General features: G+C 38.3%; 28 protein-coding genes, 2 long non-coding RNA genes and 2 other non-coding genes across 55 annotated transcripts; 20 read left to right on the top strand and 12 right to left on the bottom strand.

Moving 5' to 3' along the window:
• Positions 1–100,267: 100,267 nt before the first annotated feature.
• On the top strand, positions 100,268–126,962 carry spred1 (sprouty related EVH1 domain containing 1). The gene is made up of 6 exons (XM_026933918.3): positions 100,268–101,504; positions 114,873–115,053; positions 116,791–116,959; positions 118,719–118,765; positions 122,776–122,931; positions 123,093–126,962. Exons 1-6 carry the CDS (start codon positions 101,473–101,475, stop codon positions 123,744–123,746), a joined length of 1,239 nt encoding a protein of 412 aa, XP_026789719.1. The 5' UTR covers positions 100,268–101,472; the 3' UTR covers positions 123,747–126,962.
• Positions 126,963–129,500: 2,538 nt separating this feature from the next.
• fam98b (family with sequence similarity 98 member B) lies at positions 129,501–135,684 on the top strand. Of its 2 annotated transcripts, none has more exons than XM_026933748.3 (8): positions 129,501–129,808; positions 130,305–130,450; positions 130,596–130,706; positions 130,787–130,965; positions 131,205–131,285; positions 131,876–131,992; positions 133,201–133,368; positions 134,220–135,684. In XM_026933748.3, the coding sequence occupies exons 1-8, from the start codon at positions 129,771–129,773 to the stop codon at positions 134,598–134,600; spliced, it is 1,221 nt and encodes a 406-aa protein (XP_026789549.3). In that variant the 5' UTR covers positions 129,501–129,770; the 3' UTR covers positions 134,601–135,684. The 2 variants fall into 2 exon arrangements, with proteins under 2 accessions (XP_026789549.3, XP_026789548.3); XM_026933747.3 differs by having other exon boundaries at positions 129,509–129,808; positions 130,593–130,706.
• A 1,433-nt stretch (positions 135,685–137,117) lies between these two features.
• Positions 137,118–149,598, bottom strand: LOC113538873 (gamma-aminobutyric acid receptor subunit rho-1). Its single transcript, XM_026934293.3, has 10 exons — positions 149,386–149,598; positions 146,516–146,566; positions 145,983–146,089; positions 144,796–144,863; positions 143,420–143,643; positions 142,457–142,539; positions 141,014–141,154; positions 140,784–140,936; positions 140,006–140,202; positions 137,118–139,646 (listed from the first exon to the last, which is right to left on the bottom strand). Exons 1-10 carry the CDS (start codon positions 149,499–149,501, stop codon positions 139,350–139,352), a joined length of 1,437 nt encoding a protein of 478 aa, XP_026790094.2. The 5' UTR covers positions 149,502–149,598; the 3' UTR covers positions 137,118–139,349.
• A 1,249-nt stretch (positions 149,599–150,847) lies between these two features.
• Positions 150,848–159,143, top strand: atxn3 (ataxin 3). The gene is made up of 11 exons (XM_026933813.3): positions 150,848–150,952; positions 151,513–151,677; positions 152,187–152,231; positions 153,468–153,553; positions 153,656–153,722; positions 153,967–154,054; positions 154,151–154,283; positions 154,605–154,768; positions 155,927–156,071; positions 156,173–156,231; positions 157,143–159,143. The coding sequence occupies exons 1-11, from the start codon at positions 150,929–150,931 to the stop codon at positions 157,178–157,180; spliced, it is 1,014 nt and encodes a 337-aa protein (XP_026789614.1). The 5' UTR covers positions 150,848–150,928; the 3' UTR covers positions 157,181–159,143.
• A 194-nt stretch (positions 159,144–159,337) lies between these two features.
• Positions 159,338–163,462, top strand: serpina10b (serpin peptidase inhibitor, clade A (alpha-1 antiproteinase, antitrypsin), member 10b). Its single transcript, XM_026933811.3, has 5 exons — positions 159,338–159,496; positions 159,837–160,453; positions 160,551–160,824; positions 161,004–161,151; positions 162,515–163,462. Exons 2-5 carry the CDS (start codon positions 159,862–159,864, stop codon positions 162,704–162,706), a joined length of 1,206 nt encoding a protein of 401 aa, XP_026789612.1. The 5' UTR covers positions 159,338–159,496; positions 159,837–159,861; the 3' UTR covers positions 162,707–163,462.
• Positions 163,463–164,578: 1,116 nt separating this feature from the next.
• ddx24 (DEAD (Asp-Glu-Ala-Asp) box helicase 24) lies at positions 164,579–169,997 on the top strand. Of its 4 annotated transcripts, none has more exons than XM_053237397.1 (9): positions 164,579–164,599; positions 165,717–166,522; positions 166,951–167,532; positions 167,624–167,777; positions 168,000–168,512; positions 168,740–168,815; positions 168,903–169,091; positions 169,299–169,428; positions 169,527–169,997. In XM_053237397.1, exons 2-9 carry the CDS (start codon positions 165,727–165,729, stop codon positions 169,772–169,774), a joined length of 2,688 nt encoding a protein of 895 aa, XP_053093372.1. In that variant the 5' UTR covers positions 164,579–164,599; positions 165,717–165,726; the 3' UTR covers positions 169,775–169,997. The 4 variants fall into 4 exon arrangements, with proteins under 4 accessions (XP_053093372.1, XP_053093370.1, XP_026789609.3 ...); XM_053237395.1 differs by lacking the exon at positions 164,579–164,599 and adding an exon at positions 165,097–165,236; XM_026933808.3 differs by lacking the exon at positions 164,579–164,599 and adding an exon at positions 165,103–165,247.
• LOC113538616 (ubiquitin thioesterase OTUB2) lies at positions 169,760–171,631 on the bottom strand. Its single transcript, XM_026933814.3, has 6 exons — positions 171,286–171,631; positions 171,035–171,115; positions 170,826–170,944; positions 170,654–170,738; positions 170,346–170,537; positions 169,760–170,267 (listed from the first exon to the last, which is right to left on the bottom strand). Exons 2-6 carry the CDS (start codon positions 171,113–171,115, stop codon positions 170,055–170,057), a joined length of 690 nt encoding a protein of 229 aa, XP_026789615.1. The 5' UTR covers positions 171,286–171,631; the 3' UTR covers positions 169,760–170,054.
• Positions 171,632–172,286: 655 nt separating this feature from the next.
• On the bottom strand, positions 172,287–176,480 carry si:ch1073-416d2.4 (coiled-coil domain-containing protein 42 homolog). The gene is given in 10 exon segments (XM_026934019.3): positions 172,287–172,520; positions 172,523–172,582; positions 172,734–172,850; positions 173,010–173,120; positions 173,252–173,424; positions 173,561–173,643; positions 173,751–173,908; positions 174,144–174,320; positions 175,670–175,727; positions 175,909–176,480. Coding segments are annotated over 10 exon segments (1,113 nt in total). The 5' UTR covers positions 176,016–176,480; the 3' UTR covers positions 172,287–172,451.
• A 335-nt stretch (positions 176,481–176,815) lies between these two features.
• On the top strand, positions 176,816–185,467 carry asb2b (ankyrin repeat and SOCS box containing 2b). Of its 2 annotated transcripts, XM_026934016.3 has the most exons (10): positions 176,816–176,914; positions 177,228–177,364; positions 178,564–178,644; positions 178,920–179,083; positions 179,663–179,818; positions 180,574–180,819; positions 182,219–182,390; positions 182,887–183,487; positions 184,264–184,411; positions 184,614–185,467. In XM_026934016.3, the coding sequence occupies exons 2-10, from the start codon at positions 177,348–177,350 to the stop codon at positions 184,790–184,792; spliced, it is 1,764 nt and encodes a 587-aa protein (XP_026789817.1). In that variant the 5' UTR covers positions 176,816–176,914; positions 177,228–177,347; the 3' UTR covers positions 184,793–185,467. The 2 variants fall into 2 exon arrangements, with proteins under 2 accessions (XP_026789817.1, XP_026789816.1); XM_026934015.3 differs by lacking the exons at positions 176,816–176,914; positions 177,228–177,364 and having other exon boundaries at positions 177,376–178,644.
• A 137-nt stretch (positions 185,468–185,604) lies between these two features.
• Positions 185,605–187,493, bottom strand: LOC113538720 (protein FAM181A). Its single transcript, XM_026934021.3, has 2 exons — positions 187,253–187,493; positions 185,605–186,860 (listed from the first exon to the last, which is right to left on the bottom strand). Exon 2 carries the CDS (start codon positions 186,844–186,846, stop codon positions 185,980–185,982), a length of 867 nt encoding a protein of 288 aa, XP_026789822.1. The 5' UTR covers positions 186,847–186,860; positions 187,253–187,493; the 3' UTR covers positions 185,605–185,979.
• A 5,786-nt stretch (positions 187,494–193,279) lies between these two features.
• Positions 193,280–204,566, top strand: LOC113538721 (proline-rich membrane anchor 1). Of its 2 annotated transcripts, XR_008302493.1 has the most exons (5): positions 193,280–194,316; positions 195,346–195,487; positions 197,259–197,385; positions 199,671–199,824; positions 202,993–204,566. XR_008302493.1 is itself a non-coding variant. In XM_026934023.3 (4 exons), the coding sequence occupies exons 1-4, from the start codon at positions 194,224–194,226 to the stop codon at positions 203,084–203,086; spliced, it is 456 nt and encodes a 151-aa protein (XP_026789824.1). In that variant the 5' UTR covers positions 193,295–194,223; the 3' UTR covers positions 203,087–204,566. The 2 variants fall into 2 exon arrangements, 1 of the variants encoding a protein (XP_026789824.1); XM_026934023.3 differs by lacking the exon at positions 199,671–199,824 and having other exon boundaries at positions 193,295–194,316.
• A 3,629-nt stretch (positions 204,567–208,195) lies between these two features.
• Positions 208,196–243,771, bottom strand: LOC113538935 (protein unc-79 homolog). 4 transcript variants are annotated; one of them, XM_053237717.1, is made up of 51 exons: positions 243,258–243,771; positions 241,243–241,363; positions 237,818–238,131; positions 236,966–237,136; positions 235,974–236,069; positions 235,816–235,871; positions 235,598–235,727; positions 234,971–235,035; positions 234,173–234,261; positions 233,758–233,798; positions 233,363–233,391; positions 231,216–231,445; positions 230,618–230,789; positions 230,006–230,236; positions 229,709–229,899; positions 228,671–228,794; positions 227,946–228,086; positions 227,361–227,576; positions 227,037–227,264; positions 226,802–226,925; positions 226,536–226,615; positions 226,299–226,447; positions 225,930–226,087; positions 224,034–224,215; positions 223,682–223,883; positions 223,295–223,474; positions 222,874–222,942; positions 222,210–222,511; positions 221,849–222,031; positions 219,504–219,669; positions 219,244–219,393; positions 217,833–219,083; positions 217,169–217,270; positions 215,827–215,943; positions 215,572–215,674; positions 214,498–214,638; positions 214,259–214,297; positions 214,032–214,144; positions 213,828–213,913; positions 212,791–212,964; positions 212,629–212,697; positions 212,357–212,467; positions 211,031–211,135; positions 210,866–210,943; positions 210,705–210,794; positions 210,344–210,519; positions 210,045–210,228; positions 209,748–209,948; positions 209,230–209,307; positions 209,021–209,062; positions 208,196–208,920 (listed from the first exon to the last, which is right to left on the bottom strand). In XM_053237717.1, exons 1-51 carry the CDS (start codon positions 243,277–243,279, stop codon positions 208,732–208,734), a joined length of 8,061 nt encoding a protein of 2,686 aa, XP_053093692.1. In that variant the 5' UTR covers positions 243,280–243,771; the 3' UTR covers positions 208,196–208,731. The 4 variants fall into 4 exon arrangements, with proteins under 4 accessions (XP_053093692.1, XP_026790209.2, XP_026790211.2 ...); XM_026934408.3 differs by having other exon boundaries at positions 209,745–209,948; positions 243,258–243,765; XM_026934410.3 differs by having other exon boundaries at positions 209,745–209,948; positions 237,818–237,972; positions 243,258–243,763.
• Positions 243,772–245,535: 1,764 nt separating this feature from the next.
• On the bottom strand, positions 245,536–248,109 carry LOC113538961 (uncharacterized). The gene is made up of 2 exons (XR_003403887.3): positions 247,842–248,109; positions 245,536–245,853 (listed from the first exon to the last, which is right to left on the bottom strand). It is a non-coding gene; the product is annotated as an uncharacterized LOC113538961 (long non-coding RNA).
• Positions 248,110–249,945: 1,836 nt separating this feature from the next.
• On the top strand, positions 249,946–278,477 carry LOC113538709 (BTB/POZ domain-containing protein 7). 5 transcript variants are annotated; one of them, XM_034307936.2, is made up of 11 exons: positions 249,946–250,029; positions 262,607–262,841; positions 264,243–265,424; positions 271,311–271,519; positions 272,827–272,902; positions 273,109–273,269; positions 273,465–273,608; positions 274,552–274,741; positions 275,065–275,243; positions 275,349–275,735; positions 276,985–278,477. In XM_034307936.2, exons 2-11 carry the CDS (start codon positions 262,760–262,762, stop codon positions 277,711–277,713), a joined length of 3,339 nt encoding a protein of 1,112 aa, XP_034163827.2. In that variant the 5' UTR covers positions 249,946–250,029; positions 262,607–262,759; the 3' UTR covers positions 277,714–278,477. The 5 variants fall into 5 exon arrangements, with proteins under 5 accessions (XP_034163827.2, XP_034163828.2, XP_026789797.3 ...); XM_034307937.2 differs by having other exon boundaries at positions 249,950–250,029; positions 262,610–262,841; XM_026933996.3 differs by having other exon boundaries at positions 249,952–250,303; positions 262,610–262,841.
• Positions 278,478–278,624: 147 nt separating this feature from the next.
• On the bottom strand, positions 278,625–286,220 carry LOC113538564 (putative E3 ubiquitin-protein ligase UBR7). The gene is made up of 11 exons (XM_026933713.3): positions 285,905–286,220; positions 285,166–285,299; positions 284,965–285,025; positions 284,433–284,528; positions 284,209–284,262; positions 284,006–284,111; positions 283,778–283,926; positions 283,276–283,476; positions 282,534–282,687; positions 281,621–281,682; positions 278,625–281,505 (listed from the first exon to the last, which is right to left on the bottom strand). Exons 1-11 carry the CDS (start codon positions 286,022–286,024, stop codon positions 281,413–281,415), a joined length of 1,230 nt encoding a protein of 409 aa, XP_026789514.3. The 5' UTR covers positions 286,025–286,220; the 3' UTR covers positions 278,625–281,412.
• A 1,545-nt stretch (positions 286,221–287,765) lies between these two features.
• ttc8 (tetratricopeptide repeat domain 8) lies at positions 287,766–296,661 on the top strand. Of its 2 annotated transcripts, none has more exons than XM_026933726.3 (14): positions 287,766–288,023; positions 289,779–289,899; positions 290,010–290,073; positions 290,490–290,649; positions 290,824–290,913; positions 291,036–291,080; positions 291,360–291,445; positions 291,623–291,710; positions 291,808–291,918; positions 292,050–292,189; positions 292,299–292,473; positions 292,604–292,726; positions 295,365–295,448; positions 296,256–296,661. In XM_026933726.3, exons 1-14 carry the CDS (start codon positions 287,904–287,906, stop codon positions 296,370–296,372), a joined length of 1,524 nt encoding a protein of 507 aa, XP_026789527.1. In that variant the 5' UTR covers positions 287,766–287,903; the 3' UTR covers positions 296,373–296,661. The 2 variants fall into 2 exon arrangements, with proteins under 2 accessions (XP_026789527.1, XP_053093751.1); XM_053237776.1 differs by having other exon boundaries at positions 287,769–288,023; positions 289,783–289,899.
• A 230-nt stretch (positions 296,662–296,891) lies between these two features.
• LOC113538571 (asialoglycoprotein receptor 1) lies at positions 296,892–301,434 on the bottom strand. Its single transcript, XM_026933728.3, has 6 exons — positions 301,241–301,434; positions 300,635–300,751; positions 300,283–300,546; positions 299,969–300,132; positions 297,987–298,123; positions 296,892–297,794 (listed from the first exon to the last, which is right to left on the bottom strand). Exons 1-6 carry the CDS (start codon positions 301,332–301,334, stop codon positions 297,641–297,643), a joined length of 930 nt encoding a protein of 309 aa, XP_026789529.3. The 5' UTR covers positions 301,335–301,434; the 3' UTR covers positions 296,892–297,640.
• A 2,461-nt stretch (positions 301,435–303,895) lies between these two features.
• LOC113538572 (C-type lectin domain family 10 member A-like) lies at positions 303,896–308,648 on the bottom strand. 3 transcript variants are annotated; one of them, XM_034308224.2, is made up of 6 exons: positions 308,475–308,647; positions 305,965–306,081; positions 305,566–305,829; positions 305,245–305,408; positions 304,682–304,812; positions 303,896–304,512 (listed from the first exon to the last, which is right to left on the bottom strand). In XM_034308224.2, the coding sequence occupies exons 1-6, from the start codon at positions 308,560–308,562 to the stop codon at positions 304,359–304,361; spliced, it is 918 nt and encodes a 305-aa protein (XP_034164115.1). In that variant the 5' UTR covers positions 308,563–308,647; the 3' UTR covers positions 303,896–304,358. The 3 variants fall into 3 exon arrangements, with proteins under 3 accessions (XP_034164115.1, XP_026789530.1, XP_053093608.1); XM_026933729.3 differs by having other exon boundaries at positions 303,898–304,512; positions 305,245–305,411; XM_053237633.1 differs by lacking the exon at positions 304,682–304,812 and having other exon boundaries at positions 304,375–304,512; positions 305,245–305,411; positions 308,475–308,648.
• Positions 308,649–315,203: 6,555 nt separating this feature from the next.
• LOC117598311 (uncharacterized) lies at positions 315,204–319,373 on the top strand. Its single transcript, XR_008302517.1, has 2 exons — positions 315,204–317,023; positions 317,163–319,373. It is a non-coding gene; the product is annotated as an uncharacterized LOC117598311 (long non-coding RNA).
• Positions 319,374–319,757: 384 nt separating this feature from the next.
• On the top strand, positions 319,758–328,616 carry ndc80 (NDC80 kinetochore complex component). Its single transcript, XM_026933741.3, has 17 exons — positions 319,758–320,622; positions 322,098–322,191; positions 322,383–322,460; positions 322,875–323,007; positions 323,221–323,393; positions 323,528–323,630; positions 323,929–324,018; positions 324,246–324,339; positions 324,533–324,633; positions 324,722–324,866; positions 325,806–326,011; positions 326,740–326,892; positions 326,980–327,069; positions 327,262–327,354; positions 327,739–327,869; positions 327,982–328,084; positions 328,310–328,616. The coding sequence occupies exons 2-17, from the start codon at positions 322,103–322,105 to the stop codon at positions 328,433–328,435; spliced, it is 1,908 nt and encodes a 635-aa protein (XP_026789542.1). The 5' UTR covers positions 319,758–320,622; positions 322,098–322,102; the 3' UTR covers positions 328,436–328,616.
• A 1,631-nt stretch (positions 328,617–330,247) lies between these two features.
• Positions 330,248–344,177, top strand: LOC113538853 (serine/threonine-protein kinase Nek9). Of its 2 annotated transcripts, XR_008302516.1 has the most exons (24): positions 330,248–331,092; positions 332,219–332,396; positions 332,519–332,574; positions 332,660–332,730; positions 332,867–332,972; positions 333,168–333,299; positions 333,404–333,514; positions 333,759–333,823; positions 334,764–334,814; positions 334,952–335,144; positions 335,676–335,820; positions 335,980–336,180; positions 336,282–336,328; positions 336,798–336,959; positions 337,070–337,178; positions 337,327–337,488; positions 337,587–337,754; positions 337,889–337,948; positions 339,514–339,701; positions 339,796–339,957; positions 340,102–340,224; positions 340,984–341,037; positions 341,468–342,429; positions 342,530–344,177. XR_008302516.1 is itself a non-coding variant. In XM_034308007.2 (23 exons), exons 1-23 carry the CDS (start codon positions 330,913–330,915, stop codon positions 341,585–341,587), a joined length of 2,844 nt encoding a protein of 947 aa, XP_034163898.1. In that variant the 5' UTR covers positions 330,248–330,912; the 3' UTR covers positions 341,588–344,177. The 2 variants fall into 2 exon arrangements, 1 of the variants encoding a protein (XP_034163898.1); XM_034308007.2 differs by having other exon boundaries at positions 341,468–344,177.
• Positions 344,178–344,319: 142 nt separating this feature from the next.
• zc2hc1c (zinc finger, C2HC-type containing 1C) lies at positions 344,320–347,009 on the bottom strand. Of its 2 annotated transcripts, none has more exons than XM_026933928.3 (3): positions 346,727–347,009; positions 344,887–346,491; positions 344,320–344,655 (listed from the first exon to the last, which is right to left on the bottom strand). In XM_026933928.3, exons 1-3 carry the CDS (start codon positions 346,727–346,729, stop codon positions 344,431–344,433), a joined length of 1,833 nt encoding a protein of 610 aa, XP_026789729.2. In that variant the 5' UTR covers positions 346,730–347,009; the 3' UTR covers positions 344,320–344,430. The 2 variants fall into 2 exon arrangements, with proteins under 2 accessions (XP_026789729.2, XP_053093448.1); XM_053237473.1 differs by having other exon boundaries at positions 344,887–346,487.
• A 340-nt stretch (positions 347,010–347,349) lies between these two features.
• acyp1 (acylphosphatase 1, erythrocyte (common) type) lies at positions 347,350–349,286 on the top strand. Of its 2 annotated transcripts, XM_026933931.3 has the most exons (3): positions 347,350–347,712; positions 347,902–347,991; positions 348,911–349,286. In XM_026933931.3, the coding sequence occupies exons 1-3, from the start codon at positions 347,659–347,661 to the stop codon at positions 349,124–349,126; spliced, it is 360 nt and encodes a 119-aa protein (XP_026789732.1). In that variant the 5' UTR covers positions 347,350–347,658; the 3' UTR covers positions 349,127–349,286. The 2 variants fall into 2 exon arrangements, with proteins under 2 accessions (XP_026789732.1, XP_026789733.1); XM_026933932.3 differs by having other exon boundaries at positions 347,350–347,991.
• Positions 349,287–357,641: 8,355 nt separating this feature from the next.
• On the top strand, positions 357,642–361,500 carry fosaa (v-fos FBJ murine osteosarcoma viral oncogene homolog Aa). Its single transcript, XM_026934310.3, has 4 exons — positions 357,642–358,108; positions 358,837–359,046; positions 359,358–359,465; positions 359,566–361,500. The coding sequence occupies exons 1-4, from the start codon at positions 358,025–358,027 to the stop codon at positions 360,235–360,237; spliced, it is 1,074 nt and encodes a 357-aa protein (XP_026790111.2). The 5' UTR covers positions 357,642–358,024; the 3' UTR covers positions 360,238–361,500.
• An 86-nt stretch (positions 361,501–361,586) lies between these two features.
• jdp2a (Jun dimerization protein 2a) lies at positions 361,587–374,767 on the top strand. Of its 2 annotated transcripts, none has more exons than XM_026933715.3 (4): positions 361,587–361,815; positions 372,739–372,956; positions 373,565–373,669; positions 373,794–374,767. In XM_026933715.3, exons 1-4 carry the CDS (start codon positions 361,728–361,730, stop codon positions 373,977–373,979), a joined length of 597 nt encoding a protein of 198 aa, XP_026789516.1. In that variant the 5' UTR covers positions 361,587–361,727; the 3' UTR covers positions 373,980–374,767. The 2 variants fall into 2 exon arrangements, with proteins under 2 accessions (XP_026789516.1, XP_026789515.1); XM_026933714.3 differs by lacking the exon at positions 361,587–361,815 and adding an exon at positions 366,384–372,301.
• A 3,269-nt stretch (positions 374,768–378,036) lies between these two features.
• Positions 378,037–393,522, top strand: flvcr2a (FLVCR heme transporter 2a). The gene is made up of 10 exons (XM_026933709.3): positions 378,037–378,699; positions 382,320–382,461; positions 385,227–385,367; positions 386,365–386,432; positions 386,807–386,910; positions 388,362–388,472; positions 389,408–389,513; positions 390,072–390,183; positions 390,887–390,951; positions 392,350–393,522. Exons 1-10 carry the CDS (start codon positions 378,166–378,168, stop codon positions 392,404–392,406), a joined length of 1,440 nt encoding a protein of 479 aa, XP_026789510.1. The 5' UTR covers positions 378,037–378,165; the 3' UTR covers positions 392,407–393,522.
• Positions 393,523–395,849: 2,327 nt separating this feature from the next.
• On the bottom strand, positions 395,850–398,442 carry erg28 (ergosterol biosynthesis 28 homolog). Its single transcript, XM_026934321.3, has 5 exons — positions 398,237–398,442; positions 396,928–397,104; positions 396,761–396,851; positions 396,539–396,657; positions 395,850–396,333 (listed from the first exon to the last, which is right to left on the bottom strand). Exons 2-5 carry the CDS (start codon positions 397,058–397,060, stop codon positions 396,245–396,247), a joined length of 432 nt encoding a protein of 143 aa, XP_026790122.1. The 5' UTR covers positions 397,061–397,104; positions 398,237–398,442; the 3' UTR covers positions 395,850–396,244.
• Positions 398,443–399,047: 605 nt separating this feature from the next.
• Positions 399,048–399,129, top strand: trnal-aag (transfer RNA leucine (anticodon AAG)). Its single transcript has one exon. It is a non-coding gene; the product is annotated as a tRNA-Leu (tRNA).
• A 1,340-nt stretch (positions 399,130–400,469) lies between these two features.
• On the top strand, positions 400,470–400,551 carry trnal-aag (transfer RNA leucine (anticodon AAG)). The gene has a single exon. It is a non-coding gene; the product is annotated as a tRNA-Leu (tRNA).
• A 303-nt stretch (positions 400,552–400,854) lies between these two features.
• On the top strand, positions 400,855–482,547 carry ttll5 (tubulin tyrosine ligase-like family, member 5). 3 transcript variants are annotated; one of them, XM_026934367.3, is made up of 33 exons: positions 400,855–401,039; positions 402,063–402,202; positions 404,036–404,142; positions 404,383–404,465; positions 405,323–405,429; positions 406,929–407,059; positions 407,211–407,293; positions 412,250–412,319; positions 412,405–412,489; positions 413,869–413,970; positions 414,543–414,634; positions 414,927–415,034; positions 428,874–428,955; positions 431,351–431,412; positions 434,870–434,955; positions 435,762–435,785; positions 437,324–437,410; positions 437,599–437,690; positions 437,983–438,045; positions 438,903–438,935; positions 439,181–439,332; positions 439,438–439,663; positions 442,110–442,227; positions 444,858–445,004; positions 445,083–445,177; positions 445,313–445,455; positions 446,162–446,986; positions 447,134–447,315; positions 453,872–453,993; positions 463,861–464,035; positions 468,817–469,061; positions 474,479–474,561; positions 479,276–482,547. In XM_026934367.3, exons 2-33 carry the CDS (start codon positions 402,144–402,146, stop codon positions 479,326–479,328), a joined length of 4,122 nt encoding a protein of 1,373 aa, XP_026790168.3. In that variant the 5' UTR covers positions 400,855–401,039; positions 402,063–402,143; the 3' UTR covers positions 479,329–482,547. The 3 variants fall into 3 exon arrangements, with proteins under 3 accessions (XP_026790168.3, XP_026790167.3, XP_026790166.3); XM_026934366.3 differs by having other exon boundaries at positions 435,744–435,785; positions 463,864–464,035; XM_026934365.3 differs by having other exon boundaries at positions 400,856–401,039; positions 435,744–435,785.
• A 155-nt stretch (positions 482,548–482,702) lies between these two features.
• tgfb3 (transforming growth factor, beta 3) lies at positions 482,703–500,388 on the bottom strand. Its single transcript, XM_026934369.3, has 7 exons — positions 499,579–500,388; positions 491,528–491,691; positions 488,733–488,862; positions 487,857–487,964; positions 486,861–487,029; positions 485,956–486,109; positions 482,703–484,211 (listed from the first exon to the last, which is right to left on the bottom strand). Exons 1-7 carry the CDS (start codon positions 499,922–499,924, stop codon positions 484,053–484,055), a joined length of 1,230 nt encoding a protein of 409 aa, XP_026790170.1. The 5' UTR covers positions 499,925–500,388; the 3' UTR covers positions 482,703–484,052.
• Positions 500,389–503,605: 3,217 nt separating this feature from the next.
• Positions 503,606–523,798, top strand: LOC113538921 (intraflagellar transport protein 43 homolog A). Of its 2 annotated transcripts, XM_026934370.3 has the most exons (10): positions 503,606–503,776; positions 504,198–504,305; positions 504,427–504,441; positions 510,063–510,133; positions 514,614–514,649; positions 515,134–515,180; positions 519,935–520,007; positions 522,808–522,883; positions 523,097–523,159; positions 523,491–523,798. In XM_026934370.3, exons 1-10 carry the CDS (start codon positions 503,723–503,725, stop codon positions 523,599–523,601), a joined length of 654 nt encoding a protein of 217 aa, XP_026790171.1. In that variant the 5' UTR covers positions 503,606–503,722; the 3' UTR covers positions 523,602–523,798. The 2 variants fall into 2 exon arrangements, with proteins under 2 accessions (XP_026790171.1, XP_026790173.1); XM_026934372.3 differs by lacking the exon at positions 504,427–504,441 and having other exon boundaries at positions 503,617–503,776.
• The last annotated feature ends 13,513 nt before the right edge of the window (positions 523,799–537,311 follow it).

The following is a 537,311-nucleotide window of genomic DNA, read 5'->3' as shown; positions in this document are numbered from 1 at the left end:
TGAAATTTATTACATGTTCGACTAACTTTTCCCCTTTACAATTGCCAACTCAAAAAAAATAGTTTTTTTGGTGTTGGCAGTTGTCGAGGAAAGAAAGAAACAAAGAGGTAAAAAAAAAAAAAGTAAAACTTGGGGTCTTGGAAAGGTGTTTAATGAATTAGAATAGTATAACTGAAACCTATGTTCTTATTAGCAGTTAACACAAAGGAAAAAAAACATATTATAAAAAAAGTGATCAAGAAACAGACAAGCTGCAATGTACATTATCACACTTCTGTATTCATTTTACAAATATTACTACATGCCCTCACTTCTTGGATGAAGGAATGGATGTAAATTTCATTTGCAACATCCAGGGCTGGACAGTCAATAGAGAGACTGACTCCCATTATCTCCCATTATGTTTCCTGACCTCCCTATTTATTAAACAAACAGCCCTTAGTGCAAGATTTCAAACCACACTTTAACATCTGAACAACATGTGATTGTCTTTGTTTCATACAGATCAAAATAAAGGCTCGAGTCCCACATGCTCATTTGAAATTTATCCAAACAAATGCTGTTGCTATGTTTGTCTGTGTTTTGTTTTCCATGTTTCTTCCTGTCTCAGCATTTCCCCCTCGGTTCTGGAAGTATTCGCACGATCAAGCAAAGTACCCAGGTAATTACCGTACATTGTCAAATAAAGGCACAATAAAGGGACTACTGATTCAAATGAGGAGTGAAATATCAAAGAAAAGGGTTCCCTTTGCAGCCAGGCACTTATCCACACAGGAGACAGCAATGAGACGACTGCCACAGGGACACTCACACAGCCTCTGATAACAACATGCTCAGACTCCTTACTACATATATTACACACCACAATATTTTGCACACAGAAGCATTGCACCGCACTTACAGAGGCTCAGAGTCTCACCTTAGCTTGTATACAGCATTGTGAATATCACTGATGACTGAAATGTATTTTAATATCATTAAAGCCATTGCACATAAAGCAGTTAAAGAAAAGACATAATCTGTGTACCAGTTTAAAAGCGATGTGTCGTAATTCTTAAAATTGGTCACACTATCAGACAAAGATGTCTACAGAAAAACACCAGTGTGTAAAACCTATTATGCTGCAATTAAACTGAGTATATAGCACTGAGTATAATGTTCAGGATCATGCACCCTTCAAGAATGCTTTTTTTTTTCTCCTTTAATAGTTTTCTCTCTGATATCTGATGATGTAACATAAAATGTACTCTTGAAAAAATTGGAAATTTAGAATTAACTAAAACTAAAGTTCTGCTTCTTTGGAGAAAAATTGAACATACATCATTATTTCCCCTATTTTAATTTGGAATATTTACTTAGATGCAGATGTATGAGCTATAACTGGTTTGATCTTGTTGATCTTATTGTAAGATGTAAGATAATGATGCAATGAAAGAAACACGCTTGTGGTTGGTGTGTGAAATGGTTGGAGGCAAAATCTGGCCTCCAAGAATGTGTGAGGGTTTAACATTATAAATACACTTTCCCTCCCTCTAGCTTACAGACAGCTCCAAGGACTATTTTACATGTAAATATTCACTCAGAAAAAAAGCCAGATCATTAATTATTGAAAGCCATAAAGAAGTGTAATACTTCACTGTTAAACACATGCATCTGATATCTCATTAGATGAGGCTGAGGATGAACTCGAAGGAGGAAATCTATTCTTCACATAGTCTGGGAATTAGCTAGGAGGAAACAAAATGGTGGATATTCAGTGTAATATCATTGCGTTTCTGGTTTTCAGATCACAGATCAGTGTTAGTGCTAGACTAAAGATAATTTTTAATCAGGAACACACTTTAACAGTAGTCTAACAGCAGTTTCTCTTATATATATATATATAATCAAGTAAGTTTACTTTTTTGTTAGACCCTTTAGGAATTGTTAATAATTTTTCCTGAAAGCATCACAGTACAAAAATCATTGTTAAAACAAACATTACAACAAACCCTTTCTTTCTCTTTACCAGCTAACTACTATGCATTTAGAAAACTGGGTCTTGACTGATTAAAGGAAATGAAAACAAATATTTATTAATGTTTAATGTTGACTTGAGATACCTGTTAATGTTGGTGTTAAAGATATGACAAGAACTAACAAGAATAAAACAATAAAACAGTGGATGAGCTGACTGAGATGACATTGAGTATTCAGAGACAAAAGCCTGGCACTGACATCTATATGAATCTATGGGCTATATAAATCTATATGGCCAAAAGACTTGATAATCTTTCATACTTGTCAAAAGTTTAGAGTTGAACTTTCCCCATGTATGGCCAGCCAGGCTACATTCTGGCACCCATCGTCTTTGTTACATTATGGCCTGTGGCTGAGCTCTTGACAGGTTGTCACAAGGTGATAGGACTCAAGTGGAGACACTAGAAAGGTGGCACTTAAGAGCACAAGGAGTTTGACTTCCGGGTGTGCCGTGGAGCCTGACAGTGGATCAGTCCTTGAAGGAGTGCACTCACACACCGGTGTGATTGGAATGTCCCGTAAATGAGAGCTGTGCTTTAGATGTAACAATGCCAACAAATGAAAGAACTGGCAAGAACTAAGAAATGTGAAATCTCATGCAAAAAAAATTCCCTTGAAGTGTTTGCTTCCCTCCTCCTATCCCCCTTTTTTTAACCAAGTTATTGAATGCAAAGTTTCCGAGAGTCTTGTTACAGTAGGCTCACGATCTAAGTGCAAATTAAATGATTGTTCTGGACAACAGTGCATATGTGTTCACAATAAAATTATTTTTTTGCATGAAATGTGTCTTTGTATTCACTTTATGAATGATATTGTATTGATTAATTTATCTTTATATATACATACATAAAGTGGGAGACTTTCTGGCCTATCCTGAGAAAAATAAAGAAATGCCACATCTCAGAATGAGATGCAAAACTAAACTAAAACATGGAAAATAAATGTGGTATCTGACTGTATCTATGAACAAACAATTACAGTGATTTATCTTGTGGATTAATAGCATGAGCTACATCAGAAAGGATGATCTTGTCATGTAGCCTATACAGAAAACTTTGCTTTTTATTAAGCATATGAAAATTGATGCAGTCTGAAATCATTTGAACATGTAAAATGAATTTTGTAATGAAGATTCTGGAGTTTGTAGTATCATCTTGGGACCTTTCTTAAAAAGCCTTTTTAAAATCAGAGGCTTCCACACACACTTAAAAGTCCAGTCCTATACTAAGCAAATGAAAACATACTGTAGAGCCCAGGCCCAATTTTTCCATATCACAGGTTTAGAAATAAAATATCGGGCATCCGGCTTAATAATTTGAATTTTATTTTACTGTGAAAAGTGATCTGGAAATATAAGATATATCTAAAGGTGTGATTACCTGCTTTACATGTCAACAGAACCAGTATCAGGTAAGATTTGGTCATTGGTTTTGAATGAATAAGTAAACATGATCTATATGATTCCTTCTTACAGGTAAACATATCAGTGTCTGCACTTTGGTCTCACTGCGTGCTCAGCATTTTACTGTCTTTTCAATTCAATTTCATTTGCAAAACCCACAGGAAACACAGTGGGATCGGTGAGAATTAGCAATCCTAAACCACTGATGTCTGACAGCTAGGCTCAGTGTAGGCTGCATTAGATTATGTCCTAGTAAGATCATTCAAAATATCAGCAAAAGTCTATTACTGAAATAATACTACCATTCTCACTGAAATCACACTTTATTGCCACCACTGTCACTTTGATAAACTTTACCCTTTATCTGAGTAAAACATAGAATAAAAGTCATGCTTTGAAAAATGTTTAGAATTACTCTGACTTTGTTTAGTAAAGTGTTACCTGTCTGGAAAGCATACACTCAGTTATCATTCATTCATCACTAACTTTCATATCTTATGAACGTTCAAAGGTCATGAACCTAGTGTAGAGCAGGCTTCTTGGTAAGCAATGAACACTGGGAAATTTATTTAACAAAAAAAAACCCAGATATGGTGTTGCTTCCACTGAAACTGCACATATTTATCCACTTGAGTCACAAGAAAACACATACACAAACAACCCAAAAAGAAAATCGAACCAACAAACACTGATTATCTTTTTGTGTGTAGTGTAGATTTGTTGCTTATCTATTGTGTAGCAAGCTAAGCTCAAGCATACATCTTATCAGAAATACAGTGTCCAGTGAATGCTAATAGCACCATAAAAATGGTGCAAAATTAAACAAGCATGTCAGTGTGCTGTCATATCGCATAGTGCCATGATAGTGAATCCTCATTTTAAATGGCATAGCTCAGAATAATTGTAGGCCATATGATTTTCTGCTTGTCTGTCCTGCCTGAGAGTGTAAAATTGGCAAAAACAGTTGTCAACTTTTGCGCCCTGTTATCTCTTTGTTCCTTCATGCAGTCCGAATTTAAATTTAATGCATTCTCTCCCAACTATGTCTCTTCGTGATATCTTGTATTCTCCTTTAATATTCAATAGTTTGTTAATTATTAAAGGTATGTATTTGAATTATAAATATACTAGTTATACAGAAGTAGGCAAAGCAGGCATATAGCCTCAGGCTAAATTCTTCCATTACCCATTATTTTGCAGCCTCCCGCCACCATTTCCCTGCCTTCCTATCTTTATGTCATCTCCAAAAAACAGCCAGGCATTCCTTTGTACTCCCCTACCCCTCCCTGCTATGACCACAAAAAATCATCCCCTTTCGATACGTATGGGTGCTGTTTCCTTGAAGAAGGATGTCATACCTGTCTTAAATATAATGAATTTCTATCTTCAAGGCGTTGCAGAATCCTAGACACTCCCCTCAGAAAGCTGCCTGGTGCTCCCCTATTCAGCCATCCTGCTTGTCACCAATCATCTGGCATGGCATGCTGTACAGTGAATCATTAACTGTGTCAGAAATGACTGTGCTTAGAGAGGAGGCCCATGGATTGTGTCGTATACTGTATATATATATATATATATATATATATATATATATATATATATATATATATATATATATATATATATGCGTGTGTGTGTGTGTGTGTGTGAGAGAGAGAGAGAGAGAGAGAGAGAGAGACAGAGATAGAAGAAGTGCAGAAAATCGTAAACAAAGAATTTAGGCTTAGCCTTTCTCACTCCATCACTTCATGGTTTCCTCCTTCTCACTCCTCTTACTGTGCCTCGCTCCCTCCTAGGAATTGATGAATAAAATACTAGAGTTGCTGGATAAAGAGAGGACACTACAGTAACTGTCAAACACTGAGACAAAAAAGTTGAGATGAAATATTAAATTCAAGTCTCTATCCCTGTCTTGTTGTGGATTTAAAGAGAAGAAAACTTTGTGCTCTTGCAAGCTGGCATTCCTTTCAGGTTTGAATGAAATTCTAGCTTTAGAAAAAAAAAGTTTTTGCTTTTGTGGTCTGCTCTTGGAAAGGTACGATGCTATGTATGACGTATATTCAACTACACGGTATTGAACATTCATACTCTAATTGACATTTGCTGACACTGAATGAAAATATGAAGATTGTCTGGTTATTCCAAATACACTTTTTCACATGTGGTAGGGTTTAAAATGGCCATTGTACATTGGTAATCTCTTACTGACCTGCAGTTACAAGCTCCATGCTCTGCAAAAAAGCTGCTTATTGGCTTAATCCATGGTAAAACCCAAGGATATTCTCCCTCTATCTACAGGATATTCACCCACCTACCTCTATCAAGGAGCTGACTAATTTTCTTTCAATTTCCGCTGCTCTTTTCCTTTGAAGAAGCTAAAGAATGATTGATAATGGATGGAGGAAAAGCAGAGTGGTTCTGTTTTTAACCTTGCTCAAGCCATTAATCCAGTTTATGCCCATGAAGGTAATAAAGGAGACAATGAATTAGTCATTAAAGCACAGGTCAGTTTATTAGAAAGCCTGATTGAACTGCAAAATGACTTCTTGTGGGTGAGCAGGTTGGGGAAATCTGCTGAGAGAAGATGGCAAAAAAAAAAAAGGATCATGCACATGTAGTCAGTTTCTCAATTCCTCCACAGAGACATGGATTTCGCTTTGAGCAAACACTGTAAACCTACAGGGATGTGTGGAGATCAAAATTAGCCAGTGACCTTGATTCTTCCTCTGTGGTCATGGAACTGCTTTCAGAGGCAGGGCCTGTTGTTCATTGTGCTACATTTCTTCACGCTGAAGGTGTAAAATGTTTTGTTTGTGACCCTCTGCTGGCCTGCACCTCTCTTCAGCAAGGGCACAGCCAGCGGCAGAATAAATGACTTCAAAGGCCTAGGTGATCTAACGAGTCCCTCAGAGTAACCCCAACACATGCCTGGCATTTATAAGAAACCACCGAGCCTGCTGACCTCCTGCTCAGGTTATACAGTCATGGCAGATGGAAGAACTTTGAGCTTCTTACTGTTTGATAAGACAGATTTATTTATGTGATTTCTGGTATTGTTTTAAATAAGGAAAAATGTTTGTTTTGATTTTGGATAAATAGATCCAGTATACTCAAAAAATACAGTATAAAATCCTGAAATACTTTTTTTTTTTATCAGAAATCTGGAAAATAACTTTAATATACTCATATACAGACATAATATACATAATAAACCTAGTGCTGTGAATATGAAAATGTAAGATATTTCATGCAAAAATTCAGTTTCATTTATTTGCTATTAACTGGGAATATAGGTATAGTTACCAAATACATATCTACATTTAAGATAAAATTGATAAAATAATAATTTTAAAAATTATAAAAATGAATGAATTATTATAAAAGCATATTGTAATTACTATAAATTATTACAGAAAATTGGCATCATTTATTGTATATTATTGTCATCATTTAACCAGAAGTCACAGATAGTATGTGTGTTAAACATGTTTAGTTTCAAAATAGTATTTTCTTAAACTGTTACAACAGTTTAAATATATTAATATATATAAATGTAGTAAAAATATATTTTGAAGAAAGTACACTTTAAAAAGTATATTTTATATTACACTTAATTGATGCAGCAGTATTTCAACCTGTCGGTGAAAGAGAATAACTTATCCTGTAGGCTATTTAGACTAAATGAAGAAGATACTGTATTCTTCATTTAGAATCAGCTAGCAAGCGTGACAAATTCATTACGAACATAAAATAAATTATAAATATATGATATATTATAATATGTAATCTAATGTGATATAATCTACAGGTGATATAAACACTCACTTGGGTGCAGTAGGATGGAGGTATCTGTCTTTAATCTACTATGAACTTTGAATATTTTCACCTTGTTAATTTGTGGTTGCCTCTCTGTGTGCACACTCTCCCTAATGAGTGAAATTGCTTATGAAAGGAAACTCTATTAGATGGTGGAAAGATTAATGCACTCTGACAACATGTCTTTCCTCAAGGTGCTTTAGTGGCGTGACGCAACTCACTCGAGCCTCAAGGATCTCTCTCTCTCTCTCTCTCTCTCTTTGCTCTGTCTTGCCATCTATAGAAAGATAACAAATTTAGTAATTTAGGTCAGGTGACACTGCAAAGGTTTCTTGAAATAAGCAAAATGCAAGTATGTAAATAGGCTAATGTTGAGGTGCCAGAATAAAGCGTCCTGTTCACACACCGAGGATCCCTTTCATAGGCCGCCATTTTAATTGCTGCTGAGGGTGAGTAATGGGCAATGCTTCTAATGGCCATCTACTAATACATATAAATATTTATATAGGCATTATTAGCATCAAGATAAGTGACAGCAATATTAACAAGTCATACCCTCACTGTCTCTAACAGCAGGATAGTAAACAAACAAGCAAATAAATACATTTCCTATACATGTTTCTGAAAAAAAAATACTTCTACTCCTACACTCCTGCATTCATGCACTAATGTTAAGGATCACTGTTTAGTTTGGTCCCAAGTGAAGTGGTCTCTTAAACACTGAACTTATCTGAATCAATAAAATATTTCGCTAGTCGCTAGTTTGGAAGATGCTGACCAAATCATTGAAGTCCATAGATTATGTATTGTTTTAACACAGGTTTCAATAGGACATCTTGTTATGTATGTAATGATTTTTAAGTGTGTTTCAGGTGAAGTCTTCAGCTTTGAGAAAAAAGGAAAAAAGAAATTATGTAATAGTTGATATTTAGGAGAGAGGTCACATGTGAAGCGCCTACTTTAACATCCTACTCTCAACTCCATGATTTCCATATCACATTTTTTTTCTCACGATCACCTTGCCATCTTTCTCATGTTCCTTTTTGACTTTCATCTTCCATACATTAATTTCCTAGTCCTTCCCAGAACCCCAGCCCAAATTCCCCCATAGTCCCACAGCCATTCTTCATATAATAACCATCAACTAAAGATGTGCTGCGCACTTGCAAATTAATTTTCTGTTGTAGCAGCCAAGTAACAGAGCAATGCATTTTTCCACTTTTATTCATGTATTTCCCCCCGAAATCAACACAGCGTAAAATCACTGCTGTTCGGGAGTCAAAGGATCATCCAGCACCTTCTATTTTCAATGAGGCGTAGAGTGAATTTCCCCATTCAATTTTCTAACTTCTATGAGCCCTGTGTTTAAAAAGCCCAGAATGTTATTGAGACAAATCCACTAATGACTCATTTCTCCATAAGGTGTCCATAATTATCATTACTTTGTTATAGTTCCTGGTTGTGATCAGAGAGGATATGAAAGCATATTGAGAGCAAATGAGCTTTAGCCAAAGCTGATGATTTCATTGCGAAGGCCTGCATGCAAATGATCCCAGAATAACAATGAACATATTGTGCCTTCACTCAAAATCAGGACAGAATACCTCTTCCATGCAGCTGGACACAGCACAGGTGGATCAGGAGTTTTAATGACTGACTGCAGAGGTGGAGGATATATTGCAATTGGGGACTGTGTGTGCATAAGAACCAGTGATCTCATAAAACTAACAAAGATGGTACAATTTTATATACATTAGTTTTTAAATTAGTCTATGTCTGAAAAATATAAATAATGCAAGAGAGGAGAAAGTTAGAGCTGAACTGTCTTTGTGTTTTTTTTGTCTTTCTGGTCGTTGAAGGCTCGTCCATCTTGAGTGTGTTTCAAATGTGTACTTTTATAGAGAATTCAAATCCTGTCTCATTTCCGTTTCAAAGATGACTGCTCATCCTGTTCTTGCCATATGCCAGGCTGTGAGAGGAAGAGAGAAAAAGAAAAAAAATCTGTTTAAAATGCTTCATTGCATTATGAAGATATAATTGTTCCCCCTTAGCTCCAAAACAAAGAGCAATCAAACTATGTGTTTATTTTTAATTTCCCATGCATGTTTTTATCTCGGCATATGCTTTCATAAGAGTGGAATTATAAGAGAGGATGAGGGGAAGAAAGGGATGCTGTGGCTGGGAGAGTGAGACAGAGAGGGAGAGACCAAGAACATTATCATAGTCTTACATTTCTGCCTGCCTATTATCGTCATTCATAAGCTTAGCCCTGGTGCAAAACGACTCAGGAGCACAGATAATGTTCCTGCTTCACTGAGGCCAGGTTGGAGGCTGTCAAATCCCCAGACAGAATAAATGACAGGGTTCTGCGGCACAGCCTCAGAGGCATATTACTGCTCCCAAACACGCAATGAAATATCATTTTGTCAGAGGCACGTGGTTTTCAGCCACCGCTGTCTAATACATGCATTGATTAATTGTACGAATGGATCAACATTATGTCCTTCCATGGTGCCTCTTAATTGTCTGTGCCCCTCCACCCAGCTCATCGTTCTTATAGTAATGATGGGCCGTCTGGTGAGCAGGGAACATGTGCGTGCCCTCCCCAGGTTAAGGGAGAATACCCCCCCACACACATACACACATACACACACACACACACACACACGACACCCTCAACCTCATCCCTTAGCATATCTGAAATCAGCCCCCTCCCTTCCTCCGACATGCTAGAACACCCCCCTCCCCATACACACACCCGCTACATTAGACTCACCTCTCGTGTTTATGACCACACCAGGCTGGCTGTTAGTGTTAATGTATGTAGATTTCATTTCTGATGAGTGATCATTTGACTGCTCATTTTAGCCAAGATTTATGGCATGCTTTCTATCTCCTGACTGCAGTCCCACTCTTATCTGTAATGAAAGGGAGAAAGACATTAATCAGGTTTTGTCAGCGGCCCTGACTGAGACATTAAATGTATTGTACAGGGTAAGTAAACACGCTCCATGACCCTTTCTACTTCAGCAGATCATCCAGGAAGAATGGAAAAAATCTCTCATTATACTTATCATAATTTCACATCTGCTGTTTTTGAAGCGATGTACCACAAGGCCATAGTCTACGTTACAACTGCATAAATTCAGCTGATTTGTGGCTGGACTAACTAATTCCTTGAGTACATTTTAGAAAAACAAGCACTGAGCCCTGAAATTGCAATTCCATAAAGGCTTTAAATTACTGAGTACAGAATCAAGAACTCGCCTGATGTGCAGCCGCAGTGACTGCATTATAGAGAGCGACAGTGCTCCCTGAGATTGAGTCAATAAAACCCAAGATGACTGAGCCATATACTCAAACAAAATTAAAGGGAGCGGAGATAGAGACAGGGCTGGAGATGTGACGAGGGGAACAAGAAGCTGCACACATCTCATTTCACCCTTTTAACCATTAAGATGCCTGAGAGGAATTGCCAAAGCCTGGCTGCCTGAAGGGGGGCTGTGATAATGTTCTATGCCAAGCTTTTCATTCACACCTCTCTAAAGTCATGTCCTGGTTATGCTACCAATGTGTGCCAAAACCGACTTTTCAGTAAAAATCAGTTGAACAGATTCTTTCTAAGCTTTTTAATATACCTGTAAAAAACTGAAACCTTGAAGAATCTTGAAGAATGCTCTCACTGATGCTGGTGGGTAATTGGATTTCTACAATGACTTAATATGAATGCCTAGACCTATTACAGTCAAATATCAATGACATAATTTCAACTTTGCTAGATATAAAGTACTGAAATAATATCAGCCACATATTGCTGGTCATAACCATGATAATGTCAGCTGATCTATTTTAGCAGGTTGTCCACTAGCAGCTAGTTGTTATTGAATTAAAGTGAATGACTGAGTAAAGCAGTGCTCATGTTTGCTTAAATTTGTTAGCTGTTCATGACAGACTCATGCCAGTAAGCTGTTATAATAACATAGCTCAGTTATTCCACTGCAATCTTCAGAGGCAGTTAAGGTAGCCAGCTAACATGTCAGGATTTTAAAGAGGACTTTAAGCAAATAAATACATTTAGTGCACTATAAATGACAATTTAATTATTGATTTCAAACCATCATGATTGGTGCCAATGGGCCGATTTTAATATTGCACTGGTTTGCTAAGTTTCGGGTGGCAGTTAATTATAATGTAATTTCTATAATGACACTTAGCCAACTATGTCGTATATGAGAACATACAACAACATGCTAAAATATTGCCAAATATTCCTCATTTAGATAAATAATTAATACTACAGTGATAAACCAAAAGAGTGACAGACTACAAAAAAGTGTGTAATTCCACTTACACCACAGCAAAAATTCACAAATCACCGTTGCTGTTGCAATGTGCCGATGCCCATGGCTCCTTCCATAAATGTTAAATAAATGTCTCCTAACAAAAACATTTCACCACATCAACAATTACATGTCCTTCTTTGCTAATCAACAGAATCTATTTATAGAATCCAGAATTTATTATTAGTCTTAGATTATGTTGAGTGTCTGCCATACACATCCCTGTGTATGAGCTGTTACTATAGAAACAATAACAAGCACATTAATATAAAATCATCATTCATATATAGCTGGAATTACTGTCCAAGCCATGTAGTTATACAAAAAAAATTATGCACACATTCTGACCAATCAGATTCAAGATTTCAGCAGTGATTGGGTATAATATATCTGTTAGTTGCCCATTCTTTCTGTTCACCTTCCCACTTTCTGCAGGAAATCACTAGAAACCAAGTTAAGCAAGACTGCCATATTTGTATACAGAATAAATGAATGTGTTTATAGTGTGATGAGGACTGTTGGGCTGCTGGAAGAGCTGGGAAATGACTGGGTAATACATATGGATCTGAAACATCTAGATAGAGGTTCTTTAATAATGACCTCTCACTTTCCCAGTCACAGTGTTAAGCAGTATATACATATAACTCCAGCATGGAGATCAGCAGCAGGGATACAGAAGAAATGCCACTTGAATACCAGTAATGGTTTGATATCAGTTAGCTTAAACTGGCTGCTGACCTGGAGGAGTCATTTTTGATACAATCATCTGTCAAAACATGTTATTAGAGCATGATGATATGTCATGGTTTGTAATATTATGATTATACATTCATGTTCATGCTCTGCCTTGGTAAAGGAAATATCAAGAGCTTCATAAATTATTTTGTAATTACACTAAATTAACACAGGCTGGTACAGACCGCTGAAAATGAGTTTTGAGAGAACCTGAAAGGTACATTAACCTCAGTGACTCACAGGTGTTAAAATGAATCAGTGATTGTATATCATTTTCATATTAAGATCTGATTGCAATGTGACACTTTAATGATGACACTCAAGTGTAGATTCAATTTACTGGATACACATGTGAATTTACTGTGTACTGTATATGCTGAAATATCCCTAAGCAAAAGAAAATATTAATATTCACTTTCTTTACACAGTTTACTTTGAGTGCCATAGTAAATGCTACTCTAGTTGCATCACGGAAAGTACAGACTATGCCAACTCTTCATGAGAGAGTAGTTTTCTGTGAATATGAAATGAGTGAAAGCACAAAATATTAATAAATTCTATTGCAGTATGTAAAGCAAAGGCTTGTGCTAAAAATCCAATAATAATTGATTTAAAGGCTATAAACTTTGTTCATTAGAAGGTTATACTTAAAAATATTGGAAGTATACCTAAATGTGTCACTTTTATGGAGACTGAACTGGAAAGATGTCATTTGAAAAGGGTGTGATTATATTTGAAATTTGTCCTGCGGCATTTTTCTGGGAGCTCGTAAAAAGAGCTAAAATTTAATATGATGCTTTCAGTCAGTTTAATTGAATTTTAATTGCCACTTTGGGCAGAAGGCTTAGTTCGGATCAATAAAATATTAAAGCTTGGGTACTTCAGTGTGGAATGGGCTCTGGTAGCCTGCTGCATGGCAAACTTGTGTGTTTTTGAGGCGTTTTTGACTAACAGCATGTCTGTCACCCCGTCTAATAGTAGTGAGTGGGTAAATAAGGCAGGAAGAGCAAGCAGTGGATTCCATTAATTAAGGAGCCAAGGAAGAGGAGCCGGTCACCTTCAGAGTCAGGCCTTTAATGTTCCAGAGCTATAAATATTTTGAAATGTCACACCTCGACAAGACAGTACCAGGCCAAAAAACGAGCTATAAATCAGCAGTAGAGAAAGACCAAGAAAGAAAAGATGGCTCTTTGGTATTTTAGAAATAATTACTAATACAAAAAGGCTAATGCAAGAGCCTATAAATTACACTAAAAGGGACTATTAGGAGATTATTAGTTTATAAAGCTATGTGCTGGCCCTTGAAAATTACTCTTAGTGAATATTGCAGATCTTTCTACAACCATAAATTATGGACATCTAAATGATTTCGCATAATATTTCTGAAGCGTATGATTAAGTTCAGGTTAATTGATTGAGCTAACTTTTTGTTATTCGTGATGACATTCATGAGGATGGTGTTTATGAGTTCTGCACTAAACACACTGTAACCTGTGCTATGTTTCAGGACTAGTTGTTAAATGCCTCTCTCAAAGAAGAAATGCTTTTTAAATCAAATTTCATTATATGCCAAATTCAAGATGATATTTTAATGACAATGGAGGTGTCAACACAGGCCAACAATCAAAGCCACTGTCCAGCATGATCTCTAGATCTAGATTAGTCCTGCACTACAATCAGAGAGAATTTATGCTTCCTCCCTATGGACTGATGGGAGACTGAGAAACGGTATCAGTCACACCAAGGCCCATAAAAGTCTAAATTAAATATCAAATTGAGCCACTGATGGATGACGCCCAACATTAAATCCCAAGATTCCACACAGACAAATGCTGCCCACATGACTGCAAATCAGACAACTCTGTCAGTGGTGGTTCTATCTGTTCAACACAGTTTTACTATCACAAAACCACATGCACACACAAAGAAACCCCGAGTAAGAAGAACTCCAGGTACAGTCAGCCAAGTTACCCTACATGCACAGCAATTTCAAGCAATATGTTAGCAAAATGGAAATTTAGTCAAATATGTAATTCATGGCATGAAAACTACTTCCGAAATCCTGATGTAAGTGTTTGAACATAAGGCGTCTCAAAGTCATTGTGCGTTTATTTATAACCTGAGGATAGCTCTCCTCTGAGACTCAGTGTGACAATGGCTGCTGTCATGTCCCTGTGCTGCGGTATGGGATTGCTCTAATACCCTCCATCTTACAAGAGCTAAAATTGCTTGGCTAAAACTGTACATTATGAATCATCCATTGTCCCTTGCTTGCATTATTCCCCAAGAAAATCCCAATCTGCATCTGGGCTCCTGCCTGATGGACACACCATTATTCACAGGGCACCACTTATTCACAAGGCGCGAGGACGACAGCAGCACTGAGCGGCAGTAAAAAGAATGCCTTAAGATTAATCCCCTTGCCCTCCATGCACTGCTTTCGTATGTGCAAGAAATAGAACATCCCTCGCCTTAATCAAAAACTTTTTTTTTATCATTCACCAACTTGCAAAATGGGATATTCATATTCTCTGCTTGCATGTCAAAATGAGATGGAGGGGTATGCTTTTGCTTTTGTTCTGGAAAAAGCCAGAACAATTTAGCAAAGTCAGCTCATCTCTGCCGTTACAAGCATTATCCTCTTCTCCAGAAACGAACAAAGCCCCCATCTTGATGTGTTACACAAGCACAGTAATGAGCTCCTGACTCCTTACCAATGTCCTTACACTCCAGTCAATTTTCTCAGCATACTGTGAGAAATTGGGCTAATGGAAGAAACATGCTAAGGAAAATTAAACAAAACTTCTTAGCTGGGTAAAGAGATGGCAAGTTCAATGAAGGTCCCTTTTACAACTGTTAAAGAATATATTGCAAGCTGACCCTAGTGGTTTGAATGTCTCCTCCAACTTTATCAGTTAACTGCTTTAAGAGTTTCTGTGCCTAGTACTAATATAAGATCTAGTCTAAGATATTTTTCGATCTGAGATTGTTGTCATCTGATTTTCAGTGAACATGAAGGCAGCGTTGCACTACAGGCGGATGCTTATGGATTCAGCATACCATGTTAAGGCAGCTAACTGACTATCACTGGGGTGTGAATTTATTTCCATCAAGGTGTTAATGAATCGATGGCAGTGAGTGCAGAGCTCAACTCAATGCAAAGACTGTTGTTGAGTTGACTGTCTCAGTACAGTCAGACTGTATGAGCCACGCTGTCTTTTTATTCTGTCAAACATGGCATCATTTACACTGATTGCGTTAATTTGTGACTTTGGCCTTTTTTACTGCTATTAATTGCATTGAATCCGTTTGTATTTCTGACTAATATTGAGGTACCATAGAAAATAACAGAACATCAGGACCATACTAAGAAGTGTGCTAGTTGAAATCCCTGGAAAAAAGGGATATGAGTTTGGATGTTCTTCAAACTTCAAAAAAAAAAAAAAAAACTTCTCAGTGACTTTACTATTTTTGAATAAAGATTATAAGCAGTTCCACACATAAAACCCGCTAGACATCGAGACTAATAAGGCATGTGCTGAAACAGAAACACTGTATAGGTCACATATTTTCCAGTATTTAATCTATATTAGCTTTTATATGTGGTATATAAGCTATTATTGAATTAGATTCATGATTGCAGGTTATTTTAACCTGGCAAAGACAGTTGGTGAACTTTTGGTCCCCTCTGTATTTACTGTGACATGAGTTGTGCAGTGCGAAGACTGCAGCGTTCACTGGGATTTTCAGCGACATGCCGAAGGAGCGGCTGGGAAGTCGCCGTGTGCTCTGTCTAAATTGGCAGCTGGCAGGCAAATGAATTCAGTGTGAAGTGAACCCACAGAAGTGCAGGTTCCTGCTGCTCAGGCAACAAAGGGCCTCCGTGCAAGACATCTGCTGCTCTGTTATCAGAATACATTTAGTCACGTGCCCCTCGGCTCGGCCCCTGCTCCTCTATTATGTCAGCTGGGAGCCCGCTCCTCTCTCTTTTACTCTCGCTTTCTCCTCTCTTCCTCCAAGGGCATTTTAAAATCTCTTGTTCTCACTCATTTACTGCTGTAATCCGTCCCCTTTTTGCCTCCTCCATTTAGAGAGTTTAGAGCAGGCAGATAACCCACTGACTGCTTGCTATCTATGGATCCTTAAGCTTGAACTTAGTGTGAATGATCACAAGTGGGCCTGAGGAAATGCCGTGCAGAATCTTAATGAGTTAGTCTCACAGAGGCAAAAGTAAATTGAGCTTACCACCATGATAAATTAACCTAATGAATGCAATTGTTCTGTGGCACGCTAGCTTGGGTTGGTGCCAGATGGTTGATACTTAGCACCCACAATTTTTTTTTCCTCATAACAGATAATAACCATTAATGTATGATAGAGACCAATTCCAGAGCATTGGTTTTGCCTTCGTGTTGAATAAATTCAGATTAGACATTTGCATTTCCTGATTGTTCTTCGTTGATTTGTTGTTAATTGTTTTTTAATGCTAAACGTCAGCAAGAAATAAAATTATACTATGCATCCGGCAATCAAAATCCTCAGCCCCTAAATGTAGCCCTTTGCATTAGTTCTGAGTTCATGTCGTGCTTCAGTTATTCCACTATTTTTTTCACATCACATGGAGAAGCTTTAAGAAACCAAAAAAAAAAAATTCCTTAAATAACCTCTGACACAGAAAGGGTGGCACGCTAGTGATTTTGTTTGTCTTTGCTAAGTTGCATGAAATCCTCCAATTTTTTCACTGTTCAGTAAATCCGGCAACTGTGAGGCAATGATAGGGAGAATGAAGACGAGCCATGTGCATTTAGCAGCCTCTGTTTTAACTCTGCATATTCACTGTTTACTTAAGCACTTAATCCTACAGAGAGTATAATTTAGAGAGCATGCCTTATCCCTCTTTATCCTCCTCAACAGTGCAGAATGGAGTGTGCAGAAGCTAGTTAGTTAAAAGAGAAGCCCAGCTTGGGTGGGTTGTTGTCAGGGAAGAGAGTGGCACATATCCAGATGTTCTCTGCTTTTTTTTTTCAGGATATCAGTGACACCCCAGCATAAGGACCCCTCTCCCTACATATCCACTGGAGCAATTTGCCCAGTAATGACTCTTTTCGCCTGGGGCTCAGCCACATCTGTGCCTCTCTCCTTCTCTCTTCTCTCAGTATCTCTTCATGCCAATATCCATTCGGTCCTCCAGTCTGGGCATCACTCAGATGAAACATTGCTGCCACATATCTTCCTGCCATAACTGGCTTAACACTTTTGTTATATTCAGCAACAATCTTCCAGGTCAATTTAACCTGATTTACATCTAGAGCTGTATTTTTGCAATCACACAAACATGAAAATAAGATTGTAGGCATTGTAGTGTGTGGACTTATTTTAGTAAAATATTTTGATATTTCTGTGACCATCAGCATAGACGGTAATTTAGCAAAAAAAAAAAAAAATGTATAAAGGGTACGGTTGAGACTGAATACAAAATATGTTCTGGTGGCTAATTTTTATATAACCACTTCTCGGTTGGCCTGCAACACTTCTAATCTTTTTTGAATTTGTTAATAAGTTTGGCAACAGTGTCGTGTGTGATGTGCTTGCCACATTCCTGTTACAGTCTATCACAGCCTTGTGACAGCTTCCCGCTCCAGCCATGAGAATGATTTCAATACGTTCTTCTTTTATCAAAGGCATTCTTAAAGGGTGTCTAATATATATATATATATATATATATATATATATATATATATATATATATATATATATATATATATATATATATATAATATAAACTAAGTATGGAAAATTTTGGAAGACATTTAGCTAAAAAGTGCTAATTTTCCCTATGTATGGAGACTTTTGGGACACTCTGTATATACCAATCAACCATAACAGTAAAACCACCTTCCTAATATTGTGTAGGTCCCCTTTGTGCCATCAAAACAGCTCTGACCTGTCAAGGCATGGACTCAACAAGACCTCTGAACGTGTGCTGTGGTATGTGGCACCAAGACTTTAGCAGCAGATCCTTTAAGTTGGGTAAGTGAGGCCTCCGTCGACTAGACTTGTTTGTCCAGAACATCCCACACATGCTCGATCGGATTGACATCTGGGGAATTTGGAGGCCAAGTCAACACCTTGAACTCTTTATCATGTTCCTCAAACCATTTCTGAACAATTTTTGCAGTGTGGGCACATTATCCTGCCGAAAGAGGCCACTGCCATTAGGGAATACTATTGCCATGAAGGTGTGTACTTGGTCTGCTAAAATTTTTAGGTAGGTATGTGCCAAAGTAACATTCACATGAATACCAGGACCCAAGGTTTCCCAGCAGAACATTGCCCAGAGCATCATACTGCTTCCACTGGCTTGCCTTCTTCCCATAGTGCATCAGACCAGGCCAACTTCTTCCATTGCTCCACGATTTGATGCTCTGATGATCATGAGACCATTGTAGGCACTTTCAGCAGTGGGCAGGAGTCAGTAAGGGCACTCTGACCACTCTGTGGCTACACAGCCCCATATGCAACAAGCTGCAATGCACTGTGTGTTCTGACACCTTTGTGCAGCATTTTCTTGTTGTACAGGCTAGTTCTTTCTGATGTGTGGATTTATTTAAAGCTTAGTTAGTGCTGTATACTTATTGCACTTTTTTAAGTTGTAACAGGACTTATAAGCCTTTGCTTGCAGTCAGGAAAATACAATTTTGGCATTATGTTTGTGCACAAAGGGGGTCTCATCTGATCGTCTGACATCACCTGTTGAGTCATGTCCTCACATGTCAGCAGAGATGAGTTAATTACTGACAATGCAACAGTTACAAAGGGAAACTAAACTTAAAATAAATATTAAATAAACCCAACTAAGTTAGCAATACTTCAGCATGCTTATGCCAGGACAAAAACAGAGGTCATAAAAAGAAGTTTGGAAAAAAACATAAATTGTCTAACCAAAGGGAAACTTTATTTTAATATTCATTCAAAATAACTTTTTAAAAAAGTCAAGTTTGTATTTGGCTTAGTTAAAAGTTAGGCTTAGCTGTATTTGGCTTAGTTAAAAGTGAGTGAGTGTTGCATGTTCTTTAAGTGTTTGGTAAGTTTGGAGTGATGGTGTTAGTGTTTTTGGGGAGTATGTGATCCGTAATTTGCCCAGTAAGGTGTTACTGTTTGTTTGTTTAAGAAAGAAAGACAGACAGCTTGAGAGAGAATGTATTTGTATTTGTGTGTATTTGTATTTGAATATGTGTGTGTATGTGTGTGTGTTATATATCACAAGTAGATATCTGAAACAATTGATGGATGGGGTGAGTATGTTTAACCCCAATTTCTGAGGATAGTATTTCTAGATAGTATTTTTGTTAACATTAACTTTTACTTTATATTATTACTACTTTATATAATTACTACTACTAAATTTACTAAATTAGTACTAATTTACTACTAAATTTCCACAGACCCCATAGTTACATATTTAACCCTTTCTTTTTTCAAGCTATACAAATCAGTGAGGTTAAAACCATTATTTATTTTTGTTATTTTTCTTGTCTAATGAGCAAGTTCATTTCTGGTGGATTGTAAAGATGATGAAATTAGCTTCAATTTGATATTTTTTAGTGTGTTTATGCTGAAATTCTTTTTAAATGTATGTATCTACACATATGCAGTCAAGCAATAATTTAATGCAATTTTTCGGTTCTGGCTTGTAATCAGTGACTGAAATATTATTCTTTTTGCACTAAAATTGATTGTGTATGCTTTATATGGCTTAAATATCCTTTTGAGAAATCCCATCAAATTGGCTAGCTAGCAAGTGTAAGCTTCCTTCATAGATTGAAGTGCAATTGAATCTTTGTAACTGTTATACAAGTCAATATAAGAGCACAGTCTCCAGCAGAACCAACAAATAGGCCTTAAAACAAATACAACCCTTCACTCAGTGATTCATTCAGCTAAATAACAATAGTAGCTAGACACTAACACCCTTCCGACTGAACTAGATAACTAATCTAATGTTAGGATGGTTATAATAAACTATAATAAGCACCTTGTCATTTAAGGCCTTTATACATGGTGAAACCATTTTAAAAAGGTTCATATGAAGAGTAGCTTGTGAAAAATCGATGAGTAGCAATGAGTAGCATGTGAAAAATCGATGACCAGCATCCATCCTGATACAAACAAGCAGGGGTGGAAAAATTACTGAGAAATGATACTTAAGTTAAAGTATAGATAATATGTCAAAATCTTATGTAGTTAAACAAGGAAGTGTCTAGCCAAAAATGTACTAAAGCAAAATTAAAATAGTTGCTACTTTTAAATGGAGCTTTAAAAACTAAACTTACTGAAACTTTTGAAAAGCAATTTTGCCTGACAATATCAATCAGTCTTTCTAAGTTTGCTGGTCATATGCATGACTAACACGATGTATTTTGCTAATGAATTAATTAGAAGTAAAATATTCTGTAAATAACCAATATTTACTATTAGCTAGAATTTGGGGGGTTGGAATCTCGCTTCTGCCCTGTGTGCGTGGAGTTCACATATTCTCCCTCTGCTTCGGGGTTTCCTCCAGGTACTCAGGTTTCCTCCCCAGTCCAAAGACATGTGTTGCAGGCGGACTGGCATTTCCAAATTTTCCGTAGTGTGTGAATGGGTTTGTTAATGTGTGTGATTGAGCCTTGTGATGGGTAGGTACCCCATCCAGGGTGTCCCCTGCCTTGTTCCCTGGGATGGGCTCCAGATACCCCGCTACCCTGTATAGGATAAGCAGTACAGAAAATGGATGGTTGGATGGATGAATGGAAAGATGGATGGAGTTCATGCCTTCTAGGGAGGCAAAGGTGACACCTCATTTTATATGAGTCTTTGCTTACTCCAGCATATTGAAACATTTTACTGAGGTGGGTTCCACACTGCAGTCCAGTGGATTATCCATATTCAGGCACACATGGATAACTACTGAGCTAACTACATTATGTAGCATGAGAAAGTCACGGCAGATGATGAAGTGACATGATTCTTGATATTTTTTATATTGATTAACTTGATTACATGCTAAACCAAAATGTAAAAAATGCCGTAATCAGACACCGGGTTAATGAAGGTTTCTGAAGTTTTTCAGTCATCTACATTTCAAACACTTCCAGCAATTACTGAATGATTTTGGTTTACGTCACCTACATAGTGTGTTATGGAACCCAAAGGAAAGGAAAGTAAACCAATGGGCGCCATCTCACATCCTGATTAAATTATAATTCCATTATAATGACTGCTACAGCTGGTTTGAAGTCTTATATTTTAAATTGTTTAAGTCTTATGTTTATAAAAGCCTATCCCAGGAGCACTGGCCATGAGAAGGGAATACACCCTAGGTAGGACACCAGTCCATCAGTCACACACACACACAAACACACACACATTGATTCACAGCTAAGGGCAATTTAGAGTAGACAATCCACCTACCTGCATGTTTTTGTGAGGTGAGAGGAAACTGGAGAATTCATAGGAAACCCACATGGACATGTGGAGAACATGAGAATCTCCACACAAACAGTAACCCAAGCTAAGGATCAAACCAGGGACCCTGGAGCTGTGATACAGCAAAAACTACCCACTGCACCACCATGCTACCCATAATGATTGTAGTTTTCATTAAATAAATATATGATATGTAATCATATCACCATGTCACTCAAATGTCTGGATTTCACTTGTGCTGTGTTCACTTAGTCATCCAGATGCAAAAGTGTTATAGAATAGACGTTTCAATGCTGAGTCCACCCAGAGAAACTAAAACCATGAGTACAAATATTTGGATAAGATTTTGACATGAACTGTAAGACATATGTATAACTGTATGAAGACATGAAGTTTATGGTTAGCAATGGAGTTAATGTTTTTTATTTTATTTTTTTACCAACATACTTTAAGATTTTTACTTGACCGACCACTTTACCATGCACTTAAATTAGCACTTTGCTATTAAAAAAATTGTCTTGTATTTTTTCATACTGTGCTAACCTCCACCTCGTTTTTTTAATCTGATAGTACTCTTAGTGCCTGACCTAGTGAACTAGCATGAGGATGAGTTTTTGATAGAGACTGGAAAGCACTGCTGTAAGTCACTCTGGATAAGGGTGTCTGCCAAATGCCATAAATGTAAATGTACTTGAGCAGCTATTTAATAAGGTACTTTTTCTTTAAATATTTCAAAGAAAGTTATCTTTACTTTTATTCAAGTATGATTATTCAAGTATGACTATTTTATACAACATATACCAATGTAAACATGTACATGTAAACATATGAATTTAAATATACATCACATGTTTATCCTAGGAAATGACACAATTACTGTAGCTGAGATTTCAGAATGAAAAGGTACTTGAAACATTTTTAATATAACATTTAAACAATAAAATGAGTGAAGAGAAGTTCAGTAAAACCTTGGAAATATGGGGCCTTGTGTTTTAAATCTGTATGCTAGACTCTTTTGCTACTGTATCTTTTCAAACCTGATTGCTGAGTTTTCATTTTATATTACAATCTTTTATGCTGTTTGATCCAGCTGTGCACACACATGGAGTTCGATTAAGAGAGAGGAACACACACACACACACACACACACACACACACACTCACACACACACACACACACACACACATGTATGCATCCACGCAGACAGCCCTCACACTCTTAGCACACACACGCGCACGCACACACACACACACACACACACACAGGGCTGGCTGGTGTGCTCACCCCCAGTCTTGTTTTCAGGTTCATTAAGCCCCAGTGCTCCACAGTTTGGCTGACAGGATGAGGAACAGTGGTGAGATCTCACCCTGCAGGTATCCATGGCGATTATTATTGGGAAAAAGGCACTCTCGTTAGGGTCCTTGTTACAACTTGAGGGGGCTAATTAGGGGGACAAGCACTGCTTGAAAATAAGTCGCTTACACCTGTGGACGTTTGGTTTAAAATATCTTCTGAATTTTTGCAAACTATCTCCATCTCATTTTTCTATCCACAGAGTCCATTTTTAAGAGACAGAGAGAGAGGGAGAGGGAAGTGAAGGACAGACACTGTCAGCCATTTGAAAGGCTTTATGAAAATGATCATCCAATTAGCAGCTATGATCAAATCAGGCGTGAGCCCTCTCTGGAAGACTGGGTAATTTCCTCTCTCGCATGTGGTGTAATTTCACTGAGCTCAAATGAACTCACGAGAGAAAATTCAGTTAGTTTTCTCATCACTGGTAATTAAACTAATACATAGGAAATGCCTCTTCGAAAATGCATGAGCCCTAGAAGCCACCTCATTAACATGATATAATTTTTTTGGCAGAAAATGTATCAAACCTATTATCACTGTGGCTCTTCGACTCTTGCTCCTTTCGCTGTGGAAAACTCTGATCAGATGGTAGAAAAAAAATTTCACTATTTGCCCTTCTTATAATGAAGCACAGCTCATCAGCTGTCTCTTCCTCACACACATCATTTCTTTATCACTACTCTTTCACTTCTCTCTAAATGTATCTGTCAGAGGTTTTTACAGCTCGATCCTCCCAGATATGCATTTAGCACATTATTTAAAACAAATATTGATTCTTTTTGCTGTAGCATACAGTGGATGAGCTGAGCTGGGATAGTGCTGAAAAGCAAATAAAACAAAGTGACAGAAAAAGAAAAAAAGCAGCATGCTGAAGGAGGCTTCGCCGGATTTGAGAGCCGTAAAATCGAGACAGATCTGATAGTATTTATGCCACTTAATGTAACTGCTGGGTAGGGGCTTTTGTTGAAACATGAGTTAGTTCCAGTGTTTAACCCTACAAAATTAATTTCTGCACCATGGCCAGGACCACTCCATCATCAGCCTCTTTAGGGAGAGTCACTAATGTCATTAGCTGGGAGTTAATGAAATGCAAGGATACACTGCTTAGTTTTACAGATTACAAAATGGCAAGTGTAAATTTCAGTCTGTGTGACAGAAAGGTGAATCCAGAGAGGATGTGGAATGATATAAGTGCGAGAGCAACACCAAAAAAATTTGGATCATCTATACTTAGCTCAGCCAATGCATTTTACACTGCATACAAAATAGTTTAACATATTTGCCATTGCAGTATGACCCAAAGCATAAAATTATTACAGTACTTGTAATAAAAGTTAAATTGTAATGCATTTAGAAATTACTGCTGTTCACAGCTGCATGGATAAAGCCCAAGTTAAAGTTACTAGTGAACTGAGCTGTTAACATGCCACGAACTACAGTAATATCCTGCTTCAGCCTGGCACTATGAGGGCTCACATTATTGTGACTATGCATCTTAAATCCCCTCCTTCTATTGTATTCCCCCACAACAGCTAGCCCCGAGCCAAACAGTCTGAGTGGGTGAATACTTATTAGCATGTTGAGAGGAGGAGAAAAGGAAAGAAAAGCGGAATAGATTTTAGTCTAGTCTCTTAAAATGTACATGTTCATTACAGATGGTGACTGCTAGGATGCAGACAAGGAAGCACCAGAAGAGAGAGAGAGAGAAAAAAAAACAGCCCATCGCCGGCAGCAGGGCGATGCAGAACATTAACACTATAATTTACATAAAATTACTTACATACTGCTGCAGTAATTGAATTTGTTTGACCAGTACTGTGCAACTGTGAGGAATAGATTCAGAAAGGCTCACGGGGGAGAGCTGCTTACTCTTCCAGATGGGTGACTTTCCCTCTAAATATTACCATGAGAAAATGAACAATAGTGACACTATAAAAATCCTGATTTTATTTATGAACGTTTGCTCATACACACCTGCCGTACACACTCACATCCGCAGTCTCGACTGGTGCATATGACAAACATTTCCAACACAGGATTTAAATAGGTGGTCATATTATTTTGTGTGTTTTATTTGCACTTGGGGTCTTGCTGCTTTTCTTCTGCTAATAGGACATGGCATTGGCATTTGGCTTACCAAAATAATGCAACATTTAATATAAAATATGTACTTTATGCTTTAATTATACTGAATTTTCAGTGTTACATTTTCTTGAGTCAGTCTAAATAACAACTTAAAGTCAGTCCATTGTTTCTTCCATTTTTGATTTATTTACTGTATTGTCTTGACAACACCATTTCTGATATACACCTTAGGTATGCATGAAATTGTTTAACAAGGTTCATGTCCCTCTCAGCGATCAGCATTCTGTCAGGCACTTGCCTCTGTCAACAAGCTTCTCTTTCTCCCTGTCTATCTCTGTCTATCTGTCCTTCACTCTTCCTCTGTCTCTCCTCTGTTGAACCCTTCTGTCTTTCCCACCCCCTTTCTCAGTCACTCCTTGCCTTACCAAGTAAATATGGGAATGCTGTACTCTTACACAGAGGTTTTACCCATGTAGCCAGATTTCTGCCCTTGTCTCCTCTCATGACTTGGATCTTCAGAATTTAGCAGAATTAAATAGATCTTATTTTAAAAGGCTGGAGCACTCTTGACAGGTGAGCTGTCATTCTGGTATCTCTCTGAGCCGGCCTTTAGATTCCACCTGCTCACAGCTAACCCTGTCAACTGACAGATAAAAATACCCACCACCACCAGAGAAAAGAACTTAATGTCCTATTCACCCCTGTCACCATTCGAAAATTGCTCAATCTTTTTTTTTTTTCCCTCGGTGACATATTATTATATATTGTTTCCTTGGAAAAAGCATTCCCGTGTTATTACCATTAAAAATATGAAAGTTTGAAAAAAGCCACGTAACAGGACATTTAGGCGAGAAGGTTGAGAAGGGAACGATTGTAAGGATGTAATTATTTAAAATAGTCCGCTAATGTGTATTATCATGTCATTAGATGTAAATGAGATGGAGCTAAAAGGCCTGAAGTTGAAGACTTGTGACTTGTCTGAAAAGAGACACAGAAAATTAGAGCAGTAAAAAGGCGGAGGGCCATTTTGATAGCCCTTAAGACACATTTCTTACTGTGCAGCATATGTAATAGCGTATACTAGCCTTTTGAAGTAGAATAGTTTTATTTTTTAATGTCACCTCTCTACATCACTAGAAACACATTTTTAAATATATTAAGGCACAACAAAATTGAGCATAAAATAATGACCTAGTGAAAATCCCAATATGCTGATATGCTGAAACACTCCAAGCTGGAAAACGTGGTACAGTAGTATTTGATGGCTGAGCCTGATGTGTGAGGTAGCCGTGAAAAGAAAGCAGCTTGTGTATTCTAGCATTTGATCCCCAACATGAGCGAGCATCATTCCACTCCAGCAGCTTAATAAGGCTGTCTGGCCTGCCAGCTCTTTATGGCCTGAAGCCCTGTTATCAGAAACATTAGGCTGAATATTAATGTCCCACAGCGAGACGAATACCATTAAGCCTGACTGGTCATTTCTCTCTGTCCTTTCTCACCACTGTACAAGAATTAATGAAATGTGGGTAACACACAGGGGAAAAAAGCTAGTGGACATGAGAGATTTTTAGTGATTTTTTAAATTTAGCTTGAAGAATAAATAAATGACCAAATGTCATGTTTCTTGGTAGCGAAAAGAGTCGTTGTGGTGACATAGAACAAATACACTGCTGTTCTCATTTATTATTCCATCAGATTTCCTAAATTAATTCTTTCCCACAAGACCTTTGTATGAGGTTAGCTGGTAGAAAAGTGCTAAAAATGACAGTTTGATTACGACCTTCCTTTTTTCTCACTGCCTCAGAAGAGGTTTATATTTGAAGCAAGTCTTGAGCTGGAAAGCACTTATTACTCCCTAAGTGCTATGGGGTTGCATCCTGGGCAAAGTGAGCTGTTAAGGGATATAATTTGTGCCGAATAGCCAGAGGAGGGCTTTTGATATGCAGAGAAGTCGACCCCTGCACAGCTCCTTTAATTGGGTTTTTAATTTTCCAGGCCATCTGACAATATCAAACATGATCCCTGAGCTTTGCCACAGTGATTGCAGGCACAGTGACAAGACAGCCTCTGTGTGTGTGTGTGTGTGTGTGTGTGTGTCTCCAAGGCTTGTGAAGGAAATACAGAAATTAGAGAAGAGAGTATACATTGGAAAGCTCTGAATGGAAATTTGTTCAAAATGGTTGTGAAGCCCTCCTGTGGTTGAACTCACTCCCTCTTTCTAATTCTCTCTCTCTTTCTCCTGGGCATGGAGCCTGAGGAACAGTACCTCTGGAGTTTTTCTGTTCCCTGTTTGTCCAATCAGCAAGACCACACAAAGAGTTTCAGCCTCCTAATCTCTTAACCAAACAAGACAGCAATTACACTCCTCGATAAAGCAGGAACATTTCCATCCCGTCTGACAGTGGAGTGGGTGTGAGAGTGCCTCTATCTCACCGCCAGCCTCGGGTTTGTTTAGATGGGGTTTAGAAAGGGAGAAAGAATTTTTTTCTCTTTCTCTGTTTCTCTACGCGAGCCCATTCTACAGCATCTGCCAGTCAAATGTGTTTTAGTACTGACACCTGGTCTTCTCATAATAACCGGCTTAGCTCAGCATGCAATGTGCAGAAACTGTGTCAATGAGTGGTAAATATGGCCACAATGAGATAATGCCACACTATCATAATGAGATTAAGCAGTTTTTGAACCAATAATATTTCCCTGTGCCCTCAAGTCTGGGGTTGACCATTTAAACCATTTTGTTACACTTTGTTTTTTTTTTTCAGTTGTCACCTCCTTCATTTTACTACATCACAATTTTACTATGAGGCATAACAGAAAAGATTTAAGGAAAATATTTTTTGTGAAGCACCATCCATACCCAACTTATTTTGTCCTGGGAACAAACCCATATCTCAGTGATAGCTCTAACCCCTACCCTACTAAACTTTCCTCAAGATGCAGTACGTAGTAATAGCATAGTCTCTGAAATGCACTTTTTGTATATTTTATACCTCCTTGCTTTTTCTTTCTCTTTGTCTGTGTCATTCACACACACCCACATACACACCCAGGAATCTCATTAAAGAAATTGTTAATTGCAGCAGACAAATGTTAATGGTTTTAGCAACAAAAGCAACTGCATGTATGAAAAATTAGAATCCACCAAGTAATTATTACATCCAGTATTAATTTAATTATACCATTTGTGTGATACAGTAATCTAGGAGGGTTTTTCTAATCACACATGCTCTTGTAATAAATTAGCAGCAGTGCGGGCACAGAGAAGTCACTAGGGGAAACAAGGGATTATCCACTTCCAGTGGAAAAGCAGTGTTGCATTTGAATGGTAATGCAACTTCTGTTTTCTGCAGACACAGAAAGTTTAAGCATTAAAGACTCTGAGTACTTTCTTAAGAAACAGACATATTATGTGTGCTATTTTTTAAAACTTTGATAGCTTTCAGTGTTAGCGTTTGTGTATTCTGAACTAAAAAATATATGAATAATCTGTTCAGGGTCTTATTTGCTGCATCTTATTTGCTTACTTCTTACAGGAGTTCAGTGTAATTGCAGTGTTTGTGAAGATGTAGGCAGAAAGCGGTGGACGAGAGAGCCTTTGTTTTAATCTATTGATTCCAAACTCAGTTCTCTCCCTCTTCAGCAATACAGGCCTTTTGATTGACAAGACCATTTTTGTCTTTCTTTATTTTTTTGCATGCATTGAAAGTGTTGTTATTGTCTTTTAACTCTAATTGTTTTGGAAGGTTGTCAGATGAATTGCTCTGTGCAGAATTTCTTTGTGAATTTATTTTCTTCTTGTGGTATGAGGAGGTATAATTTAAACCAACACATGTAAGAACAAACTAGTTAAGTGCTGTATCTTTTCATGTGCAACTGCTGCGTTGCCTGAATTATTACACTTTTGTGGCGGATTTTTTTTTATGGAGCAGGAATAATGATACTTTTCATTGGAAGGGAACATCTCGTGATAGCAGGGACAGCTGTGCCTGTGGCCGAGGTGTAAATCAGCCTTGAAACATGTCAAGGAGTGAGATATCCGACCTAAAATTAGAGAAGGAACCGTGTGTATGCATGGCAGGGATGGAGGCGAGGAAAGGAAGAGAAGGAGGGGGAAATGTGTGAGAGGCATGTCCACCCATCCCATTTACTGTAAATTAGACCTCTCTGTGACTCAGGCCCACTTCTCAGGAAGCCGCTTCCTGGAGTCAAAAGTGCAGGGGTATTTATATGATAACACTGTTTCACCATGGCCCAGCCACCCACGTGGCTCTCCACAACTCACCTCCATGTTCTTCCACCGTAATTAAAAAGCACAGTAGGAGAATGTGGGCACATAAATCAGCAGCGACGCACTCCCTTATTCAATACTGTACAGATAGCGGCTTCCTCCTGAATTGTCTGGAATTGTCTATAAACCAATAAGCAGTTTTTTTGGATGAATGATTTGTTTATATATGGATTGTATTTGCGAGGCATCTGTTATTTACTTAAGAGTAAAATTTTAAGTAAAATTCTATTATTGACATTGGATCATATTCATATTTGGCGACTTAAATACAAAACACACCATATTCAGAGTCCGTTTACGCAAGTGCTTAAGATGATTTTCTGGGCAGCCCAATCAGATTACTTGGGTAATTAATTAAATATACTTGGGTGTAGTTCATAGGTCTGAGTTTGCCAGAATTTTCAATAATTCTGACTGGGAAAAAGACTGCGTCTTTCAATAGCATCTAGAGAAGTCCCTTTAAACACAAGCATTTGCCTTGAAGCCCAAAAAAATTTGGGCATAGATAATGCAGGCTGATTGTATTTAAAGCCCAAAACATTTCAGAGGGACATATTATAGTTAAATAAAACTGGACCACTGGTCTTCATATGAGTCAATATTGCATAAGAAAAATCAACTTAATGTCAAAGAATTGCTCGTAACATAGCCACACCTTTGTTTTTGGAAAATGTTTTAGTCCCATAACCGTCTGAATAGTGCTTAAGTTTGTAGTTACAGCTGAGGTCTTGGCTACTAACTATGAAAATCAATTCTAACTACTACATTAGTACAATACACCTTACTCAACAACTCATTAATACTGCTGAAAAGTCCACTCTTGCCTTTGATATTGTATTACAGATGACTGCAACTATGTTGATGTGATCATGTTAATTGTGTGGAGACAATTCAGCTAATAAATTTAGACGGCTTCTGCTTGGCTTGAGGCTCTGTCCCTCCTGAGACAATCACCACACAGATATAGGTCACCACAGGTGTTCAAGCTCTATTTATACGCACATGCAAAGGAAGAAAAGAACGAAGTATATAAATAGATCTGTTTTTGGGCACATAAATAGTAGCTGGGCATGTAAATGTAGCTGACATGGCTGGAGTATTTATTATTACAACATCTATGCATGCAGGAATGAAAAACTCATCTATATCAGGGGTCATCTAAAGGCATAATTTTCTTGGCAATTGTAGATCTAGTATTCATCAAATTGCAATTGCACATTTTTCAGCGAACAAAAGTACAATATTTTATATTATTTCATATTATCAGGTGAGAAAATGTTATTTAATGGCATGTCACAAAGAGTTCTGAATATGGAGTCAAGGTATTTTTAACCTTAATAGAAATAAGAATGCTTTTTTTCACCTAGCTGCACAGATTCCTTGTTGAAAGAACAGGCATTTAAGAAGGCGATTAAGGACATGTTTGAGTGTTTAATGCTCGCCTGGTTTGCTCATTGGGGGGTAAAAGGGCGCGTGGGGAACACGGACTTCTGGGTCACTGACAGAGATTGGACAGGCTTAGTCGATTAGGCAGTCCTCTCTGTCAGTGTGTCTCTAACCCACCCACCCAGCTTTTTGTTGTCCCATTATTCCACTCAATGATTGTGATAATAGCTCTAGCTTTCTTCTCTTCTTTTTTCCCCTAACATTATACTTTAAAAGTTCTCTGCTCTACAGCATAGATCACACTGTCCTACCCTTAATAGTTTATGCATCTTTTTGAGAAAAGACAGGGTTGTATCTTTTTTTCATTGCAACTCCCTTTTTTTTGACTGTCACTTCTGTGGAGTTTATTTCAAGATACTTTCAGTAGCATTTGTTTTTGTCTGGTTTTTAAGATGAAAGATATTTATCTGTCATTTCAAAGGCTTCACAAGCAAGGTTTATTTTCCACAGCTGTGAATGGCTTATGTCCTGTTAAAAAATCCATACCACTTGGAAATCTCCTTCTGGAGTTCTCACACTGTCCAAATGGCCTCTGTTTATCGTGTGACCTCAGTCAGCCTGTACTTATAGATAGGTGTGGACAGGCTGTGACACAGTTTTGATGTAATATCAGGATGTCAGAGTTGTAGAGCTTTACAGCTGACTCTAATGGCCCCTGAGACTGCGGAGACAATCTCACAGGGCAGGAAGTCAATCCTATCAGCTCCCCACCATGCCGCAGCTAACACAGACAGCCTGAAATCTCTTCATATACACACCGAGACAAGTTCTCCAAATTTATCCCAAAAGGCACTCATAGACATGTACAGGTACATATATTTACCACAAAACATACACAGTGGATTCTTCTTCTTCCACTAAGGATGGATGAGAGCTTGAGAGGTGTCCTGGTATTGATTTATGAAGTTAGGTGGGTTAAAGGGAAGGTGATTGGAACATCATGACCTGGGCAACTGTAGTCTAAGTGCCTTTTTTTTTTTTATTTCTACTCTTTATTTACTTCAAGGTGTTGCTCATTTTTCTAAGTAGGCTGCCCGTGTAGTGTAATCTACAAGATTTGTAGTGTAATCTTAAGGCTTCTCAATTAAAAAGTAATCTATTCTTCTTCTTCTACCTCATTTATCATTAGTCATTTTGCTAATGTGATTTAACTCCAAATTACTGTGTCTGGAAAGCACACTCTATCAGGGAGTCCAAACAGCTTTACTATAAGACTGAGCCAGTAATGCCTGGATAACAACATTACTAAGCAATTCTTACCTTTATTATTGGCAACATATTTGCAACACCGTCGAAAATAGATTGTAAGGCCAGACTATGTGTGTTTGTCTGTTTAAATTAAAGGGCACACACACACACACACACACACACACACACACAGTTAAGACCACTTGCTTTTGTATTAAACCAAATAACAAGATTGAGGGAGATAAAGGAGAATTAAAACACAAGCCACACAAAGCTACCACACATGTGTGGTTGCTTTGCAGAAGGAAATCAGATTAAGGAATTCTTCTCTGTGTGAGTCCACTTCAAGAGAGAGATGCAATTCAGGTTAGGTGGTGGATTGCTGATAAAAGTACTTTTCACTTCCTTCTAAGCCATTTGACAGTATTTGCTTTGAGATACGGGTACAACTCTGTGTTAGAATTGTGGTGCTATGCTCACTGCAAGATTTAAGCTCATTTCAGGTTTTTGTTGCATGCCCATATCACAGTTTTATACAGTATCTGTGTCGGTAATGAATGTGTCTATATGAGTGTGTGTTTGCTTTCCTTCCTAAAACAGTCTCAGGTTCATCCTTAGGTCAGGAGGTGACTTGCGTCTGGTGTTAAATAGGTGGTAAGCCCAGCGATGGCCACTGATAGTATCTGATGCCTTCTGCTGACCTTTCCTTCCATTTAGATCCCAGCTTACACACACAGCTGCCCTTATCTCCTTCTGCAGCTCATGCAAGAGCTCCAGACACACTATCATGCCTGCGCTCTGTCCATCAGCACTGCCTCTACGAACCACGTCTCACTCTCATTCTATCTATCCTATCAGTGTAAGGGAAGGGAGAGTGGCAACACAGCAGACTGACAAATCACTTCATCACAGAACTGGCTTTCTTTACATACCTTTTTTTATTTAAGACACGGTTTTAGATCAGTTTGGGGGGTAATGTAGATTTTTAACAAAATTACAGCAAGACTTGAAGAGACTCTTTGTAAACATCCAAAAAAGTAAAGGTTTATAATTTTTTACTTGTCTGCATGAGCCACTTTATTAAGAACACCATTACTGCTGCTCATTCAAGCCAATCATATGGCAGCAGAGCAATGCATAAAATAATGTAGATACAGGTCAAGAGCTTCAGTCAGTTTTTACATCAAACATCAGACTGAGGAAAACTGTGATCTCAGTGACTTTGACTGTGGCATAGTTGTTGATGCCAGACGGGCTGGTTTGAATATTTCAGAAACTGTTGATCTCCTGGGATTTTCATGCACAACAGTCTCTAGAGTTTACACAGAATGGTGCAAAAAAAGCAAAACAAAACAAAACAATAAAAAAAGTAAGCTGCAGTTCTATGGGAGGAAATGCTTTGTTGATGAGAGAGGTCAGAAGAGAATGGCCAGACTGGTTCAAGCTGACAGGAAGGCTATGGTAACTCAAACAACTATTCTTTACAACCATGCTGATCAGAAATGCATCTCAGAACACACAACACATCACATGTTGAAACAGATGGGCTACAACTACAGAAGACCACATCAAGTTCCAGTCTTTTCAGTCAATAACCTGAATGTGAGGCTATGGTAGGCACAGGCTCACTGAAACTGGACAGTTGGCTGCCATGAGTGGAACCCAAGTGAGCAGGTATTCCTATTTAAGTGGCTGGTGAGTGTCTAATATTTCTTATAATAATATATTTTTTTCTATTTTTGTAGGATAAAATAGTTCCTTTGTAGCTTGTGTGTAGACTTGATGATGTAGAACACCTTAGAAAATCTAAGGTTTATATCTATAACTTTTTCTCTAACTTACATGAGGTCCAGAACTACTTCACTTGTGTACCTTCCTGTCTGCAAGGTTGCTTTGCTTTTTTTAAGTCGAACAAGTTCTGCTTCCTTTCAGAAGAGAAAGTAATAGCTAAGATTACATGTAAGAAAAGGAAGTGAGTGTCCATGAGCATTAGAAGCTTCAGAAGTGAGAGCTTTTGCTCTGATTGCTGCACGAACTGTTAATCAGCATAAGAACAGATGAGCCAGCAGTGCTGATGGACTCTGCTCAGGACTGCTTGGATCCTAGCTACACATTGGGAAAAAGGAGTGAGTGAGTGAATAAGACAGAAAAAGAGATCCAAGGGGAGCGGGAGGGTGTTAATAAAGAATGGAGTAAAGCTCTGTGCTATCATGGCACATTCCTATGCATTTGCTTTACAGATATTTATTCAATTTCTGAACACCAGGGACAGCGTATGATAATCCGTTAAATGTCTGCATATACCTTCCCTGTAACACCCGGCTTATTAAAATATGCAGATTAATTTGTGACCAGCGCTGCATGTGATTATGGTTGGTGGATTGGGTGCTCGAGATTCAGCTCATATTTGTAATCTTCTAAATTTAACAGCAGACTGAGAGCTTGTCAATTAAATGGAATGAAATGATGTGAGAATAAGACTCGTCTTCATCTTCTTGTTTTATGCTTGAGTGACTGCAGAGTTATCATTTACAAGGAGCCAAATAATTGGTTGGAAAGTTTTGTTGGAGGGCTTCAGATATGGAATGAATTTGTATTCTTCGCTGCGACAGCAGCTCAATGCGCTATGCCCAAGTGCGCCTGGGCTTTGTCAATTACAGCGAGCACCAGAATATGAGATCTTGTCGTCTTAGATAAAGCAAGGTCTCGTGAGAAGATTGCTATGGAGTAAGAACTGAGTGGTAGTTAATGTTTGAAACTGTGCCTAAAACTTTGGTTTTTAATAGGACGGTACCTATCTAAAGCACATTCAGTGTGATCTGAAGCTGCACTAATCATTAAGCCAAAAGAAACTCAAAGGTGCTGCCGATGCCTTAGTTTTAATGTAGCTACACATTTGGATCTGTGACCTGACAGACAGGAATTTCATTTTCAGGTGCTTGTAAAGTGCTGTCATTGCAAGTCAGACATTTACTTCTCTATCCTCAATTGACAGTTCAGCTCAGACGTTGACTGAGCTGTACAGAATGAGCTCACAGAACAATGACCCATGAATGATTCATTCTCAGACCTCTTTGTCGTCAGCTACAATGAGATGATTTAGGTTAATTAAATCCAGTACGATTGTCAAGGCCTGAATGACGTTTGAAATCCCCCTCTTTCACATTTTGCTAAAATTGAATTAATGTCTTTTGTCTGGCCATAATGGAGACTCATGGTTGTGAGACTGTGTTCTATGGCTCTCAAAGTGCACAGAAAGATACCCATACTGATTAAATCTCTTCAGCACCATGGAAGCTTCCCTGTTTTAGTATCTTGTTGTTATTTTAGAGTTTCGATCTTACTGCCAGAATGAGCGCAGAAGTCGTGAATGAACTGGAGTCAGGGGCCTGGGGAGCGGCTCAGTGTGTCTTTTCTCCCTCTCAACTTCCAATGTCTATAGCGGAAGATTATTCTATCTGTAATTCTAGAAGATTATAAAAAGATTATAATTCTGCCGCTAGATGAAGCTCTACTTTGATTGATTTATTTATTACAATAAAACTATGCACAGAATGTAGAGACATATACTGCAAAAATAACTGAGTTTGCAAACAAGTGAGCCTCTCTATGTATTTATCTATGTGTGTGAGTGTATGTGATATTGAGAGAAAAACAATAAGATAGATAGAAAGCCATAAATGAGTAGAGAGGTTGCCATGCTATGGCTCTCCAGTCCTTCAGTCACTTCCTCTTGCTTGACTGGGCTGCTTACCCAGGCTGAAAGCTCAGCGGTTGTCATGTTGGAGTGTGCTAATTAGGCTCCAGCCTAATTTTCCAAGATGCTCCGCTGCCCTTTAAATGGCCATTTAAAATTCAAAGTGATGGTAATTGTACAAAGCCATGCTGATCTAGTAATCACCGCAGGGTTTGGGCCATGCATTTTTCTCCCTCTCGTCTGTTTTTATTGTCTGGACCTTTAGCATGTATGAGGAGGTCTTAAGTGGCCTCACAAACAATGCCCCCTGTGTTTGCATCGCGCTGTCTCTAATCCTGCCCTCGATGCGCACACTCACTGCAGGTCAGCCATCCAGGGGCTTCACAAGCAGCGGGGCCAAATTAGATGTCAAAATAAGTGTGTACTTCAGGAGTGAAAGCAGTGGGGGTATTGTTTAAAATAAGGGCCATCAAGTGTAGAGTGGATACGTGGAGAGAAAAAAGAGGCTAAATCAATCAAAAGGGGCTACCAGATTTGAAGTGTCGGTTCATTCTTACTTTGCGAATAGTGTCACTTGATGATATGTCTTTAAATACAATTTTTTATTTGATTTTTTTATTTGGCTTACAGGTTTCACTACAAGAAAAGCTGACTAAAAAGAACACCACAGTGCTCTTGTCAGCAATCCTTGCAGTTGATTTATGGATAATATTAAATCACACACATCCAGCTACAAAAGAATCAAAAAAAATTTTCCTAAAGATAAAAAAATGTCCACAGCTTCAGATTTTCACCCATACAGTGGAATTTTTTTATTCAAAGGGGGAATACCCGCAGTGTTTGATGCTATTTACTTTTGCCGTGCCATAGCTTTGCTTTGTCAGCTGGGGTTTGACTTGTTCTTGAAAGGGATTCCTTGAAGTGACGGTGGTGTCAGGCTTGTGACGCTCGTCTTTCCAATTGTCTGTGCACTTGAAGGAGACGTATGGGAGGATGACTCCTCAACCATCACAATATTGATACTGTACGAAGGCTGTCTCTGTGCAGCCTTGCTGTCTAATCTGACCTGACAGTCAGCGCAGAACTGCACCCTGGAATATTCCTCTTCAAATCTAGAGAAATAACACACAATCTAGAGAAAACCAGGCTGTTGAAAATTTCTGAAAAGAGAGGAATGCACTGGAACTGGAGCTTTATGTATAGTTTTTATTATTTCCCTGGAGTTTTTCAGAAAAAAATGAAATATGATAAACAACTGTGTGTGTGTGTGTTTTTTAATATAAAACACGAGTCTGTGCATGGCTGTAGGATTTCACTTTTTGCATGCTGGTGCATGTAGTTATTGAGTATTCTACCTGCAAATCTGCTTGCTTTGATGCAAAACACTCAAAAATATGAAAAGCAGCCACATTTAAGGTTCGTTGCAAATGTAACCAATCCTATACAATGCTTTTTTGCTTCATTTCAATTTTGGGTCAAAAGTCATCCAGCTGTTCTAGTTCTAATCTATATTTTGCTTCATCAACATCGAGCTGTGGCTGTGTGCTAGCTCATTGCTGTCATTTCATGGTGGTTTCTGGGCTACAGTAAAGTGATAAAAGTATACTAAAACTGCCCCATTATTCATTTACTGGCTGGGCAAATTGGTTATTGGTAAATTGGTTGTCAAAACATTTTCTGAAATAAGTTTCTTTAAACCCACATTTTGTGTCCCCAGGCTATTGGCAGAACAAGAAAATCCTGATACTGAATAGCTGGACTTTATTTGACTAAAATACTGTTAATTTTGTATTCAAATTGGTTGAATTAGTAGCGTAAGGTAGAATAAAATTATTTCACATGATTTCACTCCACACTAGACATGACATGTAATTGCAAAGTAAATGACACTTGAGTGTTCATCTATTCCATTCTTTCTGCAGGTGAAAAAAAAAAAAGCTCTTTTCCTCTGGTGAGTCCCGTTTATTTAATTAACAACAGCTCTAATTTTCATCATTAAATATTTTGTCTTGAATCTTTAAAATTTGTTCAGATAGTTGTTTTTTTGTAGGTGAACAGAGATGAGGACTTGAGTCAACTTTTTCTGATCAGGGACTTGACATCCCGGGAACACTTGGTGCATGGTGAGAGAATTAGCCCTGGACGGAACGCCAGTCTCTTTCTACCCATTGCAGCACAGTGCTGCCCACTTAGTCATTAGTGTAATACAAATAAAAACAATTTCATAACTACAATATTTGAAACATCATTCAGTGAAAACTGTTGTATTGATAGCATTTGTCACCATTTGACTATTAAGTGTTAATTGATGTGTCAAATTACTTAATGACTCTTTAACTCTTTAATGACTCTTTAGTATAGACTTAATACTCTATACTATAGAGTATAGAGTATTTCAGTGCCATATGTCTCCATATGCTGTACTTCTATGTTCTTTAATGTGTTTTACCCATGCCAATGAATGCCAAGCAAAAAACATGTAGGCACTTTGTGTTTCTAGTGGTGAATTTGTACATGTAATTGATATACATGAACATGTCAGTGCATTAAGGTTGTGAAGAACCTTGCCTCACAGACTTGGGACTTACTTGGATACATAATACTTGGCACTTGAGTGATACGTGAGGTTAAAAGAACTGGTTTTGCTTATACATCCAAAGTGATGACTTGTTGACAAATCTGCAGGTAACTGGCAATATTATTCTCAGTTCCAGCCCTGGAGGGCAGGGTTGATACAGTTTGATGGGCTACCACAATGACTAAACCCAGGGATTAACTGATGAGTTAAACAAAGCCTTTCAGTAGAGAAATTACCAAATTGTTCTGGACTCTGGTTCTCCATGTTTGAAATTGTGCACCCTGTTGTAAAATATTACCAGTTTAAAGTAGTAATAAGTAATGGATGGCTTACTATTTGAGCTCAAATTATGGTTGTTGAAGTTGTTGCATTGTTACAGATAAGTGTATGGTATACATACTTGAATATTTTGGTCTATTGAGCTGCGTTATTGAGCATTAAAATAAGGAAGTCATATGTGTTACTCTGAATAATACTGAATTGTGCTATTTACAGGAGAAAATCACATGCTTGCTTTCTAACTGATCATAACATTTTAGTATATTGTGATGCTAAATATAGTTCACAACACTAAAGTAGTTGGAAATTTGTGATTTGAAAGGAAATTGAGTGTCAATCAAGCATGTAAATGCAAAAAATAGACAAAATGAGTTGTATCTCAGTTTGATGTGGAATTAATCATTGATTAAAAGAGTAGCATATTTCTTTCGGATGTAATATGGATGATAAAAAACTTTAGTGTGGATTGGCTTAAATACTATCATTTGAGTGTAAAATAAGCCTAAAACAGGTGGCGATATTAGCACTGCTTGGAGTCTTGCACATATTTCACTATTAATGTTGTGAATTTTAGCCCTCAATTATCACTCAGCAGCATCTTTCACACTCCATTTATTGAGTCTTTAGAAATGTGTTTGTTTGTTTCTGGAGATAAACACTGGGTGGCTCTTTGAGAGCAAGCTGTCAAACAGTGATTTGACAATAAGAGGCTTGCTTGGTCACATTGTTCATCGCGAGGCTAACAGTACGAGGGCTGATCGAGCGAGTGAGTGTGAGAGTGACAAGGTGAGAATGAGTAACCGTTCTCCATCTGTGAGTATGCACTAGACTCATCTTACTTTAGACAAATCAGACACTTTTTTCCACATCTTGAAATACAACATGTCTGTTTTTAGTGTCTGTATGGGTCAGTGGGTGCTTTCTTATGACCAGAAAAAAAATGACTTGTCCAACCCTTAAATCATACCAGACCTCTCAAATGTTCTGTAATAAATTGTAGCAAATTGCTACATTAAATATAATACATATAATTTTATGTATGTATGTATGTATGTATGTATGTGTGTACTGTATGTATACAGTATATTAGTATGAATGTACTAATATACATACAGACAGGTGACAAATTCAACCAGAAATGGTGGCTCTGTTAGCATTGCATGTATACAGTATATTAGTATGAATGTACTAATATACATAGACAGGTGACAAATTCAACCAGAAATGGTGGCTCTGTTAGCATGGTTTATTCTGTCTGATCACTGTTATCCAGTGATGAAACATCTATTGGGATGGGTGTGGTCTCTTCCAGGATGACCCTGCCCCCATCCACAGGTTTGATGGGTATGAAAATTATGTAAATCATATGCTATGGCCTACAAAGTCATGAGATCTCAACCAATTAAACAGCTATGGGAGATTTGGGACCAAAATCATTCCTCTAGTACAGTTCATGAGACATGTAGAATCTCTGCCAAGGCTCACTGATGCTGTTCTGGCAGCTTGTAGTGGGCCAACACATTACTAAGACAATTTATGTGTTTTATCATTTAATCTATCATCCATCTGCATAGAATGCCTTGTGGAATGAGGTTTTCTCAAGTTTTAGTGCCTTTTTTTCCATTTGTTCTATTCATTATGATTATATGAATTTGCAATAGTAATTAATGTTTAATTGGACCCAGTTCAGGTTGAGTATGCATCTTTAGAAGAAGGACAAAATGTCACACAACTGCCTGCCATTAGCAGCTGGCTCAAAGCCTGATCTTTTTTTGCCAACATTTTTCATCCTCCTTTTTTGTTGCTTCCAGTTCAAGGTTTCCTTCTTTCCCACTCCTCTACCACAGGAAAAAAAATGGACTTTTGAGTTTGTTCATTTACTGAGAGGAAAAGTTGAAGGCCAGGACATTCTTTTCTTCTGTCAGATTTGCAAAGATTACCTCTATCATGATCCTATTAGCTAAAGAGAAAATGTGACTGCTTAAAATGGATTTATGGAAAATAGCCTTCCTAAAGAATGCCATTTGGACAATTTTAAGCTCTTGACAGAAGGTTTCTCCTTCATTTATTCATTTCAAGAGGTCTGTATTTGTCTGCAAGTCTGAAAGTCATAATGCCAGAGGAATTCTCAAGTTCCCAGCATGCAAGTTGTTGAGACTCATTTGATTTCTTTGGGGATTACTTCATCAAGGACCTGCAGGTTCCCAGAAAATTAACCAGTCTAGCCTCTTAGATCTCTATGAAAAATAATTCCATGGGAAAAAATCTAGTGCAAAAAATATTTGTTATGGAGATTTATATTTGTAAATGTAGTACAACTACAAGTTGGTAAATTAAAATCCTCACAAAGTCATTCAATGTCCATGGCTGTGTTATGCAGGTCATGGCCCTCCTCATGGCTCAAGGCTGGCACCATATGTGATGAGTTCTAGGGTTGGTCAGGCATGGCACAAAGCTCAGGTAGGTTCCCAGTGGCGGATGTGCTCTCTCAGAGGAGAGGAGGTGTTAAAACCTGAAGGGCTCAGCCTGGCTCTCAGCCCCTGAGCACGCTACCATCTGCTGCCCTTCCCATCCCCAGCTGGGCTCTCTTTCATCCCTCGCCCAGGCTGCCCAAACAGGCCTGATGACTGAGCTTTCCCAGTTCTCAAAACTCACCATGCCACACTGCAGCATGGCCTCTGGAGGATACACTGCCTGAGTGAAAGAGATGGCATGGTGCTTCTCACTGAGGTAATACCACACACAACGAAAAAAGAATAGCTTTTTGGATATAAACAACCTTGGAAACCATTTTAAAGTATAAGCTTAGTATTAAATATTGCACATTACTGAGTATAGGATGCATTTGAGGATTACAGCCATGATGTAATGCATATTGTCATCAGAGAATTACAGCAAACGGAGTTCATTTAAAAAGGCAACTGAGGTCAATTTAGATAAATCAAAATTGAATGAAATATAGAGGTATGAAACAATCAGTGGGGCTGTGCAAATTTGTTTCATATTCTCACAGATTAAAAAAGGATTTGAACTAAATGACTGATTCAACTATGAATCAACCGGCAAGAACATGTTCAGCTTTTTACTTCTCTACACGGGGGCAAATTGATTTCCTGGAAAATATCATGTGAATAATTAAAAGCATTGATTAAGCAATGAGATAATATTTAATTAAGGTGCCTCATTAAAATTCCTCAAACACAGCCATTAATGGGTCGTTAACACAAGTAATTAATTAACCAGTCTCTGAGTACAAAAAGAAATCCAGTCTATAATGAGTAAATAGTTTGAGGAAGTTAATTAGATAATCCTTTCTCCCAATCATAAGCAAATTATAGGTAGGTGGCTTAGGACAAATATGTGCAAAATATTACTAATGTGTTGTCCTACTCATTAGGGGTTTTGCTGTTGTTTAAGGATTAAATGTTTAGTGACTTCTTCTGATCTTTAATTAATATACGTGCATTTGACATTTAAAGAATGGAGGATTGTATACATCCTAGCTGACTCATTTAAGTATTTAGACTCACTTTTTCTTATTAGCCCTGAGAGAGAGAGAGAGAAAGAGAGAGAGAAGAGGGGTGGAAGATAAAGCTACTATGTCTGTGAGATCAGGGGTGCATCCCCCAATGGGATTCCTTGCCCCTGTAGCGTGAACAATCCCCACCCGTGATCCAGAGACTAACCAACGTGCATAAATAATATTAGTTATCTCCCATAGCTGTGCCTGACTGTCTGCTCTGTGTATGTTTAATCATGCGGGTGCTGACAGGATGGAGTCATTTTTCTGCTGGAATAATCGGAGTCGTTGTTGCCCTGGTCATATGTATTAATCCTGCTTTCCTATGGCTGAGTCTTATCAGCACCAAAGCCTCCCTCTCATGGGATCTGCTCAGGCTTCTCACCACTGCCTAATCTGCCCTGAGAAATGGTTAACAGAATGTAAATGGTTACAGAGTTTAAATATGGTGCCATGTAGAACATATGCATTATTGTTAAGCTTTGCATGCAAGTTATAGATTACAGAGGCAGTGTGTTGATGCTATTGATTGATGGAATAACAAATATGCTTATCACTTTAGATGCAAATGATCAGAGGTTTTGTATCAAAGAATATGCTCAAGCTGCTGCCTCTGGTGCTGGTGAATGATTGAAGAAAGCCTGTTTGATCTTGATCTTGTCCTATCACTCCCCTCAATGTTTCCTGTCTCTTTTCTGTACCAGAGCTCAGTTTGCTCAGCTGAAGTCTGCAGAAGTGTGCCATTAAATTAGATATGTTTGAATTTCGTTCTTGGCTGGTATGTGGATAATCTTGAAATTCAAATGTTATTCCAAAGAGAAAGGAAATACCTTTTTAAAAAAAAAAAAAAAAAAAAAAAATTATTTGGGAAGAACTATTTGATTAAACAATGCTGTAATTTTTATTTAAATTTTATTTAAAATGAGTTGCCATTAAAATGGAGTCTTGCATATTTTTGCATCTTTTTGTCAGGCGATTTTGATAGAGAACAACTTTCATCTGTCACTTGTTTCAGTCCACACTCCAATCTCTACAATAAAGAACAGTGTTTAAATATTCATGACATGTTCGTTATATTTACGTTAACAAATCAAGGTGCATCATTAAGTAGCTTCCAAGGAGAGGTGTGTTTATTCTCTTCTTTTGTTGTACGTTTGTCACTATTATCTGTCAGATTCGAGGCATGCGTTCACGTGTCACTACCTGACAGAATGGTTTAGCAGTGGTCTTCAGTTCCCACAGACAGGAAGTGTTGGGATTCAGCAGCTCTGGAGCCATAATTAGAGCTTTCCTTTTCTTCTGCATATCAGATGCAAAGCAGCTCAACCAGAGTGGGCTGTGTGATTAAAGTACACTTGTTATTTCAGACATGTCTCTGTGTGATGTCTACACACAACCGAATGAGACATGGTAGCAGATAGAAACACATAGAAACACACCAGCAGTGGTAACTTGATTGGTGCCAGGCTTTAGAGACATGCCATTTGTAATATTCTACAACAAAGACATATAGGTTATTAAGTGCTTTTTTCTCAATTTTCATCCTTAACCAGGCAGTTTAATTAATTATATTTAATCCATTTTTAAATAATTGTATACAGTGCATAGAGATTAAAGCAGATGCAAAGATAAGGACCTCACTTGATTCACAGCATGTATTGAAAGTTTGCACAGGAATTACTTGTTACAACTTTGAATACTTGTCCACTTGACATTAAATTAGGTGCTGAGCACATCTGCATGGTGGCCATTTTTAAAGGAACTGTAACAAACCAAGCCCTTAGATGAGGCCTCATTTTCGAGCATACTCAGCAGAGATGCTCAGTGTGAGAGCGCCAAAGCTGGTGAAGTGCTCCAGCTGTGGGTTGATTAGGCCGAGGATGGGGCGCGGCTGGAGGACGGACATCTCTGCGCTTCCTGGGAGAATAAATTTGCACCTGCCCCATCCCGAACAATGGCATGGAGCAATGCACATAATTAAAAAACATGGTTAATTTGCACGCTTCTCTCTGGTTCTAAATTGGAATCCAGTTCACCACTGAGCGTGTTAATTTGCGCAGGAAACAGCCGGCTGAGAGGGGACAGCACAGTGTCAGTCTGACAGGCGCTGGACAGTAATGTCTGAGAGGACTGGGAGATCAGATACTTATTTCTGCATAATGTAACTCATTTTTTATGGACTTATATGGAATAAAGCATAGGCAAGCAGAGAAGTAATGAAAGCCTCAGTGTTGGATAATCTGCCTAACATAAGCACAGAGATTTTCAGAGGTTTACGGACTTGATTGATGAGACTTCTGTCATGTGTATATCTGAAATGTGGATGAATTATGACAGTTTTCATATTAAACAGATTTATCTGGAGCAAAAGAGCATTTCGTGTGCTGAGTACATTGATAGCATCACAAATTGATGTGCCAATCAGTCTGCCCTGGATTCAAAGGTGCAGATAAGGTACTGAAGGTCATTTAAAGCTGACATCTCTGTGGGTCTTTTCTCCGTTATTGATAGCGTGTTATCCTCTGAATCCGGTCTTCTGGTACATGAGAAAAGATCATTTGGACTCTAGCTATTTACGAAAGATTTACCAGATAGAAGATCACACTGTCCACATTTTACAAACATTCTCAAATGCTAAGCTTAAAAAGTTCCATTTTAAAAAGTAAAAGTCATTTGCTGGTAAAATAAAGAATATGTTTCTAGGGTTTAGAAGTAATCTCAGTGATATTTGTTCTCTTAATGAATACAATGTCTTCACTGAGCCTTTATTAGTCAAGTAAAGAAACTAGAGGATCTCAAAAGATTCTACTTGCAGTAAAATTGGCATGAGGCAATTCAAATAATCCTTGCTAGGCATTGAAGTGGACAAATTTTAAGTAATGGTATTAGATTAACTTAGGCTTTGTATTAGAGAAAGCTTACTTATTGTAGTTTGAATAAAAGCTCTTGTGACTATAGATGTAGGGCTTAGATTACCTAATGACAGCATTATGGAACAGAATTCATTATAAATCTGAATTTGGTATTCAGTGCTCTTAATTTTCACAGGAATCGACTCACTTGTGCACGTCAAGTAGCCTAGAATCTCAGGAGTGGAGGAGAAGTGAAGAGTGGTACATTTGGGTAAGATCAATCCTCACATTAGGCCAAGCTGTCGTACCTGTGGGCAGGGCGTTGACAGGCGGTTTGTTTGGAGAGGAGGTCAGGCAAGGCGCAGAGGAAGTGCAGGAATGCTGGGTACTCTCCGTGTCATTGGCAACGGGACGCAGCAGTGCCAGAGGTGACATCTTGATTTATTGACCCATCAAGGGTCATCTGGACCAGAGCTCAGGGTCGCAGTATTGGCCCATACAAGCCATTTCTCTGGTATTCCATAATGAAATGTGTTTGTAGTGTGAGAGCAAATGTGTGTGTGTGTGTGTGTGTGTGTGTGTTTTGATTGAGTGCCTTAGACAGACTAGAAATATGGAAAAGAGAGGAAATTGCCATGTCAGTGTAAGGAATCAGTTTAGATAAATGTACTCCAGATCAGACCCCAGAGCACTCCCAGTCGCTATCAGCATGGGCTTTTCTGTGGCACTTCACCACCATTTTTAGGAAGTATTTGCACAGTTGCCTGCACACATTAGCATGCTCAGAAGAAGATGTCGTTATATAAGCTAGTTTCTGTACTGTTTTTTCATTGGCCACCTTTTACTGAACCTTCACTGAATAAGAAATCTTCAAATACACATCTCATTGCACATTAGATTGGCATTGTTAATACCAATTGTCCTCTGTTTTGTTATTATTGTTATATTAACAATCAGGAATGATGAAACAGTTGAGAGAGTTTCTTTCAGACATGTGTCCATTAAATTCTTTTTGCCTGACCTATTTGTCCTGTTTGTTTGGCACTGTTCATCATCTCTTCTGCTTTCAGCACCTCTGTAATGATGGCATTCAGGTATACACAGTACTAATGAGTAAGCACACAAACACGCCTCCTTACCCTCAGTTGCTTTTATGCCGGCACACACCACCGGCCAATCACAAAGCCTGTTTGCTGCTTTGGTCCCGTGCGGCCAGCTGTTGTGTTTGTTTGGTGTTGGTAGTGCTGGTGGGGGGATGTTGACACTGTTGCTGCTGTGTTTCCTGCCCTGGCTGCCAGCTGCCAGGTCTCTATTCTTCCATTCACTCCTTTTCTGTGTGTCCCTGCTGACAGACGCCTCCTTCATGCCGGCCTAATGTTACAGTATCACCCTGTTTTAACTGCAACAAAGAGGAGTCCACAATGGGACCTCACCTCTCAAAGCCACTGTATATCAACACTGTGAGTGCGCTGCACGATCAGAGCCTTCTCTGTGTGTTTACACACACACAGTCGACAGTAGCAGAGTGCCAGGTGATGCAGTGAGTGGCAGCGGGTGTGTGGACGTGGGTTGGTGTGCATGTGTGTGTGTGTGTGTGTGTGTGAAAGACAGAAGACCTCTCTGATTTTATTTTCAAATGAGTTGAGATAGTTTATGTTGTGCTATATAGAACATCTGCTTGATAGAATGAAATTATTTCACAAGTGCTATTATTTTACTGAACCAGATGGATAAAGTTTGTTTACTCTTATTTGGGGTGAAATGTTAACTCTGAGTAACACAAAGGTGATTTTGATTTGACTATTTCATCAAATTGTTTAGTGTTTTATTTAGTGTTTATCCACACATATCATAGTAAAGAACTATAGATTATGAAAGGAATAAAACACAATGGGGCATGCTGTTATACGAAAATAATCAAAGACTGTTTGGTGTAATGTGGCTCAATGCAAATTTGATTATTACACATGATTGATTATTTTCCTATAAGTGTACCTCCCCAGGTGTTTTATTCCTCTTTTATTTTATTGTACTTTTTATCCATTTATAGTTATATTTAATCATGTGGGATAGTTAAGCAGCTTTTTACTATCTTTTAAAGTTAATAAGAAAAGAATTAAAAATTCATCTTACCCAGAAAGCACCCAGAAACCAGAAAGCACAAAGTCAGAAGTCCTGAAGACTCTCCTTTGGTGAAAATCTTACTGACTGTTACAAAGTGCTGACACTGGAGACTCCTTCCATAAATGTTAAATAAATCTCTCCTTACAGAAAGCTGCACCAGAACAACATATGCTTTTTTTGATTATTAAATTTGCTTATTATTAATCTTAGATCAATTAGATGATACTATAAATATTATAACCTATAAATATAGACCCGTGATTTGCCTTACATACAACATTGCTGTCAGAGCTGCTGTTATAGAAAATTAATCAACACCTTCTGATCAGTCAGATTCAAGAATTCATCAGTGCTTTGATATAAATATTTATGACTCATGGCACAAGATTTGTACTTGATTTTACGAATAACCTCCACCCAGTTCACTCCAACCAATTTATACTCGTTCTTATTTTTATTTTACAATATGTACACATCATCTACCATGTATCCTTTCTGCAGCATTCATGTTCTTCAATGAAAAGGGCTTTTTTGCGTGAATTCTATATAAAGTGATTGCAGTTACAGTGTAAATGTCAATGCAAAAGGCTGCCGTGTGTTGTTATAATTGTTGGTGTTTGTATATGTGAGGTGGCAATGGAATATTTGGATGTCACCTGAATAGAAAAGGAAGCTGGTGATGGCAGGATGAGGAAACTATGCTAGAGATAAGAGATGATCAGTGTGACTAAAGAGTTCTCTGACCATCAGTGCCCTCAGTGAGATCACTGACATGTTAAATACACCAATGAAAACACACATGCAATGAACTCTAAAATGAGATACAGAAAGGTATCTTTAAAAAAAAGGTATCCAAAAGTATCTAGAGACTTGAGACAGAGGAGAAGGCAATAAGGCATTTTTTTTGGTTAGTCTGAACAAAATATTGGAAAAAATCACACTGTAGCTCATGTGTTGTGTGATGCGAATGTTTCCACTCAAAGAAGCACACACAGTAATTTCATGAAGTTGGAAATCTATAGAAGGAGATCATGCCTTAATGCACACAATAAAAGCTCCTTGAAAACAAATTGTGAAGTGAAGTGTTTAATTTTTCAGGGTTCCTTTGGCCATCTATTTCCATATTAGTTGTGAGAGGCAGGCCTGGCCGAGCTGGATGGATGACACTATCAGGGATTGAAGCTAATGGAGGAGCTGTATGAGTGATCTCTACCAGGGAAAGCCTATTAGACCTGACAGGGGGATGATGATATTAGACCATCATCATTCAGAAGACACCAACCCCCACACCTTCATCCATCTCTCCCTCTCTCTATCTCTATCTCTCTACCTCCTTCACTTTTCTGAGTCTGTCCCTTTTCCTTCGCTTCATTCATCTCTTCCTCTATCAGTCTCCTCTCCCTTTCTTCCCGTCTCTCCCATCATCACCAAGCCTTGATCTCTGCTTTCTCTCACTCTCTCTATCACTTTCTCTCCTGTGGCCAAAGACAAATTTTGCCCTTTTCTTGGCCCATAAAACATTTAACATTTCATTTCAGATCATGGCAGATGCAAGTAAAAAATGGCCAAATGAATCTTACTTATTGTCTACCCTGAGTGTGATCATGAGCTAAATATGAGATGTCCCCCACACTGTAGCTATTGTGTTCCTGACCGCTTTGCTACCTGTATATCTACCATCACACCCCTCATGTTCTCATCATGAAGGACATGATGATTCTTCACTCAAATTATTTCAGTGTCGTGCTCCTCCTTAGTGGGGTTAAAAGCATGTTTTTATCCTCAAGAGGGCTTTCTAGTGAATAAATATATACCTAAGAAAAAAAGCACAGCATGTCACTTTATTGGGCTCTCTGTATTTTAACTCTGCAGCTGTCAGTGTGCGTGCAGCCATGTTTTCCTAAAGGATTAGAGGCTAGAGCTGGTGTGCATTTGTGGACCCAGTGAGTCATCCCTCTCATTTAAAGAGCCCGTGAACCTGAGACGCTCCCCCTGACCCCGGAACTGACCCAGTGGCCCGGTGACCTCCGAGCTCCTTACTGCTGGGCTGTGTCTGTTTCACTGCACATTGTAAAGAGCAGGCATCAGAGACAGTGGCGGTCACAAGGAGTTGAGAGTATATGTGTGTGTGTGTGTGTATATATACATATATATATATATATATATATTACCCCCTTAAACTCCCTACTGGCAGCTGGTCTAGTGCACTCTACTGTCACCTTTTCTATTTGCTTTCATATTAGTTGGTATTTACTGAATAATAAAGTAAAATGCTGCTTCTACAAACATAAGAGGACAGTTAATTTTAATTCTGAAAGTACCTTCGTAAAAATATGAATATAAAGAATGTTCAATATAATTTTATTTGTATAACCCTTTTAGCAATAGTCGTTGTCACAAAACAGCTTCACAGAAATCCAGATATAGATTTAGATCCCCAGTGAAGAAATTAGAAGCAACAGTTGCAAGAAAAACTCCCTGAGATGACATGGGGAATCCTCTACTCCATTACACTATAAAGTCATATAGATCATTCATCAGGAGTACACGAATAGCTCGACAGCTCATATGCTCACATCTTACAGTGGTTTAAAAGGGTGTATATTGTGATCAGAGTGTTGCATGAACCAAATCTTCATAAATAACTCTTATTAAAAATATTCCATTTTTACAGTCTATTAAGTCTACATCCTTACAGCTGGCTCTGGGTGTTGTTGGTTTTAAATTACTGATGCCATCCACTTCATTTCATATAAATAGTATGGGTGTTTTTTTAATATTAGAAATGTTGGTCAGGCACACATTCTTAAATTCAAACTGCAAATGACATGCATACATAAGCAGCTGTGTATTAAATAAATTCACTTCACATGCATCGTATTGCATTTGTTAATTGGAAGGGTTATATGATGTATCAGCTCATTTCCAGTGAAAATTAGACTAAAAAGCAAGCTCTGGATTTTATGGTGACATTTCATTTTGATATCATGCAGCTCAGGACAGAAAAAGTGAATACGAGATTGTTTATATGCCATAAAAACACTTTAATTGGACCTCATTATGCACACTCATGCATGCATATGAAAATCAGGCAACTCCAAAAGCATCCTTAGCAATTTATATGCTTCATGGATTTGTCAAGGAGGTATGTCTCAAACACAGCACAGTTACAGCCATCTCCAGGAAAACATGCTCTCCTGGTTTCCATAATCCAGCCTTTTGAATATTATCAAAACTTGATAATTGACATGTTGGGCCTGTGGAAAAGACATAGGTTAGTGTTTGTTCTGCAGTGCATCACATGCAAAGCACACGTTTTATTCACGCACACACACCCCCTTCCAGACACTAGCCCTTTCTCTAAGCCCCAGGTCAGTGTCTTCTGTCTTCTAGCTGTCATTCCTCTATGTGTGCTTTTATTGAGTTCAGGAATACATTATCCTTTTATGCAATGCAAATTCAGATAAGGGCGTGGACATCACTCCAGCCATCCACTCCATTGTGCTTTATTCTGTCTTCTAGTGTATCACCATCCCAAGGCGAATTGCAATATTAAAGGGCACTGCATGTGATTGCCTTTACAGAGGCCAGTGTCTGGGAAATCTCCTTGAAATGTATGGAGGATTATTTCTGGAAAGTGAATGCGATCAAAATGAGAGGAGTTCTCATTGCGAGGAGCGGGCTAAAAGCTTTATGCAAAGCATGATATCTCTCCGCCTTTCCATTAGCCTGCCACTCTGAATTAATGTGTTATAGACATTTTGCCATGAAGTAATTAAAGGATTACTCTAATACAAATCACATTGACTGTTTGCTGTTGCGCAGCACTGTCTGGCAGGTTCAAAGCCCAGGCTGGGACCAGCATGTGAATTACACACTCTTTGCCCTGTGCCCACAGACATTGACAGAGGAGATATGCCAGAACACACACCACGTACCTGATGGTACACCCATTCCCTCCCTGTCATACTGAGCAGACGGCAAATTTGCTACAAGAGAGCCAATGGATTGTAAACCTTCCAGTCAGAGTGACAACACCGTAGTGCAGCAAACAACTTAATTTGATCAGCTTTATGTAAAACAGCTGTTTCTCCGGTGGGCCAGATTAATTGTAAATGTTTACAATGGATTTTAGGATGTGTGTTAAACACGATAATCCAACCGACTACCCAAGGGGAAACTAACAAATTAATAGCCACGGATGCATCTGCTTAGCATAGACTAGTGTCTGTTCAGAGTGAGTGTAGTGTGTATTTTATGAACACACATGACAGTGATAGAGACTCCATGTAATGCAGCATAAACTATAGGACTGCTTCTTCTTTTTTTCTTTTAAGACTCCCTCTCATCCATCGCTTGCACTGAACCTATCTATTTGTTTCTTTGTTTTCTTCAATTTCATTTCCCCGATAGGGTCAGTGTCATTAATTGGCTAAGGCTTGCGCCCAAGCAATTTCTTTAACACATGACACACAATTATACCAAGGAAGAGTCAGACAAAGGGAGAGGGCTTTCACACATTCCCCCACTCGCCTTGGATGTTAATGATGAGAGCAGAGGAGTAGCTCACCACATCGTAATCAGCTCTGCCTTCAATCAGGAGGACTTAATTAGCTCCTGTTATGAAGGTAAACGCAGCTCAGCAAAGCGTTCAACAAACAATCAACCGGCTCACTCACCCAATCCGCCACTGTACACAACGCACCAACCATCACAGAGCTGTATCCCTTATCAGCCTTTTAGCATGTTTACCTGACACACTGCATAAGATATAACTTTATTTTTTAGTTATGTATTAATGATAGCATATGAAATAATATAGAGAAATAGAAATATTCTGATGCATGAATAGGTATGAATAATAGAAAAGGTTTGGTACTGTCTCTTCTGTGCTCTGTGTAATGTGTTTAATCTATCTCGTAAATGTTAGGATTTACAGATGTTCCTTTCCTTCATTCCTTCAGCCTGAAAACCTGGCTGATGCTCACTGAACTGAGCTATTGCTTAATAAAGGCATCTAGTATTTGGTTCTTTACGAGCCTTTTTTGCTCTCTGAGGGACCAGTAGGACTGGAAGTAACATTTACATGCATAAAATAATGTAAAAACACATGATACTGAGCATACTTGTCATTTTAAGTGTAGAACTTTATCATATGTCTATTCACAGTTGCACAAGGCACCAATGGCGGTAGCTTACATGAAAAAAAAAAACATAAAAGTAAAAGTGAGAAATGAAAAGTAGAAAGCCGAAAATGCATCACTATGGGCTTTTGTCAAATGGAACCTGTGAAAAACTGGAGTGAGGTCACGTATTAAAGCAGGAAAATGAGTAGTCAGCAGAAGCCCTGTGGAGCAGCGCGAGCCTGGCCTGAATGTGCAGAATGGATGTGGTGAGCTTCTGATTTATTGCGCCCAAGCGCAGCAGCAGCGTGCTGGCCCGCTGAGCCCTGACAGAGCCAGCCTTTATGTAAAACAAACCCTGGCTTTTTAATCTACTACCTCGCTCCTACACTATCTACTAGATTTCCCCAAGTGCACTGAATGACAAGGGTTGCACTTAATTGAGGGCAGTTTGAATATGATAAGATGAGCCCAGGTAGGTTATTACAGAATGAAGACTGTCTGTTGGTGCTGTGCGGGGGATAATGAAGACTCAGTGCTCATATCGAGTGAACCCTGGGAAGAGCTGAGTTGATGGAATAGAGGGCAGTGAATGTGTGATCCTTTATGGCTGTGATAGAACATCGACTACATGCAGGTGTGTTCACTATCTCATGAGATATGTATGCAATTTCACCTGAAGGCTTACAACACAGTGTAACTGGACAGATTCCTAGACCTGGTTGATTTCTGACATAATGGACATTATTGATGTATTTTAATCTAATCCTTAATTTACATCTATATGATATGTATAATGATAAACATGACAGGGAGTGTAATACTAAACACTGCGTATATAGATTTTAAGTGGGAAAAAATGCCTTCTCTCATCATTGTCGTCACTTTATGTGTCCTCGCTCAGCTTGACGCTGTTTGGTAGATTGACAAGTGAGCAAGATGAAAGCATTCGGTCAACAAGCCTCATGCCATCCATTATTATGGCGTGAACATTGTGTCCACAGGCTGGTAAACACATCTTCATTAATCCAAAAGAAAAAAAAATGCTCTCTTCACATCAAGAATCTCTCACAAAAGCTAAAAGCAAACAATATCATGGAAAAAGCAAAAGAACAGGCCTGATGCTCTAGTGGAAGGGTAAATAATGATGCGAGCTAGCTGGGCCATCCATAAGCAGTCAAACTGATGTCTGCTGAGATAAGATGTGAGACCTGTTTCTCCCAATTCCTCCAAAGATAAGGCCTGCTGATGTGGTTTTATTCCCCTTAATGTCACTGCAGGTCTCCTCTGAAAAGGCAACACAGAGTGAACGCTAATGAACACAACACACTCAATTGGATTCCACAAGGCTGGAAGTCTTTTCCGGTCTGCTGTGTTTTTGTGAGTGGTTAAAAAACTCTTTATCTCTTGACCTTTTTATTCATGCATAAATGACTTGGACTAATTGAGATGCATGTAATTTGCTATTTGTATATTAAGTAAGGAATAACACACGTCCAGCCATACTGTTATACTAAAATAATCCACACTGTGATACGGTTCAGTGCAAAGCAGAAACTCACTGACTGTGTCGGGAAAATTACTGATTGTTACAAAGCACTGACACCAAAGACTCCTTCCATAACTGTTATATAAAAATATCTCATAACAGAAAACCTCACCATAGCAAACATTATTCCTTTTCTTTGATTAATAACATCTTCTTTTCCCATTTATTATTAGCCTTAGATTATGGAGTGTCTGCCGTACAAGTCCCTGTATATGAGCTGTTACTATAGGAACAGTAATGTATTAGAACTAGCGCATTAACACACAGAGGTCACTGAGCAGGCCTGTGTGATTAAGTTGCATCTTTATTTACATCAACATCGCAAAAAAATTTATGGCATTCTAAGCTATACATCCAATTTCTGTCGAAAGCATTGGCTTGAAACTTCAGTGTGTTTTTGTTTGGTGTTATGATGATGTAGAAACAGAGATATGTAAGAGAAATTTGATTAAAAAAATTCTCATGTTTTTTTGATTGTCATAGGACAGTCATTGCCTTTAAAATAATATCTTTGCCATTTTTTGCATGAACAAACAGAAAAAATGGTGGACTCTGTGGATTCAAAACTCATAAGTGCTAAGTGTGTTAATATGTTTAAGGGAAAAACGAATTATCAGGTCATGGTGGCTAGGCTGTGCTTAAAAAAAATCAATCAATTAATTAATTAATAATAATAATAATAATAATAATAATAATAATAATTTAATTGCCTATAATCTTTACAACAACCAAAATAGCCCCAGACCCCCAGTAATTCTGGTTCGAGACTTCAACCATGCAGTAGTATAACAATAGTTAACAGAGTATCATTACTATTTATTAAAATGTGATGTGCAAGAGATCAATACAGTAAAGCAGTGTATTAAATAACTTGAACATATTAGAGGTAGTTAAAAGCTGAGTTGATGAATAAGGCAGTGAAAGTTGGTTGTATTGTAATGTCTAAATTGCAGCTCTGAGTGATTTGGGAGGTTTTGGCTTCTCAGCAGGAGCAGGATCACTTTCTCTTCCATAATGGTACATAAGCACTACACTGTCACCCCAAACCTGCAGGATCCATTCACTCAGCTCTCTGACATGCCCATTACACTGGAGATAATGTCAGGAAGCCACTCACATTTACTGCTGTTTTTTCTCTTTTGTTTTATACAATCTTCTAGGTCTGGTGTGTTTTTTGAAACTCTTGTTTCTCTCTCTCTCTCTCTCTCTCTCTCTCTCGCTCTCTCTTCCCACCCCAGGTTATTCCTGATTTCTATCCTGTAACGGGTGGTACAAACATGCACGGCAGGTAATTCACACTATATTAAAAACTGTTGGTACAACAAAGGAGTCTAATCACCAGAGCAAATTATCATCTGTAAATTAAAACCTGATGCAGAGCCACATGGTAATAATGTTCCAAGCCTCTCCTCTTACAGCGTAATCACTGTCTGGCTGAGTTTAATATGCTCCTTCAATCTTTATGACTAATGCATTTGTTTTGAGAAACTCAAATATAAAATACAGAAATCAGGTATCAGTGTGAGTGAGTGGGAGAGCGTTTCTGTGCTCCTCTGCTTTACAAAGCTGGAAACACAGGTGTCATTCAGATAATGCCCCAGAGCATACCAAGATAAGCCTCAAGTGTATCTCACTATCCTGTCCCATTGTATACTTCATTTAATGCCTCTTCTGCTGCATCAAAATACCATTATGGCATGTCATTTTGAATCACTGTAAAAGATTCTAAATCAGCCCTTTGCTCTTCCATCTGTTGATTTATGTTTGAGGTATCCCCTGCAATTTCATAATACTTTCAGGAAAGCCTTGAAATTATGATGCCTATCGCGGAGCTCTTATGGTTGTCTACTTTCATCCTCTAACATCACTGCCTAATGCAATAGCATTAGGCTTATTTCTTGTTTAAACTTGTGTTATCGTGAACACACAGAACCCAAGCATTTGCATAAGCATCTGCTAACTCCTTAAGTGGCATATCGCAGTGTGGCAAATATCATATTATATCATACCCCATAACCTCTCCACCAGCTTACATCTGACTGTATAGTGTGTGTGTGTGTGTGTGTGTGTATGCGTGTATGTGTCTGCTTGGGTGGTAGTGTTAGGTGGCAGAAAGCCCTTAAATTGGCCCATAGTCTTTCTTAGCTTTAGGGGGTGGCCGAGTGTGAGGGTGAGGAGGGGGCTGCTGCATTTTTATGCACCATAGGCCATGCTAGTGCTGTACCTTTCACTCACAGCAGCCTCTTGAATGCAAGCCGATTATGGATAACAACCACATTACAGCACGATACATCAAAGAACTAGCTTACAGCACAGTAGGGAGCCACTCTGTCACATTTCAAAATTCAGGCCATTCTAACAGCTTTCGCCGAAAACATGTTATGCGCTAAATGTGTCACATTGAAAAGTGTTTTCAGATCCATTTGACTCTAGACCTCAGCAGGGCCATGTTTTTGCCATGGTTTTATTCAAGGGCCAAGTGATGCTTGAGGAAGCAAAAGGAAAGGGGGAGAGGAGGACAGGGATGAGGGAGAAGTGGCTACTCTTTCATTCTCTAAATAGCCTCACATAATTATCAAAGCAGTACTGGGCCAGAGTGTTGTAGTGCAATATTATAAATTATTACATATTTCTGTGAATTTACTGCTTTTTTGTCATGGGATTCAAAATTCTTTCTTCATATTTAACTATTAACGTTTGTTCTTACACTTAATGTAATATGGATATTTATTAGAATTGTATATATTGCATTTATTTAAGCTGATTAGACTTAGTTTGTGAGTTGGTATATATAATATATATATATATATAGAAAGAGAGAGATTGTATGTGGCAGCTTGGACACAACAATGCACTTGAGTGTCATACAATGATGTTTTTTATTAAACTTGAAACTACAGATGCATTTTTGCACATTATTTGTTGTAGTTTTACCATATAAATGAAACCCTTGTTCCCCAGGCTACAGAGATCTCTCGTCAGGTCTGGAAGGTCACAGAGTTAGCCCGTTCAGGCATGGACATAAATAAGTTTCTGGTTGTTGCTATTATTATTTTTCATTGTACTTAACTCAAAGTTGTTGAATGACTTAAGAATGGGTTCAGATTAGATATCTAGCTCTACAACACACAATTACCAGTAACATTTGTAATTTAAAAGAAGAAAAACATTATTTCTAGTTTCTTCAAAGAAGATAAAATTTTGAATTAGAGTTATTTTTACATGTATATTAGCCTGTATAGTATAAACCATGGAATTGTTACATGGGATAATACTGCACCATTGCACCATAATTTTAGTTGACACACATTTTGGTATTTCTTAGGTTATAATAAGCACCTTTTACTAAAGTTCTGCAATGCCTACAATGTAAAAATGGCATCATACACCACTGTGCTACAGATTCCCTTTGTTAAGCCTGTGGCTTTCAGATCCCTCCCACCACTTTATCCAGAAACATTTGTTTTCTAATGAAACATAAGCCCCAGGCTTCTTTCTTAATAAGCACCTTGATTTCCTCACAGGTATTATAATGACTGTTATCACACCATAGTGCAACAGCCAAATCAAAAAATGATAATAATCATGAGCTAGTAGCACCATGTGACGCAGATGCATGGATAGGTGTTATGAAAATCAGCTCTATTTAAACCAGCTACAGCAGGATTAAGACCATCAAATGCACATGGAAAGTTCAGCTGCTTCTAAAGAATGATATTTTTTATATGAAACAGGGTATAACCCTAGCCATATACTCATATGTGATATTATTCTTTGAATGAAATAATGGGTTTACCATGATAATAGTTTATGCATTAATTAAATAATGAGAGAAGAAAAGCTTTCTCGCATATTTATGCAAGTAAAATGTATTGTAAATTAAAATGTAAAATGTAGCATAGCCCCATGTTGCCTCACCATTTTAGCCTATGGCACATAGATGAGGAAATTACAGGCAAAATATATAATGTTACTCCAGTATGTAATTTCAACAAAATGTGTAATGATGATTGTAAACAAAGGTAGAATAAAGGACGTGAAAAAAGCTGATGTGGCAGTATGAGTCAATTAGGCACCTCTATAAAATGTAATGGCCATGAATTTAGGTAAATTCATTTAAAGATTAATTTTTCTGATAAACTCCTTTGAATAATCTTAGAATAATGTAGAACACTGCAGAGTAAAATTGAATTATATTTGGTTAACATTTATTTAAGATAATTAAATATATTATATTTAAATATATAGCACATTGAATTTGAGAACGTTACAGTTAGGTAGACCACGCATGTAAATAATTTAATGTATGCTTTATCTATATGCATAATCCACCTTAATATTTATTTCCTGTTTGTGAGTTGGTTGCTGGTAACTTCTGGGATTTTTCTGGGAGTTTTGTTCACTCTGGGCTACTACGGAAATGAGGTGTTCAACATTTTGCTTACCAGCATCTGCCATTTCAGACACTGAAAAGTTGCCAACTCTCTGCCGGATAACAAGGTAACAGTGAGCTTTTCCTCTGGGCAGGGTGGCAACTGAAAAACAGTGCAGGAAATCATTTGGAAACATTGGGTCCTGCTCATAAATTCCCACTTACAATTCTAGAGGCTTTCCATGGCAGAGATGGCAGGGCAATTTCCAGGGCACTTGTCCATTACTTTGAGCTTAATTAACACTATTTAAGTGTCTATTAAAACACCAATGCTTGGTTGCGTTTTGCTGACCTCTCATCTCCACTCTCTTCCCTCATCCACTGCAGCTCATTACAGTGCTATAATTACAGGTAGGCATCCTACATGCTACATTATCAAACAGCTTAATTAACAATGTTAGTGGGGTTCACCAAGCTAAATAGCCCAAAATAAACCTTGGCCAACACAGGGATAAATAACAGTTATTGTTAATAAAGCTGGTGCGTCATATTGCAAAGGTTAGTTCTGCTGCAATATTGCTTCACATAAAGGGGCGAAAATGCTCTTTCTATACAGGAAACGCCTATTAAATATAGAGTCAGTGTTTTTTTAAGAGCTAAATTATGTGTAATTAACAAGGACATCCCTGCTGAATTTTCATTAAAAAAATGTATAGTGCACACCAGTTATTTATTATATATCTATTCATCTCTTTAGGACAAAATACAGTGCAACACATGCAGAGAATATGGTTTATATGGTTTTATGCTCTAGTATTCATCTGTATCTCTCCTTGTAGTCATGGAAGCTTTTCATGAATATGCCTCCTGCTGCTCATGTACAACTCTCTGGCATACACAGTATCCCCCACTCCTTTACTCTGTGTGTGCATGTGTGCATCTATCCATCCCACACTCTTTTCTTCCTAGGTTTCTTTAAACCCTGCTCACTATTAGGAGCTGGTTTGCTTCCAGGGGCCCATGTTAGCAGCATGCTTTAGAGGACCTGTTTTCTTTGTGTATACCCTGTGGACAGACGCATGCAAATAAACGCAGGCTTATAGAAGCTCGTGTAGAGAGATGAAGCTGTTTCTTGCACTTGTGTGAGGGGTTAAACATGCTACTAATCTGCTTTTATATTCATTTTTTTTCAGTCATCCCCAGGCAGCTGATGTGTGCTAACCGGCTGTACATTGTGCAGGATTGCTCTTACTTTCCGATGTATAACCTGCCTCTGAACCGTCAAATTTCTCATGCATTTGATCCCTGCTTTTTTAAACATTTTAGGTCTTTTAAAAGCCCTTAAAGCTACTTAGCAACAGTCGGCTGATCAAAGCCACACAGTCTTCAAGTCTCCCCTGAATTAGTGCACAAGTTTTGGATTGCCCTAAAGGAGACTTGGACACAATAAAATGGTATTGTTTGTTTCTGGCTGGACTCAATAAACCAACCAATTTAATCTTAAACTGAAGCAAAGAACATTAAATGCAGGATGGAGCTCTTCAGCTCCTTGAACTATTGTAGGATTTCTTTTACCATTTCAAAGGCATGGGGCAGATTTAAGCCGCTTTGTGTAATTTGCTGCTACTGGCCACAGTAGGAAAAGGAGTGCACTCAGTGTGACCTCAGTCTTGCTCCAAAACTCAGTGACTTCCTGACAACTTCTCAGCCACCTGACTATAAACTTTGCCCTCAAACTTTTCTCACTCTCCCAACACTATGCTCTATGCACTTTTTAACTAAAGTCACAGCAGCTATTATTACAAATATGTTTATGTCTTATATTATTACACCTGGTATAGCATATGTTTTTGTGTTTAAAAAAATGACTGTAATAACACAATTCCTTGTTTTCAATAAAGTTGGATTTATGGCTATGTGTGTGCATGTGTGTGTGTGAGCTTGTGTGCTTGTGTGCAGGCATGAGTACAGTATATGTATGTGCTTGTGTACGGTGGGGAGACTGGGAGAGGGGAGGGTAAGGTATCAAAGATCGCAAAAAAGTCTGTGACAGCTGACAATTGCAGGCTTTTGATTAGGATTTGTTGATATGACCAGTGCTGGGGTCTATCCAAACTCACTCTGGGGATTCTGGGCCAGCTTCCTGTGCTTGCGACAGAACAACCCGTCAGTTGACAGAATCGTGAGGCACCAGGCGTGTTCGCCCCAACGTCTTTTTTTTCCTCCTACCTCCCTGCTGAAAACCTAGTAATTAGAGTCGCTAGGCAGCATGCAGAAACAGCAGCCACAGTGTGTTCCTTGTGTCATGGATGGCTCCAATTATGCAGCCATTTTGCTTGAGAATACTATTTCCTGAGCTCTTATTGGAAATTACAGCCACTCATTCTCATTCAGCCCTGCGCTCTAACATAATCATTAATGCTGGTCAATTAATGATACAGTCTCATGTAGGTAGGAATCATAATATATAATATATATCAAATATATTGTAGTATACAGTATGCAACAGTTTAAATACATAATCAATTTTTGAGAAAATATATAACATGTAAAAAGAATTACTACTTTACCAGAACCTGATCTAATGAAAAATGTGTAGAAATTGAAATGAACAATAGTTCATATGAATGAAGTAGTTTAAAAAACATTTAAAAAAGAGGAATCCTGTCAACATCAAATAAGATAAGAATAATGGGGACAGCTGGATGTTCAAAGTTAAGGAAAGGGGTTTTGTGTGTGTGTGTGTGTGTGTGTGTGTCTGTGTGAATGAGTTGACTGTGGCTCTATGAATTTGTTCAGAAACATAAATGTTCAAATCGCTTATTAAGCATACTCTTAAACGTCTGGCACATGTCAGTGCCAAAGGGAAAAAGGGAGCGAAATTGTTATTGTCATTTTGAAATACTGTTTTCTTTTGTAATTATGTAATTAGGGACATCTGGAAATATCATCTTTAAGACAATAAGTGTGCCAGTTGAGAATCCACATTTTAATTTTGTTTTGTGAAGTAGTAAAAAAAAGCTACACATGCCATTCCTGCCTCTAACCCTAAGCTTAAGCTTTGTAACCTTTATAGTATATGAGTAATATGAATAAATTTGTACATATAAAACCATGTGGGTATTACTGAAATATTATATTAATTATACCCAGTTACCATTTACGTAATAAATATTCACTGACTGACCGCTGATAGCCTAGTAGTTTAGAGCTCTGCAGTGGTAACTAACTTTTTTTTCACTTTTAATATAATACTTTTACTATAATACAACATACTCTAATTTCTACCAAAGTATATTCAGTGAACCCAACTATGCAAAGTACACAATGTCAATGTGAAACTTTAATTCCTCTTAAAGCATCTCTTCTTCATGGAACAGGCTGATATATCTCCATATCTCTACAGCTTTGCAACCTTCATAGCTTTTTAACTTTTAACTTGCATGTCTTGTATTTGAGTTCGGTCACTGCAGATGATCTTTGTGTCTTTGCTGTAATGGAGTCAGAGCCATTAACATAATAATTGCCAGGGACTACAATTTCTACATCTGTGCTAGTGTGAGGTTAATGATTAAAAGCACTATGTATTCATCGTTTAAGATGTCTGTCCATGCATAATGACTGTTTCATCAGAGAAAGTTTTGCTTAATCATGCTGAAATAATTTCACTTAAGTGTACTGCTATTGTCTTCTGTTATATCAGCTACATTAAAATGGACAAATTGTCCTCTTCCATTTAGTGAAGCAGAACAAAAGCTCTTAGGTCATGGTTGTATCCTTAAAAACACCTTTTGTAAAACAATAACCCCAACTGCATCATTTGCTCACTTGCTACCCCCAAAAACTACTGTCATGAGTCATAGTTAAAATCTGAGATTAGACTGATTTAGCTTATAGCATTCATTCTACTTCAAAAGTTACTTTGAACATTAAGCACAATTAAATAGCACGAAATCCATTGCTTTCTGAGGCAGGTCTTTTCATTCAACTAAAACATTCATAATAATAGTCAATTTTGCAAGACATCAGATTGTGAATGTGTTGTGTTCTTACAGTAAGTGAAGTTTTAGACAAAATAAAATCCTTGTACTGTCTTTAATGATATACTGTAATTGAAATGCAATGCGTATGCAAAGCTAAACATGGTTGTCAGTCAAGTAGTGTATAGGATATGAAGAGTACCCTTGTCATTTCTCATATAAAATATTCATAAAAAACAGAGACATCGTATAAGATAAGCATAATGGGGACAGCAGGACGGACAAAGTTAAAGAAAGGTTTTTTTTGTGAGTGTGAGTTTGTTGATTGTGGTTCTATGTATTGGTTCAGAAAAATCCACTTTATAAAGCTTACTTTTTAATACAATATGTCTGACACGTGTTGTCAAAGAAAAAAGGGAGAAAAAATCTGTTATTGTCATTTTCCTGTAAAATCTGTTTTCTTTTATATTTCATAATTAGGGACATCTGGAAATATTTTCTACTGCTGATCTATTCATTTATCATTTCACAAGTGTATACCAATTTCTAAAGTTTTTTTTTCCAATACCAAACGAGCACTTTATGCCTCAGAGGTAGTCTAATCCACATGTTGTACAGCCCAGAGAGCTAGCAGAGATATTATTCCACCTCTGAAGATTGTAACATTACCTGTCTAATACCTTCCTCTTCTATTTGCACAAAAATTCACTTTAAGACGATAAGTGTGCAGGATGAAAATCTGAACACTAGCATGTACCACTACACCAATGTTTATTACAAGCACAAATTATATTAGGTTGGCTGTGAAGGAGATAGAACCCTTGGAGGCTTACTCAATGGGGCTTATGCTTTAATATTTCTAAAGCATTACAAAGCGGAACCAGCAGAACCAAGTGGAATCTCATTTCAATGTTAAATCTGGAGGAGATTAGTGCTATACTTATAAATTGCTTAATGCATTGTAGAATTTCCACTGAACCTTTGACAGCAATATCAAGCAATTTCTCATAAGCAGAATGTGAGAGGGAAACGATTATGTTGCTGTAGGGCTACTTTTTATCATTTGGCAATGCTATAATACATAATGTAGATGCCCTGTTTTATTTTCTATGTATGTTAATAAGGGGTCCCTCTCTATTCATTTTCTGGGTCTAGAAGGGAATGAAACAAGCTTTTAGTTCCAGTGATTCTTCTTCATTTTTACATGACACTGTGAATGTAATCCTGTAAAATTCTCCTGATATTAAATTCAAGAGAAATTGCCAATACTTATATAGCGTATACATGCGCGTTCTGTTTCATGTATTGTTAAATGGGAAAACAGGAATACAAGAATAGTTACATCAGAATACCATGGGAACAGTTACACTGTACTTGTAATAAGTCTCTGTAATATACAATCCAATATAATTCAAAAGCAAATCTCAGTGCAAATTTTAAAATTAGATGTAATTTCAGAATTTATCAACAGTCATTAAACTCACTTGGAGGAATATTTCCAACTGGCAATGTTGAATCAAGAGTGGGACGGTTTCAGAAAAACATTTCTGAATTCCCCATTTAAAAAAAAAAACAGTGCACAGTGCATAGCTGATTTTGATGCTCTATGCTGCTGCATACATATTCTCCTCAAAACAAAAGCTGCCCTCTGTCTTCCCATCTATGAGCTCTGAGCCCAGAAACACAGCCCTGTCAAACCATGTAACAGAGCCACATTAAGAGCGACGAGATGCAATTAGCCAAGAAATTACTCTGATCTTGGTGACATTTGAGAAAAATTGTAGCACGGTATAGGCAGAGGCTGTGTGATTGACAGCCTAATCCACATTTGATGGGCTCCGGTCCACATTGCATGAGCAGAGCGGGTCTCCAGCAGATAACGAGCACAGCTGCACACCCCTGATATGTCGGCCACGAGGTGTCACCGGGCAAATTCTTCTGCTTTAAATGATGATGAAAGTATCGACCATTAATGACAGGATCATCTCCCTGCATGAAATAAATGCTCTAATCCCTTTTTCCAGGTCCATGAATTCCTAATATGAGTTATATAAACTGTGCTAATAAATCTATGTTAGCTCAGTTAGTTGTATTTGGGAAATTGTAAGGCAATCTTACTCTTTTTCCTGCTTTGGATGCAGAGGGGTAAAGGACATATTCTTTTAAGCTAGAGCTTCTACTGATTTATTGCTTTAGATAGATTAAAAAAACTTTAATTTTAATATGAATTGGATTTGCAAATGAACAAGGAACTGGGACAGAATTTCAGTCATTGTGCAATGTGCATGGAGGCCTAGGCTTAAATAATATTAATTATTGGGTTGTCTGAAGATGTTCTATATAGATATTTCAATATTTAAAGATAATACAATTTATTCATAACTTTTTTTTATCTTTCGTATATCTGAATATGAATGCATTTGATAATGAAAAATGAGCTTATTTTGTTCTTGGATGCTAAAGTTGTACAATTAGTACAACAGTACAATCTGAACACTGTACACTAGGCTGACCCTGAAAGTTTCTTAATTCCCATTAGACCAAATCAATTTCAAACTCATATTCATATTAGTTGTCACAATGATTATTCTGTGACTATTGTCGCGATAATAATATCTGGAATTGTGTTTAGGGGCATTGGTTTTTCCAAAAAACTCAAATAAAAATTTTACCATAAGCTTTATCATTTGCATGCCTTGACACCGCAAGACATGTTAACTATGGTGGAGAGAGATGTCTGAATGCATTTTTGGTTGCAAGATATGGAAACATCACGCATAGGGTGGAAGACCTTTGATGGTTGCTTGTGCTTTTTCTATTAGAACAAAATGGTCCACCTACAGGAGGCCAACCACACAAAGAAGGGACATATCCTGTAATTCTCCTCCCCTCTGCGAGATGATTGTAGCTTTTTCAGGGGTGGAGGGGTTTCTAAAAGTGATGATTAGGGCAGGGGAAAGCAGAAGTGAATGCTTTATGAATATTTCATGTAAATGTAAGCGCCACTTACTGGACACAGGGCCTGATTGATGGGAAAGTGGCTCTAAATGCCTCGACTTTGAAGGGTTTCAGACTCCCTCCCTCTTCAGTGCCTACTTCAAGCACCACAGTTAATAGCAGAATAAAGACGTATTTAGCTGGAGAGCTCTTCATTAATGGCCTACGTTAAACAAAAGTAGTGGCATAAGATTTGTGTCAGTAGAGTGAGATGAAAAGAAGTGGTGAGAAGAGAGAGAGAGAGAAAAAAGGGGGAAAAAGCCTTTAAGAGAAGATGTCTGAGGGGAAAATGCAGCTTTTAGCTGCACCAATCTGCCATTTTCTTTCTCTGGCTTTTATAAGACTCCCATTTTATTTTCAAGCTTGAGCAGCAAGCCTACAGGAGGCCCTCCTTAAAAATGTCAAAAACGAGACAGCAGCAACAGTAGGGCTGGCCAGACGCACTGAATCTGAGCTTAAGTGGAAAACCGGCTGACGTTAGTCTGCTCTCATTGCTGTAGATGGATCATACACCTGCATGGCTGTCATGCAGCTCTGTTCTCAGACACACAAACACACAAACGCATATCAAACTGATGAACATGCTACTTGGCCTTAGTCACTTGTTCCTCTGAAAATTTGATTGAGCTGTGTAAACTTTCACCATGGCTAAATTGAGATCTCTATATTCTTTATTTTATGTGCAATAATTTGAATATTTTCAACAGTCTATTGTCTATAAAATTTGTTTTATTTTAATGAAAAGTAAAATAAAATTGTAATTCCTGCCCATTTTTAAAACACGAATATGCCGTAACTGCCTATGTTAACATTAAGACTATCCCCATTTCTTTTCTCGTGCCTTATATGCATTTTTCTAATCGTGACAAGCCCATTTACAGGCAATCATCCATTTCACATCTGCCCCCCTTTTGTGAAAGTACTGTATGTAATGAATTGAGCTAATTCCTTTGAGAAATTGAAGAGTTCATATTACATATAATTCACTCACCCCCCATTTTTCTTTCCTATAGATATCCCCTGATGGGCATTCAGTAACATATAGATGGCAGCAGTCATTACGATGAGTTAGGTTTGTTCCGTTATCTTACATTCCTTAAAATGAAAGCTACATTATTATTTTTTTCATTAGTTAACTATGAAGTGCCATTCCTTTACGTCTTTCTGTCCATGTGAAGTTTTTATCATTCTTGTCTCAGACAGCACATCTTAAAAGCCATTCTTCCCATCAAATATAATACCTACAGGACACTCTTATTTTATTATAATTATTTTCTGCCTTTTTCTGGTACCATTGTCTCCTATACATTGTTATCATGCTGTTTTTTAGATGGATACAGTGTATGCCATTAAATAAAATAAGAATAGTTTTTAATGTTGCCGTATATCTACTGAAAACTGAACTGTTTCCAAGGAAAGTGTAGCACAACATGGATTTTCTTTCCTTCGTTCAGTTTAGAATCATTAAATCAAGTCAAATGTGCTGTTGCCATTCCTTATATACATTGGAACAAAATGTCATTTCTTCAGGACCATGGTACAACACACAATATTGTAGAATGTTACACAGGACTACACGAAGTGCAAATACATGACAGTATGAGACAAGTGCAAGATATATAATAAATACAGAGGACAAGAAATACACAGGACAGTGCGTGCTGTACTATATACCTGAGAGCTTGTTTGTTGAGTTCAGATTTGTAAAAGATATCTAAAGTAGGCCTTGGGATAAAATGTCCATTACTGATTGCCTTAAAGGATTTTTTTTTGCCTTCTATAATAGATGTTAGAGATGCTCTGTTAGTTTTGTCATCCTCTGAAGCATAAGCAGTATAAGGTATAGATTAGGATTCACAGTAAGTCATTATATCATTACATATTTTTGTCAACTGTTTTTGTAAACATGACAGATGTACGCACTATTTTAAATACATTTTCATCTTTTTTGTTTATTCTCCTTTATATTTCACCAGGGACTCCTATTGTTGTTGCAGTTACATTGCCGTCTCGACATATCTGGTGCGTGACGGGGACAAAAAAATTCTCTGGAACTTACTCTATCAGATGGCCACACTGCTCCTCTGTGATTTCACCTTCACCTTAGTTTCTCTGGAGGTGGGGTTCACTTCCCTTTCTGATTCATCTCATCTCATCTCTCTTTCTCTCTCTCTCTCTCTCTCTCACACTTGCTCGCTATGTGCATGCAAGTCTGCTGACACTCCGTTCCTGAGACTGAGCTTCCTCGTGTATGCATCTAACCACAGAACAAGAACCAATTTGATGTGCTTCAGTGGTGTGTGAAGTCAGAGCACAAGGCAGAGCCTCTCTTTATTTCTATAATGGTTTCTGTTCCTCTTGCCACCAGTTATGCTTGCCCATGTAAATATGCACATTTTTGCTGGGGCAAAGAAAAGGGTGAACCCCCTATTTTGGAAAACACATTAGTCCTGGCATGCTGGTGTGGCTTGGCAGGTTATTGTTATTGCTCTTTAATTCAGACTGGCTCAAGGAACACAAGGATGCTTTCTGATAATGCTAAAGGCATCCAGACCTGCCTATCAAACCACAAGCAAATACCATGAGAGCAGTCCATTTGCAATCACAGCGCCTGACTGAGGCTTGTCATGGTGTCTTGTCAGCGAGGATGCTGGTCCAGGTCAGCAGGGTGCTATTTTTCCACCACAGTCTCCAAAGTCAGCCTTGCTTTTAGAAGCACTTTTTCCTGCATCTCTCTCTGAAATAAATGAGTGTGAAATAAAACAGAAAGGTATGGTTGATCCAGAGAAACATAAATTGTCTCTAGTCAGGTTTATTTGTGCATTTGAGGTAGCACAGCATGTGATCCAGGACACGATACATATAAAAACTCTGTGCTGAGCTTGGACAGTGAAAAGTAACAAGGCAACATCCTGAATGAATTTGAAGGAAGAACACCTTTTTCTTGGAAGCATAAATTTAGCCAGTATATTTTAAGTTAAACTAAGCCTCTGAGATTTCACAGGGAGGAGAGGGGCTGTGGTTACAAACTGAGTGACCTCTTTTGCCTTGATCGGTCTGTAATTACCTACCTTTATCCCTCTAATCAAATGCACATCATGATCCACAAGCTCTGGGATTTATCTTTTTTTGGCATGGTTTGATCTTAGGAATTTGTCTTAATGAATGTTACATGATTATAAAAGAGGTACAAAAAATAAATGAGGGACCTAAAGTCAATAGTACTTGCTATGGAGGAAGTATAATGGAAAAGAGGTATAAAAAAATACTTAACTGAACTTACTTAATTTAATTGAAGTTTACCTACATAGGGTCTTCATAGCACATTTATAAGCACTGAATTACTCTTTTATAAAGTAATGCTGAAAAATTTGTGAAAGATTTATGTTAAAATGTGAGATGTCATGTTGGTCATGATTGTTACTTTAATTTTAGTTCACCTTTACCAACAAGACATTCATATTACTTTGAAAAGCTGAAGAAGGTAAGCATAATTTTTTAATAGTGTTATAAATGCAACTTTGATTACTATTTTAGTTTGAGGGTTTTAAAATCCTTCACTTTGCTGGCACCATGTAAAGACATAATGATAACTTCAAAGATGATATTAAAAAGTAGCTTCTTTTCTCTATTTCTTGTAATGACAAAGCAATGTACTTCATAAAAACTTCATGGGATTTAACATAAGCCTTACATAAATTCAACAGCACTGCTTTATAAAAGATTTATGCAATGCTCATGAATGTCTTATGAAGGGCCAATGTAGATACCATTTAAATAATATGTTACCAAATATTGCATATGTACACATGAGCAAGATAGTGCAATGTGGTACTGGCATTGTGGAATGATGCAGTAATTTGTACATTATTGTACATTATTATACATTTATGAGCACTGCATAAATCTGCTGTTGCATGTTGTCTGAATTTTAGGAAGAAAAAAATAGAATTAGATGAAAAAAACATAAACAGAACAGCAGTGTTGTAGAAAGCTATTAACGTGTATGTAGTCTCAAAAGAGCAATGAATCATCAAAGCATATGTGTGTCTGTTTTTCTGTTTTGGCAAAAGCAGCTTTGAAATATCTGGTGTGTTTCCACTCATCTGATGACTGATCTGTTTCACTGTGAGGTAAAAGGTAATGTAAGTTGAAAAAAGTGCATCTGTGTACCTGAAATCCCAGAATCACTCACAGAACCATTATTGTCTGCCCATCTGCTCAAAACTGTACATTATCAACCCACTCTTTTCCTAAATGGGTTTAGGCATTTTCACAGCATTTTAAGGCTGGTTTCATCATCTGTAGCATAATTTTATTTACACTACAGCTCTACTGAATGCTCAATTCTGATTGGACAGAAGCTCTTGATTAATTTTCAATAAAAGCAGATCGGACAGTAGTTCTGGCTGCAAGGTATATAATATTGCATTCATTCTAATACAGTGTTTCCATAGTAACAACAACCACACTTTGGTCAAATTCATTCAGTCTTCTAGTACATGCAGTCTATGCAGTATGTCCTTAGCATTCAACTTGTCACTGCTGAATATCAGGCTATTCTGGAAAAGGGAAATATATATATGTAAATCTTATTACAGCTCGTACTAATATGTTCACTTCTATAATAACAAGGTACACATGGACTTGTTTGAGTGGCATATAACAGATTAAAATTACAGGTAATGCAGGGGATATAATGCAGGGGAAACATTATTTAGCATTTTTGGAAGAAGTCTCCAGTGTCAACACTTTGTGAGTTTTCTGACAAAGGAAAGTCTACAGACCAGAGGAAACTTTGTGCTTTTGTGTTTCTTGGTAACATGTCAAGCTGTGGCTTTTTGTCTTGTCAACTTCAAAAGGAAACAATTTATAGCTGCTATAACGTAAGTGAAAACATGAACTAACTTGTCTTGCAGATGTTTCACAACATTAAATGTAACTATAAATGGTTAAAAAGTATGAAAATTGTAATTATTGCCAAATTGTTGTGGTACAAGAGAAATAAAACACTTGCTGTTTTAAAAACAAAAATAATCACACCACCCACATTGATTATTGATTATTATTGATTACTGTCATGTTTTCTTCCTTACTTATTGTGCAAATTTCATTGCAGGCATAGTAAAAAAAACCTCACCACACCTCTGTGAAGATGCTAGGCTCTGAATTAAAAGAAAACCAGCACTGATTATTATTATTATTATTATTATTATTATTATTATTATTATTATGACAATCAGTGTTGTGAATCTGAATCTCCACATCTCTTGTTTATTATCCACCCTGACTGAATGGCTCAGCAATTTGTTTTGCTATTCTGCACCAATCAGACCACTGATTCCATAACTAGAGTTAGCAGTTCAATCCCAGACCATGCGGCTTTCTTCTCACGGGATTTAGAGAGCACAAAAAAGTCCTGGGCAGCCGGGGAAAATGGAGACCCCCTTGCACTGCCTCTTGATGCAACAGTCCTCTTAATGCAAGTGGCATGGTGTGTCCATGAGTAAATGATTTGCATGACAATCTCCCATATTGTCCTTCTTTAGATGTGCTTCTTATCCTCCACTCCCTGACCCATGCAGAATTCAGTTTCCCGTTTTTGCTCCCCATATGTCCAGGCATTTCACTTTCATTTCCTTCAGACATGTTAAAATCTGAGTTGGCAATGAACCTAGACATAGTCTTGTCTACTTGTGGCTTTTTTCTCTTTTGTTTTGAATGGTAGTTCATTTTTAAATATTTATTCTAATAAAATTTTCTCTGGAGAGCAAAAGGGAGACCTGAGAAATATATAATAATCTTTGTTATATATGGAAGGTGTTGAAAAAAAATGTTCAAAGAATTACAGCAGACTGTAACAAATTACCCATGACAAATGACAAACAAGACAGGCTAAAATGCAACAAAAATGTCAATATAATTATAGAGGAATACAGATATTTACTTATTATTTATCATTTACTTATTAAAGCTGACTTGCATATTAATGGAATAAATGCTAAAGGATGAATGACATTCATCCTTCATGAAAAACATGGGGACATTCATGAAAAACATGGGATAAATGATAAACAAGGCTCATATTTGTACCAGAGCACACACTAAACTCCACTGCCTCGGTAATCACAACTTTTTTAGTAAAAGTATTTGAAATTTGAATTATTGGAATAAAATTAGACTTATTTTACTGTATTTGAATTAATTTATCAGATAGTTATTTGATAAATTAATTAGTTATTTCCAAATATAGTTACATTTAATGTTATCTGACTTCCTTACATTAACTCACCTCACAGCAGCACAAGCCCATCTTTTTTCTCTCTCATGAAAACTTAAAGTTACAGCTTTAACTCTGACTGTTACAAAGCCCTTACACTGGAAACTCCTTCCAAAAATGTTAAATAGACATCTCCTCCCAGAAAACTTCATCATATAAACAGCTGCAAGTTTTTAAAATCTGTTCATATGAAGTGTCCAACATGCAAGTCCCTGTGTACATTGTTACTATAGAAATGAACACAATAGTATGAGCACATTAATGTAAACCACCTGAGATATATGTATATATATATATATATATATATATATATATATATATATATATATATATATATATATATATATATGTGTGTGTGTGTGTGTGTGTATGTATGTATGTATGTGTGTATATATATATATATATATATATAATTTTTTTTTCTGTCCCTGGTTGAAGTAATTCTGGCTCATATAGTTTCCTTTTCTTTCATAACCTCATAACTATCTGTTGTATTAAGATATACATAATCCTCTTTGTGAGAATAGCATTTATTGACACTGAGAATAGCATTTATTGATACTGAGACCCCCACACTGCATCACTGCATCAACTGCATGCATTAGTAGACCCACTGGATTTGACCAAAGCATGGGCAGGGCTGAAACACTTATTTTAATCACATATTTGAAATAGAAAACTTGCTATGTAATTTATATAAAAATGTTTTTGATATACATAATTTTTTTAAAATTTATTTACTGTCACCTTCGTAACATACATATGTTACTTTTGTAACATTACATAATTTTTTTGTAAACATTGAGACATCATGTAAATTGATCCTCATGTGGTTCAGTTGCATTTTAGTGCAGGGGCTCACCCCACTCCATGGCTATATGGCTAGAAATTCTCAGCATCACCAAAGATATATAAAAGGCGCCACTTCTGTTTATGAACAGAAGTGTATAAACAGTGAAATAGTGCAAACGGGTAGCTGAATCGTCAGTAAGGAAATGGAGACTTAGTAATGTGTTGGCTGATTTGTTTCTATCCACCATGTGAAAAATGTGACTGTTATACTATAGTTGTACCTTTTTGCTAATTGGCAAGCTGGATGCTAGCAGACGAAGCTGCTATAATTTTGTAACTATAGTAGGCTCTAGACAACACACTGGAGAAAAATATAACAGCGGATAATAGATTACAATCCAAAGAGACAGCATAATTGATTGACCCTTCAGGATTTATTGCAGAACACCAGTGTGGTTTCTGAAGGGCACCTATCATTAGCATTATCATCCATCAGTACAAATTATTCTGGTGATGTTAAACTGCCACTACTGATCTTATTTTCCTTCATATTTCAGTATTTATAAAATGCAGAATATTGTTCAATATACTTTTCAGCAAAGCACATTGCTCCTTTACATACAGTGGGGTCCAAATGTCTGACAGTGCTAGTGAAAATGCTTCTTTTGCATTCTTTTCTAATTTAATACGACAAATTTCTTTGCAAATTATATCACTTACAACAACTTGAGTGAAAAGTAGAATACTTCTTTGAAATGTTTACATGAATTTAAGAGTTTATTGGTATTTGGTATGTCCCCTTTTTGCTTTAATGACAGCGTGCACTTGAGCTGGCATGGACTCCACAAGTTTGTGCAAAACCTTGTGATCCATTTTAGATCAAATCAATCAGTGTGTATCTGAACACATGCATCAATAGAAGAGATTTGGCATGAGGAAAATCTGACCTTCTATACAAAGCAGTTAACATGTTCAATATTACAAATTTGCTTACATTTAAATGGAGATCTAGAAATTGTGCAGAATCCTGACTATTAAATATTCAAGACATTGAACATTTACTTTCTTTGTTTTAAATATTTCAAAATTGTAAAACCTTCTGTTTATTTCCAACTTTATAACTTTATATTAAAAAAAAATCCCAGATTTTCAACATGGTCTCAGACTTTTGGACCCCACCGTATATATACCAGTTTTTCAATATACTGAATATTTAATGAATTATTATTAATTGGTTATTTCATATTTATAAATTTTTATACAAATTCATTTCACACAATAATCCTTTCATTTGTTGTTGTTGTTTTTTGTGTACATTCTACATGTAAATCAATGTTTGTCCATATGGTTAAAATATAGTACACAAAGTTCCAGTTCAGATTTCAAGGAATATTATAATTTTTCTGAAAGAGGGAAGATGTGTAGCACATGGCTATAGAATATCAAGTGATAATTATCAATAAAAATGGCCTGTTTGTCTAATTAGGCTCATTTACCCTGGCTTGGAGGTTCCTAACACAATCATTTCCTCACAGAAAACTGAAAGCGAATGTTGTAAGAGAACACTAACCACATTCCCTTTGATGATTTTCACAATGAGCTCCTCTCTAATCACGCATCGCATTGGGTTCCTGTGTTGAAAACTCATTTTTCCCCCTCTTTTCCGGGGGTTGTCACTGGCTCTCAGTGAATTCCATGGATTATGCTTTCCCGTTGAAACCCTATAACTCTGTAATCCAAGATGAGGCCATTTATCAGAATACTAATAGATAAACAGAAACACCTTTCAGCTATTTGAGCTAATGAAATATTCGCAGCTTATGTTTTAGTTTTGCCATTTGTTTAGGCTTGTATTTGTAAGAAAGTTCTGTATTGTAGGTGTTTAATCCTAGAATAAATAAACATTTGGATGCTTTGTGGATTAATGAAACATTGCCTTTTTCCCAAACATCAAACAGAGGCACATGAAAAATGATTAAAAAAAAAAAGGTTTTGTTGTTTATTCCCCATGCCATGGCAGTTCATACAATGTATTCTGGTTTTCTTTTTTTGGTACTTTAATATTGTACGGATGTGGTTGAGACAAATTTAAGCCTGGAAATCAAAATCCTGGCTTATATGAATAATGGATAAAAAACAATGACAGAGCATTGAGCAGAAGCAAAGGCACCACATATTTGTGCTGTTGTTAACAATGAAGCGGTGTGTTCCTGCCTGCAGCTGATACCGCTCATAGGAAACAAGGACCTGGACCAGATCTGAATAGTTAATAGGCACCGTCCCACAGTCACATCACATTCATTCCTTATCTGCTCTCATTCCTATGCTGCTCCACAACAGTAATTAGTATTCCCTTCCTTCTCTTCCCTGGAACTCAGGAAGGCTGGCAGAGTGACCAGCAGAGAGGCCACTTCTCCCAGGAGGAAACCGGACCATAGTCTGAGTGCAGGAAAGAGATTGTAACAGAGGAAGGTGTCTGGGTTATGGTGCGTGCATGGCCAGGTTCTAGCTTGTGAATTAAATGTGCATATCATTGAGTGAATTCGGTCCCCGGAGGACTAGTGGTTAGGCCACAGTGCTCTCACTGCTACCGCCCGAGTTTGATTCCCGGCCAGGGAACCAACCCCAGCCACGGGGGTTGCGTGCAACAGTGCGCTCTTATTGCCGGTCCCAAGCTCGGATAAAATTGGGGAGGGTTGCGTCAGGAAGGGCATCTGGCGTAAAAACTGTGCCAAATCAAATATGCGGACCAAAGATCTGTGGTGGCGACCCCTAACGGGAGCAGCCGAAAGAGGAATAACAACATTGAGTGAATTTATATTGTCTATTGAGAAAATAGCCGAGTCCACTGAAATACCCCTTTCAATATAGGTATAGATATTAGACCTGGCTGTGAGTTGTGCATGCCCAATACACAAACGCTTGGGCACGCTTGCTTGCCCTTTCTGAGCCTGCTAGCTGAAGAAATATGCTACCTGTATACACACTGCAAAGGTCAAAAGACAAAATAAGTGAACCATAAGCAGAATATATAGACTTTTTAAACTCATTTTAAACTCAACCTTAAAAAGGCTACATTATATGGCCAAAGTTTGTAATGTTTAGATGTAATATATCTGTTATGCTGTAATGTATATATGTTTGTTTAAAATGCACTGTAATTTCTGCTGCAGTCATTCCTTCCCTATTTTAGTGGAATCTTTTTTCTCCATGTTGCTGCCTCGGCTGCTCACAGTGCTGCCCACCTCAGTGGAAGCGCCCATCCTAGTCCTGCCTGCAAATTAGGGCTAGATCTCTACTGCTTTCGCGCGTGTGTGTGTGTGTGTACGTGGATGCACGTGTGAGTGTGTGTGAGTATGTGTGTGCCCTGACTTGTCTAAAAACTGCCAAGTGAGAACATTGTGACACTCTGACAGTCAAGGCAAGCATCCCCCAGCAGGACCCATGGGCATTTTAATTGGCCTACTTCCGAACTGTAATTTTTTTTAATTGCTTTGAGACGCTGGGCTCTCCTAAAAAAAATCAATGCAGATGTAATAATATCTGTAATTGTCTGCCACACTCTGGGGACACCACAAAAGCCTCGGATCAATGGTGGAGAGCAGGGAAGCTGTTAGGGTTAATTTTTCCTTTTCTCTCAGTAATGACAGGGAGACGAACGCTGCTGCCGCTTCGCCGGCCCAACTTCTACATTTTCTATTGTCTTTGTGCGTCTTAATTGAGCCAAATGCAGTTACTTCTGTACTGGAGGCAGCAGAGCCTATGATTAATGAGGCAGCCAGTCACGGCACTGTGATAAAAACCAGACAGAGATTAAAAAAAATATCAATCTGTTTTGCCTCTCTTTGTCCTCTCTTTTCATCTCTTTTAACTTAAAGTGGCTTCCAAGGAAATAAGCATTTGGCTGACTGCTGAAGCCTTGAGCTGTAGAGTTACTAATGACCCAACAGGCCACTGCAGAACAGTGGGTATTATCGAATGCCAGGGGGGTGACTGTCCAGTGAATGCTACCTGTGATCAGGATGTCACACTTGCATGTAAAGGTTGTGACAGTTGGTGGCTCAGCCCTCGGGTGTGTGCAGGGAGCGTCCCTTCCTCCGCCATCTCTGGAGACATGTGTCAGGAGTCGAAGGTAAAAAGTTCACAGGTATTAGCCTCCCAGGGTCAGTCTGGCCTTTTGACTAATTACCTCATTAAGTCTCACTCCAATACACCCTGCCTGTACGCCAGGACTTTGGCCTGTTGCATTGTGGGGAAGTGGGGAGAGGGGGGGCTCAGAATGACCCTGTAATGCAGCACTGGACACAGAGCACAAAGGTCAATCTTAAAACGGTTAAACACAGTCCTAAGATTACACATGGCTTTGATTTTGATTCCCACATTGTCTGAAGCACTCTGTAAAGTAACTATAAGTACCACATAATGAATGGTAATTGGAAAAAATGTTTAGATGCAGTTCTCTAAAATAAGATATAAGAATTGTATTGTATGTTTTTAAGTTAATACAACATAATTCACAATGTCTCATTTGGGATGTCGAATATATAATCCTAGCTATAATTATGTACAGTATATGATCAGTGCACACAACCTTGTAGTGGTGAGTATAATTGTTTCACAGTCCTTATTATTTATTAGAATGTTAACTTTGAACACAATTATGGTCTATATGTGCTGGTCTTTTCACCTTATATGTGAGATCCACCTCACTGTTAGCTGTATTGTCTTTTCTGTGCCTTATTATGAGTGTGATGGATTTTCTCTCATTACTGATTCAGTTCATTAAGAGAAGAAAAACATTAACGTTGTTTACAGCCCTTGTTTGAGTCAGTTATTTTCTGGTGCCACACCAATGATCTATCCCCTTCCTCATTTTCTTTAGAAATTAATTAATGTTTATATTTGAGCATGTTGATATGACTTGGTATTTCCAAGACATTGTAATTCCTCTGTGAAAAATTCAACAATTACCATAAAATGTATGAATGATAATTAAGGAACAATGTAATGTCAATAGTTCCATGATTAATCCCTAAGAACACAGCCAAATGGTGTACGCTGTAACTTACTAATTGATAAGCAATTTCATTTATTCTTAATTACTGAAAGACCCATTTTCTTGCAGTCATGATTAGACTTCCAAACCTACTTAACCAGTCAGGGCTAATGCATTTACTGTATGAAGCCATCTCCCTCCCATCTCTCCTCTCCTTCTGGTTTTGGAAGGTGTTCAAGTCCCATTAGCCCTGAACAGACATGTGTGCTTAAAGTAGCACAACTAAAGCTTGCTCAACAAAGTTTTATGTTCAAAACCCAACATGAATTATGAACCGTAATACTTTATTTAAGGTGGCGGAACATCATTTATTACTCAAGGCCAGAACTGTTGAATTTGTATGATTTTTCCCTTATTGCTTCCTCTGCCATCTATAACAGAGGAGTCGAGTAAGCCAATTTTCCAAAATTGCCACATTAGCACAGAGGTGTGCGTTCAGAGATGTGTCCAAGAGTCAATGTCAAAGTTCTTCTTGCATTTTCCTATAGAGAGATCTGCCCTACTCCAAACAATGAGATTTCTCTCAAAGCTCCGAGATACTCTAAGATGATTTTTCTCCACCTTCTTCATTTGGTCACACCTCCTGCTCCTGAATAGTCACCTTTGAGAAGATTAACCCTTTCATTAAAAATGCTTGACCAGGACCCATTATCTCCTGGCTTGCCTTTGATCGATCAGCTATGGAGAAATTATTAGCTATTTCTAAGCCTTGCCATGTGATTTGTTTTTGTAAATTTGCAGAAAATATTCCTAATCCTATTATGTGGCCTGGGGGTGGGGGGAACCTGTATCAAATATATAAGGCTTTTGTTGGGTAAGAGAGGGTCAGTAGGGGGGACTACTGAATGCAGGTTCATTTGGAAACATGGGAATGGAGACACCTCAGCAGAAGGGCTCTAATCTCTTGACCTGGTCATACACCTTTGAAGAATGTCTTTCCCCTACATTGTAAATGCCACTCTGATCACTTGAACCAGGAGTAAGCTAAATAAACTATTGTCTTAACTGAATATGAATAAAAAGAGTTTACTGGCAAACAAGGAATAATTGTAACAATACAACTTGGCCATCATTATAAAACACATATGTAGCACAACTAGGAAAAGAGGAAAAAAGTCCCAATTCTTCCAGCTCCTATCTCCCTTTCAGAGCCCGACACTTTGTAGAACAAAAGTCAGCGTCTAAGTCCAAATCTCATTTGACAATGCGTAGCAGCCTGTGCTATTTTAGGTCCTTTGTGGTGCCAATCTCCTATCTCTCCTGTGACATTTTTTCAAAGAAAGAGTAGATTTCCTAGAGACTCTGCCCTTTGCAACTTCCACAGTGTATTCTCGCCTATAGAATCAGGACTCTCCTTCGCTGTAATGCAGCAGCACCCCGCTTCTATTCCACCACTGACCAGAGAAAGGGAAATTAAGACAGCGTATCACGCTAAGGTCAATTCAGAAAGGAGCCTTTTTACAGATGCCTAATTCCCGACTGTTTTCATGCATTTAAAAGTGTTTTAGTGTTGGAATGTTCATACTGTTTTTTTATTTCTTAGAAAGGAATAAGCCTACATTTTTTGGCTCATGGCTATTGACACATTATGCTGAAGTATACAAATAGTCAATAGTTCAAAAGTTTTTGAATACCCTATATTCTTTATATTGGGTTTAACTTAATACAGCAGGCTATAAAAGTGTTATGTGAGTGTAATGATTAAACTGAGAAATTTTGTGACTTCTATTGTGAAACAGTGTAATTGGATAACTCTAATTAGGCTTATAATTAATACTAGCATTGTATATATATGAGTCTATATATAGGCTTAACTGGTTTACCCACTAAGCTCCAAAAACATCTGCCTTTAATAAAGCACTCATTTAGAGTCCAATTAGGCTCTAAGTGGCCAGTTAATCAGTTCTTAAATACAAAATATAGGTCTTTTGTGTAAAGTCTGTTTAATAATTTTCCTTCATTGCCATTTTGTACATGTTCAGTTATTTCAGAGGCACTATTGCTTAACCTGCAATAAAAGACAATAAAGGAGTTTAAAAACTTCTGTCAGTTTATCTAAAGTCAGTATCATTCAGGGACAAGTTCTCTGGATCTTTATCTTCCAGGTAAAATTATGAATAACTCTAACACTGTTGCTTGTATTTTTATACACCTGAGTGTGCCTTTTTAATTGGTTACAATATTTTAAAGCACTAAAAGCTCTTTTATTTTTGGTGATTTATCAGAGTCGATGTTGTATTTTCCCCTGGCTTTTCTTGACTGTATATATACTGCCTGTACTCTGGTTGTCAGGCTGCCACAGAGCAATGAATGTGTATAACTTTCCCCATCAGTTAACAGAGCTCTTAGAGTTGGCAAAGGTCCAACACCATATTAATTTGCCATAGAGGTATTAGCTATCATGCCATGTTATTTTTCAGATGGGGAAAAAAGAGGGACAAGTCGCTCTAAATAACATACTTCTAATTAGTCGTGTTTTGCAGTTAATTTCCATAAAGAGGCTGAGGAGATTGTACATTCTCTCTGGCAGGGTTGGAAGCTGTGGCTCTCCTCACCGTTAATCAGGGAACACACTTTTTGCCTGTGACTCAAAGGGCAAAGGGGAACTCTGTTAAATAGGAAGGGCTGACACTATATCTTCACTAGAACTTTGTAATTATGTGAGTGTAAATTGCAGTAAAAATGGCTTGTCTTCAAGTGCTCAAAAATGTCCAGGAGGAGAGAAATAACAAGAAATAATGACTGTAGAAAAAACAGTGTCACATATGACAAATAATAACATGGTGTAAAAACTAGTTAGATATTTAAATTTATACTTCAAATTAGTAATTGTACTACTGAGTGGGTTTATCACCAGGATTAAAATAAAGATTAAAAAGAATTGAACAGAGAGAATTAAAAAAATCTTTTTCTCGACTTGAGCAAATTCTTTTTCTGAACTAGAGCAAAAGAAGAACATTTTGAAAAATTTGATGCATATTTTTCAAAAAATTCTGTGAAAATTATTTCACTCACTAATAACTTACGTTACAGAATTATATCTGAATTCCTGTGCATTGTGTCATGTTTCTGATCGGTCATAGGATGTTTAGCCATTATAAAGAAGAACAGAGTGGTGCTGAGAGGAACTGGCTTTTGTGTGAGTTTTGTGCGCTCTAGGCCAGGTCGCTTCTGTAGGATGAGCCGGAGCAGAGAAGCTAATGCACCATGCGTGATCCTGCTGCCGTGATTTTCCGGCTGCCATTTACCACTGGGGGCTGAGGGCTGCTGAATAGAGGTGGTCTGAACAGAGACGGCCTCCTCACTCAGGTCCTGCACCTTCTCAGCTTTACCGGATTACTGAGGACCCCAACCTCATCATTAGCATCTTACCCCTGGGATTTCAATAAATACTAAACTCCAAAAAGTTGTTATGGTTGTGAATTTCAGTTGTAGTACCATACTCTATCACATTAGTCCCTTATAACTCCAATGAAACTATATGAAGATCCTTGCTGTCTGTCTGAGTTTTTACTTAAACAGCGAAAGAAGTCATATTCAGTTTATTTTCAGTTCAAGCACTCTAGATGACAGACACGTCTTTGTGAGAAAAGTTGGCGATATACAAGCTGACACAATTTGCTCTGCATTTTCAACCACCCATGGCAGGTGAGAATGCACATGGCAGGAAAGCTGTTGAAATCATGTTGTTTAAAGTGTCAATACTACACCACATCTTTGGCTTTCCTCCTGCTAACACCATACACAAATCGTGTGCAACAGTGAAAACTTCATCCCACTCCACAAGGCAAGCTAGGTCAGACCTAGATGAGAATTATTTGAAAAGTAAAGCAGGCATATTGAGACTGTTGAATACACAAGTCCCCTCTGGTCCACTTAAGTGCTTCACAGAGAGAGGCAGGAGAGATGGAGGTGCCAAGTGGAGCTTTATGGGGACAATTTAACATAATGGTCAAATAAATGCTGGTGTTAAAAAACACCCATGAGCAGCTGCTGCAACACTAAGACCATTATCATTTTTTTGAGTGACATTTTTGCAATGTACTATAGATTTCACTGCATTTCTTTTAAATGCATGTACAAGCTGTTTCATCTGGCATAATCTGTGTGTTTTGTATACATATACATTAAAACTGTAGAGAATTTGTTTACAATTCCATTCCACTCATATTGCACTGCATTCTGAGAAACCGGTAAATATATCATGATGGTTAATAAAGTCAGTGAAATGCATTATACCTCAATACAGCCTTTGCCCCTACAAGGACCCCTTGTACGTAACTGTATCCTAAATGAGCCCTTGCAGTGACATAGTTCAGATTTACATTCTCCATTCCACACTATCTGTGATATTTAGCAGGTTAAGGTAAAGTACATAAGGATGTTGCTCTACCTTATGTACATAAAGGGGTGTTTTGTTCCTCCACTGACTCAACTCAAGAAAGAAAGGTGACTCCTGGAGTGCTTCAAAAGAGGCCTTTATAAAGAAAAGGCCACCTTAACACTTGGATAAATGTGGGTAAACAAAATTGTTTCAGGTAACCACATACCAAACTTTGTTTAGCACTCAGCACAAATCTCATTCAGGTCAAGAGCTGGAAGGTGTTTGCTGAAGGAATGGTGTGCTTGCTTTGTTTGGCCCTTGGGCATTCTGTCAGGGGTTTGTCCTCAGGGTCAGGAGGCTGTCTCGTTGTTAGCAAGCTGTCACACTGCTCTGCCAAGACTTTAAAACAGGTGTCACTGATTTAGCATTCATACCACAAACCAATTTATTAATTGGACCGATAAAAGAGTGAGGTTAATCTTACTCCTTTGAATTAGCCTCTTTGACAGAGGTAATAATTTCCAAATCCAAATAAGTCTCTGAAATAAATTATGTTGTCCCAGAGATGTTATTAGTAAACATGTTTTTTTTTTTTATTCGGGTAAATCACTGCAATCAGCACGCCTTATTTCAACTTTTTAATTACAGCTCAGACTTTATTAGTCAGTTTTCCTCAAGTCAAAGGAATCCTGCGTATGCACAATGTGTGGGTGTAACTGAATTCTTTAGGATTCATATTTCATTTTCATAGCTGTTAAACTCTACTATTTATGTTACTCCCTTTCCTTTTTTTCATGCTTACCCTAAAGTGACCTGTCCACTGAATGTCTTTTGACAGGTGGTTGTTTGTGAACCTCCTCTGCCATGTTTGTTCCCCTTTGGATGCTTGTCTCCTGCTTCCACACTGGCTCAAGTCTTTGCTCTGCATGCTTCACTGGGATCATTGTATGTAGAGCTGCAGGCTTATCTAGATGCTCTTATTTTCTCATCTACTCTCTCCAAGCTGAGAGCACTGAGCACTTTTTTAGTCCTTGTTTAAATGGAACCTTTATGTAAAATGTGTTGTGGAGGTCATTAAAAAGTCTCTTGTTCAAAAAGCTGGTTAACACTTTCTTTGGCTAGTCCACTGGATATAACAGACTCCCTATAAACTATCTACAACTAAGTGAGCACCTGATCATTGACTAACCTATCGTTTCATTCGTTCATCATTTTCTGGAGGGATTCAGAGCCTACCACAGGGCACAATGCACACACATTCACACACACCTAGTGGCAATTTAGTGTAGTTAATACACCTACCAGCATGTTTGGGAACAGTGCGAGGAAACCAGAGAACCCAGAGGAAACATAGATAGGGACATGACACTCTAAACAGACAGTAAACTGAGCTCAGGATCGAACCAGGGACCTAATTCTAAACAGTATGTCAAATATTTAAGGTTGTTAATCTTTAGTAGATAATTTATAAACACTCTACAGAACAATTTATTTCAATTTTTTCTTTCAGTTTATTTAGATGGTCCAGTTTATCAGTTTATTGGTTGATAATCCAAAGACTATCAACTCTGTCATGCTATCACAATTCCCTATTCAGTTCATGTGGACTTTATTGATACATTGATATATGAATCAGTTGATAGGTTGGTTCATGCCAGTCGATGGATGGTATGTTGATTGTTTCAAGCAAACTATCCAAATAAAATGTTATCAAAAGCTGTAATATTATATGTCTTCTTTGTGTAAATTCTGATGAAGCGATAGCAGAATAGTTTGAGGAAAATCCATGAAAAAGCTACTAATACTATTGATACTAGTAGTAATAGTAAAAATAGAAAAGGAGTACAAAATGTTTACTATACCTACGTTTCTATGTATTTGAACTAATATACTCCTGTCAGAGCCTGAGCGTGGCAAATCCATGATCATTTCTACTCAACATGCCTAATCATTCATAAGATCCAAACCACTGTGATGACCTCCTACAGGAGGTGTTTAAACAACACAGCGTTGCGTCAGCTTAATGCCACTCCAGGGTTCAGGTGTGCATATTGGACTGTTTTGGTTTGCAATAAAAAAAAAAAAGACATCAGAGAGTCCACCCATGCTTCAAATCCACCTAACGCCCCCCTTTTCCCCTTTCAATCCCACCCCTATTCCTAGCAGTGGGAGTGTATGGCTAATTTACGAGCACGAGTGATGCCAACTTGCTCTCTGAGGAGGGCAGATTTTAACACCTCCAAATGCTTTAATGCATCCCAGCTGACCTTAATTATAAAAGTATGGCACCCGCGAACCCCTGCTCCCCTTGAGAGGAGATGGGGTGTGAGCATGGCTACCTGCCGCAAGCTCCTCTGGAACACAGCTCAATGTTAATAGTTGCATCCTGAGAAGAAATCAATAAACCTATAAAAGGTGATATCACAGTGGCTAGAAGCCCTCCACCCTCTCTGCTTACCCTCTCTCTTTCTCACTGTTTCTCTTTCTCTCGCATCCTTTTTTCTTTTTCCCTGGGGGAAGGTGTTTTTATAAAAGAACCTGTGAGGTTTTTTTTATGGTGGATGCTTAGGTTGTTGAGAGGGTCAGTCTGATGATAGCACATGTTCTGGTCTTCAATCCAATATTATACAATAGAGAGTCCATTTAGGCGAAGCCTTTGATGAAGATAATCAAGTATCTTGCTGGAAAAAGCAAAAAGCAAGGCTAGAAGGATGCCCATGACTAGATGTACCTGGATAGGACATGTAATATACTCTACCTACTGACAATGTATGTAAAACCGACATCACTGCCCCAGTTGCAAATTGGCCCATAACATTGAATTATGAGTGAGCACGAGGCCCATGCATGGCAAGGAACATCGAGACATCGTTGTGCTGATAAACTGCCCAGACAATAGATAACTTTTTATGTACCTCCTCATGCAGAGCACAAATATTATGACTTCTAGTACATGAATTAACTCTCTAGCCTGGGGGCTTCCTCTCAGCTGAGGTTAAGAGCTTCTTTAATTAAAGATCAATACTGTTTTGCCATATATTTTGCCTGTGCTGAAGGAGACGGGGGTGCTCATCTTCACAGGCAGGCAAGCAGGCAGGCATGAGTGATGGACTGGGACTGGCAGAGAGGAAGTGCTGTGATGGTCTGCTGCAGACTCGTACTTGGAAGACAATTTCTTGGACCGAAAGTAAGGAAGCTGGAATAAAGCAGCTGAACTTGGTTTTGCTGACTGCACCGGTTTCAACAAGATGCTTAGCTGAAGAAAACTCCAACATCTGTTGGACTTTTGTTGCTTAATCTGAATGACATTATTTTGCGTAATAAGATAACTGACATGAGATTCAGCTAAGGACAGGAGTTTGTTGGGCAGTTCCTTATGTTAAGCTGTGCTTCACCAAGTACAGCTGTTCTAAAGTCTCTGCCTTATGGCATCCCTACTTCCTGAACAGACATATTGGGTATCTGTGCACTAGGGAGAGCCAGGTAGAGCATCACGGCTTGATCAAAGAACCCAGGCCATTCTGTGGAAACATACCTTGGGCCCTTGTTTTTAGTACAGTAGATAGCAGGCACAAAACACACCTTCAGACTCCAGGCTGTTAAATTCCCCTTAGATCTCACTAATCCACTCAGATTGTGTTTGACAGGATGGGGATTCTCCTTCTGTTTCCAAAGCCTCATTTATTCCAGAGCACGGCTTACAAAGGGTGCTTGTATCCTAGCCTTGGCGCTATGTAGCTTTCCAAAATGAACGACTCATTTGGCCTGGCAAATGAAGTCTGTTAATTGTGTTTAGTAATGTTTGACCACTCAGTCACGTGATGAAGAATCACCACCACTGAAGTGGGAGTTTGTCATCCAGTATGAAATGTTTTAGTGAGTGCATATGCATATTGTAGTGCTCAAAATTGAATATTGTGTGCTTGCTCTATTGTAGTACTGTGCAAAAATTCAGCACTTCCATTGCAATATTAAAATATAACACAGGGGTCTCAAGGGTGAGGTACTGTTTATAGACATGCACAAACTCTTAAAACACAGAGAGAGGTGTGAGGTGGGAATGCAGCAGCGTTGATCTGAGGGCCCAGGCGGCCGGCTCTTATTGACACCGGGCCGGCTCTGGTTTAGCCTGGCTGGGTCTCCTAGGGCCCGTTGACCAGCCCCTCTCTCCCCCCTGCCACACAAGAATAAGCCAGGTTAAACAGTTAAACGCCAGCAAATCCTGCACTGCCCTGTGGGAAATTTGCCTCTAATCCCAAAGTTATAGGCACACAATCAAAGCCAAAAAGCCCGAGCAACAAATCTCATCTTTCCCCTCCGCACAATCTGTGGCCTCCTGGGAGAGCAGGGAGAGCGCGGCGGACAAGGCTGAGATGGATAAATACCTAAATGATGAGACAGTCTGGGGACGTGGGAGCAGTGTCTGGCTATGGCCGTTCACCTCCAATTTGGCAGGCGCACGAAGAAAGGCAATTGGACGGCAGCCCCCACACAGCAGCCAGTCCTTATTATTATAAGTTGAAGTGCAGCTTCAGGAATGATTAATGACAGTGTCAGGGCAAAAACAAAGCGTGGCGCAAGTTATCTCGCATCCACCTGCTCCAGCCGGCCGATTGGATGGGAATGGAAAAGGACCCGTGTGCAAGCCTTGATAATAGGACTGAGAGAGGTAGAAAGAATAGGAAGGATAGGACAGTAGGGACTGATCAGGGAAGAAATAAATGCAAATGTGAATCTCAACCACCATGAATAGAAATTTATTTATATATTTGTGTCACATATTTTTAAAGACTGTCCTGGCAATACATTTAGGAACAATATAATGGAACATGGTATATTTGTGGTCCAGTTTATGTTGTAAAACAGACAATATTTCCATATCATTGTGAATATTCATCCGCAAGCCACTATGCTGGTGTGTGTACATGTCCAAGTGCAGAAGAGTGGACGTAATTCTCATCCGAGGTGTGAAACTTTGCAAGGCCCAGTGTGTGATTGATTTGACACACAGAGTGGACTTTCATGGCGTCTGTGTTTGTTACATGCAGGCGGACTGTCCCCTGCTGTATTGGTGTTGACATTTATAGGATGGTGTTGGAGGAGCCCCGAACGAGGCTCTAATTAGATAGAGAAGCAAGGAGGAGAAGAGCAACCAGACAGTGCCATCCAATGGTCTGTTCAGAAACTGCTGCAAGAAAAATCATCTCATTTAGAAAGCGTGTAGTCTGCTATTCAAATAAGAATAGATCCACTGCAAAACTAAGTGTTTCCTTTAGCATTCTAAAGAAGTCTTTTGGACTTGATTTTTTTTTTTTTTATTTTGTAGATATTTTGATCAATACAGGCTATACTAGAGAAATATTCCTGTAACATAAGTGAATTTATTAAAATACCAAGATGAGTTTGAAATAAATACATACATAAACTAAAAAATTTCTTCAGTACTACAACTTTAGATGTGAATGAAACCTGAATCATATTCTGATATTCTCAATAGTTCACCATGGTGGACAGAATATTCAATTCAATATTCAATATTTCAAATAATTGCTACTATAGTCAGTAATTCTTTGTGAATTTTTACTACCAAAAGTCATTATTTTTGTGAATTTTTCTACTGGATTCAGTGATCTTTGTGAAATTTACCACCATAGGCTGAGTTCCCGAAAAATATCTCACAGTTAAGAGCACCTTGACTGGGGGAGAGAGTGTTCAATGTGATGCTCACACTACCATTTAATGATGATCTCTGTGTTTGGGGAAACTTGATCATAGTCAGTAATCTTTGTGAATTTTATTACCATAGTCAGCAGTATTTGTGAATTGTACTACTATCTTCAGTAATCTTTGTCAATTTTATTACTATAGTCAGTAGTATTTGTCAAATTTACTGCTGTGGTCAGTAGTCTCTGTGAATTTTACTATCACTGTCTGTAGTTTTTGGAATTTTACTACCACTGTCAGTAGTTTTTGTGAATTTTACTACCAAAAGTTACTCACCTTGTGAATTTTACTCCCATAGCCAATGGTCTTTGTGAATATTAGTACTATAGTCAGCAGTCTTTGTGGGTTTTATTACCATAGTCTTCGTCTGGTGTGTGTGTGTGTGTGTGTGTATGTGTGTGTGGACAGGGCTTTTCACAGAAGACTCTCTGAATCAGGTCAGCTGGTGGCAGAGTTGCAGCAGTACTGTGACTAGCGGAGGCACAGCTGACCTAGATAATGACGTGTACAGTGTTTTATTTATGCACACCGTCCTTTGTGTGTGTGTGTGTGTGCATGTGTGTTTGAGTGAGTGTGCTGCTGTTTGGATACAATCACACTGCTGCATCAGCAGTTACGCAGTTATCCTTCTAAATTTCAAAGATAATATATAACAATATAATACATAATATAATAATATAATAATATATTGCTGTTATATATTGATGTTTTCCACTCATTGTGTATCTTCTGTGGAATCTTGCATCAAAACCTATGGAATGGAAAGTGAGCATGTATACACCTAGTGTGTCTACTTTGGAGATCTGCAACTTGTCCAAGCACAGCCTCCACAAAACACTAGGAAATGAAATTTCCCCACTGCTGCCTCTGCTAACAATCCTTAACAGCTTCGGAAAATGTCTCCCATTGGGAGACGGTCATCAAATAGTGCAACACAAGCCTCATCTTTTTAAAGTTCCTCTCAGAATTCACAGATTCTTTCTGAGAATTTGAGAAAAGGAGGATAACAAGAGAGCAGGAGTGCAGGCCTGGGGCCATTGTAACAGCCTGCACATTTGTGACTGTGGGCCTATTGCAGCAAAGAAGCACTGATAGAAAGGTCAAAGGTCAGCATGGTGTGGTTTTAGCCCTCAGCAACGCATCCCACTGAGACAGGCTCAAGTGTGACCAAGTCGGAATCTGTCCGCTTGTCATTTCAGCTTGCTCCTGAGCTCTTGAGACGATCAACAGAGGATTCCAAAACAGCACGGTTTCATTCTTAAGCTTAGTAAAGAAGCCATCCATTTCCTCTCTTCAGATAGTCAGAGACAGTGCACACTACAAACTGTCAAACTGATGTATGATGTGATGCTGGTATGCAGTGCCAACATGTATGTGTGTTAGGTGGATGTGTCTGTGCACTGCTCTGTTTTTGAATCTCCCTCTGTTTGTTAAAATGTTAGTTAAAATGCTACCTACTCAAACAGTTCTAAATTGCCTGAAGCGTAAATTTAGCATATTTTAAAACGGCAATATCAAATGCAAAATCAATATCATTGTAATTGTTCCTCAATTAAATTGAACTCCTGCTGATATTAAAAGTAAGTCATCTTGTAGAATATTACTTCACTTCTTATTTAATCAAAGTGAGACTCACCTCCTGTTGTCCTCTGTAGTTAATGATATTCTTGAGAGGGATTTAGTTTTTTTTTTATTAAGGTAGATAAAGTGTGAAGAGATTACTGGGGCGATAATAAGAAGATAAAGCAAGTCTTGAGGAAGCAGTGTTCTGCCAATAGTTTCTCAGAAATGGGGTTTGTCTATGTGGGATTGCAAAAGCCTTTGAAAGGCTTTGTCTTTTGTCTGAAAAATTCCAAAAACAAAATGAAAACACCCAAAAGAATATGCATGAAAGGGAACAATATCTGGTGCCATATGTATATGTTGCTTTACACATCCTTTCTGTTTTCATTCCCTGCAATGATTTGTGTGCCTTCTGTGAAGCCAAGCATTGTGTCTTGAGAGTCTTTTAATGAAAACAGCAAAGGTACAAGAAAGCTCTAAAATCTCTTATGCACTCAAACGCACAACCTAGGGACAAAACATGAATTGAGCATGGTGTCTTCCCTTGTAGTCTCATGCTCAGACAAGTGCGCATTTTAGCAGTGCAGTTCACACGTGGAGTCCAGTGGGATGTGCAGCTATGTGTTTATCATAAGAGCGACACTTTTCTGCGCTTTTCTTCTGCTGCTGCTTTGGGTGAGCCTGAGAGTTCACAGAGCTGTAGAGCAGGAGGAATGGTGGCACTCAGCAGTTCCTTGACAGAGCATCTTTCAGTCCCCCAGCATGGTTTTTAATGAGGGCTCAGGGGGTCAATGGCGTCTGGCTCTATGGTTGATCACCTTTCATCTTTTTAGAGAGAAGAAGATTAAGCATGTGGAATGACAGTGGCCCATTCCCTTTTGGCTTTCCTGGGAACATATTCTCAGCCTTAAATATGCTGTAAACACTGACAAAGCAGACCTATCGATTGTCATAGCTGAACAGCAATTGTGTACAATTCAAATAAATTTTAAACTCATTTAAATAGTTCATGGAAAGAAACCTATTTCATAGACGCATAGCTATTCTGCCTCTTTTATACAAGACTAACTTGCTTTTTATGGTTTAGCATACAAAACTTGTATACTGGCATACAAACTTTTTGAGGTCTCTGCAGGACCAACAAGTGAGACTCAATTTGTAGATTTTTATATCTCAGTATGAACTAAGGAATCTCATTTCTCTCTGACTAACTATGGAAGTTGCTGTAAAAAGACAATGGTGCCGCTTTGTGGTTCTAAGACAATATTACCGTGTAAAACCCAAAATATTGCAGACCAGAAAAAGAGAACATACTACAGTTGTATGGAGAGCACAAAAATTCAGGATTTTGGTTGCAATCCTTTCAGAAAACCACCTGTACCACCTGTAACAATACAATTATTAACACTTTTCAAATTCAAACAGCTGTCAAGAAGAAAAAAAAAGAAGGAAGAGGAAGGAAATTAATAAAACACATGAACAAGGAGATTTAAAAGAGGACTTAAAGGTGCAATAGTATTTTTATTATTTCTTACTAGTACAAATAACCTGGAAAAATACGTAGAGCATAATCAAAAATAATGGTTTAAGCCATGGCCTCAGCACAAGTGTATTAAGCAGCTGAGAAAACCCTTTTGGAAAACTGACTTCTGGTCTGGAGTGCATGTCTGTGGATGGGCCTTGGATGGGCCTCGTGTCATTCATTTTATAGAAATTCCCCAATGCCCCTTCACTGTGCCACCACCCAGTCTGAAATTGGCAAGCACCCAGCACAGCCAGATAATTCTTCTCTAAGCAAAAAAAATCACACTGTTCCTTTTTGAAAAACTTAACGACAAGAAATGCAGTAAAACCAGAACAAACAGTAGCAATGGTTTTCCAGGATGGATTAATTTATTATTGGTGAAGGGGATGAAATTGGATGAAGAATTACCGACTTTGCTCCTGGACAGGTATATAAATGCAATCTGTATAAAGTTTTGAATTGTTTGACTGGCCAGCTGTACATAACAAATCAAATAGATATGTTATTTATCACAAAAAATACAAGGACAGCAACAGCACTCATGAACATCATCATAAATCATTATGAGTCAAAGTTTGCATGTTTAAAGTGTTGGCTTTCAACTTGGCTTTCAAGCAGTTGAACGGCCTATTATTTAGCTAGTGATGCTAATGTTGCTAACATGCCAAAACTGACTCTTAAAGTTCATAACAACTTATTACAAAGAAAAAGGACAGCAACAGCTTCATAAATCATGATGAGCCTCATGTTTATAGTGTTGTAACTTGGCTTTCCAGCAGATGAATGTCTGAGTTCGCTTGAAAATGATATCATGACGGTCCTTGCCAAAGCTAACTCTTGTTAGCATGCTAAACTTAGCTGAACCATCATAGGCTCTGGAGCAGAGCTTTGTGCACATGGGCATTGGGCTCAAAAAAAAAAAATTCAAATCTTATTCAACTCCCCCTATTTAGCCCTTAGAAATTTGCCAAATTTTGACAAATCATGCCTAGTGCACCATTTAAAAAAATGCCTGTTTAATTAATCTGACCCAGTTTGTACAAATCTAATAATAGATTTACACTGAAATACATTGAGGGTTAATGCGTTCCACATCTTTCACCACTTTAGAGCATAAAATATCTATCTATCTTGTAACTATTCAGAAATAAACAGCACTATATACAGTAAGTAACATAAAAATCCAACAATTAGTCAAACACCTGAAATAGTCTACTTCTACTCAAACACCTGAAAGCTCCTACAACTAATCAAACACCTGAAATGACCAACAACTAATCAAACACCTGAAATCTCCTACAAATATCCAAACACCTGAAATGTCCAACAATGTCCAAGTAATCAAACCTACATTCTCCTCCGAAAGTATTGGAACAGCAAGGCCAATTCTTTTGTTTTTTCTATACACAGAAAACATTTGCGTTTGAGATGAAACGTTGAATATAAGACGATAGATGTATTGAACAACTTGGCACCTTTGGTGGCAGACCCCACAATGTTTAGGTGAGCAAAAGTATAGGAACAGATAGACTTTAAGTAAATTAGAGAAAATAACACTTAATATTTAGTTGCATATCCCTTGCTTGCAATAACTGCTTCAAGCCTGTGACCCACTGACATCACAAAATTGTTGCATTCTTCTTTTGTGTGGCTTTTCCAGGCTTGTACCGCAGCTTCTTTCAGTTGTTGTTTGTTTTGGGGGGTTTCTCTCTTCAGTCTCCTCTTCAGGAGGTGAAATGCATGCTCACTTGGGTTAAGGTCCAGTGATTGACTTGGCCAGTCTAAAAGCTTCCACTTTTGAACCTGATGAAATCTTTTGTTGTTTTGGCAGTGTGATTTGGTTCATTGTCTTACTGCATGATGACGTTCCTCCCAATTACATCGGATTAGATTGACAAGCCATGACAGTACTTCCACTGTGTTTGACCAATGAGTTTGTATGTTTTGGAACATGAGCAGATCCTTTCTTTCTCCACACTTTGGCATTTCCTTCACTTTGGTAGAGGTTAATCTTGGTTCCAGAACTTTTGTGGCTCTCTGTATTTCTTTACAAATTCCAGTCTGGTCTTCTGATTCTTACTGCTGATGAATGGTTTGAATCTTGCGGTATGGCCTCTATATTTCTGCTCTCGAAGCCTTCAAATGGTGGATTGTGATACCTTGTATATGAACTGAATATATATTGTATATATGTGTGTTACAGTGGTTTTATAGTTATTATATGTATTGTTGCCTGTTGATCACTTGAATTAAAGGGGTTTAATTCAAATCTCAATAACTTAAAATCAAGTAGGCCTACAAATAATGCCAACTAGGACCTGATGTCGTCTGTCAGTGGAAAGTTCAGGACTAAAAAGTTTAATTAATCAGGACTAATCAGTCTTTATTTAGAATTGGTTGCGTTGTACTAGAATCCTACAGTTGTCCCTTACAGAAGATCACATACATGATCATAAGTTTTTAACAAGTGATTATGTGAATAACATGTAAAATATTGACAGTCATGGGTTCAAAGATCAAAGATCACATGTGGGGGGAAAAAACACATGCACTATATGTGAAAATTCCACATGTGAAAATGTGTGAAACAGCATGTGACAACATGAGAATCTTGTGATTATTCGTATGTAAATATTTAAAGTAAAGATGACTTTTCTGTAAGGGGTCTCTCAGAAAATTTATTATGTTCTTAAAGGGTAATGTCATCTAACTAGAGATAACTGGCTAGGGAAATTAGTCCTTCAATGTAAAGAGTGATTATTTGAGTTTGTGTAGCCTTCCTGTCAGCACTAACCAGTCTGGCCATTCTCCTCTGACATCTCTTATCAAACAGTAAGTGCTGCTCACTAGATGTGTTTTTTTTTTTTTTTTTTGCACCAAGTTAACTCAGAGACTGTTGTGCGAAAATGTCAGCAGATCATCTGACATCAAATCTGGCACTGCATCTGACACCAACAAACATGCCACAGTCAAAGTGACTGAGATCACATTTTCCCCCATTCTGATGTTTGATTTGAGGCATTAACTGAAGCTCTTGACCTGTAGCTGCATGATCGTAAGCATTGTGCTGTTGCCACATAAGTGACCGATTAGGTACTCGCAAGGTGCTGTTGTACAGGTGTTCCTAACAAAGTGGACATTTAGTGTACATACACTGTATGTAAGTATTTTGCAGTGTAATGTTGTTGACACTGAATTAACATAGATGGGCCAGTAGAGGGCGGTTTAACCATAACAAGATGGATATATACACTTAAATTTATTAAAGAGCCTAATAAGAGAGATGCTATCATAAGTCAAGTGCTAAATTGATTCAACTTTTACTTGGTTCTAATTTCATGAAATGCTGAGTTGCATATTGTTGATCTGACAACATATCACAAACTCTAATCTGCACATTCACAATTATGAACTATCTTTAACTATCTTTTGGGCAGTGGTGTCTCAAAGGTTATGGCTCTGGGTTACTGATCAGGAGGTCGGGGTTCAAGCTACCACTGTTGGGGCCCTTAGAGCAAGTCCCTTAACCCTCTCTGCTCTAGGGGTGATGTATCATGGCTGACCCTGCACTCTGACCCCAGCTTCAAGCTGGGATATGCAAAGAAAAGAAATTCACTGTGCTGTAATGTATATGTGACAAATAAAAAGGGTTCTTCTTAAATACCTCAATATATAAATCTTCCATAAGAAGGAGTAACTGCCTCAGGATCTTCTTCTTCTTCAGTTTTGAAGAAAGGCCCTCAGATGGGTGATGGAACATTTTCCAGACTAAAACACAGGAGCAGTTGTCCTGGTTTACCACACATCACTCACTTACTATTTCTTGATGTTGTGCATCAGTTCACTCACTCAGCCAGCAGGTGGAGCAATACACCACCATATCAAATTTCTCAAACTCCTAGGCTCTTTTTTATGTATAAATGACTGACACATTAAGTACAGATATAAAATGAATAGTTAATTACACATGATATACTTTAAGTTTACTATATATATAAAACATAATATAGCAGACATCATTTTAAGGTGTTTTCATAGAAATAGACTGACACTGTCAGGTTTTCTGAGGTTGGAAGAGCTATGCATAAAACAATTTCTATTAAATAATCCAAAAAAAAAATACCACATAAGTGAGGTTAAAAAAGAGTTTACTCTTTTTCAAACTTAAAGCTATACTTTTTAAATATATGACTTATTGTCATTCTTACAGATTTATTACTGAACTTGAAAAATCAGTTTCTTATAACATAATTTCGCTGTGAAATCGCAAATGTTCCCCCTGACATAAGTCGACATCAGTGTTGAAAACAGTTGTCCCAGTCCTCAAGACTTATGCTTTCGTTGCTCTAATACTTACCTGAGCTCTCAAAGTGCACAGTCAATATCTAATGAGTCAAGATCCAAGTGTGTGTGCTAGAGAAGGGAAGAAACAAAAAGGGGTAGCATGTGGGGTTCCTAGGATAGGCAGTAAAGCCCATGGGCCTGTTCTGGTGTGGTCCTGTATGCAGCCATCCGTTCAAGTGCCGGTTAGTTTCGCTCTCAAACTAAACAAACTGACAGGCTGTGTTTATTTGCACGATTGAGAAAACAAATTCTAAAATCCCGGTACAGTTCTGGAGATCAAACCCCCAATGCAAAAATCAATTAGTTCTACAAAGTCTCAAGATTGGCATTGAGCAAATTGCCCCTGAAATACAGTTGCATACAAAGCTTATTTTTGTTTTATGTAGAAGAAAGGCTGAATTAAGTTTTAATAAATTACACATGTCCTGTGTTTTGTAATTTAGAACAGAGCCCAGAACTTCTTTTTGACCCTGTTTTACATAGTACAATTTGGCTGAAGAGGGAAAGGGATCCATCCAGACCTCCAGCCATATCATTCACAGGTTGTGTCTAAGAGACTTGATTACTGAGATATGTTTTTTTTTTTTCTTAAATATGAGGAAGGAAATGTGAAAGTGCTCTAAATAAGCTTTCCTGGCCTTAGTCATCATAAAGCAAACTCTAACACCAGCAAGATTTGACTTTAAATACAGAACAGTAATATTCTGTCCAAAATCACCAGCAAAGGTACACCAACCTCTATTCCAGATAGAGTTTCCTACAACACCCTCAAGGACCCTGGTGTTATTTCAGCTAATGAAATGTTTAATATGATGACTGGTTAACCAAAGAGATTTTTTTTAAAAAATCTCTTTAAAAAATAAATAAACCTTGAATGTGATATAAAGAGAAACTTCTGGGAATTTGAAAAATGGGATGACCAAATGATGTCAAAACTATCTTAAAAATTATAGTCCTATTTTTCCTAGGTTGGAATGCATAGCATTATGAAATGACTTAATAACAATTCATGAATCAATAAAAAAAAATTTAGCCTCTGGGCCAAGGGAAAAATGAATTGCTTTCAGGATGTACTTTAGAACTTTATGCACTCTTTATATTCATTGAGAAAGAAGCAGAAAACTGCATCTGGAGAGGAAGAAGAAAGACAAGTAAAGCCAGGCCACATTCCATCTTGCCTTCTTGGGCGGCCAACAGACCTGCAGCATTCCTCTACCTGCCCGTCAGACCAGGTGCATACTGCACTCAGTGTGCTCTCTTAGACACACACACACACACTCAGTGCAGTGAGACACACACTCATGGGGAGATGGAGGGCAAGGAGGGAGCAGTGGGTGGAACATCCGGGTCTTTGGAGTGGCTCATCACTCACAAAGCACAGCAAATCCAGAAAAGCCTTCATATTGTGGCTTGGTACCTGCCTCAGCTCCAAACACACACACACACACACACACACACACACACACACAAACACAAACATGCAAGCAGCACTTGGAGGGGATAAGTGACTCTCAAATGGGAGGAGGAGAGCTGGGGACTGGGGAGAGGTGAGAAAGGGGAGGAGGGTGGAGGAAACTCATTTCAATGCTCCTCTCATGCGGAGGCAGTTGTATCTGCAGGGTTTGCCGAATGTAAAAAAGCCACAGCCGCTCCCAGAACAAAAGCACCATTCAGCGTGTGGAGCTGCTTCCCCTCCACACTACTCCAGTATCGTGCTTGTGCACACTCAGCCCCAGCAACACACACACAGTCTACTTGTACATGCTATTTGACAGGCATGGGACTATATGCTTGAAAGGCTTGAATCAGACCCATTATTTCCAGCGTGCTGGACTGTTCCTTCCCTTCACGCTCCGGCTGCCTCCAAGTTCTCCCACAGCCCCCCAACCTCGCTCATGTGTGCAAGAAGAGCAGGCGAAACCCTCCCTCCCTCCCTCTCTCCCCTTTTCCATATGGCCTTTCAGCACTTAACTTCCAGCCATTTCCCCCTTTAAAATCGATGTAAAAGGGAAGCACGGATGGTCCTTAACACCCCTCTAGCTGGCTCGCAAGTGGTTTATTCCAAGGCTGCAGAAGTTGAGAGAGCACATTGTTCATAATCTAGCACTGGAGGGGTGACTGCATGAGCTGCATATCCTTTTTCCCCAGTGCCTTGCTAGATCTATTTTTCTTTCCCATACAACATAGCCTTGATAATCTGAACCATCCTGTGCCATCCTATTTTGTGCAGGATGTTCCAACATCTGATCACAATCAAATAATCTGGACACAATGCTGCTCTTTATGAAGGACTGCCGGTTGCTCCCAGAAGAATCTTGGGAGATTAAGGGGGGAGTGGGGTGTTGCACAGCTGAGTGTGTGGAGAGGGAATAACATATTGTATAACACCAGAGTTGTTATTTTTTTTAGTGGAACACAGAATCAAACAGGAAGTCTCGAAGTATTGGGAAACTACCCAACATCTTTTAAAGACCATATCTTTAAGGAATCACGTGTATTTTCCTTCCAGTGTCACTGAGGTCAATTTCACTTCCTCTTACACTGTTAATGTCCTCTTAGTTTTCAGTGCTTAAGCTCCCCACCCATTTCACTGTCTTGCAAAAATTATTATTATATGGGAGTTTCCAACTTTTTAATCCTCAAATAAAAAAATATATTGATTTAGCCCTAAACCATTCATATTTACAAATGATAAATGTATCATCATATGTATATTCTTCTCATTCACTTAAATTACAGATGATTTCACATGCACCCACCCATCCCAAACACTAATTATTTCTTCCATAGTAATAACCTATTTCCTTCAAATACCCTTAAAATGACAGCCCTGAGGCGATTTCTATATTTCTACATTTCTCTGATAATTCCTATCTGATATGCAGGTCTTGGGACTGTGCATTATCTAAAAATAAGTGTTAGTATCATTATAGACATTTGCTGCTTTTGCAGGTAAATAACAGTTTGTATAAATATAACATACCAAAGACCGCACCCCCTACTTCCAGGCTTCAACACCTTTTTCTTGCCAGCCTGCAATTAGCATACCTGACAAACGGCGTTCCTCATGAACCAGACTCACACTAATAGCAGGTATGTTGTGATCAGGTGACTGAGCTATTAAAACCCTACACTTCTGATGAATGGGACTTGCCTGTAGGCTGCCTCGTTGCACTTAATAAGATAAGCTGATTGGCTTTCTTCCTGTTGTTAAATGAGACCTGTCACCTCTAAAAACAAAAGGTCAAACGCAGAACATTTCTATTTAATGCTTTTGGTAGCAAATAAACATATGACAGTGGAAAAAGCAGACAGTGTCATAGTGCCCTGTGACTGAAATGATTCAAATAGATAGATTTGTGTAGAAAACTGAGATAGGAAAGAATACAACTTAAGTAACATGCATCCTGTTTTAAAAACAGATAATGTATGTTAAAAGTGCAAAGAATGTCAAAGCAGCAGCATCTCTTCTGTACATCTCTGAGCTAAACAGACCACTGCTTTGCTGTTTGGTACATGGTGCTATGTGACCAACACAGGAAATGCATAAACATCCATATTTGTGGGATGAGAAAGCAGACCAACTTCCTGAACTCTGAATACTCCTAAGGATAGAAGCATGCTGTTTAGATATGTCAAAGATGGTCATTGTAGTTCTGTTAAGGAGAGACAAGAGCTACTTCATTTCGGATCATGATGGGAAATGGAATTCTGAAAAAAGCAATGTTCTGTATTTTAACATAATGGCATTTTCCCCATTTATTTACCAAGATAAAGATATTGTAAGGCAACTTGCCTCTTCAAATAACATGACAACTAAATACTGTAGTACCCTAACACCCTAAAACTACAGTACAAGCTGTCACATATCTTAGAAAGAATATAATAAAGCATATTTTTCTCTATGATGTGGACATGGACATAGTATTACCAAATATACAAATCGGGGTTTGTGGCTTAAACTGTCGCACATTTAGCCAGATAACTGGCTCTCACTATAACAACAAGGAAGAAACTTTTAGCTTGATTTCCTACAGAAAAGAACTGCAAAAGCATATAAACCTACATAACTGGTCATAATTGTCTTGCTTATTGCAAGCTACCGGTCATATATTGGGTTTTAAGCATCACTGTAGCTATCATCCATATCCATATATAATATATATATATATATATATATATATATATATATATATATATATATACACAGTACATACATACACACACACTCAGTGATTTGATAAGCCATAAGATTAAAACCACTTGCCTAATATTGTGTAGGTCCCCCTTGTGTCGCCAGCTCTGAAAATAGTTCTGACCCGTCGAGGCATGGACTCCACAAGACCTCTGAAGGTGTGCTGTGGTATCTGGCACCAAGATGTTATGAGCAGAAGTTGTGAGTTGGGGCCGCCATGGATCAGACTTGTTTGTCCAGCACATCCCACAGATGCTCAATCGAATTGAGATCTGGGGAATTTGGAGGCCAAGTCAACACTTTGAACTCTGTAATGCCACTGCCATTAAGGAATATTGTTGACATGAAGGGCTGTACTTGGTCTGCAACAATGTTTAGGTAGGTGGTACGTGTCAAAGTAGCATCCAAATGAATGCCAGAACCCAAGGTTTCCCAGAAGAACATTGCTCAGAGCATCACACTGCCTCCATTGGCTTGCTTTCTTCCCATAGTGCATCCTGGTGCCATCATTCCCCCAGGTAAATGATGCACATGCACCCGGCCATCCGCATGATGTAAAAGAAAACATGATTAATCAGACCAGGCCACCTTCTTCCATCGCACCATAATCCAGTTCTGATGCTCATGTGCCTATTGTAGGAGCTTTCGGAGGTGGACAGGGGTCAGCATGGGCGCTCTAACCAATCTACAGCTACGCAGCCCCATACGAAGCACGCTGCGATGCATTGTGTTCTGACACCTTTCTATTATAGCCTGCATTAACTTTTTCAGCAATCTGTGCTACAGTAGCTCTTCTGTGGGATCAGACCAGACAGCCTAGCCTTCGCTCCCCATGTGCATCAATGAGCCTTGGGCGCCCATGACCCTGTCACCGGTTCACCAATTCTCCTTCCTTGGACTACTTTTGGTAGGTACTAACCACTGCATACAGGGAACACCCCACAAGACCTGCTGTTTTGGAGATGCTCTGACCCAGTCGTCTAACCATCACAACTTGGCCCTTGTCAAAGTCATTCAGATTCTTATGCTTACCCATTTTTCCTGCTTCCAACATATCAACCTTGAGAACTGACTGTTTACTTGCTGCCTAATATATTCCACCCCTTGACAGGTGATACTGGAAGGAGATAATCAATGTTATTCACTTCACCTGTCAGTGGTTTTAATGTTATGGCTGCTCAGTGTATATATACACAGTATATCCACTATCAGTATATGCAAATGTGGATACAGACTAAACAGTCCCAGTAAGACAGTAAGACAGGTTACTTAATGCTTCCTTTGGAACTTGCATATTTCTGCCATTCCTCTGCAGCTGTAGGACGGCTTCCGGTCCATAATTATTATTACAACAGCACATCCATTTGGACTGTCTAAAGACTGTTTTTTCTATCTAAAAGAAAATGCAATGACCAGATTTTACACTCTAGCACTGATGACCTGTTTACTTAATGATTAAGAGGTAACGATGGAGGATGAAAGCTGAAAAGTAAGAGTGTGCTGTGGAGTCGCCATGCCTGTGTGCATGATGGAAGTGAGAGCTCCTCATGCACTTTCCTCCTCGCGCCTGCCTGCCTGCCTGCACGCCTCAACTTCTTTTTGGGAACTGAGGGGACTATTTGCAACAAATTTTCAAAAAGAAATCCTATCATTCCCTGCGACAAAATAAGCACGACAGCAAACACATTGACAAAATATGTGTTTACGGTTTAAATCACAAACGATAGCAGCTACTCAAAAACAGTTTGCTGTTTGGTTAATTATGTCTTATTCATACTTTGAGGCGGAAGGATTTCAGAGGCGCAGTGCGGCCAAAGCTTCCGCCCAGTTTTCCGATGCGCGTCGGCCGAGTTGAAAATGGAGTTCGTGCAGAGAAAGCAGATCCTCTGAACTTCCACAGCGCTCTTCGTTCTCCTATTCTTTCGCGTGTATTTTTAAATAGTCCGCCTCAAATACATGTATTAATCTTTGCGTCGGAGCTTTTCTCGGGTTTGTCCATGCTGTAGGGAGCTGCACAGAGAGGCGCTTGTGTTTGGGTTTGTGTTTTCCCGGAGTGTTGGCTGAAAGTTGCCGAGAGGGAGTAGCTCGGTCGCTAGCTGCCCGGTCACAAAATCCAACCAAACAGAGCGATTTTTTGTGCACTTACTAGTTTGAGACACTGGTGGAAATTGTAAGAGAACGCAGAAGAGGATGTTGAGGATGATCAGTCGGTTGCAGATGGATTTTATTCATTGGGAAGATCCGAATCAGCGGCCGCGGCTCCTGTCCGTCTTCTGAACTGGCTTGAGGGAGCTGCGGAGCTCAGCAATGCGCCGCCGTCACAGCGGACTGTCGCTCTTCTGTCAATAACTGCGTTTCAATGCGAACCAAAATGGTGATTTTTGCGATTTATTTCCCCGCCTTGACTGCGTCGTCGATGCTGTTTGCAGGATTTGGATCCCCGTGAGGAAAAAAATGAGCGAAGAACCGGCAAATCCAAATAACGAGTGAGTTATCCTTAAGCATTTCTTCAGCTCCTGGACCCACTGAGTATCTAATGCAGATCTCATGATTACACATGTCTCATATAGGGCATTTTGTGTTATATATTTCTGAAGTGTAGATTACTGCGACACGTTTAATTTATAGTCTATAAGGTGGTCTATTTCACTGTGATGACTGTGCTGTGGCTTAAAGGCTTCACAAGTCGTGTAGTAAATGATATTTTGACTTGTATTTGTTTGTGATGTTGTTGTGAAGGCCCTTTTCATGTCAGCAGCAGGGCTCTGTGTTCAGCTGGCTCTTCTGTCTCATCGTTTACATTACTGTGCCTGGAAGAAGCTTCTCACAAACCCAGTAAATTAGTTCACTTAAACCAGTAGGAAATAGGATTGTATTTAGGATAATGTTGGTTTAGCTGTGAGTCGTGCCAGTATAATGGTTTATGGGATAAATATTAGCATTACATAGCAGCTCAGAAAAATGTAAACATGATAGCGGTTAAAGAACTCGTCCTTCTGCGCGGTGTAACATGGAGCCCACTGCTCTCTGCTAGTCAAGACTGTAAACCATTTTTATTTTATAGCATGCCTACGAATTGGTGTTGCCAAGTCGAAAATATGTACTTGTATAATTATCAAGCTTTGAAACGAAGTCATTTGTGGAGTGCGAGGTGTTTAATTCAGTGTGCGGGGTTATTACCGCAATGTCGCGCTCAGCCAGGCTGTGGACGCCATATTTTTCTCAATCACACTCATTTGCATATCGCAGTCCTCATTCATAAAAAACGCCAAAATGACAGTTTTTCACCCTCAAACCGATCTTTATTAAAACTACAGATGACTGTATTTGTAACAGAGTGTACAGCGAGCTGGTATTATATGAGTATTTGCGCTTTTTCTCTCTATATATTCGGTGTTTTTTTAAATGGGCTGATCGCTTGTTGACAGTCAGTGAGGAAAAGCTGGTCGGGAGGCGCTGCGGTCACGTGACCGCCTCCATTCATAAACTACCTGGCTGCTCATTCACACTCCGCTCTACTGTAAAGACCGGAGGCTCACACAAAGATCACAGCTAGCATGCTGCTGAGCTGATTATTTCCTTGGCACATCTCGTACATTTCTAATGGCCTTTGCTGTTCAGCTGAAGCTTTGATGGTCGCACTACATGCACACTGCAGAGGGTTGTTTTTTTTTGTTTTGTTTTGTTTTGTTTTTTTTCTTCTTCAGTGGAGCGCCCATGTTCTCTCGCCATTTTTCCCCATGTATCAGATCCATGTATCAGACTCTGTCCTTGAAACTACTCATGTCCTACCACATGTAATATTAAAATGACTGGATTTTCTGTTTTATTTCCAACTGATAATGTATAGCTCATCTTGTGACAGTGATTTAAAAAAAAAAAAATAATATATATATATAGATGTACATATTAGAGTCAAAATTTTGCACAATTTTCTTAGATGTTTTTATTTTCGTCCCTGGACGAGGCAGTGTTTTTGCGCAATGCTGAGGATTAGCAGATGCTGCTGGTGTGGTCAGGAAAAAGACAGCACAATAAACAAAACAATGTGACCGTTTAGCAGAAAATCTCTCATCTTTCTTCTAAACAACATGATTCTTTTCCAACTTCTGTGCAGTTTGAATGGTGTTGACAAATGGATGCGGATACATCTGTGTGTTTTGCATGTGTAAGGACATGTCTCATCTGTGACGCAGTGTTAATTTCCACTCCAAACCTAGTGTACATATGCGATATAGTTTACAAAACCTTACCCTCCTGTGTTTTTGTCTTTATTACAGTGCAGTTTTGTCTATGCATCGTCTTTTGGGGTGCGTTACTGAAGTAACGTGTAATAAACTGTTAGGTAACAGCAATAATAATCTGCACTGATTGTGATTTTTAAAAATCATATTTTATTTTGATATTCAGAAGTTGATTTACCCTGTGTTTGTGTATGAGATGCTTGGAGACCCATGACGTTTCATGAGCTCTACTGACACAGGAGGCTAATCTAAACTGTGGGCCAAAGGCTACAAAATGAACACAGGAAATGAATAGGTAACATGATAAAACATCATTTTTATTACTCATATCACTGTATTGAAAGTATTCCATGGGCCACATATCAATAACCATTATCATCAACAAATGAAAATGTCATGCCTGGCATCCTGTAGGCTCTGTTTTATTGTTTTTCCAAATTAAATTTTGGTTTTTTTTTTCTATTTTCAGATTAATTTATGATTCAAATCACACTTTCCACATTTCGTAATTTAAAATCATAATTTAATACAGAGTGCCATTTGTGTGGCATACAAAGTGTTTGTACAGTCGTTAAAATCATTACACCCACACGGAGAACCAGGATAAACATGCTGTTTATTCACTTTTCCACTGTCTCCTGTCATGTTTTTTAAGTGCACTGTGTTGTAAATACATTTGGCCCAAATTTGACTGCACCCATCTCTCATGTTCCATTGACGCTGTTGTATATATTGGCATTTGTTCTCCTGATAAAAGCCAAACGTGCTGTTGTACCAGTAGCGTGGTGTGGATTGAACGGAAAGCCAGTTGCGCTACGCAGGCGTGTCGCTTACTTGGCGAATCTGTTGTGAGTTCTAGGTCAGACTTACCTTACTCGCTGTACGTGTCCTGGCAGCTCCATTTTATGATGGTTTAATAGTCCTTATTGAGTGACTGGCTATCTAATTCATGTAGGGTGTAGCTCAGCCCTAAATGAAGGTAACACCAATGAGTTTCTTTGATGGGGTTGTTAAAGGCTTTCTAAGCTAACAGAAAAGAAACAGAGCTGTCGCATCTGCGTGTGTAGCTCTGACTGGACTGCTGCTGCAGAAGTTAACACTAGGTGTTAGAGTACAACTCGGGCGATAATAAAATATTGTTGCAGCTGCAAATATAGCTACTTAGCCCCATGAAAGAACTAAATACTTGTTTATTTAATAAATAATCTGGAGCTCAGTTGAAATTTGTTTGTTGATATTTGTGATTTTTGCACTCGTGTCCATCTGGCCTAAAGAAGGTAACCAATACAGAAGAGTATGTGGTGCTATAATACTAACAGGAAGCCTAAGCTACATTCTAGCTATCGCAAGAAAAATGATCCACGGTGTGTTTACACTGAGCTATCTTAGCTAATGATGCATAAACACATAAACAATGCATTACTTCCTGTTTACAGCTTTGATGTCTGATTAGCAGCTTTGGCTGATCCAGTTTACATACTAGCTACTAAATCTGAGCTTTGTATCAAAACATACTGCTATCTTTGCTGTTCCATGCAAATTTACAGGGAAATTCTATGAAGATGGGATCCATAGTGCCCCACATGCAGATCAACCAAATTACACACACACACACACACACACACACACACACACACACACGTACATGAATGGCTAGGTTTTGTTCATGGGCACAAATATCATTATTGCCTCGGCATTCTTTGTGGAAGGTGCCTTTTATGGTGCCTTACTTTTTTCCAAATTTGAAGATTACATACATATTAACTTGTCGAGGACAATCCCGGTATTCTGTTCACTGCACAAGATCTACAAGAAGATTTTAAAAACACTGAACCCAGACCTGTATCCTGATTCACTCTGTGTAATTACTTAGTATTCATGTAGTGTGTGTATATATGTATGTATATATGTGTGTGTGTGTGGTGTGTGTATGTATGTATGTATGTGTGTAATATATATATATATATATATATATATATATATATATATATATATATATATATATATATATATAATTAATTTATAGTATCTTACAACAATATTATAAACCAAAGTTACTCAATATTTTTGTATGTTTTAGAAACCAACATTTTGTTGGATCAAAATTATAAAGCTGCTTCTTAGAGATACCTTAAGTAGATACCTTGAAAGTTGTGAAAATACTAATATGTATATAACTTAAATAAACAGTTAGGGTCTGTAAGCTTGGTAATGACTGATGACATGTCATTTAGGTTGTCAGTCTGTGGTCAAGCCAAAAACAGCCTTTCATTCATATTGCTGATGAGTGATGGAAACTTTGCTTTTTTTTTTTTTTTTTAACATGCTCATAGCGATAGTACAGACTTTGGTTAGTTGGTTTTGGTTAGGCTAAAATGTGAATTCAGAGCAAAACTACTATTGATGATTTAGTGTGACAAAAACCTGCTAAGCAAAAACAAGGCTTCATTCCTACCTTATACACACAGATCAGATAGCCAAATGATTGTGCCTGAGCTCTATAGATATTTATGTTCTCTTATGTGGGCTTTAGGGTCTAAAAGAAATTTGATTAGTATTGATGAATTCCACGCAATGTTCTTATAAGTAGTGCCTTTTTTTTTTTTCTTTTTTTTTTTTTCAGAACACGTTTACAAATTATGCATAGTCATCTGAATATGACTTACGTCTAATGATGACTTGGCCAAAGTACATAAGGCTAATTATTTAGGCCGGGCTATTAACTATTCAAAGCCTCACTGCCTCGGTCTTGTGTCGACATGAAAATTGTGAAACTGTGCCCGAAATCTACAAAAGAACTGATAGTGAAAGTGTATAATGTTACCAGTTTTTGATTCCCCTCCTCCACAGTCATCCAGCTTCTGTGACTTTGCTCTTAATTCTGTCTTTTCAGCTAGGTTTTGTTTAATTTTTAAGTTCAGTGACATTCTCATCATGATCTAGACGAGACAGTGAGGCATGTCTCGGGACACAAGTCTTTCCTGAGGGCACATTTCACTGCTCAACTTTCTTGATGTCACAGTTTAAATTGGTAACTTGTATACTTCCTGTGACTTTGGTTTTGTCAGTTGTGTGGCCAGAGTAAAATGAGAAGGATCCAGTTTTGCTTTGGCAAATCTCCTACCATTTGACGATTTTAGTAGTTGTATTAGAGTCAAACCTAAATTGAACACACACACACAGTTAAATAAGTGGAACTGGTGAAGAAGTGTTGTTTATAAGAAATCCCATGGGAGAAGGGTTGCTTTTGGGGCTGACATATCTCCATGCTGTCTGTGTAGGAAGTGAATGATTAGCAGCATTTTTCCTGAAGCTTGATAATGCTGCATGACTGGTGGTTCTGTATATAGAAGCGACATGAACTTTCAGGGTTTATAAACAATAAAAGCAGATACGTTTGTTAGTTTTATTCCTGAAAAAATATTATTGTGAGACTCAAAACTTGTTGTTTTGTTTTAATCCTGGGTTTTGACTGAGGTTGCTTCCTGGTTTGTAGACATGCTGTTTGCTTCCATGGTCAAACTCAAATACTGAGTAAGACCTGAACCAGTTCCCTCAAGTTGTTCTCATTTCCTTTTTGTATTTAAGGAACAGAGCAAGCAAAGAGCATGAATGTCACATGCCTATAATATCATTTTGTAAAATGACGTGGCTTGGTTCTGATTTGATTTAGCCATACGCTGTTTTCCCCCTTTTTTATGAAGGGGATAAACAACTGAGTGTCTACTTGAGTATTGATTGCACTCATATTTACTTACGTACAAGAAGCCCTGTTTTGTTGTCTCTCATAGTGGCTTCCAGCTTTCTGAACTGTGTGTAAATTCCTTGAGGTGTGTGTGTGTTGAGCTTGATTAGGCTGCAGCTGCGCAAAGCCTGTGTTCTTGTCTAGGAGGCCACAGGCATAACGGGCTACAGATGTAAATCTAAAGCCTTGTGCTGTTCATCAGCTCCCCAAACTCTTTGAAAATACGGAGGGTAAATCTGTGCGCCTGCCTGGGTATGTAATGCCTCTATGTATTTGCGTGCATGTACATACTTGGCATATTCTATCGAACAACTATAACAGGAGTTATTTCACATTTTACCCTTACTCTCATAATAATATGTGTATGTTTTTTTTATAGAACAAACTACATTATGATGTTTTCAGTGGATGTTCAAAGAAGCTCAGTGGGAAATATGTAGATACAGCTGTCCTGTAATTAATCATCCTGTGTATCATTAGCATCATCATTCTTCTTAGACTGTAGCATTTATGTCGTGAGATCAGTGCCAGTGAGAGCTTGCTGCCAGTCCGGCCTGCATAAATGTGCTACAGCGTGTTGCACGTAACAGTGTTAGTCTTGAGTTTTTTGGAGGATCGTGAATTGTGTATCGCTGCCAAGTTGTTTCATGAGCATTTAATTACTCCAAGTCTTTCAGAAGCCTAGCATGTAATTAATCATCTGAGGCTATGCTCTTTACCTAAGGCACTCCTGGTATGTAGTTGCATGTACAAAATCTGCTTGCCTAGTGAATATAGTACCTATTAGGGATGTAACCGAATATGAATACATTATTCGGAATGACGAGATAATGTGTTCTAGACAGACATGAATAGGAGGCGTACAGTTTCTCAGAAAAGTTCACAGGGCATCTGGTTGAGACTGGAGATGTGCGTCAAGAGTGGGATCCTGTGGGAAGCACCAAAAAAGGTCACACGAGTGGGAGCAGTCAAATATGAAGCTTGTAGGACAAAAAGTCACACGACTGGGAGCAGTCAGATATGAAGCTTGCAGGACAAACAAAGACCATGAACATGCGGCGCTGCTCTAAGGATTTACATTGTTCCTTCGTTCATCCTTAGTAACTGCCTGGTCAGGGTAGCGGCGATTTAAATTAGGTTACTAGTTTATTAATATTTTGAGAAATAGAACCAACTAAATTTGTTAGAAACTATCGTTAGCAGGTTCAAACCAATATAATAACTGCGGGGTTAAAAAAAAGTTTTGCAGATTGTGAACTCGAGTGATACAGCTAAAGAAAAGGAACTGTCAGAGCCAGAATTCGCAGATCACACTGATGGTGCTCATGTTTGTACCTCTACACTTTATTCTCCACAATTGTTTTCCTGTGTTTCCAGGGGACATAGTGGTATGGTTCATTTAAAAAAAAAAAAAACCTTCTGGTTTAGGCCATGTCCACTTTGAGTTTAAGTCTAAATACAGATATTTCAGTACCAAACAGAGACAGATACAGATAGTGGAATTGTGTTACACCCCTATTACATATATAGATATATCGACTCTGGTTTGTGGCTTTGGAAGATCTATCTGGTTCATTCACAGTAAAGCTATTATAAACATGATGTGATGATACAGGAGCTTACAAATTATTGACATTAGTAACAGGAAAATGCAATAGAAAAAGTTTGCAGTTTGCTGAGTCATGCTAATTAAATCCGCAAACTGAGTAAGAGGGATTTTGAGGGAAGTTTTGTCTCATGTGTGCGATGGTGGAAGAACCCGGTTCCTCATTGCTCGCAATGCATTTTGTGCATTTACTCTGTCGATTAGAGCTGCATCCCCGGAGATCGCTTTAACATCAAAGCTCACAGCCATGCTGCTGCAGTCCAAACTCGCGGTTCTGCTTTTTCTGTAAACGTAGTGCAAGGTTTTAATTTTCCAAATGTTTGCGGTTTAAATTAAGATCATCTCAATATGTGGCTTGATTGATGTTGAGAAGAGGTTTCTGCTTTCGATACACAAACCCTGGGCCTTGATTTATTGCGATACCACAGCGTTTGGGCACTAAAGCATTGTTGTCATTGTTGTGTTCCCAAAATATGGGATGGTATCAGAGTGAGGCAGAAAATCGATGGCGCCAAATCCGGTGCACCCCCTGGGTATACTGTCCTTTTGGCAGTTGTTTCGTTGTTTGTTATAGCCTCATATGGAAAGCCTTGTTGTAATCCATGTAGCCATCTTAACCTTGTGGTCATTATTTCAGCTTTTTAATGCATTTTAGCTGCATCATAAGCCCAAATTAGCTAGTTAGTCAACATTTCATAAGGTACAGTGGGCCAAGATGAATAATGTATTTTATCAGACATTTAATACTAATATAATACAGATGTGACGATAGGGTTGTAATAGTTTCTGTAGTTTTCCCAAAACTTAAGACCTGCTCCATAAGAGAATAGAGAGAATCGGCTTTACTTCAGGAGAATTACTGAAGAATTAAATGATTTGCTTGGATGATTTATGGTCTGGTTACTGATCATTAGGGAATATGTGGGCTTTTTCTTTTTACTTTGCACTCTTCGTATGCAGATTCCTTAAGAAAGAGATCTGATATTGACATGTGCCACAAAATACTAAAAAAAGAAGAAATGGTATTAATGGAGTGATATATAAAGAAATACAGTCCTGTTTGAGAAACCTACAACACTTTAAATACATAAAACAGCTTAGTGTGTGTATGTATGAAAATATATATGAATGAAGATGAGAGATAAGAAGAGATTAAGGTTGTGTCTATGCTGAATGGGATCATGGACAAAAGACCAAAGTTCGCTTGTGTTTACTTAACTTACTCTTTGAGTATATTATAAAACCGTACATACACAAACATTAAACTGATACAGTCCAACATACAATCCAATATTGTGCTTGAACCTTTTGCTAAGATTCTTTTTTTTATTATTTATGTATGTTAAACTGTATTTGTATGTTAAAATACAGTTTACATTGTTAGTACATTTTTTAAACATCACTTGTTCCTGTCATCTGATTAACAAGTTATTCTTAGCTTACTAGAAGTAAAATAAGATACAGTTGAAGATGCAGTTATATGACATATTTGTTTCAGTCAAAGCTAAAAGTAGTTGCATATGTTCATGGAACATTTATAATCTTCCAGCACATGCAATTATTACTTTAATAAATTCAATAAACAACTTTGTTTTGCTTCATGGCATTTGTTTTTGTTGGCATTGAGAAGTTAAGTTACTGTGAATTAAAGACTGCTTTAACATGATTATTAGAGTAAAGGACAGGGTCTACAGAAGCAATATGATCATGCCAGATGGTAAAAAAAGTACACTGGATAGCAGCTCATGACTTGCGCCTTGTTTATACTTCTGCGTCCATGTATTTGTGAACATGTGAGGGCGCCATGCACGGGTGGGTGCATTCATATACATACATAACGTGAATGTGTCCACTAGGGAGAATGAATACGAATCAATGTTGAAGACGCGAAGTAGTGGATGTGTTAATATTGAAGATTACTACTTGCATGTTAAAATCAAGTATGAATTTTGCATATTTAAAGAAAGTATTTAATAAATCGGTACTGCATAATGTCTCTAAAATACACAATTTATTTATTTATTTATTTTATAAACTAACAAACTCGGCAAAAGTTCGTTATCTACCGCATCACTTTAGCTAGCTAACTAACCTGAGGTGAAACAGTCTTTTAGATCTTTGTAGTTATAGAACTTATATATGCACTACATTGGAGGCAGGTTGGCAGTCAGGTTAAAGAATTATATTGGCAGTATTACTTCGAAACCCTTCATAAAACCCACACAATGTTACACACTTCCCATTTGCACCAGTCAGTGTTCACCTGAAGGCTTGTTGATGCGCAACACACTATTAGGATTTTGGAGGACTGCATATCAGCCCATTAGTGCACGTCTGTTTACCGCACTTACACATAAACCATGTCTCTCATTGTGTCACAATGCAAATATGCAGATGCGCTTCTACACAGAAGAATAAACCAGCATTTAGAGGGAGACCGGATGTGCGCCATGACTCGTCTATGTGTCACAGTCCAGTCTGATTGCTCACTATTAAAGTAGTTTATGAAACTTTTTGTGGTTGTGGGTCACAAGACCCTGTGTCATGTGATAAATATGCTGTACCTTAGCTGTATGTCCAACTTACTATTTGTTTTTACTAAGTACCAACAGTATACTATGAAGATATTTTTCACATTCTGAAACTTCCCTGAAGCACACATGTGTAATGCAGTTGACAAATGGAGGCTACAGGTTCAATGAGAAGCAGCACAAGTCCTTTTATAAAAGTACCTGAGCTTAAAGAATTGTGGGAAATAAGCTCACCCTGAGAAACCATGGAAAAAACACTGCCACTGCCATTTGTATTGTGTTTGAAACTGGTCAGTCAGACCACAGTGTATATGTACGGGTTTCACCTTAACCAGCTCTAATGCACGGGTTTTTCGATGTTCATCTTTAATACCTAGAACTTACAGAACAAAACCACCCCACCACTGCGTGGGCGGCTTGTGTGACGCACCAGCGCTTTATAATCCCAGGTATTGGTGTACGAGTTCCCCACCAGAAGGAAGAAAATGGTACCTCCGGGGGTTTTCTGATGGTTAATGGTTCTAGCTTTCTAAAAGGGTTCAGCTTGGACCCTTCTGTAAAAGGTTGAGTGTAAAGTCTTTTTTTTTTTTTTTTTTTTTTAAAAGCAAAGTCTATGCTTAAATAGACATTTTTAAATAGACGTCCTCTACTGAGAATCTTCCTAATCCTCACCTTCAATAACGGCTCTTTAGTGATAGTTTATAAACTACCAGTTATGTCATTTAAAAATTGAAATCTTTGATTAGCATCTCATCATACGCAGTCTAAAGAGCAGTGTACGTTTAGTTTGCTCTTCGGAAATCAAGTGCACGAGTATTGGTGATGAGTTTGAAAATACCTTTTATTTACTCTCATGGTGATTTATTCAATGTGTTTTCTTATTCTACCCTTTTTTCCATAAAGGAAATAGGCCAGCGGAGCTGAACAGGCCTTCTTTGGTTTGGTGCAGGAAAGAGGGGTGACATTTTTTTCCCCTTTCTGATGCTAATGAAAAGAGGAGCTTTTCCAGCTTTAGCTTGCAGAGCGTGTCTCTCCTGCAGCATGCTCCACTGCCTGGACATTGTGCGAGCACAAAAATCCAGGCCTGGTATCCAATAACGTGAAATTTCAGCAGAGAAGCGGCCATTGTGCGATGTGGAGTGGGAGGGGGAGAGGCTGGGGTTGACTTGGCAGGAGCCCAGGGCTCAGGCCACATCCTACTGCTCTCCTCCTCCTCCTCCTCCTCTTTAAATCAGGCCAGGAAACGGCTGGCCCTGGATCCCCCTGCCTCCCGGGTCAGGCCTCACACACATGCACTCAAGCAGTGCTTCACACACTGGGAGATGTTGCACATGATTGCAAATCCTGAGACTGAGTGCTCTCTGCGTCTAGGTAAACTGAAAATATCGTTGCAGCTTTTCTTTATTTATTTAATTTGCTGTATAAAGAATGAGAAAGTAATTTCTCACTCATTTGGTAGGGAACACGCACACCAACGCCTGGGTGCGTCACACAAGCCGCCCACGCAGTGGTGGTGTGATTTTTGCCCTGTAAGTTCTAGGTGTTAAAGATGAACATGTACCTCGCCAAAGCTGTGTGTTAGAGCTGGTTAAAGCGGAAATCGCACCAACACACTGTGTTTCGATCAATCTGTTTCAAACCCAGTGAAAATGGCAGTGATGGAGCGCATGAAACCTCTGGCATATTTCCTTTAGGGTTGTTTTTATAGAAGGCTTGTGCCACTTCTTGCTGAGTCTGTAGCCTCCCTTTTTCAACTGCATTACACATGTGCTCTTTAGGGAAGTCGAAACTATCAGAATGTGAAAAATATCTTCTTAGGGTATGACAGGGCAAAACAGGGTAGTGTGTGACCTTTAAAGTTACTCGGCACACAAAAGGCTCTTTTCAGAGCATGTACTCTTTATTTGAATGTTATGAGCTATATTCATTGGGGTTTTTTTTCATACTGCTTCTTCAGCATTTGCTTCTTTTTTGTCTTCTTAAAAAAAATGCATTGTCATAGTTTGATGATTTTAAATATATTACACAAAACTTAAACATATTTTAATGATCCCTGTGGCCATTTTAAGTATATGGGCCTGGAGCGAGAGTGTAAAATATTTTCAGCCTTCTCAGAAGCCCATATTCCAGCTCATAATAGTCGCTTCCTTTTTTCTCGGAAATGTAGTCATTCTTCCAGCAGACTAACTTGGAATCTTTGGGAATTTGGGTCTTGGCTTGATCCTCTTCCGTCTGAACTCTGCCCCCTCAAGATGGAGGAAAAAACCCAACCTTTGTGTTCATCATTGTGTGCAGATGATTTTGATTGTGTGTGTGTGTGTGTGTGTGTGTGTGTGTGTGTGTGTGTGTGTGTGTGTGTGTGGTGCAATGCAAAGAGATTGCTCTCAGGAGATAGGTGGGGTGAGGGTGGGTGGATTTGAAAGGAAGTGTGTCCCATTAGGTTAAGTCAGGCTTTTTTTTTTTTTTTTTGGCTTCTGCTCTTTGTGTCCAATCAAGCTTGACATCTTTTCCTTGAGTGCTTTAAAAACACTGTAGTAGGATTTTTTTAATACAGATATGCTTCTGAAACATTGTAGTTCATAGTTACCTCTGTATGCGTGCAAATAAAGTGTTGTCTGAGTGGAAATGTTTTAAAATGAAAACCATGCGCAATGCTGAAACTACCATTTCTTCCTCTTATACAGATTTTTTTCTTTTTTCCGTCTTTTTCCACAGCTGTTATTCGTCTACCGACTCGCTTTAGATACAGAGTGTTTTAAGGAAATTTCTGATATCAGTGTGTATATAGCTTTATCTTTATTTAACCTCTTTTTTTTTTTCTAGAATTGAACCTGATAAATGATAACCACTTCGACATTAATATGTTTAACTTTGAACCACTGCTTATGTGTGGAGGATTACACCAACTAACCAACTAGCTTGTTAAGCAGAAAACAGGGATAAATACAGGACACTGCAAGTTCAGTTGATATTAGTAACTAAACTTCCAACTAGTTCTTATCAGGATTGGGTGGTGTGAGTGTATTTTATACTGATGATTTGTATGACCTTGTGTATTTTGTTCTGTGGACAGGTTTCTCAAAATGCTGATCAGAGGTTTCATTCAGTTGTTAAAACATGCGTTCTGTTACCAGGAAAGGGGAAGTAGTAATAATAATAATAATAATAATAATAATAATAAACTTTATTTGTATAGAAATGGCAAATTTAGTGTCCAAAATGGCAAAGAGACAGATTTTAGGATGTGTTTTAAATAATTTGAATACCCCACCAGAGAACTGACTTTAACTGGTGAAAATATAAATGTTACAGAGCTATTTAAAAAAAAAATGTGGCTGATGTCTTTTAATACATTACTAGGATCCATAAAGAGCTGCGGTTGTCAAACCGTGACCTTTGTCATTTCCGGACTCACAATGTTATTATCTAATCGAAGGAGCAATAGACAAGCGAGAGAACAACTGCTTCCCACATATAATAGGAGAAAGTTGAAGAAAAAAAAAAACAGTTGATCTGTGGATAATTTACCAGGTTTTCATGGAACACATGTAAACATTTAACCGTCTCACTGTTTTTTTAGTCATAAATTGTATTTGAAAGCAGAAACAGTGATTATCATGATTACAAACCTGGTCCATGCATTAAACAGCCATTTTCTTCTCCATCTTGATTCTAGAGCAGTCTGAAAGTTTCACTAATGTTGTGTTGGTGTGTGTTTGCCTTTGCAGTGACAGTTATGCGCGTGTGAGAGCAGTGGTCATGACTCGCGATGACTCCAGCGGCGGATGGCTGCCTCTGGGAGGCGGAGGCCTCAGCTGCGTGTCGGTCCACAAAGTTAGCCGGCCGGACTCGGACAGCCCCAACGGCGTGGATTATCTCATCCAGGGGGAGCGACTCAAAGACAAGTTGGTAAGCATCCGCTTTGGAACGCAGCCTGGTCCATTACATGGGCTTATATGTCTGAGTGACGCACATCCTCCTGAAAAGGGGCTGTGAGATGAGAGCATCATGCTCAGTGCTCACAGGAAGTGGCTGCTTGGCACTCATCCACAGGGCAGGTAGCTCAAAATAGGAGCGCACTGCATGACGCCGGCTGATGTCATCAGTAATAGAGACAAGCTGTTTAGAGAAAGAAAATGTAGGAGTTCTGTGTATTCACACAGAGTTGATTAGAGAAGTCTGTTTTTGTCTACACATTGTAGGCTTTTGGTCTGTAAAATCAGTAAGAGCAACTAGGCATAATCCTTTAGTCAATACACAAAATATATTTTCACAAATATCAGATAAACAAATGTTTATTAAATAGTGGGCTGTGATAAAGTAGTATTGTTTATTAAGCAGTTATTATTTTATCAGTTTTAATTTACCTGCCTGTTATTTGGATGTGCTCAGGTCCGTGCTGTAGTGAGAGGCTTTGCATGTTCTAGCTGAACAAGGAGGAGAGAGTAGGGTGGGGGGATTGGGGCTTTAGATTTGATCTGCATTTTGTCTGAAATGTACTGAGAGAGATGGCAGTAACTGTGATGTTGGAGAGAATCAGCCTACAAGTGTAGCGATGCGGCACAGAGTGTCCTGATGAGTCAGCACAGGCCGAATATAGCCCACCAATGGGCTTCTGCGCTCTCTATTCAGACAAGCTTTAATCTGCCACTGAATTATACCACCATTCGGAAAGTAGGGGGAAAATGGATCAGGATTCATGTAGGGTACAGATCTAGTTTTAGGATTGGTTTGATTGTGTGTGTGTGTGTGTGTGTGTGTGTGTGTGTGTGTGTGTGTGTGTGTGTGTGTCATCATCATCTGCCTCTTCACTCACCATGTCAATCAAGCAAAGAGACTGATATCGGTGTCTCGGCAGTGGCTCTAAAACGAGATCTCCACGCACCAACTGGAATTCCATTCATATCTGTTTTAACCGCTCTTCCTTTCATCTCTTTCTGCCTTTCATCCTTTTCTGTCTGCTGTTCTTCCGCTGACCCTCCCCCACTGTTTGTTTATCTGCATTTGCTCACCTTGCTGTCTTCTCGTGCCATGCTTTGCCTGCTGGAATGCACTGTTTGAATGGAGGCTTCTCCTGTAACAGCGATACTTCCTTCTCTGCTCGTTTTGCATGCCTTTAACTCGCATTGGTTATGCTCAGTCTCACCTTGACACTCAGGCCCGGTCCTGCAATAGCCAAATTTGAACAAAAAACTACATAGCATGACATACGAAAAGCTTTTTTTGTTTGTTTTTGGTACAGACCATAAGATCATAAAATGAGAAGTAAGAAAAGAATTGAATTACAGATGCTACTGCTTGTTTTCTCATGTCTTTTCTGTTGCTCTTGTATGAAGTCTCTCTCTCTCTCTTTCTCTCTGACTCCCCCACTGGCACTCAAACCCTAGAGACTAATGGGCGTTTCTCATTTCATTTAATCTGCTCAGGGGAAGGGCTGGAGTTCGTTCAAAAGCCCTTATTATTAATACTCTTTTGTGCACTCACACTTTGTGACTGCATGTGTACTGTCTCTGGTTTGACACTGTCGATATGCTTGGAGCCACTAGTAACTTTCATACTAATGAGGAGTGCTTATATAACATTAATCCAATATATTACTTACAGTATGTAACAAGTTTTTCTGCCCGTGTTTGTTTCTCTCATTAGGTTGTGCTGGAGTGCATAATAAAGAGGGACCTGGTCTACAACAAAGTCAACCCTATCTTCCACCATTGGAGAATCGACAACAAGAAGTTTGGCCTGACTTTCCAGAGTCCAGCCGATGCCAGAGCTTTTGATCGAGGGATACGGCGAGCCCTGGAGGACATAAAGCAAGGTTTGGCCTCGCTCCTTTATAATCTCTTAGCAACCCCAAAACGTGTATAGACTTACATTTAGCAATGTTTCCTTCCTGTTTCTGAACTACTACCTGTCTCTTCACCTCAAACTCTCGTTGTTGTATAGGATTTCAGAATCAGTGAGCTCAAATGAGAGCAGGTATGATGAACGAGTGTTTCATCTGATCGAAATATCGATGTCCTCCTGTTATGAAAAGCTTTGTAAACTATCTTTTCTCTTCCCCCTGGAATCAGCTAGATTGTTTATTATTTTGGCCAGGCTCATTCCTGCAGCTGTTTTGCTTCAACCCAGACAATTACCTGCAAATAAAACAGTGTTTTGTGTGTGTGTGTGCTCACTGTATGTGTGTGTCACAGTCCAGTGGCAGGGTGGGAGACGTCACTGACCAGATCGGAACCCTAGATAGCAGAATTTGCCTAATTAACTTTAAAACGCCTTCAGAGCATGACGCAACTTTCGGGAACCTGATTAGTGCAGTGTTATCTTAAATCAGATATAAGCAAGCCAAGAGCAGGTAACCATGAAGGGAAGGGTAGCTGGCAGGTAAAGAAGGCGTGGTCACCTGGGGGATGAACAGAATCTGTGGAGCGGAGAGGGGAACACCAGTTTGACTGGGGGAGGGGTTCATTTGATCTAGCAGCTTTTGATGCTGAGTGTATTCCTTACCAAATGTCAGAGATAGCAGTTATAGCTAGCAGGGTAGCGGTAGGAATAATTAATTTAATTTATATAATGCTTCTTAGTAACTGAAAGACACTTGCTATGAGTAAACACACTACATATATAAATAAGTGTTGAATTGGATATGATAGCGGGAGAAGCAAGATCCTGTAAACGTCACTGCTTTACACACGTCTATCCTGTTTATATTTTGGCAGGAAAGGGTCTTGGTAGGCCCAAAGTAGCCTGTGCTAAAGAATCTCCTCTGTTTTGGCAGACAACACTGAACTAACCTAAGCATTAATCCAGACTGTCCTCTTGTTCTCGTAATTTCTATGAGCTGTTCTTCGGTTCTGGTGGAATATTCTGGAGGCTGCGGTTCGGAGCACACTCAGCAGATGGGGTGGGCTGCTCTCGTGTATTTCAGGCCCGGTTGTGTTGTGTAATGCTTCGCTCAGGTTCCTCTGTATTCCTGTTGCATCGCTCCACTGCCCGCACCGCAGCGTGGCAGCTTTGCAGGGCGCTGTTGCTATAGTAACCAGGCACATGGCTCATCCAGCACAGTGGCCTGGCACCGGCAGAGTCGTGCTGCAGGAAACTCAAAGCCGTTCCCATCCAAGCTGCTCTCCATCTCTCTGTCTTTCCTTCACTTGCCCTCATCATTTTCTCCTCTATATCCCTGGGTGCTGGTGCAGAAAAAGGCAGGCCACGATACCCATAATTCATCTGATAATCACAATAAAGGTTTAGGGTGATTCTGTGTAGTTATGTAGGGAGACATTTGTTTTTACTCACTGGAGCTGCAAAAGTCTTTTTCCCTGAATTTCATACCCCCTTCTTCCTGTTTGCTTTCTCTCCATTTTAAAGGCACAATCCTCAACGGACTGATTTTAGATATCATTTTGATAAGCCATATTCCAAACATTACCTTACTCAATAAAGTGCATGTATCGATTAATTTACAGTAGTACAACTCGCATTTACCCTATACAAAATAATAGAATTGCAGAATGTGTGTTACCAGTACTGCCTTGTCCAAGAGCACCTCACTCATTTTTTCTCTTTTCATTTTACAGGCTGTCCGGTGTACAGTGACTCAGAGGTTCCTGAAGATGGATTACAGGTGAGTCGAGCACAAGGTTATTGCGAAGTGACCAGGGCTTAGCAGACTGAGATGTGGTGAACATGCCTGCCTAATGCCCCTTAGTCATTTGGCACCCTTTTTGAGTGGTCGGTATCTGAAAAAAAATCAGAACGCTCCAGCCTCCGTTAGCAAATGTTGTGTGAAATGAAATCGGCACCTGGTATAGCAGAAGCGTGTAGCAGTCAACAGATACGTGACTCATTTTCGCAAACGGGTGGTGATGAAATTTTTCCCCGTGGACAGGCCTAATCTTCTGTCTCAAGTGCATTGCTCCTTATGGACTAGATAGCTATGGGTCAGTACAATGTGTTGAAGAAAACTGTTTTTGTTCTCTTGTATCTGCACAATTCAGTTCCATAAACGACTGCATATAACTGCTTTTCAACTACATATAAATGCTTCTTGGAGGAGTCCAGAAGTCTGCCATGTAGATTTATTATTTTTAAATTAAATTGGATAGTCCTGATTATTTTTTTCGTCTTTCAGTTTTTGCACATTTCAGTTTTCATAACTATCACAAATGCAATGCTGACTGTTCAGAGTAGTTTTGTTATGGAAATAGGGGGATTTGAATTTTTCAGAAGAACTTTTCATCTTTTTTGACACATTTGTTACTATTTTCCCCAAATATTAATTCCTAAATATTGCTATTTTTCCACTTCCGGAAAGGTGTGACTGTCTTTCATGTCAAGGTATACTTCAAAAAAATCACAAATTCCTTTTATATTATTTTCTGTACAAAACAGTTCTGTTTCCAGCGAAGAGAGAACTGATCTTCTGAAATGTGCCATGATGATATTTCCTCATTTTGAGTGGAAAGCAGCTTTTTCACTGCAGCCTATTTACCACAAAGCTGTAAATCCTGTATTCTGTCAACGTGTAGGTTTATCACGTTGTTACAGTGTTTAAACATTTTCAAGCAGACATAATGCGTTTAGGCAGGTCTTTTTTAGTGTCCCAATCCTCAACCATGCTGGAATTTGACTTCATTCATACAGAAAAGGGCTGTGGAGATTACCTGGGATCAGTGATGCGTCGGCTCCAATGGCGCTGCTGTTGCTAGGCGGCAAGAGAGTGGAGGAGGGATGCGGGGAGCCACTGAGGATGTAGCCATGGTGATTCACCAGCACAGCGCTGGGGTTACAGAGCCAGGACGCAGCACAACACTTAGTCATTCACACGCCGCCTCAGCCTCCAGAACGGCACGGACAAAACAATTACACATTCGCCAAAGCACCAACCTGCACTGATCCACTGTGACTAGCAAAAATGGGCTTCTGACTAAAGGGATGTTATGTGGTATTCCTGAAAACGAGAATGTTCTTAAGCCATTCTTTAGGCTTATTAGCTGAAATTTTTTTGCCTCCAAGTTGTGAATCATGATCTGTCCATTGACTGCAGACTTCTCGAAGAGGGTTCTTAGAAGAAATAGGATAAATAAATGCAAAATCTTGGTGTGCTCTTTCAGTAGAAAGAGTGCACAGATAAGATGAATTGCTCCCTTGTCTTGAATAGATAGAAATGCCTGAAGATTTGGCCTCTGGGAGCCGAGTGTGTGCTTTCCTGGTGTGATTGCAGCCATCTTAGTCTGAGCCAAGAATTTGTTTGCCGTCTCCTCTCCCTCCCTAAGTAAGGAAGTTGTGTACAGGAAAATCATCTTGTGGGGAGGCAGTAAACTAGGAAAAGGAGAACAAGTCTTGCCAAATCTGTCATTAAGCAGACTTTCCCATCCATAAAAGTTGTCTTTTATGTTAATTGGCAATGTTGTTAAGTATATTTTTGTAGAGTGGCACATTTAAGATTTCTTGGGTATGTAACGGGTTTTAATCTTTTCCTTAAAGTGGTTTGATCCTAAAGTCAAAAGACTACGTTCAGTGTAAAAACCTTCAGACTGTTGCAAGTCCTTGAGAGCACGTGAAAGAGCTATTACGTGTGACTTTGTATTTGATAAGCAGACCTGTGCACACATGCCATGAATAGAGAGCAAGTCTGCAAAGCAGAGGAAAAAGAAAGGGAGAGAGAGCAAGCGAATGTGCATTCTACTCCTGCTGGTGCGCTGCCAGGCCTCAGTTCTTATCTCCCACAGTGCTCTGTGGGTAGATCACAACCAGATTTGCCCCTGCATATGCTCGGGCTCAGGCCACTCTGCAGCAAGGGCTTTAAAAGGAACTCCAAGTCTGGTTCTCATTTCAACTGCCTAACTCTCCTCCCTTCCTCCCACCGCACACACACACGCGCGCACACACAGCTGTCATCTGGCTTTTTAAGTTCTGGACTGCGTTTCTCCAGCTGGAGCTGGTTTATGACATTCCCCCGGCAGACCCATTGGCCGTGCATTCACTCCCTCTCTCTCTTTTTCTCTCTCTCGCTCTCTTTCAAACATACACATGCATGCACCATTTTCTCCACTCCATTTTTCACTTCACTCCCTTTTTGCCCTTCTTCTTAGTGTGTGTATGTGTGTGCTGTGCTTGTGTGTTAAAAGAAAAGGGGGGGCTGGGGAGGGGGGGGGGGGGGGGGTCAAAGGAAGCATCTCTTAGCAACCACAGGACAGTAATTACTGTAGCAGCAGCTGGGAGCAAACCAGATTTCCGCTGTGTGTTAAAACACTGGCGTGGGCTACTTTACACACGGCACTGACTAACCAGTGCCAGCAGCCTCCCCCACATGCAGAAAGCAGAAAAACCTGGATGTAGGTGGGTGTGTGCGCATGTGGGCGTGTGTGTGTTTGTGTGTGTGTGTGTGTGTGTGTGTGTTTGAGAAAGAGAAAGAGAGATGCCTGCCCTAAAAGCGGCAAGCTCATGCGGCTTCAGCGATGTGCACGCTGTAATTTCGATATCAATTTTCCAGCCTCATGATAGCTCCCCACTTCCATGAGCTTTTTGGGAACTTCCTCCTCCTGTGTTGCGGTGGAGGTGGTCGGGTTTAACTCGCACCAGACTCTCAGAGCTGCTCGCCTCTTTGTTGCCTGTGCCATGTTTACATGCTGCATCTCAGCAACATTCCAGGAGTATCCGGAGGATGAATGACCTTCTGTTAGACAGCATACATTTCTGAGTTGTATACAATCCATTTCCTGTTTATGAGGTACACCTACTTTCTAGTTGCACCCATTTTATCTGCTACACCTACCAAATAGTTTCCTTTTGTAGGTATATAATTACTCACTGTAGCACATCTGTTGCTATGCACAATTTGTCAGCTCCCCTGACCCCATCCATCAGTGGAAAGGGACCACCCCAGAACCACTGCTGATCAGATGTTAGTACAGCAGAGACATGGACATGGCAGAGGCTGTGTGTGTGTGTGTGTGTGTGTGTGTGTGGTGTTGGAAGGAGTGTATCAGGTGCAGCAGCATTGCTGGGATTTTAAAGACCTTTAAAGAGGGTTAAAAACAGTCCAGCAACTAAAAATGTCCAGCCAACAGCAGCAGTAATGCAGTTGGAAACTGACACTGATGATGAAAGGTTGAAGAACAATAATCACAAACTGTGTACTAAAAAAAAAAAAAAAAAAAATCTGTAGTCTCCAACTATACACCTACAAGGTGGAATAACACAGTAGATGTACACTGCCAGTAAATATTATATCTATTTTTTGTTTGTCCTTTTATCTTGAAAACACTGGATCCATATATTTACAATGAAATCACTGGGTTAGGGTTTTGGAGATGAAGGATCCATTCCTGTTCTCTGAGCTCCTTTATCTGGCACATTCGAGGTGTCTGTGTTTGATAAGGGCATACTTGCAGAATCTGCACCTATAAAAATGTGTCTGGGAACGCTTGCAAGGACAACAGAAACTAAGTACTCATGAAAATGTTCCCATGCTAATGTTGTTGCTGGATGTCAGGCTCCACCTGGTGGAAGGAAAGAGAACACTTCATAGCTTTTTTTTTTTTTTTTAATCAGCTACTGCACTCAGAGTTGATCTTTGTGAGGGGAGGTGCATATAATCAGAGGCTGTAATTATCGATTCTTCACTTGCAGGTTAATCAGGAGCCTCCCTCTATCTGCACGCCCATTAGAGAGCCGTTCTCTCCGCATGGCCGAGTGGTGTCCACCGAGCCTTTCCGTGGCTGTTATGTGCGTGCTCAGCCGTTCGAGGAGTTCCCAAGCCCCAGCCACCGCTATCTGCCCCCGCAGGTCAGCTCAAGCCTTAGACACACTGTATTTGTTGACTTTGGTGTTAAGTCACTGAAAATCTTCATTTTCCAACATTTGCTTCTGATTATATCTATCACATTTGTCTTCCATGATGTACCTGACACAATCCTGCTAATTTTCTCTGCTCCCTATTGTTTTAGGTCTCTTTCTCCACGACACGCCACGTGAGCTTTCAAATGGACGAAGAAGAGGTTGTTCGGATCAACCCCCGCAAGGACGTCCTCATCCGCGGGTATGAGGATTACCGGCACCCAGTCATGTGGAAGCAGGACACAGAGCGCGACGATGCTGATTTCTCTACCACATTCACCAAACTGGACAGCAAGAAAAGTGAGTACTCATTTCTGGAAGGCTCTGAGCATCGCACGGGCACCAAGGACTCGATCAAAACTCAGCAGCCTTCACCTCTACTAAAGTCCAAGAAGTCTCGGAGGAGGCGGGAGGACGGCGAGCGTTCGCGCTGCATATATTGCCGTGAGATGTTCAACCACGAGGAGAACCGACGCGGGGAATGCCAGGACGCGCCTGACCCCATCAAGCAGTGCATCTACAAGGTGAGCTGCATGCTGTGTGCAGAGAGCATGCTCTACCACTGCATGTCCGACTCGGAGGGCGACTTCTCGGACCCGTGCTCGTGCGATTCCAGCGAAGAGCAGTTCTGTGTGCGCTGGCTGGCGCTGCTCGGCCTCTCCATAATTGCGCCCTGCATGTGCTGCTACCCACCACTGCGGGCCTGTCACCACTGCGGAGAGGCCTGCCACTGCTGCGGCGGCAAACACAAGGCCGCCGGCTGAGCCGAGCCGACGGGGGAGAAACACACGGCCACGTGAAGAAACAACCGCCGCCGTCGCTTTTCTTTTTTCATTCACCCCTTGAGGCGGGTGTGGTGCTCCACCCGCCACCTTGGAGGCTTTGGAGATTTGATTTGGCCGAGAGCAGCAGAAGCCAATGACCGGATCTTCTTGGGCTCTCGAGCTCACGTCACGGAGCTCGTTACGGAAGGGAAGGCGTTTACGGAATGAACTCGAATCACAAAATGAGCAAAAATAAAAAATAAAAAAAGAGACAAAAAAAGTCACTTGACATACAGATGTCAGACTTTCATTACAAATAGCGTGTAACCTTTGTGAAGGAATGTTGTCTTTTGTACAGAGATCAAAACTATAACAAAGAAAACAAAACTGGTTGTGCATACAGAGGATCTGCTGTATGGGTATGCTAAAAGGGATATTTTCTTGCTTTTTGTGAATTTGCAGTAGGGTTAAAGTGGCCTTCTCTTTCGACTGGAGCATTCGCTGACTGTGTAATTATTAGACAAAAGAAAACATGCACTAGTTAAGTGTTCTCCCATGAAAGGTAACCCTCATGAATAATGGTACATACACTAAAAACACTTTGGGCAAGTTTTAGCAGTACAAATTTAAATTTCTGTAATGGGTGTGTTTTTCCTGCTTTTCTTTTCGTTGTTTTGTAAGAGACAGTAACGTCATTTCTTTTGAAATGGTAGTATGACATATAGCCTTTGTTATTAATCGTGCTAATGTTTAAAATGCATCCTTCTCTAATTGGCAAGACTATTTGGACCACACAGGTGCATTCCAGATTGAGAGATTGATGACATAATACAGCTGTCCACATTTATCCCTGGATCATTTCCATGTCAAGGTCAGCAAGAGATTGAGAGACCAATTAGTCAGGAAGTCTAGGAAACTTACATTTCACTTTCAATTTCATCTCATGTTTATCAGAGTGAAACTGGGTTCTTTTCAGCTTTTTACTTGTTTTCAAGCTGAAATTGTGCTCAACCAGCAAGTTTTTTTCTTAGATGACATGACACATTTTGCTATTTTAATGTTCGTGGTTAAAAGGGTGTCCAATTCCTATTATCGAACAAGGCACTTGTATTCATTTTAAATAGGATATCCCTGTATTTGAGTTTCTCCATTCAAATGCCCCTTATAAAAGCACTCACTTCCAAGCTTTGGTTACAGCTTCATGTCCACGTTTTTATATTCCATCCAGTATGTAGTCTTTGTCATAGTTTAGAGAGTTTATGCATTACTTTTCTGTTTTTCAATGCACACAAAACAAAAAACACACAAACTGACCTGATTTACTATCATTTGAGACTTGCTGTAAGATGCAAGATTTTTTTCAACACTATAAATCACTTCCTGTTTCAAGGAAGGTCTGCAGATTCACAAACCCAATGTCGAGCATGTCATTATCAATAATTATTAGACAAAATTATTAGACACTGCATTTCTGACAATTTTCTAAAAAATTATATATATATATATATCTGCCAAATGAAGGTTTTTTTTTTCCTGTTAGCAGGAAAGTTGCTCCCAATTTCTAAAAGGCCAGTACGAGGCGTTCCATACTCCAGTTCCCTGAGCTCCCTGTGCATTTTACATCAACACACTTTATTTTCTATGCAAATATTTCCATGAGAAACACTTAGATCTCTTCATAAAAGTCAGTCATGTGACACTTTAATATTATAGATGTTAATCTTGGTACCAAACTCAAACCTTATGTAAATATGTAACACTATATTTAAGCAACAATAATAATCCCATTCAAATTTTTAAAGAGAGAGTTGTATTTATCACTGCTGTCGGTATATACTATAGCTTGAGTTGACAGCATTATGTACATAGGTCACCTTTTAGTATTATTTCACATTGAAAGTAGAGGGCGTACATGATGAAAATGATCGAGCTTTTACTAGAGATTCTCTCTAGTTTTGTATTGCAGAAAGAAGGCTAGAGAAGGTACAGTAGTGGCAGTCCACTTCTCAAAGGTTTCGTCATATGAAGCTGCTAGAAACAATCACTAATTATGCGCTGAGAGGAATAAAATTCAGCTATGGATGACTGTTAAAACTAAAATCGTTCTTTGGATTTGTTGATCACAAATGTTTTCTTGTGTTTGTCTTTTCGTTAAGCACACCCATTTTTATGTTTCCAGGTTTTTTAAGTCTGTCCTTCCCATATTGTGTGGGATTAAGTTTTTTTTTTTTTTTTTTTTTTTTTTTTTTTAATTAAATGTCGCAAGCTGAACCAAGGTTTGAGGAACCTTAACAAAACTTGCTGGCTGAGAAGACATGTAGAATAGGCCACATCCATACAATTATATTGTAGACAGATACTGTAATGCCTAGTTTCATTCTGCATTAAGCAGCACGGTGAAGCCACATGTAATGTGCTGTGTTTAATATGCAACCTGTCTGCTTTCTTTGCTTCCTTTCCACTTTGCCGTTAACTTAGCATTTATCCGTCTTCAGTTTTTAACCACTTGCTGCTAGTCTCTTATTTTTGAACTCTTGGACTTTGTGTATAACTCTGGAATGCATAAAAGATGAACATTCTTTACTGTTTAGAGAAATGCTTATGTAAATCTGTCATTTCAGTGTGATGTAAAAAAAAAAAAACAACAGCTATGTTCACAGCAGTTTAGTGGTTTCTTTGGAATTCTTCGACGCTTTGGTGCACTGACATGTAGCTAGGCTTTTTTTCCCCCTTTTCATAGCGCTTGATGATGTAAAGCTCACGTGATAAGTTTGAAGTTGTGAAGACATTTGTGTTATGGTAATTGCAGTATAAATGGTACTCTGATGATTCCACTATGAACACTGCCTGGTTCTTTATCTGCATCTCTGAGTTTTAGTGCCATCTGCTTCACCCACTGACAACCTCGAAAAAGTGCCTCACGTCCATCAGAAGTTCCATCCAAAACTTAACCGCTCTTGCTATGGTTGTATTGGTTTATACACGTCTAGGTATTTGTATCATGGTTTGAAAAATACCAAGTATATGATGTAATATTTATAGTTCAGTAACTCATGTCATAGTTGTATTTTCTTTATACAGATGTAGCTTGTTACGTTTCATAAATATATAATGTAAATATGCATACAAATGTTTGTAACTGTTTTTGTTACATCATACACTTGTAATTTGACATATAAAATAACATTACCATAATAAAAGGTGAGTTTTAATGTATTCTCGGCTGCATGTGTATGTGTGTGTTCAAGTGAGAAAGTACATTTTGACCTGCGTACATGCTGAGAAGTGATTGATGAAGGACTGATTTTCACGAATGGGAAACATATAGGTATAGGCCATCTATGTTATTACCGACTAAATTGTTTATTGAATAAAAATTCAGTGTTAAAGAATGGTTATAAAATGTAAGTGTAATATGAAGTCACTGATAATAAGCATGCTGATATTTAAAATAGTTTAGTGTACTCTAAAAATACACACCAAAGCAAAATGAATATAAACTCACCAACTCACCATTTTATCAGGAACACCTGCTCATTCATGTAATTAATCCAATCAGCCAGTTATGTAGCAGTGGTGCAATGCATAAAATCGTGCAGATACAGGTAGAGAACTTCACATAATGTTCACATAGGGATGGGGCAAAATATGTGATCTCAGACTTTGGTCATGGCATAATTGTTAGTGCTAGATGGGCTGATTTGAGTATTTCAGAAACTGCTGATCTGGAATTTTCTCACACTGCATTCTCTAGAGTTCACACAGAATGGTGCAAAAAACATCCACTGTGCGGCAGTTCTATGGATGGAAACACCTTGCTGATGAGAGAGGTCAGAGGAGTTCAACTAGTTCAACTCTTTACAACTGTGGTGAGCAGAAAAGCATCTCAGAATGCACAACAAACCTTGTTGCCGAATGGACTACAACAACAGAAAAACCACATTAGGTTCCACTCCTGTCAGGTAAGAACAGGAATCTGAGGCTACAGCTGGCCCAGCAAACTGGACATTTGAAGATTGGAAAAAGACCAGGTGGTGGATCCTGATGTGCTCTTCTGCTGTTGTAGCCCATCTGCCTTAAGGTCTTAAGGCGTTGTGCTTTCTGAGATGCTTTTCTGCTCAACATGGTTGTAAAGAGTGCTTATTTACAACCATAGCCTTTCTGTCAGCTTGAATCAGTCTGGCCATTCTCCTCTGACCTCTCTTATCGTTCTCATGGTTTTTTTTTCACCATTCTGTGTAATTTTTAGACAGTGTTGTATGTGAAAACTCACAAGATCAGCAATTGGTAAAATACTCAAACCAGACCATCTGGCACCAACAACCATGCCACGGTTAAAGTTTTCCCTGTTCTGATGCTTGATGTGAACATTAACTGAAGCTCTTGGCCTGTATCTGCATGGCTTTATGCATTGAACAGTTGACACTTAATTGGCTGATTAGATAATTGTATGAATGAGCAGGTCTACAGGTGTTCCTAATAAAGTGGTTGATGAGTGTCGTTAGTAGCAGAACCTAGCTACTGATCTGAACATTTTACCTGTGTGTGTGCACTGATGTCCCATCCAGAGTGTATTCAGGACTCACACCCACTTTTCCTGGGATAGGCTCCAGATCCACTGCAGCCCTGACCAGGATAAAGCCGTTACTAAAAATTAATCAGTGAATAATTCTAAGTGATATTCATTCACTATCATTTAATGGTCTTTATGATTTTATGTTTCTGGGAGACATTACATAAATGTAATAATCTTTCTCAAATGAATAGGTATAATGAATAGGGTCACTCATTTTGCCTTCTATGGCCTATGAATAAAATTAAATTTGCTGAGTTTTTGAGTTTCCACATTGTCTACACTTTCTTGCCATAAAACAAAATACACCAACACATAATACATTTCTGAAATCTTTACAGTGTTGACTATCTACAGGTTAAGGAAAAAAATTCTATCATATATCTATCATAATATTTCTAAAGAAGCATGGCTTTTAACTAACTTTATGCTTATTTTGTTACAGTACTGCATTTTATGTATGTGCCATAAGTATGTGGAATATATTAGTCATGACAATTTTATAACCTTATGGTGGGAAAAACCTTTTCAAAGCATATTTCAGTTTTCATATATCAAGATCTTTGGGGTCAGCTTCCTGTTTGGTGCTTACCACATCCCGTTTATGATGTTACATGAAGTAAGTCATGTTACTGTCACTTATCAGACAAGAAAATAAGTGTCTCCAAGTTAAACGATCCCATTTACCTGATATAATATAATAAAAATATAATACTCTATATTATTTAATGAGCTCTCTCCCTCCCCCACCCTCCCCCCCTCTCTCTCTCTCTCTCTCTCTCTCTCTCTCTCTCTCTCTCTCACACACACACACACACATACACACTCTCTCTCCCCCACTTCTTCTCCCTCTCCCTCTCTCTGTCTCTCTCTCTCTCACACACACACTCTCTCTACCCCACTTCTTCTCCCTCTTGCTCTCGCTCTCTCTCTCTTACACACACACACAAACACACACACTCTCTCCCCCACTTCTCCCTCTTGCTCTCTCTCTCTCACACACTCTCTCTCACACACTTCTTCTCTCTCTCTCTATCTCTCTCTCTCTCACACACACACACTCTCTCCCCCACTTCTTCTCTCTCTCTCTCTCTCTCTCTCTCTCTCTCACACACACACACTCTCTCTCCCCCACTTCTTCTCTCTCTCTCTCTCTCTCTCTCTCACACACACACACACATACACAACCCCCCCCCCCCCCCCGAATCATTTGATTCAGCTTGATAGATAAATGTGAGAGTGAACCCAAAAAAGAGAGAACAAAATGCTGATATTAAACTGAACAAAGCTCATAGTAACTAGCGGCTTGCGGAACTGTGGTTCGTGGTTCGTGTTGCATTACGGAAGTATTATCGATGCACACGTGTGCTGCGCGCTTGAATCTGAACTGCGCTCTTTCGCACCTACCTTTATGGTTGTTTAAGTACATTAATTGGTTTTAATTGTGTGCAATGGAAAGCGACATACTTGATGGACTTGATCAAGTCGGGTAAGTAAGATAAATACATTGATAAACCTTTACTGTAGAGTAGCTGGCACGGTAGCTTAGCACCGCTAGCTAGGAGCATTAGTCTGTGCTGTGTGAGGAGCTCATGAGCAGGAGGAACGGACAATGATAACAAAAACAGGTGATAATAGCGTTTAAGACCAGCAAAATACTGTTTAAAGAGTTAAAATATGGAGTCGAGAAATACAAATCCTATGAGAAAAACACCTAGTGATCAGCTACTTTGGCTTAGGACTCCTCAAACTATTTGAAAAGAAACCTATAAGGACAGTATTTGGTAGTGATATTGCCTTGGCTTATACATGACTGATTACCCAGAATGCACATGGAAGTGTCATCTGCTTTACTGTAGCTAGAACATGGAACACTGCTGAGGGAAATCAGGTTTCTAAAGAGTGAAACAGCACTGTCTTTTTGAACTTTTGAGTCTTAGTTATTGCTGTTGTTGAGTTTATTGTCCATACTGTTTATTTCCCAGCTACAATGGTTCCCTTGATGAAAAGGCGCTTTCAGTGGCATGCGAGCAAGGGTTTAACTCTCAGGAGTTTGCACATGTGTGTACATGGTTATCATCAAAACTTCACCAACACTGTGAAGCCAAGGATCAGATGCCAGAAATATCAGGTAATTATTACTGTTTTTATTATATAATGCTTTCAACAGGCATTTAGTGTAGTAAGATATAAGCCATAGCTCTTGTCTTTTGCCTTTGTTCTAACTGTATAACCTTAAGGCCTTTAATTTTATCCATGCTGTGTTTTTACAGAAGATCCTGAAAAAGCAAAGCTTCAGTTAAGCAAACTGTTGAAAGAGCTGTCCTGTCCATACAAAGGGCTTGATGGGGAACTGAAGACCAAAAAGGAGCATCTGAAAATCCTTTGTAAGTTTTATCACTGTAATACTGTGATTCTTAAATCTTAAATGAGTTACGATTGTTACTGAACAGTGTTGTGTTTGCAGTGTTTTTAGTATCAGAACTTCAGGCCATGCAGATTATAACAAGCAAAACGGTTAAAGACAGAAAGGTTGAGAAAAAGATCTCGCCTCTTCAAGACCTCCAAGCAGTTTGTAAAGTGCTGAAAATCCCAGAGCCAGACCAACAGCAAACAAGAGACTTATTTTCATCTATAGAAAATGAGGTCGGTTTACTGCAGATGTCTCGCGTTAAAGAATAATGTATTTTTATCTCATAAAATGTAACAATGTCACAATTTTTTAATCCAATAAAACAATTTAGAGCTTCAAAGTATGCACAGAGGTGGCAGCATCTATGTTTTGAATGTGAAAACAGTGAAACCTTGCATTTTGCAGTTTTAATCATTTTTTTTTAATTTGCAGTTTGTTAACTGTTCCTGACTTGCCTTAAATGTTGCTTCAGGTAAAGGTTTTGCTGAAGAAAGTTCCAGAGAAGCACATTGGAAAACCAGTGTTAAAGGAGTCCCTTAACAGTGAGCAATGGGTAAGTATCTCACACGGAAGGTATTTGCCCTGGGTGAATGACTTGCATACTACAACAAGCAGATTAATTCAGAATAATACACCAGTGAGATGTATATTTCAAGATGGACATTGTATTGTCTTAGAGAGAAATTATATGTATGAATAGTGGATATTTTGCAGAATCCTAATGGTGTAACTTAGAGGTGTGCATTGGGACTAGGATCCTGTGTGACCCAACAAAAAAGTTGCAGTAGCAGGTGGTCAGATATGAAGCTTGCAGGACCAAGAAAGACCATATTGATTAACATGGGAGTATATTGAACAGGTGATTACTGCATTCACTCATCTTCAGTAACGCTTTATCCTGGTTAGAATGGCTGTTGTTTAAATTACTGTAAATCTGTATATTGTTTGGAGATGAGAGTGAACTAAATTAATTAGAAAGTAACATATGCAGATGTAATTAAAACTAATAAACTGAGGGAATGGGTGAGATTACTCAGAAATTTTGCAGAAACAGTGGGTTTCAGTCATGTGCACACCTCTAGTGTAAGTGGTTGCATTTTATGGATTGTTATTTCTCATAATTGCCTTGTTTTTTATCCTCAGAGACAGCTGGAGAAGATAAATGGTGTTCTTTTGGCAGACTATGAGTGTCGTCGGCGCATGCTGATCAAACGGTTGGATGTTACTGTGCAGTCTTTCAGCTGGTCAGACAGAGCCAAGGCACGTGGAGCTGCAGCTTTCTGCCATTCTGTGTCACGTTTCAATGTGTAATGATTTGAGTGTTTTGGCACCACTCAGTCATGTAGTACAAAACTGTTAAAGTTTTACCCTGACAATTTAAGAGTCATTGGAAATGCACATCAGGTATACACTCACCAGGCCACTTTATTAGGAACACCATACTAATACTGAGTGGGATGCCCCTTTGCTCAAAGTACAGCCTCGGTTCTTTGTGGCATGGATTCCACATAGTATTGAAAACATTCCTTTGCATCACATAATTGCTGCAGATTTGTCAGCTGCACATTCATGCTGTGTTTCTCCCATTTTACCACATCCCAGAAATGTTCAGTGGGCCATTGTACTACACTGAACTCATTGTCATGTTCATGGAACCAGTTTGAGACAACATGTGTCTTTGTGACTCGATGCGCTATCATGCTGGAATAGCCATTATAAGATGTCAGCAACAACACTCAGATAGCCTGTGGCACTCAGATAATGCCTGATTGGTTTTACGGGCCCAGTGTTTGCCAACAAAACACTCCCCACGCCGTGACACCACAACTACCAACCTGAAATGTCGACACAAGGCGGGTTGGGTTCGTGGATTCATGCCATTGATGCCAAATTCTGAACCTACCATCTGCATGTCCCAGCAGAAATCCAAATTCATTAGACCAGGTGATGTTTTTTCCCAATTGCCAACTGTCCAGTTTTGGTGAGCCTCTCCCCACTGCAGCCTCAGAGTCCTGTTCTTGGCTGACATGAGTGAAACCTTGTACAACCACAGTTGCTCAAACTAGTCTGGCCATTCTCCTCTGACCTCTCTCATCAAGGCATTTCAGCGCACTGAACTTTTGCTCACAGGAAGTTTTTTTCACCATTCTGTGTAAACTCTAGAGACGGTTAAGCATGAAAATCCCAGGAGATCAGCAGTTTCAAAAATATTCAACCTAGCCTTTCTGGAGCTAAAAACCTCTCAGTAGTGAAAGTCACTGAGATTGCATTTTGTCCCATTCTGATGTTCAATCTGAACATTAACTGAAGCTCTATGCCTGTATCTGCATGATTTTATGCATGGTGCTGCTGCCACGTGATTGGCAGATTGGATAATTGCGTAAATGTACAGGTGAACAGGTGTTCTTAATAAAGTGATCAGAGATTATATATCAAGGAAGTAAATTCCGTTCATTCTTTTTCATCAGGCAAAAACTGACATGATGGCCAGGGCCTATCAGCCAAAGAGGCACTCACTGACATTAAAGTCATCAATAAGCCTTGCTCACCTCCTGGCAGCACGAGAAGATATCTGCAATGTGGTGAAAACCAGCAGTGAGTCCTGCAGGGAGAGGACTGCCTGCGCTGTGAACAAGGTGAGTGCAAATTAGATAATGGCAGCTCCAGCTCCTAGTTATATTTGTGCAAATATAATATATTGTAGGTTCAGATGGAAGTGTGGAAACAGGAGGCAGGCTTGCGGTTGCTCTTACTTTATTCAGCGTCACTGTCTTTTCAGTGTTGTTATTCTTTCAGCTGCTCCCATTAAGGGTCGCTACAGCGGATCTTTGGTCCGTATGTTTGATTTGGCACAAGTTTTATGTCGGATGCCCTTCCTGATGCAACCCTCCCATTTTATCCGAGCTTGAGACTGAGAGTACATTCCCAGTGGCTGGGTTGGTTCCCTTCCTGGTGTGAGCGCAGGAGCCTTAGCATGGGATCCTTAGCTGCTAGACCACCAGAGACCCATCATCACTGTCTTTTCAATGTTTTCTTTTATTTTTACACATGCAAACAGATCAGCTTTCGCAGTGTGGCTCTCATCTCCCCCCTTTATCTCCTCCGCCGCTCACTAAAACACAAATCACTTGATAGTAAATGGTGACCCAGAGTCACCCAGAGGTGCAGGCTCATTCCATTCACAAACTAGCGCTTGACCAAGCCCTTGCTGCCACACAGTTTTATATATGCTTTTATATACAGTTTTATATACTGTTCAGTTCTTACAGTCTGAATAAACTCTTATGCGAATGTTATAAACATTCAGTAATGTTTTGTAATGTTAATGTTAATATTAACTAACATAAATGAATTGTAGTTGGCGTTTACTATTTGTAAGAACCATTATTTTGTTAGATGAAATTCACATTTCCCATTTTAGCAGTAAATAGTATAAACCTAACCATTCCTTAGCTCAGGAATTTTTTGTTTGCCCATTAATCCCCAGGTGCTGATGGGAAGGGTTCCTGATCGAGGTGGAAGACCCTCAGAGATTGAAGCTCCTCCCCCTGAGATGCCGCCTTGGCAGAAGCGACAGGACGGAGGCGGAAGAGGAGGAGGCGGATACAGAGGAGGTGGAGGACGTGGGGGTGGTGGCTACGGAGGTGGTGGATATGGAGGAGGTGGTTACGGAGGAGGTGGACATAGAGGTGGATATGGAGGAGGTGGACATGGTGGTGGATATGGAAGAGATGGACATGGGAGTGGAGGATATGGAGGAGGCGGACATAGAGGTGGTGGATACGGAAGCGGTGGATGGGGCCGAGATAGAGGTGGAGGACGAAACCAGGGAGGAAGGGGTGGTAAGGGGGGTTATTATCAGCGTTAACAGTATTTCCTTTGTGATAGAATCTAAGCACAGAATTGAAATGAAAGTGCATATGATTAAATGTGTTAAGTTGCTTTTGTGTGGCCACCACAGATTTTCTGTTGTTTTTATAATTATCTTGAAAATGTGCTCAGAGACAGAAATAGGAATCAACATATTTATATCACTCAGATGTGATGCATTGACTTGGATGAATGGGCAAGGAACAATGAGAAACATGTCTGTAATACTATAGTGTTTAGTTTTCGGGTGCACATTCACTTTTCAAATCACCTTTTGTATTATTTATGTGCACTTTTTATTTTGTTTGGTAACCAGATTTGTGCGATTGGTCCTAGGGATTAGCATTCTGTTATATTAGATTAGGATCATGAAGACATGACAGCAGTAAAAGTGCAACATTACTTCTAAATAAAGCTGCTATAATCTAGCACCTCTGCAAATGACATTTTTTGCAGAATGGTGCTGATGCCTTTATATATATATATATATATATATAATTTCTCTTAAGTTTATTCAGTAGAATGGGTTATTTCTGATGTATCCTAAATACACTACTGGCAAAGAAAAATGTGACGTGATTAAAAGTGAGGATATGAACTCATGCATAACAGATACTGGGGTGTCAAGAAACAACTTTGGCAGTAGATCAAACTAATAAACTTTTGTGTGTTTTCCTTTGCTTTGGATGGTTTTGGTTGATTTTTTTAAAAATTAAAAAAATGGAAATGTGGCCTGACTTCTGCTAGTTTTGGTAGAAGATTTGTGTGGGCAAGCAATCAAAATAATTTATAGTTTTTATCTTATTTCATACACACAGGGGCTCCAACAAAACCATCTCTAGTAGGTCGAAGTATTATGCCATGGACTTCTCTCAATTAGTTAAAATAAAACTGTTAATACTGTCTGAAAGAACCCTGTTTTTATGATTATAGCATTTAAAATAGTTTGTTCTAATGGCATCAAGCATCGGGCCTGAAGAGTGTAGTCACCAGCAAAACTATACCTGCATTTATGTTAGGTGTCAAGAAAAGCTTCTTTAGGTACATGGACATGTAAAGAGTTGGTCCTAACTTCTGTTTGGCGGTAAGAGTTTTGGAAGCTGACCTATGGCTGAAGCCCAAATGGCTCCCTACTCAATATAAATAATACTAGATATGAAATGACGAATTCTGTACCCTTTATTTCATACCACTCATGTAGTGCAGTGTACGTTTAATAATAAAGGATACTTATCAGATCTGTTGTTCTGCCAAAGCTAAAGCCTTTAATTGTCGCATGGCCATAACATTCATCTTCAGTATCTGTTTTACCTTGGTCAGGGTCGCGGTTGATCCAGAGCCTATCCCAGGAATATTAGGCAATAATGGGACACCAGTCCATTGCAGGGCACAATGCGTACACACATACACCCACTCGTTCACACCTAGGGACAATGTAATGTAGCTAGTACACCTCTTAAATGACACCACTTAAATGACAGACTGGACTGGAGGACCTACACTGATGCTGTGTACAAGAAGGGAATGAGCAATCTCTACTTTCTGAGGAAGCTCAGATCTTTCAATGTATGTAACAAGGTGCTGGAGATTCTACCAGTCTGTGGTGGCGAGTGCCATTTACTGTGCTGTGGTCTGCTGGGGGGCAGCGTCAGTGCCAGGGATACCAGCAGGATTAACAAGCTTATTCGCAAGGCTGGATCTATCATTGGACACAAACTGGAGATGTTTGAGTCAGTGAGGAACAGGAGGTCACTGAACAAACTGCTCTCCATCATGGACCATCCGTCTCACCTACTCTACGACACTACATAGTCAGCGGAGCTCATTCTCCAAAAGACTCATTCTAATTCGTTGTCACAGAACGTTACAGGAGTTCATTCTTACCATTCACAATACCATTGTACAACAGATCACCTGTGTGTGACAGATGATTACACTTTCACATTACACTACTACAAGAACGCTCTCATTTAGACTGCTGTCATTATATTCTACATTCTCAAGGTTCTTCATATTCATTATTCACTGCCAGTTTTTCACAAGTGTACTTATGTAAATACTGATGTAAATCTGGTCAAATCTACAACTGTGTTCCATATCTGCACTACTACATTTAATTTAACTATTTTTATATTTTATATTTTGTATTTGTGCATGTTGTATCTATCTATCTATCTATCCATCCATCCATTGGTCTGTTTTTGGGACATGGTAGCAAGCCAGAGAATCCAGTTGAAGCCCATGTGGACACGGGGAGAACGTGAGAGACTCTGCACATTAAACTTCCAATATAATACCATCAAAGTCATTACTGCTGATATCCACGATGCCTAAAGCATGGGCAGAATAAAGCATAATATTCTTCCACTAATCTGAGACCTTTATCTCGAACATGAAGCAGAGAAAACAGATCAGCTGCTAAGTCAGCTAAAATAAAGACAACAGGCAATAAATTCATGTTTTCAGCAATTCTTCATAATTGTTCAGAGTAAAAGTTTTTTTTTTTTTTGTCTTATTTCATGTTTGTAATGGTCTTTACACATTGTGAAAATCATAGCCTACAGTATGAGATATGATTAATGGGATGAATAAATAATGATGTGTATAATGTAAACCCCAGCTCAGATTAAATTTTTTCTTTTTAAATTGAGGCATAACACTGCTGCCAGTAACAAATTAATTCTACAATTTCAATGATAAAATTACCATTTCAATCATTTGCACAAAAGTTGTGTTTGTCTTTTCTCTATTTTTGCAAAACAGGTTTATCATTACTTTTAGTAAACCTAAAAGACTAGTTTGTTATCTTAAAGTAGAATGTTTTGGTATTGTATGCATACACTCAAATTATAAAGTGGACATTTTGAGGAATAGCCCAGATTTGCTGACAGTTGTTCACTGTGACCGTCCACTGTTACAGTAATGTCCATATCTCCAGCAGGCTTACTGAGTCATCTCCATGCGGACAGCAGTGGCTCAGTGGTTAATGTGTTCAAAGTGTTGTGTTCAAATTCAAATTCTTGCTATACACTTTGTCTAAGTTGCTACCAAATGAATAACAGCATGTTGCAGGTCACTTCTGTGTGGAGGAAGTCCCACATTAAAGCATCCTCAGATTCACAGCTTAATGGTTTAATCTGCAGTATGTACAAGTTTATTGCATTTCTCATAAATCATGTCAATATTCACAATTGGTGTAAATGTCACAGCAAATTGAGTCAGTTCATTTTTTGTGAGAGCAACAATTTTAACCAAGAAATAAAAAAAAAAAAAAAAAGATTAAAAGACAACACACAAGAAATACATCTGTCCTAAATTTGCAATAGTAAACTGTTCTCAAGTGGAAAAATTTTGGTTATATTATGCCACCTGACCAACCTCTGACATTTTGCTTGGTATAGAATAATAATAAAATGGCTAGATACATAAATAACAAGCTACTTTTTCATATTTATATGCAGTACAAAAATCATGCAAACTACTTCATTCAATTTAGAAACAGTTATGCTAGACCTCACAAAACGGTATTTCAACAAAATAAAGTCTCGTAATTTATTTTCTCTGGATTTACAGTTGTCAAGACCACCATGTTATTTACACAAACATTAACTGAGCATATTTCCTTCCAGCACCAGCTATTTAAAGAATTTACAGTGGTGCATACGTCAAAACATGCTGAAGTGTTGCAGACATTAAAATGTATTATTGACAACCTCATGGCGTTATTTCAGGTTTCAGGCTTCCAGGTTTCTTTCTGTTTCTGAACACTCTGGCAATCCAAATAAACCATAAAGCCTTAACCTTTGTGGTACATGGTGTTCATAGTGTTCGAATTGGAAGATAAATCTAAGCTGCAGTGGATTAAGAATCCAAAGCATTCAGAAGAATATTAGAAGAAATATATAATTAAGTACAAGGAACATGATGTCTGCATGAGTGTATTGTTTTCTAAACCCAGTCCATTGTCTTCAGATTGTCTACAGCAGTGGTTCTCAAAATGGGCTCCAAGGACACCCAGGGGAATCCAGTTTTTTTTATATATAATTTAGTTACAGTGGAGAAAATCACAATTAATCGTTATCAAAGTTACCATTAATTATTGAGTTCTTATAGTTATTAGCCTGTTTGAATGGTAATTATAATTGAATGGGTTTAATCAAACCTCAATAACTCAAAAACGAGAAGCCTATAAATATACATGAATGTAATGTGTTTTGTTAGTGTAAAGTTCAGGTATGGAAAACTCTACGAATCTATTTATATTAATGCAATTAATGCATTAATATTTTGTCTATTTATTAATGTTCATAAAATCAATATGGAATGATGAAGTCTGTGGAATTAATTTTATAGTTAAAGGGGTCCCTGGCTACAAAATATTTAAGAACCCTGATCTTCGTTATCTGAAATCCTATAATGCATACAGGTTTGGGTGTTTTCAACAATCTTCTTGATATTCTCATCCAAAGGTTGCCTACAGCACCAGAAACCAAATGAAGTAAAGAACTAAGATACTTTCTGTCAAAATGTTGTCTGTCAACATAATTATTTGAAAGGTTTCGAAACTGTTGTAAAAATTCCAAGACAAAAACTGCATTTTGAAAAAAGTGCAAATGGATCAAGCGATACCTTTTTCATCCCTGTTGTTAACTTCTTGTTCTTCTGGTGAATATTTATTGCACCTCTACAAAGTCTATCCCAGCCTTTGATAGTTCAGACCACTCGGGTCCTGTAGCTTGGTGGTTTGTTAGGAGTAGATGGACCAGTAGATGATGTTGAAGAGGGTGTACGCTCCAGGAAAAATCACCCTTGAGTACTTGTCTATGGCGTGAGTATCTATCCAGATGTTGACGTAGCTTCTTATGCTCCTCACCTGACTGGTGGTCTGATTGTCTGCTAACGCAAACTGAGCAAAGATCCTCTCCTGTCTCACTTCGCTCACTGGCATCCCATAGTTCCCTGTGGTGCTTTGGTCCACATCACTATAGGCAGCAGTCACCATCATGTCCTCATCTGGGTGAGCTATACCACATGTGCAGGGTAACTAAAGAGTCAGAGCATTAACAGGATGAATAGTAATTGGTGAATGGAGCTGACTCATACCTTTTTAATTATAGGAATATCTCTGTGAAACATTTCTGAAATGCAACATTGCATAATGGGACCTATGAGTTAAATAATAATTTTTATAGAGTAAAATCACTCAGTCAATAAGAGCGCTAATGTTTTACAATGGACTGAGCATGCTATCATTTGTATCATTCCTGTATGTGCAAAATGGATTTAGTCAAGGGGTTGATATTCTGCCTGTCATTAAAAAGCTAATGTATCAAAAATGAATTAATATTGCTGGTTTAAAATTTTTTTTTGTGCCATAAAGTGTGTTACTGTGTGTACACTCACTTGCTCTCGGAGCTTCCTCTCTGTGCGCTCCTGCACGGTGGTCAGGTAGTTGACAGCTGCATACTCAATAACAGAGAGGAACACAAACACAAAGCTGACCCACAGGTAGATGTCCACTGCTTTGATGTAGGACACACGTGGCATGGAGGCATTGACGCCAGTGATGATGGTGGACATTGTAAGAACCGTAGTGATACCTGAGTAACAGTAAACAGCTGTATGAGGACAGTGTGATCTTAGGGAGGTATGAGCTGTATGATTTTACAAGAAGCTTCTTTTTGTATCCTATAGTAGAGATGTGAGATTTCTTACAGAAAAAAAATGTAAACAGCCTCAAATGAAGTGACTAACTCGATCCGCTTAATGGTAATACTATGAATTTCAAATAACTCTGAAATTGTATTATTACTGTATGTCTGGAAGCAAAACAATTTGCACCATTAAAGCAGCAGTACATAACTTTTAGAGAGCTGAAAAGTCTGTACTGAGCTGGATGATTCCAAGCGACAAGTCAATATACATGCATGTTGAATGTGACTGTCCAAGTAAAGATTCAACATTGTGAGTCAGGAATATTTTTTGGCTGTTCAGTGCAAGAACATATTGTTGTAGTGTATTTTTTCCCAATTGATTCAATAATGCTACTTCTTTTTTACATTAAAAAAAGTTACCTAATGCAGCATTAATAAGTACTCCAAATGAAAACCGTTTTTGGAAATGTGAGCTGTTTTACTGTACTCTGTTAGGTTTAGGTAGGAACGTGTCCTTGTGAACTAACCTAAAGGTACTCTAGCAGGCACAGCCCTGCGATCGATCCAGAAGGACACCCAGGACAACATGACCATAAGCGTGGCAGGGAAATACGTCTGCAGCAGAAAGAAGAAGATGTGGCGCCGGAGGGTGAAGTGGATGTACAGCCTATTGTACCAGCCTGTAAAACAGTTTAGTAACATAATGGGTACCAGCTTTTAAGTAGTGTTGTAATAGTAACAAAATATGATGGATTACCCGTGCTGCTGTAGAAAGCCAGCTTTGTAGTTGTGTGAAACTTTTGGATGAGAAACTGGGACAGCGAGATCCTGTCATCTGTGTTCAAAGACTCATTTCCTTTCTTCCAGTACAACATGAGGTCATCATCAGTGTATGCATCTACAATGGTAATACAATATATTATATTTTGCAGTACATGTCAGTCATTCTATAGAGGATTCCTTGCTCACTACTTTTCTTGGCATTTTTGCTTTGCTTGTCCAGTGAGTTGCCAGTTTATTAGGTACACCTATCTAGAAGCATATTGTTCCTCCTTTGGCCTTCAGAACAGCACAAGTTTCTGGATTCTTTGCGTAGATAACCATATAGCATGAAGAATAGACTTGCTGCAAGCCACTCTTTCCACCTCATCCCAAAGGTATTTGATAAGGTTGAGATTCAGGGACTGTGCAGGCTATTAAAGCAATGACAACATGTTGAGTTGTTCCTGTAACCTTTCATTAATGGTACATACAGTACCATGCTGGAAATGTAGATGATCTATAGTCATGAAGAGATGTACTTGATCAGCAATGATGTTTCAATACACTATATCATTTCGATGTTCTTCAGTGTGTATCACAGGAACTGATGTGTGGCAGTAAAATATTCTGCACTCCTCACCTCACACATGGATGACCCCATGGACTCATTTTGCACAAAATGTCTAATGAGTCCTTCGTCAGCATGATTAAAGTGTAAACTGGATTCATCCCTCCAGGCAACTGTTTTCCAGTTTCCTTTGGTCAGTGCTAGCAACAGTGGGACCCAACATGGTCTTCAGCCTATTCTTAAGGTGACATTCTGCAGATGAGTGTTGAATTTAGATGTGGTTTCCCTGGTTGTGGCCAGTATGTGAGATGCCAGAATAGGCAATCCTGCTGAAAAATCCATCTTAGTCTGTCCAGCCACCAGCTGCCAAAATACAGACCAAACTAGTCAAGCTGATAAACTGTCTTTGACAGGTGGTAAGTTATTTTCCTGCTTCCTTATTACAAGACTAAACTGATCAATAAATGATTGAGATTTTCTAATTGCCTTACTGTTGTGTTATTACAATGTAGCATTACTAACAATAATTCAGAAACTCTTTTCTTTCTACCAACTTACCAGCCAAGATATTCTACCAGGTTGATGGTCACACTAATCTGGATTTTTCAGCCACACCTAATGCCACATCCAAAGTCACTAAGGTCACTGATTCAGCCCATTCCAGTGCTCAATCAGGTGATGTATTAGTTGTTTGAATGTATAGTTTATGGCAAGGAAGGAGCTGTACCTAATCAACTGGCAACACAGAGTATAGTATGTTCACCAGCCAGTGAATAATAAGAGAAATAATAAGAGAAAGCTATAAGTTTTCTATACATTATTTCACAATAATGATTCAATAAATAGATTTTTTTTTTCACATGTACATACAGCTCTCTATCTCAAGTGAGCAGGTCTGTGTGTCCAGGGGGAAACGACTGAGGTCCATATTGCACATGGCAGTGACTGTTACTCTGCAAAACACAATGACATAATAATTTAATCCCATTACCTTGACAGTTTCATCCAATTAAAATGGCACAGTCTTGCAAAAGTATTCTTGATGTTAAATTCATAGGTAATATTCACTGTCACCCACAATGTAATCTTAGGATTAGTCAACAATTTACAATGCTTTTTGAAAATATGCTGTTGAATGCAACACACCAAATGTTTCTCAGTATTTGCTGATAAATATATAATTTTTTTAATTGGGTTCACATTTTCACCCTATAAATGGGGTACTACATGTTAATATGAAATTAATTACATCTATTTCATGTAATGTCAATTAGATTGTGCCTATTTATTTTAATGAGGTTTATTAGTTTAATAATCCATGAGAGAGGCATATGGAAGACATAAATGGTTAGTGTTTCTCTTCATGCATGCCATGTGTCCCTTTTGCTGCAGGCTTTAAGAAACTAACTCAAATCCCTAAACATCACATAAGTGTAGTGTAGCCCGTAGGTTACACTAAACTGAGTGTGAGCATGAGGAGAGGAGAGGCGATTGCTCAGTGATGCTGTCCCTTGCGGCACGATCCGAGGTCCATGAGTTCAGTATTGAGTGGAATGTTCTAAATTTAACTAAAAGTGGTGTATTGTGGACAGCAGTGGCCTGAAGGCAGGAACATTTGGACATAGTTGTTTGCTCTCCAGCTGATCCCTTCCTCCTGCTGCTCTGCCCTGAGCAAGGCAAAAAACCTCAAAACTGCCATAGCGACTCTCTTTGCTTGCTAATATAAATCTAAACAAACTATGTCAACAAAATGACATTCGTTATGATATTAATAATAACAATAATCCCAAAAATCCACTTGTCTTAGATATGTTTTGGTTGAAGCAATTGTACCGTAAACTGTAGAGCACATTTCCGTCAGGATAAACCCGCAGCATCACATTGTCCGTGGTAGTGTCATGGATGAAAGATCTTTTCGAGTGAACAAAGAACATGTCAGGCACCCAAATCTTCTTCACCAGCCTACTGTCAAAGGTCATGCTCTGGTTGTTGGTGCTTGGAAAGGCCAGGCGCTCGTCCTTCCAATAATGTCTCAGATACAGTGTCATAGTGAAGTCCTGGGACATAAAAATACAGCTTTCTGCACCACAGTTTGGTGATATGGGATTGATAACTTACATGTATGACTGGTAATTACGTTCATCACATTTACACACAATAAGTTATGCTTTTTTATGCTAAGATATTCAAGAAGTGATAACTTTTACATTATGCCACTCTGGCAAATGGGTTGACTAGTCACACTACTAATCAAGACGGATTTTTAAATGCTTATTCCATTTTCTGTTAATCTTCTCTTCCATACTGCACCCTTATTACATCTGTCCAATTTTTCCCGTTGACTAGTCTCATGAAAATAGAGACCATTCTATAGGTCTGCATGTTTGTATGAGCATCTACTGAGAAATTACTGCAGGTTTGTCAAACATCTGTTTACTATCTGCCTTTGGTGGAGCTTTTCATAACAGCTACACAATAAATTCAGTTAAAGAAGTTTAGTACATTGTAAGGATTGTACCCCTGAACCCAAAAACATGATTTTTACATGGTTCCTGTTGGACAGATGATTCCAATTGTATAGACTGGTGTATATCAACTTTTCTAACAAAACACCCAAGTCCCATTTCTATTTAAAATGAATACTGTCTCCAGACCTAGAGATTAGAGGATTAGAGGATGGTGAGAGAATGATGTAGCTCAACACTACCACCCCCCATCCCCTCCAAAAAAAATAATTTAGCCACAGAACATGCATGCTAAGCTAGCTAGCTAGCTAACTTGTGAGATATTTTGACAGGTTTAGCTGAGAACATGATTTACAGCCTCAAGAATTGAGACTCAAGATATAAACCAACACTGAATTTTTCAACTCTATCTGACTAGTTTACTAGCATATTCATGTATATTCATAGGTCCTGGCATTTATATGAATGCTAAAGTGTGGAGATGCTCCTATGTTATTTTGATTTTTGTACATTAGAATCAACAAAAAAAATGTATAAGTCTATTTTATGGTTGAGTATTTTAGGATTTTGAGACTATTTTAAGCAGCACTTCGGAAGTCATGTTTTATTGTCCATGCCTTATGTCCATATATGCAGGTATGTCTCCAGACAATGTACACCAAACAAAATCTTACCATGCATTTGTCATGTCATTTACACGTACTCATATATTATAACTAATTTAATTTATAGATAAGTACTCACCATATCAACCTCAGAGATAGTGTCAAGGCTCTCAACCTGAACATCTACCCCTACTGGTATAGGAGGTCCTGTAAGTGCATAATTATAGTGAATAAGCACAGCAAGAATTACATTCTCTCTTTCAGAGGATCCATTATTATATTCATTATAATATATTTTGATATATTTGTATTCACTCTAGGCTTACAAATGTTCGGCACTTGACTACATGTGTTCTTTACAATTGTGTAAAGAAAAGCGTTTCATCAATCCATCAGGATTTGATGGTGTTCATGGTGCACAGGAATTTGCCCTATTTTAGTTTTAGCCTCAAAATAATTTCCCATAATAGACAAACTACATTTAGGTCACAGTGGATCAAAGTTCTCACATCTGGCTTGTGACCAGGTCTCTGTTTTGCCTTCACTAGGTCATTTTAAAGCCGTCATCAGATGACGTGATATAGCAGTAGCTAAACCCGGCAAAGGAGATCATTTACAGTGTGATGACAATGACAGTGTAGTCACTGTCCTCATCACATTAAGTACATGTATCTTGTATTTTTTGAACATCAGTAATGTCACTGCCATTTATAATCATTGTTGTGTTGATCCTTGTATGATAACCTTTTTTTAGGTTATGCTAATATCTTACAGTTTCTGCTTTCATTGCAAAATACTGAGAGTTTCTATGCATACAAAGGTTTTATAATCCTGTTCACCAGGAAATCACATTAAATCCCTGTAAACTGACCATTCAACCACAAACAAATCATGCAGTCATGTTCAGCCTGAGCATATTCAAATATTACCACAGGATATTGGCCTTGTGTCAGTATATTCATTCTGTCAGAGTCTGGTCATGTGACCTAATACAGTGGCTCTCCTTGAGGATTAAGGAGGTTAGCATGAACATTTCACATTCTCAGGCAATAGTCATGGCTATGACTTCTTCAGATACATCTTGTTGAATTTTCATTTGTAATTTGCTTGCATGTTTGCAGCTATTTCACATGACTGCATAGTAGTTTCATTCTATATATGTACCCGGGATTTGAAATTTAGTCCCCTTAGTAGGCCTTAGCCTACTGAGTCCCCCTGGTAGGCCTCTATTTTTATTTATTTGTATTACCAACTTACACGAATCATGATGCATCTGACCTAGAATTCAGAAAAATATTTTAGCTGATAAGAATATTGGAGACTTACCTCCAAATGCTGGCCTCATTGTAAAGTCGTGGTCTTCTATCCTTAATAATTGTTCCGATTTTGTCACAGGAGACTTTGTTAGATCTGGACTTCTTCTGAAGATTGGACTGTTTCAGTGATTAAAAGTAATTTAACCATTTTTAATTTAACAAAATTATTCAGCAATTTACAATTATATCAGTAACTAAAATAATCTACAGTACATTTAATCTTGTTTAGTATTAAAAGTAATCCTCTGAAATGGGCTCATCACAGCTTAACAGTTAACACATTAAACATACCAGTTCTTCCCTTAAACATTTAGTGATTTTGGTGGGGAACTAATAGCAATCAATGTGTCAGATGTGAAACTCTCCCCAGATATTTATATACAGATAAATTTAATGACTCACTATGCAAACATGTAAAGCAAAACTGTAAAGTTCTAATACCGATCATGTTTGCTTTAAACAATAATTGAGGCAGCTCTGTTTCCAGCTCGACTTATTCACTAGAAGTTCAACTTCAAATAAAATGGAGCAAAATCTTCAGACCTGCCAGACTTGTGAGTTCCTCCATCTACCACTTCTAGTTCCCTCCGGGACCTACACGAGAAGGAATCAGGTCACAGGTCATATTTCAATAACACTTTGTAAAATATGGTTGGGCACACTAATCATTTGTTAGGAAAACAATAAATAATGAAGTTTATTTTCCAATAACAGCACTGAAAAGTTTAATTCCTCTTATACCACAGCAATTTTTTTATTAATTAAAGAACCGCCCCTCATAATTTTTATTCATTTTTAATTACATATAATGTAATTAAATATAATGTGGTATGTCCGTGAAACACGTTCCTGTTATCACATAAGTTATAAACAGTCATTCTCTCAGCAGCCTCCCTTTGATTCTTTCTCTTGAACATAATAAATCAAATCACAAGTAGCTTGTCATGTTACAGAGAAACCACAAAGATCTTTGTCATGAAAACTTTCCCATGTCAGAAAACTTAAAGGATCAGCTCTACCTCTGATTGTTACAAAGTGCTGACACTGGAGACTTCTTCCAAAAATTCTAAATAAACATCCTCACAGAAAACTTTACCATATCAATGAATACACATGATTTTTATATCTGTTTATATGAAGCATCCACTTTACAGGTCCCTGTGTAATTTATTAACTATATAAATGATCATGTATTAGTATGAGCACAATATTATAAACCTGTGATTTGCTGTGTAGCCTGAAGTACCATCTGAGCTGCTGTTATAGAAAATTAAATAACACCTTCTGACCAATTATAATCAAGAATTCATTAGCACTGTGGTATAAGTACTAATAAACCACAGCAGAATGAACTGCAGTGCCTTCTTGACAATTTGTTAGGCTAACTACTTGTGCACAGGGATTTTCCAGTATTGGGAAGAATTTATATATATATTTTTTATGCATTTTAGCTTTTTGTTCTTTTTCCATCTCTATGACAGAAGTTATTGCACTGTTATTTGAGCATCACATATGAATTTGCTGTTTATGCACAGTAAGCCTTGCATGCATAATATTAAATAGGTCACAGTAAATGAATTTGAATGCCTTAAATGGATTACTGAAGGAACAAAAGCAAAATATGTACTGACTGATAGATTATCAGGCAGCGGACTGCCAAGGTGTAAAGCGATATTTGATATAATCTGCCATGACAAAGGCAGGGTGTTGCTGTTTGGGAGAAAGGGAGAGTGCTGTGGTAACGGCTGCTTTTCCCTTCTGTCCAACTCAGCAGCTGGTTACTAATCCTCTTGGCTCGGAGGTCTGTCCAATCCACTCCTGACTTGCACTGACTTATATACACAAATTCACAAGGGTGCATGTTTTTAATTATGTCTTTATCTGGAATACTCAGTTTGAAATAAATACTTTTTTTTTTAAAGCTGTAGTGTGTGCGTGTGTGTGTGTGTATAATAAACCATAAACCATTCTCAACAAGCTGAGTCGAAGTGAACCATATATCTATATAACCATATATAGCCACATTGGGAGGCTGTGTGTCTCTGAGTATTACTCTTGTGATGGAAGATTTCTCATATACTATTAAGAAATCTACCACATATAACACCTTATATAACAATATATACAGCATATAACAAATTCCGATGTTAAAATGACATAAAGGTGAAGTAAGTGATACTGCATATCAGGTTAAATATTGTTGCCATCATGTATATAATGTGTTACTAATGAATGGAAATTTGAGTGGAACATTTGAGTGTTTCTGGTTATTGCAATTTACAGCCCTTTCAGAATTTTGTTGTCTTGGTCATATGCCAGGACTTTAGTATGCCATTATATTGTATATACACTGAAAAATCTTAACAAGTGAAAGTATTTTGAAAATAGGTAAATTGATCTAATATTTCTCATTAGGAGATTAAGATAAAGCAAATATAAGATTATTAAGCCTGTTTCTAGACTTTTTTCACTCCTTTCAAGCTTGAAAATTAATCCTCTAATCGTAAACTCACAATGAGAAGTATTAGATAAGTTGAACAATATTCAGTTGTTGTTTTTTTTCAGTGTAGAAGGTGTTTTAGTCAAGTGTCTTATTACATTACATTGTACACCCTATGTATCAGGTTTCTGAATGCTTTCCAAAGACACAAACTCCCACTTCAAGTCAACTTAATTAACTTGGTTGTTTGGAGCAATTTAACCTGTGACAGTTCATGAACACTCATTCATCTTCAGTAACCACATGAACTGGGTTGCAGTAGTTCTGGAGCATATCCCAGGGCACTTTTAGCATAGGCCCTCCATCTACCTGAATATTTTAGGAGGTAGGAGGAAAACAGAGAACCCATAGGAAATCCATGCAAAATATAGGGAGAACACTAAATGACAGCAACCTGGGCCTGAGCTCAGGATCAAATCAGGGACCATGGACCTGAGGTGGAAATACTACCCACTGTGATGTCCTATCAAACGTATTTCTATCAAACTTGCTTTGTAAAAACAAACAAACAAAAAATGTATTAGCAATATTGCTTTCCATATTTTTCCCTTGAATTGTTTCAGTTTAACATCAAATTTAAGCAAACTAATTCTAGCCAATTGGGAGAAAATAATATTTTTATAAAACCTTTACTACCATTAAGAAATGTATTTCATAATGTATAGCATGGAGAAGGCTAAAGTTCAGACTATCAGACTATCTATCAGCTAAATCTGAATTATGTGTCAGACATCAGTACAGTTGCCAATTTCAAAACTATAAAATCTCACTTTTACACTTAACACATAGAGGAAAAGTACAGGAAAAATTGTACATTTGAAACAAATGACACTAAACCACTCACTAAAGTTACTGCAAACGAAGAAGACTTTTGCATGCACGCAGAATTTTACTGAGCAAACGGCATCTTTACCTGCTTTGCTTGTAGGCCTCGGGTTTATAACCCCTCTGGTGGACTGACTTCCCAGCAGCACCCATTAAACAGATATAGATCAGCACAATTACAGCATCTATCTGCATAGTGCACATAGTCCTCCAGTCACATCCAGTCAGATTCTACACACTGGTCCTGAACACACAGCCAAGGACATTCTCTTTTAGCACAGGAGCCAAGGAAGAACACACAGCTCAGCCCTCACTGTAAACACCACTCAGTTCTTAATCTCCCCACCGGGAAAAGCAATTTTCACTAACCCATAAATCCCTGAGCGTCAGATGGCACAGATTTGATCCCTCCAGTGGTGGATGTGTTGCGCTCACTCCGCACCACCCAGAACCAATTCTCCTAATGATCCAGTGTTCTGCATTTTACTGTGAGGTCAGTCATGAGGATGGAAAAGATCCTGCACAGATGTACAGACCCGGAGATGTTAACACCCCCCCCCCCCCCCCTTTTTTTTCTTCTCTTGAATTTCTCTTGAATTTTATAATCAGGATATTTTTTGTGTATGCTATGCTGGGATTTGTGACTTTGGTGACCTGATTTTAATAAGTGGAAAGATCATAATGGCATTTTTCATAGAAATGAATTCTGACAGTGGTTATGAGTTTATTTTTATTGATCCAATTTTATTGGTGATTTAGATTGTCATCTTGGCCAAGATCTTTCCATCATGTTGAATGAAACGCTATGCTTCATTAGCTGGGCATGGTTGAAGCTCACTCCGATTTCCAGTCCACTATCAGACTTGAAGGCTAGAGTAATGCAAATAAATTAATAGATATATTAATAGATGTATATTTAAAAAAAAAAAAAAAAAGTCAGAATGAATGAAGAAACAAACATCAACATGCTGAACAACAACAGCTGTGATTCCAGAAACCAACAACAAAAATGATTTCAGAAGCTAAAAACACTTCTTGCATTTAAATTTGCAACATAGGCTATATTGTTAGATTTTTTATACTTTGATACAACAAAGAACCTGCTTGAGAACCATTGTTTGGCCTGAAGGGTTCAAATCACATTACTGCTGTAAATAAGAGAACAAACTCTTGAGAATTTCTGGACATTTGCTGGTGCAAAATATTGAGTGCAAATGTGAACACTGATTAATACTATCAAAATACAAACAAGGCAGGACACAAATAAATGAACAAAAATAATGTACACGCATATACACATACATACTCACATACATACATACACACATACATACATACATGAGTATAGAAATAAATAATATATTTTTTTCACAATAAGCAAGCATAAAAACCTAACAATAGAAAGAGTATACATTAATACATATTAAGTAGCCCCAGTTATTTAATAAAGACAGGAATTTTCTTATTGTTAACAGATTTAAGTAATTATAAACAACAACAACAACAACAACAACAAATAAAACCCTAATATGGCGTATCTTTGAGGTGAGTGACTGTCCGTTTATGATAGGCTGACAGCGTCAGGGGTCAAAGGTCGGCGGTAGCTATGATTCTCCACAGACCAGTCAAACATGGAGTCTATCTTCCACGAAAAAGTGAGTTCTGTTCGTTGTTTTCTTTGTTGTATGAAACTAATGTCCACTCTTTTCAGCTGACTGCGCGGTGTAGTTGTAAAGAACGGTGTGTTACCAAAAAGACGCGTCTCGGAGGTTTGTGCTTGTAGCTCGCCAGGTTTCTAACTTGCTAGTTAGCTTAGCTTGCTAACTGGCTACCTGGCTACAAACACAACCGACAGTCTCGAGGGAGTGACGTTTACTTTTGTCGCTCTTGTTTGTTGTTTGCATATATATGTTTATGTTCTGCGTATTTTAATTGCGATGTAGACGAGATTTAATAGATAGTGGATAGATAGATTAGCTAGAGGAACTAGCAGCTTTTACGGACTGGCTAGCGTTAGCTCGTTGTTTAGCTAGCTCAAGAGAGAAATCTTTTACAGTTTGCATTTAGAGTAAACTGGTGATATTTTCAGTCTGAAGATGTTCGTTGATAAACAGAGGTCCTGCTTTTTTCTGTCAGCTGTTTTAAAAATGATCTGTGTAGTTATACTTTGTGCAGTGTCATTAAAGTGTGGTGTGAAAATGTGCTTCTGTTACAGCAAGAAGGCTCTCTGTGTGCGCAGCACTGCCTGAACAACCTGCTGCAGGGAGAATACTTCACTCCTGTTGATCTCTCCTCTATCGCACAGCAGCTGGATGAAGAGGAGAGGATGAGGATGGCTGAAGGGGGTTTGCTGAGTGAGGAGTACAGGACTTTTCTACAGGTAGGGAAAAGAGTTGATCTGTCTGTGGGTATTCTTTAGTGCTGCTGGATTCAAGTCAAGTCAAGATTGAGTTATAAAGCACATTTACAAACAATTATAGTGCTGTCCATGACATCATATAGCATTACCTTAGATAGCATCATAAGACAAAGAATAAAACTAGTATACTAGTAAACTAAATCTTGTCTTAAAACTAAAACTAAAGTTTTAAGACAAGATTTAAAAGTGGCTAAAGATGGAGCCGACCTCATGTGGTAGAGGAGACTGTTCCAGAGTTCGGGACCAACCACGGAAAAAGCATGATCAGCCTTTTGTGTTAGTACAAAGTTGAGAGAAGTTGATTACAAGATCTTAGCATTCTGGTAGGAGAGTAAAGATGAAGAAGGTCAATAATGTACTGTGGAGCAAGACCAGAAAGAGGTTTATATACATAAATCAGAACTGTAAAATCGATTGTGTGAAGTAACTTAACAATATCTTTTTTTTTTTTTGTCCTGTGTTTATTTTAGCAACCTTCCGGAAACATGGACGACAGCGGCTTCTTTTCTATTCAAGTGAGAAATTTGTCAAGCCACTGGGGCTTATCTAGTACATAAAGTGTGTGTGTGTGTGTGTGTGTCCATGTTTGTGTGAGTCTGTACACGTGTGCATGTCCATCGGTATGCATGTACACTTTATATCACTTTATTAAGCACACCTGTATTCCTGTACCTGTGCATGCAATTACACAATCAGCAAATCATTTGGCCACAGTACAATCCATAAATTCATGCATAACTCACTCAGCCAGGGAAAAGACTGGATATGTGAATATTGGAAAAAGACAAGGTGATGTTTTTGCAGTCTTCAGCTGTGTAGTTTAGGCAAACCTGAGATTGCTGTTCATAACTGACAGGTGTGGAACCTGTTGTGATCTTCCACTGTTGTAGCACATCTGCCTTAGGTTTTGGCATATTTTGCATTCTCAGACATTTTTCTGCTCTGCATGGTTGTAAAGAGTGGTTAAGGCATGATTTTGTGTGCTGCTGCCACGCGATTGGCTGGTTGGATAATTGCATGAATGAACAGAGCTACAGGTGTTCCTATTAAAGTGTCAGGTTTGTATGTGTGTCGTCATGTCTGATAAGCCGTGCTGCTTCCAAGGTGTTTGTTTTGTGTACCATTAAAAATGTCCAACCACCAAGAAGCACTTGGGAGTAAAATTCCAGTCCCAAAGTGTAAACACTGAGACTTCTCTCTATGTTTATTCCTGTGCAGAATGGGAGGACCTGTTACTTTATGCTGTGCAACAGACGAAATCATTTTTTTAAATTAATTAGCATTATATTATGCTTAGCTGGTTGTGCAGTGCTACTGTTTGTTTTTTTTTTTTGTTTGTTTTACTAATTGTGTAGTAATATGTTGTATGTCTTGTGATATGATGAATGTTTACTGTAGTATGAGGTATGTTTCATTTTCTGAAATACAGCACTTAAACACGATAGATGGATTATGGTAGAAATGTGAGATGATTAATTTTGAATATATAAAGATATTTGAACAGTGATGTGGTTTTTGCCTGATAGCAAGGCTTAACACTGCCCTCACCTGGATCCAGGTGGTATCACAATATCACAATTAAAGCTATTGACAAATTAAACTAAATCATTGAGATGAAAATCTTTTGATAATGACAAGAATCCATAAACTTTCTGGTGTTTGAAATGCTGTGGTTGTTTAGTGATTAGCCTGTTTACTATTGGAATAGACTGCAAGAAACTGACTGTTTTGGTATTCTTTCACCGTGGCAGGTGATAAGTAACGCTCTAAGTGTTTGGGGTTTGGAGCTGATCCTCTTCAACAGCCGCGAGTACCAGCGACTAATGATAGACCCAGTGTAAGTCTCCCTGCGCCCTTCCATGGCTCAGATTTCTCCTACTAATATTCTTCCTGTGATTAATATAATTCATATTAACTAGACTGTCGTCTGTGGTTTCAGAAATGAAAAAGCCTTTATATGTAACTACAAAGAGCATTGGTTTACAGTACGAAAACTTGGACATCAGGTATGATGTCTGAACAATAATACATTTTATCAAGACAAATCACAAAGACAAATTTTCCAAACTAATTCTAAAAATAGAGGGAAAAAAAATTAATTGGTATTAAGTGCAGTACCCGAAAGTGTCACTGATGTGATTTCCAAAATTTGGGTGAATATAAAACAAAATCTTCATCCTACATGTCCTACATGTCTTTGCAAAGCAGTGATATTTTATACTATATTGTCTGTTTTTGCACTTTTTGCAGTGGTTTAATTTGAACTCATTGTTAACGGGACCAGAGCTGATATCAGATACGTACCTTGCACTTTTCCTAGCACAATTACAGCAAGAAGGTAAACATGGTTTACGCTTCCCCTGTTTAAAGACGTTCAATGTCTGTGGTTAAAGAAGACCCTCAGTATATGTGTATTATCCTTTCCTGGTTTTAGGCTATTCCATTTTTGTGATTCGAGGGAATTTGCCTGAATGTGAAGCAGACCAACTTTTGCAGATAATGAGGGTGGAACAACAGCATCGACCAAAACTCATAGGAGAGGACGAGGCCCAGACAAGCGGGCAGAGGTGGGGAGTCAAACACCTGGCATTGTCCATACTGTGTTCCTGACAGAAACCTACCTAATACAGCTAATACAGCTGTTGACAGCACCAGGCTGCAATATCAACAACTGATTTAAATCTCTTTGGAAGAGGAAATGTGTTTATTATTATTATTAGTAGTAGTAGTAGTAGTAGTATTATAGTTTATTTATAGTATGATATGTCTGAGTGTTGATTTTGAAACCTGTAGAGTGTACTGTAGCATTGCACATGCTTTGATCACCAAATGGAAACCCCAGATTGTTGATGTACTTTAGTTGAAATGAGTAATTTCTCATTCTTCAGGACCACTGCGCAGCATGGAGTGGAGACGCAACATGGTATGGAACAGGGTGTAGTAGATGAGGATGATGAGGAGCTGAGAAAAGCATTGGCTCTTAGCAGACAGGACATTGAAGTGGAGGATGAGGAAGCTGATCTGCGCAGAGCCATACAGCTCAGTATGCAGGGTAAGAGAGCACTTAAACCAGTGGAATTTTAACTTTTATCCTATTCATATTTAAACTGCCACATGCATACTCCATTCTGTACGCATACACATACTTTTGCCGCTTTAATCAGTTATATTTTTCTCCTTTTTTAGTGTTATGTTCAGACTCTTGGAAATAAGTTCTTAGCAGATATTTTTTGTAATATTCCTTAGCTTTTAACAACGTTCAGCATAGGCACTGACCTATTTCAAGGCTGTATTGATTCACAGCTGTTTGTTTTGGCTTTAATAATGATCAAAATGTGGACATTTGTCAATGATCATTAAACTCCAGCAGCAGTGCAGTGGATGTTGCCTCTCTGAGGCAGACACACAAATCATGAACCCTTTTGGAACCTCACCAGACTTTGGACATGTGCAATAGACAGGCTTATTCCCTGATGTGATCAGCAAGGTTTGGCATGTAACTTTCTTAAGGAGAGTGATGTAAAGCTTTACTGAATTCTCTGCAGAGCATTTAAATCTACATTTGTTTTAGTGAAGGCCTGTACTAATTTACAAGATCATTAAGTGAAGTGAAGTGAAGTGAAGTGGAAAAACCCACAAACAAACAAGGACAATTCAAAAGCTTTAGATACCTTTGGCAGTGAACGACCATTTTGTCAAGTGATCAGGACATAATTCTCAGCCTCAGACACTCCACCCATAACTCTCAAAGCGTCTGATATCTTAGACTTGGCTAACCACAAGCTTTTTACATGTGAAGGTTGATCGGTGATCTGTATATAAGTGTGTACACACTTGTGTTCCAACAGGAAAATAAACATTTGAACACTGCAACACAATGCTTTTTGCCAAACATTGTAGTCACTAGATTGAAGCAAAGTGTACAGAAGCACTTACTTAAAAATAATTGCAGTTTTTTTTTTTTTAGTTTTCTGTAAAATTATTAGTTTTAAACTCTTAGATGAGTAAATGTAGTTGGCTATTACAGTGTCAGTTCTGTAAAAGTAACAGTTCTTGGCCACATTTGTCAACACACTTTAGCGAAAGCTAGTAGTCTGTGTACATGTAGTATATGTGCATGTTGGAAATGTGCTTAGACCATCCATATGCAAGCAGTATTAGAATTTTGTGCTTTTGCCATACTCACATGGATCTTTTCCTCATCCTGCAGGTGCTTCAGGGAGCAACAACCCTATAGTTCCCAAAGAGGGTAGTGCTGCAGTAGCTCCAGTTTCCACAGAAAGCACTACAGGCGGCCAGACAGAAAACTTAACAGCAGAGGAGCTCCGCAGGAGAAGACAAGCTTACTTTGACAGGCAAGAAAATTCTGGGAGTTCTTTCCTCCCATGCTACCTAAAGCATATGCACATAATGTGTTAGAATTCAGTGGTTTCCTGTGTTTTGCTCAACCATGTAGGCAGTCCCTGCAACAAGCTCAATCCACCTCTCCACATCAGCAGGACACAAAAACAGCTGGTAAGGACTACTGCAAATGCTGATTAGAAATTGGGGTAATAAAACATAATGAGTATTTCTAATCTGAGAATCCGTTTACTTCACAGCATGTATTGGCTGCTAAATGAAAAGACAAAAGTTTATAAAGCTTTAGGTTAGGCAGAGTAACAGAACTTTTGGTACTGGAACTGGTTTTTTTTTTTTTTTTTTTTTTAACCCCCCCACTGATCACAGTAGGTGGGTATTTTTTTGTAACTGATCAAGATTGGTACCAGCAGGAACTAATGGTACCTGGATGGGTGCTGGGGTGATTATTCACATGTACCACATCAGACAACATTACACATAGACAAACACTTAATTAAGTACATCTGGGTTTGTGATTTTAAAAGCAGCATTATGCCATTTTATTTTTAATTCTGCACAAAAATGTTAATTTCTCAAACTTAGCATAGTAATTTTTATTGTACAGACCAACCTAACAGAAAAACTTTATGATGTGCTGATGTGCTGAGGTCTATACTCTGGTGGTAGTAGTGTTAGAATGCTCTTTTCCTTTCATTTCATATTTTTGTCTAGAATCAAAATTTGGCACTGATTTCTCATCTAGTTGAAATGTGTCAAAATGTAAAAACTGTGCACAGGGAGTGAGACCTTGTCAGTTTTTTCTTCCTGGCCAGTGTAAGATGATTAACCAAATGATGGTCCATCAGACAAAGGAACAATGTTAATCCTTCCTCCATTTTGGGTTTAACAGTGCCGTTGTTTCACGCCGTAATGATCTTGTAGCACTCTAGCCGTTCCTCATATTGGTGGAAAATGAACTAGAATCCCAAGCCACATTAGCAACTGTCTGAACCAGTTCTTGTTTTTTGAATGTACGTTAGCAAATGCTGTAATATTTTTTTTGCCCTTTGCATTTCCATCCTCAGGTGGAGAACAGGACACTGGTAGTAAACGCAGCCAGTGAACACAGTGGCTATGGGGATCTATTTCCAGAGCTCTCTCGCAACCAACTACAAGCTGCCCGTCCATCTGTTTTAAAGCGCAGCCTTTTCCCTCTATAAATGGCTTCAGATTATGAATGACAAGAAGAAGCAGATGGCCATTCACCATTAACACACCGCTCTGTGGGTCCACTCATCGAAAGTATCACATGGACATAACTAACATTCACATGGAAAAATAAGCCCGTTCATTCTTTACAGTTGTTACTTTACAATTATGATAGGGGAAAAGGGAGGGCTTAGCAGCCCAGTATAGTTCTTTCATGCTTAAGTATGGTATGGCATTTTTATCACAGCATCTCTAAATGTAGTCATATAATTTAGTATAACTCAAATGTTATTTGAATTCTCAAATAATATCGATCCATCATAGTTTTTCAGACTCATGGAAGAGCACGTGTGGCCAATGTATTAATCTGGTGAATGAAAAGACATAATGTGAACCTGGGGGGAAAATAGAAAGGAAACTAAAACCTTTCTTTAGGGTCCAGGAGCTACACAGGACCACTAGACCTGTTTGTGTACTGGATGGACTACATCTGGTCTTAGCTTTTTTTGCCAGGCATAACTTGAGGGACCTTTTCTGTATAAATTCCGATGCACTACCTGTCTTTGGTGGGGTAGTGTTCAAGGGCTGTTGAAGGTGGTTGAAGCTCTTTTCTCAATACACATTTCTTTGTTTTGGGTTCAGTGAAAGGTGTAGTTTGACCTTTTCAGTTATATCTGAACTTAGGAAAAAGTTAACAAGTCAGATTATGTGTACACCTGAAGTTGAACTCTGGCCTTCCAAAATAATGCTTCATGTCTATAGGAGGCTCCAGGAAGGGACAGTGTTTGTACTGTATGGACATGCAACGCTCAGTAATGTAACGGATACTGCTGTTCTTTCTTCAACAGCTTTTTGTTAGTCTTGTGTGTTTGCTTGTGTGTGTTTGTGTATGCACCAAGCTCCCATAGAGAGCACACATGTTAAAGGATAATCTGCATTAATCACTGGAATGTAAGTATACAATGTATTGGGTCATCCAGTATGCTCTGGTGTAATGTTTTCAAATGGAATTTTTTTCTCTCTCAAATTCAAGATCACAAAAGGCAAGAATTTATTTTCCCTGATTATCAATGACCTTTCTTGTCTTTCCAACATTTTTTTTATTCCATGCATGAGGAAATTGGCCAGCTTAGCATTGAAGAAATTAGCATGCCATTGATTGAGCTCATAATCATTGAAGGAAACTTTCTTGAGTTGGTTCTCAAAGGAGAGGAGTAAGAGATCATCCAGGGGCACAAGATTAAGGTTGGAATGGTGGATGTGTATCAGAACTTCTCAACCAAACTTTTTGAGTCACCAGTTTAACAAGATATGCAGCTTGACCTTTCATCTATTTCGTTTGGGTTTCAAATTTCCAGAACATCCTTAGAGATACAGAAAAATGCTACACGTAGTGTAATATAAATCAAAGAATATAGCATTATCTTGTCAGGACAAATTCTCTTTTCCAATGTGTATTCCAGGACTTATTGGAAGACCCACCATTACCGGGGCCGTTATGCTAAGACGCTACTTATTATTCACTGCACTTCCAATGCAGTAAAGTAATGAAGCTTTACTGAGAGTGTTTACAGGTACCTCACACTGGATTGTCCAGTGGTGCAACTATCTAGAGATGATGAGTGTTGAGCAAGCAGTCACATAAAATGTGTGATGCTAATGTGTGTATGGTGGTAGTGTATATAAATAGGCTACTACATGATTTTTTTTTTTTTTTGGCCTTTAAAAAGGTAGTAGACATTCAAGGCTTCTGTCTTAGAACATACTCTTGCTCTCAGTCTGTGTTCTTTGTACTCATGTACCAGTACTGTCAGATTCATTTATCACTATTCATTTTTTTTAACCTTGTTAAAATTAAATGTTCTTTTTCCCATGAATGCTCTCTTATTAATCTTTTGAAGAATTTCATTGCAGTTGTTTCAGCTCTCTGACATGAGCCTGTTGTGACTACAGTGTCGTGTTATTAGTGGATTAAGAGATACGAATCTTATTTAAAGAAAAGACATTGTATGGTCTATAACAAAGTGTAATATAAAAGGTTGACAGCACCATCACACTCAGACACACAAATGGTGATTTTTATTGGCCACAACTCCTTCATGGATTACATTTATTTTCTGGAGTCCACATTTTTTGAACACCCAATTGTTAATAGATAATCCTCAGTGTACACTTGCACTTTGCTTCCCCAAACACAAGGAACAGACAAGCCGGAGACTGACGTTTGTCGGTAAGTTAAAAAATGAGAATCCTGTCTATGATAGTTTTTATATTCTGATAATATAAATATAATATAAGTTTTAATGTTTTTGAGCTGTCAATATATTTTAATTAATATTTTAATTCAGTACTCTGTTGAAAAAAAATCTATTTCTATATAGATTTATATTTCCGTACCTCGGAATAGCTATATTTATAATTTAAAAGAATTGTGAAATGGTAACAAAATTCAGTTCAGTGTATCTAATCTAAATATTAATGTTGACATGAAAGCAACCCTACAATCAGATGACTAAAGTGAGAAAGTAGTTTATGCTGATTTATAGAACTTTGCTATTTTATCTCTTAAGATCAAACATCAACCAAGACAACATCATGGAGCTTGCTGTGTTGTCCCTTCTGATCTGTGCTTCCTCATTCATGCCTTCCCTCCAATCTCCAGAACTTCACGCTCCTAACGTCACTGATCTCACATTTAAAAACATTGACTTTGCTATGAACCTTTATCTTAAGATTGCCAGCCGCCATGATAACAACATTTTCATCTCACCACTGAGCGTTTCTACAGCATTCGCTGCACTTTCTTTGGCAGCCAGGAACGCCACTCGCAGTGAAATCCTGTCAGGACTAAATCTGGACACATTGGAACAGGCCGGGCAGCTGGAACTCATCCCACAACTCTTCCAGCACCTGCAGGGGAACATCAGTCAAGCTGGTGCACTGAAGCTAGAACAGGGAACTGCACTCTTTGTGGACCTGCATTTTCAAATAGAGAAGGCTTTTGGTGATCAGATCAAGTTATTCTTCAATGCTGATGTTGAGAATGTGGACTTTAAAAAATCCGAAATCACCAAGGAGATCATTAATAAGCACGTGAGGGATAAAACCGGTGGTAAAGTGAAGGAGCTGTTGACTACCATTGATCCCTTCACTCGAATGATGCTGATAAATACTATTTTCTTTCAGGGTGGGTGTCCTCTAGTAAATATCTTTGGTGCTAATTATTCTGCCATATATATTCTGAATGCATATATCTAAATAATACAACTCTTGTGTATATCCAGGTTCCTGGAAGCTTCCTTTCAATCCAAACAGCACTGAAAGTGGTCGCTTTTATGTAGACAAATACAACATTGTCCAAGTTCCCATGATGTTGAATGTGGACAAGTTCTCTGTTGCCAGTGATGATGAGCTTAGGGCAAAGGTGTTGCGTCTCCCTTATTTGGGTGGTGCAGCTATGCTCATTGTCCTGCCTGACCTCCATGTTGATTACACTACTATAGATGATGAGATAAATGCAGACAGATTTCTTAGCTGGATCAAGAATATGAAGCAGAAGTAAGTTTCATGGCAAACCTTACGTGTTTGTTGTAATTTGTGCTTCAGAAATACAACTGCTCAAGAGCTTTTCTGTTACATATACTGAGATGTATGAGATGTTTAGAGAAGAATATGAGAAGTATATGTTTAAGTCGGAACACTTACTGTAGTTTAATATCCCATGGTTTCATTCCAAGGAAACTGGAGGTCTCTCTGCCAAAATTTACAATGGAACAGTCCTATGCTCTACACACCATTCTACCATCCATGGGCATTCAAGATGTCTTCAAGGATACTGCTAACTTCAAAGGCATGAGCCAAGAGCCTGGTCTGAAAGTCTCCCAGGTCAGTGAGCAGTTCTCATTTAAATATAGCATCTTTCTGTAACTGCTAAGCTTAATAAAATATTAACATTTTATTTTTGCAATCAGATTGAAATTGAAAACTACAACCAGAATATGAAATGCATACAAAGAAGTTCTTACAGAACAAGTCCCTAAACCTGTAAATATATTTATATTTAAATATTTGTGTCATGCACAGCATTGCTGGTACTATTTTGATGGTTGGTGTTGTATTTTCATTTTTCCCATGAAAAGTTAGTAGTTGTCACAGGGGACATCACTTGCGCAGTTACAATGGAGAAAAAAATTTCAACAGATTCAAGCATAAGGGATAACATCAGGTTCTACTGTCGGTTCCAAAAAAAGGAAAAAAAAAGGGGGGGGGGAGCAAGATCTTCTTTTCTCACTCACCATTTCCCAGTGACTTTCAGGTTCATATTAATAAGAAATTGAACATAGAAATAGTAGAAACTGCATAGGTTGGGCTCCAGAATGCAATACAACTATATGGTGCAGTTGCATTGAGTTACAGCAGAGACTTGGCTTGGCTAGGTAGCAATCTACGAGATGACAAGCACAGTGGTATTGGCATGAAAGTTGAAGCTTTGGAACCTTATCTGTTTGAGCACGGAGGGAGCCAGACAGAAAAAAAGGACTAAAGCACTGCTGCAATGCTCTCTTTTGGTAGAGTGATGCTGCGTTCGACTAAAGCTCATAACTCAGTCTTTCTGACCTCTGACTAGGAAAAAGCAAAGTAAATGCCCCCTCAAATTGGAATTCCTACTTGGAAAGTCAGGAGGGTCTCCTCAACCCCAAGTTTAGCATGTCAAAATGTCTGCTCACACCATCAGTAGTAAATAAAATATTACTACACTATACTTTAGATGAGTTCATAATAGTATTTACTTTTGCTTGATCAACATAGACACATAAGTTATTTAAATCTAAAACAGACCATATAGTTCACTCTTTTGAGAATAAACTGGTGATCACTAACGTTAGCTAGCTAGCTTGCTGCTCACAAAATCCATGCTTTCAAATGCACTGAGATAAACAAAAAAACGTAATTCTGAGTTCAGCCTTCCCACTTCGAGTTGACCCAAAAGTTTAGTCCAATGCAGCAATAATCTCACTGCAGCCAGCAGGTAGTCAAATGGCGAAAATGTTCACCACAATGAACGAAATGAACACGTGTTGATAAAAGGATGTTAATAAAGAAGTCAACTCAGAATTTTATTATAAAACAAATCTTGGATGCCGTGTAAGATCACGTTAATTGTAAAGCTTAATATGCAAGCTGTTCAGGGAAGATGTTTCCTTCAAGTTAGGCATCACTCCCATGTTTCCTCTTAATCTGTGTTCAGGTTCTGCACAAAGCTGTGATTGAGGTGGATGAGGAAGGCACCAGAGCAGCAGCAGCCACAAGTGTGGGCATCACACCATACTCCATGCCAGAACCTTTCACCGTGAACAGGCCTTTCATCTTTTTTATTTACCATGAAGCAACCAACAGTCTGTTGTTTATGGGCAGGGTAATTGACCCCACTAAGAAATAAACCATATGTACTGTCAGACAAATGAAGTGCTTTTTTTTCGGCTATGCTCATGAAATCTTCTGTCTTGTAACCAGATGATTGTTCTGTATTATAACAGAATGTTGTTTTCTGTATATCACTGTTTCTTTCATGAAACCAGGACTAGCATATTCATTCTTTTACATGTAATAACTGGCGAATTTAGGTAGGCCCTGATTATGTAGGCATGTGCAGATGAGGTGATCAGTCAGTCATCTAGAACTTTGTCATCTAGTGTTGTAGACAGTCATCTAGAACTCTACCTGAATGATAAAATAACCTTTGCTTTCATGTCAAAATTTTTTTTTTTTTTTTTTTTTTGAAATATTATAAGCCAAGTTTGCATAAATTTATGTGACAATGAAGCTGTATTTAGGTTAATATACATTCTGTAACACGATTATACTAACTGAAGTATGGATAGTGGCACAGTGGGTAGCAGAGCCACTGCAAAGTTCAAAGGTCCAGGGTTTTATCCTAAACTCGGGTTACTGTCTCTGCACATTTCCCCGTGTTTGGGTGAGTTTCCTCTGGGGTTCTCTGTTTTCCTCCCGCTAGCTCCAGACTCACTGTGACCATGACCAGGATAAAGTGGTTACTGAAAATGAATGAGAGTATGGATAGACTGTTAATATTGACCAAGTTCTAGTTCTTGACCACATTTCTCATTGTCTGTATGATGTCATAATATGTGTGGCAAAAGAAACCATCTGTCATCAATGAATACTTTGTAGTCCATTTATAGCAGTTATAGTCTATTTATTTGGTAACAGAGTTTTTCAACAAAACAAAAACAAAAACAACAAAAAATCTCTCTCATGCTAACATTTTTTGTAATATTTGGAAATTATATTTTACATATCATGCTGCATGGACCCCAACCTTGAGACATGTACACTATATGGCCAAAAGTTTGTGGACACCTGCCCTTCATACCCGTAGGTGCTGTTTGAACATCCCATTCCAGATTTATTCTTTGCTGTTATAATAACCTTCACTCTTCTGGGAAGACATTTCACTAGATTTTGGAGTGTGGCTGTGGGGATTTGCCCATTTAGCTACAAGAGCATTAGTGATGTCAGGCACTGATGACAGGCCTGGTGCACAGTCATTGTGTCAGTTCATCCCAAAGGTGTTCCTTGGGGTTGAGGTCATGGCTCTGTGCAGGCCACTGGAGTTCTTCCACTCCAACTGTGGCAAACCATGTCTTCATGGATCTCACTTTGTGTACAGGGACATTAGAACACGTTCCAGTAAAGAGAAATCTTAATGCTACAGCTTACAAAGACATTCTAGACAATTGTGTGCTTTCAACTTTGTTTCAACAGTTTGGGAAAGGCTGACACATGGGTGTGATGGTCAGGTGTCCACAAACATTTGGCTGTGTAGTGCATCTCCGCAGCCCGGCACCAGCTCCAAAGAATTAGTAGCCGTAAGACATTTCAGGTTGGTTAAACTTAGAAACGAAAGTTCACCTGCTGCCTTAAAAACGTGAATAAACTCAACTTGAAGATAACCTTTGTTTTAACTCAAAGTCAAGTCAAGACAATGGATTACTTTGGACTGAGTTCACATAACTTAATAGGGCTATCATATTTTACTGTGTACAGCTCCAAATGGGTGGTGCAGCTCGATTCTATTGGCTATCTTCTCTAACCCTTACCCTAACCCTACCACTTGCTGGTATCCACCCACTTGCTGGTATAAGTGCCTCCCATTAGCTGGTCTCTGGTTTGCAGAGAAACACACTTGGGCACCTCGACAATGTCACCAAAGTGTGGACTTGTAGGAGGACTGCAGGACTCAGTGCGCCATTTGGGACAGAACTATAACTCAGTGGTGATGACGTTCTCCGGCTAGCTCCGCCTACTGAAGGTTAGTTATTAATAGACTTTAATTAAAAAAAAAGTATTAATATTACTATAATAATAATAAAATTCTTTATATTATTAATATGCGTGATAATTATAGTAATATGCAAAAAAAATGCATATTATATTGTCATGAAACTATTTACAGAAGAAATTACATATTAAGGGGAAAATACATTTCTAAAGTGCACAAGTCTTAAAGAATAAATGTCTGTAGAGAGACTAATTTATTCTCCTTAACTGCAAAACCTCGCCCTTATTATTTCGATTTTTTTTTTCAATTACAGCTATGAACCATGGGTAAGTCGACATGCACGTAGGAGGGATTTTTGTTTATTTTCTCCCGATGGTAGAGAAATAAAGGTATGAATGATGTCAGGTGTTGTAAGAGCGTATGTTTGACTGGCAAAAAGCCAACGTAAGCTCTGCAGCACACAGCGCGTATTTTTATTTATTTATTTAATTTTAAATATACATGTATATGTAATATCTACATAAATCTGCGCGAAAGTCGGGAAGGTGGAGTTTAGTAGAAGGATCTGGCAACCCTGTCCGTCGCCAGCGCTACAGTAATGGCAGCGCCCTCGTGTAGTGCATGCGCATGAGGAACAGTTTTTACACAGTTACAGCTTCTTACAAAGGTGAAAATTCAGTGAGTGTTATTTATCTTTCTGTAAGTCATAAGTAATTTAGGAATCTTGTCTTGTGTAAAGCATTTAGCTGGCGTTCACTAGCACGTGATTAGATACTGTATAATAACTGCGTTAGCATTAGGGCTAATGATTTGGACACCATCTGGAAATGAGTCTGTTGTGTTCAGTAACTTATATATGACAGTGGTACAGATAATGTGTTGTAGCTAATTATTATCATTATTATTATTTTCCTGGATGGAGGTGCAGGAGAATTTAGGTAGCTAGCAAGCTAAGACTATTTCAGAGGAAACTAGCTAAGAGCTATCAGGCTGAGAGTTAATCCTCAAAAGCAAAACACAGCAGTGTAGTGTTGTAGACTAGAGTTTAATTCTGTGGTTATCACTGAAGAACAAACATCAACGCCAGCAGTAGTTAGGTTTAGTAAGTTATTTTTGATCTAACTGTTAGTTCTTTTCCTTTCTTCAGATAAAGAAAGATGAAGACCAAAACTATGAAGGCGAAGAAGCGCTTTGGACCTTCCAAAAAAGGGATCCTTGTAAAGGGCAAATGGAAGGCTGTGGGGCTCGATCCCAGCATTTTTGCTAATGAAGCCATGGGAGAAGTGGTGTGTTTTGAAGAACTCACAGATTATTCCCTGGTTGACTCTGAAAAGACCGCAGCCATGACTGGGCTGTTACAGGACACAGCTGCCAGAAAGAAGCGAAAAAATAAGAGAAAAGCCAGTGAAATTGAGGCTGAAGAACATAACTTGGAGGAAGATCCGGATGAAGTCGTACAGCTGTCATCTGAAGAGAGTCCAGCTAAGAAGCGGAAGAAGAAAAAGAAGAAACACGAGAGTGATGATGTGCTCTCAGGTGATGATCATGATGGCATAAAGAATTTGGTTGAAGAAGGAGAGGACCAGACACTACAAGACTCTGATGATTACACTGAGTTTGCAGCAGAGACAACACAAAAGACCAAGAAAAAAAAGAAGAAGAAGAAAAAGAAACAGAAAAGTGCAGAACAAACAGAGACTGATGCCCAAGTAGACCCTGCTAATGAGGTCCAGGTTCCATCTAAAAGAAAAGCCAAGAACTGGGCAGATGCAGCTCTCTCAAAAACAGCAGGGCAGGACACCGACGTATCGGCATGGAAAGAGCTGTTTGTACCTGAACCTGTGCTAAAGGCACTGAGCAAACTTGGATTTTCTGCACCTACACCGATTCAAGCTCTTGCTCTTCCTCCTGCCATTCGAGATCACCTGGATATTCTGGGTGCAGCAGAGACAGGTAACGTGACAAGTGCATGTGAGAAACTCTGAGCTTTCTAGCCTTCATTCTCTTTTTAGTGTTAACAGAAAAGACACGTGAGAGTTTGATAAATGGAGCTTTTTCTGGTGTTGAGGAGCATCACACACTATACTTTTCTATTTGAAACAATGTTTAGGCTCTGTTCTTTGTCTCTGATGTATAGTGCATTTGCATCTACATTGAGTGAAGCACTTTTTATAAAGTCGTACTATTTTAGGGAAACAATAATTACAATTGAACAGAGCAGCTGAAGGTTATTAGGCTCAGGTACCCTACAGTGATTGTGGTCCTTAACAGCCCTGGGATTTGAACTTGGAACCTTATATGACTGAGCCAGCATTAAAAATGTCACCTTTACTGCTGTCCATCATGAACTTACACTGTAATCTTCTTTCATTACTCTGCAGGAAGTGGAAAGACTTTGTCTTTTGGAATTCCGATGATCCACAGTATATTAGAGTGGAAGAAAACCATTGACAGTAAAGATGCAGGTGCAGACGGGAAATCTGACGCTGTGGCAGAAGTGGAGAGCATTTACTTACCTTCAGTCAGAGACTCAAAAGACGACTCTGAGAAAGATCTGTCCACAAAGAAGAGCACTAAGTCTGGAGAGGCTGAGGGGCAGCAGTCAAACAAGACAGGTGGAGACCTGACTGACAATGCAGCAACAAGCACAGACAAAGCCTCTAGTGCACAGAGTGACGATACAGACGATGAACACGAGGAAGAGAATCCTACCGAGGATGATGGTAGCCTGGACGGTCAAGATGAGGATGAAGACTGTGGTTCTGTTGATGAGCATCAAAGTCAAGATGATGATGGTGTAGCAGGTGATGAGGAAGGTGCATTCCAGAGCATGAGCGTTAATATAAAGAGAGAAGAAAAAGATGATGATGGGAAACAGCCTTTACTTGGACTTGTTCTTACACCGACCAGAGAACTAGCAGTGCAAGTCAAGCATCATATTGATGCTGTAGCACAGTTTACAGGTCTGTGATATGAAAGTGCAAGTTGTTACAATGGTTTACTTCATGTGTACTGATCTGACAATGGTGTACTGATTGTGTTATCTTTACACAGGTATTAGAACTGCTCTTCTGGTGGGCGGAATGGCACCACAGAAACAAGATAGGATGTTGAAGCGTAGGCCGGAGATTGTTATTGCAACACCAGGGCGCCTGTGGGAGATGATTCAGGATAAACATCCTCATCTGCGCAACCTAAGGCAGCTCAGGTAATGCTGTGAGGTGCTAATGCATTTCACCCTTAACATAGTGATTTGCCTCAGTTACATCACCATGTAGTGTATTATTCTATTATTGTTACTATCTTACTAATAGTTATTACAGCTTTCTAACTGCTATTTAAAATGGTCATGCCAGTGATGCTCATTAAACTATGAAACTATTACGTTCAAGTGGATAGAAGTATAACATGCACGAATCGATCTCGTCAGGTGCCTGGTCATTGACGAAGCTGACCGCATGGTTGAAAAAGGTCATTTTGTTGAGCTTGAGAACTTGCTGGAGATGCTCAACACGTCCCAGTTCAACCCGAAGAGACAGACCTTTGTGTTCTCCGCTACACTAACCATGATCCACAGCCTCCCTGCCCGAGTGCTGCGCAAGAAAGGAAAGAAGCTGGAGCAGCGCAGCAAGCTGGAGGTGCTCATGGAGAAAGTAGGGATCAAAGGCAAGCCTAAAGTGATCGACCTCACGCGGAAAGAAGCCACAGTAGAGACGCTGACTGAAACCAGGATCCACTGTGACAAGGAGGAGAAAGATTATTATCTCTACTACTTTGTGCTGCAGTACCCTGGGCGCACTATGGTGTTCGCCAACAGCATTGACTGCATCAAAAGGCTTAATTCACTACTAACTATTTTGGACTGCACCCCACTGCCGCTGCATGCTAATATGCACCAGAAACAGAGGCTGAAAAACCTGGAGAGATTTGCAGAGAGGGAGAGGTGAGAGACAGTCACTTCTCTGTGTTCTATTTTCAATAGTTTCAGCTGACAGCATTGTGTAGGATGCCCTGGGTTTTTGATTATCACTTGACCTTTTTTAATATCTGTTTAAATGTTCTGTACTTTCTTACAGTGCCCTGGGCAAGTAAATAAAATGATTATTATGATTAAGATTCCAAGATGAACCTTTTAATTATGGAATTATAATTCTTCATTTTTAAAAATAGCTGCGTCCTTCTCACGACGGATGTTGCTGCTCGAGGGCTTGACATTCCAAATGTCCAGCATGTCATCCACTATCAGGTAACCCATCACTTGCAACAGATATTTCTTATCATTTGAAAATTTACATTTGTGGACTACTTAACCATTTGTGTCATTCTGGAAAAGGTCCCACGAACTTCTGAGACATATGTCCATCGGAGTGGACGTACAGCTCGTGCTGCAAAAGAAGGTCTCAGTTTGCTCCTGATTGGTCCAGACGATCTGATGAATTATAAGAAAATCTATAGGACGCTGGGCAAGGATGAGGATCTTCCAATGTTTCCTGTTCAGAACAAATGCATGACTGCCATTAAGGTATTAAGACTAACTTCAAAGGACTCTTAAAAGGGAAAGTGGTATCTTCAGTCTCAGTTTGCTTGTGTATCTGTGAAGTGAGTAATCACATGTACTGAGAAATTATCAGGATGCTATTTCAGGATACAGCTTTTAGAATTTGACTAGGAAATTTCTGTGGCAATAAAAATGACTTAATTGGTAGGTAATCACTGATCATTTCTACAGGAACGTGTCGATGTGGCAAGACAAATAGAAAAGATTGAATACTACAACAGCCGAAAGAAGCAGCACAATTCTTGGTTCAGGCAGGCGGCAGAGGAAATGGACATAGACCTTGATGACGACTTGCTTTTGGGTTAGTATTGTTGAGCTGTACAAGTATTGCAGTGTAGCGTTGAATGTGCTTTAAGGAGGTCCCTGTTGCCAGGCAATAATATGATTTATGTCTTGCAGGAGGAGGCAGGGAAGAAGAGAATGAAAGAGAGCAACAGAAACATGTGAAAGGTTTAAAGAAACACCTGAAGCACCTGCTCTCCCAGCCAGTCTTCAAAGCCCACATGAAGACTAAATACCCTACTCAGATGGGCAAACTTCAGCTGCCCGAGCTACCTTTAGCCAATGAAACAGCTCTCATCAGTGTGACCAATCAAAAACAGAAACAAAAACAAAAGAAGCGGAAAGGGAAACAGCAGCAAATGTAATGATGTTTATACCAGAAGTTGATATATTTAACTTTTATACAAAATAGTAAGACATTTTGCTCCAGTTGTGATGCATGAACTGTCTTTATGCATTTTTGTATTAGGACATTGTCACCATAACAGAAGTTTCTTTTTTTATGGTCAGTGGCGGAAAAAATTGTATAAAAATGTTTGAAGATTGTTATTGGCCGTTTGCATAAAATGTTTCAAATTTTAAGGAAAATTGCTTGTGGAAGATTTTTGTCCAAAAAAATTGGTTCCAGACTGTTTGGTCCAAGCCTTATTTCCAGTGTTCTCTGTGCTTGTAAAGAATGTCATAGTGAGATGTCTTGTAGAGAAGATACAGGGAAGGTTGAGATCCCTCTGGAATGGTGTGGTATGTAAGGTGGCCATCACTGCCCTCCATGGATATAATACACAGACTAATGTCCAGCTCCTTAGATAAAGCCAGGATCTCCACATGATCACATTCTGTCGCCATGGCTTCTACTTCCTAAGACACCACAAGTGCATTAAAACATGGGAAATCTCATCTGATAACTGTAGGAGATGTGATAGTAAAAGAGCTCACCTGAGTACAGTAAACCTTTAAATTCGGAGCCTCCACAAAGTGCTGGAAGAAATCGGCATGGCTCTGTAGGTGTGCTGAAGTGAGCAGCCGCAGGTACTGCACCATGCTGTCTGAGGTAGCCTGGTCATTAAAAAGGCTTAACAGAGTCTCTTCACAGGCATCTGTTTCAAGTCGCTCCAGTACACTGTTAAACTTTAAAAAAAAAACAAAAAAAAAACACTCTGACAGTTTTATTTTTGGTTTGTACCAGGGTGTGTTGGTGATCATCCAGAATGACAGTGTAGATGATCAGGTGTTCTTGTACTTACAGTGTTCAGTAAATCTTTAAAAGCACTTTCATCAAAGCCAGATGTTAGCAGCACCTGGTGACTTCTTATCAGCTTGTCCCTAAATCTGACAAATGAAACAATTCATAGACCATCTGAGTTTTTGGTTAAGCATAGTTCCAGAAAATTAACTGTAGTGATTAAGTGAATGTACCTTTGCATAGCGCTTTCACTGTGTAGCAAGCTTTCTACAAGTGTAAAGCAGAGAGCCCTGTAAAAACAATTCCCATCTCCTTTTACTCTGCGGATAAACCCAAACTGCTGGCAGATGTCCTACACAAAACAAGAAAAAGTGTGACATGACTGGCTGAGTGCTATACAGAATCATAATTTTAAGATCATAACTTTAAGAATATATTACACCTGGTATTTTTGAGCTTCTGACTCTTCCAGTGTCTGAGCTGAAGTTGCCTCCTTGATGGAGACTAATTTGGGCGTGTCCATCTGAAACAGCAGGGGGTTGCTGGTAATTTACGTCATACATGGCGCGAGATACTTACAGAAATTCTGACTGTTCTATTGCTGAATCCCACATCGGATTTGTCGATGAGCGCGAATCGTTCCTCGATTTCATTTCTCTGTAATCTACCATGCACTCGCGTTTAAACACTTACATTATACAGTCGTCAGTCCTAGGTGTGATGACAGCTAATTCCCAAAAGCACAGGATGAAGGTGTCTTATCTGAAGCTCCACAGAAGACAAATGGTAGCGTCCATGATGACGCAACGCAGGACACCTGCACGCGCTCTGCCGAACACTTCTTCGAACTGGACGCGAGCGACGTTCTAGAATAGTTTGCAGTTTTGCCACTGCCGGATGCACGAGCGCGTGTCTTTCTTAAAGGGCCAGAACGATTTTAAAAGGGAAGGTGATTCAACATTAGGACACAAGTGATTGTTTTACGAGTCGGCTGTCGGAAAAGAACTCACAGTACGATCCAGCTGAGCACAGCCTTCTCTTTCTGTTTCTTTTTTCGCTTTCGTGTCTTTTGATGTTGCTTTACTCTGTTGAACGACAGGGGGCGCCATAACTCAGTCAGCTACTTGAACACAAAGTGAATATAGACACCGAACATGTCGATTCAACTTATATTTTAAGTTTGTATTGGAAGAATATTACCCCTGAAAGAAAAAAAAAAAAAACCCTGATTAGGACATTCATTAATATTTTTTTTGCCTCTTCATTTGAGATAAATAAAATGCTGCACACACTTCTATTTGCAACTAGTTTAATCTGGGTTTTTTTTTGTCTTTTTAAAAAATTTTTTTTTTTTAAATTTAAACTAGCAACAAACACAATTTACAATATAGTTGGCAGTGTTTTGGGTTAAGGCCAACATAAGGCCAGCATTTTTGCCATTGCTCTAGTCCTGTCCCTTCAAAGGAAGGCATGCACGCTAGCATCGATAACATGTTTGTTAGAAAAATGCCAACTGTATTCTTTGAACACGAAAGAATGTCCATTTGGAACATATAATCATTTTTCTGATCTCTGTGTAATATGTGTGTAATGTGTTTACTGTCCAGAAAAATCCAATGTTATGGTGCTGCATTTGTGTACCATCTTGCAATAGATTTTGTGAATTGTGTGATAAATAGTGCACACAAGCGGGAAATGGTAAATATTGCTTTATTTTTTGACCTCAAGTTTGGGTTAAGAATAGCTGATTCTTTGATTAAAGTCTCTTATTATCAGTCACAAATGTGTTTTATGACATCGTCTTGGAGGAGCTCAGCAGTTCACTTTCACTGTTTTTGCTATTGCGCTTTAGGTTAACTTTACTGGAACTGTTTACAGTCAGTGCTGGTCCTTTTCTTCCTCTGTGTCTGCTCCTCTTCATCAGTTCTGAACTGGAGTCTGTCATCTGCAGTGCTCTCCTCTCTGTATCCACCATCTCCAGAATGAACTCCTGCAGAAGTAATTATGAGCAGACTTAATTTTGGGTTTTCCCATAACTAAAATAACATTTCATTGTTCAGGTGAATAATGGACTGAGACTGATGTGCTCATTATGTTCTAAGTGACATAAATAATCTGACTATTTGTGGCACTTTTGATACCTTTATCATGTCCATCATGGTCAGCGAGTCCATTTCTTGTAAAGGTCCATAGTGTTGCAGGTGGCATTGCTGTGCAAGATTCTTCACCGCTAGCAAAAGACACCCAGTCTCCTCAATCTACCCACACCCAAGAAACAAAGCTTTAAACTAGCTAGGTAAGATGTTATTTGGGGGAAACATAAAAATTTTGATCTGCATTTTTATAAGCCTACAATCCACTAACAAGCTTTAATACAGTACTGCAGAAATTATGACATTATACATCAGATATCAGACCTGGTCTCGGGACTGGTCATGTTGAATATACAGGTTCATCTTCAGTTGTTTATTCTTCTCTCTAATTTGATCCCACTGGGTCTGCAGTTCTGACAACTCCTTATTGGACATCTACCTCCAGAAATAAAATATATAGTTTAATTATGGCTAAGACCATCAAACTGTCTGGTATACTACACTAAACAAAGTAACCATTATCGTAAATTACAGTTGTGTTACTTTGATAAGTGCATGCCACATACAAATCTGCTCGTACTGTGCTCCAGTTTGAGTGAGTCCAGTTTGCTTCGGCCTCGGTCTAGTTCCTCTGCCAGACTGGTGAGACGTTGCAACAAGTCCTGCTGAGTGATGGACAAGGTCTCGTAGCGTCTGATGATGGGCATCGCCAAAGAATCTGAACCATATTCTGAATAAGCTGCACATAATGACATGCAATGCAAATCCTCATGAGCAAAAAGGGCTACAGCAGCTTCAATGTTCTATACAAATCACATTTGGATATAAATCTGATAAATGTTGGTTATGTATTATAGACTATATACATTTATTACCCTCTGGTAGTAAATCTAGAATCTTCATCATATACTCTTCATAAATCTTATATTTAACAACCCGTTCTTTTAGTTGTTGATGTCTGTGGATAAAAAGTTAAAGCACATTTAATAATATGTTGCATAAATAAGTAGTGAAATGAGACAATAGCAGCCAGACATGATTTCTGTCTTTTCACCAATTCCTTACCTGATCTGAAGCTGCTCAAGTTCTTTATATAGTTTGGATTTCTCCTCCTCCCTCAGCTCATTCTCTTTTTTCTCTAGCTGGTATTTCTTCAGGGCACGCCGTCGCTTTACCTCGTTTTCCTCCACAAACCTTTCAAACCTCATTGCACTCTCTTTTGTCTGTGGAAGAGACACATTTCCTGATCTAATTATTCCTTTTCCATCCAGCTGATGTAATTTTGAAGATGTTTTCGACTACTGATCTTTTAAAAACTCAAGTACCATTGACAAATTACTGATTTGCATTCATAAACTTCATGTGACATCAGAAATATTATCAGATGAACCAAACAATTAGGTGCATCAAAGTATGAAAGCCTGAATTTCCTTGCCACCTTGCTTTAATCCAACTTACTTCTTCCTGTTTTTCCAGAAGTGCTGCCCTTCTCTGTTCCAGAGCCTGCATACGATCTTTGAACTCGAGCCGTTTCTGCATTAACTGCCTGTTTACCTCATCCAGCTGCACCTGCGTCTTCAGCACCAGCGTCCTCTGAAGAGTGTTGACACCCGTTTTCAGGATTCTGTTAGATGACTGAACATTAGCATGCAAGGTTAGAGTCTGTAGAAGTATGTTACCAATATTTACTGTCATGAGGGTGCTGTAAATGTTGGTGCTAACTTGAAATTGCCATGCAGAAACTGGAACATTCAAGTAAGAGGTCAAGAAGATCAATGAAGTCATTATACTCATATTATTTGTATGATAGGGTGAACTCAGGTAATCTGGGACCATCTTTGCAGTCTTGACTTCTCCAACAGTTTCTGTCATTTACTGAATACTACTGAAGAACGTATTAGAGATTTCTGATATCTCAAAGACGCTCTCTAATCACATCAGTAGAAAAATCTAGATGCATTCTCACAGGAGACATGATACCAAAATATTTTTGCCCACATCTGGTAATCTAAAAAATCTGCAGGATTTTCCTCCCAAAAAGGAATTAGTTCATTCATTCTTCAGTAACTGTGTTCACCTTTCACTATCATAACAGATCCAGGGTCTATCCCAGGAACACTGGGTGCAAGGCAGGAATACACCCTGGATGGGACTCCGTTCCATTGCAGGCCAAAACTCAATGCAAATATGATACTGTATGTTTTCCTATTAATCAGATAGGACACTGTATGTATGTATTTTTGTATTTAAGCATTCTACCTCATTTAACACTTAATTCAACTTATCAGCTTATAACCAAGGTCTTGATGCCATAGAAGTAATTTCCATTTAAGGATTTAAGCTTGATATTCCTGCTTAGTAGACTTACATTTTTATATGCAACTTATACTGTATGTCATGGTTAAGACTTGTCTTGGCTTCTAAAGATCAAATACATTGGAACATAAACAAGTCACAGTGTACAGTGTTGTATTAATATAGATAATAAAAATAAAGAAAAACATAATGCAACTGCAGTCTCAATATTAACTTAACATTGGCATATTAGCAGTTCATCAGTCAGTGTTTTTATTACATTTTGTTTAATATGTTTCAGTATTTTCTCAAACACCTGAATAAAAAAATTCTAAAATAATTTTAATAATAATTTAACACTTATTTTACTGGATGAAGTTTATGCTTCACAGATTTATAGGTTTAAGATGAAGGATAGGAAAAAACCTGTCATTCACTTCACCTGACTCTCGGTCTGGGGCACTTCTTGTTTGCCCCGTTCTGTAACATCATATCCATAAGCTCATGAAATTTTGATCACGTGGTGTCACTCCTCAGGCTTAGTAATAGTAATAACGTCACAAGTAATAGTAGACCTAAAAGCACTATTGTTACAGCGTGACATAAACACAGCACAGTGCCTTACTACTTCAAGTGGCCCACATTACCAGAGCTCAGCCTCTGCTGAAGAGGCGTGTGAACATGCATACCTCTGTTATGACAGGGATGTGGTTGACATTCTCTCCCTCTGCTCTGCTATGAGGAACACTGCCAAAGAAACAAACTATTATGCAAATTAGCTACATGCATTTCTGTGTGCATTCTGTTACTCGTATTTCCTGCGGCTGTAGCACCATGTTTCCAATTCACTTAATAACAATTCAGTTATTGTTGCCTTTATTCATCTGACCTTTAGTTTAAGGTAGTTTATAGGCACATAAAGTCATACCCGTGGTCCTCTAACTGCGTTACAAAAATATTTTCCAGCCTGTTTTCCACTTTCAGCTGAAAACGCGGGTCGTCCTTATGCAACAAACGGAGAGAGAGTGTATCCATTGTTGGTGAGGTATAGCCAGTCTGCTTTTTGTTAATTGCTAAATTAGGCGACGAAAAATAATCCAGGATCTTTACATTTAAATTTGTTTGCGGTGTCGCGAGCCGTTCGGTTCCTTCCGGGTTCTGTGTCGGTCTGAGCTTGTGTTGCGCTGTTGCCAGGAGACCGTGGAACAGAAGGACGGGGAGCGTTTTCCCGTTGTCATAGCAACTGCCCTGGGGGCCTTCTCCCTACAGCGTTATCCTGCATTCTGCTCTGAGGAGCATCAGACATCCACACACTCATGCAGTGCACTCATGTGTTTTCCCGAGTACACTGACCATGTAAGTCACTGAGTTTCTCATTGTTACCCACTGCAGTTCTACTATCCATTACTATTGCCACTCACCTACCATTTACCCCATGCACAAGTTTAAATGGTCCACCACTGGCAGGATATGGTTTGGATTGTGGACCATTCTCAATACAACAGTGGCACCGACATTCATTCATTCATCTTCAGGAACCACTTTGTCCAGAGCCCTATAGGAACACTGGGTGTGAGGAGGGAATACACCCTGAATGGCAGGATATCTTCACACTCAACCAGTCCAGCTACTGGCATGTTTTAGCTTGATTCTTGATTGATCATATGCTGCTTCAAACAAATGGCCCACCAGCAGCCGTGCCTTTTTCTCTTCATCTAATAGTAACCACATTGTTTAGCTTTGCCTCTCTATTTAGTTTTACACAGTTAAGTGCACGGGTGGTAGTGCAGAAGCAAATGAGCCTAAGCAACGTTGAGCATGTCCTTAAAAGGTATTTGTAGCTCAGGCAGGGCAGCTTGGCCTTTCAGCTCAAATAGGGAGTGAAACTGGTTTCTCAGATACACACTCAGACAGATGCACTGGATGAGGCCAATGTGAGTATGGACATTGTTAAAGTTTTCTTTCTTATGCTAAAGTATTGTGCTTCAGGCTTTAAGTGCTATATAAGTGGTGTTACTTCTTTCATGCTCTAACACACACACACACACACACACACACACACACACACATATATCCGTGTGCATGGGTTTGCTATTATTTCTATGACGTCTATTATTTCTATCAGCTCCAGTGTTGGCTACATACTGTCTTGCATGCATGCAGTATAATAGAAGTGATTGACTAAACCAAACCACAAGCACTACAAATGATTTATGAGAGATAATATGATAAGATCTTGCATTACAGGAAATCCTGATTGAGATGTGAGTGCATTCATTTATCTACATGAACAGCCATCAGAAGTGTTCGTAAGAAGGTGTGTGGCATTTCTAAATAGCCCTGCTTCCCCAACAGATCAACTTGGAAATGCTATTAATGGCACGGTAAGATTTTGAGAATGACATTGCTTTTTTTCTGCAAGAAGATCCTAGTTTTCTCAATATCACAGTTAAGTTACTTTCATTGCGCATAAAATATAAATATTCTGTGTTATGCTTTCAGGCAGTATTTCTGAATACAAACCAGCTACATTGTATATGGAAAATTGCCAGAACTTTGTCTCTTGACATTTATGTTCTATCTTCAGGAGTCTAATTATGGGAAGGCCAATCTGTTATCAGTCCTATCACAGCCTGCTGGCCTACTTCCTAAAATGACATTCAGCTTGCTTTTAAAGGAGTAGACTGGGGAAATGTCCAATTACACAGATTTCCTACTTTCTTCCAATGTAATTCAGTGGCTACAAATGTTTGTTGTGCAATGCTATTTTTTTTATTTATTTATGCATGCATGCATGCATATGAGGCTTTGTGCTAGTGCTAAGAGCAGTTCAGTAATCTCAAACAGGTTATATTTATCATAATAGAAAAATGAGCAAAAAATACAAGCTTCTCTAATTTATTAAAGAATTTTGAAATATCAGATGTTGCACAGCAAACCTGCTGTATTTAAGGTAACCTAAACAGCAAATGCACCTTTGTTTGTGTAAATTTAATCTTGTCATTGTGTTTAAAAAAAAGGCATTGTGGGATTACTGCAGATCTTTATTTTATTTTCATTTCTTCGGTAGAAGAAACAAATGCTTTGGGTGATCATGTTTACCTTCGACTATTGTAGTGAATTCTCTGGAAGCCTGAGTGGAAGGTGCATGCCATTAATGCCATTCTCTCACTACACTGCTGAATGTCTGCAGAGGTAATGGAAGTCAAGCTGGAGCAGGAACACACTGAGGATCTCTTTTGTAGTATCTGAAAGCTTGATCACTCGCACCGTGGTGATCGCAGGATCAGTAAGCCTGCGCCGGCACAACACGAAAACCAAAACAGAAGTACAAACACGCCCACTTCATGATGTCATTTTGATAGTGCGAGCTGCTCGTACATGGTAAACCTCAGTGGCCTCCCCCACATGTCAATGCCTAAAATTACCTCCGGCAACAGCTGAGCCCCAGCTCTCTCTCTCTCTCTCTCTCTCTCTCCGTCTGCTTCTCTTCTCTCCCTCGCACTCTCTGGCCCTGTCGCTTGCTTTATGTGAACATGACGCGCTTTAGTTACGCGGAATATCTCTCGTTGTTCCGTTCCAGTGGAGTGACCAGTCACCGGAGGGGCTCTGACAGCGGAGCGCGGTGCGAGGAGCCCGGTGACGTCACGCCAGCCCCATCACAGTGAGTCCTTTGTTTCTGGTTATTGTCTAATACAGATCATTAAACTAGTTGGCCTCATCTACATAAATAATATGCAATATCCGATTTCCAGTATATTCTTGTGGTGCCAGTTGGGTTAAATCTCAGCAACTTACTTCTGATCATTCCAATGACTCCTAGTTAGATTTCTTAATGATAATTTAAAAAAAAAAAACAAACATTGGTAACACTTCCTGTGTAATCTGCATGTGTAATGTCATGATGCCATACAAGGTCAAACTACATACCTTTTCCAGGGAGCCCATAATGCTGGCAATTAGGAGAGGTGATGTGCAGACAGTGACTGAACTATCAACATCCATATCATGCATCCAGACCCATAGTGCAGTGGAAGACTGGACAGCCCTCCATGAAGCAGCGTATTATGGGCAAGCAGCCTGTGTAAAAGCTCTACTTAAAGGTAAACCTGTGTTCACAATGTTTTAAAATTGTACAGCATGTACAGAAATATTAAGTTTCTCTTTCTTTGCCTCTCAGATGTAGCTTAAGAAAGCAAAGGCAGCCTGAGATTGCAGCGGAACAGAGATTATTGCTATAATTGTTTCTGATGAATTTTACATGGAAAGATAAACTTGCTCAGCAAGTTGAACGACTGTTGTGTCTTTGGCTTTATCATCTACTACACAAAATAGATAAGTTTAAGCCAAGAATAGTGTTCTGTCATTTGGGGGGTTGGTGGGCATGTTTTATGCATGTCCTCACATGGATAGGAATATGTTACAGTTTTTTGGGGCTTTTTGGGGACATTTGACTGGTCCCCATGAGAAAAACTGCTTTAAAAACTGCAGTTTTTTAAAGCAACAACAAAACTAGAGCTTTCCTTTTGGTTAATGAGGTTAAAGTTAGGGTTAGACGTAGGTGTAGCATCGCATTAGTTAGCTGCATTAATAATTATATCAGTGGGAGGTCCTCACAAAGATAGCATGACAAGTGTGTGTGTGTGTGTGTGTGTGTGTGTGTGTGTGTGTGGTTAACACAGTTAAACCCACTTCAGTAGATAAGCGCACTCTCCAGGAGCAGACTGCTCTTCTAATTGCAACTGATGGGAAGCACCTGGAGTGTGTGAAGTGTCTTCTGGAGGCAGGTGCAGACCCAGATATCAGCAATAAAAACAAAGAGACACCACTTTATAAAGGTACAGGCTGCTTTATTTTATAAACAACATCAACATATTGTGTTCTTGTGTGTGTATTACATGTGTATATGTGTGTGTGAGCACTGTTAAATTATGTGAGAAATAATATACAAATGGGTGACAAGGAGAATTGTCTTAGTGTCTTAGTAAGACGTTGGGCCACCATGAGTCACCAGAACCACTTCAGTGTCACTTAGCATAGATTCTACCAAGTATATGGAACTGTACTGGAAGGATGAACACCAGTCTTCCAAAAGATATTTCGTCAGTTGGTGTTTTGATGATGGTGGAGAGCACTGTCTAAGACTTCAGTCCAAAATCACTAATAGGAAGGCCACAGTATATGATTTACATCATTTTTATACTCATTAAACCGTTTAGTGAGCCCGCTAGAAGATTCCACCCACAACAGAAAAAAACATTCATCATCTACTTCCTTTTCATACTGTACCGTATTTGTATACTTATGGTATTTTTAGCCCCAACCTAGTAAACTAACATGAGGGTGTGGTTTTGATAGAGAATACAAAGCACTTCTGTTAGTCGCTCTGGATAAGGATGTCTCCTAAATAATGTACATGTAGAAATGTTTCATCATAAGATAAATGTGATCAGTCAGAATATATTTATTGATATGCAGGAACCCTTCCCTCTAAGGAGAAAAAATGATCCAAACCACACCAGCAAAAAAGTCACCCACAGCATAACAAAGCCACCAGTTTTTCCTTTAATTTGTTTCCTGTCTGTACTTTCAGCTTGTGAAAAAGAGAGCATTGACATAGTGAAGGTGATCCTGGCATTTGGAGGTTCAGTAAACCAGCGCTGCCATCGCGGCTGGACAGCTCTCCATGAAGCAGTGAGACAGGGGAACACACAGCTCTGTGAGGCTCTCCTTCAGGCCGGAGCTGCCATTGATGCCACCAACGCTTACGGTATCACTCCACTCATAGAGGCAGCTCGGCATGGCAGGACAACGATTGTGAACTACCTCATTAGTAAAGGTAGGCCAACATAAACTCTAGACCTAAAATGTTTATACCATCATCACTGGTAGGCTGACAGGAGGTCTAGTGGCAGAGATGACAAACTCTGATATTTCAGTAGCTTTGAAGTGTAGGTGTAATATGCCATCAGTTTGGCAGTTCTTATTTACAATGTTTAATTAGCTGAGGTGGGTGAAAATGACACTGCAAGATTCCTAGCCTTCTCTATAAATACAGCACACATCAGCTAATCATAAATAGACATGGATACAGCAGATTAACTGATTAGTTCCTAATTATTTATTGTCTTCTCAGTACATTTCACATCAGGTGACATCAAGTGACTCATAGTGGATGGTTATAACTCTGACGTTACGGTTCTGAGGTAGTCAAAAGACTTGCCAGATATACACTCTTGTGCCCTTGAGCAAGACTTTTAACCTTTAGCTACTTGGATTGTAAGTTGCTTTGTATAACAGTGTTTGCAAAATTATTACATGTAATATAAAGATGATAGGACTCCTTTTGGAACACTGTCAACAACTTTGTACTTGCTCTGGATCTAATCAGAAATAAAAAGCTTGTAATCTACAGATAAAAACGTGTAAATTATGTAAATTGCAAGAAAAATTAAATGTGGAATATTAGGAAAAGGTCTATAAATAGTATCAATAGCATTGTATCAATAGTTATTTTTTATATTATAATATATTGTATTGATAATGACATTAATAATAACAATAATAATAATAAGAAGAATACAGTTTGATATTATTACTCAATAATTATTTAGATTTCAGATTAGGTTAGAATGTTGGCAAAATACCAACATTAAACAGCATGTCTTTACTTTTAACACATTTTACAAAATGGAGCACTTTCATTTAGAGGACTTGTGCCATTTGATAAGTGAGTGCCCAAAAAAAGTGCCCTACCTTAAGCGAAATCACTGTTCCAATTTTCCTCTTACCTGGGAAGTCATTTACTACCCTATTACTTGTGGGACACCTTGTTTAAAATATGTATTACACAGTTAGTCACTATATTATAAGCATAATATTATATTAGTCACATACGTACATAAGCAGTAACTATTTAAGAGTGATTAGGTTTATCAGATTGCCATGGCCTGCCTATCTACTCCTTGGCTGAGTGTAAGGATATGTAATACAGTAATGGATGTAATGTCTGTTGTAGTCTAATAACTAAAGACAGAGGGATCATAGCAGCATAAACTGACATTGTAGATCATTATAACTCAAAGAGCCAAGTGAACATGTCATTTACATTTGTTTCACAAATACCATTTTTTCTGTATTTTAGGTGTTTTGTTACCTTGTTTGGCATGTGTTCTTCTAAATAAAGTTGATTGGAACATTAAAGTCCATGACAACTTAGCTGTTTTATATCTTCAAAGGTGCTGGTGTGAACCTACAGTCATGTGAAGGGACTACGGCTCTAAGTGAAGCATGTAAACATGGTCACAGAGACACGGTAGACTTTTTGCTCAGACACCATGCAGATGCCAACAAATGCTCAAAAACTGGACTGCTGCCTTTGCACATTGCTGCTCAGCATGGCCATGAAGAGTAAGCACAACCATCTGCCAAATACAGATATCTTTGTATTGTCCATAAGTTATTTTAAACATTAATAATAATGTGCAGGTTCCTGGCTTTTAAAATAGCAGCTTCTAGACAGCTGTTGTAGAAGCTGTTGTCAGTGACAGGTGTATGTCAACAGTATGATGTAACCCAACAGTGACTCCATGTCATGGCCCCCTTTTAGGGGGAACAAGACATTTGGGTGATGGGGGTGGGGTGGGAGAGCAGGTGGTGTGACAAAGTGCATTATATGGACAGTGCCTGCCTTGACAGGTGATGCAAACAAAACATTTTCGTTAGGTTGCAGCTGCCAAGAATGACCCTACAGCTCAAGTGTGCTAAAGTTGTACAGAGTATAATTTGTTAAACTGATCTTTAAAATCAAGCCTTTAATTAGGTCTGTATGTCAACACATAGGATAAGTAAGTAGTAATTCAGTGTATGCTAACTATTTCTTTGTTTTCTTGTTTTATTTTCCTAGGATTGTGTCTTTATTGCTGCCTGTCACTAGTCGTGCAAAAATACGACAAAGTGGCATCACTCCCCTTCATCTGGCAGCTGAGTTCAATCAGGAAAATGTTGTCAAATTCTTGATCAAGTCAGGCTGTGATGTGAACGCAAGGCTGTCCCACGAGCGCTCATCCATGTTTCATGACCACCGCAGCACAGCTCTGTATTGCGCTGTTCTAGCCGGTAATGGAGGAGTTGTGGACTTGTTGCTCAGGGCTGGTGCAAACCCCAACCTGGACCCCCTCAGCCCACTGCTAGTTGCATTACGCCAGGGATGTTTTAGGATTATATCCACACTGGTGGAACATGGAGCAAATGTTAATGCTCATGTACCAGCCCATCCCACTGATTTCCCAGGAGTGCTGTTGTATACCCATAGCATGGGAATTTTACAATATCTGTTGAACAACGGATGTGAGGCTCAGGAGTGTTTCAGGTGTGACCATACAGACAGCAGGCAACCTGCTAGCCAAAGCAGAAGGGAGGATACAGAACAGAGGACTCCCTCAGTGACAGGAAATGCATTTCCATCACAAACAATCTGTACAGAATCAACCACCAGAAATCTGCAGGTACAAGAACTGTAACTTAGCCTTCACAGTTATTATTTTTGATTCTATAATATAATTATAGGTACTTTTATTATTTAACCTTCAGTCATAACTCAACTGCAAAGGAGGCAAACCTGCAAAAGCAGTGCAACTTGGAAATGTATTATTCCTGATAATTTATTAGCTGTAGATTAGCCAAGTTGCAAACAATTCTCCTTGCAGGACTACCCTCTACTTCTTCTACTTAACATTAAGTAGAAACTATTTCATTTAAAAAATGTTTCCTTAAATTTTCTACATAATGAATCTTCAAAACAGTTTTGTATCATATGTTTAACATATTTTACCATGAATTGTTTGGTTTTTAAAAGAAGTTTAGCAGTTATTAGAAGTTATTTTAGAAGTTATTTTAAAGAAGTTTAGCATCAAATAGACAAAGCTCTGATTTTGTGAACATTATAGCTTACCCAAGCAGATGCCTTAGGTTTCTTAGTATTCTTAATGTTGTATTACTGTTATATTTAAACAATAACATTTTTATATTACTGAAATGAACAGAGAACAGTATTTTACAAAAGCAAGTTTATTTCTAAGTAAACCTGTGATTTTAAATTAAGCAAGCATGCCTGGAAATTTGCATGCTACAAATTACCAAAATGAAAATTGCAATTTAGTAATATACCTAATCATCATTTGAAGTAGTCCTACATGGTGGCCTGTGGTGGCAATATGTTACAACATTTACATATTTCATGCTTCTGAAACAGCTCTAAACACTTGTACTTCTCCATCTCCAGTTTTGTGAGTGGATTTCCTCTGTGAGTCATATGGCTGCACCTCTGATCACTTTGCTACTGGATTATGTTGGAAATGTCCAACTGTGTTGTCGAGTCGTTGAACAATTAAAAAGCAAAAAAGAGTGGGCTGCCATTAAGGAAAAAGCATGTAAGTAGTGGTGTCTGATTTCTCTTCTCTTCTATAGTTTTTTTAATAATTCTTTTTCATTTATAGTCAATTTCAAGGACCTGCCTTTTTAAACATGTAGCCTAACTTCCCTTACCAGTGTAATTACCTATATATGTGGTGTACATATTAAATCATTGCATTAAAGTAATTGTGCTTTGTCCTGTGTAAACCTTCTTCATAGCTTCTCCTCGTCCACTGATGCATCTGTGCAGGCTGAAGGTTCGTGAGCAAGTCGGTGCCCAGAGACTGGCATCTCTAAATACTCTTCCACTACCAGGCAGACTGCTCCACTATCTGTGCTGTTCACAGGACAGCGCTACAGATTATACAGTCCTAAAGCTTGGGTCCACTCACAGATAAATTGCAAGTTACGTGAGATTTCTTTCCTACCATTGTTGGACAGTTTGTATCAGTTGTGCTTTTTTGTGGTTGTCTACACAGTTTTATCTATTTATAAGAAAAGATGAGAGATCACATTTGAGGTACTTCTAATTTATGATGAATACTTGTAATAGGTATACAACTGCAATTAACCATTATCCACAGCATAGCCAAAGCAATGATTATCTACATACTACTGTAGTAATTGTACTTATTACACTGGAGCACAGAGACTGAACAAGCTTCATGTGTGTTGTGACTGAAAACAATATTTACACACAATGTAAAGTCTCCTCACTCAAAATGATATCATTTTAATCATGTGATGTGTTTGTGTGTTTTTGGTTTGGTAGTCTCCACCATATCATAGGCCCTACATCAAGCCAAAATGTGCATTCTTAGTGAAGTGCATCAGTTATACAGGTAAAACATGAAAAACCTGCTTGCACTGAAATGTTAATGTGAATATCATTGTTCAGGCGTTCATGTGATGTTTAGACGAGGTTTAGCATATTGAGGATGTGTGGATTTATGCATTGACAGGCATAAGTTGAATATAATATAAGATGTGTGAGGAGGACATACATGGAGCCAAACAGTGAAACAATGAACTGTGAAAAAGAACACATGTTGGTATTAAAGTAATATTTTTAAGCTGTTTTGTTGAAACTGAATCATTTGAGGTAGCTGGTAACACATTCTAATATCAGTGTTTACATGTATTATCCAATTTTATCCGAACTCTGTAAAGAATTAGCCTGTGTTATGAAATGTCTCATTCCCTGTACAGAAGACAACATTAGCACCTATAAATCCATAATGATGTATACTTTAACCCCAGTATTCCAACTGACTATTCCAACGAGGTTAATAGCCTATGAAGTGTTAATTAAAGTTTCTAAAACAGTCTTGGTAGACACTAGACTAAAGCCAGCCTCAGTAATATGAGATTATAGCTTATTTTCTTCTGAGCATGCTACATGTTTATTGGCCCTTTAAGTGCTTCATTAAGACATTGGCAGGCCTAAGGGCTTCTAACTGCCTTCAATATTTACACATCAAGCCAATGAATACAGACTTAACTCTTGAAATGGCCAAGTATTTACAGTTTGTAGTCATCGTTATTTGCACTAATGACAGTAATGTTCAGGCATGTCCGCAGACGCCTAAATAAAACCAAACACGCTGAAAATGGAGGAGGAAACGGGTTTGGTGGGAATAGGCTTGACCACGACGTGCGTTGAACGGTATTTCAGTCCATCTCTGATTTTGTGCATGTCCAGTTCAGTCGCGGGTGTTTTGGCCCTGAGCCCCGGCTCGGTAAATGCACTATGAGGCGTTATAAGGTGGCTGTGGAGGAGCCGGTGTCCATGGCACTGAAGCGGACAGTACGCGCACACGGCCACGTTGCTGGAAGTCAGATCCACCTTCAGAGGCTCCAGGTCAGAAGATCCCCGCCGAACGCGCAGCCACGAGTTCGCTTTCAGTTCATCTTCAATCGTGGTCCTTTTCTCTCCATCAGTCTCTGAAGATCCGTAGCCTGCAGTCCCGCTCGAGTGGCTTTTCCACGCATATTCAAAACTGATGTGAGAGGAGCGCGGTTCTTCCCAGAAGGAAGCCGGGAGCTGGCGTTTGCGCATGGGAATGTGACCCGCTGCGCTCCGGTTCTCACTGTTCGGGTTTCCATGCACGTTCTCTTCTCCACGTGTGTGTGTGGCTTGCTTTTCGATCAGAAGGTTTTTTTCACGTTCATGCGTAAACACAACGCGCTTGTCCTCGGTCAGTTTAGCAGCAGCGGACTCGCTGATTCTGTGTGTGTGGCAGCGAGGCGTCCTCGGGCACTTCTGCGAGAAACGCTTCAGCTGCTTCTGAAGGTACTTCCTGTGGTCCACGGAGCGTCTACAGGGGGCCGATTTGTCCAGGGCCGCCTTGATGTCGCTCGAAGCCAAATTCACGAAGTTAAGTAAGGTTTTCACTTCGCTGTCAGAGCTTGCCATTTTTAACCAGAGCTTGTGTTTTAAGCCATTCCGCATCCACAGATGTCACTCTGTATGGAAAAAAAGTAATACAAATGAATTTCGCTCCATCTGAAAACAAACCGTTCCTGGATCATCTTTCAGGAGTTCTCTGGGCTGCAAGTGTCTTGAGGAACCTTTTCGCAAAGAAATTGAAACATAAATGGTTCCTGAAAAGAACATTGATTAATAAATATCCTAACAGCTCCTAGTGGAAGCTTTTAAGGTGCAGGTAAAATGCATTTTGGGCAGATGATGCCCAGTATATGGCATATGATTGCTCCCTTAGGACATCATCAGAAATTAAGCAAACGTCGTCCAGTATTCATTGAAGATGTTTGCTCTTATAGCTCTTATATGTCAATTTATTGATCCAAATTTTATCCAAAAAAAAAAATCTCAAACTAGCTCTATGAGAACTCACTGTTTTTGTGCAGAAACGCTGTCCAGCTTGGCTGCCCTCTCACTGCAGTAGTTTAACCACTTGAACAAGTTGAATGAATATAAACTTCGTGTAGTTATGGTGCTTCCTTTGAGCCAATCAGCGACCTCAATCCCCCTCAATGCCCCCCAATGAGCTCGCGCGCTCCCCGCCAGCGCATTCTTTCCCCGCGCATATTGTTGCCATGGTAATCCCCAGAGATGAAGCGACTAATAGTTGCGATATTTCTTTGTTGTTTTCTAGGATACTTCTGAGACACAGTGTGGTAAAGTGCTCTCTTAAAAAAAAAAAAAAAAAAAAAAAAAAAAAAAAAGTTGCCCGGTGCGCAGTGCCTTATGGGTAGCTTAAAACCATCAAACGCTTGGTGCCCGTGCTGGCATGCTTCAGGGCAAAAGCACAAAGCGCGCTTTTTAGGATTTCAGGGCCACTTTTAACTGTTCCGATCTAACCCTCTCTCCTCTCCACCTAAAAGTGATGTCAGAAGCAGTTGGATTTTGAAGGGGGGGGGGGGGGGGGGGCGGGTCCTAAAAAGGTGGGCATAACCATGGAAAGGGGGCTTGAGCGCTCAAGAATCTTGTCTTTCTGTTTGCCCCCTCAATCGAGCCGCACAAAAGCTGAATTACTCATTCAAACCTCGCCGGACAAAGGCGGAGGAGCTTGGATAGCACTCCCCGCATTTGTAGGCAAACATTTAGAGACCTAAATCGAGTCGTCGTGAAGGAGAAAGAGTTAGACAAAGCCCATAGAATTGCCATCAGCAAACATTTTCCCGTGTCATATTAGCGGGGTCTCCATGACTCCTTCTGGCCCGCGGACAATAGCGCAAGTTTGCACACTCGAATACTGTCACCCTGCCAACGGCGCCGAGGGCCGCAAACAGGACAATCCCCGCGCGCAAAAAAAGCACGGGCTCTGCGGGGAAGGTCGCGGCAGAAAAGAGGAAAAAGGGACTTGTGAAATGCTAATTGAGCTCCGTCCCACATTGAGAAGGGGAAAAGAGAGAAGGCTACCTATCCACCTCCTTCTCCAGAGGCCTATTAGTGCTGTGAGGAAGCAGCTGTCTGGACAGCACTCTTCAAAGCATGCCCCAAAACCTTAACTTCACATGGTGGTCCCTAGAGCACAAAGCATGAGAAACTGTATAACATAATTATTTATACATATTTTTATCTCTGTGTAACATACCTTACCACTGCTTATTAATAAAATATAAGAATCAGTTGAACTTAATAGTTTAAGTGTTAAGACTCAGACTTTTAAGGTTCATTACTGTTTACTTGGCTGTAAGATAATAATCTCCTTACAAGGGCACACATGACTCCAGACCACCATAAAGCATGATGAGATCAAACTATTAATGGAGTGAATGATGGAGTATAAGGGTGTGTAAGCTATACTCTGTGCACCCAAAAGTGAGAAATGTATTTTATAAGAAACTACTTGCTAATTTATGGCTAGAACATTAAATTATCGACAGATATTTAGGACATATTCAAAACTTTTTTTAATCACATACCAGCATCCGCTGCACTACAGCTCATTCACAAGACTGCATTGCTATTTTCTCTTTTTGTTCTCACCATCTCAAAAGGCCAATTAAACAATAGCACACTCGTCTCAATGCTGTATGGTTCATTCCTGCTCTTTTGAAGTGACAAAGAAAAGGGACGAAAGGAGAAAGTAAGATGGGAAGATGGGCTATTACACCCTCCTGGTTACTCTGATAGCCTGAGGAAGATGGATGGATGATCTATAAGACAGATGATTGATTTATCTTTAAATTAAAGTCAGGATGTAAGAGTGGATTCAACTAAAATATGCTCTATGTAATGTTTATTTATTTATTTATTTATTTATTGATTGATTACCTCAAGCTAGTCACTGTCAATAGGTACAAAGACTTATTTATAATCTAATATAGACCTCTGCAACAACAATTAAATTCATCGAGTCATGTCTACAACCATAGCCCAGACACTCCACAAAGCTGGGCTTTACAGGAGTGCCAAGAAGAAGCCATTATTGGGGGGAAAAAAAGGCCATAAGAAATCAAGTTCATGCTTGCCAAATGCAAGTTTGGAGACTCAGCATACATGAAAAAAATGAAACATTTTGGCCTTGTCACAAAGCACTATGTTTGCTCAGTACTTGTTGTTGTTCAATACTGATGCAGCCAGTAAATGTATGTATTTTTCTTAAATTTGTGTCACAAAAAATGTCTTTAGTTTGTTTAATCAAATGATTAAAATCCCAAGTAAGTTATTTTCTATTCCAGGTTGTAACACTATTCAATTCAATTCAATTCATTTTTATTTGTATAGCGCTTTTTACAAAGGTCATTGTCTCAAAGCAGCTTTACACAAACAAAAGTAAAGTGAAGTGTGTGTGTGTGCCGTCTCTGATGAGCAAGCAGGGCGACGGTGGCAAGGAAAAACTCCCTGAGATGGTGATGGGAAGAAACCTTGAGAGGAACCAGACTCAACAGAGAACCCATCCTCATATGGGTTTACACTGTAGTGTGCGTGTGTGTGAGCACAATGTGTGTTGGTGTAGTCCATGGAAAACAGCTGAAGCGTTTTCGTGGCAGTATGAAGCATTGCCGGTGGACAGGTCCAGAGTGAAGGGGGGGAGGTCTGGATCACCGGCAGCTCAGGAGTGTAGCTCGGCAGAAGGAGAAGGAAAGTGGTTAGGTAGAAGGAAAGTGGTTAGGTAAACACTACAATATGTGGAAAAGTTCAAGGGGGTCAATACTTATGCAAGACACTGTACCTCTATAGCTACAAAGAAGTTCAAAGAAACTGCTTTTGCATGTGTTGAATCATGACTAATTGTTTTCAGGTCAGCTCATCAGGACATGTCTACATGGCTCTTGTCATCTGCAGACAAACTTATTTCAGATATCTTTATTCTGAAGCTTGGGGAAATCTGTAGCAGTTTGTCTCCAGGTGCTCTGCCAGCATCTGGAATTAGGTGCAACATCAATAAAAAACTGATGAAACGGGTCTCCTCGAAACACAAATAAATGCTAATAGGACATTGTGTGTATGCATTCAAAAAGGACCGTATTACCAATGTGTCCCACTAGAGGACAGCGTTGCTTTGACAAAAATAATACTGCCATCATTAATACAGCACCAAAACATAAAGCATGTCTGTGTAAATGTGTTCTATATGCTTCATACATTTCAGAACAACACAGACAATTTCTAACAAAGAAGTTCTCTCAAATAATATAGTCTTATGATAAAGCAATCTTTTTTTTTTGGTTTTCATGACCTTGGGTAAAAATATATCACACTAGTAAAATGTGTACTAGTAATTTTTTCCCTTTTCTGCCAAAGAACAGGTCTCTCTGTTTGACTGCTTGATATGAGTGCTTGCATGGGAGTGGGAAGGCTGACACATATCTCCTCCAACACTAATAGTATTTTCGGAGACCTTCAGTTACGCATAGTACCTGCAGACCTCTGCATTGCTAAGCAGTGCTTTTATTGGGTCCATCCTCTGGGGCGAAATAAGATTAGGCTGATGCAAGGCTAGGAGTTCTAAATGTCAGTTCTACCTCTCTCTTTATCACTAATAACATAAAGGCCTTGCAGCTCTGTTATTCTCCTTGCACATTTTAAACATTGGCTAAAAAGCCACTTGTACCCTGGAGCTGCCTTTCTACAGTGAACATTTCTGCATGCCACTACATTTAGGTTAAATCTGTCCCATTACCAGAGTGGGAGCATTATGAGATTATTTGTATTAAACCAAAGATTTTTCAAGTTAATGTAAACTAAGTAGGGCCCATAGTAGTAATTTCCCCTTAAAATAAATAAATAATAAATAAATAAAGGCATACAATATAATTGCTACTGCTATTATAAGTTTCAGTGGCTTACAATCATGTACAAGTGATATATATTTGATTAAAAGCTAATTTCAGATCAAAACCAATTAAGTACATCATAAAAAGTAGACATTTTGTGTTATTTTATGATGATTGTGTTTTATCCTCTCCACAAAGAACTGTAAATGTGACTGTTTTACTTAAACCCAAACCAATACTCTCTTTTATAATGAATTAAAATGAATTGGATTCATTAAACCATTAACATTAGTCCAAATGTAACATATATGACTGTAATAATTTTTAGGATTGTGTTTTTCATTTCAGTTTTGGATGTGTCTGATCTGTCTATCTAGAAGGTGAAGGGGAAGAGTGGAGAATGGCATATGGTGTGGAGCAGCTGGAACCCCCTGTACTGAACAGAAGCCAGCATGTCTCTAAACATGCAAGCTGGTTATGGAATACGAATATGCCTTGCAGCCTTATGATGTAAGCTGAAGCACAGCTTCCCTTTTTTATAATGGTTCTAATATGTGGCAGTTCTGTTGAATCCACACATGGGAAATGGCAGTGAAGCTTAGTATACTGCACAGACTAAAATGCAAGGTAAAATAATCTAGCCAAGACTTGTGCAAAAAGCTTTCCTTATTACTTTTGCCCTTAAAATGTTTTTAAAGGGCAGTCAATGACATTTTGGCCTTCTGGAAGTAATTATTACTCATGTGGCATATGTGTTTTTTTATATAAAGAGATTTACAAATGAGGCAAACGACAAGGATTTCTATTAAGTCCTGTTATAGGATTACCTGCAAATGTAATACATATTTATATATATATATATATATATATATATATATATATATGCAGGTAATCATTATAAAGCATATTGCATTATACTATTGTTTTTACTCTCATTATTTTATTGTCATTACCAATAATCAGCATCATCTTCTTAAATCATCTGGAAGATAAAATATTTTCAGGAGAATTCATCTGTACACCAGAATACAGATAGGGTTCTCCTTATTCATGACAATGAAGTACAAAAAAATAAAGTGTGATCTTTAGTATAGCTCATTATGACTGCTCAGATTAGAGTCACGAATAAAAGAGTGTCTAATATGCATTAGCAGGGCACATATCTGACCACATGCTGCAAAACACCTCCATTAATACTCAGTAACAGCTAGCAACCAGTCAGATAGCATGTCATTCCCCATTAGCATTATCCACAAGCATCAAAAGGGTGATAATGGATTGAAGGCAAAGAATACAAAAGTATACTCATGAAAATATAAATGAGATCTGAATGATATAAGTGTGGGTGTTTATGTGAAAGTGTAATGGACTTAAGAGATGGAGTGTAATGGGAAGGGAAGAGTGACGGTTATTATATTTATTTCCATATGCTCTTGTTGCTTCTTGATGGTGTGAAACACCCCAGAAACTGGAGAGTTCCAATATACTGAACAAGATCCTGTTCTCTGACATTAGTTTGCATTCTTTCACAATGAACATATGTGTGAGGAGATCTAGTGTATGCTGCAGATCAAGTACTGTGTTATTGAACAAACTGCTTATGACCCCTCATGTCTCCATTCATTTCACAGTTCATGGTGGAATGTCATCCTCTTGTTTACAATGCAGGCCTTAAGGGTTTATTGTAAGCATTAGTCAGTTGTCCCTGCAATCCATACAGTGAATATGTTTAGATGAAGAAGCAAACACCATGTTGGGTCTCTGGAATTATCAGACTATGTAGGGTGTACATAGAGTTTGGTGATCCTGCTGCTCCACACCATCTAAGCCTAATGAGTATTTGAAACCCAAAATCCAAACAGCTCATCCTTTGAGTGCTCCCTCTAAAGCCACAGCTCCAAAACACAAACCAAGACTAGAACACCTGAATGTTGGTCCAAGTGGGACCTTCTGAACTGACAGAAAAGGAAGGCGGGAAAGCAGAGATCCCCCTCCTTGATTGGTTGTATCCTGGTGGTCCACATCATTTGTTTTTCTCTTTTTTTTTACAGAGCTCTGGAGAACACAGAGACCAGATGGTTGATTGATATGAACATTGAGCAAAATATAACAAAGTTTTCTGACTTCAAATCTTTCTTCCACCATGGGTTTACTGGATTTTACCTTCAGTACCTGTCTATTTTATGATTAACTGTACCTTCTCTTGGGTTATTCTTATCTTTTAGCAGGATATTTTTTACACCAGACACACATTAGGTCATTACACTGTCTAGTTGTAGTAGGTCATGGTAATGAGACCTGTGGTAGAATCTACAAATCCTGGGGAATAAGACTTAGTGTTCAGATACAAGTGAAAAGTATTTTGCCTTGTTGCTTACTTTGCCTGGTTTACTGAACTGTTATTGGCGCAACCACATCCTTTCCTGGGCTTCCTTTCCAGCAGCACAGATCTCTGGCCAGTGTGTGTGTGTGTGTGTGTGTGTGTGTTTGTGCGCGCGTGTGTGTGTGCGTGCGTGCGTGCGTGTGCGCGCGCGCGTGATCAAAAAGGCTCTTGTGCGCACGAGCCGCGCCTCATGAACTTTACGCGAGCATCTCCCTGATTTCCAACTTATTTTCGTCGGTCATCAGGGCACTTAACCCGGAATGGCCTTTTTTCAGGATTTGGGACGTGAAACGTGATTTAGAAAAGACCAATGCGTAGCTCGTGCGGATTGCGCGGAGGGGAATACATCCACCTAGTGCATCTGACCACTCGCCTCGACTGCCTCATGCACATTTACTCACACTACACATGCAAGAAAGAAATCGCGAAGATGCTGAGGAGCGACACGCGCTTCGACCAGCAAGCAGACGCACATGAAGCGGAGATGAACCTGCGACTTGCATGGATAGGATGATTGACGTTCAACTCCGGAAAGTTTCTAGGGAAGACATTGCCAAATTGTAAAAAAAAAAAAAAAAAAAAAAGTATTATGTCTTTCTTGAATCCTGCATTCGTGTGGATGCCCTTGGCATGAAGTGCTCAGGTGTCCTCTGGTTCCTGTAACGTTACTCCACCAGGCGCATCGCCATCAGTCCAGTTCTATGCGCCCTCCGCCTGCTCACACACCGATCTGTTTATGAGCCGAGAGAAGGAGGGATGCATAGTCGAGACAGAACACCTTTCAGATCAAGGCTTCGGCCATTTCTATTAGGCCACTGCTTTTTCTCGTCGTTTCTTCTTTTATGCCAGGTAGGTTGACTTCTGGGCTGATTTTTGACCATCACATGGAGTTTTGCGCGTCGTCCGCTCTGCGAAGGGGTTAAAGCGAGTCAGCTTCGTTGCTGTAGTGTGGTTTGTCTCATTTCTGAGAAGCTAGAAGGTTTGCCAGTGGGTGCAGAGTTAACTTCACTGTAGCAGGGCTTCCCAAACCTGCACAGGTTCAAGTTTTCCCTATTCCTAACCCACCTGATCCTTTTATAAACAGGTAATTCCTCAAAATGTGCAGGGCAGTAGAGTTACAGGACTGAAGCTGTAAAGCAAAAGCCTGCCCTGACATGTGCTATGTGCAAAGTTGCAGATATATCCTTCATGAGATATTTCAAAGTTTTCCATAAATCAAATAGGCATTCTCTCAGAAATACATTTCACATATTTAAAATGAATCTGGTTCATTTCATGTACGGCAGAAAATAAGTTGAGTAGACTTTTTTTTTTGAAAGACTGCTTTTAAAACCATGTATCAAAGTCGACATATGCACACCGATGCCCACACAGATACTAGTGAGAACCTGCAGGCTAGTAAAGGGTCAAGTGTAATGTATTCTACTCATATCCCAAAGGCCTCCCACTAGCACTCCTGAAAGCATAGAAAAGCCCACTTTATGGGTGGGAGGTTCTTTTAGAAAGCAGTTCACAGTGCTGAATGTGTGCTGTGTTGAGTTTGACTGTAGCTGTAAACAAAGCTCTCTTACTTTTATTTCAACTATGGGTTCTAATCAGATGTGATTGTGCGAAAATAAATGCTCATATTCAACAATCTACACATCTCTCAGCTTTGATATTTCGACATATTATCAACTGTGGCAGTGTGTATTCACAGTCATGCAGGCAATTTCACTATCATAGTAGATCTACTCTGCCTGCCTCCCCGCCCACACAACTTATCACGCTGTACGTGCATGGTCTGTGGAGGCATATATCTCTCTTCATCTTCCTCTCATCCATTTTTCTCCTACTGCCACCTACTCAATCTCCTTCTCTGTTGTCTCTGCCTCTTAGGCTGAGCTTCAGAGGTCATGCTCACAGCTTGGCTCTCAGAGACGAGGTGGACACTGCCAGTCACTGTGCCACTGCAGATACTACCCACCTCTACCTCCTCCACCTCCACCTCCACCCCCTCCTCGGCTTCTCATCCCCAAAGGTAGGGACTCTTAAAAAATCTGCTCTGGTATGCTTTCTCTGGTTACCCCACAGATTTTGACAATAGATGGAATCAGCAGGGATGCAAGGCCAACTGTGCTGCAATCTATTCATTTCAAATACATTTTTTTTTTTTACATTTTCTGGTGACTGCACTGCAAGAAGTGAATAGTGCGGGCAGGCAGTTTGAATTCAGTGTTTGTATGGCTTATCATGTGTTAGGAAACTAATAGAGAGCCTTGCTTAAGTGTTTATAGAGTTTGCTCCGCTGAGAGCTCTAGCTGTGATAGAACATGATTTGGAGAGTATTGCTTCTATTGCAGAAATAAAAGTCTTTCTACTCTTGTGCAGTGATTGTACAAACAGAGGAATAATCACGTCCTGGTTACCCTTAGGGAGTTCCCCATATGCCTGGAGCAGCTTGTGAGATGTGTGCATGCTGTTCTGCCAGGCTCTGTAGTCAGCTTTCCCTGGAGGAGCCTCTGATTAAAACTCAGATGAGTTAATTATATTAGCGTTTTAATACAGATAAGGAGAAAATGAATTGAGCCAACATTCCAGTCTAATTTTTGAACTTGAACAGAGAGCAAGAGGCATTTTAAAATGAATATACATTTGTTTTTTTTTTCTACATGGTATTCAGAACCTATGGGGAAAAAATCTGTAGGTTGTGTATTTGTACAGGTTATAAAGTGCAAAGAAGCAACCATTTACGCTGAATATAGTAATGCAGTATCACATTACTCTTAGTCATTTATCTGTTCAGGTAATATGGAAATCCTTTTAAATTGTGGGCCTTCCTAATTCATACACAAGAAAATGGTCTTAAGTCTTAAATCTTATGCACTGGATATACAGTCACAACTCACTTTAATAGGAACACCAGTACACCTACTTATTTGTGTAATTATCCAGTCAGCCAATCATGTGGCAGCAGCACAATGCATAACATTGCATGCAGATACAGGTGAAGAGCTTCGGTTAATGTTCACATCAAAATCAGAATCAGGGAAAATGTGCTGTCAGTGACTTTGACCATGGCATGGTTGTTGGTGCCAGACAGGCTGGTTATATCTTAAAAACTGCTGATCTCCTGAGATATCACGCACAACAGTTTCTTATGAGAGAGGTCAGAGGAGAATGGTCAGACTGGTTCAAGCTGACAGGGATAACCACTCTTTACACCTGGAGTAAGCTGAAAAGCATCTCAGAACACAAAACATGTTGAAGCTTGAGGCAGTTGGGATACAACTGCAGAAGACCACATCAGGTTCCACCCCTATCGGCCAAAAACAGGAATCTGAGGCTACCATGCCACAAGTTAACCTATACTGGACAGTTCAAGATTTTTTTTTTTTACCCATTCTGATGTTTAAGATTTTGACTTACTTTCCTTTTTCCCTTTCTTTGCATTTACCAATTCTTTCTAACTTGCCATTTCCTCTTGCTAAATTAACATCAGTAAAACTGTATTTTGTGCTAGCTGTGTACAATGTTGTGCTCTGCGGTGGGGTGTGGATCTAAGTGATCCATTACTTATTGCTCTGAAATAAACCAACAGAATAAGAATAATTGATTTCTGTTTTAGTAATGTGCATGCAAATGTTTGTGATCTTAGGTGTGAGTGAGAGAATGAATGCACACACAGAGAGGGCAGTTGTAAATTTTTATTGAAATTCTTGGTAAGAATGACTGACAGACTGAATGGAATTTCACTCTTGTATCATCCACTTATGCCATTCATAGAGACTCACACATTGTTGTGCTTTCAGTGGTTGAGCCTCCAGTTCCTCTGCTAAGGCCGTGGTGGATGGACTTCATTGTGGTTGTGACAGTAGGATGCACTTCGGCTTTCTTTCTACTCTTAATTCTTCTCATCTACTACAAGGCCATTAAACGGTATTCACTTCACTCATTGGTTTTCTTTATGAAATGTATGTGTAGGTACATTGAGTACAGTTGTGTGTGGAAAATATTTCACATCTGTCGTTCATTGTAACAAACTGTTATTTAATGTGTATTTTTTATTAGGGCAAATTAAAATGCATCAAAGGTCTTCCAACCATTTCGAGCATCTCAATGTACTACTGCACTCAGTGAATATCAGCTTCAGAAATATTAAATGTTCACTTAGTTTATGATAGTAACCTTGAGTCTTAATGGTTGATTATTTTGCAGCTCTATATAGTGCTGTCAGTTTAGCTGCAGTAGAACCCATTGTCTGTCCGTCTGCTCTTTGGGAGTCCTGTTAGCTAGTTTGCTGGCTAGTTTACCCCAAGTTTCTGACCAATTTCTTAACTTCAGTGAATTTTGGATAAAGTTGACTCTGTAGGTCTATCTCATATTACTGTGATTTGCTAGAAAAAGTGAGGACCTCAAGAAAAAGGCCTGACCCACAGTAGTGATAGTTAAATAGACAGGACAAACAGACAGATACACAAGTTAAGTCCATAAAGAGCTTTCACCACTGCATGCCTAGATACTGGTGGCTAACAACAGAGAAAGCTTTCCACTGCCTTCATGCCTGCTACACTAGATATTCTTTGATGTTTTACTAAGGAAATGGTCATTAGTTCATTAACGGCGGTCCAGTCAATTATCTCAATGAGACAGCTTTCTAGCAGATGATAATTTCACTGGTATTACATAGAATGACCAGCCAGAAAATGAACATGTGCTGTACTTTTAACACTTCTCATGTAATTATGCTATGAAATCTGCTGACTACTTACACAGAGGTAAAACATGTACTACATTAAGGCTTGGTGACAAAAAAATATGGGTAACTCACATTATAACCAGATGACTTGCGAAAACACCTAAGGTATTATCATTGCCATTTCTCAACAAGGACATGTTCCCTGTGTTCTCAGAAAGGCAGGGGCAAATGCAAGAGGCAGAAATAATGTGTGTCTGGCCTTGAAATTCATCATGGCAATTCTCCAGCCTTCTGTAGCCTTGGGGCATCCTCAGTTTAACACTGCACTCCAATTCCAGAGACATGGCTGCTGTAATCCTGACCTCAAATGATCATTTATGAATTAATATTTTTTGGTTGCAGGTAAACTTTTTATATACATGCATGTTGGAAATGTCCAAAATATGGAACTGACTTTGTGCCAAAAAAAAAAAATTGTTACAAATGCAAATAACAGTTGAAGAATTGAAGTCCAATTGCCTCCATTTACCAGACTTTTTTTTTTTTTACCTAACATGGCAGAAAAATAGGAACCTAGTGCTCAATATCTGTCCTGGAATTCTTCTACTTGTGTAGTTACATACGTAAACGTAAGTCAGTCATTAACACAAAGCAAACCACAACAGGGCTATCAAGATGCTGGCATGAAGCAGACAGCTGGCTCCTACTTATTACACAGCTGTGAACCAAATAAATCATTTAATGTTGAATATTTATTAGAAATGACTTGTTTCTAATAAATTACTCATTACATGATTTCACTTAAAAATAGCCAGAATTACAGAACTATCAGAACTACATAGCAACATAGAGAACTGCTTAGCAACATAATCACAATAAACACAGTGATGTTCAACTTGTGAGCGAATCATTCTTTTAAAGAATTCCTTTACCACAACCCCCTCACCACCCCCCACATACACACACACACACACACACACACACACATACACACACACACACACACATATTTTTCTCCCCAATTTGGTCACCTGCCAATTCCCATGTACCAGCCAGCTCTCCTCTATCATACAACAATACTACCAGACATGTGAAGCCAGCCAACCACAGCTACTGTTCATACTGTGTCGCAGGGCAGTGTGACACTCGGAGGAAAGCACTATCTGCCTTCTTCCAAAAACATGAGCTCACATATGCCCACAGATAGCTAAACAGCTAAATAGCTTGCTAAATTTCACTGAAGAAGGTAGTGATAGCTGGTGGCTAGTCCTATAAACAGACAAAAAATTTCTGAAACAAATGCAAATAATCAAACTTATATTAAATCTTATATTTACAAGTTATTTACAAATTTATTTACAAGATTTACCAAATACAAATATTATAGTAAGTAGTTGTACTGGTTGCGTAATACTGTTTTGAATTCGGCTACTCGACTGACTACTGCAGCTCGAAGCACTCTTGAGTCTGACTGGTGCCGATATGTTTACATTTGAGATGTCAGTCACATTCATTTCTGTTTCAGTGATTGGCAGTTTGATACAAGGTACAGCCCCTTTGAGAGGTCTCCCAATCATCATACGGAGATGGACCAGACAAGCAAAGAGCTCATTGTCCAATAAACATTGAGATTTTTTTTTTCCTGAATGAATGAATAAGCAGCACGATATTACAGTGAGGTATTTGATATTTTGAATTTCACCATGAGTGATTAATAATATAGACACATTTCTACATTTGATTTCATAACTGCATTTTATTGAAATTTTGGGAAAGACCAGGCTTCCCATGTAGTCTGAAAGCAAGCACCTTTGGTTTATACTAAAAACCACTGTAATGTTATACTGGTCCAAGAGGTTGTTGTAAAGGTGTTAGCTGATAGGCTATAGTAAACGACTCCAAACCTAAAAATAGTCATGTTTATCACATTTCATGAACTTTGTGATGATTTTTTGTTGTCATTGTTGGTTTTGTTTATCTCATGAGCTGGTGTATTAATTCATACACATGATCCATAGTGGGAAAGTTTGTTCCAGTTGAAACATGGAAACATGGTTAGAATGTATCTTAAAATAGTGTCAGGTGTTGTTAAGCTATGTGGATTGTTTAAAGATAGGCCTTGGCAAATTCTTAAACAAATGCCTTAAAACTTGGTATTATTAGGTATTAACTGAATACAAGTAAGCTATGCACAGGTTAATGTATGAGCTTATGTTATTTGTTAGAATATATATATCTCCAGGGAGGAAACTCAGAATTTGAGTTTTGAGAACATGGGCTCCAGACTTCAGGCAGTCACTGACTGCAAAAGATTTTCATCCAAGTATTAAAATTATGGTTATATTTACAATTATGTCACTTTGTCAAAATACCTTTGAGCCCCTGAAAATGGAGGTACTTTGCTGAAAATGGCTGTAATTCCTAAATGGTAAATGCCATATTTTTGTGGAGCCTCTTTTGTAACAGCAGTCTGTAGCAGCAGTAGCTAATTTAGTGTTACACTGAACATTTCACTTATGGTAAAGTGAGATTATGGTGTTAAGTTAAAGTCTGAAATTGAAAAGAACTTGGAATGTTGATGCCATGTAACAGTAAAATAACAGAGAAAGCTACAGTATGTGATGGTTGAAACCAAAGATGGCCATATATATATATCCAAGGCTAGACAGAGCTGGTTAAGTGACTACTTGTTAGTTTGAGCTGCTACCCAACTGGATGGAGTGAAGACACCTGTATAATCTGTGTAATCACCTGTAACGGCTGTATAATCATTTTTATTGTCTTTATTTAATACTCTGGGCATGAGATTTACCCCATCTCTAAATTGTAAACTCAAATAGTTTCTTTAGAAACATTTCTGAATACTTAGAGAAGCTGGCATTTAGTCCTTAAGTCTGGGCTCTTGGTTCAGGTGAAGGCCATATCACAATTTTAAGCCTGTTTGCCTTCCCCTCTCTGTTGAGTTGAAAAATAAATAAGCTGCAGAGGGTTGATGGCACTGGTCTCAGTCTGACCTGACAGCAATCCCATTTCCAATTACAGAAAACACTTCACATCCAATCTAGTAACAGGCTAAGGTAAGGTATATGACAGGTACAGGGTAGGAAAGCTAACCATTTCATTAGATGCACAGAATAAAAGTTAAAATGGGATCGAAAGTGCAATGTGAACTTAAATTAGAGAGAGATGGCAAATCTGTGCTTTGGTGATGCACTATATCTTTTTTATTAGAACATAGTCACACATTTCTGATAGCTTTGATACTACAAGGAAAACTCAAGATGATGCAGACAAGAACACTTAAGTGCAAGAATACTTAAAATTTAGAATAGGTATCTAGTTAATTTCAAAATATTATTCTCAGGGGGAGTGAGGAAGGCCAGAGTGCTGGAGATCTCAATGGAAGACAAATAGGGCAATAAAAAAGGGAAAACTAGAAAGATTAAATTCTCTCTGACTCAATAGCATATAGGAAAAAGTTTTATAGTCTCTACAGCCACTGGGTCTCCCCAGTAAATCTGACCTGGCCAAGGGCCAATCCTCTCAAGTGCTACTGTCAGAGGAAGCCCTGCTTTAGAAATTCTGCTGACTAAGACTGCAAACTTTGTAGATTTCTTGGGCCAGTGATCCATCACTGACAAAGTACAGAAATTTTCTTCACATCACCATGGAGTAAATCCTGGAAAGGCTGAATCAGTATTTCATAAATAAAGGGTCCAGCTGCTATCAAATTCACATATATAAATCATCATATGCAAACTTTAGAGGAACATGAACATGTGTGAAAAGTAAGTAACTAGTAAGAAACCAGCTTAGAGCTTAATTATTGAAAACAAAGACTATGACATTAGAGTCAGGCCCAGACAAGTATATATAACAAAGATAACTATAACATTTCAGCAGAATCATCCAACCACCTAGTTAACATTGTTCCAGTGTGTTTTAAACAGTACAGCACTTGTACGGGCATCAGAGTTCTCCTCAAAACTTCAAACAGGGATGTGAACTGCACTTGAACAGCTTTGGCATGAAATATTTATCAATTCTATGAAGTGTTATGTCACCACATGGTGTCTGTCAACTCATGGCATCTATTATTGAGGCGCCTGGGTGGTACAAGGACCATGGGATGCCCAAACGGACAATAGACTACAGTATAAATGCAGTTAAACACTCAGTTGAACAATCCATACTACTTTTTTGATTCAGTGTCATTAATAAAAACATTGATCTTCTGTGAAATGTCTGTACAAATTATTTATTGAACCAGTGTTTCAGTTGATATCCAAAAGCCAAAAAAAAAATCAAGTTTGGACTAGAAAAAAAAACCCTGGATGTTCTTATGTAGCTTTAGGGAGCTTAGCACCAGTAGAGCAAACTGTACAGTAGTATGAGAAACAATGCCTGCACTAACTGTATTCAGCTCAGTTCTGTGTTACATAAGGCAAAAAAGACTACTGGCTGATGTGACATATAAGGCATAGTGCAGTGGAGAAATATAATAACCACTGAGGTAATGAAAGGGAGACGAAGGGATGGATGAATAGTCCATGTTGAATAATACTGTCTTACACAGACCAAGAGACATCCAGCATCATGTGGGCGTAGCAAACTCCATTCCTTGTTCGTGTTAGAGAGCTAGAGAGACCGTAGGAGGACTATAAGATTGATCATTTCGTTATTGTGCTGCAATAAAATTGTTGTACCAGCTTGGCTCTGTGCAACAAATTATTTCCATCCTTTGTGTGTGCGTGTGAGTGTGTGTGTGTGTGTGCATGTGTGCATGCTTGTGCCACAGATATGTAGAACAAGAAATAAACTGAATCAGCACCTTGTTTCTTTTGCAGGAAACCTCTTAAAAAAGAGGAAAATGGCACTAGTCGTGGAGAATATGCCATGAGCTGCCGCAAGAAAAAGACCACTAATAACATTGTACTGTAAAACAGACACACATAAAGAGCTAATGATGTCTCTGCATTGCTGCATCCTCAGCACTTACTGACCCAATGTGCAGCAGAAGTGCTAACCCAAATGTACGTCCGATGTCAAAGCAGAGAATGGAGAACAAGAACAAGATTAACTTGTTGGAAGACTGCAGCCTGGGCTGTTACACTACTGCTCTGCACTCTCAGAGTGCACTCTCCCACTCCCATGCACTAGCAAACTGTGGCATAGAGACTATGACGTATATATTTGCATGATTTTTTTTAATTTTAGTGCCATTATATCAATATATAATACCAGATGCTTTATTTTACATTTGATGTAAATAATCTAATTTCTCAATCTCAAAGCTAATTTCTAAGCATAGCATTTTCTATTTATTTAATAAATTATGATTATTTATTTTGTCAACATTGCTGTGGGACACTGCATGTCTTCTGATGAGGAGATGTTTAAAAAAAAAGACATGGCTGTGTTGTTCAGCTGTGTCTTAGGGAAATTTAACAAATGAGTTTGCATGGTATATTGTGCACACCTAACTGAAATACACCTTGTAGAAATTTTGTACTCAAACTATCATATGTTCAAAAGATTGGTTACCTTGCACCGTCAAGGCTGTGGCTTCATATTTGTGCTGTATTTCTAAATGTTAATGTGATATAACATTGAGACAAGCCTATGCACAGATACTTACACAACATGTTACATCATTCTAGGATGAACCCTGGAGGTCTTTCCTGGTGTTCTGCATTATTTCTGTGGTATAGCGTGGTTTCATATTTGCAAAGAGACTAAGATGCTGGTCTTGTATCCTCCTTAAGGCTAGATTTCTAAACACTCCCTTGTCTTTACAAAATTCTAGTGATTACAAGGACAGTGGACAATCATGCAGGAGGCACTTTGTCATGTTCAGATGTAATTACGTGCTAATTGTTCCCTTCACAATCCACCACACAAGGGCCTTTCCACAAAAGTCTACAGAGATGTCTGATGAACATTAGCACTTCACTGATGAAGGATCGTAAGAAAGACGGCGGTATTTCCCGTGCCGTAAACTTCATGTAGGCTGTCATCAGAAAGATAATGAATGTCTGTAATGTTGCTGATGTTATAATGACAGTATAATAAGTATCATGTTATATATTAATGAAAAATACATTAACATAGAGCGTCAAACGTTGGGATATGCATTACAGTTGGTTCGTTTCAGTGGTTGAAACATCATGTTCTGTGTCTGAGTGCTGTCTCTGTCTGTCTAACTACAATTGTGAAGTTTGGTCTCATCTGAATTGTATCCTAGAAAATCTCAAACAACTATATGTAAGATATATAAAATGTATTATATGTACAAATGAGAGGGAATGATGCATGAATGTAAACAATGATTTCAAGTTACTGTACCTTCTGGACTGTTATTCACTCATCCAGAGTGACTAAATATGTTTATACATAGTAGAAATAAAACCATGCAAACAGATAGTTCTGTTTCTAATTCAGTGATGTGTCATGAAGGGTAAATAATGCATAGACATCTGTTGTTTGATCCAAGTATGCTAAATACAGTTGGAAGATGAGTTATGCTATGTCTCAAATGACATACTATTGCCAAATAACTAAATGTAGGACACTTTGTATAGAGAAATGAAAAATTCTTCATGGTTTTTGGGACTGATTAGCAGCCATGGAACTTTCACTGATGTCAATCTCAATAAAAGCATATATAAATGTAATTTCCCCCATCAGATTTATTTAAAACTTTTTAATTCAATCATGATTTATTGCTTTTTGCTTAAATTTTGACTTTGGGATAATTATGACAATGGGTGTTTTTACATTTAGCAGACTTGCTTATCAAAAGGATTTACATGTAAGGTGGCATGCAATCCCAGTGTTCAGCAGTGGTCTTCCAGTCAGGAGCACAGAACGTCCACCATTTTCCCTGTTTAGATCAGCATGTGTTGGCTAAAAAATGGCTAAATAAAAATGTGATCTAACATGTGGCACTTTAATATGTTACATGACTACATCTGATTCAGGGGTGGCGTGATACATGGATGGCTCAAAGTCCCAGAGCTCTGGGTTTAATCTTAAGATTCGATTGCTACCTGTGTGGAGCTTCCTCCAGGTTCTTCCGTTTCCTCCCACTGTCAAAAAATATGTAGACAGTCCTACATATGGACTGGTGATGTTAAATTGCATCTCCAGTCCATGAAAGTGAATGTGTGTGTGTGTGTGTGTGTGTGTGTGCGCGCACTTTGATGGACCAGTGTCCCATCCAAGGCGTATCTCTGTCTTGCACTCGGTGTTCCTGTGATGGGATCTGGATTCACTGTGACCCTGACCAGGATAAAGCAGTTATTGAAATTGAATGAACGAACAAATGAATGAATCTGATCGAGGAAAGTACATGACAGCAGAGAAATTACTGGTCTAACATTATTGTGTGTGCCTGAATAACATTCGTAATTGTCTTGCAGAGTGTATATTTAAATAAGCAAAATAGTTTTCCTGCACTGTCAAATAACCAAAAAATCATTACATAACCTTAAGAATCACTGATAGCTGTAGTCTCAGTGGAAGCCACACACAGTTAATCAGTGTCTCACACTCTCAGAAATAAAGGTACTGAGGGGTCCCAAAAAGTCTCCATGCCTAGGGGACTATGTCTGCAAGCACCACGTTGGTTGTGCCTTCGTCCATGGATGTTCGTGGCTGTCCATTTCTCGGTTAGTTCGCAACACTTCCAGTCTTTTTGAATTTGTTAATAAGTTTGGCTACAGTGTCGTGTGTGATCCGCTTGCCATGTTTCCTGTTAAAGTCCATCGCAACGTTGCCATGGCGTCCTGATCCAGCCATGAGAATGATTTCAATATGTTCTTCTTTTGTGAAAAAAAGTAGTTCTTATTTACGTTCTTCTATCTGAAAAAAATATATAATATAAACTAAGTATGAAAAATTTTGGAAGACATTTTGCTAAAAAGTGTTAATTTCCCCTATTTATGGAGACTTTTGGGACACTCTGTATAATCCAGTGCTGACTGTGTCATGTTGAGTATTTTGGGTCAGGAAGTCAAACTATTGATTGAGTAGTACTTTACGATCATGCTTAATCCACTGCACAGTCAGTATTGCTGTCCTTATTTAAACCAAATTGTAATCATAATATACATTAAACAGTCATTAAAATGTTAGTCTTTTTTTTGACGACATGTTGTCACTGATCCTTAAATCCCTGGTGCTGAGTGTTCAGTCTTAAGCCCAGAAACTGTACAGAATCAGACACTGGGGCCAGGTGAAGGTGACCTTCATCAACCCAAGACACTCAGATCTTTTCAGTGCCACCTTCCCTGAGGGTTCTCAGAATCTTGTGGCCATCTTTAATTACTGACCTCCAGCTGGTTGCTCATCATCTCAGCTCTCCACACATATGGTTCAGACTGTGGAGGCAAGGCCGGATCAGGCAGGAGCGGAGCCAGTATCTGCGAGAATGATTATATAAGCAGCTCTTAATGAGTGAGATATTTGAAAGGGCTCTGAGTTCAAACGACCATGGCAGGCGTCTGGCATATGCTGCCTCTGAGCATGGGGAGTTGATTACACACACACATACACACACACAGACACAGGGTCTCTTTGATGAGCGGGGTTTAGAGGTCGATGGGAAGGGTGCCTAACCCCTCTGATTTGCTTGAGGGCAGGGCAAGTTACAAGAGATGCTGTGTGCTTATGTGAGTGAGAACATTTGCAACACATTATCAATACTTTTCTAGATATTAGAGATTGTACATTAGAGATCATAAATTTTTTTATCATTTCAAATTGTTTTAATGGCACTGAGAAAGTGGAATAAAGGCCACATAATAGAAGCATTGTCATTCCGTATATGCAAAGGTGAAAAATAAAACACACTAAACTTCAGGATGGAAATAAAATTAGAAAAGGGCAAAGCTGCTAATGTGTAACTTAATGAGACCTGGCCAGAATCACTTTAAGCATGTTTTAGGGCAGATGTAATTGTGTTTGCTGCATTTCTAAAAAAAAAAAAAAAAAAAAAACAAGGCAAATTAATGAGTGAAAACACATGCTATTCTCCTCCTTCAGCTGGCTTGTTTACCTCCATTGTCTATTTGGGAGGCTTTATTGAGTTACCCAGCTGCCTGGGCCTGGTTTGTGGTCTGATTGATTTGTGCTGGGATAGATGGACCTGATGTTAGAACCTGGAAAGGAGGAGGATGATACTGGTCCACAAGGCTAATTAGATCTGCATGGGATATGCTATTAGTCTTGCTACATCCTCTATTAACAGACATGTATTTTATATTTTATAAAGGAGCAGTTTGAGATATATATTGTAAAAAGTCATCTACGTACTGGCTGTCGACATACAAAGTAGGAAGAAAATTAAGTTTGTTTGATTAAGGACATATTCCATGTTTGTCTTTTGTTAGCAAAAAGCTAGCCAGCTAACTGTGATGAGTGATGTATAATGTCCTACTCAAACAGTGATCTATATAGTCAATGTTATAGATTTAACAAGTGAATATGTTTGTATCATGATTGATCTAAAGCAAATATTTAGAATACAACATAACTCATTTAAAGGTGTGAAGTGCTCCTTTGTTTACTTCTGAGGCTGTGTGCAGCCATGTTGATTTGACGCCACTCCGTAAAAAACTGGGAAGGAACTCATAGTTAAGAAGACTACCCCAAATTGCTGAGTAGGAATTTCAAGTTGAGGGGGACATTTTTTTGGCTTTTCCTGGTTGGAGGTTGGCAATTAGAAGTTGCAACCTCGAGTCGAACGCAGCATTTGTTCTGGTGGTGGAGCCAATTTCTGCGCCAGAAAAATGAACAGAATGTATAAAGAAATTAGCCAGATCCATTGCATGGCAGTATTGCGATAGTTGACAGTTAATGATCATTTTTGTTTATTTAGGTTTATTTAAAACTATGATTACTATGATTACTATTACATGAAACTACGAACTATGAAACTGTGATTATAATAAATCTAGAAATATTTTAGGACATTACAATTAGCTCCTGAGTCAACATATATTGTCACATTAAATTTTAAGGTATAAATACTGACAGGATGACTACAAATTAAAAACATATGTATTTTATTTATTTGTTTTACATGAAATAAACATACTATATTATAAACAAACTGAATAGAATATAAGCCCTATACGTCAATCACCATTCTCATGATTACCTTTTTCACATATTCTGATGGCACATTAAAGGTGTGTACTCTACAGTGAGTGTGACTTTCACACCATTTAAACAGTCTCACTGAAATACACACACACATATGCATACACACAGTAGGAAGACTCCTGCATCTGTATGCACCACATGTACTGCTGTTCTGGCACCTTATAATTCAGTGTCTCTCCCCTTATGCATGATCATGATAATTACATGCAGACAGAAAGAGCTCGATGAATGTATTTACAGTCACACTTTTTTAGTGTTGCTACTGTAGAGTTGCTGTTGCCAAAATCCAAAGACTGCAGTATAATTCTGTTCATACAAAAGCACTGCTGCAAAATACTACATTTGAGTTTAAAGAAAAAAAGTTAGCTGGTTGGTGCAGATTGTTGCTGGTCTTGCAGAAGCTTCTATAGGACCGCACATCACATGGGGTAGAACTGCGAGGCAGCCTCAGACGACTGGATCTCAACCTGAGCCATTTTAAACTGAGTACACTGCAGCCATTTGCGCAAGGCAAAGGGAAAAGTGCTGGAAGCAGGACCCTGGAGACACTGGTTATTCACTCGGTTCTGGATGGCCTGGAGACGCAGCTGGAGACCCGCAGATAGGTGCTGCAAATAAACACACCAAGTTAATCGGCTCACAGGGAAACAGCTGCTGTCTGGGTTATACATGAAACTATTGGCATAACGCTATATGACAGTTACTTACATTTAGACTGGACTGAATCATTGGTAGCCACATGGGAATTAACTGAAGCAATAGGCAAAAAAGAAGATAACATTTTAAGCATCAAAGATGGGAACAAGAAAGATCCATCAAAGAAAACTGACCATTATGTTCTGCTCAATCAACATGAATAATTTCTTCATTTATTTTTCAATGAGACATTAGCAGATGTTTAAGAAATCCAAACTTACTTTCACAAAAATGGTTGAATTACATTCTTGCAAAGCTTCCATCAGACTGATGACATGCAAACAAACCATCTCTACCATCTGAAAGGAAAGAAAAGATGCAGTCTCAGAACAGGATTCTAAGGATTTGCAAAATAGCATTATGCTTCTAATCATGCACAAGCGCAACTCTTCTGGAGAGGATCCTGTGTAAATGCTGTAAAATTGAAATTAAATTATGCAGTAATAATCAGATTACAAAGGCAGGAATTTGTCCAGGTCATTTTTCTCAGGTGTTCTTTTATGCTCCTCAAACCAAATAAACCAATTCGTTTTTCCGATGACTCAGGCTCAGCCTTCATTGATGATAAAGGCACTAATAACTCTCATAATATAATATAAATCTATATTAGTTCATAAAAAAGCTAAACATGGTGTTTATGGCAATAAAGAAAATTCAAAAAAGAGCTTTAACAATACATATGGGATATTGTTAATTAGTTTTAACAATACATATGGTGGAATGTCAATTATCTTACTACTTTGTTGTGGGCCATGAGCTGGAGGATGCTGGGTGTGACTCGGCTCCAGAACTCCAGGCCTGTAAGAATAGCGCTTGAGGAGAACTCATTCTGGTTTTGGTTCTGCCCAGCTGGCGCTGCAGCTGCTTGCTCACAGTAGATGGTCCACAACTGAGCAAACATGAAGGCATGGAACAGGGAGCACATGTGCAGCACGGACGTCTGGTGAAAGAAGAGCAGAAATATCAATGCTGCATTCTCTTGGTTCAGACTGCCTATGGATGAACAAATCCGGATTGAGCTGATCTGCTGCTGTACCTTGGATTGCTCTGGAAAACCAATGAGGATTACAATAAGGTGGTCTGCAATGTGAGAGCCAGCGTCCAGCGGAATGGGCATACACGACGTGGAACCCTGATGCAAAGCACAGTGGGTAAGAGAGCCCAGGAGAAGCCAGGAAAGCTGGCGAATGTGGGATACACACTCAATGAACTCTTTGGGCCTGAAGAAGAAAGAATATGACAATTTGCAACCTGTTAAAAAGGTTACTTATTTTGTGGTTGTATGGCCTTAAAAATAGCATGAAGGTAGCCATGATGAGCTGAGAACACTCTTACCCTTGTTGCATAGCAGAGGGTGGATGGTAGAGCCATGGCAGGTAGCGAATCACAGCCTTGTTATCACGATGGTTACCTTTACTAATTTCCATGGCAGCTACCTGAGCCAAACCCACTTTTAGATTCCCACCAAAAGTGTCCTCATGAAGGGGTTGACAGCAAGCTTTCATATGACTCTAAAGGAGGGATATATGGGGCATTTTCAGTTACAGTGAACAATAAACAAATTTCAAAAGTTATTCATACATTTGGCACAGTTTCAGAATTTGGTACTCTGTCTGCTCTAGTTTCCAAGAAATGAAAGTAACAGGTAATAAATCTTATATCTAGTTATGGCTTCCTGTTTTAGCATATACTGAACCTTTAATTTTGTCAACGTGTGCATGTCTGCAATAAAGTCCAGCAGCTCACTGAGGTACTGCCTCAAACACTCCATGGCAGCTGTCGTGCACTGAAAAAAAAAAAAACAATTAGTATCAATAACAGGACATGAAATAATTATATATATAGTGTGCTGCTCACCCCAGGTAATGATGAGATCATGTGTTTTTGGAGGATGGTAGACTCAGATAGCCGGGTTCCAATGTCGACACATACAAACTTATTAAAATCAGAAAAAAGAGAGGTAGGTTTAGTATATTTCTGCTTCTCAGTGTCGTCTCTTAAATAGAGTAGAGAACAAAGTACCTGGACCAGTAGAAGTAGGTTAGTGTCAGGAATTGGAGATTTGAACTTCAGTGCTTGTAGCAACTCCAGAACTACTACACGGGACATGTAGAACTTATCCCTTTCCTGCAGAAATAGAAAAGAATAGAAAGAGAAACTGAATGCTGAAATGTAGAAAAAAGCTCTTTATTTTTATCTTTTTATCTGAATTTTTATCTGAATTTTGTCTTCTGCATTTCACAGTTCTAGTCTGAGATTACACAACCTTTTTTGCCTATCTCTGCTTCTTTATCCAATATGATTATTTGTCTCCTGTGTCTTAATGATCTTTTCTTTGCTCCGTCCCTTTCAGTATAACGTTCTCAATCCATATTCCATGCTGAAGACTAGCAGATTAAAATGGCAGTCAGCCCAGCTCTACTTATACAGCCCCAGCCCAGATAAAAAGCCATTTTAACCACTCCATCTCACTTTCTCTCAGCACTAGGATCTGTGTCAGCATATTTAATCCTTCTGGGTATGAGGAGAAGCACAGACAACACAGCTGTAACAATATAACTATTTCTGTTGTGTTTATGGAGGTCATTTTAGGATGCCACTCTGCAAAGCCTAATTATTCAGGTTTATTCAAATGGCTTATTCAAATCAGTATCTTCAATACTGTCCATTAAAGAATATTCTTAAAAATAAATACTGAGAGAACCTGCCTAAGAAAAATCAATATAACTGTGAGCATAAAACACAATGCTGATGGATGGGATGTTATGGAGATCCATGTTGAAGGACAATCCCCCACACTGAGTAATAATTTCTGCAGGGATTCACTTATGATATTATCAGCATAATCTCTGGAGTGGATGTATATCCTCCTCCTCTGGACCGGCTTTCTAAAACCTGAAAATCAATAGACACTGATGGAATTCTTCAAATGGTAGGTAGGAAGAGAGAGTGTGAGAGGGAGACCATATTTCACAACAAAGGAAGAGTACATTTATATCCAGTGTGCTCAGTAAAAGTATGCAGCATTTTTATGATAGTTATTTTATCATAATGATATGTACATGACAACAGTTTGCAGAGAATTGTTTCCATGATCTAAGCACAGCTGAGCCATCGTTGAGTTAGCTCTCCTTAGACAATGTAGTGACTGTTTCACAATCACTGATAAAATGTAGCTCTATATTCAGCACACCGAATATAATCACAGATGGTGGTCAAGGATATAACACGGCAAGAAGTGCTTCTAAGCTGTCCATTACAACATACTCCATAAATAAATAACTATTTCCATTTTCCACAGTACTGTAAGAAACCCATGCACTATAAGCCTATTGATTTTACTCTTACCTTACTGAAGGTTTTGTAGCAGAGGCCACAGAGTTCAACAAGGTACGAGAGGCTGAAGACACCATACTGAATAACAAAACTCAGCAGTTTAGAGGACGGCTCCAGCAAACTCTGGCAGAAAAATTCAGACAAAAGTCTTAGTCTTGCGCTAAGTGAACCCCAAGCCTCCAGCACTCACTTCAAATGTAATTTACATCATTCTGATTTAAAACATTTTTTCTCAAATAAGTGTGAATTATCTCTTTTTCAAGTGCACATTCAAATGAGTTTACTCTGGTTGCACTAGTAGTTGGAATCTTCAGTAAGCAGATGATGATTCTCAAGCTGGAGTCCAGTGGATACTTAACAAAAGAATCAGATTGAGAAAAAAAAAATGTTAAGTCGTACACAGTGTATTCAAATCTAAAAGCTAAATAGGCAAGAAGCTTAAATACCTTCAGAGGCAGCACAGCAGGAATTTTGGTCAGAAAGGTTTGGAACTGGTTACAAATGGTTGTCCAAAGATTACTAGGGGAGTCCATAGGAAGAGCCTCCATGAAGGTGGCAATGTTGTCCAAGCAGTGGAGCATTGTGCCCCCTGCAGGCAAACTCTTCTTATTGTTCAAACCCTACAAGCAGGGTACATCTCATTATACTATTTCAAGGAATATTGAAATCAAATGAGGAATATTCATGTGTTAAAAGACATTGTGCTCTGTTTATCAAACAACCAAACTGTATAGTTGCATAGCATTTTAAAATAGAAATAGAATAGCCTCAGGTGCAAGACTGTTTATGAGTGTTTAAGGAGGAGAATAACATTTAAAGACATTTTTATGCTATAATCACAAAACTTCACATTCAAGATAAATACAATGCAAATCCCATTTTCACAGACTGCCCTGAAAGCAGATGATGGAAAATAAATTTGACTCTTTGACAAGAGTGCCATCTGCTGGTACATTGTATGTAATTTTTATTGTCAGAGGTCCAATCGAACAGCTCATAGGACCAAGAATGGCTTTGTGTCAAAATCTTGCACATCAACATTTCCAGTGTTAACACCTACAGTGTTGTAATTAACTCCTACAGTGTGCATTTGGGTCCATCTGGACTTCACATGTGCCAGCGTAGATTAGTGGTATAAGGCTGGCGTATTACTAATTTGGTTGGACATAAGCCATTTTGTCTTCTTCTCACGCAGTTACTATTTTCATGGCCAGAAATGAGCGAGCTTATGCTAGCGTGGACAGAGTGAAGCAATAGGAGGTGTGACATTAGAAATCTGTTGGTGCAGTGATATTTTCAAATTCACTTCTGCTAAAGTTACACACTGCAAACAAAGGCTTAGAAGCCCTGTCCCATTTCTTACAACCTGGTTTGGTGGAAGTACCCTATAAATGTCATATATCTGCCAGAGCTGTGATCTTGTGCCTCATTTTTGCGCTTCTATTACAATCACAAAAAAAAACACGATTATTTTAGGACCTACCTCAAGAAGCTGGCTTAATGCTGCCACAGAACTCAATTCATTGAAATCAATGAGAGATGTGGCCAGTGTGCGGAGGAAGCTTCCATCTGAAAACCAAAAAATAATATAAGTGAGTGTTTTGTCAGTGTTTTTTTTTTCATGTAAGTGTGTTCTGTGTGTATTAGGAGTGTTTTTATGAGTATGCATCAGCAGATGTTTGGTTACCTTTGATGTTGCTCTGGAATAGCTGTGGCAGGATGCCATTGGGGGCAAGCTGATGGAGCACACAGCGCAGGAACTGCTTAGCTACACCAGCAGCATTACCAGGGATCAACATGCTTGAATGATCAACACACACATATAATTTGTGGAGTACACAGGCATAATAATGTACACACTTATGACATATAGCTTAGACACATGAACGCAACAACAAATACACAAACACCTACCTTTCAGCTTGGCCTGAGTAACTGGCACTGGATGCCAACCTATAACACAAACACATTTGGAGAACATACTGAAGTGTCTAATTTATTTCACAGCCAAGTACTATGTTTTTATCAGCTAGTATTTTTAATTTCACACCATGTAGTTTTATGTCCAGCAGACAACAGCAGCAGATTGTTGTAGTGTGTGCTTTGAGCTGTGCAGTGTAGGCTGTGGGTTGATTTGTGCTGTTGAACTTTACCTGCCCACTGACTGCATAATGTCAAGGAGCAGTGGAGCCGCCAGGTCCGGACTCAGATGAGTAAACATTGAGAGAACGACTACAGCCAAAGCCAGGGTTTCTTCATCATACTCTTCTAATACAGCCCCGCAGTCTCGACACCTATCCATATGAAGACACATACACAAATGAAACGGATATTAAATTGTAGTATCATTGTAGTTTTTATGTTTTTTTTTTAAACATGTTTTTTTTTTTTATTTCATTAGGGATGCACTTGTACCATATTTTCAGACTGAGCACAAGTACAAGTACATGTTGTTTGGTAATCATTGATACCAGTACTGATACTGATACCTAAATTACTAACTTACTTAGTATTAAGTAATCAGGGGTGACATGGAACATTTGTTTAGCTCTGTTTATGCTGGCTGCTGCCATGTGCTGCTAGCATTGAACACCTCGAGCTGAGTTTGTTTAAGATAGCCTGGCATTTAAACAGTATCTGTAATAGAGAGTGCGAGGGCGGCTGACCTGAGCTTGCAGAGCAGTAACAGTGAGCGTGGTCATTAAAAATGGGCACAAGGTGCCATGAATTGCACCTGGACTCGTGATGGAAAAGGAAGTGCCTGTGTCTCAGTGTGCACAGAAATGAAATGCTCTCACACACGACAGTGCACACTCACTTGACCGCTCCACACTCGCAAATAGCTTCGTGTGTGAACAATTCACAGCACCTTGTGCTTGTTTTTAATAACCATGCTTACTGATACTGATTAACATGCTCAGGTTCTCTATTCTTTAGCACATGGTATTAGATGTTGGTATTGGAGCAATTTTTAGACCTAAAATTAAATGAGCATGGTATCAGACCCATGCCCTATACCAGTAACGGTATCAATGCACCCCAACATTTAATGTTAGAACTGTAATGCAGACCACCTTTCCGAGACATGACAGAAGTTTCAGAAAAAAAGACTGAAATTATTTTTAGAAAATATTTATTAATAATAACAGTTAATCATAATAAAGTACACAAAAAATATATTTATAGCCATAAACAAATATGCATGCATACAAATGAAATAAATCTACCTGTCAGCCATATTGGTTGGTTGCTCATCACTAAAGTCCTCTGGTGCAGGCACAAACATGCTGACTGTGCTAGGAGCTGACAGCAGGCTGGTTTTAGTGAGACCTGGCGGAACAAAATCATTAACCTTCAGAATTAGGACTTCCTAAAACTTTGTGTGTCCGGTTTGTATATACTGCATCATTGGCAACTGTTGTGCAAGATCTGAATGTGAACACTTTTTTTAAATGTTTTTTTTCTACAATGTGAGTAAGAACCTGTTTCCCAAGTGCTGATATTGTGTGGAGCACTGGACTGATGTTCCAGCTGTCTCTTCATCAGCTGACTCATTGTCACAGCTCCCAGAGAGCCTCGCTTCGCCTGACGATACTGAGCTGTCAGACATAAACAGAGATGCAGAAAGGTTTGTAAGGAAAGAAAAACAAATATTTAAATACACTTACATTCTACAGACAAGTGAGACAGCACAATGTGACTTGTTAATGGATACAAACAAATAATTAATTTAATAGAGCTAAAGCACATATTTCCCGAAGGAAAAATATTATGGCATTTATTATGTGTATAGGTATACCAGAAGTTGTTTTTTGTACTGTGAAAATTTAAAAACTAAATTAATACTGGAAAAATTTATATTGTATGTTTTAGCAAATCAATAATTTTACTAATGATGAGATTTATTATTTATGAGGAAATTTAGATTTAACACATAATTAACACTTTATTGTCCCTTCTACTGACATGAACAGATGTTTTGAAATGGTACTTAGTTTCAGCATGTGGTCACTGTTTTGAAAATCATTTAATTTCCATTCTATCTATTTGATATGTGTAAATGTACAGTACTGTGCAAAAGTCTTAGGCACATGCAAAGAAATGCTGTAGAGTAAAGATGCCTTCAAAAACAATTAAATTAAATGTTTCTACATTTAAAAAAACTACTATAAAAAGCAGTAAACAGTAATAAATGAAACAAAGTCAATATTTGGTGTGACAACCCTTTGCTTTAAAAAAAATTATTAGTCTGAGGTACAATATATGTAGTTTTGTATGGAAGTTTACTGGTAGGTGTTACTGAGCATCTTGCAGACGCAGCCACAGTTCTTCTGGAGACTTTGACTGTCACATGTGCTTCTAATTTTTCAGCAAAACCCAGCAGCCTTCATTATGTTTGTCTGAAAAGTGTCTCTTATGTAATATGCTGCTTTCTTTACTGACATACAAACATCTTTCTGTAACATTTAATTTTGTGCTGGAAAACTAATGTTAGGGAATCTAAAATGGTTTTTGTACTGACTCGATAATGTAGAAGTCATAAAATAAAAATCTATAACAAAGTTTTTACTAAAAAAATATAGGCAAAAGTACTTTTGCACAGTACTGTATGTGCATCTAATAAAATCACTGTGTAAAATCCTACGTCACTGTAGAGACTATAGTTTTAGCAAACGCATTAATGACGGGTGAAAAACATCATTATTTTTATATGTGAGGATGAGTGGATCCAGTCAGATATATGGCTGGTTTTATGAATCAAAGACAGCTTTATGAGCCAGAAGTAATGGTTATGTAATGGCTGAAAAGATATTTAGCTCCTACTTGTTATTGAGGAGCGATTGCTTGTTTCTGGGATTGTGGCTTCAAGTGCTGGGGCTGACGCAGACTCTCGGGGCTTTTCCAGTTTGGACAGAGCTTTGTGATCTGCAAGGCAATTCAGGAGGTTGATAGGAAAGATTTATTGCTCACTAATATGTTGAGCCCATATTATATTATTGACTATTATATATTATTGACTGGTAATATATTGCATGTGTTGTATCCAATGGTTAATATTCAAATGCTAATTAATTTATGTGCGATCTCTAATTATGTAAGTCATAACTAGCAAATCTATGACATCTGAAAATCAACAAACATCCCATATTTCAAGGGGTGACAATAAGGAAAGACCAACTTATGACTCTTTGTTATAATTATACATACAACACTGACACTCTCTTACAAATGCATATTGTCATATAAGAGATTTAATTTATAAATAAAGTTTTTGTTTTGTACTATACATTTTGAACCAGGTTGAAATCAGTTGAAGCTAATTTTCTCCTTTCTCTGATTAGCAGACTTATTGCTGAAAGCAACATCCTAGGATGGTTTATACACATAAAAATATGGACACAAAGACAAAGTGCACTTCTGTACTTACATATAAATGAAAATATGCAGATAAAAGGGAAATACACAGCAATGTCACAAAATTGTTTACCAGAGTCTGTGGTCTGCTCTCCCATCTTGTCCATAGTGTTGAAGGAAATGTCCAGGTATTCCCTCTGGATAGCACTGACCGCAATCTTCCTCTGTTTACGCTGACGGGGTACGATCTGGATCTTAAACTCGGCCTCGTCGCTTTCATCTTCTGGCTTTGGCTCGCTCTCTCTCTCATCACCAGTATCCTCATCATCTTCAGCATCATTCTCATCCTCATTGTGCACTCCTCCTTCCTCCTCTTTCTTGGCTTTCAGTGGGTCCAGGCTTTCCAGTGTATCCTCAGGGATGTTGAGGTACACAGATTTACCAGAGGGGCTTCCTCCGGCTTTGTCTTCAGAATGTGGATAGCTGTCATCTACAGATGAGTCCGGTACATGCGGCGACTTTCTTAACAGGTCTCTTTTCTGCTTCAGGGTCATGGGACTCTCTAAACCAGGATGATATATGGGATCTGGGAGCTCCAGCGAGGCAGTAGGGGTTATAGAGGGATTTCTACTCTCAGCTGCCTGCACAGGACTCCCTTTGGCAGGGCTGGTAGATTTGCTTGTTTTTTCTTTAGAACAATCCTCCACACTCACATGGACAACAGGAGATAGACGCAGAATAGTGCTGGCAGATGATGGTGACGGATGCTCAGATTTAATCTGCATTCCGACTGGTGGTTTTGAAAGTGCCTCAAACAAGTCTTCATCACTTTCAACAATGCGCAGTGGTGGAAGGGGTTCGAAGACCAGTGAGTCACTGTCAGACAGTGAAAGAATGGAGCGCTTCTCAGGTATAGAAGTGCAGTCTGAGGAGAGATCAATCAGGTCGCCATCTTCTTTGCCATGAGCGGGCTGAGAAGAAATGACCAGGGGAGAGTCGAGCCCTGCAGATTTATCCTCAAAAGTCTCCATACAGCTCAGACGCACCTCTGGAATAACAGGCCTGATGTTATCAAAATGGAGATTGGATCCTTCTGAGGATTCCTTGGCACGTCGATCTGCCCTGCGTGACTGTCTAGTCGTTGAGCTAGAACATGAGGGTGGTGGAGGAGGAGGCCCTTGCAAGTCACAGCGGTCAATGCAGGATTTACGCCGGTGTTCATCGAGGTTGAAGAGGATGGAGTCTGTGTTGGCAATGTCAAGAGATTTCTGTTTGTGCATGGCCTGTAGTCTCTTCTTCTTGCTGCTGCTCTCCTCTCGTGCTGGGTGCTGCAGACTGTCCTGTAGTGTTCCTGCCTCCCTGTACTCCGCCAACTCAATCTCACCTGGAACAGATTGTAAAGCTTAGACAATTGCTTTGCTAAGACTACATTGGAAGTATGGCTTGCCCTAAAATTTCATAAACAATTCAATGAAATCTTTAACAACATGGCTATGTTACTCATCTGTGTGAATGCATATTATGCATATTATGCAGGCACTTGCTTCTTTGAGCATTGAGGTCCACAGGCTGATACTTGACGGACTTGCTGCCTCCAATCCTCTTAAGCCGAGCAAAGAAGGTCTGTGATTCCTTGCTGCCTGCTCCAGTGGGAGTGTCATGGATGTCTGATTCATCAAATACACTATCCTCTTCTGCAAAACAAGCCATAACAACAAATCATGATCATTACAAACCAAGAGCTACTGCTCCTTATACTGCACCTTGTGCTTTGTGATGCTCACAGTGTTAATTATAATTTTACCTTTTTCTTTCTCACTATAGCGGCTAATGTTGGAGTTGTCACTGTAGAGTGGGCCAGCTGAGGCATGAGGTCTGCAGCTGTGGTACTGTGCGTTTAGGGTGTTGATGGTGATGTGGATCAGGTGCAGCACAACCTCTTTACTTACATCCATGTCTCTGTATGGGTACTGCAACAGACAAATATTCAGAGAGGTTGAAGATAAATATTAAAATGTTACAGTTATTACAGTCACAGCATGTACTTAATTTTTTTCCTTTGGTTTTTAACCCCTTAAACTCCCAGGACCAGTAGATGGTTCCAGATTTGCATTCCTCACTCTCCTAACTGCATACCAGGGGTGGAAAAAATAATCAGAACCACAGAACATGTAACAATATATTAATATCACATACCTAATAAGGAGTAGGGCAACCCTTTGCCTACGGAACAGCTTTATGACCTCTAGGAATGCTGTTATACAAGTTCTGAATGGTTTGTGGTGTGATGTTGGACTATTATTCAGGAAGAAAATCTTCCAATTCCATTTCTTCCAAATGGATGTCTACTCTATTTTGTGCTCCAGGACTTCCCATAAAGGTATAATGGCATTTAAATCTGATTTCAGGGAGGCCATAGAAGATACTTGACTGCAGCCATGTGTTCATTAAACACTTGAATAATTTTAGAAATATGTTTAGGGGTATTATCAACCTTGAATATGGGAACGTCATCTGGAAAAAAAGCATGTTTGCACCACAGGATGCACCTGATCCTGTAAATTTGCCTCAGATTTGTTGGCTGCTCTGCAACCATTCATAGTAATTATTTGGACCTAATGATTTCCACAAATCATTATGAATCTACTATTGTACTTAACCGTTGGCAACAGACTTAGGTAAGTATTGAAGGCATCCTTCAACTTCCTCCAAACATAAATCCTTCTAGGTGTCGGAAATATTGTGAAATACTGCTTTGTTCCGTTGCTCAGTGGTCCAGGGTTTGTGCTCCTTACACCACACCATGCATCTTTGTGCACTGGCCTTTGATGAAATGGCTTTGGAATGGCGACTCTGCCTTGAATTTTAGCTTTGTGAAGCTGACAACGTGTCTTTGTTGAGATTGGGTCATGGAGGTGCTCATTCACTGGTTGTTTTGGTGGCTATAATATGGGACATTTAGCAGCTATCCTGTAAAATGTCTGTTTATCCCTGTCACTGAGTTTTCTTTGCTGTCCACTTACACTGCCATGACGTTAGAGACTGTTTGTGACATTAAATAATTTTCCAGTTTTTGTGACTGATGCAATTTGGGCACCCACTATTAGGTCTTTTTGTTAGTGGTCTCATGAAATCTCTAATCGTCAGACCTCTTTTATAGCTGATACATGCTGTTATTTGGCAAAGAACCTAATATAACTTGCTTGTGCATCGGTGTTTGTGTGATTCAGTCACTTCAAAGTCAAGGTCCTTTTTCATGTAGTCTTTCTGATTTTGAAGTGACTGAATTAAAAAAATTTTTCAACCTAATCCTATTAGGTTTACTGTCAGTTTTTCAAATTTATCATAATAGCTGTCACAAAAATCACACTTTATGATTTTGTAGGCATTCTATTATTATTTATAATTATACTAAATAGAACAGGCTTCATATGCCATTCACTGAGAAAATGTTCCGTAAATTGGGGTTGCTTAACAACACCAATCTAAACTCAAAGTCACATTTGTTTCATCCCTTAAAAAAATACATGTCAGCATATCTGTACATATTCATATTCAAAATAATATACTGTATAGCACTGTGCAAAAGCCTTGCAATAGAAATGTACATGCAAAGAAATGCCGTAAGGCAAAGATGCCTTCAAAAATGACATTAAATATTTCTACCTAAAAAAAAACTACTATAAAGAGCAGTAAACATTAATAAATTAATGTCAATATGTCAATATTTGGTGTGGCAACCCTTTGCTTTTTAAAACGCATCAGCAGTTTCAGGTACAGTTTGTGCAGTTTTATACAGAAATTCACTGGTAGGTTTTACTGAGCATCTTGGAGAATCTGCCACAGTTCCTCTGGAGACACTGACTTTCACACTTGCTTCTTTTTTTGCAGGTAAAACCTGAAATTCTTCATTATGGTTTTTGTCTGAAAAAGTGGTCTGTTATGTAACATGTTGCTTTCTTTACTGACAAGCAAACATTTTTCTGTAACATTTAATTTTTGGTTGGAAAAGTAGTGTTTGGGAATTTAAAATGCTTTTGTACTGACTCAATAATGAACAGGTCATAAAATAAACATCTATAACAAAATTTGTATATGAAAAAAACCCAGTGTGCCTAAGATGTAAATAAGGACAAGTAAATTCTATACCTTGTAGAGAATGACAAGTAAGGCTTTGAGCCACATCTGCCTGATGTGTGGCCTCAGAGCCCAAAGTGAGCAGCGTGGTGCCTCCTGGAAGTTGGGTCTAAGCTGAGGGCATGTGCAGTACTTCAGCACCTGGACCACAAGGGGCAGCATCTGTTTCCCCAAACTGATGTTATAATCCATCACCTTATAGAAGCATTAACACAAACAGATATCAGTACTGAATGTTTGCATTTATTTGAATATAGAATTTTTATTATTTTGCTGATCTGTGAACATGACTTAATATGACTTAATATGAATTGTTTGATTTTAGTCATTTCAATGTAATTAAATAAATTAACATATCCAGTTAACATCTCACCTGTGCAATGCCAGCAATAAATGCATTGAAGCAGGTAGAGGAACGCATCTTCTGTGGTGCGATCATAAAACAACCGATCTGCTGATCATAGCCTAGCAATACATACAGGTGCCTCTTGACTGTATTAAAGGCTTTGGCACTGCCTATGTCAGTCTCTGCACTACTCTTATCCTTTGCCATGAACTTCATCAGCACCATGATAAGCTGGTGAACTGTCTGGTGGTCTATGCCAGTGTCCTCTGGGAGGAGGTCCTTGATGACTGAGTCATCATCAGGAGGAGAGCTTTGACCTGGCAGATGGGCTGCAGAAAGTGGAGGTTTACATATTCAGCATCTGATTGGAGGGCTTCAGAATATAAACTGAGTCATAAGACATGAGTGCTAAACTTAGCCCAGTGATTCATCTAAAGGTTGAGGTGGATGAAAGAACTGGTTCATTTAATTTTAAGGCTATCACTATAAATGTCTCCGAAATCTTCAAAATAACAGGTGGTATGTGGGTAAGCAAAGCAAAATTAATGAAAAACAAACCTACATCTATACAGTGATGAGCTGATTATCTGCTTAACAAATAAACTGTGAATAATTAGTCTCATATTACTGCATCATTAAGAAGGGTTTAAATTATTCATGCAAACCACTATTAGTTGCCAAAATTAATTACCTGGCAAGACTTTCTCAAGCATATCACCAAGTGTGGGTGCAGAGTGCTCTTGTCTTGTAAGCCTTAGAGCTAAGAAATCACACATGGAAAAATAATTACACACAATTTAGCACACTGTTCAACCACAATTCCACCAGTGACTCAGACATTTACATCAAAACGTTGCCTGTTTTTTTTTTTATTTTGTGGTTGATAAAAAATGCACAGCTTAAAGATAGCTTTACAGTAGAACTTATACTCTCTATGTAATGATTTATAGCTAATTGTCTGTGAGCTTTTTTCTGGAAACACACAAAGTGACACAGTAATAAATTATTAACACATTCTAACACTGTGGTGAGTGAGGCAGCAGAAAGATGAAGGTACAAGAGAAAAAAAGAGAAACAGACAGGTTCAGGGACAGATAAGTGAGACAACTCACGCAGCTTGGCACAAAATGTCTCAGGCAAGGAAAAGGCACGTTTAGAGTCGGATGTCCCCTTTACACTGTCTCTGAGTGAGCGGACACTCTTCTGCCGATTCCTTGCAAAACGAGCTCGTCTGATCTTCCACATAGCTGCATCGCTCAGATTGGCTGTATTAGTCCGCACTGCAGTGATGGCTTAGGTTATAAAGGCGGAAAACAGGCAGTTACTAAAGCACTACAATGCAACAATTCTAACTGAATTGAAGAAAATTTATGTGTGTTATTTACAGGGCACAGGTAGTAAACATCTTGTGAGACCAAATATGTGTCTATGCAACAGGCAAATGTCTTGAAGCTGTGATTATTAAACACACAAGTATACACAGATATAAACATGCTTACTGGTAGGGAAAGGAAATTCCTTGTTGCAGTCCAGGTGTAGCTGAGCCTCAAGGGACAGTGTCTCAAAACGATTAACAAAGAATTCCCAGCTCAGTGCAGGGATATCCTGCTTTAGAGAGTGCAGCAAAAGCAGTTTGCTCAGGATTATGGGACGGTCTCTCACAACCGTGTCAAACTGGAAGTCCAAGCACAGACACAGGGCCTGATGGGAATTAAACACACAGTCAAGAACAATATCACAGAGCATAGCAGAGATAATATTTAACATTACCCCATGTTTGCTCACTATTTTAGTTATGGTTTCAGTTAGATAATTATTATGTTGTGTTTTTGTGTGTGTGTGTGTGTGTACCTGCAGTGATGGTCGTTTAATGGTGTCTAGCAGTAGCCTGGCTCTGGTGGCCACAGCAGGGTTGACATCCTCAATACTGGCCAGAAAGCAGCAGAAAGCATGAGCCAGTGAATACTTCAGCAGGTGGCTCTTAGTTACTGAGCCAATGTCCAGAAAGCGACAGAGCACTGCAACTCGCTCCACTGAAAGCACACATACAGTTCAGTTACTAGTTTAATAAAAGGCCCGTTTCTTTAATTATTCTAAAATATCACCATATAGTGGATACTAACATGCTACTGATGCTACAGCTACGAGGATAAAGAAAAACCCCAATCATTAAGTCAATACATGAATTACATGTGATCTAATGCATCAATAGATGGCGCACTATAGTCAGCCATATGTGACTGGCTTCTGAGGCCAGTCACCAGAGTGCATTCCTTTTCATTTCTTATTATAATATGGGCTGGAATATACACTATATACACTGAAATATAGTACAGATTTTTTCCAATCTAAGATGTTCATTTTTAGATGTTCATCAAAATTTACCTAAGTAAAGTTCCTACTGTTTAAAGAATAAGCTGATCAAGCACTAATCTGCTATGCTTATAGCTCACTTCAAGTTAATTCATAATTTTAGATAAGCAATGTCTCTGGGAAAAAACTTTTCTTGGACTTTAAAGGGAAGACACTATTAATTAAGTAATAGTGACACTTTTAATATTGGCCTCAAATGGCATTCCATTGTTTTTTTAGTGTATTAACAGTCCAAAACATAAATTTCAGTGTGAAATACTGAGGTTACGTCAAACTGGTGCTTGACTGCTGAGATCTGAATACTGCTATACTGATGCATGATTTCTGTATTAACTCATCACTAGGCATGCATAACCTAATTCTGAATACTGTCTGCTTATGAAAAAATCTAATATCACCTTGTGTCTGAATAGTGTGCCCTGCTCCCTATTCCTTCAACCTGCAAAGTGCGGGTCCTCTAATCCCTAAGATAGAGGATAGAGGGATTTTTTGGGTTCTAGCCAATCCAATCTAAACGAGTGAACGTAGTGAATAGGATGTGGTATCAGACAAACAGGAGTCTTATCCACACCTGAGTAACAGACATGATTCAATTCATCAAGAAATAATAGCCTTTAACCAGTCCTGTACTTACTTTTCTCAGCTAGGATACCATGAGTCTAAAGGCCCTCTTCGGCCCAAACAGTAGAAAACAATATGAACTGAGCTGCAGAAATGTCATCTCCACATATGTCTTAATACATCTTAAAATATTTTTACAAGCCTTAGTTACTTCAGTCACACATTTAAAAAGTAAAGCTTTTAGCCCTGTAGTACTCTACATCTCTGAGTGGCTTAAATGAAAGATTAAATTTATACAAGCCCCTGAGGATAATACAGAGGAATGTATTTACTGAGTGTGATGCATATTGCATATTGCTGTAGACTGTATACTCTGTTTCAAGTTCATTAATTCTATCTAAAGCATACTCTCACTCTGTAATGTTCGAGTCAAACATCCTATCACTTCCCGTACAAGGTCATAGCTTCTGTCTGCCAATCATCATAAGAGGCCCCTTTAATCCCACAATTCCTCAATGCTGTAGGAGCCATCCCAGTAACCATAGCAACCAATAGAGAATAAGCTCGCACAAACACACACATACACACACACACACACTTAGATTAGCAAGATGGTGATCTGTGAGGCAGGGTGCTAAGCAGTGTGAAAGGGAACATCAAAGCATGGTTTTGCACACCTATTTCTAGCACACCTATTTCTAGTATATTGACATATTAATCATATTTTTTCATACTAGGATCAATGCCACAATACCATTGCTTCAATTCAGCCAACATGAAAAGAGCAAGACCAGACTTGCACATGCATCTGACCTGCTTCAAAGCGAATCTTCCAGTCCTTGTTGTTGAAACTGTTGTCCACTAATTTCCAGAAAATATCAGCGCCATGGGACAGCGAGAGAGCGTGGAGCAGCTGAGGCACTGCTAGGGAGGCCAGCTGGCAGAACTCAGACTTCAGCACAGACCACAGGCTGGGCACCAGAGCAGATATTGCAGCACACACATACACAATGACTGGAACAGATCTTTGTTTTCTATCATTTTCCTATTTTTCACAGTGCAGATTTAGGGTTAGAGCTGTTATATAAAACAATGTATATAGAAATGGGGTAAACATAATACTCATTACATATAAGGTAAAATGTTATTTAGGCTATTACGTAGCTCCTCTCTAATTAATACCTTGGAATAAGCATCTTCTCTTGGATGTAGGCCAGGAACTGAGGGTGGTCTTTGCGGGCGTGATACAGACACTCCCCATGCAGACACAGGATCCTTACACAGTTCAACATGTTGTAGAGGATGTCTGGCTCCTCAAACTTAGCCATCTCCTACAGTGGGAAAGCAGTACTTACCAGAATTCAAAAAGTAAACAAAAAGCCTTATGTGCAGTGTGGAGAAGGAGAATATGATGTTTACCTGAAGTATGGTATAAATAAGCCTGAGAGAAGCTGGAAGTTGCTGATAGGAGAATTTCCTTTCAGTATTATTCTTTAAAGCTGTGGTAAAGAGGAAAAATGAATACAACATTACAATATTCAAAATAACTAAGAATCAAACAACATGAGTCTCAGGGTACATACATGGCAGGGTTGCTGTCTGCAAAACATCACAGCAGATGTAATCTAATTTTGCTGATTGCTCCACATTTTCTAATTTTTCTGATAGCCATAATGTACACATACGTTGATTATCAAGGGAATCAGTCTGGATCTCAGGGTTGTCCTGGTTGGCCCGCTCTTCTTCTGGTTTGAGGCAATGTTCAGACATGGGAAAGACCAAACTTTCCTCAAGACCGTCTGCAGGCTCCTGTTAGAAAAAGCAAAAATAAGTACTTTATTTACTATTAACTACTATTTACTACTTCCATTTTTTCTCCTATGATGTTCATTTGTGTGTCTGTATATGTGTGTGTCTCACCACCAGGCATATCTCCTCAGGAGGTGTGAGTCTCTGGAGGAGTTCACAGCCCAGTTGGTAGCAAAGGATGCTGGACTGACACAGGCTGCATTCCATAGCCTTCTCGTCCTTTTGGCAGGTGTGTGAGCCACCCCAAGGAGCCTGGAACACACTGTTAATGATCCCTACAATGTCTCTTCCCAGGCTGCCTTCCAATCCCAGAGTTACTCCATCATCCTGAAGCTCCATCTACACAAACATAGAAATATTGGAATCATCTAGATTTCCTTAGAAGATAGATTATGTGAAAAGCAGTGATGTTTATGGTCCTGTGGCATTGGTCACCTGTTTGAGAATGAGGTCAAACATGAGGATGAAGCAGCCCAGGTTCATGTCATCATCATCACAGTCTAGGTCTAGAGCACAGTTACCTGTGGCATGACCCAGGTTCTTAAAGGGACTGCAGCGCAAGGGGCTACGGAATGGGCTTCGGAACGGACTGGGAAAAGGACTAAGGGTGTTGTTATGCCCCCTTCTACCAGGGTCTGACACCACACTCACCTACACACAGACAAGCACATCAAGATCATTGCAAATTATAGAGGCCTTATTTACAAAAAAAATAAATAAATAAATAATCTTATGCATCTAAGCTGAGCTTTTCCCTATTCCACTACTCCCTTTTCTATCAGTAATCCAGTGGTGTTTGGATGTATCACTCGCTTGCCAATAATCAAGCCTTTTTAAAGAGACTATATTTAGTCTTTGCCTTGTTGTCATGACAACCAGCCTCCCTTTAATATTGCACCCAATAATTGAGCAGTCTCTGCACATTGCACAAGCACCTGCATATTGCACAATGTTTATTATTATTTAATGTATTATTCGGATTATACAGAACCCAATCGAGTTGATAAATGTCAGTTATACCCTTCTGGCCCCAGCATTTCCTGTTAGGTCTGTGCCTCGAGTCTTCCTCTGATTGGCCAGCTCCTTCACAGAGTTCACACCATCTGAGAACATGCCAATCAAGAGCTGCAGGGGCACAACAATGTCCAGCTCGGACAGCACCTGCACACATTTGAGTCATAATATATACTATGACAATATTATCTGCAAGACATACGTCAAGCATCAGGTTTAGTGCAAGCACACAGATATATGCACAAATGGTTTAGTCTAAAAATGAAGCATCATGATGCAACACTTTTTAAAAGCTGTGGCAATGAATGTCAATATAATGTTCCAGGTTTAGGGATGATATGGATGTCTGCAAATGTTTAAATGCTCAAATGAAATGACAGTGAAGTTTCATGGACCTAAAGATAAGGCTCTCTGCTGACTGCACTTAGGATGCACCAAGAACAGTCAGTTGCTAAAAATGTGACATCAAAGACTCAAATCTGGGAGCTTTGGCTCACTGTGTTTGTCTCACGATACCACTGACCCAGATCCATACTCAGCATGTGCCATGTCTTTATATATTTTTCCCATAATCCTCCCAAAATAGACACATGGTATGAACAAACTTAGTTCTTAAAGTTGACAAGAAAAGAGAATCAAGGTCAGGGAATTGTTACTGTGACTATTTCAGCGACTTTGTATGATTGTTCCGGGTATATGTAGTATTCTCACATACATGTACATATACTCACATGTAGCCATAGTAAGGCTTGTTCCTGTACAGATGCAGGGTATCCAGTAAATCTGCAACTTATGAAACCGAACATCTCCTCCATGGAGAAGGGCAGTGGACATAATTCTATATCAAACATCTTGCTGTAGGAGGAAGTAGAGAGAAAGAGGTGAGAGGAAACAATATGACCACACCTGCTTCACAATAAAACCCAAAGCAATAAAAGAAACATTGCGTCTTATCAGGTCAAATGAAGAGACTTAATTAATCCAGAATATAAAATCATGGAGGATTTTTCGTAGAGGAGACAAATGAGGACAGGAGACTTAGCTAAAAGGCACACAAACTGCTGTCTTCTCATTAATAGTGACCTCTAAAAGGCTGCTCACTACAGAAATAATTCCACAGAGCCAAAGGGGGTTCCACGTTTGACCTTATTTGTGATGAAGGTCATGGCACCTAGTTGGTGAGTGTGTTGCCATGGTAACCAAGACAGGCTAAGTGAGAGCACGTCTGGGGTTTCTTTAAGCTATGTGTCACAACACCTGAGTGTTAATCACACTTGAAAATAGATTACTTCATATGCATATATTACAGAAATTTTCCCCTTTTTGCCATCTGTTCTATCCTATGGAGAGTTTTCAAATTGTTTTCAAATTGTTTCTTAGTCCAGTACAGGAGTCACCCAGCTCCCAATATCCCTGAACCAGATCCTCAATGCTCTTTTATGGCTGGGTTCAAGTGTTTTTGGAGCAAAAAGAAAGTCTAAAATGCTGTGTGACTGACCTATTTTTATGTCCTTTAATTTGTCTTATGCATGTTTTATGGCTTTTTTCAGCAAATAAGTTTATTGTTATCAACTCAAAAAGCATCATGTGCAGTGGCAGCTTTGTTGCTGAAACAGGGCCAAAACCATGCTACAAAACCACGTGTTCAATGCCATTTTTAACAAAAGTCAGTAAAGATGGAAGTTTAACTGCAACTGCAAAAATGCTATAATATTGAGTGTTCTATTATGAATAAACCATATAATCCATATAGGCAGTCACCGCTATACCTAAGGACTTCCCGGAACTCCTTCAGCTGGTTGTCTGGCACTTCAGTTCGTATGGCCTCCAGCCATTCAGGCATAAAACACTCCCAAAGTGGCTGGCTGATCACGTTATAGGGGATTAAACACAGGATACGGTTCAGGCCCTCCTTCAGCTGTGAAACTGTAGTGCAGGATTTATCCCAGTAGCCGCCCACCTGCAAGCACACACATCCACACACAAACACACACAATCATACAGTCTGAAGGGAGCCTAAATCCATATGAGCAATTTAGTATGCGAAGGTCAGATCCTCTTCTTACCCTGGCAAACTCCACCGGCTTGGGCAACAGGCACATGACCATGACATCGAAACGTACATCACAGACAGTCTTGAGCCATTTTGTTACAAACTGCGGCTTGAGCTTCTCCACTAGACTGCCCACTTCATCGTCCATCATGTAGGCAGTGGAGTGGAACCACTGGAAGACCATGCTAACCAGACGGGCAAGGCTTTCCGTGGGCGTGTTCTCACTGGGGGTACACAGGCTCACCTGGTGCAGAATTAAGGGAATGGAAGAATGGAAAGGTGGATGGAAATGGAGGTTAAAAGGATGAGCTTGTAATTTGTTAGTACAGCTGTAGTAATGCATTAGCTGTATTAGTATGGTATTTGTCAAGTGACTGCTTTAGTAAAGGAAATAATGATAATATGGGTGTGTATTTTAGAAGTCTAGTATTTTGGTAATCAGTACTTATAGCCTTAGTTGTGTAGTATTGGTAATGATGGTGTTATTATATAAAGAAAATAATTTTTCAGTCTGAAACCTAATTCAAGTATATTACAATTTTTTTCCACATAGAATCCAACAGAAAAAACACACACATGCATACTCACGTACATATACACATATCAACATGGATATACTCCTTACCAAGAGCCAGATGCCAAACTGACTGAGAAGCCTCTGATCATGCTGGTCATCCTCTTTGTTGTCAAATTCCAGGTTGTCCAGAGAGTGGTGGGAGGTGGAGAGGCCCATCTGACGCCGGCGGTTCATCTCAAACTCCCGCTGTTCTGCATGGATCTCTGCCTCTTTCAGCAGGCTAACACAATGTGAGACAAATGACAGACAACACCTAATGACACAATGAATGATACATCTAATAATACAGCAAAATACCGTCAATATGTCAATATTTTTACTATCCTGGAATATGAAATGCCCTGCTTCAGTAACTGGGGGTATGAGGCCTCAATGTTGTGCTTGAACTGATTAAAAAAAATGATAAACTGCAGAAATATTTTATAACTCTGTATATACTATTGGTTTGGATAAGAACAATATATCAGACATGAAAAATATCTATGATTTATTACATTACCTTGTAACAATTAAAACATTAACATTTTTTGAAAAGTACTTTAAACTGTAGTAATGCTGGGACACATGAAAGTGTGTTACTGTGTAAATCCTATATGCGTCATACAGTTTCAGGCTCAGTACTGGTCAGTGCAGACAGTGTGGGTACCTGATGACAGACTCCACAGTGCAGACGAGCTCCTCGGCTCCGCACTCACGCGTGTTGATGGGGGGAGGAGATGTCTGGTACAGATGAGTCTCTGCTGAAGCACCCACCTCACTGCTGTGGTGGTTGACATGGCAACGCTTGCAGTAGCGCACGGGCCGGTTGCCATGCCGACCGCAGCAGCCGGCCGAGAAGCAGGTGACAACAGCCCGTCTCACATGAGAGCTGCAGTTCTGTTGGACAGAATCAGGAAGAGAGACAGACGGACAGAGAGAGTAAGTAAATCAAAGCCAAGCAGAGACAGAGGAACAGAAGGAGATGGCAAGAGGAAGAGAAATCAATAACATCCATCCATATCACAGAACAGAAACACAGTTATTACAAGCAACGCATATGCAGGGACCCAAGGAATACAGGGAGATTTATACCCACAGTGTCTCATTTGGCTAAAAATAAAAAAATCATGGTCAAGGACAGGACAGGCTTAATCTGATCATTCCCTAATAGCCGCACTCCTGATATACAGTGTTACTATGCTATATTAACATTAAGTATTATAAGTATTATTAGTATTAAATATTATATTATTCTGATATGCTCCTTTACTGGGTCCATCTGTCACAGCAGAACAGAAATGGCAGTGCAAATGGTAAGAGCAAGTGACTGCAGCAAACTGCCATGCAGACACCCTTAAAAATAAGGTTTTGGCACATCTGTTTGGGGATTGAATTGATTATTTATACGTGATATGGTCTTGTTATAAGGACACATGACCTCCTGCTTCTCTAGGATGGAGAGAACCCAAATCCAGCATTATAGTATATTAATGCCAAGGACACCTATTAAATAAATTATTTTGATTACTGGTATTGATATAAAGGGCATTATTATTATTATTATTATTATTATTATTATTATTATTATTATCATTATTTCTGGTTCTTAAAAGGTGTACAAGGAATCAAGTACGCATAAATAAGATGCATTCTAAGCAACACACTTATCTAAATTAGAAACCTGGCCCAGTACACATAATAGTCAAAAGAACATTTTGCATTATACAATGACAAAGCCTATTTAAAAGATTGTGGATTAAAAATGAGCAAAGCACTGTAAGCTTCAGGACAGCTGCCTCATATGAAAACGTTGTGTGACTGTTTCAGGCAGTGTACCTGAGATTACCACCCACTGCTTTCTGGCTTACTGTGAAAACACAGCAAGGAGGTTTTCCAGGACACACATCATCATGGCCTTCTAGTTCCATTATGAACAAGAAAAGCATGTTGTCTGTCAGTAGGGACACTTGACTATGAATGAATTTTTCAAGGGTGTATTGTGTTGAGACGTAGACTTTTAATCAGCAGAATATGACACTGACGATACACAGACTATATCATATATACTTTCATATAATTTCATTGTGATTTGATAAATATACTTTAAAATCACCAGCACTGAATTAGCATTAATATATTTGAGCCTCAAGGACTTGTCGGTGGATCCACACTTGTATTCATCACTCTTGTAACTACATTTCTCTCCTATTACTTTCATTGTACTAACTGAATAATTCATAGATATTACTGAATAGTATGCTTTAAAATGAATAAATGAATAATAAGAAAAATAATTATAAGAGTTTAAGGGATTCAATTCACACTGGTAGGGTATATTCAGTTCTAATCACTTTACTATCTAAAAGGATCGAACAGTAATGGTTAGACATTATTGTTCAACCATTTAAATGTAATGTTGCTACAGATCTACAGGCTGATGCAGCATATTAGACTTCACGAGAGGCAACAACATGCATGCAGATGTAAGAACGTGAGCTGATTATATCTATTACAGATGAGATCCTGACTACCATGGCAACCACCATGCAAGACACAAGAATAGTCACAGACACAATGAGAGCCAGTCTAAATACAGCTTGTGTAACCTGAATATAAATGTCAGGGTGCGTTCTGTGTAAAAGTACACAAGCGAAAAGGCAGAAATAAGACAAAATTTTGTAATTCTATTTGACATATGCACAATGAATGACCCATTCCCATGCTGAAAGACATGATGTCTCATTGACATGACTACCCCCCCCCCCCCAATACAAGAAAAGAACAGACATCAAATACTATTGATGAAGATCTTACCTTCTTCTGACATATAGCAGATATTTCAGCTGTTTGAGTGAAACAATATAGGATATTGTTATTAAAATATCACTCTTCTGTCAAAATAAAAATTTGTGAATTTTTACATCACATCCTAAATATCTGGAATGTAGGTCCACTGTAGCTCAATCCAGATGTGTAACACACTTGACTGCCTGGTAAAAGCTTTATATTTGGATTATTTATATAGAAGAATGAGCAGGAGGTTCATAAATAAATGTTTTTATAGTCTATCATCTCACTTGCAAGGCTAAAATTATTCATGTGTAACCAGAATCTCTGTGTGTGGTTTGACTGTGTGTATGAGTGTGTCTATGTGTGGGGTATGTTATTATTCAACATGAAATATCTACAAGATGAACAATAATGCTGACCTTGAGGTAAGAGCACATCAACCAGCCACTCTGCATGGTCTCTACAGATGCAAAACATAAGAAGAAGAACACACATGAAACATTCATGTCTCATACAAGATTGGTTTAAAAACCAATATTGACAACTGACAGCACTCTGCCAACCCTGCTTACACTGACTCAATTCTTTTCTCTTTCAACATCTCTTCACACAATGCTACAGGTCATTTACAAGATGAGGCCACATGAAAGGCAAGATTAATGAACAGGGTAAAACCCACAGCTGTTTAATTAACAATGATAATGTTACAGACTCTTGGCAAAGAGGGGATAATATAACCATGGTAACTACTGATGTGAGCAAACACCATGACCAGTGAGACACTCATTCACAGACCACTGTGTACCTAGAGTGTACCTAATAAATAAAGCCTACCCTGCAATCCTCTGACTACATTCTTCACAGATATACAGAGGAGGAGGCTTGTCTCCCAGAGCAACCGAGAGAGTCGGGTCGATGCACATCTGAGTGGAAAAATACAACAGGCATGTTACTGGACTCCAGGTCCACATTATCACAATAACTGTCACACAAATTAGACAATATTAGCAATAGCAAAAGACCGTCAGTAAGATTCACACTGGTTGTTTACCATGTAACTTATTTTCAGATATGCACCTAAAAGTAGGATTTGTTGACATTATCGGAATCATTTGAGATTTAATGTCACAAGCACATACACCCTGCAATACGTCAGATTAAATTCATTGCCATATTGAAGCCCTGAAGTACTTATTCTGTTTAATGACAAGGGTCAGTAGTTGGGCTGCAGCTCTTAATACAATGGCCAGTAATTTACAGAGCTCTTCTACTCATGCGATCACCCCATCCTCCGGCAGCACCGGGTCATCTCTTCCAATTAAGCTCCTCCACCTCCTGCCCAGAATGCACTGCCCCCTCTCAGGCCTGCAATAATTGAAATGCGGGGCATGTCTATTCCTGTTTCATTCTCACTTCAGTGTGCAAGCCCAGACAATATTGATGGAGAAGGATAAATGGCTACAGACATTATCAGCGACGTGTGCATGTTTGTGTGTGTTTGTGCACTTGCTTGCAAAGGTGTGCGCGTCTTAGGCCTTATATAGTGGAAAATGCGACTGAAAGAAAATAGATACATATGAATGCATGCATATTTAAATGAGATCAACTTTAGTAAACCAGTTTGTACTGTACCTTCACTGCAGGCTTATTAATTGAATTCTGACACTCAATATGTTGGCAGTGAATGGGATTCCAGGCTGCAGAAGTGGGAGAGAGGAGCAAAGGAGAAAGAAAAGAACATTTTAATGCATGATTTTAAATAAGTAACAAAAAAGATTATGAAAAACAGCATAAAATCAGATATTTTGGTGATTTAAAGCTCTTAGAGTGCCAGTCAAGTGTTTGGGCTCACCTACTCATAGAAAGATTTCCTCTGTTTTTACGATTTTACACATTTTAGAAAAATATTGATGACATCATAGCTATGAAATAACACTTAATGCACAAATTCTCTTCACTAGCTCTATGAGAAATGCTTTTTCCAGTAGTTTGAAAAAAAAAAATCCACATATCCTAAGCACTTGTGGGCTGCTTTTACTACATAAAAACTGCTTAATAAATTTAGATTTAAAAACATATTTTGGACAGAATTTCGTGCGGCATTAGCTTCATTTTTTTTTGTCTTAGAAACAAATTTTAGCACAAGCCATTAGATCAAAATGCCCTTAAGATCAAGAAAAGCATACATTCAGTCAGGTTTGTACAAACCTGTGAGTATATACATAAGCAGAACTCAATGGACCAACAATATTGACTCACCTGTGTACTGGAGCCCCCTGTACTCACTAATTGCACCTGGAGGCTTGAGATTAGGCCAGTAATGGAAGAGCATTTGAACAGCAGGAGGCTTTACTTGGGATGGTCCATAAGATATTACATACAGAAGGTCCTAAAAACAGTAAAAGAATCTTTTTTTTTTTGAGGCAATGCCCAACATTGAAATACTCTCAAGAGATAACAGGGTCTAAAAACACTACCTTCCACACTTCCTGCTTATACTTCATCAGGCACTCCAAAAGCTGACAGTGGTACACTAATATCAGCATAAAAACAACTGATCAGCTAATGTTTATTTTCTTGTCATTATTCATTGAATATATTCTCCAGAACACTGGAACACGTAAAATGTATCTACCTGGGTTTGAGGTATACTGCATAGCAATCATTAGCATAGAGGAAGCAGATAGATTGACGTATGCAGGGACCCCTCCTTCTCTCCGAGTTGAACCCACTTTAAAAAAATCACAAGGCATCAGTTTATAGAAATAAATGGCAATGTTTACATAAAGGTTCCTTAGCTAACAATATTTTCTGCATGAGTTAACATTAAAAACCACGAACTACAGCAAATAACAAAATGAGTAACAATATAAGCAAGAAAGTAATGTAATTGATATTTAATTGTTGACAAAATATATCTGCATTCACTAATGTTTATGCAAATCATGATTAAAAGTAAGCCACATAAATTAGCAAAAATTAATACAAGTGGTAGTTATTTTGTTAAAGTCACTTATGGTCCAGTAATGCTGAAGTAAACGGTTTGCTCATGCTAACTAATTAAATAATGTCACTCAGTGGAACCTTAATGTAAAGCACTTCTGAAAAAAATATACTGTATGTATAAATGAAAAACCTTTGCATGGATGCAAGACTGAATAACATTCACCGCCCATTAAAATGATTTCAGATAACAAACAGATGTGTACAGTTTGATTCTCACTGTCACTGTCAGTATCTTGGGAATTCAAGCTGTGAGAACATCATGTCATCATGATCTTTGGGACAGAGTGTTCCATTTTACTTGGCTCTAGATGTGAAATCTACTCTATTGAAGATAGCCCTTGGTCTTTGCAAGCCCCCAATCTGTCATCTCTTGCTCCATTTTACATTTTACAGAGATAAAGAACAAAATGTATATGTCTATATACTATACACTCATAGAAAAGACAGCGGCCATTTAACCTCTGATGATTAAATACAATTAAATGAATCACATTATTATTATTATTATTATTATTATTATTATTATTATTATTATTATTATCAGAAATTTCTTTAATCAAAATTTTATTTAAAGGATGATAGCAGTGCCCTTTTTATAAATAATAACAGGATAATACTCACATATAGCCATAGGGAGGAAGGATGTGCTCAGGTATTCTATGATGTCTTTGTGTAGGAAGGGAGGGAAGGTGGCTAAGGTGGAGATCATAGTATAGGGCAAAGTGCTGAGAATATCATCGCTGAGAAAGGGTAGAAGGCAAGTTGTTGTGTAAAATATGGCCTGCCCCAGATCTGATGAGGGGAAGAGGAGAAAAGTAAAGAGACAAAAAAGAGAAACTAATGTAACAGGCTCCTGCTCTACATGTGGATTTAGATTCACACAATTTCAGGTACTGTTAAAGGTAGTATAAAATTATTTACACTGTTTGTATTAAACATTCCTGGAAGAAAGAGTATTGTATATGTGGGTATGACACCAGACAGTCAGCAAATCTCTGAAATTCAAGGCAAAGAAAGAAAAGGAAACTTTACAGCTATTTTAATAAAAGCCTTAGAAAGTGTGGATCACTCTCTGCTCAGTGAAAGAGTTTATCTTCAGTGGGGTGTAGAGCACTTGAGTGGTAATATGGGCTCTAAAGAGTGATAAACTATTCATGCCATACAAAGACCCAGTATGCTGGCAAAGATACTAGCGCAGGTCAGAAGCTTTTAAAATGGCTACCTCTGCATGTTGAGTATATGAATTAAGTTCAGTAAGTCATGGCTATCAGGTGAGTGATTATTTAATTGTGAATCTGAAACATGAAGAGATTTCCAATATTTATTGATCAGAATATAATACAATTCTGATATACTGTATGTATTTATACATGTATATCAGAAGTGTACAGCTTTGGTCCTTCACCTTTTTTAGGTATCACTGGACGAAATGACATGTTATAGTGTTGAGAACCCTGGCTACGGATCACTCACCGTGCTGACCGTGCTGCAGCAGGGGCACCAGGTCAAGCAAGGTGACGAGGGTGGCATAAAGCCCCTGATAGTCCAGAGAGGGGTACTCTGAGAGCTGAGCGTCCCGACTCTGCTGGGCGGCCCCCCCCCGGTCGGCCGGGGCGTCCCGCAGAACGCTGTAAAGGAGGGAGCGAGTAACTGTAGGGTTGATGGAACTGACTTGTGGTCTTAGAGATGGGGTGAGTGGGAATGGCACAGGAAAAAGACACATGGTCATGGGCACGGCCAAATTGGAAGCTTCCTGGCTCTCCTTCCTGCCTGTACGGGACAGGATGCTGCTCCGGGGGGAAAGGGGAACAGGGGAAAAAAAGAGACAACAAAGACACAAAGAAACAGCACATTACATTGAAATGGCTCTACAGAGACAGTGTAAGTAGAAAAGAACCAAACCCAGATAAACCCCACATAGGATGCAGTGTCTCCACTCTTACATCACTGAGCATGTGTGTTTTTTCTTTTTGATTTTTTTAAAATTATTTTTGACTTATGAAAGTGGCATTATTCCTTAAAATTATTATTTTTTAATTTTATTGAAAAACAAAAAGGTGCCAACAGAAGCTTGCAAAGAACTGCAATGATCACTGCATCTCATGCGTATCTGGTGACAAGGAGCAAAAATATAAAAAAATGGCATGTTTTCAGTGGCAGCCCCGTACTTCTCCAGAGGAAAAGCGTTAAAGAAACACTGACCTCTCTGATTAAATCAATTGCGAGGCAGCCGTGCAAGTCAAATCAGTTAGGAGGCCAAATAACCATGCTTTGTTCAAGAAACAAAAAAGAAAGAATGGCAGGGGCTGTCAAAGATGAGAGCAATTTCAAATTGGTTCGGGCACAAATACAGAGATGACACTTCTGAAACATGCTTCAGCCAGTAATAAACATGTATGTGAGGTTAGACTAAAAGTTCCCTGATCACAACACATGTTTATTGCATCATAAAAAATAATGTCAGTATGTAAGTACATTATGATACTTGCTCAGTATCATTGGGGAAGAGAACTAATGAGATCCAACAGGCATATGGATTTCAGTTCTAAAATAAATGTAGCTAGTCTACGGTTAGGGAAGAAACTGTAATGGAAAAGGAATAAGGTTGCTTCAAACGGGATGGCTGGTAGCATTATGCTTGTGGACTAATGGGGGATGGACATTTGTGTTTGCTGTCTCCTGGGAGTATTTTTCCCTAATTCTCTGAAGGAAAATGGCAGCAAAATTTTATTGATCTATGATGGGCTTGAGAGCGTTGGGAAGAGAAAAAATTTTGTCTTTTGATGCACATTACATAAAAACAGTGTGATGTGTCATTGGTCAAACTGCAAACTCTATAAACATTTATCTATAAACATATGCATGTCATTGATAGAATTCAGTTCAACATTTCTATTACTTGTTAACAGTGATGGTAATACACAAAGAGAATAGCACAGAATAGCATAAAATTATACTCTATAAGATTTCAGTCCTGCTGTTTCTATATAAATCTTTTTGCAAATGTATAATGGACAATACATATGTTAATTAAACATAATAAACTGAATCATAAAGAGTATAATTTTAAGTCCTAACTAAGCTTTTAACTAATCATTTATGTTCATCATCAGTATAATTTCAATAACAGTAAATGCACAAAAGACAATCACAGACACACACACACACACACACACACACACACACACACACACTGATGCTATTCTGCATGTCCAAACATGTAATTCAAGACTCCATGGACAAGCGAGCAATTAAAGAATTCTGTCTTATATAAACAGTAAAGCAATGTATAATTAGTTACATGTTTTATTTGCTATAAATATTTTTATAAATAATATAATGTAATATAATATATTTCAACCCTATTACCTAAATAATTATCATGACAGTAAGTGTAGACTCATTCGAAGTGCTTGATCTTGACTACTATTTATGTCTCATATCAAATGAGAGTTTACTAGCTTTTTTTGGCCCCTTACTCAGACAACATAAACTTTCCCACAAGACTTCTTGCCCTTTTCAGTTACATGTCATTAGCCCCCTGCAGCAGTCCTGCTGAAACACTACTATGGCCTTGTATCAAATATCCATTTGGCTGCTCGATCCTCTCTCTGTCTGGCTTATTCTCTCTAAGACTGTGACATATGCTGTGTCCCTGCCATCCTGCTCTCAAGCTTCACTGCTCGTCTTTTTTTTTAACCCCGGGCACTCTGTAAAACAGGTGTCTGCAAAAACCTAAGCATAAAAAGTGTTTTAAACTGGTTACTTTTTTCTTTTTGGAAAATGACTTATGGTCCTTGCATATAGAGGCTGTCATCACTGCTGTTCTTCCTGTAACCTTAATTTATACTAGGCATTTCTGCAAAAAAATTTGAAATAATCATGAAATAAACAACTTTTATCTTATACAAGGTTACTAGATCATGCTCTATTAAGTAAGCAATAAAACACAATGGGGTGTGCTGTTATAGGAAAATAATCAATGACAGGGTAGTGTGATGAATTATCACCCTGAAGTTGATTATTTTCCAACAGCAGCAAATCCTGAAGTGTTTTATTCTTCTTATACCATAATTTCCCAATGACTGCAGTTCATTTATTTAAGAAAGAAATATTAAGAAAAACACCTCATCCATTTATAATTACATTTATGTAAGACAAAAAAAAAATGCAGCTTGCCTTAACGAGAAACTGCAAATCCCTCTTTCCTGAAGACTTTCTCACACCAGAAAACTTAAAGTTACAGCTTTACCTTTTTCTGTCACAAAGTGCTGACACTGAAGACTCCTTCCAAAAACCCTAAATAAATGACTCCTCAGAGGAAGCTGCACCATATCAACAGTTATATGTTTTTAATCCTTTTATGTGGAACGTCCACCAAGTCCCTGTGTAAGTTGTTACTATAGAAACGATAAAATATTAGAACGAATGCACTAATATAAACCTTGAACTATTGGCAGAGCTGTGCTGTCATAGAAAATCAATCAACAGCTTCTGACTAATCAGAATCAAGCATTCAACAGCAGTGTGGTATAAATAAATTTAAGTACTGAAAGATATTTTTAATTCCGTTGATGCTGTATAGTTATGGTTGAAATGTTTTTTAAAGTATGGATCACAGACAGAGTATTGAGCAAGCCAAATGTAAAAAAAAACCAACATTTTGACTACTTCAGCACAATAGAGTACTGGGCAGAATTCTAAACATACTAACAATCTGTACTGTACCATTGCCACTATAGTCTCTACACTACATTACAAATAATAAGATACTAAAGATACTAATTGTGCCTAAATACCCTAAAACTACTTATAGCTGAACACTAAAACTCACATAACACAAATATCTGTAGTGTATATCTTTACATCACCTGTTGGTCCAAGCGTAGTACACTTACCTGAGCAGGGTTTGAGAAAAGTATTTCAGTGTGTTTGCAATGTCTGTCCCAGATGGCACAGGGTAAATATTGTGTAGCACACGGTTGTGATACTCTTGCAAGTATCGAATCTTAGAGGCAACTAAACAAAGAGCAAAGTGATACAGAATCAACAGAAAGCAAGGCCTCAGTGCCTTCATTGAGGATTAAAGAACATAAATGGGCCTATAGTTCAGCCAAATCTGCTGCTTTTAACTGCATTGTACACCATGACTGAACACACACACACACACACACACACACACAGTGATGGACAGAAAATACTGAGATTGTAAAGGCAGCTTTCCCAGCATTCCCATTCAAAAGCCATTCAAAAGCCACAGAATTTCAAAGTGTATATGACTTTCAGATTTGACACAGAAAATAGGAGACAAACACAAAAAAGGTAGTGAACAGTTTCAGCAGACGTTAACTAAAGCTGTTTTTTGAAACTCAAATTTCAAACAATTTATGCCCAACATTGTACCACATGCACAGTGTAGAACATCTGAATGCTAGTGCAGGAAAGATGTTTTCTGAAGTTTTGGAAAGTAGACACACCTCTTTGCCCTGATTGGTTAAATGTTGGTGGTCCACATAATGTGTTTTTTCCACTCGTTTACAGAGTCAGAAACAACAGAGACCAGAGTTTTATATCTCAAGCTGTCAGAACATGAGAATGTTTTACACATATCACAAAATTTATTCCGGTTTAAAAATCGTTGAATCCACCTTTAAACCAAGTTCTAACTGTTTATTCCTGTTCACCAAGTGCTATTGTGAGGGGAAATGCAAGACTTTGGGCCTTTCTTCTGTTTCGTCCCTTTCTATAAAAGTCTATAAAGGTGCATGCCACTGAGAAGGTATTAACTGATAAAATATTAACTTTATTAGAGATGTTATAGCATTAGAACAGGTAATGTGAAGAATTGAACAGGTAATGTGCCGAAAAAAAAAGTGACAATACTTCTGTTATATTTTCTTTTTTAGTTTGCTTTTGAGTTGAATCAGGTTTAATGTACTCTGTATGAAATATAGATATTGTACTATCTTGATAAGCAAACCAGCACAAATTATATATTTTATGGCACAATTATATACAGTATACTACTGATTTCATAAAGGAGTCATCTAAGTGTTTTTTTTTTTTTTTTTTTTAAATGTTAGGGCTGTTTTGGGCATCATGATCTTGTAGTTATGGTCAGTAAATATTCAGTTTGCTCTGAGCATCTATCTAACCTGCACTATGTGACCTTTAGGAGTGACCTGTAGATAGTTGTTGCTATCCCACTTTTCCAGTGAGTCACTGGAGCACTAATGTGTATTCAGTGCAATCTCTCCTACCACTCATGATCTAGCTGCTCATAGATCATGCTATCCAGCAAAATATAGCATGCAAACCCCTAAGAAAGAGACAGTGAGAAAGAGAGAGAGAGCTGTTCATTGTTTGTATAAAGCTTACATTTTATTTTATAGTATTTACATTTTATTTACAATTAGTTCTTCATGTTTGCTGATGTGCCATAATACCCAGTTGTGCTACACTTGTTAATTCTGATACGATAATAATAATAATAATAATAATAATAATAATAATAATAATAAACAAGCTAGTCTATAGACCCCCTCTCTGCAACATGCAGAAGGTTTACATGAAGCTTTCTAGGCATAATTAGAAGTCCATTTTCCAGCTCGACCTTGAGAAATGTCTGTCTTGCCCAAATCTTTCACATTTAATTCATAAGCCATCAGCTGATTTTTCCTTCGTTTAGAATTCACCTAGACAGAAAACATCTCCTCCTTCCTGTCCTGCAGCCTGGAGGACGTGTTGCAGCCTTCTGCGCCTTAGCAACATCTCTCTCTCTCTCTCTCCCTCTCTCTCTCTCTCTCAGGGTCTCTCTCTCTCTCTCTCATCACGAAGGGCAGCTATCCTATATTCAACAATGACCACCACGGCGGCGTGAAATAAAACCCAAACGTGTGCCAGATGTACTTACACTGCTCTGCTTTCGTGGACATGCTGAACCCTCGGTGAGAATCCTGGAGGAGTCAGAGTGGAGATGTGATTTAACCCTGCGGTGTTTGCGGTCTTTCCCCCCCTCAGTGTTGGAAAAGTGAGCGGAGCCCCCCTCGCGCTCCGGCTCGCGCAGGTTATACCACTATTGCCACAGCATCTCCAAACGGCATTCGCCAACCGAAATAAGCTTAAATACTCCCTCTTTATCCGAGGTAGTCTGTCGTTTCCCAGTGTCTCCTTATCTCTGAGGTAGCCTGAATGTTTATTTCGTGTTCCTGGTATTCTCGGTAAAAATCTACAAAAGGTAGGTTAGTCTACCCGACTCACCTTTGTACCGCGAATGGACTATTCCGTGTCGAACATTTTCCATTGATGATATTAATTTCTGGCGACCATGACGTTGCTGGTGAAGGATTTCACGTCTTTTAGATTTTTTAATTAAAGTGATGCATGGGTCAAGCTGCTGGTTGCCTCTTATAACATGTGTGCTGTAGGGTGAGCTGAAGGTGCAACAGTTGGTTTGAAATAAATTACTTTAAGCTGTAGAATAGCCCTAGTCCTAATATATTGTATTGTAATATATTGTACTAGAACCATGGGTAGATTCATATTCTGATTTTTTTTCCTAAATATAATTTTAACCAAGGTTACACTCATAAATAATGTTATCTGAACTTTTTCTTGTTGCAGATGTACACTCAAAGGTACTTTGTCCTTTTCATGGACTGTGTATGTAGTTTGCCTTTAAATCTTCATCCTAAGCTCAATTATTAATTAAGCTCATTATCTGCCTTGAATCACTTCTGAAAAGAACACTAATGTATTAATGTTTTCATGTGAAATATAGCCTACATAATAATGGTACAAGGTGTAGCTACATGTAACTTCAGGTGACAAAAATAAATAGATAAATAGATAGATAGATAGATAAAAAAAAACCAAACAATAAAAACAGATTTTAAACCAACATTCAGAAACTGTGTGGGAAAAAAATAAGTACACCCTTCCTAGTTCCACAACTGCTAAGAGAGTAATTATCAGCCAGGTGTTACTAAAGAAATGCACAAGATTAGTTAATCAACAAGAAGTGTGACTACCTCTATAAAAGGAGAACGTTTGGGGTTTGGTGTTCTGGAGCACTCAGGTGTGTGTCTGCATCATGCCAAGAAGAAAGGACATCAGACATGACTTCAGAGAGGCAATTGTTGCTGCTCATCAACCTGGAGAGGGTTATAAAGCCGTCTCCAAACAATTCGAAATTCACCATTCTACAGTGAGAAGGACTGTTTACAAATGGAGAGACTTCAAGTCAGTTGCCAATCTTCCCAGAAGAGGGTGTCCCAGTACATTTAGTACAAGGTCAGACTGTTTAGTGCTTAGAGATATAAAGAAAACTCCAAGAGTCATGTGACCTACAGGCCTCTGTAAGCACAGTAAATGTTTATGTTCATAATAGCACAATCAGAAAAAGACAGAACAAGTATGGCTTTCGTGGAAGGGTGGCTAGGAAAAAGCACTTCTCTTCAAAAAGAATATTGCAGCAAGACTTAGGTTTGCAAAATTGCATCTGAAGGAACCACAAAAGTTCTGGAACAATATCCTTTGCACTGATGAGACCAAGGAGGAGATGTTTGGTCATCATGCACAGCACCATAGCATAAGTGCCATAACCAGTGCCATAACACAGCGTATCACCACAACACCTCATACCAACTGTTAAGCATGGTGATGGAGGGGTGATGATTTGGGCTTGTTTCGCCACCACAGCACCTGGGAAGCTTGCAGTCATTGAAACAACGATGAACTCCCCTTTATACCAGAATGTTCTTGAGACAAATGTGAGTCCATCTGTCCAGTAGCTTAAGTGGGGCCGAAATTGGGTCATGCAACAAGACTGTGATCCCAAGCGCACCACCAACCTGAATGGCTAAAGAAGACAAAAATGAAGGTGTTGGAATGGCCAAGTCAAAGTCCAGACCTCAACCCGCTGATATGCTGTGGCGGGATCTTAAGAAAGCAGTGCATAAACACATGCCCTCAAACATCAATGAACTGGAGCAATGTCATAAAGAAGAATGTGTACTTATTTTTTCCTACCTGATTTCTGAATGTTGCTTTACTTTTTGGGAAAACTGAAATTGAAATATTGAAATCTGTTGTGGCTTTTTTGTTGTCACCTGAGGTTATTTGATTATAGAAGTTGGTGAGGACCACACAATTGTTATTTAGGCTCTAATAAATAAAAACATAGAATCGAATGAGGGTGTACTTTCTTTTTCCCATGACCGTACATATTTGCATTTGCTTTACTCTTTAATTAAGTGTGACAATTACATGATGCAATAGTAATTGTACGACTGCAGAACTATTGCATTTAGATTTTGACATGTAACAAATTGCATTTTATTTCAGCAAACAAAAAGCTATGTGATGTGGCAGAGGGTGGGTGATGTAGGTGGTCCATAAGGTCAGACTCGTGAAGGTGGTGTTTGCCGGTATACTGGGATGTGGTACATGATCCAACCAGCAGGGACCAGGAGACCAAGGGCAAAGATGGACATGGTAAACACCGTCTGCTGTGGAGATATAAGTGGGAAGTAAGAGATTAAATACTTTTCACATTTTGCTGGATATTGCATGTACTAAGTTTTGAGTTCCACCCCTCACACACATACAAATACCACGTGAGTCTTTCAACCTTGGTCACAAGATTGAATCGTATATGAGTTTTGATCATCCCATGTTTTTCAGCATTTAGGTCTATGAAGTTATTTGAGATGCATATTAACTGAAAAGTATACCCATAGATAAATATTTCTAGCACACAAATTATGAATGAACTAAAAAGTCTTTTTGCACTGACAACCTGATATAAGTATCAATCAATTTTGAATGCATCAATACCACTATATGTTCATATGTTTTGGGGAAAACTTACAAGCAGAGAAGCTTACTAGTGTTTTCACACCCATTTCACCACTATCAAAGAAAGGCAAGGCACTTTCAAAATTACTACAATCAAGTTTCATTTTCATTTTCATTTCATTTTCATTTTCATTTCATTTTTATTTTTATTTTCATTTTCATTTTCATTTTCATTTTCATTTTCATTTTCATTTTCATTTCATTTTCATTTTCATTTCATTTCATTTCATTTCATTTCATTTTCATTTCATTTCATTTCATTTCATTTCATTTTCAATTCCTAATAGCTTAGACTTCATATCACTTCTTTTATGCTAAATCTTCAAATGAAATTACTACTAAAGCTTTAACCAAATAAAATATTACATTTTTTAAAACTTGGGACTGAGAGGGAAAAAAAATCAAAAGAGATAGTACTGGATAGTGGGAGATCCACTGCTGACTAGTACACAGAAAATAAAGAAACTAAGCTTGAGACTGAAAAACCACCACAAAATATTGTCTAACAAGTATAAAAAATAGAGTTTACATCTTGCGAGCAGAAGCCACAAGTGGTTCCTATGACTGCAGATCAGAGAACTGGATCCCACTGTCAACTCCTTCCTACTTCCAATGTAATCAGTAATTACATTGCATTCATTCTGATCAAACTTTTCCTGCTGCTTGTCTTGCTGTAACATTTTTCATTTTAAAAAAATTTAAGTGTCTTAGGTTTGCAGTGATAAACACAGTGATAAACATTATATGTAGGTGTTAGGTGTGAGGCAGATAGTGGACATTGTTGAGTATTCTCAACAACAGGTAAGGACCTGTCTAATATTATTTATTAATATTATTGTTGCTATAATTAGTAAAATTATTAACGACTGCCAAATAAACAAGACATTATAACATCTGCTAGTGACATACTGAGAGAACTATAGCATATGCATGTCCTGTTGTATTGCTACAGAGGTGGTAAGAAATAAAACTTGCATAAATACATAACAACCAAACAGAATACATACAACACTGAAGGTATACAAGATAAGATAAGATAATCTTTTATTCCTCCGCCAATGGGGAAATTTGCATTGTTACAGCAGCAGATATGAAGATATAAAAAATAAAAAATATATAAGTATAAAAAATACAAAAGAAAGACACACACCAAGAATGCACAAAAACACAAACACACAACAGTATTAAAGTGACCAAACTGCACTGTTCCCATGAGATGGGGGGTTACCATAGATTTATTGTTCCAAGGCTTATATAATATAGCCTAAATAATAAACTCCTATAAATTCCATTAAATAATCCACACTTAGAATAAATGTAAAACCCTAATGGGGTATTTGGCTTGTTTCTTTTGGGGAACTATTAAATGTTCTATATAGAACTACAAGAAGCATTTTCTGGGAAAGAGGGTCCATTAGGAAGTGAAGGATCCTTAACTAACCAAAGAGGTTCCTTGAGAAACCTTTTTTTCGTTTGTTTTTTTTTAAAGAATATTAGGTTATTTAGCCATTATAATACATATACTGCAAATTTCATATTTCTATTGTGAATTTTTTCCAACCAACTAGGAGAAAAAAGATTCTTTAATCTTAATCATACAGAAACATTAAAACACGGCAATGATAATATAAATATTTACCCCAGGTCCGATCTTTTCCTTGGGTGGCTTGCTGTAGATATTTGATCTGTGATCTTGTTTGGCCAGCTTCACTCGCAACACAGCCCTGACTTGTCCTCGTAGGCCTGAAAACATTTCTGATGATAATTCTATGGTGTAATGTGTGCACCCAGTAAAATCCTGAATGATTTATGTGTGTGAACCACAAGAGTGACTTGGAAAATACACATCCTGTTTAGAAACTACAGCAAAATCAGCCTTTATCCTAGCATCAGGGAGGAGTCTTCACTCCTGGGCTGTGGTCATGATCCAAAATTCTGCTTTAACCACTGTCTCAAGAGAATGGCTGCAAATAGATTTTCTCTCATACTCATGTTTTACATAGGAAAAGACATCACATGAATGAATTTACATACGTATGGAGACAGGCTGGGTCACTAAGTGGTCAGCAGATCATGAGGGTTAAACACTAGGGTTAGTCTGAGTTTGCAGAAAAACAAAATACTGCCATCATGTAGCAACAGCTGGATTTTGTGTCCCTCAAGAGGAAGCCAGAAGTCATTAAGTTACCACAACAGATGGCCCTTTAGAAGGGTATATAAACTCTGTGGACACTGCAAACACATAAATAATAACACAATGGTTACTTATGCATTATGGAACAGTTTTCTATAATGCATTATAGAAAGAGATGAAGCATGTTCTCTGACTAAACCATCATTGAGAATAATACATTGAACATTGATTTTAGTCTAGGCCTACTGTGAGCAACACAGTGTTAAACAATTCATTATTTTAAAATTGTCATTTATCACAGGTAAAGCGTAAATGAAAACCTTAACATAGGGAACAAATGGAAATGTGTGGGTTTTTTTTTTTTTGGCTATATCTGGTTATTTACACTTCTTTGCTCACTTGGCTTCAAGCAAATGAGAAAGCAGCCTACAGTCGCCCCCATCTGAGTGACTGTGTTATTGTAACTTCTCCACTTACAGTTTGGGTGAATTCAGGTATACTGGGACATCACGTTAATTGGAACAGTCTTAAAAGGGTCTTTCAAGAAAGTAAAACACACTAGCATTAATCTAATCTACCCTTGCCCTCGTAGAACGTTACTTAGGCCACTAATTAGTGTACAGATATTTTTTTTACTAGTGATAATAAATATTAGTGTACTGTGTTCATATAATTTTAGAGATTCATTTTTATTTTTATCCTGTGTTATGCTGCTACTACAAGAAATGAATTCTAAATTAATTTCCATGTGTTCATATTGAATTTTAGAAAAGATCGATTATGAAATTGGAAAAATTAAAGTATTGAAAATATTGTTTTGTAAACCTTGTTATTGTTGTAAGAAATATATTATAGAATGTTACTCAGGCCAAGATCTTAATATGTAGTCAATTTTACTTAGTCTGGTGTGTTCATATAATATTAAAACATACTGCTGATGAATTTGGAGAATATTTTTTCAACTCATGTCATTGAAATTTGATTTAATGATGGTTTTAAACATGTAATTGAGGGTGAAAGTAAAGGTCTAAACCAGTCAAAGTGTGTGTCCTAAATTTCCAAACAGGCCATTAAAAATGAAATGAAAAAAGTGTAAGCCTGAACATTTAGCTTCACATGTAGATGTAGTCAACACCATGTAATGCATCATGTGTTGAGGTATTTTGTTTTATTAATGGAAAACGCTTGAAATTCAAAAAAATGTCCCAGTAGATATGAATTCACTTCATAGCATGTGCCTGCCATAAATCAACATGTTCTGTTAATTTTTTTTTTTTTTTTTTTTTTTTTGTAATTTAATGGAGGATATGATATGAAGATAATCCTTTTTTAAAGAAGAGAAAAAATAAAGGAAGTCTGTTTTAAGTGTTATATTTCCACGGAATCCCAAATGACTCACTTCTTTCTATATAAATGCACTATGTAGGGTATAAAATAATGGCATCTACACGCTTTCTAGTGCACTATATTATCCAGTAGGGAGCCATTCTGGATTTGGGCTTTTTCATTTTTGTCAATGGGGCGTGAGGGATTGTGCGTTACTGCCGTTGGCCGCTAGGTGGCGACAGAAGCCATATAAAACAGAGCTCCATTGAGAGCTCGGTGGAGTCGCTGAAACGCAGCTCGGTAACGTCATTCGCCACCGCAGGCCACAACAACACAGAGCTGAGCTGAGCTGAGCAGGCGGAGGAAGGTTTGCTATATAAAAAAAAATCACTTCCACATCAACGTGTTTACTTTGGACAGGCGAGCATGTAGGAAAGTCAGGTTTTGAGTAGCCTTGGGAACTGTTTCGAGCGATATCCGGGCCGGAAAGAAGACGCGAAGTATTTTGTGGTTTTGTGTTTTGTTGAAAGGAGGAATCTCTAAACTTAATAAGCGACAGAGAGAGAGAGAGAGAGAGAGAGAGAGGGTGTTGCAGCTCCACAAAGCGTTCAGCTGGAGGAAATGTGATTCAGCAGTGAAAGGTAAAGGTTTCTGCTTCTGCTTCGAGCATGTGCTGAACTTTCAGTCTCAACTCATTCTCTCTGCGGTCCGTGTGAACGCGGGGGAAAATCGCTTTATCGGCGGATTTGGTGCTGGCTTTATTGCACGCAGATATCCTGTAGTGTAGACTGTCATTTTGTCTATGGGTTGCATCTTAAATCATTTGCACTTGAGCGGGTAAATCTCACTCCGAATCAATCGGGTGGAATAGAAAGGAAAGGATTTTGCTTGGCATGGAACATGTAACATGAGCTCGCGCTCGTGCAGACAAAGCCATCCCGTTTACTGTCCTCTATTCTCCTGAGATCCAGCATGCTGTGTGTGCTAATCCTCTAACTGCCAATTATATCGCCTGTTATATATTTATAACTGTCTATCTTTCCAATTTCCGTCTAATAAGACTTCAGAGTGTCCCGAAACCATTGCACTATGTGCAGTTTCAGCGTGCAGCATCCTGTTTCACACACAGGTAGCCAAGCAGGTAGGTCCAGCCCAGGCTGTGTGTGTGTGCGCGCGCGCGCGCGCGTGTGTGTGTACTGGGAACTGAAGCACACAGATCATAGTGGGATGGGTTTTTAGAGCCTGGGAATGTTGCAGTGCACTGACATGAATTAACAGCAAATAAATTTTATTACCCATGTCCCAGAATGGAAAGTAATGCTGCTAGTGTGAAGAGGTCATGAGCATAAAAATAGAGGAGACTGATATGGTGCCACCTTAGAACCTCATGGGAGTCAGCCAAATGCTTGGCGATGGCTCTTCTTGCCTAACCCTGATTACTTCTGCTGGAGGTTCGAGAGGTGGGGGGACTTGTATACCACTCTCCGCACACTAGTTTTTAGCTCTGCCTGCACTGATCTCTCTCTGTCAGACTCTACAGGGACTGCCCTGTTACCACAAAGGCGACCGTGAATCAGGCACGATCTCTCAATTCCTTCAGGCGAGCTCTGCTCCTGAAGTTTACTTGATGTTGAATCTGTCGCTTAAGGCTCCAAGGGCTCGTCTAACAAAACCTCACAATAGCTCCAGCGCTCTTTTGTGCATCTAAATGAACACCCTGTGTGCATGAGGAAATGCAAGTAAGTGTCCTCCAGTTTCATTACTTTTGTAGGTGTCTTATTATTTAAGTTAAGAAACCATCAGGTGTGTCTAGTGTTGTCTTACCAGAGATTCAAGTAGGACGATGAAAGCCGTGTAAATTACAGCCTTCTATGTAATTTCAGTGCTGTATTTCTGACCCATTAATTATCTCTGCTCTAGCGCTTCTGCTTCCTTGGGGAAACCATTTACCTTCATTCATGGTTGGTTTGTAACTTAGAAGGATCGATTTCACCAATAAATGTAGTCCCCAGATTTATTGTTCTGTGTGCTCATGCGGTAGATCAGTATCTGAGTCGCTGCAGTTGTTCACACATTCAAAACGTGAGTTTTCTTGCTTCCTTTAACATTTCTTAATGAGGTTAATAAATGCACCAACTAAATGTAGTGTTAAAATGAAAGGTGCTTTGTCAGATTTTATGCTGTCTCAAGTATTTACCTCTGTCCATTGCTGTATTCAAAACTGGAACTGCATTATCATTAAGATAAAGGAGAATCTTCTCCTCACTCTCCAGTGGTGTGACTGCAATGTCTTGTTAAAGCACTCCATTCTAAACAGGTCCTGATGTTACATTTCCATATCATGATAATTACTTCTTTTATGATTGTTTTGCATAATTGTGATGCATATTCATCAGCCAGATTAGTTAGAGCAACATTGCAATTCACCACGTTTCGAACTTGTGTGCTGAATAGAAAATGAGACACTTCTTCACATTTGTCGAACATAAGGACCTTAGAAAACAGCTCTACTTGTGCTACATGGAATGGGACAGAATTTAAATGGGGAGCATGAACACATCCCAAAATGTCGTCCACCGTAGTGACTGTATTGTGTATGGAACATCGTATATGGAGTAATGATATATTGAAGCATTTGAAAACATCGTATTGTTTGTTGTTTATTAGCAGTATTGCAGTATAATGAATTGTTGGCCCTGGCAAATTATTAATGAGTTATGGCGTTATTGGGTTATTTCTCAGCCATGAACAGAAATGGACCCAGTTTTCCAAAGCTGCCATTTTAAAGGAAAAATCCACCCTGAATGACTTGCTTATTAATTTTTATAATTAACATGTCATGTGATCTACACTGGCATCCAAGATTGATTTTGTAACAATTTTGAGTTTATTTTTCAACTTCTTTCATCAATAGACATGTTGGTATATTTTTACTTTGGTTAATATTTTCCTACATTACCCACAATGCTGATCCACTACCTTCTAATAGTGGTGCCAGTGGGATGCAGCAACACTTTCGTCTTTCAGTCCGTCCTTCAACAGCTTCAGCTAATACTGCTGTTCTCATCAACACTATCATGCTCGTCAGCTTGTAGATCACTCGGCACAGTTGTGTTGTATAGCTGCATTGCATTCTGGAACTTTCTTGCTTTCTCTACTACGTTGCTGTCTCTATTACTTTGTTGGATTTCTCATTCATATGATATTAACTGTCAGTAGAAAATGGTGAGTGAGAAAAGAAGTCTTGTTCTTTTGTTTTTAGGAGCTAACAGTGAAAACTGACCGTTATCCCTTAACGATCTATTAAATGTAATGATTTTTGTGCTGCAGTGCCTTTTGGTGAAACACTGTAGTTAAAACCATAGGTCTTCTCTTCCATGCATATGTAGGTTGTTGATTTATCTAATATTCTTGTGGACAGTGAGTGTAGGCTGTCGCACAGACAGGCTTTGTGCAGAGCTTTAAAACAGCAGTTCAGGAGCAACCGGTACATTTAACCGTACCCTCACAAGTTCACACATATTGAGTGGTCCATGTTTATTGGTCTTAGGTTTTTTTTGCCTGTAAGTAATTGAATGACTATTTAACCTGCTCTGTTTATTAACCATTTACTCAGATTGTCCCACACTGAACATTTTCCTGCCTTTTGAATCTGTGATTCGTCATGCTTTTGTCCCACAGGTTTCAACAGTGTGTGGTTTGTGTAGTTTCCGCTGTCTGACCCTGTGTGGGCTAAACATGAGTGCAGTACACACAGGCTGCCATTGTTTAGCCTTTCTGTCTGAATGAGAAGTGTTGACGTTGCTGTATGTTGTGCTTCAGCCTCAGGGAAACCTATAGCTGCCTGTTACCTATTAGGTGGTATGTGCAGCAGAAACATTTTAAATCTGTCGAGTCAGCAGTCTCTGCTGAGATAAAAACACCGACACAGGCAACAAAAAACCTCGTTAAGTACACTTTTCATAGATTTGTATATTTCATTAACATGCTCTGTCGTAAGTAATTCAATCATTTCCTTTTATGAATGTAAGTTACTGTGATGTTTTGGACTTAAAATGGAAAATAAATAAATATAATATAAATATAATTAGCACTATTACTAGTGTTATCATTATTGGACATGTTTAATGTTTCTGAATTAGGTTTTTGAATTAGTGTACTGAGTAGTAGTTTCAGTACTGCTAGAGTCAGTGAAAACAAATAAAATACTGTGGTATTTTAATTTTCAGTAAGTCATTTGGTTTGGGATGAAGAGAGACCAGGGTGTGTACTTCTACCATCTGTTGGAAGATGCAGTAGTTGATGCCACCGTGTGTGTGTTTGTGCGTGCATGTGCGCGTGTGTGTGAGCAGGCTTGGATCGGGGAGATTGGTGTAAAGCACACCTCAGTGGCCCACATCTGTCATGCAGGTCGAGCAGAGCCACTGATAAACCTTGAGCCAGTTGTTTGTGTGCATGCTCTGACGCTTACTTCAACTTGTTGGCTTGTCTTGGCAGCTCTGTCACGTAACCTGGCAGTGGCATGCTCACACTGATTGGCACGAGATGGGAGCAAGGGAAGCTCATTCCAGTTTCTTGAATTCCTCTTTACGGGACTGCAGAAAGCAGGGCATGTAGATTTCTATTGAGCACCAGTGAATCAGGTCCTACTGCCTTGGATCTACCTCAGAGTGCTTTCACATATGCACATATGCGTTTATTCTGTTTGAATCGAATCCCAGTGCCTTATCTCCCCTTAGTGCAGGTGAGAACACAGTGATCGCACTCAGGTATGGATCAAAAAAAAAAAAAAGATCCGAGAGTTTTTGAGTGAGTTGGACTCAGTCCAGTTCTAAGCGAACTTGGGCGTGGTTTGATTGCAACAAGAGAGCCATTCGACCACCTGCAGGACGTGAACCAAACATGCTGTGTATTTTGGGCAGCTGATGGCATTTTTTGAAGATGTGAATTGCTAAACAGACCCACAAGGCACAGGCCAAGCCAAAGGACGGAGCCGTAGAACTGCAGAAATGTGACACATTCTGGACCTACAAACAAAAAGAGAAAATAAAATCTGGATGCTATACAGAGAATGATTTAATAGTTTATGTGCTATTGAAATGTTCATTATATTGATGTATTTAATGGCAAAACCCCTTTGGTTCAGTCTGATTGGGCATGTGAGAACAGCAGTCACCCTCCAGGGCTGAATGTATTGATCTGCACAAGGCCATTTGATAAAAAGATGGTTTCAGTGAGAAATTGGTTGAACTCTGATTTTACTTGGTGCAAAATCCAATGACTTGGCATATGATCCAATAAAGATGCAAATATAAAGTGGCTTTTGCTTAAGACAGCTTTTTTGCTGACCATCTCTATGGCTAAATGAAATGAAGAATTGCACACATTATTGGTCTTCACTCAGTGTCCAAGTTCAAACAGCCCACCATTCTTGATGAAGGTATTAGCATCACAGTATATTAATAAATCTATCTCTCTCCTCTTCCAGATGAGACCAGCCGTTTGTAGAGTGAGGGATCTCAGCTGGCAGGTCACATTTGTAAATTGGCCACATGGAGCTCACCATCTACCTTAACCTGATTTTACTGATAGAATTTTGCTTTATTGCACCCCATATGCTCACCCTCAGTAGAGAGCAGTATCGCAGTTCTTAGCCACAACAAAGAGCAATATCTGTACTTTGAGCTATTCCTATCCTCAGTGGAGAAAAAGATCAGAATTTCTTATCTTCCATAGGAAGTAGTGTCAACACTTTGAGCAAATGTCCAGTGAAGTATGATATCAGCACTATTTATTTATATCTGTTATTGTATGGCAGCACTATCAGGACGAGTTATGACCTCCTCTTGTTCCGAAAGAAAATGCTAGGACATGAGGAATGTAAGGAAGTAGAATGGAAGGTTAAATATGTGACCATGTTTCTAAGGCTATATGGAGGTCCACCAGGCCACCAGGGTTGATGGGGTTATGGTCACGAGGTGACGACTTTGCTATTGGTACTTGAAAAAGGAACAAGCACATAGTAATACTCTGCTACTTTTGCATGCTTGACTGAACAGAAAGTTTTTCAAACACCTGTGATGAAGTGGGGATTTTTCCATATAAGAACTGATTTATGTTTATGATTGACTTTGATTCATTAGCCTCAGGCTAGCAGTTAAATGACTGAAAGCTAAATGCTTCTTATCATCATAAGTTAATGGACCTTATTGTCCTCACACTGCATCAGATAATTATGTTTAAAACATCACAGCTGTAGATTTGTTATACCAATGTGCAAAAGTGAGTGAAATCTTAGCTTGAAGCTCTACTGTTAGTCACATCCTTACAGTAGCCTTTTTTGTTTTAGCAAGTGTTTCATACTAAATTACTCATGACCTGTTGAGTCAATGGGGAGTCAAAATTCTACATATCTTGTGTAAACAAGGCAGTTTCGGTTTGAATAAGAGATAAGTTGGAATAGTGTGGGGATCTTCATGTGATTGTGACTGTAGTTCAGTTTTTACTCTAACGGAAAAAAATGTTTTTCTGGACCTTGCTGAAAAAACACCTCGTACCAGTCAGGACTGGCTTCACCCATTGTTGTTCTTCAGTCATTTCCAAATGTTTCAATGTTGATTTTATTGAAGAGAAGTTAGTCTGGGGGGTTGGTGATGGTCCATGGGGTCGCTCCCTGACGAGGTTCAGCCAGTCGCCTGTAGCCTGGTTCTGTCCCCTCTCATTAGTATCATATTATCCAGGCTCAGTGGCCATCACAACATGCTTCCCCCCCGAACTTTTAACTTGAATTCAGGTTACAGTAGCTGTTTTTACTGCATAGATTTGTTCCCTTTTGACAAATAATATTGGTCTGTTAAATTGCAGCTTTGCATGTTTTTACTTTTCTGATTGGATCCTTTTATCTCTGTGCTCACGTATTAAGTGCTGACGTTTTCATTTACTGTAGCATGTAGCCATCATGCCAGAGTATTGAGTCGGGTGTATGGGATTTACGTGGTGGATTAGTGCTGAGCAGAGATTGAGCGCTGGGTAAAAGCTTGCGTTTCACTCTACTGAGCAATTGACTGACTGTGCAATGGAAGATTCATCACAGTGCATACACACACACCCACACACACCCACACACACACAAATGCTTATTAGCCTACATGAGAATGGGGAACTAACATAAATACCAGTCTGAGCTAAACCAGATCTCCAGAACACTCAGCACCTGCAGAAGTGGGAGGGGGAATTTGTGTGTTTGTGTGATGTGTCTGTAGTTTTGGTTAATGTAGGCTTATTAACTGTTGTGCATTGTTGTGTGAATATAGAGTATTATTTGAGTGGGCAGGAGCAGCCAGTCTCATTTTGTTCATACATGATGTTCTTTTCGTACATCCAAACACACACGTGTATATCTTAACAATGGTTACATAATTTAAAAATTCACATGGAGTGGAAGTTATGGAATCAAATTATGAAACATGCACTTAAAGTCCAAAAAGATGAGATAAATCTGCCCAGCACAGTCAGTGGTGGACAAATCATAAATAATTAGCTAGCGTACTTGGCAAATAAATGCTTCATTGTGCCCAGTTTCATGTTTTGGTTGCCTGGAAACCTATTTGAAGAGGATAAAAATGGTAGCTACCATAATGTAGTAACATATGGCCAGCTAGTTAGGTAGTTATGTGCATTATTGCAAACCAAGAGAAAAGAATGAGGTATGAATTCCTGGGAGAGGACAACTGCAGCTTGTTCTCATCCTCTCCTGTTAAAGGTTTTCATTTAGCACATTGTGTCTTTGCTTTCAACAAAAAAGTCGCCATGTTGTGGGCAAGCGTTCTGTATTTGACCTGTGGTGTTCTTTCCCTACGTCGTAAGTCCTATACTAAACAATATTATTTGAGCCTGGCTAGGGGTCTTTATTTTCTTAGTGTTTTCACATACCCGTGTGTTCCTGATTCTGAAAAGATCATCTGTCATCCATGCAAGTTAATTAATGAGCATAAAGTCATCAGACAGATGTGTGTAATGCATCAGACAACAGGATTTGGAAAGAATAACTTGCACTATAGTTACAGGAGTGGAGGATGTGCTGCACTGCCATTAAGCACACACATTTTAAACATGTAGATCTGAAACTTTTGTACTGCAAACCTCAATAAGGACTATTTATTTTCATTCTTTTGTCCGCCGCACAACTATGAATAAAAAACTAATAGCCCAGACACGAAATCTGCTTGTACACCACTGCATAATAATCATGCGCTTTGTTTTACCTCCTTATGAAATCAGCATGATTTGAATCAGATTGCTTCTACATTTCTAGTGTTTTAATTACTCCATTTCTCAAAACCATTTAATTATTTGCCACTATCAGTTGAATTGCTTTTTATTTATTTATTGCTTACTGCATCCATGACTTCACTCCTCTCTTAAAAAAATCCTGATGACCTAATCGAGTACTAGATGAGAAGGGAAAATGACCCTTACTCTAACAATTATAGGTTAAACGATGGCTAAATGTTCGTGTTTAATGCTGCATGGTAAAGAAAGAAACACAGCCACAAGTACTGCTCTTTATTCAGGGGATTAGTAATGTAAGCTCTAAAAGGGAAGTCTTTCTGAATAAAGTGTTAGGTGGTGGTTGAAGTAGACTAATTATTTATGATGCTAGAGGTTTTGGCTTAAATAAAAATAAATAAAATAAATAATTCATTTGGTTTTGAGGAATTTAGAGCCTTACAACAGATTGCTTCATGCAATTTCCTAATAATTACTAGACAAGGCAACAAGTTTGCCAGAATCAGTTACATGTGACTTTGTAACTAAACCACAGCTAAACAGAAGATGCTTTCGAGAGATGTTTGTGTGTGTGTGTATATGCAAGAGGGACAAAGGTACACAATACTTAATATTTTTGTGCTTGATTCATCAACAGGACAATTGCATGAATGGCCTTGTGAGGTACATGTCATGTGGAGAGAGAAACCTCGCTGGAGAGAACTGAAAAGATCCTACTTGGCCATGATTAAGTGCTGAACTATTAAATAACCATCCCAAAACACAAAAGCATGAACTAATGGTGTGGATTAAAAACTGTTAAGAAGAGTTAATGGTAATAAGAGGAGAGACTTTCACAGATCCATGGTGAGAGAGATCCAAAAAGGAGGAATCAAAAACACAATTAAATGATTTTTGTGAAATGTTATAGGCCAGTTGCAGTTGCTTAGTCAATAGAGTAGTAGGTTGATTTCACATAGTCCACTTCCAGGAAAAACTCCAGAGGTCAAGCTGTTAACATTCTTCATGGTAACTGCTATAGAATTGTAGTAAACTTGTGAGCATAAAAATAAACCATACAGAAGAGAGACTGCTGGCATTCCACACATTGCAGAAAGGGGTGGTGGAGAGAAATACGTCAGTGCCGCAGCAGCAAAAACTAAAGTACTCACCTTGACATAAATGACAGCGAGTTTACAAGACACTCGAGTATTTACAAGTGTACAACAGCATGCAAATGCATAAGATTACAAAATTATCTGTATGATTAGTTTTTAAGTGATGATAGTCAGAATAATACTACAACCCAGGGAACAGTAGTCAGTGCCGTGTGATGTGGTATTGCTCTGACAGTAGGGGGTCACTGCTTCCCCAACAGTAGGATGATGCGTTATAGAGCCTGATTGCTGTTGCTAGTAAAGACGCAACACTGTTCTTCTCCTGACAGTGCAGGCAGAGTCAGTGTCAGAACAAATCTGGGAGGATATTAGAAGTCCCATATGCTAGCAAAGACTGCCGTTTAAATAATGACTCACTGAAGTAAAATTGCTCTTGCTAGTTCACTTTCTCTCACACACACAATAGACTGTGTGTACCATACCGAATCAGCACACTTTATCAGTCACAAGTGGGAAATTCCAGTGTTACAATGATTATATTTCTCTCCTACTCCAGCTCCGCCATTCTTATTGATAATGAAATCATAACCAGCCATATCATGGTCAACGCAGGCATGTTTAAGTTTGAAGGCCCAGAAGGCGGCCCAGAAGAAGCACCATGGAAATATGGAAATATTTTTCTGTCCATTTTTGCGCAGTTCACTGGGCACTATTGTCATGTTATCAACCACAGATGTCTGTGATCTAGTGATAGCAAATTCAACCATAGCCTGAGAAGCTCAGCACATAAAACTCTAGCAGAGATATTTCATTGTATTAGGGGGAAACAGTATTGTACCTGTAATTTTTAAACATTTATGGAAAAAAAAATAAAGGTCCAAAATTAAAACATTTTGTCACACAGTTACAGTAACCTATTTGGGGAGGCATGGCACCACAAGTGAATGGACTCCAGCTGATCATGCTGAGCCTGAAGGTGCTTCTTTGTTTAGCCCAGATGTCATGCAAAGTATTGTAAGTTACTGTCCATACTGGCCAAGACCCTGCTTTAAAAACATGACCTGGATTATGTGTTGGTTGTATGGCTGGGTGATATACTTCTATAATACTGATATTGTGATTATGAGATCATGAGATCATGGTTAACTTTTATGTTAATTTATAATTAATTAATTAATAATTCTAGAAGCAGCAGTTTAATGATTGTCCAGTGTTTGCAATTTTACAATTGTTTATTGTTAAAATGTTAACAATTTAAATAGTTATAACACAGCTCAAAAGGGAAAATTGGTCCTCAGTCTCAGATATGGCCACATCAATGTACAAGCTGAGATCCGGTTAGAATCGAAAAGAAAACAGTTGAAGTGTGTGTGTGTGTGTGTGTATGTGTGTGAGTGAGAGAGAGAGCGAGTGTGTGTCCGTGCAATGCACCACCAAGTCAAAAGTTTGGAAATGCTTTGGTTTCAACAAAACCTCAGTTGGAAATCATGACAAAAGCACTGCTATAAATGTAATACACCCATGATACAAGTTAGTTCCTGTTATCACTTATGTTATAGCAGCTATAAACAGTCATTTTCTTTTTTTTTTCTTTTCTGATATTAAGAAGACAAAAAAACCCATAGCTTGTCATGTTACTGAGAAACCAGAAACCACAAACTCCTCTGTCCTAAAACCAAATCCTGTCGGTCAGTAGTGAACAGAAGCGTATCAATTTTTATATTTGATAGTGCTTAAATTACACTAAGTGATTGATTAAGCTTGTGGAACCTTTTAAATAAATTCTTACCCACCGCCAATATTAGGAATAGCTGATTTTCATAAGCAAATAGTTATGCTCTGTCTTGCTACAGACCAGTGATTCAAGACTGGAAAGACCCAAACATGGCTTCCTTTAAAACATGACACTATGTGGAACATGAAGATCTTTCTAACTCATCAATTCACTCCTGAATTTCCTTCATTGGGACTTAAACTTGGCTGTAGAGCTTTTCTCTTAACTGTTGAAAGTATCTTTGTTAGATAAGCAGATCAGAGGCATTTAATTCAGGATAGTTTCACCTCCACCAAGTCATGTAACTATGCATTAGAGCAGTTGTTCAGACATACCAGAGGTGTAGATAGACAAAACATTCATCACCATAGGAGTGGCACAACAGGCAGTTTTTACTGGGGTCTCCAGAAGCCTGTCTGTGGAAAAGAATTGTCACTGCTAGAGTCTAGCCACATGCCAAACTTCATCAAGAAGCAGTGAAGCATTTCAAAATATAGTGATGTAAATTGTGTCTTAGTTAAAAAAAAAAAAAATGTACAAGGCTGAATGGAGACATTTGTACCATTCAGTTGACATCTCTCCCTTAAGATATACACTATATGGCCAAAAGTATGTGGACATCTGACCATTACACCATTATGTGCTCATTCCAAACCACTGGCCATTGCTGCTATAACACTGTCTTCTGGTAAGTCGTTCCACACGAATTTGGAGCGTGGATGTGGGGAGTTCTGCCCATTCAGCCACAAGAGAATTAGTGAGGTTGGGCAATGATTTCAAGGGAGAAGACCTGTGCACAGTTGGCATTCCAGTTCATCCCAAAGGTGTTCAATGGGGTTGAGGTCAGGGCTCGGGACACTCGAGTTCTTAAACATGAACCTTGGTAAACCATGTCTTTATGAACCTTGATTTGTGCACAGGAGCATTGTCATGCTGGAACAGGTCGGAGACCTTTATTTCCATGATACTTGTGGCCATGTAGTGTAGTTTATACCAGGGAGTTTGTGGTATTGTATTGTGATTCATATATATTTAAAGTCAGATTTTAAAGGAAAACCTTACTAAAACTTTCTGTTAATACATTTTTGCAAGTGCATTTATATCATATACATACTGTGTTGACATCACCGGGCCACATTCCCTATGTCTACTGAGAACCCCAAATGGACATTATGAAACTTCTGCCACCCCAAGCCTTGAACACTCTGCATTCCATATTTATAATTTAGGAATTATTGCAACAACTGAATGTTGTAATGTATGCCAGTAATATACATGTAACATAAATAACACCTACAGACCTTGCAAAGGGGACTTGTAAATCCTTGTTCAGTAAATGTTTGCACATATTTTTGTCTTTGTTTCCAGTTGTTCCACTGAGTCAGAGTCACTCAGTGTTTGTCTGGGAACGATAGGAGGCAGATGGACGAAGAAATGAGTCAAATTTTATTGTTGCCGCATGGTGAAAGATAGCATGTACAATTTGATAGCATTTAATTTGTAAAATTAAAGTAAATAAATAAAATCACGACTCTATTTGTAAACCAAGCAGCTCCATGGTGGGTCATGACCACTAGTTTGGAAACTTCTGATGTAAGTTGTTTTTCACTGTATTGAGTGAAGTCAGATTATTAAGCCAGTTAATTAAATCACATCCAGTTAATTCTGACTCACTGATACCAAGCTGGGTACTTTATCTTGAGTCATCTTGGTGATTTGTTTAAGACTGTAATCAGTGATTAGTTTACCACTGTGACTGAGTTGTCCCCACCCTTTGTCTACAGTAGGCATGGCTGTTTTGTCCTTGACTTCGAGTGTGACTGCAGTCCAGGCACTAACTTCCAGAGAAGGCAGCTGAGGAAGCAAGCTCCTCAGTGGGCCGTAATGACGAGGAGACAAGTGAAGAAGTGATAAGGAAGGAAGGAGGGAGGAAGAAGATGGGAGCCAATGTTTCCAGCTACCCACACTCATGCTCTCCACGCTTTGGTGGAAACACACAGGCTCAGCAGACATTTATTGGTGGGTATTTAAATAATCAGGCTAGGAAACACTTTGTGGAACTGCGCGTATAATCCATTTTCATTGAAGTACTCATCAGTGAATGTCAGATTGTACCAAATTATATATTCCTCTTGACAGTCCATAGACATTTTCTAAACAGTTAAGACTTTCATAGAACCTCACTCACTGGTTAAACTGTAGATTGAGTGTTTCAGGGCAGCTTTGATTACCAGTGAATAAACACTCTAAAAGTAGAAAAAGAAACTAAATGGATTTAGTTCAGTGCATTGCCAGTTTACGTAGAATGCAGGAAGGATAGCAGAGCTCATAGCTTTTTCTTGATGATTAACCTTGGCCTATGAAGTTTGGTGGCATTTCTGTAATGATTTTTAATTCCCCACTGTGGAAAGTGCAGTTCAATTACCAATGAAATTGAGCTGGAGACTGTGATTAACAGAGTGTCGCCAAAACCATTAAGAGAAGAAACTGCTAATGTGCTACGGAAGCCTACTCAACTGCTTGCTTTTTTGGGAGCTGCTAGTTTTCAGGTCAGCTGAGTTCAAGGAAAATGTGTTCATGCAGCCTAAAAGGTTGGTAATTTTGTATTTCAAGACACAGGAGGCTGGAAGTGAATTGCACTGACCTACCTACATTACATACATAGTATGTTACATATTGTTTTTCAGTAAATTGAATTTAAATGCTTGATTTTATTGAAACACTACTCACAGTACAATACAAACCACTGCAGTCCTCAGAGATGGACATTTTTATTAACTTTTATTTTTTATGTCAAACTCTATTCATTTATATGAAACAAAATTCAGACAAATATGGGGGGGCTGGGGGGCATGCTAATCATACCATTCCTCCCAGAAGGCAACAATCATCTATTGTAAGGCTTATGTAATCATCTACTGTAAGACTTTCATGAGAATCCATCAAAGCTTTATATAAGTTGCAGCTGTTTAAGCCAACCAAGCTCAGGGTTGATTTTCTTCTTGCAACCGTGATATTTTTTTACTGTAACTGTACTTAAGGTAATTATTGCTGTTCAGACTGTTGCAAATATTTTGACACCAATTCAAGTTGGGGACTTACCTACCAAATTTTCTTTCTAGGTTTTAAGGTCTCTGTGAAATGTGAAAACCTAGGGGTCAGTGTTTGGACCTTTTAATATTTATCTGTATGGCCCCTTTGTCATAATGATGCATACAAAAATATAGTAAAGAAAAATCATGCATACAGGCCAGATCACTCAGAAAAGAATACAGGTGTAGTATATAAATTAGAAATTAGTGCGATAGATGGCACACATGATAAAACTTTTACTATGCACAGTAACTGACATGTGTAATGACATTTTAAGGCTAATGAGATGTACAGAGTTATAGCATTATGTTTGTCTGATCCTGTCAGGAACGTCATTGTACTCACAGCAGAGTTACACCTGGGAGCCAAAGCTCTACAGCATGGAGCATGGCGGTCACGACCGCGTTCCCGACCGGAAGAAGAGGAGCTCTGGTCTGGCCACACTCAAGCGCCGCTTCATCCGCCGCCGCAGGGCAAGCCGTTCAGCCGACCATGCCCGGCATATGCGTGAATTGCTCTCAGGCTGGCATGTTTGTGATGCCAATGCCCTAGTTGAGGAGTATGAGGGCACAGCTGCCCTCAAAGAGCTGAGCCTGGCCACGAGCCTGGCCCGGCCTGAAGCTGCCACTCTGCGATCCTGCATGGCCACCCTCTTCCAGCACAAACATTGTGCCGATGTGGACCTGATCTTTCAGGACGCCTGCTTCCCTGCCCACCGTGCCATCCTGGCTGCCCGCTGCCCTTTCTTCAAGAGCTTGCTATCATCCACAGGCTCAGCCAGTTCAAGCTACAATGGACCAGAGGTGCTACTTGATGTGGGCATGGCAGGAATGGATGTCATGTTGTTCTCTGCCCTGCTACATTTCTTGTACACTGGTGAGCTGGGAGGCGCCAACAGAGAGGCGGAAACTCGGCTGAGGAACGTGGATGTCCTCAGGCAGCTTAGTGAGGAGTTTGGCATGCCTAACCCTCTGGAGGAAGACATGAGGATGCTGTTTCACTCCATGTGCTACTACGACTCTGTACTCAGCTTCTGCTCTGAGCCTCAGAGTGTAGAAGCTTGTGATGCTGTAGGAGGGATTAGTGGTGGAGGGATTGCTGGAGTTAGCATTGTAAAAAGTGACCAGTCAGCATCCCCAGAGGAGGACCTGAGAGCCCACAAGGCCGTGCTCTCGGCACGCTCTCCTTTCTTCCGGAACCTTCTGCAGCGCCGTGTCCGAACTGGTGAAGAGCTAACAGAGAGAACATTACAAACACCTACACTCATTGTCCTGGACGAGTCAATCATCCCACGGAAGTATGCCCGCGTCATCCTGCACTGCATGTACACTGATGTTGTAGACCTAGCACTAGTGATGCGTGGCAGTCCCTCAATGGGCAGTCTGAGTGAGACACAGTCCCTGGGGATGAGTAACACTGCTGGCAAGGGTGCTGTCCCCACACGCACAGAGGAAGCCATGGAGCTCTACCACATTGCCCTGTTTCTGGAATTCAGTATGCTGGCACAAGGTAAGTGCTGTTTCATATGCACTAGGGCTGTAACGGCAATGATGCTATCTGTATCTGCTTAGTGTGCCAGATATCTGTATCTGTAAATCTGTTGTTTAGTTTGTTTGTTTTTAATTACATTAAATATGAACCCTACCACTATGCCTTTAAAAACACTGGGGTGAAAAAAAAAAACTAGAGGTAGAAATGGTCTGCATGGTCTTTGAATTCTGGCTATGTCCACATGAAACTAAAAAAACTTTTGCAACTCATGCAAACTCATGCAACTTATGTTCCCCAGGATCCCAGTCCAAAAACACACCTCTAGTCTCAACCTTTCTGGCAAGCATTCTAAAAAAATGAGTAGTGTGTCTCCTATTTATATCGCTCTAAAACATACCGTCTTCTCATTCTGAATAGTGTATTCATATACCGTTACATCCCTAATAGGTGTTTGCACAAAGATTGGTCCAGCAGGATTATGCCAGTCAAGTGACATGAGATGGAAGGATAATGATACAGTATAAGTTTTCTATTTTAAAGCTGTACTGAGTATGTTGAGTGAGTTTAAGGAATGTCAGGGTCTTGTGTTGGTGAAATTTTTATTGTATGAAGTCCATCTGACGTAGTTTATTCTCTTTCTACAACTCACTGGCTACGCAAACATTTTAGCAAATAATGGGTTTTCCCAAAAAAATAAAAGTGACTGTTACTGCTTAGTCATCAAGGGATTGTTTTTCCTGTAACACCAAGCTGAGAATAGATTTCAGGGACTGACATCAGATTTTTACGATTTAGAATCCTGTGGAGACCTTTGGGGGCTTAATGCTGAAACAAAAGCTCTTTTATAGCTGTCTCCAACTTTCTACTTTTAGCCCACTCAGTATTTCCATATGGCCTTATTCTTTGGTTGTCACTTTTTTTCACATTTATTAGACTACATTTCCAAAACTAAAGCTACTTTCATTGTCCCCCTGCCATTTTCTCTTTCTCTGTTCTGCTCAATAATTTCCGAGTTCTGGTTTCTGTTAGCTTATTGTTTATTCAAGCTTGACCTGTAGCAGTAGGTCAGTGCACAGGCCTGGTAGGAGTCTCGTCTATGTGAAAAGTCTCCCTCCCGATGCTCCTTTTTTTTGTGTGTGTAATTATTTAAAGAAATAAGATTTGATCCATTTTTGTTCCATTCATGAGGTTGCATTGAGGCTTTCTTTGCTGTAGATCCCAGCTTATTGCCTGTGTTATTTTTGTGCCAGAAAAATGAATACAACTCATAGTAGCTCTCCATCTGTAAATGATTTTAAAAAAAAAAAAAAAAAAAAAGAATACACTTTTTCACAAGCCTGTGTTGCGCTTACCATTGAATAAATAAATGAGCAATACAGAAAGGTTGGATACATTTTCAGAATTGTTGGGTTCACGGGTTTATATCTTTTGCTGAAAGATTTTGCATTTTCTAAGTTAATGCTTTTTTTGGTCAATATTTTCATGCTTTTGAAGATGAGATGTAACTTTACTTTCATTGAATTAGTGAGTGATAAGCTGCTATTCATGATCACTTCAAAGGCGCTGTCACTGACAGGTAATATATTACTTTTGTGGATAAGGATAAGCAACAGTGAGATTGCGTTCCCTCAGTGGGACTTTTTTGCATTTATTAAAGCACTCAAAATTTGATGATGCACATGTTCGAGTAGAATCCATTAAAGATTAGAAGGCATTGACAGGCAAAGGACAAACCAGATAAAATAACAGAATTTTGCTTTGCTTAAACACTTCTCTGTTCAGTTGGCACAGGTAATCTATCTCTTTTGATTTGATTTAGAATAATACAGTTGCAAATTAGATTTTTTTTCTTTCTTTCTTTTTTTTTTATTTCCAATTCACGTTTTTATTCTTGGGTCACAATAACAAAAACCTCATCTTTGCTATAGAAACATGATCACTAAAAATGGTTTGGTGTTTCGCATTTAGAATATCTTTATGGCCCAGCAAAGAGTGAAATAAAGGTCTGAGCAAAACTGTGACTTCAGGGCATGTTAGGCAGCCAGTGACTAAATGAATTTCAGCTGGCTTGAAAGGTTTTTCTGGGTGTTATCTAGTAGCTTATTATGTTTGACAAATTTATGTAATGTAAGCATACAGTATATTAAAAGAAGATTCTATAGTGCGAGTACTAGAGTTCTAGGGGTGTAACAATACGGTGCATCATATACCGTTCGATACAAGGCAAGGTATTGTGTATCAACCCCCCACACACACACACACACACACACACACACACACACACACACACACACACACACACACACTTCTCTGCTGCATTCAGGCAGCCTTTCTGAATGCAGCATTAATTAGTCATTAGTCATTTAATGTTACAATCTGATGCATAGCTTTGTTTCATTATGTGCTGCTGAAAGGATCGTGCAAACACTATTTTTAATTATTATTATTAAGTTGGAATAATTATACCTTTATAATGTTGAATGGTTTAATCAGTTGAAATTGGAAACCTAAGAGACCTACTCATTTCTGCTGTATTGGAAATGTATGGAGATCGTATTGAATTTTGTGTATTGTTACACCCTTACAGAGTTCATGTCTGAGACTGTTAGTTGTCAAATGAGTTCATGGTCTTTAGTCTCTCATGTCTCTCATATTGAACTATATATTTTATGTACATGGCTTCACATCGTGTATAGATGGTGTTCCTGAGTGGTGGTGTGTTAAACAATTTCTGCTTTCTAGATTTCAGATTCAAATTAGTTCACACGTTGCCTAAAGCTTAGCTTTTTGTCTGTCAAGTATAAAAAGTACTCAAGTATAAAAAGGACCTGTGACTTATGATGACTAATATGCAGTCATGCTTAGGATAGCTAAGTGTTTATACATTCGTAAAAAGTAGATGCTATGAGATCACACTCAAGTAAAGTACAAAGTATTTACTCAATAACTCTGTAATCTCTCCCCAGTTAATGATTATTAAAATTCCCCTTAATTTTCATGCACCAAGGAGGGATTTTAGAAAAAAATGACTTTGGAGAGCAAGCAAGAGAGTGTGGATAGAGGAAAGCAATTTATATTAATTCTTTTTATTCCTTAGATGTCTGGAAATTACATGGACAGGCCATTTCAAACTAACACACATGGAAACACACACACAGCTCAAACCACTGCACTTCCACCACTTTTTACTGTTAAATATTTTTTTTAGCCAAAATGTTTTTGAGGAGGAAAAAACAACAAATTTGATGAACTGATTTAGCTCATTTATTATTTTAAATATGTAAGATTTTGGGGCTTCATTTTTTATATACAGAGCATGATTCTTTCTTAGCCAAGATGACCAAAGGTCACATGTCAACAATTTTTTTTTTTTTGGCTGTCAGTCATGTCAGGCACTTATTTTGAAAGACTTTTATAATAAATAATACACTAAAAGCTACTGGCACCCAAGCAATTCATGTCTTCACGTGCAGACCAAGCTCTAATAATTTTTTTTAACCTGTGTGATGTGTATTTACTGGCGGTTAACTAGCCATCAAACCGTGTGCTAATGCTACCTGCATTATATTAGAGCACATTACATTTGTACAGTAGCAGCAAGCAACTGTTCTAATACATCAACATTTTCGTATTGTCATTCTGATTTTTTGACACATTCTATTCAGCAGGTTAAAGCAATTTTTGGTCCAATTTCTGATTTTCAATTCTGCTTCCGTAAATTTTGGAGGAATATTGCTCCAGATTGAAGCCTAATGTTAATACCGGTCACACAGGCATATATATTGTGTATGCAGCACTTTTTAAAGGTTTATATAGTCTTGTGAATCCCAGTGAGCTAATGGGGAACAGAGGCAGCTTTCATCTTTCTGGCATGACCTCCAAAGCAAACCTCCAAAGAAAAAGCAAGGTTTTACCCTTCAAAGGTTGTATATATATATATATGTGTGTGTGTGTGTGTGTGTGTGTGTGTGTGTGTGTGCGCGTGCGCGTGCGCGTGCTGTGTGCCAGCTGTTGTGGGAGATACAGAGTTGGGGAATGTGTTAAAAGCAGATAATGGAAGGATTATTGGCATAGAGGTAGGAGACAGAATGCAATAAATGTAAAGGCAAGTGGGAGGTGGATAGATTGAGGAAGAAAAAGGAGAGAATCCATTTATTTCACTTCAGCGTGTTACTAACGATGAAGGCAAACCCTGATTTTACCTTCATCAATTTAAACAGTCACTTGAGGAGTGAAGACCTCCTCTGCATCTACTCTACACCACTTTAATACAGAAAATCAGTCTTTAGATGCAACGCGATTGCTTATTTTGCAAATTTATGCAGGAAATGTAAATATATGTTTGTGATTTGAAGCAGCGAATTTCCACTCACATCAAGCGGTATGTATATTGGGTTCATTATTCCCCATAAACGTGAACTGCATTCCTAATCCAGTTTTATATCATTTATGCCACGTCCTCGTTTCAGTGTTTCTAGCATTTGAAGATGAAACTCTTTCATGTTGTTACTGCAAAACTCTCCAAATCTATCTGACTGAACTAGATCCTCACCTCTGCCCAGCAAAAATATTAGCTGTTAAAATGGAATCAGAAAGTAAGGTATGCTGATTGAGCATGAAAGTGCTGCGGTGGCGATAAAAATCCCCTGAAGTCAGGTGATCGCATGGTGCTTTCAACATCCAGCTCTGGCCCAGGGAGGTGACATTTAAAAACTCTGCTCTGCTATTGCCAGCAGTTGACAGACAGAGAGGTGTGTGTGTGCGTGTGTGTCGGTGTACACGCCTGTCTGCCTGTCTCTTTGACATCAACTTTACAATACTTCCAATTAACTTATTTTGGCTCGTGTGCCCATAAACAGTATATACATGTTTTAACATGATTACCCCTTTGCCTGCCTTCTTCATATTTTTTCTGCATGAGCTGACAGCTTATGTAGCCTCACACCCCTTGTTATCAGTAGTTACTTTGAATACATTAACTACCAGCAGTGTGCATTCCTCTTCTCCGCAGTAGCAGTGCTGGAGAATGAGGCACAGGAATGAGGATGTTGACGGGAAGGTGTAAAGAATTCAAAGGCATTGCTGTGGTTTGGTAGTTAATGCAGTTGATGACACTTCTGGTACAGTATGCACCCTGCCTGTAGAAATGTTTAGGGGTGGGGTCAGACAAGTGGGAGGGCTTTGGCTGGGATATCATTTCCCACTCTGCTGAAGTCTTGGTGGATGCCAGCTGTTTGGATTGATTAATTTATAGTGTTTATATTAATTATTGATTTTCTCCTCAGTAGGGTTGGAATGTCTAAACACCCCACGATTGATTCTATTAAATTTTGATTCATGATGCCACCTTATGATTATAAAATGATTTTTTTTTATTCACTGTGATGCATATCATTTTTTAATACCTAAAATTTTTGTTATTAACTTAAAGATGTTTTTGTAATTTCATCATTTATTGGATGATTGGACCTTCATTTACACACTGCAGTGTTATGCTGCCCTGGCTTTGTGTGTTTGCACAGGCAGCTGTTGGGTGGATGAGTCTCTGCCCTGCTGGTGATAACATCAGCAGAGGCCCGTGGTGCAGAAAGCATTAGCCTTTGAAAAGCTCTGGATTATCACCGAGTTGGTGGTGTTACCACTACATGCAGCGATACCCAGGTGTTGAGCTGTGGGTGCTCTGTGCTGGGGCTCTGCAGACAGCTCAGGCTGATCTTATCTCTCCCCTCCAAACCCATCTGCCCTTGAGAAGTTCATGTTTGAAGGATGCACATGTTAGAAGATTTAAAATGGAAAAATTCAACCATCTGAAGGGGACAATAGTATGCAGGCTGAGATTATACCCTTCACCTTTGCAGAAAATGTGGAAAATAAAACTGTCTCTCTCTCCCTCTTTCTGTCCAGGCTGTGAGGATATCATTGTGGAGAGCATCTCTTTGGAGTCACTGATCTCCATTCTGAAGTGGAGTTCTCAGCCTTATGGCTCAAAATGGGTCCACAGACAGGCCATGCATTTCCTTTGTGAGGAGTTCAGCCAGGTCATGACCTCAGATGTGCTCTATGAGCTCACCAAGGATCAACTGCTTATAGCCATTCAGTCAGACTATCTGCAGGTATGGCTCTACAGCTTTCTCCTCTCTGATGACTGTAGCATATAGAAGCTCACCTTTCAGGGTGAGATCAAGTCTAAACATTTAAACCTCACAGTTTTATGTTGGATGGCTGGTTCTGATTATATATGTTGACCTAAAAAGTCACAGATTTCCATTTAAAACACATACTTTGTATTGTCATACCTCAGTTTAGTGATGTCACTAAATAACCTCCACTTCTTTGGAGCAATTACGTTTGACATGGAAACTTTTTCCTGCCGAACCTGTCCGAAGTTAGCTAATGCTAATGTTGATCAAATTGAATTTGATGGTTATGGTATGTTTACTGCTAAATAAACCACTTGGAGTATAGCAGCTTAAAATTGTGTCCAAGATCCTGAAGTCCTTTTTGTCTGCTTGTGATAAAAGGCAAGCTAGTTTACTAGCAGTTAAATAACCTACTAGCTAATTTAGCTAAGTTAGCTAATGTTAGTGTTAGTAGGCTATACTTTGTGGCAAGGACATGGGGTTTTTCCAAATTGCATATTTATGTATATTCATAGGACCTGGTACATTTAAGGAGAGTAAATGTGTGGAGATGTACATTTCTCAATGGGCAGTAAAAATAACATTAAACAACTTGTTAAGTCTTCACTGATTATTTTAGTTGTTTATTATGTTGAGGGGAACTTTAACAGCAGTGTTTTATTCATATGCTCTTATTCATAGTTCATGGTATACAGTGGGGTCCAAAAATCTGAAACCACTAATGAAAATGCTTCTATTTTGCATTCTTTTCTAATTTTATGCAATTTTCATTACAAATTATAGTTGAGTGAAAAGTAGAATCTTAGAAATATGTACTTGAATGTCTGTACACTACAATGTGTGCAGTATAATAGCGTGAGCTGATGACCCATTTTCCTATTTTAATTACTGTGCATCTCCTAGAGAGAAGCTGTCTGTACTACTTAAGTGCTAATGCAAAAAAAAAAAAAAAATTCTCATATTACAACATGCTCCGATTTAAGCCACACTGTTGAGTTGGGGCTTAAATACAGATTTGAAACCCTTTTTGATACCTCATGTAAACAGGCTAGTAAACTACAAGGTAGATTCATGCAAAGACGTCCGCAGTTTTCAGGTATTCAAGGTAGGTCACAGGGCCAGACATTCAGTAGATGGAGGAGCCACTGTGTGAGCTAAAGTGGTGTGTCTGCTCCAGTCTGTCATTATAGTCTCAAATCCTTCAGCCCATCTTTGTGAAATATGAGTGTGGTAATATTCCTGTGCTGTGCCTCACTCTCTCCCCATCCTCTGTTTCACAGGCGAGCGAGCAGGACATTTTGAAGTATGTGATTAAGTGGGGCGAGCACCAGCTCATTAGGAGGATGGCTGACCGAGGTGAGATTGCAGGTCCCATTGACCCTCAATTCACTGCATATTTTCACCTCAAATATATGCCCTCTTAGTCTCTATAATACACAGCAATGACAGATGTATAGTCATAAGGACTTGTTCCTATTAAGGCATATACTATACAGTACACAGCATATAGTCATTGCAAACTGTTTATACGTATAACACCATTTTGTTTTTGTGCGCTTCAGAGCCCAATCTACTGAGCAGTACGGCTCACAGTGTGAATAAGCGTGGAGTGAAGAGAAGAGATCTGGATATAGAAGAACTGAAGGAGATTTTGTCTCCTCTGCTGCCTTACATCCGCATGGAACACATTCTCCCAGCCAATAGTGACGTCCTCACTGACGCAGTGAGTGTTCGTTGTATGTGTATATGTAGTGATTTTAGATTGTGTGAAAGTACAGACTGATGAGGCAAATCAGGTCCCCACACGACCTTTTTAGTCTCTCTCATGCGGCTAGTTATTGACTGCTGAATGAAGGTTTTTGTGGAAGAACTGTAGGAAGCCAAGATTGGTTTGCTGAGATGGCTGTGCTTTTTGCAGATGAAGCGTGGCTTGATCAGCACTCCTCCATCAGACATGCTGCCCACAGCAGAGGGAGGCAAAGCAAATGCCTGGCTTAGGCAGAAAAACACAGGCATTTACGTGCGTCCACGTCTCTTCTCTCCCTATGTGGACGAGGCAAAGGTAGGCCTGCTTTCTGCCTTATCTCTCACATTTTTTTCTCAATATATAAATCATGATTTGTTATCAATTATTTAAATTAATTAAACAATTTGGGAATAAAACAAATTTATTGTACTTTGATGTTGGTTGATATTATTATTATTATTATTATTATTATTAACAGGCTTTTCACTCAAATTGTTCATTATAAACTTGTATTTCTTCCTTACAAAATCCCTAAATCAGAATACTTTTTAATAGACCCAGGCCTGTTTGCACCAAAAGTTTTGGTCATGTGAAAGCTAGGAACCCAGGAACCGATCTCTGGTCCACTTAATGTCGGTGGTTGAAGTGAACTCTGAGGTGAACTGTACCATGTGTAAAAGCATCCACTCCTAGCACGAGCAACCAGTTTGTATAAGCACCAAGGTTTTACCACCTGAATGGCTGATCAGTGTTAAGCCAAAGTTTAAAAAAAGAAGAAAAAAAAAAAAAAGAATAATTAGGTACATAGTATATTCATTAAACAAACATATTAATAAGAAGATTAATAAGGGCATATACCTGTCACCATTTATTTGACAAGGATTTTGCCCACAGCAGAAGTGACTAAGTTGCAGTTGGGAAGCAGTTCATCTGTGTCAAAAGGACAAATGTGATGATAAAGCTGTCCCCCAGCAAATGAGCCCAGAATCAACCCTGGTTACAAACCTGAGCATTCAGGCTAAATAAGTGCTAAATATAAACAATAAATAAATAATGACACCACAGCATAAACCAGTCAGTAAACACTGACAAACATTAGCTATGCTCACCAATATCATAGTCTATTATGTTTTAATTTTCCAGGCAGCCAAAAATTGTGATCACAATTAAAGTAGTGTGTGTGTGTGTGTGTGTGTGTGTGTGTGTGTGTGTGTGTGTGTGTGTGTGTGTGTGTGTGTGTGTGTGTGTGTGTGTGTAGTCGGTCCTTGAGGAGATGATGGTGGAACAGACAGATCTGGTACGACTGAGAATGGTGCGCATGTCTAATGTGCCAGACACCCTGTACATGGTCAATAACGCAGTGCCCCAGTGCTGTCACATCATAAACCACCAGCAAATCACTGGCAACCAAACCACTGCCCCGTCTGTTGTGGCCAACGAGATACCAGGTGAGTGATCGTTCCAAGTCACGCTCATAGGCAAAGCATTTACAACAGAGTGATTACTACAGATGTTTAGAGGATGTGACTTTGAAAGTGATGTTCTGTCAAGTTCCCTTATTAGAAGAGACACATAAAGGAACTGAGAGTCATTCAGTGGAAAATGACTCTCTGACCATGTGTGATCATGTGAAGGAACATGATTGTCAAAACGATCAGAAAGTCAAAAGCATTATTTCATTGAGAAAGATTGAGGGATTCTGCAAGTGTTTGTGATCATTGATGCAACCTTTGAAGTCCTTCCTATTTATATTTGCATGTGTGTGTGACAGTGCCCAGCTTGGCAGTGGTTAGAGAGATGATTTCCAGGCTACAGGAGCTCAGGCACACAGATCAGGTCCAGAGAGCCTATGCTCTGAACTGTGGGGAGGGAGCCACAGTGAGCTATGAGCTTCAGCTCCGTGTTCTCAGAGAGTTTGGCCTACCGGACGGAGCCGCAGAGTTGCTGCAGGTGAGTCCGTTAGAGCACCCAAAAATGATCTAATTGTTAAAGCTGTCGGAATTGAAATGACTGGCTGTGTAATGTCCTCATCTTTTGCATGTCCTGTGCTGGCAGAACCCGCACAAGTTCTTTCCGGAGGAGCGTTTTGGAGATGAGAGTCCTCTCCTTAGTCTGAGAGCAGTTGGCCGTTGCAGAGTGAATAGCTCCCCTGCTATGGACACCATGTTTACAGAATTGGAGAGTTTTGGTAGTCTTAACCCTCCTCTCCCTCCTCCACCTCCCCCATATCATGCCATGTCAGCTCAGGCCCAGCACAGAGTAGCCTGGGGCTCGAGGGTGGCAGTGCCGCCCCCCTCTCGCTCCTTCTCCTACCCCTGTAACCACACACTGCTCCAGCAGAGAGGCTCCTCCATGCCCAAATCCAGCAACCCAGCACACCAGGCTCCCGACTACAGCATGGCTCAGAGCATGGGGAAAACACTTAACGCAGAGTCATGTGGGGTGAGTGTCACACAGATGTCGGCATCTCGCACAGATACAGCGTTTTAAATGTTTAAATTTCTTTGAGTACTGAGCAGTATTGTGTTTACTACTTATCATTTCCTCTAAGCTTCCTCTAAGGTTACGTAATCATTCTGTAAAACCAAAATGTCCAACCAATCCCTGGTGATGAGCCAAATGCAGGATGAGGTATTGTGGCCGTGTTTTGACGAGAGGTGGTCTGAGAGCCAGTGCAAAATTAAATTAACTACATTTTTTTAGTAGCAGAGTAGTAGGGTTGTTCTATTTTACAGTACTTTTGTACAGTACTTTTGTACTCCTTTTGTTTTAAGGAGTTAAATAGGTTTATCAACCAAATACCATCGATGTACCCCAGGAAAACCCCTAGAAAAGAAGGGCTTCTCTGCGGTTCGTTGGATGGCTAGGTTTCTTGTGTTGGTATGGAAAGTCTGCAGAAGTATGGAATTTAAAGATACTCATTTTCAGGTCTAGGAAAAGTATGGAAATTCACAGAACATGGAGAAACTACCAATAATTTGTTTAACTAAAGTAATATACTCTCATGGTTCTGAATCCATTGTCTTTAGCAGTCTAAAGCAGATCCCATTTCATGTTTTTCTATAATATTGTTAATGACATTTATGAAAACAGAAAGACTGGAAAGTTCCTATCTTGCCAAAGGGTATGATTCTATAATCATCTTCCTCAGATGAAGTCACATCAAAAATGCGGTAGTTTTGTTTAAACATACAACAAAATGCCCACACTACCCATTATTACTATGCATTTGGTTACTACATTTGCATATGGGAAGTGGTAGCTCAGTGGTTAAGACACTGGACTTCTGATCAGAAGGTTGAGAGTTCAGATCCTGGCAGCTTGGTGGTGCTAGGATCTGAACTCTCAACCTTCTGATCAGAAGTCCAGTCCATGTATATATGATGTGGAGCCAACTAATAATGAAGTACCTCCTACTGTTCTGAAAAACCATTAACATTCCAGGATTTCAGAAGTCCGTTTCAGACGGTTCAGAAGCAATTTTGATCAAACATACACCAGGCTTTGTAGCAGCAATCAGATATTTGTACTTTTCTTTCATGAATAATGAGATCTATGAATTTTGCAATGCATTTAGCACGGTTTGTTTTTTGTATTTCCACTCTCACCAGTGTTATGTGTTCATGAATTTAGAAATATGCCTGTAAAAGACATGATTATACTTAATACTAACTGAATTTTCCCATTTTAGAGTCTGGAACCTCTGATTAGTGATTATATGCCAGACATCGCTCTCGGAGTGTCCACTATGACTCTGTCGGAGCATGGCAAAGCTCAGGACACCACTCTTCATTCTCTTCCCAACATGAGCTCTACTGTCCCCCACTACCCACCTGGACCGTGCCCCAGCGGACGATATTCTCTCACTCAACTTTCCCACAAGAGACATGTCTCTAAACAAAAAGCAGAGCCTCCATCTGAATATCCAGACCTTTATGACTTGCCTAATCAAGACAGTCTTGTATCTAGCCTTCCTCCTCAGGCCACCTACACGGGTCCAGACTTGTACGGACAGCGCAGAGGGCCATGCAATAACATAACCCTCTCATGTCTCCCTGACACTTTGTCAGTTCACACCCAGGCAAGGCTAGGACAGCCATCTGACTCCCTTCATTTGGATGTCTTGGGTCAAAGGTTGGATTTGGACCATGCCTCCTCTGGAGTATCCTCAGTAGGGGGAGCATTTGTGCCCAGTGGGCGCTCAATAAATGACTCGGACCTGACATGTGGTCTTGGACCTTCAAAAGGAGGTGCCGAGTCGTATGAGGAGCACAGCTCAGTTCCAGATGGGACAGGGGACATAAGGGAGGCCTCTGGAGGAGCTGGACACCACAGGAACGGTAGTGAAGAAACAGGAATAGGCCGGGATCACAGGTCACCCAATAAGCCAGAGTACCAGTATAAGAAATCTGCACTTTAAATCCGATAATGAAAAGTCATGGACTTCGACAAAGACTGTTAAAACCTAACTTTATTAAACAAGTGCTGAGTTTCAGTGTAGTCTTGCAGGTAGCTATATTTCCCTTCCATTACAGCTTGTTAGAAAGGACTAGAAAGGAATCAGTCCTTTCAGAAAGTTGTGGAATTTTTGGCAGGAGTTGCTTAACAGTGAATGGATTTTCATAAGAGTTTGCATTTGTGTATGTAGTAATGCAGAGGGTTTTGTGTCTCTTCTTTATTTTAATGGATTCTCCTGGATACCAAAATTCATTAGAGTCTGTGACTAATATATTAACTGATGAAGGTAACATCAATAAAATATGCCTCCTGTTAAAAATGGGAATCAAATCAGCTCCTAGATGAATGTCAAAAAAAAAATTTGCCAGTCAAAAATTTGGACACCTACTCATAGGGTTTTCTCCATCTTGTTTATACTATTTTACAATAATAATGAAGACATCGACACTAAGTAATAACACATTGAATTATACAGTACCCAAGAAAAGTGTTAGACAAATCAAAACTAGTTTATATTTTATATTTTAAAATTCTTAACAGTATTCCTGATTCAGCATTGTGCATTCTTGGCAAATTTCACAACTAGTTTCGTGAGGGAGATTCCCAAATAAGCTGAGCATTTCTTCTTGTAGGCTGATTTCTTTTAAATGGAAACTTGTTTGGGGAAACATCACTTTAATTAAAAATAACTTGTTTAGGGGTAAAAAGAACATTTAAAATACATTTTGATTCAGAAATACATCTATACATGGGCATTAACTTCAATATTTACATTTATCTTTGAAGCAAATATCAACCATAAGCCTTCATCAGAATGTCTTTATGACAATGAAAAATATACATTCAATCTTTGTGTCCAAACTTTTGACTTAGTGCATTTATCTTATACCAGCAAAGAACTCCTTTTCCTTTAGGCCTGAAACCAGTATATGTAGAATAGATCAGTTGTGGGTGCTGTAGACAGGAAGAGGACACATTTTTACTTTTGCTTATAGTGGGCTGGATAAATATGGGAGGCTGACTAATTAAAAGCAACATAAATTGTGTTGTGCCACCACAAGCCACTAGAACAGCTTCACTGCACATTGGCATGGCTCCTACATGTCTCTGGAACTGTACTCAAAGAGTTCTAGTTGGTGTTTTGATGATGGTGGTTAAGCGCACTTTATAGTGACTTTTCCCTCTAAGAGGGTGAAAACGTTACACAGCCACCTTGTTTTTCCTTTTAATTTGTCACCCGTCTGCATGTACTCTACGCCGTGTTTTGTTGGTATGAATGGGGCATATTTTTATAGATGTAGCCATTATTCATCTGAGAGCTGTTTTTTTTTTTTTTTTTTTTTTTTTTTTTTTTTAGCACCAGATCTTGAACTTGTATAAAATTTAGTTTCAGTCTCATTGTTCAGTTGCACACTATCCCAGAATGACCCCTCTTGGTACTAAGAAAATATCAAAAACCAGTGCTACTGTTTTTAATTGGTCAAGCATTTCTAATCTAAGCATAAAGTCATGTCTCATAAAATCCAAAACTTCATTGTGCCACCGGCTAAACCTCTTTGTGAATATTGGAAAGTGTTTTGTTACCCATTTTCTTTTAGCAATCGTAATATCCTCCAGATATCCCATACAAGGTCAAAACATCAGGCATCGTTCTGGTTAATATAAAGATACACGGGTTTTAAAAGCACCAAGTTACAACATAATCATTGAGCAGGAGAAAAAGATTTGAAATTCATAGCTCTGGCAGTTTTAACAGTGTCATGCACCTTTTACTAGTACTGTACATATATAGGAAATTTAGTGGTGTTTTTAAATACCATTTCACACCCTTCTTAAGTACATATTTAAATTACGTAAGATGCTTAAAGTATCTACAATCAATCAAGTCTGTTCAATATTTACACTGGCACCAGCCTTGGTGCTACCAGAAAGATTAATCTTTGTACTGTAGAAAACACGAACATGCTCGGGTTCACCTCCTCCTCACATCCAGTGGCCTTAGCTGTGGATTTTGAGCTCAGAAACCAAGAAATGAGTGTAAGCCATTGCGTATTTTTCATGAAATTAATTTGAGTCTCAGTCCAACTTTACTGAGCTCATGGTTAGTGAATAATGTACAATTGTAGAGGCAAGTTTTTTGCAGTGTGCGCTACCCTCTTTCTCCTTCACTCCATTTTGTAATTTTTACAGTGCCACCTAGTGCTATGAGAATTTTGTTGTAGTACACTTTTTTTTTTTTTTGCCTGACAGCTACTGAAAGGTCTTCTCACAAGTAAGTTTGTATTTCTCCTTCACATTAAATCTAAATAGGAAATGATTCGCCAGTATAGCATTTAATACATCATATGTTCATCTGACTGCACGTTGATTACTGATGTATGTATGCAATGTGGCAATAGAGGACTTTGTAGCTATATTTTCAGTGCTTGATCCAAAGTGACACTCCATAATCCACATTTTATACACAGTATTTTCTAGTATTTATGAATTACCACAGTCCTTATTTGGCTGCATAACTGTCATCAACCTATTTAAAGAGCAAGCATGTGACTTGGATACAGTGTGAGAATAGTCATTACTATATTTTATCTGTACTGTGGAAAAACCCTTTAACACAGTAAAATGCTGCTAATGCACTCTAATGTTCTGTTTTGCTGCTCATCAGTGATGTACTTCAGTAGCAGAACAAGAGTTTGCATTTGTATCCATTTCACAATACACTTGAATTTGTTAGAGAAATGTTTTTTCAAATTGTCCTAATTGAGATCAGAGGGCTTCGGGGTTCATTACTGCATCTGTTTAACACTGCACATGACCTGAGAGTGTGCCTTGCGTGTGCAGAGGCCAAGTATTTTATTAAAGTTGGTGATTTTGGCCTATGCAAGCCTTCTTAGGAGCCTATGTATCCATCTGCCAGTTTCTAAACGGCCTGTACTGCCTCATGTACATCTTTGAAAAATAGTATTTTTAAACTCCTAGGTACCTTTTACTTGGATTTGTGTTGTGGTTTGATACGATTGTTTCTGATAAATATGTTGATTGTACTTAAACTTTAATATAATTGCATTTCTTGTAATGAATTTTCACCAGTTATATTTTTCTACTGTTACCTCAGAGAGGGTGAATAACAGTGACCAGCTTTGCAGCTAGAAAGCATCCTTAGAATAAACTTGCTTCAATAGTATTGTTGTATTTTCATTTTGTGTGTGTTGATTGGTAACAGATTTACTTGTCTAATCCCAAGTCTTTATTGTGCATCTGTAAGCTTTGACTACAATGATATGACATCAAACAACATGCATTTCTGAGCTGTATTTAATCATCCAGTTTGAGGAACGCATAGTAATTGACAAGGTGACTGAACATTCAGATTGTTGCCACTGAGACGTCTATAGCTTATGGACTCCAGCCAACTCTCCAGTCCATCATAGTCAGTCCAAGCTTATTGACAACCTCCTACACGAGTCTTAACGTGGACATCCTCTAATGTCCACTCCTCCCACATTAGACAAGGTGAGGTGCGCAATACACACTAGCAGCTTAAAATTAATACTTGGAATTGCTTCTCCTTAGAGATAGTAGTCTTTTGAATTTTCTCATTTATTCCAAGTATGCTTAGAAAGGAAGAAACTGGAATGCAAGGATGGCCATCCATACCAGCTCAGCTGCAGTAATACTGCCCAGCACTGGCCCGTCTCCTTTTCCTTGACTGCAGCTCTTCAAAAAACATGTGGATAGCCTCAGGGGTCACAACCTATAGCCACAATGAAGATAAATTATTTTATATTATTACATATAGGTTTTTTGCATTAATAATTTCAAATATGTACTTAACAGTTATAAGCTAAAAAGCCTATAAATGTCCTTACCTTGCCCTGGTCAGCAAACTGCTGAAGGAACTCACGTAGCTCTGCTTTCATATCATTGTACTCTGTAAAGACAAAATCACCACAGTATTTCAACCAACAGGTCATCCAACTTAATATTAAACCTTTAGCGATGCTCCAAACTCAATATTATCAAATGCTCTTTTATTGAGAAGGAGAAAAACATCTTCCCATAGACTTCCATGAAGAATAATTCATGAAGAATAATAAACCTTGTGGCCTGATGAGCACAATACTCATGTGTTATACCTTAAAGAGTTATTATTTTACTGCTCACTTAAATGTTGTGGGTGGTAATGCATTTCTGCACGTCACTGCTTTCCCTACAGAATTAAAATGATAAGATAAGGTGCTGATAAGAAAGCCAAAAATAGTAAGACACTATGCTATCCCTTCGGCAAGTTGGGACATTCTGAAAGTTTTTTCCACTAGGTCTCTGCCATTCCTCTCGGGTAACTCCAATACTGAGAACGTTTTGCACTTTGTACAATTTAGCATCCATCCGTGCCAACAATATAGTCTGGTTGAAATAAATATTGATTAACCTCATATGGTTACTGTCATACATCATTGTTTACATGTGACAGCAAGTACAATGTAACTTGCAGAAGTGGCATGAAAACAACATAATCAAGGGCTAAAGCAACTCCCAGCAAAGTAATACAAATAACTGGAGCATATTAAGCATTTGCAAAAAGAATGTAATTTTCTTAAACAAGCTTGCTCTGTATAAGGTTATGGAATAATATAGAATAAAATAGAATAATATTTTCTGAGGTATAACAGGAGTTCTTTGTTTCTTCAGTGTTCCTTTAGAGCAGATACTATTGTAAATGATTAAGTAGTTAGGTCAAGGACTTCTTTTGAAAATAGCTGTTTATGCTCCATTACTTACGGTAAATGATCTCCAATTGCTGGACACGGTCCAGGGAACTGAGGCAGGACATGAGCAGGTCTTCCTCCAGCAACGCCTCACCCTTATTCTCGTATGCGAGTACGGTGTCTGACTCATCCATCAGGAACTGAACACCAGCCTCCACATACGACCTCTAAATGGGAGATTAGCAAACAAACAACAGATGGGGCAAAAGCTGACTTTATCTTAAATTCAAGTACAAATTTCGACGTATAATTCTTAACATTAACTTTTGGCTTTTACAAAACATATGCCAAATGCAAATGAGGAAGACTTCTTTTTAATTCCATAGGTTTTAAACAGTACATGTTAGAGGTCTGGACTGGGATCCTGCAGGAATCAACAAGTCACGGGAGTGGGCAGTTTTTACTCTCGTGGGGGATGTCAAATGAAGTTTGCAGGAGAAAGAATGGCCAGGTTGAATAACATTGTAGCATATTGGACTTAGCATGGTGCAAATGGTTCTTTACTTCTTCATTCAGGTCAGGGTCTCTGTGGTTTAAATTATTTGTTTATAACTAAGTTCTTAGGAAATACCATGGACAGGTACAAACAAACAAAAAAAAAACAGAAGGATTGGTCAAGAGTGGCCATGGGAGTGGGATTTAAAAAAAAAAAAAAAAAAAAGGTCTCGTACACCTCCAGCACAAGCATCTAGCATTCTAAAGAGATAATACAATAGGCGTTTGTACTGAAATAGGACAGATTTTAAATAACCCACCTTGCAGTTTGTGCAAGTGCAAAGCTTGGACCGCCAGTCGTATGGCCAGAACACCGCCCCCACCTCTGGCCTCACCAAGCCTCTGGCCTTTAACTCCTTCAACTTGCATGGTGCAGTTTCAGACTGGCACTTTGCAGGACACCTCTCCATCTCCTCATGCGTCCTCTTGTGGCTTACAGCTTTAATTCCATTACTAGTGAGCTGTTAAAGTGAATGAAATGCACTATTTAATTTAATGATGTGTAAACTAAGTTCAAATGAAAATGAAAAGGTCCTTGTAAACCTTGTCTTGTAATGTGTGAAGTAGAACCAGGTTCAGTTTAAACATTTTGCACCCTCTGCTGGTGGAATATGAAAAGTGAAAAAGCAAGGATTTTTTTCCTTTACTGAAGGTTTGTTAAATGGCTGTACAGTTCTCCACAGATGTTAAATTACAACTACACAATAACAGTGGCAGACAATGCACCAACTTCACTGTCTTTCATATTGGTCTGTTTCTCACCCTTGCTTCCTTTTGACAGTTTTTACTTGTGGAGGGCCCATCATGGCCATTACTGCATGAAGGCAGCATTGCATCCTTCTCTTCTTTATTTCCTGCCACAGTCTCCTCCTCATCCTCTTTACTGAGACTCATTTTGGTTACTGGGGGATCTATAAGAGATAAAAACATAAACATTACATCACCCTGTCTTAAAGAACTGCTGTGGGTGTGTGATCACATGTAACTCACATGCAAAGGAGACAGCGTAGGTCCAAAGGAAGGGAGCTCTGTTCATACAACCCTCACACACCATTTCCAGTAACTCCTCTGAGTCCACAACTGCACAACCCAGATGCTATCAGAAGAAAACAGGCATTAGAGATAATAAATTGTGCTGCATGACAGACTTTGATACAATAACGGAAATGTATACTCGCTGTATGGCAGCCTACCTTTGAGTGGTACCAGTCTTCACAGAGAATACACTGAATCATTGCTTCACCGACCTTCCACCACAATGAGAAATAAGGCAACAAAGAACAATGGTCAGTAAAGGAAACAGCACGTCTCATTTAAAAGTGCTAAAATTGAATGAACTTTTACATGAAATTTGGCTACAAGCACACTAACATTTCACAAAACAAGATAAGGAGAGTGGAATATTAGCACTACATACCTTATCGTCCTCATCAGGGTAAGGTCTGTCACAGGAGCAGTAACGGCCAAAGAAATTGTGATTATAAACGTTCTTGATGTTCTGTCCCTCTTTGTCCTGTGAACAATCAATACACAGACAAAACAAATGAGACGAACACTGGACTCAGGCATGAACAACATATTCCAATTCCATATTCAGAGCAAGAGTTTGAAGTGGTGCGCGGTATAACTTATCAGACAGGTAAAACTGCATAACCATGGAGACGTACATCTTACATTTGAGAACAAAGCACTGGAAAATGCATAATATTCACAGGAGTTCATTCCTGGCAAAAGCAAAGCAACACTTTGCATGTGAAAGGTGTATAAACTAGCAAACTGCTTTACAGAAATACAGAAATACAGAAATAGGGCCAGTTCTGCATTCCTGGAAGCCTATAGGAGGAAAAGTGGTTTAGCTTTTTAATGGCTGTTAATGAAGGACATTGGGCAGTCACTTTAGAAAGGAAGACTGCACAGACTGCTATGGAAGATGTCCAGCACACACTTACAGGGATCAGTTCGCATTTAAACGAGCCGAACTTGCTGTTTCCACAATCACAGCGAAAGTTCCTGTGAAAGGAAAAACAAATGGGAAGAAAAAGAGAAATATAAGTCATGGTGTGGTGTACTAAATTCGCAAATGTTAAAGGTGCAAACTGCAGTTTATTGACATGAAAAGTAACTTCGAGACACTATAAAGAGAGGTGTACCTTTTCGTGTACAGTTCAAAGATGTTGTGGCCATCGTGGCAGGTGTTAGCACAGGCGAGGCACACTCCAGCCGGCTCCATGCCCTCACCTGTGCAAGTGCTGCAAGCAAACACAGCCTGTCTTTTCACATATCCCTGTAACACACAGCCAAAATCAAACTACAGTAAACCACCACATCAAGTCAAGTGGCTTTATTGTCATCATTTCAACCATATACAGCTAGTGAGTACACAGTGAAACGAAACAATGTTCCTCCAGGACTATGGTGCTACATCAAACAATACAGATCTCCAAGAGACTGCACATTTCTACATAACACAGATCTCCGAGAGACTGCACATTTCTACATAACACAGATCTCCAAGAGACTGCACATTTCTACATAACACACATCTCCAAACAACTACACATTTCTACTACATAACACAGATCTCCAAGAGACTGCACATTTCGACATACATGTAGGCTTCATTCCAAGCAGCTGTCTACAACATCTCTGCATTAATTCACTGCATATGGTGGAATGTAATGCTCTCTGTACCCTATGTAGGGCACTATATGTTTAATAAGGAGGGGTTTGGGATTCAGCCACAGGGTGACAGACTCTCAGTGAATCAACAAGCAGAAGGATTATGCACTAATCTTCATCCACATTCTTTAATATTGTCCGCAACAAGAAAAGCAGCCATCTACAAAACTTATAATCACTAAGATAATTACTGAGATGTTAAAGTCTCACCTGAGGATATGAGCACTTCTCCGGATCACTGCCAGCCAACACGGCGAGAGCTTCACACAGCTCCTCATCCTCCAGCTCCGCCATGGAGCCAGTGTCCTCCTGCCCTTTACTTACATCCATTCCTTATGCTACACACAAACCCTTAACCGATGAGTTACCGTGCACACACAAAAAGATACTGTTATAACAACAGCAAACACAGGACTAGCGCGCAGTATGACAACAGCAACAAGACGGGAGCACAAACGGGAGGACAGACAGCAGAAACATGCAGCACATGACTTCCGGTTTGAAGCCGGGGACAAATTTGGCGCGAAATAATGCAGTCTTCACGTGCTCCTCCTTTTTTTCGTATTTAAGTAGTATTTACGTATGCTTTCAAAATACATGCACACTGATACATGTCACACGTTAGGCAGTCTGATTATTTTTTAACGTTCCTGACATTTAATCCTCATTGTAAAAATATGCACGATGCAAAAGACGATTACAAATGTAAACCAATGACTACTCCAAGTTGTATTTAAAACAAAACAAACAACAACAAAAACAAAAATAAAATAAAAAAATTACCCACCGACGACCAATGAAACTTTCTTACCAGCTTTCGAGTGAAGATTAATAACAAGTTGTAAATTTTGGTCTCGAAATTGCTTTCGAGCTCCATATTATACTGTATTTACGGAGATGTGCAGCTTTCAGTTTGAAACTCGTATTTACCAGAATGTGGGGAGCAAGTGAAGGCAGCGTGAATGACTCCAAGCTGTTTTGTTTGAATCTGAGCAGGATTGTGTGGAGCTGCAAAACAAAGTGCTGTACATCTCTTCTTCCTGTGTGTATACTCAAGAAGGTTTTGGATAGATGTCTCTAACTTTCTGTCAAGAACCTTTGGTACAAATTGAGCTTGTAATTCAGATGTAGTTTTATTTTTTGTACATGATAACATGGATTGCAATAGTATTACTTATTTTTATCATACAATTGTTTGTTTTACTTTATTTTCATATTCATGTGAGAAAATGGACTAAAGCTAAGCCAAATTTGAACAGTTTATAAACGAGGTTAAGCAATATGGATCTGCTTTGAATGGCATTAGAAACAAAAAATCAGGAAAGACACATGAGGCACTTCTTTTATTTAATTTATTGTAAATTGTAATTTTACCCCTGGCACAATTGTATATTTTATTGTTTTGTTGGTTTGTTAACATCTGTTATAAGATGTGTAGATTTGTATTAATCTTGTGTATGATTTAATAAAAGTTGATTTAAAAAGATTTCTGTTGATTCTGTATCACTTTGCTCTTTGTTTAATTGCCTCTAAGAGTCGATACTTGCACAACGATACTTGGTCTAATTTAACAATATATATATATATATATATATATATATATATATATATATATATATATATAACAATAAATAAGATTTAAAATAATAACAATAATAATAATAATAATAGTTTTTAAACATGGAATAAACCAGAAATTGTGTATTTTATACAGCCATACACTGGCTTTATATTTCTCCCACAGTTAAACAGTACTATTAGAAGTGTAGTTTATAAGTGCAGACTGTATTTCTAGAGTGCTGCGAGTATTAAATCACTACACTGTAATCATGAGCAAAGGAAACACATCTGCAGTACTCTATGCATTTGTTCTTGTTAATGCCGTTACCTATTTGACTTAATATAAACCTCTAAACTTCAACTTTTGTGGACCAAAAAATCAGTCCACAGCAGAAGTTCAAAATAAATCAATATATACGAGGTAAATAAATAAATAAATAAATAAAAATTAAATGATTTTGTATATTATTTTGAACACCGGTATTGTTTTGAACAGACATGCGCATGCGCAAAGGGCTGGCTTGTGTTGCTGGGGGTAACGGGACGCTCGAGGTTGAGCTAAAGAAGCTTTAGCTAACTCAGCTAAGCTAAACTAGGAGCAGGAGAATTGTGGGTGCAAATATCTGACCAGAATCCGCTTCGGGGTAAAATGGAAGTGACGTTATCTATGGATCCTCTTTTTCTTGCATGGAGCTGTTTTAGGAGACGGAAGTTCCAGAAATGCTCGGATCTTTGCACAAAGGTGCTGGAGGACAATCCGTACGACCAGGTGAGTCTGATAGCTGGACCTGACATGGCTAACAGGGCTGCTAACGCCAGCTAGCTCCACTAGAGTTAATCCTCTTAAACTGGAGTGCAGCTGAAATAACAGAAAACGCAGGTAGCTTACAAACAGTAGAGGTCGTAGGTTTTACTGTGACTCGTGTCCCTTTTCTGTTACAGCAAACTAATGTCACTTGTTACATAGATAACCAAGTTAATATTACATGGTTTGTTTTACATTTTCCAGCTAGCCAGGACAGTGTGGAAACCACTCTGCTGAAAAAACAGCTTGATCTGAGCAGCTAGCAGCTAGCACAACACAGGCAGAGGTGGTCATAGTGGTGGACCATGGGCCACTACATTGATAAATAAATGTCTGATATTTTCTAATTGCCTTACTCTTGTCTTATTTTCTTAAAACTCTGCCTACAATGTAGCAAAACTTTCATTTCTACCAGCTTGACCAGTTCAGATAGTGTTTTTGCAGCTGGTAGGTCAGACTGAAGTGGATTATTATTATTATTATTATTATTATTTTAACAGGGCAGGTATGCATGGAAATATTATGTTTTACAAAATCATATTTGTTTTGTGAAAACACTTTTCATGCCTTATAGGGTACTTGCTTCCGACTTAAATCATCTAACTTAAATATTTGATTTATCACTCCTCTCTGCTTCACCTTTTTGCCAAGGAACCTCAAACGTCACTCCATATTTCTGAGGTAACAGCTCATGTCTGTTTAAGCCCTGGTCTCTGATGCCCAATGTTCCTGTCAGTGAGCTGTAGTAGAAGCAGACTCCGAGCTAGAACCCTATCCACACCCACTTCACCCTTCGCTTTACTTATACCGCTGAGTTACTTAATGTGCAAAAGTTCTGTGCAAAAGTGTTAGGCACATGCAAAGAGATGCTGTAGAGCAAAGACGTCTTCAAAAAATAATTTGGAATGTTTCTACATTTAAAAAAATACTATGAAGAGCAGTAAACAGTAATAAATCTTATATAAGTCAATATTTGGTGTGACGATCGTTCGCTTTTAAAAAAAAATAGTAGTCTCAGGTACAATGTGTGCAGTTTTATAAGGAAATGAGCTGTAAGTTTCACTGAGCATCTTGCAGAAGCAGCCACAGTTCTTCTGGAGACTTTGACTGTCACACTTGCTTCTTATTTTTGCAGCAAAACCCAGCAGCCTTCATTATGTTTTTTTTGTCTGAAAAGTGTCTCTTATGTAATATGCTGCTTTCTTTACTGACATACAAACATTTTTCTGTAACATTTAATTTTGTGCTGGAAAACTGACTCGATAATGTAGAAGTCATAAAATAAAAATCTCTAACATAGTTTGTACTAAAAAAAAAAATAGGGTGCCTAAGACTTTTGCACAGTACTGTATATCTGCTTTAACATGATCTTACCCAACACTTCTTTATTCATAGGCTGAATCTCTATGTCAGTGGTCGTAAATTAATTAAATTAACACAGTTCTGTGATTTTACTGCTTTAACGCATCTACTAAACATTTCATTACTTGATGAGTAAAATTAATCAGGGAAATTGCAAAAGTGTGCGGGAATGCAGTGCACCCTTCCTCTTTGTGAAATTACACCACATTCAGGCTTCGTACTGGACCAGCGTACAGCACCTTTTCAGTCTCCCAGCTGTAAACTTTAATGGAAGAACTTGTGCAAAAGAAAGGGAACCATTTTGTTGAAAGACATTTTGCTTTAGTTTGTTAAAATAGTTCTTCTGGTTCCCTGAAGGCAGCTTGGAGCCTGAAGACAAGGGCTCTGACTGAGATGGTGTACATTGATGAAGTGGAAGTTGACCAGGAGGGCATTGCAGAAATAATGTTGGATGAAAGTGCCATTGCCCAAGTAGCACGTGAGTACTTCCATAAAGCTGCCATCTTCTTTATTTATAAACTCCATCAACTCCAGCATGCCTCCTTTTTAGGCTTCTCCACTATAAAACTACTTGTGTTTTTTTGGCAGGACCTGGAACGTCACTGAGGCTCCCTGGAACAAGCCAGGGTGGAGGACCTACTCCAGCTGTCAGGTTCCTAAATACTAATGTATTCATTTAAATGAATTTTATTTGTAGGTTGTGAGCATACCTAACCAAACATTCATTGTGAATAAAAGAATAAAGGCGTACTATAATGAATGAAGGTCTGCAGCCAGGGACCCTATTAACTATTAAAAAATAAATAAAAAATCCTGAGACCTCCTCACTTATTGAGGTTTGTATTAAACCTATTTAACCAGTCAAACAGGCTTATCTATAAGAACTCAATAATAAATGATTTTGATAATGGTGCATTGTGATTTCCACCATTGTAAAAATTATAATAATAATAAATGGATAAATCATGATTCTCATCACTTTGAGCTCAAACTTTCAAGAAATCAAATCAGGCTCACTGGAAGTAATACACTTAATTGCGTTTTTAATGTGACCTGTCTCTTTTTTAGACCAGTGACCCAGTCAGGACGCCCCATTACAGGATTTGTAAGGCCCAGCACTCAGTCTGGTAGACCAGGGACAATGGAGCAAGCCATCAGAACACCTCGAACTGCAAACACTGCCCGTCCAGTCACCAGTGCTTCTGGGAGATTTGTCCGATTGGGCACGGTAGGCTGTTGCACAGTGTAATGTTAAAAAAAAAAAAAAAATCATTTGGATATTCAGTGATATTCTGATGTTCACATCTGTATACTGCTTAAAGAATAACTTTAAACCTCATAACAGTAATCATATGTGTACATAGTTTCAAAGTTGTAACCAGCTGTTTTATCAATCTTTCAGGCTTCTATGTTAACACATCCGGATGGACCGTTTATAAATTTGTCCAGATTAAATTTGGCAAAGTATGCACAGAAACCAAATTTATCCAAGGTATTCCAACTGCAAATCACAACTCTGTTATGGATTTGGTAGTCAAAGGCTAATTTCTTAACTCCAGTCTCAAATGTCTGTTGTGACTGCAAATCTCTTTCTCTCTCTTACGCTTACACCAGACCTTATTTGAATACATCTTTCACCACGAGAACGATGTCAAAAATGTAAGTAGTTCACTCCACTTTTAGCTTATGCTTAATAGATATCTGGTAATATCTGGCTTTATCTGTGTAGGAGGAAGTATGTGTTCCGTAAGCGTTAAGAAGAAAAGTAGTCTTCACTCTCTCAAATTGATAGATTTTGTATGATAGGTGAGACTCATTTAGTGGGTGGAAATTGGCAATGACTCAGTGTGAGTGTGTGTGGGGGGGTATGAGGTATGAGGTAAAATAAACAATAAAGCATATATTTGTATTGACCGTTCTCATTGTGGAACATTTCAGGCTTTGGACCTAGCTGCACTCGCTACGGAGCATGCACAGTTCAAGGACTGGTGGTGGAAAGTCCAACTTGGGAAATGTTATTATAGGTGACAAAACACTATTATAACAACTTATTCCTAGAGACACATTTATTTGAAAAGTGTCCCATTAACTGCATTGCGAAGATAGCTGAGATTTGTTCTGATATTTGTATGCCACACATTAACTCAAATGATTGGAGATTTGATTGTATTTTGTATGGCTTGTAATGATTGTATTTGCAGGCTTGGTTTGTATCGTGAAGCTGAGAAACAATTCAGATCAGCCCTCAATCATCAAGAGTTTGTAGATACTTATCTCTACCTTGCGAAGGTACAAAGTTAATTCCATTTACCTCATTTATACTGCGCACACAAAACAAACGCAATGTGCAACAGGAAACCGATGCTCTCTCTTTCTTTGTGCACAGGTATATCAGCGACTGGATCAACCCATAACTGCCCTGAACCTCTTTAAACAAGGCCTGGACCATTTCCCAGGAGAAGTGACTTTGCTGACTGGGATTGCTCGCATTCATGAGGTAAATATAACAATCAGATTCTGATGGATAAATATGCAGATATCATTTTGAGCTAGAGATTTATGTAGACTTGTATTGTATTGAAACTTTATTTTGCTAAGGGTAGTAATTGGAAACTTTGGCCACTTTAGGAGATGAACAACATCACTTCAGCTACAGAGTATTACAAAGATGTCCTAAAGCAGGACAACACACATGTGGAGGCCATCGCCTGTATAGGAAGCAACCATTTCTATACGGACCAGCCAGAGATCGCCTTGCGTTTCTACAGGTTATCATCCGCATGTAGAAGGAAGACTGTTATTGTATATGGGAGTTTATATAAATATGTAATGTTACTGTATCTACTTCACTTTCTTCTCTTTCTCTTTTTGTTTCAGACGGTTGCTGCAGATGGGTGTGTATAACTGCCAGCTTTACAATAATCTGGGCCTGTGCTGCTTTTATGCTCAGCAGTATGACATGACTCTGTCCTCATTTGAGAGGGCATTAGCCCTGGTTTCCAGTGATGAGGAACAGGCTGACGTCTGGTATAATATTGGACATGTTGCAGTGGTGCGTCCGACTCCAACATAGCTACATTCAGATAAAAACACTAGCTCATATGAAATTTACTGGTTAAGCCTTTGGAAGATTGATAGATCTTTAAGCCAGATCACTGTTTTGTTGTATCTCTTTCACTCAGGGTATCGGTGACTTGACTCTAGCTTATCAGTGCTTTAAACTAGCTTTGGCATTTAACAATGATCATGCTGAGGCGTACAACAACTTAGCAGTGCTGGAGCTACGCAAAGGCCACATTGAGCAGGTAAGGCACGCTTATCAGCACCATCAACCCCATGAGTTTTTTTCAGAACCAACTATAGCTGATGGCTCTATAAAAACACCAAATGGCTATGCCAGTGAACATAAAACTAGAAAATAATGATTATAAATTATAAAAAAACAGTTATAATATTTATTGTAAAGGGTAATGTAGGGGGCTTATAGTATCTTTATGTGTCAAACAAGCTTATTCATTTTATAGATTCTATATAAATAACATAAAACAATAAGAAAACTTTTAAAACTTTATATACCACAGCATTGCTGAAATTTCACATGTGATTGGTCAATAGATGTTAATGATCTTCTTTCTGTAATACCAACTTACACAGGGACTATTATGGTTTACATGCCACATAAACTGATTTTATATATACATATATAAATATATATGTATATATATAATTATACATATATATGTATAAATATATATACATATATATTTATACACCGATCAGCCATAACATTATGACCACCTGCCAAATCTTGTGTTGGTCCCCCTTTTGCTGCCAAAACAGCCCTGACCCGTCGAGGCATGGACTCCACTAGATCCCTGAAGGTGTGCTGTGGTATCTGGCACAAAGACATTAACAGCAGATCCTTTAAGTCCTGTAAGTTGCGAGGTGGGGCCTCCATGGATCGGATTTGATGGCCAGCACATCCCTCAGATGTTCGACTGGATGGATTCAGATCTGGGGAATTTGGAGGCCAAGTCAACACCTTGAACTCTTTGTCATGTTCCTTGAACCATTCCTGAACAATTTTTACAGTTTGGCAGGGCGCGTTATCCTGCTGAAAGAGGTCACCTCCGTTAGGGAATACCGTTGCCATGAAGGGGTGTACCTGGTCTGCAACAATGTTTAGGTAGGTGGTATGTGTCAAAATAGCATCCACATGAATGCCAGGACCCAAAGTTTCCCAGCAGAACGTTGTCCAGAGCATCACATTGCCTCCGCCAGCTTGCATTCTTCCCATAGTGCATGCTGGTGCCATCTCTTCCCCAGCTAAACGATGCACACGCACCCGGCCACATGATGTAAAAGAAAATGTGATTTATCGGACCAGGCCACCTTCTTCCATTGCTCTGTGGTCCAGTTCTGATGCTCACCTGTCCATTGTAGGCCCTTTCAGCAATGGACAGGGGTCAGCATGGGCACTCTGACAGGTCTGTGGCTACACAGCCCCATACGCAGCAAGCTGCGATGCACTGTGTGTTCTGACACCTTTCTATCATAGCCAGCTTTAACTTTTCAGCAATTTGTGCTACAGTAGCTCTTCTGTGGGATCGCACCAGAAGGACTAGCCGTCACTCCCCACGCGCATCAGTGAGCCTTGGGCGCCCATGACCCTGTCGCTAGTTCACCGGTTGTCCTTCCTTGGACCACTTTTGGTAGGTACTAACCACTGCATACCGGGAACACCCCACAAGACCTGCCACTTTAAAGATGCTCTGACCCAGTCATCTAGCCATCACAATTTGGCCGTTGTCAAAGTCTCTCTAATCCTTACGCTTGCCCTTTTTTCCTGTTTCCAACACATCAACTTCAACAACCGACTGGTCACTTACTGGCTAATATATCCCACCCCTTGACAGGTGACACTGAAAGGAGATAATTAATATTATTCACTTCACCTGTCAGTGGTCATAATGTTATGGCTGATCGGTGTGTGTGTGTGTGTGTGTGTGTGTGTGTGTGTGTATATATATATATATATATATATATATATATATATATATATATATATATATATATATATATATATATATATACACACACACATACATATGTGTATATATATGTGTGTGTGTGTGTGTGTGATTTTTAATATGAACTTTTTTGTGAAAAGACATTTATTTAGCAAATAAAGGTAAAGCTGTAATTTTAAGATTTTTATAAGAAATAAACTTTAAGAAAGTCTTCAGGGCTTCACAGGTTCTCGGTAACAACCTGCATTTCATTTCTCTGCATCACACCACCCTGTAATTTCGTATTTACCTATAACAGCACACCCTGTTGTGTTTTATTCCTTACTTGGCCAGCTTGGAGTGTCATTAGCTATAAACATTGAGTGTTATGCTGATTACAATTTATTTTATTTTTGTTTATTTTTCCTTTTTCGGGAAACCAGAACGTCTGCATTCTGTGAACCATAACGTCTGTTGTCACACATTGTATGGATTGTCGTTTAGTTGTTCATGTGGGTGCATAGTTTAATTATTGGAACTGGCTAGCAACATGATAGATGTGAGTTCAGTCTCTGAGTTCAATGGGAACTGGACTTTCTACACAGCCTACACTGTTCTAAGGTCCTTCCTCAGTAGACACTATTATAATCCCTTTACCAGGGAATGTGCATGTGGAACAAAGAATATTAAAGCTTTTTTGTAATGAGGTAATGCGGCTTTCACTTTGGAACAACTTTGGTTTAGGTGCTTTGCTCAAGGGTACTATAATTCTGCAAAAACTTTGGACTCAATATTATAATGCATATTCATTAAATCTTCATTAAAACCAGTTCAAATATGACAGCTGAGGGAGCATAAATGTTCTCCACAGATCATTTCAAATGATTAACATATTATTTGGTTTAAATGACGGTGATGTTGCTTTTTGTTACAGGCAAAAGCCTTTTTGCAGACAGCTGCTTCTCTCGCTCCCCACATGTATGAACCACATTTCAACTTCGCTGTACTGTCAGATAAGGTAAGCACTATTCAACTTTTATTCTTCTTGCAGGTATTTTCACATGATGATAGCTGATTTTGGACCCCTCTCTATGCTACAGCATGCAGCTATTCATGTTACTACACTGATACAATGAAATTTAAAGATACACTCACTGACCAGTTTATTAGGAACACCTGTACACCTGCTCATTCATACAATTCAGCCAATCATTTGGCAGCACTGCAACACATAAAATCATGCAGATAGAGGTCAAGAGCTTCAGTTATGTTCACATCAAACATCAGAATATGATAAAGTGTGATATCAATGACTATGAGGGGCTGGTTTGGGTATTGCTGATCTCCTGGGATTTCCACAGTTCTGCAGGCAGAAAAGCCTTGTTGATTTCAGCTGATTCACGCTGGCAGAAATCTACAGTATCTCAAATAAACACTTTACAACTGTGATGGGCAGAAAAGCATCTCAGAATGGACAACACGTCAAACCTTTAGCCAGATGGGCTACAGCTGAAAACAACATTTGGTCCCACTCCTGTCATCGAAGAACAGGAAACAGTTGTGTGTGAAAATCTCAGGAGATCAGCAGTTTCTGATATACTCAGACCAGCCCATCTGGCACAAATAAACATGTCATGGTCAACGTCACTGAGATCACATTTTTTCCCCCATGTTTGATGTGAACATTATCTGAAGCTTTTGACCTGTATCTGATGATTTTATGCTTTTCACTGATCTCCAACTTCAGAATGCGTATATTTACATTAATAGGAAAGCATGGCAATCAATAATTTTTTCCTGTGTGTATCTGTGTTTTGTTTGAAAGGTGGGTGATCTTCAGAGTAGCTACATATCTGCCCAGAAGTCAGAGGATGCTTTTCCTGAGCACGTGGACACTCAACAGATCCTGAAGACCCTCAGACAGCACTTTTCTGTGCTCTAAATTTTTCATCCCAATTTTTTTACATTAAAAGAAAGCTATAAAACGTTGTCAAAACATCTAGAGATTAAAATGTCTAGCCCCTTTTCAAGATTTTTATAGATATAATAAATTTAATAGATATAATAAATCACAGTGTATAATTGCAGTTTTTAACTTATAGCAAAATCTTAGAAAAAGATAGAAGTTAGAAAAAGTGGTTTTGTTTTGAAAATATTATGTGAAACGTAAACTTGTCTGTGTTTAGCATTAAAAATGTATAGAGTGCAAGTAAAATAGAGTTTTTTGATTCATTTCAATGTCAAGTTCTTGAACATGAAAAAATGAGCAGTGATTCTGTTTTAGCCTATTATTATTATTATTATTATTATTATTATTATTTCAAAAAACTTCATGTGTTCTCTGAACAATTCTGCTGGGTTTTCCACCACATTCCTACTGCAGATCCTAAATGATAACTACCTCTGTGAATAGGCAAATGTACAAATGGCAGCATGACTTAGAACATAAAGAGAGTGCACAGAAGAGAGCAGATTTTTTAATAAGAACATCTATTGCCAACAAGCACAAGCTAATAGATTGAAGATAATTTCCTTGGAAATTTGTATTCTCAATTTGCTTCAAAGTTTGTACAAAGTCATAGCAGCTTGCTAACTACTCAGCGACATTAAGAAAAAAAAAATAACATCAGTTAGTCATCAGTTAAACATCAGTTAGTTAGTCAGCATCACTTTTAGTCCTACATAGTCCTACTGACTGCTCTGCCCTTCAGTGGGTAACGGTGCACGATGATTGCATGCAGTCTATTAACGTATGTGTAGCCGGAATAAAAGTATCTGAAGTAAAATCAAATCTGAGACGTACTTTTTCCTAAAGTCTTTTACATATCAGACTTGTGCATGCCAAAATGACGTATTTCTCTCCAAACTTTAGGTACTCCTTTGTTTATTTTTAGATTTATTATATTCATTGAATTAAATTAAAGTAATTATTATTACTTACTATTGCTCTGTGAATTTTTGCCCCTAATTTTCTTGTCAAGTAGAGTATACAATGTAGCTGTGTACCATCTAATTCCTAAAAGCGCAAAGTCCTAGTTTACTCAAATGTCACAGAGGTCAATGTGTGTGTGTGTGTGTGTGAGAGAGAGAGAGAGAGAGTGAATGAATGAGTAAGTGAGTGAGGGAAGGAAGTGCTTACTTAAATTAAATTAGGATATTTTTTCATCTTTGATCAATTAAAAACAAGCTAGTCATGATTAATTAAGGATTCTAGAGTGTTTTATCTATTTCCTTCTCACAGATCCATTTTAGCGGGTGTGAACATGGAGCATCATTCCAGGCCTTCATTGGATTATTGGTGGGATACACAGCTGCACAATCCTCTATGCCGATGTCATCATTTGGCTCCCCATCCATCCAGTACCTACAAAAACATGCACTTTTTGTCCTTATATACATATACACACACACATATATATATAAATATACTGTATATATTTTATATACTTATATATATACTTATATTTATATACATATTGTATAAGAGATATTACCAGCTATTAATGAGCTCATTTGTATCCTACACTGCAATAGCAAATGAAATGAAATTGGGTACCCTTGTGTCAGTGTGGTGTCATTCAGCCATTTCCAGATCCCTTCTGTATGGTCATCCTTCAGTCCGATCCAAAATCCATTATAATAACTGAAGTGTAGGTTGTAGCGAAGTGCTTTTAAGCTGTCTACGATGAACTCCTTTGCAGAAGAGTGGATGTTAAAGGTTAATATTGTTATTAGCTTGTGACTCTTTCCAACCTCTGACTAGAGAAAACCAAAGAAAACAGCCCCTCAACTTAGAATTCCTACTTATAAACTCAGGACAATCTCCTCAACCCCGAGTTCAGCAAGTGACATCAAATCCGCATGGCTGCTCATAGCATCAACAGTTAAGAAAATATATCTTCTTACCTTTAAATGAGTTATGCTTGTTAAATCTATTGGATTCTTAAATCTATAACACTGACTATGCAGCTTGCTGTTTTGAGGACGTGAACAAAAGATGAACTATGCTCAAAAGATGAACTTGAAGATGTCTGTGTTTTTTCCCCTCACATTTTAAAGCTTGAAAGCACAAAGGTCAAAAAGGATGTAATTCCCAGTTCCGACTTCCCACTGCTGAGGTAAGTTGAATGCAGCATTATGTTAGGCTTGAAAAAGCATTTTACTTTAAACACATGAATGTATTCATTTATTCCTTCTCTTAGATTCTGATTTCACAATAGGTGCAGTAAGGATTTACCTCAACCTTCCTATTAAATGTGCTAACAAAAAGAAAAACTAGATGCCTTTAAAATAACAAAAGAAGAAATAATTTCCCTAGTTAGTATATCTCATAATATCAGTGTCCATGATTGGTCACTTTGGATAAGTCCATTCTCTATGAAATAGCACACCATCTAAAAATATTTAAAATAACATTTCTGGTTTTCTTCTACAGTTATAAAACAACACATGTTATCAAAATCAACTACAGGTGTCTCCCTATTCTCATGGCAACTCAAATATTTATTATAGAGAACAAAAGCATGTTAAGCTAGTTATCTTATCTCATTTCTAATTATTTCCACTCAATATTATGCTCAATTTATTGTGATTTGAGAAGTTGCATAAATGCTGGGTTTTGCATATGTGCTATTAAATGTCTTGCATCGCTGTATTAAAAAACTCAGACATTAGCGAAAGTCGACTTTAATTTCAAAAAGACCTTGAAAGAGCATGTTTAACAGAGATATGATGCTAGAGAAGTAAGTGTTCATAGGCCTTGAACAGCCACTGGTGCAGTGCAGTTTTTCATTCAGAAGTGAAAATGAATATTTAAAATTATAACTACACTTTTGCAGTCACAAAAAAAAATCTAACAGTTTTGTATGTATTTTGAAACAACATTCTTGGACATATCATTAAAACAAATACACTATACAGCCAAATGTTTGCAGACACCTGACCATCACACCCCAACCTGTCCCTGAATATCCCATTCCATTCCAAAACCATGGGCATTAATATGGATTTGGTTCCCCCCTCCAGTCTTTTGGGAAGGCCTTTCATTAGATTTTGTAATGTATCTGTGGGATTTGTGCTCATTTAGGCACTAAAGTGTGCAGTTGGTGTTATAGCTCATCCCAAAGGTGTTCAGTGGGGTTGAGGTCAGGCCACCCATGTTCTTCCACTCCAACCTTCGCAAACCATGTCTTCATGGACCTCACTTTGTGCACAGGGGCATTGTCATTCTGGAACATGTTTGGGCCCCTTAGTTCCAGTGAAGGGAAATCTCAATGCTATAGCATGCAAAGACCTTTTAGACAAGTGTATGCTTCCAACATTGTGGCAACAGTTTGAGGAAGAACCACATACGGGTGTGATGGTCAGGTGTCCACAAACTTTTGGCAATATAGTGCAATTGTTTTTTCCATGACATGCTACTCAAGACTGTAAATGTTTAAGAAGAAAATTCTAATTTAACCAATTTCAAAAACAGAATTTGAAACAATCTACTGTGGAGAAAACTGTGTAATATGAGAATGAAAGTTTATATCTGACCTGTTTCTCCTTTGAATCTATGATGACTAAGTCAGCTCCTTTTTTCTTGCACTCATCCCTGCCTCCGTTCCAGCCTTTGCGTGGAGTCGTTGAAGAAACAGCAAAGTAAAAACATGTGCTGTTCATCAGCACCCAGTTGGGCAAGCACTTGCCACAGTTTCCTTCTGTTGAAATACAATAGAGCACAAAAATATCTGTATGAGGCAGTGTGTGGAATTCTGGAAGATGTAATCACTTAATGGCAATTAGGAAAGAAACACTTCATTTTTAGACAGTTATTTTATGGCACATTCATTATGAAAAAAAAAACTTACCAAGATTTGAAATTTGAGATTGTATTTTTCTTTTGTCTTCTTCCAATTTTTGTTTTTGTGAGTTTAACTCATTCTTCAGTCTTGTCTCTCTGCCCAAATTCGTCTGCAGGGATTTGATCATTTTTACGTCTTCATCATGCTGGTTCTGAAGTGCATTTTTGGACTCAGTCAGGCTTCTGTGGTCTGACTGCAGCTGAGCAAGTTGAGAGCTGATTATTGACGAGTTGAGAGACAAGATGTCATGCTTGTCACTCACCCTGTTAACTGAGGAAATAACAAGTTATTATATAACAAGTTAAGTTGTTGCCTTTTACAATAGACATTATTTTTTAGCGTTTCAATATATACTCACTGTGAACACTTAGTCCTATTACAAGCAAGAGAAACACAGCACTTAGGACCCCCAGAACTATAGCTGCCAGTCGATAAGGCCTAGAGCTCAGTTCATCTCTGACAGCAAACTTGGTCTCTGAATAAGAAAAGAAGTCAATCAAATCTACAGTCAGCAAGGTGTGTCAAGGTTTGAGAGTGTAAAGGTCTGCGAGTTACTTCTCCTAGCCTATTAATGGCTAGTGATTTGATTGTTGCTCTTGTTATTTGTGTGGTGACCTGGGAAGGCCTGTTGTTGTGGCTTAATTCTGTCAAACAGCAAAAATTTCCAAAAAAATCAAGTTTGTATCAAGTACATATATATAAATCAAGTTATATATATATGTACAGAAGCAGTTTATATTTCCTGAAAATTTAGATTTCATGACTACTGGTAGATAGGCCACTGTCGATTTCACAATAAAAAATCTAAAGGTTTGTTTTACAGATAATTAGAATGGTGACCAAATCTATCAGAAATACTTTCAAATCAACTATAAACCCATTTACCTCTCAAAGTCCATAAAACATGCTAAATAATAAACTGACCCTACATCTCATAACGTTTGATAGACAAATATTTACTTACTCTTTGAAAATATAGGGTGAACATCTCCGGTGAAATCCTCTTGAGGCTCTAATTCATTGTATGTCACCTTTCCTTGGTTTTCAGAATTCATCATAATTGCCACTTCTTTACCATAACTCTAGAAACAGTGATTTATGTGCAGTGGTCTTTACTCTTTACTCTGTGCAGCACAAACTGTTTGTCCTGACAGTGTCACTGAACTCATGCAGTGATGATTCATGTTTGCTGTGATGAGGAAGTAAATGCCATAGAATTTTCTGTTGATCTAAGTAAAGTAACATTTCAATAAAATTAAGTAATTGTTTATAATAGAAAGCTTAAAAATTATAAGTCAAACCTTAAAATTATAGCATGTAAACAAATATGTGAAATATTCATCATAAAAGACCCTAGCGACCTGAGCCACAGTCTCTTTTCACTACTACCTTCAGCACCAGAGCACACACAAACAGGCGCAGGGACAGTGTTATCCCACAGGCAATACTGCTGCTTAATAATAACCACTCACACCACTAAAGAACATTTACGTTTCTGCTCAACATTTAGGACTGCTACAGTGGGGGGTAATTACACTACTCCATTGCACTCTGCACTTTAACCGACTGCTTTGTTTACATACCTACTGAAATGCATCCAGAATGTCTCAAAACAAATATTGCACGTTATACATTTTATATATTTCTATTTTATTTTTATTTTATTCTATTCTTATTCTTTGAGTAACTTTTATTGTGTTTAATACATACACTATATTGCCAAAAGTTTTGGGACACCCCTCCAAATCAGTGAATTCAGGTGTTCCAATCACTTCCATGGCCACAGGTGTATAAAATCAAGCACCTAGGCATGCAGACTGCTTCTACAAACATTTGTAAGAATGGGTCGCTCTCAGGAGCTCAGGAGTGCAATAAGTCCATTCGAGAAATTTCCTCACTACTAAATATTCCACGGTCAACTGTTAGTGCTATTATAACAAAGTGGAAGCAATTGGGAACAACAGCAACTCAGCCACGAAGTGGTAGGCGACGTAAAATCACAGAGTGGGGTCAGCGCATGCTGAGGCCTTCAGATTAGCTCAAGGCCTTTGTGTGGCCTTCAGATTAGCTCAAGAACAGTGCACAGTGAGCTTCATGGAATGGGTTTGCGTGGCCAAGCAGCTGCATCCAAGCCACACATCACCAAGTGCAATGCAAAGTGTCAGATGCAGTGGTGTAAAGCAAGTTCCCACTGAACTCTAGAGCAGTGGAGACGCGTTCTCTGGAGTGACGAATCACGTCACTGGGTTTGGCGGCTGCCAGGAGAACGGTACTTGTCTGACTGCATTGTGCCAAGTGTAAATTTTGGTGGAGGGGGGATTATGGTGTGGGGTTGTTTTTCAGGGGTTGGGCTTGGCCCCTTAGTTCCAGTGAAAGGAACTCTTAATGCTTCAGCATACCAAGACTTTTTGGACAATTTCATGCTCCCAACTTTGTGGGAACAGTTTGGGGATGGCCCCTTCCTGTTCCAACATGACTGCGCACCAGTGAACAAAGCAAGGTCCATAAAGACATGGATGAGCGAGTTTGGTGTGGAGGAACTTGACTGGCCTGCACAGAGTCCTGACCTCAACCTGATAGAACACCTTTGGGATGAATTGGAGCGGAGACTGCGAGCCAGGCCTTCTCGACCAACATCAGTGCCTGACCTCACAAATGCGCTTCTAGAAGAATGGTCAAAAAATCCCATAAACACACTCCTAAACCTTGTGGAAAACCTTCCCAGAAGAGTTGAAGCTGTTATAGCTGCAAAGGGTGGGCCAACTCCATATTAAACCCTACGGATTAAGAATGGGATTTCATTAAGTTCATGTGCATGTAAAGGCAGACGTCCCAAAACTTTTGGCAATATAGTGTATATGTATGTGTATGTGTTCTTGTATGCATGCATGTATGTATGTGCACGTATATACAGTATATATATATATATATATATATATATATATATATATATATGTACAGTACTGTGCAAAAGTCATAGACACCCTCTTTTTTTAGTACAAATTTTGTTATTGATTATGTTATGACTTTTACATTATCGAGTCAGTACAAAAACATCTTAGATTCCAAACATTAATTTTCCAGCACAAAATTACATGTTACAGAAAAATGTTTGTACGTCAGTAAAGAAAGCAGCATATTACATAAGAGACACTTTTCAGCCAGAAAAAAACATAATGAAGACTGCTGGGTTTTGCTGCAAAAATAAGAAGCAAGTGTGACAGTCAAAGTCTCCAGAAGAACTGTGTCTGCTTCTGCAAGATGCTCAGTAAAACCTACCAACATATTTCCTTATAAAACTGCACAAATTGTACCTGCTACTACTTTTTTTTTAAAGCAAAGGGTCATCACACCAAATATTGACTTTGTTTCATTTATTATTGTTTACTGCTCCTTACAGTGTTTTTTTTAATGGTGAAACATTTCATTTCATTATTTTGAAGGCATCTTTGCTCTACAGAATTTCTTTGCATGTGCCTTTTGCACAGCACTACATATATATATATATATATATATATATATTTTTTTTTTTTTTCACTTTAAACAAGATCAAGTCAAGTCATGCTTCAACAGAACTGCATAAACATTACACACAAATATTCAAAAGTTCCCACCACAAAAAAAATGGACAAACAACTTAGCATTTTTCCAACAAAAAATCATTTTAATCATTTGAATTTTATTTTTTCTCTTAAAAATAGTCAAGTCAAGTACAGATCTTTATTGTCATCATAACCATATGCAGTGTGTAGTACAAAGTGAGATGAAATATTTCCCCTGGACCCCTATGCATGACATATGCAGTGCTGACAGGATATAAATGAAGTGCAATAGGAATAAAGAAGCATGCAAGGAATTTTTTTGGTTGAGTAGAATATACAATGTAGCTAAAAACATGAAGTCCTAGAGTACTCAAGTGTAACAGAATTCATTCATGTGTGTGTGTGAGAGAGAGAGAGAGAGAGAGAGAGAGTAAAGGAAGTGCTTACTTAAAATAAATCATTAAAATATTTTTTCATCTTTGCTGAATTATAACTGTCAATAATGGGCAAAAACAAGATGGTCATTATTAACTGAGGATTCTAGAATGTTTTATTTATTTCCTTCTCACAGATCCATTTTAGTGGGTGTGAACATGGAGCATCATTCCAGGCCTTCATTGGATTATTGGTGGAATACACAGCTGCACAATCCTCTATGCCCCTTTCATCATTTGGCTCCCCATCCATCCAGTACCTACAAAAACATGCACTATATATAAACTATAAATTATATATAAACATATATATATACACACATGTGTAAAACAAGCTGCAGGTATTAGGTGTAATAAGGGATATTACTAGCCATTAATGAGCTCATTTGTATCCTACACTGCAATAGCAAATGAAATGAAATTGGGTACCCTTGTGTCAGTGTGGCGTCATTCAGCCATTTCCAGATCCCTTCTGTATGGTCATCCTTCAGTCCGATCCAAAATCCATTATAATAACTGAATGATTGTTTCAGTTCTTTTAAGTTTTTTATGATGAACTCCTATGCAGAAGAGCGGATAGTAAAGGTTAATAATAGGACTCCTGTCACTCTTCACTTTATTGTGTTTTGAGAAGCACTGTATTTGCTGGGTTTTCCTTTGTGATACTAAATGTCTTGTACAATGTATAAACAAACAAAAAAAAAACAACTGCAGTTCAAAAAGAAAGAGCAGTTTTTTCATTTTAGACATGTTGCACATGCATCACAAAAACATGCATGCTTTTTAAATCTAATGATTTTCAATGCATTTTACAGTGAATTGTTGGCCAAATAATTAAAATGAATAACTGTTTTTCCATGAGATGCTACTCAAGACTATAGATAAAATAGAAAAAAAATGTATTTTAATCATTTTCAGAAACAGAATCTGAAACAAGATTTCTCTACTGTGGAGAAAACCATGTAATATGAGGATGAAAGTTTATATCTGACCTGTTTCTCCTTTGAATCTATGATGACTAAGTCAGCTCCTTTTTTCTTGCACTCATCCCTGCTTTCTTTCCAGCCTTTGGATGGAATCGTTGAAGACACATCAAAGTAAAAACACGTGCTGCCCATCTGCACCCAGTTGGGCAAGCACTTGCCACAGTTTCCTTCTGCTGAAATACAATAGAGCACAAAAATATCTGTATGAGGCAGTGTGTGGAATTCTGGAAGATGTAATCACTTAATGCGGAAAGAAATGCTTTTATTTTCAGATACTGAAGTTATTATTGTTGTAATGACATTCATTATAGGGAAAAGAAAACTTACCAAGATTTGAAATTTGAGATTGCATTTTTCTTACGTCTTCTTCCAATTTTTGATTTTGTAAGATTAGCTCATTCTTCAGTCTTGTCTCTCTGCTCAAATTCGTCTGCAGGGATTTGATCATTTTTACGTCTTCATCATGCTGGTTCTGAAGTGCATTTTTGGACTCAGTCAGGCTTCTGTGGTCTGACTGCAGCTGAACAAGTTGAGAGCAGTTTATTGATGAGTTGAGAGACAAGATGTCATGTTTGTCGCTCACCCTGTTAACTGAGGAAATAACAAGTTAGAGCTCTGTCTTTCATCAGCTCAGCCTATATCAAGTCTGGGTCATGTAACTTTCTCATCTTCTTTTGTTGCCTTTTACAATAGACATTATTTTTTAGCATTTCAATATATACTCACTGTGAACACTTAGTCCTATTACAAGCAAGAGAAACACAGCACTTAGGACCCCCAGAACTATAGCTGCCAGTCGATAAGGCCTAGAGCTCAGTTCATCTCTGACAGCAAACTTGGTCTCTGAATAAGAAAAGAAGTCAATCAAATCTACAGTCAGCAAGGTGTGTCAAAAACAGTGTAAAGGTCTGCGAGTTACTTCTCCTAGCCTAGTAGTAAATACTGAGTTGGTTGTAGACCTGTCATTGTGGCTTAATTCTGGCAAACAGACAAAAATCACAAAAAAAGAAAAAAAATAACTGCACATGGTTATTTATGTTCTCCACTTGTGTCACTGTGCTGTATTTGCTTATATTGTAAACTTGAGTCAATAAGACATTAAAAGTGAGAACTGTTTTTTGCATTTAATATATTGTAAATGTCAATGTGGTTGCCTAGAGCTAGGAAAAAGTCTCTTTATTAGATCATTTCAGTTAACACGCAGGTTACCTATTTATTAACTAGAGCTATTTCAGGGTTATACATATTCTGCAATTACTTTATGAAAACAGAGCATTAGCAGTATAATATATAAGTGAGATAAAATTAAAGTAAAATTAAGTATTGAGATGAGAAGTACTGAGATCCTCAGAATTTTTTAAAAAATAAAAAATCTAAAAGCTTTGATAAGTATTCACTCCTTCAGTGTGAATTGCCATTTTGCAGCAATTACAGATTTGAGTTGTCTCAGATGTGTCTTTATGAGCTTTGCACATTTTGATTTTCTTCCGTTCCTAAGTGCAAATTCTCAGCAATTTTTCAGGGCATGCCACAGATTTTCATTTGAATTTAAGTCTCGGCTTTGACTCGGATATTCTAAAACACAAACCTTCCTTTTTTCAAAGCCATTTCTTTGTAGTTTTTACTCTGTTTTGCTTCTGCTCTGTTTTGGATCACTGTCCAAATACAGCTGTGTGGCTGAGGGAACAAGTTCTCCTCAACAATTAGCTCATATTTGGCTCTATCCATGTTGCCTGTGATGGCAAGTTTTCCAGTTTCTCCTGCTAAAAAGCAACCCTAGAGCATGATGCCACCCACAACATGCCTGATCACAGGAATGGTGGTACCTGAGTACTGGGCTGTTTTTGGTTTTTACCAAACATGCTTTCACTTTGGACCAAATGGATCAACTTTAGTCTCATCAGACCACAAAATCTTTTTCCAAAAGCTCTGAGATTCTCTAACATGGCCTTTCTAAGGTGTTAACTCATGCTGGCTTTTCCTCTCCCTCACCAGTATGAACCTTTCATGCAACTGCAACCACCCATCTGAAACATAGCATAATCGTTACCTCAGTACATGTACATTTTGCACTACCTCATTTTATACATCTTTTTGCACAATTTGATGATGACAATCCTAGGATGGTTTAATCTCTTCTTTCACTATACTCTTTAACAGTGTCACTCTATTTGCATTACTCATTCTACATGCAATCAGACTTGTGCAATGCCTTTTCTCCCACTATGTGAATTCTATCCCTACATTGCTGTCCTGTATATTGTATCTGTTCACTAGTTTGTATGCACTTTATGTACAAGCATACCACTGTGGCACAAAAATTTCATTGTTTCTAGTGTACTCAGTAGTCTGAAAACATTTGACAATGAAGGAAACTTGAAACTTGAAACTGGCTTCTTTCTGACCATTCTCCCACAGAGGCCTGATCTGTGAAGAGCTGATGATACAGAACCAGTGTAACCCCTGTAACCCCTGTAACCCCTTGTTGTAGATGGACTCTCTGACACTTTTCTGACAATTCCCCTTCTTGCTCAGGCACTCAGTTTGGCTTGATCATGGTAGTGTCTGGGTTGTACCATATTTTTTCCACTTTGTTTATATATTTGAAATAGATTTCACAGTGCTTCTAAGAAGGTTCAAAGCTTTGCTAAAGTTTTAATAACCCTGTCCATCTTTTTTTCCTCCTAACAACTTAATCTCGAAGCTCCAAGGGGAGTTCCTTGGTCTTCAAGACAGCACAACTTATCTGATCTATTTATTGTGCAGGAAAACAGTTTAAAATTAATACAAGTGTGCCCTGTTTAACATATTTAGTGTGAGCTCTCAAAAATTAATTAATAGTCCTAATTTAGACTGATAAGAAAAGGGGTGAATAATTATCAATTGTACAGTTTTTTTTAGACTTTTTTGTTTTATAAATAATTTTGAGGGCATCTAAATAATGTATTATTTATAATAGGTGGTAAGTACTTTCTGGAGGCACTGTATGCAGGAACTCTACAGAAGCCGTTTATATTTTCTGTAATTCATGACTACTTCGTAGAAAGGCCACTGTCAATATCGCAATATAAATCTTATGGTTTATTTTACAGATAAGTAAAACATTGACAAATTCTCTATCAGAAAGACTATTAAATCTACTGTAAACCCATTTACTTCTCAAATTTTTATAATACATGCTAAATAATAAACTGTATCTACATCTTGTAATGTTTGATAAACAAATATTTACTTACTGTCTGAATATAGAGAACAAACATCTCCATTATCTTGAATCTGTAATTCATTGCACGTCCCCTTTCCATGGTTTTCAGAGTTTGCCATAATTGCCACTTTTTAAGATAACGCTAGAAACAATAATTAATGTGTCAGTGGTCTTTACTCTGTGCAGCACAAACTGTTTGTGTTGGCAGTGTCACAGAACTTATGTACAGTGAATTGTGGGTGGACCTACAGTTATTACAGTTATTATTCATATTGGGGTGATGAGGACATAAATGGCATAGAATTTCCCGTCAATCAAAGTAAAGGACCATTTAATAAAAATTAACTAATTGCTTAAAATAGAAAGTTTAGAAATGCCAAAAGCTAGATTTATAGCACGTAAACAAAATTTGATTGAAAGAATGGCAATGTTTTGCAAAGCTGTTATCAAGGCAAAAAAATCACTATGTTGAAGAATCTAAAATATAGGATAGTTTTGATTCGTTTTAATGTCTTCACTATTATTTCAATTAGAAATGATTAAAATTAAAGAAAAACCTCTCAGAGGTTTATAACCTGCCCCAAACTTGGACTCATAAACACGACACCCGCTAGAACTCTCCTCTCAGGTATCAGGACATGTGTAGTTTAAAATAAAATATGATTTAATTATTTATATTTTCAACTTTAACCTAAATAGCCTAACTATAATAGTTTCTAGGTTTCTTAACACTTTTCTAATAAATAATTTTCTGAGGTTATTAAAGTTTTTAACTGTTTAATAATAATAATAATAATAATAATAATAATAATAATAATGCTTCATTCATAACAGATGGGGACCTTGCTTTACTTCTATTTTTTGTGAGAGAACATGGTTGTTGCAATGTTGCAGATAAGGAACAAAAAAGGGTCAAAGGGGCACTTTTATGCTGAACAAACTAAACACATTTAATGTGGTTAAAAAAAAAAATCTGGCTCATTAAACCCAAGCACGTAGGCCTAAAGTAGAGATACTAATGGTTCTGGTTTAAACCAGTTTAATACTGTTTTTTTTTCCAGGTCATTCTCATGCTCACATGTGAACAAAAGGTGAAAGTCTCATGAATATTTATAATGGTGTTATAGGCTGTACCAATTATTAATTGATGAATAATATATATTAATGTGTCTTAGCCAATGACGTTGCTCTGATTGATCCTATATACTGTAACTACGTGGAATTACAAAGGAAGTGCTCCATCTTCTCTTCCTCTTCTCTCCTCTGTATACTTCTCTATAACTTCTTCGGAATAAATTCTATGTATATAATTTTTTTTCGTGTGTGCTTCTCTTCTGCTTTGACATTTTGTGATTTTCAAGCCTCTTCAAGCCTCATTTTTGGACAGCACCCTTCAATAGAATGAGCAAAATAAATGTAATTGTTTTGATGTCCTCGCTATTATTTCAAATAATTATTAAAATAAGAAAAAAACTCCAAACTTGGACTCCTAAACACGACACCTGAAGAACCCTCGTCTATGGTATCAGGACATGTGTAGTTTAAAGCAAAATATGATTTGATTGTTTATATTTTCAACTTTAACCTAAATAGCCTAACTGTAACACTTTCTAGGTTTCTTAACAATCTTCTAATAAATAATTTTCTGAGGTTACTAAAGTTTTTGACAGTTTCTATAACGACAACAACAACAACAATAATAATAATAGTGATAATAATAATAATAATAATAATAATAATAATAATAATAATAATAATAATAATAATAATAATAATAATAATAACAATAATAATAATAATAATAATAATAATAATAACACTTTTCATTCATAACAAATGGGGACCTTACTTCTCTGTGTGCTAAGAGTGTCATTAAACTTCCTGGCAGGTGATTGTGAGAGAACATGGTTGTTGCAATGCTGGTGCATATAGGAAACAGAAAAATGACACGACTGGGTAAAAGGGAAATTTTCTGCTGAACAAACTAAACATATATTTTAATAGAGTTCAGTACACTTCCTTTTTTTTCCCCTTGCTGAGTACTAATAGCAATGTAATACTCACATTTGCTACCGACTGTATATCCATCAACCCAAGTAGCCTCGGGCGGCCCTGGTGCTGCTCCACTCAGTTGTAGAACCACAGATAAATACAATCCTTCCATTCCACTTTCTTTCATTCAGGACTGGTTTCCTTCAGAACTAGTGGAGGCCATGTATCAAAGTCTTTACAAGGGTGTGTAGCATCTCAGACAATAGCAGACAGCACTCCAATAGTGCTGCATACTTAATTGAGAATGAGAATAACTCAAAAAGTTTATATACTCTGCTGTGGATAGGAATTGTACAGATCACTCAATCTCACCACAGAACACTTGGCAGTTACTTTCACGTAGCACTCAAGCGTCCTCACTGGACACAGGCACAGATATAGGTTGAAAATTTCACATAGCTTATTGATATACTGTGGTCTCAGCATCACTGAAAGGAATGATGGGTTTGGCCGCAGTGTAAAATGTTTGTACTCTGGTCCACTACACAGGCACTGTGTGCCAACCGGTAACACACGTAATTCATCTGACCATACTGATAGCCTGTAAAAAATCAGTTTTAAACAAAAGCCACTTTAAGTCTGCATCTTTCACTGGTTTATATGGCAAGGTGCCCAAGCTGCCAAGTACCAATTCCGGATCCCACGCGGAATCACTGTTTTGTGTGAGAGCCTGAGATGTTCCAAAGGTTTTGACTAGTCTGTCCCCTGTGCAAAGCCAATGATATTTTTTGCATGACTTTCTCTATCAGCAGACAGCTTTAGGTAGAACAGTTCAGGACACTGACCAGCACCATCAATACCTCTCTGTTTCAGCCCTCTGCACAGATCCAATTGATCTCTGATCCAAATAATCTCATAATAAAAATAATGTGAATAACAATCAAATAAAAAGTATGCTATTGGATGTCAACAGAACAGCACTATGGCTCATCTTTGCCCAGTTTTGCCTCCACCCCAAATATTAATAAAAATGTCATTGAAAAATTCACCTGCTCCTATAATCAGCAGTAGAAGTAACTGGAAATTAACACTGCATAACAGCATGTGTTATAGTGTTACACATACCATGCTCTCCAGAACTATTGGCACAGTTTATAAAAATGAGTAAAAAATAATTCAATACACATTACACAAAATTCAAATTTTCTACTCAAACGACAGAAGAAACTTATCTTTGTTATATAATTTTTTTTTAATAATAATAATTTCATTTATTTTTCTTTTAATATGTGGCAAAACTATTGACGTCACTTAGTAATATCTTAAGCAATTGTCATTCTTGAAAAATCTATGATTTTTAATTTGCTGTTCAGGAACTCTGTTGATGCTTTCCCAATATGTTCTATTTCCTAAGGGTAAAAATATGAGATTACACAAGATGTGTAAAGTTTTTTTTTTTAAACAAAAGCGTCATAAGCATTTTAAAATACAATTAAGCATAATCAGGACAACAATAGAAAGGTTCACAATTCTGGAACTTTCTCATATATATCTCATATATCAATATATGAAAAAATCATTCCGATCTCTTTATTTTTCTCCATTTACAACACTAACAAGGTGTAGGCCTGTGTGAGAATTATGTCACTAACTGAGCATAAAGCTACCTATTTGTAGTTTTTCAGTTTTTTTCTTTGCTAGTTATTTTTGCTCTTTGCCCCTTGCTCAGACTGATTAGACATTTTTTTATTCCATTTTACTGAATTCAAGACTGACTGGAAACTTGCACAATTTCCTGTAGTCCTGCACTATGACGCAGCAATGCAGCCCAGAATGTGTCCAGTTTTAGGCCTCTGACGCACAACTTTTTTATGCAGAGAAACACATACACCTGTGTTAACCACCAAGGATCATATACTTTTGGCCAGTTCTGCTTTTAAAAAATACTTTATTAAATGTATAGATGTGCTAAATATTTTTATAAATTAAAATGATTTGTTAACAGGGTTTCTGTGAATGTCAGAATGTATTAAAATGACTGCAGGTGTACACTGAACATCACTGTGCATCACTGGTTTAATATCTCACGATAGTGATGGGCCATTCCTCTCATGAAATGGCTCTGTTTAAATAATCTTTTTTATAGACAATCAGGGACAAGCAGAAATGAAACGAAACATTGCCTCTTTTTGTAGTAATATTCTGTTTTGTGGTTATGCTTTAGTTCATGAAAAGTTAAACTGGATGTGAATTGACTTGAGCACACAAACAGAAATCCTTTCTTAGTATCAAAACATGCTGCTTCATAGAAAAGTTTCCCTTTATTTGGGTCTGAGTGTCAAAACTGAAGCCTACACAATATTTTTGGATGCTTCCCTAGTTTAAATTCGTTTGATATGAGTTTAGATTCGCTTGATTTGTAAATCAAACATGAATCATGAATGGTTTGATTCGTGACCTATTTAAACTGGTAATTAAAAGAACTGAAACAGTATACTAACTCAAAATGGATAATAATAACAATAATAATATTAATAATAATAATATTAATAATAATAATAGTGCATTTTATTTAATGGCGCCTTTCAAAACACCCAAGGTCACCTCACAAACAGGCAAAAATAAAAATAAAATACAAATCACTACACAAGACAAAAGCACACAACAAACACTCAGCATATACAAATAAAATTTCAGTAAAGCCTGAATAATATGATATGTCTTAAGACGCTTTTTAAAAGTCCACAGGCAATCGCTGTTATGAATGCAATCACTGTTACAGACAAACTGATCAATATGATTATATGTACATATATATATATACATATATATATATATATATATATATATATATATATATATATATATATATATATATATATATATATATATATATATGTACAGTCAGGTCTGGAAGTATTTGGACAATGACAGAGTTTTTATGATTTTGCCTTTATACACCACCACAATGGATTTGAAATAAAACAATCAAGATGTGATCAAAGTGTAGACTTTCAGCTTTATTTTAAGAGTTTCCACAAAAATATGGCACTTACCATTTACATTACATTCCATTACAGCCATTTTCAAGAAAATTCCTCCATTTTCAGGGGCTCAAAGGTATTTGGACAAAGTAACATAATTGTAAATATAACCATTATTTTAATACTTGGATGAAAATCCTTTGCAGTCAGTGACTGCCTGAAGTCTGGAGCCCATGTTCTCAAAACTCAAATTCTGAGTTTCCTCCCTGGAGATGCTTTGCCAGGCCTTCACTGCAGCCATCTTCAGTTGCTGCTTGTTTGTGGGTCTTTCTGCCTTCAGTCTTGTCTTCAGTAAGTGAAAAGCATGCTCTGTTGGGTTGAGATCAGGGGACTGACTTGGCCATTTAAGAATATTCCATTTCTTTGCCTTCAAAAAGTCTTGAGTTTCTTTCGCAGTATGTTTAGGTTCATTATTCACCTGCACTGTGAAGCGGCGTCTTATCAGTTTTGTAGCATTTGGCTGAATGTGAGCAGAGAGTATAGCCCTATACACCTCAGAATTCATCTTGCTACTTCTGTCAGCAGTCACATCATCAATAAACACCAGTGAGCCCGTTCCATTGGCAGCCATACATGCCCATGCCATAACACTGCCTCTACCATGTTTGACACATGATGTGGTATACTTTGGATCATGAGCTGTTCCTTTCTTTCACCATACTTTTCTCTTCCCATCATTCTGGTTTCATCAGTCCAAAGAATCTTATTCCAGAACATGGGAGGCGTTTTTAGATGTTTTCTGGCAAAGTCTAATCTGGCTTTCCTGTTCTTGAATGTTACCAGTGGTTTGCACCTTGTTGTAAACCCTCTGTATTTACATTCATGAAGGTGTCTCTTGATTGTAGATTTTGACAATGATACGCCTACCTTCTCCAGAGTATTCTTGACTTCTGTTGATGTTGTGAAGGGGTTTTTCTTCACCAAGGAAAGGATTCTGCGATCATCCACTTTAGTTGTCTTCTGTGGTCTTCCAGGGCTTTCGATGTTGGTGAGCACATCAGTGCTGTCTTTCTTTTTAAGAATGTACACAACTATTGATTTGGCCACACCTAAGGTTTTTTTGCTATCTCTCTTATAGATTTATGTTGTTTTTTCAACCTAATGATGGCCTCCTTCACTTGCATTTAGATCTCCTTGGATTTCATATTGGTAGCTCCAGTTGAACAGCTGCCAAATGCCAACTTAATACCTGATATCAACTCCAGACCTTTTATCTGCTTCATTTGTCTTGAAGTAACGAGGAAATGGACCGCACCTGGTCAATAAACTTCTTGTGAGTCAATTGTCCAAATACCTTTGAGCACCTGAAAATAGAAGTACTTTGCTTAAAATGGCTGTAATTCCTAAATGGTAAATGCCATATTTTTTCAGTATTATTTCTTAAAATAAAGCTAAACGTCTACACTTCGATCACATCTTGATTGTTTTATTTCAAATCCACTGTGGTGGTGAAAAAACTCTGTCATTGTCCAAATACTTCCGGACCTGACTGTATATATACATATAAAATATATATATATATATATATATATATATATATATATATATATAGTGTGTATATATATATATATATATATATATATACATATATATATATATATATATATATATATATATGTATATTTTTATATGTATATATACAGTCAGGTCCGGAAGTATTTGGACAATGACAGAGTTTTTTTAGCATATATATATATATATGCTAAAATGCTTATCCTGTTTTATTCTACATTATAAAGCTTATAGTAAAATTATAATTATGTTGGCTTGAAAGAGCCAACATTCTGATTCTTCTTAATCTTCTTCCTCTTATTATTATATTGGAAAATTTGTACCGTTCACAGGTCACACATTTTTGACGTAGAGCCACGAAATTCAGCACAGGTGTAGATTCCATACGGGAATGGGGTGCTTGTGCTTTTGGGAAATATCAGAATTATGGTTGCTCCTTTTATTTTTAGTCATTAGGTCATGCAAACCAAACCACAGGATTCACAGACATGAAATTTAGTCATTATGTAGTATGTGGGGAATCTGGCAACACCCTAGCAACCTACTGGATTATCAACGTGACCTGCTAGCAACAACCTAGCAACTACCTGGGATCATATAGACAACCTCCTAGAAACACCACAGCAACCACCTGGAACCCGATATCAGCCACCTAGCTACACCCTAGCAACCAGCTGGACCATGATAGCAACCAATTGACACCACCAGCTGACGTTCCCTGGCAACCGACTCGCTAAAACCTTGCAACTAAATGGGATCATATTGAAACCTCCAAGAAACACCATAGCAACCACCTGGGACCCCACAACAGGCACCTAGCAACAACCTAGCAACATCCTAGCATCCTAGCCTTTAGCCTTGTAACCTTTACACGCTTAACTGCATAACAACGCATAACAACCAAATAGCAAGACCCTAGCGACCAACTGGGTTAGCTTAGAAACCTCCTAGCAACATCTTAGTAACCACCTGGAATATCATCGCATTGTTTTAGCATTTTAATGCTATAACCTTTAAACATTTTTAAACGCTTTTGATATTTTAACTTTTACATATTTAAACATTTAGCCTTTTAACCTTAACATTTTATAATCAGTCACAAAACACTGTAATATCATTTAACTCTTTTAGCATGTTTAGCTGGCTCTGTCAAGCCAACATCAAAGTTCATTCATGAACTTTAGCTTCCTAATTATCATTATAAACCGTAGCATATAGGATATAGTGTAGCTTATAGATGCGTACAGAGGGCCTATAGAGTCTGCATGAGAGCAAACTACACCACGTTGAAGATGATGATCGGTAACCATAGTAACTGATCAGCATCTTGGTGAGAGTGACATCTGGTGGTAAGACCTGGGATTGTCAAATGTTACAGTGAGGTGCACTTTGTTCTGTGTTTTGTTTCTGGGTTACATCTGGGAAAGATTTAGATTGAATCACCATATAAATTGCTCTTTTTCCCATAGTGCAAAGTGTTGCTGAAAATGTTGAACCTAGTGGTGATACAAAGTCCCACTATGGGGGGACAAGGTAAGACAGCTCCAGTGCAGTTTACAAATAAAGCAACAGCGAGTAAATCTACAGCTTGTGGAGAGTGGATCCCTGAATTTGGCTCAAATTACATACAAAAGGATTTCGATTACAAGGCATATCTTTGCATAAGCCTCAATTTGTTAAAAGATGAGAAGGAAATCAACACCAAAAATTCACATGATATGTGGACAACAAACAAAACATGAACAAAAGATTATAATCATCTGAAGCACAGTGTTAAATTCGATTAGAAACTTCAAAGTATGTAAAGATGTAGATGTAGCTTATCATCTTCTAAACAGTTAAATGTTTTTGCACTAGCACACACATTTACATTTATTTATCAGAATACAGAATCACAGTCTTTCTATGTCACTCTAACTGTGTATTTGACTCCAGGGAAGGTCATCATCCTGTATGATACTGACTATCTGTGTGATTGGCGGCTGTCACATCATGACCCTGAGATACCAACTTTTCCAGATCCTCTTCTGGGGTGAGATCTCCTTTATTTTCTCATTTAACACACAGGAGCTGAACAGTGAATATGCAGCAGGCTATTGCAGTAGCAGTGATCTGAAACATGTTCACAAAGAATATGTGCCATAATCCATCTATCCCAACATCTGTTGCAGCAAAAAGATGAAGAAGGAAGGAAGGAGGACCTGGTTCAATTTATCCACCACAATAGCAGGGTGAGGATTGCTCATAAACAAGTGCAAGTCTATGGAGAGACGCAGTTCTACCCTGAAAAAATTAACTAGCTCTTTTATGCTAGACCGATTTTTTTTTTTTTTTTAAACAAAATTTGCCTTGTTACAGATATCATACACTTGTGTTAATAGCAAGAGATGTAAATGCTAATATACATGCACTGAGTACAAACTGGTTGAGTCTAACTGCAAGAAACATGGTCAAGCAGTGAGATGTTGGCTAATGGAAATGCATAGTGGGACAGGAATGACCCAGCACCTGTCTGTCTACACCAAGTGTTTTACTACTACTGACACTTTCAAATCTATTAACAATAGAATAACTATAATAATGTAATAGCCTAATAATCAATAATAATACATAAATCAGAATAGAATTTAAATTGTTTTTAATTCATATAACAGGAATCAGCACTAACTAGATTACGTACAATCACAACATATAAGCAACAACATATTCATTATAAATTGATCAAGTAATATAATGTAAGCTAAAGGTAACAGACACTTCAAACTAGCTTAATTACATCACGATAAACATGTCTTAATGAACTGCACATGACCTGCCAAATATTACACACATTAGTGAAGAACTGAGTTTGAGTTGAAGAGAAGCTAAACAGCTAAACATTCCTTGTTATCATGCTTGTTCCTTGTCAGTGATTCTTATATGCATATGCTACACAGTATGCAAGTTAGCAAAAATCTTTGTTGAAGCTCTAAAATCAGTTCCACTCAGTTGTGACAATCTGGACCATAGACACATTAATCTTAGGTCAAAGTAGCATGTGGGTTTCATACAGCATATCCATGATTTGACTTTTCCTACCTAACATTCATAATGAATAACAGAGAAGGAGTGTTAATCTAGAGTTAGTATCAAGTTGATTTATATCACTTTTCACCTATAATCTCCCTGCTCATTATAGTTTAGATTTAATGTTTTTTTAAGGGTTTGATTTCTTAAATGGTTTTAGTTGTATACCTGTTTAGTTGTATATTTCTGCTTCAACACTTAGGACTAAACACTAGCTTGACTTTTTGCCCCAAAGAGAATTTTAAATGTAATCAAACTATAAAAGATCCAGATTTAAAATGATGTTTTTACCAGGATATAATTTATACTAATTTACCCATGTGAACTGTGAAGTTTACAATTTTTTAAAAAGGCATACTAGATGAACCACTGGCCAAAATCATCATGCAGCAGGTGATTCATCTTTTTTGGTCCACCCCCACGACCCCTCTTTGTAGGACCAGAGAATTTGTTATAGAGAGTTTGCTAGTGTTATCAGATGCTTCGCAAAGTAACACGGTCCCATAAAAATGGCAACTAAAAACTGAAACACAAATGCAGATAATAATGGTAAAGTAATAGTAAAATTAACAATAACAATCCACAACAGCATAATTTGGTTTTTGTTTGTTAGTGTAATTTAGATATGTGTGTGAGTGAATTGTTTTAATGAAAGTCTACTGATGTATGATATGGCTGTAACTATGTGATGTGGCTATAAGGGTCCAGTCTAGCTGTTACTGGTTGTGCTAGTCATACTGTAGTACACAGTTACAGTGTCACTGATGTAAATAGTTGTGCTTAGATAGAATTAAATTCAGCACGTTTGCTTTTGGTCCAGACAGATAGTTTGAGAGCTATTGGACTTTATAGTATACAACTGAAGAACGTATACAGTTGTATAATGATTTATTGGTGTGCACTTGAAGAGTCATGACAAAGTTCTAAGATACAAAAATAGGCAAGGTTTATTCTAATAGAAAAACTGCTGCGTCATTAGCAAGAACAGAAGAGGAAAGTCTTCCTGGGCAATCCACATGGAGAATAAGATACCATTTCAGGAAACATTCAGGAAGAGTATAGTCTCACATGATTAGATGTAAGCAAAAAAGAAACTCAAAATGTTCACAAGAGTTCTGAGCTAAGAAATTTTTTAAAATAGCAATAACAATGGCAAATGATTGGAAGCAGCAGATCTGATGTAAAAATTTGTATTGAACTTTTAAAAATGTATTATTGTTATTAAAAGTATTAGCTTTTAAAGTTTGAAGTATTTTAAAGTATTTATTCTTGTAGACATTGTTAATAAAAGTTTTTTTTATTATTATTTTACTGCACTTACTGTGATGGATATTGTAGAAATGTCTTCAAGAATCGTGATATGATATTTTGGTCATATCGCCCACCCCTACATCTCAGGGATTTTCTCTTTTGCCTCTGCCACCTCTGGCTCATTCATCAGGAATCTAAATATACATCCATATTTCTGTAAAGCTGCTTCGTGACAGTCAAAAGCCCTATACAAATAAACTAAAGGAGTCCCCATGGTGGAAACTGTACCCAGCTATTTGCTTTGCAGTGACTGGGGTGAAGGGTTTCTGTAAACCAACTGGAAACAAAATGGTACCGTAACGCCGCCCACTGTGCAAACCCCACGTGATCAAAATGGCGATTACAAAAAGAAAACGTCAATACCTCCCTGTTCAGTGGGCTACATTCACTCCTGAGGGCTATTCCGGCTCTTTTCACTGAGTCAGATCATTTGGTTCAGCTCAATAAGAGTCAACTCTTTTGGCTCCCAAACGGATCATTGATATTTTTTTTCTAAACGGGAGAAGGTTTGCAATATTTTGAACAATGTTTGTACTTTTTTGTCTAACTATAGCTAAAATTATTTCATGAAATCGTACTCTACCTTCCTATTAAGAAAATAACATTAATAGCAAGCAACACTGTATTTATCCTGGACAAAGAGCTCAGATGTTGGAAAGAGGTTTCCTTGGACGAATTATGACGAAACTACGCAGCAACAGCAACGGCATTTCCTAAACACACACACACACACACACACACACACTATTAACAAAGGGCTAAAAGCTCATACACGCGAGTCGGCTCTTAACGTTCATCTAAAAGAACCGACTCAAAGAGCCGACTCTTTCGCGCACGATACATCATTAATTCACATCATTAATTCACATAATCTGCCGAGGAAACGGGCATAAAGCAAATCCATGATTACTTGGGATAGTTGGGAAATAATTCACGATACCCAGATTAATAGTTTTGTCATTATTACATGCGTAAATGCGTTTTTATAGCATGTACGCAGCATCAGACAGACAAGAAATGTTCATATTCAAAAACAGAACAAAACAATTAGTTGATATTGCATGAAGCGTTTTGAGAAAATACAAAACATGTAAGATTGCAGTAAGAGTGTTTGAACGCGACACCACTCGGAAACAGGCGAACACGACGAGCACTTGAAGGCAGCCCGCCTGTGACGTCACCCGTGTGGTCCGTTGAAACGTGTTGGCGGAAATTTTTGAAAACAGCGAAGGCGAAAGTGGACACAAATCTAAGGTATTTTGTTTTTAATTGTGCGCATAAAGCGCGATAAGCACACTTAATCGTTTTATACAGTGTAATATGAATAATTAAATCTTCAGTGCAGCTACTTAACGTTAGTTTTGTCCTGTGCAGCTAATTAACGTTAGTTTTTTCTGTGCAGCTAGTTAACGTTAGTTGGCTCGGAGTGCTAGTCTGGCTTCTTGTTCCTGGGTCTGCTGCTGCTGTCTTAGTTAGCACTAGCCTGGTTAGCTACTGATAAAACTTTTGTGTGTGTGTGTGTGTGTGTGTGTAGTTTAATAGTCTACATTTTGAAAACGGTGTTCTTTGGCTTCTTAGTACTATGCTCATTTAATTTAGCTAGGAGTGTCCTCATATGCTAGCTGGAGAACTCGGCTAGCCCCCTAGAGGGAGGTGGACTGGGACGAAGCAGCTGGGTTACACTACTGAGTTTAAAAGCTAATATTTAATTTGAAAGGGTGATAGGATATCGTCTTTACCTGCAATAAAGGAAATACATTTGAAAACACGGTAATTTATATTATCTATTGCCGGTTATAATAACTCAGACATACTGTTTTGGTAGGATGGCAGAATAGCTGTACACATTCATATGGTATTTAACAGCTCAGATGTGATCATCCTAAATAAAGAACAAGATTTTCTATATCAGTTCCCCCAAATATGTTGTTTCTGAATATATTTGAACCCATTTTCCAAAAAAAAAAAACAGTTTAATATTAATGTTATGGCTAGTCTGTGTCTGGATTTCCTAAATGATCACAGCAGCATGAATATTTGATTGCTTTAGTATTTGTTCCTTTGAGAAAATCTAGATCAGAGGTTCCCAGCTTTCTATATGATGATGTTTTTCCTGCTCTAACACAACATCTGACTAATCGGATGTTTAACAGCTCTTCTGCAGAGTCAGTGTTAGGGTGTGTTAGTGAACAGGAAACACTAAAATGTTCAGAGAAGGTTCAAAATAAATTTACAAACATGACAGATCAGTGATTTCCAAAAAAAAAACAACCCAAAACTAATGCTTGTAGACCCTGGATTTCCAGGTAGGTTTTTAATGTTGGAGGAAATGAGACAACTGTATTTTATATATGTTTTTATATATGATGCTTTGAATTACATGGACATGTTTGCTCTTGATTTAACTGCGGTCCCTATTGGAGTTGTGCTATTGAATTCAGATTAAGTAATTTGGAAATGCTTATGCTGTTATGATGAATGTGATGTATGATTGGTTTATGACTCTCTGGGACTGGATTGGGAGCGCTTAAGCTTTACATTAAAAGTGTATAATTTCTAAGTATTTAAAATGCACAATGTTTCTGTTCTGATTAAAAAGACTGCTCTGTTGTAGTTTCTCGAAGTTTATTGATAGGCGTGCTGAGATAGTGTTGCACTAATGTAATGTTTTTTACCTTTACATGTTGTGATTTAATAAATATATGCTCAAACAATTCCTTGTTTTAAAGCCAACATGAGCCGAAGACCAAGCAGCAGATATTCCGAGATGCCGATGCGTGTGACTGACGGCAGGATGAGTATGGTGAATGCCACACCACAGAGGTATACATACTCATGCGTTGGGGTTTTTGCTACATTGAGCTGTATTTATAACATCTTGCTTTTCACTTACTTACATTGCAACACCCCAGTGGTGGATGACAGCTGACAGACTATTAATGCTATATATGTGTGTGTGTTATATTGTCATATTATATTTTATATTTTCATACACTTTCATTCTCTTTTGACAGCAACAATGTATTTGGCAAGCTGAACATCCCAAAGCCTCAGTCTAGCACATCAGAGAGGAGAACCAGCTTTTTTGGAAAGTAAGTATTGTGATACATTGTGCAATTTGTCTTGTGGACATTCCACAACATTAAATGTAACTACAAATTGATAAAAATGATGACTTCCTGGCAAATTCAGTAATAAATTAATAATTGTAATCATTCAATTGCTGTGGCATAAGAGGAATAAAACACTTCGATATGTGCTGTTATATGAAAATAATCAACTTCAGGATGGAAACAGTAACTCCACTTTGCGTCAGGCTGCATCGCATCACCACGCTGTGTTTTATTCCTTACCTGCCAAATGCCTAATAATTTCAAAGCCAAATTGTTATAATCCTCTTTAAATGCGTCATAAGTATTGCATAATAGTCAGTTGTTAGTCATTGCTGTTAATTTCCCCCACATTTTCAGTCCCAGTGACAAAGTCTCACTCTTATTTATCCACAGAGGAGCTGGTACAGGTGCAGGTGGGCAGAGAAACAGCATGTTTGGGACTTATGGAGGTCCGGAGAAGATGAAGGACCCCCGACCTCTTCATGACAAAGCCTTTGTTCAGCAGTGTATCAAGCAGCTTTGTGAGGTTTGCTCCATTTTAATTCAAAACCTTCTTCATTCTAAAAAAGTGGCCACTATTGGGCCTTTACCTCTAAATATTCATTGCTTCTCCTTATTTTTATTGATTCAGCAGTGTTTAGACAGTGTACACCATAATGCTAGGATTTAGTCATGTGTTTGAAGCCTGAATCCTGTTTTGTTCGATAGACTCACTGGATTTTTCTACATTTCTTTGCAGTTCCTTGGGGATAATGGATTCCCGGCTACAATCACAGTCAAATCTCTGCAGTCACCTTCCACTAAAGAGTTCCTGAAGATCTTTGAGTTTATCTACAGTTTGTTGGACCCTACCTTTCAGATGCCCACAGCTAAGGTTGAAGAGGAAATCCCTAGGATGTTGAGAGATTTGGGGTAGAGTGAAAGTTTGTGGTTTCAAAATGATGGCCAACATAAGAAATATTCTTTTCCAGAGACGATTTTGCTGTTGTCAGTGAATCTCTTTGTTGACCTATGCATTGAAATAATAAGTGTACATTGTTTAACAGGTACCCATTTCCACTATCAAAAAGCTCCATGTACTCCATTGGGGCTCCTCATACGTGGCCTCAGGCTCTGGGAGCGCTCATCTGGCTCATTGACACAGTTAGAGTAAGTTTGGTCTGTGGATGGATCTGTTCCAGCTGAATAAACCAAAATTCAGTAGTCGGTTTAACAGCTGCATGTATTATACCCAGCAACAACATAATTTTATAGAATAGGACTTTGTGCAGAAGGGGTGATTGTTATATGTGATTTTTTTTACACATTTATGAATATCTTACTTGATAATATCAAACATTGTCACTAGTGATCCCTTAATGGAGATAAGTATAAAATAACGGTATTAGTTTTGAGAATGAGTGTGTTCAGTGCCACAGAATATAAACTATAGTAACTGTTGTTGCAGAGCTTTAACAGTATGAAAGGTCAGGATGTGCTGTTTGGGGACTTTTCAGATGGCTTCACTGAGCTGGAGGATGGAATGGAGTACAATAAGGTATTGTACAGGCTTCTTTAACAAATCCCCTTAACGCAACATTGCATGCAAACTTCTTAGCCGAAAGTTTTCAACCTCTAGTAACTCTGAACAGCAAAATTATCCAGTATTAAATTATTAAAGTAGAAGTGAACTTAAATCAAACAGCTTTGAATAAATTTGAATTTCTATGATAAAAAATACTGTCTTTGAGGTGTGTATCATGCATGCCTGGTCTGTGTCTCCAGCTCTTTTTAGAATACTGCTCTAAGACCTACAATAAGTTCATGCAAGGGGCAGATACCTTTGAGGATGAAGATGCAGACTACCTCAGTCATCTGAGTAAGTCAGACCTACAGACCTACTTAACAGTATAATAGATAAGTTGGACAGAGTCTTGATTTATGGTGAAGTAAGACATTTGAGATAAGGTCATAAAGAATATAAATGTTAACATCTTCAAATTTAAGAAAAACGTAAGAAAAAACAGGAAGAGCATATCAGAAAATATAAACTGTCAAATGTCTTCCTACAGAGAGGCTGTATAATGTCGATGAGGCTCTACTGGAGTCACAACAGGAGAAACACAGACTGTTGATGTCTGAGGTGGAAAGACTAGAGAAAGAGAGCCATACTGTAAGTCTACGCATTTATTTACATTGATGCATGAATCCTGAAGAGCGCTGTATATCCGCTCACACAACCGGTTTGTATATTGGTGTAGGATCGGTTGATGGGACAGAGGACTGAGAAACTGAAGTTACAGACGGACCTACAGAAGCTACAGAGCTACCGTAGTCACATGGAGTCTTTTAAATCCCACCAGGAGAATAAGGCTACAGCACTGTCTGAGGAGCTGGAGGCAGCAAGTATGTCCCATTATGTAGAATATGAACCACTGTACCAGAAAGATCGCAAGTCTTGGTCTGTTTTAGCAGTTATTAGCAGTGGTTCCCTCACTTTCTCTTGAGGTTAATAACACTTTCCTGTGGCGGAAACCATAAAGGTTTAGCTACATAAAGGATTAGCTACACGTAATTGTTATAAAGCACTGAACCTGGAGACTCATTCCATAAATGCTAAAAAAAAAAAAAAAAAAAAAAACCCTTCACCATATCAATGACTATACATTTTTCTTTTTTAAATCCCAACAATTTTTAAATCCATTTTTTCTAAGGCTTAGATTATATGCAGTGTCTGTCATAAAAGTCCCTGTGAATGAGTTGTTATTATTATAGAAACAACAATGTGTTAGAAGCAGATTATTATAAATCTGATTTGAATTGCAGATGGCACTATTGTCAGAGCTGCTGTTATAAAAAAATTAGTTAACGCCTTCTGTCTAATCAATTTAAAAAAAACAACAGCACTGTGGGAGGTTTATGACAACATGCCAACAACGTCCCCTATAGATTCAGAGATTTTTATCCAACAGTTTGAATAAAGTATGTCCCAAAGAAAAGGAGGGAATATGAAATGACTGGTTCAACTATAGTTTTGATGTCCATTGAATAACAAATAATTATAAAACCACTGACACTTCATTATAATGATAATAGGTGTATTATATTATATCAGTGTAGCAATATATCATCAAATTGGACAGTCCCATTTAATTACCCAGTTATTCATGGGTACATTACCACATTCTGCTGGTAGCAATAAGCCCAAGTTCCCTCTCGTCAAAGACAGTTACGTGTGAAAAATAAATGAAGTTCAGTAATGTACCCAGTCCCATAGACAGTTATTGAAATTCTGTGGAAGCTTTTTGTTTACCACAAAAAGGATATAAAAGCCTGTGTATGCAGACCTTCAACTAGAGAGTCTGAAGAGAGAACAGGCTAGGCTGCAGCACATTCTGGAGAATCAGAAGTTCACTCCAGCCGATATTGAGCGCATCAACAGAGAGAGGAACGAGCTACAGCAGAACGTGAACACCCTGAGCCGTAGTCTTGAGGAGGCCCAGCAGCTGGCCTGGAATGAGGAGATCACCCTGGCCAAAACCAAGGAGAGGGTGGGTAGGATTTATATACACACATACACACTTGGCCTAACCTGAATAATAATAATAAGCTAGTAGCTTTATGCCGAAATATTCTTAATAACATGTCTTCACTTTATTACACGTTTATTCACACGTGTCAAACATTTGACAGACTACACAATATAGACAAAAGTATGTGGACACCTGACCATCATGCCCATACGTGCGCTTGTTAAACATCCCATTTCAGATTTAGTCCCCCTTTGCTGCTATAACAGCTTCCATTCTGTTGGGAAGGTTTTCCACTAGATTTTGGAGCGCAGCTGTGGGAATTTCTTCTCATTCAGCCACAAGAGCATCAGTCAGGTCAGGCACTGATGTCGGGCAAAGAGGCCTCGGGTGCAGTCAGTGTTCCAGTTCAGTTCCCAAAAATGTTCAGTGGGCTTGAGGTCATGGCTCTGTGCAGACCATTTGAGTTCTTCCCCTCCGGCCTTGGCAAATCATGTCTTCATGGACCTCACTTTGTGCACAGGGGCATTGTCATGCTGGAACAAGTTTGGGCCTCTAAGTTCCAGTGAAAGGAAAATTGTAATGTTACAACATAAGACATTCTAGACAATTGTGTGCTTTCATCTTTGTGGCAACACTTTGGGGAAGAACAACATATGGGTGTGACGGTGACGGTTTACTTTCTTTAAAGAGAAGGAAACCACTATTCCTAATGTTTCTTATTAATATAGTTAAATTTGTTCCTTTAGGCTGAGGTAAAGTTGGCGGAGTACCACAAACTGGCACGCATGCTAAAGCTCATCCCCCAGTCTGCTGAGAACGCCTGTGGCCATGACTTTGAGATCAAAACAGTCAGTGACTATGGCCCAACCACTGCCACCCAGATCAGGACTCAGATACAGGTATGGCCAAACTCACCACTACAGCTAATCCACACCCAGAAGTTCACATTATACTGTTCTTATTGATGTCCTTATAACTCCTTATAGAATCCTCTTAAAAGCATGCTGGTGGATGTAGAGGAGGAGTTCAGCAATGTGACCAATATGAAGCTGAGCCTGGATGAGACAGTGGAACAGGTATGAAAGGAGTGTGAGCTTCTTGTCATTTAAAGCGTTCTCATATATTTTATTATCCCACTAGGTTTTTGTTTTATATGAATAATTTAATTTGTTTAGACACCTATCAACTGACCTAGGGGGTTGGTGTTAGCAATATGAAACATGAATGTGCTAGCTGAGTAATATGCTTGTCTTCTTACTGATTGCTAGATAAAGTCCAACATTTCTGAGAAGTTAAATGACATAAAACAACTAAAGGAGCAGATTCGCAGACTGGATGAGCAGCTGGAGCGTGATGTGCAGGTACGCGTCATCTAAGCCTGAAAGGTTTTATTACTGTTCCAATGCCTAAGACACTCAAAAATACTTAAAAATAGGTATTCCAAACTACTGATTTATTAACAAGGTGGGTGAATACTCAAACTCTTTTTATTCTCTGCAGAACATACTGATTGTTACCAAAGAAAAGCTTTGGCTAGAAATAAATGGAGAAATTATTTGTTGCTAAAGTAATGCTTGAATCCAAAAAAAAGTGATTGTGAGGAAAAGACAAGACATGATGCAATAGCACCAATTAAAGTTCTTTCACCACAACAAATTTCCATCATATTTATTATTTATATATTAATTTAAATTGAATGAAGTATATAATTAAGCTAATTAAACATTAAACCCTTGTTTGAGTAGGATATGGCTCATGAAGAGGAAAAGTGGGCAGCGGATGTGGATTCTGCTGAAAGTCACAAGAAGCTTCTAGAAAAGAAAGTCATGGATGGACATGAGGAGGCTGTAGAGCAGCTGAAAGCAGCCCAACAACAGTGAGAGAACATGCATAACCTTACTCCATCGCCTTATAACTATTTATTATGTTTATTTTGTCTCACTAACAGGGATAAAACATGATCAGTGTTACATGCTTTCCTCTATTAGGTACCATCTTGTTCTTCAGGAAACCAAAGAAGAAAGCCGGATGGTGGCAAACAATCTGACACATGTCTTCAGTGCTGCAGTCAACCACTTGGATATAGTCGAGGTAAGAAAGAACATTATTATTATTATTATAACTAGCCAGCTTTGATACCTTAGCTTTCGATGGCATGAATCTAAGTAAACAATTCATACAAATGTATATATGAAGATCAGCCAGTTAATATATATAACTATATAACTATATATATTAACTTTAGTTAATATATAAAACTATATTTTATGTATAGTTTGAGAATGGTTTTCCATGTATTGTATATTACATTTTCAGAAACACTGTAACGACCAAGTTAAAAAGATGGACAAGATGAACGAAATTATCCGTGAAGACCAAGCAGATCTGCAGCAGCTGAAGGAAATGGTTGAAAACTTTGTTGCTAGAGCAAATAGCTTTTAATGACTGAATGGGAAACCGGATTGTAAATAGTTTTGTACTAATAGTTTTTGTGTAACTGTTAAAGAAAAGTTTTGTATGTTGGCTTTGGAAAACATGCAGTGTACTTAAATTTTTTTATATATTATGTCCTCTGTCAGAAAAAATAAACATGATGTTCTTCATCTAAATATTATAACGTTAATGCTAATTAAATATTCTTTTTCTAGATACCTAAAAGAAATAGTATTAAAACTCGAGAAACACCATTAAGTGGAATTTAATGGAATAAAATGGATTGAACACAAAGACCATAAGTTTCATGCAACTCACAGATTGTAGTCTGTTGAGGTGATCAATTGTGACCACATATCATTATGCATTTTTGGCAGCTTCTTTGAATATAAATGTGTTCATTATTCATGTTATTCAGTAATGCTAATCACTTCAAAATCTACTTTTGTGACAGATTTATATACATACTTTCTTAGTGCTGAATGAGCATAGCAAATCATAGCTTATACCACAAATGTGCTTTATGCATGATTTTTATTATTTTTTTATCATTTTTATTTTTCCATAAGTACAGTAGTGAAACTAGAAAGTACTTGTGTTAAACAGTAGACTTCAGAGTCAAAAACATTATTTTAGGATCTGATTTGAATAAATTGTGGAAATTACAGAATCTTATTCTGCATGGGAACCTGAACATTCAAAATAGATTCATTCATTCATTCATTTTCAGTAGCCGTTTTATTCTGGTCAGGATCTCGGTGGATCCAGAGCTTATCCCAGGAACTCTGGGTGCGAGGAGGGAATGCACCATGAATGGGACGCCAGTCCATCGCAGGCCACCATGCACACATTCATACACTCATTCACACCTACAGGCAACTTAGCATAGCCAATTCAATGACCTGCTTTTGGGAAGGAGGAGGAAACTTGAGAACCCAGAGGAAACCCACGTGGACACGGGCAGAACGTGCAAAACTGCACAGACAGTAACCCAAGATCAGGGTTGAACCGGGGACGCTCAAGCTGTGAGGTGGCAACACTAGCCACTGTGCCTCCCAAAATAGCCTTGTGAATGCCTTTTATTTGCCATTGATACTGTACATTAACATACAAATATTTTCTGGGTTGAGAAAAATGAAAACAGGTTTTAAAAAATCTAACAAGTCTACTAAACAGGGAAATCAAACTGTGCTGGGCTCCTTCTTCCCAAGAATATTTCAGCACCCCTTTCACACAAATACCCAGGTGGGAGTTTAATGCATATGTGTGGGGAAAAAATGTTTTACCTGATGTTTGCAGTTGATGCCTGCAATCTCCTCTGCACTTTTTTTTAAATAGATTTATAACAAATCAGTTAAAACCTTAAAGATGTTTGGGAAACGTATGCATACAGTAAAATATCTTTACTCTCATTGTATAAAGATACTGAAACTGAATAGCAACTCCCTGAGTCTAGTTGGGCAAGAGCCTCAGGGAATCTGCACGTCTTCAACAACACGCGTGAAAACACGTTTGGGACTTTTATTTTAGATTGTCCGTGAATTGGAAATATATGAATCGTAATTCCGTATTCATTGAGTCGGTTCTTTTCTGGGTGTGCTTTTCTGAGCTTTGAAGACAAATTTAACTCGTGTAATATAAACTGCAAAACCAGAACAGATGATATTAAGATAATATTAAGTCCATTACATTATGTTGCTGGTTGAAACCAAAGTCAGTGTAGACTCGACACACACACACACACACACACACACACACACACCGGATGGTGCAGCAGGGAGTTGGTTTAGGAATCGATTCATTATGAACTCAATGTGCAAGTGTCGGATTGAAGAATCATTTCGGGATCCGACTCTCCGCGCTTTGCCACGCCCCTTATCTGCCTCATATTGGAGTCAGAGAAACGGGACCCGATTAACTAAAAAGTGATGAACACACAGCTAGAGCTCTGGATGTAATTGTGATTTTAGATAGAAACCTTGGCGTTGTAACAGTTGTATAGTTCTGTGAGAGTTCCAGAGAGTTCTGTGTCAGCTGGCTAGTTACCTAAGTTTGTTAAATCCGCGACGTATCTAACTAGCTAGCTTAGCTAACGTCAAACTTTTGAGCCTTTTTTGGCGTGCCAAGCTGTTTGTCTGCGGGCTGTTATGAAGAAGAAACAAGGAAACGTATTTTAGAGTTAGTCGTACGTCTTTAATATCAAATACGTGTAGTTTTACTGAGATGTCAACTGAGTAAATCCTTTTTTTTAACTAAAATACAACACTAGTTTTGGCTAGGTTGCTAATGCTAGCTAGACAACCAGTAGAATTTTATTAGCTAGCAAATCTGACAAAATCATTGGTAGGCTCGAGACTGTACTTGTGCAGGAGTGTTAATATTACAAATTTAGCTAGCTGGAGTGATCAGGCTGCGCGGCGCTGATCATGTAGTATTGTCTCATTACTGCCATCGTGTTTATCATCAACTAAACGGCTGTCAACAAAATGTCATTGGAAGATTATGAGCGGCATTACGCGTCTCTGTCGGACTCGGGCTGCGAGTCAGTGAGCAGCGCCCCGGCACCAGGCCTGTTCAGCGGCGAGGAGGAGAAGTTACACTACATTCCCATCAGGGTGCTGGGGAAGGGCGCTTTTGGGGAAGCCACCTTATACAGACGCACAGAGGTAGGCATCAGCACTTCTTCTTTTGTCTTGCACTTTTGTCTTGCATCGCTGTTTTCTTGTCCACTAGATATGGTATGTTACATCCTTAAAATATTTCCACAAGACTACTATGCTTGAATACTTGCTTTATTCTTTGCCTTTGCCCTTGAGTTATTTGGTCTGTTGACCACCCCAGACTATCTTCCGTTTTCTCACACAAGTTACAAATGCCAAAGACAGAACAAGAAGCACTGTGTCCAGTTTTCTTCTCAAGAATGTTGTTTAAAGTCAAATTTGGACAGGTTTGTTTGTGTTTGTTTTAAACCCTGTCCCTTACTGTTATGGGCCCCAATATGAGAAAAAAAAGAAAAATTTTGGAAGTATTCTTGTTTTAATTTTATACTTCATCACCTTTGGAAAAGCAGTTAATTTCTGATGACTCATCCAGTACTAGTTTAGTGTTTCTCCAATTAAATGCTGTCTAAAGAAAATATATGTCCTGCCCCCGGGCGAGTCTTTCTTTACAGTAGCAGCTTGTTAGCAGCAAACATGGTTCATCAGTGCATTTGTGGTAACGTGTCTTCCCACACACTATTCCCTTTTTCAGCCATCCCTTGGTTGAGGAAAAAATGCTTAGCATTGTTTGGGGTTCATTCATTTTGAAGAGGCTGGAATTTGTTCGCCATTATGTGACAGGAATAGGACAGGAATAGGACAGGAATAGAGGAGCGTTTTACCAGCTTGGGGATGTTCAATCCTGAATTGTCCTGCTACTTCAGACTGATCAATCATGCAGTTCTGTCTTTATATAATGTCAGAGCTTCTCAATTAAGTAATATCATTTTTTGAAGTAGTGTAATATTTAAAAATCATTATAATCCTCACATTCAGATGTGTCAGATGCCTCATGTTTATGACAGAGCAGCTCTTCTTCACTATCAGCACAGATGACGGTCGACCTCAGCTCAGACTTGTTCATCATAACTCCAAAAACATATGGCATCTCATAATGTAGGATACTGTCCTTATTAAAGCCAACAGGAGTGAGTGAAGGGGGTGTGGCGTATGTCAAACATGTATCTGTTGGCTGTTGTGTAAATCAGTGAAGCACTTCAACATGCCATTGCTCTGACTCTCCCTTTCTCAGGATAATTCCTTGGTGGTTTGGAAGGAGATTGAGCTGACCGGTCTCTCAGATAAAAAGCGCAGAGATGTCATGAATGAAATCAGCATCCTGTCCATTCTCCAGCATAACAACATCATAGCGTATTACAACCACTTTATGGACAAGAACACCCTGCTGATTGAGCTGGAATACTGCAATGGTCAGATGCTTTTTTTATATTGCAGTCCATTTTGCTGTTTTTTAAATGAACATGCAACATATAAAACAAAAATCTAGCTGTTAGATTAAAAACATCACACGTATATACTTTTTTTTTTCCAGGTGGAAATCTGTATGACAAAATTAACCAACAGAAAGGACAACTCTTTACACAGGAGGTAATATTTTAAAACAATTGGAAAAGTGTCTATAAATAGTTAACGTTATCTTATTGTGACATTGTACGTTTGATTATTTTCTTAGGTTGTTATATGGTATCTGTTCCAAATTGCATCAGCTGTGGCTCATATTCATAAAGCTGGTGTTCTGCACAGGTATGAACTTTACATCTATGTCTGGTACATGTTTGCTGCCTTTTTTTAAAAAAATATTTTTATAATTCAAGCTTATATAATTCAAGAAAATTGAGTTTTTATAGGAACCTGTATGCTTTTCTTGTGCACTTTAAAGGGACATAAAAACATTAAATATCTTCCTCACCAAGACAAACTTAATAAAGCTAGGAGACTATGGTTTGGCTAAGAAGCTGGATTCAGAGTATTCAATGGCAGAGACAGTGAGTGAATTCACCTACAATAATAAATTTCATTGATATTTCCTTTTGAATCTGATCTAAATAAGATCACTAATCTAATGCCTACATTTATCTGTGTGCCTCAGACATCACATCATTCACTTAATTTGCCTCTCACTCACTCTGCAGAAACTGCTATACCTTATATAGTGTTGCAATCTGTATTTTGTCCTCCAGTGTGTAGGCACTCCATACTACATGTCACCGGAGCTTTGTCAAGGGGTCAAGTACAACTTTAAATCAGACATCTGGGCCATGGGCTGTGTTTTATTTGAGCTTCTGACTCTCACCAGGACCTTTGATGCAACGGTATTTATCTAAAACAGCTGTGTCTTTAAAGTTGGCTTACAGTGTGTTGTTAACCCTAGCACTGTTAGGCCTAGCATTGCTTATTGCCCATTTTCAATCTCCAGAATCCTCTGAATCTGTGTGTGAAGATCGTCCAGGGTAACTTTACTATGGAGATGAACTCAGATGTTTATTCATCAGAGCTCATAAAGATAGTCTACGCATGCTTAGATCAGGTGAGCAGATTGAAATATATGTGTGTGTTTTTTTTGTTGTTGTTTTGTTTTGTTTTGTTTTAATATATATATGTATGTATTCACGGTAGTCACTTCACCTGATGTTTTTGTGTGGAGAACCATGCCTGTGTAGTAAGAGTTAGAAATAATGCAGTTTGGGCAGCAGCACAAAATAATGCAAATGGACATGCTAACACAAGATTGTAAATCAGCAGTAATGAGTGCATATACATTTCTGTTTTAGGATCCAGAGAAGAGACCGACTGCTGATCAGATTCTTGACCGGCCTATCATCTCCTGTGATAAACAGTGAGTATTAAGATGTCATTATTAACAAAAGTGTGGTTCATAAAGACTGATAATGGTAATGAGTCAAGTTTCTATGCTATTGAATAAACTGTTTATTTTTACATTGAGTTTGTGGCTGCACACTGTTTCTGTGTTTTAGCTTTTGTTACTTAGTTAGTTACTTTGAATTATTACAGTACTGTGCAAAAGTCTTAGTTACACTCGTTTTTTTAAATACTAATTTTGTCTTAGATGTTTATTTTATGACTTTTGCATTATTGGGTCAGTAAAAACACTTTACATTTCCAAACGTTACTTTTCCAACCCAAATTAAATTTTACAGAAAAGCATTTGTATGTAAGTAAAGAAAGTAACATATTATGTATTAGATCTCTGTTCAGCAAAAACAGAAGCAAGAGCTAGAGTCAAAGTTTCCAGAAGAGCTGTGGCAGATTGTCCAAGATGCTTAGAAAAACTTACCAGCCAAGATTTCCATAAAACTGTACCTGTAACTGTACCATTTTCATAAAAAATGTGTACCTGAGACTACTTTAAAGCCAAATATTGATGCTGTTTAGTTTAGTGCTTTTTGATAGATAAAACATTTTAATTTCATTATTTTAGAAGGCAACTTTGCTTTACAGCATTTTCTCACATGGGCCTCAGACCTTTGCACGATATTGTATGTCATCAAGATGTACTGTTAGTGAAGCAGTTTTAACTTAATACAGTTGCAGTGGTTGGAGTTTCACTTTGGCATTTCTATCTTTCTATTTACTTTTGCAAAACATAAGGTTTTACTTTCAGGACCAAAGCACCAGAACATAAGGTTTTACTTTCAGGACCAAAGTACAAAACATAAAGTTTTGCTTTCAGGACTAAAAAAAACTCTAAGTAATTGAGTGTAAACAAGTAAGTAGCTCAAACATGAAACAATAAAAAAAATTGTGAATGCTTGCAGGAAGTTTGAGGGGCGTGTGGCTGCACTGAATTCAGCCATAAAGAAGCCCAGGTATGTGTAACAGTTTGTAACAGCCTTTAGCAATGCTGTTTCTAATATAGTCTGCTTTTACAAGTTTGGGATTTACTCTGTAGGTTTTTTTTTTTTGTTTTTTTTTTGTTTTTTTTCCCCCTCTCCCTCCTCTTCAGGTTGAGCACAGTATCAGACACCCCAGTTGCTGTAGTAACCACTCGTTCCAGAGAGGTGTATTTCTGGGGAGGAGGGAAGTTCACCCCTCAGAAACTGGACGTGTTTAAGGGTGGCACTAGTGCTCAGCAAGTGTGTGCAGGGGAGACGCATTTCGCTGTGGTTACTGTGGAGAAAGAGCTTTACACTTGGGCTGTAAGAATCTTGTTTTAAACATTTTGCACATCAGTGTAATAATCTTGTTTTTTCTTGGATGGTACACCTAAAAAAAAAAAACGCATGCAGAATTAATCACCTAGTATTTGCAAATATAGTTGCTTTTTTAATGTTAATATTAATGTTATTTGCCTTGTCATTAAAAAAAAACAAAAAACTTGCTGTAAAAACAGAGAACCTAAAAAAACTCTTGCAGTAGAAAGCTGCTTGATTCTTCTAGTTAGTAGGAAGTGGAGAGGGTCCTGAATTTGAGAATTGTTCTAAGGATAGATATGTGTATGTACTTTGTGTTGATTCCTTCATGTCAATGTACTTAAAAAAAAAAAAAATAAAAAAAAAAAAGGTGGTTGCCGTTTGCTTTGAGGCACGACATAATTTCAGTTGGACAGAGATTAACTTTTTTCCAACAGAGAATTTGATCTGCATTCCATTGTCACAGTGTATTGTGCTGTATTTTTACATCAGTGTTAGTTAATACGAGTGAAGCAAGCATGTTTATTTCCTCTGTAGAGTGTGCAAGGTGGTGCTAAAATGGTGGGCCAGCTTGGGCATGGGGATCAGGCTTCATATCGACAGCCTCGCAAAGTGGAACGTCTGCAGGGAAAAGCCATCAGGCAGGTGTCTTGTGGGGCAGACTTTACTGCCTGTGTAACTGGTAAGTAAAGATTAAAAGCTCATTGATTGTGTTAAAGCTGTTTGAGGTTTAAGAAAAGTAATCGAGCATTTGAATACTTCAGTAGATCTTATTGCTGTATTAATAAAGCCAAATGCTTGTTTAGGTTTGTGAATGTATTTCTTTGATCTTTCCTACCAGATGAGGACCAAATGTACATGTTTGGCTCAGACTATTACGGCTGTATTGGTGTGGAGAATGACATGGGTATGGAGGTTCTTGAGCCGGTTCTGCTGGAGTTCTTTCAGGAACGACCAGTGCGACAGGTGTCTTGTGGAGACAACCATGTGGTAGTGTTGACTCACAGTGGAGAAATCTATTCCTGGGGCTGTGGAGAACATGGTAAGCACTAAATATATTCAGAGTACCACAAAAGAGGATTGCAGTATTGGGTTTAAAGTAACATATGTTTATTTAACAAGAGATTATGTTCTTCTGGACAGGTAGACTTGGCCTGGACTGCGAGGATGACTTTGCCTCTCCTATGCTAGTAAGTATATATTATGTTTGCATAAGCCTTGCAGGCATTTCTGGTAAACATTTACATTGCTTACATGTAATCTGTGCTGAACTGTTTCATGATGCATACAGTTAATTGTGCAGTTACACACTGGTACACATGTATATAGCAGGGGTATATGTATTATGTGTACTTCAGTGGTATTAGTAATTATTTTATTTTATTGTGATCCTTTATATTTTAATGATAGTTCTAATACAATACTTGGCATATTATTTATCACAGTAACATATGTAGAGCAGATGACCTTCAGCTTGAGCTTAAGATATTACTGATAGTGATCAGTGGTATGATTCCTATTTATTTCATATGTTGTCAGTTTTTTTTTTTTTTTTTAAGGTTTGCATTATCTTCCTGAATGTGCTGTGTGCAAATAAGAGTGTTTATTTCACAGTAATCTGCCTTACTAATCTGCCTGCATCATATGTACACTATGCAGGTGGAAGTGCCAAAGAGTGCCTCTATTGCCTCAGTGTGCTGTGGCAACGATGGAACTTTTTTCCTTACAGAGTCTGGAAAGGTCTTGGCCTGTGGAAACAACGAGTTTAACAAGCTAGGTCTCAATCAAGGCATTACTGGTATCAAGAACCACCCTGGGGAGGTATGGACCTCATAGAGGTCTCACACTATTGAACAATTTCCTGTCTGTCTTAGCTGATTTTTTGTTTAACCTTCAGACTCTCTAAGAACATCTAAATCTCCATCAATTAGGGTTGTCAGGACATACCATACACAACAACTCTGACTTTAGTAAAGCTGCTTGCCCGGTTTAAGATCCAAATCATCGCCCCTGGAAAGACCCATACAGCAGCCATTGATGGTAGAGCATTTATTCCCTTTTTGAATATGTCTTATGGCTTTACAATGGAAAAAAAATATCACTAATCACATTCTGTACAGGAAAACATTTGAGTAACTATTTGAAACTGAATATCTATTATTCCATTTTCTGGTCTATGTATCTGCAGAACGGGGGCGTCTGATGACATTTGGCTGTAATAAATATGGCCAGCTTGGTGTAAAGGACTTTAAGAAGCATCAAGGGGTTCAACTGCTTTTAGGACCCTTTGGGGGAAAAGTTGTCTCCAAAGTGTCCTGTGGAGATGGCTTCACGATTGCTGCCACAGAGGGTGAGCAAAGAGAATATCACTGGAAAGATGCAAAAAGGGAATGTACAGGAAGTACACTGAAATTAAGTACACTGACAAATATTATTTTTGCCCTTCAGATAATCAAATCTTTGCCTGGGGAAATGCAGGAAATGGCCGTTTAGGCATGCCTGCTGATCGAGGATTTGGCTCTGAGGTTTGCCCCGCTCTTCCTCGCCCCATATTTGGTTCCCTGCATCACGTACCTGACTTGTCCTGCAGGGGTTGGCACACAATCATTATCATGGGTAATTAGCTTACTTTCTACCCCAAGTTGTTACAAACCAAAATAGTTTGAAATATGATTCTTTTGAATATCAGGTAGGGTTCAGCATTAGGATATTAACAGCCTGATCCCATCCACTTTTTATGCTTCTCACAGAAAAGCTGCTTAACTCCAAAACAATCCGTTCAAACAGCAGTGGACTGTCCATTGGAAGTGGTAAGAAAATGTATTTTGTTTTTGTGATATTTGTGTTCATATACAGTCCCCTTCAAAAGTATTGGAATGACAAGGCCAATTCTTTTGTTTACTGACATCACCAGACTGTTGCATTCTTCTTTTGTGATGCTTTTCCAGGCTTGTACCAAATCCTATTTCAGTTGTTGTTAGTTTTGGGGGTTTCTCCCATTAGTTTCCTCTTCAGGAGGTGAAATGCCTGCTCAGTTGTGTTAGGGTCTGGTGATTGACTTGGCCAGTCTAAAACCTTGCACTTTTTCCTTTTTTGTGTTGGCAGTGTGTTTTGGGTTATTGTCTTGCTGCGTGGTGAAGTTCCTCCCAATTAGATTGGATTCAATTCTCTGTAAATTGGCAGACAGAATGTTTCTGTAGACCTCTGAATTCATTCTGCTGCTACCATCATGAGTTACATCATCAAAAAATATTAGTGAGCCCATTCCAGAAGAATCTTTGCAAGCCCAAGCCATGACACTACCTCCACTGTGCTTGACCAGTGAGCTTATATGTTTTGGATCATAAGTAGATCCTTTCTTAATTCACACTTTGGTTTTTCCTTTACTTTGGTAGAGGTTAATCTTGGTTCCAGAACTTTTCTGCATCCTCTCTGCATTTCTTTGTGTATTCATATCAGACCTTCTGATGAACGGTTTGCATCTTGTGGTATGGCCTCTATTTTTCTGCTCTCAAAGTCGTCTTCAAACGGTGGATTGTGATACCTTCACCCCTCCCCTGTGAAGGTTGTTGGTGATGCCACTGACTGTTGTTTTTGGGCTTTTCTATACAGCTCTCACAATGTTTCTGTCATCAACTGCTGGTACACCAGTAGTTTCCTTCTTTTTCAGGACATTCCAAATTGTTGTGTTGGCTATGCCCGTTCTATTGGCTATGCCCACTGCTTGTGGAATGGCTCTTATAGATTTTCTTTCTTATTTCAGCTTCAAAATGGCTTGCTTCTCTCCAGTAGACAGCTCTCTGGTCTTCATGATGGTTTATCCTTTTAATAACAAATGCACTCTTCACAGGTGAAACCCAGGGCTCAAAGCAAGAGTAGATATTAGAGCAATTAATTGTTTAAACAATCAGTCTAACAGGGCACACCTGGGCAACAAGAAACACCTGTCACATGTTCCAATATTTTGCTGTGAGGATGCACACCTGGCACTGAGTTGGCTAACCAATCTCCAGCCGCTCCTTTATCCTTCTCTCCCACTGTGATTAGCCAACTCAGTGCTAGGCGTGCGTCCTCCCAGCCTGGCCCCTCCCTCCTGCTTGTCACAGTGCCATGTTCTAAGTTGTTTAACACATCTAGATGTAAATATCAGGAAATGAAAGCTGAAATTCTGATCTATCATCTCATTCATCTTTTGATCTCAAACCCAAATGTCTTCAGTGTATAGCAAAAACAAAAGAACTGGCTTTGCTGTTCCCAGTACTTTCAGAGGGCAATGTACTTTCAGTTACCGTATTAATTGAGTGCTTAATTTACCTGATGTAAATCTTTAGTGAGTGTACTGACCTGAATTCTGCTTTATCTGTATTATTGTTAGGGATAGGTCAGAGCTCCAGCTCCTCTATGGACTTGGATATTGAGCCTGGGTCAGACTCTGAGCTGCGTGAGGGCTTTATGGGAGGCACTGTGGAGGTTGACCTGGAGGAGAGAGGTCCCGAGACTCCATCAATGGTATTAGTGGAGAGCAAGACCAATGAGAGTTCTTGTCCATCTTGGCTCCGCAAGGTATGCACTACCAGTTACTTTAGTAAAGTACTTCTCTAGAACTGGTAGCCTTCCTTTAGGTTCCTGGAATTCACTTCCAGTCTTCCCTCTTCAGGAGCTGCTGGATGCAGAATTCATCCCCATGCCTGATGGCTCCAGAGATTCCATGTCTAGCCCTCTCGCTACGTCTTTCACAGAACGCGCTACGCTCCCATATGACGAGCTTCAAGAACTAAAGGCAGCTGCTGCAGCTGCTGCTAGTGGGAATGGCTTTATGGTAAGGGCTTTAGAAAAATTAGAACCCCTTTTCTGTTAAACTTGAGGAGGATTCTTGGGTTGTTTGATATCGAAAGTACTTAAAAAAAACACAGTAGTATATTTTAATTTTAACATTGTTCATGTATGCTGTATATCTTGTAAGCAAACAGTATGGGTAGACTATGAGAGCATAAATGGCTTGGACTCTGGAGCATGGAAGAAAAGTAACCTGCCACAACAATGTCCACAACAGACTTGCTGCCAAGCGAGCAGTGAGCTTGCACAGGTAAGAATTTTACACAAACAGAAGCACAAAAATAGACAGCTTGAGTACTGCTATGTTTTTAATAAGCCTCTGCCACTAGGTGATGGAGGCATTATGTTTTCAGCTTGTCCGTCCATCCAAGATTCTCGTTAGTGCGATATATATCAAGTCCGAATGGTTCAGTGTTTGTAGGTTTTACGTAGAATTATCATGGAAACCAGCATGTAAACTGATTAGATTTTGGAATGTTTGTCATGCAGAGATGTTCTTTACACATTCATGTTCAGGAGCTCAAGGCCCATTTTTGGCTAGCTATGATTTTTTTTTTCATCGTTCCAGCCATGTATGTCTGTCCATGTGTCCTGAGATTACAGTTAGTGTGATATCTCAAGAACGAGTGGTTGAACGTTTGTAAGATTTATATGGAATTATCATGCAAACCAGAAATGATTAGATTTTGGAATTGATCCTAACAGGGTCAAGGTCATGGCAGGGACAAATGTCTGAAATAGTTTTTCTTCAGTAGCTTCCTTCCTGTTTGAAATATATTTTAAGGGTATTTCTGGGATACAAATTAGTACCAAGAAGGACTAGACTTGAGGCAGAGGCATCCCCATCGACGCTGCTGATGTTGAGTTCTACTTGTTTTTAATAAAAGGGGTAATATTAAATCAGGTCCAAGAAAAGCACCAGAGATTTGTGTCATGCCTTTAAGCAATTTCACTTGTTTTTCATATTACATGCTTAGTTCATAGTAAAGTGTTTTATCTTCTGTTGTAGCTCAAAGAAGTGGTGAAAAAGAAAGACGCAACAATCCAGCTGTTACAGAAACAGGTGAGTAGCTATTTGTTTCTATATCTGCATGACAACCGTTAGCCTGAATCACATCGTCTTGAAGTGTGTGCTGTGCCTGGTTTATACTTCTGTCTGTGTATTTCCAAACACATGAGGATGTCATGCCCAGGCAGTCGCATAGATATCTGCCTTCATTTCTTGAATGTAATTTTAATGTCCACAAGGTGGCAGGAAATAAACTGCAGTACTAGATGTTGTAATGCTGGGAATTGCCAGTTACTTACTTGGGGGACAGTTTAAGATTTTAGGTTTTCTCCAAAGAAAAAGACGAGGGTGGATATTACACATCAAGAGACTATGTAAGGATTTTGGAGGTGTGCCTGTTAGCCCATCTATGCACTGGAGATTAGGTTCATTAGGATTACAGTGAAATATTGTTTTAAACACCCATCTGTTTCTCAATTTTCAGTACAATGACCAGCTCCAAGAGAATGAGAGACTTCGGAAAGCCATTAATGACCTCAAAGAAGCATCTGATCATTGTGACAAGAGGAACCACCAAGGGAGTCTACCTGATAAAGAAGAATGAGGGAGAGAATGAGACAGAACATGGATTTTATAACAGAATGCAGACAAAAAAATCTTCTCTGAACTGAAACCTCAGTGAGTGAGTAGCTGACTGGGGAAGATGTTAGTCATTTGGACCTGAGTCTTCCTTTCATCACAGTATGAGGGGAAGGACTGTGCATCACAACATATTTTTGCTGCCTCTTGGTAAAAATCAAAGATTATTCTCTTCTTATGTTAGTACAAGGTTATATTAGTTGGCCACAGCATTCCTGCTACATCATGTCTATGTTTATATGCATGTCAGGCAACAGTGTAATAATTTTTTATTCTTGAACCACAATATGAATAATTCGGGATCGGGACTGCTCAAGACTTGACAGATCTTTAATATGTCTATTTGGATTGTGGAAGCTATTGCCAAGACAGCACCTGACAAGCTTTAAGCCATTTCACGTGTGGCGCCATTATCTTCAGTATTGATTTCTACACCAAAATGTCTTTTGTGGTTTTCCTCACAGGAGAAAATGCGTAGACATTTCCTTTGGTTGTGTATTGTGGGGCCTTTAGATTAGATATGCAGAAACAATATTCATATCTATTTTCTCATATGTCTCTTAACATACTTTATTTTGAAGAGTTATTGAGACCTGCAACTAATGATGCATCATTTAAAAATTTTAATCCGTTATGTGCGAATGTGTATATGAATGGTTTTCACATATCATCCAAGAATCTGTGATGATGAATGTACTACTGATTTTCAGACTATGTGTGATTGTCTCCCTCTTGTGGTTGCGGTGTGTATTTTGTATAGTTCAGGTGGCACTAATGAGAGGTGACCTACTCCTGGATGTTCTTTATGTAAGTGTTTCTAAATATGGGTTAATCTTGGGGTGCTTGTCATTTCTTTAATTGTGCCTCCTTGTTTTCTTTCTTTGTTCTTTTGTTTCTTCTAAGGAAGTGAGGAAAGGAAAAAGGACAGCAAGAATCAAGGGTGAACATATTTACCAATTGAGAGATCCTTGCTTGCTGGAGCATTACATTAAAGCAACTTATTGATGATGCTACACAGGGCATAATGAATCTGCATATGCACCGCTTGGAGATCAGGCACATTTTAATTGCTTTTTATTCAAGGTTTTTATTTGTACCTATTAGTGAAATTTCATGCATCATGTTATTGTAACATTTATTGGAATTTGATTTTATAGGAGAGGTGTATATAACCTGTAAGATATGTAGAACATAAAAAAAGAAAAGAAAAAAAAAACAGATTAAGCTGTGGCCTTAGCAAAAGTTTAGTAAGTCACTGAGAAAACCTGTCTGGAAAACTGACTTTCGGGCTGGAATGCTCGTTTGTGTTTGGATGTGCCTCCCGTCAGCCACTGTAGATCGTGGGGGCGGAGCTTTCTGAAGATGCGTGGTAATCATTCAAATGTCTTTCACCACCTAACCGTTAGAGACCTAATCTTAAAAAAATAAGATTGGTCTTACTTAATGCACTTTTAAAAAATGTCTGCATATGTCACACGGTACAAAAAAAGTATAGTAAGGATCAGTATTTTCTTTTTTTTTTTTTTAGAAGTATCTCCTTCATTCCTCTGATTGCATTTAAAGAACTGATGTGTCTGTGAAAGTGGCAGGCTTTGATTTCTGGGTCACAGGCTTAAAAATGTAGGATTGATGAGTCAAGGAGGCTCATTTAGAGTTTTGGGGCATGCCTCTTTCCCACCCTCTTTTTTTTGGCTTGCTGCCACCTTATTAGTGTCTGAAGGCAGAAGCCAGTTAGCTGATCTTTTTTGTGGCGGGCTGGCAACACCAATTTTTTTTTTTCCCCCATTATGATGTTTTAGTTTATTTTTTCCACTGGTTTCATTATATTAAGCTTATGATTTTCTCTGCAGTCCACCTGTTCTGTTGAACTATTTTACTATAATTAATTTTTGACCTCTGCTAGTTTTCAGTGCCTGTGTGTGGGTACTCTGTTACAACCCAATTAGGACATAAAAATTATCTTGGGATACATTATTCCTTTGTCTTTTTGTATTACAAAATCCTGTAGGTAACATTTTAATGAGATGGTTATCAAATGTACATCCAATCTCGGAGCACACCAAATTCTCTGCTTTTTTAAGGTACAGTGAAACCAAAGACATTTTTGTGTGTGTACATTGCATAATTCTATTTTTGTATTTTGTTTTCTTTATGGTCATTTTCTATCCGTGGAGCTATAAAGTTTATTTGTATGCTCCATTTGTTAATGATGGACAGCAAATTGCCGATATCTTCAGTGCAAACCCTAAGCTGTAGCCTGCAAACAAAATATATATATAATAATACCATTAAGTGCCTTGTTAACTTCTAAAGCAGATTATGCCAACTTATGATGGTATATAATGTTTCTGCTTTCTATATTCCTTTATTTTATTGAGATTTTCATATTTTTCAGATACATTTTCAGTGCTTTTCTACATTGATACAAGTTTGCACCAAAGATTTTATTGCCAATGTCTATTGGATGTATTGAAGTGTTTTCCATATGTAACTGCACATACTTAAAAGAGAGAATTGCATGCATTGTATTAATAAAAGCACTTGAGTTTTAATAATGTGCACTTAACCACATTACACTGTACAAATGTTTGCTTTGTAAAAGTACATGTTGAGTAATTAGATCTTATTGTTTGTCATCTGACAACTGTTATCCCAGACAATGACATAATTACTTCAGATTTGCTTTGTGTTTACATTCATTTTGTCTGCATTATTTTACAGTGTCATTTAGTTTTGTGGGCAGTGGCCATTCATTAAAACATTTTTCTAAAAGGCAAAAATATCACTATGCAATCCCTGCCATCATGTTTAATGGCGCTGCCTGGGAGGTGGAGGTCTGCTCTTAATGTGCTGGCACTTTGGAATGTGCCTCTCAGCCGGACCAGGGGCAAAACGTCTGCTACAGTGGGGACAGGTTACATAATCTGAATTCAGATCTGCACTTGGCTGAAAGCCTCCGGGTGCCGGAGCACGAGCCTGGCGTATGTTACGAACGAAAGCCTCATGTTTCTGACGCCAATTACTCTTCTTGGGCTGGGGACATAAAAAAAAAAAAAGTATTTTGATGTAAGCAATACAGCATAGTATGTAAAACAATTGGAATGGTTAAATTATTACATGTGCTAAAACCAACCTGTAATCCTAAATTGCTATTGTGTCTAGTCTACAGATACTTGCAGTTTACCATGCTAAGATCTTAATCTTGCAACTATTAGTTTGCATATAATGGCAGTGGCTGCTATTGTTTAAATAATGTAACCTTACCTCTGGTGCTTTACTTCGACCATTTGTCTTCATAAACTCCTCTAGCTCAGTGCCTTTGGCCCGGTACTGTGAGGAGTCGAAGACTTGACGTTTGGGTTTTTGTGTTTTCTGACAAATGCTGATATGCTTCTCCAGACGATCTTCTGTAAAATGTCTGTTACATACTTTACAAGGTACAAGTTGGAAATCAGTGTCAGGACGGCTTTCAGGACTGAGTTGCACTTGCTGGAGCCTTTTACTGTTATGAGTGCTTGGATCAGCTTCAGGGAGTGGCTTTTTGAGAGGCTCACCTGCAGCCCTGTTACTATACTGATGCACTCTCTCTTGAGTTGCTAAATGGTCCTCTATAAGTACATTCATTTTGTCATGCTTGGAGACAGCTTTCCCTTTAATATGTGAATTTGAAGCAAACTTGTCCATTAGGTCCCACTGCTGATCCTCATCATCTATCTCCATGTCTTTCTTGAGCTTTGCTCGTTCACGTCTTCTCTTTTCTCCATCATTCACTCTCACTATTTCCTTCTCCTGCCAGTCTCTCTGGTCCCATTCTCTCATCTCACTCCCTTGTCTTTCCATTGCTCTTTCTCTCCTTGTTTTGTCTTTTTCAGTTCTTGTCCTTTCCCACGTATGCCTTGTCATTTCTTCAAAATGGTCCCATTCCTTTTCCACAGTCTTTGTGGTTCTCTGAGTATTTCTTCCCCGGCTCTCCCACTTTATTTCTTCTCTCTTTTTCTCTTTCTGACCAGCATTTGTCTCTTTCACATGATTCACCTGTCTTTCTATAACATCTTTCGCTCTAACCCAGTTATTGAATCCCTCTCGTTGTCCTTCATGTCTTCTGCCTCCTAAAGCCCTGTCTCTGGCGCTCTCCCAGTCCCAGTTTCCTTTCTCCGTATAATTTAACCTGTTTTCTGCTTTCCCTGTGTTCCTCTGCTCCTCGCTTTTCACCTTGTCCTCAGATGCAGTTCTCAGCTGAACCTTCCTCAGTCTTTCCACTGCCTTTAACAGCTTTTCTTGTAATAAAATTTCTTTTTTGTGTATTTCCTTTGTCAGCCGGATCTCATTTTCATAAAGTCTGCGTTGGCCCTTGTGTAATATCTGGTACTCATTGAGTGATTTGCTATTGGCTTCACCTCTTTCTCGGGATAGGTCATTGGAGTCAGCATCAAAATGCTCTAATTTACTCTTATCGTGTTTCTCCTGTCTCCTGTTACTGGTCTGTTTACCGTTTTCCCAGTGCTCCTTACGGCAATCAATCCTCTTTTCGTCTTTTTGTATAAAATAATCACTGTCTGCTTGGCAGTTGCTTCGGTTAAATGCTATTCTGTGGCACCCAGGCTTCAGAGGGAACATAGTGTCCATTTCAGATCTTGCTAAGGAAATATTTTGCTTTTCTTCAGAATATACTTTTCGCCTGGCAGTGGCAGAGTTGTGCCTCCTTTGGACAGGATCTGTCCAGTTGTTATAGGGGAAAATGTCCTGCTGGCAGTCTGTCATAGCTGCCCCCTTTCTCTCCTTGTCTTCCTGCAGTCTAAAAGGAAAAGGTGAATTGTGGCTGAAGCCTTCTCTTCTCAGGGGTGCAAGTTTTTCCAATACGACCCCTTTCTTGAAAAAAAAAAAAAAAAAAAAAAAAAGGAACAGGATCAGCCAGGTGCATAAATGGTAGCTGCAACATGCTGAGTCACTACAATATTTCCCAGTAATGATAAAGACATTATTTATTATTCATTATTTAAAGACATAGACTTCTGCTAAGCTCTATTAAAGTATTTATAATGTAATATATGGTAGGTCACTCTTCCTTGACTCTCGATCACCTGCTGTATATTTTTGAACTTACCATAACTCTATCGCTTCTCAGATGGTTGCTTTTTCTCTTTTATTTCACACTTTCCCCCTCAAGACCTCATGCTGTCCGGGATTTAAAACGAAAACGACAACAAAAACCTAACTCGTTAACTATCCGACTTGATTGTTATAATGCAGCTCGATTTGTTGATACATGTTGCCTAGAGACAAGAAAACAAACATGGCTTCCTTTCACTTATTTGATTGGTTCGTGAGATCTGACGTCAGGTGATTCGTCAGATGCGACTCCGATTCCTTTTCCAGATCTCGCGAATCGAGTTCAATAGGCGATTTTACGCGAAACGTTTCTCGACTCTCGATTGTATAAACTAAAACAGGATAGTAACAGATTTTTGTAGAAGAATTGATGCGACAATAAGTCACTTTAAGTGTAATAAACAACTGTATGATATAAACGATATAAATAATAAATAACTGTATTATATAAATAACATGAGCCTTGACGTTTAATAATGCATTCCTTATACCTGACATTTTAATTAGCAGTGTACTTTGGAGAGCAAATAATATGCACGATAAGCCATTTTGAGCGAAGCTGAAGCGTGTGGAATCGACTCTAAAGCTCCACACTCGATTCCCAATGACTGGAAACGGAGAATCGACTCCGAAGCTTTGAAGCCCACACTCGATTCCCAGTGACTGGAAGTGGAGAATCGACTCCGAAGTTTTGAAGCCCACACTCGATTCCCAGTGACTGGAAACGGAGAATCGACTCCGAAGTTTTGAAGCCCACACTCGATTCCCAGTGACTGGAAGTGGAGAATCGACTCCGAAGCTTTGAAGCCCACGCTCGATTCCCAGTGACTGGAAGTGGAGAATCGACTCATTGCGTTCGGCTCCTGTCCCTAAGTAACCGAAAACGAACAACACCCGGCTCTGAGTGGAGGATGTTTTCTGCTGCCTATGAATAAAACAGTACTGTTTCCGAGACAATCTTTATATCTATTGCTCTGGAAGGTATAAACCTGTTTCCAAACCCCGTTCTCTGTTTAAGGTGGTAGCTGGCTGATCATCTGTAGCTTGACTTGCTTTAATGCGGTAGTGTCTGAGAGCTAGCATTAGCATAGTAGCTTGCTAATGTATTAGCATGTTGGGTTAGCGGGTTTAGAGGAGTCTTATTTATATAGAAATTTATCCTCCATCCAGACCGTAACCATGTCCACAGAGGAGCTGCTGTCAGTAGATTATGAAGTATATGGGAAGGTCCAGGGAGTGTTTTTTCGAAAATATACTCAGGTAAGGTTAATGGTGTACATCACAGCTGTGTTGGATTTATTGCTACTGCATCATCATGGATATGGACCAGGGACCCTTTTAACTGTAAAATAAATTAAACTGATCCCTCAGTGCAGGTTGTTTTATGAACATTATTAAATAGATAACATTATTGTATTATATTTAAAGAGAGTCATAGAGCTTTTATACTCCTGAACTTTCCCCTAGGTCCAAGTTGACATTATTTATAGGTCTTGTTGTTTTTGTGTTACTGAGCTTTGGCTTAAACCCATTCAATTCAAGTTACAAATCAAACAGCCTAATAACTATAAAAACTCAATAATAAATATAATAACTTTGATAATGGTGGATTGTGATTTTCACTGCTATAACTAAATTAAAAAAAAAAAAAAAAAGTCATAGATTGCTTGGCTTTGCTTCACGGACCCCGGGGTAGAGCTGTGCCATATTGTATCGTCCATGATATACAGGTACAATTCCTCCCCATGATAAGAATTTGTCATCCCGTAATATTGACCATATAGCTGATGATGTGTTTAAGCGCCGCAACATGGGCATCTCACACATAGAACGAGAACAAGCATGGTGGAAGGCAGAGTTGCAACCCTAGACGAGGAAGAAGAATTAATTCCTAAAAAAGGAGCTTCCTCTGTAATATGGAAGTGGTTCGGATATAGATCAGATTTGAATCAGTTGGCTCTCAAGACTGTATGCTGATGTGACTTTTGGCCAAAAAGATGAGTGCTGAATGTTACTATTTTCATATCGTCATTTATATCCTTACCACCAAAAATACCATGAAATATCGTCACATAGTTTTAAGTCTATATCGCCCATCCCTACCCTGGGGATCCTCGGACCCCCTTTAAGGTGTAAAGCATTAGTATGAACATGATTTGTAATCTGTGTGTGTTTTCAGTCTGAGGGGAAGAAGTTGGGTTTGGTTGGCTGGGTGCAGAACACTTCGGCTGGAACGGTACAAGGTCAGCTCCAAGGTCCTGCATCTAAAGTCAGACAGATGCAGGAGTGGCTCAAGACCACAGGCAGTCCACAGTCCCGGATCATAAAAGCTGATTTCAGTAATGAGAAGAAAATCGAGAGCATGGACTTCAAGGATTTCAGAGTTGTCCGCTAATCAGTGGAGTAAACTAATGGACTTGTGAAATGAATTCTAATTTTATTTAAAGATGTTTAAGATAAGCTATTTGTCTGTTACACAATAAATACACTCCGATGATGAGATAGGCTGTACCTGACATGTGCAGTAATAAATCATACACATAACATAAAATGCACTTCCTTTCTGATGTGATCTTTACATACACCTGTTATTTATTATGCACATTGTGCTAATACTTTTGAACCAGTTGCATCAGTGGTAATTTTTTTATAATTTAAAAGTACGCTTAGGGAAGACCATTCAAAAGTTTGATTCAGAAGTCTTATCTCGTGTCCACACTCCGGTTCAGCTAGCCGGTTCAGTATTCTGGGAGTGTTGTCATTTTTCACTTATGAAACCATACACAGTGAATGATTCCAGCAGTGGGTAAAGAATATCTGCAATGCACATTGTAGGGATTAGAGCAATCTTTCAGAAACAAAGTGAGACAGTTGCAGTGATGAATTATGGCTTCATAAAAAGTTTGCGGTATGATAGCATATTTCTGTATGCAGTCCCCCCTGAAAGTATTGTAATGCTTTGATTTGTTTTGATTTCCTGATGTTTACATCTAGAGGTGTTAAATAACTTAGAACATGGCACCTTTTGTTTGAACCCACCCATTTTTCAAGTGATCAGAAATAATGGAACATGTGATAGATTATTCAATGCTCTGAATGGCTACTCTTAGTTTGAGTCCTGCTTTTCACCTGTGAAGACTGCATTTGTTGTTAAAAAAGATAAACCAACATGAAGACTAGAGAGCTGTCTATGGGAGAAAAGCAAGCCATTCTGAAGCTGAGAAAAGAGGGAAAATTGATCAGAGCTATTGCACAAGCATTGGACATAGCCAATACAACAATTTGGAAAGTCCTAAAAAAAAGAAAGAAACCACTAGTATACTAACAACCAGACATTGAACAGGTCGGCCAAGGAAAACGAGAGCAGTTGATGACAAACATTGTGAGAGCTGTGAAGAAAAATCCAAAAACAACAGTCAGTGACATCATCAACAACCTCCACAGGGGAGGGGTGAAGGTATCACAATCCACCGTTTGAAGAAGACTTCGAGAGCAAAAATATAGAGGCCATACCACAAGATGCAAACCACTCATCAGCAGTAAGAATCAGAAGGCCAGATTGGAATTCACAAAGAAAACACAGAGATGAGCCACAAAAGTTCTGGAACCAAGATTAACCTCTACCAAAGTGATGTAAAGGCTAAAGTGTGGAGAAAGAAAGGATCTGCTCATGATCCAAAACACACAAACTCATCAGTCAAGCATGGTGGAGGTAGTGTCATGGCTTGGGCTTGGATAGCTCCTTCTGGAATGGGACCACTAATCTTTATTGATGATGTAACTCATGATGGTAGCAGCAGAATGAATTCAGAAACATTTTGTCTGCCAGTTTACAGAGAAATGCATCCAGTCTAATTGTGAGGATCTTCATTATGCAGCAAGACAAGAGAAACCCCCCAAATCAAACAACAACTGAAAGAAGTTGTGGTACAAACCTGAAAAAGCATCACAAAAGAAGAATGCAGTTTGATGATGTCAGTGGGTGGCCAGCTTATTGCAGTTATTGCAAGCAAAGGATATGCAACTAAATATTAAGTGTTATTTACTTTAAGATTGTCTGTTCCAATACCAAAGTTGGTGTTTAAAACATCTAGATGTAATTATCAGGAAATGAAAGCTGAAACTCTGATCTCTTGTCTCATAATTATCTTTATCTCAAACCAATCAAACCAAATTTCTTCAGTGTGTAGAAAAAAGAAAAAGAAAAAAAAAAAAAGAATTGGCCTTGCTCTTCCAATACTTTTGGAGGGAACTGTATGTCCAAAAGTATGTCATTAGGCCAGTCAATAGGCCACTTGAGTTCTTCAGAAGTAAAAAAAAGTAGTCTCCACATGATCAGATAGCATTGATCAGAAGTGTGATAGTAAAACGCTGTGAAAAGACAGTAAGCATGGTAAGTAATAGTAAATAATGTAGGAGAAATCACATCATTTTGACTGCATGAGGATGGTGAAATGTCTTCTCAGCAACAAGCCTTCCACAGAGATAATCAAGAAATGAAATGAGGTTCTGATTCTGTAATGTATGGGCTGATTCAGGATTTGTGGTATGATGTTCCTGTGCACATGGTGATGTTGGTGATGTCTCTGACTCATTCACTGTGGTCCTTCGTAGGGTTTTGTGTTACTCAGTTAGCTGCTATCAGTTTGACATTCAACCTCCTATTCATTTGTATTTGAACTTTAATGTAATCAGACACAAAAGTATGTAAATATTTGCAATATTTGAGCAGTAGATACTCATAGGTTTGCTGGTATGTATGCAAGGATTTTGAAGATGGCATAAGTGCTTTTTGTGTCAAAAGAATAAAAATGTATTTACAGTTTGGCCCACATCGAGCACTGTTATGCTACCTGTGTGAAGATTTTTCAGTACGTGAACTTGGTTTTAAGGGCGGTACGGTGGCACAGCAGGTAACGTTGCCACCTCACAGCTCTAATGTTTCTTTGTGCAGAGTTTCTGGGATTCTTGTGTGTGCACCGTGCTCTGTGGTGGACTGCAGTGACATTGCTCATTTGACTGGCAAAGTGTCTTCATGTTCCAAGACATTCCAAATAGTGATTTCTTGCGCTACAGATCTGATTGTTCAAATTTTCAACAAGCACTGTAAATTACAGCTCTGCTACATGTGTACCGTCAGGGTAACAGGACACATGTGACCAATAGGAACATTTCCCAATACTCAATGGGGATATAGTGGCATTATTATAAAACTGGAGAACATATAAACACATACTAATCCAAATTGCTTGAGTATTCGGCAACGTAAGCCATTTTCAGTCTGCAGTCTCTGCAGTGTTTCATCACTGTGCACCAGTGTACGAGCTGTACATTTTCAGGACAGACCACAGTGATAAAAAACATCTGATTCTGATAAATGACTAAAGCTCACCATTAAGATTCTACTCTCTTTATTATGCATGCAAAATATAGATTCAAGTATACCTCAGCTCATTATTCTGTAATTAATCTTAAAGTATATTATTCAGTAACCACCATGAATAATCCAGTACCTACAGTAAAACTAACAGGAAATGCATGTGGTTACAAAAGGGAAGAATGTAAACCTGCAGCCACCAAAACTTGGCCCTGGATATTTAAGCAATTAACTCAGTTTCATAGGGTTTTCAAATTATGGCAATCGTTTCTGAAATAAAAGGTCACGTTTAAAAGGGGGGCCACAATACCTGAGTAAACTAATCCTTTAAAATGTAATAAAATCACAAAACAGGAAAACAAATGCACAGAGGCTCTTCATGGGTCTCCAAAAATTCAGTGCACAAGCTCACACCATAAATTTTATTGCAGTCATATTGGTATGCTGGCAGCAGATACTTACCTCTCCATAATTCTTTGCTTCCACGATGTTTCATGTCTAAATTGACCAGCTGGTCTAGGACCCTCCCAGTACCTAGACCCCAGAATGAAAAGACTTATTGTGAGAGAGCCAAACATTCCAGGAAATGACTATTCCCCCTCCACCTCTCTCCTTCCCAATCCAAGCCTGGCTGCATGTCTTGTACACTATCTTTTTTTTTAAAAGGCTCAACAATCCAAGCCACCCATATGGAACCTTGCACCATGTATAATTTTAAGTCCATTTAGCAAAGCTCTTGCAATGCTTGGCTCCCCTACTGTACACTAACTACTGCTACTGGAGCACATGTGAAAGATAAAATGGGAGATTTGCTCCCAAAACAAACCACAAACATGTCATAGTTGTGGTGGCAAATTTCATTTTAGATGCATCTTGTCCTGGAGGGCAAACAGCTGTGCACAGATATGTGTTTATTTCCTCCTCTAACACACTGAATTTGCCTCATGAAAGCCTTGGTAATTACCTGATGAGCTGAATCAGATGTGTTAAATGAGGTGGAATGCTAAACTCTGCATTGCTGAGGCCCTCCAGTCTGACACCCCTGCTTTTGAGAATAAAAGACGTGATCAAACATAGAAGGGTTTCTTGACTGCAGTTCTGAGACCGTCTGTATGGCAGCATGGTTGAAAGTTTCCCTACTGACAACACACTGATTACCTAATTATCAAATCCTCAGAATTAGATCAGAACTCTGACGTTAAAGACCTCTTATGTAGAAAATGAGAATTTACTGTCGTTTTTTTCCTGCACTATTAACTGCCTGGCAAAATCAATGCAAATGCTGAGTTCATTTGTATAAATTCATTTATTCATTCATCTTCAGTAACTGCTTTATCATGTTAAAGGTCATGGTGGATCAGGACCCTATCCCGGGAACACTAGACGAAGGTGGGAATACAACCTGGATGGGATGCCAGTTCACTATGCACACACACATTCACAGCTTGGGGCAATTTTAGCTTACCCAATCCACATACTGCCATGGTTTTGGGAGCTAGCAAACTGGAAAACCAAAGAGGAAACTCACATGGACATGAGGAGAACATACACAGAAACTCCTCAGATAGACAGTAATCTGAGCTCAGAATTAAACAGCGGGCCAAATAAAACAGCCTGCATTTAAGCACAAACTTTTTGCAACAACTGATATAGTACAGGCTATAAAACTGAAGCATTTTGCTACATTTTATTCTGCAAATCCGCTCAAGAATGTTTCAGGGAAAAATCCTTTAAAACTGCTCAGTTTTTTCAGAATGTTACTAATGTTTACAACCTAACATTTACCCTCCTGGTGAATATCAGAATCATCAGAAAGAAGTGTGACAAGATGATGTTTTTAATAAGTTTAGGAAACTACACAGAACTCCTTGGTGATACTCCAAAATGGTGCATTATGAGGGTTTCAGTACAGTCTCTTCTCAAAGTATTGGAACATCAAAGCCAGTTCTTTTGTTTTTGCTATACACTGAAGACATTTGGGTTTGAGTTCAAAAGATAAATATGAGATGATAGATCAGAATTTCAGCTTTCATTTCCTGATATTTATATCTAGATGTGTTAAACAGCTTAGAACGTGGCAGCTTTGGTGGCAGAGCACATACTTTTTAGGGGAGCAAAAGTATTGTAAGTTAAAGTAAATTAAATAACACTTAATATTTAGTTGCATATCCTTTGCTTACAATAACTGCATCAAGCCAGGGACCCACTGACATCACCAAACAACAATTCTTTTTTGTGATGCTTTTCCATGCTTTTACCACATCTTCTTTTAGTATTAGTTTTGGGGGGTTTCTCCCTTCAGTCTCCTCTTCAGGAGCTGAAATGCCTGTTCAATTCTGTTAGGGTCTGGTGATTGACTTGGCCAGTCTAAAACCTTCCACTTTTTTTGGGCGTGATGAAGTTCCTCACAATTAGACTGGATGCATTTCTCTGTAAATTGGCAGACAAAATGTTTCTGAATTCATTCTGCTGCTACCATCATGAGTTAAATCATCAATAAAGATTAGTGACCCCTTTTCAGAAGCAGCCATGCAAGCCCAAGCCATGACACTACCTCCACCATGCTTGACTGATGAGTTTGTATGTTTTGGATCATGAGCAGATCCTTTCTTTCACCACACTTTAGCCTTTACATCACTTTGGTAGAGGTTAATCTTGGTTCCAGAACTTTTGTGGCTCATCTCTGTGTTTTCTTTGTGAATTCCAATCTGGCCTTCTGATTCTTACTGCTGATGAGTGGTTTGAATCTTGTGGTATGGCCTCTATATTTTTGCTCTCGAAGTCTTCTTCAAACGGTGGATTGTGATACCTTCACCCCTCCACCGGGGACATTGTTGGTGATGTCACTGACTGTTGTTTTTAGGTTTTTCTTAACAGCTCTCACAATGTTTCTATCATCAACTGCTCTTGTTTTCCTTGGCCGACCTGTTCAATGTCTGGTTGTTAGAACATCAGCGGTTTCTTTCTGTTTCAGGACTTTCCAAATTGTTGTATTGGCTATGACCAATGCTTGTGCAATGGCTCTGAATGATTTTCCCTCTTTTCTCAGCTTCAAAATGGCTTACTTTTCTCCTATAGACAGCTCTCTGGCCTTCATGTTGGTTTATCCTTTTTAACAACAGTCTCCACAGGCAAAACTCAGGGCCTCACTGTTCCAATACTTTCAGGGGGGACTGGATATAGAAATATGCTATCATACTGCAGCCTTTTTATGAAGCCATAATTCATCACTGCATCTGTCTCACCTTGTTTCTGAAAGATTGCTCTAATCCCTACAATGTGCATTGCAGATATTCTTTACCCACTGCTGGAATCATTCACTGTGTGTGGTTTCATTAGCAAAAATGAGAAAACTCCCAAAATAGTGAACCGGCTGTGAGTGTGGACCCATGATCAGACTTTTGAATCCCAACAGTCTTCCCTACGTGTACATTTAAATTATAAAAATTACTACTGATGCAACTGGTTCAAAAGTAGTTAATTCAGATATGTTTAAACACATTTGTTGGCAGAAGGCAGTATGTTGAAATGATGATCTCAAAAAAACAATGTTGTATACTACATTATCTTTGAAAAGGACACACTTATTATGGGTTACACTGTGCACATTTTATGCCACATCTCCAGCTTTCTTTTCCAGACTGAAGAACCAAGTGACATGTTTGTATTAACATCAAGGCAGGTATCTGTGTTAACAGCACATCTGCTGAGATCACAGCGGATAGTGTGCTGTAGCTGCTAATTAGTGAATCTTGACCGATATGACCAATATGCCTGTTTGACATTTTGACTTCCTGGTACCAGTGGTGTTGAAACATTTCCAAGACAAGAGCACACTAATCGGTGGAACTGCCTAATTATTATAGGACATGGTACAAATAAAATGGTCACACGATAACATTACTATATTAGCTTCTTAGTTGCTGTGTAATTCCTGATACTGAAAGGATTTAATCGAAATATGTACTGCACCACAATGATGATTTAAATCATTATTAAGTAGATACGACATATTAAGTTTGCATGAATTGCATCAGAGTAATACACTCTCAGAAAGGTTTTGGGTATTAAACTGGACCTTTCCTTGGTATCACTGCGGTGGTACTCTCAAAAAGTGCTTCCTTTAGTGCTTTCTTTTTACCTGGAAAGGTGCATAAAGTGTACCTTATGCATAAAGTTTAAAGTATTATGCTTTATTACTCTATAACTCTAAGATAATTAAAGGTATAAGTGTGGTTCCTAATGTCTAACTCTGTACCCTAAATCACTTTTAAAGGTATCAATGTGAAATATACATTCTTCAGGCTTTTTTTTTTAAGATGTATTCTAGAGGGCACCACTCCTCCAGAAAATGTACCACACCTCCAGAAATTATTATTATTATTATTATTATTATTATTATTATTATTATTATCCTCTGAGAATGGAGTCCTCTTAGAAATGTGATTTGAGATCAGAACTGGTGTGGCTGGTCTATTTCAAGGGGTATAAATGCCACCTTGTGCTACCTCTGTCTGAATATAGACGATAGACTGTAGCCTAAATGTAGTATAGAATGTAAAGTCCTCCAGAAGCTAAAATCTCCCCATGTGTGCATCATGTACTATTATTGCTTTTTAACACTTCCTACTTACTTATTACATCCTCTACTACAGAGTAAGATTAAAATATAATAAGATAATATTTATATCAGAGCTATCTCACGTATACCCCTCAGTAATATTTAGGTACATCCCTGTGTATAAACTTTTATTAGGGACTCAAAAATGGAATCCCAGTACGTCACTGTCCTTATATGGCCAACTTCCCGTTCGACGCTATTGCGTCACTACAGGACGTGGGTGCAACAGAAAAGATTCGCAGGATGAGCCCGGGTTGCCAGATTGGCCTCTTTCAGAACTTCTATGTGTGGTCGAAATAAGTATAAAGAGACCAACTATAGACTAAAACTGCCACCTTTAATACACGTATAAAATATTTTTAAACGTTATTTATTTGCACAATTTTCATTCCAGGGGTATTTTACCTGCCACATGTGAATGCACTCTTTGTTTTTCCTTATTTAAACAGAAAAACCTGGCATCCCAGAGATTATGAGGCTAGAGCGGAATTGCAATTAGATGAAGCGCAGCAAGGAAGCTGCCTAATGCTGTTTCCACCCTGTGTAAATACACTGACATGACTGTTTTTTTTTTTTTTTTTTTTTTTTAGCATTATTAAACATGCTGACTGAATAGGCTTAATATTCAACCAATGTAGTTTTTCCTCCAAGTGTACTGTTGGTCAGATACATAATGATGTGACTTTTAAGGCAGAATACTCCCATTTCTAGGTCTAACAGCTTTATGAGATTATAATATATTTGATTACGAGTTACATATCCGTATGTAGTACAGATTTCTCATCCAAGATTCACTTACCATGAAATGGATGTTTCATTTATTTTGTAATTTGTTTTTAGTGGATATGTGTTAGCTTTTCCAGCACTTGGGCTGCATCAGTATTTTATGAATGAACATATTGCACATGTTCTCTCACATGGGGGTCCAACACGGTCCAGCAATTACACAGCATTATGCAAAAAAAAAAACATTTATATATAACGTTTGATCAGGATCGTTATCCAATAACGTTGGGTATTAAAATAGACTTTAAGGGTGCGTATTGGTTCGTCGCGGCAGGTGCCTTGTTATATTGTGAATGGATGCACCCCGCAGCCAGAATGGTACAGCCTCGGTTCATTCATAAAATTCTGAGGGAATATATAGGAGGGGCTTGTACAGCAGGCTTATCAGTGACCAGGTTTATATATAAACCTGGAAAAGGGTGACTGGAATCAGGGAAGCAAAGCTGACAGAGCGGATCCCTGGTTTTTCTTTTTTTTTTTTTCTTCTGGAAACGTGCCTACGTGGAGAAATGATCCTTAGCAAAGCTGGTGTGGAGTCTGTGTCACGCTGCAGTTCTGCATCTCCAGCCGGGGAGCTGATGGAGACCACACAGGTAGGCAACATCACCAAACATTAAGCACCAACACAATATAATCATGGAGTAGGCTGCTTCATTTGAGTCAAATGGCAAGAGCAGAAATCCTGATATGCAAACAGTGGAATAACAAGCCTGTCTGGGTGCTCCATTTGCATAATTAATGGTACTTAATGTAAAATGGTAGTTCTTAAAAATAGAATGAGGTCTTGATGAAAGCATATTTTAGATTTTTTTTTTATTTTAATTATTAATTTAAAACCATTTTAAACCAGTTATCATCTAATCATAGGGTTAATTAACTGCCAGGTTGACTGTCTGCATTCTCTAGATAGTGTTAAGTCTGTATATTGTTGGTATTATGTGAGATTGACTTAAAAATCGTTTTGGTCGTGCTTCAGTGCTGAAGTGGCTCTGCAGCGGTGCTCTGTGTGGAGACTCCGCAGCAGCTCTGCGTCAGCGCTGACGTCAGAGACAATGGAAAAGTCAAATATTGATCAGGGAGACTATTTTTGGACCCCATGCAACTTAAAGAAAGGCCTCTGCTTATACGCAACGGCGTGATGCCGAGGCTAAGTCATAGAAAGAGTGTGTTGATGATGAAAGCTCTTCATGCAATAGGGTACTGACATATAAATCAAGTCAATAAAGCCAAAAAAAAAAAAAAGTTATACCTATTTTATGCACTACATAGCCTAGATTGTACCTATGATTAATGAGTAGCTATACTGCTACACTGAATGCAGGGCCCGGGGCCGGATCGTGAGGCGCCTGCAGCTCCATTTGTCCCCACAGTAACTGCAATCTCCACCAGTCCAGATTTGCAGTGGATGGTGCAGCCGACCATCATCACATCCGTGTCCCCGTCTGCGACCAGACCTGAACCTGGACAGACTGCAGCCAAGAGGAGTGGGGCCAAAGCGAAGAACACCGCCAGGAAGGGAAAAGTCGAGCAGGTAGGCTCCTCACAGCCAAGAGCCCTAACGCTGATTGTTATTTTGTAGCCTGCTTTCTGTTGTTGAGTTGGACTTAATCAGGTGTTCATACTCCCTGAGAGCTGCGCCATGGCACGATGCCTAGCCCGGGCACATCCACTTCAAATTCACTCCACGGTGTGTCTACAACAATAACCTAGGCTATTTATAGTCGCAGTGCGGAGAAAGATGAATTTCTTCCTGAAGGTGTATTGCCATGGGAAGATCTTCCTGCTGAAATGGGTTAGATCCATCATGGTAATCACTTACAATCTGTCTTTCCCGCCGAGCAGCTCACACCAGAAGAGGAGGAGAAGAAGAGAATAAGGAGAGAGAGAAATAAAATGGCTGCAGCCAAGTGCAGGAACAGAAGGAGAGAGCTCACAGACACCTTGCAGGCTGTAAGCTGAAATGCCATTGCATTGCAAATGAAATTTAAAATATTACTATGTACAGTTCAGTAATCCTTTTTTTTTTTTTTTTAAACTTCATTTCTTATAGGAAACAGACAAGCTGGAAGAAGACAAAGCAGCTTTGCAGGCAGAAATAGCAAACCTTCTAAAAGAAAAAGAGAGACTTGAGTATGTTCTTGCTTCTCACAAGCCTATATGCCAGCTGCCCGAAGAGCTGGAAAGCATTTTCCCAGAGTCGCCACAGCCTCTCCCTTCTTCAGAGATATCTGGCCAACTTCCAGAGGATGGTGCGCAGGACACCCCTTCTATACAAGACTTGGAGACTCCGTCTGTTCCACCCACAGCTATCTCAGGCAACTCTAATATCCTGCTGTGCTCCAGCGCAGAGGTCAGTTTGTGCGACCTTGAGCCGTCACTGGATGTCAAGGAGGAGTTGCTGGAAAATATCCTTGGCAGTGTGGACGAGGACAGGATCTCTGTGGAAAAAGCACGCTCAGTCCCTGACATCGACCTCAACGGTTCCCTAGGCTTCACAGACTGGGAAACCCTGTACAAGTCTGTGGCCAATGATCTGGAGCCCTTAAGCACCCCTGTGGTGAGTGCCTCCACCCCTACATGCAGCAACTACCTGTCCATCTTTACTTTTGCCTGTCCAGAGCTGGAGTGTCTGACTGAGGAACTGGATGGTTGCAAAGGTGGGGTATCCAAATCTGACACCAGTGTGGATCTTCTAAACTCCCCTACACTCCTGGCATTATAAACATTTATCCAACGGAAACGAGGGTTTCACAATCTCAATTACTAGATATCACTGTGTTGTGATATCTGAGAAGAGTGGTATTGATGTGAAGCCGGCAGCATCCACGACGTGTGTAATGCGACCAAGAAAGTCCTAGTTTACCCTCTTCCAGATACTCTTGATGTAGCTAAGAGCATGAAAAAAAAAATCTATGAAATCCTATCCTATGGACAGTTATGAACTATGTACTGATTCAAAAAGCATGCACAAAGATCTAATATAAAATAATACATAAATAAATGAATATATATATATATATGTAAGAGTTTTATATCTGTTTGATCTTCTGTGAGGTCTTCTGTAAGCTATATTGTGCACTGTTCGCTGTGCAGTTTTGTGTTTTTGATGGCAATAGTTTATCAATGTTGTGCTTTAGTATATATTCTTGACGTTTCTTACATACCTCAGTGTCATCATGCGGTCTGTGTTATGACATCATTAATAATGTTTAGAGTTTTCCATGAAAACATCCAGTGGTATATCAATCAAAATGTATTTTATGATACTTTATTTTTCTACCTTATAAATTTTTGACTTGTGCGTCAGATGAAAAGAGTTAAATGAGCACTGATTTCTTATGAATTAATAATCACATTAAATATTCATGCAATGTGGTATTGGTTTAATTTCTGTTCATCTCGGAGCTCCATGTCCTCTCTGTGTCTGCGTGGGTTTCCTCCGGGTTCTCTGGTTTCCTCCTACCTCCACCCACGCCGAGAGGTGGATTAATTCTATAAAATTTTATGCCTCATGCCTGTTGTTCCTGGGATAGGCTCTGGATCCACCTCAACCCTGATCAGAATAAAGAGCCTAATGAAGTCCAAGGAGTGAAGATATGTTTAATTATTAATGTTAGTAATGTATTATTAATGTTAATTTAGATTTAACAGCTCTGCTGAGGGCTATTAAACATGCTTATTCCTATTAGACATAAAGCCAGTAGTAATGAGACATCAATACCCTCTGCTGGCTGTGGTATCATGTCAAGTGGTGTGTCTCACCCATTTATTAGATGCAAAAAATAAATGTTTAGAAGCCTATGCAGTGCAAAAGCATGTCACATCGTCATAATTGTATGTGGTTTAATAAAATATGAGCTAGCCTAGACTGTAACTAGGATGTCTTGTGAGTAGTGCTAAGATTACAGGTTAGATTCACAGATACTAGGGAAATGTTCCCTTCCATGTAGGCTGAGCCTCTGCTTGGACAGCTTCTTTCTGAGCTGAGCTCTTCTCCGGCTGTTCAGGGTTAGTGGGTTGTTTGTTTTCTGGTATCTAAGGGGTGGAGTGAACAGGACTTCCCTCACTTCTCCCCTTCTCTCTGCCCCCTGCTTCTTTTTGGTGCAGGACAGTTTTTTTTTTCTGCATCCCTGCTTACGTCTGGCTGCCGGAGCACAGAGAGTTCCGCATTCCCGAGTCCTCCCAGCCAGGGATCAGTACATAAACGTGCTGATGCAACGCTTTCCCCTGTTCAAAATCTACTCCAGACCCCCAGCTGACCTGAAGAAGGCACATCAAGGGAACGCGGGATCTAAGTCAGGTAAGCCGCAAACTTTAGGAACTTTAGCAGGAAGGAGCAGCAGCAGGAGGAGGAGGAGGTGAAGGAGGAGGAGGAGGATTGGGGTTTTGCACGGCGCCACGCTCACACGGTCACTTTTTTAAAAAATTGTTCTTTATTTTTTTGACATTTCCCCCATTTTGTGCAATGTCATTTTTTTTTGTTGCGTTATATAATGTAGGCTAGTACAAAAAGAGGACAGCCTAGCATTGGCGTCTTTTGTGTTTCGTATTTGGCGTATTGTGTGGCGCTGTAGTGCGTCTATGCAAATTCCCGTTTGAGCACATCTCTACTAATTACACACGAGCATGCCTTTGGATTTTTTTTTCTTTTCTGGATTTTCTCTCCATAGCTAAGTTCAAGAGCTATGGAACAGCGAGAATAGGCACTACAGAAAGAAGGAACGCTAATGACAGTGAGACTGTGTTACTTATTGCAGTTTTTCGCCCAGGCTCGTGCTGGTTACTTTGCGTGTTATGTAAGACACACTACATGTTTTACTGACGACCCACTTCCGCTTTGAGACTGACTCATAACACAGGGCGTTACTCTGGAACTTGAAGTAAATGTATTTATTACAGTTCGCATCTTAATATCGTTTTTAACATCTCGCTAATTATGACTCTTTACTCTTTGCTTTGTTATTAATGCTCCTGAAAAAGCAAGCTACTATCCAAGCTTGAATTGATTATTATGCAATACATTGCAGACTATCCAAAGTCTTTCAGAGAACACACAATAATAATCTCAAGTAGTTCAGTAGAAGTTGGTGTTTGGCCTCGTGGCCTGTTTGAACATCCCATTCCTGATTTAGTCCTGCTGTGCCGTTATAGTAACCGCCACTCTTCCGGGAAGGCTTTCCACTAGATTTTGGAGCGTGGCTGTAGGGATTTGTGTCCATTCGGACACAAGAGCGTTAGTGAGATCAGGCACTGATGTTGGGCGAGGAGACCTGGGGAGACCTGGGGAGCCCTAGGGTGCGGTCGCGTTTAAGTTCATCCTAAAGGTGTTCAGTGGGGTTGAGGTCATGGCTCTGTGCAGGACACTCGAGTTCTTCCACTCCGATCTTGGCAAATCATGTCTTCATGGATCTCGTTTTGTGCACAGGAACATTGTCATGCTGGAACAAGTCTGGGCCGCTTAGTTCCAGTGAAGGGAAATTGTAATGCTATAGCATACAAACGCATGCTATACAATTGTGTGCTTCCATCTTTGTGGCAGCAGTTTGAGGAAGAACCACGTATGGGTGTGACTGTCAGGTGTCCATATACTTTTGGCCATATATTAAATTATTAATATATAATTATTAAAGGAAGAGTCCATGCTGATACACTTTAAATATGTTTCCTTTGAAATATTTTTGATGTGCTTATCGATCCTGGTACTAATTTGATGGTCAGTGCTGTAATTTCGTTACTGTGAGATGTTAGCCGGTGTCTACCATGCTGATGTCACAGAGGAACATTGCTAGTGCAGTTACACTGGTGTTTAATAGGAGTGGAAAAATCAACCACTTTAAACCATTTTCCAGAGATGTTTGATGTCATACTAGTGAGAAATCCAGCACAGAAGTAGTGGAGACAGGAAATGTTTGACTTAAATTTCCAGAATGCAGTGTAGCTATGCGAGACATTTGTGCTGAATTATGGCAGAGACTTGGCTTGGTGAGTTTGCCATCTATGAGATGGCAAAAAGATGGGGTTGACGGTGGAATTAACATGAAAGTTGAAGATTTGGAACCTGATCTATTTGAGCAGTGTGCACAGTACAGATGAGGAGATGAGAGAGCTAGACAGACTCAAGGACTAAAGTGCTGCTGCATCACTCTCTTTAGGTAAAGCTGAATAGTGCTGAAAGTTTACGTACACCTAGGCTAAAACCATTCACACTCAATGTTTCACAACTCCACACATTTCATGTTACCATACAATTCCTGTGCTAAGTCAATTAAGTACTTTATTTCCATAAGAGGTCATTTCAAAATAACAGCTAAGAGACAAATTTATTTCAGCTTTTATTTACTATGTCAGATTTTCAGTGGGTCAGAAGTTTACATAAACTTTGTTAGTATTTGGTGGCATTGCTTAAACTTAAAAGCTTGGGGTTGCCTTCTACAAGCTTCTCACAATACTTTGCTGCTCATCTTTACAGAACTTGTGTAACTCAGATTTTTAACAACATGTATGCTTGGGATGATTGGCTTGCTGGAAGACCTAATTTTGACTTTCTGGCTGATGTCTTGAGGTGTTGCTTCAGTATTTCTAGATAATCCTCCTTCCTCATGATGTCATTCCTTTTCCAGCAAAACACCCCCAAAACGTGATGCTGCCACCTCCATGCTTCACAGCTGGAATGGTGTTCTTTGGATTAAAAGCCTCACCCTTTTTTCTCTGTATATAGCACTGTTCATTATGGCCAACCAGTTGAATTTTTGTTTAAGTTAACCAGAGAACACTCCTCCAAAAGGGTAGGTCTTTGTCCTAGTACTAGTCTGGGAGCATGGTGGAGGTAGTGTCATGGCTTTGGCTTGCATGACTGCAAGCCTGGATGGGCTCACTAATCTTTATTAATGATGTAATTCATGATGGTAGCAGCAGAATGAATTCTGAAGTCTACAGAAATATTCTGTTTGCCAATTTACAGAGAAATTCATCCAATCTAATCTAATCAAGCAGCAAGACAATGACTAAAAACACACTGACAACAGAGACTGAAGGGAGAAATCCCCTAACACAAACAACAACTGAAAGATGACGTGCTATAAGCCTGGAAAAGCATCCAGAATAATGCAACAGTTTAGTGATGTCAGTGGGTTGCTGGCTTGATTCAGTTATTGCAAGCAAAGGATCTGCAACCAAATATTAAGTGTTATTTACTTTAAATACTGTTATTTACTATTCGTATAGTTTTGCTTGTCTGACACAAAAAGTGCCATGTTCCAAGTAACCAAGTAAATTTAACACATCTAGATGTGTATATCAGGAAATGAAAGCTGAAATTCTGATCTGTCATCAAATATTCTCATATCTTTTGATGTCAAACCCAATTGTCTTCAGAGTATAACAAAAACAAGAGAATTGGCCTTGCTGTTCCAATACTTTTGGAGGGACCTGTATATAGAAGTATTTCAATCAACACATGGACATATTTGCTTGTTCAATCTATACCACTGATCATACAGTTAACAGTTTTGAGGAGGCAAATGTATGCCACTCCTCACAGTTAGCTGGCTACCTTGTTACTAACAAAAGATGAAAACGAAGGCATCCATGGTTTTTCCCACCTTGTAGCTTGACTGCACTGAGGTCGAGAATGATGTATTTTCTGATTTCTGACTTCCAAGGTAAGTCAAATGCAGCATAATTCCTGTTGGCGCCACTATCGGCAGGTAGTCAAACAGCACTATGGGTAATGTAGGAAACTGTTAACCAAAATGAAAATGGACCATCTTGTTGATGAAAGATGTTTAAACTAAACTAAGTCAGAATTTCATTGCAAATTTAATTGTGGAAAGCATCGAAGATTACAACATGGAGTGGATTTTCCCCTTAAATCTGAATGATAAAACAGACAAAACTATTTACACAGTGAACGTTAGGGTTTTGAATTATAGTTTGAACACATGCTGTATTAAAATATTTGCTTTTGTTTTGTTTCTTTTCATATAATTATAGGAGTGTGATATATATTTGTATGGAGGTTTGTTGCTATAAACCCCCACTATTTGGTGCGTCATGCTGTGACACTGAAGGTGGTTGATTAACTGAAGCTTCTTGAAGCTATAAAGGTCAATGTCATTATGTAGCATTATAGACATTGTTATGCAATGAGAAGAAGTGCACTTTCATTGCTTCCAGATTTTCTTGACCTCATGTTGCCATGCATAACTTTTCAGAACTGAAACTGATTCTCGGGCCTACTGACTACTTTTTTTTAATACTTTTATACTATATTATATATTTATTTCTTATATGAATAACAATGTTTATTCAGTCTTTCTCATATTTTAAGATATAATTTTCACCGAGACAATAATGATAATTGGATCTTAAATGGTCAGATAAACTAACATGCTGAGATCCTTATATTTAAGTGGCCTTTGGAAACATGGACAATACAGTCTTATTCTTTATTTGTATATTACATTTATTTATATGTTAGATGGGATCTGACAGTGTGTCAGAATGGAAGAGATTCTGCTGAATAGGTCTGTGTAGCTGGAAGGAAAATGTGCTGATCTGGGATATTTTTCCCCTAGATAGCAGTAATTTTTAAGCCACTTGATGGTATCATCCACCATAGTTTGAATGTGAACAGTGTGCAGCAGTACAGTGTGGTCTGATCTCACCATGGAACAGTAAAAGTGAATAGTACTGTGGCAGTGCTTTATAGTGTATTGTACAGTTAGAATGGCAAGTGGGTTTCTTTTTTAGCATATACTCATAGTTTTTCCCCAGCTCTAGTGACTAATAAAAAAACAGCTGGTTCATTCTTTTTTTTTTTTTTTTTTTTAGTTTAAGAGGCATATAATAAGCTTGTCATTTTAGAGAATACAGTCAATCTGACCTTAATTATCTTTTTGTTGTTTTCAGAACATAGAGTAAATATTAAAAGGCTGTTTTTTAAATTAAATGATAATTTTGGTGTTTTTAGAACAGTTATTTAAAAAATCCATAAGATATCATTAAAAATGAATAATTGCTAAATGCTTTTAAAAGATTTGATTGTACTCCTAATGCAGCACTGTAATATCAAACAATAGGTGGGGTATTAGTTGCATATGTGGAAATTTGATATTCAGAATACACACTAATTACGTGGAATTGTTTTACTGTTTCATGCTAGATTTATTGCAATGAATATCTAGAACATCATCACTTTCCGCTGACAAGCATTCCTCTAATTATATCTAGCGCACAGAACATGACTTTTATTCTGATTGTCCTGTCACAGACATTTCTGGCTTTGTGACAACCCTTTAAATCAATTGCTTGTGTTCCTGTTGTGATTTACTCTGTCACAGACACCCAAACATTTTCCAAATCGGTGATAAATCTGATAGTCTGAACACACTTACAACAAGTAGTAAGAAGTGTGATGACCCACAGCCAATTCAAAACAAAGCTTTTGGGGGACAGGTGGGGACAACCACAGCAATTACAATTAATCTTTGTGAACAGAGTAAATGGAGCAGAGTTCTGGCAAGAGAACAGATACTTATATGATGTCAGACAGTATCTCTTTTTCCAATCTCCATAATTAAAAAAATATTGTTTCTGCAATCAACTACCTCATGGAACATGATGAAATGTTTCGTGCATTTAGGGACAATGTGCCGAGATCAGATGCTCTTTGTTGGGGAACTCTGTAAGTGAAAGTTGATTTAAGTGTAAAGTGAGAGCTTTGCAGGATCTGTCCAGGATCATGCACTGTGCGTGTTAAAGCAAGCCATAACTGTGGTACAACTGTAAGCAGTACAGCACGTCTGGGATTTTTAAAGTCATGCAGTGTCCACTAGACATTAGCAGACTGCTTGAGAGGAACAACCTTTTAACAGCTAGCCATTTATAGTTGGTTATATCTAGTCAGTCATAGCTCATCGTCCAAAAATGGAAAGCTATTATGCTGCCCCAAAATGTCAAATGAAAATGACTAGGGGGCATCCTACTGGTTTTCATTTATTCCCTAACAGTGGTCAGGAATGGTGGGTTTTGTGGCTATCATTTTCTTAGAGAAACATAAACACGCCATCCTCAACCTAATGGCACTGAACTTTGCAGTGACCATTTTCAAATGGAACAGTTTGGGCAGTTTTCTTGTAGAACACTTACGGGAAGTCAACTATTCTGTCCAGAAATTAGTCATTGCCGTTTGTTGAAGCTGCAGATAAGATAAAGTTTTTTTGCGTTGGTTGTCCCTCCATCATTGCCAATGGTTCAAATGCTGTAAAATGAGTTCTCGGCTTCAGGAACAAATACATTCACTGTCTGAAGGCATGCCCTGGAATTTTCCATATCTTCACCACCAGATCCCTGCTAGCATTAACGGTTGATTTTTATACTGGGGACGTTTTTCTCTCGGTATCTTGTGTTGAGTATGCAGACTCCATCTGTGCTAACTCTTCACTGGCATTCTAGGAATTAATGTCATAGGGACGTGTTACTGCTTCATTGTCAGACATGTTGCTTTTCATGTATAAGCAAATAAAATATCACACTTGCAGAAAAGGCTATCATATTTAGGAAACTGCTGGCAGAAAGTAGGTAGAGTTCAAACAGAGCTGCCCTATAGAGTAACCTCTCACCATGAAACAATGCGTTTAAAATCTCCCTTGATAACATTGCTGGCTGAGAGTTATAGGATATTAACAGTGTCACGACACTGCTAGTCTCACCTTTTTATTCTTATTACTGATTTACCTCATCACAAGGTAATACCATTTGTAGTCAATGAATGGTTACCTGTTATTGATTAGTTTTCTGCTTCTTGATAAAAGCAGGACAATTCAGTAATGGGTTTGGATTGTATGGGTTGCCTAGGACAGTGAGAGTGAGGTAGTGTCCAAGGGCAGAGTTTATTTTGAATAAAACATAGGGCACGATTGTAGTCCTTGTAAATGCAGGCAAAAGGGTCAGAACCAAATGGGCACAGAATCAAGGCAAAATGCATCAATTGGTAAACAATCCAGAAGTATCCACAACTAGAAAACCCAAACAGGGTATACAGGCTCATAACTACAATTAAAAAGAAGACAAGACTTTACAATGAGCTAATGAAAACCTGGGAGCATATAAACAGTAGGGATGCAACTGAATACAAATATATTATTCAGAATGAACAGATACCATGTTCTAAACAAATTTGAATACAGATACAAATAGCAAGGGCACTATTTTTTATTTGCTTCCTAGAAAGGTTCACAGAGCATCTGCTTAAGACAAGAGGTGTGCGTCTGGATTGGGATCCTGTGGAACACAGAAAAGGAAAAAAAAAAGGTTGCGCAAACAGGAGGTTTTTACTTTTATGCGGTTACGTGTGAGTAGTCACGGTACAAACAAATACCGCGAATGTGCACTGGTGCATTTACATCATTTCTGTATTCATCTTTAGTAACTGCCTGGTCAGGGTTGTGGTGGTTTATAGTACTAGTTTGTTTGTATTTGGGAAATAGAACCAACTAAATTTGTTAGAAAATATCACTGGCAGGTACAAAAAATAATAGAATTTATAAAAACAGTCGTGCACTCATCTTTAGTTGAGACAAATTACGAACTGTCAGAGCAAGAACTCACAGACCATGATGACAGAACATGCTGTCAGAGGAAGAACTCGCAGACCATGCTGATAGTGCTGGAGTTTCTACATCTGGGTTTTTCCAGTGTTTTCCACTGTTTCCAGGGCTATAGTTGTATGGTTCATTAAAAGGAAAAAAGAAAGATTTTTTTCACACTCTCTTCAGCTTTAAATCCCAATACAGATACAGATAGAGTCATTATGTTACACAATAAACCCTAATAAACAGTGAGTTAATGAGGATATAATGAGAATCAGGTGAGAGTTCTGGAAGTGCACTAATATTCTGGTGGTGATATTGTGAGGACAAAAATGAGTTTATACTCACGAGAAAGGATGATCTACAGCATTTCACCCTCCAAATTACGTTTTAAGAAATGCAGGTTCCAAGCTGAAAGGTTTCAATAGGTTCTTCAACTGAGTTGTGCTGTCTGTGCACTTTAGATGCAAAGCACCACATGGACCTGGATTGTGACTCACTCACACACAGTTAGCAGACTGAGGAACCTCCACTATGGAGAGTTATTAATCAAGTAACCTTTGTTTGCATCAGTTCTGAAGAGGTGGAATCTGGCACGGACCCACAGGATCTGACATGTCAACTCTCACATTACACCTGTTTTCACTCACATATTGCATGAGTGCATTACTGCCACTGATTTTTTTTTTAAACCAGTATTGTCAGCATTCACTTAGTCAGAGTAACTTAATGATAAAAAGCATTGGTGTAGCTGCATATATTCAGTCTGTTGTGCTTAACTTAGTTTGGGAGCAAATATATTTCTCAACCAAGTAAAATCCATTATTCACTGCTCTCAACAAAAAAGTTTTCACGCATCGATACCGTCAATGACCTATTAACAGCTTCCTTTATTTTTTTGTTTCACTTTCCGTAAGTTGCTGTTAAAAGCAGAATAACTTTATTTCCAAGGAATTTGTTGCAGAATACACTTTAATCAGCACTGTTCTACCAAATATGCTAACTAAACTTGTTAGCTGCAGCATCTTGAGAATTTTTCCTACCTCTGTCTAAAATCATGCTTTGTTCATTAAATTTGGCTTTACATAAGCAGTTATGTTCTTCGTCAAGGTCCTTGGATGCACCTGTACCTACTATAAGTGTTATGAGGCTTACATTAAGCTTTGAAATTTTGAATGTCATTATCATGGTTAATGTATTTCATTGCATTTTGAAAGTGCTTTCAATAGCAGATCCATGTCTTAATCCAGCTTGTGTCATATTTGATCATATTTTGGGTTGCTCAGTATAGTGCTCAGAGTGTCTTATAGTGCTGTATAGGGCTTTCTGGTGAAAATCTAAACAAAGGGAACACTGTTGTATTCCATTTATTTTTCCAAATTAATCATGCTGTCATCGCTTGAATACATGCTTGTCCTGGCTGGCCCACATGGAGTTTTATTTGGAAACATACACCAAGTTTCAAGGATGGAGATTTGAGTGGATTTCACTCAGGAAACAGCTCTCCGTAATGGTATTCGCTATGATGGAGCATGTATAGATGCATTATACTCATCATAAGCTACAGACTCCTGCGAAAGTATGAGAAATGCAAGGCCAATTCTTTTGTTTTTGCTATACTCTGAAGACATTTCAGTTTGAGCTCTCTATGAGACGATAGATCAGAATTTCAGCTTTAATTTCCTGATATTTACATCTAGATAAATTAAAGTAAATAACATGTAATATTTAGTTGCATATCCTTTGCTTGCAGTAACTGCATCAAGCCAGGGACCTACTGACATCATCAAACTGTTGCATTCTTCTTTTGTGATGCTTTTCCAGGCTTGTAGGGAAGCTTCTTTCAGTTGTTGTTTGTTTTGGGGGGTTTCTCCCTTCAGTCTCCTCTTCAGGAGGTGAAATGCAGCTCAACTGGGTTAAGGTCTGCTGATTGACTTTACCAGCCTAAAACCTTCCACTTTTTTCCCCCTGCTGAAGTCCTTTGTTGTGCTGGCAGTGTGTTTTGGGTCATTGTCTTGCTGCATAATGAAGTTCCTCCCAGTTAGATTGGAATCTTTTCTCTGTAAATTGGCAGACAGAATGTTTCTGAATTCATTCTGTTGCTACCATCATGAGTTACATCATCAATAAATATTAGTGAGCCTGTGAGTCTCCTGTAGTTTTGGAACTGCAATCTGTATTCTTTTGTTTGTTGCATTTATTACTTATTATTTCCACTACACAAATGTACACAAAAAAGTAGTGTACAAATAATTACAAGAGAAATTTATGTCCTTACAGAAATATATGAATTCCAGATATAATTATCTCTAATGAGCAAGCCAGAGGTGATGGTGGAAAGGAAAGCTTTAGCTTTAGATTTAGCTTATGAACTAATTATAAAGCCTTTCATAAATTAGATATGGTTTGGTAAAGCAGGTTAAACACTATTGCTAACGCCCTGTAAAACCAGAGCTTAACACTCATGGTCTTTCAGCATTCCTTAGGTTTTAAAAGAAATCATGACTGAACCAAGCATTTGAAAGAATCTGTGCCACTCCTGTTGTGTCTTCCAATTATTATCATTGGAAAATCTTGATTGTGTCCACTTTCCTACATCCTTAGAAGGTGTTAACATTAACATTAAACTGGTAAGAGTTCTTTTATCTGTTTGAGAAACTGCCATTATAAAAAAAAAACTGTAGCTTAGAAATTAGAAGTTGTTGTTTCTTTTACATTATCAGGTGCAGAAACTGTTATGTAGCCAATGTCCACTGCAGACAGAAAATGAGCTCTTGAATTCCATTGTAGACTTCATTTCCAGCCTCACTTCTTGTTAAAAGTGGGTGTTGTTTTTTTTTTTTTTTTGAAAAGGATTTTTGGAGCAGGCCAGTGGTGGAGGCCGATGACATTGTGCTGTTCCTCTGTGGCCACATTCCAGTGTTCTGACACAGTGAGCGGTGAGCAGGCCGGCGTGGGGGGAAAGCGGGCAGCAGGCGGGTTTTGGCTGGCTCGCTCTCTTCTTCTCTCTACGGGATAAAGGGGAATGTGTCTGGGACTACTTTTGTGTGTGCCTTTCAGCCTGGCCTCTGGAGCGAGTCCTGCCAAAGAGGCTGTAAATGGGAGTATGCTATGGAAGGGTGGAGAGGGAGCTTGTGAGACATATATTGTTTGTGTGGCATGGATTGGCAGGAAAAAAAAAGCAGCAGGGGAAAGGTAATGGCGAACGAATAATAAGTGTATGTGTGATTTTATTCAGTGTGGATGTAGAAAGTTATTGACTGGTAGTGATGACGGACTGGTTGTGTATAATGTGTTTGTGAAGTCTGTATTGTTGAACATGCATGCACTGGGGATTAGACATGCCATTCTTTGGGTCAAGGGTATGTTAAGATGAGGTACAATGGTTTAAGAACTCACCCGCATTATTAGAAAAAGGTTGCAGGCTCAAATAAGTAAGAATGCATGTCTACAGTGCAACCATACACTACAATTTAAGGTTGCATCATTCATGTAATCTTTTTTGGATTATTTAACAACCAAGGTTTTACAGAAAGGCCACACTCTATTTTGCAGCAGTCTGTTTTGTCTCCATAGAGATTAAGTATTTAAGAGAAAATGATCTCCAATTCCTCTCATGGTGTGTGTTCTAGCTGTGGTGAAGGGCGTGTATGCCATGATGCCCGGACAGATCCCTGACCCTTCGGTGACGGCAGGCTCTTTACCCAGCCTGGGCCCTCTGGCTGGGATCTCTGCCACGACGCTCACGGACCAGCTGAAATACGCCGACCTGTGCAGTCTAGGAGCCATGCTGTCTCCGCTGCACCTATTGGGCAAGCTGAGCAAGCACCATCTTCCTATTAAAGCTGAGGTGAGCCATTAAATTAGTTTGTTTACCAAGTGGACTTAGTGTTAACATAGCAAATTTAGCTTGAAACCACATGATACACCTGCCTGTTGGAACCCGGTTACTAAATACTAAATTGTATTCAAATTTTTAAGTATACTAGGGTCATTTTATTTGCAACTCTTACAGGAAATGTTAGTTTCCTTAATTATTATTTAAATGTAGGATATCAGTTACTAAGAACATTTGATCTATTATTGTTCTCATGAATATCAGCACTGCACAGGGAATATGTATAGGATGTTGAAATGCAAAGGTTTATGAATTGCATTTTTATATATCTACGAAGAACAATGAGTCCATCTAGTGGGCAGTCAGTAATTACATGACTGAAGTCTGATATAGAAGACACAAGGCAGCACTTTGTTATCTGAATAAAGGCCTAGTCAGAATATCAGAATATCAGCAGTCTCTATCAACTGTGCATTATAGGAGGTGATTGTTCATAGTATCTACCCAACTGCATTTAACCAGAAAGCGAAGACAGATTTAAGAACATTCACTTGGTCTTGTGACTCTGTAAATACCCGTTCGAACTAATGAACTAATGTAGATGTTGGTACCTCATTTAGAAAGATGAGGAGGAGGAGAGGAGGAAGAGGAGGCGAGAAAAAAACAAAGTGGCAGCAGCACGATGTCGAAACAAAAAGAAAGAGCGAACAGAGTATCTACAAAGGGTGGGTTCTCTCTTTTAGCCTAAATTCTTACAATACAGCACCCTGCATGTCAACAAGTAGGCAATATATTGCATGTAACACCAACAATACAAAATCAATAATCATCCTGAAACTGTGGCCTCAGGAGTCCGAGAGGCTGGAGATGATGAACTCTGAGCTCAAAGCGCAAATCGAGGAGCTGAAGCACGAGCGTCAGCAGCTTATCCTCATGCTCAACCGGCACCGGCCGACGTGCATCGTGAGGACAGACAGTGTGAAAACCCCCGAGAGTGAGGCTAACCCCCTCCTGGAGCAGCTGGAGGCCAAATGAGGAAAAGTGCAGAGACTCAGAGTGGTGCTTTTCCACACTTACTGTTTACAGGTTAGCTTCCATACAGCTAGCTAGAAGCACTTAGCTCTAAACTCTTGGACATTTAAGGTTGAATGAGTGAAGCACTCCAACCTGTATGCTTGGAGTTTTTGAGCCTTTGTGGATCCCCGTGTCACCCATGCATACATCCGACTGGGCGACGTGCTGACAGTTACAAGTTTGTAGTAGTTTTTTTTTTCCCCTGTATGTGGTCATTCTGTGCCTAATGGTTTTAACTTAATCCAACCAGGCTAACAAGACAGTTTGTAACAGATAGCAAAAACAAAACGCACTTCCTCAAGGTATCATGTAAGATCTGTGTTTTGGCAATGCAACTGGATGATTTGTGCTATGTCCATGATACCAAGTAATGATTTGCCCTCATGAAATTGCTTTTCTTTCTTTCTTTCTTTCTTTCTTTCATTCTTTCTTTTTTTAAAGACGCAGGCGTCATGTATGCACATATACAGTATATGGACTGTTTACATCTTGTTCTTATAGTTACCTACAATTTATATATATATATATTTTTTTTCTGATTTTTATACTTCATGTACATTACATTATATGGACTGTTATCACTAGATGTGATACATTTTATATTACTGCTATATAACAGATAGTTATATAACCCCTTTTTCTGTGACTTACTCATTATGTTTAATGGCTGTGAAGAAATGCAAACAATATACACAATGTATTTGGGAAGTATATTCTACAGTCCTTAATTATTAAATCAGTTCCTCTGATACCTTCTGTGCAGTTTAAATTGTTCAACCATGGTTTTTCTTCCAAGAAACAGATGATCATATTCTGATATTGTTATGGATGAACCAAAAAGCTATACCAGGTGATGGCCACTTGTACCCTTAACAAGAATCATTAAGTAGCCATGGAGAGTTCAGCTTTGAGCTGAAAGCATCAGCTGAAGGATATTGCTAATTTTCCAAGAGAGTTAGTGATACATTTGCACAAATCATGAATTGATGAAGACTGTGCAATTGACATATTATGTGCTGTGACTCTGCTGCAGTTCTAACAGCACCATGTGAGTGCTGACCTTTTAAAAATCTACACAAATTTTAAGAATGTAAAGTGGACAGGTTATGCAAATTTAGTACAATGTAAAACCTGCTGCTACAGCAACAAAGTAAGAGATGGTATGTAAACAGAAATGAACTCAAGTCTGAACTGAGGAATGTGGGAGATGCAGGAATCCAGCTGCAAATGATTGTTTATTAGGTATTAAGCTGGCATGTGAAACTCTCTCATGATGCAAGCTGCTTTGTACTTAACTTTAGCTCTTGTCTACAATAGTAGCACAGTGAGCCTGAAGTGAAAAATATCATCAACCTGCTTTACTGCAACAACAGCACAGATGGGGGGTGTGTTACAGAGCAGGCAGAAGAAAGTCTACATGGTCATCATACAAAGAGCACAACAGATATGGAAATGAATGAATGAACTCTGCACATTTAGAACAAAGAGTTCCTCAGGGTTCTTACTGCCCCAAGCTTTCTAGACAGGTTCTTCTTACAACCTTGCCATACCATAATATAATTTAAATTTCACCCTAACTCTCTGTGCTGATATCTATTCAACGAATTACCCCTTGGTGACATCTAGTGGTTCACATATGCATTTGTGGTCATTGTGAGTCATTCCTGCTATGAACAAAGTAAGAGAACTGCAACAACACTAAAAATCTCTGTCACCACATGATTTTGTTCAAAGAAAATGATTGACTTGATGCTGACTGGCCACTTGTCAGAGGAGCTGTGAAAAAAGAACCACAACTCCTTCTGAAGTGATCATGGATATCAGCGCCTACTGGTTTCTAAAGGGTCCTCCTCTGTAGTGGCCAAAAGTAACAGCTCTTCGTAACTCATTCCCAGAAGATTGTGTGTTTAAAATCTAAGAGTACCACTGTTGCACTATCAGCTGTGTACAATAAGGAATAAAGCACGTCAGGATGTGCTGTTATAAGAAAATGATCAGTCACAGAATGGTTTGATATGGCCCACCGTGAAGCAAAGTACCATCTTGAAGTTGATTATTTTCCTATAACAGCACATCCTGATGTGTTTTATTCCCCTTATACCACAGTGGTTTGCTCACAGTTACATTTTTTTCATTAATTAAAGAACATGTCAGTTTTTTATCCATTTATAGTTATAGTTATTGTTGTGTAACATCAACAAAACTAGTTACTGTTATCATTTACATGACTAGAACTTCAAACAGTTGTTCCCTCACCTTATTTCTTCTCTCTCCTGAAGTTCATAAGATGAAAAAAAAACACAGTTTGACTGTTACAAATTGCTCACTCTTGAGACTCCTTCCATTTATGTTTTTATAAGCGTGTCCTTACAGATGGTTTCAGTATATCAACAATTATACATTATTCCTTGTTACATAACAACATATTTTTCAACCTATGTATTAGACTTTGTTAGATTTGACTAATTTGATTATTAGAACAAGCACATTAATATAAACCTGTGATTTGCCTTACAATCGGCACTATTGTCAGAACTGCTGCTATAGAATATTAATCAACACCTTCTGCCCTTTTAAGTGACTGTTTTAGTACTTCTGTTTGAAATAAAATGACGGCTGTGTGTTCTGCCTTCGAAATGCTTTCCCTAGGCTTCAACTGGGTCATAAAGGTGTTCATATGATATCTTAGTACAAGTATGTCTTATTTATTGGTCTGTCACTGAGGGCAAGAGAATGATTCATTTAACATAGTGCACTTTGGCCTTTCTTCATGTAACAAGTTATGTCAGGCAGGAACGAAGAACAAGCATATACAGAATACGTGATGAAGTTTACAGACTCGTGATAAGAATAATAAAGAATGATCAACACTTGCATCAGCTGCCACAGCACAGGTCCTGGTGTTAATAATTTGGTCCCATAATAGCAAGTGAAACTTATTTTGTATTTCCCATTCTTTGAATTTGTATATGGAATGCAAAAGAATTACTAGTGCCATATGTATTCCATCAAATATTTCTCTGAGCTTCTCAGTGTTTAAAGTATAGCATAGATTACATAGTAATTTCACATCTAGTGTACATTTCTAGGTAATTTCACATCTAGTGTACATATATAGACATACATATAATGTGGAATTAACACTGCAGTGAGTCCTATAGCCTTCATTTGATTCCAACTCTGCTAATCTTTTGAGTTACGTTAAGGATTTTGCTGTTAATCTCCTTCAGCAAAGAAATCATTGCACATTGTATGTAATTTTTGCATGCTGAGGAAAGTAGGCCTATATGGTGTGTATATTTGGGAATTGTGTTTTTGTTGTATAGTGCTGTAATGTTACATGCTCAGGAAAAAATAGTACTAACCTGTACGTTTACTTGTCATTGAGTCGGTACCATCAGGGGTACATCTTTCTAACCTTTAAAATGTATCTTTCACTGGGAAATGGATAAAGTTCATCTTTATGATTTAAGGTACATAAATGTACAGGAATTCATTTTTAGAGTAAAGCTTCAAAGGTACACACTAAAGGTACAAAAAAAAAAGGAAAGATGCACCAAAGAAAAAGAACATGTTTGCATTTAGTGAGTACTGAGTATTTTTACTTTGTGTGCAATCCTTCAATAGGTTTAAAAAAAAAAAAAAAGAAATATTGGTAACATATCCAGAAATAAGTAATATATTGATACAAATGCTTTCTTAATGATGAATTAGTACATGCACTAATCTTTAGCACATCAGAAAACAATGAAGCATATAAGCCTACATTAACTTGCTTCATTATTTCCTGATGTGCTAAGGATTAGTGCATGTATTAATTAATCATTATGTATCATTAAGTATGAACATATTACTTATTTGTGGACCGTATAGTAAAGTGTTACCGACATTGTTGTAAGGAAGACAAAAAAATCAGGTTTGTTGAAGTGTTGCTGAGAGCTCATTCAGGGAATGTACCACGTGCTGTTCTTTAAAGCCTGGGGAGGTGGCTGCAGAATATAAATCCCCATGGCTTAAGCCACTGATATGTCAGAGTTCTGTGCACACTTTGCTCCCAAGTTCATTTGTTACTGACATTCTGCTTAGAAACTTGAACAGAACTCAGATCCGCCGCGCAAAATAATGTACAATCGCCTCAGCTCTCAAGATGTCACCAGATGAAACTAATGTCTCCAAAACCAAGCGCGCAGAAGACCAAAGCGGACGCATGGATGCGTGTGTTGAGCGCGCGCAGGAGTGTCCTACCCGCCTGTACAGGAGACGATGGCTGATAGTTCTGCTCTTCAGCTCGTATTCTCTGTGCAATGCATATCAGTGGATCCAGTACGGAATCATCAACAACATCTTCATGCAATTTTACAGCGTGAGCGCGTTCGCTGTAGACTGGATGTCCATGGTCTACATGCTCACTTACATACCATTTGTCTTCCCCGTAACGTGGCTTTTGGACAGGAAAGGGCTGCGAGTTGTCGCGCTCGTAGGCGCCGGGGTTAACTGCGCTGGCGCGTGGATTAAAGTCGCGAGCGCCAAGCCGCACCTGTTCTGGCTGAGTGCGCTCGGGCAGGTCGCGTGCTCCGTCGCGCAGGTGTTCATCCTCGGCATGCCGTCTCACATCGCCGCCGTGTGGTTCGGCCCGGAGGAAGTGTCCACCGCCTGCTCCATCGGCGTCTTCGGCAACCAGGTGAGTCCACTGCAGCTGGGGTACAGTCAGGAGTGCCGTGAAGTTGGGAAGGTGGAACTATTTTAGTTGTGCGCAGTAAACAGTTCGCTTTCGGGGTTCTTAGGCAGCAAATGTTGTCTAGGAGAATTTAAAATTTCTAGGGTCAACTGTCAAGGGTCAGGGGCCCCCAAAAGTTTAGGTGTGTGGGCTGAGAAATCACACTGGGTTTGGAAACAGTGCTGAGGCTGGTGGGGGATATCATTTGGAATGCTCATGCTGATTACCTTTTTATGATTTGTGTAGTTGTAACAGTCATTTGGCAAAATTACACTTTGGACTGGAAACATTCAATCCAATCTGGCTGCTGTATCATCCAGGGTTTACTCCTGCCTCGCGCCCAGTGATGTCGGGATAGGTGTTACTGAAGATGAATGCAAATAGTGTCCTAATGGCTTCAGGGTTAAAACATGCCTGTCCGGATGGTAAAAACATAAGCTGTTTATTCTGGAATTAAAAAAGGACAAATAATTTTGCTTACACATGCAACAAAAGGTTAACTAGAAATTAAAACCTAACTAGAAATAAGTTTGTTTATTATTAACACTCAGTAACATGTATTTACCCCCTTTCTGTTGGGAAGAGGTACTCATTGCCACCATAGATGTGACTGTCTTATTATACATTATATACTATATGGCCGAAAGTATGTTGACCCTAACCATCACAATCATATGTGCTTTTTGAACATCCCATTCCAGAGTTTGTCCCCCTTTGCTGCTGTAACAGCCTCCACTCTTCTGGGAAGGCCTTGTGTTATATTTTGGAGCGTGGCTGGGGGAAATTTGTGCCCATTCATCACAAGCACATTAGTAAAGTCAGGTATTGATGTTGGGCGAGAAGACCTGGCATTGCAGTCAGTGGTCCAATTCACCCCAAATGTGTTCAGTGGGGATGAGGTCAGGGCCTTGTGCAGGACACTCGAATCCCTTAGCAAACAATATCTTTATGGATTTTGTTTTGTGCACAGGGGCATTGTTATGCTGGAACAGATTTGGGCCCCTTCGTTCCAGTGGAGGGAAAGATCAGACACAGAAACAGGAATAAGGAGAAAGATGACTAAAACAAAGAAGGTGGAGCTTACTCTCACTACCATAGTGTCTAACAAAGCAGGCATTTTAAGGGCTGCTGTTAGAGCAGGGTCTGAGTAACAGTGGAGCAACATCTTAGATGGCTTTTATGTAGCAGCAGACTGAGAGTCAGTTAGCCTCCAGTTTAGCCTAGGAATAAGCTACACCAGAGGAGACAAAGCCTAACCCAGTTGAATTCCTGACTATAGCCTCTCTTTGTGAGCCCTGAGAAGAAAATGGGATGGGTTTTTTGTTGCCATATGCTCAAAATATAATGAGCTCTGGAAAAGATACCCCTCAGCCCTGTACTAGAAGAGTGGGGGCTCTGGCTAAAGAGCTCAGAAGCCTGTGGTGGAAGAAAGTGTGGTGATTTTGTGGCTTGACATGTTTGTGGGGCCTCAATTCCTGAATGGCATCCACCTTCTTAGAATTCCAGTTATGAAAGTTAAACTTCACATATGTTTAATCATGACTATACTGAGAGGGCATGTGGAAGAAGTTCTTGAATAGGCAGCAATAACAAGCAGGTGCATCATCTCTGTGATTAGTTCCACTCATCTGAGTTATAGTCTGTGAAGTATTCTCCTAAATATGACAGACTTTTTAAGATGTTACATACTGGGAAAACAATGAAACACTAAAGTAAGGAGCACAATACCACAAATACTGTAATATCTACATTCACCGAGTACCTTATTAGGAACACTATACTAAAACTGGGTAGGGCCTCCTTTTACTCTCAAAACAGCCTCAATTCTTTGTGTCATTTCTTTGAGAGTCTGGTCCATGTTGACAGAATTGTATCACGCAATTCCTGCAGATTTCTCAGGCGCACTTTCATAGTGTGAATCTCCCGTTCTACCACATCCCAAAGGTGTTCTATTGGATTCAGATCCTGAGACTGGGAAGGCATCTGAAACCAGTTTGAGATGACTTTTGCTTTGTGACTTGCTGCATTATCATGCTGGAAGTAGCCATTAGAAGATCGTGGCCATGAAGGGATGCACATGGTGAGCAACAATACTCGAATAGGCTGTGGCATTCAAGTGATGATTGATTGGTATTAATGGACCCAGAGTGTGCCAAGAAATCATTCCCCACACCATTACACCACCTCCAACATCTTGGACTGTTGACACAAGGCAGGTTGGGTCCATGGACTCATGCCGTTGGTACCAAATTCTGACCCTACCATCTGTGCAGAAGTCAAGATTCATCAGACCAGGATACTTTTTTTCCAGTCTTCAACTGTCCAGTTTTGGTGAGCCTGTGCCCACTGCAGCCATATTCCGTATACAGTTCTTGGCTGAGAGAAGTGGAACCTGATGTGTTCTTCTGCTACTGAGATGCTTTTCTGCTCACCAGAATTGTATACAGTGGTTATCTGAGTTACTGTAGCCTTTCTGTCAGCTTGAACCAGTCTGGCCATTCTCTGTTGACCTCTTTCATCAACAAGGTGTTTCCATCCTCAGAACTGTTGCTCACTGGATGTTTTTTCTTTATTGCACCATTCTGAGTAAACTCTGGAGACGGTTGTATGTGAAAATCTCAGGAGATCAGCAGTTATAGAAATACTCAAACCAGTCCATCTGGCACCAACAGTCATGCCACAGTCAAAATCACTGAGATCGCATTTTTCCCCTCATTATGATGGTTGATGTGAACATTACCTGAAGCTACTGATTAGATAATTGCATGAATGTGTAGGTGTACAGGTTTTCCTAATAAAGTGCTCGGTGAGTGTATGTCAAGCCAGCTAGTGCAGACTGTGAATTGAAATGCCATATAGGGCTGCCCTAAAAGGGGAAGAAATTGCATGCTGCTCTATAGATACAGTATACATTCTGGGCATGCTCTTCAACTTGGTGGTTTGATAAGGAAGAAAAGTCCAGTTTTTGAAGTCCTTCCAACCAGATGTGTCCATGCTTGTTTTTATGCTTATTTGTCCAGTAATGTTGTTTCTTTTCATTGGGGACTTCTTGGGGATGCAGGAGCATGAACAGAATGCACTTTGAACTATTGTTGCTTTCTCAAGGACAAATGAGTTGTTGTTATTACAATATGTTTTAAAGTCAGGTTTATTGGCAATGTCCTTAGGAGACCAGAATCCAGAAAAAAATGAAAGATCTTTACAAGATTTGTCAGGTCCTGGTATCAGTTTCCTTTCTGGGTCCTATAAGTTTGGCTTGTTTATTATGTCCACTCATGTGTCATGCATATTCACTGTATATGATGGGTGAATTATTTTTAAATTAACTGCCTAAAAGTCACTGTCAGCAGTTAATAACAGGAATGAAAGGAATAAAAAGGAATAAAAACTTGGTAATTTGGAGATATTTATTTTGCTATTACACACACAGTAAAAATTTGGGCTTTTACTTTTACTGAACGTACAGTATATTGAAGTATTTTACTTTTATTGAACTTTTATTGAAGTCTTGTGTAAAGTACATGGAGTATTGTGAGTCTGGTCAGTCATTAACAGTGTAATTTTGTCACCTTGTTTCCTTCCAGCTTGGCATTGCCATTGGGTTCCTGGTGCCACCTGTTCTTGTGCCCAATGTAGATGATATGGATAAACTGGCTTATCATATCAGCATTATGTTTTATATAACAGCAGGAGTGGCTACCTTCATCTTCATTCTAGTCGTTATTGGTAAGGCATCAGTTATCATTTAGTTTGTTTTCCATGCATGTCCAGTATAAATCATTCTGAGTGCAAACCGTTATACAATGACATTAACTTTTCAACCTTAGAAAATGAAAAAATAAATACATAAATAACAAAGCCCTAATATAGACACATAAGCAGTGTTTGTAATCATTAAAAACATTAATTCTAAATTGAGTTCAAAGTCTTACTTTTATTATTAATTAATTAATTATTTACTCAATTAATTATTTACTAAAATATGACAGTGTTCATTTGAGGCCATGTATCTAGAACTATTTCATTTACAAATCTCTGAATTAAACATATGCTGAGTTTACATAATAATTTTAAATTGTATAAGTTGCTATTAGTCAGATCATGGACTGTTTGGTTAGTAAATTATTTGTATTTCAGTTTGGCAAATATTAATGAAGTTAGTTATTCTGTAAACTGTTGTTTGCAGTTTTGAGTCTGTTTGAAAATTGACCTCTAGTCCTAAAGCTCATCATAATGAAGACTGGAACAGAGCAAAAACAAGTACATCTAACAGCCTCCATAGTCAATCCTTGTTATTCATGTATGTTACTTACATGGAAAACAGCAAATCCTGAACTATAAAAAGTAATTTACTGAAGTTAACATACAAAAATACAGTCTCTTAAAACGAGACACGAGACATACCAGAAACATTCATGAAGAAAGTCTCCGCTTCAAAATACACACAAAAAGTTTTGTTACTGATAGTACTGTAGTAATGCAGCTTTCACCAAGGGAGCCAAGGAATGTGCAAAAATAAACTAAATCTTGCTTTCATGCTAACAGCTAGCAATCCTAATACAAATCCTCCTCCTGTCCTTGAACTGCCTAGATAGATATAAACTGTAAACAGATATAATGATCATAGTGATAGAAATCAAGTCGTCACCCCCCCCCCCCCCCCCCCCCTTTTTTTTTTGGAAACCTCTGTACTAATGTACACAAATACATCAAGGGATTTGATGGCTAACTTTTCTTGTTGTCAGATTTGTCAGTGTGTAGAATTGTTAGCAATCCTAACCAAATGTATACAGTATTCAGAGTAACCAGTGAGATCTTTCCAAAAAGGCTTATGTGAAAGAAAAACGCAAGTACTTGAAAACTGTTCATAAAAATTGTACAGTAATGGCATAAATATACTTTGTTACTTCTCACCTCTATATATACATAAGTAGTCAGTTATTTATGCAGTTACATAAATACAGCAGATCAGATACATATATACAACAAGATTCTATTTATAATGGTAAGTATATGTAATGTACAAGAACCATTATCAGCTAGTAGGGTATGTGTTCTGTGGTTATGTCATAGGTCTAATCCACCTCTTTTCCCCCCCAAGTGCAATGGTGAAATCAGGGTTCAAAGTCTTTGTGTCATTTCCACCCATCATGCTGCATAGTAAAGATAGTGATTCAGAAATGCCAGTGCCTTCTGTAAGGTTACATGACTTAGCAGAAATATATTTGTTGCTGTGTACTGAGTACAAATGGTCTGGCAGTATGGACATTCCACAATATTAGGCCTAGAACGTTTGCCCTGGTTGAGTTACAGGAGTCTTTACTAAAGGTTGTAGTTTTCCTCCTTTATGTAAAGAATAAACATGATGTGCTGTTACAGGTAAATAATCAAGATGGGGTAGTGTGATGTGGCCTGACATGAAGAGAGATTACTCTTACCACCCTAAAGTTGATTATTTTCAACAACAGAAAAGCATGTCCAGAAGTGTTTTATTCCTCTTACACTACAATAAATTGCCAACTTTTGCTATTTTTAATTTATTAATGAACAGCACATTGTGCTTTTGAAGTGTTTATAGTTCCATTTAATGTTGTGGAATGTAATGCAACTAGTTTCTGCGCTTAGCAGATATAAACAGTCATTCCCTCACCAGCGTCCCTTTCTTCTCTCTTGAAGTAAATAACACTAAAAAACAAACAGCGCGTTATGTTACTGGAAAGCGCAAAATGCCATGGTTGAAAATTTACTTAATGTTGCAATAAACATCTACAGAAGAATTCACCATATCAATTATTATACACATTTTCCTTTGTTACCAAACAAGTACCACACATTTTTAAAATATGTAATTATTAGTCTTAGATTATGGAGATCATCTGTGATACAAGTGATTTAGCTGTTGGTATAGAAGTGATAATGTATTAGACCGAATAAGTTAATATAAAGGTGTGGTTCGAATTACAGTTGGCACTAGTCTCAGAGCAGCTGTTATATAAAATTAAATTACACCTGATCCATCAAGGCAACACACTGTGGTATAAAGCATGCTAACAGATCAAGAAAGTTTGTATAGGCTGTAGATTTATAAATGGAAGTATAGATTATACAGTATTTCACCCTGTAGCTTTTCTTACTTTATCTATCCAGTGGTCTGGAGAGTGTTCAAGTGTGCCCTGTTTTTATCTCTTATTTATGTCCTCATAAAAAAATTAAACCAATATAACTCATATAAAACCCTAAGGGTGTCCTTATCGCTTTTTGTATTACCTTTCAAATGCCCACTAGACGCAATTCTCAGTTCCAATGATATTTTATTTTAGTAATATCTAGTGTATAATTTATGCATTACTGTATTTCTCTTTCATATTATCATTTGTGCAATGTTGCACAGTGTTGCAATTGTGCAATGTGCAATATTAGGTTAAATTTTTCTGTTCTTTGCTTATAATTCTGGTACCATCTCACACTTGCTGTGTGTTTCTACATCCAAGTGTTCCAGGATAAGCCAGCTGTTCCTCCCTCCCAAGCCCAGGTGGCAATGCAAAGCATACCTTCACAAGACTACTCTTACCTGGCCTCGATTCGGAGGCTTCTCTGCAACAAACCCTTTGTCCTACTCGTTATAACCTATGGTAGGTCTGACACATTTATTATTATTTAATATTATTTATTGTAACGTTTCCACAATTAGGTAATCTCACATCCATATAATGGTTTTATTGTATCAGTACTAGAATGAAACAACAATGACAAGCATTATTTGCAGAGGTGTTCACATTAATGAAGAATACAGTTCATATATTCTATGGTTTATTAGAACATGTTTTTATTTTATTTGTTTGATTTAATTATATAAGTATCAGTAAGTAAGAGACATCTGTCGATCCAAATCCTGGAAAATTTGGAAAGATAGACATCGAAGGAAGGAAGTTAAAAGGAAATGTGTTGATATGGTTCATTAAATGCCCAAAAGAATGCATAAAATGAAAAAATAAAATAAAATAAAATAAAATAACAATACAGAAATTCCCAACCCAGTTCCGGGACTTAACAATTATTATTCATACTGCTATTACTGTTGTTAATGATGACTCAGATATTGCTAAAATATTATGCACATCCAGACAGAAGATTGATTGTTCAGATAGACATTACATAAACATTATAGGCAACATTTCCACATTTAGATAATCTCACAGAAAGCAGAACAAAGAAGTATAAGTATGCATCCTGTTGGTACTATACTGCTTGCTTTGAGCATTGCTCATGTTTACTCTCTCTACTGCATTGTTGTGCTTTGTCAGTTGTTGGCTTTGGAATTGGATTGTAGTTATGGTTATAGTTCAACTTGAGTTCATCTTAAGTTTATTATTAACCCAGAGTAGATCAGCAGTAGATTAATTTCAGGTTAACTCGACATAGATTAATTTAATTTAGACTATTCTTATAAAAAATATCTATAATCCTTCTGGTCAAACATGGCTCAGAGAAATATTCAAATTGGACAATAAATAAAAAGGCATAATTTGTGGTATAATGCATAATTAGCTGACATCCTGAGACCACAACTGGATGCATATCACACTCACACTTGCATGTCACACTCACATTTGCATTTTATTCTTGCAGGATTAAATGTTGGGTGTTTTTATGCTGTTTCCACTCTGCTGAACCGGATGATCCTTGACTACTACCCTGTACGTCCCATCCAATCTTATCTTCCATTCTGATTATCTCCCAGTTTGCTTCTCTGGATAAGGCACAGGAGCTGTCAGATGTAGAAATGTCATGTTATCCCTTTAGGCAGTACACATTCTCTGTGTAGCTCCACAAGAATTCTCAAGGATTTGTCACACATTGTTAGGATAACATTGTTTTTAGATTATTGTTTCTTGCTGCATTAAATTTCATTGATGTTTTCAAGTAGATCCTTTATATGGTTTGGTACTTAACATAGACTGCCCCAAACTCAGCTAGATATAATAGTCTAAATAACTTTTCTGTTTAAGGACATGGCTCGAGAAATCTTGGCATACTAAAACAAACCCGCAATTTTTTTTTTCATTCACAGGGGGAAGAGGTGAATGCTGGACGAATTGGTCTGACTCTTGTCATTTCTGGTATGGTGGGCTCTCTCATCTGTGGCATCTGGTTGGACAGAACAAAGACGTACAAGTATGCATTATGTTACCATATCTTTGGCCGCTGTGCCACTAGAAATATGTCCAAAATACACCAATAAACCACACAATGTTCATAACTTGCATATTAAAACAAATGTGCTGTGGAAGCACCAGTCTGTCATTCTTACACATATTTATCTTCAGCATTGTGTGGAGTTGCCAGGGAGAAATAAAAACAGGACTTTTTGTAGCTTTTTATTGTTAGGGATATTTTTTATTCTATAATTAGAAAATGCTTTTGATAGAATGATAACGTCATAATTTTTTGCCTTTTAAACATTTGAAATTGTGTTGTCTGGGGGTTTAAAATGTCAAGCAAGTATTCAAGTTTGAGCTTAAGATTTCATTTGGGTTCATGCCAACTGACATACCAGGGTATGTGTAGTGGTCTGTGACTGCCAAGATGCCATTGTGAATGGCAATCCCCCTTGATCTCCTTTTTAGTGAGCTTTTATTATTTCCCAAGGTCCATGTTGTGATACTGCACTGGCCAAAATTCAAAAGCCAATGTATAAGTTAATAATCTTTTTGTGACAGAATGAACCTACTGTTCCTTTTAATCTTCTAGGGTTTGAGAGGATTTGGCTAAACAATACCTTCTGGATGCTTAAAAATTCCACTCATGCCTCAAATGTTCAAATTATGTAGGCATTAAAATTGGACAACAGAGGGTTTCTTACTGAATAATTACTGTATTTGAAAATTTATATTGCATGGCTAGTCTCACAGATCAGTTATACAATGCCCTAATTTTTCAGATTAAAAAAAATTGAGATCTGTTACCTTAAAATAAGTTCCTGTTCACGCTATATTAAAATGGGATATACCATTAACAAGACTATATAATGAAGCTATCTAATCTTGGAAATGATACCACAGATTAAAAAAGAAGAGTCGCTAATGTCAAACTTAGCCTGACTTTATCACTCCCAGTAAATATCTCACTGTTATTGCTAGGTCATTTCCTAAAACAACCTGCCATTTCAGTGAGCACGTATAATTCAGACATTGATATACAGAATTGAGTTTCTGGTCTTATAAATCTAAAAGATCCTGAGGCCAATTCCAACAGTGGCAGTGAAGTGGGACATTTTCTTACGCGTGGTTGTACACTACAGCACTATTTCATAAGACATTGTTTGCTTAAAGAAAGCCATGGCCTGAAAAGAGTTGTTCAGGAATCTTGTTTTGAGAATGAAAATGTTCATGACATGATTTATGTAGTGTTGGGGAAAAGATGAAAATTGCAAGTGTTTGAGGAGAACATAGCACTTATGAATGGCAGGATCCACCTCATACCCGATACATTTATGTCAGATCATGATCAGAAACCACCAGACATTAACTACATGTATCTATGATATTCCTTTAAAATATTACTCAGAGCCAGATTACATTCTTTCAGCTGGCTGATATTCTGTATTTCCCGCTTTCCTCCTCCAGACAGACCACACTTGCCGTATATCTCCTGTCATTTGTGGGAATGGTGATTTACTGCTTCACGCTTAACTTGGGCCATCTCTGGGTAGTCTTCATTACATCAGCAGCGCTAGGGTAAGAGCTATTACATTATTTGCCATAGTATGCTATTATTAGCTTGGTGAGTACAAAGTATAAAGAAACAGCTTTCAAAGAGACACATTCCAATGACATTTGAAGTGTCATTCATTTATAAGTTTTACTGATGGTAGAATATGAATAAAACAGTATTGTTCTTTATGAGAAAATGAATTGTTTCAGAGAATATTTATATGGATTTGTTTTATTGTATCCAGTCTGTAAGAATTACAATACCACTGTTTTCATACACAGAATTGTGTGGTTGGTTTGAGCATAGAATTCTGACTATATTAAATTTGAAGCCTGTTGGAACTTGGTTCAGATTTTTAAAAAATAATCTTAATGGCTGTATTACAGAAGTGGCTGCATTTAGACATTTTTTCAGGTAATAGTGTCTCACAATATTATGAAATATTAAATGAGAGGTTAAAGCTGTTTCAGTACATACTTCTTAACCTAATCTGACATTTTCCCATTAAACGCCCCCAGAACCCTAGGCAATGCAACCAACAGCTATGAGTTCCATTTGCTGATGACAGCTTAGGCTGGATTTTAATACTGTTAAAGTGTATATGCATTATTTCCAGTTATTTTGGATATGACCCAACTTTTTCATTTAAGAAAAACAAAAACAAAACCTTACAGGTTTATGTAAGGATATGTATATTCTTATAATCACACTTTCTCCCACTGTCCAAAAACATGCAGGTAAGCAGATTGGCTACGTTAAATTGTCCCTAAATATGCATGAGTGTGTGAATCTGTGTGTGCATGGTGATGGACTGGCATGCCATGAATGAATTCTCCTGAGAGAATTTGTGCCCAGTGTTACTGGGATAGGCTCCAGATCCACAGTGACCCTAATCAGGGTCAAGCAGTTACTGAAGAATGAATGAATACAATAGCACTTTTTTTTCTTTTGCTCACAGATTCTTCATGACTGGTTACCTGCCTCTAGGCTTTGAGTTTGCAGTGGAGCTCACGTACCCAGAGTCAGAAGGCACATCTTCGGGACTTCTCAACTGCTCAGCACAGGTATACAGAGCTGACCAAAGATGAAAAACCTCACTGTATGTGGATTTTATGCATTTAGATGAATGGTGCCAAATAACATTAGAAATAGTAGTACTAAAGGTTCGTATCCTGTAGTATGAAAAAAGTACTGATGAAGTCCTATGCTAAACAAGATCGTTATAAAGTTGCATGCTCTAATATCTCACTGAATTTTGCCACTGAGCCTACAGGCATGTTGGCAAGCTTATATAAAAATAATATATGATATTTTTTGTGGTTAGGCTTAGAGACTCTTTAATAATATTTAAACTTTAACAGATTATGAATTATATAGAGCATGCTAGAGGGTTAGTAGCAAGGGGGAGCAGAAGAAGCACAGAAAGTCAGGCGAATGACAGATTTTAGAGTGGGCACTGGGGTGGAAAGAATGAAGAAGAAGAAACTGATGAGCCTGATTATAAAGATAATTGCACGTTCAAAGGCAATGTTCATGTGAGATGGTCACTAAGATAGAGGAAGCCTTGAGTCTTCACCAGTGATAAGAAATAAACTCCAAGTCATTATCTTCTCCCCATTCAGGTGTTTGGAATCATATTCACCATTTGTCAAGGCAAGATCATTGACTCCTACAGCGTGCTAGCTGGGAACATCTTCCTCTGTGTTTTCCTATTTTTAGGGACCCTCATTACAGGTAAAGGCACCTCTTTCTTCTGAAAAACAACCACCACCTGCATCATTCCTAATGAAAACACAGCAGTCAGCTATTCATGACCGAACATATGATTGTGCACCGCTTGTGTTGGTGGCGTATAAATGACTGATTACACACAGCATGATTCTAACATGAGATAAGTGTCATGCATTCATAGGTACAGTACTTTACATAAGTATTCACCCTTTGAACTTTTCCACATTTTGCAGTGTTACAACCCTAAAATATACTTAATTGGCACTAAATCTATCATGAATCCACACAAAAGACCATAATGTTGAAGGGGTGATCTATCTATCTATCTATCTATCTATCTATCTATCTATCTGTATGTGTGTGTGTGTGTGTGTGTGTGTGTGTGTGTGTATATATATATATATATATATATATATATATATATATACATATATAATGATGCCTTATATCATGAGAAGCACATTGATATAGAAATGCAATATAAAAACCTTTTGATAGTATGTTAAGAGTACTTCTTGCCCTCTAGTGGCTGATTACAAGCAGCAGAACAGGGAAGAAATAAAGCCCCTTGGCCTTGATTTATATTTTTTTCTGTATAAAAGTCATACTGTACATGGATCTCTCACAGTATAAGCAGTTATTTTGTTCATGAATGTGTTTTTGTTTGCACTGTGTTACTGATTTTACACCTTGCTTTTGTTTTAAGCTTTTATAAAGGCAGAACTGCGGCGGCAAAAAGCGAACCTGCAATCAGAGGCAGAATCAGAAGCTGTAAGTGTGTGTTGTATCTGAAATATTTAATCTGGGGATAAAGTCAAATCCTAGTTTTCACTCATTGGCCACTTTATTAGGAACACCTCTACACTTGATCATTCATGCAATTATCCAATCTATCATGTGGCAGCAGTACAATACATAAATTCATGTAAATAGAGGTCAAGAGCTTAATGTTCACATCAAACATCAGAATGGGGAAACTGTGATCTCAGTGACTTTGACTGTGGCATGGTTGGTGGTTTCAGACAGACTGGCTTGATTTCAGAAACTGCTGATCTCCAGGGATTTTCAGTCTCTAGAATTTACAAAGAGATGTTGTGAAAAAACAAACAACATCCAGTGGTCCACAGTTCTGCAGGCAGAAATACTTTGTTATATAACTCATATAATAACCACTTTTAAGAACCACGATGAGCAGAAGAGCATCTCAGAATGCACATCAAACCTTGAGGTGGAAGATCACATCGGGTTCCTATCAGCCAAGAACAGGAATCTGAGGCTACACTGGACACAGGCTCATTGAAACTGGGCAGCTGAAGATTGGAAAAATGTCACCTGGTCTGATGAATCTTAATTTCTTCTAAGCCATGCAGATCATAAGGTCAGAATTTGGCATCAACAGCATGAATCCTTGGACCCAACCTGCATTCTGTCAACAGTTCAGGCTGGTGGTGGTGGTGTTATGGTGTGGGGAATGTTTTCCTGGCACACACTGGGCCGCTTAATACCAGTCAAACATCATTTGAATGCCACAGCCTATCTGAGAGTTGGTGACCACATGCATCCCTGTATAGCCACAATTTACCCATCTTCATATTGGCTACTTCCATGATATGCCAGTAGTCATCCCAAATTGGATTCATGAATGGTCTTCTCAGTCAACAGATCTGAATCCAATAGAGGACCTTTGGGATGTTGTAGAACAGGAGATTTGTAGTAGGAATGTGCACCTGACAGATCCACTTAAATTGTGTTGTTTCAAAGGAGGAATCCATGCCATAAAGTATTACCACTGTTCTGAGACCTTAGTATGGTGTTCCATATAATGTGGCTGGTGAGTGTATGTATGAATGTATAAGCAGCACCTAATGCTATCTAACCTTTCTGGTCTATACTCAGTTTATACTCTGTTGCAAGATATGTTGTTGTGGGGAACACTGTTCTATTGCTTTTCTTTACTCCAAAACAGCTACACCATTCATGTAGCATCATAAGCAGCTCTAATCACATTGCTTTCCTGCAAAATGGAGAGCATAAGGAGAAATAATATGCTGTGGATCTGAAACATATTCTAACAAATAAATTACCAGGTGTTCTTGGTGCAGGAAAGTTTAATTTGCAGAATTATTCTATTCAGTGATACTTTTTTTATTTGCTTTTTTTTTTGTTCAGAAACAGTCAAGACACAAAGAAGATGGAATATCATCATTGAAACAGACCAAGATGTAGAAATGAAGTACTCCTGCATACAGACCAGCACATTTGTAAAAAGAGAGTGGCGTTACTTACAACAAAACATGCGTATGATCTGCAAGGAAAGGTGCATCATTCTCTGAGGAGGTTTATCAGATAAATTGAGGATGTTCATTTACATATTTGAACATATTTGAGTGAGAGAATAGAACAAGATATATTTGGTACAGAAGTCATATCCAGAAAATGAGCTGGAAAAGCACCAACACTCTGAGGTTTAGGACAGTAATGACCTGTGAACTGTTGATAATAGTTGGTGGGAATTTACTTTCGATTTATTTTTACTACTACATGTCACGTGCTTTAGGTTTGTTAACCAACAACAGATGCTTAGAATATGACCAATATTAGGATTGTGTCTTCCTTTTTTCTACCACTTGAGAACATGGACTGTCTTTAGGTTGTTATATTATATTGGATTTCATGTATACAGTGTATAGAATGTTCTAGCATGTTGGATCGTTGAGGAGCTGCATCCAATGGTGATGTGAAGGCTTACTTGATTGGCTATTGGCTATGCGTCAATTCAAAAAGACAATTCAGTTTAAACTGTATGTTGAGAATTACTTTTCTAGTTTTGATGCTTTGTATATTTGTAAAATACCAAATACTTTGACTTGAACTGAATATGAATTGATGAAATACTGAAGTGCTTTAATGGCTGAAGCATAACACCAGACTTTAGGAAAAGCTAGAAGGATTATAATTATTTAGCTCACCATTCTGCTCATGAACATTTGACTCAGTTTTGATACAAATGATTAGCAGATTGGTCTTACAAATTGGATTACATGGTGCCATATCCAATGTACATGTGGCAACAGTGAAAAACTGTGTCAGTGAACAGAACAAAACCTTCACCTTGTGTTCAAACAACTTCTCACTGAACTCCAGTTTGTTCAGCTGGGGTGAATTTACTTTCTGATACCTGTGGAAATTTATGAGTAGATATAAGAAATATTTGTCCTTGCACTAATACCTGTGTAAAAAACAAATATCAAAACCGCATTGTAAGACCTTACCGCGTGAGTACCAAAAGGATAAATTTTGTGTTAAACACATTATATATTAAAGCTGTACTAGAAGACCTTACTCTGTGAGTGTCAGAAAGTTAAAGTTTAAAGATGGCTGTCCCTGAACTCTAGGGGAACATGGGATGGGTTGGTACAGATTTTAGTCTGGATGTCATGTATCTTCAAATGACTGATAACAACCAAATTTAGATCAAATGAATGTCCATAGTGTCCTGCACAACCCAAACAGAACAAATTATTACATTAGCACGATGAGATATTAAGTTTTGAATTCAGGTTGTACATTGTGACAATTAACCGTCATGGGCTGTGGTCACAATCATTGTACCTTGTGCCAAACTTCCAAAGCATGAATAAAAAACAAAGAATGTAATGGAAATTTATCATCAGAACAATTTGCTTAAAAAATAATTTCATCTACTAAATTCAAATTTATCAAATTAACAATTTATCAAACAAATGAGGTTAAATTAATGAATAATGGAAGTATCTAGTTGGTTCAAGGTTAGTCATGGATTCAACCCATAATAAATCACAGTTAATCTATGGTTAAACTATGAACCAAAACAATAGGCCAGTTTCTCTGTTAGAGCATTTATTTCTCTGTTAGTTTTACTTTTATTACCAATTGTAACATTATTTTTCTGTTTTAACACCTGAGATCAGTAAAAGATCCCAATCATACAAAACCCTAATAAAGAATAACATAGCTGCTGAAAATTTTAGTTTCAGTTTAGTTTTAGTTTCCATTTAGTGTACTTTCAAAATCACTTACAGCACTTTAAACTACTAATTTATTAAAATAGTTTTATTCAGACATTCATGCTGATATGTGCTGAATTTCTGTCCATCATACAAAACAAAAATGAAATCTTTTTTTGATTGCTATCACATCCTTACCATAGGCTTAAACATGCTGACTATAAACCTGTAAATACAACCATTGCTTAAATGGACGACAGATTACTGTGTACACATACTATCTCTGTGTATATAATCCTTGCATTTTACATAGAAATACCAAGAACAGTTACTGAGAGTAGGTCACCACTACAGACTTCATATTAGAGTAGTACTTAAGACTATTACATAGTGGTTATTTTTACCTATATGGTGTGAGCACAAATACATAGAGATCATGAATTATGCTTCTCATGTCTATGAATTAAGATACTCACACAGAATTTATTGGTAATATTACATTTTACTCCATCTTGGAATGATGCATAATGACATTCTAGGGTCACTGATATTGCAAAATAGATATACCATTAGCCCATATTGCTTTAAACAAAATCTCAAAGTGAATAGACTTTTTCACCCGTTCCTGCCAAATATTTAACTAGAGGCCACATATTAAGTATGCTGCTCCCACAACATACTCTATTACGTTGTGGGCTTAAGACTTCAGTGGCCACATCATAATATGAAATACTTGTGGCCGTGAAATACTTTACTTTGTGTAATATTAATTATTAATATTTTATTGTTGTTTTAATTATTACTACTATATATTAATATTTGATATACATTTTATACTAAATGTTTAATTAAAATGATATTATCAGTCAACTTGAGTGCAATAACTTGAGTGAAAAGTACAATTTTATAGAATCTTTACATGAATTTTAAGATTTCTTCATATTTGGTATGTCTCCTTTTTGCTTTAATGACGGTTTGCACTCGAGCTGGCATGGACTCCACAAGTTTGTGTAAAACCTGATGATTCATGTTAGATCAAAACCATGGGAGTGTCATCTGAACACCTTCTTCAGAGGATTGGATAAATCTCAAAGAATATGACCTTTTTGTACAAAGGCGTTACAAATGTCACATTGTCACAAATTTGATTAAATTTAAACAGTGACCAACAAATCACACAGAATATTAAATATTTAAGGTTTTTATACATTTCCTTTCTTTGCTTTAATTATTTCTTTAAAACTTTCTGTTTTAGTTCCAGTTATAAAAAAACAAAAAACAGAATTTCGATGTGGACCCCACTGTACACTGGCCCCAATATTTTCATTCATAGCCATGCCTTATTAAAAAATATCCACCATGTCATCACATTAGCTCCATATTATTAATATTCTTGTACTTCTCTATATCTCAGAACTAGTTGGTCTGGGGTTTTGCATTGCTTTAGATCCTGTTAGAGTTGAATCAAATAATTGAAGGGTGTAGAGCTCTTTCTTCATGACCGACATGTGCAATAAGGCAGCCCATCATCACACGGGGCACCTGGTGTAGGAACCCAAATGAATTCATAAACATGTGAAATAAGCCTATTTGATTAAAATATATTTACCATAAACTGGGCATTATGGATTTGCATGACAGGTATGGATGAGGCTCCCTGAGTATCTGATTGGAAATATATGCTATTTCATATAAAGCATTTGTTTATTACTGTTTATATTTGGCAACTGAGAAGAAGTATTCTTATTTCAAGGCCACATGCAGGAGTACATGGCATGACATGCACATATATAAATTTCATTTAAGAACAGCTAAATACTAATAAACTGTGCATGCTTGTCTTGGGATCAATGCCTGTGAAGAGAATATTTTCAACACTCCTATAATATGATGTGCTTGGCCAACAGTATTAGAAAACAAGCACTTCTTCTAGTCCACACAGTGGCAAGTGAAAGTGTGAATAGATATGGCTCTGTTCAATCGGGTTGTCTTTGTCCTTAGTCAGCAGTGATGAACCCATCCAGTGTTCTCCTGAGTGTGAGTGATACTGAGCCATAACGAGTCACTGGGGCATAGATTCAGTTCCTTTTCTTCTGCCTCGCTCCAGTTACTTCTTCCGGCTCTATGATACACTGGAACCCAATTAACATGCCCACAATAGAACAACCTGGAAATAAGGTGGCACAACAAGAACTGTAAGACCTCCATACAGCATAACGTATAGAAATGAAGATTTAAGGTGACGGTGATCTTCTGTAGCAATTAGTTAGTGGATTAAACCAGACCTTGATTACTAATGCTCACCATTCATAAATCAGCAGCATCTCAACAGTCATGCATTGCATAATCAGATCCTGTCTTTTACTACTCACCTGCCACAAAAAGAGGAGCCATAACTCCAATGGTAAGTTGAGCTGTTTTGTACATAAAAACTTCAGACAGGAAGTGTCCAAGAGCCAGAACAAATGTCCACAATGTGACATGGTAAAGCCTTCAATAGGGACAGAAAGAGAAGACATATGTACAGAGACCAGGAAGGTAGCATATATTGTATTTCATTTAAAACTTACAAAGAGGACTGAGAGAAGCCCTACGTCTTGTTCTGAATGTCAATAGCACAGGCACAGCGAATGATGGATGACAGTAAGGTCCATATTCCAAAGGTCCGTGCTTGAAGGCCATTTACTGAAGAACACAAAGTTAGACTGGTCAGTGTTGGTGAAGTAACTACTTCTTTAGCCTACTTCTAAATAGTTCTCACCAAAATCTGGTGTGCCAATGTAAAGTTTCTCAGACAGAAAGCTGTGGTCGCGGAAGCTCTGTACAGTGTTGCCCAGTGCGATCACAGACACCATGACAAGCCAGCTCCTTAACAAATTCAAAAAGCGACTCATGGTTTCTGAAGTCCACCACAGACACAAGAGCACAGAGCACACACCTGTAGAAGCACAACAAAATACATGGGTAAGGAATAAAACATGAGGGGATGTGCTGTTATAGGAAAATAATCAATGACAGTGTAATAGTGTAATAGTGTATATCACCATGAAGTTGATTATTTTCCAAAAACAGGATATTCTTAGATGTTTTATTCATCTTATACCACAGAAATTTAGGATTACAATTTTTATTAAATAAAGAACAATGTTGCCATACTTTTTATTTGTTTATAGGTACATCTAAAGTCAGGGAATGTCAACGAAATCAGTTAGTTCCTGTTATCACTTATGTTATTGCAGCTATAAACAGTCACTCCCTCATCAGCCTCTCTTTTCTCTCTCTCTCTCTCTCTCTCGAAATTAATAAGACAAAACATGTCATGTTACTGAGTAAGGATGCCTCATTTAGCAAATACATATGTTTGGTCTGTGTTCATATGGCCTTCTTACACCTCTTTCCCACGTCCTCAGGAAGAGGAGATAAGATGTGAGAAAGGGAAGCAAGGAAATGAAAGCAAAAAAAAAAAAAAAGTGAAAAATTGAAAATCCAAATGATGTACCCTACATTAAACTGATGCCCAAACTGCACTTTGCTGTGTGTAAGGAATAGGGATTAGGGCACCATTTCACACACATGGTGAATAAAATGACTATATGACTAATATATGACTATATGACTGATTGGGGAAAAAATAATGTTCATCCACTATTAGAACACAGAAATGTAAGAAAATCTTAATTAAACACATAATAAATGCTTAATATTAAACTAAGATGTTGAATTTGTTATTTAGTAACAGCATTATCAAAATGGTATTTTCACAGGTGCTAAATATTTTATTATTCAGAGTCCATGTGAAATTTCTGTTTTAAAAAAAGTAAATAATGCTATGCTGTTAGTAAATGTGATGTTACTGAAAGATTCTAAAAAAAATGCAAATTATAAAATAGTATAGTAAAATAGTATAAATATAAAATAATTAAAAAATATAATAATATAAATATAAAAAATAGCATAAATATAAAATAGCAACTATACTATTGCTATTGACATAGTGGTTATTTTGCTAGTTAATTACTTCATGTTTCATAAATAACCTAGTGAGCATTAAGAGGATTCAGTATTCTCACCTTGCTCGCTGCTTGTCGTTACTGTAGCAGCATTACTGCACTACCGAGTGCCTGCTAGAGCCACAAACACAGGCTGAGCCCCAAATACTTTCTTATTCCCTGTATAAGTGCACTATATGAGGTACAAAACAAGGGCTTTTGTAATCATATAAAGCGCACTTTATGCACAATGGAGACACTTCACCCTCTGATAGTCATTGGAGCGAGGTAAAAAAAAAAACAACCAATTGCAGTTTCCGGACGATTATCGGATCACCACCAGAGTGGGCCGTTTAAAAACACGTGGTTTAAAGCCCGCCCAAGTTTAACTATAGCTAAGCAATTACTAACGGCCTACATGATCACCTGACACCTTAGTTCACGCCCAGAATCTGAACAGCAAGGAGTTGGCGTGATATTTAGTATGGTATCATGTGGTATGGACCGAGCTCTCCAGTTGAGCTTAAAATGAGAACTTTATTATTCTGTTCATTCAGTTTTGTCGTGTTTTAAGCGGTTAATAACGTTATTTATGAGTTTACAAGTTATAAGTTATATATCCTGCCTTGGTATATGTAGTGACTGAGGACATAAATGTACGTATTTACAATGAATAAAACATTGATTTTAAGGTTTTTCCCTCCTCTCTTTAAACCAGTGGGGTATTCCTAAGGTAGGTACAATTACAGCAGGCTTACCTAATAAAGCGTTGATGGTGCCACACAACAGTATATGTCTTGGTTTTTGTTCTTTATTAACTTCTTTAATAAACAGTTTTATTCGTTTTGTTATCCTTGCTTTTTCATCTTTTCTAGTTAAAATGTTGCACAGTGGTAGCGTGGCCGAGCGGTCTAAGGCGCTGGATTAAGGCTCCAGTCTCTTCGGGGGCGTGGGTTCGAATCCCACCGCTGCCAAGCCTGATTTTTGTATACAGTTGTCCTCATTTCTCAAGGGCTCAGGTTGAGGCTGCAAGTTACTGATCAGAAGGTCAGGGTTCAAGCCCCAGTAGCGCCAAGCTACCACCCTTGGGGCCTTTGAACAAGGCCCTTAACCCTCTCTGCTCCAGGAGTGCTGTATCATGACTGACCCTTCTGACCCCAACTGTGCTGTTATGTATATGTGACAAATAGAAAGGCTGCTTCTTCTAATTGACTTCCTGTTTTCGTCTCTTTGTCAAGGCCACACACACACACACTAGTGGACATTAAGTGGAGTAAACAATTTAACACACACAGTAGCCTCCCATTTCAAATGAAGTTTAATAGTTGCATTACAAAGAAACAGCCTACAATGTATTGCGTTTAGTTCATGTAATTCATTATACTCATAAATATGTGAAATGTAAAAATTGTTTGTTGTACAATTTGGAAATCAGAAACAGTGAGTGGTGAAACATTTACTGGCCCAAGCAGAGTGAATTCTAAAACATTTAAGAAAATATGAAATACACTGGAACTTTGTAACCTAAAAAAATTCCTTGCACATGTTACGCTGTATCTGAATAATACACAACTAGTTCGTAATTTATTAGACACCCATAACTTATAGCTACCCAAACTGGCCATTTTATCAGATACCTTCTATAAAGATACATGTTGTAGTTGTACAGTTACTGACTATCTGTTTCCCTGGATAATTCATCTCCTTGACTTCATCCATCAGCAGAAAGGGACCAGCATAGGATGATCAGTGACTAGATACTGTCTGGGTGGTGGTTCATTCTCAGTACAGCATTGTCACTGACATGGTAGTGGCATGGTAGTGTTTTTGTTGCACTCATAAGCGTATCCAGCAGTGCTGGAGTGGGTCCACCTTCTAAGTGTCAGAGATCATAACCCCTTCTTTTTGGTTGGCAGACTCTTTTCAACTGCAGTATTTAAAATTCAAGCAAAGCTGCTATGCCTTATACACTCAACCAGTACCACAGACATACCATGCTGTAAACAAATCAGTGCCACTGCTGTGCGAATGATCTACCACTCAAATAATATCTAGTCAGTGATAGTCCTGTGGTGGTCCTTTTCCACTGATGATGAACAGTGATGACAATACAAGGTGCATACGGAAGATGTACCTGACAAAATGACCAGTGAGTGGAAAGTGAAACTGCTTCTGATATGTCTAATAAATAATCTAGATAGCACTTATAGTGACCTTCTCACCTTCTAACCAGTGGGGTATTCCTAAGGTCATCCATTTACCCTGAGGGAGCAGAGAGGGCAGGTACAATTACAGTAGGTTTAACTAACACAGTGGTAGCGTGGCCGAGCGGTCTAAGGCGCTGGATTAAGGGTCCAGTCTCTTCGGGGGCGTGGGTTCGAATCCCACCGCTGCCAAGCCTGACTTTTGTACACAGTTGTCCTCATTTCTCGAGGGCTCAAGTTAAGGCTGCGAGTTACTGATCAGGAGGTCGGGGTTCAAGCCCCTGTACCGCCAAGCTGCCACTGTTGGGACCCTTCAACAAGGCCCCTAACTCTCTCTGCTCCAGGAGTGCTGTATCATGACTGACCCCGTGCTCTGACCCCAACTTACTAACAAGCTGGGATATGCGAAGAAAAGAAATTCACTCTGCTGTAATGTTCATGTGACAAATAGCAAGGATTCTTCTAACTGATTTTCCCGTCTTTTTTTCTTTCTTTCTCTTGCTTGCTTGCTTTCTTTTTTGGCTGACCCTGTCTTTTTCACGTCACTAAACCGCGCATGCGCACTGGGATGGTTGCCGGTTGGTTGCTGTAGTTACAGCACAGGGGAAAGAAAAGCAGTACACCTGCGCTCATCCTGTCAAGTTTCGCTGTGTTTATCCTTTTAGTTTTCGCACCACCAGGTATGTTTTTAATTATTAATTTACTCATAGGAAACATATTTACTTTAAACTGGAAGTTGGTTCATGACTAGCTAAGTTCCGGGGGCAAATGGTTACTATGTTTTAGCTAGCTGGCTAATCTTAATAACACTGGTGTTAAATCCAGCTTTAACCAGCGTAACGCTCGGCTGCTCGAAGAAGAACCGAGCCGAAGCCTTTGTCACATATACATTACAGCACAGTGACTTTCTTTTCTTCGCATATCCCAGCTTGTTAGGAAGCTGGGGTCAGAGCACAGGGTCAGTCATGATACAGCACTGCTGGAGCAGAGAGAGTTAAGGGCCTTGTGCAAGGACCCAACAGTGGCAGCTTGGCGGTGCTGGGGCTCGAACCCGCGACCTTCTGATCAGTAGCTCAGAGTTGTGCAGCGAACTAGTGTGTTATTAAAAATAACTAGCATTATGTAAAACAGCTTGCACACTCTTTGGAGCTACAATTCACCCCTAATTTATCCTGCAATTTCTTTAGCTGTCTGGTTACATTGTAGCTAGTTTGCTTTTTCTTGACTTATGAGCTAAAGAGATAGCTAAATGTCAACCTAGCTAGCTAGTATTATTTACTTAAACCAGGTATCGTTGGCTAAAATATAACGGAAATGTCATGGAGTACAACATTAGTTAGCTCATCTATACATTCAGTATCTCACAGGGGGACCTGTAAATGTGTAATAGTGACAATAAGGTACCTACCTAGCTATAACTATACTTCACTGATTTGACATATTGCTGTCTGCTGATATAACCTTTAATGTGTACATCCAGTGTGTATAGTACATATATACAACATAGTGTATATGCATTATGAGGTTATAGGTGACTGAAAGGTGTCAATGATTACAGCCAGATTTGTCTTGAAAAGAAATTTTCATTTGTTTAGCAAGACAACATATACATCAACACATGTATCTGTACATTATTAAAAATAACTTTTCCCTGATGAAGAGAAATCAGTTCACTAATTAAAGTTGCATTTGTTTTTGATTAGGTGTCTGCAGATTGGAGATGTGTGCTGAGATAATCTCATTTAGCTGACATACTGCAGATCCTCTCTGTCTCGGTGGTGGAAATGCCAGCTGTGAGCCAGGATAAAGAGGATTCCCAGTCTCCATCAGAAGAAGAGCTAGAGTAAGTGACTGTGCAGCTCATCCTGTCATCAGGATGGGCCCTTAAGCTTCCTTTGTCCACATGGACAGGAAAAAAAATCCAAAAAAAAAAAAACCCAGCAATGTGACAATTAATACTCTTAGCTTGTCTCTTGATTTATATGTGACATAAAGGATAATTTAGCAACTCCATAGGCAATTGAGTTGCCTTAAATAGTGTTGCTATCTGTTGTGTTGACCCTGTAAGCGAAGTATTATTTAGTATTTCTTTTTTTTTTCTTATTATTTAGTATTATTTTATTTTGAGATGCAGTTCCTAAAAGGCTGATTTCTGTTTTCATTTCTGTTTCATTTTTAGTTTGGGATTTTATAAAAGTAAAAATGGTGGTGGTTGAGGATTCTGTCTGCTCAGTTTTGATTAATTAGCCCTGAGCTTGCCATTTCATGACCATACTATTACAAGGTTCTCTCTGGGTGGAGATTAAATGCTAGATGGTCATACTACAGTCACGATTTATCCCAATGATCAGTCCTCTGTTTAGAGAACCATTCTCAGGGGAGAATGTGGGTAATCTGTCAGTAAAGCAATTTTAGTCACTATTATTTTTATATTTAAATTATTAATAAATTAAAAATTAAAAATATCTAAATATTGTATCACATTAAAAGCAAGTACTTGATATTTGCTTTAATATGTGACTAATTCAACTTAAGATCTTCTTAGGTAATATGGAATATTAATGCATGTTAGTTTGCATTGTTTACAAACCTCCCACTGGAGATGCATCATTCATTCATGAATGAATGAATGAATGAATGATGCATGGAGCATGAACCATTCAATGATGAATGGTTCATCCATCCATCCATCCATCCATCCATCCATCTTCAGTAACCACTTATTCCTGGTCAGGGTTGAGGTGGCCTATCCCAGGAACACTGGGCATGAGGCAGGATACACGCTGGACAGGATTCCAAGTTCATCGCAGGGCATCACACAAATTCGCATTCATTCACATGTAGGGACAATTTATAGTCACCAGTCCATTTTATTTTTACACACACAGTAAACTGAGCTCAGGATTGAGCCCCAGACTCTAGAGCTGTGAAGCAGCAACATTGTCTGCTGTATCACTTTGCCATTGTACATGTAGATTTTCTATAATGTCGGTGGTGTCAAGCCTGACAAGTTGTTACGGAGCCACTGTTTGCATGTCTCAATTTTCTACTACGGTCTTATCACCATTGTCATTTCCAGTAAAGCATACCAACCTTTCCCTAATACTAGTCCAACCAGCTGATATACAGTATTGGCTATTCTATTACTATGTTGTTTATTGTACTAACAGTAATAGTTCTGTTACATTATTGTACATTCTCAGTTGCTAATTTTGTAACCAGATGACACTGCACCACCTTTCTCACTGGCAACTGGAGCGTGTTTGTTTGACGCTCTAGTGGATTTGATTACAGCAAATGAAAAGTATTGTAAAAAAAAAAAAAAAAAAAAAAAAAACAACTTTTGAACAGCCCTTGTCTGATTGGCTAATCACAGTTTGATGGAGGTACATATTTGTATAAATTTGAGCTTTGATGAATTTTTCCTGCCAGACAGAAAAGTAGAGCTCTCTGATTTGAAATGAGCAGGATGAGTCATGCCGAATTTACAAGTGGACACATACTATAAGTTTCCTCAACTTTCCAGAAATAGCTGCAAGACAGGTGTAGGGAGAATGCAGAGACACGACTAAAGACAAGATTGCAGTAAGTTATAAAATGCTCGCCACGATGGACCTCTGAAAAACATACTAACATTACAATTTTTTCTGTCTTCTGCTCCTTTCTGTTTTCTTAGGTGCCATCCCTGTATAGCCTGGAGTGGGATCAGCAGGAAGATCCCAGTTCTACTCTTCCATGCTGAAGCTATTGTATCCAAAGAGGAAACTATTTGTTCCGTTGGCGGTACGAAAGCAATTAAGACACGCGTAGATATAAACCCATATGTCTAATCAAAACTTGACGGAACTGACTTGCGCATCATTTTGTGACAAATTACGTTTTTGGCGACTACATACTGAGCCTTAGTTTATGCTAGCATTTCAGTTATGTTGAAGTTGTAGATCATTACTGTTGAAGAGGTGAGGACTTTGGAGAAGTTTGGATTCATGAAACTGTTTGATGTAACTTTTCTTTTCTTTGCAGAAAGATACAACTTGGCCTTCAAGATTGTACGTACAGAGAGTCGACTCGTGCGAAGCATTCTTGTGAATCATGGATTCCATGAGGTAAAGCATCATACACATGAAATTAAACCTACAGTAATTTAAACCTGTTCTAACCTCTAACACAGTATTCAGTATGTCAATGGCTAAACATAAACTTTTACATTTGGGACATGTTCAACATTCCAAAATAAAGGTTTCAATACGTATTTCTATGCTGTCTTTTATTTATTTATTTTTTAAACTTTGTATTAGCTGAAAACCTCTAGAAAATCTGTTGTCCTATTTTGAAGCAGTTCAACCAGTCCTGGTTCTAGACAGGTAATTCAGCCACCATGATGTAAGATTCTCATGATGTATTGATAGAGAATACAGTAAAGGAGTCTCTGTTTGCCTCGAACTCTCTAACTGACACAGTCGATGTCAAAGCTTAGGAATGCACTCTTGGAAATGGCCTAAGTGATTGGCCTCCAAAATTGCTAATCCTGATTCACGAGGGAGTGCTTGCACCATTATCACGCTATCTGAGCACTTACTATTAATGCCCTTTTTATTTCACTTCAATACTGCTGGACTTTCCCTAAAATCATCATCAAAGGCAAGGCTTGTGTCTACCACAGCAGCACTTCAGCCAAGGTTTAATAAACTTCTATTGCTAACATCTGGGTTTCTCGTAGCCAGTGCACAGGGCTGTGCCAAATCTGACTCAAAGAAAGAGGGAGAGAAAGGCAGGGTAAGAGGAGAGGCAAAAGAGTGGAGGAGTTGTGTTATAGAAAGGTCACTGTTTCCGTTGGGGAAAGTAAAAGTACTGACTGGTAGAAGCTAAAGATTTATTTTAGTGTCTGTCTTTGACCTAAGTGTTAATTGTTGAGCTTAACGATCATTTCTTTCCATCATGTAACACATGTATCTATGTTTAGGTCCATCCAAATAGTAATGATTTCAACCTCATGTGGACAGGCTCCCACCTTAAGACTTATCTGCTCCGCAGTTTGCAGGATTTCCAGAAAGTCAACCACTTCCCCAGGTTTGCTGGTCTATTTCTGTATGAAATGCTATTATTATTATTATTATTTTTATTTATTTATTTTTTTGGCTAATTTGTGTCATGTATTTATTCTGCCATGCGTATCTGTTAAGGAGGAATTTTAGTCTTTTGTTTCTGAAGCATTTTTATACATAAGTTCATTTATGTCTGATTTATATAAAGTGAGCGAAGTGTAAAGTGGCTGGGTGCATTAGGTAGTGGAATGGATGAGAATGGAAGTTCAGTCAGCAATCTGACTGCCTGCGTGAAGAAATTGTTCAGAAATCTGGAGGATTTGGCTCGGATCCTCTATAGCCTGCATCCAGATGGGAGAGGTTTGAACTGTCCATGTGAGGGGTAAGAGGGATCCTTCCTGATGTTGCAGTCCTTCCTCATATGTGAATGTCCTCAATGGCAGGAAGACCTGACCTAGTAATGCTCTGGGCTGTCTTCACCACCCGCTGCAGTGCTTTCCTGTCTATGGTGGAGATGTTTCCATACCAGACAGTGATTCTGCAGGTCAGGATGCTCTCTATGATGCTTTTGTAGAAAGAGTTGAGAATGGGTGTCCGCATGCTGGTTTTCTTCAGTCTCCTTAGGAAGTAGAGGCATTGTTCAGCTTTCTTCTCTAAGGAGGAAGTGTTCAGGGACCATGAGAGGTTGTCGGTGATGTGTACACCCAGGAACTTGAAGCTGTGCACTGTTTCCATTGTAGTACCGCTGATGTGCAGGAGGGAGTGAGGTGCCTGCGTTCTTCTGAAGTTCACAGTCATCTCTTTTGTCTTGCTGACGTTCAGAGAGAGAGAGATTGTTGTCCTTGCACCAGGACTCCAGCTGCCTCACCTCCATTCTTTAGACTGTCTCATTCTTGTTGGTGATGAGCCTTATAACAGTGTTGTCATCAGCAAACTTGATGATGTGGTTTCTGTGGTGTTTAGTGACAGTTGTGGGTGAACAGTGTGTACAGGAGAGGACTCAGTACACAGCCCTGGGGGGTTCCAGTGTTCAGGGTGATGGGGCAATATGATCTGTGTTGGATCCTGACTGTCTGAATCGTGTTGTTCAGGAAGTCCAGAATCCACTTGCACATTGAAGTGCTTAATCTGAGTGAGTGGAGTTTGTGGATCAGTGTCTGAGCTTTGATGGTGTTAAATGCTGAGCTAAGGCAATGAACAGGATTCTAACATAAGTGTCCTTGTTGTCCATGTGGGATAAGGCTAGGTGGATGGCAAAATATATGGCATCTGTGTTGGAGCGATTTTGCCAGTAAGCATAATGGTGAGAGTCCAGTGCAGTTGGAATGGAGGCCTGAATTTGGGCTATGACCAGCCGCTTGAAGCATTTCATAACGATTGGGGTGAATGCAATGTGGCAGTAGTCATTGAGCCATGTAACTGGAGACTTCTTTGGCACAGGGATGATGAGTACTAATCTTCCGCTCTAGTATGTGTTCTTCAGATGATTTGTTTTGAAACACTCTTATGATTATTTATTTCCAGGTCAAATGAGCTGACACGGAAAGACCGGCTGTACAAAAACATTCAGCGGATGCAGCAGGCTCATGGATTTCAAAACTTTCACATTGTACCTCAGACCTTTGTTCTTCCTGCTGAATATCAGGAATTTTGCAGTGAGTGTAACTCTTTTTTTTTAAGCTACGCTAAGCTGTTTAATTTTTTACAAATGCTTAATGTAAACAAAATAGAGCTTGAAAGCTCTGTACTCATCTGCTCTTCCACTGCAGTTTAATCTCCTCCTCTGTTCCCTTGTTTGAACTGTAGATGCCTTTTGTAAGGACAAGGGTCCATGGATTATCAAACCTGTTGCATCTTCCAGAGGCAGAGGCATCTACCTGGTCAGCAGTGTAAGTCCATGAATTCTGCTGGAGTTAGTAGTATTTAAGTTCTTGATGCAGCTGCAGGGGACTTTCCCTAAGCTCACACTAGCAAGCAAGAAAGTGACAGGCGACTATTTGTTTTCAATGTACATGTGCACACAGAGCCAGGATTTCAGCAGCCAGCGACAGCATGACAAGTAACATTTGAATTGAGACTTTCTCAATTCTGTGGAAAGAGAATGAGGCATGACACGGTAAAGAAACAAGTCCTACGTGATTGGCTCGAATCATTCAAAAGTACAGCAAAAGAGCAGTCTTTCTCCCCAAATAAAATGAGAGATGAGGCAACCAACATGTGATTCTGGAATGATCTGCGCTGGTGTTTTGAATATTAACAAATAGTTCCTGGAAGCCCCGCCCCCTTCCCCCATCTTTTGCATTCTCGCTTTCTGTCATGGTAAATGGATAATATTTTGACTTCATTCATATGAATCTATCAGTGTATGTACGATTTAGCTAATATTTGTATACATTTAACATCGTTTTACTGTGTGTATTTATTAGGGAAATGGTCAAAACGACTCATTCTGTTTTCGCCTGAAAGAGAAAAAAAATGATGACGATTTTGAATCGTAGATTTTAAATAGGCCTACAACAAATTATGAAATCTAAAGCTTTACAAATAATGTTAATGGTGATGATCATTAGAAAGTGGTTAAATACTCTGTACGCTGATGCTCTCCTGTTCAGCACTGTGTAGCATGATTCTATTATTCCACAATGGCAGATCTGCCATTATCTGTACACGTTTTATAAAATGCAGAAAGCCATACATTCATTTTTATATATTCATTCATTCATTCATTCATATATTCATTCTTTTAAGCATTTATTCATTCATATGTCTTCAGTAAGCACTTTGTTCTGGTGTGGGTTAAAGTGGATCCGGGAACACTGGATATGAGATGGGGAAAACACCCTGGTTGGGATAGCAGTTCACCACAGGCAGTCTTCAATAGGTTTTATAAGCTATGCATATAAAAAAAAAAACACATTGAAACCACTGACAGGTGAAGTGAATAACATTGATTATCTTTTGCACCTGAAGGTGATTCATAAGAAGTGTATTTATATTAGTTTTCATTTTTCTATACTTAATATAAAGATTAGTGGCATTGATTATAATTGAACATAGGTCTTATAATTATTTGAAAATAAAATTAGTGCCAGTGACTACTGTTAAGTCATGGCTACATGGCAACAGTAATAATTTCAGAACAAATTATTCAAAAACTACATCGAATTGATTTACAGTATCTGTATATTCTGCAGTAGTGCTGGGTGATATATCCATAAATATCGATATTGTGATAAATTATCTGAGATATTGGGGAAATTGTGATTGATGTATGTATATGTGTGTGTGGTGTGTGCAGTCAAGTACATAAGTATTTGCACAATTTTCATTTCAACAATTTTCATAAATTTGCCTTTGTACACCACCACGATGGATTTGAAACGCAATTGGACAATTGACTGGTAAGCAGTTTCATGGCCAGGTGTGGCCTGTTTGCTCATTATTTCATGTCATATTAAGAAGGTAAATGGTCTGGAGTTGATTCCAAGCGTTGAATATGCATTTGGTAGCTGTTCATGCAATGCATGTCAATATGCAATCCAAAGAGGTGTGTGAAAGAGGCCATCATTAGGCTGAAAAAACAAAACAGATCTATCAGAGAGAGAGCAAAAACTTTAGGAGTGGCCAAATCAACAATTTGGTACATTCTTATAAAGAAGAAATGCACTGGTGAGCTCAGCATCACCAAAAGGCCTGGAAGACCACGGAGGACAACTAAAGTTGATGAATGCAGAATTCTTTCTTTGTTGAAGAAGAACCCCTTCACAACATCTAGCCAAGTCAGGAACACTCTGGAGGAGGTAGACATATCATTGTCAAAGTCTACAATCAAGAGACGCCTTTATGAATGTAAATACAGAGGGTTTACCTCAAGATGCAAACCACTGGTAACACTGAAGAATGGAAAGGCCAGATTAGATTTTTAAAAAAAAAAAAACCCTAATAAAATTCTAACCAGTTCTGGAACAAGATTACCTTGTACTAGAATAATGGGAAGAGAAGAGTATGGAGAAGGAAAGGAAGGGCTCACGATCCAAATCATACCACATCATCTGTCAAACATGTGGAGGCAGTGTTATGGCATGGGCATATATGGTTGCTAGTGGAATGGGGTCACTAGTGTTTATTGATGATGTGACTGCTGACAGAAGTAGCAGGATGAATTCTGAAGTGTATAGAGCTATACTTTCTGCTCAGATTCAGTCAAATGCTGCAAAACTCAGGATTTGGTGATGTCCGTGGGTTCCAGATTTCAGGCAAAGGATTTGCATCCAAGTATTAAAAATAATCCTAGTATTTAGGATCGTTAGTTTGTCCAATTACTTTTAAGCCTGTAATTTCTAAACGGTTAATGCAATATTTTTGATAAATCCCTTGAATTAAAGCTGAAAGTCTACACTTCAATCACATCTTAATTGCTTCATTTCAAATTGATTGTGGTGATGTACAGAGGCAAAATTGCGAAAATTGTGTCACTGTCCAAATACTTATGGACCTGTCTGTGTGTTTGTGTGTGTGTATATATCTGTATATCTATCTATCTATCTATCTATCCAATATATATATATATATATATATATATATATATATATATATAATTTATATACACAGTCAGGTCTGGAAGTATTTGGACAGTGATAGAGAGTTTTTGTGATTTTATACTTTATACATACTTTATACACCACCACAATCAAGATGTGATCAAAGTGTAGACTTTCAGGTTTATTTTAAGAGTTTCCACAAAAATATGGCATTTACCATTTAGGAATTACAGCCATTTTCAACAAAGTACCCCCATTTTCAGGGGCTCAAAGGTATTTGAACAAAGTGACATAATTGTAAATATAACCATTATTTTAATACTTGGGTGAAAATCCTTTGCAGTCAGTGACTGCCTGAAGTCTGGAGCCCATGTTCTCAAAACTCAAATTCTGAGTTTCTTCCCTGGAGATGCTTTGCCAGGCCTTCACTGCAGCCACCTTCGGTTGCTGCTTGTTTGTGGGTCTTTCTGCCTTCAGTCTTGTCTTCAGTAAGTGAAAAGCATGCTCTGTTGGGTTGAGATCAGGCGACTGACTTGGCCATTGAAGAATATTCCATTTCTTTGCCTTCAAAAAGTCTTGAGGTGCTTTCGCAGTATGTTTAGGGTCATTATTCACCTGCACTGTGAAGCAGCGTCCTATCAGTTTTGTAGCATTTGGCTGAATGTGAGCAGAGAGTATATCCCTATACACCTCAGAATTCATCTTGCTACTTCTGTCAGCAGTCACATCATCAATAAACACCAGTGAACCCGTTCCATTGGCAGCCATACATGCCCATGCCGTAACACTGCCTCCACCATGTTTGACACACGATGTGGTATACTTTGGATCATGAGCTGTTCCTTTCTTTCACCATACTTTTCTCTTCCCATTAATGTGGTACAAGGTAATCTTGGTTTCATCAGTCCAAAGAATCTTATTCCAGAACATGTGAGGCTTTTTTAGATGTTTTCTGGCATCTTTGTGCCAGAAGGGGTTTGTGAAGGGGTTTTTCTTCACCAAGGAAAGGATTCTGCGATCATCCACTTTAGTTGTCTTCCGTGGTCTTCCAGGCCTTTCGATGTTGTTGAGCTCACCAGTGCTTTCCTTCTTTTTAAGAATGTACCCAACTGTTGATTTGGCCACCCCTAAGGTTTTTGCTATCTCTCTGATAGATTTGTGTTGTTTTTTTCAGCCTAATGATGGCCTCCTTCACTTGCATTTAGAACTCCTTGGACTTCATATTGGTAGCTCCAGTCGAACAGCTGCCAAATGCCAACTCAATACCTGATATCAACTCCAGACCTTTTATCTGCTTCATTTGTCTTGAAGTAATGAGGGAATGGACCGCAACTGGTCAGTTAACTTCTTGTTAGTCAGTTGTCCAAATCCCTTTGAGCCCCTGAAAATGGAAGTACTTTGCTTAACATGACTGTAATTCCTAAATGGTAAATGCCATATTTTTGTGGAAACTCTTAAAACAAAGCTAAAAGTCTACACTTCGATCACATCTTGATTGTTTTATTTCAAATCCATTGTGGTGGTGTATAAATGCAAAATCACAAAAACTCTGTCACTGTCCAAATACTTCCGGACCTGACTGTATATATGCATGCAGTAGTTCAAGAGACACCCAAAAAGGTGTCATAAACATCTGTGCACCTCGGAATAAATCACGAACACATCAAGGCATTCTGTTTTGGCAGCGCTTCTCATAATTTTCTGCCTTGGCCATATTACGTAGCACCCATCCTTCCTGAGGCTGAGAAAGTGGAAAGAATGTTAGTGATATTTGGAAAGAGGAATGTTTAATGTTTTTTTTTTTTTTTTGATTGTGTGTGAACTGGTGCCAGATGTGAAGTTGGTAGCAGCACCTCTTAAGCCTTAACAAACCCCACCTGAAAGAAATTTCAGGCACAGGAATGTCCTGTGTTGATGTTAGTGTGGATATGCAGTCTTATGAGCTTTTGATATCACTGTCATGTTCATTCAATGTGTATCGTAGACATTTTAGAAACATCAAACTTGTAAGAAATTTATTTATTTATTTTTTACACAATCACTTAGTGTTTAACTCTACCTCACGTGTACTTGAGTAATTTTAAACAGTTTTGCTCTTTCAAGGATAATCTAATAATGTTGTGAAGAAAGTTACTAACATAGGCCATTCAGGGGGATTTTACACCAGGAATTCCTAACCTACTGGCTACAGCCCTATGTGGCTCTAGGATGTGAGTAAAGTACTGAGAGCAAAAGTAATGTGACAAATCATCATGGCCTAGATATTTCATTTTAACTTTTGCTTGTCTTCTTTGATTGTTTTAGCCGAGTCAGATCTCATTGGATGAAAACATCCTGGTGTCACGGTATATTAGCAACCCGTTACTGATTGATGGTGAGTATGCAGATAGAACAAACATTTTCTAGAAACAGCAGGCTGTGTTTTGTATTCTCTAACCCTGTTTCACTTTCTCGTGCAGATTTTAAGTTTGATGTGCGATTATATGTTTTGGTGACGTCTTATGACCCGGTCATTATCTATGTCTATGAAGAAGGGCTAACTAGGTGAGTGCTGTTTGTCATTTTTCCTGCCAGAATTCAGTCAGTTTTTGATTAATAACTTAAGGCAACTTCTGGATGTGCACTAAATATTTGACCTGTAAGCAATGGATTACTGAGATTACTGTTAGCGCACACTTGTCAGGAAACACACTGTACATGACAGTCACTTACTAGATTGTTTTTAGTAAGCAGAAGTTGTTATAGACTGGCCCAGGATTCTGTGTACAGCTTGGTAGATTTGCTTGAGCCTGATGTTCTTTGCATTTCATATTGATTTCTGTTCAGGGGCAATTTTCAAATTGACATATGGACATAACAGTGGCAGTAGTTATAAGTATCTCCAGTTGTATCATTCAGTTATATTACCACTATATCATTGAATTATTGACTTTTATGTTCATCTGAGTTGTATGACCACTAGATGGCAGCAGGAATGTTTCTGGTTAAATAAAACAAGTCTTCAGTTCTTTTCATTGTTGTACTAGCCATTATCATTGTATCCATGATGCAATATCTGCAATATTTCTTTTTATTTTTAATGATTTTGTAATGTTTTCGTTTCTATATAATCCAAAAATGCAACATCAACAGTGAGACAGGTTATTTAGTAGTCATATTGATTTATTTAAGTTTTACAGTCACTTTTGTAGCCCATTTTTGTAGTTCCATAATTTGGTAGTGCTAACTGTGAAATAAAGGCTCTAAAGACAGCTTTGAGGAAATAAAGCAGTTGCAGCTGGTTAGGTATTGGTTAGGTGTGGTGCAGGAGACTGAGGTATCAGATTGACTGGGGCGATGTGTTAAATGGTTGGTTTGTCTCTATTAGCCTTGGCATAAGCAAGGCCTTCACTGAGTGACGCTTCAGTTTATATTAACCATTATTAACTACCTTTCCTAAATTCTGGCAGAATTTTGAGTCCAACTTTTAGCTTAGACATTCCAGTGGCTTTGCAGGCATTCAGGGGTTCACTATGCCAGGAAATTCCCATTATTCTACATGTGGTGACCACTCAGTGAAATACTGCAGTACTATACTCTGACAAGACAGAGTTCTACCTTAAGAGAAGAACAAAAAGTATATATTTAAAATGTGTGTATAATTCATTTAATTGTTAGTATGCAGTTGTCTGTCATTTGCATATTTGGAGCTTGCTACAGGACAGGTCTTGGTGCTGGATGAAAGCTGACTTTTTTGTCTAGTCTCAATCAGAAGAGTATTACAGTTATTAAGCTTATTCATCTTTGTGTTATTAAATAATTCTAAATCAGGAATATTAGGGTACCGTCTGGAATCATTTGTCTGAAATGTAGTGCTTTTCACTGAAGCATGATGTGATCCAACCTCCCTTGTTTACTAGATCTTTCCTCTGTTTGAATTGTAGATTTGCTACTGTGAAGTATGACCATGCTGTGAAGAACATCAAGAACCAGTTCATGCACCTCACCAACTACAGTGTAAACAAGAAGAGCAGTGACTATGTCAGGTAAGGTTGAATTGATTCTGAGGTCTGTTTATTCAACCCATTCTGTGTGCTGAAAGCTAAAACCTTTTTGGGAAATTTTTTTGGACCAAATCGTGTTATATACATGTACAATTATAACATGACTGATGTTTGTTTAGGAATCAACGTGTTATTTTAGAGGCCCACATGTATCAAGTGCCTCCCCTGTACTTAAATGAAAGGCAGAGTCTAATGCTGTTTCTCTGTACATGGCCTCAGTTCATAATGTTAATAAGTAGTCTTTAGTTTGAAACTAGATGTCAGAACATTGTTCACCTTTTTGCTGTATGGGGTCATCATCTTATCTCCTTTCAGAGTTAGTTAATCTAGTAAATTTAGATGAATGTGACACTAATTGGAAAAGATTTTAGCTGTCATGAACAGTTAAATCATCACTCAGTGTTGTTCCTTGTTCCCAAATGGAGAAGGAATGCATCCTCAGATGTGAGATAATCCCCCTTGTTTGTTAATCATGTCAAAATTGTTACACTGTGCTCATTGCTCAGTGCTGTTTTGGCAAAGCCAGACACTGAGGACCTTGTCTTCCTTTTCAGCTGTGATGACCCTGAAGTAGAGGATTATGGGAACAAATGGAGCATGAGTGCAATGCTGAGGTATTTAAAACAGGAGGGAAAGGACACCACATGTGAGTAACGGCAAAAGTTATTGGATCACACTCACCTGTTCTGTTATATTGGAAAATACTATTATTTCATGAATGGCTAAGAAACAAGTGAGGGATTTGAAGAATTTCCATGTATTTGCATGTATTAAGACTTGCTGATTATTCCTATAATTCACTTCAGTAGCAGCAAATACCAAAACACAATATTAACACTCTCCATGATGAATTAACATTTGGGTTTAAGGCATTAAACAGTAATCAAATTGTCCCTAGTCTGTGTGATTAACATGCAGTGTTCTCTGTTGTGCGTCAGTGCTGATGGGTCAGATAGAGGACCTGATCATTAAGGCTGTGCTGAGTGCAGAGTTACAGATTGCTACAGCCTGCAAGATGTTTGTCCCTCATCGCAACAACTGCTTTGGTAAGCACTGTCAGAAAATGACGTAGCCTCTTATTGCAATATTTAAAAAAGTAAAACTATGATTTCAGTCTATTTTAAATATGTGTTTGCATTCAATAACCCGTCCCTGCTATATCTTGCAACATTTTACCTTTCCACATTTCAGCTTACATAAAGAGTGATTCTTAAGGTTTAGGTGATAAGAAAATGTAACTGCTGTATGTCCTATACTAATGGCTTGTATCACTTAGCAATACTTGTCCAGTAAGCTATATTCATTCTTTCCTATAATGAGGTATTAACTATTGAGGTGAAGTTTAACACATTTCCCCGAAATTGTTTAGCAGCCCAGTAAGTATGCAGAATTATAACAAATAAAATGAATTATACTAATATTAGTCTGTACTAATCGAGACTGTAACACTGCTGTGCGATAGCAACAGTGTTCTTGGACTCTGTTCCATATGACTTCATATTTGAAACTTCATAAAGCATTATATTATTTGCTAAAATAATGTTCTTTTTTCATTTCTTAGGAATTAACCCTTTTGACTTATTTTGTAAATAAGGCATTTTAACCAGTAAGAGTAGACCGATGATGAAAACCACATCTGGAATCTGAAACAGTAATAAAATTTGATAGTCACCATGTGTCTGATGTTCACTGTTTCTGCAGCAAACACCATCTTTACTCGTCATGAGTAGTTGAAAATGCATTGCTAATGAAAATACTGTTGAGATCATTTGACTAATTGTAAAGTTAGAAAAGTGTATTTTGCTTATTCTTAGAATATTGACTCCTACTATGTTTAAGGCAGATTTAACACCCCTATTTCTAGATCTCTTAATACTGAATTGCAGCAGGACTGTGTGAATTTTTTTCTCCTTTGGAGCCATTACCTCTGTTAGTATTGGCATTAATTGCTCTCTCCCTCACTCCTTTTTTTTTTTGGCACAATGTTTCTGTTAATCTCCCCCTCTCTCCCCTTGGCATTCACCTCACACTCCTTTTTCTCTGTCAATTCCTCTAAGAGCTGAGAGGAATGGTATTGGAATGAGCTTAAACTGCGTTGTCTAAGCCTCCCAGGGTCCCCCCTCCTGCTTCTCTCTACTCTTTTAATTTTCCTTCTCGCTTCCACCTCTCTCTATCCATCTATCATCCCTTCAGCACTGTTATATGTTTGTAGACATAATAATTCCCTAGGAAGTGTTGGTTGTTAGGTGGCAAATGTTATATACCAGCTCTAAGCTACACTATCTGAAAATCACCCTCATAATGATGGTATCTCTCATCTTCTTTTTCTTGCATTCCCCAGTGAGCTGTCAGTGAGCCCACAGGGTGAGGTTGTGGTAACGCATATGGCAGGCTGTGGGGTCAGTGCAAGTTTGGGTCAGAACAGTACATGAAAGAAGATGAGCAGCCCATGCAGGTGCAGACGTCACTGGAATGTAATAGATATGGCAAGATACAGATAAGGTGCTAGGAAAAATCCATATACACGCAAAAACAACAGGTCTTTACTGTAAAACAGAATAATTACATGGGAAAAAGAGACGTGAGAGTTTGGCTTGTCATAAAATTAAACTATACCCTGTACAATGAGGGGATTAGTATTCCAGACACTGTTGTTTTTGTTATTTAATATATTTACAGTATATCCACTTCAAATAACATAACGTCTTTTGTTTTTGTACTTATAAATATGCACAAAAAAGTGTGTATTCTAAGCATGATTCCTTCACATAACTTGTATTTGTGCTACTATTAGTGCAATCAAATATATAATTTTGCATAGCAGCATTATGAAAAAGCAACAGAGGAGAGAAAGGTGGAAAGACCTAAAGCCAAATGCACAGATGCTCAGCTATGCTTTCAGTCCAAAGAAAACACACTGCTTTGGTCAAGGAGGACAGGGTCATTTTATAGAGCTCGACTTGCAATTCATCTTCTCAACTGTTCAGCTGTTGCTTTCTCTCTTTTTTACACTCGCAGGTCCATTCTTATGATACTCAGAAAAAACTGTACAGTTACATAAGCAGAGTGAATCAGAATATAAGCTATGTATTATTTTGTAGTCCAAGTTTGCTCTCTTTTTCTCTTTCGCTGAACGTGTACGGGACGGATGAACTCTATTCTTCCAAACGTTATTCTGTCAGTTGGTGTTTTAATGGTGGTGGTGGACAGCTCTGACTAACACGCCAATCCAAACCCTCCATGTGGGTTTAATTGTGTTGAGATCTGGTGACTGCAAAGGCTATAGAATATGATATGCATCGTTTTAATACTCATCAAACCATTCAGTGAGAATTCATATTCTATGTGATGGAGCATTGTCAACCTGGAAGAGACCACTCCCATTGGGATAAAAATATTTCATCAAAGAATAAAGGTGGTCAGTCAGAATATACCGTCTGTTTATCCTACTCTCCACTGATCACACTTCTCCACTTTTTCTCCTCTTGATCCCAGAGTTTTCCGTACTTCCATATGAAATCAAACGATATTTGAGTGTGCTATCATCATGACTTTGTGAACCAAACACTACATGATTAGTTTAATCCTTAATAGAGCACACAAGTTTATAGAACTTATCTTGCAGTTTGTTCATAGATAAATGGTAAAACTCAAAGTGCTTATTTTTTTTATTCAAATATACCCAGGCAATGATGGAAGCGACAATAAATAAGGTTCAGTTCAGGATCTAAAAGCATTAGATAGTCTACAAAAGAACAGGCTCCATTGTTTTCCCAGTTTATGTACCATCTCACCCACATTTGTGTGAAGGCCATGTGGGGGTGTTAAACACATAATCCTAATACTCGCCAAACGATTCCCTCAACCCCTTAGGGACTATAATATACTTTTTATTTGATTAAGCAAGGTTTCCTGGGGGGTCCTATCTGAACAAGCCACTGTAACTTAAGTCTTTATTTCTCCCATTTCTTTTCTGATGCAGAAAAAAATATTGTTTATATGGTGTATGAAGAAATGAGTGTCTGTGTGTATGTTGGCGCAAAACTGTGTGCATACAATGGATAATCTTTTTCTTTAGCATGTACAAAAGCACATGTATGGCAGTCTGTGAAATCCTTCATTTGTCTCTATGTGAACCTGTTTTGTATATGATATGAGGAGTATTTTTAAAGGAGCCATATATGTGCGAGTCTGTCAGTTAGCAGGTATCCATGTCTTAATAAGTTAGATATTCTTTTAACTCTAGCTTGTGATTAATTGACAGGCAGTTAGACCACATCATGGTGAATAACAGATGGCATTACGTAGACCGGATTAGCCAAGTTAAAGCTATTTTATTACACACTGCACTTATGAACTTACACTGCATAATGTGTGTTTTCATAATCTGTTTTGAGCTTCTACTACTGCTACTACAAATCTGAATTTACTTTGAAAGAAGAACATTTCTGCTTGAATTTTTAGTCAGTAAGGTTAAAAAAGTCAGCAAGGTTAAAAAATCAGAGCAAATATTAAATTCATTGCCTCATATGTAAAAGTGTAGGAATTCCCAGCATCACAGGAAAGCAGAGCTATAACGGAGGGATTCAGGAGTGATTTGTAGTTTCAATCCTGATGTGTATGTTTTGACCATGGACAGTGGTGGAATTCTCTGACTGTAGAAGGAAAAGTCTAGATGAACAAATGTGCAAGAGAGTGCTACTGCTGTCACCTGTGGTGTTGTCTGTTGCTGCTCTGACCTGAAAAATTTTATCTAATTAAAGAACATTTAAGGTATTAGGTCTTAAGATGATGTGAGCCAGATTTGGTGGAGATTAGACAAAATGTGGTTAATTTTTACAAAATTAGCGAAAATGGCACTTAGATGGAAGCATTTTCAGCATGTTATTGTAACTTTTGACCAGTAAGTGGTGCTATCATGAAATTTGTTGCAAAGCCTCGGGCCATGGTCCTGAAGATGCCTACCAAGATTTATGTCAGTGTACAGGGTTGTTGCTGAGGTACAGCCTCACATCCTGTTTGGCAGGTTTGCTGTCAGGTTTGCTGTCAGGTTTGTTGGCACATTATGGGCAGATCGTTTGGAATATCAACATTCTTTTGACGTCTATTGTCCAGATTGGTCTGAAGATGATGTATGCCAAATTTGGTGTTGATTGAACATAATTTGTGGGAGGAGAGAAAAAAAAAAAACATTTTTGACAAAATCAAACGTGGTCGACAGGAAGTACATTTGAATTTCAGATGTTGGTGTGCGTTCACTTCAGCATACTCCAGGGAATTGTAGAAAAAAAAGAACGGTGAATTTAGCACAAATTCTTCAAATGATATAAGGAATAAAATGAAAATTGATAAAGTTCTTGACCACAAGGTGGCACAGTTACAAAACTTCTTGGGTGCATTCAGGACATGGTCCAGAAGATACTTATCAAGTTTCGTGATGATAATTACATGCATTGCTGAGATACACCCTCACATTCTGTTTTTTTGTATTTGCCAGTGTGTTACAGGAGAACAGTTTTAAATATCAAAATTCCTTTGATAACTTTTGTTCAGACAGGTCTCAAGATGATGTGAGCCAAATTTGGTGAAGATTGGACAAAATTTGGAGGAGTAGCAAAATTGGTTAGATGTAAGCATTTTTAGCATGTTATTGTAACTTTTGACCAGTAGGTGGCACTGGCTTGAAATTTGTTGCATAGCCTCAGGTCATGGTCCTGAAGATGCCTACCAATTTGTGTCAGTTGGCAGAGCCACTGCTGAGATACAGCCTCACTTCCTGTTTGGCAGCTTCATTGTAAGATTCGTTGTCCCATTACGGGTAAACCATTTGCAGTATCAAAATTCGGTTGATAACTTTTGGGAGGCTTACTCTGAAAATGACTTGGGCCAAATTTGTTGATGATTGGACAAAACTTTTAGGAGTAGAAAAAAACAGTTTTTGACAAAATCCAAGATGACAGAAAATCTAATTAGGAAATTTAGATCATAGGGTGGGTTGAACTCGTCTTGACCCAGGGAATCCAGGGATTGGCTTTTAAAGTTTGGACACATGGTTCAAAAGTTATGACCATAATTGTACTTCCAAATTAGGCCCAACTTTGACCCGATGGCAGCGCTAGAGCGTTGGCAGCGCTTGGCCCAATTTGGTCAGAATATTCCTTAGCCCCTCCCCAATCAGTGTGCCAAATTTCACAGCTTTTTAACAAATGGTTCTATGGGCTTCCATAGACAACCTAACCAAGCATTGAAGGTGCATAAGAACCCTATAGTATAACAATAGGTTGTCTACACACCTTCAGTGCTTGGCCCCCTAAAAATGTAGAATAACAATAGGGTGCCTACACACCTTTGGTGCTTGGCCCTTTGATGATGATGATAATAATAATAATAATTCACCACAGTCCTCATTTTAACACAATGACAGGGTGCTGTTTCCTACATGCACATACTCCCGCAATTGTTTCTCATTTTTCTCATAGGTATAACTATTTTGAAATATTTTATTCTTGAAATCTTTACTTATCTTTTCATTTAGTGGCTTACTAGTGCTATATCTGGGGCATTAGGGCATGTTTTAAATAAATCATACACATATAATAGTTCAGTTGGGCTATGTTTCATGCAAAGAGTATGAATACAGTGACAAGTGATTAAATGTAAAAGAGGTGGGCAACATGAGACACTCTTTCCCAGCTAACCTAGCCAAGGTGATCAAGATTTGGTTTATGTCCAGGTAATGGTATTTATGTAAAGGCCCTTTCGGCTACCTTAATTAACTATCTTAATGTCTGTTCCCTTTGCTCCCTTTGGTGCCCTGTACAGTATAGGTCCCAATAGGGACTAGCCAGCAACTCATCTGCACACTAGACATGACCACTGTCATGTCTGGTCTCAGGAATTTTGCACAATTTTTTCTCGGAACCAAGCTGCGTCAGCTTGTAGTTCTGCACTTCTGCAGCAATTGCGGCATTCAGTTTTGCTTAGACTAGGACAATTGTCCTTCTGTCCTCCTGGGCCTTGGAGTGCTGTCTAGGTCCAGGCCCACCATGAGCCACTGTCCCATCAAGCACACCATAATGCCCACCTTTGGGTTGCTGGGATCACCTTCTTGCAGTACTTCCCTTGTACAGAGGTACTCCCTTTTCACCAGGCTGCTGATTCAGCTTGTTGTTTCAGCCATAGTGGCTGATGCTACTAAGGGTTTGAGGTCAAAGCCACATGCAGTAGAATCTGCTGACCACATTCTTGAGTTGTCCACAGTGAACAGCTGTGGACTATGAGGGATTAGGGGATTCTTAGAATGCTGTGCTAGTATCCTCACCTAAAGGATTGTCCACAGCAGCCAACCAGGCTTCCAGCTTGTGGTCTGTTGCTTAGATGGATATGTTGTATTCATACATCTTAGCTTACAAGCTCTTCCCTGGTTTCTCTGTAATAGATGTGATGGGAATGTAGCTGGTAAGGAGGCAGAAATTACCAACTGTATTCTGTCTCTTAAACAGTATGGATTTTGACAGCTTATTTATTTAAACTCATTGAAGCCTGGGCCACAATCAGGTCATCCATGATGGGTGTGTTAGGAGGTTGCCGGATGCCATACTTGAATATTGACCATTCTATAGTCCATCTGAACTGACTTCAGCATATTCATAGCTGGTGCAAATACCCTTCTCGAGCCTGTGTCACTGGGATGTGGAGACTCTCCGACTGAAACTGTTAGTAGTCCATCATAAGGTCCTCTAATCTTACTTAGGACATGATGCCAGGTTTGAACTAGCTCTGCAAGCTTGTGGATGATCACAGCACAATCTGGTCCCCCCTTATTCTGCAGGGCCTCTCTGATCAGCTGAATCAGACATGTACCATCTGAGGCATCTGTGTCTGTCAGGTGGCTTTCAAAATGAGCAGCAGTATGATTATGAACTATTTGATTCTTCTTCCATTGCAGTCCACACCCCTTGCTTAGTATGGTAATTTTTCCACACATTGATCTGTTTTGCTACAGTGTTTTTTTTCAAGTGCTTATTTTGCTCTGCTGAATTACTTTGCTGGGTCTGCATCCAGACTGTGGTCAACCAGTTGACGACCACTGACCAGGATCATTCATACTGTGCTATTTTCTAAATTTAATTTATTTAAAATTGAATGTTTTGTTGACATATACAACTGTCAAGTAAAACATTCAAGGCTATATCTTTTGTTTTGTATAAATGTATTTTGTATAATGTATACAAAGTATTCCTTCTTAAATGGCTAGGTCTGAAGCAATGAGCAATCGTTTCTTATTGCAGTGTTGATACTTCATCTCTGACCTCAGGCAACTGCCTCCACCCCTTGTTAAAATGTTTATAAAAAAGCCACCCAAAGCTGATTAGAAAACGATTTGTAATGAAGTGATGGAGCAATGTCAGATGTCACAACAATCGAGACAACCACTTAACTGCTATCTAATACCACTGTTATTGCTCCTGTGGCCTGATTTGTTATGTAGCTATGCCAGTGAGTTTGGTGTTCAGATAGAATTCAGGGCTCAGTCTTCCTTCCCTCTCTTCCATTGCCCAGAAGCTCATAACAGCAGTTTGCGCTTGATCTTCCCTTGTTGATATTTATTTATTTTCCTAACTGTGCATATTTTGTGGTTACATTAATAAGGCCTCCTGGTATATGGTGAAGAGCCAGAGAGCAAGTCTGCTTGTGCGGGCTGAGGCAGTGGGGAAGACCGGCGTCTGCTCCTAATTGAGGGAAAATGTGTAGCACATGGAGTTTGGTTGGCAGTTTGGTGAGGAGTGTGCATGTAAGTGTGTGTGGAGGGTGCTTGTGGTCTGTTTGTGTGCAAGTGGCAGGGCATCCAGGGAGCGTAAAAGGTTATGTGCACATTTATCATCTTGTGTATTCCATGTATCTTTCCAGACTCTTGGGCTTTAGTTGCACTCTTCTTTACAGAGATGCTAACTAAGAATTTATTTTTTTACTTTGTAGAATTTCATCCTCATAAAGTTGAATTGTTAGAAAGTGAAAGTTGAAAAAAAAAAAGAAAAAGAAGAAAGAAAAAATTGAAAGTAAGGAAAAGAGGAACTACTCTCTGGAAGTGTATAATCTCTTCCACCTCTAATGTTACTGTCCGTGGCAGGGTATTACATACAATCTGCAGTCCCGTCAGATCTAGCTGCCCACTTCGAAATAGCTGTTCTGTTTGCAGAATTAATAGCAATGGAACTAGATATCTGACAAGAATCACTACTTAATAAAAGATTAACTAATTTAGACACAGCATTTTTGTTAGCTATGTTTACGTGAAAGAAAGTAAGATCTGTGACAGTCTACATCATTAATGTGTTCCACACAGCACAAAGCTTTATTCTAGGAGGTCTAGGAAAATTCAAGCCACAAAAAAAAAAACTTTAACTGAACGTTTATACAGCTTGGGGTTTTTGCTTAAGTCACAATTTTTTTTTTTTGCAAAAGACTTGATACTTACAGGAGAATTATTGATTATTGTGGATTAATAGTGACATACTCCCTGTAAAATTATTAGATCATATCTTCCAATCAGTATCCAAGTTAAGGAGGAACTGCATATGAAGTGCAGAGTGATGCTTTGCAGCTGCATTTGAGTAATCAGTGATCATCTTCTTTATAGGCCATATCCAGTAGGGTGAGAGAAATGCACTGAAATCTGATCACTGATGCAGAGACACACACAAAAAAGACACACTCTTGCCAGTAGCAGCACCTCCGCTGTGTGAGATCCAGGAGCAGAGAGAGCAAAATGGGTTCATTTGAACTCCCTCTCTGCTAAAAGGGCTTTATTGTGCAGCCCTCTCTGCCTGAGAGGCTTAAGATAGGGATAAATATTGCAGAGACTGTGGAATTGCCAGGTGCCTTTTTCACACTTGGAAAATACTTTTCCAGCTTTTCCTTGACGTGGCATTAAAGGGGACAGGGCCAATGTATACTCAAGTTTGTGTAAATATTTAAATATGGTTATTTAAATATGACCACTTCTTTTGCACCTGAAGGTGATTCATAAGAAGTGTACTTATATTAGTTTTTTTTTTATACTTAATATAAAGATCACAAGTAACATTGTTTATAATTGAACATAGGTCTTATAATTACGCTTCAGGTTTTAGAATGGAATAGGTGCATTATCCTGGTGCAAGTACAATTAAATTAGTTCCAATGACTACTGTTAAGTCATGGCTAAATGTCTTAAAGGTAGTCATGGCTTAACGGTAGTCATGTAGCCATGACAGCAGTGATGATTTCAGAGCAAATTTCACTATTCAAAAACTATACTGAATTGATTTACAATATCTGCGTATTCTGCAGTAGTGCTGGATGGTATATCAATAAATAGGCAGCAAGTGAAGTGGTGGAAGCAGGAAGAATGGGCCAATGTAAGAATCTGAGTGACTTTGACATGGGCCAAACTGTGATGGCTAGACGACTGGGTCAGAGCATCTCCAAAACGGCAGGTCTTGTGAGGTGTTCCCGGTATGCAGTGTTTAGTACCTATCAAAATTGATCCAAGGAAGGACAACCGTTGAAACGGCGACAGGGTCATGGATGCCCAAGGCTCATTGATGCGCGTGGGGAGCAAAGACAAGCAAGTCTGGTTCGATCCCACAGAAGAGCTACTGTAGTGCAAATTGCTGAAAAAGTTAGGCTATGATAGAAAGGTGTCAGAACACACAGTGCACCACAGCTTGCTGTGTATGGGGCTGCGTAGCCGCAGACCAGTCAGAGTGCCCATGCTGACCCCTGTGCTCCACCGAAAGAGCCTACAATGGGCATGTCATCATCAGAACTGGACTATGGAGCAATGGAAGAAGGCAGCCTGGTTTGATGAATCACGTTTTCTTTTACACCATGTGGACGGCCAGGTGCGTGTGCATCACTTACGTGGGGAAGAGATGGCACCAGGATGCACTATGGGAAAAAGGTAAGCTGGCAGAGGCAGTGTGATGCTCTGGGCAATGTTCTGTTGGGAAACCTTGGGCCCTGGCATTCATGTGGATGTTAATTTGACAGGTACCACCTCCCTAAACATTGTTGCAAACCAAGTACAACCCTTCATGGCAGCAGTGTTCCCTAATGGCAGTGGCCTCTTTCAGCAGGATAATGCGCCCTGCCACACTGCAGAAATAGTTCAGGAATGGTTTTAAGAACATGAAAAAGTGTTCAAGGTGTTGACTTGGCCTCCAAATTCCTCAGAGCTCAATCCGATCAAGCATCTGAGGGATGTGCTGGACAAACAAGTGCAATCCATGGAGGCCCCACCTCACCACTTACAGGACTTGAAGGATCTGCTGTTAACATCTTGGTGCCAGATACCACAGAACACCTTCAGAGGTCTTGTGGAGTCCATGCCTCGACGGGTCAGAGCTGTTTTGGTGGCACATGGGGGACCTACACAATATTAGGCAGGTGCTTTTAATGTTATGGCTGTCAGGTCCATAAGTATTTGGACAGTGACACAATTTTCTTAATTTTGCCTCTGTACACCACCACAATGGATTTGAAATGAAGCAATCAAGAAGTGATTGAAGTTAAGACTTTCAGCTTTAACTTAAGGGGTTTAACAAAAATATTGCATTAACTGTTTAGGAATTACAGCCATTTTCACAGGCTCAGAAGTAATTGGACAATTGACTGATAAGCAGTTTCATGGCCAGGTGTGATCTGTTTCCTCTTTTTTTCATGACAGATTAAGGAGCTAAAAAGTCTGTAGTTGATTCCAAGCATTGAATTTGCATTTGGTGGCTGTTCACGGGAACTCTCAACATGCGATCCAAAGAGGTGTTGATGCAAGCGGAGGGGGCCATCATTAGGCTGAAAAAACAAAACAGACCTATCAGAGAGACAGCAGAAACTTTAGGAGTGGCCAAATCAACACGGAAGACAGCTAAAGTTAATGAATGCTGAATTCTTTCCTCGTTGAAGAAGAAACCCTTCACAACATCTAACCATGTCAAGAACACTCTGGAGGAGGTAGACATATCATTGTCAAAGTCTACAATCAAGAGATGACTTTATGAATGTAAATATAGAGGGTTTACCTCAAGATGCAAACCACTGGTAACACTGAAGAACAGAAAAGCCAGATTAGACTTTGCTAAAAACCTCTAAAATAAAGACTGACCAGTTCTGATGCAAAATTAACTTGTACTAGGATAATGGGAAGAGAAGAGTATGGAGAAGGAAAGGAAGGGCTCACGATCCAAAGCATACCACATCATCTATCAAACCTGTGGAGGAAGTGTTATGGCATGGGGATGTATGAAACTGCCAGTGGAACGGGGTCACTGATATTTGCTGACAGTGTGACTGCTGATAGAAGTAGTAGGTTGAATTCTGAAGTGTGTAGAGCTATACTTTCTGCTCAGATTCAGTCAAATGCTCCAAAACTTATAGGACGACGCTTCACAATACAGATGGATAATGACCCAAAACATACCGCGAAAGCAGTCCAAGGGCTGAAGGCAGAAAGACCCACAAACAAGCTGCAGTAAAGGACTGGCAAAGCATCACAAGGGAGGAAACTCAGCATTTGATGATGTCCATGGGTTCTAGATTTCAGGCAGTCATTGACTGCAAAGGATTTGCATTGAAATATTAAAAATAATCCGAATATTTACGATTGTTAGTGTCCAATTACTGTTGAGCCTGTGAAAATGGAGGGACTCTGTCAAAAATGGCTGTAATTCCTAAACTGTCAATGCAGTATTAGAAGTAGCTGATTTGATGTTAAATATTCTGTTAAAATTTTGTACTTAATCTTTAAAATTGTAAAATGTTACAATTTTTACAGATTTAAATTTTAATAAATTTAATTTTTTATAAATAATTTTTTAAAAGATAAAAACAAGATTAATTTGCTTTTGAAAGACATTAGTTGTTGTTTAGCAGTTTGTTAGCAAGCCTGTACATTGAGATATCAAGTTTTGTAAAAATACCTTTGAGAATATGATATTTGTCATCCTTCACCTGTGTTTGGCCATAAAAAAAAATACACATGCAGTGCTTTAAGGTCCCAAATTTAATTTGTAGTCACCCAGTGTACATCTGTGTTTATTTTTGGCCAAAATCATTGCTCGGAAAGTCGGAATGTCGGAAAAGGTGTTTGAATAAATGCATATGATTTTCTACATACTATTTGCAAATATTCAGTTAAATATAAATAGTAGAGAATGTATACCTGCCAAAAGTGATACGCTGCCAGTTCAAACATTTTTGTACAAATTTGCCAGTCAAACCAAGGTATATGTATACGTGAAATATGATATGCTTATTATTAAAAGTTTAGTGAATTGACAAATGTTAATTTTTTTGGTAACAATTTTGTTTTTATTTTATAATTTTATGATGATTTTATTTTATAAAAAAATATATAATTTTATTATTTTATCAAAAAAAATCTTTTTTTTTTTTCATAATCTAATTGGAAAAGACTAAAATCTTTATCACTCTAATTAGGCACTTGTAGCATGTTTTTGTTTTACACTTAATACTAGTGCTGTCAATTAGTTTCCACAAAGATTTAATGTTACTGTGGGAAAATAGATCTGAATCTGAAACGTTACAGTTTTTTTTGTTTGCTTAAGAAATCAGCTAAATTTTTTAATTGTTTTACAGTGTAGCACTTATTTGTTCTGTGGTGGGAAAAAAATTACAGGATAATCAAAATTCATATTTATTACAATATGCTTAAAAAGCCTAGCACAATAGCAGCAGCTACTCAAGTGTCCAGCTACCTTTTTCGAGTGCACGTAAGAAAGCAATATATAACAATACGTTAATTCATTCATTTACAGTAAGTGCTTTAACCTGGTCAGGGTTGTAGAACCAGACAAGTAGCATAATCAATCCACCTACTGGCATGTTATTTTGAGGAAACACAAGAACCCAGAGGAAACCCACACGGACATGGGGAGAACGTGTGAAACTCTACACAGACAGTAACCCGAGCTCAAGATGGAACCAGAGACCTTGGAGATATATAGCAATGCCATGAAATATAATTATAGAATGATATGTATCATATATAACCGTGTTGTGTGGCATTATTTCTGCTATCATGTGGCTTGTCATAGCTGGTGTATACCAGAGCAGTGAGCATATGTACATGAGAAGTGTAAGCTTAGTGGCTAGCAGTTACCAGATATTGCTGGAAGCCTAATTGAAGGAGCAGGAATAAATAGCCATGCATCCGCTGCATAGTAAGAGGGCAAACAGATGATGACATGGCTGAGTGAGAACATTGCAGATGTTGGCTTTCATAAGTAATATATTTTTCTAAGGTCACATTTGTCTCAAATTCTAATCTGAATGCCCTTTTAATAGCTTTAGAGTTTAACATTAAGAAGCCCTTATGTGATTCTCAGAACAGATGTTTTTTTTTTTTTTTTTTTTTGGTCTTTCAATAAGATCATGAAAGGCACATTCGAGCATATTTTATATTGTTGTTTTTGCCATGACTTTATCTTTGCACATGTTAGCTTTGAAGACTGGTCCATTTTTGCTTTAAAAATATATCTAATAACATTTTATTGAGTTTATGAGTGCATCTGTAAATGTTTCTTATCTTGGTCTGCCTTTAATCTCCTTCATTAGGCTGGGGATATTGAATTTAATCCATGCTTTTCTGAGTAACTGTCTTTGGAATAGAATATTCTTCGGATGATTGGATATTTAATATGCGCTTAATCAGTAGCAGAAATATGTATGCTGTCACAAGGCAGCCTGTGTAGCCCATGAGGAGCCTCTTCAGTGGCTGCCTCCATGTTGGGGTGCTTGAGAATTTGGCTGCCCTTCCATCCACCAAACTAATTTCATAAGTGGTGTGTGTGTGTGTGTGTGTGTATATATGCTTCTGTCTGCAGAATTGTATGGTTTTGATGTTCTCATTGATTCCAACCTCAAGCCATGGCTCCTGGAAGTGAACCTCTCTCCATCATTGGCATGGTGAGTGACATCGGTTTTGACACTATAAGCTCATACTTCTGTATCATTAGTTTTTCCAGCTTTTCATGTGTTTGGATTTCATATAGCATTTCATTTATTTAAGCTTGTTGATTTAAGTTGTAATTTTGGTAGCCTCTGATTCTATCCAAATGTGTCTGTTTTTTATTATTGTCTTTTATGTATTTTGTATTGATTTCATTAATCTTGTAACTGATGTAATTCTGTGGTAATTATTGGAAACCTTTATATTTTTGCCTGTTCTATGCAGATAAAAAGCATGATATCATTAAACATATGTTCTAAAAATTCAAAAAGTACCTGTTCTCAGTACAGACTTGGCAGATGTATATCTTTGATAGATCAACAGGGCTTCTGGTGTACTTATTCAACAGAGATAATGACCTGTATTTTGAAATGTCACCATGTAAGCTGTTAAGCTGTGCATTCTACAGGGTGTCTGCAAATTCAGGAACCAATGAAAGAAAACTGCATATACTTAATTTTGTACGTACTATTTACAACATATGCTCTACATGTTCACCCTTACTCTCTCCACATCAGCTATATCAAGTTTTTGTGGATTTTGCTCAAAATAATCAGATAAAAATATTTGCTTAACATATTCCTATTGGTTCTTGACTTTTTGGACACCCTGTAGAGGCTGGCAATGCTGTACATAAAGTTAGATATCTGTTCAACTTTTCCCTTAAAGGTGACATTTTCTATGCATCCTCCATTGTTGCAAGAACTGTGTTCAGCTAAAAACCGATGATTCAACATAGAAAAGTAGGTTAGATCCACCCTTGTATTTCTCGCAGTTTGTTAAAGACCCTGACTCAAAGACTGCCTTTATGTTGGTTTGGCATATGGAAAGAGAAATTCTTAATGAAGTCTCAAACGAGTCAAGGGTTTTCCCCCCAAACACTACTTTGAGTGTAAGTATACTGTAAACATGCCTATAAACATTTTGTACAGTGATTCTTAAAATAGCCCAAGTTACAGTTTCCTGTTTCCTGCATTTTCTCTTTTAGAGTCAATAAATGTTTGGCCAACTTGTTTAAAGCCTCACTTGAGTCATGGAAATAGACTCTGCTGTTCTTTTTAAGTAAAATGTCACTTAAATGTATAATTTGTACCCTGCCAGTCAGCCTTTGCAATGCAGTGAAAGGGATTCAACTGGATGTTGTATAATATTCATATAAGCCTCATTTGCTAATTGACTTCATGTTGCTAGTGCTTCTGTTTTTTTTTTGTTTTTTTTAAAAGTATATTGGGAAGAGCACTTAAACATAGCTAGTATTTTAATTTTGGCTGAAGTTGTAGCTATTAGGAATGAACGCTATTGTTCAGTAAATGATCCAGATGACAACAGAACAATATTGTAGGTTTGACTTGACTAACAGTATGAGACTAGTACTACAAAAGGAAATGAAGTACTCGTTGAAATATTGAGAACACTGTTCAGAGTTACAGTACATGATATATGAATTTTGACATCTTTTAACGAAAACATGAGAATGTCCCACTGTACTTATAGAACACAGCAGGTTAGGATGTGTCAATTTTGTCAAAGTGCGCATATACAATATGAGGGGTGCTAAAAACATGTATTTTGACATGAGAAACTCAAAATCACTTTAAGTTTTAAAATTCCATTATGTCTTGCTTGGTAAATCATTACTTGAAAATAATTAATATTTTCAAATTTTAGCCCAGTATTTCATTGACGCCTATATATTTGTTTTCAAAAGAATATCTTTAATGAATTTAAAAATTATGCTCTATCGTTTGCCTTTTAAGTGAATTTTGAAGAACATTTTATTATATTGGTTATTTTTATCCATTAATTTATTGATGTCAAGCAAGACTTGATGAAACTTGTGGTTTAAGCTCGCTAATCCGGTAGTTTCTAAATTGACACTTCCTAATGGTATTGTTCTAACATTGCATGTTTTGGGGAATAAATATTAAATTATTGAAAACTTTTTTTTTTTTTTTTTTTTTTTCACCTGTCGTATAGTGCACAAAATGTTAAAATTTACCAAGCTAAAGGCAGTCCAATTTCAAAATTTAAAGTTGTTCTGGTATTTGTATACCATATAACTTGTTTTTACTACCCCTCATCAGAAGTAATAGTAAAAATTGATTTTCACCCTAAAATTGACATGCCCTAACAGCAGATAGAAAAAACACTGACTTAAAGTATATGTGTATTAACAACGTAGATGACAAAGCCAGCTAATTTCTAACCACTATTTTGATATAAATATCAGAGTTTCTGATCCTCTCAGGTTTCACAGTGCCTCATATGAATACTTTATATACCTTTTATATATAACAGTATATTTAACTGAATGTATTCATTTACAATGTTGTGTGTGTTTGGTACTTCTAGTGATACTCCTCTTGACCTGAAAATAAAGGCCAGCATGATCTCAGATATGTTTTCTCTTGTGGGTGAGTTTCTTTTTTGTCACCTCATACTCACTCCTCTGTACCACTTTACTATCCATCATGTTTTCACAGTGGTTGCAAAATGCTTTTAAATTCATAGCTAATGCATATTAGGAGTTATAGTAACCTCAGTGGCCCTTATTCATCAAAGTTGAGGAGAAGCACAGATTTGAGTTTGTGGAATAGTACAACATTCAGCTGTGAGAATGCAAACCTCCATCCATTAGTCTCATCTTTGAAAATATGTCATGTCATGTGCATAAGATATACCCCAGTTTACCCTCATGTGCATCTAATTTGCATGTAAAACACCCTGATTTACACAAACAAATAGAAAACATTCAGCAGGCTACAGTTACCCAAAATTGAGGAGATAAAACTGAGGAGAAAACTAAATTGAGCAGGAAATAAATTTCAGTGACGCTGTGATGGAGGTGCTCATGTTTGCTGAAAATAAGTACTGAAAATAAGTTTTTTTGATATCCTCAACTGGTGTAAAAGATGTGCACAAAATGGAAACTTCAAAAATCAATTCAACTGTTAGCAGTTAGTTTCAGTGGAGGAAAGGGTAGTCCACTAGGTGTGTCTTGTCCTATAATCTTTTGTTTTACTGAAATCAGCTGTATCATCTAGGCCAATATAGACAACTATGATGTGTGCTTTTTTTGTGTGTGTGTGTGTGTGTGTGTGTGTTTTTAAAGCTGTTCAAAATCTGGTATAACACTGAATTATTTTCTAACCTCACCTGCAGGTAGTCATGCAAACTATTTATAGCTAGGTCAGATTTAATTAAAGCTTCATTTCTAAATATAGCTGAGCAAAGTTTCCATCTTGAACAAATAAACAAGTTAGTAGTAATATTTGTACAATTTAGTAGTAACAAATTGCAGACTACCACAAATACCATTGTGTTTGGTACATTTTAATGTCGATGTGAAAGAAAAAACCCTGTGATGAGGGCTTCTTTGTGCTTCTTGTATGTGAATGTGCTTTATTATTGATGGACATTTTAGCTAATAAAGATCCAAGTTCACATTTGTTTCACATTTTGAAGTTACATGTTCACACAAAACCCCATGACCTATAATTTGATATGAGTTTCCTGTATGCACCATTGTTATTTTAAAGGTTATTTGCTATTTTTATTGTTAGAAATGATGATATTCTAAATACAGTATATTATGCTTATTGATATAGGTTTTATTTATTCAGCCATAGATCATTTTTCAGCTAGTTAAAATGATACACTTAGACGCATCTGACCAGACTTGAGTTTGATAGTACAGATATGCCAAAGATGGAATTTGGTGGAATTTAGGTATTTTCATTTTATGATCAGATTTGACTGTACGTGACTTTGGTAAATAAGGGCCTCTGTGTTTCTCTTAACTACGAAATAGTGAAACAGTGCCAGTTGGCTGTAAAAAAAAAAAAAAAAAAAACCTTCTTATGCTCATCTTCACACCACATGGGGCCTGCTTCAGGCTATTGCTATTTTTGTTTTTTTTTCTTTTTCCTATTGTTTAAGGAGGTTTTGCTAGTCATGTAATCCATATTGCAAAATGGCAATAATCCTTTAACTGAACATTGTGTTGCCTGTTGGTGGTTTCGCCTATGATGCACGCAAGCATTCTCATAGTCTTATAAATACTCCCATATTCATTTAATGTTGTCAGTGACACTGATGGTTTTGAAATAAAACCACAGGGATTATTCATTGGCATGAGCGTACATGTTGTGGAAGTATCAACATAAAACTATCATTATATTGTTATGGATTGCCTGAAGAGAAACAGCCTCTTTATTGTATACCATTTATTTATATCATTAATTCAGAGCGCTTCATACATGCATATATCAGTGTTTAATGCTTGAGGTACAGTTAATTTGCATTTACAAAACTAATTTTCACCAGTTTGTAAATAATATTTTTAAAAATCTTTCTCAGAAAGCAATAAGCATTATAGTTTATATTCGTTAGGCCATAGTATTGTCCCTAGAGCGGCTTATTTTACTGCAGAAATTCCTTCACTGGAATTGTCTTATTTTCATATTCAGGTCATTCTAGTTTGCCTCTGTGGTAAACATAATGGGTACATTTATAGTTCCTAACAGATTTTGATTATGTAATATAATAAAAGGTCTAGACTTGTCTATGTGGCCAGGCTCCTTGATGCCACAGGAGTGATGCATAGTAATGGTTGTTTCATGGTTCTAGTTTATTGCCCTCAGGACCCATTAGGGGAGATGGGATGCTTATAAATTTCTAGTCTTTGTTGGACTGGTGCATTAGCTAGTTTTGTTGGATAGATGCATCCACTGGTTTTTGTTAGCATTTGAGTGCCAGGGGTGAGATGATGGAGGAAATCCTTTTTTAAATTTTCTTTTTCTTTGGATTTTCCACCATTTCCTCCCCAATTTGGTTATCTGCCAAATCCCACCCACTTGCTAGCTCTCCCTTACCAGCTACCAATCCGGGAGGGTGAAGGCTGTCACGTACTTCCTCTGAAACATGTGAAGCCAACCAACCCCATCTTTTTGAGCTGCTGCTGAGTCATGGAGCAGCTTAACACTCTTGGAGTAAAAGCGCTATTCGCCCCGTTCCCCATGAATGAGCTCAGAGACACCCGTGATTGTCTAGTGTTGCTGTAATTGAAAGGGAAGAGAGAGTATGCTCCACCTCCTTCCCTAAAATAAAATGTAAATGTAGTGTACACTATTCCTGATTTCTAACTTACAACTTCAGTGCAGAAATGCAAATATTTACATTTTATTTACTGAGAGCATGGCCAATTTTGCTTTGTTGGACTCCTCGCCATCGAGGCATCGTCAGGGTTCTAACTCACGCTCTCTGGACGATAGGGCGCATGTTTTTTTTGTTGCACCACGTGGTAGCCCTTACTGCATCTTTTTTGAAGTGGTGCACATGTTACAGTGCCCACAATAGGTTAATGTCGCTGTGATTAGCAGGGAAGAGAGTAATTCCATCACTCCCACCCCAAGAGCACAGTCAATTTTGCTCTCTTGGACTCCCAGCTATGGATTGCTGTGGCATTGCCGAGATACGTACTTGCGATCTACTGACATAGAGCGAACACTTTTCTCTTGCATCACTCAGGAGCCCTCTCATCCATTTTCTAAAAACAAATCCTAACGGTCAACACTATGTGAGAACGGTGGCACAGGACCAGTATTTTGTCAGGTTTATTTTCTGCTGCATTTTGAACAATGGCTGACTTCTAACTTCCAGCTTCAGTGCAGAAATTCAAATATTTACATTTTATGTCAGTAAAACAGAAATATTCTGCTTTATATCATAGTTTTTTTGTTTAATACCTTTGATAATGTTTTTCCTTCCTTATTATCTTTAACTTCCAGAGCAATATTTTATCAAATATGCCAAGACTTAAGATTTTATTAATAAGTGATTTAATAAAGATAACATTTTTTCTGCCTCCAGGCATTGTATGCCAGGACCCTCTACTAAAACAGATGCGGTCAGAAAAGGCTGGACTTGACCCAACTGTAAAGAACCACAAAACTCAGGTAGGTGTAGAGATTTGTAAACTAGCCATTCCTTCTAATTCCTTCCTAAAAAAAAAAAAAATAACAACTTTGCATCATGTTAATGTTTTCTCATAAATTTACACTCACGGCTGCTTGCAATTATTGATGTAAGAACTGTGAAGAGCTTTATGTTGCTGTTAAATCTGGAAAACTAGTTTAGTCTGTCTGAAGTCAGCCTTTCTAGCAAATGTGCATCATGCTAAATTGTACATTTAACAGTTAATATTTATCAAAACTCTGTTATTTTTGCACGCTTCCTTTACTCAGAGCATTATAAAACGAGGTGAAAAACGTGCAGAGTTATGGTCATTTTGCTCAGTGAATTCACTGTGAAAGAATGTAATGAATTATGCTGAATTATAATGAATTATTTCTAATCCTGTTATTGATGAGTAGCTTTTGACATGATAGCGCGATGACGTGTACGGTTAACATTTTGGCTACACTCAAGTCAGACATTTTTGTGCTTCACTTCATAACCAAGCAAACAGTGCAGATAGGATTCTGTTACAGAATTGGGAAGAATATTTGCGGACGTGCGTATGTTTGTGGTGTAAACCATATAGTTCAGTGTTGCATCACTGATAATGGTGTATAATTTGGTTTTCTTATATTCTTTTTAACCTTCTGATTCATATCTTGGAATATGTAGTCTATAACTATTGTGGTAGGCAAATGAGAGTAACAGCTGACGTTTAAGCCCTTGATGACCACAGTTGTGCCTTATTGTATAATGCTGCTTTTTCTCAATTCTTACTGCCCCTTAGCATCATTTCTTCACACAGGCTGCCTCTGCCAAATCCAGAGTGGTAGGTCTGCCTTCTTTTAATATAAAATAATGGAATCTTATTCTTTTTTTTCTTTCTTCTCTTAATGCTTCATCATCATGGGTTATCATGAGTAATAGAGTACTAAAATAGCATGAATCAGCTGTAGGGACCAATTTTGTTACTACCATTAGTGGAAATGCATTTTCCACCACATTTCCATTGATGTCGTCACTTATTTTGATGGTCAGTGGTTACAATAGCATATTGCAATGGACTATTTATTCAGTGCCACAAATATCCTCATTGTCCTCCATTTTTGTTTATTAAAGAATTTTGTTAAAGAACTTTGCTTATTAAAGAACTTTGAACTTATAATAAGGGGAAAAGCCATGAGGCAGCTTTTAGCCAGACCCTTAAACAAATATGGCACCAATGTATACATTTGGGAATGAATTTTCTACACTGAATGCTCCAGGGCATAGTACCTTGCTTTTACTTGCTCAGGGTGAAAGGAGATTAGAAAATTAAGTTTATTGTGTGAAATAAAACACAGTTTTCTTACTCAGCGCTTTAACTAACTGTGTTATCATGTTCGAAAATGACGTGTGAAATGACACTTTTATTGCATTTCTGACTAGATTTCTGACATATGAAAGTGGTTTGGGGTGCGGCTGTAATTCTTGACAAATAAAAGTAACATTTATAAGTAAATGTTTTTCATGCGCTCATCCATGAGATAAGTGGGCTTAAAAAACTTTAACTTGGAGTTTAAAAAAACAAAACAAAAAAAACACATCTAGACAGGCAGAGTTTATGGTGCCATTCCTGTTTTAACCATGCAGCAGTCTTCCTCATAACAGACATGACAAGGTAGCCTCTGGGTCTGTTTTCTACTTTACCTCTTGATTCTCTAATTAGAGACATTACTAGGTTAGGTTATTTCTGGAGATTTCAGTCTTTGGCTGTCATGATAGCCCAAAACTACTCAGACAAATATAATGTAAGTCTCTTGTTATTTGAGATGACAAATGCAGGCATACAGGTCAGACGCTGACTCCTGCTGACTTTTGGCACTCCGTTAAAAGCCCAGGCAAAGCCGTCAATCTCCCGTGGCAACACTTGCCGTTAGCGGGGGAGGCTAAAGAGAAACGCCAGGCAAGAATGCCAGAGGAGATGAAACGTAACATTTATTTAACCCAACAAGAAAGGAATTGCACAGAGGAGTTTTTTGTATTGTATAGGTAAACATTTGCAGAGAAACCTACCCTAGCTTTCCTAAAACATTACTTCTGTGATTATGACATTAAAACAGCAACAATTTTATTTAAATAAATTATAATTCATATGTCAAGCTCTATTACCTAAAAGTAAAATAGAATATAAATATAGTATATAGTAATATGAAACATGAAAACCTGTCGGTTTATTACACCTATCCTGTGGGAGTTTTTACCACATGAATTCATATACTGTTACTGCTAATTTATTGAAAATAAAATTATAAAGAAAATGATGCATTTTTGATTTTTGCATGGAGAGTGAGTAAAGTAACTGCTCTTCCTTTTATCCATTGTCAGAGACCTCATTCTGCCAATAATATTGAGGAGCTGAAAGAGAAACAGGGAAGCAGGCATGTGGACACGCTGGGCTTGACTGCAGAGGAGGTAATTCTGCAGTGGTTAAAAAAAGACTCATAATTTGATTTGACTGTGTAAGTGATTTATTGGTTGTGCATTTTATGATTAGATCGATATTTACATACATTTTAAAACTTTCTAAAAGATTACAGACTAAGCTGTGTAAGCTTGTGTTACTCATCTTAAAAGTTGTGTTCTTTACTTGTTTTGGCCAGTTAAAAGTCCTGAGGAGGACACAGGAGGAGCACGAGAGGAGAGGTGGATTCATCCGTATTTTCCCCACACCACAAACTTGGGAGCTCTACAGGTTAGAGAAGCCAGAGTCTCTTGGCAAGATGATGTGTTGAACATTTTAGAATTTTTTTTTAAACACAAGTAAATACTATTGAAATCTCTATTAATTCAGGAATGTAACTGTCCAAAACATACAAGCAGAGTAGAAAAGCATCATATCCAGTAACAGATTTTATTCCACTGCTCTTCTTCTTACACCTTTTTAAATGTTTCTACTCATTTTGGATAGTGCATTTTCTTAAATAAAATAAACCAAAGCTGCTGAAACTTTTTATTCTTTCTGTCTGTGTCTATTCCTGTCTTAGTCGTTATCTGGAATACAAGACATCCATGAACTCCATGTTGGCTAATAAACTTTTCCATGGAAGGTGAGCTTTTCCACTGTGGTTAAGAACATTTTTGAGGGAAATTTAGAATTTTTGTTGATATTTTGTCTACAGATGAATAGGTGGGGCAAAACGTTTAACTATATGTATACTAGTATTAGCGTTTTGGCTTTTTTGGATTATTTTATGTGACAGTCTGACTTGGGTTGTCTTATATAAGAATGAATGTGAAAAAAAAAAAATCTGAAGAAAACGTATGGCCAAAAGTTTGTGGACACCTGACCATCATACCCATATGTGCTTTTTGAACATTCTTTTCCAGATTCAGCTCCCTTTTTGCCATTATGTTATCCTTCACTTTATAGGGAAGGCTTTCCACTAGACCTTGGAGTGGGACTTTAGGGATTTGCCCATTCAGTCACAAGACCATTAGTGAAGTCGGGCGCTGATGTTGAGTGAAGAGGTCTGGGGTGCAGTCGGCGTTCCAGTTCATCCTATAGGTGTTCAGTGGGGTTGAGGTCAGGGTTCTGTGCAGGATACTCAAGTTCTTCCATTCCAATTTTGGCAAACCATGTCTTCATGGAGCTCCCTTAGTGCAAAGGGGCACTGTCCTGCTGGAACAGGTTTGGGCCCCTTAGTTTCAGTGAAGGGAAATTGTAATGCTACAGCATACAAAAACATCCTATACAATTGTGTGCATTCAACCTTGTGGCAACATTTTGGGGAAGAACCACATAAGGGCGAGATTGGTTCAGGTTTCCACAAAATGTTTTGGTCATAAAATATATACCTTAACAACAATGATTAATAATAATTGATACAAGGTCAAGTGTGCTTTTTGCCTAACATCTTGTCAAACATGTTTTTCATATTAAAAGAAATTGTTTTTTATTCCTCAGGTCAGAAAAATCCTCTGTGACCACACAATTCAGGTGAACACTTATCTCTACATCTAAAATCTTATAACAGACTTACCAATCCCACAAACAGTTAGTCAGGTTGTGATAAAGTTTGTGTTCAAGCATTTTCTTTGTTAAAACAGTGTTTATGGCTAATTATCTGTATAAAGTACACAACAGAGTTATTTTAATAGTTTATTTTTGAGATATGAACTTGTTTATTGTTACTGCAATTTTATCATCCATGTTTAGTATATATTAGTATATGTCTTTCATAGGAATAGATTGAAGGGTAATATGCCCTTAGAAGAGGAGGCCTATAAAACCTGTCATGTAGTTCAGTATGAGAGCAAATTGCTCTCTCTCGAGGCACGAAGACACAGGAAAAGGCATACGACTAGCCGTGCCACTCCTCGGAAAAGGAAAACTGGTAAAACTCAATACAGAAGTAAACACAACATGGAAATAGCTCTCTACTATGTAACTTAGATTTACCTACACTGAAGCATTTATGTATTTTCCCTGCCGTCGTCAGGTCGAAGGCCTTTACCATCATCAGCGCACAGCAGTGAAAATGAGGAAGCTGATGAGAGAGAGGAGCGAGGACCACAGGGAAAGCAGGAGCACACAATGTCTCTGGCACACACAGACCCTCAGCCCACCCTGTTGGAGAGGCACCGAACTGAAGAACACTTTCCAGCTAGAGTCAGCAAACCCAAAGTGGATCTGCTCCATATTCTCCAGCAGGGGTGGGATCTCAGGTCAGTGTGTACATTATGAACACACAAAAACGGGTGGTTTTTTTTTTTTTTTGTCTCTCTGGCTAAAAATACTTATTTTGACATTTTCAGTTTAATACTATGGCCTTTTCTTAAAGACTTTTGTTTAGAATTTGAAGAGGATTATTTATTTATTTATTTATTATTTGGTACCTTCTAGGAGTGAAGATCTGCAAAACAAAGTATTGGAGCTGATCAGTTAAACGTCAAAAGATTCAAATTTATTAAGAGGGAAACCTGCAGAGCAATATCTTATTCAGTTAAGCAATATCTCATGAGCAAGAGTGTTGTTGTACTGAATATCAACACAAGGCCGCAGGTAATCACAGCTATTCTGATATTAAGTATGACAGCACAGCTGCGAGTGTGATATTGCTTTTATACAACATTTCTATAAACAAGAAATTAATATTGAGTAACTGACATTTAAGACAAAATATGGGCAAATATTTTGTTTATTTTTGCTCCATCAATGAAAATAGTTCCCAAACAAGCCACAGCTGGATAGAGCGTTGCCAAAACAGCCCGTGACTGACAGCCCATAATAAGCCTAGTTTCAATGTAACGAACTATTGCTAGAATTGGAATTTTATGTAGCAAACACATAAACAAACAATGTACCAGTGCTGTTGTACTAAATTTCAGCACTGTTGGAACACCCCTTGTCCAGTCAATTAGTGGACCGCAACTAAATGTTGTATACGTTTGCTATGAAGCATAACTGTATTGTGATTACCTAAGGCGGAGCTCCCAAAGTAATTCATGCCAATAGCCTCATTACAAGTGATTCTTGCTGAGAACCTCTACTCACAAAGATGACAGAATGTTTGTTTTCTCTAGTATAACCCTTCCAATGATAAAATTTAGTCCCATACTTATAAAATGTTCATAATGCTGTAATAAAATGGAATAGTTTTCAATTTATGAACGGCAACGTTGTGTAAATGTTTTTATTGTAGTAAGGCAAAAAACATTTTGGCATTGTGTACTCCAGTAAAGTGCTTTCACTTTAGATATTTAGTAGATATTTAATTTTAAGTTAAATTAAATATGTGGTGAAGAGTGGATACCAGGCCCCCTTTTGTTGATGTGTTTTTTCCTGTGCTCTGGTTCATTGTGGAATGCATTTTGTTGTTTTCTCATATTCCTATCCCAGGATCCCTGCTTAACTGCACACCACAAGTCTCTCTCTATTGACCAATAAAAGTAGTGCAGCATAAAATCAAGAAACACATTACACTACAGATAAACTCACTAGACATTCACACACAGAAATACACGTGTCTTACTATCCTTGTGATGACCTTCCACTGACATAATTTTTGCTGTAAGTAATTAATGCTATGTCTACAGCTAAACACAATCCTAACCTTAACGCCAGTATCCAAAAGGAAATCTTTTGGCTTGTTTAATTTTTTTCTTTTTTCTTTCTTTTTTTTCCTTTTCAAAGCTGCAGTTTTTGTTGTCTTCTGGCTGCACTGTGGTGTCTTGTTCATGCAGTGTGTCTTCTTTTGCATGACTCCTCATTGTCTACCTCATACTCACAGGAAGTGGATCCTTCCTCAGCCAGCAAATCATGCCGGTCAACCTTGACCTCTATGGCTCCAATTGGCTGTCTGATTGGTGGAGTCAGACTGTCTTTCCTTTGTTTAACATTTAACAGGAACTTGGAAAGGCTTGAAACACGTTCACTCCTTCCTCATGTTATGCAAGAGCCCTACAAAAATATTTAAACCTGCTCTTTTTTATACAGTGACATTAATGAATATTACATACTCCTGTCAAAAGTGTAACAAAGACACCACTCTCCACTTGGCTTATAAAGCCCATCACAATTTGTAATTTGAGCAGGGAATTATAATGGCAAGTCTGAGTTTGTAGAAATTCCTCTGTGCTTGCCAGGACCGAAAAGAGACCTGGGCAATTAGAATACAGTATATCATTGTTTGTGTTTGACAGCTTTTTCCAAAACATTTTCCAAACATTGTAGTCCCACTGCTCACCCCAGGTTCTTCCAGGACATCTAAACAGTTTATCAGCCATACAACATGATTTAAGACATTCTTTGTCTTGAAGTATTACCCGTACAAATATTCTGTGGCGTTGACACATATCACTCTGTGTGACTTCTGCTATGCCAGACCAACAAATAAGAGCATAGTTAAGATAGTTAAGGGCAAACAAGTTCAGATGTGTGAAAATTTTCAGATTTTTCTTTTTTATTTATTTATTTTATTTTATTTTATTTTATTTTTTTTATTTTATTTTATTTTTTTTTTACTTTTTTGTTTCTAAACCTCTATCTCTCTACCTTGTCTATGTACCTATTCCCATGTTCTCCTTACCACATGTTTGTGTTTTATGATCTTAACCATTTCGCCCATCTGTTCTTTCTGTGTCTTCTCCACTACCACTTTCTCTTATGCAGTAAGGTTCAGGCACGCATGGCCTTCTCCTCTTATCTCCATCGGGTCCAGATGAGACTGCTTGTAGAGAGCAGAACCAACAGTACCCCAGCATGGGAACAAAAGGACAATGACCAGATGGTATTTTTTTTTAATTATACATGATTTAATTTGAACATCTCTTGAATATATTTATACCACACCACAATTCTCAGTTCTGATTGGTCAGAAGGTGTTTATTGATTTTTCTGTAAAAGCAGCTTGGAAAAAAAGCAGTGCCAGCTGTAAGGCAAATATATATTATGTATATTAATGTGCACATTCTAATTCATTGTGGTTTCTGTAGTACCAACTTGCACAGGGTCTTGTTAAGATGGACACGTTACATTTATGTAGCATTTTGGATGGGATCTCCAAAAAGAAATTTCTTATGTTTTCTTATATGGAACAGTCTTCAGAACAGAGGCCTCTGCAGTTACTGTTTCTAGCTGTTATAATGTAAGTAATAACATCAACCAAGTTGTTTTGTGGGCGTTTCACAACATTAAGAATTTGGAGTGTGGGTATAAGACGAAACACTTTGGGAAAATTATCAATTTCAGGGTTGTAACATCACCACACCACCACTTTGTTGATTATTTTCCTATAACAATATGTTTTGTCGTAATTTATTCCTTACGTAATAAATTGGATTCTAGACACTTTTTAACTTTTTAAACATTTACACTTATGCAATATGCCAAATATATCTTTAAAAAAGTTTACAATCTGAAAAAGTTGTAATGGTTTAAAAATCGACATGCTATAAAACAAGGGTGTCCAAAGTCCAGCACCAGGGCCATATGTGGCCCACAGACAGATGTCAACTGGCCAGCGGCTTCTGTCTTAGAATGTGTGACAGGTCGCCAGCTGACTAGCAATTATTCCTTTCACCTGACAGTTGCAGCAGATTGTGTTAACACAGTTAGCTAAATTGCAAGAGCCTTATTTCTCTCTGACTACATGTGTGTGTGTGTGTGTATACGAGTTATATATAGTTTTACGAACTATATATCATTGTTATTATTTATTATGTTTCACAATGGTTCCACTCAGTTTTATGCAGCCTGAACTGCATCCAGCTGCTATTTCTACCTCCACTGCAATGCAAATTACATCTGAGCCTACCATTTAATTTGTATATTAGGTGTAATATATGTATATCAGGATGGTAATTGTGTTGTGTTGTCTGAAATGTGTGTGTTGAATGTATCGTGTTGTGATCAAACACCAAGAAAAATGCCTAATACATGTAAATGTATATGGCGAAAAAATATATTTTGATTCTGATGTATATATGTATATATGATGTGTGTGTGTGTGTGTGTACTCACTGAGCTCTTTATTAGGAACACCTGTACACCTACTCATTCATGCAATTATCTAATGAGCCAATCATGTGGCAGCAGTGCAATGCATAAAATCATGCAGATATGGGCCAACAGCCTCGGTTAATGTTCACGTCAGCCATTGGAAAAATGGGGGAAAAGTGTGATCTCACTGATTTTGACTGTGGCATGACTGTTGGTGCCAGAAAGGCTGGTTTGAGTATTTCTATAACTGCTGATCTCCTGAGATTTTCACACACAAAACAGTCTCTAGAGTTTACTCAGAATGGCGCAATAAAGAAAAACATCCAGTGAATGGCGGTTCTGCAGACTAAAATGCCTTGTTGATGAGAGAGGTCAACGGAGAATGGCCAGACTGGTTCGAACTGACAGAAAATGTACAGTAACTCAGATAACCTCTCTGTACGATTGTGGTGAGCAGAAAAGCATCTCACAATGCACAACACATTGAACCTTAAGGCAGAAGACCACATTGGGTTCCGCTTCTGTCAGCCAAGAACTGAATACGGAGGCTGCAGTGGGCACAGGCTCACCAAAACTGCACAGTTGAAGACTGGAAATACGTATCCTGGTCTGATGAATCTCGATTTCTGCTGAGGCACACAGTTGGTAGGGTCAGAATTTGGCACCAACAGCATGAATCCATGGACCCAACCTGCCTTGTGTCAACAGTCCAGGCTGGTGGAGGTGGTGTAATGGTGTGGGGAATGATTTCTTTTGAGCCCGTTAATACCAATCAATCTTCGCTTGAATGCCACAGCCTATTCGAGTAGTGTTGCTGACCATGTGCATCCCTTCATGGCCACAATTTACCCATCTTCTAATGGCTACTTCCAGCATGATAATGCAGAATGTCACATTGCAAAGGTCATCTCAAACTGCTTTCATGAACATGACAATGAGTTCAGTATTCTTCAGTGGCCTTCCCAGTCACAGGATCTGAATCCAATAGAACATCTTTGGGATGTGGTACAGTGGGGGATTCTCAGTATGAAAGTGCACCTGAAAAATCTGCAGGAATTGCGTGATGCAATCATTTCAGCATGGACCAGAATATCAAAGGAATGTTTCCAACATCTTGTGGAATTCATGCCATGAAGAATTGAGGCTGGTTTGAGAGCAAAGGGAGGCCCTACTCAGTATTGGTATAGTGTTCTGGTAATAGTATAAGTTCTCAGTATACATACATACACACACACACACACATACACACGCGTTTGGTGACCGGTCCTTTAGGTATTTTGATGTGGTCTAATCTGGCCTCCTATGAAACTTCCTTAATATTTTTCTTTCATTGCTTAACAGTGCCACAAAACTTCTGTATGACCCCTTTGGCTATGCTAAATTTCACCATGTATGATCCAACTCTGTGTCATCCTGTAGGAGCTGGTAATGCGTTTTCTGATGCGAGCTGCCAGTAACCTGCAGCAGGGCATGCAGGTGGTGCTACCCAGCCGCCAGCTTTCCCTGCCTGACCGTCGCCGCATACTGGCCCATCAGCTCGGGGAGTTCATCCACTGTTATAACCAGGTCTGATGTTACACATGTGATTGTGAGTTTTTTATGTGGTAGACAATTGACTTAATTGAAGTCATATCTGTAACCTAGGAGACAGAACAAATGGCAAAAAGTTTGGAGAAGACTGAAGATGAAGATCGATGCATCAGTTCAAACGTGTTTCGGGAGTTTATTTTGGAAGCAAGGTTGGTGTGCTTAATATCACTCCTTCTGTATGGTATACTGGTCATGTGAACACTTTAGTTACATAAATAACATAGTATCAGAGTAGGATTGAGTTTGTTTTATTTCTGGATTTGTCTTATCTCACCTGTTCAAAGTGAAAGTGATCTAGAAGATGTCCTCACTTTCTACACACACAAGAACAAGTCTGCCAGTGTGTTTTTGGGGAGTTCCAGAAGAGACCGTAACAAAGAATGCAGTAACAGCTCAGGGGAGCCAGCAAAGCATCACAGCAGGAGAAGTGAGCATCCACTGTTATAACCAGATTATTGTTCTAATCTTGCATAGTTTTGTTAGTGATTCAAAGGATATGACTACTAAATTGTGGGAGATATCCATAGTATACTGTATCTCTGTGTGATTGACATCAGTGATGAAGTTCATGAAAGGAACAGAATGGAGTAAACTGACTTTTTTAGGATGCACACTGTACCACATGAGGATGTGGAGTCCATGCCTAGGGTCAAAACACAGAAGAATCACTGGCAAATACATTCTCATTTCCAAGGCAGGCTGAGGTTGAACCAGGCAACACCAAAAAATATCTGCAACAGGGAAGAAAAGAAATCATAAGATACTAAGAATTAGAACAATACTGAACTAGGGAACTAGAAAATTAGAAGTACAAGAAAACTATTAAGAATTACAAACTAACACAGCAGAACTAGGATAATAGGAAACTATGAGCACTAGGTAACAGAATTGCATACATATTACCGGCAACCAGGAAATGTTTACTCACTAATATGACAAGTTGATTTACTAATGTTAATTTACTATAATTAATTTTTATATCTTAGTTCCACTACATTCTGGAGCTGAAGGGTGTCAATAAAATAACTTTTATAGCATCATAAAAATGACACATTCTATAAAATGCATGTTGGAAGAATCACAGTATTATCACTAATCTGTGATGGGGCATATTTATTTTTCCCTCAATCCAGATCTGTTAAATTCCAAAGAAGGCTCTAGCGCTTCAGGATTGTCGCTGACTGCCAAGGCCGACTCACCAAAAAACGCAGAAATCCAAGAGAGTGTAACCAGACCAGGATACAACAAAAGCAGTATAACTGTGAATATGAACAGCCATAGTAACACTATTCAAAACAGTGACAAATATAGTACATTAAATAATGGTGGACACAAAAACAACAAAATTCAAAATGGAAATACAGTGACAGAAGGTCAGCCTGAGGCCTCAACTGCCTTTGGGACTCAAACTAATGAAAGCAAAACAAGAGGTTTACAAGATGGAGAATTTTGGAATAAAAGTTCCCACATTACAGTTGTTGGAAATGACGATGAACTGTCAAAAATGGTTAACGATGTCATTGAGCAGCCTGAAACTGCAAAAAATTGTAAATCGCAAGTCAAGGCCCAGGGTTCTCAACACACTTCATCTTATCGTGCAGCCCTAGACTGTGAGCATATCCACCTGCAGCAGTGCTTCCCACGATCTGAACCTGAAGCTCAGCCCCAGGCTCAACCTCCTCCTTATATCCATCCTCCCCCACACCTGCATGCTGATTCTCAACGCGAACCACAAACTACTTTATCTTCTTCAAATACAAATTGTCTGCGGCCTACACGAGTAATGTGGGCTTCATCAAATTCACGTTCGCCCAGATCATTTGCAACTACTGAAGTGCTACAACAAAGCCAGGGTTCACAAATGGCACAGCTGGTCACTAGTGGTGTTTCATCTTCCACTGCCTGTACTACAAACATGTACAGTCAGACTGTCTTATGGCCTTCCTCTGCAGTGCAAGGTAACTATTTTATCTTCAGTCAGCTGCACATAGAATGTATTACACTGTGTGTGTTTTTTACTCTTTTTTTTTTCCAGAAGGTCACATTAAGTAATTTCAAAAAGATTCAGCTCTTCAAACTATATGTATATTTTGCGTGTTTTTCAGTGAGTAATAAGGCCAGTAAGGCCAGACCTGCTTCTGCGGGAATGTTTAAGGAGCCAGATTCACTCTCAGCCCAGGCCCAGTCAAATCATCAGGCTATTGTGGCTGCCCTGAAGAAACTAGTGGAGAAACAAGCTGCTCGCCAGTACAGCACCTCCAGCCACATTAGTCTCCTTACACAACATGTGAGTGCCCAGGGACTTCTCATTTCTATAGTAACAGCTCATTCACAGGAACTTATATTTGTTGATATGGTGTAGCTTTCTGCAAGGAGACATTTATTTAAAATTTATGGAAGGAGTCTCCAGTGTCAGCACTTTGTAATAAATAGTAAGTTTTCCACTAAGGGATATTCTTCAGGACAGAGGGCTTTTTCTTTCATATTAACTTCAAGAAAGAAAAAAGAAAAGTCAGTGAAGGAAGTCTGTTTATAGCTGTTATAATGTACATGATAACAGGAAATAACTTGTCTCAACAAAGTTCCACAACATTAACCTATTAATTGTGTGACTACAAATGATTAACAAAGTATGACATAACCTAAGACTAATAATAAAAGGATTGAAGAACGTGTTATATAACAATGAAAAATAAAGAAGTTTTCTATAAGGACACGTTTATTTAACATTTATGGAAGGAGTCTCCAGTGTCAAAGAGTTATAACGGTCAGCAAGTTTTCTGGACAGGACCTGGCACCTTCTGGTTTCTCAGTAACATGACTTGTCTTATTAACTTTGAGAGAAAGGCTGGTGAGGGAATGACTGTTTATAGATGCTATAATTGATAATAGTAATTAACTATCACAACGTTACATATAACTATAAACGGGTAAAAGTGTGGCATGTCTTCATTAATACACTGATAAATATTTTAATAAATTGTAATTGTTGATTATGGTATAAGAGGAATAAAACACACACACACACACACAAAAAGAAATTCACGACGCTTTGCGTCAGGCATCACGCCACCAACCGCACTGTGGATTATTTTCCTATAACAGCACGTCCTTTCATGTTTCACTCCTTACTTTTCTTCTTGTAGATTTTAAGATAGTTAGGGAAGAACAACCTATTATGTATTGTTTCAGTAACATACTGTGGTAGTGTATGACCAATCTGTGCAATGTTTTTTTTCTTTAGTTAGAGTAATATGTGTGCAGAATATAAGGTGCATGTTTATAGTTAACAGTACTCTTACATGCCTACATTAGAACAGTACCAGAAGTTCTGCATGCTACTTTATGTTGTTAGCATTTGATCATTTTGTTGGTGCCTAAGCAGAGCCAAATACCAGAGATGTACTGTAAGGTACAACATGGTGGCTGGTGGAAGATACAAAGCTTTGTGTGAGGTCTCATTATCAGATGCTCTACAGCAGAGGTGCTTTGTGTTGATATTTAACAGGCAGGCAGATTTTTTTTCTGAGTAATTGATGCTTATAAATAGAAGAATGTGGCAAATTGGCACCAAGTGAGGGAGTAAGAGTGCTCTTGTTTTTTTCTCTTCTATCATTTCTGCCCTGAAGCTTTTTTTTTTCAGTGGGAAGCCCACTGGCTGAGTTCCCTCCTAATTCCCTCCCTTCCTTTCTCCTCATTGCAGTGTCACCAGACCACACAGACTGCACATTTTCTGCCTCCCCTTACTCCTTCACTCTAATGTATACTGTTACATTAGAAGGTGTTTGCTTTGTTTATCATGGAAAGTTCATTCGGGCACGTTACTTTCCAGCCTAGTTTTATGGGTTAGACAAACACACGAACAGATTTATGCCCTGCTTTATTTTTGGGTTTAGAATTCAATCAAATGTAAATCAAACTTGTGCTTTGTAGTGCTTCATGTATTAAGAGAGTGGGGCTGACTTAGGTATAACAACATAGAAAAAAATAGTGCATATACATATATCACAAAGGCACAAATGCACATCAGAAATCACGCAAAAATTCCAGTGCATCTGCAAGGCATGATAAGTCAGTTGCACTTTTAGAAGCAGTTTTGCTGTCAGTATCTGCTGATGGGTCATAAAAGCATTGTGGTCGCATAGTGAGATATTTATATCTGCCTGGTTTATTGAGTATTACGTCTGTTAAATGCTGATATAGTTGCAAATGCTATGCTCCAAGAACTTCTTCTATTTGGGTTACCATTTGTATTGATGAAAGACGTAGTATCTGCATCTTACGTATGTTTTTACCAGTTGACCAAAGAGTTCTGGTGTGGTTTTATTTTAAGTAGGCTATATCCAGTCTTCATATTTTTTTGGGATTGCTATTTCAGAATGCATTGATTCTTGCTTCCATGTAATTTTTCATTGTATCATCGAATTATCAGCCAATGTGGCAAGTTTGACCATGCTTTTGCTTTTTGAATATTGAGAAGTTGTGTGCTGTATTTGGATTTGTAAACAATTTATATAAGATCAAATACAGACAGGTCCGTAAGTATTTGGACAGTGACACAGTTTTTGTAATTTTGCCTCTGTACCACACCACAATGGATTATGAAGCAATCAAGATATGATTGACTTTCAGCTTTAAATCAGGGGTTTTGTTTCACAAACATTTCATTAACCGTTTAGGAATTACAGCCTTTTTTTTTTTTTTTTTAGAGTCCCTCCATTTTCACAGGCTTCAAAGTAATTAGACAACTGACTGATAAGCAGTTTCATGGCCAGCTGTGGCCTGTTTCCTTGTTATTTCATGACAAATTAAGGAGATAAATGATCTGGAGTTGATTGCAAGTGTTGAATTTGCAGTTGGTAGCTGTTCATGGGATATGCGGTCCAAAGAGGTATTGATGCAAGTGAAGGAGGTGATCATTAGGCAGAAAAAACAAAACAGACCTATCAGAGAGATAGCAGAAACTTTAGGAGTGGCCAAATCAACAATTTGGTACATTTTTATAAAGAAGAAATGCACTGGTGAGCTCAGCATCACCAAAAGGCCTGGAAGACCACGGAGGACAACTAAAGTGGATGATTGCAGATTTCTTTCTTTGTTGAAGAAGAACCCCTTCACAATATCTAGCCAAGTCAAGAACACTCTGGAGGAGGTAGACACATCATTGTCAAAGTCTACAATCAAGAAATGCCTTCATGAATGTGAATACAGAGAGTTCACCTCAAGATGCAAACCACTGATAACACTCAAGAATGGAAAGGCCATATTAGACTTTGAAGGGAAAAAAAACAAAAAAAACTGACCATTGCTGATGCAAGATTACCTTGTACCAGAATGATGGGAAGAGAAGAGTATGGAGAAGGAAAAGAAAGGCATCATGATCCAAAGAATACCACATCATCTGTCATCATCTGGAGGTAGTGTTATGGAATGTTCTTGAATGGCCGAGTCAGTTACCTGACCTCAACCCATTTGAGCTTGCTTTTCACTTACTGAAGACAAAATTGAAGGCAGAAGGGCCCACAAACAAGCAGCAACTTGTGGTGGTGTACAGAGCAAATTATGAAAATTATGTCACTGTCCAAATACTTATGGACCTGATTGTATGCTAAAAAAAAATTATTCCAATTTATACCACACAGCTGCTGAATGCTTCATTCTATTTGGTGTTCATTAATTTTCTAGAACAGAATAGCTCCTACATTAGTTCTGGCTTTTAGGTTTATATTAATGTACTTCTAATGTCATAATTTCTATGATAACAACTTAAACAGAGACTTGGATGGCAGACGCTCCACATAAGCGGATTTGAAAAATGTGTCTAACTAATTTTTCAGACATGGGAAAGTCTTTAGGATGGAGGGCTTTGTGGTTTCTTGCTAACATGATAAGCTGCATTTTTTTTTTGTCTTGTTAACGTAGAGAGAGAGAGAAAAGAGACGCTAGTGACGGAAAGCTGTTTAAAGCTGATATAACACTACTGATAACAGTAACTAATCTGTTTTGCTGATGTTCCACAGCATTAGTCGTGTACAATACTGACTTTTCCTCGCTTACAACTTTCTGTTTTAAAAAATCATGATAAACGATTTAATCGTCAAGAACTGATAAGGTAAGATAAGGCATGAGCATGGGAAAGTATAAAAACAATAATAGTTTTATGGAGAGTATGTCAGGCCATTATAATGCCATTAGTGGTGATTGCGAAAATTCAGCTGGATGGTGGATTTTTAGGCTTCTCCAGTAATCCGCAGTAAACAGTAAAAATAATAATAATAATAATAATAACAGTACATTGTCTATAAAATTCTATTACAGATTGGTTGTCTAATGTCCTGACCAACATTTTTCACTGTTGATCTGCTGCTCAAATTGTTTGAACGTGTTTGAACTCTATTTAACAAAGTATTTAATCACTTTCTAATTATAATCACCATTAACAATATTTGTAAAGAGTTAGATTTGACACTTCTGACGCTGTAGGCCTATTTAATCTATTAGGTCAAACTTTTCATCCTTTTTTTTCCATCCATTTGTTATTTTGCTGAAATTGTTTGGTTGCATATATAGTTAAATGATGTTAACTATATACTTGTCTAATGTTAGCTAAGTCGAACATACGCTGTTAGATTTTATTTCATATTAATAAACTCAAAATATTCTCCATTTACTTTGACAGAAAGTGCGGAGGCCTGCATGATTTTAGTCGAGAGCATGCTAGATTGGGGGAAGGGGGCGGGGCTTCCAGGTAGTGTCAGTTCATATTGGAGAGTTCAAAACATCTCCGCAAATTGTTCCAGATTAATATACTGATTGGCTCATCTTACATCTGGTTCATCGCTTTTTAATAAAAAAGTACCTTCAACATCCTTCTATATGTGTACAGTATATTAAATGTATTTGCAGGTTTTTCATAGTACATTACAGCTAATGTAGCGGTTTCTTTAAAATTTGTTTTGTTTCACATGTCTGATAAAAGATCACACATTATAATGTAGTGTAGATGCACCTTTCTGTTAGGACTGTTATAAAATTGTTATAATCAGATTTAGAATGTCGCCCATGAACTTTGCCAGAAGGACATGATGGCCATCCTGCATTAACCTTTCAACTTTACCAAGCATCTTTACACACACATGCACAAGCACACACCAATGCAGCCCAGTATAATAATGTTTCTGTATCCCCCTTGCATCATTCAGCCTCAAATACAGAAGACCATGCAGTTATATTCTCACAAAAACTCTGCCATCCTGGCTGGTATTTTTTCAAGACAATTTTTCAAGACAATTCATTTATCTACCAGCAAATGCTTTTGGCTGGAGAAACATCATAGTTTCACTGACATATCATTTAAGATAAAGTCTGTACCTACAGAAAATGGATAACTTGTTGATGATTTGCACATATTTTTAGATCTTTGGTCCGTATGCCAATAAAATGAACATTTAAGGGTCTGAAAAAGGCACATACTTTGCATTTCTGACCTAAGTCAAGCAGCGTATATTTATCTTTTCAATGAAGTCATTACTCGAGGTTGGTCATCATAGTTGGCATGTGGCCTGTTTGTAATGTGGCTGAAATATGACGGCAATTTCCTTTAGCTTGTGCTGGAGACGGCCGGGGCGCTACAGTGTGGCATTAGACCCACAGAAAGGCTTAATCCAAATACAGGCATATTTTTATTTCATTTTTATTTAGCAGCTTGTTCTTGTAGCTCTTTCTGCAGCAAATTAGTTTAAGAAACTACATTTCTTACTGTTCAGAATTACATTTGGAATTAGAAAAGCATTAATACTGTGCTCCATGCAGTGCACTGTTTAATTTTATAATTAGGATGACTGAGCAGTGGAGCAAGCTTACGCACTAAATGCTTGACATTTGCAGGTCATGCATGTTGTGTTTTGGAGTCACTGATCTTGATGTGTATTGACAAGAGATGGCAGATCTCAACCAAATATGTGTAACATTAGAAAATAAACTCTTTCCTCAAAGCCCATGGAGGTTCCAAAGGCCTGGCTGTACTCTGTCAGATCTTGCATTAATTTAAACACCTGTCGCTAAGGAATGCCTGACATTTCCCCTTTCTCTGGTATGATAACCAGACAAACTACTAAGCTGTCCACCTGTCTAGAAACCCAGGCGTATACTCTGGGAAAATAAACAGCTCTGTCAACTCCGGAGGAGCAGGAAGAGCAGAAGTAGTATATTGCCACAGTTCCAAAATCCCAAAATTTAGCATTTTGAATCTGGAAGCTTTCTATGAGCTCTTTAATCTATCCGGCTGCCTAATCGCTCCAGTCTATATTACATCCTTTTCCCATGTCTTGGTCCAGTGCTTTTGATGACCCTAGGGTTTGTTTACAGTATATGTGTTCATGATTAGAGTGGGAAAGATACAAATAAGTGTGTAATTACATCCTGCTCTTAGAGACTAGCCTGTCTGTATAATTGCTTATTTCCTTTAAATGTCTGTTAATGGTTCCTGGATAACCTCTAAATTCTGAGCTATAGAAATGTGTTTTTATTTTACGCATCACTGTTGTGTTAGTGTGTCATGAGTAGGAGCAGACATTTTATTTTTAATAGTTTCCACCAATGAAGAAATTAGTAATAACAAAACAACAGAACAAGCTATAAGAATTATCACTGCTTTGGTCTGTAACTGGCTCTGCCTCATCACATTTGCAACATTTATTCATGCAATTGATTACCAGAAATAAACTCCGGCTTTTGAAAATAAAAATAGAGCTGTAAGTATAAGAACAATATTTATTTTTATTGTTGTTTTCTAACTCTTTTTTTTTTTTTGCGTTTTTTTTTTTTATTTTTTTTTAACATAGTTGACCAACCTGAACCTAGCTAAAGGAGTTTTCAGCAGAGGGGCTCAGAGCGTCACATCAGGAGCTCGGCCTGATACAGCGACAACTCAGCACTCAGGCATGAACCTCTCTGGTGCTGTGAGGTAAGTTCCCATTTATGTGTGTGCGTGGACTAGGAGGGAGCAATATTTAAACCCTCGCCTGCATGGCTGTCTTACATTTAGGTTGTCAGAAGTTGTTTCACAAATCTTTTATAGATCTGTGATAAGTGTAAACTATCACGCCATAAAGCACTGTAATGTAGCGTTAAACCAGTGTAGTTTTTGGTGCTATTACAGTACATTTATGTATTTTGACTATTACAAGTACGCCCATTTTATGCACTAATGTGTCTGGAAGGTAACAAAGGGTAAGTGTTCCAGATTAGCTCTAGTATGTTTCCTCAGTGCCATCGTAAATGTTGGAATTGGAGTGAAATTGGGTTCTGTAGTTGCATCATGCATTTCTTTTTCCCTAATTTAATGTAACAACCTGTAGTATTAAAAAATGCCCCTTATTGTTTGTGGTTCTCCTTCACAATGCAATGAGAATCACATTCTTTATATGATGGGATAAAAGAGTTTCGGTGGATTGCCAGAGAAGCATTAATTGTCTGTAGAAAGTGGTTCATTCCTTGCAGGGCAGTAGAGAGAGAGAGAGAGAGAGAGTGAGAGTGAGAGACAGAGAGAGACAGACCTCTAATTCTTTTTACTTCTCATCTAACTGCCTGATTCCCCCTCTCCCTTCAAGCAGTGCATGTTACAGAAAGAGGTACTGAAAGTGCTTCATTGAAGAGGCAAATTAGAATTCTGTAAGCTTTCTCAGTGTAATCATTTCTGGACAATTTTATAGGTGCTTAGTTTGTGTTGGCTAAATCGGTCACAGGCAATAAAACTTAAAGGCCAGTTTAATGGTCTCTGAAGAATCTTTAAAGAGAGCTGGGAGTCTACGTTTTGATGGAAAAGAGGTCATTTAAGTGGTGAGACTGTTAGGCAGGTACTACGCCTTTGAAATGTAAGAATATATTATCTGTTAAAGAAAGTGAAAATACTTTTTAGATCAGGGTTCATCATTTGTGTGTTACCTTTCTGGCGAATAAAGACAAACACCTAAATTCGCATCGTCATCTCAGCAGAGGAGAAGGTGAGGATAAGTGAAAGATGACTGTGAAAAGAAGTAAAAGACAACTTCCTGTGCTTTTTCAGTTCATCACGAATTCCTAGAAATTTAATTTGTACTGGAGCTTGTATGGCAACAATGTCGCATGATGCTAAAAGACTAAAACATAAAATAGGCACATTTATCGTGTGCGTGCAGTAAGACACCTGGGAAGACATACTGCAGTATCATCGCTTGTAAATTGAGGTGTTCCCACAGTGCCATGTAATGAGAGGAAGGGTTAAGCTTATGTGGTTTCCTCAGTTTTATAGTGATAGGTTGGTGACAATATCTCAGACACTTTGGCCCTCATCTCCCCGTGTCTGTTTTTCCTAGTCCAACCCTTCCTTAAGTATGGAACTGTCAAGGAATTCTTGGAATGTCTGGCTTTTCCCTTTTTTAAAAATGTTTTTATTTCCACAAAAGAAAGTAAAAGACGTAGTGAATTTATAATCTTCTCACAGCATGCTTGCGTAGATATCCAAAACAGCCTTTCACATCTTATAAGGTTAAATGCCTTGATGGCATATTCTGTTTCTGCTTATCTCATTATTGTTTAATCCAGAGCACTTTTTACTCCACTCTTACTGTGTGTATTCGGTAAGCACCATGCTGACTCTGCCGGAGTCACTGATACTGTTGAGATTAGTAAGTAATTAATTGCTCTGTCCCCAGTGATTGCAGAATGCAGCCGTTTCCTTGACCTCTTCTTCCCTTGAAAGTCTTGGCAGTAGGATTTTGTTTGTGTTTAAAGGTTCATTTCTGGTCAAAATGTGGCATCTCTTTAGAACAGCATCTGCCTGGAACTTTCCACTGGCTGCTGTCTGCTGTGCACCAAACCGAGCAAAATTAAACCAAACCAAGCTGTTGCCACTCCTCACCTTGGATGAGGTCTTCCAATGCTGAAAAAATTCCAAAGCATAATTTTTTAAGATGTTATTAGGATATGTATGCCTGATTATGTTGACTTTAATTCTGTCTTTAATGTTTGATTTCCTGAGCCTTCCCTCCGTGTCCAGCATTTTGGGACCAGTGGTCTGTGCCAAACATGCTGAAGCCGTTAAGCATACTGACTCTTTAAGCCAAGGGGGTGAGGCGTGATGCCTTTCAAAGAGTAGGGGCCTTTGAAGTTGCTCTCGCCAGGGGCTGCCAGGTATGCTGTGTCAGCACTTCCAAACCATATTCCCACTGTTATTACTTTTTCCCCCCCTAACCCATTGTACTGATACAGAGGTATTCCAGAATTCCTTATTCATTTGTACCTGTAACCCTAAACACACTGCTGGAACTCAAGATGGGGTCCTGTTGAATCTTAGAACAAATAAGGCAGCCTCTGGCTTGGTTTAATGTTCCATCCTGTATTTTTTTTTGAGTTCAACAGACAACTATGTGAAGTAATCAGCAGAATATGTGACTGGTTGTTGAACACTGTGATATTAGATTGTACCAGTGGTGTATGTCAAACATTGTAAACGATAATGTTGTTAAGTCTGTGAAATACTTTGGTAATTTAAGCTGCTCTTGGATCGGTGATCGTGCTGCCTCTGCTCTTGGCTTAAACAGAAATTCATTTCCAGTAAGTTATTGGGTACCGCTTGCAAACAGTAATAATAGGCAGGGTTTAGGATTGTAACGGAATGTCATAATTATTGCATATTTAGGTTTTGGAGTACAGTTAGAAGAGAGTGGAGCCCAGCATAAGACGATAATGTTGACTTTCTCGTCTAACTTGGCTGACATTCCAGTTCTACATCAGTTTTCTTCTTCTTTGTACATAACAAAAAGGCTCTAAGGCTCTATTTAGTGCTGGTCAATTAAGTTGGCAAATGAAGTTGAAAAATGATGTCGATACACAGGGAAAGTTCTCCATATTCAGATGCTTAACTTGAGTTTCTGGGCAGCCCATTCAGATATGAAAATTATTCACATGCTGAACCATCAGCCAAAAAACTACCCCAAAGCATCACTGATCTACTGCCATATTTAACAGCGGCTGTCAGGTGCTTTTCCTTGTGTACAGTTCCCTGTTGATGACCAAAAAGTTTCATTTTGGTCGAATCTGACCACAACACATGTTGCCAATTGTAGTTCTAATAACACTTGATGAAGTGTGAAGTTGAGGTGCTGAATTTTGTGAGATGCTCTCAGGAAGGGCTTCTTTCTTGCAGCGCTGTGCTGTTAGACAGCTGCGGTTAACAGTTGTTTTCAAAATTTGACAACCAACTGTGTGGAGGGACAGTGTGTTCACAGGTCCAATTCCAGTCCAGATTGTTTCAGACATGTAAAAGTTTTCTTATGGTCCTAATTGTGTTTCATTGTATTTTAGCTGCTTGTGTCTTTTATATCCTTTAAGTGCAAGTCAACGTCAAACACGTATCTATTTTTAGAATGTACCAGTACGATGAATCGTTTCATTCTATGCAAGGCTCTTGATTCGATATGTCTGTAGATCGAACAATGCATTTAACAAACTGCTCAATAAAGTAGGCTATTCATCATAAGATACCACTTATTTTATGTGTATGATGTGAAATAAACATTTAAACTTTATCAACCCACCCGCCCTGCTCTGAAAAAGTATCTTCCACTTTATTTCAGATCTGAAGAAGCTACAGGGGTTTAAAAAAATACAAACTAAGTACAGTTTTTCACGTGTCGGCACACTAGCATACTACTGAACTAGCTCCTGCATTCATCATCAAGCAGGAGCTGGAAGAAGTCTTTAAGGTCTGGTGTATGAGAGTGCTTTGACTTCCCGGTAAATTACGACAGTGGTGGACTGAAACATTACAGTGTGCTGAATCCACTAAATATGTGTATATTACACCGGGGCTAATACCACAAACGTATGGCTAATACAGCATGCCCATGCACGCACACAAACTCTCTGCTGCATTCAGACAGTCTTTCCTGACTGATGCAATCTGGGCTGAAGGAATCACCATAGTGCTTAGTAGGAATGAGACAGAATTTCGTTGTCTTGAATATCGCGATACAAAATACTCAAATTTTGCTTTTCTGAGGTATACTGCAATATTTCCATTTAATATTCCGTTTAATATTCATTATGAGCTCTATCTCTTCTTACCCTCGAGGTAGTAGTATACAGAGCACGAAGTTTGCAAGTGGGAACCCAACTGCCTCGAAGCATGCTTACATAATAGTCCAAAAAGTTAAGCTAATCAGAAGGAAGCATTATGGCACATGTGTCAAAAGCAAGGCCCATGGGACAAATCCAGTCCACAGCCTCGTTTCATTCAGCCGCGTGAACTTCGAGAAAATAATACCAAAACAGCTACAGTACACTACTGCTCAACATTTTCACAGCAGGTCCATAGCATAGCCATCTAAAGGGCAGTTACTGTAAACTGCCATATATACGTGCACTCCAGTTTCTACTGTGGCTCACTTGACCTGAAACGCAGGTTAAAATAAACTCCTGTGTGCTGTGATGTAAATCACACTCGCCATGTTTTGTGCTGGCAGTTGAATAACCAAAAATTAATCATGAGGATGAGGAAATATACAAAATAAAATCACAATTGTTTTTCTCATCTGTACAATTAAATTGGTAAGTGTGACATGCTTGTGCATTTAAGATGGATTTCGGACAGCAGTAAGAGCGGTGATGATACAAATTTTTTAATTTAATCATGTAAGACACAATCTACCACCAAACAATCTTTCCATTTTAATAATGTTGCTATTAAATACATGTACGACACTGAAAAAAGATTAAAATAACATGTTAATAATAGAGAAAAATATATCTTATCTTAAATCCTGATCTACATTTCTTACAATATAATGTGTTGATGTTGCAATGGTTCGATTTGTTGTCATTACAAAATAAATGTATTAAAATATAATTTTTTTATTTGTATCAATATCTTGTCATGTCACTATCATCTAGTGAAGCCTGTATTTGGGATATGTCTCGTATCATGGCTTTAGTTTATCGTCTCATGCCTAGCGATAAGGAAGTTCATATTCGGTGGTGGAGAATGCAGGATACAAAAACACCTCTAGGGCTATAAAGAGCTACATGGCGCTGAGAGCACAACTAGCTGAAAGAGGAATAAGAAAAAACCTCATGTTTCCCAATGTCACACTTTTAAAGTTAGCAGTGTTTAAATTTGTTACATTCTAATGCACAGCTTTTGTTTTGTTATATGCTGCTAAGAGTCTGAATGGATCACACAAACGCTGTGTAATTTTTAAGTGGCACATTATTGTGCTTTTATAATGTTGAATGTTTTAATCAAACTGAAAATGGAATCCTAAGGCACATATTAAGGCGATGATTATTTTTGTTATATCGAAAATATATTGTATGGAGACACCGTATCATCATATCCAATAAGAATTTTGTGTATTGTTACATCCCTCAGCTTTTTGTGTTGATAGTAATGGATCACAAAGGGATTTTATCTGTGTGCAACCTCATATTTATACCCCAGAGAAACAGAACATGGTTAAAGGCAAAAACAGTTCCTGGGGACTGAAAACAAAGGAAAAATAATACATTTTTTATGCATTTATTTAAAATACTATTATTTTAAAAAGTAGTTCTAATGAAAATGACTTTTTTGTACGAAAAATGTTTGTCCTATTGTTTGAGTGGAAAGTTGTTGTTGTGTAATGTTTATGTGACAAAGATTTTTGCTTGTTTTTATGAAGCGCGCCAAGAATTCTAGAGGGCCCTGTATAGTGTCCTGTATCGTGCCGAATCTTTTATAAGAAACATACTGAATAAAAATGTGATTTACTTGTTAAGAATGAACAGTTGACAGAGAAAAGTTTAAACAGAATCCTGTTCTTTCACTTTAAATTCATAGGTTTATGTATAACATTTCACATTGAAGAAATTTTGGCCTAGACTAATAATCTTGGAATGTGATACTGTAATAGTTTCTGACATATTTGCTTAAAAGCGTCAGCATCAACTAAAATAGAAAAACCTTCCTGCTACTTGTGTTATGAGTGAATATTTTTAGTGTTTGAAAGCCTCGCAGGAAATTCAAAAATTCTGAAGCACTGCTGTGTCATGTTTCAATGAAGTAATGTAAAGGAGTGAAAAAATAAGAAATTTACAGTGCACTGATTTAATATATGTTTATTTTCTTTAACTGAATTTAGTACTTCCTAAAATCCTGGAAACATAAAGGATATATTAATACGGTTACAGATGCATCATCAGAGTTACTGAAATCATAGCAAATTAATGAGGGGCCAAAGTGGACAGACTATTAAAAATAAATTAAACAGGTCAGTACAAAACCACGACTTCTTCCTTTGAATAAAAATGTTTCTATTCATCTTAATTAGACCCATATGGAGAGTTGTGCAGAGCTCTCCTCTGAGGATGTGTTGAGGGAAATTCTGCTCTAGGATAATAGCATTGTGCTAATACGACATCCGAGAGACTGCGCACTGGAAACTGCTGCCCCATTTCACTTGGCTCACCATACAAATCTGTAGCATTATATACCCATAATCTTAACCTAAGTGATTCACACAGTTGTTAGTGTCTTTATTCTGACTTTTATTTTGCTTACCATGCTGTTACAGGTCAGAAATGAGAGGCAAAGTTGCAGCCTGATGTGTATTGTATGCACAGTGTTGATCTTGACTCTGACCTTTTGACCTGCCAGAATTCCCTCAGCGAGGTTCTCCTTCTGGCTAACAGTTATTAACAATACATTTTGTTGCATGACCTTCTGTTGGCCATGTTTTCCTAAGCTGAACTGAGGGAGAGAGAGAGAGAGAGAGAGAGAGAGAGAGAGAAAATAAATAGTTGATGGAAATACCCTGACACTCCATGTCCTGCTGTTAGCCACATTGACCAGCTTGGTGCTTTGAGGTATTACTCCAGAGCCATGGAATGATGCTGAATGATGTCATTTCCCTAAGCATTCCTTTTCCTAAAGTTGCGCATGAGAATAATACTTGAAATGTGCATGACTAACACGGTAGGTGTCAGCAAACATTGCTTATTACATGTAAACCCTGAATAATAATATCTAGCATCACTGTCAGAGGTGAGTTATAGCTCTAGGTGCAGCACAGACTGCAGGCTGTTTGTGGTTTAGTTTATTTGAATTTGCTTGGTTCTGTGATTGTATTTAGATCCGTTTTGAAGTTGAAACAAATTGTTTATTTTATTGCGTTTTTGCAGTGCACGTGGTTGTTCAGGATTAATTGAATTTAAATGTAGCTTTTCTTGTGTTCAAGCAAATAAATCCTCGCAGACTTTAAAAAATTTCTTAACTATGTAAAGAGTAAAACACAACAGTATGTGGTGTTATAAGAAATTAATGAACGCTGTGGTGGTGTAATGTGGCCTGATGCAAAGCGGAGTTACTGTTACCACCCGAAGTTGATTGTTTTCCTATAACAGCACATCACATAGTGTTTTATTCCTACTATACAACAGAAACTTGAAAACGATTATATTTTTATTTATTAATAAACAACATATCATGCTTTTTTCTGCCTATCTGCCTTGTTCCCCTGATTGGCTTGGGTCACTGTGATTGACAGGCAAGAGTGTATGAGAGAGCATGACTTCCAGCCATGGATGGCTGTGGTATTGTTGGGATTTGAACTCACTATCTCTTAACAATGTAGAGAACGCTGTTCTGTTGCACCACTCAGATGCGTGTCCTGCTTTTTATCTTTTTACAGTTACATTTAATATTGTGCAATGTCTGCGAGACAGGCTAGTTCCTGTTATCACCTGTTATACCAGTTATAAAGAGTCTTTCCCTCACCAGTCTCTCATTTTTTTCCTCTTTCATGAGAAACATTGTGAGAAACCAGAATGTGCCAAGCCCTCTGTCCTGAAGACTCTCCAGTGGCTGAAAACTTACTGACTGTTACAGTGCGCTGAAACTGGAGACTCCTTCCATAAATGTTCACATAAATGTCTCCTTGCAGAAAGCTTCACCATATCAATGATTATACATTCCTGAATTATTCCTGCTGCTCAAAGTGGTTGAACATATCTGAGTGCTGTCCGGCACAGGAGAGCAATGCAAGCAAACAGTGTTTTTAATCTCTGTCCAATCTCTGTCCATTAACGTTTTTTTTTTTCTTGGTCAAAAGTGCTGTTTTTTTTTTTTTTCCCACCACATTCTCCATTTACCTTGAGAGAAAGTGAGACCACTGCATCAGTGCATCTTTAAAGCACCAATAGCCAAAACATTACTAGTGAGATAGAGGGAAGGACTAGGGTACCAGAGTTAGGGTATATAAAGGGTTCAAAACACCTGCGCAAATGTCAATTGACTCATCTGCCATTTTTATTATGGAAAACAAGGACAGTTCTTATGGTGTATGTTGGAGTAAGTTCCAGCATACTCTGATATTAAAATGCAGCACTGCTTCTCAAAATGCATAAAGGTTGGCTCATCTGATACAGTCTTTTAATTTTAACAATTCCTTTAGACAATAGCATATTAGAACATCTTACTACTGTCAGAGCTGAGGAAATTACATTCTAACCAATCAAATTCGAGAATTCAGCAGTGCACCCACTGTTGTGTGTGAAAATCCCAGGAGATCAGTAGTTTCTGAAATACTCAAACCAGCCCACTTTTTCCCTATTCTGATGGTTGATGTGAACATTACCTGAAGCTCTGGACCTGTATCTGCATGATTTTTTGCGTTGCACTGCTGCCACATGACTGTGGCTGATTATATAGCTGCATGAATGTGCAGGTGGACAGGTGTTCCTAATAAAGTGGATGCTGAGTGTATATAGGAAAGTCCTTGCTTGTATTATCATTTGCAGGAACTCATATACCTCCTAATCTCTTATGCTTGAGTTATCTGTGATTGTTCATTAAATAATCTTAAATACGTTCTGTCTGAAAGCTGCTTTTTCCACCGCTGCTGTATTAACCTTGATCAGCGGGTCCCGCTCTGACATTCTGCAGTTGTAGAGATGAGAAGAAAAGTTAAAGGGCTCCCATAAGCTAGGCTCAAATGAGAGCTAATCGCTTTACAAAAGCATGGAGCCGTTTAAAGGTTTACTTTGCTCGGCACTCAGCCGGTGATGTTGATGGGACATGACGTGTCGTGTAAAGGGTAGTGTGTGTTCTGGGAGACTGCTGCTCTCCGCAGATCCTCATGCTTCTCTGCCACTGACTGATCTGGATGAGTGAGGCTGCAGGTGGAGGGGCCATTGTACTGTGTACGATGACAATAAAGGAATAAAGGAATTCAGTGTCTCACTTGTTTTAAAAGTTGATTCTTTATTACTGGATTTATTGGAACAGAAAGCTGAGAATGTTTTATTTATTATATTACAAACTTCATAGTTATAGATGTTCTATGTTAAAAGTGTGCCCATTTAATGAATAGGAATTGATGGATATTTTGAGCACACGCATTACAGTTTGAGTTCAGCAGCCACAGTTAAAATATGTTTCTTGACTAAATCGTCCATTAAAATGGTTTAACTGATTTATGCTTTTAAAGATTAAATCAGCCTGTGCAATGTTTTAAAGAACACATGTGATACTTCTCACAAATAAATGAGACCTCTTTCTTTCTGTTTTGAAAGACTATAAACATAGCTTCAAAGAAACTTATGATTCATACCATAATATGAATATATTAAATTATTTTCAATACTAGTACTGTAACATTTTCATGAGTGAACTTAGTATTAGCATTAGCTAGCTAGCACATTGGCAGTGACATATGACTAGAACATTCTATATTGTTTCACATTTCATGCTATGGTTGAAATCCTGCCTGTGTCACCTGTAGATGTGAATAATACAACAAAACTCTTTCCCTCTCAGCAGTCACAGGAAGGATGCTGGTGATGGAAAATGCCAGAGTACCTGTAATTTGTCTACTGGAGCGACTTTGCAGCCTGCATCAGGCAGCTATCAGCTCCAGTTTGCCATCCAGCAGCTCCAGCAGCAGAAACTGCAGTCCAGGAAGCTACTGGACCAAAGCCGCTCTCGACATCAAGTCAGTGGTGGAACCTACTTTTATAGCTAATGAAACAATTATATACATGAGCCATGTACTGTGTTAAGAGTACAGCATTATTCTGCTTACTAATTATTACGCTAACTGGGCAACTTTATTTGTTAGATTTTTGTATTTCAACATTTTAACTGTTTTTTTTTTTTAACCATCTTGTATCATAAAGCGCAAAATGTTTCTTATTTTTACAGTGATTCAGTTCATGACTGCTGTCTTTATTTAGATGGAATATTTGTCTTTCTTTCTTTCTTTCTTTCTTTCTGTCTGTCTGTCTGTCTGTCTGTCTTGGCACAGCATTGATGCTGTGTGCAAAACTACAGCATTCTAAAATTACTCAAGTGAAGAAATCAGGATCAGATTTTTGGTCACCTTAGACTGAACAAGGGTTGAATATGTGCAGGTTCAAACAGTTTAGAGTGTTTGGATTCCATTCTCAATTGCACTTATAAACAACACTGAGCTGCATGAACCAAGCCTTGCAGTAGATAAATGGTGCTTTGTGTATGTGTGTGTGTGTATGGGTGTGTGTATGTGAGAGAGAGAATGAGAATGTGCACTTACTGCGTCTTGGTGAGTCATAGCAGTATCAGTGAACCAGTTTAATTCTGCTTTTGGGTCTCTTTTGGTCTGTTTGGCCAGACACTTGCTCACTGAAACCACAATCATTAACTGTGTAGAATATTCTTCAGTAAAAAATAGTGCTATTCTCTGGATTTGCTTGGTTCGGTTCATTCACTGACCTCTAACTGATTGCATCTTGCAGGTGGTTTTGATCGAACATCTAAACCTTTTTGCAATTTTGTTTAGGTAAAAGACCTTTTCCTGCCTCCACCCTTCTTATGACACAGCTTAGAAATTTCTATATAGGCACCTTTTGTGTGCCACAGTGTCCTAGAAAAACAGTGTATCACAAACAGCTTCATGTGCCACTCATCAACTCCTAATATCCTTCCATACTGACATCTAGTTTGAACAATGACATCAGGACAAATTGGATTGTAAAGTACTCCAATCGAAGCATCTTAACCAAACTAATTTTTAAAAAAAATAATTAACAAAGAAAACAGCTGGAATAAATAGAGTAGCATAGAAAGTAAAATATTTGTGAAATATTTATAAAATATTGTCCTAGGTTACAGTTTTGCTTAGTCCCAGGTGAACTTTGTTTTAGTGGACACGGATTCTTTTGCATTCCTTTCTGTTTTTGTCTGACACAGAGAGCCTGTGTCAGTGCTCTGCACGCCAGATGGGCACAGCTTCTTACAGGTAAAAATAACCATTTGGTGTCATGGAAGCAGCAGGCAGTCTCTGTGACAGTGTTGAAAAGATAAACCTCTTTGTAAGAGAATAGACAAAAATCTGAGTCAGAACAAATCATAGCAAAACAGAGATGTTAATAAGTCACTTACTGCAGGGCAGAGTCAAGTCTCATATCTCTGAGCTGTAGTCTGGGTCAAATAGTCATCATCATCGTCATCATTTTTATAGCTCTTTTTATTTTCAGTTCAGAATCTCAAAAGTGTTTTTGATAGGTCAGAACAAGGTGTGTTATGAACAAGTATGTTAAAGAATCAGTGTACACTCACTTATGAAGCAACTTTAAATCTGTGAGAATTACTACAAATCATGAAAAGTCTACTAAAGAAATAAGTAGACTTAAAAGAAATAAGTTCTTAGGCTAAGAATAGACCAAGATAAACAAGTATGCTTCTAATTTGGATTTAAAAGGTTACTGAGCTAGCATATCTAATGTTCTCTCAAACACAATTTCAGAGTATAGGGGCAATGTAAGAAAAATGTCTTCCACCAGCTGAACTGTGACTGATACTCAGGAATAACAGTAAGCCAGCTACAGTTGAGTGAATTGCTCGGGTTGGGTGGTACAGCTTCAGGAGATCAGCAAGATACACTACAACGCCAAAAGTATGTGGCCACCTGGCCATCACCTGCGTTCTGCTGAACTAGCTGAAGCTTCCTTAAAGAGGCTGCTTCCAGCTGGCAGTATGTTACAATATTCCAGTCTAGAATGTATGAAAGCATGCATTAGCTGTGTCTGAATCTGGTCAACATGATAAATACAATGGTAATAGTATAATACTAATTAAAGTTATAATCAATTATGTGTGCGAGTGGTTAGATATGAAGCTCGCAAGACAAACAAAGGCCACACTGATTAACATGGGAGCATATGAGGCTTGTTTATCACATCATCTTCAGTAAATGTATTCTGGTCAGGGTTGCTGTGGTTTGAATCACTATTTGTTAATATTCTTGGAAATAGAACCAACTAAGTTCATTAGAAAATATTGCAGGAAGGTACAAACAAAATAATAACTGGACGAATGGGCGGGATTGGTCAAAATTCCTTTGGGGAAAACAAATTTAAACCATCTCAAATTTAAACCAGGCAAGAACTTGTCTGTGTAATCAAACTGTGTTTTTAAATCTTTCCGTTCCGCATAGTTAATAGTGTCAAATACTGCACGCATGCCCAACATAACCTAAGCATCAAATCACTGATCACTTTAGCCAGTGCTGATTCTGTACTATGAAGTTTCAGAAAACTCACATATATAGTTTTGCGCTTTAGTTAACACCCAATTAATTAGCTGTAGGCGTTTTATTGCACATTAAGTAAAACACTGCTATATTATTTCTAGGGAGAGTGTACATTATACAGGCTACAGTCTGACTTCATTTAAAGTCAAACTATATGCATTGTGTGTAATAAAGTAACAGTCTTATTTGCATGTATGTATTGAAAAGAAAAAAACAAACAAATATATAACATCATTTGCTAGTTACTAAGCCAGATGAGTAACACACTTACTAACCAAACTAACTGAAGTTTTTGGGTGTGTTTTAGAGTGTCTTATAAAACTTAAGTATATTTTGTTGCTACATTTATTGCACATAGCACTTTGGTCATATGCATCACACTAAATGGTGTTTTGTTTTTTTTTTTAAATAATTGAATATTATACTTTGTTTTTGTTGCTGTACTAACTTCTTGTTGTACTAACTCCTCTCTAACAGGGTTTCAGCTTAATGGTATTCACTGATCTGTTTTATTAGCTTGAGGATATGGTTTTGATGGAGACCACTAACTATTTGTATAATGGTCTCTGCTGTAAGTAAATATTAAATGGTCACTTTTTTAAGCTTCATAATAATGCATTCATAAAGCCAAAGCCAGGGGTTTTTGTCCACAACTTCCTGACACTCCCACTACTTTCATTCAGTAGCTGCTGTTTGATTCTGTAAATTTGCAGAGGCAAACATATGAGTATGAGATTTTATCTTGGGCCAAAGAGCGTATTTGTCTCAGCACTACTTTCACCCCTTTTATCAATTTTAGTTACAATTTATTAGCCAAAAAAAAAAAAAAAAGCCAAATATTTGACCTGCTTTTCATCACTTCACCCAGGCAGAAAAGGGTTAAGAGATATTGATATACTGTGATTCCTGATTTATTAGTTTTTGTTCACGTTTTTATCCAGGTAAATATTTCAGGAGTCTATATTCTGAGTTCATTCACGAGTCAGTTGAGTTCCAGTCGAGTCGTGAGTCAGTCAGTGTGCCAGAATCTTTTATTTGAGTCCCAACTCTGGGGCAATTGTGTGTTTTTTGTGTTATGTGAATTTCTTTGTCTGGGACCATGTACAGTATTTGTTAGAGGAACTGAGCCATGTTCAATAGTGTGCTTGGAAAAATGATGTTTTTTTATTTGCTGTTCCTTTCTCTGCTCATTTAATTTTAGTTCTTTGCTGTTGAAAGCAGTTGTTAAAGGACCTTGAATGGTTCTCTGATTATCTACAATTTAAACACGTTTCATTGTGGACTGAAGTGTGTTATTGGGCTGCTCTGCTCCATGTTCCAGTCACTGGGTGCAGACTGCATGGCTCCTGGGATGGCTTGGCCAGCAGCCACCTGGCAACATTAGAAAGGTGCCCTTTCCTGGCCTTTCTCAACAGAAGCATATACCGAGACCCTCCAACCTCCAAGCTCAGCCCACTCATTCATCAAACCCCAGCAGCCTCAGAACACACTTACTGTCACACTGCTGGATGCTTTGAGGATAAACACACACACTCACACCATGCATAAACATGTATGCGTATATGTCCTCTTGTAGAATCACTAAGTCCCACACAGACACTAAATAAACTCTCACAGAGGCATACAGAAACTTTGTTTAAGAAGCCTAAAGCACTCTCACACTATCCTTTCACATCAGTTATAAAATGTTACTAGATGGAAGGAATTTACTGCATTCCCTATTTAAATCGATGAACAGTAGCCTTTTTCAGGATGCAATGTGTATGCCAAGTCCAACTACCCATTCAAAAGAAATCATTTCTAAACAAGCATAAAATGTGAAGAATTTCTGCATTTTGGTATGTCCGATTATAAAGTATTTAGGGCCTGTTATGATAAGCCATAACATTTCTTTCTTCTGTGTGAATGAATGAACTGACTTTTGGAATCTGTTCGTATTTGACCTCATATGACTTGGAGGAAAATGCTGCTTCTAATAAAAGTATAAAAATATGGCCATTTTATTGCAGAGATTCAGAAAACGCACTGAAACATTACCAAATGTTCTATCTTGAAAGGATTGTGCAGATGTGCTAGAACTAAAGCTTAGCCAGTAGCAATTTCAGGTGTTTAGACGTTTGGAGTGAATATCTTTTATTGGTTTCCTCCTTTTTTGTCCTTCAGCTGATTTTGTTTCCAGCTGTAAATCTATCCTTTGTCTTCAGGCCATGTTGGATGGACACACGTTTGTGCCTGGTGCTGTACCCCGAAACCCTGTTCCCGCCAGCTGTAGCGTTCAGGTTGACTCACAGTCCCAGACCAGCATAAAGCAGACAGCAAGTTGGAGAGATTCATGCCATCCTGAACCCCTGGTCCCTACACGGGGTGCCGCCACTCTGATTCCCAAACCCCCCAGCAGCACACCCAAAGAGACACTCTCACGCAAGACTGCCACTCAAAGGACCAACCAGTAAGTCCTTAGAGTTAAGCACAGATCATTTATAATAGTGCCATATTATCTGGACTATAAGTGCACCACAGCATAGCATTTCAGTTTAGGGGTTAAATCGCAATGTTGTCTAGACACCAGTATGCTTTTATTTCAATGTTCAGTGTATTACGCTGTTAGAAAGTTACATGTAAGATGTCTGTATTTAGCAATAGTTTATTTTAAGGAAGCAACATAATGTCACAAATTGACTTTATTTATCAGAAATTTGTATGTGTGATAAGTTACTTGTGTTAACTGTTAAAAACAGTCATGTGTATATGTTCAGTTCCTTTAATTTTCCTTGATAGTTGCATGCTAGTTTATTGCTAACTTGTTTTCTATTATTGTTTCCCCTATATATGCTAGCATGCTTAGGCCGCATGCTTCACTTGATAAAGATTAAAACCCTACCATCTTTCACATCTCTCACAAAAAAACCCTAATGGCTCAGTTGGGCTCCCTAATGGCCCAACAGAAAAGTTTGCACTATTGTCAGGAGATTGCAAGCTTGAATCCCGATAATTCCACAGCCGTCTGTGGCCAGGAATCCTAGAAAGCAAATTCGGCTGTGCTCTCTGGGTGGGAGTTATAGCACATGCTCTCTCCCCTGTGAACCACAGCCACACTAGCCAATCATGAGTGTCTGGGAGCTTGTGTATGTGGAAGAGGGTAGATAGCACTTTCCTCTAAATATGTTATGCTGCCCTGTTATTTAAACATATGATTTTACTTATTGTAATTATGTGTAAAAAAAAAAAAGCACATTTTAATTAATCAAAATCTATAAAGTGGAAGGAAAACATATGCTTACAGTCCAGACAATATGGTAGTTTGTTTGTAGAAAGTCTTTTTTTTCCCTACTGCAGTCTATTATTAACACACATGGTTGTAAACTTTGTAGCTTTGGACAACAGAAATATAGTAAGCAAACTCAATACTATTCAGTTTATAAAGAACCAGTCCTTATTTGTTGTCAGTGTGATGCAGAGAAATGCCTAGAATTTACAAATGTTAGTTTAGTCATTAGTGCTAACTGCTGACTGAAATGCCAGGCATACTACTAGCCGGGGAACGTTACTTTCATCTTTTTGTGTTTAACTTGCGTAATGCTCTAGAAATTACTGAGACATCGCTTTATTTACACTAAGTATTATTAGTGGTTTTTGCTTTTTTTAATCCACGTTAACATTGTTTTAAATCCATAATCCTTTTTATATTGATCCTTCAGCCTGAAGAAGGCCAAGCAGAGGCTGGGAAGGCATTTTTTTGGACACACCTTAGAGCAGGGTGTTTAGTCATGCTCATCTAATTCAGTGTAAACATTTTCTTGTTCATAGAAGCTGCTTGGAAACTTTGGGTATAAAAAGCTAGAATGAGCACCATTGTAACTCAGATTATTGTTTTGTTCTTTTTTGTGCATTTTGTACAGCCAACTGATTTTTCATTTCAGATCTGGCAGTAACTGAATCACTAACTTTATAATTTATGTCCTCTTTTTACAAGTTGTGGCTGCATGCTATTCTCATTTCAACTCAGGGTTTTTAAATATTACTAATATGTTGTAAATTTCAGTAATATGCATGTGTATATAAGGAAAGCTAGGATCAGTAGTGATTCTTGTTCAGTGCCAAGATAGACGTACAATAGTCCTTCTTAGTTCAGTGTAATTCAACCATCTGAACATGTTTATAAGTGCTTTTTGTGGCAAGCGAGGGTTCGAAATGAGGGCTGGAGAAAGCCGAAACTGTCATCTGTTTCCCACGCTGCAGCATGACTTTACTGCACATCTGGCCAAACTACACAACAATGGCAAACCTTTGTGGTAGCAGGCCTGTTTGCTGGAAGCACATGAACTGCCATGGTGGGCTACTAGCAGTCAGACAGCACACTCCCTCAGCGACTAGTCAGACCCTTGACACACTCTCACTCTCTCTCTCTCTTTCTCTCTCTCACACACACACACACACACACACACACACACACACACACACACACACACACACAAAATCACACACACAGAATTAAAGGTCATGGGACAATTTGTGCATTTTAGATTTATGTGCATCAGGGATGTTAATTGTTTTACATTTAAAACAATTAGGCACGGTTTTGTATGTGATTAGATAAGCATCTGCAAAGCATTTAGCGTAAGTGTATGAGTAAATGTAGCTAGAAGGAGCAAATATATACCCAAAACCTCAATGAGATAACATGACATCTCTACCAGAAAATAGCCACATGCTCTTTATTTTTGCTACAGACATGATATGTAAAACCTTCTCAAAAAATAAAATTTAGGATGATTTTTAAAGTATTGCTTTACAGGGTACATGTTTGTATTTGTCTACTTCAGTATCACTCTAGAACTTGACAGTAGTACATTTATTTGTGGCTGGCATACTGTGACCAGGATAAAATATGTATGAAATTAAATTGGGTTACTTTGGGATTCATATGGGAATGTTGTGGGATCAGGCTATTAAAGACAGCTGGTATTGAGTGGTGTGTGGTATGTGGCTTTTGTTTGGGTAAATAAAGATTATCTTATGTTATGGTGACAGGAAATGTAGTTAAGAAAGTCTTGAGAATAAGAGCAGTGAAATATCGGGTAGTCGTCGAGGGTCCTAGGATTGGGAGGGTTAAGGAGAGAGAGAGATGATGGTTGAGAGAGAGGTACGATAGCGCTGGGGAGGGTAGGTGCACTGTTTGCTCCTCTGTGTGCCTTCCTGGCCAGTGCAGTGTTTACCCTCGGCATGCGGAATTCCAGAGCCCCTCACACTCTCCACAGTCCTGCATTTTTGTGGTCGGCCTGTGTGACATGAGAGAGTGTGGGAAAAACGGAAGCCTGAAGACCAAAAATGCTCAAATGGAAACACCGAACCAATGAAAAGAAAATGAAAAAGAGAGGAAAAAAGAGGAGAGTGAAAGAGACAGGTGAAGAGAGAGAGTTGTTTGGAATGGGGAAAGAAGGATGAAGTGAAATATTAGAAAAGATAGCAAAGTTGATAGAAGTTGAAGAACAAAGTGAGCAGTAAAAGCAGATTGGAATAAATAAAAGAGTATTAAATTGTTTCCTTTGAATTAGCTTATCCTGTGGCAACAAATCTTGCCAAGGTTTTTGTCTTTCTGTTCCATAATGGAAGCATACTTTCATTTCTAATGGATGAAACTGTCTGAGTTAACTATATAGGAGCTGAGTCATGTGCTCTTTAGAGAATTACTAGGCTTCCTGCCAATTAGACTATTTACTGAGCTATACATTGCCCATAGCAAATTAATCAAAATATCTCGGACAGTATTTAGAGAAATTAAAGCATGCAGTGCAGTATGAAGTGCTTGCTAATTATCAGCATTATGTCCTGCATGCATACTGTGTATACACAGATGCTCTGCGATACCTGCTATTAGCATAGAATGCCATAGTTTTGAATCCTATCTAAATCGGTGTATGCTTTTTATAGATGTTGGTTAGAGTTTTTGGGACTGAAAGGAGTCATTTGTAGAATAAATGATATGAATGTGTGTATGTTCTGTTTGCAAAGCGTGTTGAGTTTTGGAGCTGTAGCCAGGGAAACGGGGACTGAGAGTGGCATAACTAATAGAGTGACAATTACAACAGCACTATTACTGCATGGTGTGACTCCACCTCAACCAGTAAAAAAACTGTCAATTTTTCTTTTTGGCTCAGCCAACAAATTTTTTATGACCCATTTCTTTAACTATGACCTAAAGTGTAAAGGTTGAAAACAATTTTGAGGGAGAGTGAAAGAGATGTTGGCTGAAAAATAATGTAAAATACTGTCATGAGATTTGATATTATTGGCTAGAACTTTAGCACTTTATTTGCGTGATGTCTAAAGATAATGGAGGGATGAAAATATGCTGGGTTTAACAGGTCACGATTGAACTGATTGAACAGGATGAAACTCTGTTAAAGATTTAATATGGGCTGTTTGCTGTATCTGAACTATTTGAACCAGAATTTATTTAAGTTGGAACCCTTTGGCTTGCAGATTAAGAGGTAAAATGTGCAAAAAAGTAACCTATTAAAGAGGGATTTTGAAAAGTGTTGACTTAATAATAATAATAATAATAATAATAATGCTTTTTTATTATTCCCCTTGTTTACTCTTATTACCCATAAGGCCTGATTGGATTAGCTGTCACAAAAATCTGTGGTTTCGACAATGAATGGGTTTATCCCATGCATTGGGGTGTATAAATTGGGCAACAAGTGGTTTGTTGCAACACTCTGTCCAGCACGCTAAATGCTGACTAACTGGTGCAAAGAGCCTTGAACTCAAATTGCCAATAAAGTACTAAAGTGTTGCTTCCTGCTTGGTCAGGTTGGATTTTTAATTGGAGCATTTCTATCTGCTGTGGTGCCCCAGGGTTGTGTAGCCATATGAAAGGCTAACTGTGTGGACTGTACAACGCAGCACTGTGCACCCTCATTACAGGACTAATACTCCTCTGGCAAGCCACTGTTGTGCTCCTGGAGGTTAATACCAGCTAAGCTTTATTTATTGTTCTCAAAAATGCTTAGCGGATTTAATGTATAGAGTTACAGGCATGTTGGCCCCTGTTTTTCTCCCCTCCTGGACAGAACTGATGATTTAACATGCTCTCCAGAGCCAGATGTTCTTCCAGAGAGGTATAATTATTTGAGCCATTCACAGCCAAAGGGGAACATTTCTCACAGGTTCCATGATGTCTGCCATTAGGAGCATGTAATTAGTCAACATCAAATAAGAGCACAAAAAAAAAAAGTTTGATATTGACATTCCAGTAAGCACACCCTTCCACTTTTGGAAATGTGACATTCAAATTGTTTCCAGAAAAGCAAGATGAAGCCATTTTGTTGATTATTTTGTCACTGAGGAGAGCTGACCTTTTCATTTTAAACTCTTAATGCATTTTATCATTTAAAAAGTGGTTTGACCAAAGTTAAATACATGTCCACAGTAAACCTATTATGGGTCAGGATGACATAAACCACAAAAAAGATTTGAAAGCCAAGGCATGGGAACAGCTACTTGGGTCCGGGAATGCCTGGCCGCCCGAAACTCACTTGGTAAACACTTTGCAGTGAGTCCACACTGCTCTGTGGCATATGTGCATATTGGGCCCCTTTGACATTTTAGACCACCTCACACAGACAACTTCACATGCCTGAAGAAAGAAGCTGTATTGCCATGCAAAGGGCATAGCCACCTTTTACAAAGGTTAGATATTTTTTCATCACTGTGCACAACACGCTATTCTTGTCTTGTGCTTCTCTGAATTATCTGTTTGCTCATTGGGCCATTTATTTGTGAGTCATAAATCTGTTACTCTAATAATTAGGTGTCAAATATGTCATATTCATATATGAATATATTTTTCTCTTTTAACAGGCAAGCACCATATGTGGCTCCATCCGGAAATGGCTTATCCAGTCGACAAAATGTTGTTTATGACACCACGTGTGGAAAAATGGGTGAGCACAGAGATGCACACATCTGTATTTCAGGCCTGTATATCACATTTTCACAAGTTATAATAGAACGAAAAAGATCCTTTGTTTTAAGATCCTTTTTTGTACTTCCAAATTATTTAGCACTGCATACATTTTTGGAAACCCACTTACGAACTTTCTGTAGGTTAATTAATTGAACATGCAGTGGGAACACATATCTGTGTTGTCCTAATGGCCGGCGTTGGCAGAGAGTTATAGAGACCGCACGCCCAGGCAGGTGGCTTCCTCTGCCAGCACCAGAGCCAGGCAGCTGGGCATAGTGACCATTCCAGCTTTGATGAACTCTATTTAGCACAGCCTCTTATTTTTATCCAGTACTATGGTAACAAGATATCTTTAGATTTAAACGAACGGTCTTGGCCTATTTCCACTTGGCCTGCAAGGCGTGTGCCGATAGCATCAATAAAGTTAATAATACTTACTTCATGGGCTGCACAGTTCTGAGGGCCTTATTTCTGTTTTCCCCTTATTTAACACGCGACACTACACTCATACACGTGAGATGTGTTGGGTTTGGGGTTCTCCTGTATTGGACTCGTCTCTAAAGTACAGACAGCAGACAATAACTTTTAATTTGGTAGGCTGCAATGACAGCTGAACATTGACGCACACACGCTAAATGCACACATGCACGTTGGTTTTACTAGATTTGGGAGGACTTTTGTTGACATAATTATTACATTATTACTGATCACTGGTGCCTGTGAAGCATATCCAGAGTCTGTGATTTTGTTACAGTGGTGGAGATCACCACCCATTATTATCAAAGGTATGATAATTATTATTATTATTAAGTTCTTACGGTTGTTAGCTGATTTTATAAGTCACTTGAATTGAATGGGTTTACTCCAAACACCAGTAACAAAAAAACAAGTATGCCTATAAGCATGTCCAATATCAACTTGGACCTGACGTCTTCTGTTGGTGGAGATTCAGGAGTTTTAACCCTTTATCGTAGATAGTTAATGTTGAACCTAACCTAAACAAAAGGAAATATTTCTGCTAGGCTTTCCAAAAAAAAAAAAAAAACCACGAGTTATTTAAATTTTAAGTCATTACGTGGGAACTGGTGATTTCCGGTAACAGCAGGCAAAATGACTTATCGACGCAAGTGGGTGGGGCAAGCACAGTGTTAAATTTGAGCGAAACTTTATGCACATGTGCAGTGTAGTGATTTGGCAACTACCAGTGGGAACGAGGGACAGTGGTATGTTTCTTTTTTCCTTACAACTGTGAAACCTTATCCCTGTTTTTTTGGTTCCACATATTAATTCCTACTCCTGAGCCAAGTGGTGATACTCATTCTGCTGCTACAGTCTAGAAGTGGTTGATTTACCTAAAACAAAATATCTAGAAAAAAACACTGGTATTTTTATTGCTCTGTTTAGGTACATCAAGCCCTTTGAGCCTAAAACAGGAGCCAGAAATCATAAAAAACAAATGCTGTTTTATGTTCAATCAGAAACTAGTAGACAGTGATGCACTGCACTGCACAGGATGCATTTTGTACAAAGAATTTCCTTCCAGAATTGTATTTTTTGTGAGAAGACGTATGATTTCTCTAACTAACTTAGGCTGGTATTGTCATTTGTGTGGATAACACACTAGCCTGGCATTTTCAATGAAACCCTGACAACCAGAAGTAAACTAAAGACAAAAACGCCCACTTGCAACCAGAATACAGCGATTTAAGCTATGTGACGTGAAAAATCACTCTCTGTGTGAGCACAGGGTAGGACATCAATCCAAAATCTCCCATAAGTGTTGAGACTGGTGACTGTGAAGGCAATAGCATATTATTTATTAATTTTCCTACTCATCAAACCATTCAGTGAGCCCTCATGTCCTGTGGATGGGGCTGTGTTCATCTTGGAACGGATAGACATGTTTCATCATGGGATGAAGGTGATCAATCAGAAGAGCTTTGTATTGATTTGCAGTGACTCCTTTCTCTAAGGGGACAAGAGGAGTCAAACCATGCCAGCAAAATGTCTCCAACAGTATAACAGAGCCTCCAGTTTTCCTTTGTTTTATCCATTCTCAGCTGGTAATTGTTGATATCTTCAGTAGACCTAAATTGTGCTTCATCTCTTAGATTATATTGTATATTTATGCTTATATATATAGTGTTACTTAGATGTGTTCTGACAGTTTTCTTTGTTTAATGATGTGCATGTGACTTTGCTAGACAATATTACATGGTAATGACATTAATGGATTATTGATTTTTTTTTTTTTTTGCCATGGTTTCACTAAAAATGGCAGGCTAATGCATTATCCTCACAAATGACAATAGCAGCTTTCTTTACTTTACGAGCGTTTTTACTGTGTTAAAATGTAAATACACTCATCTAAATACACTTATTATCTATAATTATTAACCACAGAACAAGCTGCCACATTGCTCCAAGCTTTGGAAATTGCTACATCTTAATTGAGCTGTACTTACTTATTTTTATTTGCAAATCTAATTTTCACAGTTATCGATTACTATCATTACTATTCAATTACTGTTCAGGACTATTACACATAGTTTTGTGTCTGTTGGAGCCCATGACTTTGTCTTTTCCTGCACCATGTGAGACTGAATATAAGCACACACACACACACACACAAACACTCTTGCGCATGCTCGCACTCGTCTTCACAGAGTTGCACAACTCTTTCCACCTTGGAGCCTGAGAAATGGTCTGGAGGAACTGTTGATTTTATTGCAGTGACAGCGATATTAAGTAGTTTAAGCTGCTGCACATCTGTTTGTCTGATCAAGACTGTCCAAAAAAAGGCATCTATACTGTATGTGTCCATGTGTCACACACTCACACACAGATTCTTAGAACTGAGGAAAAAAACTCAGAAAATGACTAATTTTGCATAAGCAAAAATGTACAGTGGACAGTCATTTCCTTCTTTTTGTCCTTTTTTTCTTCAAAGTGGTTCACCAGATGTTGTATAAACTCATTGGGAGCTGCTTCTGAATTTCATGAATGCATTTTTCCATTGTATGTGGAAAGGGATTTGGGAGGTGCATGGCACCTAACTAATAATGTGAGAAAAGCGGGAAGAGATAAAAGCATAGAGGGGGCAACACAAAGTAAAGCGCAGCCATGCGACGTGTTGCTGTGATGGTTTGTGTGTGAGAAGGGCCCTCTGTGTCTTTGTGCTAAGATAAGTGAGCTGCTCTGATTGAGTGTGACAGGGAGTTAGAGTTGATCTATACAGGCAGCATTCTTAGTGATCAGCTGTCAGTGTGCATCTGTCACTTTCTCTCTGATGCTCGATCTCTTTGACGCTTTATCCCTATCCTATTCACACCACTTTTAATTTCTCCCTTGCACTCTCTTCTCATTAGGCCTACTATTAGCAGTCACTCACATTTCTCCATGCTCATTTGAAGGCTCTCCTGCTTTATTGCTGTTTGCTGATAAAACAGATGCCCAGAGTATTCCCTGCCCTGCTGAAGCACATGCAGTGAAATAGTTTGGCAACTTAAAAGAAACATGATGATGATTAGGTAATTGTTGCTTGCTTTAAAAAAAAAATGCAGCAATCAAAATATATTTCACTGGCATTGTCTTTTGTAATTTTATGCTGTAGTATTTAACATTCTGCAATAGCATAAACCAGGAGATGTTTTTTTAATCAGTGAATAGGATTGATTTTGGGCTGAATAACACTTTTTGAGGGGTGTGGAATTTTTAACAGTACTACGCCTACATTTACCAGAAAGTTTACACGTGGTGTGCCTAGACCTGTAACCTAGGCCTGATTCCAATGAGAACGTTCACCATGTACCCCCTAAAAAATTTAACTCAAACAAAGAGCCGACCAATTAGACTTTTCTTTCAACCTTTTGCTCGGTTTTGGCAGAGGCAAGTAATACAGTTCCAAACCAGAAACCACATAGGGCCTCATTTTCTCTGCGCTTTGGTATTTGTTGTTTTTTTTTTTCTTTTCTTGTTCATTTGGCATTGGCTTCATTTTATTTGCTATCTATTTAATCACAGAACTGTGTGAATGTAAATAATTTTATGAGCGGTATATCAAGGAGGAATATATGATTTAAAAAAGTAACTCTTCCCGTTCTTTCTTTTATCCCCCCACCTCTCTTCTTGCTGAGCTTGGAAAAGCTGCTTCCAGCAGTCATGTCACTGGATTGGAAGTTGGGTCTGATGTTTTCGTTCTCCTGCGCCGTAAGGCCTAACGGTGTAAAAGAGCACCAAAATAAACAGAGTCTGCGGAGAGGGAATGAAAGAGAATACTGTTTGGGAGCACAAACACAGCAGCTCCGACTGCACTCGGAATTTCTTTTCTCCTGTAAGGTTGGCTCTAGGCCAGGCGATAGACCAAAGAGTGAGAAGGACACAGGGGCAGGACAGCTCCAGCTTCTGCTGCTGCTCTGAGCTTACATAACCCCATGTACTGAGTAATACATGTACTGAGTAATACATGTACTGAAGCAAAACTTCTACCGTAAACACACACTCTGTTAATTAAGAGGAAGGAAGGAAGCAGCATCAGCACTTATGTCCTGTTTGTTTTTTGTTTTTGGTTTTTTTTTTTTTATTGTTTTTCCAATTCTGTTAACTGTGAAAGTGGTTATGATTATCCATGAATGTTTTAGAAAATATCTGACAGTTTAATCAGACAGTAATCTGTTCTTATTTTTTCTCAGGTCTGTCTGTGTACAGCAAAGTATTCGACGCTCAGAGGTCCAGACCCAGATGACTGAGCGAGGACTGGTGCAGTGATTACCTGCTGCTGTTGGATCTCTTCACAGGAACAATTTTTATCATTCAGACTAAAGTGTCAGTATGGTTTACCATGATGGAATAGAAAATTCTGTTAAATGAATAGGTGGGCTAAAATTCCCACAATTCTTCCCTTCTTCCCCGAATGCAATGAATCATTTGAGGTGTACAGTGTAAGAAATTTGCTTTTTCAGTTTTTCCACTGGACCTACAAGTCTAATGTGGATAACAAGCAAGGGACGCTTATACAGTAGCTGCAAGCCTCCATCGCATAATTGCTCCACACCAGTTGTTATATAATCCCAAACAGACTTGCTGCTGTGGTTTCTGACAGTTACACACTGTTAGCTATTAGAATATGCTGCATATCTAAAAACAGTAGTAGCAGCCATCTTAAATCAGGTATCACTTTGTTCATCAGCAATTAGTTTGGTATCACACTGCACAAGCATCATACTTAGGGGTAGGAGGTGTAGTTTAAAGGCGAAATTGTACATGTAAAGTGTTTTGGGTGACAGTTTGGTCATTTGTATATTTAATTAACAAGAACTTGCTCTGTTATTTTATGAAACTGTTCATATACACATGGTATTATTGAGCCAAAACATGCCTTTTGCACGATCTTACACTGGTAGCTTAAAAGTCTCCTTATTTGTTAGCCACATGAGCCTTATAACTCTAATACAAAACTAAAGCAAACTAAACATGGGGGGAAATTTGTGTAAATTAAATTTTTGGCTGAATTATTCCTTTAAACAAAGTGACATCTACATCCTCTCCTCTTTGTCTCTCCACTGTGCAGCCAGCATACCATAAACATTTTTTATATTCTCTGCTAGCTAATCTTGTTTTACTGTTATCTTGCTTCATGTCCCGGCCCCCGCACTAGACAAGAATCATATCCTTCCGTGTGGTGGAGGAACAGCTGACAAATGCTACTACCCCTGAGACTGTGTCTGACATAAAACCGACCTTATTTATTTATTTTTTTTGGAGAGCATGTGGCTGTGAGGATAGCATGCTGTGTAAGAAATCCCTGGCTTTGACACGAGCTCAGATCTGTTCCATGGCCCAAGATTTTCCGGTGGCCTTCAGTTCCTCCCCGTCCTATTGCTGCAGTTGTCCAGCCCCATTCTCACCCTGCAACTGCTGCCATCAAAAGACTGTGTGAATAGACAGGCAACAGCAGCTGCTAACTCTACTCTGCCTCTCAGGCTGAGCACTATAACAGAGCAGAAGAGTAAGCTTCCTTACACACACTTTCAGACTTCGATCTTCAGTAGACTTTACTATTCACTTTCAGAGTTAGAAACCTGTGACCTGTGATTAAAAGATTGCATATTTGAGCTTGAAAGAATCTTATCAGGTATAATGTATGCATTAAGTATAATTGTGGAATAAACCACAATGGGGTGTGGTGTGATACTTCCACAATGTGTTTTATTCCTCCTATACCACAGCGATTTGCTAATGATTACAGTTTCTCTATTTATTAATGAACAAAATCTTATGCTTCTTTAACTTTTTTCATAGTTATATTTTATGTTATGGAAATTCTGCAAGACAAGATACTTCCTTACGTTCTAGCAGCTATAAACAATCCTTCACTCACCAGTGTCTCTTATTTTCTCTCTTAATAAAACAAAAATCACAGCTTGTCATGTTACCAAGAAACTACAAAGCAAAAAGTCCTCCGTCATAAAGACTTTGCTGTGGTGGAGCCCTTACTGAGCTTCACAAAGCTGTGACGCTGGAGACTCCCTTAATAAATGTTAAAGAAACATCTCCTAACAGAAAGCTGCACTATCAGAGATTATACCTTTCTTTTTGACAAATACATGTTTTTTAAATCTATTTGTGTAGACTGCCCATCATATAAGGCCCTGTGAATAAGCTGAAATGATAATGTAGTAGAACGAGCGCATTAATATAAACACTTTCAGATTCAGGAATTCTGCAGTGTCGTGGTATAATGCTGATTATAAAGTGCATTAAGGCTGATTATAAAGAGCATTAAGGCTGATTATAAAGAGCATTAATGCTGATTATAAATTATTGCCAAAGGACAATTGCCTGGTAGTAGAGATTGTGATCAGCACACATACCTTCACGTATTAATAAGCACTGTGTCAGTCGAGACCATAATACTCTCCACAAGTGCCTTATCACGGGGCCACATACTGCTTGTGTATTGAGTTTTATTACCTGGTTTGCTGTATTTTATGATCAGTTCCAAATGTACTACACTCATGCTAGCAGACTAAAACAACTGAATCTCTAGGACTTAATGGCTCCATTGGATCAGTGATTGGTGTACTTCATTAACAGACCCTGAAAATAAGTCTGGTTGATAAATCGTGGGATTCTTCTTAATGTCTTTCCACAGAAAACGGTTAACCCTCCTACAGAGTACACCAGTTTTATCCATTTACAGCTCCATAGGGAAAGTCCTGTTTCTTGAAGAGTTAATAGTTTAATATCTTAAAAGGCTTGACAGTCTGCGTGACTAATAGTTGGGTTTTGTTGATGTTTTACAAAACTTCAACATATTTTTGACACAAGTTAATTAGAACAAATGGTGTTTCTCTTTTTAGTTACAGGTCATTAGTTATTCTCAGTCATAAAGTCTGGCCAGCAATGTACTGTATATTATTGATGTATGCAAAACAAAGCCTTATGTCCCCCAAAGAGGATATTGTACTGTAACATTTATCAACTCAGGGTTTGGTATTTTAGAGAAAATGTATTTTTAGCTTTTAAGGTGTTATTGTTTTATATTGTATTTGTCTTGTGTGCATTATTATAAATCCAATATTTTGCATTATTAATTATTTCAGTGTAGAACCAAATATTGAAAGTGTATGACCAAAATGTTGTATGAATACTACATGAAAACATTGAGTCATTGATATTTGTACATAGTAGAAACAGGGTGGAAACAATCAAATTTTTGCAGATAGTACATGTTGTGAAATGCTTTTGATTTCTTCTGCATTGACTTTATTACAGTGTAGAAGAAAATTGCTTTTTCTGTGGCACAGCTAAAAGAATGTAATGTGTGTGTATACTTGAACATGTGCTTGTTTATGCAACCATGCTGTCATCCTTTCCATTAGTAACTACATCATGATTTTTGGTTGTATCTTTCTCATTCTGCATTAATTATTTCATTAAAAACTACAAATTTTTCTCATGATTTTTTCAGCATTTTTAAGCCTCCACTTACATAACCACCTCTGCATGTCTGACCTAGTAGATGCCTGCAGTAAGGGAGAAAGCAAGCCAGCCTTTCCAGCCAGTGAAAGACTTAATTCCAAAGATGCCTGATGATGAATGACTATGGTCATGATGTCCTGATCAGCTTCCTGATGCTACAGAGTTATGCTCTGTTGCTGGAATCCATGTCCTACGTCATTACCTGGTAATGTTTTCCCAGTTGAAATACTAGGCTAATACAGAGATTTCTATAGCTGTACAATAGAAACCAGTAAATACCACTAGTAGTACAAACCAACTGCTCTGTTCACATATTAATCCTCCAAGATCTAGTAGTGAGGGAAGAACTGTGCCTCTCTGTCTGTTGACACAGAACAATGTATTGGTGAAAATAAACACATTAGATTTACTAGCAATCTCTTTAAATTATGTAAAAACGTGTTGTTTGAGAGGGAGTTTCTATATATGATACTATATTTAGGGGTTACATAATAATAATAATAATAATAATAATAATACAGCATTCAGTGCATTATATTTATTTGAAAGTATTATATTATGTGCATTAATCTTGCAGAAATGATTCAAATTCAATCTATTTGTCCAAGACTAATTTTAATTTTAATTAAAAAAAGATTGTTTTTCCAAGGGTAATAGCAATTTAAAAAAAACATGTACAGTTTGTGATCTGGTTTCATGTAGTGTCATACAATATTTTACACTGTCTGCTTTTATGTAGGCCTATTGAACAAACCTAAAAAGTCTGGTAGGTATCAGAGGTAAGCACCCAAAACAAAACATTTTCTCACAAACATTTCTTTCCAGCATGTATCATTACTAATATTTATGACATGTCTTGTATTTGTTAGCCTGTCTTGTAGACAAACAGTGTGGGAAACTGTGAAGACCACAGTACAATGTTCAGCAAGGACGAATCCTGTGCATCAAGGCTTTACACTATAAACAAAAACCTGACGGTCGCCTGAGTGTCAGCCAGGCAATGCTCTTGTTAACTCTTAAGTCTGTTTTGATATATCCAGTAGGGATTATCAGTTTTCCTTTGTGTCCTGACCACAGCTGCTAAGACATTCTGGATAAAGCAGCTTCTGTATTAGTCACTAAGTGAGTGCTGTCAGTTTAATATAATTCAGCTGGTTCAGAAATGCCCAAGACATTTGTACGGTGGCACAGACAGTTCAAAATGTAAAAGCAACAGGTATAGGTGAAAAAAGGGAGGGGGGAATCAGCCCAAATGGTCTATGTGGAGGTCCGAGGGTTGGCAGAGTAGCATTTGATGGCAAAGCCACCTTGGAACAAAACTCATTATAGGAAATGTAGTGCTTCAAAGTGTCATGCTCCAGGGCCTGAAAGTGGAGTAGAAGGAAGCATGGAGGTATTTTTAAGTCCAGTTCTGGCCCCTCTAACCCTCCCTCTTCTTGCCAGGGTGGTAAGACCTCTGAAGGGCTGCCACTGGTGCTGAAGCTCTCAGCTGCACTTGCAGGATTTGACAATCATGTTGGAAAGTTGCTCCACTTTCGGTGTTCGTCCAACATAGTAGAGGATGGTTAGAGGTTCAAGGTCCTGTGGCACGCAGCACGGTGAAGCTGAGGCTTCTGGGTTCAGAGTGTTGTACAGGCTCAGCAACTACAAGGGAAGACCAGGTTTAATAATTAACCCTTATGTTCTATTCAGGTAAAAATAACCAAAATGGCCAAAGTTTCACTACAAATTTTAAACTTTATGTGCTTGGGTCAAGTTCTTTGATTAAAATGAAAAATTATTTTTAAAAATCAGATATTACCGGCATTATTTTTAGGGCATTTGGACATTAACTATGTTAAACAAAACTCGTAAAATGATTTATATTTGGAAGTCTGTAACTGATCTGGACCAGGTTTCCCAAAGGTATTGTGAAGTTAAGAACACCTTAACTTGTAGACAGAGTGTTTAAAGTGATGCTCGCTCTACCATTTGACATGGATCTTTGTATTACTAAGTTTTTGGGAAACTCTGCCTTGATTATAGTTGCTATATATAGTTGTCATGTTTTCTCTAATTTTCATGCATATAGCTTTTATAGACTAATCGTGAGTGCCCCATGGTTTGTCAGTGGCATTTGACAGCCAAATATATACTTTGCATTTTGGTATTTGGCATTTTATCGGATGGTTTTAAGTAACACTAGGGTGGATTTGTCAAGCAGATTTGGCAACCCTACCAGTCACGAAATATGATCACAAGAGGGTCACTGGAGACACTGAAGACCCATGAACATGCCCAGTGTAAACGGCTATATATCTCAGCTGTCCACTTGTGATCAGATCACTCAAAATGTTAATGCCAAGTCTGAATTTACACTCCCACCTGTGCACACACACCTGCCATTAACGGGATTTGTGTGTTACCTGCCATAAATTTTGTTTATAATTATCTTATACCACAGTGCTGTTGAATTCTCGATTCTGACTGGTGTTAATTAATTTTCTATAACAGCAGCTCTGACAGTAGTGCCAGCTGTAAGGCAAATCAGGTTTATATTAATGCACTCATTCTAATGTGTTTCTATAGTAACAGCTCATTCACCCGGACTTGTGTGGCAGACACTTCTCAAACGGATTAAACATATGCTGTTATTTAACAAAGCATAATTGTTGATATGGTGAAGCTTTTAGTGAGGAGACTTTATTTAACATTTATGGAAGGAGTCTCCAGTGTCAGCACTTTGTAACAGTTAGAGGTTTCTTTAAGTTTTGCACCACAGGAAAGACCCCTGGACGTAGGACCTACCGTTTTGTGGCTGCATTTTTTGTGAGGGAGGAAAGACTGTTTATAGCTGCTATAACGTGTCATAACAGGAACTAACTAGTTTTGAAGACATTCCACAACAATAAATTTAACTATAAACAGATAAAAAGTATGATATGCCATTGTTTAATAAATACATATTGTAAATGCTGGCAAATTGCTGTTTTTGCTTGGAAATATGCAATGATGGGCAGTGGTGTAAAACCAGTTGTTTTATTCCTTACATAATAGAGATAAAAAAAAAATTAAATCTGTATTACTGCAAATATAAAACAGATGGCCAAAATTTGCCGAAGCAAGTCTGGTTTTACTGAATGAATTTATAAGAACATCTACACCTGCCAATTTATAAGAATTTGCGTTTATGAGACTATGTTGGCCAAGTAATGCTAAGCACTGCCCTTTGAAGACCTTCATGAATATTCATCACAACATTTTTGAGGAAGATTATACTACTGATTATACTAATAAGGCACTTAATGAAAATAATGAATATACATTACACAATTTCCTGCTGAATTATTTTATTTATTTATTTATTTTATTAATTTTTTTTTTTTTTTTAAAAAGTGGTCTTTCTCACCGAGCTGTGTGTGGTGTCAGCGCTGCGCAAGTAAGGACATGGCCCTGAGCAAAAGTTAGCATGGTATCCTTTAGGCTCATGGATCCATCTCCAGCCCAAGTCCTGTCGGAAATCGATGTAAAGACGGCGAACACAACAGTTCTCCTCATAGTTACTGCAATGGAGGAAGAGAGACAGACATGAAGACAGACACAGGATGATCAGCTGTTCCAGTGCCTTGCAATTCATTTCCTTATGCACTTCTATACCTTTTTATTCTGCTGCTCTGCTTTCTTGGCATAGCTGCTGCATTCATTCAATGACATTTCCATAGCCTCAATGAAGTAATACAGCCAATTCTTACTTGACGTTTTTAAGCCTTCTATTTTCATTCTGTATTGCCTTATAAACAGCTCAAGCTGTGCCTTTCGGAGGCTCAGAAATTCCACTGTGAGGTGTGTCATTTTTTTCCTCTCCTGGACTGAGCCCAGGCGTCTAATGCTGTCGGTAAGGTAAACCCAGGCATCATGGCTCTGAGGAGCCGGTGTGCTACACACGAGCCCTTTCTAATTTGAATACAGGGACAGATCCCAACTTGATTCTTCTATCATGCTTAAAGTTGTCAGATGCCAGTTAAATGGTTTAGTCATACAGCCTCTTGAGGGAAACATGGTGTGCTAATACTAATTGGAATGTGAACCAGAGAGGACTGGTAAACTCACTTTAGCGATGATATATAAATGTCTTTTTTCATTGTGGCTGTATGTTGTGTAATACTGATTTCTTGGTGTGTCTGATGACAGTAAAGACATCCTACTGAGTTTAAAGCAAAGAACTTCTGCTCCCCTACATAATCTATTTGTGTTTAATGGATAAAGTTGATACACATTTAACACAAATATGCCAAAGAAATGGTGCCCCCTTACGAGAAGCAGTAGTTTGTATCCAGTGCCCGTTTGCGGCGTCTGGATGTAGGCGGCACATCCAGGCGATGGGGAGGCAGCATCATCAGGATAAGATGTGGCAAGGGGTGTTCCTTCTGCCTATTGAGCCGCCCAAGATCCAAGCGGTTCTCGTAGTGATCTCCGTCCATACCTACGGGCAAAACAGAGCTCACTGCATGTTGAAGGACAAATGAAAGCTGAGACTGTGCCCAGCATCTCCCAGCTCCTACTGGCTGTCGTTCCACAGCATCTTATCCCTCTATTCGTATTCTCCCCTGCACTCGCCTGTCTGCTCATCCAATTTGTCGCTGATAGAAAAAGCAGCTCAGGTCCCCTGAGGGACGTTGCCAGTGGATACGGACGCCCCTCTTTAATTCAGGGCCAAAAGTCTGAGCGCCTGTGGCAGCAACGCTTTCTTTGCAGTGGAGACTGCTGATGGAGTTAGGGAGCATTTCCAATCCCCCCAGACCCTGGGGCCCCCATTACTAAGTGAGATTCCAGACCCGAGCGCGTTCCCATGATCAAGCTCGCGATCTCTGTCTTGCTCAGAGCATTATCTCCAACTACAACTCAGACCCATATGTTTTGGATGAAAGTTCAGAAGAGAATGATATTATTCCAGATAAAAAGGGTAGGGAAATACAGAGATGAGGTGACAGTAAAATGACTGAAGACCTACACAGATGAAGAAATTCTAAGCTATAATGCTAAATTTTCTATAGTTATAGAATCAAAAACAAGCAATACTACTAGCAATGCAAACCATCTTCTCTAGAATTTGATATTGAGTCGCATATTAATATTGATGAAGTACGCCCTGATAAAAGTGTTAAAAACATATCTAGCATTTTAATATTTTAAAAATCAATAGTCATAATAATCCTTTTATTATTAAACTGGAGAGTTTGTCCTTGTTCTTCTGCCCAAATTACCAATCAAAGTAGAGAAAAAAGACAAAACCCCGAGTGTTAGCCTTACCTTTGAATTTGACCTCCAGCACTTCATTTTTGTTCTCAATGATGTCACCGTTGGGATTAAAGGTGTGACAGGGACAGTGCACACTAACCTCCAGGCCAAGATTAGTTTCTGCATAGAACAGAGAGAAGACCAAATTCAGAGCAACAGCGTTTATTACAGTTTTCTTTCTTTTGATTTATTGTCTTTATATCATCTGTGCTGAAGACTATAGTCAAACAGTGATAAATCATAAAGTATAAGAACTTGCTGCATGCAATTTATGCTAGTCGCTGACCAAATGGTTTGTAATTCTGTGCCCTGTCAAATGTATTTTCATATTAATACAGATTGTTATTTTTACTTCCTGAAACTATAATTCATACATTTTCATTCTGGAAGTTCATTCCAACCCTTCTTTTCCAGCTAAGATTGGGACAACTGCTACTTGCTAGCCAACACATTTATTTTCTGAATGATTCTCTTTAGTATGAGTTTCCAGATTAAACTTTTTTTTAAAGCAAACTTAATCTCTTGGCTCATTTTTCCATTAGTCCTCTTCGGCAACTACTATGAATTATTCAGTAATTACAGTAAAATTAACAGAAAATGTATGCAGTTACAAGAGTGAAGATGTTCAGACCTGCCAATGATTTCTTGGTGTTTAAGGGGTTAATTTAGGTGCTATTTACCTTTGTAATATTCCTCAGAAACTCTTAAAGACCTACTATGACTTACAGATAAATCATATGGACTCAGAGATATGGGAAGTGTAGCAACAACTCCATTAGATATTCCTAAAAATTTCTAATCAAAATCTCAAGCTTTTTAATAGATATCCTGAATGTCTCACATTTTTAATAACCAGATGTAAAAGTTGATTATTTCCTTTGAACTCACCTCTGTGTGTGAGCCACTCCCTAACAGTCTCTGTAACATCGAAAGAGACCCACTCAGCCGTTCCTTTGGTCAAGACGTTCTTTCCCCCAATATACCGCTGCTTTGCAATATGCTCATCATGTCTAATGATCTGAAGAAACACAAAACAGGAACATCCTGAGTTTGCATGGGGAGTACTTTGGGGATTCCATGTGATGTGAAGGTCAAGGAGGTCACTAGCTAATCCTTATTTTAAGTCAAATTGTTCCTGAGACAGTGTTTATAGTGTTTTATTAGCAAAATAAAACATCTGATTGACAGCATGAGTAGTTGGGTCATATGGTAAAATACACTAAGCAAGCACACTCATTCATACAAGCTCCAGACATCGGCCTGGCCAGCACTGTCTGAGCCAGACACTCAAGGATGCCCGAGGCCAAAGCATTCTCCCCTCTCACTTATGGAAAATGTGACTCCTAGTGTGTGAGATATCCCCATATTGCATGTTAATGCTTGCATTTAGCCTTCTTTACCAGTTAGAAATAAAGGCTTCTCTAACATTTACACAATGCTGGTTTACACTGTGTAATAATGTTATCCCAAAAATGACCAGATCATCCTGCCCAGAAAGTCTTGAAGTAGCCTCAAGCCTTCTGTTCTAAAATCTACACCACAACATCTGACTCATCAATCTCCTTGATAAAATCACACCCCATACACCATCGGGCATACAAAGAATACAGCAGGAGGTGGGAAAAGCAACGTTTCTGCACCCCTTTATGACCTAATCTAACCTCCTGTGAGACTCAAGCTAAGGCTGGAGGTCCTCTGAGACCCCTCAGGCAGCCCACGCTAAAGCTAGAGATTTGACCAAACGAACACTGTGGGGGCGCACGTACACCCCTCCACCTCCCTCTTCTCCTTCCAGTGGCTGACACTGCCTCTATCTCCTGCATAGCTCCTGGAAACCATCTGTAGGCCTGTCAGGCTGGGCCTAAAGTGTAGCCCTACAGGGCCGGAGACACACGTCTCCCTGGCAGGAAATGCTGGAACCTGATCAGGGCTCCCAGCCTCTCATGGGAGATTAATGAGGAAACCGACCGAAAATCCCCCCTCACCTCATTTATATATAGTGGTAGTATATACATGTGCACACATAGTAGATGTGTGTATATATAATATGCCACTATGCACAATTTATCTCCTAAAACTCCCATCCTCACTGATGTATTACATTACAGTGCTCTGGCTATGACAGTGGCAAAAAGCGAGCTTTAGTCAGGCTTTCTCAGAATACTTCCTTTGTTCAGCTGAATTGTGCAAATACACTCCTGTATAATCCATTCGGTGCCTGGAATAAAGATCAGCGTGTTGAAAAAAAAACTGAAGAAGCAAGAGTTGGAGGACTTGACACAAATTCAGTATCCATTTTTGGTCCCATGTTCAGAGCCATGATCATATATAATAATGACTAGTGCTAAGCAACTGCTAGCCTGGGAGATATTGTGTGAAATTAAAACAAAAAAAAGTGTTTCTTTAAGAATCCTTTGCTTTTTTTCATTGAGGTTAAAATCTTGGCTTTGTTATGAATTAGGAGTTGTTTTATCCCCTGTACTGCATATGACAGTCCTGCGGACAACATAGGCTTTGTAACTGTAAGAAAAACAATGTTTGTGAGATACACAGTATGTGTAAAGAATAAAACATGATGGGGAATGATGTTATGGGAAGATAATCAACTATGACATGGGATGATGCCATTACCACCCCAAAGTTTATTATTTTCCAGTAACAGCATGTCCTAAAGTGTTTTCTTCCTCATAACCACAGCAATTTGCCAACTGCTTTTTATTTACTAAAGAACAACGTCATAATGTTTTTCCATTTATAGCTACATTTAGTGTTGTAGAACGTCTGTTATTATAACAGTTGTTCCCTCACCAGCCCATTTTTTTCTCTCTTGAAGTCATTAAAACCAAAAATATGGACTTTTTCACATTACTGAGAAACCACAAAGACTTTCCTGTGTTGGAAAATCTAAAGTTACAGCTCTGAATGATACAAAGCCACCGACACTGGAGACTCCTTCCAAAAATATTAAATGAACATCACCTCACAGAAAATCTTACCATATCAACAATTACACAAGTTTTTTAATCCATTTATTTGGAGCATCTGCCATACAAGTCTCTATGTAAGTTGTTAGTATAGATACGATAACGTATTATAAAGAGTACATTAATATAAACCTATGATTTGCTTTGCAGCTGGAACTACTGCCAGAGCAGTAGTTTTATAGAAAGCTAATCAACACCTTCTGACCAATCAGAAAGGAGTACTGAACGGCACTGTGGTATGAATACACACATATATACCACTACCGAAAAATCTGAATAAGAAGTACATGCCAATAAATGTTAGGTATGAATTTTGTGTTTGTCTTAGAAATGTCTGTCAGTTTAATGGCCCGGTCAAATATTATAGCTTTGCTCAAGATTTGTTCTCCACATGGGTCCAAAACTAAGAATTATGAATTCTAAGAATCTGGAAATTATGAGAAATCATTCATAAATCAGAATCATGTTCCTCTTCTGAGCCATACTTGGCTACTGAAGTTGTTTAAGGATCATCCTCTTACACTACAGTGTCTTTTGTTGATGTTTGGAATAAACTATCTGTTCATTATTATGTGCTTTATTACTGCAGTGTATTATTCTATCCATCACCTTTAAGTGCTTAAAGACATAATGTAGATGTATATTAGCTCTTAATGTACATTACCAAACTCAGTCCATTGAATTCAAGAGTGCGTTTACCTGATAGAGCTCAATGCGCTGCTCGTTCCTACTGGCGCTGGAGTTGGGCACTCTCAGAGCACGAAACTCTGCTCGGAACAGGTTGGTGGAATTTTTCTCCATGGATGAGACATTGAAGCGGAATACTTTAGATGTTATTCCTTTGGGACAGTAGACCACGTCATCTGCAAGGCAAGAAAGTAGAGGTAAATCTCTTCGAGTGCATTTTATGGAGCATTACAGTCTAAATTTATGGATTCTTAGATCTCCGTCTCCCTCAGATGCCCAGATGTAGATTTGAGGTGATGGTCATAAAGTGTTTGGAGCCAAGTGAATTGTCTCACCCCATCATGTATGTTTATTGCATGTATGTTTTTAATATAGTGTTTGATTTCCGTTGCTAAAATCAAGCTTTACTGTATAATTTTTGAACAGCTCTGGTTTAAATTTATAGGTAACTATAGTTTCTGATGCATCTTTCCTACTTTCACACAGAAGACAAGTCTACAGTCAGGAACTTTCATATAGTGTTACTGTAGCAGACTGTGGTAACTACATTTTCCAAGCAGTTGTTCATAATTGACAACACTGCTTAAAACTGAGGTACGCTGAGCACCTGTGACAATCTAAGAAATCATCCATGAAGCTACTGCAAGCTGTTGATTTAGTCTGGATTAAACAGGAAATACTACTGGAGGCAAACTTACAGTAGTTTGTAAGAGCTAGCTAGCATAACTAGCTTGTTAAATTCAAGTTTACCCTAAAACATTTTACATTTATATAGTACAATACAGTATAGACAATTGTATTTACAAATGAGAGTGACTATGAAATTGCAGTGTTACATTAGCATTACATTAGCTAGCCAAAAGAGTGGAACAGGCACTATCTGAATGGTAAACTGTTTTTTTTTTCTTGTGATAGCTTTAAAAGCTTTAAAAAGTTGTTGTCCACAACTTTTGTATTCTGTATTCTTAACAATGTACACTTTATTTTTCTCTTCAACCAGCAAACATTGGTTCTATTCAGTTTTTTTAAACCCCCTCCTCTGCCCAAATACTACCTAGATAACAACTTTTCCTCATTCTCTGACTACACACTACACCTCTTTCTCACATTTTTCATCATCTGACTAAAAGTTTGAAAGTACATGCTTATGTCAAAAGATCTGGCTTGGTTGTAAAATTTTTCACTTCTTTCCCAATTGCACAAAAGTTGTGAAAGTTAAATACAAAGAACCTACATACTTATATCTAAACTGCATAAACTGGGTTATATTGGCTTAGAGGGTTTAAGTAAGGAAATTGTACTTATAATGTTATTGGACCTAGTGTGAAGTATCCCAAGAAAAATTATTTTTGTTAATATTTAGTACAAAATGTTTATATGATGGGTTGGGTGTCATGAGCAGTGTGTCCACCCAATTTTGAAATGAAACCAACGCCACCGCTCAGATGTGAATGAAAATGATTACTTGCTTTGGGAGATTGCAGAGCCAAAGCCATGTCCCATCTGTTTGTGCTTTACAGAGGAAGAGTTAGCAACAAGTTGAAGTCATGAAATGAAAACCAAATGTCCTTCATAAGGATGGTGAACTAGATTGCGCAGGCCTGGGATACCAATGTGGGTTCCTCCCTCCTGCTCTACTATAGAACAGGTGTTTCTGAACTGTGCACTCCCAAGGGCTTAGCATTTTAGATAGAGAGAACTTTGGTTAATGGCTTTGTGTGAAAACGGTGATTTCTGCCTCATCTAAAATTAGACCCAAATATATAAGCAGACCACACAACCAGCGTTCATGATCCTCAGATTAGCCTCAGTTTCAACTACTTTAAATGCCCTCTAAGAGCTGAGCAAGTTGCTGACAGACCACACTCCATTAGTAATGCATCAAATCCCTAGCTGGTTGGATGCCACAATAAGTGTGCTAAGCTATATTTATGTAATAAACAGATTATGTCAAATGGACTGCTACGCAGTGTAGATGTAGTAATAATAATAATAACAATAATAGTAATAATGGTAATCTGTGCACTATATATACAGCAGAAAGACAGGCTTGAAATGTTTTTAGAAAAAACATTTCTTTTGATAAAGTGTCTTTTTCTGCAACTCATTTTGCTTATGTTGTAATTGGCCTGGTGCTAGCAGTGCTAAACAAAACAAGCACATGGCTACTATTTTATAAGCTAAATGGAAACACTCGCTTACAGCCAAGTCAACAACTATTTATGCACCTTTGTGTGCACCATGTCTTCAGAATTGTATGCCAAAATGAAAGCTATGCTTGTATGCAAAAATAATAATAATAATAAAATAAAATAAAATAAGTTCTGTTGTTCTTCATAAACTTTTGACTGCATTTGATCTTTAATACCTGTTTACAGATTTGGCAGCTGGACTAATAACTGTTTTTTTCCATGTCTCACTTCCAAGCAGCATTTTCAAAGTATGGTCAATTATGCATTATAACTTTCCACAAAGCAAAAGTAACTTGTTCTGTGTTTCACTGTTTTGCTTTTTTTTCTCTCTCTGCTGCCCTTTCTGTAGTCTGAAGGTGGAAAGCCCCACTTTGTGAGAAGATTTGAAATTCTAATCAAGGCTTTAGTTTCCTTTTGGATGACCTCATTTTTCCCATTGCAATGGTTTAAGGTGGATTTCACATTATGGACTATTTTTGCCAAGGTTTTAGTCTGTAGATCATTTGTTCCATGGCTGTGAGTGTGGGGGATTGTTGGCATAATTGTGTGAGCAAAATTCTAATTTACAACTGCTGATATCAGATTTGAAATGAAGGCCAGTACCACGATACTTACAATATCTGCAATCAGCCTGAATGTTTTTCAGTGTGACTAAAAATATTCAAAAATGGTTTAAACATATATCCAGTAAGCAAATACCACACAATCTTATTCAGAATACCTGAATATATTTTTAGTCTAGTAATAATAGATGTAATAATAGATGCTTTAATAATAATAGATGCTTTAATTTGCGCTTTTCTTTAAAAAAGAGAAATACTTACATCATAGTATTGTGTTTACTTTGACATAATTGACAGCTGATACACATTACTGTTGATGAACCAGTCCATCTAGCTTGTTCACAGTATTTGTGCTTAATAAGTACTGTGATTAGGACAAAAATAAAATCTCCAGTTTTTTGAACCCTGTGTAATCATAACATCAAAAACATACAGTCCAAAGAAAGGACAGGAATCACTACAGCCTGCCATCATTCCCTAAGTATCTTAGAACAGCCCTGTTCCAGACACCACCATCCCAACATTCCCCCATCCTCTTTTCCTGTGTCTGGGATGTACCTCCATGCGAGGTCCCTTTCCCGACAGGTGACATCACACAGAGACTTCTGCAAAAGCAATCTCAGGGCTGCTGGACATGTCAGAGAGTGGAGGTAAACACAAGAAATAGAACAGAGGAACATGGAGGGACACGTGCCGGCCAGCGGCTGAGAAAGAATTTGGGACACGAAATAATACTGAGAGAGTAAAAGGATGTTGATGTAGGCCTGCGCAGTGTCATATAAACTTAACCTGAGTAAAGAAACAGATTGTCACAGAGAAGACTACAAAATTGATATTATTCTGGCAATGTTATGTATCTACTTTTTTTTAAATAAGATTTTTAGATCTGGGCTACATGCACAAACTAAAACATACTACAAAAAAAAACATAAAATGAGAAAAAAAAGTCATAAATAGACATTCTCCAGTTTAATGCAAGATACATTGTAGGTAGTGTATTTATTTTCCTGAAAATAATTTGCTCTACATATTATTCCACTTACCCTTTAAAATCGGGCCACGGTAAATATTTCAGCAGCGTTTCTTTTACATTCTCTTGGCTGTTGAGTGATGCTAAGTGACCATTTGAATGGCACTGAATGACTCCTTGGACTATTTAAAGTCTTAGAGTAAGCAGCACCACTACAACACAGCGCTCTTGTGTGCATTCTGAATGAGGTGGCCTTTGAATAAATCGGGACATACACACACGCACACACACTTGTAGGTTGACTACGCGTAGATGAGATAATGCACTAAGGCTTGCTGCAGAAGTAAGACTTTTTCCACTTGATCAGGGATGAAGAGGAGGGAAAAAATTGTGTGTGTGTGTGTGTGTGTGTGTGTGTGTGTGTGTGGAGTTAGGGGAAGGACTCTGGCCTCCAGTATTGGCCTGAAAATTTGGTCTCTGTTTTGCTTGGAAATTACATCACCTTCTTACTATTCCATATATCAGAAGCAGTGCTGTCTGCAGCTCCAGTCCACATCCTCCCCTCCCCGCCCGCTCCATTGCTGATTACCTAATGCCACATACTATTACCCATCCTCTGGAGCAGACCATCATCTTTATCCACCTACTAATATACTACTCAATTAATATGGTTTTTAGTACAGTTCTCACGAAGTTATGTAAGAATGGCTTTTACTGTTAATACAGGTGAAAGTTTTTACCCCCCATCCCCCCCTTGTGATTGGTAAACACTCACCATCCACTTTAATAGGAACACCTGCTCATTTACGCAGTTATCTAATCAGCCAATTGTGGCATCAGCACAATGCATAAAATTATGCAGATACAGGTCAAGAGCTTCAGTTAATGTACACATCAAACACCAGAATGAAGGAAAAGTGTTACCTCTGTGATCGTGGCGTGGTTGTTAATAACAGATGGGCTGGTTTGAGTATTTCAGAAACTGCTGATCTCCTGGGAATTTCACACATAACAGTCTCTAGAGTTTACACAGTATGGTGAGAAAAACAAACATTATTGAATGAGCGACAGTTCTGTGGGTGGAAACGCCTTGTTGATAAGAGAGCTCGGAGGAAAATGACCAGATTGGCTTGAGCTGCCAGGAAGGATATAGTAACTCAAATAATCAATCTTTACAACTGTGGTGAGCAGAAAATCATCTCAGCAAGCACAAAACTTCAAACCTTGAGGTGGATGGGCTGCAACAGCAGATGACCACATCAAGTTCCACTCCTGTCAGCCAAGAACAGGAATCTGAGGCTATCATGGGCACAGGCTGACTGAAACTGGACAGATTAGAAAAAAATCACCTGGTCTTTTTCCAGTCTTCAGCTGTCCAGTTTCGGTGAGTCTGTGCCCATGATAGCCTCAGATTCTTGTTCTTGGCTGACAGGAGTGGAACCTGATGTGGTCGTCTGCTGTTGCAGCCCATCCACTTCAAGGTTTGAAGTTTTGTGCTTGTTGAGATGATTTTCTGCTTCTGTTAAGAGTGATTACCTGAGTTACTATAGACTTCCTGTCAGCTCAAACCTGGTTTGGTCATTCTCCTCTGATCTCTTTCATCAGCAAGGTGTTTCAGCCTGCAGACCCACCGCACACTGGATGTTTTTTGTTTTTCGCACCATTCTGTGTAAACTCTAGAGACTGTTGTGTGTGAAAATCCCAGGAGATCAGCAGTTTCTGAAATACTCAAACCAGCCTCTCTGCCACCAGCATCCCTGCCATGATCAATCTTCATTCTGGTGTTTGATGTGAACATTAACTGAAGCTCTTGACCTGTATCTGCATGATTTTATGCATTGTGTTGCTACCACATGATTGACTGATTGGATAACTGCATAAATGAGCAGGTGTACAGGTGTTCCTATTAAAGTGGACGTGAGTGTATGCTGGTATGTGTGCCAGTTAAGTCAAGAGACACCTTACTAGGGCAAAGCTAGACAAGCAGTGATGTGAGCCAGTACACCATATGGTATGGAATGCTGTCATTAGACTGAGTAGATCATATGAGTAGTAAGCGGTCCAAGGTCAGGTCTGGTTAATTGCTAAATGGGCCAAATGGGTATTACAGAAAATAATATTATCCCACTAGCCATCATTTTTAGTGAACCTAAGGAGGATTAAATGCTAGATCAAATGGACAAGTGCTTAAAAATCAAGGAAGACTCCAAAGTGCAATGCATGTAAAACTCATTAGTTTGGCTAATCCAAGTTGTATTGTGATATGTGTTAGTGTATCCCCATAATGATGTTCTCTGATAGTGGAAATACAGTGGAAGTTAAAAAAAACAAAAAAAAAAACACCAATTGTTAATGGCCATTTCCTTCTTTGCTGTCTATTGTGCTGATCTCATGTCTTGGAAACCGTAAGGTCAGTAAGGAGTATCCTGATAACTAAAAGATCACCAGTGGCTTTTCTAAAATGGCAAAGTAACCATAAACCATTTGTTTGGTACAGCAGATAAAGTAGCTGAGGGAGTGTATATTTGGAGTGTCAGAAGCACTTTAGCTGACCTGAAATCCGCATTTGGCACAGGGGTTTGTTTGTGAGCCAGAGGACGGTCTGTTCAGTGTCTCCCTAGCATAAAACACCTGTTGATTTGAAAAAAACAAAAAAAAAATGCATGATGCAATGACCCCCTTCCATCACCAAAGAGGCACGCTTCCAGCTGTTTTACTTTCCAAAGAAAGTCTTGTGTTCCCTTGAAACCTCATTGCATTGGAGATATGAGGATTAAGCCATAGATTGGATATCTAGTGGTACTTAAACATGTTTTATTAATCAAAAGAGGCTGCAGCTGACAGGAGAACGCCTAGGCTCTTCTCAGAGCATTACTTTTATCTTTTGTGTAAAACTTGAAAAGGCCTCTATAAAGCAGAAAACCGTAAAACGACAATTATCTAGGCCTACATAAAAGACAGTTATGGCGTCGGTGGAGTCCAAGATGGGGGGAAACTTTGACAGCTTGTTCCATGGATAGACAGTTAGTGAGCTCGGTTAAAATGGTTCCAGTGGAATGAACGGCTGCCCGGGACAGTGCGCGCGCCTCGTGAGCTCAGCGGAACGGCCAGGCGCGCGCCCGCTGCCGAGCTCAGCCTGAGAGCGCGCACAGCTCAGTCTGTTAATAATCGTCCTCTGTGTTCACTGGAGGAAGCAGGGTCACTGCGGAACCGGACAGCTGTCCCTGCTACACCACTCGGTGTGAAACAGGAGTGCCAGGCCCTTAGTCCAACTTAGTGACTTATTTTTCTCCTTTTGACCGAAACTGATTTTTCCTCGATGCCGTTTGAGCTCCTACTTTAGAGCTCCCATATTTAATACGATGTTTCCACTGCACATCAAGTGAACCTGCCCTGTAGAAATGACTGAGAAGCGCAGATTTGGCCTGTTGATCAGTTAAAGACATGCTGAATGCTCCACATACAGAAAAAAATGAAAGCTCCACTGAGAAACTGACATTTCTAACTGAAATCGGAGTTCTGCTGGAAGCTAATCACATTCCAAAAACTTCTGCAACAAGATTTTCCTGAGGCACTTTTAAGGTTACCAGCAGTAATACAATCAGAAGAACCTCGAAAATTCTTCCCCGCATTTCTGTTTGTTTTTAGCATGCACTGTAACAATTCCTTATTACACAGTCGAGCACAACCTCCTCTAAAATGCACGGCTGGTTTGTGCCTGTGCGATCACCCTGGACTGCATCCTGGTACGTGAGATTCTCTCAGCACACACTAACTCAATGGCTTTACCGTAAGCGGTGATGCAACAGCGATCAACTGATGAAAATACGCAGCAAATCTCTTGCACAGGCGCTCAGCTACAAGGCTGCAACTACTGAACGTCAGAAAAAAAAAACCACAATATACTTCACCCCAGTAAGAAAATGTGTGTTGAGAATGTGGGCTAATTCACCGACTTTTAACAATAACTTGCCCTAACGTTTGCAAACTCGTAAGAATCTACACGACCCGAGCTGTATTAAAAGTTCTCACGCAGAGGTTAAGGTTAGGCGTTAAGGTTGGGGGTTAGGGGCGGGGTTAGGCGTTAAGGTTGGGGGTTAGGGGCGGGGTTAGCGCTCGGACCTCAACTTACGAGTTGATTCGTATGAAATGCAACATCACTCTGGCTCTTTCAAATTCTTACGAGTTTTGGATGAAATCAGTTTCTCCCTTATTTACACGTGAGCAGCTGAATTCGTTATCCCTAGCGCGCTCTAATAATAATAATAATAATAATAATAATAATAATAATAAGACGAATACTTGTTGATTGTTTGGACCTGTATTTAGAGTACTCACTGGTATCGGGCGGCCCCTGAATCATGTTGAACTTGTGTATCTCCTTGGCATAGTACTCGGTCTCGGTGTTGTCCTGCCCGCAGCTCTGCTGTCGCTCTCGGCCCAGTTCCTCGATCAGCTCCTTGGTGCTGTTGTAAAGCGCCAGCACCGGGTACGGCACCTGAGAGGGTCCGAGCGCCTGCGGCGGACTCGTGAGGCGCAGCTTGCTCAGGATCTGACCCCGGATCGCCTCCACGCGCTTTTTCTTTATGTGATCAATGTCCACAGTGGCGCAAGTGGACATGGAGAAGATCGTGGTCACGCTGTTTAGGAGGAGGAAAAACAAAAGTGCTCTGCCCAGATGCATGATTCTCACTTGTCAAAAATGGCCGAGGAGAGTTTCCAGTTCCAGTTCAATTTAAGAAGAGCTATAGCTGGTGATTGATTTAAATACACTTAAAAGAGGAAAACAACTAAAGCAAGAGTTATTAAGGTAAATTCCAGACGATCGTGCGGGTCGGTTGATGGTCAGATTCCCCATGAGATCCCATCTTGTGAACTTAAACTGAGTAGCCAGGAATTGCTCTCCCAACACGCATCCCAATAAAATTCCATAACACACCTAAAGTCTGAGCATTGCTACACTAACAGCTTAGCTCTGAGAGGCTCGTCAGCATATTCCCTTCAGGTTGCTGTTTGTTATGGACTGTGCTCTCCTCTTCCTCTCTCTCGGCTCTACTCCTCCTCCTCCTCCTCCTCCTTGTCTTGTCTCCGGCGTTTCGGACCCAGCGGACCTTCAGCTGCTCTCACCGCCTTTATACAGACAGACGTGTGACGTGTAGGAGAGGAGGGACAAACACAAGCGCGTCCTGGTGAGTGGCTCATTTCCCACTGCTCAGTGATGAACAACTCTTATCACTTCAGCAATTAAGTAAGAGAATGGTGCCCGGAATTGCACTGAGACATCCTAATGTCCACATAAAGAAGAAATTCTCTCTCTCTCTCTCTCTCTCTCTCTCTCTCACACACACGCACACACACACACACACACACACACACACACACTTACTTTTACCATGCATGAGCTCCCTCTAGTGGATTTTCTCAGAACAGGCAAACATTGGACAGCCTATTTCTCATCCATAGAATAAAAACGAGCCTAACTATGAGGCTACACATTCAGGCTGCCCAGTCGTGTTGTGTATAATTTAGGATATACTATCTTTTTCTTCTATGAGAGAATTAAAAAGTATTTATGTATGTCTGGTGTTTTGTTATTGTTTATTTATTTTATCAGGTTGTTCACCTGTCACAATGAGTGTGTGATGCCTTACAATGGGGAGGCGTCCCATTCAGGGTGTATTTCTGCATTTGTGCCCAGTGATGCCCGGGATTGACCCTGATCTAAAATATGATGGGATGTCCTGTTGTAGGAAAATAATCAACAATGTGGTTGATTGTTTTCCAATAACACCAAGTCCTGAAGTTTTATTCCTCTTATACCATGCCAAGCTGCTATTTCTGTTAGAGGGTATTCCCTCAACAGCCTCTTTTATTTCTCTGTCCTAAAGTTATTAAGACAAAAAAGCATCCTGTCATGTTACAGACAAACTGGTACATGCAAAGTCCTTTGTCCTGAAGATTTTCCTGTAGTGCAGCACAGTTTTACCCCTGAGTGTTATAAGGTGCTGACACTGGAGACTCTATCCGTAAAATTTAAATAAACATCTCATCATTCATTCATTCATCTTCAATAACTGCTTTATTCTGGTCAGCGTCACGGTGTACCTGGAACCTACCCTGGTAACAGAGGGTATAAGAAGAATTCATCCAGGATAGGAAGCTAGTCCATGTCAGGGCAACATGCACACACATTCACACCTAGGAGCATTTTAGTGCAGCCTGTTCACCTACCTGCATGTTTTTGGACAGCGGGTGGAAAACAGAGGCAATAACCTGAGCTCAGGATCGAACCGGGGACTCTGGAGCTGTGAGGTGGCAACACTACCTGCTGTACCATACCACATAAATAAACATAAAACTTCACCATATCAGTAAGTACATACTTTTTTCCCCATCTGTTTATGTGTAGCATTTACAATTATGAAGGTGTAAAAATTGTGATTTATTTGCTTCTATAGCTATTTTTTCGAGCTGTGTCTTTCAAATGAATTCGGCTTCATGTCTGAACATTCAACTGTTCATTCATGTCATATTGATAATAAACAACCTTTTATGCAAAGGTCCTTACATTCTCTAGCTGGAATGAACTAACCGGCGTCAGGTTTCTGCGGAAGGCTGCAAATCAACATTTCTATATATGGTGAGGTCCAAGACGTTTAAATCAACATTACTGGCAATATTCTAGTAAACAATAAAAGACCCCAGATTACTGGCACTCAACCAAGTATCCATTGACTAACAAAAATAAACTCCAACAGATGCCAAAAACTTAAATTAGCTCTCAGTGAATAGTTTTACCACAAGGACACGGACTCTACATGCCTTTACATGTCACGTCCTCCCTAAAATATTCAGACAATCTTATCAAACATTGCTGGCTGGCTTACACTTTCCCCCCATTGATTGCAGATTTCTGGTCGCTGACAACATGGATGTAAAAATCAGTCTTACTCAATAAACCATAGTGTGATCACGGACTCTGTCTTGTTAATACCATCACCTTATACATAATCTTTGACTTTTATTAACTGAACTAAGGACTGTATGGCATGAAAGGAACAGCTCAAGGTAGTACTATAATTACACGGATTTTCATCTTAACTTAAATTTTTGTCATCCAAAACAGGTCTGGGAGCTAAAATTTGTTTCTTTACTTCTTCACTGGTGTTACAAGGGTAACATACCTAACAAGCTAATAGAAGTTAATGACTACCCATTAGTGTCAGGAAAACTGCTGAAAAGATCACACACTTGAATTAATGAATCATTAAGCTGTGTGGTTTCTGATGCTGTGTGACATCTGTAGGAACAATCAAGACAAAGCAATAATTGGTTGACTTGATTATATATGTAAAATATTAAATGTGTATTTTATCAAGTGATGTTTGAGGTGAGTGTGAGATAGGAGAAAATTTTGGTATGCAATTTGTATAATGTAGTTGGAAGCTTACGTTATTTGTCAGCTCTATTAACCTCATGGATATAGTGTGAAAACAAAAAAAAAAAAATCAAATTCAGAGATGAATTACATGTAGGATCACTATATGGTTAGAATGCACACACACATTTTTTGTCTTTGCATTGGTTTTACAAGTACTAGAAAATGAAAACAAAAAAGTGGAACAAATGATATGCCAGTAACAGTATATTTTTTTTTTTTTTTAAATGCAAACAGGGTAGTAATAATACCATGTGATAATGATCATGTCTGATGTACTCGTCATGAGTAACAGAACTGATGCTGAGTCTCTAAGCCCAGCATCCATGTGCGGATGTGTGATAGCTTATCCCATGGCTGCCACAGCCCTGAAGAAAGTTCTGCTCTCTTTTCTCACGAGGCCCACGAGGGCCTTAATAATAAGCTGATAAATTCAATCAGGTGTGTTAAATGAGGCTGAATGCTAAACTCTGCAGTTTTTCTCTCCAGGCCTGGAATCTGACACCTCTGACACATCACATGGATGCGGAGGTCACTGACTAGTGCTCATCAGACATTATTATTCATCTTTGTCATTTAATTTATATAATCAATTGACAGACTATATATAATATTATGACAGTACTTTTAATACTATTATTGACATATAGTGCATTCAAGATTTCCGGTGGAATAGTTAAGTTTCTAACAGGATGTAGTTATTCAAATATATATATATGTATATTTATATTTATATATATGTATATTTATATATATAAATAATAGACATAATAGGGACCCTAAGCCAGAAAATAAATGCCTGATTTATTAAAAGAATTTTGTTCATTAGAAAACAAAAGAAACAAAATCACTGCGCATGCGCACTCTGAAGCCATTTCACATGCCAATTAAAATAGTTCTAATTCTAAACCTTAGTCCAGGATTTAATTGCGCAATTCTGTCTCCATGGAAACGGTTGCTGTGCGACGCTTCCTCATCTCCAGGAAGTAAAACTCCAGAGGGGAGGAGCGACGGGAATCTTCTACAGACGCTGTCCCAAAAAAAATGGACGACTCGCTGCAAATAGGTGATAATGGATTCAACGGATTTCCAAAAAGTGTAAGTTACATTCATTTTATATTTTTAAATAATTATGGAGTGAACGTATCGCGAGGATTTTTTTAATGAATATAGTTGAAGTGGTAGTCAGTTGGTTAGCAAAGAAGCTTAGCTAGCCTACGGAGAAGCAAAGGTTATTTGTGAACGCTAGGTTAGCTCACTGGCTCTTGCTAGTTAGCAAACATTTGTGATTTAACGACAAACAGTGTTATATATGTTGGGATTTTAATGCAGCAAGCTAACGAGCTAGCTAGCTATTACTTATGGCATGTGTTGAACTGAAGCGTCAGGTTGCCTTAGCAACAGAAGATGGTCGCTGGCAAAGAGACCGGAAATGATCCTCTATTCCAGACACTTAACGTCATATTTCGGTTAATTAAAAATACTTGCTTTAAGGCTGTGATCCAAATTTTATCAACAGACCGCAAAAAGTGGCAGAAGAGCTCGCCAAGCTGTTGATCAGACATGTGCAGAAGAGTCGCGACCCGGCAGGAAGTCGTCCTCCTCGGGCATGTCAGCACCTGGAGAGGTGAGTCCTGAGATTTAATCAGTGTCACTGTCACTGCACATCCATCTGACATGACATTTATCATTATAATACCTACTCATACCGGTGTATCTGCTCCTGCAACCCGTGCCCCTGCACCAAGGAGGAGGATGAGACGGTACAGTAACACGCATGTCTTTGCTTCTAGTGCTTAGTTGTGTACTTGGTTCCGTAATTTTATACCATGTGATCATATCCATTGGTCTTCAGTGGATTAAAAAGGGCTTACAGGCCAACATCACTTACCCTAAAAATGACTTGGTATAAAGTTACAGTATTTGTGTGGTAGGCCAGGGGTTCTCAAACTTTATCCAGTTTAAAAAAATCCTTAGATCCCCTCAGAGCAGATTTCTTAACAAACTATTCAAAAATAAATTGGGGAAAAACATTAGGAACATTATTTCAACCTGTGCAATAATATTCTGGCTATTTATTGGCACCAGAGATTTTTTTTTTTAAATTTCTAAATCTTCCACTCATAGAACCCATTGTTTATTAAAGGTGTCACTAGAAGCCAGTTGATCTTATCTATAGGAATAATAACTCTGATAAATTGTGGATTGAAGTTTCCATCACTGTAGTGAAATTAGAAAATTGCAGACCCCCTGTCTGTGCTTTATGGACCCTACTTTGAGAACCATGGCTTTAGGCTATATAACTTTTAAGTTTCTAGTTCACATTTATTTACACAGTGTGAATGAATATGCATATTTTTGAGATCACTATTGGAGCACCGTAAACTAAGTGTTATTTGGGTTGTGGATCATGGTAATCATATGTGTATCATAACAGCAGTGCTGGGGTTTTTAAACACCATGAGCACCTACTGGCTACTTTATTAGACACACCGTAAAACTACTACTACTACTACTAATAATAATGATGATAATAATAGTGCATTACACATATAGTGCCTGTAACACTTATGGTCACTTTAAAACAGCTCATGTTGTACAGCACAGTTAGAGAATAGAGGTCATTTTTCCATGCAAAATTTGTGTTAATTATCCTCTAGCCCAGCAATGCTACTGCACCTGATACACTTGTACCACAGCAGCACACCCAACCATGCCACTACCATGTCAGCGTTACAGCGGAGAATGATCCACCCCCCATATAACATCTGTGTAGTGGTGGTTCTATGGTGGTCTCTTTCCACTGGTGGTCTGGGTTGAGGTGGGCTAACAAACTGTGTATAGGAACAGATGGGCTTAGGAGGTGTATGTGATAAAAGAGCTAATGAATGTAAATACCAGGTAGGTGTAAAGTCAAAAATGAGTCTATATGATAACATTGCAAAAGATTTTAATTACTGCATTATGTCAAATTCAGTGATGCTGCAGTGATTAATACAGGTCTGATGCCTACAAAGATCTTTTCTCCTGCTGTGTGCTTTTTGTACTATCTTTCTAAGGTCATTTATCTTTGTAGCTCCAGTGTAGCGGTTTTGCATCAACACAATGGCATCTATAGTATGGAGGTTTTGGTTTGTCCCCAGGAGTGATGAGAGCTCTACATGGACTGGCTTTTCTCCACTAGGAATTCCAGCAATGTTTTTTTCCCCTTCTGTAAACTTCCTAAATTAGACTAACTTTCCTGATGCAAAAACATGATTCTCGCGCCCTCTACGACCTTCCATCTAGATTAAATACATTTTTGGGGTCTTGTGTGACTGTGTCAGTTGTGGGTCAGTTTTAAACACTGCTGTTCTAAAAATATATTCTGCATCAAATATGTACCATTTTTGACTTGCATGAGGCATTTTGGCGAGACAGGCAATAGTGGACCTACAGTATATTCTCACATTCATCTATGGATAGCACATTATGTGAAGCAAGCTCATGTTCAGATGAGATTATTTGTCATTTGTACTAGAAAATCTTTACTAGCTGTGGAAATGCTAGTAAAGGCTAGTTCTGAAGTGTTGTGTTAAATGCTGGTCTGACACGCATTACGTGAAACCGATACGCTTCCATTTTAACCAGCATTTTAGTCCACCTTTATTTTTCTTTTTTACTCTCATTCATTAGTGAAGCGCAAACTTCACAGAAATCAAATCAAAACCCACATTTCCACTTTCTGTTCACTGTGAACTTTATCTATAATCACAATCTACAGTGACGTCATGACTGTGCAGTTTGTAGTTTCACTGCAAAGATATACTCAATGGAGGGTGGTATGGTGGACCAGCAGGTAGCATCGCTGCCTCAAAGCGTGTTCAGTTGGATTCTGAGCTCAGGCTACTGTCTGTGTGTTCTGCTGGTGTGTGTGTGTTTGTTTCCTCTGGGTACTCCAGTTTCCTCCCACCTCCCAAAAACATGCCAGTAGGTGGGCTGGCTACTGTTAAGTGCCCCTAGACCGAGATGGACTGACATCCCATCCAGAGTGTGTCCCTGGGATAGGCTCTAGATCCATTGCAACCCTGACCAGGATATAGCGCTTACTGAAAATTAATGAATGAAATACTCATGGGAAAACAGCAACAACAACAGAAAAACATGTATATGCAGTTTATTCACTTTCTCATGTTCAGTTTTTAATTAATGCTATGAGTCAGCAATTAAAGGAAATAAAAGGAATTAATATTGTAAATTAGCTGATTATGTAACTTAACTGGAGGTACAGGTGATGATGCTAGGCTAATGTTTGGCGTGAGCAGCATTCATTATGAACAGGGACATTAGAAGCTGCTGATCTTCAGTGGCCTTGCGTGCCTCACATTTGGTCTTGAGTGGTGGTTTCTTAAATCGCTTCATCACTGGCACAGCTGCAAAGCTTTTCAATGCTTGTTAATTTCCCAAAAGTATTGTGGCAAATGTTGGAGTGTTTAGGGCATTAGCTATGGCTATATTCCAGGAAGCAAAACAAGATCATGTGAAATCATCTCATCAGCAGTACTGTAAAATGATTTTTATTGTTTATATTGTTTATATATAAACCATTTACAAGTCAAGGATTGCACCAATTACCAGCACCATTGAATGCTAGCCTAAATAAAACACATTACATAGCTTTGGCATTATAAAATTAAAGTAACCTTAGGGCTATAAATTAATTTTCTCAGTGGAAAATCTTTGAGAAGCCTGGAGACACTGATAAACAGACTGTTGTCATTATTTCAGCTGACCTTATTCTTCCCACAATCCTTTTTTTCCCATATGCAATGAAATTTCTTGTTTCATTTTAATAGGACAACCAACTGCTTTTGTTCTTCCTTTTCTGTCTCTATATGTGGCTATTAAGCTTCACATAGCTGTGGTGAACGAGCTCAGTAATGGCAGATTATTTATTTCATGTTAAGCTAAAGACATTCCTTCAGGACGTTGTGTCATTCGCCGACCCAATTTGGTAATGTGAAATGCTGTGGGTTTTTCAGACCCATTTGTTGCCCACCCACCCTCACAGCACTATTCCATCATTCAAAAGTTCCTCTGTTTTTTTTTTCCCCGGTTGACGTCTGTGATCTTAATCCAATTGACTATTTTCAGAATCAAAGAATGAGAATGAGAGAGCAAAAGGCTGTTTTTCCTGGAGTTATGTTGGCTCATTCCTAGCATTCAGCATTCTCAGCGGTCCTGTGTGCAGTTCCCACACTCTCCCATTCTTTCTACTGCTCATTCTCCAGCATTGGCCCTTAACCCCAGACAGGAATGGATCTGTTATCACCGGAAACCCAACACACACATGTACAGTAGAGCTGATTATAGTAATAGGAAGCATGAGTCATACAAGCTGCTAATGAACTCTTTTAGATGTGCAAAATAATAGCAATAATAAAGTAATAAACCTAAAACAAACTACACTGTCAGATGTAAATATTAAGCGTGCCTTACATTATAAAGTCATATTAATATCGTTCACTTAAGCAAGCAAGTATGTCTTAGAGTTATTTGACGTCTCATAATAACAGTAGCATTGTTATATATATTATATTTAAAAAAAAATTCATTAAAGTTAGTTGCCAATATTAACATTTTTGCATTTATTAAAGAATGACATACATTTTAATCGTTTGTATTTACATTTAATGTTGTGGAACATCCACGAAACATTAGTTTCTGTTATCACCTCTGTTTTAACAGCTATAAACTGATAAACTGTAATTTCCTCACTTTCTCTTAAAGTTAATAAGACTGAAAAATGCAGCTCATCATGTTACAGCCCAATGTCCTAACACTAGAGACTCCTTCCAAAAAAAACCCAAAAACCTGAATAATATCGTCACAGAAATATCAATAATCACACATATTTTAAAAATCTGTTTATGTGGCACGTCTGCCGTAGAAGTCTCCGTGTTAGCTGTTACTACTAGAAAAACAATGTTTTAAACAAGCACATTTATATAAACCTGTGATTTGCCTTCCATCCACAACTACTTTCAGAGCTGCTGTTATAGAAAATTAATCAAAACCTTCTGACCAATCAGATTTGAGAATTCAGTAGCGCTGTGGTATCAGTGTAATTAGCTCTCCATACTGTAATATATGGTTATGATGATTCTTTTTTTTTTTTTTTTTTGGTCATTTCACAAAAGGAAACTCTTATTGACTAACACATGCCTCTTTTAAAAAGGCATCAGACTAGACACTGAAATATGTTGTGTTCAGTCATGTTTATTTAAATTGTTTTTCTATTTTTGGCTTTGAATATATTTCTCTTACAATTTCATTAGTGGTAAGAGGCTGACAATAAATCTAATTGTTCATAAATCATCTACAAAAAAAAATATAAGGGTGGTTCATAAATTATCTGACTTTTGCTTATGCTAATTTGTTATATTAATAAGCACCAAGTTTGTGAAATATTTCCTGATGTCCTTGTCTGGAAGTCACATAACATTGGAGTATTTCTTTTTATGGTTTTATTTTATGCAGAAAGCTTACTGATCAAGCAAGCAAGTTTAAGCATTGTTCTAAACAACAATAGCATCTCTGAGCACCATTATCCACATCTTTACTAAATCATCCACAAACTTAGTCAGGATTTGTTCTGAGTAATAGAAAACACAGCAGATTGTATTGGACATTTTTGTTATTGCTCCTTGTGGTTAATTGTTGTTTGTGGTGGAAACAACTGTCTGTCAGGTTGAGTGATTGGTGATTGACGTCAGTTAGGGATGTCAGAAGAACAAAGCAGTAGTGCCTGCACCAAAAGAAGCAGATGAGACCAATTTTTCCTTAAATTCATAGCAGTGTTCTGACAAACATCCATCTGTGAAAGCATTTAGTGTTTACTGAAGTGTAGTATTTATAGAAAGAATTTATAAAACCACTATGGAAAAATTATGAGGATCAGTGTGAAAATGATCTGTATGTATTTTGAACAAAAATACGATTACATATTCCTGTAGGTGTATTTTTTTTTTATTTTAGCATTATAGCTTTGCCAGTGCAAGCACTGTGGGACATTAGAGAAGATTCAAAGGGAGTGTCTGCATAGTTTAGTTAATCTAGAGCTTTAATCTAGGAACACCTTATTCAGTCAAAGAATGTGTGTCTTTAGAAATGGCTAAATCTTCTTCTTCCAGGTGTCTTAGATTACAGATTAGTGAGCAAGCTCAAGCTCTGTATAGCAGGAGATACACTGGCCTAGTTGATACATGAAATCATTTAAAACACACATAGGGTTGATCCTATACTAACACTGAATGGGGTGTATGTAAATGATCTATTGTTCTAACACACTGAGGTGAAGTTTTAGGTGACATTTTCAGCTTACTAATTGTTTGTCATTTGCTAGGGACCTCCACCTAAGCCACCTCGCAGACAGGGAGGTTGGGCTGAAGAGTCCACCGGGACCGGCTCTACCAAGTGAGTTCACACAAATCTCTAACACAGATCTCTGGCCTATTTGTGAAAGATGCAACAGTCCATTCACTGAATGAGTGAGTAGTTTAAATCTTCTTATACAGTATGTGAAAATACACTGATACTGATACTTCTGATCATCTGTAGCCTAAATCCTGGTGAGCATAACACAGACTCTTTGTAGCAGTAGAAGCATTGACTGATACACACACAAACACACACATGTATTGCTGCTCTTGAAGGGTTTAATCATATGAAATGAATATAAAAATGCTTCCTAATCCTCAGTGCAAACCTAACTTTAACCTGACCATGACATTCATTCATAGTCTAACCCTAACTAATCCAAAGCATATTCCTGCCCTTTTCGTTTGGAACAAAGTATACAAGCACACACATACGCAATTGTCCATCAACAAAGTAGGCTTCCCAGACAAAACATTAGTTTTGTCACGTAATCCTTTCATGTAAGAATTCCAACCATGTCTTGAGATAGTTCCTGCCAATTTTAGCCCAATCTTCCACTGACTGGGTACGCAATTCAGCTAGCATTTCTGTTGTTGTTGTTCCAAATAATTCCACTAGTTTTGTATGCGACTGAGGTTTGACACTGATTCAGCCCTATGCACTCTGATATGTGGCGTGTCAGTGTTGTGCTTTTCTTGGACATGAAGCACAAAAGGAAACCTCAGAGTCTGGCCAACAAACTGACCATCCGAAGTTGCATTCATCCAGATCTGCAACCTATTTACATTGTTCAAATAAGGCAGATGCAGACTCTTTTTTTTTTTTTTTTTGGCTCAAGAGCTTATTAATAGTAATTGTAAAGATAATACAGGGTGTCCCCAAAGTCTCCATATATAGGGGAAATTAACACTTTTTTTTTTTTTAGATAACTTTATTTACAAAACATCCTCCACATGATTGCCATTTCTTTGTAAACACACACTGAGTTATCTCTCCCACTCATGTAACGTGCATGTAACTGCACGTCCGTCATAACCTTGTGATAGCTTCCCGGTCCAGCCATGAGAATGATTTCAATACATTCTTCTTTTGTCAAAGGCATTCTTAAAGGCTATGTGAAAAAAATATATATAATTTTTTTTAAAAAAACTGTTAATTTCCCCTATGTATGGAGACTTTTGGGACACTCTGTAGTATAAATCTATGAATCTGTCATGATCTTCTACCAATCATGATAAAATATTTTATTAAAAAAAAAAGATATATGATTAATAAAATAATTTACCTTGTTTTTGGTGTCACAATAAGATAAAGGCTGACAATGAATCTGAACAACTCACAGTCATTATATGTCCATGAAAGTGAATGTCTAGCCCTATGTCAAATATCTGGTTCCAAATTGGGTAGTAATTCACTAAATGTATTATGTTGAGTTATTTTTTGTTATTATTATTATTATTATTATTATTATTAAAGAAGTGTTATTATTATTATTATTATTATTATTATTATTATTTTTTATTATGATTAAAGAGGTGTTATTATTATTATTATTATTATTATTATTATTATTATTATTAAAGAAGTGTTATTATTATTATTATTATTATTTTTTTTTTTTTTATTATTATTAAAGAGGTGTTATTATTATTATTATTATTATTATTATTACTATTATAAAAAAAATAATGGTTCAGTTTGCTGTTACAGACCTGCTTTCAGACCTGCTTTAAAACTTTACAATTTCAGTTTTTGCAAAGGTTAGTGAAGGCAGTGTCCTGTATGAGTCACTGGAGGGCGATGTTCTCTGTGCAAATAAAGTGAGAAAGCTGTGCAGGCTTGAATTAGTTTAATCCAACATTATATTACTAATTCTTACAGATCAACAAGGCAGGCTTTCCGTGTTGCTCGATATTTTACTTTTTAAATTTTATTGTAAAAAGAATGCTATTCAGATTGTAAGAAGCCGTGGCGTATAAAGCTCATTCTGTTGTATCACTGCCCTCGGCAGTCTGTCAATGGCAATGCGTGGCTTGTTCCAGTTGATTCAGTGCTCTGCTGCTTCACTGCTCCTCTCCTTTAAAACTAGAGATGCATATAGCGGCACTCTGAATTGAACAAGCCAGCTAGATTGGATTCATTTGCATGGTTTTCTGAATCACTGGTCCAGGCAGTAGAGAGAACCTCTATACATCTGTCTCAAGACAGGTCAGGGTGTCAGCTCGGTGCGTCTGCCTAACCTGTCTTGATTTTCTCTTTTCTGCGGGAGAGAGATAAAGGAGAGAGAAAGGGTGAATGGAGTGCTGTATAAGGTGTTAAAGGGGTTCACGATGCATTGATCCTGCCCTGTGAAACAAAGTAACTAATGGTCCCCTCTAGAGCAGGCAAGGACTTTTTTTTCTGCTCAATGTCACCCCTCGTGCTCAATCACCACCGCCCTGCTTGCACTAATCCCACAGCAGAAATCCCAGGATTTGCAGATCTATCACTCCTAATTGACACTAACAGATCTGTCAGTTTATTGATGAACCTTTGAAGCCAGGTTGTCACAATATATTTTATCCCTAACAACTTTTTCCAGACAGTTTGACCATGTCTATCGCTTTACCTTACATGAGTCTTAATCAAGGGGTCCTGTAATGTGCTTTAAATGCGACTCTGCCCGGACAGGACACGCACAGAGGACAGCGGGATGAGCAGCTGCTCCCTTACCTTACAGTACAGTACAGGACGAAACTAGAAACTAGAAACTAGAAATACAGCTGTTGTGTCAAACACTGTCACACTGGGCACCAACATAGCAATTTCTGTGTCGTAAGGAGATTAAAAAATATATATATATTAAGATTTTGGACACTCTATAAAGACTCGTATTAAACCTGCTCATTACAAATATACAGACTAGTGACAAATTAAAGGAAAAATGGTGGCTGTTGTGCTGTGGGAGGCATGATTTGAGTTCACGTGTCACCTTAGAGGTAAGTATAGCTGAAAATATATTTCAAGTTATTCTGATTGATTTGCTATATCCCATGATGAAACCTTTCTATTCTGATGGGAGTGGTCTCTTTCAAGATGACCCCACCCCCATCCATAGGGCGAGAGGGCTCATTGAATAGTATGATGAGGATTAAAATTATGTCAGTCAAATGTTGTGGCCTTCACAGTCACCAGATCACAACTCATTTGAACATGTAATGATGATTTTGGAGCAACTGTACTCTCCACCACCTTCAAATCACTGACTGAGGGAATATATTTTGGAAGTATACTGTAACATCTGTAACAATAAAAAAAATCTTTACAGTTTTACTCATTTCCAGTTCCTACCCATTAACTAGTTCTCCCAAATCACATGACTATTACTAACCAGGGAGAGCGAGGGCTAGCATGTGCTTCCCTGAGACACATGAAGCCATCGCATTTTTCACATTTCTGCACATGCTACATCACATGGCAGCTGAACACACTCAGAGGAAACTTTTTAACATATGTGGGGAAAAAAAAATTGGCATCCCTCTTGGAGTCCAGGCCACAGGTGGCTGTGTCTATTGTGTGGCTATCATTGAGATTCGAACGTGTGATCTCTCAATGCTTTTTATTGTGCCACTCATGAGCCCCTGTATATCTGAAATTAACAAAGAGTACAGTATTTATATATTCACAGTATAGTGAATATATAACTACAGTACCTGAATGTCTTTATCTGGTCACACAGAATGAAAAAAAGACTGTGCCGATTTATGAAAGTTCAATTAGATGCATTTTGTCTTATTAAAGGTTATGTATGTGCAGTATGGCAAATACATTTTTCACAGATTTGTTTTAGAAATTATTCAATAAAGCTAATACTAATACATATAAAGAACCTGAAAAGTAGCCAAACCTTCAATAAGTTTAAAAAAAAAAAAAAAAAAGGAGAGAGAGACAGTGGACAGAATTTTTGACAAAACACAATTTGACAAGTTTGTGTATTTGTGGTGACGTTTGGGGAAAAAAGCCCCTGTATTCTTTACCCAGTAGGGGGCACTAAACGCAAAGACAATCCTTTCTGTTTCTGATGTACCTGATTAATCAGAATCAACACTGATTTGCTTTATCTGCTTAATCAACGCATGGTGCCCTGAGTGGGCTTTTGCTGTGGTCAGTGTCTTGTTTTAAAGAGCAGAGGGCAAACCTACGTGTGTCAATGCTTCTTCTTTTTAATTCTTTTACTGGTCAGTGATATAGATATAGATTCTCCTCTTCTCGTCTAGTTTATCTAGTAAGTACTTATTAAGATAGGGTTGGAATGAATTGTTACAATTAATCAAGTTGTTAAATTATAGAAGACTAATAATAGCAAAATTATGCTGTTTGTATAATAAGGGCTGAAACACTTGTATCCACAAATGTATCCACTTAATCACTAGTGCTGTGATGATTAAGGACGAAAAAGCATTCAGTAAGAAAGTATTGTGCAAGTAAAAACATTTTGTTGATTATTTTAACCTTTTCTTTGCTTTTGTCTTTAAAGAGCTGGAAGAAGACAAGGTGCTGAGGAGGTCGAGGAGTAAGTTTCATACTTTTCCCTTAATTTTCATTCACGTTTTATTACTTTTCCATATTGCTGATTAAAAAAATAAGAGTTTCTTTTCTAAAAAAAAAAAATGGAAGAGTAGAATAGACTGCTTGTTTACGCTTGCTGCTATAAAAAAGGAAATTGCCATTGCATAGAAATTGTCCTTGGTTGCAACTAATCCTGGCATTCCAAGAACAATCACTTAGCCTGATTAAAAGACATCATGGTGGAGTTCTCATCACTTTAGCCGAGGTTGGGGGGGGAGGGGGTTTGCAAGACATTTGTCTTTTTTGAATCTTGCACCACTTTACCTGTGCCTGCAAGCCATGTAGGACATAATTACAGCAGGAGAGATTAGCACAGAAATTTCACCGCTAAGTAACAAGGCATTTTGCCTTGGTGATTAACAATTCCATAGCCTTTGCTCTAACAGACACCTGTTGTTGTTGTTGTTGTTGTTGTTGTTTGTGTATAGCCGTCGGTTAAGACCCCAGACCCCCAAGGGCTCGGATGATGAAAGCGGTGAGTATCCCTGTATTTCTGCTAGTGACACTTCTCAGCTCACCTCTGTTAACACAGATTGCCACAGAGTTCACTTTTGCTCCTTGGGTACGATACTGAATTACAGCAGACTAAGAATAGCCTCTGATTGATCATTGCAGTGCATATGCAAATATATAACCTCTTTGTTAACTGATAACTGAGCTGTGAATTTGCGCTATAAAATCATTTATCTGAGAACATGATAGCAACTCCGTATATTTATATGCTGGTCTATGCAAGGACTAAAACACAGTGGGTGTGCTGTAATAGGAAAATAATCAACGACGGGGTGATATGATGCAGCCTGACAAGTGGGAAGCATCCCGAAATTGATTAGTTTTCTATAACAGCATGTGTGGAAGTGTTTTATTCCTCTTATACCACAGCAATTTCTCAACAGTTACATTTGGTATTTATTATTATTATTATTATTATTATTATTATTATTATTATTAAGTGATGCATTCATTATTCAAAATAAATGTTACATTTTGATGTCAGTGGCAGGCACCTGTTACTTATAACATGATCTTTAAAGTTATATCCACACCTCAAGGGGAAAGGTATACTGCACAGGTCATAACTTGAGTGGCAGCACTCGTGCGTGTGTTCACTCACACTAGTCCCTGCCTGAAGTGTCTTCCACTGGGAACATGGCTTCCACACACCCTGGAGCTCTTAAGGTCCACCACACAAGTAATGTCAGAACTTTCAGCAAAGCACAGCCTGGAATAATTGTTCCAATTTTTGTACCAAGCAACAGGGGAAATAAGGGCTGAAATTGCCAAAAGTAAAGAGGAGGGGTGAAGAGCAATGCCACTGGTTGCACAGTTTTAGAAGGCAGCGCTGGTACAGTTCTGATGTTGAAGGATCTCAGTTTAGGCACATTAAAGATCCCAAACAAAAAGATTATATATATATATATATATATATATATATATATATATATATATATATATATATATATATATATATATATACACATCATTTTTTATTTTTATTTGTATAGCGCTTTTTTACAAAGGTCATTGTCTCAAAGCAGCTTTACACAAACAAAAGTAAAGTGAAGACAAAAGTAAAGTGAAGACAAAAGTAAAGTGAAGACAAAAGTAAAGTGAAGGTATATATATATCAGTCACATAATTAATGATTGATTTGTTAGCGTAATTTATTTTTCTCATCATGCAAATATTGAACCTCTCAAGCCATGTTGTCACAATTTATTTATTTATTTTATTTTTTTTTTTACTTGACATGTTCGGTTTACAGACTTTGCTCTGAAAAACATAAACACTTATGGTGAAAAGTGCTGGAGTGCTGTTACATTCCAACCACATTCCTACTGGCCATAATAGGCTGATTGAATTGAATGACTCATAGTCATTATTGATGATTGAATGATTGAATTTAAGGAACCAATAATAATAGGCTGATTGAATTTTATAGGTTTAAAAATTTTATACAGTATGTTCAAGAATAATTGGCCAACTTCATGTATCTCCTAGTTGTTTTAGTTAAACAGATGTTTACTGATATGTCTGTTTTCCGAACAGAAGCTGCAGCATAAATAAAAAATATTAAAATGTAAACTTTAAAATAGGCATCCAACAGTAATCTCTGTGTGTCAGTAATCTCAGTAATCCCTTCAGTTAGTGCAAATCTGACTGCCAGCTGACTGTACTGTGACTATCGATAGCCGTTATCATTATGATTATTGTTTTGAGCTTGGTTTTGAAGAGGTTAACAAGACCGTCTAATATAGAATATTAGTTTCTATAGCCAATGTGTAAAATGGTCAGATATGCTGAGAGACCCTGCTGCTTTAGGCTCTGGCCCAGGAAATAGAGCTCAGATGATGATTACCTTGTGATCGGTAAATGCCATTGGCTGGGTTTACTGGGCTCTAAAAGCAGCCACATGACATATATATATATATATATATATATATATATATATATATATATATATATATATATATATATACAGTGCTGTGCAAATGTCTTATTTTTATTTATAAAAACTTTTATTTTATGACTTCTACATTATTGATTCAGTACAAAAACATTTTAGATTTCCAAACATTAGTTTTCCAGAACAAAATTACGTTAAAGAAAAATGTTTGCATGTCAGTAAGAAAGCAGCATATTACATAAGAGACACTTTTCAGACAAAAAAACATAATGAAGGCTGCAAAAATAAGAAGCAAGTGCGACAGTCAAAGTCTCCAGAAGAACTGTGGCTGCTTCTGCAAGATACTCAGTAAAACCTACAGCTCATTTCCTTATAAAACATCACACATTGTACCTGAGTCTGCTATTATTTTTTTTTAAAGTGAAGGATCGTCACACCAAATATTGACTTTGTTTCATTTCTTACTGTTTACTGCTCTTTATAGTAGTTTTTTAATGTAGAAACAATTTAATTTCATTATTTTTGAAGACATCTCTCCTCAACAGCATTTCTTTGCATGTGCCTAAGACTTTTGCACAGTACTGTGTGTGTGTGTATATATATATATATATAAAATAGTATTTGCAGTCTTACTGGTCCGATTAGTCTACTCTCTCTGTATTTTATCTGAGTAAATAACCTTGGTGGGCCTATTGGATAGGAGGTAAACAAATCTTAAATGCTGGGAGGTGCAGCCTTGGTTTTTGATGGAGTCGTCATATTAGCTTGTATTCAGCGACCCCTACTTTTCCCCTGACCTCTCATAATAGGCTGCATTGGAACCTCATTTAAAAACGTTGTTTTGCTTTGGCCACTTAATCATGGCGTTTGCATACACAGAGCTAAGCCCTCCATGTTTCACATTGAACTCTCATAGAATTGTGTTGATAGTGCATTATTTGCTGAGATGAGGGGAGGGTTGGGGGGAAAAAACAAGCCTGGAATCTATTTGCGAAGAGCTGGACGTAGAGGCTTTTTGATGTCACCGCGCTAAGACCATTAAATTTGATTGGGGGTCCAGGGGGGACAGATTCTGCTGAACGCACTGCTTTGGAAATGAGAGGACAAAGTGTCACCCAGGACCTCATGAATATGAAGCAGCACTCAGCGCGCGCCTGCATTTATTTGGATATCAGAAACACAGATGAATCTTGTCAGTGACTAAACGAGGCTGGCATTTTTAATTAGATTTAATTAAAAATAAAAGAAAAGCAAGAAGTTATCAATGGAGGCATAAGAGGGCTTGTTATCAGTGTCAGAGTGATGGAATTTAACATGAGTTGCAGGGTGTGTTGCTCTGACTGAAGCTGTAGCGTCGAAAAATTCCCCAGAGTGCATCTTGGTTGTTTGAAGGTGTTCAAAAATAACTGTCTAATTAGTTACATCGACGTTGATTACAGAGATCATTTTATAAATGGTCCTTAATTTTGTAGTGTCATAAAAAATGAAAATTGTGTTTTTTATTTGCATACTTGTTTTAATCTGTGGAGGATAATAAATAGAAATATGAACTTTATTTCTTTTTTTTTTTTTTAATTTCTTAGATCCTGTGTATTACTTTCATATGTTCTCAACCATGTGATAAATGACTTTCGTTTGATTAGACAGCAAAGGTGCAACAGAGCATCACATTTTTCCAAAAGACAAAGATTAATTTTCATTTTATACATGTTATGTCAACGCGATGTATAAGTTTTCATGTGAATAATATGCAAATGGTAAAGGTTTCCATTAATCAGAGCTTATATTAAATGAGCATACTAACTGTACCATATCCTCTTCTCCTTTTGTTTATGACTCTTTCACACTCCCCACTCCCCAACATACACCCACTAACACTTCCTCACTCTAATCAAAGTCCATCCAAAAGGGTGGGTGTGGGTGGGTATGTGTTGGGGGGCTGTGAAAGTTTGCCCTGTCCTTCTTTGGGAGCAACGCCATGCTCTGTCCTGTTGAGTTTTGCCAATTAAAGTGGGTTCCCACTGTTTTGAGCGGCGGGCAGGCAGCTCCTGGCACTGCGGCTCCTGCCAGGGCGCGCCGTGACTTCCGACCCCACACAGATGGGCACACCTGGAGCCTAGCCCACGCCGATCGGGCACACAGGTCACCCACTCCAGCCCGAAGGGTCCGCAGGGTAGCCACCAGTGACAAGGCCCAAATGCTGGGGTAGTGGGAGGTAAGGTGGGGTGCGTAAGTGGTGTAGGGGGGTGCATAGAGGGTAAGGGGGAGGCACTTTTCAGGGAGCCCCTGGCCAGTGCTCTGCCTCGCAGCAGGAAGAGATGCCGCCTTGCTCACTGAATATTCATGCCCGCCTGGTCGCTGTGACAGGGGGCAGTGAGGAAGAGGATATTAGTGGGAGAGTGAAAGAGAGATGAGGAGTCGGAGGGAGAGAAGAAGCAGGAGAGGGAGGGTGGGAATCAAATGCCAGTTCACATGCAATATAAACAAAAATTAACAGAGGAGACAGACGGCATCTGTGAAGCCTTATGATTCAAGGGATGTGAGATATGTTGCAGCTTTCAGTAACACCCAGCAGTAGCAAGCAGCATATGGCCAAGCTTGTTCCAAGGGCTTCGGTGTTTTTTTTTTTTTCTTTTTAGAAAAGTTTGAAGAGTGTTTGTGCTTATATCAGATTTCTCCAGCCCACCTTACCTTTTTGTTCCCTTTTGATCTCTGATCTGTGCCACTTATCTGTTTCTTATCCTCCATTATGTCTAGCCAGATTGAAACATCCACTAAAAGAACATGCCTAGTTTATTAATGTTGATGTGTGTTTTTCTTAGATATCCCCGTGATCCCAGATCTGGATGAAGTACAGGAAGAGGACCTCACCATGCAAGTGGCTGCACCTCCAAGGTACACAGCACCTTTGAATTCCGGTAACTTCTGTCGCAGTAGAAAGTCAGATTAAATGTGTTGCTATGCCGACTATAATTTTACCCACGCTGCAGATTTGTATGCTGGTTATGAGCTGCGTAATAACTGTTGGCCAGTTATCAGGTTTAAAACTTGACCATGTTGCATAATATATGTGTAATGGGTCATGAATTCAAAACATCACACTCGATGACAATTGATGCATTAAACTGTTAATATATCAACTAAGATTGAACCCCATGAGAGTTGTTAATCTGACAATACAGACATCTGATCTGAGAACACTAAAGAGGAGAGTTGGCGTTTAGAGAAGCTTTCCACACAGTGAGTCTATTCTCACAGCAGTCTCGCAGTGAGTGTAACTGTTTATACAGTACTGTGCAAAAGTCAGAGACAACCCATTTTGTTTTCAATCAAATGACCATTCAACACATTAACTCCATTTTCAGACAATACAGCACTGAAGACCTTTGTGTGATTTTCTGTTAAATACATTTTTCCACCAGTGCCGTTCATTACTGTTATTTGTTCAGAAATCACACAAAGGGTTTCAACAGTAAAAACAGTATAAAATCTGTAAATATACTATTTGGAATATTGAACTTTAATATTAACCTGCATAAATAAGTACTGCATGGCTGTCTGACCAAAAATGGAATTAATGTTCTGTACATTTTCCATCATTATCGTTTATCATAAATAATTAACAATAAGTACTGAAGGGCCTCTCTGACTTTTGCACAGTGCTATATGCTGCATATTTCCGCACTGCATCATTTGCGTTGCTGCTTGTGCTTTGTCCAAATAACACCATTGATCCTCTCACATACAGGGTTATTAAGTAGGTCTGGAAAGTCTGAAAGTATGGAATTTATAGCTATTCATTTACAGACCTGGAAAAGTATAACCAGAAAACATTTAGGAAAAAGTATGGATATTTTCTTGTCTAGGTAGAACTGAGAACACTAAAGTTCTAGATCTGTTGTCTTTAGACAGCGTTTCTCAGTCTTGGTCCTTGTGTACACCTGCACATTTTGACATTTTTCCTGTTTCTAACTCACCTGATTCAACAAATCAGCTAATCGGTTTGCTTGGATACCTCGCTCAGACAGTCTTGGAGCAGTTGTTTTGGTCCACAGCCTAGTTGAATTGCTGTGTTGTCTCCTGCCTAAGCGAACTGCGTCATGGGCGAAAATGCACCAACGTTTGATTCAGACAGACCAAACACCGCATATGTGAAAGCACCCCGAAATATGAAAGAAAGGGTTCTCTAGTGACAAAACTGAGAAATTGAGAGTCACTGAAGAAAAAAAGAACACTGTACATTGATATTTCCTTATTTTCTTTATATTATATTTATGTTATGTTCCTTATATTATTAATAATACAAGTAAAGGCAGGAGTACATATATAGTGCATAGTGCATACTACTTGAGTATCAGGTGCTAGTTCAGATGTTAGTCATTAGAGTCATATTAGGAGACATCAACAAGTGCTACCATTTAAATTTAAATTAATGATCTGTGAACAAGATTTTCAGATATTTCATGTATTATGATGATTTCTTACACAAGTAATAGAAGAAAGAAGAGCTTAGACTATATAACTGATAACTGAAGCAATCAGAGCTTCATGCCACATGTTAGGGGTCCATCTCACTGATATCAACATTGAACTCATCATGAGGGCAATGTAGCGTGTAATGTGGCTTAAGTAGGACTGGCATGCGTTGCTAGGCCCTGGCTACTTTTACAGATTCTCTCTCAGTTTAATACACAGATTGCAGATAAGCAGCTGGTTTTCAATTTAGAGATGGACTTCTGCTTGGCTTTAGTTTGATTTCATGTGTCCCAGTGCTTCATAATCAAGCCATTGTTCATGGTGCTTTTGTTTTGTTTTGGTTTCAGGCTCATCATCAATTTGCAATGTGTGGCGTAATGCAGAAATCTTTTTGCAGACTGTCTTTAATCCCAGATGCACTCATATTCATATTAGCATCATACCACAGCAATGTTGAAGTCTCAATTCTCTGATTGGTCAGAAGATATTGATGAGTTTTCTATAACAGGAACTCAGGACAGTAGCTAGTTCTAATATATCACCGTTTCTATAGTAACAGCTAATTCACAGGACAGATTCTCCACATAAGGCTAAGGCTAATAATAAACAGATTTTTAAAAAATATGCAGCTATTTAACAAAGAAAAATGTATAATCATGGATAGGTGAAGCTTTCTGTAAGGAAACTTTTATTTAACATTTATGGAAGGAGTCTCCAGTGTCAGTGCTTGTTACAGTCAGTTTTCCACCACGGACTTTGACGTTTCTGGTTTCTTAGGAAAATGATAATCTGTCAATCTTATTACTGCAAAGAACTGTTTACAACTTCTATAATGTAAGCGATAACAGGAACTAACTTGCATTGTGGACCGTAATGATAAACAATTGAACTGATGATGTGTCATTAATAAATTAGAGGCATAAGAGGAATAAAACACTTTTGCATGTACTGTTATATGAAAATAATAAACTTATAGAAAACTTTGGAGGAGTCATTGATTATTTTCTTATAACAGCACTCCCCATCATGTTTTAGTCCTTACTTATTAGTGCTGAAACTGTTGGTTGCCATCCTCATCGTTTTTGTTTGTTTCTTGTGATGCATTATATTTTGTTTTACTCGGTTTAACAGTATGAAATGAAATATACTTTAACTAAACTTATATATTTTTTTACGTTGTAAAATTCTATATGTAGCTGAATTTCTGTCATTACCTCAGTATCCAGGTGAACAGAGTGATGACCTACAGGGATCTGGACAACGATCTTATGAAGTATTCAGCATTTCAGACTCTGGTGAGACCCAATTCAGTTGCTCACACTGATTTTCTTCAATGCTGGGAATGAACAAAATACCATTTGGTATTTTTGCATATTTTTGCATGATATTTTTTCATTTTTAGTAGATCATTTGGTAATTTCCATTACAATATGAACCCTTACATTCTATCCAGGATGTCCTATGTCTGGCTGATTTTTGGTTAATGCACAGCCTGTGTTTTTGTCCAGGATGGCGAGATTGACCTGAAACTACTCACTAAGGTTTTAGCACCAGAGCAGGAGGTGAGAGAGGTGAGTGGAGTTTTAGAAGCAGACACTTTTTTTTTTCTCCAGGGCTGACCAGCTGCTTCTGGGCCACCAAAGGGGGCCATGCTGTGCCTCTGAGGAACACAAGATTTATGAAACATTAACTTCCACTCTCCATCTCCCCAGCTTTCTCTGTCTCTGTTTTGTGTCTTGTTTTATGATTGCTTCACTCGTCCCTTCTTCTTGCTCCTGGCCTCGTGCCGTTCTTGTGCTCTTGTCCTTGCTCTGGCTCTTTATCTTATTCTTCCCTATCCATTTCATGTCCTTCTCTCCATTACTCCTGGCTTTCTCTTTACCTCTCATGCTCTCTGTGCAGGAGGATGTTGGCTGGGACTGGGATCATCTATTTACGGAGGTGTCCTCCGAGCTGCAGACGGAATGGGATCAAGGAGAGAGAGAGGAGCAGTCTCCTCTTCCTGTGGCCTGAGGATAGATGACTTTCAGTGAAAGGCCAGTGCATTACTCACTAGGGGGCCTCATCTTGTGCCCTGCCTGAGTTACACCTGCATATATGTATGTATTTTAATATTGTTCATATTGAATTTTTAACCTGAGGAATTGTTCTAGTGGCATGTGCTGTATGTTTGATATTTTGATATTAAAATCAACCCAGAAAACATTTCACTTCTGTTCTCCTGAACTCATTCAGTCATCACAAGACCTTTTGTGTCATTCATATTATTTGGAGAGAATTTGTGGGAGCAAGTCCAAGGTTAATGAAGAGGTAAGCTGAAATCCAGTTAATTGGTTTAAAATGAACTTTACACATCAGAGCAACACAACCTTATCATTATTGACTGCACCATTGACTCTATCTGTCCGCTCTTGGCCAAAGCTTCCACTTTCTGCACAATTATCTCAACCACATTGAGCTAGGATTCTATTGACATCACTGGGATTAACATAATTAAATGTTTGTGTTAGGACCGTAAACCACACTCTAATTCTGAAAGGTTAAAGGATTAGATTTTGTTCAACATTTTGGCTTTTGTTTTTAATTTGCAGTATAATTGTTTCATATAAAATGAAATTCATAAAGACAGTGTTAAAAGTTGTTGAGTTTTTTAATCAAGACTAAAAGCCTTGATATTTTTATACAGTGTAATGTTACATATTAGTGAATTAATTCTGCAGCTGTGTCTTAGTTCATGAAGAAACTATATTATAGTATAGTTACAGCAAAATGCTATAAATCCAAGAGTAAACTAAGAGTACAGAACAGTTACAGTACTTTTACAGCAGTATCAATTGAGTTTCTATTGTAAATATAGTCTATCTTACTATAGTAATTTCACAGTAATAACATGTAATGAATTACAATTACAGTGTCATACTGGCAAATTGAGTTATAAATTACTGTAAAATTAATACAGCTTTTCACTGAATATAAACAGGAAGCAAAACCACATTTTTATAGAGTAAAGAAAAATGTACCAAAACATTGGCACATTTTCCATGTGTTACTCAGAGATCACTCAATAAACCAAAAGAAAGTTACCTAATTTTATGTCTCTTTATAGAAACCCATGAACATAAATACATAACCATTTTTCTTGCAGAAAAGACAACATACAAACTACCACTGCCAAAATATCTACTGTTTCCATAAAACCATCAGCTTACCTGTTTGGCTTGCAGCACGCCGACAGTATGAATCTAATAATATTAATAATCTAATCTAATGCAGGAAATTAGATTAGGAAAACCATGGACCTTTCTACCCCTACTGACTACCTGAAACGGCCTCAGCTTAAAAGTGTGCACTAACTAAGGACAGATGCAGAATAAATGGAGACACAGCCACCTAATGAACAAAAGGACAAATGATAAGAGTTAACTTATCTTGAAAATGAGCTTTGCCTCATTCAACAGTCTACACCATATAACTAACCCAACCTAAACCTTAAACTAGTTAGCATTAGCCTACACATAGCTTAATACAGTATTGTAAGCCGTTAAATGTGCCTTCATAATTATGTTTTACGGTAGCTCATACCGTCACTTGCAGAACTACGTCTTGCTCGGCAACAGCACAAATGAGGTGAAAAGAGTTGAAATGGACGATTTGCAATAATTAGCTGGAAACAAATAAAACATACCAGAATACACATATTCATCCATTTATATGTTTATATGTGAAAACTTGAACGGGAATTGTAAAATGCTCTATAAATTTATAAAAGTATATTAATTTATTATACATTTATTCTAATTAATTTTCTTAGCAGTTGTCTACAGTAAACATTTATTGTGCCTTGCAAAATTGTTATAATTTGTCCAATTAATTTGTCCATTAAACCTTTAAAACATTGTTTAGTGTAGACCCATAATAAATAAGCAGCATTACAGTTTAGGAGGAGTCTGTTCACGGAGAGCTTCAGAATGCAGCACTAAGCACAATTTTTTCAGCATTTCCTGTACAGTCTGCTTTTTTTTGTTTTCTGTGCACTAATTTGTGCTGATACTGTTTTTTTTATGACTTAATATGGTTTTGCCATTTAGCTGTAAAGTCAAGCTGTGCCTTTTAGGTTAGTTCTTAGTATTTTATTAGAACGTTTGTGCCTAGAGACTGAGTTTAATTGTGAAAAACCTCTGACTTCATCTCTCTAACTGAAACATCAGGTGAAAAAAAAACCAAACAAACACTGTCGACACGTTCTGCTTTTGTTTTTCCAACTCTGTGCCCAATCTCCCTCTCTCTCCAGCTCTGCTTCACTCTTTCTCTCCATGTTGGCTTATTTAGCCACCTTTAATGAATTCTGCCCATATGCCCTGAGCAGCTGCCGTGATGCCCCTTCCTCTCTCCCCTGCCGAGCTGTGAAGTGCCCATCCATGTACAGACAACCTCTAGCTGTCTCTCTCAGGGATGGCAGTGGCTGCCACTCCTCCGCTGGCACGGGGCCGCCGGTGTGTTTAGGCGAGCGGCGTGCAGGCAGGCCGCTCAGATTAAAGCGCTGTGATAGTGGGGAAGTGACCCAGCTCAGACGAGCAGCCCAAGCTCCGGCCAGTCTGCTGGAGGATTAGGCGACAGGGAGGCACACAGACAGAGGGAGAGGGAGTGATGCTTGGCATGAGCCTGTGTCCAGCTCCTCAAAGTGACCTCTCTCACTCTGTTCCTTGAAAACAGCGTCTGACTTCCTCTAGCTCAGTTACTGTCTGTCATAGTTCAGTAGCTCTGCACGGCAAAGCCCTCTGACTGCCTTTAAATATGAGTTATGCAAAATGGTGGCATACCTGCCATACCTTAACCCCTTATTATCATTAACTAACACATCTTATATCATATTATTTAGTAAATACTATTAATTATTTAGGAACTACAATAAAAATGCGTAATTGAAATAACATGTAGTTACATTTATGAGGAATGTACAGTAAGCCTGCAGCAGCAGACAGATCCTGAGTGTTTAGTTTGTTGTTGCTTTTTTGTCTACAGGAGATGCAGTCACACAAATAACTGTAATCATACTTCTCAGTTCTCTAATCATCAGAGTTCACACATATTTCAGGGAGAACATGAATATTTACTCTCAGTATCTGCTACCATGAGGAAATCTATCTTGCTTTAGTAAAGAATACACTGATGGCTTGTGACAATAAAACTATAAGGAAATATATTGTTTTTGATTTCGGTGCATTTTTATGATCTTTGATAATACTTTATAGTTAGGGCTCCAAACCATTTTGCAGCCAAGGATCCCTTTCCAGAAAAAAAAAAAAAAAATGAAACAGTTTTAGAAACCCAATTATAATCAACAGATTTATTTTGTGAACATAATCCAACTATTAAAATATTAGGCTCATTAGGCAAATCATCATATTTACTTACTGCACTTATTTATTTGACGTCATTCTCGTAACTACATACCATTTTTAAAGCAGTGATTGAGTGATGTTTTAAGATTAATAAATTAACAGTAATAGTAACAGTTTTATTCCTTATCAGATTTTTGATTTTTTTTTTTAAACTATTCTGTACGGATATAGCTAGATTCAACTTGACGTTATTTATATTTGTGTTTAAGTTATTGAGCTGTAAATAAAGGACATTAAATTTAGGTCATCAGTCACTTAGGATCATATATTAACAGTAACAGTTATATCTTTCTCCACTGTGATCACATCGTTAAAAGGATAATAATAAAACCACTGACCCCTGGCCATACATCAGAGATGCTCAGGGGTCCACAAACCTTAATATGAGATTCTCAGCTTTAGAGCTGTTTTAGAACATTTCATGTTGTAAGTCCATTAAATGTGGAGATTGCCCAAGTGATCTGAGAAATTCTCAGTGTTATCCCAACCATGATGCACTTCGTTTGCATTTTATAGCATTTTATACAACTTATGGAAAGCTTTTCTAATGCAGGATTGAAAACCTGAAAGCAACGTTCGCTTTTTCTGTAGAAGCTTTTTCATGCCCTGTGCTGAGAGATACATAGAATTTTCTCATGTGAATCCGCCATGTCTTCTTTTAAAGTTTACTTTGTCCTAAAATAACTTCTCTGTCAGCATTTGGCGTAAGTAAACAATAAAATCCCTGTAGCCGGTCCAGGTTAGCTGACCACTGCTCATTCCTCAGCCCTGTTTTTTTTTTTTTTTTTTAAATGGAAATAAGTTTTCATTTCTGTGGCCAGCAAAATAAATGAGAGGGGAAGTAATACATTTTTAATAACGGATCCAAAAAATCTGGATCTGACTGTATGTATTTTGATACAGCAGTACATTCAATTGCCAGTCAGAAAGGAGATAATAGGCTCGAGTGCTTTTCTAATATGCTGAGCTGCTGACAGAAGTTTCTCCATCTTATCTGGTCTCAATATCTGCCTTCCATAAGACCCGAGGCAATATATGGCCATGTAATTAAAGTGTTAAGAAAATGTGGAGATGTGGAGATAGCTGTTGTCTGATATTGGGCCCCCCTTCGGGCTCAGAGTGAGTGGTGAGGACAGACATGAGCAAGTGTGGAAGTCACGGGATGTTCGGAGCGCATGCTGGTACCTGGCGCTCCGTGTCCCATTCAGTGAGCCTCGAGGTGTATGTTACTGTACAGTGTGTGGTGGAGCTTTATTAAAAGAGGTGCTGTGCTGTGTCACTATGACATTTTAACATCTAGGGCAAAGGTCAGCTTTGATGGGAAAGATGTAATATATCATAATAAGCATTAAGAACAGAGTATGTCATAATAGCTGACTGCTTTAAAGTTTTTAAACGTGTTAATAGGGACCTCTTGAATAATTATTTTAAATTTCATTTTCAGAGTAATGCGATCCCAGATGATGAATCAGTTTGTGATAAATTGCTTTGAAAATAATTTTAAAAAATTAAAAATATACAAAGACAGTACTCTTGCCAGGTACCTGCCAACATTTTTCATGCATTTTGTTGCAGAAGTTCTGCATTTTAACATTGTAGAAATCTGCTGAAAGTTATCAATGAAAAATACACCAAAAAAGGATTTTTTCCCCAGTCAAGAGCAGACGTAAGATGTTCTTGGAAGATGCACTCATGCAGTGGCTTTGCTTGCTCTCAAGCTAAATAGAATCTATCACTGTATGTTTGACTTTGCTAACGGTAGACAAGTATATAGTAACATCAGGAAACTACGTTTATTAGGGATGCCCCTGAATATATTTGGCTTAAAATGGTCAAAAAGGCCAAAAGACTTGACAGATTAAAAGGATTAAATAGATTTACAGCAAAGTGTCAAACTTTAAATTTAATAATGTTAATGATAATGAGTGAATAAAAATGCTGTTTGCTCTCCTTCGCCAGTCAGCACAGATAAGTTAAAACAGCATAGTGGTAGAACCTGGATGTAAACTTTTCCAAATCTTACCTAAAACAGATGAGTGGCAGCTTTTCTCCTGCAAATGCCTGGTGGCTGCTGTAAAACCCGTTATATATGCACACACCACACAAGTGATTTGTGCAAGTACAATATTGAAAATATTCTGTATTTTACTCCCTTTTTAGTGAAACTGCACTTTATTCCTCTTTGGGGTTGTGTGTATATCATACACTGACTACTGACTACTGATCATAATAGATTTTCTCCCTTTTCACTTTTTGGGTAATTACACTTCAATACGAATGCTCTGACTTGTTTTGTGATTGAGATATGTGCAAAAATCGAAAATCGTTCCTACAATTTAAGAAAAACCTATTTCCAAAAATTAGCTACACTAAAACACCCCAAAATACATACATTTATCCCCGGACACATTTATACTATATGTAAGGCACTTTGGGATTCTGATCTCAAAATGAAAAGTGGACTTTAAATAAAGCTGTTATGATCAAACACTTTTTTTTTTTTTTTTTTGAATGCTGGTCTTGTATTTTTATTACACCTATTCAACTATTTTGCATTAACAGTGTGTGAGAGAGACACAGTCGTCTGGGACACATTTGAGGAAACAGAACTTTGTGACAGCTTTTTCTAAAGTTCTGTCTCTTTTTAGTTCATCCCAGGTGGGCTTAGACATAAAGCGAACAGGCTGGCAGCAGTGCAGAATGCCCCTGGGTATCTGCTCCGTGTCATGTTGTCAGAACACTGGGCAGCGAGTGAGAGAGGCAGTAGGGGGCATCGATTGGTTTGTGTTTCAAGTTCAAAATAATTTAGGGAGAAACACTCAACTTTCAGACGTAGACCATAGTCCTTAAAATAGCGGTGTTTTTGCAGGCCTTTGTCTTCTAGTCGGTCAGTGTATACATGAAGCTTCAGTATTTGTGAGTGTGTGTGGAACATGAAATACAGCCAGGGCCCACATTTGTCATGTATTTTATTATTTGCCCCTCGCTCTTCTCTTGGCTGGACATGTGGCCCCCTTCATTTTTCACATGACTGCTTTCTTATCATTGCGGGCCCTCATGGCTGGCCCTGCTGCTGACTTAAAGGCAATAAAACACGGAACATTCTGTAAAACACGGGGCCACTCACGCCAGCCCGAGGCCCTGAGTCACCTCGGGAGGAAATTATGATAATAACTCAGAGCGGCCGAGGAGAGGTGGAGGGCTGCAGGAGAGGAGGGGGCTGACGCTGAAGGTCTGGAGTTCATGGTTTTTTGGCCGCAGATGAGCAGGTCAAGGTGCTTTGCTGCATAGTGCCCTCGTAAAGCCCTTGCAATTTCCCTCAGCAGCATCTCTGAGTGGAAGAGAGTTTTCTCATTGAGGGACTGGTAGATGCAATTTGTAAGGCTATGGCAATGTTGGTGAAATTGCATCAAAAGTTTGAAATTTAAGCAACATAGCGATGTCAGGATGAAGGGTGAGGGTTTAGGGCAAGTGTATTCAACTAAAATTGTGAACGACCAGCTACTTAAAATTCCTCACTTACAAAGGTCTGGATAAGCAACTACCATGATGAGTTACCTTTTAATGCTTAACCATTAATGATAATTTCATGGCTATAAATAGGGCAATGTAAAGTGATTATATTTTGTTTCATAATAGTGCTTCATGTTACCACTTTTGACTATTGCCACAGACTATGAACAGATTATTATTTTTTTTTGGAGAATAAATGCATACTTCTCCAAATCCTTTTTTTTAACAAGCCATGTCATCACTTCATTATGAAAGTGTGTGAAAACTCTCTCCTTTCTCGGTCAACTGTCTTAAGATAAATAACTTGTTTAAATGCCTGTGATTGTCCACAATAAGCTACAACACAGTATCTGCTACAGAGGCTGTTCATATTGGTAAATGTTTGATTTTTTTCCATATGACTCTGCTACACTATTTTTCAAGAACTTGGTCCAATTTGCAGAAGGACTTTGCGGGGTCTTCATCTGCAGTATGGTCTGCCTGTTGATGATACCTGGTCTAGGGTTTCGATGTTCTCTGAACTAGATAAAATCCTCCAAGGAACTAAAATATACAAAGAAAGAGAGCTAGAAAGAGATAAAGAAAGAAGGAGAAATAGAGATGAAGGCTGATATTCCACCTGCTCAAATCACCCAGGCTTTGTCAGACATCTGTGTGTACTGCCACTCTTCCTCCTTTTTCCTCCTCCTTGGTTTCTGATGCAGGTCGCTCCATCTGTCTAAGGCTGGCAGGGGTCTGGGCAGCCCTACTGAGCTGAGTTGAGAGGGCCTCAGGTCCTGGTGGTGCAGCGGCAGGGGCCTCACAGTTGCAGGCCAATGCTTCAACATGGCTCTCCTGCCAGCTGGCCAAGCTCACTTCCTTACAAGCAGAGAGGTAATGGCCTTCTCACACCTCCTCTCTCTTCTGTCTTGCAACCGACAACATGGCAACCAACAAGAACATGGCTTTAAGATGACAAAATAATGGGTTTTCAGGCTTTTTTGCTTGATCACTGATCATTTCAGTTGAACGAGTTGGAAAATAAAATTGAGGATAGCCATGTACTTTTTTAACATATACAAGCACCTTCAAATTTAGGTATGATAGTCTAGAGGGGTTTTTAAGATTAGAAAAAAAGTCTCGTTCCACATTTGACCCTTAGTGGGAAGATAAAATTTGGAGCAAGAGTAGGCAGTGAGAGCCGAGTGAGTGGTACTGAAAGAGCAGACAGGAGCTCTGTGATCCTGCACAGCCCCTCTGGACATAGCTCCTTCCTGGGCACGCTCAGACCTCCCGGGCTCCTGCTGGGATCGAACAGCAGTGGGTGGTGTAGAGGATTTGTGCTTGCTGACTGATCTAGTCCTCACTGTCTTTTTTGATGTCCTCCAGGGCATGCAGGCTGTGGGTTCGATGTAGTAACTGTGGTCAAATCAAAGGCAAGTCATACTGCAGCTGGCCCTAGATAAGTCATTCTGGGATTTTAGTAAAGGCGGCTCTGAGAAACCTGAACATCTAATATGGGTTTACAGTCCCATGCTTGATTACTTGTGTCATTTCACCTCTCAACAAGATTCTTGACTGCTTGGCAGTTTGAATGGGAAGCATGACTAACTGTGGCTTAGACTGAGTTTGCAGTATGTATCAGTGTTATAGGAAACTTTAAATGGCTCCTGACCTACCAGCAGAGGCAAAATAAGTCATAAATAAATAGACCTTGTACAAATTATATAGGCATATAATTTTATATATGAATAAGTATATTAAGAAATGCTTAAATAATTGGTTTATAATATATAATTGTATAATTATTTATACAAAATTAGATGATATTTCTCAACATTGATATTTTTTTTTGCCAAAATGATTCTTTTTGATACCTTTCTAAACATTTACATGGCTTGTAGATGTCTATCTGTCTAACTGTCCATCTTTATCCATTCAGACATTTCTAAGGACAAATTCACAGCCTCTCTTTTTCTTATTGTATTCATTTTTGATCCTCTCCATCCTTTGATCCATCACCATGGACATGACATCACTTTCCTCAGGTTTTCTCACCTGATTAAATTTCTTCTGTTTTGCTCACATGTCCATGTAAAAATCATCCCCAGACTGTGTGTCTGTATCAATGTGAAATGCAGTTCAGAAAAAAGATGGAGACGATTGAGCTGACATTTGGAGCTAATCCAGAGTGAGAGTCCGGGTCAGGAGGCTGTGACTGCGAGCGGTCGGCTAGTCCAGTCCCCCTGACCCACCACAGTGACCGAGCTTCATCTACAAACTAGCAATAAATATCTAGCCATCATTTATTTTAATTCACTCCTTTCTTTGGCTTGGACAGAATGGATTCTTAACCTTGTAAGACAAGGACACCCCTGTGCCGCCTGCCTAGCTTCAGCCGCTAAATTATTCTTCATTCTTCTGCAGACTGTTTGGGAGAGCAGTTTGGGGGGGGGGGGGGCGGGGGGGGGGGGGGGGGGTTGTGTGTATGTGTGTGTGTGTGTGTGTGTGTGAGAGAGAGAGAGAGAGAGGTAAAAGTAAAGTGGGTGTTTGAAAAGACGACTTCAGCACAAGTCTTATAAACTGTGTTTCAAAGGAAAAGTCCGGTTTATTGAGACTGAGTGTGGGAGAAAAAGAATTGAGTGAGAAATGACAAAGGAGGGAGAGCAAAGAAACACTGCAGGGGTTAGCAGGCAAGCAAAAGAACGTGAAAAGAGAGGAAGAGGGAGATAGAAAGTAGGAAAGCAAGTGGAAGAAAAGAAAGGGACAACAGAAAGCAACTGTTTAAAAAAAGAAATAAAATACCAAGTAAGCAAGAGTGCAAGCAAGGAGAGAGAGGAAGGAAGGAAGGAAGGAAGGAAGGAAGCCAAAACAGAGAGGAAGTAAGGAGAGAGGGGAAGGAAGGACAAAAAAGCTAAGTAAATAAGGAAGGAAGAAATCAAAGTAAAATAGCAGACAAATAAATTAGTAGTAAATAAGTAGATAAATGGATAAATAAATAAAAATGGAGAAAGAAAAGAAAGAAATGAATGAAAGAAAGTAAGAAAGTAGGAAAAATATAGAAGAACAGAAAAGAAGAAATGAAGAAAAGAATGGATGGAAGAATAATGCAAGCAACCAAAGAAGGAAAAAATAAAAGAGCAAGTGAATGAGACAAAAACAGAAAAAATGGAAGGAAAGAAAGAAAGAGGATGTCAGTCTGATGGGGGGAGAGAGTGGGGGAGAATAAAACGAGCAGCCTCTGGAGTGATTTATTTGCCAAATCAGGACACAATGAGTCGATTATGAGTGCTCTAATAGGAGAGAGTGTTTGGGGACTGGCTAATTGGCTGTGATTGAGTTGCAGGCTGGGAGCCGGGAGAACAGTGGAGCTGGGCGGCGTCTGTCAGGCAATCATCAGCTAATCAGAGTGCTGAAATTAAAACTGCTTGGTTGGGGTTGAGGAGGGGATAATGGCAGGGTCGAGCTCGTGTTTGAACAACTATGTGTATATGTGTGTGTGACAGAGAGAGTAAACTGTATGAGGAAATGTGTGCCTATGAATGACATCAATAAACATAGACCTTTCTGTGCAAAGATATAAATGTATTTTATTGCGCAAATCTGATTGTTTCCTGCTCACGTCTATCAGAGTGTTGAGATAGATGGAGGGTGCACATACTTATACAATAATCTGGTTTGGATGAAGAACACAGTAATGCTGACGGTTTGTGAGTGTGGTTCATTTTACAATCCAAATAGCATCACAGATTAATCCCAATGTGATGCAATGCAATTGGACTTTTGCTTGCAATTTCTTTTTCAACAAGACTGTTTTTTTTTTTAAACATTTCGCTCTTTAGAGGAATTTTAGGAGCTGGTCCTGAGATGTTCTTCACTAGGGGGAGGTGTTTAGCTGTGCTGCTGCACTGCGCTGAGTCTCTCAGTCCCATTCTGAATTTGCTGTACGCGATTGATGTCGATGCTGCTGGCAAATACATTCAGTTTCTACAACATTGGCACATTTATTAATATATTTATCTATATCATTAAAATAAATGAGTAGCTGTGTATTTTAGCAGCCATCAGGCAACCTACCTTGTATGCCATAACTACAGCTTTTTAAGTTTAAAGATTCTTAGATATTTTTTGCATTTTGATCTGGCATTATTTAGTTAAATACAGCAAATGTGACAGAATGATAGTTTTATACATCTTCATTGCTCTACTGCAGTAGTTTAGCCAAAAATTAGGTTAATTTTATTCACTCTACTGCAGGCACGGTCTTAGTACTCCTGAAATGTCTAATCTAATTTTCTTCACAATAGATTTTTGTTTTACTTTCTTAAAGACAATTCATTCACTCAAGGGACAAATTCACAGAGACTGGATAAACTATAGCACACAAGACAATACCTGCATGTGTCACTTCTGAGTCTGACTTACTTTTTTAATTGAACACAAACATCACCTTGTATAGTTTAATGTGCTATAAGCTAAAAAAAAATGGCAGGTATTGTTTGAAAATAGTGCTATTATAACAGAAAAATAACACTTAGATAAAATAATATATATTTTTTTGTTTTACATATTTTTATATGATTAAACATTTTATTTCTTTTCTTTTATTTCTTTTAGTGGTGATAGAATACAACCTAAAGCTCCAAAAAGATTAAAATTTTGAAGCCAAATTTAGTCACTCTAACCGATTAGCTTTAATTATAAATATATCATTTTTCCCCCTTTCTCATTCTTTCTCATTTTTTCCCCTGCAGATAGCTAATGCAAGATATTGAAGAGGGTTCAGGAATAAAGGGGATTAATTCTCTGAGAATGTCCTTTGCTCTTGCAGTGACACTCTGAATGGCAAATGACAGGACAGGTGATGCACAGCAGCAACAGCCAAAGGCCCTAATGGGGACATCTTCCTCTTTTCTTACATCACAGTGTGAATAAAAGCCCCGCCCCTCAGTCAGGACAGTGCAGATACAATCACAAGCTCCATGAGTGTGGAGAGCTGGGATGATGTTGAAAGTTTTATTACTTCATTTGTACGTAAAATTGTTGTGTCAGTGATGGAAAAAAACTAATAAAGAAAACACAAACAAATTGAAAAGTAAAACTCTGACTCTCTTCTCTTTAGCATGTTTGCAAATTTCAGTGACGGCTGTTCCGGGCACAGATCGGCCCCGGACCCCCTCCCTTACACCCACCCATGGAGCACGGCCCCCTGCCCATTTTTGATTTAATTAAAGGGAAGAGGGTGCATCAATTTCAGCGGCGGCGCAGGGAGATGACAGCACACAAATTGAAAGTAAGCATCTCGGCTGGGACGGGAGGGGACCTGCTCATCATTAACATTGAACACAATTCTGTGTGCCATGTAACAAGATTAGAAGCATTATTATCATTCCTCCTCTACACACGGCCAGTCTGTCAGAGACAGAGAGCAAGAGAGCAGGGGGAAATTTGAGAGAGAATTTAGGAGTTAGAGACTTAAGAGTTTTTGCAGACTATCTATATGTACTATATACATCTATATACATATATATCTATATACATACACACATACATGCATCTACACACACACACACACACACACACACACACACACACATATATATATATATATATATATATATATATATATATACTGCTAATACTTATGATGTACCTAAGAACTAAAGAAATAAACACAGTTCGTCTACATGTTCACAAGGAAAGAGTACAGTGAAAATTCAGTATAAAGTATAAAATGACATGACACTACATGAATATCAGCATACTTGCTCAGAACTACACACATTCCTAACTAAAATCTTACTTTTCAGACAAACTACTAACTTTTTATACTTGAAGCATCAAAAGCTCTTTAGTGCTCTGTACTGTATGTGTACGGTGTGATATGAAGCACTTATGCATCTAATTGATTACAGTCTGAACACTTAGGTGTACAGAGACTCTGTTAATAAACCACAAAGACAAATGAGTCCCTCTGTTGCCAAGTTTGCTCCTTGAATTGGATTATTGATGCAGTTATTGCAATGGATCGTTCTCTATTTGCCATTTCTTTTGCACCTCAGATTCAAATATATGTACAGTGTCTACTGGAAATACAGGATATATCACTCATATAAATAAGCCATTATGTGAATTAATTCTTCATGCCATTTTAAATATCTAACAGTACCATCAGCGTATCTTGGGGCCAGAATGTGTGCCAGTTAGGTTTTACAAATGGTCAGTCTAAAACCCTATGACAAAATGTTTTCACGAGATTTAATGTTGATGATGGAGAGTTAGAGGAGGTGAGAAGAGTGAGTGAGTGAGCGTTCAAGAGAGAATGAAAGAGACACAGAGAAAGGTGGTGCGTGTATGTGTGTGTGTGTGTGTGTGTGAGAGTGAGAGAGAGAGAGAGAGAGAGAGAAAATGTTCTAAAGTATTAGTCCAAATGATTGACAGCTCATTTGATGACCTTGAGGAAGTGTGGCTGAAACTTTCAATCTTGTTTAAGTTTGGGTAAAATGGGATTGAAAAGTGAAGATTTATTTTCTAGGTTTTTGTTGTTTCTTATTCCAAACTAGCCTAATACAATCCTGTGAAATGGCTGTGAGATGACTAGTGTGAGTGAACCTCTGAGAGTGTGAGTCAACCTCTGAGGGTTGTGACCACTAGATTTATTGCCTTCTACTTGTTTCTAAAATTGTCCTATTATTCTGTTGTCCTTAGAAAATATTATGTAGAAGTATAGAATTGGAGGATTTTGTTTTTATGGCATTTTTAATAATGCACATTATTTGAAAGCAGGCTTAAAAGACTAGTTTTCCCAAAAAAGAAATTTGCATAAATT

This window comes from Pangasianodon hypophthalmus, chromosome 10 (assembly GCF_027358585.1).
Source record: "Pangasianodon hypophthalmus isolate fPanHyp1 chromosome 10, fPanHyp1.pri, whole genome shotgun sequence".
Lineage (NCBI taxonomy): Eukaryota > Metazoa > Chordata > Actinopteri > Siluriformes > Pangasiidae > Pangasianodon > Pangasianodon hypophthalmus.
Note: the sequence above shows the minus strand (reverse complement) of the source record. Positions and strands in the feature narration are given on the sequence as shown.

Excerpts from the sequence above, each read along its gene's own strand:
- LOC113538709 (XM_034307936.2), top strand. The coding sequence starts at position 262,760 with ATGGGAGCCAATGTTTCCAGCTACCCACACTCATGCTCTCCACGCTTT. Across the intron at positions 273,609-274,551 it reads CCTATGTGGACGAGGCAAAG|TCGGTCCTTGAGGAGATGAT; the intron begins GTAGGCCTGCTT and ends GTGTGTGTGTAG. Across the intron at positions 274,742-275,064 it reads TGTGGCCAACGAGATACCAG|TGCCCAGCTTGGCAGTGGTT; the intron begins GTGAGTGATCGT and ends TGTGTGTGACAG.
- acyp1 (XM_026933931.3), top strand. The coding sequence starts at position 347,659 with ATGAATAAAACAGTACTGTTTCCGAGACAATCTTTATATCTATTGCTC. Across the intron at positions 347,713-347,901 it reads TATATCTATTGCTCTGGAAG|ACCGTAACCATGTCCACAGA; the intron begins GTATAAACCTGT and ends TCCTCCATCCAG. Across the intron at positions 347,992-348,910 it reads TTTTTCGAAAATATACTCAG|TCTGAGGGGAAGAAGTTGGG; the intron begins GTAAGGTTAATG and ends GTGTGTTTTCAG.
- LOC113538853 (XM_034308007.2), top strand. The coding sequence starts at position 330,913 with ATGTCATTGGAAGATTATGAGCGGCATTACGCGTCTCTGTCGGACTCG. Across the intron at positions 331,093-332,218 it reads CCTTATACAGACGCACAGAG|GATAATTCCTTGGTGGTTTG; the intron begins GTAGGCATCAGC and ends TCCCTTTCTCAG. Across the intron at positions 336,181-336,281 it reads CTGGGGCTGTGGAGAACATG|GTAGACTTGGCCTGGACTGC; the intron begins GTAAGCACTAAA and ends TCTTCTGGACAG.
- tgfb3 (XM_026934369.3), bottom strand. The coding sequence starts at position 499,924 with ATGCATCTGGGCAGAGCACTTTTGTTTTTCCTCCTCCTAAACAGCGTG. Across the intron at positions 488,863-491,527 it reads AGCGCATTGAGCTCTATCAG|ATCATTAGACATGATGAGCA; the intron begins GTAAACGCACTC and ends GTGTTTCTTCAG. Across the intron at positions 487,965-488,732 it reads GGAGTGGCTCACACACAGAG|AAACTAATCTTGGCCTGGAG; the intron begins GTGAGTTCAAAG and ends TGTTCTATGCAG.
- LOC113538572 (XM_026933729.3), bottom strand. The coding sequence starts at position 308,562 with ATGGCAAACTCTGAAAACCATGGAAAGGGGACGTGCAATGAATTACAG. Across the intron at positions 305,830-305,964 it reads AATAGGACTAAGTGTTCACA|TTAACAGGGTGAGCGACAAA; the intron begins GTGAGTATATAT and ends TTATTTCCTCAG. Across the intron at positions 304,813-305,244 it reads TAGATTCAAAGGAGAAACAG|GAGTTCATCATAAAAAACTT; the intron begins GTCAGATATAAA and ends TCTTCTGCATAG.
- LOC113538721 (XM_026934023.3), top strand. The coding sequence starts at position 194,224 with ATGCATAGTCGAGACAGAACACCTTTCAGATCAAGGCTTCGGCCATTT. Across the intron at positions 195,488-197,258 it reads TCGGCTTCTCATCCCCAAAG|TGGTTGAGCCTCCAGTTCCT; the intron begins GTAGGGACTCTT and ends TTGTGCTTTCAG. Across the intron at positions 197,386-202,992 it reads TACTACAAGGCCATTAAACG|GAAACCTCTTAAAAAAGAGG; the intron begins GTATTCACTTCA and ends TTTCTTTTGCAG.
- ndc80 (XM_026933741.3), top strand. The coding sequence starts at position 322,103 with ATGAGCCGAAGACCAAGCAGCAGATATTCCGAGATGCCGATGCGTGTG. Across the intron at positions 322,192-322,382 it reads GTGAATGCCACACCACAGAG|CAACAATGTATTTGGCAAGC; the intron begins GTATACATACTC and ends CTCTTTTGACAG. Across the intron at positions 324,867-325,805 it reads TGAGGAGCTGGAGGCAGCAA|ACCTTCAACTAGAGAGTCTG; the intron begins GTATGTCCCATT and ends CTGTGTATGCAG.
- atxn3 (XM_026933813.3), top strand. The coding sequence starts at position 150,929 with ATGGAGTCTATCTTCCACGAAAAA. Across the intron at positions 150,953-151,512 it reads AGTCTATCTTCCACGAAAAA|CAAGAAGGCTCTCTGTGTGC; the intron begins GTGAGTTCTGTT and ends CTTCTGTTACAG. Across the intron at positions 152,232-153,467 it reads GCGGCTTCTTTTCTATTCAA|GTGATAAGTAACGCTCTAAG; the intron begins GTGAGAAATTTG and ends TCACCGTGGCAG.
- LOC113538616 (XM_026933814.3), bottom strand. The coding sequence starts at position 171,115 with ATGGACACGCCCAAATTAGTCTCCATCAAGGAGGCAACTTCAGCTCAG. Across the intron at positions 170,945-171,034 it reads CAGAAGCTCAAAAATACCAG|GACATCTGCCAGCAGTTTGG; the intron begins GTGTAATATATT and ends TGTTTTGTGTAG. Across the intron at positions 170,739-170,825 it reads AGTGAAAGCGCTATGCAAAG|ATTTAGGGACAAGCTGATAA; the intron begins GTACATTCACTT and ends TTCATTTGTCAG.
- fosaa (XM_026934310.3), top strand. The coding sequence starts at position 358,025 with ATGATCCTTAGCAAAGCTGGTGTGGAGTCTGTGTCACGCTGCAGTTCT. Across the intron at positions 359,047-359,357 it reads GGAAGGGAAAAGTCGAGCAG|CTCACACCAGAAGAGGAGGA; the intron begins GTAGGCTCCTCA and ends CCCGCCGAGCAG. Across the intron at positions 359,466-359,565 it reads TCACAGACACCTTGCAGGCT|GAAACAGACAAGCTGGAAGA; the intron begins GTAAGCTGAAAT and ends CATTTCTTATAG.
- LOC113538935 (XM_026934408.3), bottom strand. The coding sequence starts at position 243,279 with ATGTCCACGAAAGCAGAGCAGT. Across the intron at positions 215,944-217,168 it reads CAATCGCTCCTCAATAACAA|CTCAGTATCGTCAGGCGAAG; the intron begins GTAGGAGCTAAA and ends TATGTCTGACAG. Across the intron at positions 213,914-214,031 it reads ATTCCAGAGCAACATCAAAG|ATGGAAGCTTCCTCCGCACA; the intron begins GTAACCAAACAT and ends TTTGGTTTTCAG.
- jdp2a (XM_026933714.3), top strand. The coding sequence starts at position 372,205 with ATGGGAGTATGCTATGGAAGGGTGGAGAGGGAGCTTGTGAGACATATA. Across the intron at positions 372,302-372,738 it reads AAAAAAGCAGCAGGGGAAAG|CTGTGGTGAAGGGCGTGTAT; the intron begins GTAATGGCGAAC and ends TGTGTGTTCTAG. Across the intron at positions 373,670-373,793 it reads GAACAGAGTATCTACAAAGG|GAGTCCGAGAGGCTGGAGAT; the intron begins GTGGGTTCTCTC and ends CTGTGGCCTCAG.
- LOC113538720 (XM_026934021.3), bottom strand. The coding sequence starts at position 186,846 with ATGCGGAATGGCTTAAAACACAAGCTCTGGTTAAAAATGGCAAGCTCT.
- LOC113538921 (XM_026934370.3), top strand. The coding sequence starts at position 503,723 with ATGGACGACTCGCTGCAAATAGGTGATAATGGATTCAACGGATTTCCA. Across the intron at positions 514,650-515,133 it reads GGTGCTGAGGAGGTCGAGGA|CCGTCGGTTAAGACCCCAGA; the intron begins GTAAGTTTCATA and ends GTTTGTGTATAG. Across the intron at positions 520,008-522,807 it reads CAAGTGGCTGCACCTCCAAG|TATCCAGGTGAACAGAGTGA; the intron begins GTACACAGCACC and ends TCATTACCTCAG.
- ddx24 (XM_053237397.1), top strand. The coding sequence starts at position 165,727 with ATGAAGACCAAAACTATGAAGGCGAAGAAGCGCTTTGGACCTTCCAAA. Across the intron at positions 167,533-167,623 it reads TGCTGTAGCACAGTTTACAG|GTATTAGAACTGCTCTTCTG; the intron begins GTCTGTGATATG and ends ATCTTTACACAG. Across the intron at positions 167,778-167,999 it reads CGCAACCTAAGGCAGCTCAG|GTGCCTGGTCATTGACGAAG; the intron begins GTAATGCTGTGA and ends CGATCTCGTCAG.
- ttll5 (XM_026934365.3), top strand. The coding sequence starts at position 402,144 with ATGCCAGCTGTGAGCCAGGATAAAGAGGATTCCCAGTCTCCATCAGAA. Across the intron at positions 412,490-413,868 it reads TATGAAGAAGGGCTAACTAG|ATTTGCTACTGTGAAGTATG; the intron begins GTGAGTGCTGTT and ends TTTGAATTGTAG. Across the intron at positions 438,046-438,902 it reads AATAAACTTTTCCATGGAAG|GTCAGAAAAATCCTCTGTGA; the intron begins GTGAGCTTTTCC and ends TTTATTCCTCAG.
- LOC113538564 (XM_026933713.3), bottom strand. The coding sequence starts at position 286,024 with ATGGATGTAAGTAAAGGGCAGGAGGACACTGGCTCCATGGCGGAGCTG. Across the intron at positions 284,112-284,208 it reads AAGACTGGTACCACTCAAAG|CATCTGGGTTGTGCAGTTGT; the intron begins GTAGGCTGCCAT and ends TTCTTCTGATAG. Across the intron at positions 281,506-281,620 it reads AGTTTGCTGACCAGGGCAAG|GTTGTGACCCCTGAGGCTAT; the intron begins GTAAGGACATTT and ends TTGTGGCTATAG.
- flvcr2a (XM_026933709.3), top strand. The coding sequence starts at position 378,166 with ATGTCACCAGATGAAACTAATGTCTCCAAAACCAAGCGCGCAGAAGAC. Across the intron at positions 382,462-385,226 it reads CTTCATTCTAGTCGTTATTG|TGTTCCAGGATAAGCCAGCT; the intron begins GTAAGGCATCAG and ends TCTACATCCAAG. Across the intron at positions 390,952-392,349 it reads CAGAGGCAGAATCAGAAGCT|AAACAGTCAAGACACAAAGA; the intron begins GTAAGTGTGTGT and ends TTTTTTGTTCAG.
- zc2hc1c (XM_026933928.3), bottom strand. Across the intron at positions 344,656-344,886 it reads GTCGAAGTAAAGCACCAGAG|CCCAAGAAGAGTAATTGGCG; the intron begins GTAAGGTTACAT and ends TTATGTCCCCAG.
- erg28 (XM_026934321.3), bottom strand. The coding sequence starts at position 397,060 with ATGAGTCGCTTTTTGAATTTGTTAAGGAGCTGGCTTGTCATGGTGTCT. Across the intron at positions 396,852-396,927 it reads CATTGGCACACCAGATTTTG|TAAATGGCCTTCAAGCACGG; the intron begins GTGAGAACTATT and ends TGTGTTCTTCAG. Across the intron at positions 396,658-396,760 it reads ATTGACATTCAGAACAAGAC|GCTTTACCATGTCACATTGT; the intron begins GTAGGGCTTCTC and ends TCCCTATTGAAG.
- ttc8 (XM_026933726.3), top strand. The coding sequence starts at position 287,904 with ATGGAAGTGACGTTATCTATGGATCCTCTTTTTCTTGCATGGAGCTGT. Across the intron at positions 292,190-292,298 it reads ATCGCCTTGCGTTTCTACAG|ACGGTTGCTGCAGATGGGTG; the intron begins GTTATCATCCGC and ends TTTTTGTTTCAG. Across the intron at positions 295,449-296,255 it reads TCGCTGTACTGTCAGATAAG|GTGGGTGATCTTCAGAGTAG; the intron begins GTAAGCACTATT and ends TTTGTTTGAAAG.
- fam98b (XM_026933747.3), top strand. The coding sequence starts at position 129,771 with ATGGAAAGCGACATACTTGATGGACTTGATCAAGTCGG. Across the intron at positions 130,451-130,592 it reads TCAGATGCCAGAAATATCAG|AAGATCCTGAAAAAGCAAAG; the intron begins GTAATTATTACT and ends GTGTTTTTACAG. Across the intron at positions 131,993-133,200 it reads GCTGGTCAGACAGAGCCAAG|GCAAAAACTGACATGATGGC; the intron begins GCACGTGGAGCT and ends CTTTTTCATCAG.
- spred1 (XM_026933918.3), top strand. The coding sequence starts at position 101,473 with ATGAGCGAAGAACCGGCAAATCCAAATAACGA. Across the intron at positions 116,960-118,718 it reads CCTGGAGGACATAAAGCAAG|GCTGTCCGGTGTACAGTGAC; the intron begins GTTTGGCCTCGC and ends TTCATTTTACAG. Across the intron at positions 118,766-122,775 it reads TTCCTGAAGATGGATTACAG|GTTAATCAGGAGCCTCCCTC; the intron begins GTGAGTCGAGCA and ends CTTCACTTGCAG.
- serpina10b (XM_026933811.3), top strand. The coding sequence starts at position 159,862 with ATGGAGCTTGCTGTGTTGTCCCTTCTGATCTGTGCTTCCTCATTCATG. Across the intron at positions 160,454-160,550 it reads AAATACTATTTTCTTTCAGG|GTTCCTGGAAGCTTCCTTTC; the intron begins GTGGGTGTCCTC and ends GTGTATATCCAG. Across the intron at positions 160,825-161,003 it reads ATCAAGAATATGAAGCAGAA|GAAACTGGAGGTCTCTCTGC; the intron begins GTAAGTTTCATG and ends TTTCATTCCAAG.
- LOC113538873 (XM_026934293.3), bottom strand. The coding sequence starts at position 149,501 with ATGTGCACTATGCAGATAGATGCTGTAATTGTGCTGATCTATATCTGT. Across the intron at positions 146,567-149,385 it reads GAGGCCTACAAGCAAAGCAG|GTCCCGGAGGGAACTAGAAG; the intron begins GTAAAGATGCCG and ends CTTCTCGTGTAG. Across the intron at positions 143,644-144,795 it reads CTATCTCTGAGGTTGATATG|GACTTCACTATGACACTGTA; the intron begins GTGAGTACTTAT and ends TTTATGTCCCAG.
- LOC113538571 (XM_026933728.3), bottom strand. The coding sequence starts at position 301,334 with ATGATGAATTCTGAAAACCAAGGAAAGGTGACATACAATGAATTAGAG. Across the intron at positions 300,547-300,634 it reads AATAGGACTAAGTGTTCACA|TTAACAGGGTGAGTGACAAG; the intron begins GTGAGTATATAT and ends TTATTTCCTCAG. Across the intron at positions 297,795-297,986 it reads GACACCACACTGACACAAGG|GTACTGGATGGATGGGGAGC; the intron begins GTACCCAATTTC and ends ATGTTTTTGTAG.
- asb2b (XM_026934015.3), top strand. The coding sequence starts at position 178,517 with ATGACGCGCTTTAGTTACGCGGAATATCTCTCGTTGTTCCGTTCCAGT. Across the intron at positions 180,820-182,218 it reads GAACTACCTCATTAGTAAAG|GTGCTGGTGTGAACCTACAG; the intron begins GTAGGCCAACAT and ends ATATCTTCAAAG. Across the intron at positions 184,412-184,613 it reads TGCCATTAAGGAAAAAGCAT|CTTCTCCTCGTCCACTGATG; the intron begins GTAAGTAGTGGT and ends CCTTCTTCATAG.